Source organism: Cervus elaphus, chromosome 9 (genome assembly GCF_910594005.1).
Source record: "Cervus elaphus chromosome 9, mCerEla1.1, whole genome shotgun sequence".
Classification (NCBI taxonomy): domain Eukaryota; kingdom Metazoa; phylum Chordata; class Mammalia; order Artiodactyla; family Cervidae; genus Cervus; species Cervus elaphus.
Genome location: NC_057823.1, coordinates 81,614,099 through 82,137,387, shown reverse-complemented (window position 1 = coordinate 82,137,387; position 523,289 = coordinate 81,614,099). Strand labels below are relative to the sequence as shown.

Below are 523,289 nucleotides of genomic sequence, written 5' to 3'. Positions count from 1 at the left end.
AAGGAGGCGCCTTGAGAAAGGGGAGGGGTTGTCAGCGACTTCAAGAGTCTCTGCATACTCTCCTCCAACAAACAACCAAATATCTAGAAAATAAAAGGATGCCCAATGGAGAAAGGTAGGGGAAGAACGGAGCTGAACCATTCAGTGCTCCTAGAGTGTCCTCAGAGGTTGGAGAACCGTGCCGGCTCTCAAAACACACACGGCAAAACTCCTGTGAGCGCAATTAAGCACTAGCACGACCACCTTTAAAACTTACGGACCGATATAGAAGTTAGGGAGTGGAGAATTGACAGTAGTACCGTCTGGCACAAAGCTCGGGGCGGGGGGGGGGGGCGGGGAACTGGCTGCAGAATTAAATTGGGGCGCGGGTGGTGGAATAAAAAAAAGACTAGAGAAAATGCGGAGAGTAACAGGGGTTATCCAACTGAAATACTGAAAATGCAACGGCAGACATCTGAGGGAAGACTAGCATCTGCTCCTTTTAACACGACAGAATTAAATTTGTTTCAAAAGAAATGAGTAAACACAGGCAAAGAAGTGAAAGGAAAACCTGCCTTCAAACGTACAGAGCATGGTATTGATCTTGTACCACAGTTATGTAAGATGTCACCACTGGAGAAAGTTAAGTGTTGGATGCTCAGAACACAATGTACTATTTTTACAATTTCCTGTGAGTTTATAATTATTTCAAAGTACTCTGTGTGTGTGTGTGTGTGTGTGTGTGTAGGTATCGCTCAGTCGTGTCCGACTCTGCGCGCCATGGACTATAGCCCGTCAGGCCACTCTGTCCATGGAATTCTCCAGGCAAGAATACTGGCATGGGTAGCCGTTCCCTGCTCCAGGGGATCTTCATGACCCAGGGATCTAAGCCAGGTCTCTCACATTGCAGACAGGTTCTTAACCATCTGAGCCAAAAAGGGACAACCCTGATCAGTGGTAATCAGAGGAAGGGAATGACTAAAAAGGGGCCTGAGGAAATTTTGAGGGGTAATAGAACTTTACCTTCGTTTGCCAAAACTCTTAAAAGAGATTTTGCCGCGTGTAAAATAGCTTAAAACTCAATTTTAAAGAAGATACCAGTGGTAAAGATGAAAGTCCTAACATGTTTGAGCAACTGTAGATATAAATTAATTGGATAACTGCCAGTTAAAATTATCCACTTTATTTTTGAAAAGCATGGGGCAGTGAGAGAATTTCAGCTGGTGGGTGTCTCCAACTTTACCCAGTTATTTTTAAAACATAATTTTTTTTTTTTTTTTTTTGCCAGAGGAATACTTTTACTGTAATATTGAAATAAGGCTATAGTGACCCAGAATCATATCCCTGTGCTTCCCTCTGTTGGAAACCAATTGCTCCTGAGTTTCAGGAGGAAGTGTTTCCCCCAGTTATTGTTTGTAGAAAAAGGCTTTTATCTCCTAAACCTTCCGTGAGTCCCAAAGAGCATATCCAAGCGGTTACTGGTTTGGGGAATTAATGAAGCTCAGGTTCTTGATGTCTCATCACAAAGAATCAGTGAAAGACATAGTGATGGATAAGAAATAGATGTATTTAGAAAGAGACATACTCCACAGAGTGTGCCATTTCAGAAGTCAAGAGCAGCCTTAAAAACATAAATCTTAGATACAAAGAGGAGAATGCATTCCTTTACATTGTATTCAGTAATTAGAAACACTTTTCATGCATCAACACCACCACATCATATTAACAAACTGTTTTTTAATTTGAGATGGTTTTAAGTTTTATAATTACCCTTGTTGTTGTTGAGTCGCTAAGTCGTTTCTGACTCTTTGTTGACCCCAAGGATGATAGCACACACCAGGCTTCCCTGTCCTTCACTATCTCCTGGAGTTTGCTCAAACTCATGTCCATTGAGTTAGTGATGCTATAAATGCATAGTTAGCCTACCAAAACCAAACAACCTAAAGTAAATCAGGTAACTTCCATATACTTCCTCTCATCATATCAGTCATGGAGAAGGATGGTACTGGTAGTCTGTACTCTGTAGAGTACTCTAGTGCAAAGTCTGTCGTTAGTGCATCCTCAGCCTCCAGCAGGGCTCCTTACGAATAATTAGTATTTGAATAAAACTATGAATTAATCACAAAAGGAGAAAAAGGAAAGTATAAAATTTATTGAGCACCTACCACACATCAGAAGCTTTTTTTTAAATATTCTATTTTTATTTATTTATTTATTTATTTGGCTGCACCAGTCTTAGTTGTGGCACATGACATCTTTGATCTTCCTTGTGGTGTGTGGGGTCTTTATTTGTGTCATATGGGATCTAATTCCCTGACCAGAGATCAAACCCAGGCCCCTTGCAATAAGAGCATAGAGTCTTAGCCACTGAACCACCAGGGGAGTCCCAAGAAGCTTGTGTTTAATTTAATCTCATAATAACCACATGAGGTACCCATTTTATAGATATAAACTCGAGACTTAAAGTAATGATCTATGAATCATTGACCATTTTCATCCCTTATTTTACTGGATTTGTCTGTTTCATTTGGACATGTTGATCATTCCTAAAAAGTCTTGCTTCCCTTAGTTTCCATAAGACCACAATCCCCCCACAATTCTCCTTCCAGCTTCCTGACCATGCTTTTTTTCATCCTCACAGGCTTCTGTTTGTTCATTATACTTTAAATGTCCATGTTCCCCATAGAGCCTCACAGAAATTGAGTCTTCTGCAATTTTGTTTATTTGTTTTTCTGAGACACATAAATGGAAAAAAATAATAATAATAAAGAATCCAAAATAGGGTTATAAAAACTGCATTTAGTGTTTTCTTTTAACCTATGAATTCTTTTGTACATATTCTTTCTGCTCATATCCTATGAGCCACACTGAGATACCAGGAAAGTAGTAAGTGTGGTCTCTAGCTAGGTTCCCAAGGACTCAGTAAAACCTTCACAATGTGAGATGGTTTTACTAAAACAAACAAGGAAACGTAAATACTGGAGTAGAAGAACTGTCTCTGGTGCAGCCTGTAGGGGTCAGATCTCCTCTACCACCTTCCAGGAGGTCCTTAGGAAAAGATATATTACACAAAATAGAGGAGCTAATCTGATTGTATGTCAGAGATAAGAAACTTATCTTGAAGCTCTGTGTGCACAGAAATTACCTAAAAGAGTGAAAGGAAAAAAAGTATAATTGGCAAAACTATAGAAACATAAAAAGATTGGTGGTTGCCAGAGTTTGTGGGAAGGAGGCAAAGATGAGCAGGATGAATATGTGAAGTGTTGGGCAGTGAAACGGAAATAGGAGGGAAGGGGACAGGGCACAAAGTTGAAAATCAGAGATCTTCCAGATGTATAAGCTGGTTTTAGAAAAGGCAGAGGAACCAGAGATCAAATTGCCAACATCCGATGGACCATAGCAAGAGAGTTCCAGAAAAACATCTACCTCTGCTCCATTGACTAGGCCAAAGCCTTTGACTGGGTGGATCACAAGAAACTGTGGAAAATTCTGAAAGAGATGGGAATACCAGACCACCTGACCTACCTCCTGAAAAATCTGTATGCAGGTCAAGAAGCAACAGTTAGTACTGTACACGGAACAACAGACTGGTTCCAAATCAGGAAAAGAATATGTCACAGCTATATATTGTCACCCTGTTTATTTAACTTATTTGCAGAGTACATCATGCGAAATGCCAGGCTGGATGAAGCACAAGCTGGAATCAGGATTGCTGGGAAAAATATCAGTAACCTCAGATATGCAGATGACACCAAACCTATAGCAGAAAGTGAAAGAACTAAAGAGCCTCTTGATGGAAGTGAAAGAAGAGAGTGAAACAGTTGGCTTAAAGCTCAACATTCAGAAAACTAAGATCATGGCATCTGGTCCCATCACTTCACAACAAATAGATGGGGAAACAATGAAATCGGTGAGAGGTTTTCTTTTGGGGGGGGCTCCAAAATCACTGCAGATGGTGTCTGCAGCCTTGAAATTAAAAGATGCTTGCTCGTTGGAAGCAAAGCTATGACCAACCTAGACAGCATATTAAAAAGCAGAGACATTACTGCCACTGTTTCCACTGTTTCCCCATCTATTTGCCATGCAGTGATGGGACAGGATGCCATGATCTTTGTTTTTTGAATGTTGAGTTTTAAGCCAGCTTTGTCCTATATAGTAGATTCTTGTTGTTTGTTTATTTTACATATAGTACTATGCATCTGTTAATCCCAAACTCCTTAATTGTCCCTCCTCGTTCCACTTCCTCTTTGGTAGCCCTAAGTCTTTTTCTGCCTGTAAGTCTGTTTCTCGTTTGTAAATAAGTTCATTTGTATCATTTTTTAGATTCCACATATAAATAATATATGATGTCTGCCTTTGTCTGATTTACTTCAGTTAGTATGACATTCTCTAGGTTCATCCATATTGCTGCAAATGGCAATATTTCATTCTTTTTTATGGCTGAGGAATATTCCATTGTATTTATACACCACATCTTCTTTATTCATTCATCTGTCCATGGACATTTAGGTTGCTACCAAGTCTTGCCTGGGCCTCCCAGGTGGCAGTAGTGGTAAAGAACATGCCTGCCAGTGCAGGAGACATAAGAGACACGGGTTCAACCCCTGAGTTGGGAAGATTCCCTGGAGGAGGGCATGGAAACCACTCCAGGATTCTTGCCTGGAAAATCCCATGGACAGGGGAGTCCAGTGGGCTGCAGTCCATGGGGTCACAACAGTCAGACATGACTGAAGCAACTTAGTATGAAGGTATGCTTATCTTTGCTGTTGTAAACAGTGCTGCTATGAACATAGGGTGCATGTATCTTTTCGAATTAGAGTTTTCTCAGGATATATGCCCAGGATTGCTAGATCATATGGTAACTCTATTTTTAGTTTTTTAAGGAGCCTCCATACTGTTCTCCATAATGGCTGCTCCAATTTACAGTCCTACCAACAGTGTAGGAGTGTTCTCTTTTGAGGAGGTGATGCTTATTGTCCTATATATAGACTTGTCTCTAAAATTGGCTCTTAATACATGCAGCTTGTAATAGATGTCCAGTCCAGTTAATGGGGAAATGCTGGCATTTAGTTTGGGTGCATAATGAATGGCTCTATGAGGATGGTCTTCAAGGTGCTGTGACAATCAATGGGTGAAACACAGCACTTGAAAGGACCAGTAAAGAAATGGAAATGCCTTCATAGATGCTTATGAATTCCACTAGTCTCAGTAGAGCTGTTCAGCCAGAGGTTACTGGCCTGTGTGATGCTTGACCTAGGGATTTCACCAAGCTGTGGCTGCCTATGGCTTCAGCAGGCAGATTGGCTTCTGGCAGCTGTACAGTGCTAAAGGACACCTACCTGGAATAAGAACATCAACACAGATGATAAGAAAGCTATCACGTGTGAGCTAGACCCTTGTCACATCACTATATCATTTCAGTAAATGCCTTTGCTGGAACTTCCCTGGTGGTCCAGTGGTTAAGACTCCTCATTCCCAATGCTGGGGGCATAGTTTCAACCCCTAGCCAGGGAACTAAGATCTCACATGCCGCACAGTGCAGCAAATAATAATAATAACCTCCTGGCTAAGTTGAATGTGAGTTATCTCATTTCTTCATCTTTCAGAAATCTAACTAAAGAATCTGGATTGGCATATCAAAAAGGTGATATTTAGCAGGTAGTTTGCTATATAAGGCTGGAACTCATGAACGAAGTCAGGCTGAAAATATATACAGTGGATTTATCTCCTATACTTACTTAACATATTAACTCTACTATATGTGCTTGGCAAAAAAACAAAACATATTTTTCTTATAACATGGCCCCTTAAACGCAAGCCAACAACTTCATCTGGTGCTCAACTCAAGAAACAACCTTCTGTTCCAAAAGCAGAGGAAAGCTGGCTGTGTAGGATTTCTTGATTGATAGTATATACATTTAAAATCATGTATACAGTATTTTAGGGGACTTTTCAAAGGTAATTTTAACTCTATTTTTGTCTTTTGTGCTGACTTTAAGTCCTAATTCCCACCAGAAAAAAAAAAAAAATTCTCTGTATATGGGTGTTGCACTAATAGAGAGATGATAGTTCGAGCTGCAGTCAAAAAAGGCGCACTATTCAAGGCAGAATATATACAATGAGAAAAGAGATCTAAGGGTGAAAGCTTAGAGAATATTAATATTTTTAAAATAGGTGGAAGGGCCCACAAGGATTCTACAAGAATTAGGAGGGGGACAGGAAAGACTAGTATAATAAGAAAAGAAAGAAAAAAGCTTCCCCAGAGAGTCCTTAACTCTATCAAAAATAAAGCAAAGTAATCAAGGAAGATAAATACTGAAAGGTGACCACTAGATTTTGAAATTAAGAAGACCCTGATCACTTAGCAAAGCAGTTTAGATGTTATGGTGGTGGTTTAAGTTTCTGATGGATAAATGGGTCTTTGAAAACCAACAAAAACAACAACAAAGGAAAGCAGCAAGGAAGTGGAGACCTCAAGCTTGTCTATGAAAAGAAGGAAAAGATAGAGTGGCAGGTAGCAGAGGATCAGAGCCAAGGGAAAGTATTTTTGTTGTAAGTGGCTATGACTTGTTCCTATCTATAGGCCAAGAACTAAAAGTAAAAGAGATAACTGAGGCAACACAACCCCTGAGGAGAAAAGAAGTGGTTGAGTCCCAAAGACTAATCTGCATTAACTGGGAAGAGGGCGAAAGAGAGAGAGATCTAGTGATAGGAGTAAAAACGGATGCTTTTCTATTTGGGAGGAAAGTGCTGTGGAAGACAAGTTGAGGAAAGTTTATTTCTGATAGCGTCTTCTTTCTCTGTGAAATGGGAAGTTAGCAGAGCTGGTTTGGGGAACCAAGGAGAAGGGCTTAAAAAACAAGTAAAAGTTTGTAATAGTCCTCAAAAGAAATAAAAGAAGCTGAGAGACAATGTATAAGGTTTGAAAGTATAGCTAAGACTGTGATTATGTGCATCTTAAGTCGCTTCAGTCGTATCCAACTCTTTGCGATCCTATAACCCTCCAGGACCTTCTGTCCATGGGATTCTCTAGGCAAGAATACCAGAGTGGGTTGCCATTCTCTCCTCCAGAGGATCTTCCCTACCCAGGGACTGAACTCGAGTCTCTTAATAAATCTTCTGCATTGGCAGGTGGGTTCTTTACCTCTCGCGCCACCTGGAAAGCCCTAGATTCCTATATTAGTGCAGGTACTAGTTCCTATATTTTGTGATTTCCCCCCAACCCCGACCCCAGTATCATCCATCCTGCTTGGGTGAAGAAGGATAAAACATAGATAAGTAGATGAATCCAGATTGCAGGCTTGCAGGGTGCTGAAAGAATAGAAAGGGTAGGGTTAATTAAGGTTGTCAGAAGGTGAGTGATAAAATGAGATCCCTGGGATCTGAACTGGGTGGTAAAGAAGTCAGATACTGAAAGGGGATCAACAGAGTTGGCAAAGGAGGGGAATCAAAAAACTAAAGATCATCATGATGTCAATAAGAGAGGAGTTGTTCAGTCACTCAGTCGTGTCTGACTCTTTGCAACCCCGTGAACTGCAGCATGCCAGGCTTCCCTGTTCTTCACTGTCTCCCAGAGTTTGCTCAAACTCATGTCCATTGATGCCATCGAACCATCTCATCCTCTGTTACCGGCTTCTCCTCTTGCCCTCAATCTTTCCCAGCATCAGGGTCTTTTACAATGAGTCAATTCTTCGCATTACGTGGTCAAAGTATTGGAGCTTGAATATTCAGGGTTGATTTCCTTTAGGATTGATTGGTTTGATCTCCTTGCAGTCAAGGGACTCTCAAGAGTCTTCTCCAACATAAAAGTTAGAAAACATGAATTCTTCAGTGCTCAGCCTTCTTTATGGTTCAACTCTCACATCTATATGTGACTACTGGAAAAACCATAGCTTTGACTATCTGGACTTTTGTAGGCAAAGTGATGTGTCTGTTTTTTAATTTACTGTCTAGGTTTGTCATAGTTTCACCTCCAAGGAGCAAATGTTTTTTAATTTCATGGCTGCAGTCACCATCTGCAGTGATTCTGGAGCCCAAGAAACTAAAGTCTCTCACGGTTTCCATTGTTGCCCCATCTATTTGCTATGAAGTGATGGGACTGGATGCCATGATCTTAGTTTTTTTAATGTTGGGTTTTAAGCCAGCTTTTTCACTCTCCTCTTTCATCAAGAGGCTCCTTAGTTCCTCTTTACTTTCTGCCATATGGGTGATGTCATCTGCCTATCTGAGGTTATTGATATTTCTCCCAGCAATCTTGATTCCAGCTTGTGCTTCATCCAGCCTGGCATTTCACATGATGTACTCTGCAAATAAGTTAAATAAGCAGCGTGACAATAAACAGCCTTGACGTGCTCCTTGAAGTAGAAAGTCAAGAGATACCTGGAGTAACAGGCAAGTTTGGCCTTGGAGTACAAAATGAAGCAGGGCAAAGGCTAACAAGGGTTTTGCCAAGAGAAGGCACTGGTCATAGCAAACACCTTCTTCCAACAACACAAGAAAAGACTCTACATATGGACATCACCAGATGGTGAATACCAAAATCAGATTGATTATATTCATTGCAGCTGAAGATGGAGAAGCTCTACACAGTCAGCAAAAACAAGACCAGGAGCTGACTGTGGCTCAGATCAAGAACTCCTTATTGTGAGATTCAGATTTAAATTGAAGAAAGTAGGGAAAACCAGTAGACCATTCAGATGTGACCTCAGTCAAATCCCTTACGATTATACAGTAGAAATATCCTGAATGTTACTTAAAGTTAAAATTCTTGGGGCTGGCACAGGATAAAGTTAATGTAGAATTGCAGCAGTGAGATGTTTTAGTTGACAGTGTATAGAGTGATTTTGTGTAGCTGTGCTTATATTTTGAGGATCTTGTTCTTGAAGGCTTAGTTTGTACAGTGAAGGGTATAATCAGGAAATAATTCAGTTTGAACTGTCTTAATAAAGGCTGGAATATTCTGGTGAATTTTGACATTAACTCTGCTTTTGAATATTATTCATTGGATATCTTTATCTTTTAAATATGTAAGGACTTTTGGGAATTATAACTTTTAAATATATCAAGGAAATTCAGTGTTCTAAAGGGATCACTCTGGAGTAATCTGATATTCTTCAGGATACTTGTCTTCACTGGAATTGGTTAGGATGGCCCTATGTTCTTCCATTTGCAGGGGGTGGTATTTAAAAAACTATATGTGTCTATAATGTATACTTCTGTGTTATTAGAGTCTAGCCTTATTCATTGTCTTTGAACTATTTCACTGTTCTTTGAAAGTTGTGGGTAACTGATAAATAGATAGCTTCTGTACTTTTGGTAGTGATTTTATTCATCCCATCCTACCCATGAAAAAAAAAATCAGTGCTATTCCATTTTGCCTGGTTCTCTCATATTATATGAGTAAAGTGAATTCTTTAACGTGTGCCCTTTTTTATATCTGTATGAAAGTCACAGTTTTGTCTTTTTCTGAAAATTATATTTTAGCAGAGGCCTGGCAGTTTATACCTGAGAACCTCTTAAGAATAAGTTCTCACCTAGTCTCAAGTCTCACTGAAGTGTCCAGGACCCCGAAGGGAAAGACAGTCCAAAGTCTTTGGAGGCAAATGGGGACAGCTGCCCCAGGGGAAACCAAAATCTTGATGCAGAGAGTGTAAGGTCCAAGAAGACATAAATGAGAAAGTAGATCAATAGCAAATTATCTCTGATAAAAGAATGTGCAACACTTTTAGAATATGTGGAGAAATTGCAGTACTCTGTATCATTGGCAAGCAATGAATAGAGAATAGAGAAGTGATTACAGAATCTCATAAACTCTTTGAAATTTTGGTTCAAAGTCCGTCTGCCTTCTAGGCCCCAGGTTATATTCCTTAGACCTATGTAGCAAGATGCCCTCCCCTGCTAGACATTTCACTTATCATTCAGTGATAAAAATAAGGGGGGGGGGGCAGGGGATAATGAGACAAGATCAATGTACATACCTAGGGTCTGCTGTTAAGCTAGCAGGGACTTGAATATCTTTGTTCCATAGTGACCTGATTTTGTTTTTGTTTTAATCTTTTGGTTAAGCTGTGTGGCATGAGAGATCTTAGTTCCTTGACCAGGAATTGAACTGTTTTCTTTAATGTTGTATGTATTCACTGGTCAGGAATTAATTGTTATTGTAGGATTCAACTGCATACTGATACTGGTGTGTTATGGGCTTCCCAGGTGGCGCTAGTAGTAAAGAACCTGCCTGCAATGCAGGAGACATAAGAGACATGGGTTCGATCCCTGCATTGGGAAGATCCCCTGGAGGAGGGCCTAGCAACTCACTCCAATATTCTTGCCTGGAGAATCCCATGGACAGAGATGCCTGGCAGGCTTCAGTCCACAGGGTCACACAGAGTTGGACACAACGAAGCAACTTAGCATGCACTGGTGTGTTATAATGATGCTTTGCATTAAGATGAATTCAATCTGCAGCCCTAGAAGACTTTGTGTATTTTTAATTCAGGAAGTTGCCCTAGATTCAGACAAAGTCAGAAGTTGTTCCTGAGGCAATGACTCCCTTTAGGATGCCTCTTAAAATAAATAATAATAGGGTGCACTTGCCCAGCCCCTTCATCTGCATCATCTCATTGGAGAGACAGGAGGCACACTATGGAATGGTTACCAATTTGGAGTCAAGAAATCATAGAGTAAGCTTTATCTCTGCCACTTATTTGGTATGTAAATTTTCAGCAGTCACTTACCCACTCTGAACCTCAGGATCTATATTTCTATATAATTGAGTTAGTAATAATCCCAGGTTTGCAGAGCTGTGGAGAACAAAAAGATATACATTTTCAAATGTATGAGATTGATACAGAGAAGCAATGGAATAATGCAATCATTAATATAATTGTGTAATCTGTGTTTTCAAACATGGAAAAAATGACCAGGTACAAAACAGTGTGTTAAAGTATGACTTCATTTATGGTCCTAAAGAAAAATGGTAAATTATGACCAAAAATTAATGATGGATATCCCTAGGTAAAGGTATTATGGATGATGCTTATTTTTCATATTTTTAACTATTTCAGGTTTAAGAAAAATACTGTATTATTGATATGTCACTTTTTATAATAAAAATGAAGAATGCTATCTACAATTAAAAAAATTGATGTGTGTGATTTGAGATGGAATTATTTATCATCTTTACTGAATATTTATTTGACACAAAGAAAGGAGTGTTATTTGGATATACATTATATCCTGTTGTTCTTAAAGGGAATAACAATAGAGGTAAAGAGGTGAACTTCAAAGAGAGGAAAGACAAAATGTGATGCCCAGCAAAGGAGAATAATGGGACATTCCAAATGTGCAATTTCCTATCTTCTGCAACCCAGAGTTGGCCATGGAGAATGTCCCTACATGGTTCAGTCTTTCTCAAATTAAGGGACTGATAGTATAAAGACATAAAACAGATAGTAGAAAGATATAAAGAGACATCTTTATTCTATGCATACTCAAGGATGCTAAAAAGCATTTTTGGGAACTCAAGTGATGACAGGAAGGAGAACACCATAAAAGCTGTCCAGTCCCACTGAAGTGATGTGTTGTTAGATATGCTCAATATGGAGTGAAACAGGCCAAAGTTGTTGCTACACTTTTAATGTAATATCTGACTGCTTTGTATTACGATGCTTTGAATTTTTAATTATTTATATTTGGGGGAGTGTTTTTTTAATATTTATTTTTATTTATTTAGCTGCCCTGGGTCTTAGTTGAGGCACTCAGGATCTTTAGTTGCAGCATGCAAACTCTAAGTTGCTACATGTGGGACCTAGTTCTTTGATGAGGGATCAAACCTGGGTCCCCTTTGGGAGCATTGAGAGCACAACATCTTAGCCACTGGACCACCAAGGAAGTCCCTATTTATATTTTTTGATGTATGTGATGTTGAAGAGGAGAAGCTTTTTTTTCTTCAAAATAGACATCTTTTTTTATTGAAAGTATAGTTGATTTACAGTGTTGTGTTAGTTTCTGGTATATACCAAAAAGATTCAGTTATATATTCTTTTTCAGATTTTTTTCCATTATAACTTATTACAAGGTATTGAATATAGTTTCATATTTCTGTTGTTCAGTTCCTAAGTTATGTCCAACTCTCTGCTGTCACATAAACTGTCTCCCAGAGTTTGCCCAAATTAATGTCCATTGAGTCAGTGATGCCATCCAACCACCTCATCCTCTTGCCCTCAATCTTTCCCAGCATCAGGGTCTTTTCCAGTGATTCAACTCTTCGTATAAAATGGCCAAAGTATTAGAGCTTCGGCTTTTTCTATGATCCAACGGATGTTGGCAATTTGATCTCTGGTTCCTCTGCCTTTTCTAAATCAGGCTTGTACATTTGGAAGTTCTCTGGTCACAAACTGTTGAAGCCTAGCTTGAAGGATTTTGAGCATGATCTTGCTAGCATGTGAAATGAGTGCAATTGTGCAGTAGTTTGAACATTCTTTGGCATTGCCCTTCTTTGGGATTGGAATGAAAACTGACCTTTTCCATATCCATACATGACTACTGGAAAAACCATAGCTTTGACTAGATGGACTTTTGTCAGCAAAGTAATGTCTCTGCTTTTTAATATGCTGTCTATGTTGGTCATAGCTTTTCTTCCAAGGAGCAAGCATCTTTTAATTTCATAGATGTGAGTTGGACCATAAAGAAGGTTGAACGCCGAAGAATTGATGCTTTTGAACTGTGGTGTTGGAGAAGACTCTTGAGAGTCCCTCGGACTGCAAGGAGATCAAGCCAGTCAGCCCTAAAGGAAATCAACCCTGAATATCTATTAGAAGGACTGATGCTGAAGCTGAAGTTCCAATGCTTTGGCCACCTGATGCGAAGAGCTGACTCATTAGAAAAGACCCTGATGCTGGGAAAGATTGAAGGCAGGAAGAAAAGGGGACAACAGAGGATGAAATAGTTGGATGGAATCACCAACTCGATGGACGTGAGTTTGAGCAAGCTCAGGGAGATGGTGAAGGACAGGAAAGCCTGGTGTGCTGCAGTCCATGGGGTCTTAAAGAGTTGGACATCACTTAGCAGATGAATATTTCATTCATGAAATGTTGTTCATGATATAGAGAGCCAGTCTATATCATACTGGCTCTCTCTATGGAAAATGGAAACTGTTAAGCCTGTTAACATTCATCCATTCTTTGCACAAATTTATCAAGACCTAGGATATGCCAGGTACTGTGCTAGGTGTTGGAAGTACAATGAAGGAACTGCCCTGCCTTAATAGAATTGTATTTAGTCACCAAGAGCCCAGACAAATATGCAGGAAAAATATTCCTGCCTGAGCATGTTATGAGACTGTGTAGATCTGTTGTTGGAGGAAAGTTAAAGGCTAAATCAACCAAACCTTTCCCATGAAAATAAAATATGTACACAACCTGGCAGGCGTTGATATTGATAATGTTGATAAGCCTTCCTGTGTCTTTGAGAAAGCCATTGATGGAGCTGTTTACTAAAGAGCAAACACTAGATTATTGTATCTTTAGGGGTTATGTACATCACAACAAGGCATAGAATCAATTGATATGGAAATCAGTTAAGAATGCTTTAGTAGCAAAACAACTGCAGAACTGTATAATGTTATTCTAAAACATGATACCTGAGATCCACATGAAAGTTAAGTTTAAACGCTATATGCATGTGAGATAGAAAATTTCCTAGATGTTTTTAGAAGCATTATAATGGATTGCTATTCTGAATACTAAATTATATGAACTGTAAAAAGAACCACAAATAAATTGTAGGTAGCTAATATGTGATATGTAAATTACATGCAAGATCATTATTCCTTTGACACTTGGTAAGCTTTACACAATAATAGTTTTTTCAATTATAATCAGTAAATTTCAGAGATAAACATTCAACCATTTTATTTTTTTTAACATTCAGTCATTTTAGATCTATTTTGAAAAAGTTTTCTCATATCACCTAATCTATAAATACAATCAATATATTAATAGCTTTTTATAAAAATAGTATTAGGAAGATAAAATGTAAACTCACAATGTCAAATTATCAGAGATAAAGTTTTCCATAAATAAATGTAATGAAATGATAAGACATAAATTGAAAACAAAAAAAAAAAAAAACCTTTAAAAATCAATTATAACTTGTGCTATGAAAGAGGTGAGAAAATAAAAAGGAAGACAAAAGAACATCAGACAACACTTTTCACTGTACACTCATCTTCTTAGACTACAAAACCATTCAAGCCTCAAATCCTGCAGCTAACAGTTCCTGTTAGCCTTAGTGTATCCTCACAACCTGAGGCTTGAGCATAAGCTTTTAGGGCTGAGTAAAGCCTATGGGAGGCTTGCCACCTTAGATTTCACGGTAGATAAGGTTCAGTGAACAAATACCAGGCTGAAACACAAACTGACCTTCCCTTAGGAGGAAGGATTTGGCTTCGGATAGGTTTAGGGATTTCAATCCTATGTTTGCCTCCTCAGGCTCCATGTGATTGTGCCAGAGGCCCCCTACCTTCTTGTTGCACTGCAAATTTTTCATTGATATCACTTGTCTTATAGAACTTACATATTCCAGAAAACAGTCATTAATATTTCATGAAGTAAGTATTCTTCTGTCTTAAAATAGAATCAGAAATATGGACCCACAGAAAACATCCTTGGGCAAGGCATAAAAAATGATAGCCACTTGGTCATTCAACAGCTACTTATTCAGTAGAGACAAAGCACTTTGAGGAAAACAGTGTAAAGATGAAGTTCTTGGTCACAAGCAATGTAAACTGACTGGCTAATTTTAGCAGGAAAGGAATTATTGGCAGAATATCAAATATCTCATAAGATCAACATGAAGATTGAAGAGCCAGGTTGAAAAACAGGCAGGAACCAAGGACAATCAGACATTCGGAATAAAAATAGGATTATATCCAAGATTGGTTAGGATATTTCTATCTAACCCCACTACAAGTAAAGATACTGCTAGACACCATACTGAAACCATTGGCTGTTGGGAGCATACTTTAACCATCTTTACTCTGCAAGTGATTCACTCCAAGATTTTATTTATTTATTTATTTATGACTGTGCTGGGTCTTGGTTGATGCTGGCAGGCTTTCTCTAGTTGCGATGAGCAGGGACTCCTCTCTAGTTGTGGTGCTTGGGCTTTTCATTGCAGTGGTTTCTCTTGTTGTGAAGCATGGGCTCTAAGCATGCAGGCTTTAGTAGTTGTGGCATGTGAGCTCAGTAGTTGCAGCTCTTGGGCTCTAGAGCACAGGCTTAATTGTCCAGCAGCACATGAGATCTTCCTGGACCAGCGATTGAACCTGTGTCAATGCTTTACCACTGAGCCACCAGGGAGACCCCAAGTGATTCATTTCAGATTCATATTCCCAAATCTGATTGGCCAAAACCAGGTTTCATGTTCTTGTTGTCACTGCTGGGGTTGGAAAGAGGGGATATCTGGTTCATTGGGTTTTTGTAGAGGGAATTAGACCTGTAGAGTTCACCAAGACTCACACAATGGGGAATTCCTCTCAAGCAGGGGGAGTATTTGGATGCTGAATGGCCAGAAAAATTATAAATGGTGACTTCAGTCCAGAACTTCAACCATCCAGCATATACTCTTTTCCCTATAGTTCCCCAAAGAGATGCTATGGCCATCACTATTGCATCTTTTCAGTATACTATATTTATTAAGGAGGGGTGGGAATGATATATTTTCATTATTCCCTCCCTCTACACTTATTACCACAAAAATCAGTTAATATTAAGGTACAACTTCTATATAACCATCAGTACTGGGGGGGAAGGATTATAGTGAACTCCTGTTCCTAGCAGTGAAAAGATCAACTTTTAAAAAGTGCTTTCTTTTTCCAAGATGATAAAGGATAAAAGCAATCCATAGCAGAAGGCAACCCTAAATAATGAAATAAAAAGAATTCAAAAGGATACCGGTGCTAGAATTGAGAAGACAAAGACAAGATAGAACCCTTGCCCTCCAGGTGTTTAGAGTACAGTAGAGTAACTCATTTGAATAGACTTCGGGAATATATTGTGAGTAGTACTGTAAGAAATATATGCAGAGTTCCATGGAAGCATGCAGAAAGGCCGTAATCTCAAAGGTAGGGGGGCAGGGTAGAGGATGTGAAGATATGACAACATGAACTGCCTTCTAAAGGATGAGTGGGAGTTAGCTTCTGTCTTGTGAGCATATTTTATAATCAAGAGCAACAGATCACTCAGACAGAGTTTTGTTGCATTTTCATTGTGAACAGCTCCAATAGCACCCTTTACTTCACCTATCATAACACTTGTGCTGTTTTGCAGTTTATTTTTTTTTATTGGCTGCATTGAGTCTTCGTTGTGGCAAGTGGGCTCTTTCACTGTGGCATTCGAACTTCTCTCTAGTTGTGGCCTGCAGGGTCCGGAGTGTGTGGGGTCTGTATTTTGCGGCACTTGGGCTCTCTAGTTGAGGCCGTGCAGGCTCAGTAGTTGTGCGATCTTGGTTCCCCCACCAGGGATTGAACCTGTGTCCCCTGCATTGGAAGGCAGATTCTTTAACCATGATAAGGAAGTCTCTTATCATGCTGTTCTGTAATCACCTGCTCGTCTTATCATTCCACCAACCTTTAAGCTCTGTGGTGATAAGCACCATGTCAGTCTTGATCATGGTTGTATTCCCAGGATGGCAACCCACTCCAGTACTCTTGCCTGGAAAATCCCATAGACGGAGGAGCCTGGCAGGCTGCAGTCCATGGGGTCGCTAGGAGTCAGACATAACTGAGCGACTTCACTTTCACTTTTCACTTTCATGCATTGGAGAAGGCAATGGCAACCCACTCCAGTGTTCTTGCCTGGAGAATCCCAGGGACGGGGAGCCTGGTGGGCTGCCGTCTATGGGGTCACACAGACTCGGACACGACTGAAGGGACTTAGCAGCAGCAGCAGCAGCAGCAGCACAGTGCCTAGCATGCTAAAGGAAGGAAAAACATCAGAACATTTTACACATGGACATAGAAATAATTTCTGGAGACTCTATCCTGACAACAAGTTAAAATACTGTTAAACTTCAGAGGCAACTTTAATGTAGCTTACTTTCAGCCAGTGCTTGGGCTAATCAAGTCATAAAACTACAATTTTATCTTTGATCTGTTGTGAAAGACCCAAAGACTCACCTACTGCTTACTAAATAGCAACACAAGAGAGATCAAGAGCAGTGGTCTTCATATTTTTTTTAATATAAAAGAGAGTGATTACTTAATGGGTCTTTACTTTCCCATTGAGTTTAATGACAAGACTTCTTTCAAAAAAACTCAGATGTTTAAAGGAAAGTAGCACTACAATGCTGCAACATAATAGGAAGTAAAAGAAGTTGAAAAGAAATCTAATATCCCTATTTTAGCTGGAGAGGCAGTAAACTTCAGCTTGAGGGTTAATACTTTATGATGCATGGAAACTTACTGTGATTGCATGGAAAACAACATTTGACTATAAAAAGCTCAGTGTTCACAATAAATTAAATCCTAAATAGGTGATACCAATGATTCTCAAACATTAGGGTGGATCAGAATTGTTGTTGTTTTTCAGTTGCTAACTTATGTCCAGTTCTTTGCGACCCATGGGCTACAGCACACCAGGTTTCTCTGTCCTTTATTATGTCCCGGAGTTTGCTCAAATTCATGTCCACTGAGTCAGTGATGCTATCTAATCATCATATCCTCTGCTGTCCACTTCTCCTGTTGCCTTCAGTCTTTCCCAGCATAAGGGTCTTTTCCAATGAGTTGGCTCTTAGAATCAGATGGCCAAAGTATTGGAGCTTCAGCTTCAGCATCAGTCCTCCCAATGAATATTCAGGGTTGATTTTCTTTAGGATTGATTGGTTTGATCTCCTTGCTGTCTGAGGGACTCTCAAGAGTCTCCTGTAGCACCACAGTTCAAAAGTATAAATTCTTCGGCATTCAGCCTCCACTCAGAATCTGCCTGCAATGCAGGAGACCCGGGTTCAATTCCTGAGACAGTAAGATCCCCTGGAGAAGGAAACAGCAACCTACTCAAGTATTCTTGCCTGGAGAATCCCATGGAAAAGGAGCCTGGCAGGCTACAGACCATGGGATTGCAAGAGTCGGACACGACTTAGTGACTAAACCACCACCTTCATGGTCCAACTCTCACATCTGTACATGACTACTGGATCAGACAAAAAGCATCTTCATGACCCAGATAATCACAATGGTGTGATCACTCACCTGGAGCCAGACATCCTGGAATGGGAAGTCAAGTGGACCTTAGGAAGCATCACTACGAACAAAGCTAGTGGAGGTGATGGAATTCCAGTTGAGCTATTTCAAATCCTAAAAGATGATGCTGTGAAAGTGCTGCACTCAATATGCCAGCAAATTTGGAAAGCTCAGCAGTGGCCACAGGACTGGAAAAGGTCAGTTTCATTCCAATCCCTAAGAAAGGCAATGCCAAAGAATGCTCAAACTACCGCACAGTTGCACTCGTCTCACATACTAGTAAAGTGATGCTCAAATTCTCCAAGCCAGGCTTCAGCAATATGTGAACCATAAATTTCCAGATGTTCAAGCTGGTTTTAGAAAAGGCAGAGGAACCAGAGATCAATTTGCCAAAATCTTTTGGATCATTGAGAAACCAAGGAAGTTCCAGAAAAACATCTATTTCTGCTTTATTGACTATACCAAAGCCTTTGACCGACTGGATCACAGCAAACTAGAAAACTCTTCAAGAGATGGGAATACCAGACCACCTACCTGCCTCCTGAGAAATCTGTATGCATGTCAGGAAGCAACAGTTAGAACTGGACATGGGACAAAAAACTGGTTCCAAATAGGAAAAGGAGTATGTCAAAGCTCTATATTGTCACCCTGCTTATTTAACTTCTATGCAGAGTACATCATGAGAAACACTGGGCTGGGTGAAGCACAAGCTGGAATCAAGATTGCCAGAGGAGAAATATCAATAACCTCAGATATACAGATGACACCACCCGTATGGCAGAAAGTGAAGAAGAACTAAAGAGCTTCTTGATGAGAGTGAAAGAGGAGAGTGGAAAAGTTGGCTTAAAGCTCAACATTCAGAAAACTAAGATCATGGCATCTGGTCCCATCTCCTCATGGCAAATAGATTGGGAAACAATGGGAACAGTGGCAGACTTTATTCTGGGGGGCTCCAAAATCACTGCAGATGGTGATTGCAGCCATGAAATTAAAAGACGCTAACTCCTTGGAAGGAAAGTTATGACCAACCTAGACAGCATATTAAAAAGCAGAGACATTACTTTGTCAACAAAGGTTCATCTAGTCAAGGCTATCATTTTTCCAGTGGTCATGTATGGATATGAGAGTTGGACTGTGAAGAAAGCTGAGCACCAAAGAATTGATGCTTTTGAACTGTGGTGTTGGAGAAGACTCTTGAGAGTCCCTTGGCCTGCAAGGAGATCCAACCAGTCCATCCTAAAGGAGATCAGTCCTGGGTGTTCATTGGAAGGACTGATGCTGAAGCTAAAGCTCCGATACTTTGGCCACCTGATGTGAAGAGCTGACTCATTTGAAAAGACCCTGATGCTGGGAAATATTGAAGGTAGAGGAGAAGGGGACGACAGAGGATGAGATGGTTGGATGGCATCACCGACTCAATAGACATGGGTTTGGGTGAACTCCGGGAGTTGGTGATGGACAGGGAGGCCTGGCGTGCTGCAGTTCATGGGGTCACAAAGAGTCGGACACGACTGAGCAACTGAACTGAGACTGAGAATGGAAACAACCTAGATGTCCATTGACAGATGAATGGATAAAGAAGCTGTGGTACATATACACAATGAAATATTATTCAGCCGTGAAAAGGAACACAATTGAGTCAGTTCTAATGAGGTGGATGAACCTAGAGCCTATTATAGAGAGTGAAGTAAGAGAAAGATAAATATCATATTCTAATGTATATATATATATATGGAATCTAGAAAAGTCATATGGAAGAATTTATTTACAGGGCAACAACGGAGAAACAGGCATAGGGAATAGACTTATAGACATGGGGAGAGGGGAGGAGAGGGTGAGATGTATGGAAAGAGTAACATGGAAACATACATTACCATATGTAAAATAGATAGCCAACGGGAATTTGCTGTCTGGCTCAGGAAACACAAACAGGGGCTCTGTATCAACCTAGAGGGGTGGGATGGGGAGAGAAATGGGAGGGAGCTTCAAAAGGGAGGGGATATATGTGTACCTATGGCTGATTCATGTTGAGGTTTGACAGAAAACAGCAAAATTCTGTAAAGCAGTTATCTGTCATTAAATAATAATTTCAAAACAAAACAAAAAGGTAACTACTCAGAGTTACCATAAAGAATAAGCAGATGACTTACAAAGAAATAAAATGTAGACTGGCAGGAGATAGTATAAATATTAAGTAAAAGTCAATACAATAGGCAATACTCCCATCCCCACCATATGAAAGGCTATATTCACATCAACTAGTATAAAGGAAGGCCACATCCCTGCTTGCGACCCAGCTTCACAGCACATCCTGCCGCACCCCAGACCAAGTTTGCCTCATCACCAGATAGCAAGAGACAGGAGCATCTATGTGCTTGCTGATTACCTCTGCCCCTGTGGCTGGTGTTCACCTTGAGCCTTTTCATACAATAAAGGGAAATCCACCACAACCAATGTCAAAAAGAGAGCTGAAACCAGAATGGTAGGGAAATATCACAGGCTACTCTGAGGGATTTGCCAATGAAAGGAGCCTAGAGCCTCCTGACTAAAAGCAATGTAGAAGACTGGAGAAGAAACCTGGACAAAAGAATGAAGAGTTAGAACAGAGGCCTTTATGAACATTAGCCAAGATCTTAGAAGGGCTATTGGAGAAGGCAATAGCAACCCACTCCAGTACTCTTGCCTAGAAAATCCCATGGGTGGAGGAACCTGGTAGGGTACAGTCCATGGGGTTGCTAAGACTCAGACACGACTGAGCAACTTCACTTTCCCTTTTCACTTTCATGCATTGGAGAAGGAAATGGCAACCCACTCCAGTGTTCTTGCTTGGAGAATCCCAGGGACAGGGGAGCCTGGTGGGTTGCCGTCTATGGGGTCGCACAGAGTCGGACACAGCTGAAGCGACTTAGCAGCAGACTTAGCAGTAGAAGGGCTATAGTGAGAGGATTAGAAAGAAAATTTCTGCTGAGAAAAAGAGCCATAAAGAAAAGCTGCCTCTCACAGGTCTTATTATGTATGGGCTGAGGGAGAACATTTTTTTACTTGATGGATTCTAAGCACAAATCTGCCCACACTGGGTTTGGTGTTTACATTAATTTGTGTGGTCTAGGAAAGTTTGTGCCAAATGTTTTTAGCTCAATAATGCCCCAGGGCATCTGGCAGAAGCAAAGACAAATCCTCACTGGAAAAAATGTACCTTCAATTCAGGTTTTGCCATGTTCATTTCTACTATTAAATATATATGAATGTGTGTGTGTTTTACTGATCTGTTAATAGCTCTTCTGATGAGTATTATGGAACTTCATTATCCAAGCAGCTCAATGTATCATTAGTGCTAAAGTTGAATTCCTTTTAGAATTCAACAGTTGAAAGCCTTCTTGCTCAGGTATACAGTCCTGAATTTTCCTGCTCCATGGTTTGTAAAGGCATTATATGATGTTCAATAAACTCCCTTATTTGTGACAATCAATGTTTGACATTCTATAAGATTAAGTCATTTGGTATATAGTTAGATTTTAATCAAATTACAGCTCCTTGGATCTTAAATTATATATTTACCAAGCCATATATAGCCACTCCTTCCAAAAGCCTTCTTTTATTCAAAATTGTAAACTTTTTAGTGTTTCCTCAACAACTATTTGTCGTTGTTCAGTCACTAATTCATGTTCAACTCTTTGCAACCCCATGAACTACAGTACATCAGGATTCTCTGTCCATCACTATCTCCCTGAGTTTGCTCAAACTCATGTGCATTAAGTCAGTGATGCCATCCAACCATTTCATCCTCTGTTGCCCCCTTCTCCTCTTGCCCTCAATTTTTCCCCAGCATCAGAGTCTTTTCCAATGAGTCAGCTCTTCGCATCAGGTTTCTTCCAATAGAAGTTGTCATAATTGTTGAAGTTCTTTTAAAAAATTATATTCTGTTCCCCTCTTTAATTCTTAGTACAGTATGATTTGTGTGATAAATTACTTAATGTCTTTGTGATTAGAGAAAGAGAAGGGAGAAGGAATTCAGAGTATAGGTGCAAGTAGAGAGAGGTTGTTGTTTTGAGTGTTCAGAGTTAGCTCAGATCCTGAAATGTTTTGGAACTATAAATCAAATGTCCCTAGGCCAATATCACCTGTATCACCTGAGGGTACCATCAACCTTCATAACAACTTTCATAGCATCTTGCCAATCTCTCTCTCCACCTCAAGTCATTCTGGGAGTCCAGTGGGGATGGGGGATTGAATATATTCAAGAGCTTATGCTCTGCTACTTTTACACCCCATCTCCTCTGTATGTCCTCTGTTTCTGCAAACTCATGTGGGTCCCCCAGACTCCACATGGTTGCTTCCTGTGCTCCTCAGGAAGGAAGCTGACCTACCTAGGGTGCTGTCTCTTATAGCAAAGCATCCGAAGTGTCACAGTGACACCGTCTATTCTCCCTACGTTGAATCTGGGCTCTTCAGATGCAGAAATGGGGACAATGACCTTTCCACAGGGATTAGTCTTGGCCCCTGAGTACTGAGTAGGCCTGGATAACCAGAAGTCACCTTCTCCCCTCCATCTCATTGTTGCTTTGGTCCCTGACCCCAAACATAGAAAGGACTTCTTTACTCTCCATTCATATCACTTGGTAAAGTGACGAATGCATTCCAGTTTATCTAGCTACAAAACATTTCTTTATATTCATAAAAACATCAATGTCACATCGGTTACATGCAGAGTGCTATGCTGGGAGCTGTGGCAGCCACAATGGAGAATTAGAGGCAGGTGGCTGAGACAGTAAAGAATCCGCCTGCAATACAGGAGGCCTGGGTTCAATCCTTGGGTTGGGAAGATCCCCTGGAGAAGGGCATGGCAACCCATTCTAGTACTCTTGCCTGGAGAATTCCATGGACAGAGGAGCCTGGCGCGCTGCAGTCCATGGGGTCGCAAAGAGCTGGACATGACTGAGCAACTAAGTATAGCACACAGCACTCAGGTATGAGACTAACATGTTTCCCCCTGAAACCAATGATCAAGGAGTTCAGGTATGGTATCTTCTTTTGAGGATTCTCATCAATGCTAATATCAACCCTGTTACGTTCTGAAATTTGAGCTTTAAAAATCTGACTTAGGACAATGGGAGGCTAAGCCAAATAAAGAAAAGCCTGTATTGCTTCCAAAGGTTAATGAATGATAGTGAGGTTTATTATTCAGAAAGATGAATAAACATTCAAAGCAGTTTAAATTGAACACCTGTCTGTCCATGAGGAGCCATCATCTCCTGGTGCCTAAGCTACTACCAAGTTGATAAAAACTTTTGGAGGCTGGGTTAATTCTTTCAATAAGTTCCTGCCTCAAGCCCTAAATGGCTACAACTGTAAGAACATGGCTCCCCTAATGAGCATACCTTGTCAAGTTGTCCTGTAGTGACAGATAACAAGATAGATATCCAGTGATGGAAGATGACAAGAGATCTGCATCACTGCAGACAAATGATTCATATCAGAATGGACACCCACCAACTGATTGTCAAGAGGAACTTAAGTCATAATGCTGACACCTAGAAGAGGGACACTTACTACCACAGGGAGAAAAAAGCATGACAGAAGCAGTTTCCCCCATGTGGAAAGGTATACCAGATGGACACATTTACCATGACAAAACAGCGAAATCTTCTACATCCTGGATTTCTCTTTCCAGCTCTGAAACTGTGACATCTATATCCATATTTGGATACTTTAGACCTGTGCTGTTCAATAGAGTACCCACTGGCCACATGTGGCTACTGAGCACTGGTCATGAAGCTAGTATGAACTGAGATGTCTGTAAGTATAAACTGTGCATCATATCTCAAAAGCATCTTAAAAGTAAGCAATGTAAATCATTTCATCTATATTGCAAAATATTAATCGTATGTTGAAATCAGAATATTTTTGGTGTTTTGGGTTAAGTAAAATTTTTTTTTAAAATAACCTATTTCTTTTCATTTTTAGTAATTTTCTGGTAGAGTCTTTAGGGTTTTCTATATAGAGGATCATGTCATCTGCAAACAGTGAGAGTTTTACTTCTTCTTTTCCTATCTGGATTCCTTTTACTTCTTTTTCTGCTCTGATTGCTGTGGCCAGAACTTCCAACACTATGTTGAATAGTAGTGGTGAGAGTGGGCACCCTTGTCTTGTTCCTGATTTCAGGGGAAATGCCTTCAATTTTTCACCATTGAGGGTGATGCTTGCTGTGGGTTTGTCATATATAGCTTTTATTATGTTGAGGTATGTTCCTTCTATTCCTGCTTTTTGGAGAGTTTTAATCATAAATGAGTGTTGAATTTTGTCAAAGGCTTTCTCTGCATCTATTGAGATAATCATATGGTTTTTATCTTTCAATTTGTTAATGTGGTGTATTACATTGATTGATTTGCGGATATTAAAGAATCCTTGCATTCCTGGGATAAAGCCCACTTGGTCATGGTGTATGATTTTTTTAATATGTTGTTGGATTCTGTTTGCTAGAATTTTGTTAAGGATTTTTGCATCTATGTTCATCAGTGATATTGGCCTGTAGTTTTCTTTTTTTGTGGCATCTTTGTCTGGTTTTGGAATTAGGGTGATGGTGGCCTCATAGAATGAGTTTGGAAGCTTACCTTCATCTGCAATTTTCTGGAAGAGTTTGAGTAAGATAGGTGTTAGCTCCTCTCTAAATTTTTGGTAGAATTCAGCTGTGAAGCCATCTGGTCCTGGGCTTTTGTTTGCTGGAAGATTTTTGATTACACTTTCGATTTCCTTGCCTGTGATGGGTCTGTTAAGATCTTCTATTTCTTCCTGGTTCAGTTTTGGAAAGTTATACTTTTCTAAGAATTTGTCCATTTCATCCAAGTTGTCCATTTTATTGGCATAGAGCTGCTGGTAGTAGTCTCTTATGATCCTTTGTATTTCAGTGTTGTCTGTTGTGATCTCTCCATTTTCATTTCTAATTTTGTTAATTTGGTTTTTTTTTTTTTTTTTTTAAATTTTTTTATTAGTTGGAGGCTAATTACTTCACAACATTTCAGTGGGTTTTGTCATACATTGATATGAATCAGCCATAGATTTACACTTATTCCCCATCCCGATCCCCCCTCCCACCTCCCTCTTCACCCGACTCCTCTGGGTCTTCCCAGTGCACCAGGCCCGAGCACTTGTCTCATGCATCCCACCTGGGCTGGTGATCTGTTTCACCATAGATAGTATACATGCTGTTCTTTTGAAACATCCCACCCTCACATTCTCCCACAGAGTTCAAAAGTCTGTTCTGTATTTCTGTGTCTCTTTTTCTGTTTTGCATATAGGGTTATCATTACCATCTTTCTAAATTCCATATATATGTGTTAGTATGCTGTAATGTTCTTTATCTTTCTGGCTTACTTCACTCTGTATAATGGGCTCCAGTTTCATCCATCTCATTAGGACTGATTCAAATGAATTCTTTTTGACAGCTGAGTAATATTCCATGGTGTATATGTACCACAGCTTCCTTATCCATTCATCTGCTGATGGGCATCTAGGTTGCTTCCATGTCCTGGCTATTATAAACAGTGCTGCAATGAACATTGGGGTGCACGTGTCTCTTTCAGATCTGGTTTCCTCAGTGTGTATGCCCAAAAGTGGGATTGCTGGGTCATATGGCAGTTCTATTTCCAGTTTTTTAAGGAATCTCCACACTGTTTTCCATAGTGGCTGTACTAGTTTGCATTCCCACCAACAGTGTAAGAGGGTTCCCTTTTCTCCACACCCTCTCCAGCATTTATTGCTTGTAGTCTTTTGGATAGCAGCCATCCTGACTGGCGTGTAATGGTACCTCATTGTGGTTTTGATTTGCATTTCTCTAATAATGAGTGATGTTGAGCACCTTTTCATGTGTTTGTTAGCCATCTGTATGTCTTCTTTGGAGAAATGTCTGTTTAGTTCTTTGGCCCATTTTTTGATTGGGTCATTTATTTTTCTGGAATTGAGCTTCAGGAGTTGCTTGTATATTTTTGAGATTAATCCTTTGTCTGTTTCTTCATTTGCTATTATTTTCTCCCAATCTGACGGCTGTCTTTTCACCTTACTTATAGTTTCCTTTGTAGTGCAAAAGCTTTTAAGTTTCATTAGATCCCATTTGTTTATTTTTGCTTTTATTTCCAATATTCTGGGAGGTGGGTCATAGAGGATCTTGCTGTGATTTATGTCAGAGAGTGTTTTGCCTATGTTCTCCTCTAGGAGTTTTATAGTTTCTGGTCTTACATTTAGATCTTTAATCCATTTTGAGTTTATTTTTGTGTATGGTGTTAGAAAGTGTTCTAGTTTCATTCTTTTACAAGTGGTTGACCAGTTTTCCCAGCACCACTTGTTAAAGAGGTTGTCTTTTTTCCATTGTATATCCTTGCCTCCTTTGTCAAAGATAAGGTGTCCATAGGTTCGTGGATTTATCTCTGGGCTTTCTATTCTGTTCCATTGATCTATATTTCTGTCTTTGTGCCAGTACCATACTGTCTTGATGACTGTGGCTTTGTAGTAGAGTCTGAAGTCAGGCAGGTTGATTCCTCCAGTTCCATTCTTCTTTCTAAAGATTACTTTGGCTATTCGAGGTTTTTTGTATTTCCATACAAATTGTGAAATTCTTTGGTCTAGTTCTGTGAAAAATACCGTTGGTAGCTTGATAGGGATTGCATTGAATCTATAGATTGCTTTGGGTAGAATAGCCATTTTGACAATATTGATTCTTCCAATCCATGAACACGGTATGTTTCTCCATCTGTTTGTGTCCTCTTTGATTTCTTTCATCAGTGTTTTATAGTTTTCTATGTATAGGTCTTTTGTTTCTTTAGGTAGATATACTCCTAAGTATTTTATTCTTTTTGTTGCAATGGTGAATGGTATTGTTTCCTTAATTTCTCTTTCTGTTTTTTCATTGTTAGTATATAGGAATGCAAGGGATTTCTGTGTGTTAATTTTATATCCTGCAACTTTACTATATTCATTGATTAGTTCTAGTAATTTTCTGGTAGAGTCTTTAGGGTTTTCTATGTAGAGGATCATGTCATCTGCAAACAGTGAGAGTTTCACTTCTTCTTTTCCTATCTGGATTCCTTTTACTTCTTTTTCTGCTCTGATTGCTGTGGCCAAAACTTCCAACACTATGTTGAACAGTAGTGGTGACAGTGGGCACCCTTGTCTTGTTCCTGATTTCAGGGGGAATGCTTTCAATTTTTCACCATTGAGGGTGATGCTTGCTGTGGGTTTGTCATATATGGCTTTTATAATGTTGAGGTATGTTCCTTCTATTCCTGCTTTTTGGAGAGTTTTAATCATAAATGAGTGTTGAATTTTGTCAAAAGCTTTCTCTGCATCTATTGAGATAATCATATGGTTTTTATCTTTCAATTTGTTAATGTGGTGTATTACGTTGATTGATTTGCGGATATTGAAGAATCCTTGCATTCCTGGGATAAGGCCCACTTGGTCGTGGTGTATGATTTTTTTAATATGTTGTTGGATTCTGTTTGCTAGAATTTTGTTAAGGATTTTTGCATCTATGTTCATCAGTGATATTGGCCTGTAGTTTTCTTTTTTTGTGGCATCTTTGTCTGGTTTTGGAATTAGGGTGATGGTGGCCTCATAGAATGAGTTTGGAAGTTTACCTTCTTCTGCAATTTTCTGGAAGAGTTTGAGTAAGGTAGGTGTTAGCTCTTCTCTAAATTTTTGGTAGAATTCAGCTGTGAAGCCATCTGGTCCTGGGCTTTTGTTTGCTGGAAGATTTTTGATTACACTTTCGATTTCCTTGCCTGTGATGGGTCTGTTAAGATCTTCTATTTCTTCCTGGTTCAGTTTTGGAAAGTTATACTTTTCTAAGAATTTGTCCATTTCATCCAAGTTGTCCATTTTATTGGCATAGAGCTGCTGGTAGTAGTCTCTTATGATCCTTTGTATTTCAGTGTTGTCTGTTGTGATCTCTCCATTTTCATTTCTAATTTTGTTAATTTGGTTCTTCTCTCTTTGCTTCTTAATGAGTCTTGCTAATGGTTTGTCAATTTTGTTTATTTTTTCAAAAAACCAGCTTTTAGCTTTGTTGATTTTTGCCATGGTCTCTTTAGTTTCTTTTGCATTTATTTCTGCCCTGATTTTTAAGATTTCTTTCCTTCTGCTAACCCTGGGGTTCTTCATTTCTTCCTTCTCTAATTGCTTTAGGTGTAGAGTTAGGTTATTTATTTGGCTTTTTTCTTGTTTCTTGATGTAAGCCTGTAATGCTATGAACTTTCCCCTTAGCACTGCTTTTACAGTGTCCCATAGGTTTTGGGTTGTTGTGTTTTCATTTTCATTCATTTCTATACATATTTTGATTTCTTTTTTGATTTCTTCTATGATTTGTTGGTTATTCAGAAGTGTGTTATTTAGCCTCCATGTGTTTGAATTTTTAACAATTTTTTTCCTGTAATTGAGATCTAATCTTACTGCACTGTGGTCAGAAAAGATGACTGGAATGATTTCAATTTTTTTGAATTTTCCAAGACCAGATTTATGGCCCAGGATGTGATCTATTCTGGAGAAGGTTCCGTGTGCACTTGAGAAAAAGGTGAAGTTGATTGTTTTGGGGTGAAATGTCCTATAGATATCAATTAGGTCTAGCTGGTCCATTGTGTCATTTAAAGTTTGTGTTTCCTTGTTAATTTTCTGTGTAGTTGATCTATCCATAGTTGTGAGTGGGGTATTAAAGTCTCCCACTATTATTGTGTTACTATTAATTTCCTCTTTCATACTCGTTAGTGTTTGCCGTACATATTGCGGTGCTCGTATGTTGGGTGCATATATATTTATAATTGTTATATCTTCTTCTTGGATTGATCCTTTGATCATTATGTAGTGTCCTTCTTTGTCTCTTTTCACAGCTTTTATTTGAAAGTCTATTTTATCTGATGTTAATTTGGTTTTTCTCTCTTTGTTTCTTAATGAGTCTTGCTAATGGTTTGTCAATTTTGTTTATTTTTTCAAAAAACAAGCTTTTAGCTTTGTTGATTTTTGCTATGGTCTCTTTAGTTTCTTTTGCATTTATTTCTGCCCTGATTTTTAAGATTTCTTTCCTTCTGCTAACTCTGGGGTTCTTCATTTCTTCCTTCTCTAATTGCTTTAGGTGTAGAGTTAGGTTATTTATTTGGTTTTTTTCTTGTTTCTTGATGTAAGCCTGTAATGCTATGAACCTTCCCCTTAGCACTGCTTTTACAGTGTCCCATAGGTTTTGGGTTGTTGTGTTTTCATTTTCATTCATTTCTATACATATTTTGATTTCTTTTTTGATTTCTTCTATGATTTGTTGGTTATTCAGAAGCGTGTTATTTAGCCTCCATATGTTTGAAGTTTTAACAATTTTTTTCCTGTAATTGAGATCTAATCTTACTGCACTCTGGTCAGAAAAGATGACTGGAATGATTTCAATTTTTTTGAATTTTCCAAGACCAGATTTATGGCCCAGGATGTGATCTATTCTGGAGAAGGTTCCGTGTGCACTTGAGAAAAAGGTGAAGTTGATTGTTTTGGGGTGAAATGTCCTATAGATATCAATTAGGTCTAGCTGGTCCATTGTGTCATTTAAGGTTTGTGTTTCCTTGTTAATTTTCTGTTTAGTTGATCTATCCATAGTTGTGAGTGGGGTATTAAAGTCTCCCACTATTATTGTGTTACTATTAATTTCCTCTGTCATACTCGTTAGCATTTGCCGTACATATTGCGGTGCTCCTATGTTGGGTGCATATATATTTATAATTGTTATATCTTCTTCTTTGATTGATCCTTTGATCATTATGTAGTGTCCTTCTTTGTCTCTTTTCACATCCTTTATTTGAAAGTCTATTTTATCTGATATGAGTATTGCGACTCCTGCTTTCTTTTGGTCTCCGTTTGCATGAAATATTTTTTTCCAGCCCTTCACTTTTAGTCTGTATGTGTCTCTTGTTTTGAGGTGGGTCTCTCGTAGACAGCATATATAGGGGTCTTGTTTTTGTATCCATTCAGCCAATCTTTGTCTTTTGGTTGGGGCATTCAACCCATTTACATTTAGGGTAATTATTGATAGGTGTGGTCCCGTTGCCATTTACTTTGTTGTTTTGGGTTCACGTTTATACAACCTTTCTGCATTTCCTGTCTAGAGAAGATCCTTTAGCATTTGTTGAAGAGCTGGTTTGGTGGTGCTGAATTCTCTCAGCTTTTGCTTATCTGTAAAGCTTTTGAATTCTCCTTCATATCTGAATGAGATCCTTGCTGGATACAGTAATCTAGGTTGTAGGTTATTCTCTTTCATTACTTTCAGTACGTCCTGCCATTCCCTTCTGGCCTGGAGGGTTTCTATTGATAGGTCAGCTGTTATCCTTATGGGATTCCCTTTGTGTGTTATTTGTTGTTTTTCCCTTGCTGCTTTTAATATTTGTTCTTTGTGTTTGATTTTTGTTAATTTGATTAATATGTGTCTTGGGGTGTTTCGCCTTGGGTTTATCCTGTTTGGGACTCTCTGGGTTTCTTGGATTTGGGTGGCTATTTCCTTCCCCATTTTAGGGAAGTTTTCAGCTATTATCTCCTCGAGTATTTTCTCATGGCCTTTCTTTTTGTCTTCTTCTTCTGGAACTCCTATGATTCGAATGTTGGGGCGTTTCACAGTGTCCCAGAGGTCCCTGAGGTTGTCCTCATTTCTTTTGATCCTTTTTTCTTTTTTCCTCTCTGCTTCATTTATTTCCACCATTTTATCTTCTACCTCACTTATCCTATCTTCTGCCTCCGTTATTCTACTCTTGGTTCCCTCCAAAGTGTTTTTGATCTCATTCATTGCATTATTCATTTTTAATTGACTCTTTTTTATTTCTTCTAGGTCTTTATTAAACAGTTCTTGAATCTTTTCAATCTTTGTTTCCAGGCTATTTATCTGTAACTCCATTTTGTTTTCAAGATTTTGGATCATTTTTATTATCATTATTCTAAATTCTTTTTCAGGTAGATTCCCTATCTCCTCCTCTTTTGTTTGACTTGGTGGGCATTTTTCATGTTCCTTTACCTGTTGGGTATTTCTTTGCCTTTTCATCTTGTTTAGATTGCTGTATCTGGAGTGGGCTTTCTGTATTCTGGAGGTCTGTGGTTCCTTTTTATTGTGGAGGATTAACCCAGTGGGTGGGGTTAGACGATTGGCTTGTCAAGATTTCCTGGTTAGGGGAGCTTGCGTCAGTGTTCTGGTGCGTGGAACTTGATTTCTTCTCTTTGGAGAGCAACGGAGTGCCCAGTAATGAGTTTTGAGATGGGTCTATGTGTTAGGTGTGTCCTTGGGCAGCCTGTATGTTGATGTTCAGGGCTATGTTCCTGCGTTGCTGGAGAATTTGCGTGGTATGTCTTGCTCTAAAACTTATTGGCTCTTGGGTGGTGGTTGGTTTCAGTGTAGGTATGGAGGCTTTTGGACGGTCACTTATTACTTAAAGTTCCATGTAGTCAGGAGTTTTCTGGTGTTCTCAGGTTTTGGGCTTAAGTCTCCTGCCTCTGGATTTCAGTTTTATTCTTCCTGTAGTCTCAAGACTTCTCCAACTATACAGCCCTGATAAGAAAACTTCTAGGTTAATGGCTAAAAGATTCTCCCCCGTTAGGGACACCCAGAGAGGTTCACAGAGTTACATGAAGAAGAGGAGAGGGAGGAGGGAGATAGAGATGAACAGGAGGAGAAAAAGGGGGACTCAAGAGGAGAGAGACAGATCTACGCAGCTGTCTGTTCAGAGTGTTCTCCGTAGCCCAGTCACCTACAAGGATTCACAGAATTGGATTGGGAAGAGAAGGGGAAAGGAGGAAATAGAGGTGTTCTGAGGTAGAAAACAGAGAGTCAAGATTGGGAGAGAATAATCTTCGGTTTAAAAATAGGGCTTCTCTTCTTCTTTTTTTTTTTTTTGTAAGGTTATAGTGTATTGAAAATGAAAATTAAGGAGTAGTAGAGGAGTACTGGAGGACTTTAAAAGAAATAAGAGAAAAAGAAAAATAGAAAATAGAAGAGAAAAAGGAAAGAAAGAAAGAAAGAAAAAGAAAGAAAAAGAAAAAAAAAAATTTTTTTTTCCCCCTAATTAAAAAATCGTAAAAGTCTGTGGAAATGAAAGTTAAGGAGTAATGGGGGAGTAATAGGGGATTTTAAAGGAAAATAAAAGAAGAAAGAAAAAAGAAAAAAAAGAAAAAAAAAAATTAAAAAAAAAAAAAAAAAGAGAAAAAAGTAAAATTATATCTAGGAGTTTCTCTGGAGCTGTTGCGGTCAGTGTGGGTTCGGCTCAGTTTCAGATAGCTCCTCGTTCCAGCTTACGCTTCTCGATATCTACAGGCCCCTCCGGTGTAGTCAGCGTTTCCTAGAGGGATTTTAATCTGTTGCACCAGTCCCTTCTGAAGCGGTTCCCTTTGTTTATTTGGCTTCTGTTTGCCGGTCTCTTCAGAGCCTCATTTCCGCCCTGACACAGGCGGGCGGAGGTGGACTCTTACTCAGGTAGCTAGTTCCGTCGCTCTGCGGGGCAGGGAGGGGCTTGCACTGTGGGGACAGGCTTGCGCCGCGGGGATGGGCTGGGGCTGCCGGGAGGGGCTGACGCTGCTTTCTCCGTCTGTGCTGCTCAGGCTCCCGGCTGTTCTATATGGAGCGCGCCCCGCGCTGCGCGAGGTTCCAGCCCTCGGGTGTTCCACAAAAGCGCGGAAGGAAAAGCTGCGCCTGCTCTCTGTGCCTTCCCCGTCAGAGCGGTCCAGGCAGCCAGGGGCTTGGTGGGCGCACTCTACTCTTCTTTTCATTTTTAAAGATGGCTGTTAGAAAATTTTAAATTACATTTACAGCTTGTATTATAATTCTGTTGGATAACACTGTTTTAGATGTAACTGTATTTATTGTATTTAGAGATAACAACATGGCCCTGGCCCTTTTGTGTTTAGATAAGATGTCCACTAACACCACCTCCAACAGAGTTATTCTTACAAGCAAATGTTACCGTGCTTACTGTTCTATGAGGCAAAAACATAGTAAGTTGCACTAGATAAGGCCAACGTTTCATCATTGCACTGAATTCAAAAGAAGGCTCACCACAAAGAAGCCTACAATACAAGTCCACTTACAAACAATTTTACATTTTTAACAGCCCACTAACAACAGACTAACAACACCATAGTGTGACTATGAAAGCTAGCATAAACAGCTAAATAGGTAAAGGCTAGAGCTGATCCCAACAAGATCCTATGGTCTCTGAGAACTGATATGTGAAAGAAAAATCCTATGGAAATAAATAGAATATATTTGTGAACTTCTAGAGTTGAAAGGCTGAATGACAAGGTCAATGGCACTGACAATAACAATACCTTTGTTATAGACTGAATTGTGTCCCCCACCCCACCCCAAATTCATACTGAGACTTCTCTCCTAGTGTGACTATATACGAAGATCTTTAAGGAGGTAATTAAAGCTAAACAAGGTCGTTAAGAAGAGGCCCTGGGTTTCCCTACTGATATCTCAGTGGTAAAGAATCCACCTGCCAGTGCAGGAGACACAGGTTTGATCCCTGGTGGAGGAAGATCTGGCATGTCACAGAGAAACTATGCCTGAGTCTCCAGGCAAGAATATTGGAGTGGGTTGCCATACCCTCCAGGGAATCTTTCTGATCCAGGGGTTGAGCTCACGTCTCTTATGTCTCCTTCATTGGTAGGCAGGTTCTTTACCACTAGTGCCACCTGGGAAGCCCTAACTATGCCTATGTGCCACAACTATTGTCAGGAACACAGTCAAAGACTCAAGAATGGTAAATCTCTCGCTCCTGAGACTATTTTGAAAATTTCAAATTCTGCAAAGATACCTGTTGCAGAATTTGTATCTCTACTGTTGTATTAGTATCTATATGTTCCAAGGACCTGTATAAATTTTTTTCTGAGAAAGTAGTGAAGTGAAGTCTCTCAGTCGTGTCTGACTCTTTGCGACTCCATGGACTAATGTAGCCCACCAGGCTCCTCCGTCCCTGGGGTTCTCCAGGCAAGAATACTGGAGTGGATTACCATTTCCTTCTCCAGGGGGATCTTCCCAACCCAGGGATTAAACCCAGGTCTCCGGTATGGCAGGCAGATGCTTTAACCTCTGAGCCCAAGTAAACACCTCAGAAATTTCAAGAAAAGCAGAAAGTTTTAGCTGTAGAAGTCATTCTAATGAATATCAAAGAGATTTTTATTTTATTCTTTTACCTTGTTTTCAAACCAGTCCTTAATTTAATATATCTTCACCTAAGTAGTTCTCACTAATAAGAATATGCTCTAAAACCAAGCCATTATCTATACTAAATTAATGCAACAGAGCATTTATTTTAATTCTAGAAAGGTTGGTATCAAACAATTCTGACATTAAGAATCATGTGTATATGTCCAACTCTTTATTTCCCTACGGATTGTAGCCTGCCAGATACCTCTGTCCAGGGGATTTTCCAGGAAAGAATACTGGAGTGAGTTGCCATTTTCTCCTCTAGAGGCTCTTTCCAAAAATGATGTATGCTGCTGTGTGTGCTTACTTGCTCGGTCATGTCTGACCCTTTGAGACCCCATGGACAAAAATCAGGTATGGAGCTTGCTAAAAAGACAGATTCTAGTTTCCTTCCTCTGGGGATTTTGACCTGGGAGGTGTCTAGGGTGGGGTTATCTTTAAATTTAAAATACACCCCAGGGGATATTGACCTAGGCAGTCCCTAGACCACAGTTTGAGAAACATTATTCTAGGTTTCAAGCAGATTTGAAGAGAAATTTATCCTAAATTTAAATGGAAACATACTTAATGTTACTCACATGTTACCATGAGTATAATTATACTTTGAGATGAATGTGAACCCTCATTTTTTCACTCAGTTATATCCTCAACAATGGCAATTTTGATGAAAAGTTTATATGTGTTAACTTCATTTACTATTTCACACACAAACTATGTGCTAAAAATCATGTCAACACTCCATCTGAAGGGGCATTTTTTAAAAGTTGTAAAGAACATTTGCTTTCCAGAATAATTCTGATCTAAAATGAACAATGAAAAGAGAAATATATTCATTCATACAAATCTTTATTAGTGATGACATTAGCAAAATGTATTCACTTAAGCAACAAATGTATGTGCGAGATGCTGTGCACAGTGGGAGAGACAAAGATGCATTAGAGAAAGAACTGTCCTCAAGAGGTTTACAATCTAGTAGGAGAGATGAGGCATGGACACAGATACTAATGCAGAAAATAAGATGTGCTATATCATAGGACCTTGCTTCTATCACCAGTCACATCCACAACTAGGTATTGTTTTTGCTTTGGCTCCATCCCTTCATTCTTTCTGGAGTTATTTCTCCACTGATCTCCAGTAGCATACTGGGCACCTACCGACCTGGGAGTTCCTCTTTCAGTATCCTATCATTTTTGCTTTTTCATACTGTTCATGGGGTTCTCAAGGCAAGAATGCTGAAGTGGTTTGCCACTCCCTTCTCCAGTGGACCACATTCTGTCAGACCTCTCCACCATGACCTGTCCGTCTTGGGTGGCCCCACAAGGCATGGCTTAGTTTCATTGAGTTGGACAAGGCTGTGGTCCTGTGATCAAACTGGCTAGTTGTCTGTGATTATGGTTTCAGTGTGTCTGCCCTCTGATGCCCTCTCACAGCACCTACCATCTTACTTGGGTTTCTCTTACCTTGGATGTGGGGTATCTCTTCATGGCTGCTCCAGCAAAGCACAGCCACTGCTCCTTACCTTGGACGAGGTCATGACCTTGAACGTGGAGTAGCTCCTCTCGGCCCTCCTGCACCTGTGCAGCTGCTGCTCCTTGGGCGTGGGGCAGCTCCTCTCGCTGCCGCCCCTGACCTCGGACATGGGTAGCTCCTCTTGGCTGCTCCTGCGCCCATCGCAGCCTGGTGCTCTCGATCGCCGCCCCTGACCTTGGGCATGGGGTAGTCCTTCTCGGCTGCACGTCCATGCAGTCCGTCGCAGCCGCTGCACAGGACTGGGGAAACAGACTCTTGGAGGGCACAAACAGAACTTGTGTGCACCAGGACCCAGGGGAAAGGAGCAGTGACCCCATAAGAGACTGACTCAGACTTGCCCATGAATCTCCTGGAGTCTCCAGCAGAGGTGTGGGTCAGTGGTGGCCTGCTGTAGGGTTGGGGACACTGAGTGTAGCAGTGTGTGCATGGGACCTTTTGAAAGGGCTTACCATTATCATCATTACCTTCACCAGAGTTTGGCCTCAGGTCAAAAACAATACCCAGTTGTGGATGTGACTGGTGATAGAAGCAAGGTCCGATGCTGTAAAGAGCAATATTGCATAGGAACCTGGAATGTTAGGTCCATGAATCAAGACAAATTGGAACTGGCCAAACAGGAGATGGCAAGAGTGAACATCGACATTCTAGGAATCAGCGAACTAAGATGGACTGGAATGGGTGAATTTAACTCAGATGACCATTATATCTACTACTGTGGGCAAGAATCCCTTAGAAGAAATGGAGTAGCCATCATAGTCACCAAAAGAGTCTGAAATGCATACTTGGATGCAATCTCAAAAACGATGGAATGATCTCTGTTTGTTTCCAAGGCAAACCATTCAATATCACGGTAATCCAAACCTATTCCCTGACAAGTAACGCTGAAGAAGCTGAAGTTGAACGGTTCTATGAAGACCTACAAGACCTTCTAGAACTAACACCCCAAAAAAATGTCCTTTTCACTATAGGGGACTGGAATGCAAAAGTAGGAAGTCAAGAGGAGGGAAGTGGGAGGGGGGATCAGGATGGGGAACACATGTAAATCCATGGCTGATTCATGTCAATGTATGGCAAAAACCACTACAATATTGTAAAGTAATTAATTAATTAAAGTGACTAATAAAAATAAATGGAAAAAAAAGTAGGTAGTCAAGAAACACCTGGAGTAAGAGGCAAATTTGGCCTTGGAGTACGGAATGAAGCAGGGCAACGGCTAATAGAGTTTTGCCAAGAGGACGCACTGATCATAGCAAACACCCCCTTCCAACAACACAAGAGAAGACTCTACACATGGATGTCACCAGATAGTCAACATTGAAATCAGATTGATTATATTCCTTGCAAAGATGGAGAAGCTCTATATAGTCAGCAAAACAAGACAGGGAAAAAAAAAACAAAAAAAACAAAAACCCAAGACCAGGAGCTGACTGTGGCTCAGATCATGAACTCCTTATTGCCCAAATTCAGACTTAAATTGAAGAAAGTAGGGAAAACCACTAGACCATTCAGGTATGACCTAAATCAAATCCCTTATGATTATACAGTGGAAGTGAGAATTAGATTTAAGGGACTAGATCTAATAAACAGTGCCTGATGAACTATGGATGGAGGTTCGTGACATTGTACAGGAGACAGGGATCAAGACCATCCCCATGGAAAAGAAATGCAAAAGAGCAAGATGGCTATCTGATGAGGCCTTACAAATAGCTGTGAAAAGAAGAGAAGCAAAAAGCAAAGGAGGAAAGGAAAGATATTCCCATTTGAATGCAGAGTTCCAAAAATAGCAAGGAGAGATAAGAAAGCCTTCCTCAGCGATCAATGCAAAGAAATAGAGGAAAACAACAGAATGGGAAAGACTAGAGATCTCTTCAAGAAAATTAGAGATACCAAGGGAACATTTCATGCAAAGATGGGCACAATAAAGGACAGAAATGGTATGGACCTAACAAAAGCAGAAGATATTAAGAAGAGGTGGCAAGAATACACAGAAGAACTGCACAAAAAAGCTCTTCACGACCCAGATAATCATGATGATGTGATCATTCACCTAGAGCCAGACATCCTGGAATGTGAAGTCAAGTAGGCCTTAAAAAGCAACACTACAAAGCTAGTGGAGGTGATGGAATTCCAGTTGAGCTATTTCAAATCCTAAAAGATGATGCTGTGAAAGTGCTGCACTCAATCTGTCAGCAAATTTGGAAAACTCAGCAGTGGCCACAGGACTGGAAAAGGTCAGTTTTCATTCCAATCCCAAAGAAAGGCAATGCCAAAGAATGCTCAAACTACCACATAATTGCACTCATCTCACACGCTAGTAAAGTAATGCTCAAATTCTCCAAGCCAGACTTCAGCAATACGTGAACCATGAACTTCCAGATGTTCAAGCTGGTTTTAGAAAAGGCAGAGGAACAAGAGATCAAATTGCCAACATCCTCTGGATCATCAAAAAAGCAAGAGAGTTCCAGAAAAACATCTATTTCTGCTTTATTGACTATGCCAAAGCCTTTGACTGTGTAGATCACAATAAACTGTGGAAAATTCTTCAAGAGATGGGGATACCAGACCACCTGACCTGCCTCCTGAGAAACCTATATGCAGGTCAGGAAGCAACAGTTAGAACTGGACATGGAGCAACAGACTGGTTCCAAATAGGAAAAGGAGTACGTCAAGGCTGTATATTGTCACCCTGCTTATTTAACTTATATGCAGAGTACATCATGAGAAACGCTGGGCTGGAAGAAGCACAAGCTGGAATCAAGATTGCTGAGAGAAATATCAATAACCTCAGATACTCAGATGACACCACCCGTATGGCAGAAAGTGAAGAGGAACTAAAAAGCCTCTTGATGAAAGTGAAAGAGGAGAGTGAAGAAGTTGGCTTAAAGCTTAACATTCAGAAAACTAAGATCACAGCATCTGGTCCCATCACCTCATGGGAAATCGATGGGGAAACAGTGAAAACAGTGTCAGACTTAATATTTTTGGGCTCCAAAATCACTGCAGATGCTGATTGCAGCCATGAAATTAAAAGACACTTATCCTTAGAAGATAAGTGATGACCAACCTAGACAGCATACTAAAAAGCAGAGACATTACTTTGCCAACAAAGGTCCATCTAGTCAAGGCTATGGTTTTTCCAGTGGTCATGTATGGATGTGAAAGTTGGACTGTGAAGAAAGCTGAGCACCAAAAAATTAATGCTTTTGAACTGTGGTGTTGAAGAAGACTCTTGAGATTCCCTTGGACTGCAAGGAGATCCAACCAGTCCATCCTAAAGGAGATCAGTCCTGGGTGTTCATTGGAAGGACTGATGCTGAAGCTGCAACTGCAGTATTTTGGCCACCTCATGCAAAGAGTTGACTCACTGAAAAAGACCCTGATGCTGGGAGGGATTGGTGGCAGGAGGAGAAGGGGACAACAGAGGATGAGATGGCTGGATGGCATCACCGACTCAATGGACATGAGTTTGAGTAAACTCCGGGAGTTGGTGATGGACTGGGAGGCCTGGCGTGCTGTGATTCATGGGGTTGCAAAGAGTCGGACACGACTGAGTGACTGAGCTGAACTGACTGATATCACAGGAAGCACAAATTAAACATGCTAGGAATTGAGGGGAAGGTATATTCAGTATAGGGGTTTTCCAGGTGGCATCAGTGGTAAAGAACCCGCCTGACAATGCAGGAGACACAGGAGATGTGGGTTTGACCTTTGAGTAGGGAAGATCCCCTGGAGGAGGACATGGCAACCCAATCCAGTATTCTTGCCCGAAGAACTCCATTGACAGAGGGGCCTTGCGTCGCAAAGAGTCAGACACAACTGAAGCAACTTAGTACGCATGTTTTCAGTATGACTGAGCAAAGCCTGGATGGGGGAAATGGCAGAAGGTGAATCAAGAGAGGCAGACAAGGGCAAGATCGTTAAGAGTCTGTGTGCTAAACTAGGGTTTGATATTCATCCTGAGAGGTATGGGGAACATTTGTAGATTGTAAGGCAAGGGGTGGCATGCATTCACTCTCTCCTTAATTACTGAACACTTGATGTATATCTAGCACTGAGTAATATTGCTAACCAAAGTTGCCTGCAGAACTTTTAAACAATCTCTGAGTCCAGGCTCCAGCAGACCTACCCAATCAGAACTTGTAATGCCAGGCTGGATGAATCACATGCTGGAATCAAGATTGCTGCAAGAAACATCAACAACCTCAGTCAGATATGCAGATGATACCACTCTAATGGCAGAAAGTGAAGCAGAACAAAAGAACCTCTTGATGAGTGTGAAAGAGGAGAATGGAAAAGCAGGTGAGAAATTGAACATTTAAAAAAGTAAGATCAAGGCATCCTGTCCCATCACTTCACGGCCAATAGAAGCGGAAAAAGTGGAAGCAGTAATAGATTTTATTTTCTTGAGCTCAAAGATCACTGCAGATGGTGACTGCAGCCATGAAATTAAAAGATATTTGCTCCTTGGAAGGAAAGCTATGGCAAACCTAGACAGTGTATTAAGAAGCAGAGAAATCACTCTGCCAACAAAGGTCAGTAGCTATTGTCTTTCTAGTAGTTATGTATAGATGTGAGAGTTGAACCATAAAGAAGGCTGAGCACCAAAGAATGGATGCTTTTGAACTGTGGTGCTGGAGAAGACTGTTCAGGGTCCCTGGAATACAAGGAGATAAAACCAGGCATTACTAAAGGAAATCAACCCTGAATATTCATTGGAAGGACTGATGTTGAAGCTGAAGCTCTAAAACTTTGGTCACCTGATGTGAAGAGCTGACGTTTTAGAAAAGATTCTGATTCTGGGAAAGATTGAAGGCAAAAGGAGAAGCAGGCAGCAGAGGATGAGATGGTTAGATAGCATCACCAACTCAGTGGACACGAATCTGAGCAGACTCTGGGACATAGTGGAGGACAGAGGAGCCTGGCATGCTGCAGTCCTTGGGGTTGCAAAGAGTTGGACATAACTTAGGGACTCAACAACAGGGTTGCTGAACAGTAGGTACTGTGTCACTTAAAATCTCTCCCAGTGATTTTGAAGCATAGCCAAGTTAGGCAACCACCATTGAAGGGTGTGTTTAAATGCATATATTTGAAAACCTCTTTGCCTTAATGTGTCTTCACAGGGAGAGAATTTGAGCAAAGGAATGGAGTTAGTGACAAAATCACTTACATGCTAAATGGTACTGAAATCAATAGGAAAGAAGCAGCAATAGAAAAGCTGGACCAGTGAAATGGGCAGTGGGGGCAGGGTAGGGGGGTGTCAACTGATTGGGTCGCTTCATTCTTTAACAAGGGGAAGATACTCTGAAATTTTTATTTTAGAAAATCATTTTGTCTGCCATGTCCAGAATAGATTAGAAGAAGAAACTGGAGGCAGAGACACCAAAAAGAGCTGAACATAGTAATCCAAGCATAGGATTATGGCAGATGGCTGAGGTGACGACTGGAGGGATGGAGAAAAGTGGGGGAAGCTGAGTGACAGTGCTGGGAAACTGCCACATGGCTTGTAACATGTGTCACTAGTAAGAAAAGAGAAAAACACAAAGAGTGGGGGAAGAAAACAAGGCAGGAGAGAGAAAGTGGATGAGATAATGAAGAAACTTGCATTGTGAGAAGAGAGAGCTGCATCTAGAAATGTGAACTGCTAGCTGTTTGTATGGAACCTGGAATATAAAGTATTTGAAATTGTACTGAGAATTGCTATTTTGTAGATGGAAATCTTAAGTATAAAATGACCAATATTCTGACATGTCAGGTGAAAGTGGCAATTTGTTTTGTGACTCAGATTTGAAGTTTATTGTTGGAATTATGTTTTAAAATACATAACAAATCTGCAGTCTTATTTCTAGTTTATTTTTAAATTATTAGTATAAATTTACTATTTGTAGTATATATTTACTTTTTTCTTTTTTCCTTAAAAACTACCTCTCTCATACTAACATTTCCTCTCTGTTCCCTTACTGTTTGCTTTGTTGAGGTATCTCTCCTCATGTCCATGATTTGGCTAGAAATCAGTTATGATAACAAGGGTGAAAAGGGAGTAAGCAGCCTCTTGCCTGGGCCTCCTGCCAGGGACAGAGACTTGCTTTCTGATGCTTCCTGTGCACAAAGGACACGCAGGCTTTAAACTGAAGGCTTGAAAGAAAACAAGGCCGTGTACACGTGTGCAGACTGTGCGCTACATGGTTCTGAGTGCTGTTCACCTCTGCAGGTTTGTATATTTAATTTCAGGCAGATGGAAATCAAGAACTTGATTCCATCACTCAGACACTGTATAGGCTAGCAACAATGCTCAAGGAAATCCTCTTCGTTCAGTGTTTCTCAAACAACTGTCTTGGAACTAACTCTTGATACTTTTTCACAATTCCTTTAGGAACTGACTTAAATTTTGTATCTTCAGACTACTGAGGCGGACCTTGGCGTCTGCATTGTGTGTGTGTGTGTATGTGTTTATTTCTTCTTGGAATCTGCATTTTATACTCCCACCAGGTAATTTCCACATTCTTTTTTTTAAGAATTAAAAAAAGTTTCTTTTTGGCTGCTCTGGATCTTTGTTGGGCTTTGTTGGCACACAAGCTTCTCTCTTGTGGCATTCAGTCTCAGGAGTCGTGACTTGAGGGCTCTGGAGTGCGGGCTCAGTAGTTGTGGTATAGGTTTAATTGCCCCATGGCTTGTGGGATCGTAGTTCCCAAACCAGGGATTGAACCTTTATCCCTTGCATTGGAAGGTGTATTCTTTTTTTTTTTTTTAACTGATGAATTGTTTATTTGAACAAGACAGAACATCTCCACATTGTTTCCTTTTATGCAGAAAGTGGAACATTTCAAATATATTAACTTTTCTCTTCAACAAAATTTATTTCAATCTGGTCCCAGGAACTGCTTTGTACTTCAGGATTCACGTTTCAGTAACACATATGCACCCAATACAGCCAAAAGAGCATACTTAAATTTTGGGTAGTAGTTCATTATTATGGCGACCATACCGACATATGGTAAAAACCCTCGGGCGCGCCCCACTACGTCCTTCTTCTCCAGCCAGTTCTGGCCTTCTTTGTACAAGCCTCTATCATCAACTTCATTATTATCTCCTTTAGTCAGAAATTTGATGTCTCCATTGTCTTTTTCGTGAACTTTGATTACTCTGTGAACTATTGGGATGTCTCGTCCTTCGACTTTGAAAACAACGATTTCTCCAGCTCTAATGGGGTCTTCCCGGAAATTCGTTAGGAACAGAAGGTCGCCCGTGTGAAAGGCTGGCTCTATGCTGCTACTCAGCACCACCACGATAGGGCTCTCACTGCCAGTGAGGACAATCAGGCCTTTCCAGATCATGAGCGCAGAGGACGCGATCATGGCGAAGTTTAAGACCTGGTAGTAGAGCTGGCGCTTTTTCATCTTCCTCAGGTCCCCGAAGATGTCCAAGCCGGACGCGGGGAGAGGCGCCTCCACGGTGCTGGCGCGCACCATGCTGGTGTCTCCGGTGGGGTTGGGGCGGGGGGCACACCTAGGCAGCCGGCCGGCTCCAGGAGTCGCTGACAGCTGCCAAGCGCAGGCCCGGCCCCGCCCCGGAAGGTGTATTCTTAACCACTGGACCACCAGAAAAGTCCCCCACATTCTATTTAAATACAACTTTTCAAGTACTTGGCAGATGACCTCATTTTCCCCCAACCCATCAAAATGGCATGAAGAAGTACCTATATTTTAAACCCTTTTACTATTGAAAAAAATAGCACACCAGTTTATAACTGCCCTTCCATTTTAGAATAAAAAATGAGATAAAAATACAGATGTAGATGATGAGAAGTGAAATGTCAGAGATACAAAAAGGTGCCTCAAAATAGTGTAGGAAATGCCACATTAGGTCATATGTTTGATCTGCCCAACCCAAAATGTCAGATCTATCCCCTCAACTGATTATACCAGGAGTATTTTTCACATATCTCTAACTTGCACGTTATGGATCATCGATCAATGTTTATAAACTCGCATCAAACATGCATGTTTAAACAATCAGTCAGCACAATCCATGAAATAACACAGTTCTTGTTACCTCACGTATAAATTTTCACCTACCCTTCTGTGTCCTGAAAGTTTTGTTGAGCTTTAAGTGGCCCTCTCAGTAGCGGCACTGCAAGATCCGCTGGACAAAGAGATGTCTTCACTAGCCTTCCCACTGCTTCTTGATTTATAGGCTGCAGTCCTAGCCCCTTGTGAGATGAAGAGCCCTAATCTTTTCAGTTTATCTGCATAATGAGAACTGCCATCACCTTTTGTTCATTTCAGTGGTCCTGGTAAGGAACTTTTTTTTTTTAATCCTTTTTGTCTTTTTTATGGTTGAGTGACCTTGATATATACACAGTTGTTTGCATATACACATATACACCAATTTTCTCACAAACATAAGATCATACATGAAAAGTGAAAGTGTTAGTCACTCAGTCGTGTCTGACCGGGCAAGAATACTGGAGTGGATAGCCATTCTCTTCTCCAGGGGATCTTCCCAACCTCAAGCCTGGGTCTCCTGCATCGCAGGCAGATTCTTTACCATCCGAGCCACCAGGGAAGCCCCCAAATCATACAATGCTTCTAACATAATTTTTTTAACATGGTATTGTATTCTTGATCTTTTGAGCTATCATTCAAGACCTCAAAAACAATCCCAGGTATTGAGATATCACATATTGAAATTTGATAGAAATGGAAAATTACCCAGGTAGAAGAGCTAAGATAAGTTGAATACCATTAGCCAGCTGTTTTCCCCTGAGCAGCATCAGCTTCCATCTTACCTAGACACACTCTCAGCTGCTTGGCTTCCATCCAAGTTCACAGTTCGGCCAGGAACATCTAAAACAAGAAAGTGCACTGCAGGGATCTGGTGGAAGGGAAGCATCTAACACAGCATCATCTGGACAGTGATGATACTGCATCTTCCATATGCCTCATGATTCCTTTCAAGATTCAGATCCTGACCTCCACGAGCATTCATCCTGTGACATGTGGATATATTGATAAGCCCTGGCTTTTTCGCGGGGGGGAGAAGTGGCCTAAATAAGAGCACAGAAACCCCAAAACCAGGTGTTTTTGACCCTTACTTTACAAGGAGATGCAAAGTTAGGTGTTATCCACATTGAAGGTCACTGTGTGTCTTGCACAAACTGGCTAAGATAGCAGCAGCGCATCTGAAATCCCTCATTATGGTGCCTGGCCCTTCTCCCTCCCACTTTTGCTCACACACTGGTCTCATCTGGGATATACAGTAAAGGACTGGCTTCTCTTTGAATAAACCCTCTGGGTCCCTAATTGGCTTCCCTGGTGGTGGACCTCCATCTAGAATGACCTGGGAGGCCTTCTAATGCAAGTACCCACTCAGGATTCCACAGTCTACCCAGGCTGCTGCTCAAATCTTAAGCAAATCCTCCAGTGGACAAACACACCACCCTCATCTACTGATCAGGCTCCGCTCTTGCTGGGTTTATTTGCTCTTGGACATGACAGAGGATGCTGTCTCTGAAACAGGACGTAGACGCCACCAGAAACCAAATCTGCAGGCACCTTGATCTCGGACTTCCTAACCTCCAAAACTGTGAGAAATAAATGTCTGTTGTTTATTAGCCGCCCAGGCTATGGTGTTGTTGTTAGAGCATCGTGAACAGACTAAGACAGATGGTCAAAGCAAAGAATAGAGAACATTAAATGTGAGAGGAGGGGTAGAATTGGGAGCAAGGAGATCGAATAGGATGTGAAAGCACTGAGGCAGTGAGTTAAGAAAGTGGCAGTGGAAATAGGTAGCCACTTTTAAAAAGAAGACCCCCAAGGATGAGTCCCTATGCCACATAAGAAACACCTTTCAGAGTTAGACCTCAGCCCTCTCCTGAGTTTTCACCTAGCCTTATGCTCTGTGTTCTCATCACTTGTTCGCGATATCTTCAGCACCAATCCCTTGCCTTTGTACACCTACCCCTCTCACTTTGGATTTGATCCCATACACTGCTCTCCTGGTTCTGACCTCTGACTCTATCACTGCAGTTCACATCAGTCTCCCTGCCTCACATCTGGTGAAACATCTTCTCTAGGACAGCTCAGGCTACTACAGAATTCTCTCTAGGTTTGTACTGGTTTCAAAAACACAACTATTGCCTGACAGTTTGGTCAGGATGAAAGATAAGACATTAAGAGGGAGGATGTGCTTCTGGGGTCTAGGACCTGGGGATGAGGATTGGTTAAGTGGGATTTCTCTATATGGAGGTAGAAAGGTGAGGAAAAGCCACTAGTCTGGAAGGTAAGGTGAGGCTATCACTTTTCACATACAAATTAGAGGTGACAATGGGACAGTGGGTTTCCCTCGTGGCTCGGATTGTAGAGAATCTGCCCGCAATGCAGGAGACCCAGGTTCAATCCCTGGGTCAGGAAGATCCCCTGGAGAAGGGAATGGCTAACCACTCCAGTCTTCTTGCCTGGAAAATTCCATGGACAGAGAAGCCAGGTGGGCTACAGTCCATAAGATTGCAAAGAGTAGGACACTTCTGAGCAGCTAACAGCACAACACTATGGGACATATAAGTGGGAATGTCTGATGTGCAGTCTAACAGGTTGGGTAGTAACTAAGGAGAGAGGTCAAGACCAGAGTCACAGCTTATAGACACACAGGCCACATACTGCATAATTCTAAGGGGTGGCATTCACATGGACTAGGCCGTACATGACAACTCTGGAGTTGTATAAAGCTGAAGTCTTGTTCAGGGCAGGGAATCAACACATAGCCTGTGGAGGAAATAGATGAAGTCATAATACAATAAAACTAAAGACATAATAAGACAACAAACCAGGAAGAGATCACAGAGCTAGGATTGCACTTTGGGGAAAATTTAAGGGCAAAGATAAACTCTAGCTCTGTCATTTCAATATATACAAAGTAGAAAATTGATAGTGACCCTCTAAGACGTGAGAGAGAACAAAAGTGCAATTATAATGAAAGAAGTGTTAGATGGTAAAAATAATAAAGAAAAAGGATTGTGAGCATTAAAAACAAAAGGGTCAAGTAACGATTGTTTCAAAGAAAGCATTAGTCGCTCAGTCGTGTCTGACTGTTTGAGACCCCATGGACTATATAGCCTGCCAGGCTCTTGTCCATGGAATTCTCCAGGCAAGAATACTGGAGTGGGTAGCCATTCCCTTCTCCAGGGGATCTTCCTGACCCTGGGATGGAACCCAGGTCTCCAGGATTACAGGCAGTTTCTTTACTGCCTGAGTCACCAGGGAAGTATAAAGAAAGATAAGATCTGTATATAGTGTTGCTTGAAGATTGAAAATGCAGGAGATTGGAGAAATTGACAGAGCAGGATTCCAGAGAAGACAAGTTAGTCTTGAAAAGGGAGAAGCACCCAAGACGGTGCAGAGAGACCAGCATTTAGAGGCAAGGAGTAGGAAAGATGGGAAAATTCATGTCTGAACTCCTGGCCTTTAGGAAATACAAATTAAAAGAGCAATCATCTCAAAGTAGACACACAAAGTAGCCTTACTGGAATTTTTTTTTTTTTTGTATTTTTGTTATATTATAGAAATAAAATGTACTCATAGAAAATTTCGAAAAATTTTGGAAAAGTGGAAAAAAATAACTGAAGTTCTAGGAAACAAAGATAACTACTAGAATGTATTAGACAATTGGGTGATTTTTTTTCCTCCACATGTTAACAGTAGCACCTCTAGCTATCATTTAGCTTTTATAAATCTCACATTTAAATTTCACTTAATATTCCAAGTGACTATGCTATAATATCCTTAAACATTTCTAGCATTTTTGCTTCTAATTTTTTGCTATTTCATAAATAAAACTGAACTGAACATCTTTGCACATAAAATGTATCCTATATTTAGAATCAGTTTCAAAAGATAGAATCCTGAGTGTTTAACTATGAAATGAATGACTTAGTATAATTGTGAACATCTTTAAGGCTTTTGACACTTCTTACATCATTTTAAATTTTACGAGTAATGGATAAGAATACATTTTTCTAAACCCTTGCCAGAATTAATCATTAACAAAAATAACAAAGACTTTGTTAATTTGAAGATGAAAAAACAGTAGCTTATTATATGACATTTCTTCTACTACCAGTGTAGCCTGAATAATTTAAAATTTTTCATATTGTCTTTTCTACTTTGTGCATGTTTATTTTTGTCCTTTGTACATTTATTTTTGGCTTCATAGTGTTTTATAGTTTTAGGAGTTATTTACATAATGAAGATATTAAAACATTCCCATTTTTTACTTCTTTACTACATTTTAACTTTATAGGTTTTATAAAAGTATTAATTAAAATAACTTTTCGTATTATTATAAAAAGTACTATGTATTCTGACACTGCTTCTTCAGTCTCTCTTTAATCAAATAAACTCCCCCATCCACTTGAGTTGGTCAGAGTTGGTCAGAGATGCTGTCTGTGGGCTGCAACAAAGAACTCTAATAAAACCCAGCAATAATCAATTAAGGAGTGCAATAAAAAGAAGCTGATATATGCTAGCAACCAGAACCATAAACTAGCTAGGAATAAACTTACGAGCAAACAAGCCAGACCTCCAGGAAGAAAACTATAAATAGGAAAAAGCCTGAATGGAAGAATTCTTCCTGGTGAGACAAACTGACTGTCATGAAGACATCAATATTCCTCCAAATGCTCGTATAAATTCAAGGCCATTCCAATGGGATTATTTGGAGTATGACAATTTAGTGCAGATGCAGAAAAAATAATACACAAGAGCAGCCAGAATCTTTTTGAAAATTACAGCCTAAGGTAAGGTAGTGGTTGATTCAGCACTTTGTTTGTGCTTAGGGCAGAACAGACAAGTAGAATGGAAGAGTCTGGAGATAAACCTGGGTAAATATGGAAAAAAAATTAATTCTTTTTATGTTTTTATGTAATTAATTAATGTATTTTTGGTTGCGCTGGGTCTTCAATGCTGGATGCTGTCTTCCTCTAGTTGCAGTGAGCTAGGGCTGCTCTTTGGTGTGGTGTACAGGCTTCTCATTGCGGTGGCTTCTCTTGACGTGGAGCAGGCTCTAGGGGTCCTTGAACTTCAGAAGTTGCAGCATATGGACTCAGTATTTGCAGCATGTGGGCTTTATTGCTCCACAGCACGTGGAATCCTCCAAGACAAGGGATTGAATCTGAGCTTCCCTGGTAGCTCAGTTGGTAAAGAATCAGCCTGCAATGCAGGAGACCCAGGTTCAATCCCTGGGTGGGAAGATCCCCTGGAGAAGGAAATGGCAACCCACTCCAGTATTCTTGTCTGGAAAATCCCAAGGACAGAGGAGCCTGGCAGGCTACAATTCAAGAATCCTCAAAGACCAGGGATTGCATTGTCAAATGGATGCTTATCCACAGTACCACCAGGGATGCCCTGGCAAAAATATGATAAAAGTGGCATTTCAGATCAACAGGGGGAAAGCATGGATTATTCAACAAATCGTATTTTGGAATAGTTACCTCATAACTTCTGAGATACCTCACTCTGCTAGCTTCCCCCCACCTTGATGGGCTGCTCTTTTTCTGTTTCATTGATTGACCTCTATTTTTCCCTCTAAATGCACCAAACCTTGAACATGGACTTACTATTTCTTTTTTAGATCTGCCTTATCTAGGAATGGGCTTTAAATGCCAACTCTCTACCAATGAGTTCTAAATTATTCTCTCTAGTTCTTACCCAGCTCCTAAACCCTAGCATCATACATTAAACTGCCTGGTGATGGTTTAGTGGCTAAGTCGTGTCTGACTCTTTGCAACCTTATGGACTGTAACCTTCCAGGCTCCTCTGTCCATGGGATTTTCCAGACAAGAATACTGGAGTGGGTTGCCATTTCCTTTTCCAGGGGATCTTCCCCACCCAGGGATTGAACCTGGGTCTCCTGCATTGCAGGCTGATTCTTTACCAACTGAGCTACTAGGGAAGCCCCAATAAACTACCCACTTGATATAAAACTTAGTATTTCTAATCCAGAACAGGTAATTCTCCTTCCACTCCCACCTTCCCACCACCACCACCACCAAACATATATAGCCATTCCTAGATTATAGCTTCCCTAGTATTTCCTTATAAATAATGCCACTATCCCCCAAGGTGCATAATCCAAAAACCTAAATCATCTCTGATTTTCTGACCTCTGATTTCTCTGATTTTTTTCCTTCAACCTCAAACACTCAACTCTACCAAACTCCAACATTCACATCCATAGGCTCTGCTCAAGAGAAATTAAAAATGGGTGCGTAAGAACATGAGCCCTGGAATCAAGCTATTTGGGTTCAGATCCCGGTTCTACAATTGACCAGTTATATAACTTTGGGTAACCTATCTACACTTTGTCAAGTTGTCATATGTAAAACAAGTGTTAGTCGCTCAGTCATGTCTGACTCTTTGCAACCCCATGGATCCTCTGTCCATGGCAAGAATACTGGAATGGGTAGACATTTCCTTCTCCAGGGGATTTTCCTGACCCAGGGATTGAACCTGGGTCTTCTGCATTGCAGGCAGATTCTTTACTGTCTGAGCCACCAGGGTAGCCGAATGTAAAATAAGGATGATGACATTATCTGATTCATAGGGTAATAGTGGGATTAATAAGTTGTTAAGAAATTAGGACAGTAGCTAATGCCCATTATGTGTTCAATAAAGGTCAATTATTACTTTTGTCTTCAAGGTATATCTCAAATCTTCTAATTCACTTCATATACCGTGTACCTCCTGACTTCAAGCCACCATCATTCCTTTTAGCTGATCTTCCCACTTTGTTGCTCTACTACAATTCATTCTCCACACTGTAGTCAAGGGACACTTTAAAAATAAAAGGTGGATCAGATGTTCTCCTGTTTAATAATTCTCAGTGCCTTCTTGAACATGATCAGGAAGTACAAGAATTAGCCCTGACCTAGCTCTCTGCCTCATCTGGTAATATTCTTCATCTCAACCCCTTCACTCCATCCACAGGGCTTTCATTCTGCTGCTTGAATACAAGCTTGCTTTGGACTCAGAGCCTTTGCCTGAGCTTGCCCTTCTGACTAGAACATTGTTTTCTTAGCTCTTCCAATGACTAGATCTTCATCATTAAGATGGTAAAGGTACCATCTTAGCAGAACTTTCCCTGACCATAGTATCTAACAAAGGTCTATTATTCTCCAGCATATCATCCTGTTTTGTTCTCTTCATAGCACTTCTAGATATCCAAAATTATTGTTTACTTGCTTAATTTTTCATTGAATCTCTTCACCATGTAAACTGTATGAGAACAAAGACTTTGTCTCTCTCTTTTTTTTTTACAGTTGTATTTACAGTGCTTAGAATGGTGTATGGCACTTCTCAGATGTTTAATATTTTACTGAATAAATTTTAATAAGTTGGTGAATTACTGAATGAATTTTAAAAAATAGGCCACTGGATCTTCACCTTACAATTTATATAAATGTAAACTTCCAATTGATTAACTCTATAAACATAAAAAAAATAATGACCATATTAAGGAAAAACACACAAATAGTTTTATAGTCTTGGAGTAGGAATAAGAATAAGAATAATTTTTTTCTGAATAAGAAAAAAATACTGTGAAGACATAGAAGAAAAAATTGACCAGTTTGGTTGCACAAAAGCTGGAAAATTTTGCACAGCTAAAGACACAATGGGCAGCTAAGTGGACAAATGGGCTAAGAGAAAGTATCTAAAATATAAAAACCCTTATAAGTGTAGATGTAAAATCCTCAATAAAATACTAGCAAACAAAATTTGGCAATATATAAAATGGATTATACACTATAACTAAATGGAATTTACCCTAGGAATGCAAGGCTAGCTTAATATATGAAAATTATTCAGTGTAACACACCACATTAATAAATACTTAACAAAACCATGTGTTCAACTGAACGAACATAGAAAAGTGTTTGACGAAACCTATATAACATTCATTATTATTTTTAAACCTATTAACAAACTTGGAACAGAAGAAAATTTCCTCAACCAAACTAAAGGATATCTACAAAAAAATCTGCAGCAAAATACTTCTTTATAGTGAAAGACTGAACACTTTCCCCCTGTGATCAGGAACAAGGCAAGAATGTCTGCATTTACCTCTTCTATCTAACATAGTATTGAAGATTCTAGCCAGTGAAGTGAGGCAAGCAAAAGAAATAAAAGACATCAAGATGGGAAAATAAGAAGTAAAACTATGTCTATTACAAATAAAATGTTCTTGTATGGAAGAAAATCCTAAGAAATTCACTAAAAGACTAGTGAAAAGAGTGCGGCAAAGTTACAGGATACAAGATCAACATACAAAAATCAATTTCTTGTCTATACATCAGCAATGAACTATACAAAAATGAAATTTTTGCAAATCCTAGGCAAATCCTAATCTATTTAATGTCTCTATGGATTTGCCTATTCTGTATATTTCATATAAATGGAATGATATTTTAGGTAGGTTTTGTGTATGTGTGTGTTTGTGTGTGACTGACTTCTCTGACTTGGCATGATGCTTTCAAGATTCTTCCATCTTGTAGCATGAATAAGTTCTTCATTCCTTTTTATTGTTGAATAATATTCCATTGTATAGGTATGCCACATTTATTTATCCATTCATCAGGTGATGGTTATTTGGGTTTCCCCCCACTTTTTGGCTATTATCAGCAATGCAGTTATGAACACTCATGTACAGGTTTTTGTGTGGACATGTTTTCAATTCTCTTATATTTATACCTGTAAGTAGAATTTCTAGGTCATGTGATAACTATACATCTAAACTTGTAAAGAACTGTCAACCTGTTATCCAAAGTGTCTGCACCATTTTACATTTCTACTGGTGCTATATGAGGGTTTCAATTTTACTATATCTTCACAGTGCTAGTTACTGTTTTCTTAATGGCCATCCTAGTGAGTTTGAAGTGATATCTCATTGTTGTTTTGATTATATTTCCACATGGCTAATTAGGTTGAGAATCTTTTCATGTGTTTATTGGCTATTTCAAAGTCTTCTTTTGAGAAATATATATTCAGATTCTTTGTCCCTTTTTAAGTTGTCCCTTTTTTGTTGTTGTGAGTTCTTTATATATTCTTAAAAGATTTATGATCTGCTAACATTTCCCATGGGTTGTTTTTTCACTTTCTTGACGGTGTCCTCTGAAGCACAAAACTTAATTTTTATTAAGTCCATTCCAGATCCACTAGACATCTCTTCAAGAAAATTAGAGATATGAAGGGAATATTTCATGCAAAGATTGGAACAATAAAGGCTGGAAATGGTATGCACCTAACAGAAACAGAAGCTATCAAGAAGAGATGGCAAGAATACACAGAAGAACTATAAAAAAAACATCTTCATTACCCAGATAACCACGATGGTATGATCACACATCATGGTGTGATGAAGCTGTGAAAGTGCTGCAATCAATATGCCAGCAAATTTGGAAAACTAAGCAGTGGCCACAGAACTGCCAAAGGTCAGTTTTCATTCCAATCCCAAAGAAAGGCAACGCCAAAGAATGTTCAAACTACCGCAAATTGCAGTCATCTCACACGCTAGCGAAGTAATGCTCAAAATTCTCCAAGCGAGGCATCAGCAGTACGTGAACCAAGAACTTCCAGATGTTCAAGTTGGATTTAGAAAAGGCAGAGGAAACACAGCTCAAACTGACAACATCATTGGATCATCAAAAAAGCAAGAGAGTTCCAGAGAAACATCTACTTCTGCCTTATGGACTATGCTAAAACCTTTGACTGTGTGGATTACAACAAACTGTGGGACATTCTTCAAGAGATGGGAATACCAGACCACCTTATCTGCTTGCGGAGAAATCTGTATGCAGGTCAAGAAGCAACAGTTAGGACCAGAAGTGGAACAACAGACTTGTTCCAAATTGGGAAAGGACTGTGACAAGGTTGTATACTGTCACCCTGCTTATTTAAATTCTAGGCAGAGTACATCATGCGAAATACTGGACTGGATGAAGCACAAGTTGGAATCAAGATTGCTGGGAGAAATATCAATAACCTCAGATATGCAGATGATACTATCCTTATGGTAGAAAATGAAGAGGAACTAAACAGCCTCTTGATGAAAGTGAAAGAGGAGAGTGAAAAAGCTGGCCTAAAACTCAGCATTTAAAAAAAGGAAATCATGGCATCCAATCCCATCACCTCATGGCAAATAGACAGGGGAACAATGGAAACAGTGACAGGCTTTCTTTTCTTGTGCTCCAAAATCACTGTGGATGGTAACTACGGCCATGAAATTAAAAGACGCTTGCTCCTTGGAAGAAAAGTTATGACCAACATAGACAGCATATTAAAAAGCAGAGATATTACTTTGCCAACAAAGGTCCGTCCAGTCAAAGCTATGGTTTTTCCAGTAATCATGTATGGATGTGAGAGTTGGATCATAAAGAAAGCTGAGCACTAAAAAATTGATACTTTTGGTGTTGGAGAAGACTCTTGAGAGTCCCTTGGAGTGCAAGCTCAAACCAGTCAATCGTAAAGGAAATCAGTCCTGAATATTCATTGGAAAGACTGATGCTGAAGCTGAAGCTCCAAAACTTTGGCCAACTGATGTGAAGAATTGACTCATTGGAAAAGACTCTAATACTGGGAAAGATTGAAAAGAGGAAAAGGGGGTGACAGAAGATGAGATGGTTGGATGGCATCACCAACTCAACGGACGTGAGTGTGAGCCAGCTCCAGGAGTTGGTGATGGACAGGGAGGCCTGGCATGCTGCAGTCCATGGGGTTGCAAAGAGTCAGACACAACTGAGTGACTGAACTGAACTGAACTGAGATCCATTCAATCTATTTTTTCCTTTGTAGATTGTGCTTTTGGTGTCATATCAAAGAAACCATTATCTAATCCAAGGCCTCAGGATTCTTTTTTTAATTAATTTATTTTTAATTGAAGGATAATTGCTTTAGAGAATTTTCTTGCTTTCTGTCAAACCTCAGCATGAATCAGCCATAGGTACACATACATCCCCTCCCACCTCCCTCCATGTCCTATCCCTCTAGATTGATGTAGAGCCCCTCTTTGAGTTTCTTGAGCCAGACAGCAAATTCCTGTTGGCTCTCTATTTTACATATGGTAGAGTCAGTTTCCATGTTACTGTTTCCATACATCTCACCCTCTCCTCCCCTCTCCCCATGTCCATAAGTCTATTCTCTATATGTCTGTTTCTCCATTGCTGCCCTGTAAATAAACTCTTCAATACCATTTTTCTAAATTCTATATGTATGTGTTAGAATATAATATTTATCTTTCTTTTTCTGAGTTACTTCACTCTGTATAATAGGTTTTAGGTTCATCCACCTCATTAGAAGTGACTCAAATGTGTTCCTTTTTAGGCTGAGTAATACTCCATTGTGTATATGTACCACAGCTTCTTTATCTATTCATCTGTCGATAGACATCTAGGTTGCTTCCATGTTCTGGCTATTGTAAAGAGTGCTGCAAAGAATAATGGGATACATGTGTCTTTTTCAATTTTGGTTTCCTCAGGGTATATGCCAAGGAGTGGGATTGCTGGGTCATTTGGTGGTTTTATTTCTAGTTTTTTTAAGGAATCTCCACAGCATCTTCCATAGGGGCTGGTTGGATTTACATTCCTCCCAACAGCACAGGAGCATTCCGTTTTCACCACACCCTCTCCAGCATTTACTTTTTGTATACTTTTTTTGATGGCCATTCTGACTGGTGTGAGATGAAATCTCGTTGTAGTTTTGATTTGAATTTCTTTAATAACTAGCAATTTTGAGGATTTTTCATGTATTTGTTAGTCATCTGTATGTCTTCTTTGGAGAAATATATGTTTAGGTCTTTTAGCCACTTTTTGATTGGCTGTTTGTTTTTCTGGTATTGAGTTGTATGAGTTGCTTGTGTATTTGGAAATTAAACCTTTGTAAGCTGTTTCATTTGCTGTTATTTTCTCCCATTTGAGGGTTATCTTTTCACCCTGCATATAGTTTCCTTTGCTGTACAAAAACTTTTAAGTTTAATCAGGTCCCACTTGTTTACTTTTATTTTTATTTCCATTACTCTAGGAGGTGGGTCATAGAGGATCTTGCTTTGATTTATGTCATCTACTGTTCTGCCTATGTGTTCTTAGAAGAGTTTTATAGTTTCTGGTCTTACATTTAGGTGTTTAACCCATTTTGAGTTTATCTTTGTGTATGGTGTTAGAAAGTGTTCTAAATTCATTCTTTTACATGTAGCTGTCCAGTTTTCCTAACACCATTTACTGAACAGGCTGTTTTTGCCCCATTGTATATTCTTGCCTCCTTTGAAAAAATAAGGTACCCACAGGTGCATGGGTTTATTTATCTTCTTTGTATAGTTTTTCTGTGTATTCTTGCCACCTCTTCTTAATATCTTCTGCTTCTGTTAGGTCCATACCATTTCTGTCCTTTATTGTGCCCATCTTTGCATGAAATGTTCCCTTGGCATCTTATTTTCTTGAAGGGGTGTCTAGTATTTCCCATTCTATTGTTTTCCTCTATTTCTTTGGACTGATCACTGAGGAAGTCTTACCTCTCCTTGCTATTCTCTGGAACTCTGCATTCAAATAGGTATATCTTTCCTTTTCTCCTTTGCTTTTCACTTCTCTTCTGTTCACAGCTATTTGTAAGGCTTTATCAGACAGCCATTTTGCTTTTTTGCATTTCTTTTTCTTGGGGATGGTCTTGCTCCCTGTCTCCTGTACAATGTCACGAACCTCTGTCCATAGTTCTTTAGGCATTCTGTCTATCAGATCTAATCCCTTTAATCTACTTCTCATTTCCTCTGTATAATCATAAGGGATTTGATTTAGGTCATATCTGAATGGTCTAGTGGTTTTCCCTACTTTCTTCAATTTAAGTCTCAATTTGCCAATAAGGAGCTTATGATCTGAGCCACAGTCAGCTCCCAGTCTTCTTTTTGCTGACTGTATAGTGCTGCTCCATCTTTGGCTGCAAAGAATATAATCAATCTGATTTTGGTGTTGACCATTTGGTGATGTCCATGTGTAGAATCTTCTCTTGTGTTGTTGGAAGAGGGTGTTTACTATGATCAGTGGGTTCTCTTGGCAAAACTATATTAGCCTTTGCCCTGCTTCATTCTGTACTCCAAGGCCAAATTTGCCTGTTACTCCAGGTGTTTCTTGACTTCCTACTTTTGCATTCCAGTACCCTATAATGAAAAGGACATCTTTTTTGGGTGTTAGTTCTAGAAGGTCTTGTAGGTCTTCATAGAACTGTTCAACTTCAGCTTCTTCAGCATTACTGGTCAGGGCATAGACTTGGATTACTGAGATATTGAATGGTTTTCCTTGGAAATGAACAGAGATCATTCCATTGTTTTTGAGATTGCCTCCAAGTACTGCATTTTGGACTCTTTTGGTGACTATGATGGCTACTCCATTTCTCCCAAGGGATTCTTGCCCACAGTAGTAGATATAGTGGTCATCTGAGTTAAATTCACCCATTCCAGTCCATTTTAGTTTGCTGATTCCTAATATATCGACGTTCACTCTTGTCATCTTCTGTTTGCCCACTTCCAATTTGACTTGATTCATGGACCTAACATTCCAGGTTCCTATGCAATATTGCCCTTTACAGCATCGGACTTTGCTTCTATCACCAGTCACATCCACAACTGAGTGTTGTTTTTGCTTTGGCTCCATCTCTTCACTCGATATTGGCCAGTAATTTTTGTGTGTGTGTGTTGTCTTTGTCTGGTTTTGGTATCAGGGTGATGGTGGCCTCATAGAATGAGTTTGGAAGTGTTCCTTCCTCTGCGATTTTTTGGAAGAGTTTTAGAAGGATAGGCATTAGCTCTTCTCTAAATGCTTGATAGAATTCTCCTGTGAAGCCATCTGGTCCTGGCATTTTGTTTTTTGAAAGATTTTTGATCACAGCTTCAATTTCAGTGTTTGTAGTTGGGTTTTCATAATTTCTATTTCTTCCTGGTTCAATCTTCAGAGATTGAAGTTTTCTAAGATCTATCCATTTTTTCCAGGTTATCCATTTTATTGCCATAGTTTTTCATAATAGTCTCTTATAATCCTTTGTATTTCTGCATTCTGTTGTAACGTCTCCTTTTTCATTTCTAGTTTTGTTAATTTGATTCTTCTCTCTTTTTTCCTTGATAAGTCTGGCTAAAGGTTTGTCAATTTTGTTTATCTTCTCAAAGAACCAGCTGTATTATTAATCTTTACTATTGTTTCTTTCATTTCTTTTTCATTTATTTCTGCTCAGATCTTTATGACTCCTTTCCCTCCACTAATTTTTGGGGGCTTTTTGTTGTTGTTGTTGTTGTTTTTCTTTTTCCAGTTGTTTTAGCTGTTGTTTATTCGATGTTTCTCTTGTTTCTTGAGGTAGAATTGTATTGCTAAAACCTTCCTTCTTAGAACCGCTTTTGCTGCATCCTGTAGGTTTTGAGTTATGTTTTCATTGTCATTTGTTTCTAGAAATTTTTTTATTTCCCTTTTGATTTATTCAGTAAACTGTTGGTTATTTAGACATGTATTGTTTAGACATGTATCTCCATGTGTTTGTGTTTTTTACAGTTTTTTTTCCCTTGTAATTGATATCTAGTCTCATAGCGTTGTGGTCAGAGAAGATGCTTGATAAGATTTCAATTTTCTTAAATTTACTGAGGTTTGATTTGTGACCCAAGATGTGATCTATCCTGGAGAATGTTCCATGTGCACTTGAGAAGAAGGTGTATTCTTCTGCATTTGGATGGAATGTCCTGAAGATATCAATGAGATCCATCTCACCTAGTGTATCATTTAAGACTTGTGTTTCCTTATTAGTCTTCTGTTTTGATGATCTGTCCATTGGTGTGTGTGGAGTGTTAAAGTCTCCTACTATTATTGTGTTACTGTAAATTTCTCCTTTTATGTCTGCGACTGTTTGTCTAATGTATTGAGGTGCTCCTATGTTGGGTGCATAGATATTTACAATTGTTATGTCTTCCTCTTGGATTGATCCCTTGATCATTATGTAGTGCCCTTCCTTATCTCTTGTAATCTTCTTTATTTTAAGGTCTATTTTGTCTGATATGAGGACTGCTATTCCAGCTTTCTTTTGCTTCCCATTTGCATGGAATATATTTTTCCATCCTCTCACTTTCAGTCTATATGTGTCTTGAGGTCTGAAGTGGGTTTCTTGTAGATCGCATATGTATGGGTCTTGTTTTTGTACCCATTCAGCCAGTCTGTGTCTTTTGGTTGGAGCATTTAATCCATTTACATTTAAAGTAATTATTGATATACACGGTACTATTGCCATTTTCTTAATTGTTTGGGGTTGAGTTTGCTGATCTTTTTCTTCTCTTGTATTTCTTGACTATATAAGTCCCTTGAACATTTGTTGTAAACCTGGTTTGGTGGTACTGAATTCTCTGACTTTTGCTTGTCTGAAAAGTTTTTTATTTCTCCATCAATTTTGAATGAGATCCTTGCCAGGTACAGTAATCTTGGTTGTATATTTTTCCCTTTCAGTACTTTAAATATATCCTGCCATTCCCTTCTGGCCTGCAGAGTTTCTGCTGAAAGATCAGCTGTTAAGCATACGGGGCTTCCCTTGTATGTTACTTGTTGCTTTTCCCTTGCTGCTTTAATATTCTTTGTGTTTAGTTAGTTTGATTACTATGTGTCTTGGCGTGTTTCTCCTTGGGTTTATCTTGTTTGGGACGCTTTGGTCCAGTGGTTTGTGTAAGCTTTGTGTAGGGTGAGATTTTTGCTGTTTTTGTTTGTTTGTTTTTCCTCTGATGGGCAAGTCTGAGTGAGGTGATAATCCTGTCTGCTGATGACTAGGTTTGTATTTTTGTTTTGTTTGTTGTTATGGACTTCCCTGGTGGCTCAGATGATAAAGCATCTTCCTACAATGCAGGAGATGCGAGTTCAATCCCTGGGTCGGGAAGATCTCCTGGAGAAGGAAATGGCAACCCACTCCAGTATTCTTGCCTGGGAAATCCCATGGACAGAGAAGCCTGGTAGGCTGCAGTCCATGGGGTCCCAAAGAGTTGGACACAACTGAGCGACTTCACTTTGTTTGTTGTTTAGGTGAGGCATCCTGCACAGGGTGCTACTGGTGGTTGTGTGCTGTCCAGCCTTGTATTCAAGTGGTTTCCTTTGTATGGGTCAGAGGGTAAAGCGTCTGCCTGCAATGCGGGAAACTTGGGTTCAGTTCCTGGGTTGGGAAGATCCCCTGGAGAAGGAAATAGCAACCCACTCCAGTACCCTTGCCGGGAAAGTCCCATGGACAGAGAAGCCTGGTAGGCTACAGTCCATGGGGTCGCAAAGAGTTGGACATGACTGAGCAACTTCACTTTCACTTTCTTTCACTATTTGATACCCGCTAGGGTTAGTTCTCTGTTAGTCTAGGGTCTTGGAGGCAGTGTTTCCGCTCCAAAGGCTCAGGGCTTGATCCCTGGTCAGGAACAAACATTCCACACATGGTTTGTTACTGCATTAAGTGAGAATAAAACAAATACCCAAAAATGAGAAACCAAAGATGAACCCCAGACAAATGGTAGTTACAAAATCAGGCAAATAATAATTAAAATAATGAAATATACACACATACATATATTTACACCCATGAACAAAGTCAAAACAGTCCAACAAAAATAAAGTACAGTAGATAGACTCAGTGAACAAAGGAAATCCAAAATTATGCTTACCACTTAAGAACAAAACTAACTAAAGCATAAACTGGAAAAAAAAATAACTAAAGCAAGGTGCCAAGTAGGGAATTAAGCAATGAAAGCAACGCTAGCAAATATGTTGAGAAGAAAGGAAAGAAAGAAAGAATAGATATACAAATATAAATAGAGGTAGATGAAGAAGATTTATATACATTAAAGATTAACCACAAGGGGAAAGGAACAGTGGGAAAGGCAAACAGGGAATATATGTAGAAAGAATATAATTGGTCTAAAAAATTTTAATTAAAAGAAAGAGAAAAGAAAAAATAAAAACAAGAAGAAGAAAGAAAAAAAAAAAAAAAGGAAAACTCCACAGAACTGCAAAATCCCAGTATAGAGGCAGAGGTTTATAATGATTAAAAGTGTGACTGAATATACACAAATACATATACAGCCATCAGTTCAGTTCAGTTCAGTCACTCAGTCCTGTCCGACTTTTTGTGACCCCATGGACTGCAGCACAACAGGCTTCCCTGCCCACCACCAACTCCCAGGATTGCTTAAACTCATGCCCATCAAGTTGGTGGTGCCATCCAACCATCTCATTCTCTGTCGTCCCCTTCTCCTCCTGTCTTCAATCTTTCCCAGCATCAGAGTCTTTTCCAATGAGTCATTTCTTCGCATCAGGTGGCCAAAATACTGGAGCTTCAGCTTCAGTATCAGTCCTTCCAATGAATATTCTTGATTTCCCTTCGGATTGACTGGTTTGATCTCCTTGCACTCCAAGGGACTCTCAAGGGTCTTCTCCAACACCACAGTTCAAAAGCATCAAGTCTTTGGCACTCAGCTTTCTTTATAGTCCAACTCTCACACCCATACATGACCACTGGAAAAACCATAGATTTGACTGGATGTAGCTTTGTTGGGAAAGTAATATCTCTGCTTTTTAATATGCTGTCTAGGTTGGTCATAGCTTTTCTTCCAAAGAGCAAACATCTTTTAATTTCATAAGCAAATTCAAAACAGTCCAACGAACATAAATTACAATGGATTGACCCAGCTAACAAAGGAAACCAAAAATTATATCTACCAGTTAAGAACAAAACAGACTAAAGCACAAAGTGGAAAACAAAGCTAAAGCAAGGTGCCAAGTGGGGAATAAAGGAATGAAAACAAAACTAACAAATATGTTGAGAGGAAAGGAAAGAAAGAAAAGAAAGAAAGACTAGATATGCAAAGATAAATAGAGGTAGATAAAGAAGGTTTATGTACATTAAAGATTAACTGCATGGGGAAAAGAATGGCAAGAGAAGCAAACAAAGGAATAAATGTAGAAAAAATAATAATAGGTTTCAAAAAATTAAAATTTATAAAAGAGAAAAGAAAAAAAATGGAAGAAGAAAGAAAAAAAAAAAAAGGAAAACTCCACAGAACTGCAAAAGCCAAACATAAAGGCAGAGGTTTACAACAGCAATAAAAAATGTGACTGAGGGAAAAAAAAAAAGCTCAAAAGTTTAATTAGATTTCATTGTGCCAATAAAATCAACAACTACAACAGAGCGGGGGAAGGGGAAAGGGAAAAAATCCAAAAGAATCTACAGAGTAAGTCAAAATATAAGAATAATAAATGTTTTTCTTGAGTCATGGCTATAAGAGTCCTTTCCCTCGCTGGGAGTCACAGTCCACCTCATGTCCCTATGATGCCCTCCAACACTGTGCTTGTCTCTGGACCTGCTGCGGGGGCAGCTCAGATTCTAATCTGGTTCTACTCATGTGTGTTCTTGCCCCCAGTGTCCACAACTATCAGAACTAGTGCATTTTCTTTTGTGGGAGCTCTCAGTGACCTTTTATATATTCCATAGACACAGAGTCTGCCTAGTTGATCGTGTGGATTTAATCTGCCACTTGTCCAGCTAGTGGGAAGGTTTCGGGTCTTCTTCCTTAGCTACACTGTCCCTGGGTTTCAGTTGTGGTTTTATTTCCACCTCTGTATGTGGGTTGTCCACTGGGGTTTGCTCCTGAGGCTGCCCTAAAGGACTTGGGTCTGCCCCAGTGAGGGTCAGGGGTGGAGGATTGCAGGGGTTCTGGCAGCACCAGGTACTCAGAGGAGTTGGCAACTAGGGCAGCAGGAAATATAATGCTCTAGAAGGGTATGGCAACCAGTTTTGGCCAATATGCTCCAGTATTCTTGCCTGGAGAAACCCCCTGACAGAGAAGCCTGGCAGGCCACAGTCCACAGGGTCACAAAGACCTGGACATGACCGAATGACCAAATTCATGCATAGTTGCAAGAATTTTTTTGCCTGTGGCAGCACCTGGCTGAGCGTGAGGATGGTGCAGCTACTTGGCTTGCAGGGACCCTGGTGGTGGCAAGTGTGCGGGGACACTGGACTGTCTCCGTAGCAGGAGTTATGGCTCTATCAGAGTCTTTTTTCGAGCCTCTTGTAGCTGGTGATCAGAAGGCCTCTTTGGCCAGTCTTTCTTCGTAGCTCAGCCCGGTTCAGGCAGTTAGAGGGCTCCCTTGCCTGGGGTCCTTCTCTGTTGTTTGGCACATCAGGCACATAAAGTGGCCCCCCTGGCTGGGGTCCTACTCTGTAGATCCGTGGGTCAGGCACCTAAAGGGGCACCCTGAGTGGGGTCCTACTCTGTTGTTTGGCACATCAGTCACTTAAAGGATCACCCTGCCTGGGGTCCTACTCTGTAGTTCAGCACGTCAGGCAGTTGATGGGCCAACCTCTCTATTGTTCAGATGCCTATGCTGGCGTGTGGGGAGAGAGAGGCTATGGTGATGGCTCCACCCCCTACGTGTGACTCAGCAGTATTGCCTTGCTTCCATGGCTGCCTGGCTTTCCTCCACAGGTATTTCCCCCCACAATCTCCTCCCTCACATCCCCTCAATCCACCTCTCTGCAGTCAACAGCAGCCCTCACCCTGGGATTGCTCCACAATCCCTAAACTCCAGCTCCCAGCCACTGCACCTTCCAGGGGACGTGCGTCCCTGTCCAGGGTATGTATGGCTGTGGCAAGGACTGTCTGATTCTCATTCCATTTAGGCTGCCACAGATCAGCTGTTTCACTCTCAGCCTTAAATGTTTCTCCTCTGACTCAGACAATTGCCCTGATCGTGGGGATGGGACCCCTGCTTCAGTTCCCCCACCCATTGAGAGCAGGTCCAGTTGTTTTTCCCCCTAGTTCCTTCATCCTACTGAGTTTTGTGTGGTTCTATATATTCTTTTTTGCTGGTCAGGTACTCCTGTCTGCTCTCAGTTCTGCATGCACTTTTTTTGTCTGAAGGTATATTCCTGATGTATCCGTGGAGAGAGATATATTCCATGTCTGCCTACTCCTCTGCCATCTTGTTCCCCTTAGTCCAATGCCTCAAGATTTATTCTTATGTTTTTTCTAAGAGTTTTATAGTTTTTGCTCTTACACATAGGTCTATAACCCATTTGGAGTTGAATTTTGTATATGGTGTGAGGTAGGGGTCATTTTTTTTCTTGCATGTGATATCTAGTTGTCTAAGCACATTTTGTTGAAAAGACTTTTCTTTCTTCATTGAACTATTTTAGAACTCTTGTTGGAAAAAAAAACTCTAAAAATATGATACTTTGTTCTAATAAAAAGTGACAGGATTAGAACTGTGGCCTCTTGGCAATTTTTTGATATGCTGTTGAAGTGTTGTTGCAGATGTCAACAATATCCATAGATGGTTTTCATACAGAGAAAATTATAATCTTATAACTCATCAAAACGAAATGAGATTTCAAATGGGACTCTCAGTTTCACATGAGAGCTTCAAGGCAATAAGTGCCTTTGTGCAAACTGGCAAAAAAGCAACCCCACTGGTTAGGTGAGTTACAGTAAGTTGCCCTCTGGCAAGTAGTGTTGCTAGAGGACAAAAGGCTGTAATTTTACATTCACTCATTCCTTTGGCTCGATATCCTTGTGTAGGATACAAGCTGAATAATCATTTGCAGCAGTTTTGACTTTCATCTACAGTAACATTCCAAAGTGAGTTTTAAGGATATCTAAGAAGTACTTCAAAAAAGAGTTTCAAGATGTCCAGAGAGAGGATGTCTTTGGAGATGGTTGTACTGTGAGTCTAATGCTCTAAAAACTAGGTAGGATGGGAGATACTTCTTCTTCACCTCAAACGTGAGAAGGCCTATTTTGTGACCACTCAGAATGCATTCTATGTGTTCCCTAGCATGGGGACTGCATGTCTGACACATGGGCAAAAAAGTAAAAACTGACTCAAGCTTCAAGCTACATTTAGCCACAATGCAGAAGGGAATAACAATAATGCAGCTGATATCGTTAGTGTTTTGTGGACCAGGTTAAGTTATAAAAGAGCAAAATGAGCCAGAGTTATCTAAGGTTCTGCCCAGAAGGACCACACGAAGTGTGAGGAGACCTCAGCATAAAGAGGTACAAGTTTTCTGCTAGATACTCAAGGAGGGTAATGGAGGCATCAGAAAAGACCACTTTGAGAAGATACATTTCTTTCTTTCAAAGGACTTTCCAGGTGAGAGACATCCAGTGATGTGGGAATCTCAAAAAAAAAAAAAAATTATAGATGAACCCATGAGAGAAAAATCAGCTTAAACATTCACCAAATCTGAAGAGTGTCAACACATCAGGAATCAAGTAAACCTTTGCCTGTTTCCTTATGTTTTACTTTTTTCTGTCACTCACATCCCAACTCTACTGAGATCAGAAGTCACAGTTAGCGTTAGGGAAGAAAAGGCAGAGTCAGAAGTGAAGAAGCCAACTTCTCCCTATTTCCCACGGGAGGCCCAAAGTAGGAAGTGATGCTGAGCTTCAAATTAATGTGTTTTTAAAATTTTTATTTATTTATTTGGTGGTGCTGGGTTTTCATTGCTCTGCTGGTTTTTCTCTACTGGAGTGAGCGGGAGCTACTCTCTAGTTGCAGTGCACAAGCTTCCCTTTATGGTGGCTTTTCTTGTGGAGACTAGGATCTGGGGCTCACAGGCTTCCCTAGTTGTGGCACATGGGCTCAGTAGTTGTGGTTCCTTGGCTCTAGACCGCAGGCTGAATATTGTGGCTCACAGGCTTAGTTGCTCTGCAGCAGGTGGGATATTCCTGACCAGAGGTCGAACCTATGTCTCCTGCATTGGCAGATGGGATCTTTACTACTGAGCAACCAGAGAAACCCCTCAAATTAATGTTTTAAATCTTTAATTATTACACAGAACTAGGCATTAATTAGTAGCATAAGTCTGTTTAAATTTTAAGTGTCCAAAGACCTTTTGTTAGTTAAGCATATATATACACAGTTATCTACCTACCTAATTACATAATAGTGCTTCCACAGACAAGGCAGAGGAAAAACTAGTTGCACAGAGTGGTTTGAATAGACAGTATAAGGGGAGGGGAAAGAGCAAAGTTGTGCCAGTTATTCAATGTCATTACTGAACTATCAAAATCAATAAACTACAATATGAAGAGTACCATGTCTCTTTAAATCACAAGATGTCATTTTAAGAATCTCTGTGAAGATAACTTTGATTCCGCTCAAACAATACTTTGAGTAGTTCCCTAAAGAAATAACTGTACTGTAATTTGGGCATTGATAGCTGTAACACAATTTAAACATGACTTCACTTTTTTGTCTTAATACTATTCCACCCACTGCATCGTTCTGTGTGTTGTTTTGAAGATCCTGTCACTTTGGGTTCTTTGAGCTGTTTTAAGGTGCCAACAATGAATGAAATGAACTCAGCATTGGGATATATTTTCAAGAATTCTCTATGTAGTTTGGAACCATTCTATATAATTCCATCATACTTGATTATAACATGAATAGAAACAAAAAAGCTAATCATGACACAGAAGCAACTTCTTGTCAAATCATGTCCATGAATGGATTTAGTAAACTCTGAATTTGCTTAGCCTGTTTGAACAACCATAAAGGGGACTTAGCAACAACAGTCTTCCCATATGCCAGGTGAAACCCTCAGAGGGAATAAGCCTCAGTGTAATAATGAAAGAGAAGGGAAAGGGCTGATAATTATTCTGTCTAAACAGTGTTTTTGCGGCCTAACATTGATTGTGTCTTGAAATCTCCTTTGGGAATGGAACAGGCAGCTTTTCCTTAGCTTTCACAAACCTCATGCAAATTATTTAAACATTTTTGCAATTATTTTCTTGAAACTGAGTTTTGGCACAATGCCTAGAAACACTAAAAAGTGACATCACACCGCACCCAGAGATGCAGGTTCCAAAAAATTCTCTGGGGAGCCTCACAACTGTCTTGGAGGCCAATTTCCGTATCACCATGTAAACATGGGTGTCTATCAGTACTTTTGCCTTTAGAGAGGCTCCAGATAAGGATGCCACCAGTAAGCAAATGTTTAGGCAATTAAATTCTAGTTATCTTCCTATAACTTGACTGTATGTGCAGCTTCTTTTAATGTCTTTTCTAACTATCTCTGTTAAAAATATTTCTGTTGGCACTTTCTAACACCCTTGATGTATCTATGACCATTCCTGTTTAATGTTAACCACAGAAAGAAACTTGCTCCCTTTTTCTCTACCCCAGACATTATATCTGGTTATTCATAAGGATAATTTTATAATTCATGCAGATGACTGGCCTAAAAATGATGACCCTCTTTTGTACTATTACTTCATGCTGAGGACAAAGAGGATACAGGAAAATTACTCCTTGGCCCAGGAAGTTTATTAAAATGCTAAATGAAGATCTGGCGGCAGCTCAAAGAACTTTAAATAACCTTGTGGTGGAAAACCTCCAAAACCTCTTTTTACCATCAGCTTAAACTAGGCTGGCTGTAACAAAGAGTAAGAAAATAAGTAGTTTCAAGAGTGCAAAAACGCATCTATTTTTAAAAGGTAGGTCCATCCAATGGTTGCAGGCAATGTGACACAGCCTCTGAGGCAGGATGACAATAATTTATCATACAGCAGTTTTGCAGGGTTCACAGCCAGTTCTGAGCAGATTCCACCTGTCAGGCATGGACCAAGTTGTGCAGAAGGAAGTGTAATTATACCATGGTCAATGCAGTTTTCTCTTTGGTTAGTGCAAAACATGCCAGAGACACTTTCTGTGAATAACGTTCTTGTGGCTGAAGTCCCATGAAATCAAAACACAAAATTATGTGAAATAGATTGGAAATTGCTACTCCAATTAATTCCACTCTAGTACCTGGGCGCTCTAGCTCCATATGTGGTTTTGGCTCTGCATTGCTGTGCTGGATCCTTCAACATTCAACGAGTAGCAGACTCCCTGAAAGATAAGCATCTTCAGGGCAAAATTATTGAGTCATGGTATTTGTAAATGACTAGTGGGGCATCTGAAGCCTGTATTAGAATTTTCAGGAAACGCATAGGAATGGTAACACCACATACAAATTGAACACAATGAGAAACTCTTTAATAGGGTCCCAGGGAGAACAAAAGAGGTAGATCTCCACAGCCTCAAAAGAACCAACAGCAGGAGGCAGGCAAGTTCTTCCCGCAGCCTCATCTGGACCAGCTGTGCCCTCTCTCCAGCCTGACTTCCTGACACAAGGATGCACAGCCTCACCAAACACAGCCTGTGCCCATGGCCTTTTTCCCAGTCCTGAAGTTGTCCTCATTGGGAGTCCCAGGGCTCCATATGTAGCTATTCTGCCGACCGCATCCCTATAACCAAGCTCCCTGGGCCCAACCTTAGTCAGGAATGACCCTGGAGAAGGGAATGGCTACCCATGCCAGTATTCTTGTCTGGAGAATTCCATGGACAGAGGAGCTTGGCGGGCTGCAGTCCATGAGGTCGCAGTGTCCCAAAGTGGGACACAATTAAGCAGCAAGCACTTTCACTTTCAAGGAAATTGAGCCTGGAATTCAATGTCTGCTTTAGTTCTGACACCCAGACTTGGAAGACCTGTTCCCACACTATTCACTGGTCTTGTAACTGCTGTGTTTCTTCTCTTTGGTTCAGTTAAGTTCAGTTCAGTTCAGTCGCTCAGTTGCATCCAGCTTTTTGCGACCCCACGGACTGCAGCACGCCAGGCCTCCCTCTCCATCATCAACTCCTGGAGCTTACTCAAATTCATGTCCATTAAGTCTGTGATGCCATCCAACCATCTCATCCTGTTGTCCCCTTCTCCCCCCACCTTCAATCTTTCCTAGCATCAGGGTCTTGTAACTGCTATGTTTCTTCTCTTTGGTAATTTACCTATTGTGGGTCCTTCCAGAACTAAAGCTCAGCTTGGTCCTATTTTTCAGTCCCCTGGCTCCTCCTGAATCTCATGCAAAAGGCTGGACCTCTGAATCCCTGACAGCTTCTGGATCCTTCCTTCAGCATCAAACTGCAAGCTGGCAGCCTTCTGGCTCGACTACAACCAGGTCAGATGCAGACTTCTTTTCCTCTTGGGTTGGACTCACTTCCAGCTTCTGCAGCTGGGCCTGTGCCCCGGCTGCCTGCCTCAGCCTCTCAGGAGAGGCAACTCCTTAACCTGCCTTTTCCAGTCAATCTTGCCTCACTCAAGTTATCTAGGTCATCTCAGATGGTGCCTCAAGATATGAAGCCTGGAATTCAAGAGGCTGACTTCTTCCTGATGAGTGCTAACTGAAGCTAGAAAAATAATTCTGATATCTCTGTATTAAGATGCTTCTTCCTTTGTAACTGCTATGATCTTCAAGCTTCATTTAGGATGGTTAATATCACATATTTGGCGCTAGTGGTAAAGAATCCACCTGTCAATGCAGGAGACGCAAAGACATGGGTTTGATCCCTGGGTGGGAAACATCCCCTGGAGGAGGGAATCACAATTCACTCCAGTATTCATGCCTGGGAAATCCCATGGGTAGAGGAACCTGGAGGGCTATCATCCATGGGATTGCAAAGAGTTGGACATGAGTGAGCACACACACAATATCACATAAGCTATTTACTGATTAAATTAAAACTTTACTTACAGAGTCATTGAAAGTCTTAATTTTGAAAAACACTTCATGTTTTAGGAAAATAAGCCATGACTTAATGTTTGAGGGACAAGCAGGATACAGAGCTATATAAAGCTGTATGAGCTCATTGTATCAGACATCATGTGGGATTTTGGCCTCTCAGCATCTCAACTCCTTGCCCAGGTTTGGGGAATTTCCCACCATGTGATTCTTCACATGTTGTGAAGTTCTCCTACCATTAGAGAGGCAAGAATTAAGAACCTTTCTGTCACTGTTCCCAGATAGCTGGGGCCAGCACATGGACTTGATCAAGCACCCACCCATCCAGACTTGGAATTGGGAACCAGTGACCCACAGAAGCAAGGATAGTAGAAACTCCATCCCATTAGTGAAGGTGACACAGTTTCTATGGTAGCAGGGCTGGCAGGACAGGCAGAATCAGCATCAGCATCTGGGCCCATGGTGTCAGAAGTACCAGCTTCAATTAAAGTCTTTAGTGTGGGAACCTCACTAGAATTATTGCATGGTACTATCCAGCTTCTGGTTCTGGCTTTTTAGCCATTCTTAGTCATTTTCACTCTTCCTCTTTACCAAGACTGGCTTTCCAGGCTTTTCTGTGAATTTCTGAGCTATCAAATATCTTTTCAATAAATTCTTTTCTACTTAAAGAAGTGACAGCTCTTTCAGTTGCTTACAGCTAAGAATTCTGACTAATATGTGTGCTTAGTCATTCAGTTGTGTCCGGCTGTTTGTGACCCCATGGACTGTAGCCTGCCAGGCTCCTCTGTCCATGGGAATTCTCCAGGCAAGAATACTGGAGTGGGATTTTTCCAACCCAGGGATTGAAACCAGGTCTCCCACATTCCAGGCGGGTTCTTTACCATCTGAGACACCAAGGAAGCCCAAGAATACTGGAGTGGGTAACTTATTCCTTCTCTAGGGGACCTTCCTGACCCAGGAATCGAACCAAGGTCTCCTGCATTGCAGGCAGATTCTTTACCAGCTGAGCTACCAGGGAAGCCCTCTGACTTGTCTATCAATGTTATTTAAAATGCAAAGATAAAAGACTCAATGTACACTCAATGTTAATAATGGTTATCCTTAGGTGTGTATGATCACAGATCTTTTTAATTTTCTTCTTTTTTCTTAGATGCATTTTCTAAAAATTTTAGTAAAATAGTATTACCTTAGTAGTCAGAAAAGAAGTTAAAACTTGATATTTTTTTGTACCTCTGATGATCTTAATTGTTGGAAAACAATTAACTTGATTACTCAAGTGGAGTCTATTTTTGTTCTATCAAAATAAGGTACATGGTCATTTCAACCTTGGTCTGGGCAAGACTTAGGTATTTCGGTAGGAGATAATGCCAATATATTTTGTAAAAAAAAGGATCCCTGTGATTAACCTTACCTTTCACTCCTGATCTACACATATTTTTTTATTTGTTTTAGAATTAGTCCTTCAAAGGGTGGCCTGAGAAAACTGGACTATGTATGTTTAGGGAAACTTAACACAATCCAAAGCAATATGTAATTTCTTTGTATCACTCATCTTTATAAATGTGTATAAGCACAGGAATACTGCTCTTATGATTCTTTGTTGGTTTCTCTTAAATAGATTTTCCAACAGTTTTGTGAATACTATGAGTAATAGTCTAAAATACTAGAATATTGAACCTATCAGCCAACTGCATAAACCTATTTATGGCCACCAGCAAAGATGTGAGCAGCACAGAGGAAAATGTATCCTTCCTTAGAACAAAGTGTCCTTCCTTAGAACAAAATCCCAGCTACCAAAAGAAAACAAAGACCATCACTGATAAGCAACAATAGTCTTGTTTCTTTCTGTAAGAGTGCATGGAGCTTTTCAGTATCCTAGCCTCCCAGTGGGAGACTGCCTGCTTTTGACCATGGGCGAGAGATCAAAGTTACATGGGATAAGAGTCTCCTGTCCCTCTATCAATGCCACTGAGAAAACACTCAAGGGAATTGTGATTCTGAACCAGTTGTGATCACTGAGTTGCTGCAACCCTCAGTGTAGAGATCCCATTGATCACACCAACTAAAGCTGTGAACCAGTAAAGCATAGAGAAATGGAAGGAGCGTGACATGTAATCAACAGACTTGGTGTTACAGCCCAGGCCAAGCATCCATCACTGACTGCACGAGTTACTTGACCTCTCTGAGCCTCAGTTTCACCCCAGAAAGCAGATAAAAGAAATACTTCATGGTGTTAAAGGAAATAATGCATGTAAAACTCAGAGCCCAGTTTCTGGTTTATAATGGGTACTCAGTAAATGGAAGATCTCTTCCATCCATGACCCCTGCCCCTATTATTTTTCTGGAAAATTCTTTATCTTTTGGAAAGACTGAGTGCAAATAAAATTTTTGCAAAGATAGTTATTTTTGTCAAATTTCTCAAATCTGGTAAAAAGCTAAAGTCACCTTCTAATTATTTTATGGGAAGAGACGTCTTGCCCCTGAACCATGAAAAATTGTTGATAAAGGGAAACATTTTCAATTAGCTGAATGAATGATCTATGTCAATATTGCATGTGGCAAATGGATTGTCATTTAACACGTAAGAATCAACATGAAAATTCAGGAAAAAAGATATTAGAACTCATGAGATTGTACGGTGTAAAAAAGTATTGACATTTGCCTGGTGAGCACACTAAGCTTCAATGGATAATCACCGCTTTCTTCTGTTCATTGAATAAGGGAAACACTCCATATGGAGAAAAATGCTTTCATAAACTGTTTAGGTGTGGTAAATCAGCTTGGACATTAAGATACAGCATTTCATGTCCTTCCAAATAGTATTTTTTTCTTGCCAATGTGTAAATGAGACTCCAGTCTCTCAGAAGGTGATTCAAGAATAGAAGTACAGAAAAGGAAACTCAAACTGGAGAAGACTCTCTGTCCAAAAAAAAAATCAATAATTTTGCTACTGAGAAATTGCTACCATCCTTATCCAGGAAGGGATGGAAAGGTCAGACCAAGTTAACTTGTGTGATAAATGAGTTTATAAAGTAGTCTGTATCAAGAGACTAATTTAATTGACTCCTTTAAGTATGATAATATACTACACTTCCTACAATTTTTTTCCTTTATTAAAATCTTGAAATTAAGCTGAGTATAAGGCACATCATGTCCACTTTCATGGGACAAGCAGTACCAACTCCTGCTGGAGCATAAAAGCACTAATTATTATTATTACCAATATCTATCCCCAAATATTTTTTAAATGAGGTACTTTTTCTTCATGACATTTTAGACAATTCCAAGTCATACAAGGACAAAGGAAATATTTTTGTTTTACTACCTACCCCACTCCTAGACCCTGGACACTTGGAACCTCACTAACTGTCCAGTATTGTTGCTCCTATATTAAAATTAAATAGATATATGGTAAGGACTTTTGACCATATAAATTTATAAACACCTTAGAAGTGCATTCTCAAGTTTAAAACAATTTCTTTCATTGCAACTAGTTGTATGTTATCGATGTAGTTCATATTCCACTGGCTGTCACTTTCTCCATTAGGAGAGAGATAAGTTATTTGGAAGATGATGGATGTCAATTTTAAACAAAATTTTACACATTTCCTACCACTTTTTATAAGAATAACTGGTATTCATGTTGATGTATGGCAGAAGCCATCACAATATGAATGATCTATGTCAATTAGATTTATGTCAGTTAGTAATTCTTCTCTAAAATTTTTTAAAAAACAGAAAAAGAATAATTGGTAAATGAAACACAGTGGATTAGGAAGACAGTTGAAAACATTAAAGAAAATGCAATCCAGGCACCATGTACCTCCTAGAATATTAAGAGAAGGAATTGTCAGTGCAAGATTAAATCCTCATGAAGTTCTCACAAAGTACTGCATTGGTGCACTCAGTAAATGGCCCTGCAAATCTAACTCTATACATAAGGAAAACAGAAAAAAGCAAGAAGAAAAAATCCAGTGCAATATTAGATCTTGTTTGCTGGTGATCATTGATAGAGTTGATAATAGGTGTTATACAAAACAATATCAAAAAATTTAAAGTTCAACTAAGGTTAGGAAACACTGTATTTAACAGAGTGAAACAGTTTTTTTTATTTTTCTCTCCCTCTCTTCACTCCCCTTTGTTTTTTAACTTAAATAATCCCCTAAACCTCTAATAAGCTAAGGTACACTGAAATCTTCAAAAGGGTAACAATAATAATAGAATTTTTCTTGTGCAAGAAAAAGTTAAGTTTCCATTTTAAAATAGATAGCCTGCTGAACACTTTCCTGAATTTTCCAAGTTTTCTGTAGTGAACCCTGTATTAAACTTTTCATCAGGGAAAAACAAAAAACTCTCTCCTTTCCTAACCCTTATATTCAGTCCAACAGTAAGTCCTATCCACTCTGCTTCTGAAGTATACCCTGAATCTACATCCTGTCTCCCAAGGTCACAACCACAGGTGAAGCGCCCACCTTCCTTTTCCTGGGTTAAGACAACATTCCCTATAAGTGGTCACTGCCATCAGCCTTGCCAACCTTCAGTCCATCTGAGTCCTCCACAGAGCAAACAGATGGAAGAATCTTTCTGAAACATAAAATTGGATTACATATTTCCCCTGCTTGAAACCTCCAAAGGCCTCTCTCTGATCCAGAATGAAATCCAGACTCCTGCTCTTGGTCCCCAGAGCCCTACCTGACCGGGCACCTGTCTGTCCTCTAGCGCTCACAGGTCACCCCATTCCCTGTGTTCTGATCACTGTCCCCACACAACCAAGCCCATCTCACCTGTGGGACCTTTGTTCTTGCTGTCTTCTGCTAAGAATACGCTTGTGTGGGATCCTCACCTGACTTCCTCATTTTCTTGTTTCAGATTTCAACTCACATGGTCACCTTCTCAGAGAACTTTTCCCTGACTTCCCCAAATTAGCTTGAGTGCCCCTCCTCCCATCTATCTAATCCTCTTCATGAACACTTATTACCGGCCTGGGGTGGTTATATTTATCTCTCTGCATACTTGTCATGTCTTTCTTTACTAGAATATAATCTCCTTGAGAAAAAAGACCTTTACTCAGCTATGTGCCCACAGAGTTTAGAATGAGACATAGCACATAGGAGGTGCTTAATACATTTTTGAAAGAAGAAATTCTGGGGAAACGACATTTATTGTCCTGCATATGACACAATGCTAATTATCTGATTCTCTGCATAGACTTGTCAGCTGTATGTCACCTTCATTTTTACAGAAAGAGAAACTAAGACAAAGAAACGTTAAGCAACATGTCCAGCTTTTATAGCAAACTCCTGTAGGTGACCAACAATAACTGGGGAGAGGATAACTACTTAAAAATTTTGCTTCATAATTCCCCAAACCTCAGCAGTATAAACTCCCCAACTCTTAATAACTACTACCACAACAAAACCTACAGTTTTTCTCTTTCTTGTTATTGCAAAATACATTGATATTTCATTTATCAGACACTTGACTATTCTAAATAAGTGAATAGTCATTATTTTCAGATAATGTAAGTTTATCAGTTATATTTCAAAACTTCGTTTAATTATGCTAAGATGTTTCTGTATATTTCTCAGTCTTTTGAAACAGCATATATTTAGCAGAAGTTTTTTTTTTTTTTTTTCAGAGTAATGCATGGTAATTTTTGAAACATCAGTTATTGTTCTGAGCAAAAAGAATTTTTTATTAATCATAACAGGATCAGCTACATAATGTGTAGAGCCCAGTGCAGAAAGAAAATGTAGAGCCTCTTGTTCAAGACTTGATAAGAATTTTAAGATGATGACAGCAGAGCATCAAAGCCAGGCCCAGGGCCCTGTATGACTGCCCAGACTATGCGCTATAAAGCTGACCCTGCGTCAAATCTCATATTGTGCTTTAAACATAATAGGAATTCATAAGCTTTTACTGATAATGAATATCTTTAAGCCTCAGTGAACAGGGCTCATTTCTGTAAATGAATTCAGATGTGATGAAAATAATAATAATAATAACAATATTAATTGAGTTATGTGTTAAGCACTGTTTTAAGTGTCTTACATGCATTATCCTATCTGATCCTCAGAAACCCTTACGAGTTTCATTTAGGATTTTATGACTGCATGTAACAAACTGAACTGATGTGGTTTAAGCAAACTTATACATTTGGTAAGGGTCTAGTATCCAGAAGGTATAACTACATAAAGAACTTTAGCAATTTTTATCCATCAGAGTTCTTCAGAAAAACAGAACCAATAGGATTATATATATATATATATAACCAATAAGATAAATATATATATGTGTATATATATATATAACCAATAAGATAAATATATATATATATATAGTGTGAGCACATTTGTATATTATGTATGTGTATATATATATTTAATATATACACATACATATATATGTACTTATACATACATGTTATGTTATATATGTATTTACACACAAATGCACACACAGACACATACTTGCATATGAAGAGATTTATTTTAAGGAATTGGGTCACAATATTATTGTGAGTCTGGGGTCTGGCCTATAGGCTGAACACGTGGGTGGGATTTCTAGTCTTGAGGCAGAATTCTTTCTTCTTCAGGAAACCTCAGATTTTGCTTTTAAGACTTATGGAATTGAGGTCTAAGAGAAGGAAATGGCAACTCACTCCAGCGTTCCTGCCTGGAGAATCCCAGGGACGGCGGAGCCTGGTGGGCTGCCGTCTATGGGGTCACACAGAGTCGGACACGACTGAAGTGACTTAGCAGCAGCAGCAGCAGCAGATTATCAAGGGTCATCTCTTTTACTTAAAGTCAACTCTAAGTGGTAATCACGTGTGCAAAATACCTTCATATCAACACATAGATGAATGTTGGGTATAGCTGGGTATACTACAGTTGGGAACAGTTGGGTATAGTCTAGCCAAGTAGAACCATAAAATTCACTGTCACACACCTCAACAACAAAACAATAGACAACCCAATTTTTAAAAGGAAAAATTACTTGAATATACATTTCTTCAAAGAAGGTATACAAGTGTCCGATAAGAACATGAAAAGATGCTTAATATTGTCAGTCATCAAGGAATGAAAATCAAAGCACCAGTAAGGTGATTCACCTTATTTCACTTCTATGTCACTTCATAGCTTTGAGGATGACCGTAATAATAATAATAATTTTTTAAAATGGAAAACAAAAAGTACTGGAGAGGATGTGGATAAACTGAATTCTCATACAGTGCTGTGGGAATGTAAAATGGTACAGCTGCTATGAAAAACATTTTGGCAATTTCTCAATAAGTTATATATAAAATCACCACATGACCCGGCAATTCTGCTTCCAGACATATACCTAAAAGAATTGAAAACAGGTGTTAAAATAAAAATCTGTATACAAATGCTCAGAGCAACTCTATTCACAATAGCTGACAGGTGGAAGCAACCCAAACATCCCTCAAAAGATGAGTGTCTAAACAAATGTGATATATCCATACAGTGGAATATTATTCAGCTATTTAAAAAGACATACTAATACATGGTACAACATAGGTAAACCTTGAAAACATTACACTAAGTGAAATAAACCAGACAAAAAAGGTCACATATTAAATGATTCCATTTACACGAAATATCCAGAATAAGCAAAGTCACAGAGACAAAAAGTAGATTAGTAATTGCATAGAGCTGAAAAGATGAGGGTTTGAAGACTGACTGTAGTGAGTTTAGTGTTTCATTTTGCGGGGATGAAAATACTGTGAAATTACATGGTGGTGACAGTTGCACAACAATGTGTAACCACTTAAAGGACCGAATTTTATAACATGTGAATTACATTTCGGTAAAGCTGTTATAAAGGAGTCAAAGGCCTAAATGTTGTGCAAGTCATTTTGATGTTTTGGGGAATTTAGGGGCCAGGGCCTTTTTTTTTTCTACTCTACTTCTGGGTCCTACACATAGGTAAGTTGACTGATATAACTACAAAAGGGTGCTCCAGGTAAAGGAGCTGTTTCAGAATAAAAGTGGGAAAGTTTGAAGGCACAGGGGAAGAAGAGAACAGTTCCTTTTGATGGAGTCCTTGTCTCTGCTCCATTAACTCCTGTAATGCCCTCAGAACTGCCTCTTGACCTTTCCAGGTCCTAGAATTCAATTTGAGAAACTCTGGTCAAAGCCATTTGGTAGAGCCAAGATAATGTGTATCAGTGCTTCATATTTAACCTGAAGGATTCTCACAGGTCATCTGAAAGTATTAGAGACTTCCCAGGTGGCGCTAGTGGTAATGAACCCGCCTGCCAATTCAGGAGACATAAGAGACATGGGTTCGATCCTTGGATCAGGAAGATCCTCTGGAGGAGGGCATGGCAACCCACTCCAGTATGCTTGCCTGGAGAATCCCATGGACAGAGGAGCCTGGTGGGTTACAGTCCATAGGGTTGCAAAGAGTCAAACACAACGGAAGTGACTGGGCACACATCCATGAAAGTATTAGAAAGGGGCTAGGGTTTACATTCTGGTCAGAGACCTAGCGATGCAGACAGACATATTGAAGGAATCAAATTTCCTAGACTCATTTAAACTTATTTGTAGTTAAATATCTCAGTTCTATACTTTAAAATAAAACAACTTGCAGTCATTCACAAGCTTCAGAGAGGAACTTTAATGAACTGAAACCCAATGATAAAGCTAGAGACTCATAGCTTATGATGAAAGAGGAGAGATTTAAAAGTGACTTATTCCAGGGAAGAACTCAGAGAAGACCATTGCTGATCATGAGCATAAGCTTCTACACCAAAAGGAAGCTCAAGGGGAGAGACCCATGTTACCAAAAAAAAGAGGTATTGCTGGGAAACATCCTCTTTTAAGTAAAGAGGTTTACTTCTACTGTCACAGAGAAAGAGTTGTTTTTGAAACAGGGAAATTTAAAATTATGTAATATAAAATAGTAACATCTTTGTGAACAAAATGGAATGAGTGCATATTCTGAAATTGCTTCTGAATTTATCAAGAATTTCAATTTCAAAGCTGGTATGTTATGAATTTTTAGAAATTTTTTAGTTGATAAGTCATGTCCAACTCTTTGTGACCACCATAGACTGTAGCCCACATCCTTCTCTGTTCCTGGGATTTCCCAGGCAAGAGTACTGGAGTGGGTTGCCATTTCCTTCTCCAGGGGATCATCCGAACTCAGGGATCAAACCTGTGTCTCCTGCTTGGCAAGTGAATTCTTTACTACTGAGCCACCTGGGAAGCCCTTTTAGAAATTGGATTTTGCTATCACCTTTGTCACTAGCAAAGCCCACTGGAGTCCTGGGGAAAATAAGATGGAATCTAGGTGATAAGACATAAGGTCTTCTTTTGTTCTTACTTTAGTTTTGCTTGCCTATAGGGGGCCCTTCAGAGGTTTTGAACCTAAGACATGAGATAAGCGTTCCTGACATAGAGATGTTGCACCTGGCACTGGGATCTGGGGTGCCTTTCACAACACATTTGCCCCACCGGACTCCAGCCCTCTCTCCAGAGATGAACCCACAGATAGAACAGTCCCACCAACAGCCTGTCTCGGAGAGTGTTCTCCAGATTGGGAGCTCCCACATCTTCATTTTTTTATTGAAGAGCAAATCTTTCTTTGCTTCTGAACCAAATTTGGTCTCCTTCTAATAGCAAAAACAACACCAGGCAGAAGGACCCTTATAGGGTCCTTCCCCCACTCTGGAAGGTCAGTAACTCTATATGTTGTCACTTTTAGCTGATAACTAGAAATACTTGTCCTTTTTGGGTCATGATTAGGCTGTGATTAAAGCTTTGAATCACATCAGATCTTCAGAAGTCCCTCCTTCTTGAACTGCTACTGTCCTGTACCTTGAAGAAGAGACTGATCATGGGAATTCCTCATTCTTTGGAATAATGAGAGAGGAAGTTCCACAGAGACCCTTTAATCAAATGCAGTCAGGACAAGGAGTTGGTTGGTTAGAGGTAGATGTTAGTTAAGGAGATGAATCATAAAAATGTCATGGATATATACTTCAAACTTGTATTTTTATTTCAGTTCAGTTCAGTTCAGTCACTCAGCCATGTCCAACTCTTTGCGACCCCATGGACTGCAGCACACCAGGCCTCCCTGTCCATCACCAACTCCCAGAGTTTACTCAAACTCATGCCCATTGAGTCAGTGATGCCATCCAACCATCTCATCCTCTGTCATCCCCTTCTCCTCCTGTTTTCAATCTTTCCAAGCATCAGAGTCTTTTCAAATGAGTCAGCTCTTTGCATCAGGTGGCCAAAGTATTGGAGTTTCAGCTTCAACATCAGTCCTTTAAATGAATATTCAGGACTGATTTCCTTTAGGATGGACTGGTTGGATCTCCTTGCTGTCCAAGGGACTCTCAAGAGTCTTCTTCAACACCACAGTTCAAAAGCATCAAAAAAGCATTTTTATTGATTTACTTACCTTTGGTTGTGCTGGGTCGTTATTGTTGCATGCAGGCTTTCTCTATTTGCCTTGAGCAGGACAGGGGGTGGTGAGGTGTGAGTGGATGGCAACGCTTTGTTGCGGTCTTCTCATTGCGGTGGCTTCTCTTCTTGTAGCGCACAGGCTCTAGGCTTGTGGGCTTCAGTAGTTGCACATGGCCAAGTAGGTGCCCCTTGGCATGCAGAATCTTCCCAGAGCAGGAATCAAAACCCATTTCCACTGCTGGCAGGCAGATTCCTATACACTGTGCCCTCAAACTTGTATTTTAAATGGAAATAGCTTCATTCTTTTGCTAAGCTTTTGATACAAAGGTTTTTTCTTTGAATTCAGTCAGTTCATTGGAGCTCTACCTCAACTTTCATGCATAAGCTGCACCCCTAATATACCCTGTACTATTTCCAATTATAATTTCTTTAAAAGGAAGCAAAAACTTAAAGACACTGGTTGGACAAACTGAGTGCAGAATGCATCTAGATTTCTATAATTGTTTTTCCATCTTCAGTTCAGTTCAGTCTCTCAGTCGTGTATGACTCTTTGCGACCCCATGAACCGCAGCACTCCAGGCCTCCCTGTCCATCACCAACTTCCAGAGATCACCCAAAGCCATGTCCATTGAGTCGGTGATGCCATATAACCATCTTATCCTCTGTCGTCCCCTTCTCCTCCTGCCTTCAATCTTTCCCGGCAGGGTCTTTTCAAATGAGTCAGCTCTCCACATCAGGTGGAGTATTGGAGTTTCAGCTTCAACATCAGTCCTTCCAATGAACACCCAGGACTGATCTCCTTTGGGATGGACTGATTGGATCTCCTTGCAGCCCAAGGGACTCTCAAGAGTCTTCTCCAACACCACATTTCAAAAGCATCAATTCTTTAGCACTCAGCTTTCTTTATAGTCCAACTTTCACATCCATACATGACCACTGGAAAAACCACAGCCTTGACTACTCGGACCTTTGTTGGCAAAGTAATGTCTCTGCTTTTTAATATGCTGTCTAGGTTGGTCATAACTTTTTTTCCAAGGAGTAAGCGTCTTTTAATTTCATGGCTGTGATCACCATCTGCAGTGATTTTGGAGCCCAAAAAAATAAAGTCAGCCACAGTTTCCACTGTTTCCCCATCTATTTGCCATGAAGTGATGGGACCAGATGCCATGATCTTTGTTGTCTGAATGTTGAGCTTTAAGCCAACTTTTTCACTCTCCTCTTTCACTTTCATCAAGAGGCTCTTTAGTTCTTCACTTTCTGCTATAAGGGCGGTGTCATCTGCATATCTGAGATTATTGACATTTCTCCCAGCCATCTTGATTCCAGCTTGTGCTTCTTCCAGCCCAGCATTTCTCATATACTCTGCACATAAGTTAAATAAGCAGTGTGACAATATACAGCCTTGATGTACTCCTTTTCCTATTTGGAACAAGTCTGTTTTTCCATGTCCAGTTCTAACTGTTGCTTCCTGACCTGCATATAGGTTTCTCAAGAGGCAGGTCAGGTGGTCTGGTATTCCCATCTCTTTCAGAATTTTCCACAGTTTATTGTGATCTACACAGTCAAAGGCTTTGGCATAGTCAATAAAGCCTTTTTCACCTTACCCATTGCCTCACAACTTACTTTTGTTGCATCTTTTCAAAATTTTCAACCAAGTTTTCATAGAAACAATTTCTGCTTTTGTGTTCACATTTCATTTTTTTATGTAATATCTAATTTAGTTATTAATAATAATGACATGTTTAACTGGCATGAAGTAATCTGAGGAACAAATAACCTGAGTCTTGGTAAATCTAGATTTCAGCTGATGGTAGCAGTGGTTCTAGAGAGTGACCTCTGGCTGTGAGTGCTCAGGTGCTCTGAAAGTGAGTCCGTTTATTCCCCTGCAGTATTGGTCAGACTCTCAGCAGTGTGTCTCAGGGCCAACTGTAACTTCTCTACAACACCACTTTGGCCCCCCCGATGTTAAGAGATGACTCATTGGAAAAGACCCTGATGCTGAGCAAGACTGAGGGCAGGAGAAGAAGGGGGTGACAGCGGATGAGATGGTTGGATGCATCACCAAGTCAATGAACATGAATTTGAGCAAACTCCAAGAGATAGTGAAGGGTAGGGGAGCCTGGCCTGCTGTCGTCCATGGGGTCACAGAGTCAGATACGACTTAGCAACTGAACAACAACTACACCACCAACTCTGCGCTGCCCAGTCCTTCCTTTTCTTTACTGCTGGCAGTTTCTTTGCAAGCCCAGGGCCCTCTTTCTTCAAACAGCTTAGCTACTAGTAGCGGCCGATTCAGTGCTCAGTGCCTCCTTGGCTTCAAGGTCCACAGGATGTATCAAAGCATGTATGAAAGCACAGACTGGTCATCATCACAATATTGTGATGCAGCTTTTCACGCACATGCCAAGAGTTTACTTTATAGTCTGTGGCTGGTTGAGCAACATAGTTCTGTGACCTAGAGGGAACTATTTCTGAAACCTGAATGATAGGTCCAGATGATAAGGCTAGCCCAGAGCAGTTTTTGTCCCCATGTAAAGTAATTTGGTCTTAGAATGAAATAGTAGGAGCACAAAATGAAGTGAAAACCCCTTTTTGGTGCTTCCTCAGCCTAGCTGACTTCACATCCTGTACAGCTGACCTTCACTACCAACCTGGTGCATTTATTTCCCTTGGTGGAACAAGGAAAGATGGATGTACATTCGTTGAATCATGGCAAACAATACTATCTCATATCTTTGTTGACACTTACATCATTTAAATACGAAAGGGAAAAGTCAATTTGCAGAGTATTATGTGACAGAGTATATGATCCCAACCATGCTTTAACCCACACTTCTAGCCACCTGTTCCACAGAATACTAGCTTCCCTTTCATTCCTCTTCTAGTCACCTTGCTGATTAGCTACCCTGAATTTTCTTTTGGAGGGGATGCAGAGAGAGAACAGCGGAGTGGGCAGATACATTGTGCAAGGTTTAATGTGAGCATTCAGGGAAAGGGAATTCAAGAGGACCAGGAAATTCTTGAGAACCACCAATATTAAGAATAGAATGAGGTTTCAAAATGATGTATATATAATAGGAAAGAGATTAGAAGTAAATAGCAGTTACACATGTCAGAATCTCAGAGGAGGAATAACAGACTCAGAGAATGTATAGGAAATACTGGGTTGGCCAAAAAATTCATCCAAATTTTTCCATAACATGGAAAAATGTAAACTTTTTGTTAATCCAATAGTTAAACCAATAAGCCAAGGGCTGCTAGGTTGAAGGTGATCAGGTTAGTGGGTCCTGAGTGCCCCAGGATGCACTTGCAACAGAAAGAGAACCGCTTCTGGGTCACAGGTCAGGGTTCCAGGGCCTCTTACCACATTTTCTGTTTGCCATCTTTATCAAACCCTTTTCAAATTACAACATGATTTCATTTCCATTGGTTTTGTGCTCTTATCTGTTTCTCATGTTACCAGAGAATATTCCTCCAATTGCTTAAATATTTGTCCCTCTTTTTTTTTTTTTTTTTTGCTTTGACACTGATCTTTATTTTATTTCATTTTATTTGTATTTATTTTTTATTGAAGGATAATTGCTTTACAGAATTTTGCTGTTTTCTGTCAAACCTCAACATGAATCAGCCATCAGTTCAGTTCAGTTCAGTCGCTCAGTCATGTCCGACTCTTTCTGACCCCGTGAATCGCAGCACGCCAGGCCTCCCTGTCCATCACCAACCCCCAGAGTTAACTCAAACTCATGTCCATCGCATAGATGATGCCATCCAACCATCTCATCCTCTGTTGTCCCGTTCTCCTCCTGCGCCCATCCCTCCCAGCATCAGGGTCTTTTCCAATGAGTCAGCTCTTCACATCAGGTGGCCAAAGTATTGGAGTTTCAGCTTCAGCATCAGTTCTTCCAATGAACACCCAGGACTGATCTCCTTTAGGATGGACTGGTTGGATCTCCTTGCAGTCTAAGGGACTCTCAAAATTCTTCTCCAACACCATAGTTCAAAAGCATCAGTTTTTCGGTGCTCAGCTTTCTTCACAGTCCAACTCTCACATCCATACATGACCACTGGAAAAACCATAGCCTTGACTAGATGGACCTTTGTTGGCAAAGTAATGTCTCTGCTTTTTCATATGCTGTCTAGGTTGGTCATAACTTTCCTTCCAAGGAGTTAGCGTCTTTTAACTTCATGGTTGCAATCACCATCTGCAGTGATTTTGGAGCCCAAAAAAATAAAGTCTGACACTGTTTCCACTGTCTCCCCATCTATTTCCCATGAGGTGATGGGACCAGATACCATGATCTTAGTTTTCTGAATGTTAAGCTTTAAGCCAACTTTTTTACTCTCCTCTTTCACTTTCATCAAGAGGCTTTTTAGTTCATCTTCACTTTCTGCCATAAGGGTGGTGTATAGATATACATATATCCCCTCCCTTTTGAAACTCCCTCTCATCTCCCTCCCCATCCCACGTGGCCCTCTAGGTTGAAGGTTGCTAACAGAGCCCCTGTTTGAGTTTCCTGAGCCATACAGCAAATTCCCATTGGCTATCTATTTGTAACATGGAAACTTACATTACCATATATTTGTTCCTCTTAAGGACAAAGTTTCTTTTTCTGGATCTTTGTAATACTAACTACAAACTCCCTAGCCCCAGTGCTCCTAGCAGTAACCCAGTGAACCTTCCACTTTGTCCCTGTGTGAAATCCCCCCAGGATCTCCTCTTTACAGATACTTCTCTCCTATCCCAACTCTAGTTAGAGTCACTCAGGCCTCATCAGCCCACAGACCTCTGTTACATATTCGAATGAAGCCATCTCCAGTTTCTATTCTGGTCTTTTGCTGTTGTTCAGTTGCTAAGTTGCATTTGACATTCTTGTGACCCCATGGACTATATCCCACGAGGCTCCTCTGTTCTTATACATCTGCACATTCTCCATTAATTGTATAACAATACAATAATATAACACATAGCAAAAATAAATATAACGCACAACAACTGTTAGCTCCTCCCTCCCTAGCTTCTAGGAGTCTGGTCACCCACACATCTCATGATATGTATGGTTCTGTTGGTAAGTTATGGAGAAGGGTCACTGCATACAATGACAGCATCTCAACAGAGGCACCCCTCTTACACACCTCTTCCCAAACCCCAAATGTCTCCACCTCTTGACAGCTGCCACAAGGCCCCTTCTCAGACTATCCTGAGGGTACCCAGGTTATTTCTGGTTCTGTCTCTTGGTTATGCAGAGCAACTCTCTTTTCTTTTTTTTTAATTGATCTATCTACTTATCTATTTAATCATTTTTGGCTGTGCTGGATCTTCTTTGCTGTGCTCAGGCTTTCTCTAGTTGTGGCGAGCAAGTGCTTCTCTTTGTTGCAGTGCACAGACTTCTCATGGTGGCTTCTCTTGTTGCGCTCCAGACACATGGGCTCACCCCCATGGCATGTGGAATCTTCCTGGACCAGGGATCAAACCCACGTCCCTTGCATTAACAGGTGGATTCTTAACCACTGGACCATCACCAGGAAAGTTCAGTTCAGTTCAGTCGCTCATTCGTGTCTGACTCTTTGAGACCCCACAGACTGCAGCACGCCAGGCCTCCCTGTCCATCACCAACTCACAGAGTTTACTCAAACTCATGTCCATTGAGTCGGGGATGGCATCCAACCATCTCATCCTCTGTCGTCCCCTTCTCCTCCCACCTTCAATCTTTCCCAGCATTAGGGTCTTTTCAAATGAGTCCGCTCTTCGTATCAGGTTGCCAAAGTATTGGAGTTTCAGCTTCAACATCAGTCCTTCCAATGAATATTCAGGACTGATTTCCTTTAGGATGGACTGGTTGGATCTCCCACAGTCCAATGGACTCTCAAGAGTCTTCTCCAATACCAAGGTTCAAAAGCATCAATTTTGCAGTGCTAACAAAGGAAACTATAAGCAAGGTGAAGAGACAGCCCTCAGAATGGGAGAAAATAATAGCAAACGAAGCAACAGACAAAGGATTAATCTAAAAAATATACAAGCAGCTCCTGCAGCTCAATTCCAGAAAAATAAATGACCCAATCAAAAAATGGGCCAAAGAACTAAACAGACATTTCTCCAAAGAAGACATACAGATGGCTAGCAAACACATGAAAAGATGCTCAACATCACTCATTATCAGAGAAATGCAAATCAAAACCACAACAAGGTACCATTACACACCAGTCAGGATGGCTGCTATCCAAAAGTCTACAAGCAATAAATGCTGGAGAGGGTGTGGAGAAAAGGGAACCCTCTTACACTGTTGGTGGGAATGCAAACTAGTACAGCCGCTATGGGAAACAGTGTGGAGATTTCTTAAAAAACTGGAAATAGAACTGCCATATGACCCAGCAATCCCACTCCTGGGCATACACACCGAGGAAACGATCTGAAAGAGACACGTGCACCCCAATGTCCATCGCAGCGCTGTTTATAACTGCCAGGACATGGAAGCAACCTAGATGCCCATCAGCAGACGAATGGATAAGGAAGCTATGGTACATATACACAATGGAATATTACTCAGCCATTAAAAAGAATTCATTTGAATCAGTTCTAATAAGATGGATGAAACTGGAGCCCATTATACAGAGTGAAGTAAACCAGAAAGATAAAGACCAATACAGTATACTAAAGCATATATATGGAATTTAAAAAGCTGGTAACAATAACCCAATATGCAAAACAGAAAAAGAAACACAGATGTACAGAACATACTTTGCGACTCTGTGGGAGAAGGCGAGTGTGGGATGTTCTGAGAGAATAGCATTGAAACAAGTATACTATCAAGGGTGAAACAGACCACCAGCCCAGGTTGGATGCATGAGACAAGTGCTCGGGGCTGGTGCACTGGGAAGACCCAGAGGGATGGGATGGGAAGGGAGGTGGGAGGGGGGATTGGGATGGGGAACACATGTAAATCCATGGCTGATTCATGTCAATATATGGCAAAAACCACTACAATATTGTAAAGTAATTAGCCTCCAACTAACAAAAATAAATGAAAAAAAAATTCTGCGGTGCTCAGCTTTCTTTATAGTCCAACTTTCACATCCATAGATGACTACTGGAAAAACCATAGCTTTGACTAGACAGACTTTGGTTGGCAAAGTAATGTGTCTGCTTTTTAATATGCTGTCTAGGTTGGTCATAACTTTCCTTCCAAAGCGTCTTTTAATTTCATGGCTGCAGTCACCATCAGCAGTGATTTTGGAGCCCCCCAAAATAAAGTCTGCCACTTTTCCAGTGTTTCCCCATCTATTTGCCAAGAAGTGATGGGACCGGATGTCATGATCTTTATTTTCTGAATGTTGAGCTTTAAGCCAACTTTTCCACTCTCCTCTTTCACTTTCATCAAAAGGTTCTTTAGTTCTTCTTCACTTTCTGCCATAAGGGTGGTGTTATCTGCATATCTGAGATTATTGACATTTCTCCTTGCAATCTTGATTCCAGCTTGTGCTTCATCCAGTCTAGCAGGTTGAGGTGACAATAAGCAGGGTGAGGTGACAATATACAGCCTTGACGTACTCCTTTCCCAATTTGGAACCAGTCTGTTGTTCCATGTCCAGCTCTAACTGTTGCTTCTTGACCTGCATACAGATTTCTTAGCAGGCAGGTAAGGTGGTCTGGTATTCCCATCTCTTTAAGAATTTTCCAGTTTGTTGTGATTTACACAGTCAGAGGCTTTGGCATAGTCAATGAAGCAGAATTCAAGATGGTGGAGTAAAAACCCCATACTATAGCAAAGTATTATTTCATAGATATTACTTAGGATGCTAAAATAGTGACTTAATTGAAAGGATTATTAAGTAAACCATAATGGGGTAGAACTCATATGGCAGAAATTGTGAAAGTGGCATGTACATGGAGAAAGAGTGAACTGATGACTAGGTATGCTTCTATGAATATTTCTTTTATATATAGTTTTTTAAATTAAAGAGTGCTATATTTTCACCATAGAAAAATTTTAAATTTTGTAAAAGTAGGAAGAAGAAGATAAAATTATTGACAAACCATCATTAAGCAATTAGTGCTGACATCTTGCATAGTGTCTTCCTATCTTCTCTTGGGCTTGCTCATGTTTGCTTTTTCTCCCTCAGTCTTTCTCTCTCCTTTAATCATTGTATTTTTAAAATTGGGAACATACTGTGCATACATATTTGCTGTTTTTAATTTTTTAAAACATTTTACCATGCTGTTAAGTGGTCTAAAGTTTATTTTAATGGTTTAATAACATTTCAGCAAAGAACAGTAGATAAGAGCATGTAGGCCAGTTTGCCTGATTTCAAACCCTGGCTCTGCCTTGGGTAGTTTATTTAACTGCCACATGCTTTCATCTTCCCATAAGTAATATGGGAATAGTAGCACCTAACTCAATAGAATTAGACTAAATGAGATAAAATACTTAGAACTCTGCCTGCCCAGCACATAGCAAGAACTTGAAAGGTTCAGACATTATTATCCCACATGTATTACCACATTTAAAGCCCTCATTTATTTTTTGCTGTTTTATGTTCTTTAGAATTTTTGTAATTCCTATAGGACCTTATTCTAGGGTCAGAAAATACTTGTAGGTGAAGCAACAGTTTATATGTTCAGTAATTCCCATGGCCCGTCTGCTTTGGCTCTTTGGTATTCACATTTATCCTAATGCTTTTATTGCTGTTGTTCAAAATGCCTTCCCATTCTAGACTACTAACATCTGGCTCAAACAAATATGACCATTCTCTCATGACAGAGGCAGAAATCACAGTTCTTATTCCTTTGATCCTAAGACTACAGGATACAACCAACATAGGTAGGTATTATTCTCTTAAATAAGATTTGTTGTCTGCATCTTCTGTTTTTTACTACTACCAAAGGAAGTTCTTAGTTTGAAGAAGAAGAGAATTACTACACACAAACCTGACCAGTCTGCTGAAGAGATGAAAGTGTCTTAATCAACTCTACTGGTGTAAAGTCACCCTTAGCTCTCTGTTGTTGTATATAACAACCTTGTTGTCTGTGTATACTTTTTGATCTTGTTGTTTGGACTATATCTTAGAGTTTCCCTTAATATGAAGGCTCTCTTTCTTATATGTGGATCTTGGTGACAGGACTGTTTTGTGAGATGCACATAGAAAATGTCTACACCTTTCTTCAGTTCAGTTCAGTTGCTTAATCATGTCCGACTCTTTGTGACCCCATGGGCTGCAGCACACCAGGCTTCCCTGTCCATCATCAATTCCCAGAGCTTGCTCAGACTCATGTCCATTGAGTTAATGATGCCATCCAACCATCTCATCCTCTGTCATCCCCTTCCCCTTCTCCTCCTACCTTCAATCTTTCCCAGCTTCAGAATCTATTCCAATGAGTCAGTTCTTCACCTCAGGTGGCCAAAGTATTAGAGTTTCAACTTGAACATCAGTCCTTCCAATGAATATTCAGGACTGGTTTCCTTTAGGATTGACTGGTTGGATCTCCTTGCAGTCCAACAGACTTTCAAGTCTTCTCCAACACCACAGTTCAAAAGCATCAATATCTCAGTACAGAGCTTTCTTTATGGTCCAACTCTCACATCCGTACATGACTACTGGAAAAACCATAGTTTTGACTAGGTAGACCTTTGTTGGCAAGGTAATGTCTCTGCTTTTTAATATGCTGTCTAGGTTGTCATAGCTTTTCTTCCAAGCAGCAAGTGTCTTTTAATTTCATAGCTGCAGTCACCATTTGCAGTAATTTTGGAGTCCAAGAAAATAAAGTGTCTGTTTCAATTGTTTTCCCATCTATTTGCCATGAAGTGATGGGACCAGATGCCATGATCTTAATTTTTTGAATGCTGAGTTTTAAGCCAGCTTCTTCACTCTCTTCTTTTACCCTCATCAAGAGGCTCTTTAGTTCCTCTTTGCTTTTTGCCATAAAAGTGGTGTCATCTGCATATCTGAGGTTATTGATAACCTAAATAACCTTTCTTAAAGAGACCAAAGTTTCCAGTGGTGATATCTTTGCCCTGGCCACAGTTACACCTTGTGGTTCTGTTGTGCTTGAGTTGCAGGGACCACCCTATTGCTTTTGCTCTGTGGAATCTCCCTTGGGAAACTTCACCGGAGCAAGCTTTTCCCCCATTTGGCCTTTTGACCTGTTTGGTCAGAAAACTTCTGTTGAACTCTTGAGTTTTAACTGGCTCAGTAGAGACTGTGTCATATGACTGCCATCTACCTTATTTTCTCTGGTAATTCTCATGTCAACTTTTTGGCCTGTTTATTTTTCCTAACAGTTTCAGTGATGTGTACGTGCGTGCTAAGTTGCTTAAGCCGTGTCCACCTCCTTGCAATGCTATGGACCATAGCCTGCCAGGTTCCTCTGTCCATGGGATTCTCCAGAAAAGAACAGTGGAATGGGTTACTGTGCCCTCCTCCGGGGGATCTTCTGCACTCAGGGATCAAATGCACGTCTCTTGCATCTCTTGAATTGTACTTCAGGTTTAAGTATTGCATCAGGCATTTAGTGAGCAGCTTAATATTCCATGCAGTTAGTGGGAATTCTAGCAGGAGCCCCTGAGGCCCTCTTAGGAGGTTTGCTCTTTGCTCTGTCTTCTTCCACTGTCAAGTTTCCTAATATCTTTACTGTGCAGAAGGAAGTCTTTGGTTCTTCATTTTCTGCTGTGGTGGTGGTTTAGTCACTAAGTTGTGTCTGACTCTTTGAGACTCCCATGAACTATAGCCCATTAGGCTCCTCTGCTGCTCTGTCTTACTTGGGGTTTCCCAAGCAAGAATACTGGAGCAGGTTGCCATGTCCTTCTCCAGAGTATCTTTCCAACCCAGGGATTGAACTTGGGTCTCCTGCATTACAGGCAGACTTTTTTTTTTAACCACTTGGGCCAATAGGGAAGCATATGACCTACCACAAGTGGTGGCTATGGGAGAGACTGCATGTCATAAAGCAAAACTATAACTGGATGACAGACAGGACAATTGTGCAATTTGCACTGGATGATCCAACATTGCACAAATCTGTGTAATAGCAAATTAGGAGGAACAGTACCTAGATTGTAGATATACATTTGTTTCTCTCAGCTTTTATTTTGAAAAATTACAAACCTACAGAAAGTTTTCAAGTACAACGAAGATCCATATAACCTTTTTGGAGATTCCCTAATTATTTTGTCACATTTTATTTCTCTCTCTGTCTCCTAATATGCTTTTATACGTCCACACATAAATATAAACATTGTCATTATTATTGTTTTGTTGACACTTTACCCCTGAGAATAAAGATGTTCTCTTACATAACCATAAAACTGGAAATTTGACATTGATATGATAACATCATGTACTATACAGGCCATGTTCAAATTTCCTCAATTGCCCCTTTAGTCTCTTTTAACTTAAATCATTTCCCAGCCTTTCTCTCTTTTGCAACATTGATTAACATATTTTGTTGTGGATGATATTGTTGTTTTACAGACTGCTTCTCAATTTGGATTGGTCTGATTGCCTTCTTATAATTAGATTCAGGCTAAACTGGGACTTGGGGAATTGAAGCAGGTCTACTACATAGATGACTTTGTGTGCAGCAAATAGGGACCTACCCCCTGATGCCAGCTCGTACCTCACTGTGGTACTCCATGTTGTCTATTGGTGAAGATAGACCATATTTCACCATATTTCTCCATTATTAAGGGTATATTTTCCTTTTGTAGTAAACGAGAAACTATCAGGTGAAATTGTCTGCACATCCCATTCCCCAATTTTCTTTCACCCAATTATTTTAGCATCCATGATAATTTTTGACTAAACAATTATAATTGTAATTACTGTGGTGATTTTAAAATGATAATTTATTATTTTTTCTACATTTATTAATTGGATTTTGTTTTTTGCTAGAGAAGAGCCTTCCCTTTTCCCCTTTCTTAAATTTATTCCCTGTGCATATGAATTCATAGATATCTTACACATTTAATGCATTTTGTCAATTCCTGTTATTATTCATTCTGATGCTTGAATTATACCAAATTTGGCCAATAGGAATCCCTATAAGTAGGTGATATGCCTTTGAAGAAGACTCTACTGAAAGTGTGGATTTGGGGCAATTACATTCAAACAAGAAGATGGCATAAGGAGGTAAATCTCATTAGCTCTGTGATTAACATTCCATATGCATTATTTCACTAATTCTTAGAAAAACCTATAAAATAAGCACTATCTGCATTTTTAGGAGTTTTAAAATTCTATAATTAATATAAATGCCCTGATATGTAGAAATTACAACACAGATGGACATTCAGGGTAGAACACTCAAGAATATCAACAGCATATAAATGGAAGCTCACAACAAGGCCAGAACCATTTCCTTTCTCCACACCTGAGAAAAATACCTTTGCTTTTGGGATGTGTATGTCTGTATGTGTTTAACCATTTCTTTAGTGATGTTTATCTAGAATCACACAGTGTATTTTGGGTAGTTAAATGCACATAAACTAACCACTTAGCTAACTTTATACAGTAGAAATGTTCAACCACGTCCACTTAACTAACTTGCCAGATTCACAGATGCTCTCCATTTCCTCTATGGACTCAATTTTCTGATTTGCACAACAGGGTGAGCACATGAGGGCAGTAACTACTCTTCAATATATCCGGTTCCCACTTCTGCTGTGGTTTACTAACCAAGAGTTCATTGTATTTTTTTCCCAAGCCTTTATGGGTTAATTAAAATTGTGATTATAGTATTTTCTTTAATTAAATTAAGGATATTTTAATTAAATATTATGAAAATCAACAAACTAGGATAGCAAAAAAAGAGAGTAATTGTTATCCTGAAAATTAAATTGAATGCTTTGGAAAGTCTTAATAACCCCAAATCACTATATATACACATACATACATACATACATACATACATATATATATACACACACACACAATAAAGGTCAGCAAAAAAATGTTTAAGAGACCACAGTAGGAATCCTAAAAGTCCCAACAAGTTCTAGACTCAGATTGCCTTGGAAATATCTGCTTTACTTTAAATAAACTGAAACTAGAAATTGCATTACGGATGTGATTTATGCAAGAAAGTCTTTAAAATACAGATCTATACTTAGTGGGGAAAAAAGACCTTGACTCTACATCAAAATATTGCCTAAGCATATTTTGTCATTGTATTTTTTAGGATTTTGGACTTTAACCAAGTTTTTGGATTAATTGACACAGTATTGCTCTGATCAAATAAGAGTTGTATACTATAAAGTTCTCAACCCACAGAGATTTAAGTCATTCTTAATTATGTTTTCTGTGTCTTTAAAAAAAATCCAGTTAAAGAACCATTTTAGGTACTGTTAAAAGTCTGTACGTGGACTATAAACCCAACTAACCCCTGCAGTCTAGCTTCTGGTGCCCAGAATAGACAAACAAGGCAAACAGTCCCCTGGTAAGACGATGTTTAAACAGGGTTTATGTATGCTGAACATAACCCAGTGGAAAACACTCTGGAACTTTATATGCTACCTATATATCATGTTACATGGTACACATTAGCGATAGGTTAAAGTCTCTTGAATTTCTGTGTTTCTAGAATGGCAATCACTTCTTTTATATCTTGCTAAATTCCTAACACTATCTTTGCTTCTCCTAAATAAGAACGTAAAAAAAAAAAAAAAAATCTAAGAGATTATTATATAATGGTGCAATGTTGCAAAGTCAAGGATTCCATAGCCTACAGACTGAGTGCACCATCCTTAGCTTTAGTCCTTTCCTATTCCAAGTTCAAGCTTTTATTTAACCTCTGGCTAGGACTGGTATTTTACCACCAATCTAGAGCAGGGCAAAACTGTTGCTGTTCATCTAGTAGGTGAACTTAAAATGTATTTTTAAAATTTTTATTTAGTTTATTTTAAATTCACACAAAAAATACTTGTAGCTGATGATGACTTTTTCCCTCACTTCTGAAAATATTCAGGAGCTCAAATGACTCTTAAGTAGCCAAGACAGAGACCACATTCAGCATCTAGATTGTCCCTGGGGGAGTGAGAGGAACGTACCTAAAGGCCCCCTACCACACTCTGCTCTCTAAGTGAATCTGTAGTACAGTACCGATCTCTGCCCCTGGGCTGGGGAACTAGCCTCGCTCTTTCAGCAGGTGACTGTGACTGAGCACAAAAGCCTGGGCATCGGAGCGTGAGCAGAGCACTGTCATGTCACATCATGTCACATCCACCCACTTCCATGGAGTCCCACTGGTGATGGAATCGAGTCCAGCCTGCAGGCTGACATCCAAGTCCAGAGACTATGACTGCTGCTACCCTTCCCGCTTTAGTCCAGCTACTCCCACGCACATACAGCCTGCCCCAGCGAGACAGGAAACTCTCCTCTCCAGTCCTGTCTCTCCCTGAACTGTTTTCCCCACTCGGCTCCTAACAGTCTCATCTCTGCCTTTGGAAATTTTATCCCTCCATCAAGGCCTCAGGGTTCTAGGTCACATATTCCTTGAAGCCTTCCTTGATTTATCTAACCCATGGTCTTCTCTCTCTCCTTTGAAGCTTTCAGGCACTGAACATATTCTGTGTCATCTACTATCATTTTTCACTTTGCCTCTTATGGTCTTTGGGAGGAGGCACTAGATTTTCCTCAGTTTACACTTCCTGCTGTATGTTGCCCAGTCAGCACCTTAAACACAGAAGGTATTTAACATATCAATAAATATTTGATAGATTTTAGGTGAATTGTCCAAGTTCTTGGTTCTATAACCAAGTAGCGAAATGCTGGAAGAGTTTAGGAAAAAAATTTTAGGAGGTAAAGGTACATAGAATTGGGATGAAAATATTCTACAAACCATGAAATTCTCTCAGCTGAAAAATAACACTCAAAATTCAGATAGAATAGCTGACTTCCAGAGGTATTCCTTTATGTATGCTATAAATAGATTCAGTGTTTATTCCAAGGCAATTTTTTATTTATTGAACTCTAGAAAATACATTGCTTCTCTTCTTTTTTCTTGACACTTTTCAATTCTTGTCTTCAATATTTTTGACTCATACTATTATATTAATTAATTATTAAAATGCCAGTAGTTGTAAAAAATGACTTAAGATTGTCTACTTTTTTTTTTTTTTTTTGGCATTGAGTGGTCAAACACACAATCCTAAAGATTGATACTTCAAATAAATACAGGGAACTACTCCTTATATAGAAGACGCTTCTATAATTTATTTTTGATACATCCTATAATGATATATCTATTTCTGCCTTGCTTTTCAGCCACAGAGTTGGGTGGCAGGCAGCTGAACAAGCACTAAAGAACTTTCTCTATTAACTTTATTCTGCTGTTTACGATGAATTGTGACATTGACAACATTATGGATCATGCAACATCCTCCCCACCACCCCCTTGATTTTTTCTGGTACTTTTTCCCCTAGGGGCTGAGAGGCATTTCAAGGCATGTTCAGTGCATTAAATATATGTGTGTGGTCTGACTAAAGTTTCAGGATGGTATACACTAATGATCTCATTCCAGATTCTGGCTTCATTTTTATCTCTGGGTATGCAATGCGCTCAGCTAGACCATGATCAACCAGATACAGTCTCAGTTTCACTCATCTTGCTTATTTGCCGAAGGGTTTGGGCTTCCCCGGTGGTTCAGTGGTAAAGAATCCGCCTGCCAATGCAGGAGGCATAGGCTTGATCCCTGGGTCAGGAAGATCCCCTGGAGGAGGAAATGGCAACTGACACCAGTATTCTTGCCTGGTGTCAGATATATTGCCTGGCAGGTTACAGTCCATGGGGTGGCAAAGAGTCATACATGTCTTAGGGACTAAACAACAACAACAACAATGATCTATAAAAGAAGATCCTGTGTTCTGAGTGATATGTAACAGGTGATCAGTATTTCTTTAGGGCAATGCCTCCTTCATATAAATATGGGAAACTGAATCTTAAATCTCTCTCTTTTGTCATCTTAGGGTTTTCAGAGTTCCCATATAATACAAAGGGCTTTGCACTATTCCTTCTGCCTAAAATTATCTTCCTACAGATATCTACATGTCTTATTTTCCCCTCCTTCAGATCTTTGCTCAAATGTCCCCTTCCTTCCCAATGGGAGTTACAATATATACGGAATGAAATGGTCAACCAATTGCAAAGAACGTATGTATTTTCTTTACCTTCTTTTATTTTCTCCACAGAACTTTTTACCATTCAGTGATTATATACATATATTTGTTTATAGCCAGCCCCCTCCTTAAAGCTACATGGGGGCAAGAATCTTTATTTATTAATAGCTCAATGATCTTCAGCTCCTAGAAGATGCTTGGAATATGACAGTACTCAATATATATTTGCTTGGTGAAAATGAGTGTATTTAGTCTTTTTCCTGCTTTGCTTATTTTTCCAGTCATCTTTTCAAAATATAAATCTGATCATGCTACTTCCATGCTTATAAACTTTCACTAGCTTCCCATTACCTACAGAATACAATTCAAATGCCTTAGCTTGACATGCAGAGTCCCAGTCTTTCTCTCCAGTTTCTTCTCTTTGCACTTACCCGCTCAGCAGCATCTAAACCTGCCCTGCTCCTCACATCTCTATGCTTTCATGCACATTGTTCTTTTCACTTACAGTGTCCTTCCCATCTTTCTCCCTGGGCAACTCCTGACCATTCAGCAGGACCAGTTGAAATTGGGGCTCCCCTCTGAAACTTTCCTTCTTCATCCTAGGCTCCTACTCTTATTACAGTACATGTGGTCACAGTTATTTATGCCTTTATATTCTTCTACTAAATTGTGATATAGCCTTTGTCTTCCTTAGTCCTGATAATTAATGAGATGATATAGGTAAAGCTTGGCACAGTAGTTAGGACACAGTTGGTGTATAATCTCCCTTCCTTCCTTTCTTCCTGACAAACTTCCTTTCCTTCCTCAAAACTGGGTCTACTCAAGTTATGACATATAAACTCTTCAAAGACTGGAAACATTTTATAATAATCTTTGAACCCTAGTGAGTTCTATAGAGACTGACACTTTGCAAGAATTTTTAATGGAATGATGGATGGATGTTTGGATGGGTAGATGCATGGACCACCTTAGGCTAAAGTTTTAGGTCCTTTCCTAAGGCATCCCTTCCCTTTTTTGTTGAAATACTACTTTTGTGCATAACTGATTAATTACCATTCTTTCTTGTATGTACAATTATCCCTCAATTGCCCAATGAGATGATTTCACATATTTGGGGGCTGAAATGAAAGTTGCTCAGTCGTGTCCAACTCTTTGCCCATGGACTTCAGCCTGTAAGGCTCCTCTCTGCCCATGGAATTCTCCAGGCCAGAATACTGGAATAGGTAGCCTTTCCCTTCTCCTGGGGATCTTCACAACCGAGGGATCTAACCCAGGTCTCCTGCACTGCAGGCAGACTCTTTACCAGCTGAGCCACCAGGGAATGGCATCACTATTTGAAGGATACAAATGGTTAATTTCAGACCCAAGTGATTAACATTGGACACCCAAAACTCATGTGTAAAAAAGAAAAAAATAAAAGGTTTGTCTGAGGCCAGACTGAAAATCTGGACAAAAAAGACACGGTGTACAAAGCAGCAGCTTACAATTCTTCAACTTCTAAAGGTATTATTCAGTCTTCAGGGAATAAACAATGAGCAAAAAAAAGTTAGAGCTGAATGCACTGGAGATTGTTTCTTACTTGATTCAGAAAAAGAATTAAAAAGACTTGACATAGAATAGAGCGATTTTATCAAGGCAGAGGACACTGTGGAAGAAAGGTCACAGAATGTAGCTGAATACACAGGGACAGCAATAAATCACGTTAGTGATCAACATACCCAGTGTTCTATGCCCACCAGCAGTGGCCTGTGTTGGAAAGAAAAGTGTAAATTCCTCATTCAGCACTAAGTTTTTGCAATCCTGTGCTGTATTTCTTTACAAGCCCTTCCAGGGATCAGAATATGACCTGATAAATAGCTCCATTTTATTTTTGTTATTAAATACATAGGATGCGAGAAGCAACAGCGTTTACAGTGAAGGGTCAAGCAACAGCAGCCTTATGTGTAGTGGCTTCAAGTGACTTCATGTAGTCCCATTGTCCCTGCACTTCCTTTATTTTAGAAATCTCATCCATCACTACTTGACTCACCCAAGCCAACTCCTAGATGACTCTTGCTCCAATACTTTGAACACTGAACTCACTCTCTCTATCCACAGAGTTCTCTCCTCTTCTCTCATTTCTTCCCTCCTGCTGAATCCAACTATCTCAGGACCTCTAAGACTTTACCTTGGAAAGACAATAAGATGTTTGTGGCAAAGAATGCCAGTTTCCCTCCAATATTTCCTCTTTTGTCGTCAAAATAATAGAAGTCCACATTTCATCAGGCTACATAGCTGCTCACATTTCCTCACTTTCCTTGCAACAAGCTGTGGCCTTATGACTAAGTTCTGGTTTGTTGGATGGGAGTAGTAGTGACATAAGCACTTATTTCCTTAAAAAGAAAGATTATTTCCTTAAAAAGAAAGAGTGTGCCATTTTGCTAACTAGAATGTGGACATAGTGGTGAATTGTTCTGAACCATGTGATTGAGGGCAATGCAGTAAGTTAAAGAGACTCTGGGTCTCTAATAACTTCTCAAAGCAGAGATACCTACTACCTCAGTCTGTGATATAAGAAAGAAATAACTTTTGTAGCATTTAAGCCACTCTTATTTTGGACTTCTGTCAAAGCAGCCAAAACTATACCATATCTTGCACAGCATTTCACAAAATGATCTGCCCACCAGACATGTTTTTCCATCATTGTTTCAGAACTTCTTCCATAACCATCAATGGTTCTCAACTTTGGTTTGGTATTATAACACCTGGGACTTCTTTAAAAATCTTGATACTCAGGGCTTACTGAAGACCAATGATACGAGAATTTCTGGGAGACACCTCAGAATCAAATTTTTTTGAGGTTTCCCAGATGATTCCAAATGTACAGTCAAAGTTTAGAAGACGGTTTAGATGATATGCTGGTATCTTGAGAAGTGATAGAGTTCATTCCTAGCCTGAAGTTGGAAGAAAGAAAAGAAATAGTAGAAAGTAGATTTAAAAAAGAATGGTAACTCCTTATACCTCTTGCTTTAGAACCTGACAGAGCTATCCATTTTCTCGCTTGAATTTTGAAAACTCTCAGTTTACCACAGTGGCCATATTTGAGTATAACTAGGAGATACATTCCAAACAACGTTCTGATGATATTTTTATTTTTAAATTTTGATTATTTTCATGACTCTGACTTCTTTCATGACAATATAGAGTTAAACCATACAATTAATATCTTGCAGAATTTGACACAGATCAAAAACAGGACCCACCAGGAAGGACCAGTAACCAAGCATCCACTGTCAAAAAAAGGGGAAATTCACCCTAAGGAGTGTCTTAGGCACTTGGGAGAAATTTTTCACTCAAATGTTTAAAACACAGAGACCACCTCTCAGTAAGACAATAGGTCCCCAGGCTTGGGTGTGTGCTCAATTGCTAAGTCAACTGCAGCCCACCGGGCTCCTCTATCCATGAGATTCTCCAAGCAAGAATACTGGAGTGGGTTGCCATTTCCTTCTTGAAGGGATCTTCCTAACCCAGGGATCAAACCCAAGTCCCTTTCATTCCCTGCATTGCAGATGGATTCTTTACCCTGAGCCACCAGGGAAGCCCCCTGACCCCCAGCCTTGAGCGATCTATAAACTGGAAAACAGTGAGAAAGAGACTGAAAAAAAGAAAAGAGAATGGGGTGGGGGTGCAATACTGAGAAATATGGCAAGGTGAGGGGAGAGAGACAGACAGACTGGCAGAGAGATAGATGTTATAACTCTTGAGGGGCCATTAAGGTTCAATTCCCTTACCACATACCTCTCCCTGCATTCACTCAGCTCCCGTAAATGACTTTTCTGATTTACAGGGCAGGGGAGGGGCTATTCATTTCCTGTGTATTATTCCATTACTTACTAATATCTGAAACCAGACTGAAAGATGGAGTAAACTGAACAGGAGGAGAGGGAAGTTGTAGTTGTATTAATTTATTCTTTTGGATTTTTTTTTGCCAATGTGTTCATTTTATCTGATGTCTGGTATGACAAAAATGCTGTTATAATTTATTAAAATTGTAAGGGAGGAAAAAGCAAGCTTTCTTTAAGTGCCAAAACTAATAAGCCCTAAGATGGATCACTTTTTAAAATTTAGTAGGGATTCAAAGTCTGAACTAATACACATTGCACATCGTCATCGCCTTTCTAGGCTGTCCTCAGATAATGTTCCTTCTGAAACTAATGTTCCTTCTCAGAGGATATTCAGTGGAATTATGAGGTGGTGTGTCTCTGGCTAGAACCAGTGGGAATTGAAGAGATAGTATTTATAAAAAAAGCAATTTGTCACCACTTAGATCCAGCTTTATCAAAACAGGGAATTATGTAAAGACAACTACCAGCGAGATAGAACATGAACAGAGGGCAAACTGCACAGCCCTCATCTGAGTTAGCAGGTGGGAGTTGATTCTTAAGTGACTTGCTCCTGCTAATTCAATTAATAACTGGAAGAACTTGGATTTAGATCAAAGCCTATGTTCTTTCCACAATACCACCCTATGGAATACAGTCACTAGGTAGCTCTAAGACTCTTGCTTTCAGTCATCAGCCAAATATTCCCATATCTCATGATGTATTATTAGTATATTATACCAAGCTTTGTAGAACTTAAAAATAGGTAATATATCTGCCATACCCATAATAAACTGCTAGCCTAATGTAAGTTCTGATAGAAAATGAAAGTGAAAGTGTAAGTCACTCAGTTGTGTCCAACTCTTTGCGACTCCACGGGCTGTAGCCTCTGTCCACAGAATTCTTCACGCATGAATTGACTTAAAACAAATTTTGCAAAGCCCGTTGATATCTGAGGCATTCCTTCACTTGGGACTACCATAGTAATTTTTCTTACTGATTACTACTACTTACATCACATTAGAAGCCCATCCAGGGCAAAGACTGTATATTTTTTGTCTTTGTCCAACTCAGTGCCTGCCACATAGTGGGCACCCCATAATATTTATCAAATCAATAGTGAGTTATTGATCTACTCATTCATAGACACAGAAACACTTTCATAGTTTCTCTCTTAAGCATATTAGTCTATCATCTCAAAAACTTGCTTTGGAGATCCAACCTCTCTGCTCTCCACAATTTAGGAAAGAAACATTGTAAGTTGCAACAAGGTGAAGTTTCCTCACACTTTGTCCTTCCTGAACTGGTGGAAATATCTAAAAACCGGAGGAAAGCAATTAGTTTTTTCAGTAGTAATGGTAGTTTCTAGAAATAGCTTATCCATCTTCCATTGGGAACTGTCACCTTTCTAATCACTTCTCTCCTCATGCTGGATTAGTTTAGAAACATTATAGCCAGAGTTCAGTGCACGCCTTTGGTTTTTTATTATCGCAACCACATCACCACAGGTAGTGAAGGAAAACAGCTATATTGAGGAAAGTCATACACCTATTAGACTGTCAAAAAAGTGAAAATTATAGCTCAGAAAATCTTAATTTTCTGTGAAAGTTAAAAAATGTTAAGGGAAATCTGTGCTCCTGATATTTTTGAAACATGCTTCCATTCTCGTGGATCTTAATTGCTCTAATAAAGGAAAGAAACTCATAACTGGAATCCAAAACATTTGAGAATTATCACTGTGCAAGCTGAGTTTGTTCTAGTGGGGAAAACAACCACTTCAAGAAATTGGATTTTATTTTTTTAATAGTCTATTCAAATTAATTTTGGTAGTCAAATACATTTTAGGATTAAGGAAGGATGAAATAAATGATCACTGAAAATTTTCAGGCACTAAAATACCAGTTAACTAGAAATCCAGAACACTCAGAGAAACTAAAATATAGGCCATTCCATGACCCAGGAAAACATGGCTACAGTCACCAGAATGTTAGGGGATTCTTATTATTAATTGTAACATGCAAAACAGTTTGGAAAATATATGCTGATATTAGTCAGTTATTAGTCTGATCTCAATCAATATTTACAATTCCTTGGGAAGACATTCTTGAGAAGGAATAGAGCTGTGAAAATAAATTTCTTTACATAGAAATATGAATCTGATAGGTTTCTAGCCATGTATACATAGCAACATGTCAGACTCCCACTAGGTGAGTGTGGGTAGTTTGTAGAAACCTAAAATTGCTTGTTTTTTAAAATTTCATCTTACAGTGTCTATTTTATTTCTCTTCATTTTGAAATAGCCAGGTAGCATACTGGTAAAATCAAGGAGAAGGCTGCTGATTTCAAAGACAGCAAAAGAGAGGATTTTATGCAATTTGATCTACATCTTTGTCTATAGAAACATGTTTGTTGCATTTATGTAAAGAACCAATTTAAATAAAATATATGAAATGCATATAATCCAGAACATCATACTAATATTGACTATTAGCATTTAATTAGCTATAGGGGAAAATTCAATTACCATTTGAATGAATAAGGCCTGGTTACCAATTTTTAAAAATATGTTATGTTTTAACACTGGAATCCTTTTCCCTAGTTCAAATTTTTAAGCAGAACCACAAAATGTAAGACACTCAAAAGTAGCAGATACTAGCTTAAGAAGATGAGAAACAATCAGTGCTCCCTTCCAAGGGAGTGCTAACATGCCTCCAGAGACCCCTCAAGCCCCTAGACAGACAGGCTCGAAAATCACTGGGAAAATAACTTGACCTCAAAACCAGGCTCTAGATCTGGCTGGATCACCAGAGTTATACAATGTTGGAAAAGTGATTTTGCCCCTTTGGGCCTCAATTCCCTCACTAATAGACTGAATGATCTCTAGAGTACTTCTTGTGCCGATATTTTATTCTGATTTCTAATATAACTATTCACATAAAGACTTTGCGAAGAAATCTATTGGGAATAAAATATGAAGAAAGGCACCCATGGTTTACATTAGCATTAAAAGCATGTTGTTTTGAAATATGATGTACTTATTTACTCTTGAAAAATATAATAAAAACCCATTCAAACCCTCAGGGTCACATTTCTTGATCTGCAATCATTGTATTCCATCTCCAACTTAAACCATAGCTCATCAGTACACATCAGAGGAAACATTTGTTACCTCACATGTCTGCAACCCTCTATATTTTAAGGTCCTTAAGATTACATATGTAATATTTTCAATTTCTTTGGCAGGTGTCTCATTTTCACCTGGAAAAGTTGCCGTTATTACTGTATGTGAATAATATGTGATTTGATCAGTGGTATTTGCTTGGTTAGGTTACAATATAGTTAAATACATATTTTTATTCTAGAAACTGTACACTCACCCTACAGTATTCTTCACAAGCTGATATTTTGTTTCCCTGCACAGCTGTTTTATATTATCCAAGTGTGTTGTGCAGTGTTTGGCATATAAATAAATATTCAGGCATACCTGGTCTAATCAGAAATGCTATGAGTGCTGAGGAAGCTGTATGGGCAATACTGAAGTGATTGCCCAGGCTGGGCAGAAGATAAATATAGTTGTAAGGGACTGGTGGACTCAATGGGGAGAAAGAAAAGTGTCCAGAGATTTTATATCCAGGTGTTGTTCGAGAGCAATGAAAAGGGAGGAAGGGATGGTCTAAGGCAAGAAAACTGAATGTCTAGATCTCAGAGACAGAGAAGAGCTGAGCTATGAGTTCCAGGTACAGACACACAGGAGCATTGTTGAAGGAGAGTAAAGGAAAGGATACCTGGAGTCAAGAGAAGGTGAAGGCTTATAAGCTGAATATCTCTGTCTTGCCCTCAAATTTGTGTGTTGACCATAGAATGTACAACATTAAGAGTGAAACTAATGTAAACTATGAACTTTGGGTGATTGTTATGTGTTAGTATAGGTTCATTGATTGTGACATATATCACTCTGTTGTGTGATGTTGATAATGGGGAAAGTTATGTATGTGAGGGGGCAGGGGCTATATGGGTCCTTGTACTTTCTGTCCACTTTTGCTGTGAACCTAAAACTTCTCTAAAAAATTAAAGTCTAGCTTTTAAAGTGGAAAAAAAACTGTATATGTTGAAATCCTAATCCTTATGTGATAGTATTAGGAGGTGGGGCCTTTGGGAGGTGATTAGATCATAAAGGCAGAGCCTTGGGTTTTGAACGAGATTCAGTTCAGTCACTCAGTCAGGTCTGACTCTTTGCAACCCCATGGACTGCAGCACACCAGGCTTTCCTGTCCTTCACCATCTCCTGGAGCTTGCTCAAACTCAAGTACATCGAGTCCGTGATGCCATCCAACCATCTCATCCTCTGTTGTCCCTTTCTCCTCCTGCCTTCAATCTTTCCCAGCATCAGGGTCTCTTCCAATGAGTCGGTTCTTTGCATCAGGTGGCCAAAGTATTGGAGCTTCAGCTTCAGCATCAGTCCTTCCAATGAATATTCAGGACTGATTTCCTTGAGGATTAACTGGTTTGATCTCCTTGCAGTCCAAGGGACTCTCAACAGTCTTCTCCAACACCACAGTTCAAAAGCATCAATTCTTCTATTTGAATGAGATTAATGTCCTTATAAAAGAGACTGAGAGAGATCCCTTCCCTTCCCTCATGTGAGAGTATAGTGAAGGCTCGTACTTAAGAGCCAGAAAGAGAGCTCTTATTGGGCCATGCCCATATTGGCATCTGATCTTGGACTTCTCAGCCTCCAGAACTGTGAGAAGTAAATTTCTATTGTTTATAAGCTCCCCAGTCTGTGGTATTTTGTTACAACAGCCTGAACAAACTAAGACAGTGAGGACGTCGTCAATCATCAGGTAGGACCTAAAACAGCTGAGGCAGAACTTAAGAGAGTGCACACATGAACAGGTTGCTCCCAGGATCACTCCCACATAACCTAAAGTGTTCAAGTGCTGTCCAGATGGCCCAATAGGATGGGTTTCCCACATCACGTGGGAGGTTGAAGGGATAATTTTCACAACTCCTTCTTATTACTAAAATTCTGTTATTTCCACCAGGAAAAAACAATAACGTTAATTTGATCTTGCACAAGTCATAAGCATTTAAAGTTAGGAGTCACAATGATTCACGGTATATTTGATAGTGAACTAAAGACATGAATGAACTGTTAAAATGGAAGAAATTTAAAGACCTTAAAGTCCTCTTTCTTCATTACACAAAGGAGAAAATTGAGGCCCAGAAAAAGCGTGTGATTTGCTAAGAGGATGAGACAAGTTTGACTACTCTGGACTCTAGATGAATCTCTATTTTCCACTATACTGTGCTTCTTTTAAGCCATTTGAATTTTGTGCTGATCTGTGAATTGGAGATAATAGATGCCATTAGGTGGCCAGATCTGTGTGAACAAAGAGAACTGCAGATTTGAAACAACTCTGCAGATAATTCTGTTTCCTAAGATGTTAAAAATGTTTTAATGAAAATATCCAGATAATTGAAACCTGACCACTTTACAGTATTTTTTAAAAAAAATAATTACCTTATTCACCTTTTCACTTTACTAAATACTCAATAAATGGAGACACTGGTCTCATCTCTATGAGGTTCCGATAAAAAATGATTCACTTGAGAAGTGTACCAAAAAAAAGAGAGATAAAAGTGATCAAACTGCACATCACCAATAATGAAACTACTTTCCCCTGTTCTGCACTAAGAAGGAAGAATCTCTTATGCAGTATTCTTCCCCAAAATGCTTAACCTGAATCCAACCAAAAGGCAATAATCTAATATATTATGGGACATTTTACAAATGATGGGTCTGGAGTCTTCAGAAATATCAAAGTTGTGGAAGATTTTTAAGAAGTCGAGGGACTGTTTTAGAGAAAAGAAGACAAAGACATAACAACCAAATGTAATGCATGAGTCTTGATAAGATCCAGGTGAGAAAAAAAGCTAAATCAGATTTGGGACAATTAGAGAAATTTGAATGTACACTTTGTATTAGATCAAGTCATTGTATTAATGCTAAATTTCTTGAGTATGATATTGTGGCTGTGCAAGAGAAACTGTATTACCTAAAGTGTTCAAGTTAGGTTAGGTTTCAATTCAGTTCAGTTGCTTGGTCACGTCCGACTCTTTGCAACCCCATGAACGGCAGCATGCCAGGCCTCCCTGTCCATCACCAACTCCCGGAGTTTACTCAAACTCATGTCCATCGAGTTGGTGATGCCATCCAGCCATCTCATCTTCTGTCATCCCCTTCTCCTCCTGCCCCCAATCCCTCCCAGCATCAGGGTCTTTTCCAATGACTCAAGTCTTTGCATGAGGTGGCCAAAGTACTGGAGTTTCAGCTTCAGCATCAGTCCCTCCAGTGAACACCCAGGACTGATCTCCTTTAGGATGGACTGGTTGGATCTCGTTGCAGTCCAAGGGACTCTCAAGAGTCTTCTCCAACACCACAGTTCAAAAGCATCAATTCTTCGGCGCTCAGCTTTCTTCACAGTCCAACTCTCACATCCATACATGACCACTGGAAAAACCATAGCCTTGACTAGATGGACGTTTGTTGGCAAAGTAATGTCTCTGCTTTAGAATATGCTATCTAGGTTGGTCATCGTAACTTTCCTTCCAAGGAGTAAGCGTCTTTTAATTTCATGGCTGTGATTGCCATCTGCAGTGATTTTGGAGCCCCCCAAAATAAAGTCTGACACTGTTTCCACTGTTTCCCCATCTATTTCCCATGAAGTGATGGGACCAGATGCCATGATCTTAGTTTTCTGAATGTTGAGCTTTAAGCCAACTTATTCACTTTCCTCTTTCACTTTCATCAAGAGGCTTTTTAGTTCCTCTTCACTTTCTGCCATAAGAATGATGTCATCTGCATATCTGAGGTTATTGATATTTCTCCTGGCAATCTTGATTCCAGCTTGTGCTTCTTCCAGCCCAGCGTTTCTCATGATGTACTCTGCATGTAAGTTAAATAAGCAGGGTGACAATATACAGCCTTGACGTACTCCTTTTCCTATTTGGAACCAGTCTGTTGTTCCATGTCCAGTTCTAACTGTTGCTTCCTGACATGCATACAGGTTTCTCAGGAGGCAGGTCAGGTGGCCTGGTATTCCCATCTCTTGAAGAATTTTCCACAGTCTGTTGTGATCCACATAGTCAAAGGCTTTGGCATAGTCAATAAAGCAGAAATAGATGTTTTTCTGGAACTCTCTTGCTTTTTTGATGATCCAGCAGATGTTGGCAATTTGATCTCTGGCTCCTCTGCCTTTTCTAAAACCAGCTTGAACATCTGGAAGTTCACAGTTCATGTATTGCTGAAGCCTGGCTTGGAGAATTTTGAGCATTACTTTACTAGCGTGTGAGATGAGTGCAATTGTGTGGTAGTTTGAGCATTCTTTGGGATTGGAATGAAAACTGACCTTTTCCAGTCCTGTGGCCACTGCTGAATTATTAGATAATGCTAAATTTCTTGAGTATGATATTGTGGCTGTGTAAGAGAAACTGTCCATAGGAGATGTATGCTGAAGGATGAAGGGGTAGTGTGGTGTTTCCAACTCATTTTCAGACTCTTCAGCCATAAGAAGTGTCATGTTTTCCTGTTGGGGCGAGGAAGAAGGGAAGGAGAGACAGTGTGTCTAGGAAAATGTTAACAGTTGGTGACTCTAGGTGAAAGTTATAATGAGTTTTGAACGTGTTTAAAATTTTTCAAAATAAAAAGTTATCAGGGAAAGTTGAAAGTTTTGTGAGTTGTTTTCCTTCATACAAAATATACCGTAGGAAATGAATAAAATGGGAACTGTTATACCTTGTCCACTAAATTATTACTTGCCCTGGGCAAGCATCTATTAACAAGGCTATTATGAAACACTTTATAACTCTTGAATAAAATGCTAAATAAATGACAGTTGAGTTTTATGTGTTTCCTAAGGGAGTCTGTCTGTCTCCAGTTACTTAGGAGTTCAACTTTAGTAACCACCCGTTTCAGAAATGATGTACATCAGATAATCCATGTTCTAGAATTGCAGAACACCAAAAAGCAGAGACATTACTTTGTCAACAAAGGTCCGTCTAGTCAAGGCTATGATTTTTCCAGCAGTCATGTATGGATGTGAGAGTTGGACTATAAAGAAAGCTGAGCGCTGAAGAATTGATGCTTTTGAACTGTGGTGCTGGAGAAGACTCTTGAGAGTCCCTTGGACTGCAAGGAGATCCAACCAGTCCATCCTAAAGGAGATCAGTCCTGGGTGTTCGTTGGAAGGACTGATGTTGAAGCTGAAACTCCAATATTTTGGCCGCCTGATGTGAAGAGCTGACTCATTGGAAAAGACCCTGATGCTGGGAAAAATTGAGGGCGGGAGGAAAAGGGGACAACAGAAGATAAGATGGCTGGATGGCATCACCGACTCAATGGACATGAGGTTGAGTAAACTCCGGGAATTGGTGGTGGACAGGGAAGCCTGGCATGCTGCGATTCATGGGGTCGCGAAGAGTCGGACACAACTGAGAGACTGAACTGAACTGGAAAGGTCTTCCCAGGTGGCGCTAGTGATAGAAACCCACCTGCCAATGCAGGAGACATAAGAGACATGGGTTCGATCCCTGGGTTGGGAAGATCCCCTGGAGGAAGACATGACAACCCACTCCAGTATTCTTGCCTGGACAATTCCATAGATAGAGGAGCCTGGCAGGCTACAGTCCATAGGGTCATACAGAGTCGGACACAACTGAAATGACTTAACTTGCATGCATGCAAGGGTCCTTAGTCACAACTAATCAGAGACAATGAATGTGGCTTTTTCTTCCTCTTCAAAATCCTGCCTTACCCAAGTAGATCTATATTTAGCATATAGCACATATTTCCCCCCTAAACTGTAGAGTTTCCCCACCTAACTAGAGAAAGAGTAATCTAGCAGCCAGCACGCATCACTCTGTGTGTGTGTGTGTGTGTGTGTGTGTGTGTGTGCATCCTAAACAAAAGAAGGGATTCTAATACACTTGGTGTGTAACAGGGATTAGGAGCTGACCGTGGAGGTTTTCCAGAGAACGTGATACCTGCTGAGCTAGTGGAAGGTGGAAAGGGTAAAAGGATTTTGCAAAAAGTGGCAGCAGAATGAACAAAAGCAGCTGCTGGCTAATCAGTTCATCCAAAATATAAAACAAGATGTAATGTGTACAGAATGTCTGGGGGGTTTTCCTCCCCTCCTCCCATAATTCCTGTTTTTGCCTTTGTTCGTTGACAACAATCTAATGACTGTTTCTCTCATATATGAGTCAAATATTTCTGTGCAGATAACTAACTAAATATTTCTGAGTTATTCTTTGACAAGAATTATCATGATTGGTTTAGAATAGACAAATCAAGACTCATCCTTTGGATCTGGGACAGAAACTGAAGCCAGTTGCCTCAAGCATATATCTTACAGTATCACATGGATACCTGAGCAAAACTGGAATTCTGTTAGCAGGGAAGAAGGCAGGAAGAATGTTTGTCAGGCAGCTGGCCATCAGCATCTGCTGAAAGTGGGGAATCTATTTAGTAAATGTTTTAGGAGACCAACAAAGTGTTGAGTCGGGTCAGGTGAGGTGAAGGTCAGAAGACAAACATGGGCTTGTACCTCTGGGAGACTGTGGTACTATAAACAGAGACAGAGAATGTAGCAGGGAAAGCAGATTTGGAAGTGAGATAATAAGTTCTGTTTTTATTAAGTTGAATTTGAGATGCCCTTGGAACGTCAAGGTATAAATACACAGCAAACATTTAAAGTTCCAGGTAGAACACTGGATTGAGTAAACATAGATTTGAGAGTCACTGGCATACAGTAAAAATGAAAACTATGGAGTAGTTAGAGTACACCAGAGAAGGAAATGGAAACCCATTCCAGTATTCTTGCCTAGAGAATCCTGTGGACAGAGGAGCCTGGTGGGCTGCTGTCCATAGGGTCGCACAGAGTCAGACATGACTGAAGTGACTTAGCATGCACGCATGCACTGGAGAAGGAAATGGCAACCCACTCCAGTATTCTTGCCTGGAGAATCCCAGGGACAGAGGGGCCTGGTGGGCTGCCGTCTATGAGGTCGCACAGAGTCGGACATGACTGAAGCGACTTAGCAGCAGCAGCAGCAGTTTAAGTACACGAGGAGAATGTAGCATGAGAAAAGCAGGGGACAGAAGAGAGAGAAGGAAGAGTGGTTTTAGGGGGGCTGGGAGAGAGCTGTCTCATCTTGGAACCTAGATAGAGAGCTTGAGAAGTGAAGTGCTAGACACTGTCAAAAGTAAAAGAGAGGTCCATTTACGTATGGTCTTAAGATACCTTTTACAGTCACGTTTCTAATGTCTTAGGAAAGTTTTTGATTGGCTCACATTGGGTCCAATATCTATTCCTGAACCAATCACTATGGCCAAAAGGATCAGTCATCCACCCAAACCACAGACATGAGAATGGTGAATGAGGAGGGTGGTGGTGACTACCAGAATAAAAGGAGAATGTGTGCTAAGCAGGTAACAAAATATGTTCACTGCCAAGGTCATTTGCTGAAGGCAAGTGTATTAGTAGTTGAGTAAAAGACTTGTGAAGAATAGAGATTTGAAATATTCCTTAAAAAGTATATGAGAGCTTAACTTTGCTAAATAAGAAGATTGACAGAAACATTAAGGAACCAACTGAGGTTGCCTAAGTCAGTACGGACAAGAGTTTATCCAAAAATGCTTGACCAGGGATAAACAAAAGCAATAATACTACGTATATGTGAAGAATTGCTTTAAAGAGTGCATGCACTGACTTGTTTAATCTTCACAACAACTCCATGAGAGATGTAAGGATCAAATTGTGAATGAGCAGAGGAGATGATCATGGCATTGAGTCTTCATTGATGGATACAGTAAAAGTAGAAGGTTATGAGGGGATTAAACCTCTGTGAAAGCTAAGATGGAAGTGGGGCTAAAGGGAGGTCAGTGAATAGGCAGGGTGGGAATTTGAGGCTCTGATGGTCTCTGTGAGGTTGGTTGGGAGTGAGACTTGGAAGGACAGGTTGTACTCAGAGAGCAGAATATTGAAGTTTGATATTTTAGGGGGATTTCAGATTCATTTCTGATTGACTTTCATTCCTATCTCTAATATCCAAAATAGAGTCTAACAAGTTATCTAGACCAGAGTTTCTGTTTGAGTTCAATCTTTATTTATTTATTTGGTCATGCCATACAGCTTGGGGCTTCCTGGGTGGTGCTAGTGGTAAACAATCTGCCTGCCAATGCAGGAGACATGAAAGACTTGGGTTCAATCCCTGGGTTGGGAGGACATGGCAATCCACTCCAGTATTCTTGCCAGGAGAATCCCATAGACAGAGGGGACTGGCGGGCTATGGTCCATCGGGTTGCAAAGAGTCCCAGACAACCGAGTGTCTGAGCACATAGCTTGTGGAATCTTAGTTCCCCAACCAGGGATTGAACCCAGAACCACAGCAGTGAAAGCATGGAGTCCTAACCACTGGGCAACCAAAGAATTTCTGAGTTTGAGCTTTAGATGAGTCATCTTGAGCAAGAAATTTAACTTTTCTGATGCTTTTGTTTCTTCAGCTACAAACTAGAGACAATAAATGCCTACCTCATATGTTATGTAAAAATCAGGTGAATTTGATGAACAGAAGGCAACTATGTTGCAGTATATCTGGTATATAGTAGATGCTCAATCTACTATACATATTCACTATTACTTTTACGTTAATATCACCATTGTCCTCATCACTGTAATTAGCTTATACATAGTTAAGAGAGGCTTTAAGGAAGCCATGAGTACAATGCTCAGAGTCCCATTCATCAGGTGGTGTTAAGATTCCAACAGTGTCAGGAACACAGGAGCGACTCAGTGAACGGATGTGGAACCCAAGTTATCCACTGTCTTCCATTTCAGTGGTCATTGACCACTTTGGGGGGGAAATAGTTTTTTTCTCACATCACTAAACAAGTATTTAATGAGACCCACCTTGCATCTGGCACTATTAGAGGAATTGGGATTATAATGGTGCAAAAACAGCTCTCATGGAGCTTCTGACCACAGAGGAAGCAGGCGTAAGTTAAATTATCTTACAAATAAATGTAAGCCCATAACTAGGATACATGCTACTAAAGAAGCAGCAATCATGAGGAGACTGACCTGGTCAGGGAAAATTTCCCTGTGTAAATGATGATTGAGGTGAGGATGAGAAATAGTTCATTTGACAAAAGGAGAATGGGAAAGCTTCCTAGGTAAAGGGAACAGCATATGCAATCTTTGTTAGCACCATATCAAGAATAAGACTTGTATGGCTGGGGCAAGAGAAACAGAAACAGAGAGTCTCTTGTGCTGGGTGCTGCTGGTTAGGAAGGTCATAGTTAACAGGATTAGGGCCCAGGATCTTCACTCATTCTACCATTCAGGACACCATTTTTCTTGACAAGGTGCTGGTCTTAGCCAAAGAGAAATAAGAAAGGGCTTTAGTTCACCTCATTCTCTTCCTTAATTCTTCATTCACCACTAGCCCAAGACTGCTATGAAGAGTAGAATTTTATAGAAAGCTTGGGAGTAAGAGAGGGGGAAATACAGCACAGCTCAGAATAAAGGGACAACTGAAAATTGAGTAACAGATCCTATTGAACATAAAATGTTCCAAGGTCATCTTTCATTCCACTCTTAGCTAGGATGCTAAACTAAGGCCACCTACTCTGTGGTTCTTTCCCTAACAGTACAATCATGGCCACCATTCCTGCTGGTGTTTATTCTCTCTAACCCATGAAAGGTCAGGTTCTTAAACATGACTTCCACCACTACAGATGAAAGCAGAGAGTATGTACGTTCATGAAGTCAGGTCCATTTCTTCAAGTTCATTCCTTCCATCACAACAAATGACCAAGAACTCCTATGACAGCCCACTGAAAACCAGTCAGGGGACTTTGTACAATCAATTTCCTTTAATAATAATAATAATAAAACCCCGAATCACATCACTTAAAACTTTTTACTCACTTAACAAGCAGTTACATAGTACTTAAACTGTGACGTTAACTGCAATAGTTGTGCTGACATACACACAGATGTGTAAATCATGGTCCTTGGCTTGGAAGGGTTCACAAGACAAATCACTTCACTGAAACATCTTGTGATGGTGCTCTGACTTGTAACCGGGTTTGGTGAGAGTACAGAGGAGAGTAATTCTCTCTGGGGAAGTGGGATGGAGGGACTTCACACAGAAGGTAGCATTCAAGACATGGCCTTGAAGAATGAATCGGAGCAATCCAGGAAGAGAGAGAAAAAAAAAGATACATTCCAGCACAGAGAACAGGAGGTGGGAAGGCATGTTGGAAAGTATAAGAAAGTCTGTCTGGGGAGATGAACCAGGCGAGGTAGACAGACTTTATGGCCTTAATAAAGCAATGAGGTAACCAAATCAATTTCTGAAAATGGATTTCAAAGCTCTGGAGATGCCAAGTGGCATCATAGCTGCTTTAAGAAATTTTCCTTAGATGTTGTATACATTAGTCAAGAAAAATTCAGCCAGTCATTTCGAGTGTTTAGAAATGACTTTCATATTTTGTTAGACTGGCACTAGATAAACCAGCAAGATATTTCTAGCCCTGTGGCTTATTCATCGCCTGGGTATTCTGGTCCCCAATCAGAGCACTGGGTAATGACCAGGAAATGACTTTCTTGTACAAAATAAGGATGAAGTAGGTGTGCAGGCCAAATAAAATGTAACCATGAAGCTGATTCAGAAGATCCAGTCAATTACTGGTATCTCTATGTGGATTTTCCACTATTTGGTTTACTCCTTGGTAATGGTAGGAGCAACCATTTATTGGGTGACTATTATGTGTCAGGAACTTTATTTATGTTAATATATAACCCTCACACGTTCTTAAAGTAGGTTTTGCCCCTATGGTAGACACAAAAACAAAAACACTACATTTTATAGAGACAAAGTGGTTGCCCAGGACAGAGTGATTAGAAGCCAGGACTATAATACCACAAGGTTATGCTTTGAAACCTGACTCTGCCACTTATCTTGACCTTGGGAAAGTTGTTTGACCTCTCTACAATTGAGTTTCCCCATCTGTAAAGTTGGGCTACTATATTTAAGCACTTTAGAAAAGTGGGTAGCTTACTTTTTTTTTTACTGTTATGATTATTAATGGCCAGATTAGAACCTCTCAGTCATCTTCCTCCACCAAGTATTAAGCAATAAAAAATTTTCCCTAGATGAAAGCAACTAGGAAGGAAAAATGTACTGCAAAACAATCATAGTGCTTTCAGAAACAATAGAGAAATGACTTCAGATGAGGTCTTATATTTACCTTCATGCTTTAGGAACATGGAATGATGGTATTATTCTTAAGCTACACGGCTATAGCTCTCAAAATTCAACATATATATAAATCACTTGTGAAATTTTTATTGAAACGTCAGATTCCTCAACACACTCCTTGAGATGTCTACTGAGTTTTAGTGTCATGTCTTACTTAGAACAAAGTCTCTGTTTTTGTTTTTTATTTCTGCTAATTATATGAGCCACAAGCTGCAACTCCCTGCTATTAACCTGAAGCCCATTTGGATTTCTGCAAACCCAAAGCTTCATTCTCTTTCTTGTTCTCTTGGCTCTAACACAATGCCTGGATTCTCCAGGGTCCAGACTTGTTTAATAAAACTCAGAACTATTTTGCCTTCCTCCAGGTATAGGCAAGTGGGACTTAGCAACTTTTAGCCCTTAAGAAATAGCCGCAGGGGTTTAACATATAAAAATAGGAGTTAATTATGCAACAGGAGGACTGATCATACTCTTTGATTTTCCTTTTCTTACAAACAGTGTAAGCACTAAATACGAGGCTAAGAAAATTCTGCTATTTGCTTTACCCTTTCAAAAATTCTTCTTGAGATAAATCTGGGGCAAGGAAGTTCTAACATTTTACAGAAATTATAACGCATCAGAACTCGCTCTCAGAGGACACTACAAAGCCCAGACAAAGCTGGCCTGGGAGGCCTAAGCTGATGAAGAGTTTCTCCCCAGGGGCCTGTATGCCTCTGTGCCTTCCTATGCTGAATTCTACACACTGCACTCACCCTGTATCCAACCCCATCTCTCCCAGCCCCCTAGGCAGGAGGAAACCCGAAATCTGCTCTACCCTAGGTTGCCACTGACAACTGGAAACTCCGGGCCAGGAGACAGCCTCCTGGGCAGCCCGTTTTTGCTCTTTCCAATCTGTTCAACTCAGTTTCCTGCCGGCAGGAGTGTTCTTTTCGTGCCAGCTTTAAACCACCGAGTGCCCTGGGCATGGGCCCGGGCTCTGGAGCGGCGCCCAGTACTTGGCCTGGTGGTTGGCCCACCGCCCAGGAGTCGTCAAGTGCCTGCACCGGGTATCTGTCCCTTCAGCCGCCCGCCCTCCAATCTTCTCCTTGAAACAGTGGGATGAGAAACATCCATCCTTGTCATTTTTCCAAGCCTCCCCAAGCTTTCCAAACTTCTTCGTGCCCTTGTTGAGGCAATGGGCCCCGTGTGGTTGCAAGCCCTGGTTAGATGAGAAGGGAGGGCACCGGGACTTTTAAAGGCATTCAGGGATTCCTTCCGAGCCCTCTAACGATCATGAAACATTTTAAAGGGACTTTGGGTCCTAGGCTGTGGATTCTTCAGGAACCAGAACCTGAATGCAACCTTAGCTTATGACCTCCTCTAGAACTTCTCCCAAACTTAAGATCCTTTGATTAAATATAACCTTTTGAAAGAAGGGAGAAAAAAAAAACTTGGCTAATTTTAGCCTTAAAGAGCTTGTGTGCAAGGCTAAATCTGTCAAATTGTACCCCCAGGGTATTGTACAGCCATTAAGCAACTGCCTTCTGGGCACTCCAGCCAGGCCCAGTGAGGCACACTACAGTGGGGGTGGCTTAGAGGAAGCGCAGAGTCAAGTGTGTGGGATGGAGAAGGAACCAGTGACTTAGAGAACAAAACTGACAAGAACCAGAGTCGAGGCTGGAGGATCCTGCTACGTAGGGATTCCCACATCAGGTTCCTGAGCACAGAGATTTATGCCATATTTAAATCTCCAAAGTTGAATGGGTTCAGAAAACTGTAGGAAAGTAAACATACTATTCAGCCACTAGGTGGGTGGTCATCACATATGTTACGTATCTAAAAATTTAAGTCAGAACAGCTTGAACCTTTCCATATCTAATTCCCAATAGTAGTTTTGAACTGGGTTTGAACTGTTTATAAACAAAACCAAGGCTGCTTCTTTCCTCTAAAAAGAAGGCAGTTTTCTTTCAATATACATCTATATATATTTTTAAATGTTATTTCCAAAATCTTAAGCAAGAAAACCAGGTATTTTTCTAATTCAGGATTCTTGGTTTCCATATGTAAACAGAAAGAGATGCCCAGTCTGGTTTTTAGAAAGCAAGTTTAATTTGCAGAATACACATTTATACCTCCTGCAAATTTGGGGGAAAAAAGGACTAATGGATAAAAAAACATGTTGCCAATAACATGACAAATGTAATTGCCATGATGACTCTGACTATAGTCACAGCCAAAAAAACATTCTAAACTTTAAATCTACAGTCTAGTTGATAGCTGCTTTTCCACATCTACTCATTATACTACAAGTCACAGAGTAGATGGTCATTTAGAGCATTATTTATCAAATTCCCACGTTCACAATGAGCTGGAGCTACTTTCCACATTCCACTTTTAAAAAGTCACTAAAAATTCTTTAGGTCACAGGAGTAAAATTAAACATCCTGCCATGGATAATGGTAAGTAAAATTGCAGTCTGTGGTCCTGGGTGTAAAGATTAGCTTCACTCCAAAGCATTTCCAAATCAAGTAAGTTTACATGGTAAACTTTAAAAAAATATTCCTTATGGACAAAGAAATTCCATAACAACTTTAGGGGAAAATGCACTTTAATGCAGTATTAAGCTGTTAGAAATATTTTTTACCCATAAAACTATAATTATTACCAAGGGTTTACTAACCCATTTAGGATTTTAGAATCTTTACTGTCTAATCTTAGCATACCGTACTTTTTGGCTAAACACATAAACTCATTATAATATCAACACAGAATTTTTTACAGCAGCAGCAGCACTTCTAAACATGTAAAAACATGTCACAGATTATAAAACAGCAATTGATTTCAAGTGCAAAGTAATCTCAGATTAAAATTGGCATCAGGTTCTAATAAGCATTCACCTTCCAAACAGCACTAGAGATTGGACTGGTTATTAAAAACAAAGGGAAATAAGGAGGACACTAGAGTATACTATTGTGTGTGTATTTTTATATACACACATATATTAATAGAAAATAAATACATATACATTTTTGTTAATAGACAGAAAATTACAACTAGCCCTATGGGAAGCAGGAACATCTCTTTCTCTCTCAGAACTGCTTTCATTTTGACCCAAATTTGCTGGCTTACTTGAAATGATTTTGCCTTTCTCATTATAAATTCATTTGAAGTAAAACTGTGGAATCTTGAAATTTAGAGCATCAAAAATTATTTATCTTTAGGGGATGAATTCTGTCATAATTAATTTTATATCCTGTTTCTCTTCTTTTGTCATTCATTTAGTGTTAAATTTTCCAAATTTAGTCTAATGCCAACCAGCGATCTGCCTGGGAAACCTACCTTAGCAGGCAGATGTCCAGATCAAAAAATAGCCTATTTTTATTATAGAAATGTACATAAACATGTACACACCATACAAAATAAGGTTGAAATGGGTGGGGTCGCTTGATTGACGTCCATTTGTCACTTTCATTGGAAAATGCCGTGGGCAGCTTCCACCATGCTTAGACAAGTCTGGATGAGTGGAGGCGCTAACTAATGATGCCGTCGTCTCTGTAGCAAATATAAACGAAGGCCTGAACATCCTGAGTCATTCATGAGAACCACTTAAATGACAGAGGAGAGGAGCTTAGAAAAATGAAAACAAAACGTCTTGAGGTGGCAAATTAATAAAAAAATAACATTCAGATGTGTAAAAAGATAAAACATGCTTAGCTTTTGGAAAGAGATCCCGTGAAGTCCAGTAAACAGGGCCAAGTCTTATGAATTGTAAAAATTGCATTATGTACAATCTTTTTAGCAATAAAAATTATTTTAACCATCAATAACTGAGGGTTGTTATTTTAGGAGAATGAAGTCAATACATTGGTTTTCCTGAGGCAGGCAGGGGCAGTATTGTGCTATTCGTGAACTTCATTAATATTCATTAATTTTAAAAGCAGTTTGGTTAGCTTTGGCAGTTGTCTATCAGATATTATGCCTTTAAATAAAAATAATTACAAGAACTTCATTATTTAAAAATGTAATTTGCATAAAGTTTAAAACCTACATTTTCACTAGAGGATGTTATTCATCGGATGGTGTACATTTTTTGGAAGGGTCTGTTTTAATTGAATTCCTGGGTAAAAATTCTAAAATAACCTAAATGTAACCAAAAGTAAACTGAGAATACATTTTTTTCCAAATATTCGAATTTATTTCCACTTTAAAGAGTACCATAGTTGACCCAATTAGCTCTGTAAACGAATTCTGTTGTTTGACATTCTTTAGCATTTCACAGTAGACTGTTTTCACCCGTCCACCACCTTAGATCCCCCAAAGATCTCAGTGCACATTTAGTGATATTTACCTTATGAAGTAACTGAATCCAGAAGAGCTTTGAGCTCACATCACTGTAAAAAGAAATTGTTTCCTCATGCTTGCCGCTCCCATTCAGGGACTAGAAGCTGAAAACTCTGAAAATTATCCTTGTGCAACTAGGAAATTGTGGACAGAAATGCAAAATAGTTTTATTTGTATATAAGCCCAGCCATAGAAACCATACAAAACCTTGCTCTGCAAAAAAGCCCTCCAGCCTTTATAAATCAGGCTTTTTACACCATGACAGATTAACAACCAGGGCAAAAAATTCATGCACGTGGAGTTGGAAATGGAATCCTCCACACGTCCTTCTTGATTCATGTCCGCAGTGAGGTACAACAATGTTGAGTAGTACTTTGTGGATTATAAGAAAATAAATAAATTAAAATTAAAGTACCACCCAAAGAAAAGAAGTCTGAATAATTCAGAGAGATTTTTGAGGCATGGCCAACAGGGAAAATTCACTGTAGTGAATAGCTAAACTTTTAAGAAAACACACTTCTTTGTGTGTGGCTTTATTTTTTAATTTTTTTTAAGACTGGCTGCTCTAGAAATGTATTTGAATGTTTGATTTGTGTTTGTCAAAAGTAACTTCCAGTGCCAGAGAAACACCTCAGTTCTTTAGGTTTTATTTTTAAGCTTTTTGTTTTTGTTTTGTGTTTAAGGTAAGCTAGCCCTTTGGGACTAGCACAATTTTCCTGTTTAGGATAGTTTGAAAAATAGGAGAGATCGTCTTGCTTCTTGTTATCAAAGATAGGTGACTGTAGATATAATTTTTCTAAAAACATGGTTAATAATAGACTACCAGCAAGAGGAAATGGAGTACCTGGCTCCCTAAGTGGATTAAATCAGCGTCTCTGCTATAACATACTGGACAATGGGTAATATCCTCTATAGAGGTATTTATCCACTCTGACTTATTGTTGAAGAATACAGAAAAATTTTGCTGCATCCACAAGTGGACAGATTTCCAATTCAAGAGGGCAGGTTTTGGGCTGCCGCTTGCTTTAGGGATATTGAACCCTCTCAGTTGCCCATACCTGACTTGACTTGACATACAGCAAGCAGCACCCTCCCTGGGATCTTCCCCATCTTTATATCTAGTTTGGGAGGAGTGTGGCCTCCTGAACTAGACCTAAAGTTCTTATCAGTGTCTGAGGTTCCAGCTCCTCCCCCAAAACCCATGGCCCCCAAGAGGCACTAGTTCATGAGTGCCTAGGGTCAAAACTCGGCAAGGCAGGCCTTGTCCTCCCCAGTCTGAGTAGGATTGACTGTACCCGGATAAAAGCACAGGATTGAAAGGGTTAATCACAATCCTCTTCCTTCTCTCCCCCCTCCACCCGGCGACAAAGCCAGGAGTGTCTCAGCGGGGGAGCAACTGGAAACCACAAACACCCAAACCCCGGAGCAACTCAAACTAAACCTGGAGACCTGGCTTAGGGAAAGGAGTTAAGTTTAGACCAAACGGTTTTATCAAGGTAGCAGAAAAGGTGCTACATCCCTGCCCTCAAATCGCAAGGATTTCTTTGATGCTGCAGTTGAAGCCTTAAAAATACTTTTTATGACCCTAATGCCCTTTATTCCCAAAGACCCCAAGGGGTGTTTGTAGAAACGTCCTGCAGGCGCACAGAGCGCAGTGGGAGTGAAGAAAACCCCCGCGGTACATGCCTGGCCACCTGGTCCAGGTAACCTTCGCTGCGGGGTAGGGACCGCCAAGCAACAACCTTCGCCCCAGGTCAGGGCATCCTCCAAACCCACCGCAGCCAAGAGGTTGCAGGACCCATCCACCGGCCCGGCCCCGGGCCCCCGCCTCCCAGCCCCAACCTCCCGCACGCCCTCCCCAGTCCCTTCCCCACGCCTCACCCCGGGGTGTGTGGGGGGCGTCCCAGATCGCCACCCCCCTCTGAAACCTACCGGCGCTCTGAGCGCCCACCAGCAAATTCCTACCAGCCCCAGCCTTCCAGGAAAGCAAAAGCAAAAAAAAAAAAAAGACCATGACATCACGGGCAGGTTTATTTGGGTTTGTTTGTTTGCTTGTTGGCTCGATTAAATACTCGTGGAAGGTGAACGTACCCCACACAGGAGAAGTTTGATGTTGACAAACTTCTGGTGGCAGCGAGACAGTGTCAGCACAACTTCCGGGATAATGAGAGCTGCTTTGCAGGGAGCGCGGCAGCGGCGGCGGGAGGCGGCCGCCGGACGGAACAGCAAATGCTATTCAGCCCGAGCAGTTTCAAGCCGCCCGAGCTGGGGAATTACTGTAGTCGAGCTACGGCTCTTACCACCGGCGCTGGATCTGGGCGCGCGTCAGGGGGGGAAGCTGCAGGCACAGGGCGCCGAGAGGGGAGCTTTCAAGTTACTCTGCTCCACCCCTGCACCCGGCAGAGGCTGGCAGGCTGCATGGTAACTGCCAGTATCTTGGTCCCTGCTCCTTTGGGCGGCCGCCCTGGAACCAACCAACTTTTCTCTCCCCCAAAACTCCCTCTTTGTTTCAAATAGGACTCTCCAAAATTTATTCTTGGGAAGACTGACAGCCGGGGTCAAGAAACAGCTGTTGAAGTTAATGTTTCTTCCTCCCACTTCGTCTGATGGTTGTGCCCTGCCAAGACAAAGTGAGAGGCACTGCCTGGTGGCTTCTTTAAACAGACAAGCATTTAGCCCAAAAAAAAAAAAAAAAAAAAAGTGGGGGGGATATTTTCCTGCTTAACATACAATCTGATCAGAAATGCAACAGCATGTGCCTTTCAACTTGTGCTGATTACTTGCTGAAAAGATGCTGCAGCTTTTAGTTTTGAACACTTTTAGCACTGGGGGGTGGGGGGCAGGGATGGCGGGAGAGGTGGTGGACACTTTCCCTGTTTTGGTAAAGGGGCAAAAATGTTAAACCTTCCTCCTCTGACCCACCTCACCCCCTCTAAGAAAGATAGAATGGCCTGGGGGAGGGAGGAAAGAGTTACATTCCTTTGCAAGGTTTAATTCACATTTCAAATTTCATATCATGATGCAGAACAAGGACTGGCCTAGAGCTAGGCAAATTGTTTTTATTTGGAGACGGAGGCCAACCTGGACCTTGCTGCCAGCTCTTGGTAGTTCTTGGTGTCTTTCTCCAGATTAGGTCCGTCTCCTCTCCAGTTCCCCAACCCAACTCCTTTGCCCAGAGGGCATGCTCTGGGACAGGCTATCTTGTTTTTTCCTGCTTTCTTCGGGGTGAAGGTTGATTTTAGCACAACCCTTCCTCTGCCCCCGGTGCAGTTTAGGGTGCCCTGCAGGTCTGCCTGAGTCTCCATCTCCTGACTGAGCCCTCCAAACGTGGTGCAGTGGGAGTAGGGGATTGGGAACTCGATTTCTCCCTCATCAGAGAACTTAAACACTCTTCCAAGTGCCCCATGGCCCTTTGGGAACACTCTGCTCCCTTGGTCTCTCTCAGGCACGGTCATATGAAGACATAAAAGGCCTTCCTACTGCACCACCAGGTTAGCCTGTCACCGCATCGCAATGCAGTGCCATCACAACGTGATATTGCATCAGACCCAAGGATATTTTAGGAAGCCCTCAAGCTGGGTCCAGCCAGCCTTCTGTGCAGGAATCAGGGCCACACTGCCAAAATGAGGGCTGCAGAGATGCTGGACAGGTGGCAATGATGCCCTCTCTATTCTCAGCTCCATGCCCCACTTGCTGTCCCATCCCTCCCCCATGTCACCCCCCAGATCCCACCCCAGCCAGTCTGATGCACTCAGTGACTGCCCCACCTCTCTCTCTGCCTAGTTCCCAAAGCCACCGCTTTTTTCTCCCCCTTGTGTCTCTTTGCAGTGTGCCGGTCCACCTTCTGCTGTATTTCGTGTTTTTCTCCCTATCGTGCTCACTCACTGAGACCTTAAGTAGCATTTGTTCTTATTAACTGAATCATCGGAATTCTCTCAGAGTTGCCCTGGCTGCTGCATGCACAACCTCCAACTTGGGCGTCTGTGGTCCTGCTCAACTCGTTTGACTTGGGTTAACTTTTCTCCTCTCCAACTCTGGGTTGCCCAGTCGAGCTGACACGATGGCAGTGGCCAAGCAACAGGCACCACCCGCAGCACGTGCCCGCTTCTCTGAGTCCTACTCGTGCGATCAGGCAGTCAGTTGACTTAAATTCCTTTCGCTTTACTGTTCTCTGTCCTTAGACCAGTGCTCAGCATCTAGCAGGGCTATAGGCAGACCTCTGCTGATCCTGAAATTGTAACTCCCTACTGCTGGCTCCTGCAGTTTTATTACAGCCTCCTTTTTTCCTAAGATTGACAGACGTAAACCTTCAGTGTGGAGGTCTGCACCAGCACCCTTAAAGGCTTCTTTGTGTGGAAATGTAACCTCAGGGCAAAGTCAGCCCAGCTCCAGGAAAGGCACATTATCCTGCTACGGGGAATTACTGTGTGGGGCAGACCTCAGCGTTTCTCCTTCTGGCTGGCTACCTGGCATCCTCCTGGGGACAATGCTTTCTTCCTCCGCCTGCGTGCTAAGTCGCTTCAGTCGTGTCCAACTCTTTGGCGACACTATGGACTGAGGCCTGCCAGGCTCCTCTGTCCATGGGATTCTCCAGGCAAGAATACTGGAGTGGGTTGCCATGCTCTTTTCCAAGGGATTTTCCTGACCCAGGGATCCAGCATGCATCTCTTATGTCTCCTGCATTGGTGGGTGGGTTCTTTACCACTAGCACCACCTGGGAAGCCCTTTCTAAGTAGAATTTTTTTGTGGGGGGGACTTCGGCGGATTGGGACTACCGTAAGAGGAGACTTGTAGCAGCTGTCCAGGGAACTCTACATGCAATCAGAGGAATCAGATGTCCTTCCTTCAGTGGGTGGGTCTCTAAATGCAACCACTCCTGAAGCCCTCAAGCACCCATGGAGTCAGGGCGCCCCCTGGTAAGGTAGCTGTCTTGGAGCTAATGATACTCTTCCCGGTGCCTTCGTATCACTTAGAGGAGCTGATCTATTTATGCAGGTGTTGGGTTAGACAAATTACTCCAAAAAGCAAAGGTGAAAAGATACACAATCTTAATTTATCATGCAGGATTAAAGTCAGACTTAAATCAGGTAGAATTATTAAGGGATTTAGAGCTAGTGTCTCTTTCCAAAGGAAAAAAGGACCTAAAGAATACTCTTTGTTGAAGGGTATCGAGGTCAAGAATGTAGCTTCTTATATTTGAAGAGTTATTTTCTCTCTCCCTCTTAAATGTTCACGTACATTTCAGTCACATAGAACAGTAGTAGGAAATTCAGATGTGTGTGATTAGGCCTTAACTGTTCCATGTGCCGTTGTTTTAGTTGCTTAAGTTGTTGCTGACTCTTGTGACCCCATGGACTCTAGCCTGCCAGGCTCCTCTGTCTGTGGGATTTACCAGGCAAGAATACTGGAGTGGGTTCCTGCTCCAGGAGATCTTCCTGACCTAGGGATCGAACCCTGGTCTCCCAAACTGGCAGGCAGATTCTTTATTGCTGAGCCACCAGGGCAGTCACTATTCCATATAGACAGGCGCGAAAAAGAAGAGATGACGTCACTTATTTGGACAGAGGACTTCCTGTAGGAACAGGGGCTGTGCCTGGCTTATGGGTGAAGTGAGTTATATTAAATAGTTGGTTAGAGGAGATGGGTTTCCCCAGTGGCTCAGATGGTAAAGAATCTGCCTGCAGTGCCGGAGACCCAGGTTCAATCCCTGAGTCAGGAAGATCCCCTGGAGAAGGGAATGGCTACCCACTCCAGTATTCTTGCCTGGAGAATTCCATGGACAGAGGAGCCCAGCGCAGTTTCACACTTAGAGAAGATGAGTTTGGAATCAGTGAGAGGTTAAGTAAGACACAAGTACAATTCACACGGGATCTTGTTGAGATGTGGGCATTCAGTCTTATACCCCAGGAGCTGGAGTTACTAGTTCAGAGAGGTTAACACATGCTTTTAGTCAATGTTTCTGAAAATGTATTCTCAGAGTCAAGAACATGAACAGCAAAGGAAATGGAAACAAGATGTCTTTACATAGTATTTGAGATTACAGAATATAGACAGAAATAAAAATACACATGCAATTATTTTCCCCTTTCCCTTTCATTCTAAATCTAGGCTAGAGTTTAATTTAGGATTAAAAGTCTCTGTATGGATTCTCTTCTAACTTCTCCAGTTATCCCATCCACATTCCAGTTCTGGTTTTGGTCAGAACTGCAATTGTCCTTTGTAGGGAATTGCAGGAACTCCTGTGCTGGTTTTCTAATGTGGGAAAATGTCGACTGGGGAGGCAAAGACCACCAAACTAGTTTCATTATGACCCAAGGTACACTAAATCCAGCCCTTCAGTGGTGGGCGACCAGCCTAACACACTCTTCCTCTCCAGAGCTCATTAAAATGTTACTTACATTTTACAGTATGATCTCAATCCAAAAGTTGGAATTTTATCTCGGCAAATAGAAAAAGAATATTCTTGTGCTATCTGGGCCTGAAAAGTTTTAATTTCTTCTGTGGACCTGCTGGTGACTAGTAAAATAAGGTCTGTATTACTTGAGAGTGAGCATTTCAGTTCAGAGAAGTTGGCAAAGAAGTAAACAACAGATGAAAAAAACCCAACCCAAGGACACAAGATCAGACTTATCAGCCAAATAGATTTTAACTTTTACCTTCCTCGTAAAAGTGAATTTATTGTTTGCCGAAAGTACAAAATCAACAACTCTGAAGAAGGCTGTTTCATACTTTGGTCTCCAACCTACAGCAAAGGTGATGCCTCTTCATAACTACACTGCCTTAGAACTCTCATTCATGTGACCAAAATTATTTCAGATCAAAAATAATATCATAAATCCCAGACACTTTTAGGTGAACCAAACTGTCTGGATTCTAACTTCAACCAACCAAATTAAATTAACATTTTAACAAATTGTTTCTGGCATTGTTCATGCTTCATAAAGAGTCACTCACTTCATTTTGACTCAAGGCAACAAGGCTAAACAAGTGATTCTAAAAAATGGATCACTTCCAGGTCTGGAAATTAAATTTCCTTGAGTTCTTCTGAGGCAGCAAAGATTCTCCAGAATCTACAGGCCCAACTGTATGTTGCTACCACCTTCCTAAGATAACCGCAAAGAACTGCAGCTAGAACCAGCTATGAGAATAGTTTTTTGCAAAAGCAGAGACTATCTCTCTGATGGCAATAGGCCAGACATCTAAGACCTCTGGAAATGCTTGACATCTTGCCATGTATCATCACAATCAAATCCTGGATAGGGTATTCTCGTCTGAGTTTCAGTGACTACCAGTAAGGAGCATGTATAGAATAATAAGCAAATCAAGTCTTAGTGCCCGAGTTAGAACTTAACATGCCTGATAACATTCCCTGGAAAAGGGTATGGGTATGTATAAAAGGTGGCATCAGCTCTTCACCTGTGAATAGCCCGATGATACCTGGCTGGGATCCGCCTTAATAATGTGGTTTGTAAAATTCTGGGATTATTGCGATTAATATATGGGACTCTCAGCTGAAAACAAGGAGCCCTTTCTCAGCTGCAAATGGTGAACAGCAGGGTCAACCACAGAGGATTATTTTTTTAAAGCACAATTTAGGGGAAAGAGAGCTTTTGTTGCCAAATAGTCATCTCAGAAGGAAATGGCAACCCCCCTGCTCCCCTCCCCCGACACACAGCCATCTCAGAGTCCAGAAGTTACACAGTACTTTTGTTTTCCAAAGGTGTTTGCCCCCAAAAGATTATAGCAATATAATATTTTCTTCCTTTTTTTTCTTAACCAACAGGTGAAACCAGAAGTTGTCTTTCCCTGTCTGTTCAAAGAAGTAACATACCAGTCTGGGGAGAAATACACAGGGAGTCTTCAGATTTAAAAGTGTATCAACAGCAACGTTGATGGACCTGGAGATTATCACACCAAGTTAAGTAAGTCAGACAAAGACATACAAGTATATGATATCACTTATATGTGAAATCTAATTTTTAAAATGAAACAAATGAACTTATTTACAAAACAGGCTCACAGATACTGAAAACAAACTTATGGTTACCATAGGGGAAGTGTGGTGGGGTGGGCTAAATCAGGAGTTTGGGATATCTCCTATATCTCTGATAGATTATCAACAAGGACTTACTGTACAGCATAGGGAACTCTACTTAATATTATGTGATAACCTATATGAGAGAAAAAAAACCTAAAAAGAATTAATATATATGTGTATGCTGCTGCTAAGTCACTTCAGTCATGTCCGACTCTGTGTGACCCCATAGTCGGCAGCCCACCAGGCTCCCCCGTCCCCGGGATTCTCCAGGCAAGAACACTGGAGTGGGTTGCCATTTCCTTCTCCAATGCATGAAAGTGAAAAGTGAAAGGGAAGTCATTCAGTCGTGTCTGACTCTTAGCGACCCCATGGACTGTAGCCCGTCAGGCTCCTCCGTCCATGGGATTTTCCAGGCAAGAGTACTGGAGTGGGGTGCCATTGCCTTCTCCTATATATATGTGTACACACACTCACACACACATATATATGGGCTTCCCTGGTGACTCAGATGGTAAAAACTCTGCCTGCAATGCGGGAGGCCTGTGTTCGATCCGTGGGTTGGGAAGATCCCCGGGAGGAGAGCATGGCAACCCATTCCAGTATTCTTGCCTGGAGAATCCCCATGGACAGAGGAGCCTGGAGGGCTACAGTCCATGGGCTCTCAAAGTGTCGGACATGACTGATTTTATATATATGTATACTAAGCACAGTTTATATATATACATATATACACACACACACACATATATATAACTGAAACACTTTGCTGTATACCTGAACATTGTAAATCAACTATACTCCAATTAAATTTTAAAAAATAAAAGTACACCAAGAGGCCTTCAATGTCATGCATCTAATTTTTAACATAATCTAAGTAAAGGAGATCAGTCCTGGGTGTTCATTGGAGGGACTGATGCTGAAGCTGAAACTCCAGTACTTTGGCCACCTCATGCAAAGAGTTGATTCATTGGAAAAGACCCTGATGCTGGGAGGGATTGGGGGCAGGAGGAGAAGGGGACAACAGAGGATGAGATGGCTGGATGGCATCACCGACTCGATGGGCATGAGTTTGAGTAAACTCCGGGAGTTGGTGATGGACAGGGAGGCCTGGCGTGCTGAGATTCATGGGGTCGGAAAGAGTCGGACACAACTGAGCAACTGAACTGAAGTGAACTGAAATATAAATATAATCATGTAATTATCTAAATCTAATCATGCCAATTAATAAATGCCCTCAATTTTCAGCACTACACTAGCAGTTGACTTTCTTTCAGGGACATTTTTCACAAAGAAACAAAGCTATTATCTTTTGGTAGTATTTATTGCAGATGTAACAAATAAAGAGAACCATAAGAACTTGCTTAAGCTGTGACTACCAGGTGGATGGCTGGGCCCACTCACTAGTAAAGTGATTTGCTCTGAGACGGTCATGTTTGGGATTATGATGCTTCTCTCAGCAAATCTGCAACTTATTTTTTTCATAGAACTTTGAGGTTGTCGATAAGTCATTGCAATGTTTAATGCCCAGTCTTTACATTCTCAGAGATAAAGAAGGCAAAGAAGGAGAGAAAGAATGTGTAGCTCATTATCCACAAGTTATTTTCCTGTTGTTCAGGATGTTGAGAACATTTTTTAGAAATTTTTCAAGGCAATGACTCCAGGGCATTTTCCATAAAAGGGGTATTTTTGCATTTCATGTACTGTCCCAAGAGTGGATGTAAGAAGCAGTTTGTTTTCACTCTACAAGAAAAGTGACCTAAATAATTTGTCTTGCATTTCATAATGACCACAGTAGTGAACTGAAACCTTTTTTCCTTATATTTGGTTTTTCTATGATACAATTTTGCAAGCTAATACATAATACACTTTGCCTAAAAGGTTAAGTGATTTTTTTTCTTTTAAAAATATACACTATTTAAAGGTTCTTTAACTCTTCCAGAATGGGTCATAAATCCAAGCTAAACTCTGATGATAAGGGGCTTCCCTGGTGGCTCAGACAGTGAAGAATCTGCCTGCAAAGCAGGAGACCTGGGTTTAATCCCCGGGTTTGGAAGATCCCCCGGAGAAGGGAATGGCTACCCACTCCCATATTCTCGCCTGGAAAATCCCATGGACAGAGGAGCCTGGTGGGGTTCATGGAATCGCAAACAGTTGGACACATCTGAGCGACCAACACTTCACTTTCAAAATCTAATGGCAGTTAAGTTGTACTTTCCTTGTATTTCAAAATGTTCTACAGAACGAGTTGGTGTAATTAAGTGGTAACTAGCATGGCACACTACACTATCACTCTAGGTTATGTTATATAAAACATAGAAAGCATTCTAGATATTGAAGATGCCATACAAAGTGAGTCTGTAATTCAGGTATCTCAATGGCACCTGTTTAAAAAGTGTTTTTTGTTGCAGTTGAATTCAGAACCCAAAGCACTTGTAATTTTCCACTGCTTAGGCAGAATACAGGCAGAAGAGAAAGTGTTACTGTGTTTTATGCTTCAACTCTGCCCTAAAGTGGTTATTTCCAGGAGTGGAAAGGAAGACTGAGTCTACAGAAATCTTGGCAAACTCTTATCCAGGACGACTACAGAGATTTCATGGATCTTGCTGTTGTTTGCCAGGAGGTATTACCTTTCTCCAAATTCCATACATGCAGCCGGTTGCCTCTTTTCTCCTGGGGTAATACTTCACAGTAAATATACACATCAATTAGCACCATGCTGAACATTTCTTCCTTCCAGGTGACGATTAGCCTGCAATGAGGAAGGAGTGGGTCAGAAAAGGTAAGAGTGCAAGCTCAGCTGTCACAGTGCTGGGTTCAAATCCTGATTCTGTCTTAGCAGCAGTGTAACCCTGAGTCAGTCTTAAGTTCCTCGTTCATAAAGTAGGGCAGAAGATGGAAAAAAAATACATATCCATTGTTTACCATCTCACTTCATTAGTATCCCCATCAAAATGCACCCCTGAAGTTCTCACAAGATCTTGACGGAGCTCTAAATAACCTTTGTATCAATCTGTGAATTTCCCTTCCCATGGAGGTTAAGGGTTGCATTATTCTCTAAAAGTTAATACCTTAGAGTCAGTGTAATATCTCACACTCTCATCTAGTATCTGACCCATTGAAACCAACGTAGAAGCAAAGACTCAGAAGTCAGAGAGCCAGTTCCTCAGTTGTCACATTGTATGGCTGCATGCTGTTGCTCAGATCATAGTCAATGATGACCAAGCGTTGTTGCCAACTTCATTCACTGAGCAGCTTCTCACCTTTCAACTAGACTGTGAACTTTCTGAGGACAGGTTCCAGCAGTCTCCTAGGTCCTTGTATCCCTCTGGGCACTAAATGTAACACAGTACCTTGAAAATAACAGATTCTCAGCCAATGTTTGCGGTTTGGTTATTTTGAGAAAGAGTTCTGGGGTGTTTATAACAAAACAAGTTCATATTGAAGAATCCTATTATGTACTTTCAAAACAAGTCTATAGAAGCTCTTGCTAGGAAAACCTAGTTTGGACACTAATGTAGTAACAGCCCATTTCTCTTTCCTCTTTCTTCTTTTTATTCTGGCCCTATCTCAACTATACTAGTTTAAAATATCTTTAATTTTTTTTTTGAAAGTGTAATGCTAAATCACTTCAGTCGTGTCTGACTTTGTGCGACCCCATCCCTGGGATCCTCCAGGCAAGAACACTGGAGTGGGTTGCCATTTCCTTCTCCAACACATAAAAGTGAAAAGTGAAAGTGAAGTCGCTCAGTCATGTCCGACTCTTCGCAACCCCATGGACTGCAGCCCACCAGGCTCCTCCGTCCATGGGATTTTCCAGGCAAGAGTACTGGAGTGGGGTGCCATTGCCTTCTCCGTGAAAGTGTAATAAGTACTCACTAAAAATAAGGCTCCCTAGATGGCTTTCTCCATTTTCCACATACTTATTGGAAAACAGTTGCTAATATTTTGGACTATATTCTTCCAGGTTGTTTCATTTAGTTATGTTTTTGATGCATATACTAACATTTATTGTTATTTCATAGAAACGGTTACACAGTTCATTGACTTTTGGAACTTGCTTTTTCCATTTAACAATGCATTGTGAATATTCCTCCATGTCAACACAACTTCATTCTTACTTAGAGCTGCATAATACAAGTTTCTTGTGATCCAACTATTCATTACCATTATCTGAATCCCTATAGTGGATAAGTTGTGTAGGAAAGCAGAAATTGGTTATAACAGGAAGATATCCACTAATGAACTGGCCACTTACTAAATTACTCCCCACTCAAATAGCCCTCCCAATTTAATACCAGCATTTATTCCCACTCAGCCAGTCAATTTTGCTGATTGTAGATGTTGTAAACATCCAACAATACAATGTAAATAAAATGCATTTCAGTTGCTATGTAAAATTGCTAATCTTGCAAAAGATGCAGGATTTTATGAAGTCATTGAAAGTGATTCTGGAGAACTGTTCCATAACCAAATGAGTATCCGGCAGTGTTGGACCAGTTAACAATTAAAGATGAGAAAAACAACAAGGATGATAAGAGGATAAATTCTTCAAAAGGAAAATTATTTGAATATCAAAGGATTAAGATAGGCTCTCGGGAAAATTGATGAAGCCCTCACATCTTTTTTCAAAATGACCTTTGTATGATTCTGCTATAAAAGTCAGTGTGAAGTGAAGGGTGTCAAAATTTCCTATCACGTAATTTTGCTAGAAAAATTATTCCCTTCACCAAATCAACACTTGATTCATCCTTTGTTTATTCTAAAAATTAGAGCATTGTTGCAATTAGAGTTGTGATATGTATATCTTCAAAGATAAATCATATTTAAAGATAAGATAATCTTTAAATTTTTCAAAACAAAGTTTCAATCAAACCTTTTTTTTAATCCTTCATTTTTCAATGCTCGACCCTATTTATTACTTTTACAGCTTTCATCAGCCATATTATGGCAAACAGAAGCCACAGACGCTGAAAATAAGGCTCCTAATAGACTAATCAGATTCCCTAGTTCTCTCTTCATGAGGCATTTAGAAACAGGACTGGCCACTTTGCAAGAAGTAAAGCCCCAGGGTGGCTGGGTAATTCACAGGAGGGAACAGGCCTTAAGAAAGAAGATAGGCAGTGGACTTCCTCTGGCACTAATCTGGCACGTCGATATTTGGGTCTAATGTAATTTGAAAAAAATTTAAAAAGATGTAACCTTATTTGTGTCCAAACTGGTAAAGCAAGTTATACCAGTTAAATGTGGGTATATTAGGATTTATTTTTAGCAGTTACCTACTGACTGATGTTTGGGTTCCTTCCAATTTTATGCTACTCTAAGCCATGTGGCAATGCCCAACAGTGTGCACGTGTATCTTGGTGCACTTGTATAAGCATTTCTGTAAGAAAAATTACTAGAAGTGAAATTCCTGGTTGGCAAAAGGTATATTAAAAATATTAACAGACTTTAGCAAATTGTCCCACTATTTAATGCCATCTACAGTATCGGAGAATGCCTGTTTCTCCGCACCCTTCACAAAGAGACTACTATCACTTTTTGCCAATCAGATTGCAAAACATGCTACGTCCATTGTTGTTTTCATTTTCAATAATGTAAATTTTTGAAGTGCAAGATAAACTTTGCTTACTGCCTGCTTAGAATCTTTAGAAAGAGCCTCATTACAGACTGGAAAATCTGCATGAGAGATGCAGGGAGGGATCATCTCACCCCTGGTGATGGGCAGAAGCTAAAAAAAAATGAGCATGCCATGCATTCATCTGTTTTTAAAAAAATCATTCTTTGAGACTATTATACTTGCTGCTCACAAAGGGTAAAGTGTTTATAGTCAGTAGTAGAAGATGGAGATAATTTTTTGCAAATTCCTGTTTTCAGGACTGTGAGTTCCTTTAAAATCTGTGAACAGGCAAAAGGTCAGTAGATCCTAAAACTAGACACCTGATGTCATCCAAGCTTATACGCTTTCCATTAGGATTTTGGCCAAAGAAAGTGGCAGCGTTCAAAGTGAAAATTTCTTACATATTTGGAGGGCCTAAAAAAGAAGCAAAAATTATCCACTAAAGCATGCATTTGTTACAACCCATCAAATAGTACATTAAGATGTGTGCATTTCACTGTGTACAAATTTTTTATAAAAAAGAAACCATAGAGTCCTCAAAAAATTAAACACAGAATTACCATACGATCCAGCAATTCTACTTCTGTGAATATTCCTAAGAGAAATGAAAGAAGGGACTTAGATATCTGTACACTTATGCTTATAGCAGCATTATAGCAGCATTATTCACAATAGGCAAAAGGTGGAAGCAACCCAATGCCCACTGATAGATAAATCAATAAACAAAATGCTCTATATACATACAACAAAATATATTATTCACCCTGTAGCAGGAATTACATTCTGACACATGCTACCATATGGGTGAATTTCTAAGACATTACACTAAGTGAAATAAGCCAGTCACAAAAAGACAAATAGTACATGATTCCACTTATATGCGTACCTTCAATAGGTAAATTCACAGAGATAGAAAGTAGAATGGTGGTTGCAGGGGCTGGTGGGAGGGGAGGGTGGCGCTTTAGTGTCTAATGGGTAGAGAGTTACAGTTGGGGAAAATGAAAACTTCTGGAGACGGATGTGGTGATGATTTACACGCCAAGGTGAACGTACTGCATGCCTCCAGACTGTATACTTACATATGATTCAAATGGTAAGTGTTGTGTTATGGATATGTTACCTCACTAAAAACATGTTTTTAAAACCCATAAGCAAATACTGAACTCTAATGATATGCATGCTGAAGTGTTTAGGGGTAAAATGTACTGATGTCTGTTAAGTTATTTTGAAAGGTATCACGGTATCAAGGAATGAAGATGAGGATTTCCCTGGTGACCCAGGGATAAGAATCCACCTGTCAACACCCAGGACATGGGTTTGATCCTCAGTCCAGGTAGATTCCACACGCCACAGAGCAATTGGGCTCATGAGCCACAACTCCTGAGCCTGTGTGCCACAACTGCTGAAACCCACACACCTAGACCATGTTCTCTGTAACAAGAGAAGCCACCTTAATGAGAAGCCCACGCACCGCAACTAGAGAGTAGCCTCCACTCACTGCAACTAGAGAAAGCCCATGCAAAAGCAAGGAAGACCCAGTGCAGCAAAAAAAAAAAATTTTTTTTTTAAAAAAGAACATGAATTGATAGATTGAATATGTGATAAGTATAGCAAATGTAAATTGCAGAATCTAATGGTAAACATACAGGTATTGACTGCCATTCTTCCAACTTTTCTGTATGTTTGCAAGTTCTGTTTTCTTTTTTTTTTTTAACAGCCTTCTCTCTTTTGTTTTTTATGAATTTATTTATTTCTTTTTGGCTCCTCTGAGTCTTTGTTGCTGTGCAGGCTTTTCTGTCATTGTGGTGAGTGGAGGCTACTCTCTGGCTGCAGCGTGCAGGCTTCTCCTTGTGCAGAACATGGGCTCTAGAACAAGGGCTCAGTAGTTGTGGCGGATGGACTTGGTTGCTCCGCCGCATAGGGGATCTTTCCAGACCAGGGATCGAACCCGTGTCTCCTGCATTGGCAGGCAGATTCTTTACTGCTGAGCCACAAGGGAATCTCTGAAAGTTTTCTTAATAAAATGTTGGGGGAAAATGATTTAGGCTAAGAAAATTAACTAGCAAATGAAAGATTCTTTTTACCACAAATTCACATTTTGCTTTTGTTAATTATGGAATAATTTCGCCATGGAGAGATCTTCAAGCAGAGTTAAGGAAATAGGACTGATTTTATTGTTTGTTTTTAATAACAGTCAGACAGAAACATTTATTAAGCAAGTATGGGACAGGTATTGATTCACAAGTGACTCCATGATATTAAAAAAAGAACTCAATATCACCAAAGTTGATAAGCATCTCCATATATCAAAGGCAAGGGTCGTGGTTCAGCTTTTTCTTCCGTTTGTAGGATTAGAGCATGTGCAGAGGGAAAGAATCCCAGCCTACTTGATCAAATGGAAAAGATGACATAAATAGATGGGCTATGATGCCATGCAACTCTACGGTGTTTGAGAGACTGAGGTCCTTCTCATAAATAAATATCAGCTCATTGCAGAAGCATAGTAGATTATAAATAGCAGCTCTTCATCTCATAGAAACACTTTAGAGAGCTCTACATTCCTTTTCTTCAGTTCATTAAAAAGTAAACAGAGATGGCCTTCATTTCTGGGATCTCTACATTGCAGGCACGCTGAGGCAGTTTTTATAATTATAGAAGCATGTGATCATCCTACACCAATAACACTCTCATTGCATTGAAGTAAACATCCCAAGTTTCAGTGGTGCAAACTCAGAGCCTGCAGGGGCGGGGCGGGGGGGCGGTCACCCCAATGAGTAACACAGGCCAGTCCACGGAGAAATTGTGACCTTCTGGAGAAAGTTATCCTGACTAAAGAGGAATCCATGACTCAGTGCCAGCCAACTGGCCCGAGATAGGCAAATGTATCAGTTTCTTAAGAGCAGCCTGAAATATACATGTATATATCTATTTGGGTTTTCCTGGTGGCTCAGCAGTTCAGAATCCACCTGCAATGCAGGAGACTCGGGTTTGATCCTTGGATCGGGAAGATGCCCTGGAGAAGGAAATAGCCCATTCCAGTAGTCTTGCCTGGAGAATCCCATGGACAGAGGAGGCTAGTGAGCTACAGTCCACAGGATCACAAGAGTCGGTCACGACTTAGAGACTAAACCACCAACACCACGTTTATTTGTTTATTTATATATACATATATTTTTGCTGTACCACTGGCATATCTTAGTTCCCCGACCAGAGATTGAACCTCTGCCCCATGTAGTGGAAGACTTTAACCATTAGACCACCTGGGAAGCTCTTGAAATCCATCCATCTTAAATGCAGGCAAAAAATGCACTGTTGTTTTCAATAACAACCTATGCGGGTCAAACGAAACAGTTTTTTCACTTCTGAGGTCTATAGGTTGGGTCACCATGTGCAAACCTCTAATGTCTGTGTACAGGATAGGATAGAGTCAGACACGATTGAGCAACTAACACTTTTGCTTTTCAATTTATTTTCATGTCCTAATCCCCATTATGTGTTTGAAACCAGAAAAATATTTTTTCCATAGGATGATAGCTACCATTCAAATGAGTGCTGCCTTTGGATCATTTACTGTTTCAGGCCCCTTATATATTTAGCTTTTAAAATTTTTACATTTATTCTCCCAACTTTACAGATAGGAAAGAACGGGTCCAGAACAGTTGCATGACTTGCCAAGCTAGTAAGTGTCAGAGTCAGGAATCGAAAACACATGAGCATCAAGACTCTAAGCCCAGCTGTTCTTAATTCTTCATCACCACAGTGCCTACGATCCAATGTTCTACCTGGTGCTAAGGCAGTCAGAACAGGCTGCGAAGATCAATACTACCTAACCGTAATGTACCTGAATAACTATTTTCTTAATAACTCGACTGCCAATAGAACCTATCCTCAGGTATGATTGCACTTTTTTTTTTTAAACTTTCCCTGCTTTTATGTAGGAAAAATATGTTTAATTACCCAGGTGATGCATAGACACATTCTCGGTGTGAAATATCCAAAGAACACAGCAGCCGACAAGGAAGGAAGGAAAATTCCCCTTGGCTTTCTTCTCCAGACCTGGTCCCCCTCCTCCCTTATCTCTGCCTCTAACACTGTTAATAGTATGGCTTGTCTCTTCCAGAATTTTCCTATGTATTTACATACATATGTGTACATATATAAATATGCATAGAGCTACGTTTCTATGGTAAAGACATTCAGAATTCCACCTTGGGATGTCAGACACTTTTCTGTTGCAACTCTGGCAACTTCCCCTGCTCCAAGTCAAGGTTGGGAGGGTCTGGCGTGGGGTGGGGAGGGAGATGCCTGTATTAGTTATCTCTTGCTACATAACAAGCCACCCCACAATTTATCAGCATAAAGCAACGAGCGTTTATTATCTCACAGCTTCTGAGTCAGGAATCTGGAAGCAATTAAGCAGGATGGTTCCAGCACAGGGTCTCTCATTCAAGATGTCAACTGGGGCTGAAGTCATTTTGAGGGTCCACTGGGGTTGGAAGATTCACTCCCGGTTTCACTCACTGAAGGGTTATTTGCTTCAGAAGGCCTCAGTTTTTCGTTGCCCATTGGCAGGAATCCACAGTTTCTGGCTATTAGGCCCACTCCATGGGGCTGTATGAGTGTTCTTGTGGTGTAGCAGCTAGTTTTCCCTAGAGTGAGCACTCTACGATTCACAAGGGAAGACAAGAAAGAAACTGCAGTATCTTTTAGGACCTGGTCTTGGAAGCCACAGACCATCACTTCCACCAAATTCCATTCATTAGAAGCAAGTCTCTACATTGGCCTGCACTTAAGGGCACGGGGTTCAGGTTCTACCTTTTGCAGGAAGGAATGTCAGAGAATTCGTGGACATATTTTCAAACCATCTCAAGGGCCATTTTGTGTGGAAAGATAAAGGGATCAAGACAGAACCTTCTGAGTAACAGGGAGGAGGGGAGAGGTGCAGAGATAATGAGAAAGCAGGAGGGCGGGAGGAGGAATAGCATGGCTGGCAATCCTGGCCGCACATTAGAGTCACCTGGGGAAATTTCTAGAGTCCTCCTGCCCTGGGCCCCACTACAGATCAATTAAATCCATATTTCTGGGATGCAGGCCCAGGTATCAATACCGTTTAACAGCTCTCCAAGTGCAGCCTGAGTTGCGAGCCACATAGGAGCAGAGGTGCTGGAGTCTAGCTGAGACTGGGCTCCAGTCCAAACGATGCCAGTTAAGTAGCTGTGTGATCTTAGGAAAGGTCTTTAGCTTTTCTGTACCTCATCTGCAAAATGGGGATATTAATAGTATTTCCTCATGGGGCTGTCGTGAGGATCACTTGGGTAAATAACCCCTGTCAGTTGCTTTGAAGAGTTCCATGCACACTAAATGCTGGGCACATGTTACTATTGTGATTCTGCCCGCTCCCCCTTTCGGAGTGCCTAAGCCCAGAGAGGAGTGTAGCTTCCTGTGCTCCATCCTCCTCCCTTTCTCTTGAGAGGAAGGTACAGAGATGCTTCAGCATCCTGCTTGGTCGCTGAAAGCCCTGCTGGCCCTCAGGTGAGCTGGGGAGCTGAGCTTTGCTCCTGAGATGGTGGACGTGGCCACAGAAGGACTTCCTGCCTTTCAGGAGATAGTAGGAGAAAGGAGCCCTCTGGAGTGGGAAAGGAAGGGAAACTCCCCTCTGTCTCACTGGGAATTGATAGACAATGTATAATTAATACATGTCGCGGGAGCAGGACCGACACACATGCCTAGCAATTCCTTCAAGAAGCCTTTCCTGATGGCTATTTCTCTGAACGCCTATAATACCAACGTGTTCCCTAAATTACCAGCTGCCATTTATTTATTTACTGTCTGTGTTTTCTTTTCTTCACACAGTAAGTTCTTTTAGAGGCAAGAACTGTGTCTTCTGGGAGAAGTGTCAGTAAATGGAGGGAGGGGGAGATGAAGAAGGAAAAGAGATGTCTTGTTCGGATTATAGACGCCTCTTTAAGCTTTAGAAGCTCATGCGTGTGTAGTTGGAAATGTGCTCTGTTTCTTTAACTCTTCTTTCCTCCGCTGCACCCCATACTACTATACCCCTGAAACACACCTTCCTCTCGCCACCATTTTCATGGAAAAATAGCATGAGTGTTCTTTCTCCTGCTTTTACAGTCAGGCTAATAAATTGCCATGATTACAGGGTATTCCCAGCTGATATTGATGAGGCAGGTACAGAAATAAGTTAATGGGTTAGTTCCTATAAAAAATGTTTCCCAAGCATAAAGGCCCTACTCTGTAGGAAAGTAGATTTAGTTTTTTCCAGTCTGCTCGGATAGATGGTGTGGGGTGGGGGATAAAAAATAAAATAATTAAACTGTAAAACTAAGCTAAACAATGAGAGGATTGTTGATGGAAGTCCTACAAAATTCTCTCCCTGTTCTCCAACATTGGTGGTGGTGGTTTAGCTGCTAAGTTGTGTCCAACTCTTGTGACCCCATGGGCTGTAGCCTGCCAGGCTCCTCTGTCCATTAAAATAGTAATAATCTGAATAAACTGTATCCTCATTAGCTGCCTTAAAAAAAAATCCCTCTAATTCTGCAAGTTTGTAATTTGGATCTTAAAAGTTAAAAATCATTTTAATAAAATGTATCAAGCAAAAACATAGTTAAAGCCCTTGCTGTTTGTTGTGTTCTTTTATAATATGTGTGAATGACAAAGGGGAACATGGTATTAATAGTTAAAACTATGACAGTAAAGGGCCTGATTTCAGTAGCACTTGGTCTTGGTTTTATAATATAGAGATGAAATATCATGGCTAAAATTTCTGAGGAGGAGAGACCTGATTGTGTGAATACTAGTGGAATCAATACATACTATCTTGTTAGCAAGCAACTAGATGCTAGAAAGAGGTCATTCTAGATTCTGATTTCTCCTGAGTCCATTCATCTCTGCCAATGCCAGGAATCCAGGATTTTACGTCTTATAAACTAGAAATAAAATCAGCCCTAAACCTAAAAATTATTTCAGAGAAATATGGCCTGGATGGTTAAGGTTATAATAACTGTTACTTACATAAATAGCTGATTTTATTGGTTTGGTTAAATGATTCCCATGTGCCCTTCTGAAATTTTCTGCAGTCATTCTTCATTGACTGCCATCTCAGCTATTTGAGAAGAAAAAAATGATGTACTCAAGGCTTCTTCATCAATGAGCTCAGCCAATAAGCCAATAGGGGGTTCAGTGGTCACCACTGACCTTCCCAGGAAAGCTACCAGCCTGATCATAGAGAAAACATGGAATAGAGACACTGCAGTAAAATTCAAGAGACTAAAATTAACTCAGTGAGCCTGCCTGGTCGCTAAACACTGAATACATTTAAGTGCTATTTTGACAAGAGAGCATGGCGGCTTTTTAAGAATTTCATTTTTAAAACTCTAGTACGATTTTGTTCTTCTAACAGCATCATCCTGTGTCTGTGTTTGTTCCCAGTGAGGTCATTATTAAGTGAATTGAATTATTGTTCTGTTCAAATGACCTGTGAATTCAACAACGTGAGCCGAGCTCCAGCAAGAAATGTTTTATGTATTATTGGGAGATGGCCATCTGTGGCACACACCGGGCCTCCCAACATGCAGAAATGTGGGGAGATAGTTTATGTTCAGTCTTATCTATGATCAGAATTCCATTTGTAAGCTTTTTTTCATCCACTTGTCAACACTGTTCACTATAGCAACACTGAAAATGGCCAGAAATGAACAGATTTATCAGAGCAATGTGAGGTCAGACTGTATGTTTCAATTACTGTATATTGGATTTTTATCATGCATTTTAAATTTTGTTCATAAAAATAGGAACAATGTAGTAATAAAAATGGAAGTAGTTTTCTTTGATCAACTTCCAGTTATTATGTGTTACAAAGTGAACAAGCTAGATTGCCTGATTTTTATTAGGTAATATGTCTCACATTATACATGTATAATTTAAACATAACATTGGTTTTTCATGCCAAGAAACATGGATTAATTTTTTTCAAGCCTGAAGAATACTGCTCTTCCCTTTCCTGCATATATAATGGAACAGCATGGCAATATGTAAAGTTAAATTTTAAAATTGCAGATTATATTTAAACCACACCCTCCCAACCTTTTCATGTATTTTTCAAGTAAACTGTTGGTAATACTAGAGGCATGTCAGACCAAATGAATGATTTTACACTAGGTAAATACACCCAGATATTCTGTATTACAGTGAAATGATTTGAGGTATCTCTTCTGGCATTTTTTTCTTCTTTTCTTTTTTTGGTAGTTGGTACTGCATTGAAACCTCAGGTAGCAGTTGGTGTCTCTTTATAATGAAGTATAAAATCTTACAAGTGAAAGAGGACTTTGACAAGCAATTTTCTTCCCTTCTTTTCCTCCCTGCTTTCTTTCTTTCTTCCTTCCTTTCTTTTTAAAAATAAAGACCTTCTAAATAGTATAGTGTTCACTTTGCACACGTAGCTGTCCAATTAAAATATATTCTGATTTTAATTTCATCTGTAAGTGGGGAGTGTTTGTTAGAGAAATGACTAGGATCAGCAAACAGGTCAAGAGATAAGCTCTGTTCACATATGTGTCCCGAGAGTCACATTGCACTCACTCACCTTCAAAGTGTCCTAATGAAAATGAGGATAATGATGATGATGAGGTAGCAATGGTAGCTGGTGCTCAATGAACACTTTGTGCCTGAAGCTGAGTGTTTCACAGGCATTGTCTAATTTGCTGTTCACAATAATCCTTTGAAAGCAGATAATGCCATCTTTGGATGAGGAAACAGAGGCTTCAGAAGCTAAGAAACTAGCCCAAGGTCCCTTTCAAGAACCCCATCCTTGGTCTGAGTGAGCTCTTAATGTGTGACGGAAATAGTAGGCAATGTGGGACCATCCCTAGTTTCCCCCAGTCGGTAGTGGGATGCAAGCCAAGTAGAGGCCATGGCTTTGCTGGGGCTATGAGAGGCCTCAAACTTCTGATCCGGAAAGCACTCACCCTGGGTTCACTGTTTTTTCTGGGACCTAATGCACCTGGCTCTAGCGCAGATCACTTCATCAAGTCCTTGCTCTGTGTCATACCCACCTCTGATATACTTTGGGTTTCCTGGTACAGTTAGTTTTTTAAGTTTTTTTTTTTTATTGGAGTATAATTGCTTTGCAATGTTGCATTAAGTTTCTGCTATACAACAAAGTGAACCAGCTATATGTATACATATATCATGCAAATGTTGATTAGTGTTTGATTTTTCATATAGTGACTTTTCATTCTTGGTATTCTGGAACACTTCTCCTACAACGGGCACAATGGAGTGTCTGCTTCATCCTGAATTCCCCAGGTTTGGTTATTGTTGTTCAGAGGACACCCTGATGGGACCAGAAATCTGGAATAAGGGGCTCTGCCCAGTAGGAACAGCCATATCACTAGCTGATCTCCTGGGATTTGGACTGAAAAGTGGGGGAGTATTGATCAGAGAGGAGCAAGGGGAGAATGGAACAGACACTCCGAGAAGCAGAGTTGACGTGGAGGGGAGACCAGGAGAGAGACACCTAGAGTAGCTGGCCCTGACCTGTCTCCTTGTTCTGGTGGCTTTCCACTTCCCGTCTCCACATATGTGACCTTGTACTCAGGGAGATCTGAGTGAGGCTGTTTCTTGTAGCTACAAGAGCCTGACAGCACATGTGTGCATCCCACAACTAATGCCCTTCCAAGGCTTCTTTCTTCTACCTCTGTTTTTGGTGGTTTGACTCTAAGAGGGATGGTAATTCAGGATTCTTTGCAAGTGACAGAAACATAACTAAAATTACTTGAAGCAAACAAGCAGGGGTGAGTGGAGAAATGGGAGAAGCATGGAAGTTAGAAAGATACCGATAGAGACCACAGAACTGAAGAAATTGTTGCAGAACCCACGTAGCTCTGAGCCCTTAGTGTCTAGAGGCAGAGACTTACTGCCTTGGTTCTCTCCTGCTCCTTCTTTTTGGATTTTGTCTTCTTCATTCTCTTGTATGTTCTACACGGTGGAGGGTACAGCTGACAACAGCTCTCAGACACATTCTTACAGCTCTGTGACCAAAAATGAATGAGAACTTTCTTCAGCAGTAAACTTAACGAATTCCCAAGGAAGAACTCTGGCTAGGCTCTCGTTGTGTTCCAAAGGAATATTTGCCAAGGGAAGGTCACGCATCCCTGTGGCCCTGGGATATAATGCTCTGATTTTAAGCCCACCAAAATATACGCTTGGAGAGTGGGTAGGGCAGTTCCCCAAGGGGACAGGAACGCCTCTCTGTGCAGACAGAACCCTTGTATTGATGACGAGAGGTGTAGTGATACCACTTTGCTTTATCCTCCACAAAGGAGCAGAAAAGCAAACGGGCTTTTTGTCTGATTTCCCAAGGTTCTCGTACAGATTTCTTCCACACTTCCTGCTCCCACCTCAGATCTGTGGCTCATCTTAGAGATTAGAATCATTACCTAAGACATTCACTCACCTCCACTTGGTAGTCATCCTCACCACCAGGTCCAGCAATGAATTAGAAGCCCCCAGAATAGTACAGTAGAGACTCTCTTCTTTACACTATGAGCTCTTACAGTAGGATGCCTAGACCAGCAGCATCAGCATCACCTGGATATCTGTTGGAAATGCACATTTTTCAGACTTTACCCAAGATGTGCTGAATCAGAGACTCTGGATGTGCGGCCCAGCAATCTGTTTTAGCAAACCCTCTGGGTGATTCTGAAGCAGGCTAAAGTTTAAGAATTTCAGTAGCCCCTTGTTTAGATGACCTCTCCAAAACATTCCCGAGGGAAAACGGTTGGGTCTGGGGATGTTGGCTTATCATCCTGTGTCTCTGAGTGTTCACTTTGTGGGGCCGCCATGCACTATACCACCATGCATCCATCCATTGCCACTTGCTTCACCCTCCCAGATAGACCCCAAAGAGAGTCTGAAGGATAAGGAGGATAGATGAAGCCCTTCTGTAGGGTGCTTTTATATGGCTTGTTCATGGCAGGGCATTCCTGCACTGAGAATGTTCAATCACCTGTACAGACACAAGCAGACACCCCTAAACTGTCCTGGGGGCGCCTAGAGTCAGCGGCACAGCTCCTTGTGGACCCCCTAGAGGCTTTAAGGTGGTTCTTAGAGGAACCTCATCTTTCCCGTGCACCCAATGGGAAACCTTGCTTAAGAAACCTCATGGGCTTAAAGAGGAAAACTGAGCCCCAAGGGTTTTCCTGCCCTGTTTTCCTTTTTATATTATTAGAAATCTGAGATTGTGTTTTTCCTACACTGTGCTTGTCATTATAGTATCTTGTAAGGGCTGTGCACACAGGAGGTGTGGAGATGACAGACTCTCATGCCTCCCACAGTTCTTGCTTCAAACCATCAGCACTGGTTTCTGGTCCGTTATTCAGAAATAGGTATTTTCTTTGCATATCCAAAAGTTCTTAACATTAAAATATCCCACTTTACTACTCAACAAAATAAAGTGTTCTGAAGATTTGAAAAAAAAAAAAAGCTTTATATTTAGAATGTGAAATCATAAATAGGTAACATATAGATCCTTGTTTTGGACAAGTTAAATTATTCAAAAACCAAAAATCATAAATCTTAAGAACAAGCAAATTTTATTTTTTGTCCTTAGAATCTTCTGGGCATAATCATGTAATCCACAACTTCACCTTTGGGCTGAAACTGCTTCTGCCAGGAAGGAGTTTTCATCTCAGAGTAAAAGGATTTGCAAGCAAGGTTTCATAACAGAAGTGCCATCTCAGCCTTATTGGTGGGATTGCAAAGTGATAATTTAATTTAATTACATGATAATTTAATATCCCCTGTGTTTCTGTGCAAGTACTTGGAGGACAGTGTTTGGAGTGGCAGCTAGGTCTTTGACAGTGTAAGGTGAGGTTGTACCCACAACTACTTCTTAGATTTTTTTTTTAATCTCAATCTCTGAAAACAGCTCATGTGGAAAAATTTTTTTACATGAAATAACATTCTTTGTCAAGGTTATTCATTTACATTCTTATAAACAGAGTAGGACTCCCAGAGAATAGTGGAGTATTTATTTGCCTGACCAATGACTCAAGCTTTCTTCTTTAAACTAGGAAGAAGAGACAGCCCCCTTCCTTATTCCTTAGTTATACCACCAGTCCCCAACCCAAGCCCTGGAAACTGCCTAGAAATCTGTTGTGTTGGCTTCTTCCGTAATTCAGGGAGTAAAAGACAGATAGGACTTATGCCAGATTTCACTTTGTAGTGAATTATTTAAAATTGTTTAAAAGGATAAATATGCTGGAAATTAAATGTGACAGACTGTTAAAAATCGCCCAAGGCAATTTTTAGAAATCTTCAGATTTCTTTTCTGCTACCTTGGGTAAGGAAAAATGGTGATGCTGATAACACAGAGAGGAAAGTCAGAAGGAAAATTTAACTTGCTAAGAGGGGGCTGAATTTACTTCCCACTGGTGTATTTACGTGGCAATGTTACCATGGTCGTGTAGCCCAGTATAGTGGGCACTATGGTGTGCTACCCAAATCCCATGCACAGGACCAAGACACTCACCCCACAGCTGTTAGAGCGTTGCAGTTTTTGTTGTTCAGTCTCCAAGTCGTGTCCGACTCTGCAACCCCATGGACTGCAGCACACCAAGCCTCCCTGTCCTTCACCATCACCCAGAGTTTGCTCATGTCCTTTAAGTCAGTGATGCCATCCAACCATCTCATCCTCTGTTGTCTCCTTCCCCTTCTCCTTACCTGCTGATGATTCACAGCCAAGTCCCTCTCTAGGAATTGCCTGTAGCCGAAAGGTGCTTTCTTGCTCCAAGTTATGTATCTTTCTCAAGGGATAGCCCACATCCAGTGACTGGTTGATGAGGTCATACCAAGTCCTGGCTTTCTAGCCTCAGTGTAGGACCTCTCTGAGGGTCCATCCACCTTCAGATTCCCAGAAGGATTGGCTGAAATCATGTTCCACCTGCACCAATAGTTCAGTTTCTCCTTCTGCCCAGTCCTGCTTTTCTCATCCATTTTTACAAGCATCACTTTCCAAAGCACATCCTCATAAAGTTATTACACACATGTCTTCATCTTTGTCTGTTTTCTAAGGAGTCAAAGCTAAGATACGAAACAAAGAAACTAAACAAAGATGTAAATATGGAGCAGGAAGATGTAGAAGGAGTTACTTCTTCATTACTTCAATCTTAATCTTTTTTAAAAAAATTTTTTAGGTTATAAGATTTGGATTTGTAGTATCCCTCAAGGCTGATTTGATGGATTAAGTTAAATAATAAGAGTATGAATCAATTAGTCAAGTATTTACTAAGTACCCATAAGATAACTAGTTTCTGACTACCTGTTAAGGGATAGTTTGTTTATAACATAACCTATTGGCATTATTCAGATGATTATGAGTTTTGAGGTTAACAAGACCAGTTTTTAAAACTGCATAGAAAAAAGACCAGGTAATGTCAAGGGCTAAAAAGTGAGTTACTGACCCAGTATGGACCTTATCTAATAGTTTCCTGTAATCAGCCAGAGTCACGTACAAGCAGCTCCTCATGAAATCTATTAAAAAACATACTCTTGTTTTTTAATCACCTAAAGAGACAAATCACTGCAGATGGTGATTGCAGCAATGAAACTGGAAGACGCTTGCTCCTTGGAAGGAAAGTTATGACAAACCTAGACAGCATATTAAAAAGCAGAGACATTACTTTGCCCACAAAGGTCCATCTAGTCAAGGCTATGGTTTTTCCAGTGGTCATGTATGGATGTGAGAGTTGGACTATAAAGAAAGCTGAGTGCCAAAGAATTGATGCTTTTGAACTGTGGTGTTGAAGAAGACTCTTGAGAGTCCCTTGGACTGCAAAGAGATCCAACCAGTCCATCCTAAGGGAGATCAGTCCTGGGTGTTCATTGGAAGGACTGATGTTGAAGCTGAAACTCCAATACTTTGGCCACCTGATGCAAAGAGCTGACTCATTTGAAAAGACCCTGATGCTGGGAAAGATTGAGGGCAGGAGGAGAAGGGGATGACAGAGGATGAGATGGTTGGATGGCATCACCGACTCAATGGACATGGGTTTGGGTGGACTCCGGGAGTTGGTGATGGACAGTGAGGCCTGGAGTGCTGTGGTTCATGGGGTCGCAAAGAGTTGGACACAACTGAGTGACTGAACTGAACTGAACTGAAAGAGACAAAGTCTCAGGTCAAAGTCCTCTGCATGATAGTTTTTATACTCCGTGTGATCCAGACAGGTAGCTCGGTTTTATAGATAATATTGTAAGAACCATGCAGGCAAGAGCCCAAGTGTAGTCTCTCTCATCTCTATGCCTCTTCCTCATTATCACTTGACCCAGGGCAGCAAGAGCTGCTCTGATGTTCTGCTGTTACCTCCAGTGGTGAGAACCCAAAGCGCTGGACTGGCTGGACTTGGGGAGACCACAGCATTGATGCCCAAAGCAGACAACCTACAGAATGGCTTCTGTGAATCATCTCATTTTTGCAAGCCCAGCTGTTCTGGTTCTGTTCACTTTCCAGTGATGTTGTGCAGGCTTGGGTTTGGGAACCCAGAAAAATAGCCAGTTATCCCAATGTTTTATTGATTTGGCAGAGGTATTTATTTATGTATTTTAAAATTATTGTAGTATAGTTGATTTATCATGGTGTGTTAGTTGCAAGTATACAACAAAGTGATTCAGTTGTACATACACATATATCTGTTCTTTTTCAGACTCTTTTCCCATATAGGTTATTACAGAATATTGGGTAGAGTTCCCTGCACTTCCCTGGCGGATCAGCTGATAAAGAATTTGCCTGTAATGTGGAAGACCTGGGTTTGATCCCTGGGTTGGGACTATCCCCTGAAGAAGAGAACAGCTACTCACTCCAGTATTCTGGTTGCAAAGAGTCCGACACGACTGAGCAACTTTCACTTTCTTTGTGCTATATGGTAGGTCCTCATTGGTTATCTATTTTATATACAGTAGTGTGTGTGTGTGTTAATCCTAGGTTTCTAATGTCCCAGTGTCTTAAAATGCTGAAGAATCACACATTTCCTAGACCCCTCATTATTTCAACTCTGGGGCCTCCAGAATCCCTGATGTTTCCTTTATATGACGCAGTATCTCTCAGTCATGAGAATTCACGTGTGCTAGAATTCTGCAGGGGAAGACAGTGTACAGGAAGATGAATTTTAGCAGTTTCTCTCTCTCTTTCCGTAATTTGATATTAAAATAGTGATTTAACATTTTAATGTGGCATAGTTGACAGTGCAGTTTTGTGCAATGAAAAGATAATTGCTATAACATTTTAAAATATTTCATTACGGCATTTTTAATAATAAAAACAGTAAAATGCTTTTGCATTTTAGACTCAGCCTAAACTTTAATAATCATTCTTATTCAAATGACAGGATGTGGAGCACTTGAATGTTTTACATATATCTGTGAATGATTTAGGGGAACTATGAAATGATATTAAATTTGAAGACTACAGTTTAGTATATGAGAGAAAAAACCCTAATGACTTCACAGGAGAAATATTTATTGGCATATCGTGTTACCTTTGTTTGTAGCATAATGGTCTCAGAGGGACCAAGTGAGATTGTTTTGATGGTAAATTTATTACATAGTTTTTAGGGGGCTGGGCCTGAGGGATTTTGTTGAAAAGGGTTTTGTGATCCCAGAAGCTATAAGGAACTTTGGCCTCTCACAGAGAGTCTCCACAGAGTGAACCCTTGTCCTTGGAGTACCAAAACAGACGCTGCTGCAGGGAGCAAATGTTTCAAGTCGGTGTCAGCTCACCAAGGAAGGGAGCAAACAGCACATATTTCACTTCTGTCAAAAGTGCAGTATTTCCTTTCGGAGAGCAACCGCAAAGCGTTCTTTGTTTCTTCTCATTAGAGGCTCAGGCTCGAATATAGAGCTGCTTCAGCTGGAACTCTGGCTCTAGCATTTGCCGCCTGCTTGGCCTTGGCAAGTTACCTGACCCTCCTGAACCCATTTCTTCGTCTGCGAAACTATCCTAGGACTTACCTCACAGCGTTGTAATGAGGCCTAAAGGAGCTGAGGGACATGTGGCCCTCAGGACCAAACGCTGTGCCTTCACATATGCTCAACGCTCCAGCCACGGTGGCCATTATTATTACCGGTCGACCCTTGACCCATGCAAGGATTGGAAGTTACAGACAGCCCTCCTAGTACATGGGTCCTCCTGATCCATGGATTCGATCAACCACACATCAGGCAGTACTGTAATATTTACTATTTAAAAAATCTGCCTGTAAGCAGACCCATGTTGTTCAAGGGTCAACTGTATTATAGATAGCTTTTTTTAAAAATCAACTGAAGTATAGGTGATTTACAATGGTTTGTTAATTTCTGCTGTATAGCAAAGTGATTCAGTTATATACATATATATATATATACCCACCCAACCACACACACACAGACACACACACATATATATATATATGTATGTTCTTTTTTAATATTCTTTTCTATTATGGTTTATTCATAGGGTATTGAATATAGTTCCCTGTGCCATATTGTGGGAACTTGTTGTTTATCCATCCTGTATATAATAACTTACAGCTGCTAACCCCAACCTCCCTTTCCACTCCTTCCCCAACCCCCTCCCCCAGTAACTCTTTTTTAAGGCCCTGTTTTGTCAGCCTGTATATGGAAAGGATCCACAAGGGCATGACTTGTGAAACAGAATCTGTACTTTAATGCCTCCAACTCCAGATTCACCCCAAAAAAAGAGCCTCCTTGAGGCCAGAGGTGCATGCTGTCTCTTGTGGCCACTGCACAGCATGAGGGTTTAGATGAGTCAGCTTATGACAGAGTCCCCAAGATGGCAGAGGGCCTTGCAGGGACCCCAGAGATGCTGTCTGGGCCAAGGGGCACAGTGACTGTGCAGAGTTCACCAAAGGAGACAATGCCACACTGACAACTGCACTTGCAAGAATTTGCCAGGCTCCTTTTCTCTGCAGGTCTTTTCCACCCCTTGAGCCCCCTCTGTAAGCTTAGCCTCACCCCAGGTCTGTGACCAATCTTGTTCTTGTTCATAGAAAACAAGAATAATAAAAACATTGGTGATTTCACCTTAGGACCACCCTGTCACTTCTTTGGCTTTATTTGTGCCAGTTCTAGTAAAGATAATATGAACAATAACAACTAATATTTTTAACACCTACTCTGTGCCCGTCCTGTTCTAAACATTATACTTTTTCCACCTGCTTCTCACAAAAGCCCTATGAGGTAGGCATTGTTATTTTCCTCATTCTGTAGATGAGGAAACTGTAGTGCAGAGAGGCTAGGTAACTTGACCAAAGTCACACAAGTATTAAGTGACAGAATGGAGATTTGAGCCCAGATTGGCTGGCTGTACAGGCCAGGCACTTAACCACTTCCCCCTCATAAGCTTCTCTTTATTCCTCTGTCTCAGGCCCCAGCTTGTTCTCCCATTCTAAAAATCAAGACTCCAACTTGTTCTGTCTGCCTGAGTGCTGCGGTGACGAGCTGCCTGGGGTCTTAGGTCCTCACCATTGAATCCTCAGGAGCTGCTGCCCTGTCCCTGAGTCCTAGGCCAGTTGCTTCCACTCAGTTGGCCTCCCTTGTCCTTCCTCAGGATGCTGCCTACTGTCTGTCTTAGAACATTCCAGATACTACCTTTTTGGCCAGGTTCCTTCCATCCCCCACGAGGACGCTGCCCTCCAAGCCCCTTGCTCACCTACACTGGACAGCCTGCATCCAGCCTCTAGCGATTCCAGGTGTGGTTTCTACTACAATGGTCCAAGCTCCACTCCTGAGGGTGACTTGCTGGGGCTTCTCTCTGCAAGGAGGACCCTGGCCGTCATTTACACACCTGCTAATTCTTCCCTCTCCTTCCACTGCTGAGTCTGGAAGGGGCGTTTATAGGGAGCCAGCATGACAGCTTTCTCAGGGTACCCTGAGTGAACAGAGAATCCTCCAGAAGTTCCTCTAGACTAGGCATTACTGGTCTGTCCAACATGCGTAGACAGGCTTCTAACAGTATAGGTAAGAAGACAGGCGATGACTAAGCCCTTCAAAGATCAGTTAAAAGCATTCAATGTGTCCTCACACTACACCATCTTCCTTGGAGTAGGAGAGAAGAACTTAGACTTTCTGTATGAAAATGACAGACACTTTTCTATTTTACATCCCAAGACATCAAAATGTCAAGTGTCCCATGATGTTTTTCCAGGCCAATTGAAACTGAGTAATGAAATACACCTAAAGCAGTAGGAGAGTTAGGAGACTCCTTAGCCATGAAAGCACATATTTGATGGAACAGGTCAGAAAAATTCCCCTGTCTAAAAGACAGAATGTTAAACATTTTGAGAGGCGGTGGATTCCCAACCTAGGAGGTGACAGGGCCACCACTTAAGATAATTAGCCTCCAGAGCAGGACCACACATGTCTCAGGGTCAAGGACGTCTCTGACACTGGAGGAGGACCTGGGACATCAGAGCTGCCTAGGGACTCAAAGGATAGTCTATAGAGCCCTGGCTACATGCACAAGAAGTCCTTGAAAGGAAAACTGCAGCCCTGGTTGGTTCAACTGGGAGAATGTAGAAAGTCGGATAGGGTGAAGGTCAGAGTAGAGTTGTTACGATCAGAAATCATAAAGGAAGATATTTTCAGATTATTTTCACCCCCAAAATTAAATTCTCTGTGAAGCTAAGAGCTCTAATGAACAAGTTAAAAGTTAAAACAGCAAGCTGATGATAGGGCCCTCTCTCTTTCTATCTCTGTGTCTCTGCCTAGCCTCTGACTTCCTTGTTCATGGAATTCTCCACTGTGTGACTCCAGGTAAGACATAGGACCTTTTTTCCACCTCAGGAGATGAAAACGCCCCACATTCACTCTCTCAGCTCCCTGGCAACTGGGAAGCAGGCTGTGACAGAGGCACACCAGCAAGACACTCTGAATCAGGGACAGAGAACAGACCAGTCCAGGGACAGTGGGGGCAAGGGAGCCAGAGTGTCTTTCAGCATCTCATGTCAGTAAGGCAGGGTCCTCACTAGGCATTCCTGAGTTTAGTTTGGAGAGTTTTCTGCCCAGTCTCCCTTAGTGCTGCTCTATTTTCATTGACCAGTTTCCTAGCTCTTCAAATGATTCTGTGATCTAGTAAATATCCTTTAAAAATATTCATTTTCTGCTGGAATGAGCCAATCAACTTTCTGTTGCATGCATCCAAGAACCCCTGACAATACACTGGGAAACCTACTTATAGCATTTTACAGTTTGAAGCAAAATATCCCCCAATACAAATGGTTTTAACAAATTCAATAAGGAAAGATGCATATTCCAGCAGAAAACAGAGCAAAGGACATGAATGGACAATTCAGTCACAAGGAAATAAACACAAAGACTTTTTAGCCAATAAACATAGAAAAAAACTTTGCCCTCACATTCCCAAAATGCAAAATTTTAAAATATTGTTGAGAAATCATTCCTCCCCATATTTTTCCTAAAACCCCCAAAATTAAAAGTGCTAATATTCAAATATGGTGAACTTATAGGGAACAAGTTGTTATTGGGAGTCTAAAATGACATACCCCTTTTTGTGGGAGGGGACCTGATACTGTGTATCAAAATTTAAAGTGTTTCTTTTGGCCCAGAAATTTTTCTTGTAGGAATTTATTTATCCTGAGAAAAGGGCTGTGCCCCATGAATGGTGTCTCAGAATACAGAGTTCATGTAATGCAAAGTAAATTCCTAGTTCAAAGTCATTTCAAAATAACACACCCTTTACTTGTTTGTGTTGAACAACTTGGAAGGGATGAGCTCCCAGAATTACAGATTAGATCCCTTTTCATCCTCTCCCCTCACTCCTTGCGCCTGTGGTTTGGAGCTGTGAACCTCAAATGCTGCTGTTGCTTCAGTCATGTCTGACTCTGTGTGACCCCATAGATGGCAGCCTACCAGACTCCGCCATCTCTGGGATTCTCCAGGCAAGAACACTGGAGTGGGTTGCCATTTCCTTCTCCAATACTCTGCCCTAAAGATCTCTTCCTGCCCCAGCCCCAGGCAGCTTTCCTCTCTCCCTTTGGACAGAGAAGATCAAGAATGTGTGTTCCCTTAGGGCACAGGACCCAGGGAGGCTGAAATTAGCAGGGAGGTGAAGAATGGGAACCAATGATAATCCTTGTTTTAATCTTATCTAAAACTAAGTAGAGAAGGAGGCTGAGACACATCTCAGTTCGGTTCAGTCGCTCAGTCGTGTCCGACTCTTTGAGACCCCATGAATCACAGCACGCCAGGCCTCCCTGTCCATCACCAACTCCTGGAGTTTACTCAAACTCATGCCCATCGAGTCAGTGATGCCATCCAGCCATCTCATCCTCTGTCGTCCCCTTCTCCTCCTGTCCCCAATCCCTCCCAGCATCAGGGTCTTTTCCAATGAGTCAACTCTTCGCATCAGGTAGCCAAAGTATTGGAGTTTCAGCTTCAGCATCAGTCCGTCCAATGAACACCCAGGACTGATCTCCTTTAGGATGGACTGGTTGGATCTCCTTGTAGTCCAAGGGACTCTCAAGAGTCTTCTCCAACACCACAGTTCAAAAGCATCAATTTTTCGGCACTCAGCTTTCTTCACAGTCCAACTCTCACATCCATACATGACCACTGGAAAAACCATAGCCTTGACTGATGGACCTTTGTTGGCAAAGTAATGTCTCTGCTTTTTAATATGCTATCTAGGTTGGTCATAACTTTCCTTCCAAAGAGTAAGCGTCTTTTAATTTCATGGCTGTAGTCACCATCCACAGTGATTTTGGAGCCCAAAAAAATAAAGTCTGACACTGTTTCCACTGTCTCCCCATCTATTTCCCATGAGGTGATGGGACCAGATGCCATGATCTTAGTTTTCTGAATGTTGAGCTTTAAGCCAACTTTTTTACTCTCCTTTTTCACTTTCATCAAGAGGCTTTTTAGTTCCTCTTCACGCTCTGCCATAAGGGTGGTATCATCGCATATCTGAGGTTATTGATATTTCTCCCAGCAATCTTGATTCCAGCTTGTGCTTCTTCCAACCCAGCGTTTCTCATGATGTACTCTGCATGTAAGTTAAATAAGCAGGGTGACAATATACAGCCTTGACGTACTCCTTTCCCTATTTGGAGCCAGTCGTTGGTCCATGTCCAGTTCTAACTGTTGCTTCCTGACCTGCATACAGGTTTCTCAAGAGGTTGGTCACGTGGTCTGGTATTCCCTTCTCTTTCAGAATTTTCCACAGTCTGTTGTGATCCACACAGTCAAAGGCTTTGGCATAGTCAATAAAGCAGCAATAGATGTTTTTCTGGAACTCTCTTGCTTTTTCGATGATCCAGCAGATGTTGGCAATTTGATCTCTGGTTCCTCTGCCTTTTCTAAAACCAGCTTGAACATCTGGAAGTTCACGTTTCACGTACTGCTGAAGCCTGGCTTGGAGAATTTTGAGCATTACTTTACTAGCATGTGAGATGAGTGCAATTGTGTGGTAGTTTGAGCATTCTTTGGCATTGCCTTTCTTAGGGATTGGAATAAAAACTGACCTTTTCTAGTCCTGTGGCCACTGCTGAATTTTCCAAATTTGCTGGCATATTGAGTGCAGCACTTTCACAGCCTCATCTTTCAGGATTTGAAATAGCTCAACTGGAATTCCATCACATCCACTAGCTTTGTTCATAGTGATGCTTTCTAAGGCCCACTTGACTTCACATTCCAGGATGTCTGGCTCTAGGTGAGTGATCACACCATCGTGATTATCTGGGTCATGAAGATCTTTTTTGTACAGTTCTTCTGTGTATTCTTGCCACCTCTTCTTAATATCTTCTGCTTCTGTTAGGTCCATACCATTTCTGTCCTTTATAGAACCCATCTTTGCCTGAAATGTTCCCTTGATATCTCTAATTTTCTTGAAGAGATCTCTAGTCTTTCCCATTCTGTTGTTTTCCTCTATTTCTTTGCATTTGAATGCAGAGTTCCAAAGAATAGCCAGGAGAGATAAGGAAGCCTTCCTCAGCGATCAATGCAAAGAAATAGAGACACATCTCAGCCCCTCTTAATTTCCCTCTACTCCAGCCACCCTGATTTCTTGCTGTTCCTCCAGCCTTGCCCTTGTGGTTGCTCTGGCCACACTGCAATTCAAGATAGATAAATAGGGCTTGACCTCCCATCCCATCCAAGTCTTTGCTGAGATGTCACTTTCTCAATGAGATCTTCCCTGGGCATCCTATTTAAAAATTGCAATGTGCAGCTTCTTAATACTTCTTAATACTCCTATCCTCTTCAGTTCAGTTCAGTCGCTCAGTCATGTCCAACTCTTAGTGACCCCATGGACTGTATCACACCAGGCTTCCCTGTCCATCACCAACTCCTGGAGTTTACTCAAACTCATGTCCATCACGTTGGTGATGCCATCCAACCATCTTATCCTCTGTCACCCCCTTCTCCTCCTGCCTTCAATCTTTCCCAGCATCAAGGTCTTTTCCAGTGAGTCGGTTCTTCACATCAGGCGGCCAAAGTATTGGAGTTTCAGCTTCAGCATCAGTCCTTCCAATGAATATTCAGGACCGATTTCCTTTAGGATTGACTGGCTTGATCTCCTTGCAGTCCAAGGGACTCTCAAGAGTCTTCTCCAACACCACACTTCAAAAGCATCAGTTCTTGGCACACAGTTTTCTTTATAGTCCAACTCTCACATCCATAGATGACTACTGGAAAAACCATAGCTTGACCAGATGGAGATTTGTTGGCAAAGTAATGTCTCTGCTTTTTAAAATGCTGTCTAGGTTGGTCATAGCTTTTCTTCCAAGGAGAAAGCGTCTTTTAGTTTCATGGCAGCAGTCACCACCTGCAGTGATTTGAGAGCCCTAAAAAACAGCTTCTCGCTGTTTTCATTGTTTCCCCATCTATTTGCCATGAAGTGATGAGACCAGATGCTGTGATCTTAGTTTTCTGAATATTGAGTTTTAAGCCTACTTTTTCACTCTCCTCTTTCACTTTCATCAAGAGGCTCTTTATTTCTTCACTTTCTGCCATAAGGGTGGTGTCATCTGAGTATCTGAGGTTATTGATATTTCTCCCAACAGTCTTGATTCCAGCTTGTGCTGCATCCAGCCCGGCATTTTGCATGATGTACTCTGCATAGAAGTTAAATAAGCAGGGTGACAATATATAGCCTTGACATACTCCTTTCCCAAATAGGAACCAGTCTGTTATTCCATGTCCGGTTCTAACTGTTGCTTCTTGACCTGCATACAGATTTCTCAGGAGACAGGTCAGGCAGTCTGGTATTCCCATCTCTTTCAGAATTTTCCACAGTTTGTCGTGATCAACACAGTCAAAGGCTTTGGTGTAGTCAATAAAACAAATATAGATGTTTTTCTGGAACTCTCTTGCTTTTTTGATGATCCAGCAGATGTTGGCAGTTTGATTATTTTTCTCCATGGCACTTACCATCACCAACATGTTATACCTTTTCCTCACTCATTCTTTGCCCATGTTCCTCCTCCCCTACTAGATTATAAACTTCATGAGGGAGGGCTTTTTGCTTGTTTTGTTCACTGCTTTATCTCCAGTGCCTGGAAGAGAAGCTGATACACAGTAAATACTCAGAAAATATTTGTTAATGCAAAAACACCTTTGTTATCTTTATAGTAAAGAAAAGCAAAAACACACTGAGTATTTTATAAAATTGTAGGTTTGTTAAATATATTACACCATATTCACACAATGGATTGCTTAGCATACTGTGGTAGGCACAACAGTATTTTATTTGGATAATAAGATATTCTGATAGTACATATCAAGTTTTAAAACTCAGACCTGTAAATGTAACCTTGTATGGAAAAAAGATCTTACAGTTACCATTAAATTAAGAAATGTGAGGTGGGATTATGTAAGATTAGTAGGTTGGTCCTAAATGCTATCACATTAAATATATTTTTTAACATTTATTTCATTTATTTTTTATTGAAATATAGTTAATGTACAATGCTGCTTTACTTTCTGGTATACGGCAAAGTGATTCAGGTATAAATATACATATATATATTCTCTTCCATTATAGTTTATTACAAGATACTGAATATAGTTCCCTGTGCTATACAGTAGGACTTCATTTATTTTATGTATGGCAGTTTGTATGTGCTAATCCCAAACTCCTAATTTATCCCTCCTCCCTCTTTCCCCTTTGGTAACCATAAATTTTTTTTCTATGAATGAGAATCTGTTTCTGTTTTATAAATAAGTTCATTCGTATCATATTTTAGGTTCCACTTATAAGTGGTATCATATGATACCTGTCTTTCTCTCTCTGATTTATTTCACATACTACAATAAACTCTAGGTTCATCCGTGTTGCTGAAAATGACATTATTTCATTCTTTTTTTATGGCTGAGTGGTATTCCATTGTACATATATATAACTTTTTTATTGATTTTTTTAAATTGGAGTATAATTGCTTCACAGATTCTGTTAGTTTCTACTGTACAACTGCATGTATACCACATTTTCTTTATCCATTCATCTAATGAACATTTACATTTGTTTCCATGTCTTGGCTATTGTAAATAGTGCTGGTATGAACTTTGGAGTGCATGTATACTTTCAAATTAGAATTTTCTTCAGGTATATGTCCAGGAGTGAGGTTGCAGGATCATATGGTAACTCTATTTTTTTAGTTTTTTAAGGACCCTCCATACTGTTTTCTGTTGTGGCTGCACCAGTTTACTTTCCCATCAGCTGTGTAGGAGAGTTCCCTTTTCTCCACACCCTCTCTAGCACTTACTATTTGTGGGTTTTTTGGATAATGGCTATTCTGACTGGTGTGAAGTGATACCTCAATATAGTTTTGATTTGCATTTTTCTGATAATTAGTGACATTGAACATCTTTTCATGTACTTATATTGAACACCTATATGTCTGCTTTGGAAAAATGTCTATTTAGGTCTTTTGCACATGTTTTGAATAGTTGTTTGCTGTTGTTGTTATTGAGTTGTCTAAGCCGTTTGTACATTTTGGAAATTAAGCTCTTATTGGTTGTATCATTTGCAAATATTTTCTTCCAGTCCACAGGTTGTCTTTCATTTTGTTTTAGCTTCCTTTGCTGTGCAAAAGCTTTTGAGTTTTATTAGGCTCCATAGCTCAGTTGGTAAAGAATCTGCCTGCAATGCAGGAGACTTGGGTTTGATTCCTGGGTCAGGAAGATCCCCTAGAGAAGGAAATGGCAATCCACTCCAGTATTCTTCCCTGGAAAATCCCATGGACAGAGGAGCCTGGTGGGCTACAGTCCATGAGGTCACAAGAGTCATTCATGACTTAGCAACTAGACCAACCAGGCTCCATTTATTTATTTTTGCTTTTATATCTATTGCCTTCAGAGACTGACCTAAGAAAATACTGGTATGATTCATGTGAGAGAATCTTTTGCCTGTGGTCTCTTCTAGGAGTTATATGGTGTCACATCTTGAATATACATATTTAAGCCATTTTTAGTTTTTTTGTGTGTGTACAATATGAGGGAGTGTTCTAACTTCATTGATTTACATGTAGCTGTCCACCTTTCCCAACACCACTTGGTAAAGAGATTGCCTTTTCTCCATTATATATTCTTGTCTCCTTTGTTGAAGATTAACCAACTGTAGATATGTGGGTCACTCAGAGTATCTTCATAAGAGGGGGCAGAGTGAGAATTAACATACACATGGAGGAGGAGGTTAACATGAAGATGAAGCAGAGAGAGACTTGAAGGTTAGAATGATGTGGCCACAAGTCAAGGAATGCCAGCAGAAGCTGTCATCCCAGTGATACTGATTTCAGACCTGGCATTCAGAACTGTAAGAGGATAAATTTCTGTTGGCTTGAGTTCTCAAGTTTGTGGTGACTTGTTAGAGCAGCCAGGGGAAACTACTACAGACTCCTGACTTTTAGATTAGTAAAGGAAATATATACCATCTGAATGCAGAGTTGCAAAGAACAGCAAGGAGAGATAAGAAAGCCTTTTTAAGTGAACAATGCAAAGAAACAGAGGAAAACAATAGAATGGGAAAGACTAGAGATCTCTTCAAGAAAATTAGAGATACCAAGGGAACATTTCATGCAAAGATGGGCTCAATAAAGGACAGAAATGGTATGGACCTAACAGAAGCAGAAGATATTAGGAAGAGATGGCAAGGTTTAGATTACTATCTTGGATTAACCTGTGAATGAAATTTTCTTTCCCAATAGAGACACCTCGTGTCAAAAAATGACTCAGTTCCTTTAAGTTTTTATTAAACTTTTTGAGATAATTGTAGCTTCACATGCAGCAGTGAGTACACAGGGGAGCATCTGCCCTGGTGATAGTCCTGGCTCCTTGTTTGCCTTCTCTCATCCCACCTGGAAGAGTTTTATTTATTTCAGCCTCCTGAGGGCAAAACTCTAGGGTTCCACTTGGCTTTTGCTGGTGCGAGTGTCACTGAAGCCCTAGTTCTTTGGTGTTTCGCTAGAATAGAGCAGTTATTGACTACACGTTCCCTTTCTTTCCTGGTGGCCCCTCTCCTTGCCCTTTTTCTAGAGGATGCAGACTTTTTTTTTTTTTGAGTTTTCTTCACCTGTACTCATTTGGCACTTTTGGGTTGCTGACCTCTTCAGTTCTAAGTGTGAGACAGATGAGCCAAATGGCAACCCCGGGGCATTAACCGCTGCATCACTTCTCAGATCCTGAGGGCCTGTTAAGTTCACCTCTTCTCTCTGCCTTCCAGAGTCTTCTTATGTTTATTTTACCTATATAATGTCCCAGGGTTATTTTTCCTGTATTTAGTGGGAGGAATAGGGGAAAATATGTCTGCTCCATCTTCCCAGAAGTGGAAATTTCTCAATATTTTTAAGTATGTACACATTCTGTTTTATCTGGGTTTTTCTACCTATGGGAAAGGGCTTACCTGGTCAGTGGTAAAGAATCTGCCTGCCAGTGCAGGAGACTTGAGTTCGATCCCTAGGTCAGGAAGATCCTCTGGAGAAGGAAATGGCAACCCACTCCAGTATCCTTGCCTGGGGAATCCTGTGGACAGAGGAGCCTAGTGGGCTACACTCCATAGGGTCGCAAAAGGGTTGGACATTACTTAGTGACTAAACAACAACCACCAGCACCTATGGGAAGAACATAGGAATAGACTATTTGGAAAGCTCCAAAAGGCAGAGGAAGCAACTCTTCTTAAGGTTTCCAGTTCTAAAGTCATGCTGACCCTTTCTTAATCCTTAGATGCCTAGTTTCCTTGTATAACATTATGCTTTGCACATGTTTTTAGCTATGTCTTGTAAACTCAGTTCCATTCTGAAGTCTTCAGTAAAGACGACATCGTATACTTTTTTTTTTCCTAACTGGTTAATCATTGAGGTGTCTAATAATTGTTGATTGAATACATAGAAAGAATATATACTACAGATCAAGCTGTATGGGAATCTTAGAGAAGTGTGCAGAAGAAAAAAAAAAAACTTCACCATGTTCTCAAGGGCCTTAAAGTTAGCACAGAATGAATTACCCTGGCATACCTTTTACGTCAAGTCCGCCAACTTGATTGCATATGACAGAAATGAAAAGGTTGCTCACTCTGTGGGATATAGAACCTAACTCCTCGTTTTAGCATATGGTATTCTGGACTCTTGTAAGTTTACTGGTGCTTGAGGGAGATGAAAGCTGGCAGATCCTATAGGTTCATTTGCTCACGTATTTCTTTTCAGATTTTTTTTTCTAGAAAAGGCTAAATAGTCTATGATATCTGGAATTGGCAACTTTTAAAAGTAAGTTCTTCGCCACACAGTGAAGCATGTAGGCTCACCCCTACCTTAGTCCCATAGAGTACTTCTGAATAGGCCTGGGGAAAACCAGGCCAGAGGAGCCTATATACAAGCCTTGTATCTGTATCTTATCTTGCAGACTGAATTCTTACAAGCAGTAACTTACGGTTTTAACAGGCTGTCAGCAGTGGACAGAGTGGTCAATGGGTGGGAAACCACTATTACTCCTGAAATAATATAGCAGCTTCTTTCTGAATACCAGTACCCTATGGACAACTTTCTTACTCTGATTCTTTGAGGCTGAACTGTCTTATCTGCTTAGGCTTTAATGCGAATGGACAGAGGGAAGAAATTATCTTTTCATCTGGAATGCAGACAGTGCCAGGGCCGGGGACATTTTGTTCTAATTTTGACTCTCCCTTGACTTTTCTATAAAATGTTTAACCTCTTTGCATCTTCTCATTGGGATGTCATAAAAATTACCTCTTCACTTGAATGTTGTAAATGAGACATAGATATCAGTAGAGATTTTTTTTTGATGTGAGGTACACTCATGAGAAGAGTATTGTCCTTGGGTTTCTAAACTATAAAGTTTAATCTTCACTCCCCAGGGTCTGAGCCCTTGGTTGATTAATTCACATAAAATCTTCACACTTTCAACGGTTTTCTCCTTTTCATTCCCAATCCAAATCTCAAGGACAATATACAGAAATTAATTTTTGAGTTAGAATGGGAGAAATTGTGTTAAATTCCTTCAGAGAATTCATGTGGAGTTAAATGTATTATTGCCGGCTCTACCGTGCTTTTGCTAGCAGTTGTCCTTGCCATCTTTATTTTAATCCTTTAGTCTGCTTTTGCAGAAACTATTTTCATTTAGATTTTCAAGTATTTTACAATAATGTTTAGTAGAAGGGGAACATGGCCAGTGTACAGAGATAGTTTACCTAGTTTGATAAACATTGTTGAGTGGGTTGAATTTTCACCATTGATGCCTAGAATGTCGCGCTTCTACCTGACTGACATTAAGGGACACATTTGTGATACTAACTCATATAGTTAACTCTTCTTTTTGAGAGCAGAATCTTTTGGAACTTCCCTGGGAGTCCAGTGGTTAAGACTGCACTTACAATGCAAAGGGTGCAGGTTAAATCCCTGGCTGGGAAACTAAGATCCCATATGCTGTGCAGCCAAAAATTAAAGTAAATAAATAAATTTAACAGCAAAACCTTCAGTTCCTCAGACTGAAGAGCACATTTAAAGTTGTGATGAATATGAAAGACAATCATCCCCTGTTTTTCTTTTGAAAGTTTGATTTACATCACGTCTTTTTTATGAAAGACCTATTTTAGTACCTGTTTTCGTGAACCAAAAGAGAATTTTCCCTTTTATTTAAAAAGGTAATTGCTTCTTTGCTTCACATCATTCCAGCTTCATAAGGTTTCTTAGGAATGCTCTACTTTCACAAAGAGGAGAAACCTCTATGTAAAAACTTGGTACTTTTACATCCCTTCTCCCCAAATTCTGATCTTGACAGCTTTTTGGATGAATTCTGACTTGTACTTCTCTATGTACCCCCAGGGCATTATGGGGAAAAAAATGAAAAGATGAATATGAAAGTAATTTTGTAGCTCTAAGGGTAGTTTCACGTTATACTCTTATACTCTCTGAAATCATTGTCATCGCCATCACCACACTACCTTCCCCAGGGTCATGGTACTTTAAACTATTGCAAACTCATTTTCTTTCCTCTCTGATTCAGTCAGTTCAAAATTCTCTCTGAGTAATCTTTCTCTCGCATCACTCCAGTCTTCTTCTTCAAACCTCTCCTCTGTCTTCCAGATTAAGCAACCTCACATCTTCTATAAGATTCATTTTCTTCTCTAAGGTTCTTTCCTTAGCCATCAACAATCTCAGAAATGCCCAGCGTCAGTGGTGACTGATGACAGGAGCTAATCTCTCTCCCTGATGTCTGTTGGCCTCTGTCTTTCATATCTTCCATTCTTCTCAGCATAAATGCCCTCTGTTTGAATTGAGAGTTCCTGAAGGGGAACTTTGGGGACCAACCCTCCTAGGCTGCCCACTGGAGTTGTTTTCTGAGTTAAAGGAGAATGGTAGTGAGCCATCACCCATACTCTCCTGTATCCTCTTGTCCCTAGGCATACGGTTGAGAAACAGGTGTTGTAGTTTCTTCTGTCACCCCAGAATAGTGTTTTCCTTCAGCTTCTTTCTGCAACCCTGTCTGTACCTTTCAGCTTCTGGTATGTCCAAGTACCCCATTTTCAGAAAGTGGCTGGTTCCAACTTTTGATGACTGAATTACAGTCTAACCAGTAGGTGCTTAAATAAAAATGTTTATTTTTTATAGAGTTGAAACTTATTTAAATGTATCAGTTCAGCGAGTTTCCCTCAAGACTTTTTGACTATCCCTTCTTTCTGTCCAAATTGTAACTCCTATTTATTGCATAGTCTCTATGTACCAGGCTCTATGCCAGCTCCCATGTTCATATATATATGTGTGTGTGTGTGTATACACACACACGCACATATAGATGTCTTACAATGAGCATGCTTTTTATACAATCTCTATTTTATGGTAGATAAAATTTGGCATCAAAGAAGTTAAGAAATTTGCCCTAGGAAGCAATACTAGCAAATGACAAAGCCCAAATTCACATCAAGGCTGCCTTTTCCACCAAACCACTGTGGGGGCCTTTCTCTCTACCCAAATTCAGTGCCCCATACAACAAAAAACTTCTTTCTTTTTCTCTAATTTTTTGACTCCTTAAGTTTTTGTTGTAAAGAAAAAAAGAAGATGTTTGCCTAACTAAATTAATTTATGTTATGATATTGATGACTCTTATCCTTAAAAGATAAGGTTAAGATAATTATTAATTTGTGGAACATGTGGGGAAAAGATCTTGGCTGGGTCCCTTTCTGTTCTTTCTTACTTAGCTCAACTCACCAAAAAGCACTCTCACCAACAATGCATATATTCATGCATACAACATCCACACCCACCCCCATCCCCCTTGGAGACTTAAAGGTTGACAACTTAAAGCTTGCTTTGGGCTGACCCCATGTTTCACCAATTGAACTAAGTTGCTCACTAAGTATTGACAAACTAAGACCTGAGCTCTGGCTTGTATATGGGATTCAAGGTTTATTTTAATATTAGTCTACTCAGAAAAACTACTGGCCTTTCCAATTAGCCAGAGAATTTAAGACATTTTATGTTCAATACTTCTAGTTTAACCACCAGAGAGAAATTATTTGAAAAGAGGATTGCTAAGGCACCTGATAGAGGAGGCACCACATCAATATATAGTCTTTTTCTGTCTCTCTTTGAATTTCTTTCTTTTTCTCTGATGCTTACCAGTCCCCACTGAAGTCCCCTATTGAGAATTTTGAATCATTTTTGTTAACTCTATATAATTAAATATCTAATCATATCCCTAAGTCTGTTTGAAAAATGTTTTATTTTAGATTCTACAAGGAACACATAATTGCAGGCTCACTTATATTAAAAAAAACAAAAACCCTAAAACAATACAGAAATATAAAGAGTAGAAAAATTAAAATTCTTTATCATCTTCATGCCTGTTTCATTTCTTTCCCCCAAATAAATCAGTATGTATAATTTGTTGTATAGATGTCCGGACCTTTTTCTACCATTTACATAAGTTAATTTATATGCATATGTATTTTTAAAAAACTATTATGTATCTGAGTCCGTACTCACTATAACCTGAGGTTTGCTTTGTTTCATGTACCAGGGACACTTGGATGTTCCCAGTCCTTTCCTTTAATCCTTTCAACCTCAGCTTCTCATTTTTACTCCAAGAAGCATAGGCTCACATTGGACTGGCTTTTGAAAATCAATTGTGCCCAGCTTTTTGCAACTCCTTTTTAAAATGTCAGGTTGGTAGCATAAAGTTGGCCATGGTGGACATATTTATACATGAAAATTGGCAAACACTACAAACCAAGGCTCCTCTAGGCGGGTAAGCTAACCCTAACCCCCTGACCTTTATGGCATGTCTAGCTGGAGCCCCTCCCTTTCACTTCTGGCACACCCTGCATCATTACTCAAATTTAATTTTGGTTCTTGCCTTCCACTGCATCTCTTCCCCTTCCTTACCATCCTTCCTGAGAAAGAAGTCATCAGGGTGTACTTTGGTCTATACAGGCAGTAGATTAAATTGGAAAACGGGGCTCAGTGTCCCATTAAACAATGTAAGTCACATCCACGTGAGCACCTTGGACTGATTCCTCCCCCACAGTTAAGCATTTACCACCACACCACTGCTTACATGGTAAGTTGTTGTGAAGATTCAGTTAAATGAATTGTGCCTGGCACATAATAGGTGTTCGGCAATATGTTTATTCTTTTCCTTGTTCACATAAAGAAGCTTCAGTTCAGAATGGTTTAGTGACTTGCTTCAGGTTGCAGAGCGGGTTACTGGCAGAGCAGGACCTGGGACCTCTGACTCACAGCAAGGGTGCTTCTCTGAAGCAAGTGATTCTCAAAGTGTGGTCCGAGGAGTCCTGGGCAAGTCTTCCCTTTTTCAGCTACATATGCATATGAGGCTAGGTTTTCTTCACACATTGTAATTAAAACAGCATAGCACAGGTTAAATGCAGACACAGGTATGAGAATCCTACTGTATTCGATTAAGCCAGGCATTAAAGAGAAATGCAGAGATGTAAATGAGCGATACACTTCTCACCAATTATTTTATTTTGAAAAACAACAATTTTTTAATTAAAAATATATTATGCTAACATTCATTCGCCTTATTATTTTGAATGAAACTCATAGATATATATTTAACTATCTCATCTTTATTTCTAATATGATGCATATATTTCTCTAAAGCATAGTATCTAGAGATATTACCTACATAAACCTCTTTTACATTCTTAATTTTTAAGAGTGTAAAAGGATCCTGAAACCAAAAAATCTGAGAACTGTATGTATATATGAAAGCATCTTGCCCTCTAATACTTTACAATGTTTCTGTGTGTCAAATAGGGAGAAGGAATTATAACCATCAGCAATCTTTAAACTCTTGAATAACTTAAAATGTGCTAGAATTAAGCATTTTGAATCTGGGAATTTTTAAAGAGTGCCTGAGTTGAAAAACAGTTGGATTAAAGTTGGTGTGTTGGGGAAGGCTCACTCTGGCCTTCGCAGTTGTCATGGTTAATTTTACCTGTAAACTTGGCTAGATCACCAGGTGGCTGGGTCAAACATTATTCTGGATAATTCTGTGAGGGTGTTAATTGCTGGGTGAAATTTACTTTTTTTTTTTTGGCCATGCTGTGCAGCAGGTGAGATCTTAGTTCCCCAACCGGTGGGGCTGGGGGGGGGGGCAACCCATACCCACACCCCCTGAAGTGGAAGCGTGGCGTCTTAACCACTGAACTGCCAGGGAAGTCCTCCTGAAATTTACATTTAAATTGCTGGACATTGAGTAAAGCAGGTCGCCCTCCATAGTGTGGGTGGGCTTCATCCAATTAGTTGAAGGCTTAAATGGAACAAAAGACTGACCTCCCTGAACAAGAAGGAATTCTGCCAACAGACAGCCTTCAACTGTAGCATCAGCTATTTTCTGGATCTCTAGCTTGCCGAACCACCCTACAGATTTCAGACTTGCCAGCTTTCATAATCCTGTGAACCAACTGTTTAAAATAAATCTCAATTCACTCTCTCCCTCCCACCCTCCTTCTTTGGTTCTGTTTTTCCTCTGGAGAATCGTGATCATCATAGCAGTAAAGTTGGGGGCAGACCTGGGGTGGGGGCTGTTTGAGGCCTTTTAGTTTCTATTAGGTGAGTAGTAAAAATCACTGCAGACAGTGACTGCAGCCATGAAATTAAAGATGCTTGCACAGCAGGCTGCAGTCCTTCACTATCTCCCAGAGTTTGCTCAAACTCATGTCCATTGAGTCAACTATGCCATCCAACCATCTCATCCTCTGCTGTCGCCTTCTTCTCCTGCCGTCAATCTTTCCCAGCATCAGAGTCTTTTTCAATAAGTCAGCTCTTCACATCAGGTGGCCAAAGTATTGAAACTTCAGCTTCAGCGTGTGTCCTTCCAATGAATATTCAGGGTTGATTTCCTTTAGGATTGACTGTTTTGATCCCCTTGCTATCCAAGGGACTCTCAAGAGCCTTCTCCATCACCATAGTTTGAAAGCATCAATTCTTCAGTGCTCAGCCTTCTGTATGGTCCAACTCTCACATCTGTACATGACTACAGAAAAACCATAGCTTTGACTATATGGACCTTTATTGGTAAAGTGATGTCTTTGCTTTTTAATACCCAGTCTAGGTTGGTCATAGCTTTTCTTCCAAGGAACAAGTATCTTTTAATTTTATGACTTCAGTCAAGAGCATATTAAAAAGCAAAGACATCACTTTTCTGACAAAGGTCCATATAGTGAAAGCTATGGTTTTTCCAGTAGTCATGTATGGATGTAAGAGTTGGATCATAAAGAAAGCTGAGCACTGAAGAATTGATGTTTTTGAACTTTGATGCTGGTGAAGCCTGTTGAGAGTCCATTGGACTGCAAGGAGATCCAACCAGTCAATCCTAAAGAAATCAACTCTGAATACTCACTGGAAGGGCTGATGCTGAAGCTGATGTTCCAATACTTTGGCCACCTGATGAGAAGAGCTGACTCATTGGAAAAGATCCCGATGCTGGGAAAGATTAAGGTCAGGAGGATAAGAGTGCAGCAGAGGATGAGGTGGTTAAATAGAATCACTGATTCCTTGGAGCAAACTCCAGGAGACAGTGAAAGACAGAGGAGCCAAGTATGCTGCAGTCTTTGGGGTCGCAGAGTCAGACATGACTTAGTGACTGAACAACAAGTGAGTAAGCTTCCATTCTTGGAAGGTGGAGGCATCTTTCTCTACCTCATTTGCTTCGGGGCCAGGTCAGAGGGTCTTTAGCTGAGGATGGCATGCTCTGTGGGCAGGCCAGACTGTGTAGGCCCTGTTCCCCTTTCTGTTCCTTACCTGTTGTGCCACACTCGGGGGCTAAATTAAGGTTCCTTCAGGTCCCTTGATTCTGTTGGAGATTTCTTTAGGCAAAAAATACATGTGAGTGTGTGTTTGTGTATATATTTCCACAGAAACATTTCAGTGAGAATAGGCTGGAGTGTCAATTATGTTACATGCTATCAGAATCTTCTGAGGGTGGTTGAGGATTGGGTTGTGATAGGAGCATATGGGCAACCACATGCTCAGTGAGAAGAGTGTCACCAGGCTCTGAATGAGGGAGCAGGGCAAGGCAGACAGAGGGCTCAGGTCCGCACATCTCACCACTCTCATGTTTGCTTAGGGTTGTCTGTGTCCATGCGGTTATAATTCAGTATTTGTTTATCTTTAAAGCTAGGCATGTTGGAACTAGTTTCCTGGGGGATTCATCAGTTGAGGTATCTTAGACCTTTGGCCATGGGCCATAAAATGCACTTGACCTGAGTATGATATAAATACCTTCCACTCCATTGATGTATTGATTTGTTTTCGTTTCGCTGTCTCTATGTACCATAGCATCCATATCACAGCCTATGTTCCCGGAGGACAAGGGCTGGCTTAGAGAAACTCTCTCAGCAAATAAGTGCCTGAAGAGGGAACACCTTCATGTTTATCCAGTACCTAAAATGTGATAGGCATTTAAATGTTAAACTTATCTGATCTTCACCACACTTAATAGATAAAGGAGCTGAGCCTTGAATTAATTCTACATGTAGTGGGGAATGTTATTTTAAAAGCATTTTCTGCTGTCTTTCCCCATCTTGGTAAGTTAGGGATTTATTGTTGGTCAGTTTGTCTCTTTGAAGCTCTAATTCCATTGAAACCATGCACTGAGATGGAGACCCACAGTCTAAGGAAGCAGCGTGGAACATGAGTGAGAGAAGAAGGAAGTAAAAGGGGAGGGGAGAATGGACATAAAACCTCTTCAAACTGGAAACAGAAACATGCTGAGTAGCCTTGAATGTACAATTTCCACCTTTTTTCCTGCTTCTGAGTAGGAATAGGAGTTGGAAAATAAGTTATCAGTATTTTTCAAACTTTTCTGATCACTGCATACAGCAAGAAATGCATCTAACATTGCAACCGGTAAACACAGGAGTGTGTATACCCCACTCCCCACATATACACACACACACACACCCATCACATACACATCACACACATCTAAAACAAGCTTCATGGAAAATACTTATACTCTGTTCTATTACTGTTTTAAAACATATTTGTTGGACCTATAAATTGATTTCATTACCCATTAATGGTTGCCAATCTTAGAAAAGCACAGAGCTATAGAAAACTTATTTTTTGACACACCTAAGTAATTTGCTCAATGTCATGTACTGTAAAGAGATGGTTGGATGGCATCACCGACTCGATGGACATGAGTTTGAGCAAGTTCCAGGAGTTGGTGAAGGACAGGGAAGCCTGGCATGCTGCAGTCCATAGGGCTGCAAAGAGTCAGACACAAATGAGAAACTGAACTGAACTGATGTAGTGTAAATGGTGGATCTGGGGTTTACCCCACACTTATTACGCTGAGCATGAAGGAGCCTCAGGAAGGAGAAGCCCCACCCATCAATCAGAGGTACCCAAGATACAACCAGTCTTCATCTCTCAGACTTTTCCCGTTCACGTGGGATACACACTTTCTCCCCCTACTACTGGGATCCCATCTGCTTTCAGCTACAAAATGTTTCTTCCTAGACAACTTGTGGAACTATGGGGCTGCAGGCAAAAATCTGAAGAACTTTGAGAATTATCCAAGAGAATAAAAGAAAAGGCCATTTCCCGCACTGTAAGGGGAACTTCCTATGCAAGTATAGCTTGTTCAGGAGAAAACTACACCGTAGTAATGCACCATGTTCAGATAGGAAAGGAGGTAAACAATCCTCTTCCCTCTGGGCCTGTTCTATTCAAATCCTGCCCCTGGCCAGGCCAGAGTCCATCAGGAGGAGGAGGAGGAGAAGAGCTCTGCGGCAGGGCCAAAGAGAGCCCTTCTCCCTCAGATGACTCGCCACCGCCCCACCACCCGCACAGTCTGCTTTATCTCCTCCTCGTTTCTTTCTTTCACATTTTTCCCCTCATCAGTTTTACTTTGGCGTTACTTAAAATATTGAAGGAAAAACAAAAAACCCAAAGCCTTTCATTCCAAGAGGCAGGTAAATGATAATTTTCCTTTGGGGAAAGACTGGTTGCCCAGGAATCTGGTTTCCCAAGCATCTCCTTTGACAGAGTTGAAGTCTTTTATCTTTAATAAATCTCTCCTTTCCTTTTGGAGTGTTTCTAGAATGTGATGATCCCTTTGGGGGAGACCTAGAAGAAAACCCGTCTGACATTCCCCTCATTCTTCCAGTGGCTTGTCTGCCCCACTACCTCTCTGATTCCTTTCACGCCTCCTGCTGGACCAGGGAAAGGGGTTGGCGGGATGGAGCTGTCAGCGCCTGATCGCCCAGCCCTGGGGGACCCGGCCTCTGCCTCAGTTATTTCCTCTTTCAGGCTCTCAGCTCTAGTCACTCTAGCCACTTCTTGCCATTCTGGGAACAAAACCAATTCCTTCCTGCCTTTGAGCCGTTACATAAACTATTTCTCTTTCTGTAAAGCTCTTTCCTTGATTTTTCCCATAGTCCGTTTTGTCTCTTCCTTTGGGGCTCAGCTTAGAGACCACATTCATAGGGAGATTTTCTTCAATCATATCCTTTAGAGTAGGTCCCCTTTGTTCTTTTCTATCTTAGCTCTTGGTTTCTCTCATGATACCAACCACAATTTGTTAATAGTTTACTTAATTGTCTTTGTTTCTGCTTCCTCTACCATAATGAAAGCGTCCAAAAGGCATCATCAATCCTACAAAGTAGACAGTGTGCCCCCTCCCCCTTGTACATTAAGAAATCTCATTTGTCTTATGATTAAGACACTGTTGGCAACCTTCAACAAAGTAAGTTCTTTGCCAGGCCCTTCTTGCTTCTCCCCACTAAAATTATTCATTCATTCATTCATTCATTCACTCATCCAGTCAACAGATGACATATTGAGCGTCCATGGAGTTATTTTGCCCTAGATACTGTGCCCTAGACACAGTGATGAACAAGGCAGCACTTGCTTACTTCACTCTGTGTAACAGCCGGCAGGAGGGATCTCTCTCAAGTGCATTTCTGTGCTAAAAATTTTCATTGGTTTCCAAATGCCCTCTGGATGAAATCTGAGCCCTTTAGTATGGAGAGCAGCGTGTGCCCTCCACGACCTGGCCCCTCCTTCCTCCCCATGTCTTTTGGTGCTCGACTCCTGCCCTAGGCTCTGTTGGGTAACTAACTACAGAAGGTCCTCTGGAGGGCAGGCAGGTAGCAACAACAAAGATCCCTTGGGTTTTCAATTTCTGTTCTCTCTCTCTCTCTCACACACACACACAGAGACACACACAGCAGCCTGGGGCAATCACAACCATGGCTTCTGGGTGTTCATAGAGATTCTCAGTAGGTGTATTTCTCTGCTGGGTGGTCAGACAGGTTTTGCCCCTACCTGCTGGGTTGTGGGCTTTTACTAATTGAGATCTCAGTCCCAGTTCAGCAGGTCAGGGGTTGCGCTGGCCCTGTGACTTGAAGATACATCTCCACAGAGAAGCCCCATTTTTCCAGGTCATATTGTGGCTGGTGGTGTCAACAACGGCATGAACTGTGCCCGCTCAAGGATGTTAAATGTCTGACAAGTGCTACAAAAGAGGTTGTCAGGAGGTACAAACCTAAGAGCTTTGTATCAAGGAGCTTTTCCTTGATACAAAGGCAGTACCTTGGGTCCCTACCTTATTAGAAGGGCCAGAGAGGAGGGAATTGAAGTCTTCACGATTTGTAAATATTTATTTCTCACTTTCAATTTCACCTCTCTTCTGGATTGCTGCTATAGACCCTTATAAAACTTTCCCTTTTTCATTTTTTGTGCTACTTAGGGCTTGTTTTTAATTTTCTTCCCTTGGGGGAGTACCATGAACAAAAGGAATTTTTTTCAGTTTTTCTGGAAACTTTCAGTGGCTTGTCTTCTAAATGCTTTATGCTTCAGCTTCTTCATCTATAAAACTGAGAATTAGGAAAATTAATGAACCTTTGTCTCTTACAAAATGTCTTATAGGATAGGTGCCATGCGAGTAATATGCTATAGAATGATAGCATTTTGTTAGTGTTTATATTCATAAACATAATTTGAATTTTCCATTAATTGGAACTAATCCTTTTTATAAGGAAAAATCTTTCCAATTAAATCACTGGTGTGTGACCTTTGGGTGGCTGAACCCTTCTTTTGCTTTACTTCTAATAAAATGGATTCCTACTCTATTTTGGGGCTTCCCTCATAGCTCAGTCGGTAAAGAATCTGCCTGCAATACAGGAGACCCAGGTTTGAATCCCGGGTCAGGAAGATCTCCTGGAGAAGGAAATGGCAACCCACTCCAGCATTCTTGCCTGGAAAATCCCATGGACAGAGGAGCCTGGCAAGCTACTGTCTATGGGGTCGCAAGAGTCAGACACGAGTTAGCATCTAAACCACTCTATTTTTGGTAAATTCTTAATTTGCAGTTTCCTTTGGCCAGTTTCAGTGAAGAAGTCTCACCTTATATGTAGTCTCTCTAAACATTGTTATTTGTATTAGAAAATGTTCTTTGATATTATACCTCTTCTGATTATTGAAAGTCACTTTACAGCTGAAGGTTAATAACTATGTTTATTCAAGGTAAGTCTACTATGTGCTTTAAGATTTTAAAGCAAAGGCAAATAAGCTTTCATTAAACCACTATTTTAATAGATCATATCTTATTTTTATCTTGGATTCATAATGTTCCTTCTCTTTAAGAATTAAAACTATTTTGAACACTACGAGCCCCAAATGGTAATGAGCTACAAAGCTATTTATACTTTTAGTTTTGTCCTCAGTAAATGTCCACCTGGTTCTAACACTGACTAATATTTTAATGCTATTTTCCCACTTATAATAAGCCTTTTAACCCTTGTATAATCTTTTCATTCCTTGAAAGGTATAAGATTTTCCAACATTCCTAGATATGCCTTGAATCTAAATCTCAGTTGCTTCTAAACAGCATTTGATATTATGTAAGTGGGAGTATCACCTTGTCCCTAAGTGGTACCGATACAATTAGCAGCCACAGAGGGCCAGAGTATGGCCTCACCTCCTGAGATCTGTTTACTAACTTAGGGTTTGGGGATGTTTTGAATTTGAGCCCATTTGGCTTTGGATTCATTGCAGTCAGAATCACCCTCGCTCATTTCTTCTGACTCAAGAAGACAAAAAAATCTCTAGATTATCCTTCCCCCATCCTAAACTACAGGGTTCCAAATGAAGCAGGGAGAGGTGCTGTTCTGGGAAACTTTTTCTTCTCCCTAGATACCTTGCTGGTGGTGGTTTACTCTCTTAAGTCACGTCCGACTCTTGTGACCCCATGGACTGTAGCCTGTCAGGCCCCATTGTTCATGGGATTTCCCAGGCAAGAATACTGGAGTGGGTTGCCATTTCCTTCTCCAGGGGAGAAGGATACCATGCTGAATAGATTAAAATCCTATGGGTGGGTTTCACGATGACTCTTAAGATACAGAGTCCGTAACTGTCAATTAGAAAGTTTTAATTTTAAAAAAAAAGCAACCCATCCTGTGAATCTCTGGGCCTGGTGCAAACTTGAACTGGGTCCTCCAGGATGTGTCTAAATTAATATGGTTGTTTAAACACCCTAAACAAAAATCAGTCTTCATGCCTCAAATAATCTGCCTACAAATCTTTATGGCTGGAATGCTGTAGAATCAGGCAATGCTCTAAATGGCCCATAATCAGATAAAGTTCCTTGTCTCCTTGATGGATACTTTTGGAAATATGTGGGCCTGAGGTTAACTCATATGAAGTGTTTATCCTGATAGCTGATTTGTAAATGTCTAACATATTCGTGTCTACTTTCTTTCTTGCACAGGGATTTGGAGTATGAAAAAGCTAAGGAAAATATGGCAGGAACATGACCAATAGACTCCAGGTCAGGCCATAGTATTCAACATCATTTTCCTCTTCAAGAGTAGCATCCTAGACCACATAACTCTTCTGCCAAAAGGGACGCCAATATCAAATCTGTGCTAGCTGCCACCCAGCTGTGCTGCATTAGATGGGTAAGGAAGAACAGTACTGATTCTGAAACTGCCTCAGTGCAAAGTCTGGGTGATGATGATCAAAGTTCTTGCAAGAAAAAAAAAAGCCCTAAGGATCATTGAAAAGTGGGAAATTTTGAGCAGTAAGCCATCTGAGAAGCAAAAAGAATTGTGTAAATTGTTACAGTTGTCCACTAACAAAGCTTTCTGTGTAGTCCTGACAGTCACTCTCAAGTCACTTATAAATACTGATGGTGTGAGCTAAACTGAAAGTTGCTCATTTATGTCCCACTCTTTGTGACCCCATGGATTATATCCCGCCCCCTAGTTCCTCTGTCCATGGGATTTTCCAGACAAGAATACTGGAGTGGGTTGCCATTCCCTTCTCCAGGGGATCTTTCCGACCCAGGGATGAAACCCAGGTCTACTGTATAGCAGCCAGATTCTTTACCATCTGAGCCACCAGGGCTATAATCTATTTAAAACCAAAACAGTAGTCAGTCTTGTAAAATTTACTAAAGTTTTTAGGAGGAAGATCAAGGAAGGTTTTACTTTGCACAAGATACACTCTTATAAACACTCTTTTTATTTAGCAGTGCATCTCTGCCCAAGTCTCTGGCATGCCACTTAGACCCACACCACAGTAGACCTTCTTTTATTTTCTGCCCTTCCCCCCACTACAATGTATTACTGTAATGTAATACTCAGCCTTCCAAACCCCACCCCTCCTCCCTCGGTCTCTTAAAACTGCTTTATGCATAGCCATTTCAACAGACTTCTCAACCTTCTCCAAACTTGCGTAGTCACACACAGGAAAAAAAACTCTTTCAAAGTAACCTTGAATTATGTATGCTTATGTGATAGGCTGGGATTGGTTTATCTCCTCAAGGTGTAACCAAGTGAGTAGGCTAATTTTTGCGGAACCCTCTCTCTCAAGAAAGACAGATCTACAGACAATTCAGGGTTACCCGTACCTTCACATTATAGGCTTAGAAGCCCAACTTGTTTAAAAGTGCAAAGAAAGATTCAGAAGATGTATACTTTAAAAAACATATGTAATAAATGTTCCCCTTGTCGTCTTTGAGCTTCCCAAATCACAAACCTTTTTACACAAAAGCATTATCAAAGTAGACCTAATAAAGATTTAGTAGTGTAGATGAAGGAAAGAGTTTTTTAATCACACACCACAGAGGAAACAACTTAATAAAGCCCCTATTTGTGCATTTTTCTTCAAAGTCCCTTTGTAGGTGGGCAGACTGTTGGAATCTTCTTTGACCCCTTCCTCCAAGAAGCCCTTGGTCTTGTACCTGCCTGCTCCCCTTTCCTTTATGAGGCACAAAGCCTGGACCCCAGCACAAGCCTTCCTCTTACACCCGCAGGCTTATCAGAGTGTTCACAGCAGAGCAAGCCTCTTCCTATGAAGGAATTCTCACACCAGCAGGCCAGAAGATAGTGTTTTCTTCATTTGTTACTACCCTCTATTATTTTAAAGGTAATATTTGTTGAGTTTTATCATATAGATTCAGACTCATCTCTTTAATAGATAATTACTAAGAGTCTTTTTATTCGCCAGGCAATGGGCCAGAAGCTGGAGCTACAGCAACGAGCAAGACCAGTACCTCCCCTCAAAGAGCTTACTGTCTAGTAGGAAGGGACAAGAAAACACACATTTCAACTCAAAAGTGCCAAGTGTGATATTAAGGGATGTATTGGTTGTTAGGGGAATACTTTCTGGAGCCACCCCACCGCTTCTTGAGAAAGGAAAGTCCAAGGAAGCTTTGCAGGGAAAGTGCTAGGGAGGAAGCGGAGGGTAGAGGCAGTTTTCCAGTAAAGAAGCAACAGGCCCAAGACCCAGAGGGGAGAAAGAACACAGTCCGCCCCAGGCTGAGACAGTGCAGTGTGGTTGCAGTGTACAGTGCAAAGAGTGAGAGGGGAACAGAGGAAACAGGTGAAGCTGGAGAATGAAGCGTGGCTGGTCATACACAACTTGTCAAGCCACACTGAGGGGTTTGTTTGGTCCTTTGGCCTGAAGTTAGTGGGAGAGATTTTGAGCAGGCAAGCTGCATATTTCAACTTCAATTCTTTAGGGAAAAAAACCCATTGGATGAAATATAAGCCAAACCAAAGCACAGATATGATAACTGCTGTTTGAATTGTGTCCAAAGTGCTGTGCGGGGCTGGGTAACTCCCATGGATGATGTGGGCTCTAGAACAGGTGGTCTGGGGAGTGAGGAGACACTTAAGCAATGCAAATACCCCACCTCCTAAACATATTGGTTTTGTTCCAATGCACATCCTTTAATTCCTGAGAACTTTGAAGATAGTATTGCTCAAATATCTTTAAGGTCCTGGTCCCATTTATTATTTATCTGAAACTCCTGGTGGCTTTCTTTTTTTGTCAGGGATATGAATCTGGAGGAATATTAGAGCCCAGATGATGATGTCCTTAAATAAATTATTATAAAATTTTCAACTTTGAGGAAAATCACCAACTACAATAATAATGTTAGTAGTTGTAATCTAATTTTAGTGTTATTTCCTAACTAATCTACAAAATCCCCAAATCCTACAAAAATGTTGAAGAATGAGTTTGCATGATCATTCATTTTTTTGAAAGATAATAGCTTCTCTAATGACAGCACTATAACAAAAAAGTTTGAATCTAGTAAGAGATTTGAGTATGTAGAAAAAGAAAATACTTTTGATAGATGGCACATTTTAACTTGTCAACAGAAAACTGTTAGAAATAAAAACTAAATAACGTTGAATACTTGCTATGTGCCAAATGTGATTTTTGCATTTAGTGACTTAATACTCAAAATAGTTCTATGAGCTATATACTAGTAGTACCATCATCCCCATTTCACTAATCAGAAAGCAGAGGTTCAGAAAAGCCATGCAACTTGCCTAAGCCATATAGTTATTAAGTAGGACAGCTGGGATTTGAACCATCTCCTGAGGTTATGTTTTACTTCTTGTTCCCATAATCCCTCTTCTTAGAGATCTTAGGGTATCTTAGCTCCTCCTTTTGAGCTGGATATTGGATACCAGCTTGGTAAAAGGCTAGAGTATAAACATGTGTAAAAGAAGACTAGTACAGAAAGCATAACTTGTATTTAATAATCCAATAATTCCTTCAGCAATTCAAGATTTTAATTTTAATGTTAACCTCCAGAGTCTTCCATCCTCTCAAGATTACCATCGTCTTTATCAAAACCTGTAGGGTATGGCCTGAAATTATTTATCTTTCCTAGACTTATGATTCCATCCTATTGAATTATTTTTTATTCTCATCAACCTGTGGGCCACTATTAATTAAGCAGGACTGAATACCTCTCCCAACATGAATTGCTTTCAGTTGTTGGGAAGATAACTTCTCGTAGTGCAAGGAGTATAGAGTGTGTGATGAAAAGAGGCTCTTATTTTGCGTTCTAGCCCTATCATTTACTAGCTGTTTATGCTTAGATAAATTAAACTTCCAGGAGCTCCTGTTTACTCATCTGTTAAATGGGGATCATTAGACCTACCTTGAAGTGTTCTTGAGGATTTGACTAGTTAACCTCTGCAGATACCTGTCAAGCATTTACAGCAGCTTTATTTGCAGTGAAATCTACTTTCTCTAATGTTACACACGTTAAAGTAATACAATAGGTTTCTCCTCTCTGGCAGAGTTTGTTCACAGATATTTCCTGTTTCATAAATAGTATTATATGAATACATGAAACCTTTCTGAATAAATGTCTGATTAAAAGAAAGACTAGTGATTCTGGTCATGATGATTAGCGGGTAGGGTTTACTGGCTCCAACTGCCATCTATAAAATGTGTCTATCAGAATCAGATGCCCACTTGGCTCTATTTCACGTTCAGAACTAGGTGGTTTTTTAGTAGGATGTCATTCGCTGGAATCCTGGCGGCCTCAGCCAGTTCACTGTTGGCTTGAACTCATGCCACAGACTTAACAGTGATATCTGCCTATACAGCTCAGGAAACGGGTTGGTTTTTAGGCACAATGCCAAGAGTCTGAATATAACACACATTTGAACTCAAACAAATGACAAGTTTATCCCCTTGTTTGTTGTTTTATGGATTGATTGATTTTTAAAACACAAGGCTTCTCTCAGGATCAGCCAGACCTCCCTCCCTGGCAATCTGGGGAACCAGTGAATATCCAGGCACAGTGGGACCCGGAAGACCTAAAAGACTTGGTGATTCCCTCTCCTTTAGATATAGTTCACATTCCACAAAATGAATCATTTCAAGTACACAATTTCATGGTTATTAGTATATTCTCAAGGTTGTACAACTATCATCACTAGACCAAGTGATTCTTATTTTTCCAAATACATATACCTAATGGAGAAATGAAATTTTTCCTTAACAGCTATTTACCTTTAAATAAGTTGCTGGTGCAAAAAAAAAAAGTCTAGAATTCTGTTTGCTGTGTTCTGCTCTTCAGGTCACTTTGTTTTGCATATTAATGTAAGTCATTAATATGAATTACAAGCATATTCCTTTCTATTTAGATGTCTCTTCCACTTCCAGTGATGAAAGAAATGATTGTGAAATACATAGAGCCTACATGTTTAATTTGTTTCTTCATGAGTATGCACAGCATATACCCAGAAGAATATCCTTCCAGAGTGTAACACTTAAGCTCTCCCCAATTCCATTACCTTCTAATATTGTCTTTTCTTGTCAGGTAGAAGTATAGGTACTCATGTTGCTCCCTTGTTTTAGTGATCCCACTCACATTTAAAATGTGTTTTTTGCTTCTCTTATTAATCTTTTCACATTTAAAATTTTTTATTTTCAGTGTAGGCACTATGGCACTACCTTTTTCAAATGTAGATATTTGAAAGAATAGACAAAATATACTGTGGTTTGCATATAAAAATAATACTATAGACCAACCATATTCAAGTAGAATTGTTTTCCACTAGTAATAAAGGACGTATGTCAATAGTACGATCACAAATTTAGGGAAATATAACTATCCCAGGCCAGATGATTACCAGCCAGTTAATGCCACTGTAAACAGCATTATGGTAACACAACTAGCCCTTCTCTTATTGGATGAAAATAAGTTGGTTACTTTTTGAAGGAGGCATCAAGGATGAAAAAAGAGCCTAAAAGATTTCATATGACCGGCTACAGTTTCACACTCAATCCCTTCAGATAGTGATAAAAATGGTGATGAAAAATGAAGGCCATGCTAATTTCAGTTCAGCCATTCTAGTAGCACCATTGCTATAGACCAGGGAAATCAGTCTAATCAATCCACTATATAACCAATAATGGCTTTCACATTCTATTGTAAATTGTGCACTCATTCTAGTGTTTCTTAAGCATCTACTATGTCTGGAACTTTGTGTTGGGGACTATTTTGTTAAGGACCTTGTGATCCAGTAAAAGAGCCCAAGTACTTTCATATGACAAAGTTATAGTTACAAGGTCAAATTCCATTATAACTGAATTGACAGAACATCCAAATTCTTTTATTTCACTAGAATTTTATGGTAGTGAATATGCTTGAGTAAGTAAGTTGCTGGCTCAGGCTGAGAATTTTTTATAATAGTGAAGTATTCATTATGGTGATATTTATTGTAAGGAGATTTGAACTGTAATATAATACAATTACAAGCATAAATATAATTATGAGTGTGTAAGTACTGAGGGAATACAGGAGAGGAGATTAATTAGAGACAGGTGGTTCTAGGACTCCTCCAAGGGCTTCTGATTGATTCAGGGGGAGATCCTGGTCCTCTCTAGATCTCTCTTTGCTCTCAAGGGACTCTCCTCTACTGAGGGCTTATGATGGAGAAGGCAGGGTCTTGGCATCTGCCCCCAAATCAGAAGGATCTTTTGGCTCCAGGTCTTGAAAGTCTCACCTTATTCCTTTAAAATAACTAACATTACTAGAAAATACTCTGTTATCCTTTAAAGAATTTACCTTGAGACCTCTGATGATGGAAGTTTTCCCAATTTTGAAAAATAGCTTCTCAAGATGAAGTCACATGCAGATGACTGGGGTCAAACCCCCAAACTCTGTTAAGGTGAGGCATGCTTAATGATGGACTCCATAAGTTATAAACATTATTGGGTCCTGATTTAGCCCTCATTGGGACACCATGGTCACCCTCACCTGAAAGGCCATGCATGAGGTCTTATATCCATTAGAGCGGTATGTAACCACTCCATATCTCCTTGTCCTCCCACACACCTACACACTTCACAGTCTTATATAGTTGATGAGAGACTTTCCTAACACTGATCAATGGGTGAACCACTGGATGTAAGATTTGTTTTACAGTAAGTTATTTGAATAGATACAAACATTTTGACCATCACTGATACTACAGATACTTTAACAACTAACTCCGAAATAATGATAGCAGGAGGTTTTTGCTGGCTTCTCTTAGCACTCTTTGCCTCAGGGAGTAGCAATTAGATGTTCCTGCATGACCTTATCTAGACTGTCCTTGGTCTTAGGGTTATTTTAATGTATCAATACAACCATGAATAATAGGCTGAAACAAAACTATTCAAAGCCCAAGAAAGGAGAATTTTGTGGAGTTTTAATTCCAGAAGTACTATAATCAAATATATTATGTTGACCATCAACTGTCAGGAACATTGAGTCCCAACTTCGGCTTGGTGATAACTCACTCTGCAATCCCAGGTGAGTCCCTTAAACCCTCTGCTCCTCAGTTTCCCCACTCGTTTTACCTCCCTTTAACATGTATGTGAAGATCTTGCCAAAGAGGACTTTTTAAAATGATCCATTTTCAAGCATCTGAGTGGGAAATCATTTCATAGGCTCAAAAAAAGAAACTTTTTTGGAAAGCAAACTTCAAGTCTGGGTTGACTGTACCGCGGTACCAAATCACAGCCTGTTGCCACGCAGGGTTAGGAATCGGCAGTTAAGCAGAAGTTACGTTCCAAGAATCTTCATTGTTAAAGTGCCAGCAAGCTAAAGGTAGCTTGTCATGTTTCTAAACCACAGTAAGATGGGAGCAGGCTGAAGCAGGCAGCTAGGAAAACTGTAGGCAAGATGTAACAGAGCCCCGAGGTTACAAAGAGAAGGTAAGGGTGAAGTGGGATCTCTGGCTCAACAAAGTGGTTAATTGTCATCACATGATTCACCTATGTCTATTTCTTAAATCTTCACCCTGGATTGAGGTGGATAAGGGGCCTCTTTTTTTTAGCTACAAAGGACTATTAACAGCAAGTAAGGGGAAAGAAAGAGAAAGAAAAAAAAATGAATGAAAGAGAAGGATTGTGAGTATTTGCATTATCAAAAGTGATCAACAATCGATTCTTTCAAGGCTGCCAGAACCACATTTCACCATTATTTTCCAGCTCCAGCTACCAGCACAAACTCCCTATCCAAGGAGGCTCAGAGCGGCTATCCAGACGACAGAGAAGGAAGCTGCCGGCTAGAGCCGGCACACCTTCTGGGCGCAGACAGCCAACAGGGCATCTCACCCTGAAGGTATCTGTGTGATTACACAAAACCTTCACTTGGTCGTTTTTTAGGTGTTTTAATAATGCTGATGCAAAATAAGAGTAAAATTACAGGTGCCAGTTCCCAGCGTAGAATGCTGATAAACAACTTACCATTTTGCAGTGGCTGGTCACATCTGGAGCCTTTTGGGATGCAAAAGTACTGGAAGGATTATTGCAAAACTTAAAGACACTTTTGCTGCCATTACTTTGTTTTTAACCTAAATTAGTGAGGGGTTTGGGGGGGGGGTTGGAGGGGGAGTGCTCTTTTAGAGAGTCATGATGCTCTTATATCATAAACTTATTTAAACACTAATCAGATAGCAAATGGAAAAGGGAGTTAGGTTTAGAGTAGTTGCTTGAAAACTTTTCTAAATTGACTTTAAATAGTCAGAGACTGGTAAAAAAAACTATGGACTAGCGGATTATGATTTATTAATTTTGGTATGCTATCAAATTTCCCAATTTAAATAACCTGTTTAAACTTGATTTGTCATTGTTGATACCTTTCCTTTGGATGTTGAATTAGCATATAATGAACACAGAGTAGGAATAATAATATAGATAGAAGTGCTTTGTTCCTATTCTTTATGAAAGTATGGTTTTCCACAACCACAAAAGAATATTAACATAAGAATATAATGAGAATATTAGGATATAGCTGATATTGTAACTCACATTTAATAAAGCTTTTCTTTTATAATATAAACATTTTTCTATCTTTTCTATTCACTTTCAGGTTATTTGGGCCTGGCACCAAGGCTAGACATAGATGGATGGAGAGAGGCTAGAGACAGTACCTTTAGAAAAGTATTTGTGATTCTTGCATGTTTTCTTGTCAGGTTACTTAAGGAATAATTATTCACGTATGAAAGTAGTAGTGCATGGTCCTCCTGCTCTCTTTTTGTGCCCCTCCTTTGAAAACATGCAATTTAAACCTTAGACTGTAAACTGATCTTAGTCACCGAAGTCTGGTTTCTAGGATATTATTTGCTGTATCTATTACATGCAGAATCAGACATTTTTATGAATGCATATGGTTTTCTACTGTGTTCCATGGACTGACAGGGCTGGAGTGATCTGAAATGATTTGGTTAGACTCATCACCATCCCCTTGAAATCATTTCCTATGATATCATGTACTACATTTCTCACAGGACTTCCTTGTCAAGAATATCCCTCTCCTAGGCTAAATAATGACTTATGGGCTTAATAGATTTTATTACTGAATATTGAAGCAGTGTGCCCAGTGGGTGAAGCTTTCTAGCTTTCTTCATGCAAATGAGCAGATATGCCTAACAAGTCGATCTTGGGTTTATGCAATGAACTAAACCACTCTGTTGGCTGGGTCCTGCTAGTACATGTAGACACATGCACACACTGTCTTGGACATGTATTAGCATCATATGTTACTACACGGGAAAACTAATTTGTTGACCAAAATATGCATATCTGAATTAAAATCCCTTCTGCTTGAAGTCTGATTTTAAGCCCTATGTGTTTTTTCTTTTTAAAAATAATATAAGAAACTATCTAGCTGACTGGACCAAGAAATCAAAAAGAGCTTATTTTCCTTCTAGTTTCCACACTCAGATTATTAATTTGGAGTTATATTATGTGGTTTGTTATTTAAAAAAAAATAGGAGTTACATGGTGAGTGAGGGGAAGAAGAAGACGAACATTTGTTGAGTAACTGATATTTACTCTTCCCATATATTATCTCATTTATTCCTTACAACAGGCTGAAAGGGAAATATTGTTATTCTTAATGTATAGATGAGGAAACTGAGGCTAAGAGAAGTTAAATAACTTAACCAAATTTATAGATCCTATAAATTATTTATTTAAATAATTTATTTAAATTTAAATTTAATTTATTTAAATTTAAAACATTTAGTTAAATAACTAAACCAAATTTATAGAGGAGCCAGAACTTCCATCTGAGACTACCTTCAAAATTTATGCTATTTTTATTATCCTGTGGTGCCGTCTGTGAATTCTGAAGTTTCATTTAGGGAGGACTAAAAGGGAGAGAATTCATTTGGAGGGTCACACCTCATATTGTTGAATTACATTTTCAAATCTAGTTAGTAAATTTATGTGCTGCAAATTGAACCTGTTCTTGAATCTTCCATGTTGCAGTCTGCATTTTATAGCTGGAAAGACATATCTGGAAAGAGTTTCATCTTGGTAGCTACAAAGGACAGCTGGAAACTTTTGCTTTTGGTACAATAAAATCTTCAAATTTTTTGGTGCAATATTAATGTCTTAGCTAAAGTCCTACTCGATGTCAGGAAGAGAAAGCCACTCAAGGGGAATCTTTTGTGACGTTAAAATGGGCCATCTTCTGGCCATCCTAGGGGAAAAAAAAATCAATGTTCAGCCCATATGCTGGATTAAGAATGAGATCAGGTACTTCCTTTGTCACCCCTGTGAGCATGCAATTTGCTGTTTTTTCTTCTTTCTGTATATCTACTTCATTCTCCAGCATTCTCTGCCTGTGCATCGGCATGCTCATGGCTGAAAATGGTCACCATAGATCCCAGTTTGTAATGATCCCAGATTGCCATCTAAGGACACTCTTGAGTCTCTTTAGTTTTGAGAGATCTGATTCCTCACCACTGTTCATGTCCTTGATCAGGTGTCCACCAGTGTCCCCAGGAAAGGAGGCACAAACGTGATTGCTATGCCTACGTCCTTAGGAAGGCTTACCATATGGGCAATTGGGCAGTTTCTGGAGAAAATGGCTCTGAGTGAAGCAAGTATTACTAACACATCTCCAGTCATAAATGAAAAGTATGTGAATATGACTTTATAGTTTGGGGAATGTTTCATATAGTCTCCTTTGATCTGGAATTATCTATCCCCACCTTATACCTAAGGAAGCTGTGGCCAGCTGGCGGAAAGATTTGGTGATGGTCATCTGACAGAGAAAATGGAGGACCCAAGACTAGATACCAAAGCCCCTTGGCTTTTCTACCATATACAGGCTGTCTCTTTGTCCACAGAAATGGACACAAGTTTTGGAAGAAGGTTGCTGTGGTGGTAGTTTTTATCTACAGTTTAATTCACAATTAGCACTCATGGATGAATTTGCTAATTTGAAACCACAGCCGTTTTTAGCTTCCTCTCATAATACCACATTTTGATGTTGTACCTAACGGTCAGTACTGTACTCCCCTGGAAGCTTGTGAATACATTTTCTTATATTTATATGATACAAACTTGTAGGAATTACAGATACCATGAAAAGAATAAGTTGAATAGATTATTTTGGGTTATTCAATAACTGTAGTTCAGTTTTATACAAGTAATAGAATATGCCTTTGAAATGTCATGTGATGCTTTTGTGGAGTTGGAATTTTGGCTAAGGGTTTTGTGAAGCTGGAATTTTGGCTAAGGGAGGCACAGGTTCCCTAAAGGTGGGGATGTCCTTAAAATGCATGGAAAAAATGAGCCCTTAGTCAGATCTACACCCAGGCACATTTGTGCCAGTTTTTTCCAATGACTCCTGAACCTCAAAACAAAAATCAAGGGAAAAAATTGAATAAAAATGCTTGGAGTTATCCTGTTTGCCCACAGATGATTTCCCTGTGCTAAATACTATTAAATTTTTCCAAAATCTAGAGGAGTGATAACATTTTCAAGATGAAAGGATTTCAAGATTCCTATCCTCAAAAACAGACTAGTACTGTGGGCAAATTGAAATACATCAAAATATAAAATATTTCTTTATTTCATCCCTAATGAACATATCTTCTGGCAATGGCCACCATGGCAAGAAATGAATGGCAACTTTTCATGCAAGAGCATTACAAATAAATTCCTGTAGGGCTTTCAATATCTGGAAAAGTCTCTAGAAATGGACCTTAAATGGTTACCCAGTTCACATTCAGATATCAAAGAATTCAGCAACATAGAAACTGTTTAAATATTAAGCATCAAATTTTCCTTCTTTCAAAGGACTAATAACTTAGCAATAAAAATTGTCTTTGAATCTTGCCATCACAAGGTCTCAGCCAGGCAGTGGATTTTAAATAAAAATTCTCAAGCAGGTCTTATTTAAGCAAAATTCACAGCTGAGCAAAGAGAAACGAATTAGTTGCCTGCCCCAAACTCACCTTGAACAGACAATAGTCCACCTCCTTTGCAGTCCAAGCTCCTCCTCTGTGGAGCTGCCTGCAAAGCCAAAGCACCCAGGATCGATGCTGTCAGGGAAATGCATCTGCTCAGAGGCGAGGCACTAATCAAGTTCTCCTGCATCTGCTGACCTATCCCGCAACACTGTAAGAAGAAAGATGCAGCCATGAAAGAGGAGCCGATGGTGGAAAAGGAATTAGAGGGAAGGGAAACAATAAAGGAGGAATCCCTGAGCTTGAGAATAATGGGATACCCCAACAATAAAAATCCCTTTGTCCACAATGATGAGGGAATATTTCTTTAAGATGTTCTCAAAGAGACTCACCCATGTAGAGTGAGAAGCCGAGGATAAAATGACTTGCTGGGGCTGTTCCTGGGGAGGACCTGGAGCCCAAGTATCAGTTCCCAGATGGCAGCCCTGTTACTGGACCAAAGAAGGAAGGTAGAGCCCATCAAAAGTAACAGAAAGTGTCATAACCTGGGAGGGGGAGAACTTGGCAATGCAACATATTTTTTTTGTACTTGTGTTCCCCTGAAAAATATTGATTCTACTTTGTTCTCAAGAGAACACTCATAGATATGGAACCATGATGTCATAGAATCTTGATGCTAAAAATAACCTAAGGCTTTCTAATCAAATCAGAGACAAGGCATGAGAGATTCAGGAAGATCCAAGAGCTTCCCCAAGGTCACATACAAATTAGGGGTAGGAAGCTAAAAAAAACCAGTCAATTTCTCCTAGATCTCAGGACAGTGCTTTTGGAATTCCAGTAAATTTTCCACACTTCTGAAGCCCTATTAGCAACAGGGACACTTCACTTCAATAAGTAGGCTAAAATGAAACGCTATGGGGGAGGTGTGTGCGTGTGTTAATTGCTCAGTTGTGTCCGACTCCTTGCGACCCCATGGACTGTAGCCCGCCAGGGTCCTCTATCCATGGGATTCTCCAGGCGAGAATACTGGCCTTGGTTGCCATTCCCTCCTCCAGGGGATCTTCCAGACCCAGGAATTGAACCCAGGTCTTCTGCATTGCAGGAAGATTTTTTACCATCTGAGCCACCAAGGAAACCCACAAGAACTGGTTTTTATAACTAATATCTCCCATAGGAAATATGACATCTATCAACCTATGAAATACATTGTGGTTCTGCAAATAATGAGGCAGATGTGTCTCAGTGGAAGTCTGGGATAATTTTCCAGATATTGTCACCAACTGGGTTAGGTGTTATATAGCATGGATTGACATTTGAACTAGTAGATGTCTACAACAAAAACAAGGAATTTAGAGAATCTAAGTAGCATTGTAGACAGTGCCATTTCTTCCAAAGCACTCACTTTATTCCCCTTGATTAATGCATACAAAAATTATAGGCATTGTAAGGAATCAAGTAAGGAGTGATTTGTCTTGAGTAGTTTGCATTTTGAAAACCTTTCCTCTCGAAGGTTTTTAGGCAAGTGTCTCATGTTTTCATCTCCTAAAGAATGAGTGAATCACAGTAGAAGCAATCACCTCTTTTTTCTTTTAACACAAGTCAGAGGTTTCATTTAATTCGTTACTTAAAAAAATAATCACTAAGATGTTACAGTGGATTCAAAGAAAATTCACAATATCACACATATGTGTGTGTGTGTGTGTGTGCTCACTCAGTAGTGTCTGCCTCTGTGACCCCATGGTCTGTAGCCTGCCAGGCTCCTCAGTCCATGGGATTTCCCAGGCAAGAATAATGGAAAAAAAAATAAATAAATAAAAAGAATAATGGAGTGTGTTGCCATTTCCTCCTCCAAGGGATCTTCCTGACCCAGGAATGGAACCCACATCTCCCGCATTTGCAGGCTGATTTTTTACTACTGTACTACCTGGGTAACCCACCACACATATGTGGTCAAATAATGTATGTTGAGATAAATTTTAAAACAAATGCAAAAACAGGAAAAATGGGCTAATAGCCACATATTGTAATTGATTTGTATTGTAATTGATCGCATGGCCAGATACAGTTTGGGCTTTTATCATCAAGAATTACCTTTTTATTAATTTCCTACAAGTCATAGTTTGAAAGTGAAAGTGAAGGTCGCTCAGTCATGTCTGACTCTCTGAGACCCCATGGACTATATAGTCCATGGGATTCTCCAGGCCAGAATACTGGAGTGGGTATCCTTTCCCTTCTCCAGGGGATCTTGCCAACCCAGAGATCAAACCCAGGTTTCCCGCATTGCAGGCGGATTCTTTACCAGCTGAGCCACAAGGGAAGCCCAAGAATACCAGGGTGGGTAGCCTATCCCTTCTCCAGGGTATCTTCTCACCCCAGGAATCAAACTGGGGTCTCCTGCATTGCAGGCGGATTCTTTACCAACTGAGCTAGCAGGGAAGCCCAAGTCATAGTTTACAGTAGCTCAAAGACAACAAAAAGTGAGAGATTCCAGAGAATCAGATAACTGAGAAGGGTATGTCAGATGCATATGACTTGCTTTCAATTAAAGACAACCAGTAATCATTTGGTCCATTGAAATTATTTCATGAATTTACCTACAATTCACATTTTATAGATTAAGAAGTTTAGAGAAGTAATAGCCTAACCTGGATCCCTTGGCAATAGAGCTTAAATGGCAATCAAGGTCTGTCTAATTCCAGGGACACTTCTCAACTAGGGGTGAGGGTAGGTCTCAAGGAACATTTGGCAATGCCTGGAGACAATTTTGGTAGCTGTAATTTGGCAGTCCTGGCTTCTAGTGAGTAGAAGCTATGGATGTTACTAAATATCACGCAATACATTGCACAGCCCTCTACAACAAAGAAACCATCTCTAGGAAAGTACTATTAAAAGGTAATATTTCCTCTGGATATATGTAGGTTATAAGTGACTAAGAACCTACATGCCAAGGCCACTATTAAAAAGTAAAAAGCACTCTTTTCAGAGGATCATCTACTTAAGAATCCTCCACTAGTGTGTAAATCATCAAAGAATTGAAAGGGCTAAGAGCAACAGGTAAAATTCAATGAGAACTTGTAGTAACTGGCACAGTACAAACGCTGACTAATGTTCCTCAGGCACTGCTTAAGGTATAGAGGGTCATACCAGAGAGAGTATTCAATTGGCAATCCTTATTATGAAACTTACTTGCATTTGGAAAGAAAGGTAAATGATAAGTGTATATTTCAGTTATTTAATGCAGCATAAGTTAGATTCTATCATATACTTCAATGTTCTTTTAATATGTACTGTATGCTAGATGCAATGCTAGGTGCAAGAGATACATGAAGATAGAAGTTTACGAACTTGTAGGGAAGATGAGCATGCACATAAAAAATTATAATGCAGCATGATCATTCCAGGTTCCTAAGGGAAAGCAAGCAAGATTACAGAGGAGTGAAGGAAGGCAACTCAGAGAATACAGGCTGATCCTAGGAGAACAGGAGTAGTGGAAGAGGGGATTCTGGGCGATTGTTGTTGCTGTTTAGCCACTAAGTCGTATCTAAATCTTTGCAACCCCGTGGACTGCAGCACACCAGGCTTCCCTGTCCATTTTAGAGGCATGAACAGGGGAGGGAGCGTTGTGTTCTGAGAGCATAAGTGAAAGGGTGGGAGGGGTAAGATGATTCATATAAGATGATAATAGACAGGTAGGTAGGGGTCTGACAAGGAACAGCCTCCTAACTGAGTTGTTTCCAGCTTTTTGGCTATGATGAATAAAGCTGCTACGAATATGGCACAAGTCTTTTCTGAACACATTTAAAAATTTTTCTCTTGGGTAAATGCTTATGAGTGGGACTGCTAGATCATAGAGTAAATATGCATTTAACTTTATAAGAAGTAAGGCAAATTTTCAGAGAGATTGTCCCATTCCATATACTATACTCACCAGCAATTATGAGAATTCTTGCTACTACACACTCTTGCCAATATTGGATGTTATCAATCTTTTAGATTTTTAAGTCATTTTAGTGGATGCATGGTGGCTTATCAGTGATTTAATTGGCATTTCCCTGATGATTAATGAATTGAACATATTTTAATGCACTTATTGGCTATTTATGTCATCCTTCATGGCATTTCCAAGTCTTTTGCCCATTTTTAAAGTATGCTTGTCTTTTAATCATTAAGTTATAGATATACTTTACGTATTTTGGATGTAAGTGTTTTGCCTAATCTATGTGTTATGAATATTTTCTCCCACTCTTTAGACTGCTTACTTATTTTCTTAACAGTGTCTCTTGATGAGCAGAGTGTTTTGACTTTGATAAAAGTCCAGTTTATCAATATTCTCGTTTATGATTAGGACTTTGTCTGGTCGAAAAAATCATTGCCCATTCTTCATCATAAAGAATTTCTCCTAGTTCCTCTTAAATGCATTATAGTTTTAGCTTTTGTATTTAAGTCTATGGATACATCTTAAGCTAATGTTTTGTGTTTGAACTGTTTTTGCACAGATGGTTATCCAGTTCTCACAGAACCGATTACTGAATAAAACCATCCTTCCAACCCCACTGAATTTTTCTGTCACCTTTGTTGAAAGTCTTTTTACCCTACAAATGAGTCTATTTCCAGACTTCTCTATTTTGTTTCATTGATTTATCTGCCTATCCTTTTGTCAATACTATTTCATTTGATTATTGCTTTATATATTGAAATTAGGTAGACTAGGATTAAGTCTTCCAACTTTGTTCTTTTTTCCCCCAAAAAATTGCTTTTGCTATTCTAGCTGCTTTGTTTTTCCACATGTATTATTAGAATCAGTTTCTACAAAAACACCTCTCAAGATTTTGATTTAGCTAGCGATGACTTTATAGAACACTTTGGAGAGAATTGACATTTTGACAATATTGAGTATATCAACCCATGGTCATGTTTATCTCTATTTAGGTGCTTTGTTTTTTTTCTTCAAACCTCTCAGCAATACTGTATATTTTTTCAGCACAGAAATCTTATAATTCTTTTATTGTGAAATTATACCTAAATATTTACAAAGTTTTTTAATCTTATATTAAATTTCATTTTTCAATCCTATTTGCTCTATTAAGAAATGAAAAATCCTCATAGTTTTCTCATTTTGGAAAATATGTAGAGAAGAAAGTATCAATTATAATATTACCATCTATAGATAATTATTATTAGCATCTCGGTGAATCTTCAATATCTTGTTTTTATGCATACCTATATACATATTTTAAAATATAAATGGGGAAACTGTCCTTTAAAAATTAACTAACACCACTATAACTCAAGAAGCATTAAAAGGGAACCTTCCATTGAATTGTATTTCTAAAATCCCTATACACTTTCATTGTTTGGAAATCAGAACACATTTCCCCCATATAGCTAATATTCAAATGACAGGTTATCAATTTAGGCCCACAGAGAAAAACCCTACTTAACCCATAGTGGTTTTTAGCATTCTGACCTGTACCTTTTTCTAAACCTTTTTCTTTAAGGGAGCACAGTCTCCACATATTTATTCCCTACGTAAGCTTTGGATCTCTTAAAACCTTATTAGGAGAGAGACTCAAGATGGAGCTTGTGCAATAGGATGGAGGAGCCTTATCATGAGGCTGGGGTCCTTCAGGGAGTCTGTACTAGTGTTGACTCTGAGGTTCTTTTCTGTGAGCTTCAGAAGTCAGGTGGGCTCTACTGCTTCTGGCTTATATGGAAACTAGTTTTAGTCTTCAGTTCTATTCACCCATTTGAGAGTTGAGGCTGTCTTACTGTTGACTTTTTAAAAGGTCATACAGTGGAAGTAAGAAATAGATTTGAGGGACTAGATCTGATACAGTTCCTGAAGAACTATGGACAGAGGTTTGTAACATTGTACAGGAGGCAGGGACCAAGATCATCCCCATTGAAAAGAAATGCAAAAAGGCAAAATGGCTGTCTGAAGAGGCCTTATTTCCCCTGAAATCAGGAACAAGACAAGGGTGCCCACTCTCACCACTACTATTCAACATAGTGTTGGAAGTTCTGGCCACAGCAATCAGAGCAGAAAAAGAAGTAAAAGGAATCCAGATAGGAAAAGAAGAAGTAAAACTCTCACTGTTTGCAGATGACATGATCCTCTATATAGAAAACCCTAAAGACTCTACCAGAAAATTACTAGAGCTAATCAACGAATATAGTAAAGTTGCAGGATATAAAATTAACACACAGAAATCCCTTGCATTCCTATATACTAACAATGAAAAAACAGAAAGAGAAATTAAGGAAACAATACCATTCACCATTGCAACAAAAAGAATAAAATACTTAGGAGTATATCTACCTAAAGAAACAAAGGACCTATACATAGAAAACTATAAAACACTGATGAAAGAAATCAAAGAGGACACAAACAGATGGAGAAACATACCGTGTTCATGGATTGGAAGAATCAATATTGTCAAAATGGCTATTCTACCCAAAGCAGTCTATAGATTCAATGCAATCCCTATCAAGCTACCAACGGTATTTTTCACAGAACTAGACCAAAGAATTTCACAATTTGTATGGAAATACAAAAAACCTCGAATAGCCAAAATAATCTTGAGAAAGAAGAATGGAACTGGAGGAATCAACCTGCCTGACTTCAGACTCTACTACAAAGCCACAGTCATCAAGACAGTATGGTACTGGCACAAAGACAGAAATATAGATCAATGGAACAGAATAGAAAGCCCAGAGATAAATCCACGAACCTATGGACACCTTATCTTTGACAAAGGAGGCAAGGATATACAATGGAAAAAAGACAACCTCTTTAACAAGTGGTGCTGGGAAAACTGGTCAACCACTTGTAAAAGAATGAAACTAGAACACTTTCTAACACCATACACAAAAATAAACTCAAAATGGATTAAAGATCTAAATGTAAGACCAGAAACTATAAAACTCCTAGAGGAGAACATAGGCAAAACACTCTCCGACATAAATCACAGCAAGATCCTCTATGACCCACCTCCCAAAATATTGGAAATAAAAGCAAAACTAAACAAATGGGACCTAATGAAACTTAAAAGTTTTTGCACTACAAAGGAAACTATAAGTAAGGTGAAAAGACAGCCCTCATATTGGGAGAAAATAATAGCAAATGAAGAAACAGACAAAGGATTAATCTCAAAAATATACAAGCAACTCCTGCAGCTCAATTCCAGAAAAATAAATGACCCAATCAAAAAATGGGCCAAAGAACTAAACAGACATTTCTCCAAAGAAGACATACAGATGGCTAACAAACACATGAAAAGATGCTCAACATCACTCATTATTAGAGAAATGCAAATCAAAACCACAATGAGGTACCATTACAGGCCAGTCAGGATGGCTGCTATCCAAAAGTCTACAAGCAATAAATGCTGGAGAGGGTGTGGAGAAAAGGGAACCCTCTTACACTGTTGGTGGGAATGCGAACTAGTACAGCCGCTATGGAAGACAGTGTGGAGATTTCTTAAAAAACTGGAAATAGAACTGCCATATGACCCAGCAATCCCACTTCTGGGCATACACACTGAGGAAACCAGATCTGAAAGAGACACGTGCACCCCAATGTTCATCGCAGCACTGTTTATAATAGCCAGGACATGGAAGCAACCTAGATGCCCATCAGCAGATGAATGGATAAGGAAGCTGTGGTACATATACACCATGGAATATTACTCAGCCATTAAAAAGAATTCATTTGAACCAGTCCTAATGAGATGGATGAAGCTGGAGCCCATTATACAGAGTGAAGTAAGCCAGAAAGATAAAGAACATTACAGCATACTAACACATATATATGGAATTTAGAAAGATGGTAACGATAACCCTATATGCAAAACAGAAAAAGAGACACAGAAATACAGAACAGACTTTTGAACTTTGTGGGAGAATGTGAGGGTGGGATATTTCAAAAGAACAGCATGTATACTATCTATGGTGAAACAGATCACCAGCCCAGGTGGGATGCATGAGACAAGTGCTCCGGCCTGGTGCACTGGGAAGTCCCAGAGGAATCGGGTGGAGAGGGAGGTGGGAGGGGGGATCGGGATTGGGAATACATGTAAATCCATGGCTGATTCATATCAATGTATGACAAAACCCACTGGAAAAAAAAATAAAAAAAATAAAAAAATAAATTAAAAAAAAAAAAAGAGAAGCCAAAAGCAAAGGAGAAAAGAAAAGATATACCCATTTGAAAGTAGAGTTCCAAAGAATAGCAAGGAGAGATAAGAAAGCCTTGCTCAGTGATCAGTGCAAAGAAATAGAGGAAAACAATAGAATGGGAAAGACTAGGGATCTTTTCAAGAAAATTAGAGATACCAAGGAAACATTTCATGCAAAGATGGGCTCAATAAAGGACAGAAATGGTATGGACCTAACAGAAGCAGAAGATATTAAGAAGAGGTGGCAAGAATACACAGAAGAGCTATACAAAAAAGATCTTCATGACCCAGATAATCGTAATGGTGTCATCACTCACCTAGAACCAGACATCCTGGAATATGAAGTCAGGTGGGCCTCAGGAAGCATCAATATGGACAAAGCTAGTGGAGGTGATGGAATTCCAGTTGAGCTATTTCAAATCCTGAAAGATGATGCTGTGAAAGTGCTGCACTCAGTATGTCAGCAAATTTGGAAAACTCAGCAGTGGCCACAGGACTGGAAAAGGTCTGTTTTCATTCCAATCCCAAAGAAAGGCAATGCCAAAGAATGCTCAAACTAGCACAGTATTGGACTCATGTCACATGCTAGTAAAGTAACGCTCAAAATTCTCCAAGCCAGGCTTTAACAGTATGTGAACTGTGAACTTCTAAATGTTCAAGCTGGATTTAGAAAAGGCAGAGAAACCAGAGATCAAATTGTCAACATCCACTGGATCATCAAAAAAGCAAGAGAGTTCCAGAAAAACATCTAATTCTGCTTTATTGACTATGCCAAAGCCTTCACCTGTGTGGATCACAATAAACTGTGGAAAATTCTTCAAGAGATGGGGATACCAGACCACCTGACCTGCCTTTTGAGAAATCTGTATGCAGGTCAGGAAATGACAGTTAGAACTGGACATGGAACAACAGACTGGTTCCAAATAGGAAAACGAGTATGTCAAGTCTATATATTGTCACCCTGCTTATTTATATATATAACTTATATGCAGAGTACATCATGAGAAATGCCTGGCTGGAAGAAGCACAAGCTGGAATCAAGATTGCCAGGAGAAATATCAATAACCTCAGATATGCAGATGACACCACCCTTATGGCAGAAAGTGAAGAAGAACTAAAGAGCCTCTTGATGAACATGAAAGAGGAGAGTGAAAAAGTTGGCTTAAAGCTCAACATTAAGAAAATTAAGATCATGGCATCCAGTCCCATCACTTCATGGCAAATAGATGGGGAAACAGTGGAAACAGTGGCAGTTTTATTTTGGGGGGCTCCAAAATCACTGCAGATGTTGACTGCAGCCATGAAATTAAAATACACCTACTCCTTGGAAGGAAAGTTATGACCAACCTAGACAGCATATTAAAAAGCAGAGACATTACTTTGCCAACAAAGGTCCTAGTCAAGGCAATGGTTTTTCCAGTGGTCAGGTATGGATGTGAGAGTTGGACTATAAAGAAAGCTGAACACTGAAGAATTGATGCTTTTGAACTGTGGTGTTGGAGAAGATTCTTGAGAGTCCCTTGGACTGCAAGGAGATCCAACCAGTCCATCCTAAAGGAAATCAGTCCTGAATATTCATTGGAAGGACTGATGTTGAAGCTGAAACTCCAATAGTTTGGCCACCTGATGTGAAGAACTGACTCATTTGAAAAAACCCTGATGCTGGGAGAGATTGAAGGCAGGAGGAGAAGGGAACAACAGAGGATGAGATGGTTGGATGGCATCACCGACTCAACGGACATGAGTTTGAGTAAACTCCGGGAGTTGGTGATGGACAGGGAGGCCTGGTGTGCTGCAGTCCATGGGGTCACAAAGAGTCAGACACGACTGAGCGACTGAACTGAACTGAGTAATACCATCAGTTTGCCTGTATTAACATTCATTAAAGCTGCATTACATACTCGTAGAAATTCTACAAGGCTGAAATTCAGGAAATCCAATCTCAGGGTCACCACATTACCCAAGAAACATGGCCCACCAACTAAAATGTCATCTCAAAATAATTAAAATACTTGCCTCTCTCAAACCCTGTGCTGTCAATACATAATCCACAAAGTATTTGTTTTAAATCTCCTTTTGCTTTCCTGTTGGCTTCATCCTCTGGAGGAGGGCATGGCAACTCAATCCAGTGTTCTTGCCTGGAGAATTCCATGGATAGAGGAGCCTGGCAGGCTACAGTCTATGGGGTGAAAGAGTCGGACAACAGCTGAGCAACTAACACCCTGGCTTCATCCTGTAGTTTTTTGAGAATTTCCTTCTCTAAACCTCTAGATCATTTTTCCTAGCCATATCCCATGCACATTTTTTTTTCTTCTCCTCCAATCCCCTTTCTCCTAATTCTGCATTCCCTAAGCTCAAAGAAGCACCCTCACAATGGCAGAACCCTTTCTGAGTAGATGGGAGTTTGAGGGCGTAGGGAGGGGATTAAGGGAAATGCTAGGTAGGCCTCTACATATCTACTTCCATCACATCCCCTTGAGCTAAGTTTCCTAAGTCAGAAGAACCAGTGTGGCTGGAAAGATGCCTGTGAGTTCCTAGAAGCTAGGGAAAGATAGGACTGGATTTTAATTCTTACATGTAAAAATAGGGGATACATGAGAAGGTGCTCTAGAAGCAAGTCATTTTCAGGAACTTTTCTTCCTATTTCCTTTGAGCCGCCCTTATTAAACTGTCAGACAAATTGGTTCAGTCCTGTGCTCAATGGAGACCCACATTTGGACATTCTGGGGAGCCGCAGGTCAGGAGGGAGCTGTCGGGCAGTGCAAAACAGGGAAGCTGGACCGGTGGCCATCCACACTGTGTTGATCTTTTGGTCTGATACTTGTTTTTAGTTTCACTTTCTTTTAATTATAGTCTCTCCATATCTGACCTGAACAGCACCATTCTTCTGGTTTGTTAGTTCATTTTAATGATAGCAGCGTATTATCATTAGAGAGACTTCTCAGGTCACAGTGTATTACAGAGAGCAGATTGTTAATTAAATGGTAATGTTTTCTGAGTTTGGAAGTAATTCCTAAAGTTAATAGTTATTAGTTACCTTGAAATTGTAAAAAAAAAAAAAAAAAAAGAATCATCAGTATATAAAATGAGTGCATAATTAGCAAGCTGCCCTCCAGGAAGCAGATCACATCACTTTCTGTCCAAAAGGAGCAGCTCTGCTGATGAGGCACTGACATAGTTAAGAGAAACCATGAATCACAAGGGGCCGGGAAAATGGTGCTGCCCGGCTCATACTCAGAAGCAGCATAATTTATGAAGCACTGAGGACAGTGGGAGGTAGGCTGTCAGAAATGCTAAGTTCTCTGTGGAATTATTACATTCCCGTTGAAAGATTGGATGTCATTGAAACGAGGTAATCTGGAGAAGCTTGGAGGTTCTGTGCAATTGGGAAAAGCGCAAAGACACTTGGAAAGGAAGCCAAATTTCTTCAGCCTTTTTCCCACTGGAAATCACACCCAAGGTCTTATGAAAACAGACTTTCTTTTCAAGCATCAGGAGGAAATACTTCAAGAAGGACACCCATGGTACACGCAAACTTCTGGATTCACCAGTCCCAGAGTGGTCAGAGCTATGCAGAGATTGCATTGACTCTGTTTTTAAGATCTATGTTTTCTTTATTCCTCGGCACACTTTTCAATTATTTAAGATCAGGTACTGTCCATGGGTTCAAGGGGAAGGCAGAATGTAAAAACCAACAGTATATGTCGATGACTTCAGAAAACTTATTATCAGTTATTATTTTTATTATTCCTTATGACAAATAGTCATTTCTAACATTTATTATTGGCTGCTCACTAAAGTGCTGAAGACAGTGTTGAGTCCTTTGTGTGGATCATTTTAGTTAATTCTGCTATTAATAAAGCACCACCTTCAATTTAGAGATGGGGAAGGCTTAGAGAGGCCAAGCAACTTGCCCAAGATTACACAATTTATCACAGTTTATTAGAGGTGGAGCCTTATATTCCAGTCATTTCCTTTAGCTATTATAAAGGTATCAAGTTTTAATCCAATAAAAAGATTAAAATGACTAAATCTACTTGACATTTTGGAAGGGAATATGATTCACCTTGAAGAAGAATGCTTTGAATTTTGGCATAGCAGACTGACTATTTCTTTTTGTCAAGTCATTTTTATACAACTCCTGTCTGGTCTATAATGACTCCACGGCAGGTACTCCCTGAATGTAGAAGAAATCAGTCTACTGTTAACCCCTCATTGGAATGCTTCCTCAACAAGTGAGAAAATTTATTCAATTTTGGAAAATGGTATCTGCAGACTATTCCAAAACCACCTCCTACTACTTTCAGATCCTTTTTTCCCTACTTGTTCATACACTCAGCTTGTCCATTAGAACTTGGATCATAAAGAGATTTCTTTTAATGGGCTGTATTATTTTCTGTCAAGCAGTCATTTATTTCCTTGCAGGTCCATTGCATTTACTATCCATTTCTATAAGGGTAGGTAGTCCTAGTTCTGAGGTATTTATAAGAAATTTTATAATGGTTTCTATGGCAACAGATGATTAGCTTATTGCTTCAAGCCATTTAAAATTATAATCTGCCAAAACAAAGGTAACTAATTTTGTTTACTACCTGGTCATTGAAAGGTCTAGGGTAACTTGGTTGGCTGTTTGAAGTAACATTTTACTCCTCACTTTTGGCATCAGGCAGCCACCTAGTCAGAAAATTGATTTCCAGAAACAGGAATGGCCACAGAGCAATTTTAGCTGAATCTTTGGGGTAAACAATGCCATTTCCTGAGTGCAAAGTGATTGGACTTCAAAAGGAACCATCAAGCCCACAGGCAAGCTTAGTACAGCAAGCAGGCCTGGTTTCCAGGCTAGGAGTTAAGCTTTTCTCCTCTGATTCAAATATCAGAAATAAGCCTTTCCCATTTATGTGTGATACCAGAATAAATAGAGGTCGCTCACAAAGGAAGCCCTTTGATTCAGCACAGCTCAACAGATGGTGATGGGGACGTATTGTGGCTTCTGGAAAGAGGGCAGGCTTCAGGCCCACCAGAGCTGGGTTCAAATCCTGGCCTTAGTTGTACCGCCTGAGAGAATGGTTTATCTGCTTAAAGGCTCTTTCTTTGCCTGGAAATTAAAGATATTAATATCTCCATTGGCAGAGTGTTTTAAGGACTAGAAATAATACACATGTGATCTGAGCCCCCATGTTCCTATCTTGGAGAAGAAATAGAAGCTAGGAGCAGTTAGAAGCAAATGATATCCTTTACTTGGGTTTCTCAGAGCACAATGAAGGAGGTCCTATTTGTCATCTACAATGGCATTCCCTAAAATAAATTCCCCACTCTCCTCCCCAAAGTCTTGCCTTCATAGGGCTATCCTTTCTTTCTCTCCCTCTTCCTCCCACCTCATTAGTTCTGTTTCTCTGGCTCCCACTCTGTTAATTCAGTATCACAAATGTCCTGGAATCAGGCAAAAGTCTTTGCTTCCTCTCAGAGTGCAGAGACTAGAAGCTGTGGGCAAAGCCAGCATTCTCTTTAGACAGCAGTACGGATGTAGCTAGGGTTGTGAACAAACACTATGAAGAGGTTTGCTCTGTCTCACGCATGTAGCACTCACTTCAGTGCCTGAAACCTAGTAGGTGCTCAATAAAAAGATTCTCCATTAAGGATTATCTACAATGTGCCAGATACTTTTCTCATGAATATGAGGTTTAGAGTAAGACAAGATCCTTGCTTCAAGGAGTGCAGAGTATCGAAGTCATTATTGAATTTTGGTGACTGTTTCAGCGGCTACATCATCACTAAACCAATGAACATGCACTAGATTATTTCCATCAAATATCCTAAGCTAGTAAAACATCTCCATGGTATAAATGACTAATTAAGATATTGGTTGTATTCCAGAGAACTAATTTCAAAATGACCAGGCAACACTTCTTTAAAAAACAAAACCAAACAACAAAACGAAACCCACCAAAAACAAGTAAAGTATACATTTACTAATTTCATCCTTAACAACAAATAGTGAATATCTGTGGGCTGTATGATAACTGGAGTACTATCAATGGACAAAAATTTTATCATGGCTTTTTATCAAGTATGTCATCAATTCTTCAATTAGAATAATAAACATAGATTATTTTATTCATTCCTTACTTAATTCTTTCAGCTTCTATAACCGTCACCCTATTCTAGCATGAAATTAGCTGTGGAGTCTAAAGTCAGCTACTTATTACCTGCATTTTGCAGCATATTACTTAACCTCTCAAAGTTTCACTTTTAACATCTGTTCAGTTCAGTTCAGTCACTCAGTCTTGTGCGACTCTTTGTGACCCCACGAATTGCAGCACATCAGGCCTCTCTGTCCATCACCAACTGCTGGAGTCCACCCAAACCCATGTCCATTGAGTTGGTGATGCCATCCAACCATCTCATCCTCTGTCATCCCCTTTTCCTCCTGCCCCCAATCGCTCCCAGCATCAGGGTCTTTTCCAATGAGTCAACTCTTCGCATGAGGTGGCCAAAGTACTGGAGTTTCAGCTTCAGCATCAGTCCTTCCAGTGAACACCCAGGACTGATCTCCTTTAGGATAGACTGGTTGGATCCCCTTGCAGTCCAAGGGACTCTCAAGAGTCTTCTCCAATACCACAGTTCAAAAGCATCAATTTTTTGGTGCTCAGCTTTCTTTATAGTCCAACTCTCACATCCATACCTGAACACTGGAAGAACCATTGCCTGGACCAGATGTACCTTTGTTGGCAAAGTAATGTCTCTGCTTTTTAATATGCTATCTAGGTTGGTCATAAATTCCCTTCCAAGAAGTAAGCGTCTTTTAATTTCATGGCTGCAGTCACCATCCACAGTGATTTTGGAGCCCAAAAAAATAAAGTCTGACACTGTTTCCACTGTCTCCCCATCTATTTCCCATGAGGTGATGGGACCAGATGCCATGATCTTAGTTTTCTGAATGTTGAGCTTTAAGCCAACTTTTTCACTCTCCTCTTTCACTTTCATCAAGAGGCTTTTTAGTTCCTCTTCACTTTCTGCCATAAGGGTGGTGTCATCTGCATATCTGAGGTTATTGATATTTCTCCTGGCAATCTTGATTCCAGCTTGTGCTTCTTCCAGCCCAGCGTTTCTCATGATGTACTCTGCATAGAAGTTAAATAAGCAGGGTGACAATATACAGCCTTGATGTACTCCTTTCCCGATTTGGAACCAGTCTGTTGTTCCATGTCCAGTTCTAACTGTTGCTTCCTGACCTGCGTACAGATTTCTCAAGAGGCAGGTCAGGTGGCCTGGTATTCCCATCTCTTGAAGAATTTTCCACAGTTTATTGTGATCCACACAGTCGAAGGTTTTGGCATAGTCAATAAAGCAGAAGTAGTTGTTTTTCTGGAACTCTCTTGCTTTTTCGATGTTCCGGCAGATGTTGGCAATTTGATCTCTGGTTCCTCTGCCTTTTCTAAAACCAGCTTGAACATCTGGAAGTTCATGGTTCACGTATTGCTGAAGTCTGGCTTGGAGAATTTGAGCATTACTTTACTAGCGTGTGAGATGAGTGCAATTGTGCAATTTAACATCTGTTAAATGGGGCCAAATTTAAGGGTGTCTACCTCTTGAGATCTGATGTAAGGATTCAATGAAATAATGTATTTTTAGCATCTAACGCAGTCAGGCACATTGTGGCCAATACTTAACAATAGTTATTATTATTGTTGCCTCTGTGGTCCTGGTTGTTTATTATTATTGTCATACCAGTGAATTATAGGATCTGGGCTATATGAGGTACAAACAGGAAATAGCTTTATTTTTAAATTTCATTGCCTTTAAACATGTTCTGTCTTATCTCCCTTTCCTGCCCCTGGGTGACACTTCGGACAGATTCTGTGTACTTTCCTGTTACTTTAGGATATTAGACAACAGTCTCATTTTCAAAATGTAAAAAGTCTAGTCCAATCTAAAGCAAAACTGTCATTTGCCATCTAGCTTAAAGCTTCTTCCCTCCTCCCAGCTCAGGCCTGCCAGTGGGCCCACAGATCCGTGGAGGGGGCAACACCGAGTCTATTCCTTGGCTCTCTTTGCTTCTGTCACCCGTTTATGGCTGTTTCATGCTGGTGGGGGTGGAAGGGCTGGAGGCAACCAGAAGGGATGGTAGCTGCTCCTCCTTGTACTTCTTCCTTGATTCTCTCATGACGATTCTCTCAAATGGCCTCAGTCACAGTAACTTCCAAAGGTGGCCCTTTACTTTAAGAAAAGTTTTCATGGGTGTTTCTGGCTTCTCATCCTTCCAGCCCTCTGTAGTCAAGAATGTCAAACTCTGCTCTGGTCTCCCAAGAAAGTGATGCTTGGGCTCAGCGTGCTGCCATGGACCCCAGCTACCTCCCATGCTATTTGGCTTATGGGAAATTTAGCCCCCTTTCCCATCACATTTTAGAAGCCAGCTCTCCAATGGCTATTCTCTCTGCCCCTGTCCACCTCTAGGTGAGAAGTAGGCATCAGTCTCTCTTTTCCCCAAACTGCAACATATATGCAAATTTGAGAAGAGAGACGAATCGTAGGCCTTTCCACTTCTACCCCAGATTCTTCTCATAATGATTCACTAATTTCTCTTATGTAGGAGGGGAGCATTAATTGAATGGACACTCAAAGAACCAGTTAGCAAGTCCAGGCTGGATGAGTTTAGCAACTGTCTTTACAGTGTGTGGCCTCCTACTGCCCATTGTCCTTGGCCAGGGTGCTTTGGCGGAAACTCTGAGACAACAGGAAAGGTCCCATCCAGTATCCTGTTACATTTTTATTATGCCTGTACTTTTACAACTGTCTCCTAATTGGTTTTCCTGCTGCCTAGCGCCCACTGTTTCATTTCATCCCATACCTAACTGTTAGATTAATCTTTCTCAAAAGACACTGGTCTTGTCAAATTTTTCTTTTTAGTCCATCACTGTGGCTTCTGCAGTTTGGCTACCATCCCAACAGCCCATTCAAAGAGAAAAGAAAAAGCCCAGGGTCCCTAAATTGAATGTAATCCCAGGAGAGTAAGCCAGCTAGGATAGTAGCAGAGTTTCTGGGAGTCCCCAAAGCTCCTGTGACACTGGTTTGCTTCTAACTGCTTATTATGTCAAATAAACCCCCCAGGCTACAAACATAAACTCCACTAATTCAATGAGGTATTTACACTGTGATCAGTGACCCCTGAGGCACTAGAAAGAATGTTTTTTTTTTTTTTTTATTAGTTGGAGGCTAATTACTTCACAACATTTCAGTGGGTTTTGCCATACATTGATATGAATCAGCCATAGATTTACACGTATTCCCCATCCCGATCCCCCCTCCCCCCTCCCTCTCCACCCGATTCCTCTGGGTCTTCCCAGTGTACCAGGCCCGAGCACTTGTCTCATGCATCCCACCTGGGCTGGTGATCTGTTTGACCATAGATAGTATACATGCTGTTCTTTTGAAACATCCCACCCTCACCTTCTCCCACAGAGTTCAAAAGTCTGTTCTGTATTTCTGTGTCTCTTTTTCTGTTTTGCATATAGGGTTATCGTTACCATCTTTCTAAATTCCATATATATGTGTTAGTATGCTGTAATGTTCTTTATCTTTCTGGCTTACTTCACTCTGTATAATGGGCTCCAGTTTCATCCTTCTCATCAGGACTGATTCAAATGAATTCTTTTTAACGGCTGAGTAATATTCCATGGTGTATATGTACCACAGCTTCCTTATCCATTCATCTGCCCTCAGATTGGGAGAAAATAATAGCAAATGAAGAAACAGACAAAGGATTAATCTCAAAAATATACAAGCAACTCCTGCAGCTCAATTCCAGAAAAATAAATGACCCAATCAAAAAATGGGCCAAAGAACTAAACAGACATTTCTCCAAAGAAGACATACAGATGGCTAACAAACACATGAAAAGATGCTCAACATCACTCATTATTAGAGAAATGCAAATCAAAACCACAATGAGGTACCATTACAGGCCAGTCAGGATGGCTGCTATCCAAAAGTCTACAAGCAATAAATGCTGGAGAGGGTGTGGAGAAAAGGGAACCCTCTTACACTGTTGGTGGGAATGCAAACTAGTACAGCCGCTATGGGAAACAGTGTGGAGATTCCTTAAAAAACTGGAAATAGAACTGCCATATGACCCAGCAATCCCACTTCTGGGCATACACACTGAGGAAACCAGATCTGAAAGAGACACGTGCACCCCAATGTTCATCGCAGCACTGTTTATAATAGCCAGGACATGGAAGCAACCTAGATGCCCATCAGCAGATGAATGGAAAGAATGTTTTTAATATACAATTCCAGCTTCATCATTTTATCAAAATCCTCTAAATTTTGAGGAGTGACCCACTGGCTGAACATTACCAGATCATTTAGAGTTGATTTCTCCAAGAGCCACATGCTCTGTCTACACCAAAAAAGTGCCAAGTATTTTGGAAGCCAGAGAAAATCTAATTCAATGTTTCTGTTTTACCCTTGACAAAATGGTGACTCAGAGAGACAGTGGCTTTGCCCAAAGTCACCAGGCCATTTAAAGCACAACCAGAATCGGTAGCCAGGTCTCCTGAGCCCCAGAGTCAGGTCGGTTTCACCATCCCAGGGGACAGCATGCCAGCTGGTTTCAGTTCTTTGTAAACCACTGTCCAATTAGTCCCTGCATTGTAGAAGGTCACCCACCTGTAATGGAAAGGGAATGTTCTTTCTAAAATTGGCATTAATGCCTTCTCTGATAGCATGTAAGGAGAAGAAAATGATTATTATTAAAAAGAAATAAAATGAACATTGGACTCAGAATTTGTCTCTGAAGACGCTGATGGATCTTTTTGGTAATGAAAGGGAAGGCCCAGGACACATCCCGAATGGAGAAGACTGAGAGAAAACAAGCTGATTTGCTTTAGATAATAAAGTAAGGGGAATTTTCTGTTTCTAGTGAGAATTGGGAGGAAGATGTTTTGAGAGGCCAAGCACTTGGAAAAGAGAGAATAGGGGAAAGAAAGATACCTGGAGATGGGGAGAATGAGCAGACCAGAGGGGGAAGTGGCTAAAAAGAAATTCCTGGTAGCCAAAACTTTAGAAGCAAAGACATTTTGTATTTGATTTTAAGTACTTTTCTATATTATACTGTACTATGATCACCCTTCATGATCCACAAATCTTCAGTAAAATTTCATTATACACAACAATGAGGGTCAGAGGTGCTTGGAACGAAGGGAAGTGGGGCGAGGAACAAAATCATGGAAGAGCCTGACTGCTAGGATGCTGTGGTGAGCAGAATAATAGCCCCCAAAAGTGTTCTAATCCCACCTGTGAGTGTGTTAATATGGCCAAAGAGAATTAAGGTTACTAATCAATAGATAAGGAGAGTCTCTAATGCTTGGGTCTACCCCTTCTTCTCCCAGCTTTATCCCTGCTTCCTACTCTTGGTTTGTTTGGCTACGGGAGTGTCCACAGTAGCAGAATTTGAGGAATAACAGAGAGGCAGGCAGGAAAAATCCCCAAGTTAGCTGCTCTCTTATTATATGCACCATTCTGGTGCCCCCAGCCCCATCATCCTGGTCTCGTTTCAGTGTTCCCAGGGATCATTCCCATCCTTTACTGTTCTGTTCCTTATCCTTCAGTGTCTGACTCTGCTCTGTGTCCCAGCATCCATCACTGATTTTAAGCCCAGACTGATTTCACAGGAATCATCACCAGTATCTGTCTTACTCTGAGGGTAGCATCCAATCTCAGAGCAGTAGAGATGCTCTTAACATTGCACATGGCAACTCAACATCTTTTCCTATAGCAGTAATTTTCAGAATGTGTTTTGGGGAGCTCTAGTTTTGGGTGTTAATATCTGTTACTCAATAAAAGGGTTTCAAAGTCAAAGAAGGTTGATGAATTCTCAATGGAACAATTTTAAGCAGTTTTCTTTCCTGCAGAACTTCTTAAAGCCTTTAATATGCAAATGTACATTATGAACTCTCTGAGTGGGATATGATATGATATGCAGGGTTTCCCAAACTTATTTGACCTTGGAATTTCTTCCTGAAACTTTCTTGAGAGAATACTCTTCTGTGAAAAGTATTTTGTCTAAAAGTAATATATTTAGCTTTTGTGACTCAGGCATAGGTTCTTGTGAGTTGACATAGAGATAAAGGCATTGTTTTTCTGCTAGGACAGTGCATTCTAGGTTCTACAACTACATTTTTGGAACCCAGTAGTTAATGAAGTGGAATACTGTGTGTAAGACCCTTCCAGCTAAGAACTAGGTGATTACCCAGAAAACAGAGCTAATGACCATAGAAAGCACCTTGGATCATAAGTCAGAAAAGCTGGTATCTAGTCTCAATTTTACCACTGTTAACTGGAGATTCCTGAGCAACCCTCAACATTTCATCCTCAGTTTCTGCAAAATGGAGTGCTTAACTGGTTATATGTCTTCCCTGGTGCCTCAGATGATAAAGAATCCACCTGTAATGCAGGAGACCTGGGTTCAACCCCTGGATTGGGAAGATCCCCTGGAGGAGGGCATGGCAACCCACTCCGGTATCCTTGCCTGGAGAATCCCATGGACAGAGGAGCCTGGTGGGCTACAGTCTATGGGATTGCAAAGAGTTAGACATGACAGAGCAACTAATACTTAGTGGTAATATTAAAACAAACATAAAACCTGCTTAAAATATTTCACAGGAATTTCTGCAGTTTCTAATGAGATGATGACATGAAATCACTTTAGAAATAATAAGGCTTTTCTTCATAACTGTATGTAAAAATACCATATTATTTCTTAATTAACTTGGTTTTATAATAGGAACAAGGATTCAAACCCATAGATAATCTTCAAACCTTATTTACTTATTTTTTTTGCAAAACATTTCAATCCAAATTATTTTCCTCAACACTGGTAATAAAGAATAGCTCACAAATTACAATTTTAGCTTTCTCTTTCTAGATCTTCTCTCTAGTGGAAGAATAGTGTAGTGGCCAAGACAAAGATGCAATCAAGAGAGCAGAGTGGAAGCTGGGCATTTAATAAAAGCTAGATAAGATAGGTCATTGTCACAGCTGAGCTTCCATTGGGGTCTGTTTGATTTGGAAACAGTGCCATTGGGGGCAAATTGCATCCTCAGATTTTCAGGCAAGTTTGGATCCAGTTATTAGCTGACAGTTAATATTACCATTGTCAAAAGCTGAGATAATAACTCTTATTGAAAGGGAAAGTGAAAGTCGCTCAGTCGTGTCTGACGCTTTGCAACCCCATGGAATTCTCCAGGCCAGAATACTGAAGAGGGCAGCCTTTCTCTTCTCCAGGGGATCTTCCCAACCCAGGAATCGAACTCAGGTCTCCCACATTGGAGGCGGAGTCTTTACCAGCTGAGCCACAAGGGAAGCCCAAGAATATGGAGTGGGTAGCCTATTCCTTCTCCAGGGGATCTTCCCGACCCAGGAATGGAACTGAGGTCTCCTGCATTGCAGGCAGATTCTTTACCAACTGAGCTATGAGGGAAGCCCATAACTCTGGTTGACAAAGCCTAAAATGTCATCTGTGACACCAGACACCAGAACAGTAGAAAATATCAGTCACCATACTTCTCCATTGTCTGTCTCATGTGATGGACATATGGGAACATGCCAGTGCACCATGGGCAATAGCAACGTGAATGTTTCTGAGCCCTTTTAGCTCCAGGATAGTAGTTATCTACGAAGCTGTAACACAGCATTCTGGGTATTTATTCTTGTGCAATATTCAACTTCTTTGGTTTAGGAACTGACTTAGAAGAGGGGGACCGTAGGTAAGCTGCTAAAAAGTATCACTTATCTGGTAGATTCTGGTATGTTGAATTCTTGGGTAAGCAGTTGAATTTAATTCCTTGGTTTATTTTTTTGAAAATGGAACATCTACCAGAAGTGGATGTGTCATACTGACAAGTGTATTTTTAAAGCAATCTCCATTGTTTATTATTTTAATGGTAGAAGTCATGGATGATTCCAGGACGGTGAATTATACAGATAAGTATGGGTAAGGGCACTGCCTTATAGTCATTTATGTATTTGAATTTAGTGGCTACTTAAAGAAGGGGGACTTCTCTGTGGTTATCACATATTGGCATCTAATTTAGAGACATTTTCTTTAGATAATTTGGTTGCTTTCTCTCACCAGAAACTGTACTTTGAATATTCCTTTCTTTTGTTACTTTTATCATATGATGTGAAAAGAGTAACATCTTATGGAAAAGTATGGTTTACACAAGACTTTTTCCAAATTGTTTCATTTATATATTATTATCTTTATTTGTTAACTATATTTAAACATGTCACACAAATTCAGTAATCTGAATACATGTCACACAAATTCAGTAATCTGAATACATGGTGAACCACTTGTTTCCCATTTCATAGGCACAATTACTCTTGATTTTACCCAAAGTAATTCAGTTTTAAAAAAAAGAACAGAACCTGGTACCCCTTATTTCTCTGCTGTAGGTTCTACTTTGACTCTTAGCACATGGCACCCATTTTAGGCATTAGATTGACTTTTTCAACAGTGGTTTAATTAGCACATATTGTTTGTTGCAGTTGAGAAAGGGGGTGTTAATAAAACAGAAACAAGATACAGAAGAGTTGAGGGAAACAGGTAATTTCATCTTTGAAAGATAACATTCTGTAGAAGGAAGCTTCTGGGTGCTCATTAAGAACACAAGCTTCCATACATGCATGGAAGAATGGGGAGCAAGAGGAATTTCAATGACTTTTTCATGAAATCTGACCCAGAGTTGAACAAAGAGAATTCTAAAACTTTTGCATATGCCAATTTTAGGAGGGGGAGGGGCAGACATCCATCTTTCCCCCCTTTTTCTGGTATTGCTTGAACAAAAAGAATTATTGAAATTGGACTTGTTCAGGTTTTTATAAATCAAGATGTCAGCAAACACAAGCACTAGTCTAGTTACAACAAGAGACTGTAGTTTACAGAATGAAATGAACCCTGTTTTCTTTAAGCTCTACAAAGAACACATTGTTTATTCTTGTGTAAAAAAAGTCATGTAAAGAAGCTCTCTGTCAGGTACTCTTATTTGTATTTAGTTGTTTCATAACTCAATTATATGTTCCCCTCTGTCTAATAATTAGCATATGCATAATAAAAAGCCTTGAAGACCTGTTCTTTTCCCCACTGCGTGTCAGTTAAATTTCCAAATTGTTCCAGAGAACGGGCTGTGCCTGCATAGGTGAGCCTCCCTGCTGCTCTGGCAGCTTGCCCTGTGCAGGAGTTGAGGGTCAGCTCTTGGAGAAAGGCCCAGCCAGAGGCCTGAGCAGGGACTTCCTGCCATCTGGAACAGTCTGGAGCACCAGGAATGATGTCAGCAAGAAGCACTCAAGTGTCTCCTCTCCAGCTCCCCCTGGGAAGACCAGTACGTCACCCAGTTCCTTGACTGGGGGAACTTCCCAGGCACTGCCAGTCACTTGAGCTCTGTATTTTTGTTGCCTTTCATCCCGAGGTTTTTGTGGCCACTTTCCACCTTTTGGTCACCCCTCCTATGTTTGAGGAATTCCCCACAGTCTGAGTCCTACCTCCCCATTTTATAAGCCCCAGTTGCACTTGCCCAGCTTCTCTTGTAGTAAGAGCCCAAATCTGGGACTCAGGCTCAACCAGTCCCATTTGCTGGAGGAGAGGTGGTTTGGGAAGAGAACAGTGAGAGAGGGAGTAGGTGCTTCACGGAATCCATTTTCTGGAAAAAGCGGCAATGGTGGCTCTGGCTTTGGAGGAGGACGTGCGGAAGTTCCGGCACGCGGTGTCCAGTGCTAAGCGTTCACTGAGATGAGGACTTAGGGCCGCACGGGTCTTCCTGTGGCAGTTGTGGTGGCTGCAGTGCCTAAAACCAGGATCTTCTTTGCAATAATGATACAAAAAAAAAGATACCTAATGTAATTGTCCATTTGATACATACACTCTGAAAATCAAAGCATCAAAGTGTTCAACTTGATTTGTTGAAATTTTTAAAACTTATTAAGATGATTACTTTTTAAAAATTTTTATTGAAATATAGTTGACTTACAGTGTAGTTTTAATTTCTGTACAGCAAAGTGGTTTGGTTATACATATATATGTATTCATTTTTGTATTCTTTTCCATTATGGTTTAATCACAGGATATTGAATATAGTTTCCTGTGCTATACAGTAGGACCTTGTAATTATCCGTTCTATATATAATAGTTTACATCTGCTAATCCCCAAATCCCAATCCTTTCCTCCCCCACCTCCTCTCCTCCTTGGCAACCACAAGTCTGTTCTCCATATCTGTGAGTCTGTTTCTGTTTCATAAATGTGTTCATTTGTGTCATATTTTAGATTCCACATATAAGTGACATCGTATAGTATTTGTCTTTCTCTTTATGACTTCCTTCCCTTAGTATGATCACATCTAGTTAGAACTGGACATGGACCAACAGACTGGTTCCAAATAGGAAAAGGAGTACGTCAAGGCTGTATATTGTCACCCTGCTTATTTAACTTATATGCAGACTACATCATGAGAAACGCTGGGCTGGAAGAAGCACAAGTTGGAATCAAGATTGCCGGGAGAAATATCAACAACTTCAGGTATGCAGATGACACCACCCTTATAGCAGAAAGTGAAGATGAACTAAAAAGCCTCTTGATGAAAGTGAAAGAGGAGAGTGAAAAAGTTGGCTTAAAGCTCAACATTCAAAAAACTATGATCATGGCATCTGGTCCCATCACTTCATGGGAAATAGATGGGGAAACAGTGGAAGCAGTGTCAGACTTTATTTTTAGGGGCTCCAAAATCACTGCAAATGGTGATTGCAACCATGAAATTAAAAGACGCTTACTCCTTGGAAGGAAAGTTATGACCAACATAGACAGCATATTAAAAAGCAGAGACATTATTTTGCCAACAAAGGTCCGTCTAGTCAAGGCTATGGTTTTTCCAGTGGTCATGTATGGATGTGAAAGTTGGCCTGTGAAGAAAGCTGAGCACCGAAAAATTGATGCTTTTGAACTGTGGTGTTGGAGAAGACTCTTGAGGGTCCCTTGGACTGCAAGGAGACCTAACCAGTCCATCCTAAAGGAGATCAGTCCTGGGTGTTCATTGGAAGGACTGATGCTGAGGCTGAAACTCCAATACTTTGGCCACCTCATGTGAAGACTTGACTCATTGGAAAAGACCCTAATGCTGGGAGGGATTGGGGGCAGGAGGAGAAGGGGGACAACAGAGGATGAGATGGCTGGATGGCATCACCGACTCGATGGACATGAGTTTGAGTAAACTCCAGGAGTTGGTGATGGACAGGGAGGCCTGGCGTGCTGCGAGTCATGGGGCCGCAAAGAGTCGGACACGACTGAGTGACTGAACTGAACTGAACTGAGGTCTGTCTATGTTGTGGCAAATGGTATGATTTCACACTTTTTATGGCTGAGTAATAGTCCATTGCATATATATACTACATCTTCTTTATCCATTGATAAGACATACTTTAAAGTGCATTATTTTATGTAGGTAATAATATAGCTTGTGATAAATAAATTCAAAGACCAAAGCAGTAATTAGCATCCAACTAATAAAAATAAATGAAAAAAAAAAAGCATATAGCAAAGGTCACCTTTTACTCCTGTTAAAATGTCTACTGAAATTTAACAAATGTCGAGGCCATTCTATCTGTTTATTTCTTAAAAAAAAAATTAAAATTGGTTTCTGTAAAAAAAAAAAAAAAAGACCAAAGCATTTGTGGGAAACTGTTGTGACATGATTACTCTTCAGATATTTTAGGGGTACATATAAGTTTATATTTACTTTGGATATTATCATTTACCCATTTTTGAGCTAACTTCTCCCTCTTTCTCCACTGTCTTCTCACATCTATATTATTGCACTAATCTGATTTTGAGGGATTAAAAGAAGTTCTTTGGTACGTGCAAGGTATCTAGGTAGGAATGTAGAACTCCATTAGTTGGATTGGGGAAAAAGGTTACAATAAGACTATAGTAAACCTATGTGAAAAAAGGAGCAGAACACCCAATCCAAATCAGTGAAAAATAATCTTTTTAAGTAAATTCTATTTTATTACTTTGCAAATAATTTGCATAGTATGAGAAAAAATGGTATTAAGTGAATTTATTTAAAAATTACAAGTCATTGTTGGTGCATGGTAGTGGATCATGACTACCTGTGACGTTATGGAGATAATAGCTCGTCCCAAAATTTGAAGGTATGCCTGGAGAATATTATAGGCCCTTTCTTTTCAGAGAAAAAAAAATCATCAAATGTTTTCTTAGCCATAATGACATACTGTATTACTGTAACATTACAAATTTATGGAATCTTAATCAATGAGTTTTAGCCATAGAGATAAATTCTGAGGGATGAGGATTTATGTACTTGGTATATAGTACTAAGTTACAGGAATGACAGTTAAAGATCTTCACTATTTTCTGTGCCCTGCTCTGCCATGATATTGAAAAAGACTGATATTTTGAGCTTTGATGAGCCATTCTTTCTCTAGTCATTCTGTTGAGTTTTAAATTTCTCTGATTCCATAGTGTACCTCATTCCATGATTTCCACATGATAGTATATCTGTTATGAGTACTATCCAATTATCAGTTATTCAAACAAAGAGAATTTAAATGTTTTGGAAGAGATACCTCAGATGAGACTGTAGCTGACTGGATGGAGAAAGGAAAACAGTTTTCTCCTATGTTCCAAAATGCTCTATGTTACTTTCTACTATTCCTTCTAGTTCTATGAAGCTGCTTAATTCGTGTGCTGTATTGTTTCTGTGATTTTCACCATACACATGGAAAGGAAAAGAACAATCAATATCTTTTCTTCCTGCTTTTCTTCTAATTCCCACTGCTATTTTATTATTTATAACTGATTTTGAACTCAGTTTTAAATTATTTTCTGAACACCATTTTGGTATTTCTGTAATTCTGAATACAGCTCTTCGAAGGGTAAGAGATCTAAGCGTGCGACTGGAGTGGTGTGGATTTGGTTCTGCTGAAGCCAGGAAGGCAGTCTGGACACTCTGATGGATAATATTTGCTCCAGAGAACTCCACCAGACAGGCTGAAGCATGATAAGGCCTATACTGGGCTTGACTTCTTCATAGGAGAGTGGCTTTGCTTGCCTAGACTGTGATAGCAGCTATGCAAATAAATATTTTGATTATTCATTTAGGAGAAGAGGATTATTTGATGACTCTCTTGAAGTATATGTAGACTTATTATGAGGAGCAGGTAATTTTTTCCCATTGTTATTGCTGATTCAATGAGGGAAAGTACATTGTATCGATAGTTAAAAATAAGAAAGACTTTCCTCAGTGGAATTAAGGTATACTGTGGGGATTCCTACTTTGCAGAGGTGACTCAATGACATCAAAATCCCTGTTTTCACCTTTGAATCTATGAAATTCAAAATGATGTCATTGCAGTGACCAACTGCCACCCATGAAGAGGCTGTTGAATTGGGCATTACATTCTGCAGTCACTGCCTTCAGGTAAGAGTCAGAGTGTATCTGCTGTGAGTGTAGGACTGTCTCAGGCTCTGCTGAAGTATCACAGCATTATCCTTGTGCATGTATCTCACTGGGGAGACAACAGGAAAAGTTAAGTTCCAGTAAAAGGTAGCTTTTTCTTACACATGATACAGATTACAAGTGCAGAGGATGGCTTTCAAAGGAATTAGGAACCAGAGTAAGTAAGGCCATTCAAGACAAAGGAAGCAGCATGTAAAGCGATGGAGTGCTGACAGAGGTGCCAGGTCGTTTTGTGGATGGTTTCAGACAATGAAGGGCATAGACAAGCTCTACTGAGGAATAAAACATTCATAAACATTTCACTAAGCAGCAAGCCCTGTGCGGACCCCTGTGCATCTTCTCATTCAGTCCTCTTAATAACTCTGATGTATGGTTAGAAACATCATCTCGGTTTGCTGTTGATAAAATGAAGGCATAGAGTGGTTAAGTGAGCTGCCTAAGATGACACAGCTAGCAATTGATGGAGCAGAGAATTCAAACTCAGGTTGTCAGAATTCAGCTACTGGGACTAAAATTTAATTCCAGAAACATTAGTTATCACTTCCTAAAGGCAAAGCACAAACTGAGGTAGGAATTATAGAGTTTGAGAGTAGCAAAATGTCTTCAAAAGTATATTCTCCCCAGTCAAGCTCAATATGTAGGTCTACTGTAAATGTCTGTGAATTAAAAGTCTATTTTCAAGGAGTATATACTCTGGTAGGGAAGACAGACATGTATACATAACTACAATGCACAGAAGGCTACAGGTACTAATGGATCAAATTGGATAAATCTGAGGGGGAGAGAAAGTTATCCTATAAAAGGAATTGAGTTTTTGAGCGGGAGAGTGATGTGATGAAAACTTATTACTGAAAACTTAATCTGCTGACTTGTGCTCCTTGTTTCCTTATTGTCAGCAACATTAAGCCACTTGGAACTCCAAGCAAGTTAGATACATGGTATAGAAAAGAGGAGGAAATATTTCTCTCTCTCATGTCCTGCTCACCAAAATTCTGCTAAATTGGCTTAGATGCTGGAATAATAAATTGGAGTAAAAGCTGAAGCATAAACTCTGAAGACATTCTGATGCTTTTTGTTCAATCACTATTGTTCCTAAGAATATAAGGAGCGCCCCCCCCTCCAGACTGTAGGGGTTGGGTAGAGGCCTGGAAAGATTATTTGTTGCAAATGTCCAAGATATAATTTGTTGCAAATTAGGATATAAGGAACTAAAGAGCCTCTTGATGAAAGTGAAAGAGGAGAGGGAAAAAACTGGCTTAAAACTCAACATTCAAAAAACAAAAATCATGGCATCCAGTCCCATCATTTCATGGCAAATAGATGGGGAAACAATGGAAACAGTGGCAGACTTTCTTTTCTTGGGCTCCAAAATCACTGCAGATGGTGACTGCAGCCATGAAATTAAAAGACGCTTGCTCCCTGGAAAAAAGCTATAACCAACCTGTCATATTAAAAAGCAGAGACATTTTTTTTTTTTTTTGCTGACAAAGGTCTGTCTGGTCAAAGCTATGGTTTTTCCAGTAGTCATGTATGAATGTGAGAGTTAGACTATAAAGAAGGCTGACCGCTGAAGAATTGATGCTTTTGAACCATGGTGATGGAGAAGACTCTTGAGAGTCCCTTGGACTGCAAGGAGATCCAACCAGTCCATCCTAAAGAAATCAGTTCTGAATATTCATTGGAAGGACTGATGCTGAAGCAGAAGCTCCAATACTTTGGCCACCTGATGCAAAGAACTGACTCATTTGAAAAGACTGATGCTGGGAAAGATTGAGGGCAGGAGGAGAAGGTGACAACAGAGGGTGAGATGGTTGGATGGCACACCAGATTGATGGACATCATGCCATGGACATGAGTTTGATTAAGCTCTGGGAGTTGGTGGTGGACAGGGAAGCCTGGCGTGCTGCAGTCCATGGGTTCACACAGTTGAACATGGCTGAGTGACTGAACTGAACTGAGGATATATGTTCATTCATATTTGATCATTTTAGTTATCCGTTCATGCAGTGGGTCTGTCATTCGGTGACTACAGTTGACCCTTGAACAACATGGATATGAACTGTGTGGGTCTGCTCATACAGTACTACATAATTCAAGGCTGGTTGAATTCATGGATGTGGTTCCACAGATATGGAGGAGCCAAGTATATGGAGAAGCCAACTATATGGAGGTTATATGCAAATTTTTGACTGTCTGGAGGGCCAGTACCCCTAACCCACCTGTGGTTCAGGTTCAACTGTATTTGTTCATTGAGTGCCACTGGGTACCTGGTACTGTTGTAAGTATTGGAACATAGCAGAGTCTAGTATGAGAAGTACAATAAGTCAGCTCTTCTCATGGAGTATGCAAGCCAACGGGGTTATTCATACCATAAACATTTCAGATAGTGACATGTGACACAGAAGAAACCAAAACAGAGCAACAGGATGAAGAGTGACAGGATGGAGGAGTAAGCACTTTAAAAAGGAATCTCAGTAAACCTCTCTGACATTCCTGCAGACTTGAGTAATGAAGAGCCAGCCATACAAAGATCAGAGGGAAGAGCATTCCAGGCAGAGGAAATAGCCAGGACAGAGGCCCTGAGGTTGGAAGTTAGAGGAAGAGGCAGCAAGATCGTGGGCTTTTGCTATTAGCCACATTCAGAACTTCGAGAAGCATATCTGAAATACTTCTTCAAATACTATGTCAATGAAATATTTTAACAATTAGCAATTCGATGATTCTCATTATTAACATTCTTAATAACCATTTAAAATACTCCATCTGAAAAAATGGATATTTTAAAAAATTAACTTGAGTACAAACTGACAAATAGCAAAAAAGAAATAAAAATCATAGGTAATAGGGGAATCCAAAATATGGATGAAAGGTTTCAGAAGATCACCTTGAGCTTGAGAAGGGGGAGGGGTGGTAGTGAGGATTGGAAATTAAAGGCTGAAAATCATGTACTATTTATTAATTTAATAAATCTGTCTTGATGTCAATGTAATCGAATGCTGCCACAAAATAATGGTCTCCTGCTGCTACATAAATGTTGAGACCAAGCTCTGATGTTTATTTTCAAGACAGGAGACATTGATCCTTCACTAATAGAATATTACAAGTTTATTTCTATTATGCTAAGTAACCGAAGTTGATTTCATTGTTGGATTTGATAGATGTTGGTGCTGTCATAGTTCAGAATGGTCTGGGGCTAGGAGGCCAAGAGGATGAGTATTTTTTCTTACCTAATTAGGCATCCTTGGATTTCATTTTAATATAAGATCAATAAAAGAAAACTTTAGGGATATTTAGCCTCTAGGATCTTTTTCTGATGCCCTAGAGACTGAGACTATTTGGCACAAGATTATTCTGTCCTGAAACGAAGAGACTCTAGAGCCAGACAGTGAGTTGGATGGGGGCCCCACCCAACTGGAAAGGCAACAGGAAAAGTGATGAGAGGAAAAGACAGCTACAACAATAGAAGGAGGAAGTGAAGCCAAAAAAACAAGAGAAGAAGGAAAAGTAACAGTGAACTACAACAATTCACCGGGAAAGGACAACCACACGGGGGAAAAAAAAAACAACCCAAAGGGAATTGCAATCGGCTGATTTAGATGTGAGGGACAAGTTTTTGACTATTTCCAGAGGTAGCGCACTTATTTACAGTGATCAATGAATGGATGTCAATGGAATCCAGTGATTCGGGTTTCCCTTTCCCTAAGCAGAATGTGAATTAAAATGAAGACCTTGGTTTTGGATTTCATCTTCCATAGATCACACAGCCACCTAGTTCTGGGAAATGTGGTTGATATTTCTCAGAGGAATGAACAAAGTGGAGATTGGAAATTAGACATGAACTGACCAATTTAGTCAGAGTAAGGAGAATACTCCTCTCTTTTAAACATAAAAAAATAGATTCATGCCACATCATTTTTCCTTTTAACAACCTATAGTGAGCCAAGGGATTTACTTTGCAACAGTCAAAATGGGAGGAAATGATGTATTTGATAAAAGACAAGGCTGTAATAAAGCAGGGTGTGGCTTGGTGTTTTTGATTTTACCTAATCAGAGGGTTAGCTGTAAGAACAGAATTCAGTGCTGCTTACCATGCTGAAGCAAGGTCTCGTAAGCTCTGCTCGAGTGGCCCCACCTATATTTAATCCAACCTGAATTCATAGAAGGGCTTGCCCTTCTAGAATCATGGTGCATGAAAGAGTAAATGCTTTCAGGTAGAGCATTGCATGAGATACTCTATGTAAGCACTTAGATAGTACCTGGCAAGAGCTTGATAGATATTAGTATTATTAGTGATATTAGTGATATTAATACATAAGAAGTCTATAGTGTGGTCTGCAAGAACTGAAATTCTTGCATGGTGAACCATATAACATTGCCAAGTCAACCATATTAGACTTGCAAAATAGCAGTTTTGTGTATTTCAATCTAATGTGTTCTCATGAAACTTGCCGATCTCTCTCACCTTTTGTGCTTTTGTCAGGGGTTAAGGGGTGAAGAGAGGGAAAAGGGAAGAGAGGAAGAATGGGGAAAAGAAGGAATGGGAAGGTGGGAGTTTACATGGGAGAGCCTTTTGAAGAACCTGCACCGACACGAAGCTGAAGTGATGAGATGTAGCCCCGTTCCCCGCAGTCCCTCTCACAGCCCTTTAGTGAACTCGCCAGGTTTTTAGAAAGTTCCTGAGACATGGATGTGTCTCCTCCTTCTACAAATGATAAATGCTCTTTTAAAATAAAACACCCAAACCATAGAGCAGAACTGACAGCTCCAAAAAGGACATGGTGCCGAAACAAAAACAAACAAAGCAGTACAAGAACGTTGCAGTACATGGGTAACTCTGCCAGAGGAGTGGCAGAAAGTGCCCAGAGCTGGCTTCCTCTGTGACCACCCTTCTCCATAGACTACCCACATCCATCACCGGAGTGACCTCTCCGTCTGCATCCCTCCTAGAAACAGGACCAGGCTGAAAAGCCAGGCAAACGGACATGGTGCTTGTGAAGCCTCTAATTTCAGGGCACCTCTGCGCCAAATATTGTATTGAAGAAACATATTCCAGAAGTCAGTATCCTTGGTCAAAACTCTCCTTAACAAAGCAACATAGCCCTAAGTAGTGTCCACGGGCCTGTGGACCCTGATAAAGTTTCTCCTCACAGAACTAAAATCCCGTGAGTGTTACAGGGTGGGAGGCACACTCAGAGGAACAGTAACAGACCATAAGACAAAAATGTATTCTTCCTTAAGTTTCTTAACACTGGCCCTCCAGACCACAGACAGCTTGGGTCTGAGAAATTGGGTGAGGTTAATGGGGATTGCCTTGTAGTAGTCAATAGCTCAGAACCATGTGGCGGGGACCCTTCTCTCTCCTGCATCAAATATTTAGGTCCAAAGAAAAAAGGCCTGAGGAGTTTCGAAAGATGATAATGGGATTATAACATTATTTATCTGTTGAGGAATCTGACTTGTACAGGTATAATCTAATGATGATGCTAGCAGGTAGCAGTTACTACCATAGAGTACTTATAAATCTTCAGGAACTTACTGCAATATATAGGATGGAGTCCAACTGGTTTCAAACACTTTTTGAATACCCCCAAAATAAAATATTAAAGTGTCTTCTATATCGCTGGGAAGTATACATGACCCTGATAAGATTGTTTATTCCTTATGACTGACTGTTGGCAATGAGAATATTCACCATTTATCTTAAGTAGATTTTTAACACTTAAACCATTTCAAGGTAAATAAAATACCATAGTGATATATTTGTCATCTTCCTTTTTTTTGCCACACTTGGTCGAGAAGATCCAGTCATGTTGGAAAATTATGAAAAGCAAATGTAGTGCTATTTTTTTCTCCTATGTTTCCACTCCCAACAGAAGGAAATGACACTGCCTGAAATGTTGTACAGCTTCCCTCTTGAGACTGGGGCTTTTGTCAACTCCAAGAGCGCAAAGACATCACATTGGCATAACCTTAGTAGGTGAAAAATCATTGTGAAGATTTAGGAATGCACTAAAAAAATATAGTAATACTTTTGAATAAGGAACACTCTTTGGCACACTTCCTATTACATAACTTTCAACATTTAATGACAAAAATCCAGCCAGTGAACACTGCAACACTTGGAATTTGTTTTGCAAAATGTGCTAAAGTGTAAGAAATTACCATACATGGTAGCCCTGTTTTTTTTTTAATTTTTATTCGTCTTTAGCTTATGCACAATTCTTTGAATCAGAATTATTCCAAGTTCCTAAACTGCAAATTTTTGACAGTGTTAGAAAAACTAGGCACTCTAGAGAAGGAACTATTTAGAAGTGGTAGCTTTGCACACTGTCTCTCCTAACTCATTGGTAAGTGTTTATATCTAAATTGGGATTTTAAAAATCTAGGGCAATAGGTTAAGAAAACAGTCTTGCCTCAGATTAACTAATGCTAAACCAACAGCAGTGTGTCAAATGATGTTAATATGAGGCCCCATTTTACTTATTATTCTGGTATGAGAGACCATGTTGCATAGTATATTATAATTGTAATGACTTCATTCATTCCATTACTTTGGTATGTGGCCTGTGAACAGTTTGTGAATATGAGCATGTTGGTCTCTTCTGCTTAGGAGTGAAGTTTCAAACAGTAGTCTGAGTGACAAACATCTCAGAGCTTGCTCACATTCCTCTGTGGAATAGTCACTTCTGAGAGAAAGAGGTGCGGCTTCGTGGTCTGAGAACGGGACTGCCAGCCAGGAACACAGAGTTCTCATCTTGGAACTAGTATTGTTTTCTCTATGGAGCAGATAATGCTAATGAATTTTTCTTAGGACTCAGTTTACCAGCTTTAGAAAGCTGATCAGGAAAATCTAATTAACTGGCGTATATTCTGCTAAATGACTTCATATGAAAAGTGATATGAATGTAAGTAGGGAGATGTTATTTTCATAAACGAATGAGTTCTATAAAACAAACAATAGAACAGTTTGGTCCTTCAGAAAAATTATCCCCCAACAAGAAAATCCATTTTTATGTATAAATAGTTTAAATTTTCTAAATAAATATTTTCTACACTAAATGTTTTTCTTTTTTTAACACGCCGAGTATTTTATGTGATGGAAATAATTAAATTCATGATTAGCTTCCATTTAAATATAAAGTGATAGTCTCTTTGTTCTGTGTATTAATAGCAAAGGGAAATCTTTTCTAAAGTTCCATGCACTGTAAGAATACAGACATTATTAACCTCAATGTTTTAGAGAAAAATTAGAATCTAAGAAATGTATAGTCAATCTAGAGCTTCAGTAGGGTGGTATAATAAACTGCCTGTTTTAAAATGATAAAGACTTCCAAGAATAAGATGCAGGTTCCAGAAAGAGAAAATTGTGCATATGTGCCCAAACAAAACGGGAGGGAAAAAAGACCTAATGACTGAATAACTCTGGTGTTCTATATCTGACAGAATAAAGTTTAAAAAAAAAATCAACCTCAAATGCAAATGCTCCATTCTGATGGCTCAGCTGATCAGCATTCCCCTACTCTAAATCTAGCCACCCTCCCCCGCTACTCAAATTAATCAGCCTTATATACAAGGTTAAAAAACCTTCAAACTTCTAAAAAATAAATTGAGATTCTTTACAGTAGGAATCTTTAAGTGTCCTAATTCTTCACCCTTGTAAAAAATGAAAACAAACAAAACATGGGTCTTCAATTCTGTGTCTGGGATCTCAAATTTGGCTCTGAATATGTGTTTCAAATCTCATTAATTAGAATATTGGCCCCATGAGATACAGTTGCTGATGCAAAGAACACTCTTTGTACTCAAAATAATTTGAACAAGGGCAAAGAAGCATTTTATTTACATGTGTAAACATTAAGAGAAAAATAAAACAGAGATGATGGTTCAGGTAGCTGCTTAGATATTTTAAAGATAATTGATTTGATTACTTAAGCTGTAAGGTTATGAGATAGAGTAACAGCTATGTTTTCACTTTGTGTATTTGTTGCATGATAACATTCTTATAAAGGTAACTCTGACATTAACTTGGCAAGTTCTGAACTAAGACCTTTTGGCATTTTATTATTTCCAGATACTAAGACCAAATTGCTTTGAATCCCATGCCCCACTGTGCAGATCTATAATTTATTTATTTTTTAAACATCAGAAAACAGGCCATTATTCAAAAGACTTTTCCATGTAACAAATCTGGGTAAAGATCAATCAAATGAGTAATTTACAGCAATAAACAGCAAACAGCCCTTCTTGTTTTCTTTCTTCATTTTCCTTTCTCTTTAGGAAATAGCAAATTAAACCATGACTATTTGTGGTCTTGCACTATAAGAACACATGTAGTCATATATTTTCATCCTATTAAATCTATTTGCTCAATGGATAAAAAGTAAAGTCCACTGTAGTGTCTTACATGGGGAGGGTCATCTGTTTTGTAGAGCCACAACCTAAAAATCTTTCTCTGAAAGATGGTGCCCATTGGCTGTCTGTAAATGGGTACTGAAAGCAGAGTTCAACAGCCCTGGGGCTTACAAAAATATACAGATACCTGGGTCCATCTGATTTAGTCTGGGCTGGGGTTCCAGATCTGGTATTTAAAAACAAATGAACAACAACAAGAAAAAAGTTCTAAGGCAATTCTAATGTGTCGTGACTGAGAATTAGAGAGGATCCCAAGACCAGTGCAAAGATAATATAGAACTTAGGTAATAGTACAAAGCCCACTCTTGGTTTTAAATGGAAACCTTACCTTATTCCAGGTGTGGGCAGCAGCTGCCAGAGATCCCCCCCCTTGACAGCATTCTCTAATCAGTACCTAATAGGGAATGTTCTATGGGTGATGGAGCCTGGGGATGCTAATAATTTTCTGAGTTAAAGCTAATGGAAGTAGATTAAATTGAACAGCAAATTACATGGCACCAAACTTGAAGGTAGTGTTTGTAACCACTGACAGCCTGATAAGACACTTGGGCATTTCAAACCAAAGTTTGTTAAAAGAGGGAGGTTAGTACTTCTTCTGTTAGGGGAAGCACACCAATTGAAACCGCCTACCCTGGCCAGGCACCATAGTAACTATTTGCATGAGTTGTTTTATGACAGGAGGTCCTGGTAAGGAACACGGAACTAATAAGCCACCGCCAACCAGAAGAGTTCGGGAAAGATCAAGAGGAGACACCACATGTCGGACCACCTCCCAGAATCCTCCTCTCTGGGATCCATCTTGGCTGAACAAGGTGTGCACCACCAGGAAGGACTCTGAGTCAGAATGATTGGCTAAAGACAACCCGGAAACTAATCCCATCACTATAAACCCCGAGACTGCAAGTCAAGTGGCAGAGCTGTTCTCCTGGGTTCCATTATCCTACTGCTCTCCACCCAGGTGCCCTTTCCCAATAAAATCTCTTGCTTTGTCAGCACATGTGTCTCCTCAGACAATTCATTTCTGAGTGTTAGACAAGAGCCCAGTTTCGGGCCCTGGAAGGGGTCCCCCTTCCTGCAACACTTCCAAGTACCTCAGAGCCCAAGAATGTCCTGTCCCCACCACTGCAGGTCATTGTAAACAGAGAGAAGAATTTTGAATAAGAAAGGGTAAATTACCTCTCTTGAAAATCAACTTAAGCCAATGTGACTTTTTAAATTTTCTTTATCTTCGCTTCTACTGGTTGAATTTTTGTCCTTTTAATAAAAGCATGTTTATTTTTCTTGTATCCTTTTGTATTAGTCAATCCTCTACTGTTATTGTTATCTTTTGCTATCATATTCTACAGCTACTTCATTTAGTCTTGTTTTTCTTATTTTTCTTTTTACACTTTACCTTTTCCATTTTTTTTCGTTTTCCTTAACGTAGCAGGTCCCTTCTCTTCATTTTCCCGTGTTTGATTTATGTTTGGTTGCCAGCACCTTTTCTGATTCTTTGATTTTTACTAACTGCCCTTCCTTAACCTTCTGTTGATGTTATATTCCTATCACTTGCTATCAATGCCCACACAAGCCTATTTCTTTCCATTCCATCTATCTCCGAATCTCCATATACATTTTTATGATCCTACTACTAAAAGTTTAAAGCTGCATGTGAAGAAAAGAAAGGTACCTTTCTCCATTTGAATGCTATTTCCTCTCCCCTCCCATAGCTGTTCCATGTCTTTTTATCCTTCCTTGATGTTTTCCCCTATCTGACCCCCAACTGCACCCCACTTCCCCTGTCACTCCCTATTTTATGCCCATCTCTTCTTTTTAACCGAGTTTGCACTCTGTCTCATTTTACATCCAAGGATCTCCACAAGATAAAGGATGGAGTTCAGTTGGGAGCCAGGTTGTGTGTGTTTTCAGAAACTTTTTCGCTTTTACTGAAGTGGGATTGGGGCCTGGGATCCATGAGTATTCTTGGGCAGCCTTTCAGCTCTGGCAAAAGCTTTGTACACCTTGGAGCACGGCTGGGGCCTATTCTGATGGACAAAGACAGGGATGTTTTTTAAAAGCCTTCTACGGTCCTTTCCACTCCAAAGGTCAGGATGAGTTGGCATCAACGCCCAAGGCTGGAGAGGCAGGCCAGGTGGGATACCCGGGGCCCTTTTCTGCAGTAGGTTTGGCGTGTCGCGGGGCTCTGATCTTAGGAGGACGAGGTGGGGGCCACTGAGGCCCCAGGAGCCACTGGGTCATCTTTGGGAGGCAGGCTCACCTCTACAGAGAGGAGCCAGGCCCGAGCCTGAGTGCTCCCCCGGGCTGCAGGGCGCGGCCCCAGGAGCCAGGCGACGCCACCCCAGCGGCGCCAAGGGCCGGAGGCACGGTCCCTCCCCGGAGGGAAGGCGAGTCGCTCCCGGTCGCTCAGCCAGAAGGTCGAGGGAACAGTGCGCGTGTCCCCCGCCAGCCGGCCCTCTGGGAGCTGGGCGGGGGCGACACCGCAGGGAGTAGGGCCGAGGACCGCAGAGATCAATCCTGGGTACCGGCGCGGGGTCACAGACAGGAGAGGAGCGGGAGAAGGGGGCTGGTGCGGGGGGTGGGGAGCTCCCCAGGGCGGCTGGGGCCGTAGATCTGCCTGTGTACTCGGCGGGCGCCCCGAAGTCTGGGGCCGCGGCGGCTCCGGCTCCGCCGGCTCCTGCCAGAGACTCCAGGCCGCACTTTCCCCTCCTCCCGGCGCCTTCTCTCCAGTGAGGAGCCGAGCGCGGGCGGTGCGGGGGGAGGGGCGGCGGCGGAGGGAACAGCCAGTTGTTTAAAATCCTTCTAGAGCAGTTTCTAATTCCCCCCTTGCGCCGGGGTTCGGAGGGGGGAGGGAGGGAGAGGAGCGGGAGGAGGGAGGAGAGAGGAGAGGGAAGGAGGGAGGGAACCCGAGAGGGAGGGAAGGAGGGAGGAGACTGCCGCTTAGGCTGTAGCCGCCGCCGCGCGCTTCGGCAGGCCGGAGAGGGTGGGGGGAGGCCTGTCAGTCTCGTGCGTTGCCTGGGCGAAGGGGGCGGAGCTTTGGCGTGGGGCGGCCAATAGTGGGGGTGGCTGCGTGGGTCGCCATGGGGACGGGGCTGTTCCCGGGGAGGCTGTGATGGGTTGACAGGTGCGTGACAGTGGGAGCTGCTCTCGGCACAAGCATGTACGGCAAAGGCAAGAGTAACAGCAGCGCCGTCCCGTCCGACAGCCAGGCCCGGGAGAAGTAAGTGTCTGCGCTTCTCACCCACCTCCGCCTTCTCACGCGCGCACACACACACACGCACGCACTCGCACACTCTCTCGGAGACACCCAGACACACAGACACTCTCTGCCGGGGGAGAGCCGGGGGGTGGGCTGGCAGGGGGAGGGGTGCGCGAGGTGGGGGGCATGCGGTGCTGGGAGCGGCTGTTTCCCAGGAGGGGCTCGCGCGGGGCTGGCGGCCGTGGGGTCTGGCGGGCAGGAGGGAGCGAGTGTGTCGGGGGGCGGTGGCGGCGGTGCTGGTGGCGGGGATGGAAACTTGTTTGGGTGATTGAGGGAAATAACCCGCGGGTTCACCTCCTTGCAAAGTAACTTTAGAGCTGGGGTCCGGGGCTGCGGGGAGCGGAGAGCCTCCGGGGGTAGAGGTTGGGCGGGAGGGGGCAGCTGCGTGGAGGAGGGCACGCGGAGGGAATGTGGGTGTTCGGTGGGGGCGGGCCGGGGTCGGGGCGGGCTGCTTGAGGGGCACCGCGGCAGGGGGCTCGGGCGCCGGAGCCGGGTGCGCCTGGCGAGGCGAAGGCAGCGGGGCCGGGCGCGCGGCGGGCGGAAGCCGGGTGTGGAGCGGCCGAGCGGGGCCCCGCTGGGCGCGGAGACGCGCGCGGGGCGCGGAGGGCGTGTGCGGGGCGTGGGCCGGGTGGGCGTCGGGGCTTTCCTGGTCCGGAGGAGGGACGCCGCGTTCGCGGCCCCGAGCGCCGCGCGGAGCCCGGGGCAGAGGGCGCCGGGGGCGCCGCTGAAGTTTGGGAGTCAAAGGACCGAGTTCCCGGGGAGGAAAAGTGTGCTGGCGAGAAGCGGGAGCTGCTGGGGTAGGCTGACGTTTCTGCCGCTCGCAGTCGACCCAACTCGGCGGCGGCGGCGGCTGGAGAACTTTTTTTTGGAGGCTTGCAGCCTCCCAAACGTAGAGGGCCGTGGTGGTGCGGGCGGCGAGCGGGGGTCGCGGGGCGCAGAGGAGTAGCCGTGGGGGCCGCGGCCGCTGGCGCGAGGAGGGCTGTCTGCGGTGGGGAGGGGGCAGTGGTCCGAACCCGGACTTGCAGGAAGGGTCGAAGCGTGGAGACGGGGAGGAGTTAGTTGTTTGGTCGGGGTGGCGAGGAGATACAGGTGTTAACTCCGGTGGGAGCCCAGGGGAGGCTGGCGAGAAAAGAGCCCCTCCCGGGCTGGGATGCCACCGTCACGGCACGCTGCGAAGCAGGGTTGTTTGCTTCTCTTCTTATGTGCTTGTAACGGTGATTTGGTTGTTACTAAAAATGAGAGCGCATAGTGACTGTGACCACTGAGGAAGAACCCCTCTTTTCTGTGCAGCAGCTCTGATGGTGATTCCCTCTAACCACCTCCATTCTGAGGATGAGGCGTATCCCTGTCATTGGACGCGCTCTGCCCTTCCGAGGACTTCAGACTGGGGAAAAGTCTGAGAGCATCTCTCAAAAGCTACTTTAGTCACCTTGCACAAGGAAATAGCTGCGTAAATAAAAACCGAACGTGCAGAAACGACCGGGTTTCCCTCCTAGTTTTAGGCAGTTAGTAGTCTTCTGAAAGTTTCTCGTGCCCTAGGGTTGGGAACATTTCCTAATCTTCGTGTTGGCAGCAATAAACGCAATTCCTATAGGATTTAGGGGCGGCAGGCCTTGGCGTATCAAAACAAACCAAAAAAAGATACTCCCCCCCCTCCCCGCGAGGTATTTTCTGAGCTGTATTCAGGATCTTGTTGCTGTGACAAGGAGTATGTAAAAGATTTAGCATTATAGGTTGGTTAAGAAATAGCAAGTTAATGGAATTGAAGTTTTGAGATAGCGTAATTTGTGTGCATTTATCATTTAGTGGCAATATAGCTGAGAAAATAGAAACGTTTAGAGAAGATGTTTTAATGATTACAGAGTATTTGGATTTCATATTTTGGGGAGTGAAGGAATTGAAATGTTGTATTGAGGTATACCTTACTTACTTTCAGGGTGGTTTTTGAGAATCAAATTTTGCATTTTACTTGAACTTCCAGGAATGGCTGGATTTAATCTATATTATGATAACTTTGTAAAAAAATTTTAAAATCATCTAGCATAATAATGAGGAAGTTGAACCTGGTGTGTCTTAGGTCCTTTCTAGCTCTAATTCTGTGGTTATGTCATGAAAACAAATAATTGCCATTTTGCTGTCAAGTCTACCAAACTGAACACCAAGTAACATCTACACTTGTAAGCCAGGTGGTGAGAGTTCTGCTAGATGGTGCTATTTGATTTAAATAAATTTCTTCCATTCATTATAATTGGCAGCAGGAATCCTGGATTGCTTTGCCTTAGGAACTAAATATAGGTAAAGAGGCCACTTTTGGAGAACTGACAATGATCGTTGAGTTAACTGTTGTTGCGTTAATTTCTAGGCGAATGTTGTTTGAATCGAAGACAAACATTGAGGTAGATTCTGTTTGATGCAGTAAGTTTCATTTTGCCAGAAGAGTTGATCTGATTACTCATTTTTTGCCCTTTGTGTGTACTTGGGACTTTAATAGCACTATTCCACAATAACCTACTGACTTCTGAAGATAGGTATCTTGAAGTTGTCTTTAAAATGGATATCACCAGATTAAAAAAAATTTTTTTAAGAAGGCAGACCTCAAAAAGTGCCCGAGTGAAGAATGTTCTTTTATATAGCAAATTAGAACTGTACTGGCCTTAAAAGTCACAGAAATAATGTTTTTCAGTAATGAATATGTAAACATTTTACAATAAAAACATTCTGAAAAATGAATCATCATTAAAAATAATGGCATGCACATAAAATAAAAATACTGGTTTTATAATCCATCAAGAAATACATTTTCTTATGAGTTCATAGAGGAGAGCAGACAGGCCCTTATCTATATTATATCTTTGCTTTCTCTTTCATTAAGTCACTATGTGCTATAGTTGAAATTATTTGTAGATTTTATTCAGGTTTTATATTTTCACTATACATTTCTGAACATAAAAATGACTGGAGTCAGGTTAATTACTGATTTCGTTGTTTTAAAAGCCAGACGGATCAAGTCTATACAGAAGTTTGGATTAGGTTTAATTATAGACAGGGTGATTGAAAACCCTTGGAGGGAGGAGGGATGTTTGTGTAGAAATTTAAATTCTGATGCTGTTAGGTCATTTCCCCCTTTAGCAGGCTTTCTTTGTAACATTGTACTGCAGTCTCAATTGCAATTAAGTAACTATGCAATTGGTTGTTTAATATTTGCCTTCCTCTAAAATGTAAGTTTCTTGAGGGCAAGGGATAATACTTCAGATTTCTTCTCTGAGCTGTCCTTGACATTAAGAATAGTGTCTTCAAATGTCAAAAGCACCAACTAAATGCTGTTGAATAAATGAAGATGTTAGACTCAAGGGCATTTTTTCAATGTGAAAAAAATTTTTTTCAGTGACCTCCAAAATAAGGACTTTGGAAGTTTGAATTCCATATTCTCTAGCTTAAGGGTATTTAAAAATTAACTGATAACAGCAGAAGAGTAATCATTATTTAAATTGTCATTCTGTGTGTAAGTCACTGTGTTCTGCACTTTATTTTTTCTAATTCTCCCAACAATTCTGCAAGATACTGATTTTTTTTTCTTCATTAAAGAAATAAGAAAACTCTTGACTAGTTAAGTAACTTTGCCTAGGGATACATTACTAGCTGGGTTTCTAACAAAGATATCTCTGCTTAAAATCTATCGTTGAAGATGAAAGGTACATTTTTTTTTTCACTATCCTAGTCTGCTTTCTTGATTTAGGGTAGATTGCTACAGATTTAGGGAACAGCTTTACAGGATCAGATATAACAGACTTCAAATGTTTGATCAGATAGGTAGTCTTTACCATTGGTGCACCTTATGCTGACGCCCTCCATTTTGACAGATTGCAGACACGTGTGTTGTATGGGGAAAACAGAAACTTTAGGAGGGAAAGTTGAAAGCCTAAAATAATGAAAAATTCTGTTTCTTGAGATTTTTTCCTTCTGGAACTTCTGTGTGATCACTTAAGTTTTAAAATTAGACATTGTAGTGAGCAAGTTCTGTATGAAATGTTGCTGAATTTTAGACCACTCTCTATGCCACACTGCCACATAAAGCGTACCTAGCACCTGCAAATAGATGAGTGTGATACTACTTTTTGTTAAACTAATTTCATCTTTAAAATTATGTAATAGCACAGAAAGATGAATGTGTCATAAAGCAACACTGAACAAAGATACATATACTAAATAGTGACATTAAGTTAAACTTGTCAGGAACTGTAGAAATCTGTACATTTGACCTGTGGCTCTGAAAAGTAACTTTGGTTTTTAAACCATGAAAACAACATAAACTCATTTTTAAGTGGTTAAAATCTAATGATCATTTAAATATGATTTCATATAGACTGTCATGATTATGCATGAAATAGAATTTAGTCAAATGAATTTTGTAAATTTGGAAAAAACAATAAATACTACTCCATATAAGAGAGTTTGTAGATACTAGCATCCGCATGACCTCTTTTTTGTTATTAAGTTGCCCCCCCCCCCCCCAAAAATGGTAAACTTTTCTTCTTCCTTCCTTCTTTTCCTGAAGGAAATAAGGCAAGTGAAGTAATACAGATCTCGTTAGAAACTTGATTGAGAAGCAGTTAATGCATTTAGCACAATTCAAGATTTCTAAAACTAATGAAGGAATACCTTTATGGGGATTAAATTTTCTATACAATATTTGATTGACTGTTCCCTTCTCAATCCCCAGGATATTTCCTCCAAAATAACTTGTATCTAATATGTCAGCTCTGGGAGCCTTACTTTTGATTGTTCTCCTTTCCATTATTTTAGAATTATCCAAAAAATGATGTTTTTTGAAGGAACAAATCTAAAGAAAAAAGTGTAAGATGTTGAGAGTTAACTTTTAGTATTGTTTATTTAGAGATTTATTACTCTTAGAAATAGTAATAATGTTGAAAGGTATTTTTTCAGAGCTGTGAAAGGGAAAAAAAAAAAGGTTTATTTCCACACCCTACAGCCAATTTGCCATATAAAACAAATTTAGGAAGGAAAAAAATTAAGTTTTAGTTACTTTGCATTAGTGAACTAAATGCATCTTACATCTTCAGTTACTACTAGAAAATAGAATTATTTTGTTTTAAAATTGAAACATACACCATAGGCAAGGGTTGGAATACCGAGGTTGCTGTTTATTAACACTCCACCCTAATAGTTTAGAATTAGAAGTAAAATTTGAGGAATTTAGAATGTTTTCTCTTCCATAGAGATTACAACTGTTATATTAATGTTGAGACATAGGATTGAGGCTTAATGTACCAGACTTAAAAGACAAGAAACTACTTAGAATGTTGAATTTAAAATATGTATTGAAGATAGTTTTATTCTGTAGTATGTGGGAATATTCCGTACTATTGTGTGTACTCTATTGCTTTGACGTTGGTATGGGAAGGATATAAAATATTTGTGTACTGGTGACGTATTGTTGGTTAGTAAGCCTCTGTAAACATACTAAAATATTACTTCTTATCAAAGTAAGGCCTTAAAATAGCACTGGAGCAACAGAATAAGATATATTTTGAAATCTGAAAAGAGTTTGGAATTAAAAGTAAGTGGTTATATTTGAATTCTAGAATTTGCTTGTCAGATTTTGTATATGTTTTACATATGTAACATCTATTAATATAACACATGTATACAACTTAACATGACTTGGATTGTGAGTTATTTGACTATAATACTAAAACCCCATATATACACTAAAGAGTGATCCGAAAGGTGGTCTGCCAAGATTGTTTTCTGCCTACTTGTTTTCAGTAGTACAGAAATAGTAGAGGCTATTCTTCCCTGAACTATATATCTTAGTCACTGTGTGAGATGTTGAAAAACAGGTAGAAAAATGTTCCAACCAGGGAAGAATAGTGTATTTCCAGATAACTTTTAATAGCCGTACAAATTGCTCAAATTTTATTGGTCATAATGGGTAACTGGTAATTTTTGTCAGAGTGGGTTAGTAAAGATTTTTGAGAAGTGATGCTAATAATGTTTCTGTAATATTGATAGACCCAAAAATTTATCTGGGCTCATAACAGCCTGGGCATTTCCAGGCAGTGAAGGAATTAATATTTGTTCTTTGTTCCTCTTTAAAAGAGACACTTCAGTTGGTGTCACTTCTTTAGTAATGACAAAACCACCTTCATATTTTACTTTAAGAATTTTGATTATTCTGTTTCATGTAGGACCCATACCGCTTTCCAATAGTAATGAGCCATCATAACATTGTAGATCACAATTCAGCGGGAGTGAGCTTGAACCAATGACCTGGAAATCTCTTATTTTTGATCTTCTGTGTTAATTTTGCTTCATGGCATATCAAACAAGTAGTTGAACACAGAAAAATATTGTAGAAACTGATGTATAACACTTTTTTTTAAAAAAGAACTTTTTGAAATTGTATATATAACACAGATTTAGTTACTAACATGTAATAAATTTGTAGTTAGTGTAATCTACTTCCTTGGTGGCTCGCATGGTAAAGAATCTGCCTGCGATGCAGGAAACCTGGGTTTGATTCCTGGGTCAGGAAGATCCCCTGGAGAGGGGAATGGCTACCCACTCCTATATTCTTACCTGGAGAATTTTGTGAACAGAGGAGCCTGGCAAGCTACAGTCAGTGGGGTTACATAGAGTTGGACACAACTGAGCAACTAACACAACACAAGCCATCTTAAAATACTAATGAAATATTTGTGAAGATAAGAATAGTAGATGAAAATTTTTACTTTGCTCTGTGTAAGTTAAGGGAGGAGTTGATTCCAAAAACAGGGTCTCACCTGAAATTAATGTGATTATTTTTCTTTAGTGATCTGGTATTTGCCTTGATTCTTCTTCTTTTTACCTACTTCAAACTTGAGAAAAAAACCAAAAACTTCTTTACTAATATAAAGTAAAGAGGGTGAATGAGTTATCCTGTTAAAAATGATTTTATTTAAACAGGGTTAAAATGAATTTTTTCTGTAAAATAACAGAATCCCAAATACTGCATAAAGAGTTTGTGGAGTTTTGTCATAGAAAGTTGAATGTTTAGTAGTAACAGTAACAGCAGATGCTATCATTTGAGTATTTTGTTTATTTTGCCACTTTACTTGGGACTTTCCAGGTGGTACAGTGGTAGAGAATATGGCTGCCAAGCATGAGTCGTGGGTTTGACCCCTGGGTGGGGAAGATCCCCTGGAGAAGGAAATTGCCTGGAGAATTTCGTGGACAGAAGAGCCTGGCAAGCTTCAGTCCATGGGGTCACAAAGAGTTGGACATGACTTGGTGGCTGTGCACTTTAGTTGCGTTGTCTCATTTAATCTCAAGAATCCGCTAGATTGTAGGTACTGCTTTCTATTAATGTCACAGGAGAAACAAGAGACTTAAGAGATGATTGTGCTTTTGGTGGCAGGTATCAAAACAAGAGATAGAAAATGGCTTAATTGGTCAGGGCTTAAGAATAATTTGCACATAACAGGATGTCTAGAAGAGGTAGTCTCTGAGTTGATTTAGAGACTCAAGAACACCAGAGATCAGCTTCTCTGCCATCTTCATGGTTTCCCTCCCATGAGTGCAGCGTCCCTGCATCAGGTTCCCGCAGTCACTTCCTCATACAACCAAGTATAAAGGCAGGAGAAGGGGCAAGGTGTTTCCTTTATGTCTCATTAATCAGAGAGAAAAGCTTCTTCTTGAGGTGCTTAGCAGATGTCTTAGCCTTATTGAAGAAAACTATTAAGTTCTTACCCTCCCCTAAACCAGTTACTGGGAACGGTAATGGGATAACCATAACTGACTTAAATCAGTCATCCTCCAGGCTGGGAACATTCCTCCCTTGTATCTGAACTACCTAAACACTAGTGGAGGTCTTTGGCAAGGAAGATGTATCTTGAAGATACGGAGAGAATGAAACGGGTCCTTGCCTTATGGAACTTACTTTCAAGTTTGAAAGAGAAGCATGTAATAATAAGTAAATATTGGGACATTTTATGGAATAATCTGAATGAATCTTTTGGCTAACCCAATATATACAGTAGACAATTTCAGATAGAAGTGTTAAAAAGGTAATAAAGTAGTGTAATTGTAATATAGAGAATGGCTGGGAAGCTACATTGGATTGGGGGGTTCAGGGGAGACCTGAGTAAGCAGAGACCTGAGTAATACTGAAAGAGTCAGTCATGAGAAGATTTGGGGTTAGAGCATTTTAAACAGGCTAAACTACCATTGAGGTTGCAGAAGGAAGTGGCACCCCACTCCTGTATTCTTGCCTGGAAAATCCCATGGACGTAGGAGCCTGGAGGGCTGCAGTCCACGGGATCGCAAAGAGTCGGACACGACTGAGCGACTTCACTTCACCATTGAGGTAACCTCTCAGCATCAGCATAATTGCTCAAGGATATATAAAATATGAGTCGAAATTGGGATGAGAAGCTATGCTTCTTAGAGTCTGGTTTTAGTTTTTATTGAGCAACTTGGTGGTGAGTTTAGTTTATGTGGATTTTCCTAAATAATAAGGTTGCCTGTCTCTTATCTTCTAAACCCCACTGATGTAGTTGTTCCTAATGAAGGGAGTGGAACATCTGGCTTTTATAGTATTATTGATGGCAGAAATATTTAAGATTTATTGAACACATAAGGCCTGTTGGTTTGAGAAAGGATGGTAAAACTGGATAATTATTTCTCATAAATTTCCCATATTGGATAAGACCCCCTTACTGTGCTTCATAGTAACCTCTGCTTTTCCTTTTTCATGTTGTCACAAATTTAGGGATCATTTGTGTGATGTTTTGTTTAATGTCTCATCTGGTTAGGTTGGAAGTTCCCTGATGAGAAAGAACCATGGGTATTGTCTTCACCACCGTAGTCTTACTGCTTAACACAGTACTTGGAGTTCTGATTAGATATTTGTGGATTTAATGGATCAAGGATGTAACTGGTTATAAATACATCACAGCAGGACATCACTCTATTTAGCTCATTTTCTCCCCAATATTTCTCATGTTTAGAATCAGGATTCGTATGTAGCTCCTAAAGAAGAGTTTTCTCTAATATAGGTGTTTAGTATTTTCTATGGCCTTCAGGACTGCAGGAGATTACCTGTATCAGTATGAGTTGTATCAGTATGAATACATGTACATTTTTAATATGAATTTTTGATAGAATAATCTTTTTGTGTTTCAGCAAATTAATAATATAAATGGAATTATACTTTAAAGTTTCAAGACATTTTAATGTGCTTTATTTAAATCTCAATAATTCTATGAGGTAGGTGATAATTCCATTGACTGTAGAGCTTTGTACATGGAAATTGACTTACCCAGCTATGGTAATACAGGTGATACATGGCAGAGTTTAGTCATATTTAGATTTTTTTGGTTACTCGGTCAGTGTTTGTTTCATTATGGTACAGCTGCCTCTTTTAAAATAAGAGATTCATACATATTTTAAGAAACCTTCAGTATGGATTTGATTCAACAGAGAATTGTGGACTAGAAGATAGTTAAAAGTTTATGTCAATACTTTAAGTGAATATGTCAATACTTTAAGTGAAAAATATTGTTACAACGTGGGTTATACAGAATCCTATATAATTACTTAACTCCAAAAGTGCTACACCATAAGTAAAATCTGTTATTTATTTGAACTCCATGTGCTTTTGTTATATAAATTGATTGGTTTTGGATTTGGAGGTAGTTTGGGTTTCTAGTCTGTGAAGATTTATGCTAATTTAGGTTCATGAACTCTATTCTTTTGCCAGTTATCTTCAATTTGAGAGCTGGGGTAGTGTTTTTTTCCCCTTCTGTGCCTCTTTCCAAATAGGAAGAGAAAGTTTTTTTGATATGGATTATTGATAGAACATTCTTTTCTTGTTTTTGTGTTTATGGTTGTAAATATATATATATATATATATATATATATACATATATATATATATATAACATTTACCACTTAAACAATTTTTAGGTGTACATTTCTTTTTTTCACAATGTTATGTGCTATTTGTTATTTATAATTGGATTAAAGTTATGTGATGATTACACTCTATCAGTGCATTTAAGCAATAGCTATTATTAGGAAGCTGTTAAAGGTTTTTCAATAAACATTTTTCCCCTTGAATTAAACTGAGGGACAGATAATATTATCCTTTCTTTTAGACATGTTGTAATGAATAAAAAAACACGAGGCTTCCCTGGTGGCTCAGACAGTGAAGAAGCCAACTGCAGTGTGGGAGACCTGGGTTCGATCCCTGGGTTGGGAAAAGGCCCTGGAGAAGGGAATGGCAACCCACTCCAGTATTCTGGCCTGGAGAATTCCATGGACAGAAGAGTCTGGGGGCTACAGTCCATGGGGTTGCAAAGAGTCAGACACGACTGAGCAACTTTCACACAATGAAAAAATTTCAGTGAGTTGTTTTTTTTTTGCCATAAAACACATTGCATTTACACAATATACGTATGTGTATGTATATACTGGGTATTAAGCACATTCACATTGTTGTGCAGGATCATCACCAACCCTCTCTAGAACTTTCTCACATTCCCAAACTGAAACACTGTGTTCTTTAAATAATAGCTCCCCATTTCTCCTTTCCCCAGCCCCTGGCAGTCAGCTTTCTGTCACAATGAGTTCGACTCTTCCAGATGCTTTGGTGGCGGTTTAGTCGCCAGGTTGTGTCAGACTCTTGCAACCCCTTGGACTGTAGATCCTCTGTCCACGGGATTTCCCAGGCAAAAATACTTTGTGTGTGTATATGTGAAAGTCGCTCAGTCGTGGAATTTCCCACGCAAGTATACTTTGTGTGTGTGTGTGTGTGTGTGTGTAAGTCGCTCAGTCGTGTCCAACTCTGCGACTCCATAGACTGTAGCGCCCCAGGCTCCTCTGTCCATGGGGATTCTCCAGGCAAGGATACTGGAGTGCGTTGCCATGCCCTCCTCCAGGGGATCTTCCCAACCCAGGGATTGAACCCAGGTCTCCCACATTGCAAGTGGATTCCTTACCAACTGCGCCAAAGTATAATTATACTTTGTCTGTATTTTTGTATCTGGCTTTTTTATTTGCTTGCTTAATCCATTCATTAGCTTCATAAAGTTGATATAAAGCCCCATTTTACATGGGGGAAACTGAGTCTCACTGAGGTTATATACTTTGTCCAAGGTCAGGTAGTAAATTGCATAGTATGGATTCAGACCCAGTTTCTGAGTCCACTGCTGATTTTAAACATCTTTCCTCAGTCTGTTTTATTGCCTCATATGGGTAAAAAATAATGGGAGTCATGAGGGTAGAGAGTGGGAGGGGATTGCTTGGATAGTTCTCTTCACACATATCCAGTTTTACCTGGAGTTGGATGCATTGAAGAAGAAAGAGGTTAAGAAAGAAGGTTAAAGAAAACATTTTACAGCTGCTAAAAGGGTGGGCAGAATTACAGCTACCCAAAGTGCTCCCTCCACACATAGCTCCAGATTTGTTAGCTGGTATCTGAGATTTAGCAACTTGGATACAGTGCTTCTCAGAAAGGATGATGCCAATTAAGAGTTCAGGTTGTAATTTCAGGTAGAGCTGTTTCTCCATTCTTTCTGTATCTAGAGGCAAAGTAATCTGGAATGAATTACTTGGTAAATTTTAGAGACAGAAATAAATAGAAGAATATGTAATGTGTAGAAAAAATGCTTTCTCCTTTAGTTATGAGTTTCCTTTCATTTCTCTTCTAACCAGCATATGGCCTGTTGTTTTTTTTTGTTTTTGGACTAGGGCATCTGGAAGGTTCCATGTGGTCTAGGAGCAATAGTACAACCATATTGAGTCTATTACATAGTCATTTCTATAATACTGACTATTGGAGAAAATAGGAACAATTCCTTTGTTTCACTTTTTCACAGTGTCATGTGCTATTTGTCATTAAAATTGGATTAAAATTATGTGATGATTACACTCTATCAGTGCATTTAAGCAATAGCTGTTATTAGGAAGCTATTAAAGGTATTTCAATAAGCATTTTTTCCCCTCAAATTAAACTGAGGGACTGATACTATTATTCTTTCATTTAGAAGTATTGTAATGAAAAAAACTTCAGTGAGGATTTTTTGTTTTTATCATAAAATGCATACATTTACACAATATATATGTGTGTGTGTGTATACTGGGAATAGTTTTCAGGTAGAAGTTCATCTTGGGAAATTACTTACTAATTCATTTTTAATTCAGATTGTTAGTTTTGCAAGTGAATTGGATTCAGGGCCAAAAAGATTACAGTATAGGCAAGTTTTCAACTAAAACTTTAAGTGATGTTTCCATTTCTTGTCTTTGTGTTTTTTTCCCAAACAGCACCTTGGTTTTTCACTATGATAGGCTAAATAACGGCAACTCGAAGATGGCCACATCCTAACCCTTAGAACATGCGACTGTGTTACCTAGGAAATGAACTTTGCAGATATGACTAAGTTCAGGATCTTGGATGAAGGATCTTGAGATGGGTTACTTGCTCCCTAGATGATCTGCATGAGCTCAGTGTAATCACGTGGGTCCTTGTAAGAGAGAGACTAGAGGTTCAGAGTCAGGCCAGCCGTGTGGTGACGGAAGCAGAGAAGGGTTGGGAATGCTGCAGATTTTGAAGGGACAGGGTAAGAGCAGCGGCCAAGGAATGCAGTCATCCTCAACAAGCTAGACAAGGCAAAAAATGGATTCTGGATCCTTCAGAAGGAACAGAGCCCTGCCACCACCTGGATTTTAGTACTTCTGATCTCCAGTGTAGAAGATGATAAATTTGTATTGTTGCAAGCCATTAAATTTATAGGAATCTGTTAAACTCTCTCTCTCAGTCACTAAGTCGTGTCTAACTCTTGCCACCCCATGTACTGTGGCCCGCCAGACTCCTCCGTCCATGGGATTCTCCAGGCAGGAATACTGGAATGGGTTGCCATTTCCTTCTCCAGGGGATCTTCCGACCCAGGAATCGAACCCAGGTCTCCTGCATTGCAGCAGATTCTTTACTGACTGAGCTATGAGGGAAGCTAGCCATAGGAAACTAATACACAATTTTTGTACCCACAGAAGAATCTACTATGACCATATTAAGCTGGCAGTGCCAAGCTATGTCCAGGGTGAGGTTCAGGTGGTTTTTTTTTTTTTTTTTTTTTTTGGTTTTTGGATTGAGAAATAGTTAATATAAAATTTGAGTTTTTTGTTTTGTTTTCCAGTTTTTGAGATATTTTTGACATACAGTATGGATAAGTTTAAGGTGTGTATTGTGATTATTGGATATATGTATATGTATGTATTGCAAAATGATTTTCATAATAAAGTTAGTTAATGCCAAAAAATGATGTTGATGCTTTTCTGTAAGATGGGGAATCATTAACAAGTGAGTCCATGATATAGCAATCACTGGCTAAAATGCTGCTAGTTAGTAATATTTCTGTATTTGTATTAGATCCCCAGTAGGATAGCTCCCTTAAAAGAACAGGTGAAGAGAGAGTTTATTGAAGGTATGTGCACGACTAAAACTCACTAGGGGTGGATTAACACCCAGGGGTTAGGAACAAGAGAAGCTTTTCCCCTCTTCAGTCTGAGGGGAAAAGAGAGAGAGAGCAGTTACCAGAATCCGATGAACATTGTGGTCATTGTAGAAGGGCTCCCCTCTGGGAGCTGCGGTTTTATGATGGGGAACACAGCCACGGTCAGACCCTCTGTAAACAGAGGCTGGGGGCCTGGCGGCGAGGGGCTCTTCTTCTCGTGCCCCCAATCAGTCGATGCCTCCTCTCTGTAGAGCCCAACCTGGAACCATCGGGTAAGGGAACTGAGGTGATGCACTCGGTAGAGATCAGCCTTCCTGGTCACAGCAGGGCCCAGTGTTCAAGTTTTAAATTTTTTTTTTTTTTTTTTGTATTTTTAGTTTTTTTGTTTTGTTTTGTTTTATTAGTTGGAGGCTAATTACTTCACAACATTTCAGTGGGTAAATCCAAGTTTTAAATTTTTATAGATTTGAAGTAAGTCTTTCAGTTCTTTGTATACAATGCCCTGACAAAATAGAGCACTTTAATAGATTGAGTTTGGTCAAAATAGCACTCAAAATTAGTTTTTAGAACCTGTTTAAGGACTTTATGATGCTATAAATTTGTATACATTTTATGAGATAGGGATGATATTCCTCTGCTTTCTGTTATCTCTGATTCCTTTATTCACTTACACGCTCACTGTCTCCCGTAGGTCAGTCTCTGCCGAGCCCCCTTCTGTCAGCTCTGGATAACCGTAGTCTCTGCCCACTAGCGCTCACTGTCAGGGGAGGCTCGCTGCCAGCGGTCACCACTCTGGGTAACACACTCTGTTGTGGGTGTGCAGAGCGTCTGTGGAAGTTCTGCAAAAGGACATTGCATCCAGCCAGAAGTTGTGACACACCCAAGAGATATTTCCAAGAGGATGTTTATTAAATGAGAAATAAGCATTAGCCAAATTGGGAGAGGGGACAAGTAAAGGAGTATTTTAGGGAGAGAGAGAGAAATACATACAGAAACATGGAGGCATTACAGAATATGGTGAACTGCAAGCAAGGTGCAGTTGTGGAATATGGGCTTAGTTATTTCACAGCACGTGGGATCTTCCCAGACCAGGGACCCATGTGTCCTGCATTGGCAGGCATATTCTTTCCCACTGAGCCACCTGGATGTGCTGTTGAGGAATACTCTAGCAAGTTAAACAGGAACTGTTTCATTTGCTTAATTTTATTTTTTATATAATTTGAAAGGTTACTTTTCGTTTTAAGTTATTACAAAGCATTGGCTATATTCCCTGTCTTGTACAATTCATCCTTGTAGCCGTACACCCAGTAGTCTGTACCCCACTCCCCAGCCCCTATATGCCCTCCCCACGCCCTCCCCGCTGGTAACCGCTAGTGACTTCTCTGTAGCCGACAGGAACTATTTCAAGAACAAAATTCAGTGACAACTTGATCTGGGAAATGAGCAATTATTTTTATATACACACACACACACACACACACATTTTTAAAATTTTACTCATTGTGGCTGTGCTGGGTCTTCATTGCTACACAGACTTTGTCTAGATGCGGCGAGCAGGGCTCCTTGGAGCACAACCTCTGTTTGTGGTTCGCAGGCTGCTCCTTACGGCGGCTTCTCTCGGTGCGGGGCACGGGCGCTAGGTGCTTCAGGAGTTGTGGCGTGCAGGCTTAGTGCTTCCGCAGCAAGTGGGATCTTCCCAGACCAAGGATCAAACCCGTGTTTCCTGCATTGGCAGGTGGGTTTTTACCACTGAGCCACTAGAGAAGCCCTGAGATAAGCAATTTTAAGCAGAGAAGTTACATCATCTGAGGTGCATTGTAGAACAATTATTCTGGTAGCAGTATGGAGGCTGGGATAGAGGGGGAGAAGATATTGGGAAGCTGTTGTAACAAATTGGCTGCTGTAATAAATAATACACCATTTTCTACGCTACTGGTAGTCCAGTGGATATCTTCAAAGGTAGAATACATAGGACTTGGTAGCTTAAATGTGAAAAATTAGGGTTTTTAAGAAGGTTGTAATTGTGTGTAGAAATTTGAGGCAGACTTCAGGGGACTACAGAAGGAAGAGGAGATAGATTTATTAAGAAGGAAGAGGATACGTTCAATTTGAGATGCCTTTCAGACCTAGAAATGGAGTGCTTTAGGGGGAATTTGGATATATAGTTCTTGAGCTGGTTGGGTGTTGAGGGGACAGGTGTCTAGGCTGGAGATACAGAATTGAGAAAGTATGGGGAAAGAGAAGTAACATTTGTAAGCATAAGCTATCTGTGTTTCAAGTGTTGGGCTAGGCAACTTATATTTTATTTCATTCTCTACAGTGCTGTGAAGTAGGTGTTATCATCTCATCATCTCCGTTTTAATGATGTGGAAACTAAGGCTTTAATAGGATATGTGACTTAGCTAAGTCACACATGTCAGACCTGGAATCCAGACTTTCTCTCTTTATCAAAGTAAGATAGTTGGTCATACAGTCATGTCAGTGTATGACAAAAACCACTACAATATTGTAAAGTAATTAGCCTCCAACTAATAAAAATAAATGGAAAAAAAAAAGAAAAAAAAAAACAGAAAAGCGTACGTATCGTAAGTGTATAGCATGATGAATTTTTACTAAACACAGCAGTGTTAACCAAGCACCCATATCAAGACAAAGAACATTACCAGCACTCTGGACGTTTGACATGTTGTACCCTCCTGCCCCAACCTACCCCCCTCCCCAATTCTTAACAGCATAGATTCATTCTGCCTCTTTTACCCCTTATATATGGGCCATTGTTGTGTATTGAAGCCATAAGTTGGGTGGGAATGAAGTAATTTTTCATGGAAATGTCCAAGGAGAAAGTGTGAAGAGATCAAAGCTGGAACTTTAGGGACAATTTAAAGGATAGGTTGAAGAAAAGTTTTGAGATTGAAACTGAAAAAGAGAGCAGTAGAGGGTTATGAGGAGAAATGCCTAAGGAACTGGCATCACAGAAGTCAAGGAAGAGAACTTTTGAGAACAGAAGCATGAGGTCCTGTGATAGAGGACAGAGAAGAATGAGGCGGTTAGACAGGGTGAGTGTTTAGAGTCACAGATCCGCTGTGACCTTAGGGGGAGCAGCTTCAATGGAGTGGAGGTTGCTCATTTGCTTCTGACTCTTTGCAAGCCCATGGACTGTACAGTCCATGGGATTCTCTAGGCCAGAATAGTGGAGTGGGTAGCCTTTCCCTTCTCTGGGGAATCTTCCCAACCCAGGGATTGAACCCAGGTCTCCTGCGTTGATTCTTTACTAGCTAAGCCACCAGGGAATACACCCAAGCAAACAGGCAGTGTTTTAATGGCTTGGGTGTAAGGCAAGAAGGGGCTTCTCTGGCGGCTCAGTGGTGAAGAGTGCCCCTGCCAACACAGGATATGCAGCTTTGATCACTGGGTCAGGAAGATCCCCTGGAGAGGGAAATAGCAACCACTCCAGTATTTTTGTCTGGGAAATGCCATGGACAGAGGAGCCTGGTGAGCTACAGCCCATGGGGTCACAAAAGACTTGGACACGATGTCGCGATAAGCAACAATCAGGCAAGAAAGTGGAGACATTAAATGTGGATAGCCTTCATTTGAGAAAGGAAGCATAGAGAAGACTGATAGAAGAGGATATTGATTTTCTAACTGGGTAATTTTGCATGGCGGGTGGGGGCAGTATTATTTGGGAAACACTATTTGGTTTTATTATCTTATAAAGAAGTTTTGTCAGTTGCTTTGAACTACTTTTTTTATTAAAAGATGACAAAACCAGAATTCTCTAAGGGATATGGAAGGGTAAAAAGAAAGTAGGTAAAGTGAGTGTAGTTTTAGTGGATGGGCTTAGAAAGTGCATTTTTAAAAATAATAGGATGTGGTGAGATTCTTTGGGGTTACATTGCTAGCTTTTGTCAACTGATTTTTAACAGCCCTTTTAAATCTTAGGAGAGTGGAATGAAGGGAACATTTTCAAGTGATGATTGGGAAATGACTATGGAATAGTTTAAGAACTTAATAGCTGTCTATAAGGCTACCGGTCAGTTCACTGTTAGCCTTAAAGCAAAAGTTTGACGGGAAAATATTTTTTAAAATCTCTGGTTAGCATATTCTAACTCCTCCCTGTAGAGTATCTCCACATTTCCTTTCTGGATTCCCAAGTGGCTCAGCGGTAAAGAATCTGTCTGCCCCGCAAGAGGCTTGGGTTCTATCCATGAGTGGGGAAGATCCCCTGGAGAAGGAAATGACAACCCACTCCATTATTCTGGCCTGGGAGACCCCATGGACAGAGGAACCTGGTAGGCTACGGTCCATGGGGGTCACAAAGAGTTGGACATGACTTAGTGACTAAACAACATTTCCTTCTACTTTTAAAATTGGTAAAAGGGACAAACGAGAATACTTGAGTAAAACCCCTGTTTACAGTACCCAATAGTAAGTACTCTTTAAAATACTTTTTAGAAAAAAAAATACTTTTTAGTATTTAAGTAATAAATATTCAAAGTTAAAAATGCAGATAAGCAAAATGAAGAAAATAAAAATAATCATGTAACATTCCTGATTTTTCTCAACATACATACATATACATTTTTAATATTATTTAATAAGAAAAGCATCAAAGTTACTTGACTAAAAAGGACCCTTTTAAATAAGAGGGCGCGTGTGCCTGTGTCTGTGTGTACGAAGTTGCTCAGTTGTGTCTGACTCTTTGTGACCCTATGCACTGTAGCCTGCCAGGCTCCTCTGTCGATGGGATTCTCCAGGCAAGAATACTGGAGTGGTTGCCATTTCCTCCTCCAGGGTTCGATCCCACCTAGGGATCGAACCTGTATGGCTGGCATCTGACTGCATTGACATGTGGGTTCTTTACCACTAGCGCCACCTGGGAAGCCCCATTTGTGAGCATTTATCATTCTCCAGTCCTCAGTGAATCCCTTCTTCAAAAACAGAAGGTTAAAATAAAGCTTTTAAAATTATTTACTGTGTTCACTTGTGGAATTCACTTATTCAAAGTTCTGCTCCGTGCCAGGTGCCATGCTAGACGATGGGGATACCCCAGGGGGTAAGGTACACCCTGCCAGCGAAGTTAGCAGGGCTTTTGGCGTAGTGAGCAGGTTGTGCTTTGGAGAAGTGTGGAAGTGAGAGGGACTCTCATTCTTTCTAGAAAAGAAAGTTCAGTAGTGCTTTAGTTGTGTGTTTGGGGGGAGGGGTGATTTTTGAAAAGGTGGTGGAGACTACAGAGATAAAAGAGCCTAGTTTTTTTCTTTCTTTTACTAGTTTTATTTCCTAAAAATCTTTTAATCTTAACTCTAGAACATTATCTTCCTCCTATATTCCCCATAAAATTGAAATGTTGAAAAGTCCAGTCTCTTGTCCTATAGAATGACTCAAATTCATGTTGTTTGGTTGTTTCTTTGAGGTGTTTTCCTGTTCTCCATATCGCCTGTAAACTGGATGTTGGATTTAGAGAGTTATATAGATTCTGAAAGCCACACTAAGTTCTGAATTCATCCTGAGGCTACTTGGGGTTCAAGCCGGGAAGTGCCTTGGTCAGAATTTACTTTCTAGCATCTTGAAAATAGGAAACAGGTCATTCGAGATGTTTAAAAAAAAATGTCCACTCAATTTTACCCAGATGTAATACAAAAGCACAAATGGATTGATAAATATGTTTTATTTTTTGTAACAGGATAAGCTTAAGCACAGAGGAATACAAATGGATATATAAAAGTGATATAAAGTACAGTTTGTTATAGGTGTTCTGTTTGTGTGTATTACTCTTTCATGATAAAATTTGTAACATCTTTGCCTTGTCAGTAGAGAAGTTTACAAAATATGTTGTTAATTATCATTTGTAGTATAGTAATTTCTTATCAATTATTTATTTAAGAGTAAATTTGAATTTTAAAAATTTAGAGTATAAGAATTAGTTCTGTGTAACACATCATTAATAACATATTTGCCTTTTATGTAAATCTCATGACTGTTTCATTAGTGCTTTGAAATGTATTTGACATGTTATTTATTTTTTGTTATATAGTTATAAAACATACAACAAATTAAGGTTTGTCAGTATATATTTAATATAATTGCAGATCCACATGAAATGAAAGTTTACAACCATTGCTGCTGTAAGCAAAATTCTTAAATACTTTCATTTGACCATTAATTTAGCATGCTTATATTCATTTAAAATCAACAGTGAGGAGCATGTGTAGGTCAGTTTGATTTTTCTCTTGGGAACTTGAAGAAAGTGACATCTGTTTGAAAAATCTTCCAGTAAGGACAGTGGTCTTGATGCCAGTTGTAAGACAGCCGGTTACTGATTGGAGAGGCAGTGATGATACTGGCTTGAGTGTATCATACCATCTTTAAATATTTCCCTTAGACATACTTATCAAATCTAGAAAAATCTTTCTATTTAGTAGATTCATGTGGCTCTAAGTCCATTTCCTGTACTGGCTGGATGTCTGTATGGTGTGTACTGAAAATTTGTTGAGGTTGTGGTTGTACTTCTCATCTGTTTGGCTTGTTCTCCCGGCAAGGCTAGGAGCTTTAAGAATTGTATGTGTGTTGTATAAATAGTAGCCTGCTGTCATTTAAAGTAGAAGGAAGGAGACATTTTTGTCAGACTGCAGCCGGAAACCAAGATGAAAAATACCTTATAGTTGGTTTACCAGCCCTTTAAAATATAAAGTCTTGCTTAGAGATAACTTGCTATGTTTTCTGTTTTACCACATTTTTTCTTATTGTTAATATGTAAGTAATATAACAAATTAAACAATGACCCTTTTATCCATATATTTAAAGAATTGTAAAAGGCGGAGAATCAGATACAGGTTGGTGTTACTTTTCCACATCACCTACCAATTCATTTAAGTAGCTTTAATTAAAGGATTTAACTCTATTCTAATCAGAAAATGTCATCCTTTTGTCCATTTACTTTGAATGAATAGGTGTTTATGATACAACATGCACATTTCTGATAGTCTTGTTAGCTAATGCATTTGCTTTCTTTTTCCTCCAGATAATTGCAAGACTGATGATGTTTATAACTTTCCGGACTTCCTTTACAGGGCAGAGAACAAGTTTTAAATGCGTAGAAATTCAGCTAGTTGAAAAAAGTACTGTTTAGTATTCAGGGCTCTAAGTAGACAAAAATAGCTAGGCTTATGGGAGATCTTTCAGTTTCCTAAATTATATTGCTATAGGCAAATATTGTCTAGTGTATGATGTTTGGTCAGATCAAGGTGAGTTATATAGAAAGAAAAAAGGAATCTGTAAAATCTAGGTTAATAATTTCTTACATTGCCTAATAGATATGATCTGTCGGCAGAGTTGGGGGACTGAGGGACAATTCTTGAGCCTGTTTAATTTTGAGTAATCCAATTTAGGTAGATTATAATAAATTCACATTATGTGTTACATATCACTTATCGGTACAGATACTTCAGTTTGAAGTCTAATGAGCTTCCACCCGTGTGGCTGTAATGGCTGTCTCTGATCCTTCTCTTCCAGCTGTTGACGTGTGATGAGAATCCCTACACTCGTAATTTACTGTGACTAAGGGAGACTCATTTTTCTGATGCTTGAAAGTCATGGGCGCCCTCTCTATTTCTTCTGTTTGTTTATTACCATATGACTAGTTCTCTTCTCTGGCTGACTTCCAAGTTATATTTTTCATTCAGTGGAATCCTGAGATTATTGGGGCCTTCATATTTTTTTCTGTTGATGACTGATAGCATTTGATCTTGCTGATTGACATTAAAAGAAGCTCAATAAGACCTTGATTATTGGGGGATTCTGGGCATATTTATTTTGTCTGATGAAGTCTACAGTTTTAACAATCAAATAAAATATTTCACATATTTAAATCTTTTGAATTTATCCTAGTTGGAGAATTTTAAATTTAGAATTGCTTTCTCAGATCTCTTTCCTTCCAATGATGAGAGAATTATTCATTTAAAATGTATAAAGGTAGAAGTTGAATGTTTCTTGCATGTGCTGTTTTTCTAATTGTCTAAAATATTAAGGTACCACTTAACCAGCAATGGATCAGGCTACTAAAATAGTGACGTGGGAAGGGGGAATGATGGTGGGTTGTCTGGCTGTTTTTTTTTTTTATTGTTGTTGTTAATGTTTAGTAGAAAGAAGATACTTTAATATAGCGATAGGTGCATCTATACAAAACTCAATTTCGCCTGTAGTCAAGATTTCTTTCCTCTATGTGAACCACTCAAAGTAACCAAGCTACAGAAAGTTTTATACCACAGATAAAAGCCACAGTCAGACTGCTTGTTGAACTTATTTATTTGCATATGTAATTTATTGTATCTGTAAAAAGGGAAGTTCTTATAAAAAGCAACAAAACAGGAAAAATAAGCAAATAGTCATTTCTTCTGGTAGATTATCCTTCAGAACTTAGTTTAAAAAATTAAGTTTTAGAGGTTCTATTTAATCTTGGTAGAATTTTGATAGGAAGTTGAACATGTGAAAGCGAAACTACTTTATTTAAAACATGTAAAATGTTATTTGCAAGATATTTAGAGTAAATTTGCAGAGTGCATTGGCATTACTCTTATTACATGTGTTGCAGTCTAGGCTGTAAATTATTATTACTTTATTCCATAAAGACCAGTGGTTTTTAATATATGTTTAAAGTATTTATCCATACTATGGATCATGGACTACCACATTATTTTGGAAAAAAAAGAATGATAGTTTCCATATTTAGAAACCAAGAAAAAGGATTTAAGGAAACAGTTGAAGAACCTGATGGTTTAACATCATATGCCATTAATTTTTGCATATTTAATTTCTGAAATCCATTTATATTATGTTTCTGATTGAGTAGGTTCTTCTACTTTTGATGTAGCATTTTAAGTATTACTATAAAGATTTTCTAATTCACAGAAATTAATGATATCACAAACAACCTTGATTTGAGGTAAGACATTAAATCAAAGAACATCTTTTGAATCCAATTTTAAGACCTTAAATCTGATGCTTCAATGCATTGCAGTGTTAAAAAGGCAAAAGATTTTGTTTTCCTGACATGATAATTGAACTGAAGATAGAACTTTTCATTTCTCCATGTAAATTAATTTTATAATACAAGAAAATTCCAGTTTGGGTTTTATCTTAGCACTTTCTCAAGTTATACAGAGCCAACAGGGAGAAGAGAAGCAAAGTTTGGGGAATTATCCCTTCCAAATAATCTACAAATAAATAATTCATTGTTCTTATGGAAAATGAAAGGGATTCCTTTTAACTTGGATGACATGACGATCTCTCCTGTAGATGTGTTGAAATCTGGAAGTTGAAAAAAAATCATTAATTGAACTCTGTTTGGGTAAAGTAATTGACTTTCTGTTTTTTAAGGTTCCTTACTGGAGTGGCTGCTGGCACACTTGAATGGATAAGCACTTTTGCCTGGAGCTTGTTTAGGCAGCCAGGAAACCTTTCTCCCTTAGTTGGCATAAGCTAAGATACTTTTCCATAGGATATTGCCAAAGATTCATTTGGCTTGGCAGTCACATGGATTTGTGATTACTTCTTGAGAGCAGTAATTCTACTCCATGAAAATATTAGTTGTTAGTCTTTAAATCCCTGGTCATCTAAAAAAGGTAAAGGGTTAATATATCGTTTCTTAATCAACTGTTACCGTATTTGAACCAGCTAAGGAACCACCTAAGCAACACAGGATATTAAATTAGTGGTTTCATTCATTATCTTGCAATTCCAACACGGTGGACATTATCCTCTTTTGTAGACAAGGAATCGGAGACAAAAGTAGTTAGAAACCTAAGGTCGTACATTTTAGTGTTTATAGAATCCATATTTGAACCTGTTTTTTTTTCCATTGAACATTTATTTTCAAATGATTGTAGAGTTTTAATTTTGCCAGATGAAAATTTCTGGAGTTCTGTTGCACAGCAATGTGACTATACTTGACACTACTGACCTTCACAGTTAAAACAGGTTAGGATAGTAAATTTTATGTTACGTGCTTTTTACTACAAAAACAATACTATTAGAAGTGATTTTGGTGGGATTTACTTATTAAATAGATTTATTTAGTGATGATCAGAAGTAAGATGTTAATCATTTTGGTTCATTTCTTATCTAAAATGAATCTGCTGAAATTTTACCACTTAGGAACCTCAGTTTCTACTTCAATTTGGATTGAGCTATAGAAAAAGTCTAGTTTTTTTTTTTTTTAATTAGCAGAAGGTTATGTTTCTTGAAAAAATCTAGTCAATGATATAAAGTTAAATGATAAGGTATAAATCAGAATTATGTACCATAGAATAAGTGTATTTCAGTGTATCACTCTACATGAGCACTCTGTTTTTCAATAGAGATAAAACTCAAAGCCTGCAGATTTTTAGTTAGATGTTTTTGACTATGTAAAATGTCTTTTAAAAATACTGTGTCTTTTAAAAAGAAAATAATTTATTTAAAAATTCTTTCAAAAATAATGTTTATTTTTAAAAACACACCACCTCTGGAAATTCCCTCATGGTCCAGTGGTTAGGACTCTGGACTTTTTACTGCTGAGGGCCCACATTCAATCCCTGATCAGGAGCTCAGATCCTGCAAGCTACACGGCACGGACAGAAAAAAATAAAACCAACAACATCTCAATTAAAAAACAACCAACTACTGGAAAAATATAGTGTTTTTCCTGTGTCTCTCACATGTCTGTGAGAAATTTTATTTTATGCACATATATTTTGTTAAATTGTTACTCTTTAGTCTTTTAGATTAAAAAGAGATTAATAATATGAGCCAATTGTTTAGAATTAGGTATTTTAAATTACAAGATTTAGTTTTTTTCTCCATCAGTATGTGTAACTATCTATTTGTTTTGACAGTAAATATAGAGGATTGAGTAAATAATATTCCCCCATTCATGGCATAGTATCATCTTTCGTTCATGTCAGGCCTCTCTATTGTTTAATTCACAATCATTTATTCTTTCACTCATTCATGGATGCCTATCTACTTGCATTCCCCATTTCTGCAATCTCCAGCCCAAAGGAAACCTTCTATCTTAGATAAATTCAGGTCTGTCTATCTTACTGTATGTATAAATATATCTCTGTATATATGTATATGTAGATATACACACACAAGAACAAATATAACCTAATTCAGTGATTTGTAAAAAGTAAATAAGTTTAACATGTTGAAACCATTGAGAAATCTGAGAGTATGTTATTTACTCTTAACTCATTGACTTTTTAAACTCGATAAGTAATTAAAAGATAAACTTCATTTTCTATTAAGCACCAAATTTAGTTATAGTTTGCAATTGGTTGTAGCATTGCATAGGGCCTCAAATGTAGTAGGGATTCAATAAATGTGTTTATTCCATTTGATGCCACAGTTACCAGTTTGTAAATTGGCTTGGTCATTTGCAAGAGTTAATTCATTCTTGAGGCCCTTAATATTTCAATATGACTTGGACATCAGACAAGCAATCTGAATTTATTACAAAAGCAGTAAAAGATATAGTGTTAGTTTACAGTCTGGTCGGGGACAATATTCCCCTCAATATTAGTGCTTTTGATTCACACTGTTGTGTGTGGTATGTATGTCAGGTTTATCTCTGTTTTAATAAAGGAGAGGTTGTGACTGAAGACATTAAGGTGACTTTGTTACAGAGTCATCCTCAGGACAAGAACTGGAATCCTTTGACTTCTAGGCCCGTGTTGTTGTTCAGTCGCTAAGTCATGTCTGACTTTGTGACCCTGTGGATCGCAGCATGCCACGCTCCTCTGTCCTTTACTGTCTCCTGGAGTTTGCTCAAATTCGTGTCCACTTTGATACCATCCAACCTCCCATCCTCTGTGGCCCCCTTCTCCTCTTGCCCTCAGTCTTTCCCTTTTCCCTGAGGAAAAGCTTCAGCATCAGTCCTTCCAATGAATATTTAGGGTGATCTCCTTTAGGATGGACTGGTTTAATCTCCTTGCAGTGCAAGGGACTTTCAAGAGTCTTCCCCAGCACCACAGTTAGAAAGCATCAATTCTTTGGTGCTCAGCTTTCTTCATATATATCTTCTTAATCGTATATCCATGTTCTGAAACACTTACAGAAAGAACTGAAGGAGGTAACATCATATTAAATGAGACCCCTTTAGAGTAGCTCCAGTATTTATGTTTCTAGATAGTGGAGTAACAAGAAATGTCTTTATTTTTTTTTAATTGCTATTCCTTTTAGCAAAATTTAGAAATTTCTATCATTGCTCTGTATCATTGCTGCTGCTTTTCTTTTGGGATGCAAACTCTAGGTCAAATTAGTCAGTGTTTACTCCACAAAAGAATGAGGAAAAAAGTGGGTATCATAGTGTGAACATTTTAACAGTCTTAATGTTTCTGATCCATGAGCATGGAATGTCTTTCCATTTATTGTGTTTTCATTTTTTCTTTCATCACTGTCTTTCAGTTTACAGATCTTTTACTTCGTAAAATTTATTCCTAAATATTTTATGCTTTTGATGCTGTTATAAATGGTATGTAAAAATGTTGTTCATTATTAGTAGACAGAAGTGATTTTTGTATATTGATTTGGTATCCTGCAGCTTTACTGAATTGAATGAGTAAATGTTGGATACATAATGAGTTATGAAGAGTCAATTTACATTCAATTTACATTCACTGTTCTCTGAGAAGAGTCTCAAAATATATACATTTGATGAATATTTCCATAAGAATGATTTTGTCTTGGTGTATACTATTAGTTGGAGTTACACAGCCGTGACTTAAGGGATACTGTACCAGATTTTGCATGTGATTTCTTTAATACCCACAGCAGTGTTGTGAAGATAGTAGTGTGTCCCCACTTTATAGATGATGAAACAGACAGTTGTCACCTGCTCATAGCTAGTAAGGAGTGAGATTTGAGCCTAAGTCTTTCTATGGCTAAAGTCAGCAAGACTCTGCTGCTTCCTCAATTAATTTCACTGTATTTTGCTGCTTGCTAAATGAATGCTTAAGTTGTCTGGAAAATGCACTTCTGATGAACACTTACCTTCCCAATGATGCTGGATAAATGAGGTGTTACTATAATAGGGGCTAATTGAGTGGCTCAGAGAGTAAGTGCAAAAGACATTAAAGAAGGAAAAGGTGTGTGCTGACGTCATGAGGGAGACTTCTTGGAATATCTGTGGAACTTCATTCAGTTAGTGCTGCGCAAGTGTTCAGAATACTGGACCCTGTAGGACATACGGGAAACAAGTAAGTACTGTCAAGGAGAGGAGAGGTATTTCAGTTTGGAGAAAGTGCTTAGAGATGTTCTTTGTATCTTGAAAGAAGTAAGGACTAGTGTGACTGGAAGAGAGGATTTAGAATTTTTTTAGAAAAAGGATATTTTTGAAAGAGTGGATGAAGGTGATTGGGGGCAGTATATAGTCTATAAAGAAGTTAATTCTTTTCTGGTTGCCGAGAACAGTGGCACTGTGGCATGAGGTAGGACTTGAGGAAGTTGAACTTGGTAGCAGTGTGCAGGTTTTCTGTTAGAATAGTGCAGCATTGGTAGCCCAGTCAGTAGGAGAGGCATTTCTGGCCCTGGGCTCAAATTCCACCTCTTCTGCTTGCTAGGTTATGAGCTTGGAATGTTGTTTCACTTCTTTCCTTCAGTTTCTCGTCTGTAAAATGGAAATGAACAGTAGTACCTTTTGCTGAATTCTGGAGTCTGAGTCAATGGGTCCAAGGTATGGGCGGGAATACCCCTTCCCCAAGTCAGATCCTCTGATCTAGAGAACTTTGGGTTTGCTTCATGTTTCCGTTCTTGACCTCAGGTGAAAACTTGAATTGAACTCTTCAGATAATGGCACACTGTCAGCTTTGGCAAGTCTGCCCCTCCTCTCTTGTTTTATTTTATTTGAAACAACCCTTATATAGGCCCAATTTTGATTCTCATTCTTTCCCTCCAAAGACATCTATGCTGATGTTTCTGAGCATGTTCAGTCAGTTCAGTTCAGTCGCTCAGTCGTGTCCAACTCTGCAGCCCCGTGGACTCCAGGATTTGAAATAGCTCAGCTGGAATTCCATCATCTCTGGTAGCTTTGTTCGTAGTGATGCTTCCTGAGGCCCACTTGACCTCACGTTCCAGGATGTCTGGCTCTAGGTGAGTGATCACACCATCGTGATTATCTGGGTCATGAAGATGTTTTTTGTAGAGTTCTTCCATGTATTCTTGCTACCTCTTCTTAACATCTTCTGCTTCTGTTAGGTCCGTACCATTTCTGTCCTTTATTGTGCCCATCTTTGCACGAAATGTTCCTTGGTATCTCTGATTTTCTTGAAGAGATCTCTAGTCTTTCCCATTCTATTGTTTTCTTCTTTCTTTGCATTGATTGCTGAGGAAGGCTTTTTTATCTCTCCTTACTATTCTTTGGGCTCGGCATTCAGACAGGGGTATCTTTCCTTTTCTCCTATGCCTTTCACTTCTCTTCTTTCCTTGGCTATTTGTAAGGCCTCAGACAACCATTTCACTTTTTTATATTTCTTTTTCTTGGGGATGGTCTCAATCACTGCCTCCTGTACAGTGTCATGAACCTCCCTCCAAAGTTCTATAGGCACTCTATCAGACCTAATCCCTTGAATCTATTTGTCACTTCCACTGTATAATTGTAAGGGACTTGATTTAGGTCATGCCTGAATGGTCTAGTGCTTTTCCCTCCTTTCTTCAGTTTAAGTCTGAATCTTGCAGTAAGGAGTTCTTGATCTGAGCCACAGTCAGCTCCCAGTCTTGTTTTTGCTGACTGTATAGAGCTTCTCCATCTTCGGTTGCAAAGAATACAATGAATCTGACTTTGGTGTTGACCGTCTGGTGATGTCTGTGTGCAGAATTGTCTCTTGTGTTGTTGGAAGAGGGTGTTTGCTATGATCAGTGTGTTCTCTTGACAAAACTTTTGTTAGCCTTTGCCCTGCTTCATTTTGTACTCCAAGGCCAAACTTGCCTGTTACTCTAGGTATCTCTTGACTTCCTACTTTTACTTTCCAGTCCCCTATGATGAAAAGGACACCTTTTTTTGGTGTTAGTTCTAGACGGTCTTGTAGGTCATCGTAGAACCATTCAACTTCAGCTTCTTTGGCATTAGTGGTTAGGGCATAGACTTGGATTACTGTGATATTGAATGGTTTGCCTTGAAAACAGAGATGATCATTCTGTCATTTTTGAAATTGTACCCAAGTACTGATTTCAGACTCATCATTTCAGAGAAAAGATGACTTTTCTCTTGGCTTCTCCTGCAAGAACTCCAAAATTGCAACTTGCTGCTGAACAACCATTGACAGGAGAATGATCCCACCAAGAAAAGTTACCCCATGGGCAAAGGAGAAGCCCCAGCAAGGTGGTCGGAGGGGCGAAATCACATTTAGGATCAAACACCATACCAACCAGAGATGCTCGAATGGCTGAAACAAACCCTTATGCACACCAGGACCCAGAGACCTCACAGAGACTGAGCCAGACCTGCTTTTGAGTGTTTTGGATACGTGTGTATCTTTAAAAAATATATCGGTGTTTTATGCACTTGTATGTTTTTCATTTATATAAATGGTATTCTGCTACAGTGGTGGTGGTTTTAGATCTTTTTACTCAACACACTAACCATACCTTTTATGCAACTCTGATTTCCATCTTCATACAGGTCTTTTTTTAAAACTGATTTTTAATGTATTTAAACACATTTTGAGCATACCTTCTTTGTACAATTTTTAAAAGAATTAAAGTGGAATAGCTTTTTTTTTTTTTTTTTACTTTCTATGCTATATTGGAGTATAGGTGTTAACACTGATGTGTTAGTTTCAGGTGTACACAGAATGACTCTGTTATGCATTTATCTATTCCTTTTCAAGTTCTTTTCACATTTAGGTTGTTATATAACATTGAGCAGAGGTCCTTGTCGGTTATCCGTTTTAAATATAGCAGTGTGTAATGTATGTGTCAATCCCAAACTCCCTAACTGCCCTTCCCGTCTCTCCTTCCCCCAACCGTAAGTTCAGTGTTCAGTCTGTGAATCTGTTTCTGTCTTATAAACAAGTTCATTTTATCATTTTTTTTAGACTCCACATATAAGCAGTATCATACTATATTTCTCTTTCTGTGTCTGACTTCCCCCAGTATGATGCTCTCTAGGTTCATCCATGCCTTTTTAAGGGCTGTTGGGAGAGCTCTGATGTTCCAGGGCAAGACCTCTGGATCTTGGAGTGTACAGACTCTTCATTTCACTGGGTCCTGCCCACTGGCTTTCCAGAACGGCTTACCTCTGCAGTCTGGCCCACAGTGAATGCGGGCTCCCTCTCCCTCCACTTCTGCTAACACCTGGTATTCTCCCACATTATACTTCCGTGGGTCTGATATTTTTAAAGTGGTATATCATTACTTAAATTTTCCTTTCTCTGTTTTTTAGTGAGTTTGGTTATCTTTTCATGTACTTGTTATCCAATATCCTTAGAGTCTTCTGTTCTTGCTGTTTCTTCTGCCTAGAAAACTCTTTCTTACTTGCTTGGCTCACCCACTTCATTCAGATCTCTGCTTAAATATCAAACCCTTGACCATATTATCGAAAAGAGTACTCTTTATCACCCTGTGTCTTTGTTATGTTTTATCTTTCTTCCTAGTGTTTATCACAAGACATAGTATGCTAACTTTATTATTCATTTATTTGTTTATTTCTTCTGCTCAAGTTCCTTGAAGGCAGGTGTGTTTATCTGTGCTGTACATACCTATAACCCTAGCACCTAAAAAAGTAGGTACTCATAAATATATGCTGAGTGAATAAATGCCAATTTGCTATTTATATCGTTTGCCCATTTCCCCTACTCAGCAAGGATTCCTTGAATATTCTAGACTTTAATACTTGTTGACTTTAGACACTGTAATATAATCCATTCCACTGTTTGTTGTCTGGGTTGGGAGAGTTCTCCAGAAGTTAAGAAAAATATTTGGAAGTATTTTTAGATCTTGTGATTCTTAAGTTTGATCTAGAAGGATTAAATAGCTGACTTATTTTGTTTCTATAACCAACCATCCCATCAAGCAGTAGTCTTAATATTTTTCGTGGTATCCATCCAGACTAGTAGCTTGCAGATTTTAGGTCTTCTACAATTGTGACTATTTTCTGAAGTTTCTGAAAATGGTATTACGCTGGGTGGTTGATAAATATACTAGAGAATGTGGAACTGAGCCTGTCTATTATCTGGGCTACTTTTCCCCACTTAGTTTTGTTTTAAAACCACTTTTCTACCCAATATTTTGTTTCGTGATGATTGGGTTAATTAGCAGGCCTACCTGTGATTGTGAAAACAATATAGCAAAAAGAAAACCCCTGATTACAGATGTTATTTGTGTGTGTTTTACACAGATCTAGTTTTACTTTTGCATGAAATAATCAAGCAGCATGTATAACAAATAGTTCAACAGTGAAATGCATTGTACCAGTTTAAAAAAAAATGAGTGTAGAGATTTAAGTTTTTCCTATGGCTAAACTTCTACTGGACTGAACTATGGTTATAGCCAAATTGTGAATTCGAAGAGTGCATGAGTGATGGCATTGTAAAATAGAGCAAAAGTTTTGTTCAGAAGCTTAGCAACAGAGGAGAGGGGGAGATGCCTTGATTGTCTAGTCAGCTGTCTTGCCTTTTTTCTGGATGATGATAAACACTAGTGATGTCTTTGAAGTCCTTAGGCATTATTTTTGTGTTCTTTTTGTTGAAATTTTATGCAAACATCTAAACAGTAGCTAACAGTTGAGCTTGTAAAGCTTAGCATGTATGCTTTTATAGCTCCTGAAGCTTAATGTTCTGAATGATTCTGACAGCAGTAGTGTGCCTTCTTCAGAAGTTGTAACAAAGGCCATGCCATCATTTGGATGGGTTGTGATACAGGTTTCAAATTGTGATATAAAAAATAATCAACATGAGACTAAGGGAAGACCACTTGAAGTGACTGCTCTGATATGTTTTCCACCAACATGTGGTTGTGGTGATACAAGGTGGAGATGGGCTTGATAGCGCTTCAAGGAGGGCTCTTAGTTTAGGAAAACTCTTTGGCTAAGAGCATGCCATGCGACCAGAGATTATGAAACAGGCGCAGCCTAGGTGAACTCTGAGCCCAGAAATACAATCTGGCTGTATTAATCATGTTTTTTATTTTCTGTGTTTTATGATACCTTGATATCTTGGAATCTTGCTGACTGGGGTCAGATTGCCCCTCCCAGCACTAGCTGATCCCTAGAGATAGCTAGAATTCCTCGAGATGGCAGTCCTCTGGGAGTGTGCCTTGCATTTACAAACCCACCAACCGAGAGCCCTTACTCACCACCTTTATTGAGCTCTTTCAGGCTGACCTGCCATGCCTTGGCCCTGATAGCACCCACGGGCCGGGTTGCAGCCAAACAGTAGAAGCCCCTGTGGCCTAGAGGCTGCTGAAATGATTCAGACTTGCCAATCCTGAGTGATTTACCCAGCCCTGTCTTGACTTGCCTGGGACAAGCACAGTAAAGGCTTGTGCCTGTGTCTTCCCCTTGTTCCTTCTGCCTCTGTCCCACCTGGTGTTTCCCCCCGTAGCCCCCTGTCGTGCAGCCTGCCCGCCTGCCCACTTGCCCTCTTTAGGAACTGAGAGTAAAAAACTCTTCTTTGAAAGGCAGTTGTATCCATTCCCATCATCCTACTAAACTCGATGAAAACCAATCCTGTGTACCTTTTAAAATGTGGCCCCAACTCTCTTCTGGATCCCCTCAGCTGCTCTGGTCGAGCCTCCGCTCATTTCCTGATCAGGATGAGTAAAAGATCCTGGGTGCCCGTGGGGTGCCCTCTGTTAGTGCGAGGAGTCTGTTCTTCTCCTTTCCTCCCTGTCCCCCTTCATCGTGGACATCGAGAAGACCATGGAGAGCATGTCTTTTGAGAAGTGATGAGCTTGGTTGGATGGGGGTGGTACTCCGTCCTTTGGGATGGGCCTTAGCTTTTCTTGGGGAGTTGGGGGATGTAATGGGAGAGAGGAGGAGGGTGGTGGCTCTAAGTCCTGGAGAAGGGAGCTGGGGAACCTCAGAGGGAAGCCACCAGCAGCGGTCACCGCTGCAGAAGGCATAGGGCCAGGTCCCCTCGACTGCTGCTGCTCCAGACCTGAAGGCAGCCCGTGGGCTTCTGTAGCAGGAAGTTATTATCATATTCTGTTTGGAAACCTGTGGTGACCTCATCTGGATCCTAATTTATAAACATGGATGCTTCAGTGGAAACTCTGTAGGAGTAAGCATAACAAATGTTTACTGACGAAAAGATGAATTATGTGATTCTGGCAAAAATCTCTTTCATGTTTTTTATTAGCAATGTAAGTGGAGGAAAAATAGAGAAAAATCACAGATTTAGTGTTCACTAAATATCAATTGTATTTTAAGTGAGAGATTTATTTAAGAGGTTATAGCAATTTCTAGATTAGAAATGGCCTTAGAAGTTTACGTTAGAGTTTCTGTGGCCCAAAGTGCTTTTATATGTTATGAAGCTACAGTCTTTTTGTGATGCAATTACTTGTGGCTGCGTATTAGGGAAGACCCTAATCAGTGCATTTGTTAGGTAGGTTCCCCTTAGGATTCAGTCTCATTGAATATTGACAGATTTTCTTTTCATATGTGGCACTCGTGGGAATATATGAAGTGCAAAATTTATATTCTTGCCACAGTTGTGTTAATAAATTTAATTTAGAGCCTCAGTTCGGTGAAGCTGTGCAAACTTCAGCTTCCACTGACTTCTTGATTTCTGAAGTCTCAATTGCTTTCCTCTGAAGGTAGAGAATATTTCCACTTGGGTTTCCTAGCAGAGCCTGAGCTTTGCTGATGGTATGAGGCTGAGTGGTAGTTACTGGATGACCTGGGGAGAGCTAGCCTACTTTACCTGCTTTCAAAGCTAATCCATGTCTGTTTCCTTTTTTTTTAAATCACTGCTATCTTTTATTTTTCTCAGTTTTTGTGTAGGTTTTTCTTTGCTAGTCTGCCACTTTAGACATACTCTTGCCAGTTAGTCCTCTGACCTCTGTCTCTGTACATTACTTAAATTATTGCCACAATGAAAAACCCTGCTAGTTTCTTCCCCCATCTACTACTACTTATGTAAATTCCTAAAAAGTATTTCCCTGTTGATAATCTGTCACTATGAACTTTCCTTGTCTCCTTTCCCTGCCTTTTTCAGCAGTATAATTTCTTAGTTATTTGATTAATGCCTGGGAAGGTGTGAAAAGTGTTATCAAAAAGAAAACTTTAAAATAATGGAAAAGCCTACTTAACTTCCACAGGGTGGTACAAAAGAGTTCTCAGGGGCCTATAAGATTAGAAGTCAATCTAGAGTTCTCTGTGACTCATTTACGACTCAGAAGAGGTACCAGGATGCTTTAGCTGTACATTGATGACTTTTTTAATGTGGAGAGACCACAACAACATATGCTCCATTGATTGGTTCTGGTACCTTTTAGGTAGGTTTTGTGAATTATTTGGGTGTGGGTTTTAGATCTTTTTTTTTTTTTTGGTTTTAGATCTTATTATTAGAGAGCTAATATACTGGAAAATTCTTCCATTTAAGGATAATAATAAAAAAGAGAAATGAAAAGTTAAATAGAATCATGAAGTTTTGTTGGGGACAAAATAGTTGAACCAGTAAAATAGTATAAATAAGCAGGCAGAAAATATTGACATGTATAATAAGTTGAGTTCTGTGGGGAATGTAGATTTTCATGTATTATACTTCTTTTAAATAAGTTGGTGTTCAGTCACTAAGTCATGTCCGACTCTTTGTGACCCCATGGACTGCAGCATGCCAGGCTTCCCTGTCCTTCACTATCTCCTGGAGTTTGTGCAAACTCTTGTCCATTGAGTCAGTGATGCCATGGGTGGTAAAGGAGAAATGGCAGTGTCATTCCATGGTTTAAATGTCATATTTAAACCATTTGGTCCCAGAGGTTGGTGAATTGCTGTAACATGGGTTGGTAGGTCTGGGATTTGATTTCACTCTACTTATAAGTGGCTTGTTACTATTCCATGACTGCTGGTAGAAAACTCCTTGCCCCCAGGTCCCTGGAGGTGATACAGTGTGGTACACTTGGGTGCTGTGTATGCAGTGAGTTGCTGCTGAGGAACATGGATGGGGACTCTGCTGCTTTCATAGTAACCAAGACTGCTCTTTATCCTGGAGGGTGGTATTACCTCATCCTTCAAGGTTGCTCACTGCAGACATATTCCTGAGAAATGACCATGGTACAGAGTGGTCAGGATCTTGCATCTCTGGCATTCCCAGCAAGACATATAGGACTGAGAGATCCATTGAAAAGTGTCTCCAACAGGTTGTATTGAGTCAATAAGTACAACCTATTTTCTTAAGTTTTAGAACCATGAATATAATATTTAAAAGGATAATTAACTGAAGGACATTTTAAAATGGAAAATTTTTCTACTGAGAGTCAAACCATATATTTATTTAATTATGCAAAAGTTAGAAAATTTTATACCAAATGTTATATTACCAGTGATGTTAGGCAGTCATGCTGCAGATATTTGGTGGGGAGGGGCTTACTGTTTAATAGACTCAGAAAATTCAAAGATTAAACAACATGTAGCACTTTTGTGCACTGAGGATAGAATAGAGGGGCAGACAGGTAAATTCTGTTATAGGGTAGTAAATGCTGTGATGCCTAGGACGCTGTGGAAACAAGAAGGGCGCCCAGCTCTGCCTGGGTTGAGGTGGTCAGGAAAAGCATATCTTTAAGTCAAGTCTTAAAAAACAAAATAGCAAAATGCGTAAGAAAGGATGACCATACAGGCAGAGGGATTAGAAAAGACAAAAGCACAAGATTAAGGGAGATTACTACATTCAGGGACTTGCTAGTAGTATAGTAATAGTGCGTATGTGGGGAAAAGGTAATTGAAAAACCCTAAGCATGGGAGTGATAGTATCAAGTTTTTTTTTTAGTTTAAAAAAAATCATTATGTTGACAATGAGGTTGGAAGACAGGTGAGGTTGATGTGAAGGTACGGAGACTCCTTATTAAGCTAGTGTGGTAATTAAGGTAAGATTTGGTAAGGTTCTGAGCTTGAAAGCCTTTGACAAAATAGGTAGAGAAGAGAGGTCTGATTCAAGAAAGACTTGAGCAGAATTAATGGGAAAATAAGCATGAGGAAAAGGTTGTTAGGGAGATACTGTCTGACGGACTAGTTCAGGCCTGAGTATGTTGAGTTTGAGGTACCTATAGGGCATCTAGGTGGAGATTTTGGTTGATTATATGGATTTAGAATTTAAGAGTTTTGAACAACAGAATATACATTTGGGTGTCACTTATTCATTCAACAAATAGCTTATTGTACAGTCACTGTTGTATCTGACTCTGAGACCCCATGGACTGCAGCACACCAGGCTTCCCTGTCCTTCACCATCTCCCAGAATTTGCTCAGACTCAGTTCCATTGAGTCAGTGATGCCGTCCAACAATCTCATCTACTGTCATTCCCTTCTCCTCCTGCCTTCAAGCTTTCCCAGCATCAGGGTCTTTTTCAATGTGTCTGCTCTTCGCTTCAGGTGGCCAAAGTATTGGAGTTTCAACTTCAGCATCAGGCCTTCCAATGAATATTCAGGGTTGATTTCCTTTGAGATTGACTGGTTTGATCTCCTTGCTGTCCAAGGGACTCTCAAGACTTTTCTCCAGCCCCACAATTGGAAAGCATTAGTTCTTGGGTGCTCAGCCTTCTTTATGGTTCAGCTCTCACATCCGTACATGACTACTGGAAAAATAGTTTTGACTGTATGTACTTTTGTCAGCAAGGTGATGTCTCTGCCTTTTAATATGCTGTCTAAGTTAGTCATAGCTTTTCTTCCAGGGAGCAAGCATCTTTTAATTTCATGGCTGCAGTCACCACCTGCAGTAATTTTGGACCCCGAGAAAGTCTGTTGCTGTTTCCATTTTCCCTCCATCTATTTGCCATGAAGTGATGGGACTGGATGCCATGATCTTAGTTTTTTGAATGTTGAGTTTTAAGTCAGCTTTTTCACTCCCTTCTTTCACCTTCATCAAAAGGCACTTTAGTTTCTCTTCACTTTCTGTCATTAGAGTGGTATCATTTGCATATCTGAGGTTATTTATATTTCTGCTGGCAATCTTGATTCCAGCTTGTGATTCATCCAGCCCAGTATTTCGCATGGTGTGTTCTGCATATAATTTAAGTAAGTGGGGTGACAGTGTACAGCCTTGACATACTCTTTCCCGGTTTTGAACCAGTTTGTTGTTGCATAGTCTAGTTCTGACTGTTGCTTCTTGACCTGCCTACAGGTCTCTCAGTGGCTATCTGCTGTTTATAAAGTGCTATGGTAGGCCCTGAGAAACCAGCATTGCACAGAAGTTGTTCCTATGTAGTTTACATTTTCATGGGACACACACTTTTAACAGAAAAAATACAAATTATTTTATTAAAGTGCTGCCTGTCTTAGATTTCAGAGCTCCTGTGTTGCCCAACTGCAGGAGACATTGTTTACATAGAATAAAGTGAGCAGCTTTAAGGTCTTATTCAGAATCAGTGGGGGTCAGCCAAGGTAGAAGTTGTGGAGATGTGGAGAGAATTGTTTCAGGCAGAGGAAACAGCATGTGCCAAGCCCTCCAGGCAAGAGACTTATTGGTAAATTCAAAGAACAGAAAGACTAGTGTGGTCCGACCATAGGGAACCAGAGGGAGAGTAGTATGAAATGAAGCTGGAGAAATTGGCAGGGGCCTGATTATTCAGGACCTCGTAGGCAGGAAAGCACTTTGGAGTTTATTCTACAACAGTAAGCTATTGAAAACTTTCAAGGAGGGTGCTGTGAGATTAGATTTGTGTTTTTTAAAAGATTCTGATTGTTATGTTAGAGAATGCTGTGAAAGGGGGGAGAAATAGAGCCTGAGAGATCAACTAGGACTCTAGGCTGGTAGGTAACGATGGTTTAGACTGGGTTATAGTAGTGGAGATCGATGGAACTGGATACATTCAAGTTATTTTAAAGGTTGAATTAACGAAACTGTGATTGTCATTTATCTTGGTATTGTGTTGTCAGGGAGTTATCCAGAGTGAGGAGAGGAAATGGAGGATGAAATCCTGCAGGACACTGATGTTTACAGGGGAGACTGGGGAGAGGAGAGACCCAAGGGTCTAGAGAGAGGAAGGAAGTCAGGAAAGATACCACAATTCAAGTGATGGAAGTTTGAAAAAGGAGACCTTTGTTAACCATGTGTTTGCTGAAGAGTAAATAGGAAAATGGTTAAATATGTGATGCTGGAGGATAAAGTGGAATAGTATAGTGTTTTAAAGGTGTATTTAAGGACATAAAAAACGTTAATGATATAATTTTAAAAATTATGTACCCTTGCATATCCTGCATGAACCTGCAATTTTTTTAAAAAAGTGTACTTACATAAGTGTGGAGAAGGAAATGGTAAAGCACACCTGTATTCTTTCTTGTAGAATCCCATAAACAGAGGAGCCTGGCAGGCTACAGTTCATGAGGTCGCAAAGAGTCAGACACGACTGAGCATGTACACACACTTAATGTAAGTGTGTGTTTATGTAGCACAATATTCAAAGGCAGTTGTTGTTCAGTCGTGAAATCAAGTCTGACTCTGCCACTCCACTGACTACCGCACGTCAGGCTTCCCTGTCCTTCACTTATTTCCTGAAGTTTGCTCAGATTCATGCCCATTGAGTTGGTGATGCTATCTAACATCTCATCCCATTTGTCTAATCTCTTTTTGCTTTCAGTCTCTTTCAGCATCAGGGTCTTTTCTAGTGAGTCAACTCTTCGCATCAGGTGGCCAGAGTATTGGAGCTTTAGCTTCAGCATCAGTCCTTCCAATGAATATTCAAGTTGGTTTCTTTTAGGATTAACTGGTTTGATCTTGCAGTCCAAGGGACTCTTCAAGAGTCTTCTCCAGCACCACAATTTAAAAGCATCAGTTCTTTAGCACTCAGCCTTCTTTATGGTCCAGCTCTCACATCCATACATGACTCCTAGAAAGACGATAACTTTGACTCTATGGACCTTTGTCAGAAAGGTGATGTCTCTGCTTTTTAACATGCTGTCTAGGTGTGTCAAAGCTTTCCTTCCGAGGAACAAGTGTCTTTTAATTTCATGTCTGTAATTGCTATCCTCAGTGATTTGGGAGCCCAAAGGCAGTACAGCAGTATGTTAATAATAGTTTTATTTGGATGGCAAGATTACTTTATTCTTAGTCTCGGCAGTTTTCACATTGTGTGACCATGTATTAAAATTATGATTAGGAAAATTATTTTTTATTTCTGTCTAATTTTATCAGTGTTTTATAAACACAGTGTTTAATGAGTGCCAAATAGTTCTGTGAGGCTTGTAATGGCAAACTGCATTGTCTACCATCACGCTTTTCTCATTTCCTGTTTCTTAGGGATAACTCCCTTCAACAATTTTTGACTGATTCTTTTGCTACTTATTGCTCTGTCTCTAAATAACAAACTTACGTTGCTGCTACTTGATTTTTTTAGATGCTGTTTGACTTCCAACAGTTGAAGATGAAAATTTTGTTCTCTTGCTTGCCCTCTTTCCACATCCGTATATACATTTCTTTCCTTCCCATCCTCCCAGTACAGTTATTCTAATTTTAGTTAGAACAATATTTTATGTTTACATTATTATAATGATATAGATGCTCTTCATAGCTCTGCCATGTAGTAGTATTCTATGATTATTTTTTCTTTCTTATACATACATAGTTTTATTCCTGGAATGCATTTATTTGTTAAAAGGTAGTGTAATTTTCTGTATACTTATCCTTAATTTATCCTCAAATTCTACCCTATTGTATAAATATCCTCTTAATTATTTTATTAATTTTATTTTCTTGAAGATACATCTCTCAGTCTCTTTTGACTTGTTCTCATGTATACTGGGTATTCTTCTGGTCTTTTTCATAGTTTGTTATCCTAGACCCTTCCTTTCCCATCATGTCCATCGTCCTAGAGATTCCTTTTGCTTCTTCATTGTATTGGATCCCCTGTTACCCGATATTGTACTTTGTTGGGTCCTCCTCTGGTGGAGCACATTCTCCAGCAGCATCCTAAGTATTTGGCGGCTTCTTTTGATATAGAAAATCAGACCCAGTTCTGGGGCAGTTTTATTGAGTTAGTTCTTAATTTCCTTCCCTTAATGCTCACATTAGAATTCCTATTTCCTTCAGATGTTGTAGGAACTTGGATTGGTCTCCAGTTATTTTAGCTTTTCTCTTCAGCTGATTTTCACATCTTTCTCTTTGGTTTTATTTTATCGGGAGATTTCCTCAGTTTTATCTTCCATAAAGTTTTATCTTTAACCATCTGTAGATTAAAAACTTTCTCCTCTTACAGGACCTCTTTCTCTTTTTTAGTATCATCTTGTTCTTGTTTCATGGACGCTTGTTTTCTGTGTTTCTTTGAAGATTATTCATGGCAGTTTTAGGAGATTTTCTTCTCTTTGTTATCTGTTCTTTCCAAGTTATTATTTTTTATTTGCTTGCTTTGATCTCTGCCTTTCTTGCCTCAGGAGTCCTTAAATGTGTGGTGGTTCTTGGCTCATCTATTCACTTAAAGAAAGAAAGTGAAGTCGCTCAGTCGTGTCCAACTCTCTGTGACCCCATGGACTGTAGCCTACCAGGCTCGTCTGTTCATGGGATTTTTCCAGGCAAGAATACTGGAGTGGGTTGCCATTTCCTTCTCCAGGAGATCTTCCCTACCCAGGGATAAGAGTTCTAAAAAGTTGATCAGTAGTTCTGTGTCTCTGGGTGCAGCTTGTAAATTTACAAATATCAGTTTTGTAATCTACTTTTTCAGGGAAAATTAGCTGTGCTGTTCAGCTGGGGAATCTCTGATGTCCATATTTTTAAATGATTTATTTTAGGCTGCTTAGATTCCCCTGAGAAGACAATTGGTTACCTGGCTGGAAGGTATAAGCCTGTCCAGTGTTTTGGAAGTCAATTTTAGGAAGGAGCACATAAACGTTTTCAGTCCTCTCTTTCTTTTAGTGTTATGTGTCTGTTCTAAACTTGCTTTATATCATTCAGTAATGATAAGGCCATTTTTAAAAAGATCTCCTCCAGAAAGCAAACCTTTAATGTTCTGCAGGGGCGGGGGAGGAACATTAAGCTATCTGAAGTTTTGGAGAGATGGAGTGAGGATTTAGGAATATAACAGCTTTTCAGGCAGATATTTAACCAGTACTCCTGTTTATAATTCTTCTTTGTCTTTTGGAGATTCTGTCATGCTTATTGAGTTGTTTTTACTTTCCGTTTTTGTCTGTTAAGTATTCACATTTCTAGGGTCTGAAAAGACATTTACTGTAATTTTGTTATTGTTACCTCATCTCCTAAATCTTTGTCCTTGTGCATTTAAGCCTTAAAACAAAAAAGCAAACCCCAGAAACCCTTTATTCTCATTTTGGTGGGAGAGTGTGTTTGTCAATATAAGTTCAGTCTACCACCTTAAACCATAAATCTTAATTTTTTAATTGATAGTACTGTCTCCCCCCGCCCCCTGCTTTTTAGAAAATCTGGTGAATATCCCTCTGTCTATTCACAAGTTCTGTTTCAGCTAAAATCTCATATGACTTATTCAGGCCAGAATTTGGTATTTTGCTTGAAGAGCTAGTGGTTAATGATATCCACAATATGTCATGTCTGTGATAGCAAGTGATAATAAAAATAGCTTCAATAGCTTATAGTTGCATACTAAGTGCCAAGGACTAAGTTCTCCACTGAACGCATTTACACCTCACACCAACTTTTGGGAAAAGGTACTCTTACACTTCCCTTTTATAGATGAAGAAATTGAGGTATAGAAAGGTTATGTAATTTTGCCATAGTCCATCACAACTAAATTAGGAAGTGGAGGAATAAGAATATGAATCTAGGTAATCTGACTTTAGAACCCACACACTTAACTGTTGTGCTGGGCTGCCTCCATATGCTGTTGTGATTATTATCTCTTTTGTTTGAGATAAAGATTTAAATTTTCTCCTGTCAGGCAGAATGATCAATTTATTTGTCTGCTATAATTCATATATCTGTTTAGACATCATTTATCACAAAGAGGCTATAGATATAAACATATTTTCCTTTCAATGATTTATCTGAAGTTAGATTTTTCTGGTATATCCTCAAAGGCTTTGGCTTCCCTGGTGGCTCAGACAGTAAAGAATCCGCCTGCGGTGTGGAAGACCTGGATTCTATCCCCGATTTGGGAAGATCCCCTGGAGAAGGAAATAGCTACCCACTCCAGGATTCTTGCCTGGAGAATTCCACAGACAGAGGAGCCTGGCAGGCTACAGTCCAAGGGGTCGCCAAAGAGTCAGACACGACTGAGCGACTTTCACTTCACTTCAGAGGCTTTATTTTTCCCTCATTATACAAATGGATATATTTCTGATGATCCTCCTTTATTGAACCTTCATTGATTCATACTTTCCAAAGACTACCTCCTGCTTCATTATATTTTTATTTAAACATATGGTGAATTTCTGGTAAAGTGGTGAGCTATAGGAAACTGTCTCCTTTTCGGATTTCACAAAGTAATTATCTCAAAGGGGAATTATCTATATTTTAGAGTATTTGGAACAGATATTTCATTGAGAATTTATTGGGCAGAATCAGTCAGTTGGTTGAGTTTAGTTGTTTAAAAACAGACTGGCTTTTTATTTCCTTTGTTTAAGTAGGAGCTGGAAGAAAGATGTTCTTAAAGATAAGCACCTAATTATTTAATTCCCTTCCTGCATCAAGTTGGGAATAAACAATTAACTTCGTAGAATTAAACTTTCTCTCTCTAGGCTTTTGCACCCTCTTAACTATTTCAGTTTATGCCTGAAAGAAAGAATAAAAGGTTTTATAAGAACATTAGAGGTAGTCATATTCAAGTATACATTCAAAAATATATCTCCTTGCCTTTGTTCTTTAGGATTTATTGTAATTTGTTAAAGATATTAAAAATTATTATTTATATAAACAAATCCTAATCAGATTTAATTTTTTAACTGATTAACAGATTTCTATTCTTGTTTTCATGACTGTAATGTTCTTTCTTACCTGAATATTTTTGCTTCTTTCTTATATTCAAACATGGCTCACTTATTTGTTTTTAGAATTCATCTATCACTATTCCAACTCACTCTGTGAGAGTGATGCTTGGAATTTCCTTAGCACTTATGTATTCAGATTATATTTGAGACACTGTTTTGTTTCTATGGAAATGTGTTTTTTCGTTTCCTTTTGGTATTAAGCATGAGAGGTTATTTTCTAATTCAGGTCTTCAGTTCTGTTTGTATCTGTTAGCCCTTCATAATATACTTTGGCTTCTAGAAAATGACCAATAAGTATTGATATAGGAATTTCACAGAAAAATCTGACTAAATTTCATAATTATGTAGGTATTTCTCATGTCATTTAGAAGCTCATCATCATCTTTTCAGTTCTGTTTGAGAGTAACACTAGCCAGTGCTAGTCTTGATCACAAAGTTCCTTGTTTGGGATTCATTTAGGAGGGCAAAGCGATGTGTGATGTGAAACAGGGAAATCAGAGTCAAACATCAGGAGGCACTGTTTGTGGAGAAGCTACCTTTTTCTCCCCGGGTGTCTGCTAGACAGTCCTCATTCATTCATCTCCATCATTTAATTGACCTTTTACATCCCATTATAGTTGGGCTGCTAGTTACCATTGTATCATACAGCTTTTTCTACTCATGGCAGTTAAGATCAAAAGGGAGGTTGTTTTTTTTTTTTTTTTTCAACAAATGATTACTGAATTATTGTAGTAGAGTTTGAATTACTGTGCCAGAATTCATTCTCATGAAATTTTTTTCTCTTCTAATTTAATAAGGAGTAAATTTGCTAAATATGAGAGTACTGTGTAAGAGCTGCCTGTTCAGGTGAGTATTTGAATTGACAGTGTAAAATTAAAAGCACAAACAAAAAGTATTGGTAAGAATTTGTGTCTGCTTTTCTTCTGATGAATTTTTAATTTTTTAAATTAAAATACTGAATTAAAGAGGACCTCTGCCTCCCAGACAGACTTACTCTTAACGTTAACAAAAGAATAATTCTCTAAGTGTTACACATCTGGCTATGGTGAGTTTTTAGTGTTTCTTTTCATCTTACTGTTTTTATAAGTTTTTTTTTCTTTCTAAAAGAATAATGGTGTGTAAAGAAACTAAAATGGACATATTTTTACATTTTCAGAAAGGTGAAAAATCCATCTTAAATTCTTAGAAACCGCAGATCATTTAGAAGTTTCTATTCTTTTTCCGTTTACGATTTAATTCCTTAAGTTCTTGGAGAACAAATTGGACATAAATATGTCGTTTCTGGGTTTCTCTTTTTCCTTTTTCACATTTCCATATGTCTGTATTTTGTATATCATGAGCTAGATTAAGATTTGTTAGTAATTGTGAGTTGTAATTCAGATATCATTAAGGGATTACTGGGAACTGGGCACACAGTGGTGGAAAAATGAAGGAAACTAAGGCGATTTGCTTAACTGCCCTGTAGAAGAGAAAGCAGGAGAGAGGGAGGGGGTAAGACTTAGAAAAGAAGGGTGTAAAAGAGATCAGGAGAAAAAAATTCAGAGAGACTTATTTGTATAGTTGATTATGTATTTGCTTCTGTTTCCATTTATTTAATTTACTTGTTCTTTGCTTACTGAATTTTAAACTTCCAGAAATGGGGGCCATTGCTTCTGCTGCCTTTGCAACTCCCAGATCCTAGTAGTGTCAGCTCAGTTATCCATCGAGAGATTATCTGCTTTGTGTTTTAGCCTTTGCAAATATAGCTTTCAAGTTCTTATTGACATAAGTAAACAAAGAGAGTGATAAAGACTTTTTGAGTCATTTCACTATTTCATGCTTGCTTTTACACTCTTGTGCAGTTTGGCTCTTAGATCAGACTATTCATAGTCAACCTTTAACTTTGATTCAGAATGAATTCGTTGTCTTACTTTTTTTCCCCCCTTAAAAAAAACAAAAGCAATTTACAGTAAAAGTGTTTTTCTAGTAGATTTAATTGTCTTTAAATTGATTTTTAGTCCCTGCCTCTCCCAGTTATCCTCCACCTAGGGGTAAAGATCAACCCCAGAATACTGTTCTTTTGTACTTAGTTAAAAGACCATGCTTGGATCGCTGGTACTCTGCTGACTCCTAAGGACCTGGGAAGTCTTTCGGCATCAAAGACAGCTTTAATTGGGAAACACAGGCCACATATACAAAGTTGATATGAAAGGTATTTTAGTAGAATTTTCAATATGAACTAGAACATTAATTTTCTGGTGTTCTCTTATGAAAATAAATATTCAGTTACCTAGCTTCAACTATAATTCTCTTCCCCAGCAAAAGAGAACAATCAAATACAAATATAGCAAATTAAAGAAAAAAACAACAAACTACTGGTTTTTAAGGCTGCTCTAAAAAATTTGAGGGACAAGTCCTCTATCTCTAACATTAAGCAGTGATTCACAGTTAAGAAAAAACATTGAAAAGCTTTTCAATTAACTCATTAAAGTGTTGCTATATGTGTTATGTAAAGCATTGTTAATTCTAGAAAATTAAACCCTATTGTATTCAATGTACATACAAATAATTGTTTCTGCTCTATTGTGCTATGTGCATAACTGTGTCATAGTTTATATGAACCTTTGTTTAATCACTTCCTATTTCCTTTGCTGTAGAGGGATCTCCTCGAAATTAGTTACTCATGTCTCTGAGCTCAGGTATCCAGTTCCTGGAATATAGCAGACATGGAACAAGTTCAGAAAAATTAATCATTATATAGTTATGAATGTTTCTGGGTGGTTTTGTTTATTTGTTTTTTAGTGGGGATTGCTATTGTAAAAATTAATAGATAAGGAAATATTGACCATGATATGCTTTAATTTGCACTGTGTATTTGATTTAGTTTTTGATTAACATCTGAAGTCATTAGTCTCTCTTCTGGGCTTCCCTGCTGGCTCAGAAGCTAAAGGTCTTCTGCAATACAGAAGACCCAAGTTTGATCCCTGGGTCCAGAAAATCCCCTGGAAGCAGGAGTGGCTACCCACTCCAGTACTCTTGCCTGGGAAATCCCATGGACAGAGGAGCCTGGAAGGCTAAAATCCATGGGATTGCCAAGAGTCGGACACAACGGAGTTACTAACACTTTAACTTTGTTACTGAGGAAAAAATGTAGGGATCATGTATACCTTTTTTGTACCTTTGCTTTTTTTCTTAAGTGAATTTTAAATGTTGCATCATAACATTTTCTATTTAATACTTTGTACATTTCTAAGAACTGTCATACATGTTATTAAGCCTTATCTTCACAACAACCTAAAAGAGGTATAGGTAAGGAAACTGAGGCAGAGATTTTTGCCAGAAGTTACCAATTTGAAACCTACGATTTAGGACTTTAAAATTTCTAGCTTATTGCTATTTTACATTTACCTTGCAGATACCTTTATGTTGGTTTGATAAGGCTGCTGAAACAAAGTGTCATACAGTAAGTATGACTTAACAACAGAAATTTTTGGTCTCACAGTTCAAGAGGCTAAAAGTCCAAAATCGTACCCTTGGCAGGATTAGTTTCTTCTGGGGGCTATGAGGGAGTAGCCTGGCCAAGCCTCTTTCCATCCTTTCCCTGTGGTTCTTTACATCATCTTCCCTCTAAGCAGGTCTTTCTCCAAATTTCTTTTTATGAGGACACCAGTCATATTGGATTAGAGGCCCACCCTATTCCAGTATGACCTCATCCTAACAAATTGCATCTACAACAACCATGTTTCCAAATAAGGTCACATTGAGGTACTGGGGGCTAGTATTCTAAAAAATCTTTTTTGGGTAGGGACTGTTTAAGCAATAACACTTAAACCTTTTAGTAAAAGAAGCCTGACTGGAGGTCAGGACTCTTTTTTTTTTTCCCAGTAGCTTAAGCTTAATAGAAACTCATTTGATCTTCACTGCACTGTTAAAGCTGAGCGCCGAAAGCGCTGAAAAATTGATGCTTTTGAACTGTGGTGTTGGAGAAGACTCTTGAGAGTCCCTTGGACTGCAAGGAGATCCAACCAGTCCATCCTAAAGGAGATCAGTCCTGGGTGTTCATTGGAAGGACTGATGCTGAAGCTGAAACTCCAATACTTTGGCCACCTGATGTGAAGAGTTGACTCATTGGAAAAGACCCTGATGCTGGGAGGGATTGGGGGCAGGAGGAGAAGGGGACGACAGAGGATGAGATGGCTGGATGGCATCACCGACTCGATGGACATGAGTTTGAGTAAACTCCGGGAGTTGGTGATGGACAGGAGGCCTGGCGTGCTGCAATTCATGGGGTCGCAAAGAGCTGGACACGACTGAGTGACTGAACTGAACTGTGCTGTTAACTCTCAGATGAAATTAATTTAATGCCAATGGAAGGCACTTTTGACAGAACTCTCCCTGTTCTGGTTCTTAGAGCTATAAAGTTATCTAATGAGTAGTTTGTGGAAATACCCCTATATATAATTTTATTTCCCTGGAATTTTCTTATGTTAGAATACACAAAGTTAACTGAGAACCAAGCACTCCTCTTGGGGCAAATCTCTAAGGTAAATCTATCTGTCACTTCCTGCTCCAGCTGTCCTCTTGTGCATCTAAATGGCCCTGCTTCCCTGGAGGACTTAGGCAGATGTTAGAAGAGTCTCTGAAGGAAACCAGGTTAATCAGACTATCAAGCAGCTAGTTGGTTTTTTTTTTTTTTAAAGATTATTCCATAAATAAATGGTGAGAAGATTTAGAAGGAGACAAGTAGCTCGTTAGTGTTATCTAGATAAAATCCCAATTAACTAAACCTGGTAACCGACCTGTTTAATTTGATAACACCCTCACCCCTACCACCACCACTGTATCATGCTTTAAGGGAAAGAAGTAACACGAACACTGTTCTGGGCCACTAGACATTTTACTGGATTGCCTTCATCTTACATGTATCATCATCATCACTCTTAGGATTGCCAGTGATTGATACTGAAGAAAATTTTAATTTTGAGGCAATGAAAAATTTTTGGTTACACACAAGTTGGCTTTTTGTGCTTATTAAAGCTGGAAAGTAAACAAGTATCTGTTAGCACAATTTCTTTATTTTAACATAGGCTAAACCAAAAAATGCTAGATTAGATCCACACACTTGAGTTCTTGCCCTGATTCAGTTCCCAGCTGCCTGAATAACCTCGGGCAAGTTACTTCACCTTTCTTGGCTTCCTTTTTTATTTGCAAAATGAGAGATTTGCACATTCAGATGTGAAACTTTATTATTCTGTGAAGTAATTTGTGTACTTACTTTATTTAAGGTGTTGTACAGGATTTAAAGAAGGGAAAGAAATGTTCCTTGTCTTCAGAGAGGTTATAGAATTGATAGAAAACTATGATACGTGAAAGGCTAAATGGCAGTATAAAGTAATAATATAAGCTGAAACATAATAGATCCTATGAGTGATAATGGATCATAAGTACTATGAGTTCTGAGATGAATGAGATAGATATGTGTAGGGTGGAATCATTGAAAATAACTGCACAGGGTTAGCGATTAAACTAATTTCAGGAAACTGTGTTCACCTTGCAATAGATGAAAAGCACAGAGGTGGTGGTTGTTGTTCAGCCGCCCAGTCATGTCCGACTCTTCTTGTCCCCATGGACTGCAGCACGCCAGGCCTCCCTGTCCCTCACTGTCTCCCGGTGTTTGCCCAAATTCATGCCCATTGCATCACTGATGCCATCCTGTCATCTTATCTTCTGATGGCCTTTTCTCCTTCAGCCTTCAGTCTTTCCCAGCATCAGGAGTTGACTGTTCACATGAGGTGACCAATGAGGTAACTTTTCCAATGAGTTGACTGTTCACATGAGGGGACCAAAATATTGGAGCTTCAGCATCAGTCCTTCTAATGAATTTTCAGGGTAGATTGACTGACTTGGTCTCCTTGCTGTCCAAGGGACCCTCGAGAGTCTTCTCCAGCAGCACAGTTCAAAGGCATCAGTTATTCGGTGCTCTGCCTTCTTCATGGTTCAGCTCTCACAACTGTACATGACCACTGGAAAGACCATAGCCTTGACTATATGTACCTTTGTCGGCAAAGTGATGTCTTTGCTTTTCAACATGATGTCTAGGTTTGTCATAGCTTTTCTGCCGAGAAGCAATCATCTTCTAATTTCCTGACTGCATTCACCATCCACAGTGATTTTAGAGCCCCGAAAGAGGAAATCTGTTACTACTTCCACCTTTTCCTCTTTTTGTCATGAAGTGATGGGGCTGGATGCTATGATCTTTTAGTTTTTTTAATATTTAATTTTAAGCTGGCTTTTTCACTGTCCTCCTTCATCCCCATCAATGGGTTTTTTAGTTCCTCTTTGCCTTCTGCCATTAGAGTGGTATCATCTGCATATCTGAGGTTGCTGATGTTTCTCCCACCAGTCTTGATTCTTATCAAGACTAGAATTTCATGCCTGGGAATTATTACATTATTAAATGAAAACTTATCAGGCCTGGAATTTCTCATGATGTGTTCAGTTATAGTATAAGTTAAATAAACAGGGAGACAGTAAATAGCTAGTCCTTTCTCAATCCTCAACCATTCAGTTGTTCCATATAGGGTTCTAACTGCTGCTTCTTGACCCACATACAGATTTCTCAGGAGACAGGTAAGATGATCTGGCATTCCCCTCTCTTTAAGAGTTTTCCACACTTTGTTATGACAAACAGTCAAAAGGCTTTAGCATAGTCGATGAAACAGAGGTCGATGTTTTTCTGGAATTCCCTTGCTTTCTCTATGATGCAGCGAATGTTGGCAGTTTGATCTCTGGTTCCTCTGCCATTTCTAAACCCAGCTTGGATGTCTGGAAGTCCTTGATCCGTGTAATGGTGAAGCCTGGTGTGCAAGGTTTTAAAGCATGATCTTACTAGCGTCAGAGATGAGTTCAGTTGCCCAGCGGTTTGAACATTCTTTAGTACTGGCCTTCTTGGGAATTAGGATGAGGATTGACTTTTTCCAGTCCTGTGGCCACTGCTGGGTTTTCTAGATTTGCTGACATGTTGACTGCAGCACTTTGATAGCATCATCTCTTAGAGTTGTAAATAGCTCTCCTGGAATTCCATCACCTCCACTAGCTTTATTGACAGCAGAGCTTCCTGAGGCCCACTTGACCTCACACTTCAGAATGGCTGGCTTTGGGCGACTGACTACACCATTGTGGTTATCTGGTTCATTAATGTCTTTTTTGTACAATTCTTCAGTGTATTCTCTCCATCTCTGCTTGATGTCTTCTGCCCCTTCACCATGACAAGGCAGTGATCCATGAAGGGGAAAGGTCAGAGGAGTACCCAGCAAAACTGTAGAGACTGGAGCCATAAGTAATATTTGTTTAAATGAAGTAAGGTTGCTTATAAAGTACAGCACATACTAATCATAGGTATATTTGGTTGCCTGCATGTCCAGATTGGAATGCCTTAGCACTTTTTAAAAAATTCATTTTTAATTGGAGGATAATTGCTTTAAAATATCGTGATGGTTTCTGCCATACAACCGTGTGAATCAGCCATGAGTGTGTGTGTCCCCTCCCTCTTGAACATCTGTCCCTTCCCTTTGAACCTCCCTCCTAGCCCCAGTCCATCCCACCTCACTAGGTCATCACAGAACACCTGCTGCTGGTGTTATACAGAAACTTCTCACTAGCTATCTATTTTACACATGGTAATATACATGTTTCAATGCTACTTTCTCAATTCGTCACATCCTCTCCTTCCCCTGCTGTGTCCAGAAATCTGTCCTCTACATCTGCATCTTTGTTCCTTAAGTTTTACTTGATAGAAAGTGTTTACGGTCAAATAATTTAAAGATTTTTCTGGTAGTTTTTCAGTATAAAAGTCAGGAATAAAATGAGGGAGCTGAAAGAAGGCTTGGCTTAGAAGAATTCTAAAGTTCAGGGCAACAGTTCTAAGTAATTGGTATTACACAGTGGTTGATTCATTTCAGTTCAGTTGCTCAGTCGTGTCCGACTCTTTGCGACCCCATGGACTGCAGCACACCAGACTTCCCTGTCCATCACCAACTCCCGGAGCTTGTTCAAACTCATGTCCATCAAGTTGGTGATGCCACCCAACCATTTCATCCGCTGTCATCCCCTTCTCCTCCTTCCTTCAGTCTTTCCCAGCATCAGGGTCTTTTTCAAATGAGTCAGCTCTTCACATCAGGTGGCCAAAGTATTGGAGCTTCAGCTTCAGCATCAGTCCTCTCAGTGAACATTCAGGACTGATCTCCTTCAGGATGGACTGGTTGGATCTCCTTGCAGTGCAAGGGACTCTCAAGAGTCTTCTCCAACACAACAGTCCAAAAGCATCAGTTCTTCCATGCTCAGCGTTCTTTATGGTCCTCTCACCTCCATACATGACTACTGGAAAACCCATAGCTTTGACTAGACGGACCTTTGTCAGTAGATTAGTTGAATCTAATTAAGATACATTTAATTGTCTTAGAGTGCTTATGGCTTTTAAAACCTAAAGTAGATATGTAAGCACATTTAAAATTTTTGCTTAAAAAATCAGTTGATTATTTTACTTTAGTTGTTCCCAGAAAATTTTGTAACATAAATATAATTTAAATTATACTTGTGACATTTAGTATTTTAAAGCACTTTTGTGAAGTAAATCTTTCTTTAGTTTGCCACTTATAATTTCTTAAGGAAGGTAAGTTATTATGTTTTCTGTTAGTAGATTCTTCAAGAATTTTAACATTAACTCTCTTTTAAAAGCACCAGTGTTTTATGTGGAGATTAATAAGAAAATAATAGAAAGTGTGTTAAACATATTTCCAAATTTCTTTATCTCCCATAGCACCGAGCACAAGAATGTTCACATTTTTATATATTCTGTGTTATCTGATGGATGACTGGTGGAGTGGGTGGGTAAATGGATGAGTGGGTAAATTGATACATTCAAATTTGTTTTATATACATATTTGTATGAATATACATATTTTACATATAAATATATACATATTTGTTTCTACATATACATATTTGTTTTATATATAATAGGTATTTTATATCTGCATATAAAATATTTTGTTAGGAGTAATTTGGATGAGAGTTTTTCAAGGTGTGTACCATTGAAAATGTTCTCGAAAAAAAGGTCTCTATAGCCAAATAGATTTGGAAATGTGGCATATTATGTTTGTGTCAAGAAACTGAGATTAGCACACTAAAGGTTCTAAGTGGTCCAGCAATAAAGAAACTTACTCCAGTTTAGCCCAACATTTCCACAATTGTGTGTGTCTGTTTATGTGTATGTATTTATGCATGCACAATTTGGAAAACAGTGGGTTTGTAATATGATGTAAGTGGTAGAACTAAGCAGATGGTGATATGGCAGGGAAATGGGAGCTGGTGATGGTCTTTCTTAAGACTGGTAGGTAACTGAGAAAGCATATGTAAGCTTACAATTTTTATAGAAGTTAGTGAATAGGATAGTGAAAACTGGCCACACCCTTTACAAATTGTAATCCTGCCCTCATTAATTGTATACCGCAGGGCAAGGACTGGGAAAGGAGCAGGAAACAGTACCGGGTGACAGGGGAGGGTCACCTGCCCTCCACCTCGCTGCTCAGTAACACCAGCGCCAGCGCTGCTCTGTGACCGCAGCGTCAGGTCGACTCAGCGGGGCTCAGACTGCCTGGCTTTTTGCCTGGCTTGGGTGTTCACTCAGCGCCTCAGCTTCCAGGTTTCTGCTCAAAGTGTCAAAGAAACAAAAGCAACAGGAAAGCTCCATTGGCATTTATTCTGATATTTTAGGTTATAGATATCTTCAGCTCTATCTCAGTACCTTTATTATATATGAAAATAGAATAAATATAATAAGGAAACAAAATGTAGAATTTGTGGGTACAAGGGAAACCTTAGCACTCAATTCTGGATCTGTAAATTTTAAAAAAAGTTTTTAAAATAAGCGGAAAGGTAATCTGAAGTAAGCTGACTTTATTAAACTCCTTTTTGAAGAGAAAGCATTAATAAGCATTAATAAATCCAGTGTCTTCTATTACTAGGAAAATAAACGTGAAGACTTAGACTCAATGCTTAATAATTAAGTGAGAGAAGAATTGAATTTAAATAACAGAGTTTTAAAGTCATTTATTTTGACTTTTTTCCCCTGGATATATGTTTGCATTTCCCTCTGGGCCTCTTCAGATAACCTGATCTGCTTCTCTCGTCCCACAGAATCACTGAATGAATGCTGAATTTTGTGTGTCCATCTGACGGACAGTGCAGATGATGGTGGAGGATGCTAGTGCTTTGAGAGTCCTCCTGGGCTGAAAACACTGCATGTGTCTTCTGTCATGACTGTGCATGTGTTTTGTCGTGGCTTAATATCTTCAAAATAATTTGTGTTCTCAAAGCTCACTTTTAAATCTAATTTTGAAACTTCTATTAAGTTATTTAATTAATTTTTAAAAAGCTGTGTAAACACTGAAGGTTCTTATAATTTAATGGGCAAACTGCTTTACCATTTAATCCTTAATTAAATATTGAACCATTTTAATAAAGTGGCCACCACACGAAGAATACGCAATAAGATATGTGGGGGGAAAAAGGAGGGGGAGAGACAGAGATCCCTCGTTAAAATGACCAGCTTGTCTTTTGTAGTAAACAGTGGAGACTGTGTGTAAATATCTGTTCTTATTCCTAGTTACTGGAGCTTGAGAATGTTAAGGTTTAGACGTAGCATGAGAAGTCACAGTTCTTATACTGTCCAGGAGTTCAATTGGGATTTTAATGGCAGCTTGGAGTGGGTCACAGATCTCTTAGCAGGATAAAGGCTATGAAGATATTATGTAGCTGTTTACGGGGACATAATGGAAAGAGGCAAAAACTAGTTGGACTAATTGCGACTATTGGACTCCTTGCGACCGTATGGACTGCAGCCCACCAGGCTTCCCTGTCTTTCATCCTCTCCCGGAGTTTACCCAAACTCATGTCCATCAAGTCAGTGATGCCATCCAACCATCTCATCCTCTGCCGCCCACTTCTCTTCCTGCCCTCAATCGTTCCCAGCATCAGGGTCTTTTCTAATGAGTCAGCTCTTTGCATCACGTGGCCCAAGTGTTGGAACATCAGCTTCAGCATCAGTCCTTTCAATGAATATTCAGGATTGATTTCCTTTGGTTTAATATCCTTGCAGTCCAAGGGACTCTCCAGAATCTTCTCCAGCACCACAATTTAAAAACATCCATTCTTCAATGCTCAACCTTCTTTATGGTCCATCTTGCACATCTGTATATGAATGACTATTGGAAAAACCATAGCTTTGACTATAAGGACCTTTGTTGGCTAAGTAATACCTCTGCTTTTTAATACAGTGTCTAGGTTTGTCACAACTTTTCTTCCAAGGAACAAGCATCTTTTAATTTCACGGCTAAAGTTACTATCCACAGTGATTTTGAAACCCAAGAAAATAAAACCTGTTTTATGGTTTCCATTTTCCCCCGTCTGTTTGCCATGAAGTCAAGGGACTGAATGCCATGATCTTTTTGAATTTTTTCAAAATGTTGAGTTTTAAGCCACATTTTTCACTCTTCTCTTTTACTTTCATCACGAGGCTTTTTAGTTCCTCTTCACTTTCTACCATAAGGGTGTTGTCCTCTGCATATCTGAGGTTATTGATATTTCTCCCAGCAGTCTTGATTCCAGCTTGTGCTTCATCCAGTCCTGCATTTCAAATGATGTACTCTGCGTTTAAGTTAAATAAGTAGGGTGACAATATACAGCCTTCCCTATTCCTTTGCCAGTTTTGAACACAGTCAGTTGTTGCATGTCCAGTTCTAACTGTTGGCTTCTTGACCTGCATACGGGTTTCTAAGGAGGCAGGTAATGTGGTCTGGTATTCCCATCTCTTTGAGAATTTTCCACAGTTTGTTGTGATCCACATAGTCAAAGGTAAAACAATAAAAGTAGTGACACCATTTGAATTGGCATTGGGTTGTGTGACATATGGGTTCTCCCTGTGGGGTTGGAGCACTAGCAGAGAATTCATGCTCAACTGTCTGGATAAAAGAGTAAATTGATTAAAAAAAAAAAAAGTAAATTGATAAGTTTGGTTAAAAAATAGCATTCCTACATTTGTTCAGAACTTATTGGCATTGTGTTTCATATACTTTGTATTTTCAGAATCTTGTTTTGGGGCATCCAGTGCTTTCCTTCCATTGCTTTGCATGAAAGCCCTGTGTATCAGTGACGCTGAGTAGTAGGAAGAAGCTATATTTTTTGTCCCTTCTAAATACTACAGGATCTTTTTTTCTATGAAAAAATAAATTTGACATTTATTTATTTCAAGGTTTGACTTATTAGTCTCATGTATCTTTCTTTGTAATCATCCTTGTTAATGATACAGTTAAACTTAAGTTTTAATCCTCTGTGAAAGCATCACTTACTATGTAAATTGGCATTCTAAGATAAAGGGGTTCAGAGGTGAGATGGGTTTATGGAATGGTACATACTGTGTATCTTTAGAGATTCTACATTATGCCAAAGGCTCTAAGAGTTGCTAAGGAAGTAATTATTTTAGTCCAGGGTTTCTTTGGAGGCCAGTGATAGAATAAAATGATGAGAATATCTGTTGTATTATTGGTTTTGTATTTTGCTGGGCTTGTTTTGATAGGACGAAAATAAAAGGCCTTATGAGATTAACCTAATCTCAAAGTTCGTTTCTATTTGAGACATCTTTAGTGGAATCATTTAGCATAGTGTTTGACACGTAGATGCTTAATAAAGAAAAGAATTCGTTCAGATTGATCAAGGATGGGCAGTGAAATACAAAGACTTGAGGATTAGAGGTTAAAGCATCTGCCTCCAGTGCGGGAGACCCGGGTTCGATCCCTGGGTTGGGAAGATCCCCTGGAGAAGGAAATGGTAACCCACTCCAGTATTCTTACCTGGAGAATCCCATGGACAGAGGAGCCTGGTAGGCTACAGTCCACTGGGTCGCAGAGTTGGATATGACTGAGCGACTTCACTTTTCTTTAGGCAAAGTTTAGTATTTCTGTAGAGTCCTCCTTCTTTGATTGCTCTGTGAAATATTGTCCTCCATTATCCCTTACCTGGTGGCTCAGATAGTAAAAATCTGCCTGCAGTGTGGAAGACCTGAGTTCAATCCCTGGGTTGAGAAAATCCCCTAGAGGAGAGTATGGCAACCCACTCCAGTATTCTTGCCTGGAGAATCCCCATGGACAGAGGAGCCTGGCAGGCTGCAGTCCACAGGGTCACAAAGAGTCGGACATGACTGAGCGACTTAAGCACATTATCCCTCTGGCTTTTTCTGGCTTCACAGTTGGAGTTAGGAGGTGGAGGATGGAGAGACTCAGGAGCTGGGAGACCCAGGATATGAGCTTTAGGAATCCTGGAATCCTGAACCTGGCTACCTCAGGTACTGTAATAGGGTTTCATTTAGGACTGCTTTTTCCTTTCTTTTATACTCATGATAGCCTATGCCCTTACAGGGCCTCAGCTGAAGTTGCTGCTGGATTGGAGATAATCAGGCCAATTGAATTTGTGACCATATTATTCTTCCCTTTTGCTTTAGAAATCTTGACGTCTTGAATAACTTGGAGGATTACATTTCAGGTTAAAGTCCTGCTTGAAGGAAAAGGAATTACAGTACTTTCATAATGTGGTCAAGTTCATCTATTTATCAATATATTCTGAGTGTTTACCATAATAATAATAGCTACTGTTTTAACCATAACATGCTAGGCATTGGGCTAGACACTTTATATAGCTGATCTCTAACTGTCACAACCACCCCAAATGGTAACTTACTGGGCAGTTCAATTTTGCAGGCAAGATAGGATCTCTTGAGAGATTTATGTTTGTTTTGTTATAGTTCTCTTCATATGATAGTCTGTAATTCATTTTTTAAAGCTTGTTTTTAAAGGCTTTAGTTAGGATTCGGTATAGGAGAGTAACAATAGGGGAAAAGTCCACTTATTTCTCATCTTTTAAAACTCATCTTTATTTTTACTTATTTACATATTTTCATTTTTTTACACATCCATTGTATTAATAAGTTTTGGCTTCCTCTTTTGTATCTTACTTAGAAGTAACCCAGTGGAACAGAAAGATGCTTGCTAAGACCAAGGACTTAATCTGTTTCCTTCATCTCCACTTTTCCCCCCCGCACTGCTTTTCATCCCTGTGAGTTAGGCATAGGCAGGGCATGGCAGTTATTGCAGAGATCAGGATTATTGAGGGAGGGTAAAGGCTGTGATGCTAAGATAATCATTTTAACTCCCTGTCCTGCTGCCATCTTGGGCAAAACTTGTGGCACCAGAGAGCTGCCTGGAAGTTCTTAATGATTTTTTCAGTTTTTTTTTTTTTTTTTTTCCTTCATGATGTGGGAATTGAAGAACGGCTACCCAGAGTAGATGCAATGAGCATTCAGTAATTATGACCAGCACTCTCCCTTACATTACACCTAGCAGTTATTGATTTAGACTGTTGCAGTATTTTTCCTGTTTTGATCTTGAATCTTTCTTAGTCTCAAACTAATACTTCACAATGTGTGATGGATAAGGACTTTGTAACTAACAAAAAGTTATATTAGTTTAGTTAAACTAGTGAATACCAATGTCATTCAGAGTACTTGTTAAATCAGAATTCTTTTGCTCAGTAAGCTTAAATTATGCACTTCTTTTGCTTTAGTAGGGGCTTCCCTTATGGCTCAATTGGTAAATAATCTGCCTGCAGTGCAGATGACCCCAGTTCGATTCCTGCATCGGGAAGATCTGCTGGAGAAGGGATAGGCTACCCACTCCAGTATTCTTGGGCTTCCCTTGTGGCTCAGCCTGCAATGCGGGAGACCTTGGGAAGATTCCCTGGAGAAGGGAAAGGCTACCCATTCCAGTATTCTGGCCTGGAGAATTCCATGGACTATATAGTCCATGGGATTACAAAGAGTAGGACACAACTGAGTGGCTTTCACTTTTGCTTTATTCCTTAAACTTATTCCTGACAGACTAAAATTGTAAAAATTTGTTGGACTCTACTGTCAACCATTGGCAAATTCCTTCTTTTTTTTTTCAAGTTGCACAGTGGAGATTGGTGTTTATTATTTTATCTGAACTTGGCAAAAGCAGGCACAGTTGAAATAAATGCCTTTTCTCTTTCCACTCCTCTTACTATCCATCAATCCTTCCTTACTACTGAAAATGAGTTATTTGTTTATAGGGTAATTTTTGGTGTGCACTCTCTTACCTTTTATTTTGAGCTATTTTGTGCCAATTATAAAAAATAGACTAGTATGAATTAAGAACTGTGGAAATAGGTGGAACATCTAAACAAAGGTGTTTATTAAATACCTGTAGTATAGATGGCACCATATAGTATATTAGGCCACCTGTTTTACTATTTACATATGAAGTGGAATAATTAAGCTTAATATACTAAAAACTTTTAAAATTAATTTTGATGATCCACTTTTTAGGTTGGTATTTTATGTTTAAAATATTTTTCTTTCTGTATATTTCCTTTGTAGTTCATTCATATTCTGTGTTAGTCATAGTTGAGTATTTTATTTTTAAAATAATTTTATTGGTGTGTAATTGATTTGCAATGTTGGGTTAGTTTCAGATATACATCAGAGTGAATCTGTTATACAAGTCCATGTATCCACTCTTTTTAAGATTCTTTTCGCAGATAGACCATTCCAGAGTACTGAGTAGAGTTCCCTGTGCTATACACTCGGTCGTCATTAGTTATCTGTTTTATTTTTAGTGGTGTGTGTATGTCAAACCCTGTCTTACAATTTATACACCCTGCTTTCCCCCTAGTAACCACAAGTTTATTTCCTACATCTGCAACTCTTATTTCAGTTTTGTAGATAAGTTCATTAGTAGCCTTTGTTAGATTCTGCATATAGTGGTATCATATGATATTTGTCTTTGTATGACTTACTTTAGTCTATTTTAAATAGTCACATAAATTTCTCAATATTATTTTTAGCCTTTGAGGAGATAGTGTCTTGAGAAAGAAATTGAATATAAAAATTAATTAGGATATAAAACACCTGTAAAGAACTTATTTTTCAAAAGGATGTATAGATGAGATCTTAGATAAATTTTTTTAGAAGATTTTACTTGAGGGGTAGATAATTTTGGCTTTATTTTTATAATGTCAGTGTTTGTTCATTTGACATATTTATCATCTTACTGTATCTTTTGGGTATGTGAGTAATCATTAGTGGATTTAAGGGATTTATACTTAACGGAATGTAATATTTTAATTGAGTGTTTTGCCTTGCCTATTTTGAGAACTAATTTTCTTCCTTAAGCGATTTTAGTCATCTCCAGAACATTAGACACTAGAACTGAAACCTCAGGTCTTGCTTCACTTTATCTTCAAAATTTTCAACTAAATAGTTAAGGAAACAGTAATATTAAAAATGTTAAAGCTAGTGATCATAGTTGTTAACTATTACATCTACCTTTTTGTGCTTTAGTTCTTGAAACAATTGTTTCATTTCAAATGATATTAATCTAATTAAAACAAAAGATCAGGCAAGTGATATTAATGAAGCATTCTATGTAAATAAATGCCAGGTTGTAAATTCCAATAAAAGCTGTCATAGACTGTTGTAATAAAAACATACCTAAGAGTATAACTATTTTAATGAATGAAAGAAGAAGTGGAACCAAACTTATCCAGGCAATCTGGATAAGTCTGAGAGAGTTTTCTACTGTGACTAGTCTTTTTTTCTTCTGCTTCTCAGCAGAAAATGTTATGTAGAAAAATGTTCTCAGTCCTCCATTTAATTTTTCTGACCAGTTAAAATCGAATGTTAACTTGCAGTGTTACCAGTGAAAGATGAGTTAATGTCTCATTTTTCAACTGGACAGACCTAATTTTTGATAGCCTGTTCTGGATAGGTAAGATTTTGGGTATGAATAGATTAAGTTTATTCACAAATGGAATCCCCGCTCATCTCAGGTAACCTGAAAGATTAAAGAAGACTCCTTTCTTCTCCGTCTCTGAAATGCGCTGTACTCTTCCTTAACTAATCATGGGTACAAGTTCATCATGCATGGAACAGTACTCTTGTGGATGTTGGGCTTCTTCCTGTCCTCAATCTCCTCTCACCTTTTCTTCCCCCCAGGTGGTTGTTGAGAGATTAAAGTGTGTCAGATGCTGGGTACAAGATAAAATGCTGAACAAGACAGTCAAGACTCCTGCTCTTCAGCAGCTTAGTTTTATCTCCTCATATTTTTAATTTCTTCCTCTAGGATAATATGAAAGAATAACTCCGCGTGCCGTCACCAGTGCTTAGGGAGGTTGTCTTTCAAAAGGTGGTTTGTATATTGGCTTATTTGATACAAGGGAACATATCCCCAAAGAGGAAATATTATAATTGTAATTATATTCCCAAATGGTACCCATAATATAGCTGAATTCCAGAACTAACAATATTATGGTCTCATCTTTGGGGATATAGATTCCAGCTGTAACTTTAAAATTCAGAGACTTTTTGCTTTCCAGCAATTTTAATAACTGAAGAATGTTCTTTCCTCCCCACCCCAATTTCCATATGCCTTAAACAGCAGGGGTGTTTCCATTTTTTCCCCCACCCACTGGCAGTCAGAGATTTCTTCGCCAACTGTGATAGTGATGATGATGGCAATAGGAGAATGAGTGTCCCCTGCAGCTGTGACAGGAAGGAGGTATGGACTTTGGGCAGTTAGGGGGATTGGTGAAGTAGTTATGCAGGGGGACAGATGTATGAAAGATCATTCAGGAGGTAGAGAAGCTTTTGCACCTAGAAGAGGAAGAACAGGAGTTTGGGGTAGATGGAGTAATAATAGGATGGATTCAAGATGGTGTTAAAGGGGAGTGGGGGCAATATAAGTTGGATGAGTAGAACAGGAAACTGGAGGGGAATATTTAACAATAGCTGCCCAAAAGGAAACTGGAATCTTGGCAGGCAGCCTGCCCAAGGACTTGAATTTCTCAGATGAGGCAAATTTACAGAATTAACATTTGCAAGTCAGGTTCTGCCTGTGTGCTGTTTCTTTTTATTGACACTTTCTTTTTTCTATAATATCATTAAGAAATATTTACTTTTAAGCCAGTTTTTTTTTTTAACATTTTTATTTATTTATTTATTTTGCCTTGCCAAGTGGTGTGAGGAATCTTAGCTCCCCACCAGGGATCAAACCTGTGCCCCATGCAATGGAAGTGTGGATTCTTTTTTTTTTTTTTTCTTTTTGCAATCATTTTCCCTCTATTAGCTAAAACTTTTAGTAGTTTAAAAATTTTTTTATTTTATTTTTAATCATCCATAGGTATACATATGTCCCTGCCCTGTTAAACCTCCCTCCACCTTCCCCCCATCCCAGCTCTCTAGGTTGTCACAAAGCACTGGCTTTGGTTTGCCTGCATCATACAGCAAATTGCCACTGGCTGTCTGTTTTACATATGGTAATGTATATGTTTCAATACTACTCTCTTAAGTTATCCCACCCTCTCCCTCCCTCACTGTGACCCCAAGTTTGTTCTTTATGTATGCATCTCCTTTGCTACCCTGCAAATAGCATCATCAGTACCATCTTTCTAGATTCCATTTATATGCATTAATATATGATACTGTCTTTTTCTTTCTGAGTTACTTCACTCTTGATAATAGGCTCTAGGATCATCCACCTCATTAGAACGGACTCAAATGCATTTTTTATGGCTGAGTAATGCTTCATTGTGTATATGTACCACAGTTTCTTTATCCATTCATCTGTCGATGGAAATGTGGGTTGGGAAGTGTGGGCTCTTAACCACTGGACCACCAGGGACGTCCTTCATTATGAAATATTTGAATGTCCATAGATCACATGGATCAGTTTAAAACCGTTTTTTTAAAAAATTAACTAATTTATTTATTTTAATTGGAGACTAATTACAATATTGTGGTGGTTTTTGCCATACATTTACATTAACATTACAGCCATGGGTGTACATGTGTTTCCCATCCTGAACCTCCCTCCCACTTCCCTCCCCATCCCATCCCTCAGGGTCCTCCCAGTGCACCAGCCCTGAGCACCCTGTCTCATGAATCGAACCTGGACTGGCAGTTGTTCAACATATGATAAATACATGTTTCAATGCTATTCTCTCAAATCATCCCACCCTCATCTTCTCCCACAGAGTCCAAAAGTCTGTTCTTTACATCTGTGTCTCTTTCGCTGTCTCTCATATAGAGTCATCGTTACCATCTTTCTAAATTCCATATATATGTGTTAATATACTGTATTGGTGTTTTTCTTTCTGACTTACTATGCTCTGTATAATAGGTTCCAGTTTCATCCACCTCATTAGAACTGATTCAAGTGCATTCTTTTTAATAGTCAAGTAATATTCCATTGTGTATATGTACCACAGCTGTCTTATCCATTTGTCTGCTGATGGGCATCTAGGTTGCTTCCATGTCCTGGCTATTATAAACAGTGCTGCGATGAACATTGGGGTACACATGTCTCTTTTCAATTCTGGTTTCCTCAGTGTGTATGCCCAGGAGTGGGATTGCCGGGTCATATGGCAGTTCTAATTCCAGTTTTTAAAGGGATCTCCACACTGTTCTCCATAGTGGCTGTACTAGTTTGCATCCCCATAAACAGTGTAAGAGGGTTCCTTTTTCTCTACACCCTTTCCAGCATTTATTGTTTGTAGACTTTTTGATAACAGCCATTCTGACTAGTGTGATATGGTACTTCATTGTAGTTTTGGTTTGCATTTATCTGATAATGAGTGATGTTGAGCATCTTTTCATGTGTTGGTTAGCCATCTGTATGTTTTCTTTGGAGAAATGTCTGTTTAGTTCTTTGGCCCATTTTTTTTTTTATTAGGTTGCTTATTTTTCTGGAATTGAGTTGCAGCAGTTGCTTGTATATTTTTGAGATTAATCATTTGTCAGTTGCTTCATTTGCTATTATTTTCTCCCATTCTGAGGGCTGTCTTTTTCACCTTGCTTATAGTTTCCTTCATTGTGCAAAAGCTTTTAAGTTTAATTAGGTCCCATTTGTTTATTTTTGCTTTATTTCCATTACTCTGGGAGTTGGGTCATAGAGGATCCTGCTGTGATTTATGTTGGAGAGTGTTTTGCCTATGTTTTCCTCTAGGAGTTTAATAGTTTCTGGTCTTACATTTAGATCTTTAATCCATTTTGAGTTTATTTTTGTGTATGGTGTTAGAAAGTGTTCTAGTTTCATTCTTTTACAAGTGGTTGACCAGTTTTCCCAGCACCACTTGTTAAAGAGATTGTCTTTTCTCCGTTGTATATTCTTGCCTCCTTTGTCAAAGATAAGGTCTCCATAGGTGCGTGGGTTTATCTCTGGGCTTTCTATTTTGTTCCATCAATCTATGTTTCTGTCTTTGTGCCAGTACCATACTGTCTTGATGACTGTAGCTTTGTAGTATAGCCTGAAGTCAGGCAGGTTGATTCCTCCAGTTCCATTCTTCTTCTTCAAGATTGCTTTGGCTATTTGAGGTTTTTGTATTTCCATACAAATTGTGAAATCATTTGTTCTAGTTCTCTGAAAAATACCATTGGTAGCTTGATAGGGATTATATTGAATCTATAGACTGCTTTGGGTAGTATAGTCATTTTCATTATTTTGATTCTTCCAATCTATGAACATGGTATATTTCTCCATCTATTTGTGTCATCTTTGATTTCTTTCATCAGTGTTTTATAGTTTTCTGTGTATAGATCTTTTGTTTCTTTAGGCAGGTTTATTCCTAAGTATTTTATTCTTTTTGTTGCAATGGTGAATGGTATTGTTTCCTTAATTTCTCTTTCTGTTTTCTCATTGTTAGTGTATAGGAATGCAAAGGATTTCTGTGTGTTAATTTTATATCCTGCAACTTTACTATATTCATTGATTAGCTCTAGCAATTTTCTGGTAGAGTCTTTAGGGTTTTCTATGTAGAGGATCATGTCATCTGCAAACAGTGAGAGTTTTACTTCTTTTCTGATCTGGATTCCTTTTATTTCTTTTTCTTCTCTGATTGCTGTGCCTAAAACTTCCAAAACTATGTTGAATAGTGTGGTGAGAGTGGGCATCCTTGTCTTGTTCCTGATTTTAGGGGAAATGCTTTCAATTTTTCACCATTGAGGATAATGTTAAAACTGCTATTTTTATGTGTTTGAAAGTCTTAATTAAAGTTGTCTTTAATGCATGGGTTTGGATTTATGGCAGGCTCGTCCCCCTGGGCCTCTCATAGTGTCCCATGCCAGAGCAAACGCGACCCCGAACCATTGCCTGGCCTCTGCCAGTAGGCTGCAGGCACTGAAGCGGGTTGCACAGTGGAAAAAAAAAAAAAGAAAAATAAATAAATAAATAAAGTTGTCTTTAAGTTACCTAATCTTTGTGATCTTTTCAAAGATAAATATTATATCATTTAGCATAAATAAGAACTGTAAAATCTGTTAAAAGAAGAAAGAACTGTTACAGTCATGTTAAGGGAGAAGTTTCTAGCAATAATCTAGTTAGCTTACATTAACCATATGTTTTTCATGTTGCCTAATTTTTACATTAAAGTCCTCAGCATATTAATCATAGTTTAAAAGATTCTTGGTCTGATAATTCCTAAACTCTTGCCATATCAAACTCTGGTTCCAGTGTTTGTTCAATCTTTTTGAACTGTGTTTTTGTCCTTTTGTGTACCTTGTAACTTTTTGTTGAAAGGTGGACATGAAGTGCTGGGTAAAAGGAACTGTAGTAAGAAGGCCTTTAGTAGTACAGTGGAGAGGTGGGGTGTGTATTCCCCCACCTGAGGAAGGATTGGGTCTCAGTCTTTGGTGAGCCTGTGTTCCTGGACCATGAATTTCACCAGTGCTTCTCAGTTTTTTGTTTTGTTTGTTTCTTGTTTTTGTTTTTTACCTTATTAGGTGGGATAGGATGCCTAGAGGATGCTGGAGTTGTATATGTTACTTACTCCAAGTAGGTTAGGCTCTGATGAAATCCCAACAGTTTGGGCTATAAACTGGTTTCTCTTGAGGGCAGGCCTTTTTAAGAATAGCATGCTCTAGTGCATTTCATGTGGATGTGAGAGTTGAACCATGAAGGATGCTGAGCACCAAGGAATTGATGCTTTTGTACTGTGGTGTTGGAGAAGACTCTTGAGAGTCCCTTGGACTGCAGGGAGATCAAACCAATCAATCCTAAAGGAAATCAATCCTGAATATTCATTGGAAGGACTGATGTTGAAGCTGAAGCTCCAATACTTTGGCCACCTGATGCGAAGAACTGACTTACTAGAAAAGACTATGATCCTGGAGAAGATTGAAGGCAGGAAGAGAAGGGGATGACAGAGGATAAAATGGTTGGATGGCATCACCAACTTGATGGACATGAGTTTGAGCAAGCTCTGGGAGTTGGTGATGAACAGGGAAGCCTGGCATGCTGCAGTCCATGGAGTCTCAAAGAGTTGGATGTGACTGAACTGAACTGAAATGCATTTCAGAATGGTTGCTTCCCCCAACCCCTAGCTAGAAGCATGAGGAGATTTTTCTCTGACATTCACTGTAAGAAACAAGTGGGCTCCTGGAGGTAAAATTCATGATGATATGGAGGCCCTCCATGACTGGTTTCCCCTGAAGCTTTTATCTCCCAAGCTTGTATATACAGAGTCTCTAGCACTTTGCCAGTTACAGTTCAGGTTTTCCTACTCAGGCACTGGTTTCTAGGGAGATTCCTTTTGCAGGGGTTTCCTCTGTGCTGTTTCTCTGTACCTGCCTATCTGCCTCTCCAGTGTTTGGGACAGTGGTTTGCCCAGTGACCTCACCCCTCTTACAGATCTGGGGTTTGTTGATTTTGCCATTTGTTCAGCTTTTTACTGTCGGATGAAGCCATTGCCAAATCTGGGCAGGCTGCATTTGCCATGTTTAGGTATCTGGTCCTTGTCCTATAGGTATGAGGGTCTACTGATGACCAAGGAAGCAACTTTAAGAGATTGATGGTTTTTTAATGATCTTTTGATTTCACAATGGAGAGGAGCAAGGAGATGAGAAAGGAAGACTAGTTCAAATACTATTACAGTAATCTGGGAAAGTTACAGGACATTGCCAGAGAAGATATATATAAGCCATAGACTCTAGTCTCTGGAATACTTAGTGGCTGAATTCATACCAGGCAAGAATAAGAAATTGAGGATGACTACCAGGTTTTTGGTTTGGACAACTAAATGGACATGTGTTATTAACTAGAGGAGGAACAGAGAGGAATGTGGCATTTAAGGTGCCTGGGGGATATTCAGGTGGTTGTGCCCAGAATACATTTGAATTAATTGACCTGGAACTTTTAGCAGCTCTGAGTTAGAGATAGAGGTTTGGTGGTGTCAACATGGACTGTTTTCTGTTGACTGGCATAGTAGGTCTCAGGAAAATGTGTAGAATTGAGAACAGGACCATGAAGTAGTCTTGAGGAATGCCAGCATTTTAGGGGTAGGAGGGAGAAGATAAGATATGGAAGAGAACGAATAAAGAGTGATTTGATGTGTTAAGTCTGAGGGAGTTATCACAAGAGTTATCAAATATAAACTAATAATAGAATAAACTAAGACAAGGATTAACCGGTGACCACATTTGACAGCACAGCAACAGCAGTTCAGGTAGAGCTGTGTGGAAATCATACAGTGGGAAGGGTGAAGAACAAGCCTGACTGAATCAGCACATGTACTTAAGAGTTGGTTAGGTTGCATATAATTGGAAACCCTAAAGAAGATTAAGATTTATTTCTTCTTAAGTAAAAGAAGTCTGAAGGTTGAGAATCCAGGGCTGAAATGGCAGTTCCGTGAAGCTGTCTTGGGTCTATACCACTTCTGTCTTTTTATTCTAGTGTTTTAGTAAGCTTGGGCTGCTATCATAAAGTACCGTAGACAGAGTGTCTTATGAAGAACAGAAATTTCTCGGTTCTAGAGGCTGGACGTCCCAAGATCAAAGTGCCATCATGGTGTGTTTCAAGGGAGGATGCTTTTCCTTGTTGTAGACTTCTTGTTGTGTCCTTCCGTGGTGGAAAGAAAGCTAGCTAGCTCCCTAGTCTCTGCCTGTCAGGTACTAATCCCATTATGAAGACGACTCTCATGACCTAATTACCTCTCAAAGGCTCCACCTCTCAATACCATCACATTGGAATTAGAGTTTTAGCAAATCAAATTAGAATTTTAACCAAAATCAATTTTGGGAGGACACAAACATTCAGTTCATTGTATTTGACATTCCTAAAGTGGTCTCATGGTCCAAGAGGGAGGCTGGAACTCCAGCAGTCATACCAACCTTACAGGCTGAATGTGGGATATGGGAATGTAGAACAATACCCCTTTGTGTAAGTCTTCCAACTTAAATCTCTATCTCCTTGGCCAAACTTGAGGAAGGTGAACACACCCAACTTCAAGGGAAATAGGGGAATATTACCTTTTAGTTGGGGCTTCCATGGTGGCTCAGATGACATAGAACCGTCTGCAATGCAGGGGACCTGGGTTCAATCCCTGGGTCAGAAAGATCCCCAGGAGAAGGGAATGGCAACCCACTCCAGTATTCTGGCCTGGAGAATTCCATAGACAGAGGCGCCTGGTGGGCTACAGTCCATGGGGTTGCAAAGAGTCAGACACGACTGAGTGACTTAACACACACTTTTTAGCTGAGACATAATATTGAGACAGGCTGGGACCTGGAACCCTGTGCTGCGAGGGCTCCAACTCTTGCACCTGGACAAACCTCTCCTAAAACAGCAAAATACAAAGAACTAATTAACTAAAAACAACCTCATGCATAAATAGTTGGGTCATATTTTGGACCAAAAGATACAAAAGACCAAAAAACTCATCTGTCACCTTTGAAGAACCAGGAGCAAAAACAGGGTACTGAGCATGCACCCTGCACTCACCATCACCAGAGGGGTGGGCAAAACACCCAAGTCACCCCTCCACCCAACACCTGGACACACCCCTACCCTCACCCCATAAAAAGGACAAGCTCGCCCCCACTCAGGGAGGGAGCAAGTGTGCAAGGGAACCAGTTACTTGTTCATGCTCCCTCCTGCTACAACAGGGGCCCCAGTAAAGCCTTGCCTGAATTTATCTGGCCTCTAGTCAATTTCTGTTGATTGGGGAAGGCCAAGAACCCTGGTTGGTATCAATATGTCAAGCTAAAAATTTGGTTTCTCACTGCTCAGAGGAGAGACCCCAAACAACTTAAGAGTCTCTGCCTTAGAAGAGGTTAAATGTGTGTGTGTGCGCATGTGCGTGCGTGTTTGAGGGAGGTGAATAAAAGCTTACTTAAAGCTCTGTAAATTCGGTTTCTCTGTTCTTTTGGAGCTTTTGTGGTGTTTCTCCTGGACATTACTATGGTTAATCCTAAGGGAACTATTAAAAATAGATAAATAGACTGCACCTGATAGTGTTTAGATCTATAAACCTTTCTGCTTTTAAACATTTAATTTTGCAGATACTTAGGGCTGTCACTTACGGAAGGCAGACCTTTGCTAAAATATTTTGCTTCCATTCTATAAATTATATTTTGGTATGCCAAGGAAATACTGAAATGACATAGTAATCTGGTTTAGTACCATGAACCTGTTATAAAATATTTTCTATTTAACTGGCTTTGTAATTGTCAACATTAGTGTAATTTATCCTCTTCAACTGTTTTGGAATAAAATGTATGGTTTCTAATTACAGGGTAGATTAGGTTAAAAGGATTAAACTAATGTAGAATGTAGCAATTCTCTACTAACATCTGGGAGAATTTGGCAAGAGTAAATATGTTTAGAAATCACATATTCTTTTAGATAAGAGTTTTATTGTGCTATGCCTCTTCGCACTTATTGATTGGAACTCTGCAGGCTCTGATTTTACCCGTCAAACCAACTTACATGAAGTCAGTTGACTAATCTTTAACTCGTATGGCTAGGTTTTCCCCATAAGTATAGATAGATAGCATGCTTTTATCTTCCATTTTTGGTTTAGAACTCTTGGGACATAGAGCCACATGATCTGCAGGAGCCACACAGACTTAGGCTGTGGAGAAACAGTTAATTTGCTTCATGTTTGAGCAGAGGAGCAGCCTGTCGGAGTGGTGGTTGTACAAGCAGCTGTTTAGGTTGACTTGGACAGGTAAACTTGCCACATTTCTATCTTTCACTTGGTCACAGAGTGATTATTTCCTGGGGAGTATAATTTCTTCATGAAAGGTATTGACTTAGGCTGTTTTGCAGTATTTTTCTAAATATAGCAGACTAAGCTTTGAGTCATATATCCTAATCTCAACCCTTTTACCATATAGTTCTGTTGATCTGGATGCCCCTCAGTTGCTCTGGGCTGTATTTTAGTGATACTAGGATTAAGCAGTCTTGTATTGAGTGGTATTTTAAAGTTCGACTGATCCAAACTTCTGTTTAATGAATAAAGCCCATGCAGTATCCCCGGCTTCAACCCATACTGTGCCTTTACTTTTTCAGAGATTGGACTCTCATGTTTTCCAGCCCAAAATGATTCTTTTCCCAGCCTATAAGATTTTTGGATAACTCTAATGGTTACAGAAAAGGTCTTTGGGATATCGAGTTGCAATTTGCCTTCTTATCACTTTAACCCATTGGTTTTATTTCCACCCTCTTTAGCCATGTGAAATGAGACCAATCCCTCTAATAGCTGACAACCTATTAAGGGTTTGAGCTTTCCCTTTCTTCAGGTTATGCATCACTGATACTTCATTACTCACAACTTGTCTTTTTTTTCCCCCTTGTCTTTCTAGGACTTATTATCTTTCCTTTTCTAGTTCTATACTGTATTAATGCATTTAAGATAAAATTAGCTCTTTTGGCAGGGTAGGCAAGTGCACTATTAATTCATATTAAACTTGCAGTCAACTAAAACCTGTCTTTTAATTTGGGCTATTGTTATATTTGTCAGTTCTACAAGATTTTTGTCAATACAAGATTTTTGATTCAAGTGCAGAGTTGTACATTTATTTTTGTTAACTTAATCTTATCAGATTTAGTGCAGTGTTTCAGAGTACCTGTTCTTTTCAGATACTAATGTAGGAATCTAAATATGTTAGTTATCTCAGTTTTATTTTCAAATTTGATGACTATGCTGTGATTGTTTATCTAAGATCAGGGAGTTAGTTTGATTATTTGTATATTTACTTAGGAAGTCACAGCCTCTTAGCTTACTCCTTTCATTGATTTAGGCACCCATGGATGCTAAATGCTTCTTTGTGCAATTGACTGGAAATTGAATATCTGGAGATTAATTTAGTAGAGGTTCCTGTATTTAATCCTATTATCTCCCCCTGTCTTTCTCTTTTATCTATTGGTTATTTTAGCTTCTTATGTAGGGATACACTTTAAACATTTATTTTAGATACAAATGTAACTGGAGAATCAGAATATCTTTATCTAAATGTATAGATATATAGGAAAAAATATTTATCTTTGATATGTATCTCTTTCTAATATTTAAAAATGTGGGTTTCTGCCTACATTTTGGGGTAAAAAATAAGCTTTTATATTCTAAAATTAAAACCTAAATTTTAATTAGGAAATTAATCAGTTCAGTTCAGTCTCTCAGCTGTGTTCAACTCTTTGTCACCCCATGGACTGCAGCACATCCATCCATAGGAAATGCCATAGGGAATCCCTTTTAGATTAATGTTTTTCTGAATTACTAATGTACATGAAAAGGTTATTTTTTAAAAAGTTGAAAAAGATAACTGGAGGAATTCTAATAAAAAAACTGTTAATAAATAATTAAATATTTGCTTTCATATGCTGTAAAATACTATAAATATAAGTTCCTATTATTACTCCATCATGTTTTATATAATGAAGTAAAATATATTGCATAGTGATAGGAGAAATCTGTCTCAATAATATTTTGTGAAACTATTTTTATTGCTTTAAGGTACATAGAGAATTTTATTTTGGCCACAGTGTTGTATATAATTTAGGTAATTCTTTCAGGCTATTATCCTTTCGTCAAACATCCTCTTTTCTTCCTGCTTATCCCATTTCCCTTAATACCTAGCTTAAGAACCATTTCCTCTGTTAGGTAAAGACCTTTTGTCAAGAGTCTCTTACAATGGTCTCTTCCTATTCTGAATTCTTGATGTTTTGTTGCCTGTGTGCCAGTCATATGCCACTTTGTGTTTACTGATCTTATTTTTAATTATATGTTTCTTCCCATTAACAAGTCTGAAAATTCCTTGAAGACAAAACTTATATCTTCTTCTGTTCTCTTTTTTTCCCCACCTTTGGTTTAAGAGCTAGAATAATGGTAGGAGCTTACTAACTGTTGATGGTGATGAGTTTATAAAATTTCTCATGTTTCAAAATAGTTTTTGTTTCTAATATTAGATATTTAGAATTATCTTTATGCTACTAATTTGTAAAAATTTTTCTTAGTGTAAAGATTCATTCTTTGACCATATTACTACAAATTCTGCTGTGGCGGGTCCTAAATTATTATTTCCTTGGTTCTCAGTACTTTACACAAGATAGATGTTTGCTTAAGAGTTGTCTAATAAAGAGATAAATAACTGGCATGAAAGATTAAATGCTGTAAATGTCTAAATATTTCAGACTAATGCTAGGAAATGAATTAAGTTGTAGGGAAAAACCCTGTGGTCCTAATTATTTTATATGGAACTTTAAAAAAAATAGCTCCAACTAATGATTAAAAATCAATTACCATACATTTATAACTTCTGAAAATCAGAGAGAAAAAATTATCCTGTATCTTTCCTGAGCTGGGTTTTTCCTTTGAATTACCTGCGCCTTTCTTCTGTGGTGTTCTGGGTCCTGTGGCTATGGGTGTATTCTTCTGAAGCATTTCTTTCCAGTTCTGCATGTGCCCTAAAAAGTATAGATCAGAAACATTGCTGGAATTTGTTAAGAGAAAAATTCTTCCAGAATTCCTCTAGGGAAAGTGGAAAATGAATTATAAACACTAGCCTCAATGAATGGTGCATATTAATGCAGATACTTGAAATATGGCAATAACAAGATAGGTCCAACTAAAGACATCACCAAATATGTTATAGCTTGATGACTGTATGGATTTGACTGGGGTTAAGAAAATTAGGACAAGGTGAAACATATAAAAAGGTGCAAGAAATTATAGGGAATGTAAAGTGAGTGCTAAAGAAAAGCAGAATAGATCTAAATGCCAAAATAGTATGTGCAAAGATTAGAAAAGGAAATTAACAGGAAGACTTTTAAAAAATAAGAGTGTCACATTAAGTTCTCCTCATTTCTATTCATGGACTCCTTGAAGTGAAAGTGAAAGTTCCCTTGGATGCCCTCATCACATGGAAACATGAGGGTAGAGAAGAAGTAAGCTGTAGTGACTTCAGTCCACATCAGGGAGCCTCCGTCTTTTCGTGAGGAGACTATTTGCATGAAGCAGGGAATAAAAAGATATTGAAGGATTTACAGTTCCATAAACCTGTGATGGATCCAAGTTACTACCCAATCAGAATGAAGTGTTCACATCTGTGATCCCAAGTTTGAACAGCTTCAGAAAAGAAGGTGGATCCTGAACTGCAGATCTTAGACCTGGTTCGGTGATGTGGGTTGCAACCATGTGGCATGTGACCTGTGGGACACCAGGGAAATGATCTTTAATGATAAGAAAGTGCTGCCTATACATATAGCTTCTGCTATGTGCACTCTCTGAAAAACAGAAATAAGGAGAGATTTTTTAAATTTAATTTTTATTTTATATTGGATTGCAGTTGATTTACAAGGTTGTGTTAGTTTCAAGTGAATGGTAAAGTGATTCAGTTATATGGTACATATACACATATCCATTCTTTTTCAAATGCTTTCCCCACATAAATTATTACATAATATCAACTAGAGTTTCCTGTGTTATACAATAGGTCCTTGTTGATTACTTTTACATATAGCAGTGTGTATATTTTAGTACCAAACTTCTAATTGATCCCTACCTGCCATGTTTCCCTTTTGGTGACCAGAAGTTTGTTTTTAAAGTCTGTGAGTCTGTTTCTGTTTTGTAAATAAGCAGGAGAGAGAGAGAGATTTAAATGATGCAACTGATTTTCCAATAAGCTCCAATACTTTGGCCACCTGATTCGAAGAGCCAGCTCTTTGGATAAGACCCTGATGCTGGGAAAGATTGAGGTCAGGAAGGGAAGGAGGCGGCAGAGGATGACGTGGTTGGATGGCATCACCAACTCAATGGACATGAGTTTGAGCAAACTCCAGGAGATAGTGAAGGACAGGGAAGCCTGGCGTGCCACCGTCCATGGGGTCACAAAGAGTCGGACACAACTTAGTGACTGGACAACAACAACTTAGTTTTACAATAAACTTTTGCATGAGATAAAAAAAAATGGTAAAGCCTGTAAGAAATTCTGAGTAGTAAGTGCTCACTTCGGCAGCACATATACTAAAATTGGAACGATACAGAGAAGATTAGCATGGCCCCTGCGCAAGGATGACACGCAAATTCGTGAAGCGTTCCATAAGTTTAAAAAAAAAAAAAAAGAAATTCTGAGTAGGTTATTTAAAGTGCTTAATAGTAAGAGGAATAACATTAGTGTGCTTTTAAATGTTTTCCACTCATCTTAATTTCTTGGGATATGTAATTTATTTAGAAAGAAGGTATTTTCTTGGCTATTAACTCATGATTAGAATAAACTATTATTGTTCATTTGTACTTGAGGAAAATGTTACACATAGATAATAATTTAAAATAAGCTTGGGGAAGGAAACATGAGCTCATGACTGTTTTAAAATCATTTTTTCTTGATTATAGAAAATTTGGGAAGTACAGATCAATAGAGAGAAGGAAGTAAGATACCCCATGGCCCATTGTTACTGCTTTAAGAAATACTTTTTAGAAGAGCGGTCCTAGGTTCATAGCAACATTCAGCAGAAAGTACACAGATTTCCAGTATACCCCCTGCCCTCACTGTCCCTTGTCATTCACCAGCCTGGAGATTATTTTAATATCTCTGTCTTGATACCTGGTATTACTTTTAAAAATATTTATCTTTACTTAAAGCTATTCTCTAGCCAAATTAATCTGGCTACATAAAAGCTTATCTGGGGTGTCGGCATAGTTAGGGTAGGTCTGCGGTTCCTCTAGTCTAGTCCTGTCTCTGCAGTGTGGCCCACGGGTTAGAGTTCATTGGGAGGAGTTCTTGGCGTTTCCCCTGTGGTTTCTCAGCCCTCTGTGAGCAGCAGCTCTTCGCCAGGCCTGGTGGCGTCTCGCCTTCTCCGGGGCAGGGGGACCCCTGTGCAGATTGCTGGAGTGGTTTTGCTGCGTAAGCCGCTCCTGTTCAATCCTCGGCCCACGTACTCCAGCTGCCGCAGCCCGCAGCCCCCAGCCCCGGCCCCAGTTTGATCCCATGATCTCTTCAACTTGGCACCACTGTCCTGTATTTGTATTTGTCCCTCCCTGCACTGTGTTCTGTCTTGAGTCAGAAAGCTAGGGTTGTGATGGGACTCAGTCTTGTATGTTTATCTTTTCTCAAGTGTTACAGCCTGTACCTAAAACCGTTTGTTTCACATATCCAGTCTCCTCGGTGTCTGAAGCAAGAGGGTGTCCCTGGTGACTCAGACGGTAAAGAATCTGCCTGCAGAGCAGGAGACCTCAGTTCTATCGGAGTGTCGGGAAGATTCCCTGGAGGAGGGCATATCCACCCACTCCATAATTCTTGCATGGAGAATTCCATGGACAGAAGAGCCTGGCGGGCTGCACTCCCTGGGGTCGCAGAGTCGGACAGGACTGAGCGACTAAGCATGAAGCAAGGGGGCAAATTCTGTCCCATTTATTCCTCCATGTCATAAGTGAAAGTCGTGTCTGATATTAATTTTGATGTTAATACATTGAAATTGAGTATGGGGAGACTTCCAAGGTTAGACAACAAGTATTAAGTAGCTGCTAGTATTCTGGGTGGATATAAAAGAAAATCTACTCTCTATAAGAATAACACAACCAGATAGAACTTTGTATATCAGGCTATGTAATGCAAGATTCTGTAACCATGTGGGAGTCTGAGTATAACGTATAATCTTCAAGCTGGATTGAAATGGAGTACTATATCAAGTCAAGTCAGTACTATAATTCCAATGTATCTGTCTGAGCTCTAAGATTGGATGGAAAATTTTACTAAATTTTACAAATAACTGTATTTCCACAAACTCTTGATTAGTTTTAAGTTTCTTATTTTTATGTCTTACTTAGCCTTTTTATTTTCCCCTTTGATTTTAATTCATGAACTTGCCTGTCTGCACAAGGCAAGTGTTTTTATTTCTAAGCACACCAAATCGCTTAATTCCAAATCCATACTCCCAAACATTACTTGTCTATCATTTATGACATCAATGAAACATCAGCAAAGTAATTATTTTTTATGCCCAGCTCTCCATTTAATAATTTTTAAATCTTTCATTCCGTTCCTGTCAGTATTAACTGATGCAATTATCTCTGCCTCAGAACATTTAATTCTCGGTTTAGTATCTTCAATATCTTTATGTATATGAGGTATCTGTTTCTGTCAAACTGCTATTGAGAATATAAAAAAATAGACTTTTTAAGTGTATTTAAAACAAAGGCTGGATATTAATATTTTGTGTGGTTGCATAGACGCTGGTTTGACATGCTAAACCTGTTTTTTCACTTCATTGTTAACGATGAAGAACTTTACAAAGACAGTGTTAGAAACAGATTTCTAATTTTTCACACCTCTTTAGCACCAGGTTGTAAGCTCTGTTGAAAACTTGATCAGGCTGATCTAGTTTCATTGCTAAACTACTTAAAATCCCATGAGCAGTCTCTCGAAGGCTGCCAAATGCTCCTTGCTACTTGTTAGCTAGCTGTGATCCAGCTAACTCTTGGCATTTTATCACTTAGGAGACACATTTGGATACTGATATGTGTCATTAGTCAACACTGGAATTATACAGTGCATCAGGAATAAGAGAATTGTATTTTCTAGATTCACCATGACTTTTTTAAAAAAACTTACATTGGAGTATAGTTGAAACTAACAAACATTTTAGATCAGGTATATAAAAAGTAGTTCAGTTACATGTATACATCGTCTATTATTTTTCAAACTCTTTTCCCAATTGTTATATAATATTGAGCAAAGTTCCCTGCGCTATACAGTGAGTCCTTGTTGGTTATTCATTTTAAATATAGCAGTGGTTAGGAATCTAGATCCAACATGACTTTTTATAGTCCGTTAGGAGAACTTGGGCTTCCCAGGTGGTGCTAGTGGTAAAGAACCCAACTGCCAATGCAAGAGACATAAGAGATGTGGGTTTGATCCTCGGGTTGGGAAGATTCACTGGAGGAGGGCATGGCTGTCTACGCCAGTATTCTTGTCCAGAGAATCTCATGGACAGAGAAACCTGGTGGGCTACAGTCAATGGGATCACAAAGAGTCAGACATGACTAAAGCGACCTAGCATGCATGCACAGGAGAACTTAATTCTGTTCTAAATTCTCTGTCTGAGGCTTCTCTGGTTAATGACATGGGGATTTGACATGGTTAATGACAAAAGATGGGAAGTGGATTTTGGATGTCCAGTTTACAACACATACTGCTCACCAGTGCTAAATGTAACAGCTAGACCATTCTGTATAAAATAGCCCTCTTCTAACCCTCTACAGTCATGTCATTGTTTATCTTCTAACCTTCATTTATTTCCTTTAAAGAAATAGGGGGGTGGTTGTCTTTTGAGGATTTGTCTCATTAAAAATAACAAAGCAAAAAATATCTACCACCCACAACTTGATGGATTAATTTGTTTCTTTAAAAAAAAATTATCCTTTGAATATAGGGATTAGGAATCAGTGTGAAGAAATTGTTTGGGTAACATTCATATTGTTAAACTATAGTATTTTATTGAGAGGCTGAATCTTAAGGATGGTAAGAGGATGCTAATGCTGAAATAGCTAAGGGGATTCCTTATGCTTCCCCTTTTATTGCTTTGATTAGAGGAAACCAGAAGTTTCTGTTAATGCCTTATGCCTGGTCTAAGAGAGTCATTCCTTCATTAAAAATTATTTATTGGGCACTTACTTCTTTATGTGCTGGAGACACAGAGATAAACGAAACAAAATGTGTTATAGTAGTATAATTTCAACAGAAATTAGGAACAGCTGTTTTTTTGAAGCTATTCTATTACCGTGTCTTCCTCTACCTTTGCACATATAGGTGAATTAACCAGAAGAGTTTTAAGAGTACAAATAGGGATTCGTTACTTTGACAGCTTTTCTGTTTCCTTGTATCTTTTTTCTCTTTGCTAAACATAAGATGGTGAAATGCTAACAAAATCAGTTTTCATCACTGAAATTTGGGGTGGATATCTGTTTTCTCATATCAAATGGCTACTTTCTCTTGAGGGCTTCCCAGGTGGCACAAGTGATGGAGACTCTGCCTGCCAGTGCAGGAGATGCAGGAGACACGGTTTCGATCCCTGGGTTGGAAAGATCACCTGGGGAAAGAAATGACAACTCACTCCAGACTTCTTGCCTGGAAAATTCCATGGACAGAAGAGCCTGGTGGACTACAGTCCATGAGGTTGCAAACAGTTGGACATGACTGAGTACACATACACACACACACACTTTATCTTGCTTTTCACCTCCAACGTTACGTCTTTTTGGAATATTAAAAGAATCACATGCAAAAGACAGGTAGCTGATAGTAGACCTGCCTGTGAAAAGTAAATATAGGATATTGTGGCCAGGCTGATAAACATACATGTTTATTGGTCTTTGGACTTTTCATTGTATGAGCTCTTACCTAATGATGTTTATACATAATTCATGACTCTGTCTGCCTCACAGGAATATTATGGGGACATGATTAAATATTATCCAAGAGTGGCACACGTTCCCAAAACATTTTATAAACATTAAATCATTATAACTAGCATGTATAATGTAAAGAAAACTTGTGATGAATCCTACTCACCAGATTAAAAAAATCTATGAATAAAGCAGTCATATCTATCTTAACTATTCTGTAAATTCAGCTCAAACACATTAGGCCATTTTTATTGACTGACTTTTGTGAAATAATGATGTTTTCTATAGGGATCTATCATACATAGACATTGACATACATACATATATGTGCATGTAGAGAGTGAGTGAAGAATTAGCTCTGTACTAGAGGCACTATCGGAGAAGGCAATGGCACCCCACTCCAGTACTCTTGCCTGGAAAATCCCATGAACAGAGGAGCCTGGTAGGCTGCAGTCCATGGGGTCGCTAAGAGTCGGACATGACTGATCGACTTCACTTTCACTTTTCACTTTTATGCATTGGAGAAGGAAATGGCACCCACTCCAGTGTTCTTGCCTGGAGAATCCCAGGGACGGGGTCGCACAGAGTCGGACACGACTGAAGTGACTTAGCAGCAGCAGCAGAGGCATTATTCACCTTTTATTTATATTTAGCTTGGAAAACCTTTTTTGTAGATTAACAATAGTCTTAAATACCCTTTTTATGCATTAGTCAAAGTTCCTTATTTCCTACTGTTTCCTTCAGAGCAAGAGATTTAATCTCAAATTAGATAGATGGATTGTAGAGTGAATTCTTTACCCCTTTTCCAGACTGTAAAGTCCTTATTATAAGTGTAGTTGAGAATTTGCTGTAATTAAACTCTTAAATGACAGTATCTGTTGTAGATGTGCTATTAGTTAAATGCTTCATTGTCTTAGCTCTTTTAGATGATACATGGTGGCAACCATGTAATAGAGTTTATTCACATGAGTGGGAAACCTTTGTTTCTTTGTTAGATTTGGCAATTTTCACAAGGTAAATTTGAAATAATTTTATTTGAGGGTATGGTTATGACATTTTTTTCACATTTTAAAGTTCAAGAATTAAGCAGAGAGAAGTCTCTTTGATGCTTTTTCAATGAATATATATAAATTTGAATTATATTTTCAAACATGAAATTAACTAATACAAAATATTTTACTACAGATCCAGCCACTTTCCTATTTATTTTTTTTAGTTTTTATTGTTATACATGTCCTTTGGTTAAAAATTTTGTGTATTAAGCTTTTCTACATTTAGGAAAATTTCTTTGGGCTAGACTCTCAAGTAATGGTATTATATTATTGGATCAAAGTGTGTTAACTTTTTTAGCAAGTTGTTGATTTATACTTACTGCCAAACTGGTTTTGAAAACTGCCAGTTTATTACCATCAGTAGTATTTGAATATCCATTTTTTTACATATTATTTAAGTGAGACTTTAAATCCCATTGTTGCTTTAATATGTATTTGTTTGATTCCCGGTAAGGTTTAATGTTTTCCATGTTTTAAAATTAGTTGTGATGTTTGTTATTGCTTCTGCCCATTTTCTATGAAGTTTAGAATTTTTATTTTCATATTATTAATAGTTATTTCTACATGTAAAGTTTAATCAAAAGTATTTAAATGTGTCACCCCTTCTCTGCTCCCCACCCCCCCCAGAAAGTGAAAGTCGCTCAGTTGTATTTTGCGATTCTTTGCGACCACAGGGACTGTATGAATTCTCTAGGCCAGAATACTGGATCTTCCCAACCCAGGGATCGAACCAGGTCTCCTGCATTGCAGGTGGCTTCTCTCCCAGCTGAGCCACAAGGGAGCCCAAGAATAGTGGAGTGGGTAGCCCATCCCTTCTCCAGCGGATCTTCCCGACCCAGGAATGGAACCAGGGTTGCCTGCATTGCAGGTGGATTCTTTAGCAACTGAGCTACCAGGGAAGCCCCAGAAAACCTGACCAAAATTAAATCAGACAACAAACTGGGGGAAAAAGGTTTGCAGAAAACATCAGCGGTTTAATATTTTTACCTAACCACATTTCTTGGGTCTTTATGTAGCCTGAATGGCACAAAGTATGATCTTTTACTGGAGACCCAAAGCTAGCATTATGACTAGTAATGACATATATATAACAGTGACAGTGCTATTACAGGAGCTGTCCTCAGGCCTTCTGAAGGAGGCACGGGGGCATGTGCTCCCAGTCTAATTAGACCATACTGGTTTTATGCTTTATTTATTGTTTCTGCCACATCCATGTTAGTGGCTCATCATCTGTTTCTTCTTAGTTATTGATATTTTTACCAGCAGCTATAAGTCAAATTTCCTTCTACTCTTTTTCTAAACATAGTATGGTATATTTGTGTGTATACATTCTCACACTTTTAACAATCAGTTATGAACATTTCTTCATTTCACTTCATCTTCAAAAATGTATTTTCCCATTACCTGCATATATCACAATCTAATTATTTCTCTCATCAGATATTTAGGTTACCAGTGTTTCACTGCTACACTTTTGCCATAAACTTTATTATAAATTGTTTGGATTTCTGGTTAATTCTTTAAAACAGTTTTTTAGAATAAAAATGACTAGGTCAGAGGTTGCAAAAGGTTTATTATTTTAATTTTTTCCCATTTGCTCCTTTATTTCTTTTAAAATAGGTAATAGAAAGAAGTACTGGGTAAATAATCAAACAGAAGGATGTTTATGCAGTTAAAAAAAAAAGTCTGCCTCTTACCTAGGCTCCCACTCCTTAGGGATAAAAAATCCTACAATAAAAGATATTGTTGGATACACATGTTTCCAGCAGAGGGGGAGCTTGGGGAGTGACACTGGTGCTCCTGTGCCTGTGCGTGTGTGAACTGTCTCTGGCGGAATACACACGTGTACGTGTCGTGTACATGGGAGTGTACTATATGAGCTGTTCTACATTCTGTGTCTTTCACCTGTACACTTACACTTCCATATCTTACCCTTCAGGCACTGAATGCTTTAATGTTTGTAGAGTCTTTGCTACATTCATTGGGGAAATTTTAAAATATGGTTTGTGGTTGGAAGGTTGAATGTTTTTCCTTAGGATTATTTACTGGCCATAGGTAGCCATTCTTCTTTCTTACTTGGCCTTTAACGTCCATCCTTGCTCATTATTTAAAAATTAAGATTTTCATGTTCTGGCAGATCATAGTATATGAACAGAATGTATTAAGCACATTAGCTTTTTGTTATCCCATGGGTCATATATCCACTTTTCTCAGTCCATTATTGCTTTTTAGTTTTATTTGGTTCTTTTTGAGGGATCATCAGAGTTTTAACATCTTTCTGTATTTTTTTTTCATTTTTATGTATCTTTAATTCCCTTCTAATTATATATTTTGTGACTCATAAAAAAATCTACGTTGGTTAGAATTACATACCAAATAAAATATGATTGGAATTACCCCCTTTCCTTTTGTAAACAGTTTAAAAAATTAAACTGTAGACTGGTCCACCCCAAGAGATTTTGAATCCATGAAGCCTAGTTGAAATAGATTTCACTCCATCAGAACTGGGGATTGATAGGATTTGAATTGTGAAGTTTCGTCAGTGCCTTTTCTGTTCCGCCTCCTGTGGCACCACGAGTGTGTATGTGTAACTTACAGACGGTGAACTGAGTGTGCATCACATTTGTGGCTGATACGTAAGTGGTGTTTTGAGGGCAGTGCCAAGTGGGCTCAGGCTTTAGCTGTTTTCAGTGTTCCTCCGTTTGTAACCTCTGTCTTTGCTCTTAATTTTAGAGTGTGGTGCCTGCAGTAACCAGGGAGTAAAGCTATTTCAGATCTGGGTCTCTCTCTAGAGTTGCTGGTCAAATGATTTTGTTAACTCAGTCATTGATATCTATTTGAAATTTAGAACGAAATGAAGATAAAGGTATATGATCCGTGAACTTTTGATATACTTTGTTGTTAATCAGTGTTTAAAAAGAAAAGTGTGGCTGCTTTCTGGATCCAAACTCTAGCTGCATGATTACTAATTTTTTTTTTTTCTATGTAATTGGATTACATTGTAAGCCACTGGGGCTTTCCTGGTGGCTCTGACAGTAAAGAATCTGGCTGCAAAGTGGGAGACTTGGGTTCGATCCCTGGGTTGGGAAGATCCCCTGGAGTAGGGAATGACAACCCACTCCAGTATTCTTGCCTAGAGAATTCCATGGACAGAGGAGCCTGAAGGGCTACAGTCCATGGGGTCACAAAGGGTCAGACATGACCGAGTGACTAACAACTTTCACTTTTTTATTTCATGAGCCACTAGATTAAATAGTCACTCTGTGCTTTTTCAAAAGCAGATAAATTTCTTAAAGATCCTAAAAAGGAAAAGGATCATGTTAATATGACAGTGTACACATTTAAAATATTTGTACATTCAGTATTTACCTTTAGATTTTCACTGTTCAGTGGAAACTGAATCTGAATAAAGTGTTTGGTGATCTCATGTTACTGGTTAAGGGACCAAGCTGTGATTTACCTGCACGGAAGGACAGGTGTCACTGCCTACTCCCCTGGAAACATTTGTCTTCATACAAAATTAATTTATTACAGGGCTTTTCCCTCAGAACCTTCTGAAGGTTCTTATTTCTGGTGACCCCAATGCCTCTGTAGGGAGCTAATGGGAATCCACAGTATCTGTACCTGAAGGTAAAATAAATACTTCTGTCACTGTGGCTCTTAGTGGTCTTTTAGGAGCAAGGGAGGATGGAAAGGAATGGCAAATGTGGGAGAGACTGTGGCATTGGTGACTTGGTAATATAATATGTGACAGAATCAGCTGTGACATACTTAGCTTGGCAATGTAATATGTGACAGAATTAGCTGAGACTGTTGCAGTCATTGTTACTGTTTGCTGTGCTCTCCAATCCTTTCAACAGCACTGCAAGGAAAGTATCCTTCCCATTTTGCAAATGAGGAAACTGAGACTCAGAAATTATGTTTCCTTGAAAGTGAGCACGGGTACTGTAAACAGATGGAGAAGGTGAATTTAACGCTGGACACGGTCAAGTTAAGAGAGAACTGTCTTGCTAGAAATTTCAAACTGATTTGGAGAAGCTGGTTTGTAGCTTGGTAGAGAGGATAGGACTAAAGAGATGGGTTTGGAGAATCCTATGCACAGAGGCGGGCTTCCCAGGTGGCGCTAGTGGTAAAGAACCCACCTGCCGGTGCAGGAGGTGTGAGACATGCAGGTTGGATCCCTGGGTCGGGAAGATCCCCTGGAGGAGGGCATGGCAACCCACTCCAGGATTCCTGCCTGGACAGTCCCCATGGACGGAGGAGCCTGGCGGGCTGTAGTCCATGGGGTTGCAGAGTTGGACACCATTACGGAAGCGACTTAGCAAGCATACGCAGAGATGGTAGTTAAAATTCGGAGGTTTGCTAGTGATGTGTTTCATGGTCACATGGCAGTCGAGTTGATTAATTGTTCACCTGTGTGATGCTTCCCTGCCAGTCTTTCCAGAGCACAGGTCCTGACTGCCTGGGAAGCATTCATTTTGTTCCAGGGAGGTAATAGAACGTTAGGATACATTAGGCAGCATTGTAGGTAGATTTTCTCAGTCTTGTCCTGTTTTATCACCCTGTTGGTAAAAATATGATGTGCTGCTACAGCTTAGATTTGAAGGATAGGAGGACAGGCACACGCCTAGGAAGATGCTTCAGAATCTTTAGTTCTATAGTTTGAAACCCCTTCATCTCATTGATTCTCTGCCCTCACCAATACATCTTTTAGAAATCACTGTCCTGGACTCATTGAAAGAGGGGGGATTGTTGCTTTAAATTCTACTTACAAAGAGATACACTTTTTGTTACCTAATTAATTGGAGGAAACATATAAGAAATATATTATCTTCTTTAATATTACAAAGAAGAGATTCCAAGGAAGTGGCTTACTCAACTTTAAGGAATGGTTTGCATTGCAAGGACATGGCTAAGTCGAGCCCTGGCCTTGACTGTCTGCGGTCGGTTCTCCTAGCTCATCCCCACCCCTGGCCCCGCCGCCAAGGACCTGCTTCCCTCAGTGCCCCTCAGCCTTCAGCTTCTCCAAGCTTGCTGACACATCCTTACCTTTGGGCCCTTGACTTGGACCTGGCTTTCTTTTCTAGCCTTCACTGCTGGTTTGGCTCTAGGCCCCAAATTTTACAACCCACAGGAATAACATGAGGCTCTAGGGCAATAGCAGGAGGGCCATGATGCCACTGGCAGGCAATTTTGAGGCTTTGGTTTCTCCAGGAGAAATTCACAGATATTTTCTCTCTCCAGATGAAACCTGCCATCATGGTCAGGGCATCATGTGATAGGGTTGGAAGCAGTTAGCAGAGGGCAGGGTATGCGGAGTGTGTGTGTGAAGAATGTGTGATAAGAATCACCAGTAGGGTTTGTTTGTTTGAAACTACAGGAACATTTCAGTTCCCATATCCCGTATGCTGTACGTTGGTATGAACCTTCCCCACGGAGCATCACACGGGGATGTGACCGTGCCTTAGTGGTGTTAGGGCAGAAGACGAGTTGAGAAGCACCGACCTAGGAAATGGCATTCAGCTTGAAGAGAATGTGAAAGTGAAGTCGCTCAGTCGTGTCTGACTCTTTGTGACCCCGTAAACTGTAGCCTACCAGGCTTCTCCGTCCATGGGATTCTCCAGGCAAGAATACTGGAGTGGGTTACCATTTCCTTCTCCAGGGCATCTTCCCAACCCAGGGATCGAACCCGGGTCTCCCGCATTGGAGGCAGACGCTTTAACCTCTGAGCCATATAGATGTTTCTAAATTATGTTCCTATACTCACTGTCAACAACATACTTTTCATCTATGAGTAACTTTAACATGTATCTATTCATGGTGCTTAGTAACTACAGAATGACTCTCAAGTGTTTGACAGTTTTGGAATGGAGAAATAATTAAATGGACAGAGCAATGATTATATACAGGCTTTCCCTTTTCATAACAAGTACATGTTATGTTTTCATAAACATGAAGAAAATACTCATTTTTGCAAATGCCATCAGTCTTTAACAATCATAAATTCACTTGGCAAGATTAATGGCGTAGCTGTACAGAATTGTGGTTATTGTTGCATTGTTTTGTTTACTGTAAACCTGGCTCAATATTGGTAAATACAGTGTAGCAGAAACCGAAGTGTTGTGAGCTATCTGGGCATTGGTCCAAGATATCATTAAAAGTACTGCCTCAGACTAATTTGGGTTTATGAATAATATTTTGTTAACAGCTTAACTAAAATTGAGCCACATGGTCTAGCTTAAAATTCTGAATCCACTAGTTAGTGAGAGTACTATAAGTGGATAGTGCATACTTAATATTCTATATCTGAGTGATGAATTTATATGTACTTTTGTGTTAACCTTTAAATTGTAAGTTCCCAAATGCCTAATATAATCTAGTATCTTTAAAATTTACTTAACGCTGTGATTTGCAGTTAATTTGAGTTTCTTATAAACTAAAATATTGTTGGTTTAACAGTAACATCCAAAGAATAAGGAGAAAGTGCTGAACAAATATTACAATGGATGTTCAATGTCCATTTTGGCATATGGGTGTGTAAACAGCTGGAGTTTATAATAACATTCACTAAAAAGATGGAAGGATATAGTGTTGTTGTAAAAGTCCAATTATTTATTATACTAATAATTATACCTTAACATAGGTTATGGGAATTATTAATGTTTGGTTTTAAATTAATAATTCATATTAGGTACAAAAGAGAACTTAGAATATGGTAAATTAGATGATACAAGACAAAAAAATCCTTATTTAGGTGTTTCTTGCCAAAAGATACAGTGTGTCTTATTCTTTTGTGTCCTATTTTAATTAAAGTTCTTTCTGAACATACATGTATAAACTCCCATTGAAAAGATGTTGGAAGAGTTGATTTTCTGTCACTGTTAGTGTGAAAAATACTTTCGTAATGAAAAGGTGTATGCATTGTTTAAAGAATGAATTTAAATATACCTCTTCTCAATAAATATTTTATTCTTTTCCCAGGTTAGCTCTCTACGTATATGAGTATCTGCTCCATGTAGGAGCTCAGAAATCGGCCCAAACATTTTTATCAGAGGTATGTTATATATATTTTCTGTGTTGTATTTTGATGTCCTATATAAGTGAATGAAAAATATAATGTAACAGTTATTTGAAAATAGTGAATGTTCAGTTATCCAAATGCATAATGTAGTCTTCGTAGATTATAGGAAGCATTTGCAGTATCCCAAAATGCCATTTCTGTGCAAATAACTTCCTACTCAACTTTCTAGACATTTTCCCCCCCTGAGGAATAGAAACTAATATTAACCTCAGCAACAATAATCAAGAAAGCAAATTTGCTTTAAGAAAAAAAGGCAAACACCATCATATCTCTAGTTTTAAAAATATTTTATTTTGGTATTATTCACAGTTTTGGAAAATATGGTTTTTGTTTTTATTTTGTATAGATAATAGTGGGTTGATGACCGAACTTAAGGTAGAAAAGATTTTGATAATCTTGCTTCAAGTTCTTGTTTCTGTTTTTCTCCTTCACAATTTTTAAACCTTAAATTTGAGCTTTCATACAGTGTTACCTTTTCTTCTTCAATTAATATAATAATGAGGAAGAGGAGGACTTTACTGAGTTATATTGTGTGTGAGCATATTATCTACAGTTCTAAGAAATTTGCAAGGTATCTGGTATTATTTCTGATTTACTGATAAGAACTATAGGACTCAGGGAGTTTATATAACTAGTTTGTGGTCACACAGCTTAGTAAGTTATTGAACTTACTAGTTATTGAACTAGTTATTTATTAGTTATTGAACTAGAATTCAAACCTTAGGTGCATGTTAATTCCAAAGCCCCTGGTTTCCCCTCGGTATCTGTGCTGTCCAGTATGGTAGCCACTGGCCAAATATGGCTTTTTGAGCACTTGAAATATGACTGATCCAATTGAGAAGTGCTGTAAGTATGAAGTTACACACTGGATTTTGAAGACTTGATGTGAACAGAAGAATACAAAATATCAATAATTTTAAAAATTTGATCACATTGAAAGGATAATATTTTGGATGTATTAGATAAAATTACTAGCGTTATTTTTCTTTATAAAAGTAGTTCCTAGAAAATTTAAAATTATATCTGTGGCTCTCATTTGTAGCCTGTGTTTATATTTCTGTGGGACAGTGCTGATCAAATTATGTGGTCTCTAGTGATCTCATTAGTTTGCCTCTACAAGATCAGGGACTTGACAGGCAACCCCTTGACCAAAGTCCCTGCCTGAGGTACAACCTTCTTGAGATTCACTATCCCCCACCAAGCACACAGGTAAACACACGTATCCCCCCAATCTAGTTAGACTAATTAATTAGTATATGTGAACCATTACGACCTATTTGCAAGTAAGAAAATTGAGAGGTATGCTCAGAACTTAAGTCAATTGTTTTACCATAGAAGGAATATATGCAGTGTAATAAAAATGTGATTTCAAAGTATTTATAAATCAAGACAGAAGTTTAACTGTCTTGATTAAATCATAAATTAGAAGACTTTGGTCTATAACCTGAGTCATATTCACTGTTTGATGTTACAAAGGAAGCAGCTGAGATTGCAAACAGGATACTTTTAATAATTATATTCTTAATCACTGCCAACTTATATTTAAAAGAAACCTCTGCAAGGAGATCCAACCAGACCATCCTAAAGGACTTCAGTCCTTGGGTGTTCATCGGATGGGCTGATGCTGAAGCTGAAACTCCAATACTTTGGCCATCTCATGCGAAGAGCTGACTCATTGGAAAAGACCCTGATGCTGGGAGGGATTGGGGGCAGGAGGAGAAGGGGATGACAGAGGATGAGATGGCTGGATGGCATCACCGACTCGATGGGCATGAGTTTGAGTAAACTCCGGGAGTCAGTGATGGACAGGGAGGCCTGGCCTGCTGCGATTCATGGGGTCCCAAAGAGTCGGACATGACTGAGCGACTGAACTGAACTGAACTGAAAGTCAGTTATGGAGATTTTAAACTTTTGTTTCAGTTCAGTTGAAAACTTGATGAAAGGAGTTACTGATCACTTTTCCTAGGTAAAGAATTGTTTTGAATTGGCTCAACTTTCTGAATCTGTTTTTTCTTGCCAACATTAATAATCATTTAATCAAACAAAAAAAATGTTGCTAACTTATTTAAGGACGTTCAGATATTTGGATTCAAATAAGTTATGTAGATTGAGCAGATAACAATATGCTGTACTGATATGCTTCTGAACTCAATGGAAAATGGAAATACAACTTTCACTAGTGCTATTTGGTAAAAATAAAATTATAATTTCAGAAGAGATTTGCACATTTTTAAACAAGTATTTACCATGATTTTATTTTCTCCGGTTGCATTTGGAATACAAAACTGAGGATTTCTCCATTATCAATCTGGTTCAATTTCACAAGAGGAATCACTTAAGCTGAAAATAAACTCCTGTCACCAGGAAGATATACAGTATTACTGGACTTTGGAGATGAGTGTATGTGATTCCCAGGATAGTTACATGAAAACCATTGAACATAAAGCAATAGTATATATTTTTGTGGGTACATATCTATGAACGTGAAGTGAAGTAAAAGTTCTGAAAGAATATACATTCCAGAGTAGTTGTTTGTGGGAGTGGGGTTGTTAAAGTAATCAAAAAGGAATTTTTATCCTGCAATAAAAAATATTTGTAGAGTTTTTAAAACAAATATACACAAACATATCTATAAAACACACATATATATTTGTATAATTAAAATTATCTTGATTTTAAAATGAAAGTTTGGAAGTAGATTTGTAATAGGCCAATGCTGAGTACACCCTAGAGTTCTGGATATAGTCATCCCTCCATATCCACTGGGGATCGGTTCTGGGACCCGCCCCCCTCCCCCGTGGATGCCAAAATCCACAGATGATCAAGTCCCTTATGTAAAACAGCACAGTGTTTGCATATAACCTACACTCATTTTCATGTGTATTTTAAATCATCTGTAGGTTATTTATAATACCTAATACAGTGCAAATGCTGTGTAAATAGTTGTAAATACAATGTAAATGATATGTAAATAGTTGCCCATTGTGAGCAATTTCAGGTTTGACTTTTTGAAACTTTCTGGAACATTTTTTCCAAGTGTTTTCTACCCATGGTTTTTTGAATCTGTGGATGTGGAACCTGCAGATAGGGACCGTTGACTATAATTTCAGTTGGTAAAATTTCAATAGCTTGCTATATTATCCTCCTTCATGCTTCAAGTTTCCATCATACCAGCTGCTTGTGTTTGTCTATACATACCAGAAGGCGTCTCTCATCTGGGCTTTACTCAGTGCTATTCACTGCCTAAAATCTCCTCCCCTTCTTTCCTTGACTAGCTCAGAGGTAGCTTTTTCTAGGAAAGCTTTCTCAGGGCTCCACCTCTCCCTGCTGATAGTGCATTCTTAACATGAAAGCCTTTGCATATTCTGCCAAGAAGCTTGGACTTATCTTCTCGGCAAAAGGGAACTTTTATTCTTCTAAGAAAAAGAATAGCATCGTTGGGTTTGTACTATAATGTCTGTGTGAATGGCAGTACCCATCCTCTTAAACCATGGACAGTGTAATCTTTTACAGCTTTGTTCCCTATTTAGCATTGCTTTCTCTCTCTTTTCTTTCACTTGGATCATCTGGAAATTTTAAGACTGCTTGCTGTAGGATGGGACTTCCCAGGTGGTGCTAGTGAAGAACCCAGCTGCCAATGCAGGAGATGTAAGAGACGCGGGTTCGATTCCTGGGTGGGAAAGATCCTCTGGAGAAGGGCATGGAAACCCACTCCAGTATTCTTGCCTGGAGAATCTCATGGACAGAGGAGCCTGGCAGGCTACAGTCCATGGGGTCGCACAGAGTCGGACATGACTGAAGCGACTTAGCACGTTCAGCACGTTGTAGAATGACTTCTTGAGTCAACTGTGTAGTAAAGGACCATCTTACCTAAATTCTTACGCTATACCAGATTTTTACCTAATTCGTACTGTTAAACAGGGAACTTAAAAAAAAATGAGACTTACTTATTTGAATTGGATATTTGTGATAAACAGGAAATGACTGAAGTGGCACCAATTACTCAAGTATTCAATGTCGTCACTGTGGTTCAAGGTGAAGTAGAATGCTTCTTCCAGTTTGGGCTTTCTCCCTCAGGATGAGTGAGGATATGGATGACTGTGACATTTGTGAGTCCTTGTCAGCCAGGATTTTCTGTGCTGGGCCACCTCTTTCATTTTGTGTGGATTTGCCTTCTGGACTAAGTTGTGAGAAGGTCCAGTTGGAACTCCAGGCATCATCTGAGCAAGTAAGATGTGAATCTCAGCATCTAAGTTCTCACTTGGGCTTAGCCTTTCTGATAGTGCCCTTAGCTTAGCCTGTCGGAAATTGGATTGCTTTTGGTAGCTTTGATTATCAGTCAAAATAGTAGGACACTCATTAGTCCAGCAATTTTTTTCCTAGTTAAAAGAGATAGTATTGGAAATTAAAACATTTGTTTAGCCAGGTTGTGTTGACAAGCTCACTGTTATCTCTGATTCATCATAGATTCCAAACCATGTCTAAATCCTAAATGTTACTTTGGGCTCATTAAAAACTATCTTTTTGCTGGATTATATTGTTTCATTTTAGATAAGATAATTCCTGTTTGTTCCTGAAATAAACTACACAAGATAGAAAAGAATGGTCAAGAATTTCCAAAATAACACTTTTGAGCACTTACCACATGCCAGGTCTTTCAAGTCATTTCATATGTACTAACTCATTTAAACCTCAGCACAACTTTAAAGTACTACTATGATTATCTTGTTTTCATAATTGAGAAAATGGAATAAGTAAATACTATTTAGAACACAATTCATATCCAGCAGTGTGGCCCCACAGCCATTGCTCTGACCCATTATACTGTGTTGCCTCCAAGTTAAAGTTCAAGAAACATGTAAGGAAATCACTACTATATGTTCCATATAGCTCCAAGTGTCTGTCACCTGGATAGCCTACAACCCTCCTATTTCCTAGGGTTACCTTTTCTACCAAAATGACTCCAACTTAAACCCTAATATGACAGATTGTTTCAGGTCCTCTTTAATATCTCTGGAGCTTACAAGCCTTCATAGCCTAATGCTCCACTAACGCATTGCTTTTGGGTATGAAGGATTCTTACTGAAAGTTAGGGAAAAACTGAAGACTATTAAGCGTTGATTAAGTATGGTACAAGCAACAACATTGACTCGGATATTAGACACAACTATCCCTAAGTTCTTTGGTCTTCTTGCCATAGGGAATTTCTCACCAGCTGTTGTCCTGAAGACTCCTTCTGCCTTCTGTCTCATTGAGTCCTCCCAACTTTCCCAGTGGCTCCTTTTCTGAATACTCCCAGACCCCCAGACTACTCCTTCCTGGAGACTATTAGCAACCTCCTAAATCCTTGGTATTTTATTATGTAGAATATTAGCTATCTGTTCTTTACTTTCAAACCATTTCTAAGTGTCTTTGCCTTTCTGGGCCAAACATAGGAAGGATCCGTCAAGGAGTTTTCCCAATTTCCCAAGAAAAAAAATTTTTCTCTTTACAAAGACTTCTCCATTCCTTCTAAAGCAGAGCTTCCATGATTATGGAAATGATCTCTAATCTCTGCTGTTCAGTAAGTTCTCCACTAGTCACATGTGGCAACGGAACCCTTAAAAAGGGGCTAGAGAAATCGAAGAACATTCAATTAATCCTGTGTAAAGAGCCACATGTGGTTAATGAGTACCATATTGAATTAGCACAGTTTTGAATTACATCTCCTTCAGAGTGCAGTCAGATTGTTCTTCCTGTTGTACATCTGTTTGCTTTAATTTTTAAAATTAGAATGTAAAAGTTTTCACTTTTATTACATTTAGTGTGTAGTTGCACCTATACTTCTATACATGGACGGTTTTAGAAAACTAGTAGGAACAGTAGATTATATTTAACTTAGACGTCTCAGGAGTTTTTCTAGGAACAGACATCTCCCCAACCCAGGGACTGACCCCAGGTCTCCTGCATCACAGGCAGATTCTTTACCCTGTGAGCCACCAGGGAAGCCTATACATGGGTGTACAGATTCTTTTCTTAACATAGGAACTAGCGTTATTCTTTTATGATATAAATTTTTTTAATATTGGCTTTCAAAAAGTATGATAGTACTTAGGAATACTCTGTGAAGTTTGATCTCATGAGCTTCGGATGTACTGCTGTGCTGTTTGCGATGTTGTTGAGTAGATCTAGATCATCTAAAGTGGTCCCACACTGACCAAGCTAGAACCCCCCCCCCAAAAGGTGCTGCCAGCATCCAGAATTGCCCCACCTCTACTTTGCTGCCACTTCTGCAGCAAGCAACCACTTCTCTTGGAGCCAGGGGCAGGAAGCTTCTCTTCTTCCTCCTGCCCTTTGATCTGTTGGTATCTCCTGATAGAACTTAAGGGAAACTAGCTGGCTAGGGGCCAAGGAAATCTAATTTTCAGAATCCAAATACTGAGTGTAGAATGGAGGATATAGGAGGGTGGGTGGGTGTGGGGCTGAGAGGTAATAGGTAAATGACTAGTATACCTTGCCAGAGCAAATAATGATGAAATAATAAGTATATGTGTATGTATGTGCGTGTGTGTGTATCACAGATTTTTTATTATACACACTTACTGTGCTTTCATTTTTGTTTTACTTCAGTTGTTTTCTATCAGTTCGCTAAACTTTATAAATATTCTCTTTTTGTGGTTGTAGCATTTTTCATTCTATGACCTGTGCCATAGTATAGTTTACCAGTCCCCTTACTAATGGACATTTATATTGTTTCCAGTCTTTTGCAATTACAAATGATGTTTCATTAAAAATTGTTTTATATGTAACTTTGCACATGTGACCATATTAATAAATTCCTAGAAGAATTGCTGTATCAGAGAGTTATATTCATTGAAATTTATAATTTTCATTTATAAACCATATGGCATATCTTATTCTTGCCAATATACCATTCATTCATGATTCATTGTTTGGCTCTGCATTTATGTAGAAATGCTGAAAACACTAGATCATATTACAGAGACGCTGCCTAATCACAGACAAGGCCCTCGGATGTAAGGTATGGTGGTAGGCATTGGCCTTGCAATTTACAAGGTTTAGCTGGACTGATGATGGAAGGAAGGGAGGTGGATGATTTAAAGAGCAAAAGCCTAAGGACTAGGGAATACACACAGAGGCTGCAATAATACAAGAAGAAAAAATAGAAATTATTTGCATAGATACCACTTAAGCACTTGAACAAGTCTGAAGCCCATGAAACTCAGTACAACAGAAAATGCCTCTTCATAAATAGCAGAAGAATTGTTTCTAAAGTGACTTTTGACATTTAGAGGTGTTTTCTGACTATTCCTCAACCTCATCCATCATTATGTTTGCTAAAAAAATTAAACTATATGTATGAATATGACTTCAAAATGAAAGTCCTTTACCTTTTTCAGAGACAATAGTTGTAAGTTTGGTGTCATTTTTTAAACATACATACAATGAAGTTCATACATACATATTCACACATATGTTTAAACAGAAAAGGTAAAACAGAAAAGGTATGTATTATGATGTATGTATTATTTTGTAGCCTTTCTTAATCTCATTTGAAAAACCAGTCTATCATAGCCCTTTTTCCATATAGATTTATCTTATTCTCTTTAATGATCACACACTATTCTGTAGTGTTTAAGTAGTAAATTTTATTTTGCCTTCACTGTTGGTAAATGTTTTTCAGGTTGTTTCCAATTTTCATTTTAACAGTGCCATAGTAAATGTGACAGTTTTCTGTAGATCAGGTTCTGTTTTCCTGAATGTCATCTAATGCTTCCTCTAAATAAGTATTATCTGGGGTAGTATTTGGGGCTTCCCAGATGGCTCAGTGGTAAAGGATACACCTGCCAATGCAGGAGACATGGGTTCGATCCCTGGGTTGGGAAGATCCCCTGGAGGAGAAAATGGCAACCCAACCACTATTCTTGCCTGGAAAATCCCATGGACAGAGGAGCCTGGCAGGTTACAATCCATGAGATCACAAAGAGTTGGACACAACTCAGCACGCATGTAACAAGAATAGTAATTAGCTTAGAGGCAAAAGACTGCCATTCACTGTGGAAACATATTCCAGTGTAGAACCATCTCCTCTTTGTAAATACCTTGCACATTGGTTGTTGTTCACTGAATAACTGTGAAAGGATGACTTTTGTGTTAAGTATGTTTGACTGAAGTTTTAGCTGATTCTTCCACAGACCTGTGATTTAAAGTGAGAAAGATGAACTTCACTCATGATATAGAAAAGAATATTTTGAGGATGAAAGAGATGATGTTTGTGAAACATTTTGTTTCTCTTAGGAGTAATAAGATGTTATACTGTTTAAAATACAAATACATTAACTTCAGGCTTCCTCTTGTAGAAGACCATATCAAATATAAACCATATAGGTTACATCTGATGACTGTAGAAGTTGTGAAAGTGCAAGAAAGAGACTGCTTAGTAGGTGATGCAGTGCAGCATGACTCTGGTTAGACTGAGTCTAATAACCTCTAGCAGTCTGTCATTCAGACCTAGTCATGCCGCTTTGACTCTTCATAAGTCATCTCACATTCTCCTTTTAAGTATTTCACAGTTGTATTAGGTAAAGCCAAGATGAGCTGAGATGAAACGTAAGGACTCTACTTTGAAAAACTTCCGGTTTTTATGCTTAAGATAATTCCAGTTATTAGGAATATTAGTATGTCTGGGGCGTATCTGTGAGGTCCATCATTATGCCCCTTCAAGAAGACATTGACTTGGGAAAAGATGGTAAGAGAAAAGATTGAGAGAAAAGATGAGACACAGGTTTTTGACTAAGTTATAACTTTAGCAGGACATCAGAGCTTTATTTCTCATAAGACTCATTAAGTACCATTTCTTATTTTTCATGAACCAAAAAAGATAAAATATTGATTACCTGAAACTTTCAGATAAAAGGTAGTGTAGATTTTAAAAAAATTTTGAATGTTACTACTTAGGAAAATTCAAGTTAGGGTCTGACTTCCATTTATATAACATGTTCTGGTTCATTGTTTATGTTTAGACTTTATAAATTTAAAGTGATTAATTCTTAGAGTTTCACTTTTTAGCTCTTAAAATGGCTATCACATACATAATTTTCTAATCTTCAGAGAATTTCTCTGGTTTTTGACAGCAAATTACTTTCTTACATTAAAGTTTTCATTGATTTATATTTCGTGTGCATAAGCACTCTAAAAATGCTATCGGTTTTAGTGATTTTAACTATGCTTAAGTTTTACATCTCTTCCTTAAAGAGGGTTTTTTTGTTTTAACATTTAGAATCACTTACAAGTTTTTATTTTAAAATATTTTTGTCTTTTATCCTGTTGGGATAACTTCTTCCATAGTAGGTGATGGAAAGAATTCTGTTAATCAGTCAGTATTTATAGTTGTTTGCTTCCTAGCAGTGGTAAGGGCCAGTGGACACATTTTACTTTTTTTTTTTTTTTTAATTTATTTATTTTTTTGTCATACATTGATATGAATCAGCCATAGATTTACACGTATTCCCCATCCCGATCCCCCCTCCCACCTCCCTCTCCACCCGATTCCTCTGGGTCTTCCCAGTGCACCAGGCCCGAGCACTTGTCTCACGCATCCCACCTGGGCTGGTGATCTGTTTCACCATAGATAGTATACATGCTGTTCTTTTGAAATATCCCACCCTCACCTTCTCCCACAGAGTTCAAAAGTCTGTTCTGTATTTCTGTGTCTCTTTTTCCATTTTGCATATAGGGTTATCGTTACCATCTTTCTAAATTCCATATATATGTGTTAGTATGCTATAATGTTCTTTATCTTTCTGGCTTACTTCACTCTGTATAAGGGGCTCCAGTTTCATCCATCTCATTAGGACTGATTCAAATGAATTCTTTTTAACGGCTGAGTAATATTCCATGGTGTATATGTACCACAGCTTCCTGATCCATTCATCTGCTGATGGGCATCTAGGTTGCTTCCATGTCCTGGCTATTATAAACAGTGCTGCGATGAACATTGGGGTGCACGTGTCTCTTTCAGATCTGGTTTCCTCAGTGTGTATGCCCAGAAGTGGGATTGCTGGGTCATATGGCAGTTCTATTTCCAGTTTTTTAAGAAATCTCCACACTGTTTTCCATAGCGGCTGTACTAGTTTGCATTCCCACCAACAGTGTAAGAGGGTTCCCTTTTCTCCACACCCTCTCCAGCATTTATTGCTTGTAGACTTTTGGATAGCAGCCATCCTGACTGGCGTGTAATGGTACCTCATTGTGGTTTTGATTTGCATTTCTCTAATAATGAGTGATGTTGAGCATCTTTTCATGTGTTTGTTAGCCATCTGTATGTCTTCTTTGGAGAAATGTCTGTTTAGTTCTTTGGCCCATTTTTTGATTGGGTCATTTATTTTTCTGGAATTGAGCTGCAGGAGTTGCTTGTATATTTTTGAGATTAAAAACTCCTCCTGCAGCTCAATTAATCTCAAAAATATACAAGGACACATTTTATTGACTGGAGTATTGTTAAATTATTTTTTAGTTATTTAAAAAACTAAAAGCTACACTTATATATAAGAGTTGTTTGTTCTTGAAGCTGGATCACCTTAGCTAAAATGATAACTTCTTACAGTTTGTCTGTTCTCTTTATCCTCCTTCACTGCTTTATTTTCCTCCATAGCATTTGTCACCTTATACTTCTCGTATAAATACAGTCTTTTTTGGGGGGGATGGGACAGGGGTGTTTGTTATGGTCTGTTTTCCCTTCTGAGTTTCTCTTTAGTGGTGAAGAATCCACCTACAATGCAGGAGTTGTGGGTTCGATCCCTGGGTCAGGAAGATCCTGTGGAGAAGGAAATGACCACTCACTCTAGTATTCTTGCTGGGAAATCCCATGGACAGAGGTGCTTGGCAGGCTAGTCTATGGGGTCATAAAGAGTCAGACATGACTTAGCGACTAAACAGCAGCAGTCCTTCCTACTAAAATGGAATCTCTTTGAATGCAAAGATTTTTATCTTTTCTTCTTAAAGCTATCCAGTGCTTAGAAAGGGCACTGTATAAATACACACTCAACTTTTGCAATTTTTAAATTTAATTTGGAAAAAGAATTTAATCAAACCTTTTAATTTTGAGAATATTGACCTTGTTTTAAATTTTTATTATGGTGAACTTCAACTCATCTGAAATATAAATAATTGGAAAGTTAATATCACCATCTTTTAAAATTCTTACATATGCCTTCTCAGTTCCATTCCCTCAAATCAGAAACTTATTCAAAAATTCAATCCTTGAAGTTTAATTTGTAGTCTGTACATATTAAGCCCAAGTCCTTGCAAATGTCTGGGTTAGTGGTGATAGCTGATTTCCATATTGGTGTTAATAATTGTGATTTTCATGTGCCTTAAGATCCTGAAATACCTTCTGAAATTCTGGCACAGTGGGAAACAAATTCAGGAAAATAATGGTGGCATCTTCTCTCAGACTATTCAATCATCAAATTATAATATAAAATGAGTATTTGTAAAACTTGGGTAAAGAATAACATGAAAATGATTAAAATCCTATATACTATCTTAATATTTTATATGGGAAAATATTGCTTTCTCATATGTGTGGGGAAAGTATTATTAGGAGTGTTTAATATCTATTTTATTCATTTTAGATAAGATGGGAAAAGAACATCACGTTGGGGGAGCCACCAGGATTCTTACATTCTTGGTGGTGGTAAGTATCTTTTATTCCATTTTCATTAGATTGATGATGCATTTCGCTAGGCTTGCACGTACCTGTTTATGGTTTCATGCTTCTCATTTATACTTTTTCATTTTCTGCAATTATTTTCTGAAAGGTAGCACTTATAAAAATTAAAAAAACAAGCTCAAAACCAGCATTAAGTAGTTAACTTAAAGATACAGCTATTAAGTCAAGATGGAATTGTGACCAATGTGGAATCTCCAGCTATAATTATGTTTGTATTAGTCAACTCTGGTTACCATAAGGAAGTACCATATACTGGATGGCTTAAACAGCAGAAATTAATTTCTCACAGTTCTGGAGGCCAGAAGTCCCAAGTTCAATCTGCCAAGCATGGTGTGTTTCTAATGAGAACTCTTCCTGGCTTGTAGATAGCTGCCTTCCTACTGTGTCCTCACATGGATATATAGAGAGAGACAGAGCAAGCACATACTAACTAACTGACTAGCTCTCTGGTGGCTGTTTTTGTAAGGGCACTAATTGCATCATGAGGGCCCCACCCTTGTGACTTCATCTAAACCTGAAGATACTGAAGGTGGTGGTGGTGGTGGTTGTGGTGAATTTTTAGAATAGTCTAAAAAAGTTTGAAAGAGTTCTAGATAGATTCAGAGATAGAACTGCCTAGGAATGTACACACAAATGGTCAGTCAGTATTAAAGGTTCAGTTGATATCAGAACTTATAAATTTTATTGCAGCACCAGTACACCCAGGTTTGTGACTTTTGTGCAGCAGCAATTATTAGTCTAGGTATTCAAATGGACAAGCTAAGCTTTTTCTTTTCTTTTTTAAAAAAATTTCTTCATTTAGGAGCATTTCCTGTTCAGTACATTATACACTCACCTCTCAGCATCATACTTAGAACGAAAAAACAAAAATAAAAGTTCTCTTCTAGTGCCGTGGATGTGGTTTCCTTGGTCTGTTACTTAATGTCATCATCTTTTTAATCTCTCTCCTGAAAACATGCTTTACTAGAAGTTCCATGGTGAATGGAACCGCACTTGGTCAGTTATGATTGTGGGTTTCCCTTGTTAGTCTGAAATACGTATGGCAGGAACAGGTGCAGTCCTTTGGTTCAGAGTTGTTCCTGTATTTGGAATAACGGTTCCTTGCAGTTAAGCACGATCATTGTGCTGTTTTCCTGGGGCTTAAGACTGATGTCTTGTAACATAATGTTTTAAAAGTCAGTTTTTCACTTTACTTAAGCTGTTTTTATGATATCTAGATGTAGACTGTAAGTGCTTAACTGCTGAATGTAATTGAGGTTCCCCACTTATCGACACCCATAGGTTTTATATGTTCCCTATTATGTCTATAAAGTGACACAAGAAACCATGTTGGAGGTCTGTCCCTATTGGATCAGTGGGCTAACAAAATAAGATTTTAAGTTTTTCATTGTAGAATTAATGCCGTTTCTTGCACCCATTTCTCTTTTACTCCCTTCCTCATGAATCTAACCTATCCTCTTACTGTAGATGGTTGATAATAATTCACTGAATACTTTGACTTTTTGCTTCTGTCAGACTTCAGTTTTTTTGGTCTTTTTTATCAGTAGGTGCAGCTCTTGAATCTGCTATTGCTCTTCCTTTTTCTGTGACTCTTAGACTCAGGGGAGCCCTTTCTCTGTGGTTTTGATATTTTAAGTAATTTTTACTTAGTTATAGATATCAAAGAAATTGTAAATAAAGGGCACATAAATATTTTAGGTCATATTTATTTTCATTTGAGTCTGGCACATGCAAAAGGTACATTATTTTCAGTGTTTTTAATGTTCTTCCCTAAAACTACTACCTTTTGAGGTGCCTGCTTTATCGATATAAATGAATGATTCTTAATGATTTTGAAGTCATGGGGTCCTCTGAGAACTGATGAAAAGCTAAGGATCCCCTCTTTCAGGACATTGCCCAGATCCTAAGCTTTTCTGATCATTGTGTGTAGTTAACCGTGACTATGGGCCTTAAATCCAACAGGGTCCTGACTTTTTTTCCCCAGTTGTTTCAAAGATCTCTTTGTTTTTTTCTTTTCAAAATTAATACTTTATTTTTTAGAGTAGTTTTCAGTCAGTTCACAGCAAAATTGAGGAGAAGGTAGAGATTTCCCATATGACTCCTGCTTCCACAATGTATAGCCTCCCCATAATCAACATTCCCCACCAGAGTGGTACCCTTGTTGTAACTGATGAACCTACATTAACACACTATAATCACTCCAAGTCCATAATTTACATTACAGTTCATTTCTGGTGTTGTACATTCTGTGGCCTTGAGCAAATGTTATAATGACGTGTATCCACAATTATAGTAATATACAGTGTAACAAGTAAGAATAGGGCCTGGGGTTGGGACTCTGGGGAAGGTCAACTTTAAGTGTAAACAGATAAAGAGGAGCCTCCAGAGAAAATACTTAGAGAGGAAGGAGGGTAATCAGGAAAGAATAATATGTGGAAACTAGAAAAGGTGTTCAAAGGAGAGAGTAAATTCTGCAGAAGGTATAAGTTAAAAAAAAAAAAAAAGTTTTCCTAAATTGGGAACTAAGGTTTTCTTAGGTCTTCTTGGGGAGAACAGTTTCAGTGGAATAGTGAACATGAAATTTAGGATACTGTTATGTTCCATTTTTCCAGCTCCAGGGTTATGAAGAATAGTTGAGTATGTGATGATAGGTATAGTAGTTTCAGGATTAACAACACAGAACAGGACTTGGCATTTTTGTATTTTTATTTTTAGAATAGATTTCAGCAAGTATATAGATGGAGGTAAAAAGAGCAGGGGAGATTGAAGATGCTGAAAGAGAACAAACATGAACAAAAATGCAGAATAAATTACGGGAGAAATGAGGGGCAGAGGCCTTGGAGAGGAGAGAAGTTTCTCCCTTTAGTATGGCTTAGGGGAAGTGTGTGATTTTTCTGGAACTACTTTTCTTGTTCCTAATATGATGTCCCTTGTGATTTCTTTTCTTCTCTCAGTTTGCATCATGCCCAGAACTGTTGTAATTTTTATGCCTCTCTCCCGTGTTCATTATACTCATGGTGATCAAATCAGTCTTGAAAACATGTTTCCTGTTAATATGCTTTAATAAAAGCTCTCTTCCATGAATTTCAGGGATACAAATGCCAAGGAACTTCTTTTGCCTGAAATTAATGTCCTTTTTTATTTGTATAATTTAAAAATACACACTTTTTAAAACTTCCTATTTAAACTTTTAGTGGAAGAAACTTTTAAATTTAATTTTATATATAAAAACCTTTTGGAATAACTTTGGGCTCATGTATTTATATCCTGTAATTAAATATGTATAATATTGCAGAAAAAATGAACCAATAACTAAGGTTATCATAAGAATCCAGTTTCTATCCCCTGGCATTGGAAAAGTCAAGTTTTGCAGCATCCAGCACTCTGACGATCTTTGAATCTAATAATGACATCAGGTGTAGCTAAGAATAACCAAACAGCCATGTGAAAATAATTGTGTTGGAATTAATCAGCAGGCTCACTAGAATGATATATAATATTTGTAAGTGGAAGACTACTTCTTACTTCTCTTATATGTCTTGCCTGTAATAGGCATTGCATAGCTAATTATTTATTTGAATTTGTGAAACTAAACATCAATATAAGACAATGTAGGCAACAACTATGATAGAAAGAGGAGTATAACCACAGTAAGCACGGAATTAATCATGTTAGCAAGAAAGAAAGTAAACAACAGAAGTGGTCAGACTCTATAGAAAAAGTGAAATGTGTTAGAGAGTAGGGAAGGAATGTGGAATACAAAGGAAGATTAGGTGGGAAGACATTGTAAAAAAAAATAAATAACCTGTGGTACATATACACAATGGAATATTACTCAGCCATTAAAAAGAATTCATTTGAATTAGTTCTAATGAGATGGATGAAACTGGAGCCCATTATACAGAGTGAAGTAAGCCAGAAAGATAAAGACCAATACAGTATACTAACACATATATATGGAATTTAGAAAGATGGTAACAATAACCCTATATGCAAGACAGAAAAAGAGACACAGATGTATAGAACAGACTTTTGGACTCTGTGGGAGAAGGCGAGGGTGGGATGTTCTGAGAGAACAGCATCGAAACATGTATATTATCAAGTATGAAACAGATCACCAGCCCAGGTTGGATGCATGAGACAAGTGCTCAGGGCTGGTGCACTGGGAAGACCCAGAGGGATGGGATGGAGAGGGAGGTGGGGGGGGGGGGGGATCGGGATGGGGAACACATGTAAATCCATGGCTGATTCATGTCAATGTATGGCAAAAACCACTACAATATTGTAAAGTAATTAGCCTCCAACTAATAAAAATAATTGGGGAAAAAATAAATAAAACATTTTAAACAAACAAACAAACAACAACAACTTGGAATTTTCCACTAAATACAAAGGATTGGAAAGGAAATTGAGACAAATTTTACTTTGTTAATAAGAAAACTTTTTTTGGCCATAATAACTCTGAGTCTTTTTTAGAGTATTTTTAATACCTGTATGCTGTTTTAAAAATAATTTAGGGACTTCCCTAGCAGTCCAGTGGTTAAGACTTCACCTTGTCTCTGTTATTGTAGAACTGTGTATTTATTCTTTGGGTAAATGTCTTTAAAAGGATATATTTCTTTACCTTTATTCAAGAAAATAGTGTATATTTTGATCCATTTTTTATACATCTAATAATGTAGGACTATTAGAAACACTATATATAAAGTTATGCTACTTTAGTAATTTGTTTTATTATCCTTATTCTGGCTCTTATAAATTTTTGACCACTTGTTAAATCCATAAAGAGAAACATTGTCATAATATTGCATAATATTCTGTGATTAAATACAATTTAAAGACAGCCATTATAAAATTTTGGTTTTAAGAACTTTGAAGTTCCTTAAGAACGTGAAAATAAGTATAATTGCAGTACATGATAATTCATAACACACCTGATCCAGGTGGAAAACTTTAATCTGTATCCTTGTCTGTGTATAATTATTATACTTTTTATCCCAAAAGGGATATAGGAAAGCCACGCACAACTTTAAACTGCTTGCACTCTAGTTCAGGAATTGAAATTATTTGAATTAATTTGGTCTTTATTGTTTGCTTTGTATTTCTAGCTTATTGTAGAAATTTAAAAGGAAATAAATGTCAGTACTTAATCTTTCATATATTTGCCTCTAAGAGTAATTTATTTTACTGAATTAATTGTTATAATGCCTAGAGAATGTTTTATCCTAGCTCAGGAGAGAGATCCAGATGAAATGAGACTTCAAAGGTCAAAACAAAGAGACCAGTTTGACTTACAAGCTTTGTTGTGCCATTTTTAGCTGTGCCCTCAGCCCAGTGACCTGCCTTAACAATATGTATGCATTTTAAGTTTTTGTGCAAGCTAATTATGGTGTTAGTTTTATTAATAATAATATGTTTACTGTAGGACCCTGTGCTTATTCTATACAATTTAATTTTCTCAACAGCCCCATTTTATAGAGGAGAAAATTGTTTCTTGTTTAAATAAATTGAACTAGTAGGTGGCAGGGCCAGCTTCTATCTCAGATATGTCCTATTCCTAAACTTATGCCATTAACCATTTGGCTTAGCATACTTTCCAATTCTCTAGAGAGGAAAATGTACAGTAAAAAAATATTTGTTAATCAGTAAAACTGCTTTTGTTTATCATTAGGACTTTCAGACATTTGCTTTCTTGATTTTAATCCCTTGTTCATGTTCATTGTTAATTTTATGAAACATGATTGGGGCTGTGTTTTGTAAGCAGTATAATTATTTTTCCCAACCAGTTCTGTTTTGCTTTTATTGCTCTTGAATAGGAAGAAAAAAAGAAAGTGTGAATTTTTAAATTTTCAAATTGACCAACATATCTTGGTAATTACAAAGGAAAACCAGAGGATATTTTAAGAAAATATGTTTATTTGGCAGATGTGACCTAATGGTTAGGGTATTGGCCTGGGGATTGGACATTAAAATTATCTTGAAAAAGTGAATTTCACTTTTAAAAATAAAGTTACTTTATTCCTTAATGATTAAATTGGTATTAAAAAAATATTTTATTCTTCATGGGAAAGTTGTGAAAAGTGTTATAATTATTTCAATCAAATGTTTAAGTCATTCTTAAGACAATTAAGAATGACAGTTAAAATTTTTTTTTATTGTCATTTTAGAAAAATCTTAGCATTTCTGTGTGATGGCTGGGTTATACCTATTACTACAAGAGCCTTCTCTGAATTTAAATCTTTCAAATAAATATTTGTCCTAAAGAAGAAAACACATATTGTGTAAGGAATATTTGCCTTCTGTTTTTGGAATTGTGCTCTCTCGTTTGACATTATGTGATTTTCTTAATTTTTCCATAATTACTTTTTTAGTGTATTTTGGGATCTGTACTGTGCAGCTCCAGAAAGACGGGAAACATGTGAACATTCAAGTGAAGCAAAAGCCTTCCATGATTACGTAAGTTTCTATACTATTTTACTAAACTATATTGTCAGTTTTCTTTTTAACCACTGTTCTTGAAAAATATATTGGACCATCCATTTTTTTCCTTTGGTACTTAAGGAATTATTGTTTTTTTCTTGGGAAATAGGCTTATCAATTTAAAAGTGAAACACAAATGGATGTGTGAGTGTTGTTGATGAAGCTTTGGGCAGGAGAGTAGTCCTAACTTCAACCTATTAGACGTGTTTCCTACCTTTTTTTTTTTTTTTTTTTTTGTTTCCTACCTTTAAGTGTGCCTGATTTGTGTAATTGCCTATTTATAAAAATTAAGTAGTAATTATTCCACAAAAAAGTCATCATAAGAATGTTATAAAAGTTCTTCTGCATTTCCATTTAAAAATATATAGAAGTATTACATTATTCTTTTTACAACTTTGACTTACATTATCATAAGGCTAAATATCCACTCACTGAATTCAGTTCCATAAGTAAATTTATTGTGAATTAAAGGAAATACAAGATAAGAGAGCAGAAAAGTCTGGACAAAAAATGAAAATATGAGGTTTTTTTTTTTACTTCTTCAGGGCAGTGGGTATCCTTGACTAGGTTATGTATATTGAGTGTTTTTTAAGAAGAATTATAAATGTGATTTTAGAGAGTTGATGGCACAAGGAAGTAGAATTGTAGGAGAAAGGTGGGGGACAGGGGGAGTAGATTTTCTTCAGGGAAAAGTGGCATTTAATAATGGCAAGACTGTTTCGTTTTGTTTTTAAAACTTATTTGGCTGCACTGTACCGGGTCTCAGTTTCAGAGCCACGGAATCCTCAATCTTCACTGTGGTATGTGGGATCCCTTAGTTATATCATGCTAAATCTTAGTTGTGGCAGGTGGGATCTAGTTCCCTGACCATGGATCGAACCTGGGCCTGCTGCATTGGGAGCTCAGAATCTTAACCTCTGGACCACCTGGGAAGTTTCAGTGAGACTGTGCTTTAAAGGGGCTAGGAAAACACTGTTTGCAGAACTGACCATGAGACATGCAGACTGAGTTTGGGATGGAGGAAAACCAGTTTCCTTGGTTTAGAGGAAGTGGAATTAGGCCTGGAGCCTAAGGAAATATCGATTTTAAGTACCTAAAAATTTACCGGAGGGATGTATGTTTAGTTGGTGAAAGGGTGGCATCATTCTGTGTAAATACCCTTTAAGATCAGAACCAGGCCTCAAAAGGGAAAAGAAACTTGTTCTTCCAAAGGAAGTATTTCAGCCTTAGACTGGAGAGTGGAAATAGCCAGAATTATAACCTCAAACATAGCACAAGGATGAGTATGCAGACTTCAGTGAAAATCTTGGGCATCTGACAGGGACTGTGTAATACTTTAAACGTGTACTAAACTGATTAAAGTGGGACTGCTTGGGATTACTTCATCGGATATTGATTGTGCTCATAAAGCTTGCTGTGTGCTAAACACTAGCTCTTGGGGACAAGGTGAGTGAAAGGGATGCTGCTGCATATAAAGAAAAAGCACAGAAAAGGCAGGTAAGACAGGGCCCAGGACATGGCATTTATTTGAACAATCTGATTCTCCTTTTTCACCCTTGGGTAATGGCAGCAAAGGAAAACAGAGACCCAACCATGAAGAGAGTGAAGATTCTGACTAGAGTAAAATACCCATCTGTCTCTAACATCAAGAAAGACATGCCTAGATTTGGCCTGCTCTTAATGGGATAAATTTTTAAAATAACCACTAATTTTGACAACTAGATGGCGTTAGAGAGTACCAGTGTTCTGCTGTAAATGACATACAGTATTTATGAATCTACATCTTGAGAAATTAATTATATAAGCATTTTTTCAAAATCCCATTGTATAGAAAGATGCAACCGTCTATTCACCATGGAGATCTTTAAAGGACCACTGAACTAATTAGTATCTCCTTCTCGGAAGCATTAGATAAATCACCATTGTCATTGCCTTAGCCATTATCGTCATAATCATTTTGCATTCATAAGGCACTTTCAATGTTTCAGAGAGTACTCACACTTGTTAACTTTAGAAGCTCACTTAAATATTTCAAGGTTTTTGAAAACAAGCAAAAAAAGAAAGAAAACAAGCAATGACCAGAGGTAGGAGTGAAATGAGAGTAAATTTTATAGGAAAAATAACTCCTCCATATTTAATTTGGTCCTAAGAAAATGTAGTTTAGAAAAAATTCAGTATTTGGATTTTGCAGTTTGTTATCAATTAGCACGTGTTTTATCAGGTGTTCCTTAATTTTATCTTTAACATTAGTTTTAAGAGATTTGATTTCTTAGATGGAATTTTTATTATCCCTTTTTAAGTCAATTTATTTTTAATGGTAATACATCTTTAAATGGTAATACATCTCTAAATTTTTTTTTAAATGGAGGTTGCTGTAAAGGTAGAGTTTGGCTTATGTAATTTTATATTGCAATTGGATTTTTAGAAATGTTTGTTTCCTGTAACACTTTTATGGTAATTTTTGTGGATGGGATTTCCTAAATTCTTCTTTTTTTTTTTTTTTAATTATTATTATTTTTTTTCCAGTGGGTTTTGTCATACATTGATATGAATCAGCCATGGATTTACATGTATTCCCAATCCCGATCCCCACTCCCACCTCCCTCTCCACCCGATTCCTCTGGGTCTTCCCAGTGCACCAGGCCGGAGCACTTGTCTCATGCATCCCACCTGGGCTGGTGATCTGTTTCACCATAGATAGTATACATGCTGTTCTTTTGAAATATCCCATCCTCACATTCTCCCACAAAGTTCAAAAGTCTGTTCTGTATTTCTGTGTCTCTTTTTCTGTTTTGCATATAGGGTTATCGTTATCACCTTTCTAAATTCCATATATATGTGTTAGTACGCTGTAATGTTCTTTATCTTTCTGGCTTACTTCACTCTGTATAATGGGCTCCAGCTTCATCCATCTCATTAGGACTGGTTCAAATGAATTCTTTTTAACAGCTGAGTAATATTCCATGGTGTATATGTACCACAGCTTCCTTATCCATTCATCTGCTGATGGGCATCTAGGTTGCTTCCATGTCCTGGCTATTATAAACAGTGCTGCGATGAACATTGGGGTGCACGTGTCTCTTTCAGATCTGGTTTCCTCAGTGTGTATGCCCAGAAGTGGGACTGCTGGGTCATATGGCAGGTCTATTTCCAGTTTTTTAAGAAATCTCCACACTGTTTTCCATAGCGGCTGTACTAGTTTGCATTCCCACCAACAGTGTAAGAGGCTTCCCTTTTCTCCACACCCTCTCCAGCATTTATTGCTTGTAGACTTTTGGATAGCAGCCATCCTGACTGGCGTGTAATGGTACCTCATTGTGGTTTTGATTTGCATTTCTCTAATAATGAGTGATGTTGAGCATCTTTTCATGTGTTTGTTAGCCATCTGTATGTCTTCTTTGGAGAAATGTCTGTTTAGTTCTTTGGCCCATTTTTTGATTGGGTCATTTATTTTTCTGGAATTGAGCTGCAGGAGTTGCTTGTATATTTTTGAGATTAATCCTTTGTCTGTTTCTTCATTTGCTATTATTTTCTCCCAATCTGAGGGCTGTCTTTTCACCTTGCTTATAGTTTCCTTTGTAGTGCAAAAGCTTTTAAGTCTCATTAGGTCCCATTTGTTTAGTTTTGCTTTTATTTCCAATATTCTGGGAGGTGGGTCATAGAGGATCTTGCTGTGATTTATGTCGGAGAGTGTTTTGCCTATGTTCTCCTCTAGGAGTTTTATAGTTTCTGGTCTTACATTTAGATCTTTAATCCATTTTGAGTTTATTTTTGTGTATGGTGTTAGAAAGTGGGGATTTCCTAAATTCTTAATCGTAGACGATTTTTGAATGACCAACATGATTCATGTTTAAGGTGCAGGTGAAGTTTGAAAGACTCAGGGAAGAAATAGGAAACAGGAACAAACAATCAGATTTTGGTAAAATTCTGTCATGTTATATTGTTATGTTAATTGGGAACCATTTTAGAATAGTGATTAATATATATACCCTTTGAATTTCAAGATGGTTGTCAAAAAATTCTTAAAAATATTTTATTTATTAGCTGCATTTTTAGAATAAAAAATACTTGCATGTGTAAATTCTGATGCATTTTAAAAGTCCTGTTATCTTATAGTCTTCATTTATCTATGAGATTGAATGGATAATGAAAGAATAAACTAATTTTTAAAGAGAAATAGTGGACACATAATAAGGTAAATTATGAACAATCCTTTTAATTAAAAAAATAGGCTAAAATGTTAAAAGTGGTTATCTTTTGATGTTGGGATTATGCGTGATTTTTATTTTTGTCTATATATGTCTGTATTTTCCAAGTATCTATAGTTAATTTTATATTCAAGAAAGTTACTTGAAAGCAGATTAAATTTCACCTTACAGTGAGTTCTAATCTTCTAAAATTAGAAAATAAAAAACAGTAAATTTGAAGTGGTCATATGTTTTCATGTCACCATGTTATATTCATAAACATATTTAGTACTTCCCATGAAAAACTTTTTTTTGGTAAAAATGCATACTAAAAGAGAGATAGGTAAAGCAAATAGATGTTATTTTGAGCCATTCTATAATTTCTAATAACTTTTTTTGATAACAGTTATCCCAGAAACATTATTTTAACTTTTGGTTTTGAACTTTTTTTGATTTGTTTTCTAACCATTGCCTGTTTAAGAATACAGATTTTTGTCATTGTATCATTTTGTTTGCGAAATAATTATAGATGCAGTGTTAATTAATATCTTTTTCTTTAAGAAAAAATCACCCAGTTCATACTTACTGTGAGAAAAAAAGAGAGGAAGCATTTAAATAAGTAAAATTTTGATCTTCTTACATTTATGTTTTAAAATACTTTATTTACGATCTGTATGGAGTACCAACTGTAAAATACGTGTACCTTTAGAAATCAGCAGTTAATAGCGTGTAGGAATGTACTTTTGGATGACAAAGCTATAAAAACCACAATAAAATGATTACTGTACTTGTCAAGGACAATGAGAGGTAGAAAGAGGTTCTGATCGAAATGGGGCTTGTGGCTTGGGCTTCTGAGATGGTGGTGGTTACTTTATAATAACCATATGTTTGCTTTATAAAATTCCATAGTGCCACAAATTTACTTTGTATGGCTTCTTATACTTTTTATTTTAAACTAACAAGATTTTAGATCAGCTATAATAATTAACTTTAGAAAAAGAATGAGCACCATCATTTCTAATGTGTTTCCAGGCATTGCTATAGTTCATCCTTGAGAACTGATGGAGAAAGTGCAGGGATGGTTTCCACATAAACCTGTGTTGGTTTCTTCTCTTCTGTGACAGATTCTATGAAGTGTGTCTACCTGTTGATTTTTCTGAAGGGGAGTACAGAATAAGATCAGAAATGTTGGAGGAAAATTTAGTAATGAAGAACTTACTTTGTAAGAAAAGAGAGATTTTATAGTGTGATTATTTTGGAGATATCTTGCTTGGCCTGTTAGCCTGTTATTTTTAACCTAAGTGAAAACCAGGTTTATCTAAATATAAAAATGTTATTATGTACATACAATATTATCATTAAAAAGTAAACCATCATTTCAAGTGATTAGAAGTAATGCCTGCTACCTTGTAAAGTTTATTGGACTAGCTTTCCTTTTCTCCCCATTAGTATGTTTTTATTTCACTCAAATCTCAGGCAATGCTTTCATGTGGAGCTAATTAATGTTTACTGAATTTTTTTCCTGCTACAGCTTAACATAGAATTGTTTTATTTAATAATTTATTTCTGCTTTCATTTATTTCCAAAATATTTAGCAAAAATGTCAATGTATGCTACTAAACTTTTAACTGAAAACATACACAGTGATTATAATTTTAGTTCTTTGGTATGGATAGAAAATTCCTTAATTGTCCTAAAGCAAAGATAGAGCCAAAATATATTATTGCCTTAGTAATGTGATGATAATGAAATCGCATTATTACAATGAGTTCTTGAGAGCAGAGAATATTAGACCCATTCTTTCCCAGGGTCTGTCAAGTAATAGATGTTCAATAAATATCCACAGAATGAAGTAGTCTGTTAATTGGTAAACTGGAAATGTTTCAAATAATTCAACTGTTTAGGTAAAGTGATAGGCTTGAGTTATAATTGTTGATAAAATGTGACTGGTTTTTGTATTCTTGCCTAAGAGAGTGTTTGTAACATCTGAAAAGAATTATGTTACAGGTTTGTAGAGATGGGGTAGTTTTTTTTAAATGATACAAAAACACCTACTATGTACATAAAATAGTAGGAGAAGAATATTTTTGTATGTTAGGAAGATTTTTTTTAACAGATAATTACTTATTATTTAGGAAAATACTCGTGTAGAAACTACTGTAGTGAGATAGGTGCATTCTTTGCCATGATCCTATAATATCCTCTGTGCATCTCCTGAATGTCCCTGTATATTAGATTTTCATAATAGGATGTTTTCTCTAATAATTTGTGAGCTTCCTCAGGGAATAGACTTTGTCTTATTTATCTTTTTCATTCTTTCTACCCAGCAGGGTGCCTGACAGGAGATGTTCAAATCATGTTTTGTGTTTATATAAATGAATGACTAAAATATTATGTAATAAGTATTTATCACTTCTTATTTTAATATAACTGAATATGTAGTTGCAAGGAGGTCATTTAGTGCTACTTTTACTCACTTTGTATTTTGAAACAAATTGAGATAAAATGGCAGCTTGTAAAGAAATAAGTGAATCAAAGCAGGTAGCAGAGGCTTTATCATCTTGGGAGGCATGGCTCTAGGGAATGTAGTGGAGAACAAAACAGATATAGTTCCCACACTCATGGCAAAAGAGACCTACTCTCAAGAGGTTTGAAGTACCAAATTGTAAAATATATGTAGAGATAGCATGATATTGCTAGACTCATCAAAATTTATAGATATGCAAGAATATGGAGAGAAATAGATTAGAATATGGAGAATAAATACACATAACTTTTGACAGGTATTCAGTTTTGGCATATAGTAGACATAGTTAGTAAATGCTCAAATGGATGAATAGTCTCACATTGGACCATAATTCTCCTAAACAGTACATGTAAACTAGAGTTCTTGATAGACTAGGAACAAATAAAGTTATATTTTAAATCCGTTAAGATAATAAAAACTGTCAAAACAGTGATTATATTTGTAGTTCTCTAGTATGAATAGATGATTCCTTGATTGTCCTAAAACAAAGATCGAGCCAAAATGTACTTGTCGGTCAATACTGGTAGTTGTTCAGCTCAAGGGGTAGGGACACACAGGTCCCACATCTGCAGAGACAGAGGGCTAACTATACTATGCCTTTGTTTTTTTTTTTTATGTCAGGGACTTGAGCATGTGCGGATTTGGTATCTGTCAGGATCTTGGAACCACTTCCCCACAGATACCAAAGGACCACTGTAATGAGATTCATTTTTTGCTGTATTCTTTTTAAAAGTTTTTTTTTTTTTTTAACTTTTTATATTGTGTTGGAGTATAGCTGATTAACAAACGATGTTGTAATGGTTTCAGGTGAACCGGGAAGGAACCAGCCATACATATAGATGTATCCATTTTCTCCAAACTCCCCTCCCATCCAGGCTGCCACATAACATTGAGCAGAGGTCTGTGTGCTATATAGTAGGTCATTGTTGGTTATCCGTTTTAAATATAGCAGTGTGTGCATGTCCATTCCAAATTCCATAACTATACCTACCCCCATCCTCCCCCTGGCAACCATAAGTCCATTCTCTTAAGTCTGTGAATCTCTCTGTTTTGTAAGTTCATTTGTATCATTTCTTTTTAGACTCCACATATAAAGGATGTCATGTGATATTTCTCCTTCTCTGTCTGACTTAGTTCACTCAGTATCACACTCTCTACGTCCATCCATGTTGCTGCAGATTTTTGCCTTATTCTTATCTGCCATATTATTTCTGCTCTTGTTTTCATTTCCTGTAGGATCAAATTTAATTTCTCTTGCTAAATATAAGTGGTATAGACCAGCTTATATTCTTTATAACACAACATAAGTTGATTATTTTGTTCTGTTTTTGTGCAAGCTATGTTGATTTGAAGAATTACATTCACCACTTTACCTGTGAGATGTGTGTCTTATCAACACGTCCTTGGGCATAGGATGGCTTCTGGAGGGCATCTAAGTACTGCTAAGAGCTATCAGATATTCTCCCTGTTACTTTTGATCTTGAGATTTCCTGTAGGGCAATATGTTACTTCAGTCATTCAATGGTAAACATGCATAACAAGAGACAGTCAGGGAAACTATAAACACATTGGGGAAGAATTCTACTTTACCTAATCTCTTAGAATAATTTCCTGCATTATATAGACATACAGGGCACTGGCAGCTCAGTTGGTAAAGAATCTGCCTGCAATGCAAGAGACCCAGGTTCGATTCCTGGGTCGAGGAGATCCTATGGAGAAGGAAATGGCAGCTCACTCCGGTATTCTTGCCTGGGAAATCCTATGGACAGAGGAGCCTGGAAGGCTATAGTTCATGGGGTCACAAGAGTCGGAGATGACTTAGCGACTAAACCACCATATAGACATAACATTCAAAAAGAAGTAAGTGAAGAAGTTAATATGGAAGAAAGGTAAAACAGCAGAGCAGATCTGACTTCATAGTTTGTTTCACTGTGAAAAATAATGTATTGTTTCAAAGTATGTTGTTTCATGGATTCATCTTAGGCCCTTTTCCTCCCACTGATGTGATTTTATTAAAATCTAATTTCTGGTGAATGTGGAAAAATGAAGATGGAAAGGCCTTAATTAATTGTTTTTGAGGCAGATGTTGCACTGCCTGTGATTATGTTGCCGATAGCGTCATAACATAAATGACAGAAATATGATACTCTTTCAAAAGTAGCATGCATATCAAACTTTCTATTAGAGATTTGAAACTCATAAATTTATTTTGGAGATTTTGAAAAACTGGCTGATGTTGAAACAATGCTAGGTATGTTTAAGGACTGGTAAGAAGGGCTGTTTGACCAGAGTAGAAAAATCAAACTCAAGGTCAGTGCTTCGCTGACAGACGGTAGCATTTTAAAACTGTAAGTCATCTTTCTCAGTGGCTTCTTGCTGAGTTCCCTGGACTTCGGGCTGCAGTGGAAGGACCACTGAAGGTGCCTAGGAGCAAGAGTGAGAGAATCCTATAAGGTCCTTGGCTTCCTCTGTTTTAACCAGACTAGCTCAGTTTTCACCTATTCCTAGTTTCTTATACTCTCTTTCTTACTAAATGGAACTCCAATTTAGCTAGTTCCTTATGTTATAAATGAATCTTCTTTTATTTTGATAGGTATATAGTTGATTTACAATGTTGTGTTCCTGCTGTGTAGCGAAGTGAATCAGCTGTGTGTATACATGTATCACATGTATACATGCTTTTTATTTTTTATACCCTTCCCATTCAGGTCACTGCAGAGCATTGAGTAGAGTTTCCTGTTCTATTTGGTGTTTTCTCATCACTTATGTATTTTATCCATAGTATCAATACTGTATATATGTCAATCCCAGTCTCCTAATTCTTCCCACTCCATCTCCTTTCCCCCTTCATGTACATGTTTCTTCTCTATGTCTGTGTCTCTATTTCTACTTTGCAAATAAGATCTATACCATTTTCCTAGATTCTAAATATATGTGTTAATGTGCAATATTTGTTTTTCTCTTTCTGACTTACTCTGTATGACAGTCTCTAGGTCCATCCACGTCTCTGCAAATGACCCAGTTTTGCTCCTTTTTTATGGCCGAGCAATGTTCCATTGAATGTATGTACCATTTCTTCTTTATCCGTTCCTCTGTTGATGGGCATTTAGGTTGTTTCCATGTCTTGGGCTTCCCCAGTAGCTCAGTGGTAAAGAATCCACCTGTAAGGCAGGAAACATGGGTTTGATCCCTGTTGTTGGGAAGATTCCCTGGAGGAGAACATGGCAACCCACTCCAGTATTCTTGCCTGGAGAATCCCATGGACAGAGGAGCCTAGCAGGCTACAGTCAGTAGGGTTGCAAAGAATTGAACCTGACTGAGCACATATGTCCTCTTGGCTCTTGTAAACAGTGCTGCAGTGAACATTGAGGTACATAAGTCCCTTTGGATTATGGTTTTTTCTTGGTATGTGCCCAGTAGTGGGATTGCTGGGCCATACGGTAGATCTGTTTTTAGGTTTTTAAGGAACCTGCACACTACTCTTCTCCACAGTGGCTGTATCAGTTTACTTTCCCACCAGCAGTATAAGAGGATTCCCTTTTCTCCACACCCTTTCTAGCGTTTATGGTTTGTAGGGATTTTTGGTAATGGCCATTCTGACCAGTATGAGGTGATACTTCACTGTAGTTTTGGTTTGCATTTCTGTAATAATTTGGAGAAGGAAATGGCAACCCACTCCAGTATTCTTGCCTGGAAAATCCTATTGACAGAGGAGGCTGGTGGGCTACAGTCCCTGGGGGTCTCAAGAGTCGGACATGATTTATCGACTAAACCCATAATAATTAGCAATGTTGAACATCTTTTAATGTGTTTGTTGGCCATCTGTATGTCTTCTTTGTATAAATGTCTGTTTAGGCATTCTGCCTACTTTTTGATTGGGTTGTTTGCTTTTTTAATATTGAGCTTCATGGACTGTTTGTATATTTTGGAGAGTAATCCTTTGTCAGTTGCTTTGTTTGCAAATGTTTTCTCCTGTTCTGAGGTTTATCTTTTCACCTTTAAATGAATCTCCTTTTAATCTCCTTTTATAATCAAAAACTTTAAAAAAGGTTGAAAACTGCTTATTTGGCCTGACCTAGTTATTTTACTGTTACCTGTTTACAATACATAAAAAACTTGGTACGTACCCAGAGATGACATCTTTCACTCAGTTGTGTCTGAATCTTTGCGACCCCATGGACTGCAGCACACCAGACTTCCCTGTCAATCCCCATCTCCTGGAGCTTGCTCAAACTCATGTCCATCGAGTTAGTGATGCCATCCAACCATCTCATACTCTGTCATCCCCTTCTCCTTCTGCCTTCAATCTTTCCCAGCATCAGGGTCTTTAGACATAAAGGATATGGTATGCCATTGTTTAAAAATGGACTGAGGTTTAGCTGGGAAAACTCAGGTTTTCCAAATTTTCATTGAGTACTTTTTCAACTGTTGTGAATGAAAGTTTTGTTCTGTCTGTACTCAAGAGTCATTTTTTTTTTAAGCATATTCAGAAAATAGTAAATTCTATTTTAGGGCAGTTAATCTGAGGGCATGTGTAAGAGGAGCTGAAAAAGGGAAAGGGCTAATGGCAAAGACTGTGAGGAGGCATCCTAAAAGTCTTGATGTCAGCTGAAAAGCCCTTGAATGAGGGTGGTGGCAAATGAAATGGAAAACTAAGAATGAAAATGAAGAATTAAAAAGTTGAGATTGTCTAGTTGTAAGCATTGAGGAAGAACGAAATTTTAAAAATATTTTGTAAAATTATTTAAAAATAACATGACTAATTAACTGAGACTTGTGATACTGTTATCGGAAATCTGAAATTTGGAAGGAAGAAAGAAGGTTCAGTTATAAATGCTGAGTTAAATTAATGAGGGAATAAGGGTAAAATAAGAATAGAGTCCTGGTGATAGAACTTTGGAAAGAAATACCTTTAGGGGGTGACAGAAAGGAAGAGGCTAGCATTAAGACAGGGGAAAAATACGATATAATGAGAGGTGAACACTTATCACACTAGCTAGTCAGGCTTTGATGGCTTGAGTGGTGTGTACTTTAACCCAGTAAATTCACCAGATCTGTTCCCTGTTGCTGGATGTGTCCAGTGTAAACTCTCTATCCTAGAGTAGCTAATACAATGTGTTGGTGTTAAGGTTCTATCTTGGGTTCCTAAGATATTCAAAAGTTGTTTATGGTTTTTGAAGCAAGACTCGAGGCTCCTACTGTGTCAAATGCCTGGATGATTTTTATAGGCTACAATTTCATTTTAGAAAGCAGTCTTGTATTGTGAAGGGGAGAAAGTAGATTCAAGTTTGGAGAAGAACTAAGTGGACTTAAATGATCCATGGCTTTTTCCAGAAGTTTTTTAAACTTAGACTAATAGGTAGGGAAACCCCAATATATTAGCCTTCCTTCTTTGTTTGCAACTTTGCTTCAGTAAACATGTGTTGACTTGCCTGTTAAATAAAGATCAGTAAAAATTCTCATACCTTAGGGAGGTAAGCACACATGACGACTATAAAAATCCATCACATTCCATTTGGTGGTCTAGTGGCTTATACTTAATTACAACTCAGTATTTGATGAAAGAATATGCATTCTTCAGGCATGCTGTTTCTTTATTTAGTACTTTTTTTTTTTAATATTTTGGCTGTGCTGGATCTTTGTTGCTTTGCACAGGCTTTCTCTAGTTGTGCCAGGGACGCCACTCTGTTGCAGTGTGTGGACTTCTCATTGTGGTGGCATCTCTTGTTGGGGCGCCCTTTCTCTAGGTGCGTGGACTTTAGTAGTTGCAGCTCACAGGCTCTAGAGCACAGGCTCAGTAGTTGTGGCCCATGGGCTTCGTTGCTCCGCAGCACGTGGAATCTTCCTGGATCAGAGATCAAACCCATGTCTCTTGCATTAGCAGGAGGACTCTTATCCACTGCACCACTAGGGAACTCCTAGCATCTGTTTCTATACTAAGTGTCCCAACTTCCGTGGAAACTTTGTACTGCTACTCATAGGTGATCCATTTGATATTTCTTCTTTCTTTCCTTTGATAATTACCCTGTTTATCTCCTTATCCCTCTTCCTGATCATCATCATTTCTTTGTCAGCCCTAAGAGAGAGATGAAAAGAGAAAATGAAGAAAAATATTTCAGAGCTGAAATTATAATTTTTTATTATAGACAAAAGCTCAAATACATAAAGGGAATGGGGGAATGTCTTTAGACATTAATAACTCCTTTATTGCTTACAATAGTATATCTTAATTTAATGTGTATTAGAAATGATGGGCATAATTTCCATATGCATTTTTCATCAACACATAACCACATAACCAGACTAACTTCCTCTTTGCTCTAACCTGCAATATCCCCATGAAGAAACACTGGAAACTTGTAAGTTAAATCTGGAGACCTGTTCCATCACAGGCCACCTGCCTGCATACTCTTCTGTCTTTTCCAGACCTTGAGTATAACCTTTGACTTTTTCTTCCCATTTTCCTTTGTCAATTTTTTTCTCCCACAGTGCCTGCTCTCTTTCTTTATGTCTAGGATTTTCATTTTATTCACTACAGAGACATACAGGAAGTAACAAAACAGACACCAGGGAGTTTGCAGAGACTTTGGAATCTTAGCAAGATTTTGTTTGAAAAATAAATAGAATTTACCTGGTTTTACCTCCAAAACCACATTCCTGCTTATTTATTTATTTATTTAAGGAGTTGTTGGAAAGGTGGAGTGGATAGGGGTATTTTAAATCCCTTATTTGGGAATTATTCTCCTCTCTTGACTGAATGAGAGCTCATTCTTCAAGTTCAAAGCAAGGATTGAGCTGGCACCAGTGCCTGGTTTTTTAGAACTTGTGGTATCCTTGGAAACCTCTCCCTTTCCAAGAGGTCTTTCTGAAAGGGCAGAATAAATAAGTATGGTGCTTTCCTAGGTGACCCTCAAAGGTTCTCCTCCTGGATCTTCTGCTGCCTTTTAATGCTTAATTTTCCATCATCTTGCCTACTTGCTGGGATTTTCAGGCTAATACTACCTTTGAGAGTAACTAAGCTTTTGTGTTCTTAATGAATGTTTAGGTTTAGTTTCTTCATTGCCAATGAGATTTAACATCAGGCATTATTGTGAGGGAAGCTTTCTGCTTTTTGTTACTATAGCTCCTTTCAGTTAACTTTAGCCCATTCCTGTATTTTCTTATGTTGAAGTTGTGCATCCAGTTGGATCATGTACAGAGTTCTTCTGTCTTATCTGAGAAATGTTCATTTCTAGAACAGAAATGATTGGTTCCCTTGCTCAGGGACCCACTTGCTCAGATCAGTTTTTCAGATACTATCTGAATAAGCTCTCAGCCTCCTTTCTCAAATTTAAATTCTGTTGAACAGTGGTCAGCTTTAACAGTTTCCATCAGAGGGAAAAGGTAGGCTTTCATCTTATAATCTCCTTGCTTCTGCCTTTGCAAGCTCTCCTGTCATTCAGGATAAAAGTCTCATTCTGCCTCTTTAGTGAGGACTTTCCTAATTACTGTGACCTTTGTAAATTGTCTACTTTATCAATTTAAAATATGAGGTTGCCTTATTTTGTAAATTCCACATATAAGTGATATCATACAGTATTTGTCTTTCTCTGTCTGACTTATTTCACTTAACATAATACCCTCCAAGTCCATCTATATTGTTGCAAATGACACAATCTCATTCTTTTTTATGGCTGAGTTGTATACCATAACTTCCATAATATTATATATCAACTACATTAAAAGATAAAATATAAGATTGTGTATCAGTGCTCTAACCAATTTACTTTTCACTTTAACAGTGTGATTAAAATATTTTGCCTTTCTTCTTTTTTAAAAAAATTTTCATGGAGTTAAAGTAATAGTAAGATTGAATGGAAACAAAACAATTATCTCAGTAGTTTTCTTTAAAATAATAAAAAAACCCAGAAGGATTGTTTCCCCTTAGTTTAGGAAGTTTAAGAAGTAATAATTATATACAGTTTTCTGTAATTTAAATGTATATGTAATTTTCATGGGCTGTTAGTATCTATCAGGAACAAACAGCACCCCATGTTTCCATATCAGAAGACTCAATTCAGTTCAGTTCAGTCGCTCAGTTGTGTCCGACTCTTTGCGACCCCTTGGACTGCAGCATACCAGGCTTCCCTGTCCCATCACCAGCTCCTGGAACTTGCTGAAACTCATGTCCATTGAGTTGGTCATGCCATTCAACCATCTCATCCTCTGTCCTCTTCTCCTCTTGCCTTCAGTCTTTCCCAGCATCAGGGTCTTTTTTAGTGAGTCAGTTTGTTTGCATCAGGTGGCCAAAGTATTAGAGCTTCAGCTTCAGCATCAGTCCTTCCAATGAATATTCAGGACCAATTTCCTTTAGGATTGACTGGTTTGATCTCCTTGCAGTCCAAGGGACTCTCAAGAGTCTTCTCCAACATCACAGTTCAGAAGCATCAATTCTTCAGTGCTCAGCTTTCTTTATGGTCCAGCTCTTACATCTGTAGCTTTCCATACAGGAAAAACCATATCTTTGACTAGATGGACCTTTGTCAGCAAAGTAATGTCTCTGCTTATTAATATACTATCTAGGTTTGTCATAGCTTTTCTTCCAAGGCGCAAGTGTCTTTTCATTTCATGGGTGCAATTACCATCTGCAGAGATTTTTGGAGCCCCCCCAAAATAAAGTCTGTCACTGTTTCCATTGTTTCCCCATCTATTTGCCATGAAGTGATGGGACCAGATGCCATGATCTTAGTTTTCTGAATGTTGAGTTTTAAGCCACCTTTTTCACTCTCCTCTTTCACTTTCATCAAGAGGCTCTTTAGTTCGTTTTCTGCCATAAGGGTGGTGTCATCTGCATATCTGAGGTTATTGATATTTCTCCCGGCAATCTTGATTCCAACTTGTGCTTCATCCCAGCCCAGCATTTCGCATGATGTACTCTGCATATAAGTTAAATAAGCAGGGTGACAATATGCAGCCTTCACGTACTCCTTTCCCTATTTGGAACCAGTATGTTGTTCCGTGTCCAGTTCTAACTCTTGCTTCTTGACCTGCATACAGATTTCTCAGGAGGCAGGTTAGGTGGTCTGGTATTCCCATCTCTTGAAGAATTTTCCACAGTTCGTTGTGATCCACACAGTCCAAGGCTTTGGCATAGTCTAGACAAGCAATAAAGGGAGGTGCTTAGAGAACTAGGGTTGATGAATTTAGATTAAACAAAACTTTAGGGATTTTTTTTTGGTTCAACTGTGATTTCTGTAAACCTACTTATTTTTACTAATAATGGGAGTTAATTAGCAATCTAAAGAATGAATAATAGATCTTGTCTGTCAATATTTGTAGAGAAAAAAGTGTGTACTTTTTCCCTCAAGTAAATATAAGTAGGTGGTTACTTAATCTGCTGTGTGGTGCAGCTCTCCCCAGCTCTCTTTTGGAGAGAGTGAACGAACTGAATCAGAGTTAAATTCAGGAGGGTAAATAGTAATTCAGTTTAGACTTTTATTTCTGTAAATTTTATTTAAAAAGAAGGAGCTTTTTTTTTTTTTAAATGAATCATGCTGAAGATTGAGTTTTAAAATAAAGAGTAAGAAATATAAAATTCTACTTAATAAAATAAATTTTCCATGATTCAGCTCTATATAATGAACCAGAAAGGAAGAAATAAGACCTTAATATTTAGGAAGGTTCTGAGAATCAGAGATTAATTTATGTATTGGACAAATGATCTAATGAAAACAAAAACTCTTCTATTTAAATATGCAAACATTGTTCAGATTTATTTAAAAGTAATTTAAATTATTATCTCATGAGTTCTTGATATCTCTTTACTTCATTTTAAGTGGAGGAAAAATTCTCTTTAATCAAACTGGTCCAAAATATTAAAAGTAAATTTATATCATATTGAAATCTTGAAAGAATTGCCATGAGATTTCTCAAATAATATTTTCATTTTCAGTGGAAAATAACATGTATCTTATAACATTTTATATGGTCAATGATGTCATTTAAAAAAATCTGATCATCAGTGCCTATGTGTATGAAATATTTAAATTTTAAATTGGTTAAGATTTATTTAGTTTTGTCTTATAATCAAAGCATTTCATTTTTAAGGCCTCTGTTGTCATTTTAGCTGGGGTTGAGAGTATGGTAACCTTGTGACCTCATTGAGCTTACCCTGCTTATTAAAGATATAAGTAAGATTTTGCAAGCTGATTTACCATGTTTTTTTTCTGATAGATTTTTAGAGTTTAATTTTAGGTGTTTGCATCTTTATAGCTGAGGTCCAAGTATCTTAGAGTCTGAACACATAGCCATTTCTGCTATTCACAGCCCAAGGTCCTGAAGTGCAGAACACACAAGCGTTAATAATAAATAAAAAGTGTTATTTATTTATTTATTTACTGGCTACTGCGTTTGGTTTGTTATACAGCAGTAGATAAATGAAGTGAAAGTGTTAGTTGCTCAGTCGTGTCCATCTCTTTGTGACCTCATGGACTGTAGCTTGACAGGCTCCTCTGTCCATGGGATTTCCCAGGCAAGAATACTAGAGTAGTTTGCCATTGCCTTCTCCAGGAGATCTTCTCAACCCAGGGATGGAACAGCAGTAGATAATCAGAATGTAATTTGGTATGTTCTGATACAGAATGCGGCTGTAACAAAAGCTGAAAAGTACATGGGAGCAGCCAGTGGGTGAAACCTGGAAGGGATTCGTGGTGATGGCTGGTGAGGACTTGAAAGACAGTGATGACAGTGGTATTTGGAGCTGGAAATAAGACCTTTATTATCTAGCGGCAGAAAGTTAAGCAAAACTGTCACCCAGGGTGTCATGGAAAATAGGAAATGTACTTAGTGAATTGATAGATCTGGCAAAGGAGATTTCTAGGCAGAATGTCTAAAGTGTTGTCAACTGTTTCTTTTAGCTATATCTCATGAGATATGGATGGAGGAAAATGAGCTAAAAAAAGGAATTCTTGTTTTCAACAATTTGGATGAAATATAAAGGGTTCAGGACAGTTTTCCAGCCTGCAGAGGGTTCTCAAAGTAAGAAGGGGCCTCGAAACAAAGATCACATCCAGAATGAAGTTAGGAAAATGTGGTCTCAAGGCAAAAATGAAACTAAGGTGCAACTATAATGTCTTTACAATCTCAGAAAGATTTGAGGTAGTCCTCATGGACTCTTTCAGACACACAAAAAGCCTCCCCAAGTATCTTTGAGGGCTTGCCTCCTAGTTCCTGTCTGTTAAACAAAAGGGCTTCTAAGAATCCACATGGGCTTTGTCCTACAGCAGCCTCACAGAGAGTCCAAGGTTGAGAAGGACTTACTTCAATGCGATCTGTGTCATGGCTTTTGCCTGAGTGAATGGATTCATAAATTGATTCAAAAGAAGCCTATAAAATTTTAAAAAGATTTATATGAGCCTAGACTTGGAATGAAGCAACACAAAATGAAGAGACTTTTAGGTCCCTGTAGGCAGGAAGAAAGCTGAGAGAAGTTTTACAAACACAGGCTTCTTTTTTATGGAAGAGGAAATGTGACTCAGATGGTAGAATCAAGAGAGCAGAACCCAGAACACAGAGAAATACTCCCACTGAATGGGACCCGGGTCTCATGAAGGTACTGGTTACATGGACCCTGCTGGATATTAGAATTTTTATAGACCAGTGACATTTACACGCCTCCTAGACTTTACTTCCTTTCCTACCTTTTTGAATGGAAATCTGTTGTGATTATCCTGGCCTGGAAAACTGGATATCTTGCATGTGTGGGAGGTAAAGAACTAGTCTCTTCAGTCCACAGGTCTTTGTATTGAGAAGAATTGTAGTCAAGCTGCAGTACCCAAGAACACCACTTGAATCTTGATCTGATTTAGATTATTAGCTCCTGAATTTTGAACTATTGCTGTAATTATTAAGAGATGTCTGAGGATTGTGGGGAAGGGAGTGAGTGTGTCTTGTGTTGGAATGTGAATTGTGAAAATTGGGTGGATTGTGCCAGATGGAGTTTTTTAAACTTTTGAGATAATTATAGATTCACATGCAGCTGTAAGAATACAAATTTATTGTACATTCCGTGTACCCTTAGTTTCCCCTGGTGGTAACATCTTGCAAAATGCTAGTACAATAACTGGGTTTGATTTTCGGCGGAATATCTGTAACCAGTCAGTGCCTTGATCAGCACCTGGTCCCTCACTGGAGTACTCTGTTTCCTGTAGTCTTTTGATTCCAGCATCTTGATAGAATCCACCGATCTAATTCAGATTTCCCCTGTTTTACTTGTACTCAAGCGTGTGTGCGTGCGTGCGCGTGTGTGTGTGTGTGTGTGAGGTCTTGAAGAGTCGGACATGACTTAGCAGCAGCAGCTGCAGCAGCGTGTGTATATCTAGTTTTGTGTGAGTTTTATCATTTGTAGGTTCCTGTATCCGCCACCATAGTCAAGGTACACAGCCGGAAGAATCCCTCCTGTTGCTCTTGTCTGGCCACACCTCCCTCCCCAGTCTGTCTCTCATCCTGCCAGATGGGTTGGTTACAGCATTAGCTCATGGTATAAATGCAGATACCCTTTGAAAAATGAATATATATTATATATAGGATCATCTTATTGAATTGGATCTAGGGAAATTATCAACAGAGGCCTCAATTTAGAAATATATAAGGTTGATTTTTCCAAGTTCAGAATTTTTCTGTTAATGAAGTAACTATTATATCAATAAAGACTACTTTAATTGCACTTACTGTTTTTCACTACTATCCAGAGATGGCTTAAAACAGTGATATAAGTGCATCATTTGCATGTGGTCAGTTGTATAGATAGATTGGACAACAGTGTAAGGACTTTGCTTTTGGATTTAAAAAAAAATGTATACCCTACATAGTGATATTTTTATTCTTTATTGTTCAGTGTATTCAGTCAAAGGTAACCAAGTATGAAGAGTTATAAAGAAAGCATTCCTAAAGGAAAGCATTGCTTTTCTGTGCTACATTATCTATTCTACTGTACTGTTTTGTTGCTATGGTAAAAAATGCAGGCAAAGTAAGTTATAAGGAATTTAGTGTCGTCCTTTAAAATTTTTTGATTATCAAATTATTTGTTTTCTCCCTCCTTTTTTTCCTGTCTCATGTACTCACCTCTTCCTTACAGTTTTTTCTATGATTATTTATAACAATGCCACAGTATTATGAAACATTGGTGTGAATTTTATTTTTTAATTAAGATATGTGCAGGATCTTTAACTTTGTAGAGCTTTAGTGTATGATATACATTATGAGTGACCCACAGATAGAAATTTCTAAAATTATTATTATTTGTGATTTATCTCATTTTTAGCATCTAATCTACATCTTTTATTTTTAAAAAGGCAGTCAGACCATCTCAAACCACTCTTTTATTTTATTCCTTCTTTAATTAAAATTTTACTTATTGACCTTGCCAAACAAAAGTCTAGGTCTTGAAGGGATAGAGTTCCAGCCCTTAAGGAGCTTCTAATAGAAGAGACTAGTTAACAGATGATTATAATAAAATGAGCTCTGACAGAAAAATAATCCTGGAATTCTTACCTGGAGAATCCCATGAACAGAGAAGTCTGGTGGGCTATGGTCCTTGGGGTCGCAGAGAGTCAGACATGACTGAGGTGGCTTAGCACCCATGCACTGTGGAAACATTCAGGTCGTGGGCTTTAAACTTAGCCTTCACAAGTGAGAGAAGGCTTCCAGGAGGAGGAGGAGGAGGAGGAGCTTGGAATTCATTAGGCTTCTCTGTGAGTGCAGGAAAATTGAGGTCCTAACCCTATCTGTATCCCCACGACCTCTCTTCTAATTGCCAGAGTAGAGTGGGCCCTCGGTAGGTATTTGATGACTGTTGAAAAGCAGAGATGTCAAGCTGCATTTTGACAGAGAGTTTTGGAATGAGTTGAGTGAAAAATTAACTGAAGGAAGGTTGTTCTAGACAGAGGGACCAGCATGTGCACAGACTTTTGTCCCTGGTAAAAATCCTCTCCCGAGGCAGACGTTCTCAGACTTCATTGCCCCCACGTTCCTCCCCCCTTCTCCCTGTCTCCCCCATTCTCTCTCCCTCCTGCCTGCCTCACTGGCCCTCTCTCTCCCTCCCCTCCGCTCCTCCCTTCTCTTCCTCTCTCTCTCCCTATGGAACCAGTAGACTGTGACCACTGCCTGTGGTTTCTAAGCACACAGCTGGGAGGATCTCTCTGACTTCTCCCAGAAGTTAGATAACAAAATACATAATATCTTCAAAATCCCTCTGCAAAGGCCTTTTGGTTTAGAAAAATGTGCTTGTTTTTGTTAGAGTTTTTTTTTTTTTTTTTTTTTAAGAATAAGGTAAAAAATAGAAACTTGTCCTTTTCAGTCCTAAAGAAAGTAAAAATGATGTGGTTGGACTCACCACTGAACTTTTTACCTACTGATGTGCGGGACCTGTTATTGCCTAGCATCATTAGCCTACAACTTCGGGCCTGGGGAAAAAAAGAGATGTGGCATTCTTCATTTTTCCCTCTCTCCAGAGAATTGTCCTACTGGCAGAGGCTAAATTTCAGGTATGAGGTTTCAAGTACTCTATTATACATTCCCAAATGCCAACACTGCTATAGGGTTCTGGACTTTTTAAGACTGTTACTTTCCTCAGAAGAGTAAGCGCATGTTACTGCTTAGTATTACATATGTCTGGAGAATAAAGGCAGAGTCTGATTTCTTTGCATTTTTGGTGGGACAGGGATAATGATTTTAGTTATTAAGAATCAAGGTAGGGTTTGGCCCAGAAGGGAGCCTCTCGAATTTTGATAAATCATAAACCAATACAGAAGTAAAACTAAGTATGCAATCTTAAGAGATTTCTTGTAGCTTGATATGGCTAGAACAAAAGGTATGAGGGGGAATGCTGAGAAGTGAGACTGGATCGGTAGAAAGGGACCAGATCAGAGAGAATTTTGAAGACCCAGTTAAGAAGTTATGATTTTCTCTGAGGGCAAATTGCAGCTGATGGTAATTTTTACTTTACAGAGGGAAAAACATTGATTAGATTTGTGTTTTTAAAAGAAATCCAAACAAACACATGAAAAGATGCTCAACATCACTCATTATTAGAGAAATGCAAATCAAAACCACAATGAGGTACCATTACACGCCAGTCAGGATGGCTGCTATCCAAAAGTCTACAAGCAATAAATGCTGGAGAGGGTGTGGAGAAAAGGGAACCCTCTTACACTGTTGGTGGGAATGCAAACTAGTACAGCCGCTATGGAAAACAGTGTGGAGATTTCTTAAAAAACTGGAAATAGACCTGCCATATGACCCAGCAGTCCCACTTCTGGGCATACACACTGAGGAAACCAGATCTGAAAGAGACACGTGCACCCCAATGTTCATCGCAGCACTGTTTATAATAGCCAGGACATGGAAGCAACCTAGATGCCCATCAGCAGATGAATGGATCAGGGAGCTGTGGTACATATACGCCATGGAATATTACTCAGCTGTTAAAAAGAATTCATTTGAACCAGTCCTAATGAGATGGATGAAACTGGAGCCCCTTATACAGAGTGAAGTAAGCCAGAAAGATAAAGAACATTACAGCATACTAACACATATATATGGAATTTAGAAAGATGGTAACGATAACCCTATATGCAAAACAGAAAAAGAGACACATTAATACAGAACAGACTTTTGAACTCTGTGGGAGAATGTGAGGGTGGGATATTTCAAAAGAACAGCATGTATACTATCTATGGTGAAACAGATCACCAGCCCAGGTGGGATGCATGAGACAAGTGCTTGGGCCTGGTGCACTGGGAAGACCCAGAGGAATCGGGTGGAGAGGGAGGTGGGGGGGGGATCGGGATGGGGAATACGTGTAAATCTATGGCTGATTCATATCAATGTATGACAAAACCCACTGAAATGTTGTGAAGTAAGTAGCCTCCAACTAATAAAAAAATAAAAAAAAATAAAAAAATAAAAGAAATCCACTCAGGTATCAATATAGAGGGAACAAAGGTCAAGGTAGGGATTTGTATGTAGATCTCTATTCTACTTCCTGTGTCTGTGTGACTAAATTACCCCCCAAAATAATGGTGTAAAGCAAACTTACAGGTCCTTGGTTGAAGAATTTGGACAGGGTGTATAGTAGGCATGACTTGTCTGTGCTCCATTGCATTTGATGCTTCTGTCCAAATTACTGGTCCGTTGTCTTGTGTATGCTAAGTTATGCTAAGATGTTTATTGTACTTCCAGTCATTGTTCCTCTGTATGTAATATGTCTTTTTGTTTCTGGATTCCTTCAAGTTTTTCTCGTTATCTTGGGATTTGAATGTGATGTGTCTATGTAGAATGTTTATCCTCATGATATTTTCTGGGCAGGTTGGATCTATGTTTTGTTGTCTTTTATCAGTTTTGAAAAAAATTCTCATTTATTGTATTCTCAAGTATTTTTTCCATCCTTGCTTTTTCTCTTCTTGTAGATATGTTAAACTGATTGTCCCATAGCTCTTAAATCATCTGTTCCCTTTTTATTTCTTTTTTCTTTGTGTTTCAGTTTGAGTACTTTTTATTGACTTACTTTCAGGTTCACTGATGCTTTCTTCACTGTGTTGAATTGAATGATGAATTTGTCAAAGGCAGTCCTCATCTCTATTACTAGGGTTTTTATTTCTAGCATTTTAATTTGATTGTCTTACCTAATTTCCATCTTTTTTCTATTGAAATTTTCCATTTATTCATGCTTGTGGTCCATCTTTGCCACTAGAGCCTCTGGTATATTAATCTTAGATGTTTAAAATTTTCTGCCTGATAATTCCAATAACATTGCTGTATCAATGTTTATTTCTCTTTCTTTGTTGATGTGTGTCTTTTTTATTATTTTTTTATATATCTTGTATTTTTGTTGTTGTTGAAAGCTGAACATCTTGTGTAGGACAGTGGAGGCTGAGGTAAATTTTATTCGTGTTGCAAAATGACAGATCTCTTCTTTTTGTAGTCCTTTTAAGTGTGGGGAAAGCAGTTAGGTTAATCTAGTCAGGGACTAAGCTGGATTTGGATTTTGATTTTGCTTTGGTGTCAGTGTACCACAGACTTCAGATTTCTCTAGCATTACTTTGTGCTCAGGATGGAGGCTGGTTTGCTTAGGAGTTTTATTCAGTATCTGGTCTGCCTTTAGTTCTAAGTCCCCTGTTTGCTTCTGAGCTTTGAAGAGGGTTTTATTATCTGGCACCTCGCCTAGAAGTTGACCACGTTGCTTGTTACTAGGTGCTTACCAGCCTGGTAATATTGAACAGAGGGTGGTGGTCTCAGTTGCTCTGATTCAGCCTGTTTGGCAGGGCTTGTTTCCCTGGGTCTCAAGAGTGTCCACTGTGAGCAGTCCTGTCCTGTCCCAGTGGTAGAGGATCGCTAGTAGTCTTAGTTCAGAATTTTTTTCTACCCCTTCTCCACAGTGGAGAGTTTTTTCCCCTCTTCTTTTCCTTCATTTTTAATGGGTTTTCACCTGTGCCCTGAGGGTCATAGGTTTTTGTTGTTTCTTAGGGGAAAAGTGAAAGTGAAGTTGCTCAGTCGTGTCCGACTCTTTGCAACCCCATGGACTATAGCCTACTAGGCTCCTCTGTCTGCAGGATTTTCGAGGCAAGAATGCTGGAGTGGGTTGCCATTTCCTTCTCCAGGGGATCATCCCAACCCAGGAATCGAACCCAGGTCTCCTGCATTGTAGGCGGACGCTTTACCATCTGAGCCACCAGGGAAGTTACCTTTTTTAGGGGAGAGGGGACTAAATGGAGCTTTGCGCTTCACCCGCTTCCCCCAGCCCCACAATGGCTGCTTTTCCTCTCCTCCTCTACTACAGGAGGGAGTCTCTCTAGTCTCTTTCTTTCTCTTAGTTTTTCTTTTGAGCACCTTGTGAGGTATGTGGAGGAGAGTCTGTGACTGGATGAGCTTTCCCGTGACGTTTCTGGATCTCGGGGATTCTGCATTCTTATCCGAGTTGACACTCAGCCTTTAGCAATTTAGAAATTTTAGCTGGGTCCTTTCCAGTTTGTATTCCCTCTGGTCTCTGCTTCAGGTTATCTGGTGTCCGTATCATGTTTCTCCTCAGAGGCATCTGTCTATATTTAGGTGAGCTCTCTGATGGGTTCAAGGAAATTGACAGTTTTGTAGATTAACTGCCTTTTTTATTGTAAGGTTGGACATGATGCTGTTTCCAGCTTTCTACATCTTATATGGAAAACACATGAGCAGGTCCCTCAATATATAATCACGTTGTTCATCTATGTTGCTTATGCTCCTGGGTTACACATTTGAGCTGAAAGGTACACAATTCCTACTTTGATTTTCTCTCTGATAAATTCTTTTAAAATTTCTGGCTAGAGCCTGATAGTTCTTTTCAGCTGTTTCCTGTTCACCCTAAATACATCTCTAAGGCAACTTCTGAGAGACACATTTTGAAATATATTGGTGGGAGAAGGAAATTCCAGTTTTAAGAATTAGAAAAATATGGGTCCTCATGTCAGGTCTTCTTTTAGAATCAATTCATCTAGAGGCAGTCAGTCATTTAGCTGAATATCCTTTTTTCACTTTTAAAAGAGGATTTTAACACCTTTGTTCCTCTTACAGAGTTGTTGTAAGACTCAGCTGAGATATTGTGTATAAACGATCTCTGAAAAATGTAAAACTCTATACAAATTGTGATTTTATTATTACCTTTCCCTATATACTCTTCACCCATGAGTGCAGTTATTTTTACCAAGATTAAGTGGACCAGCTATAATCTATCTGACTTCCTGTTTTTGATTTATTTAAAGAACTTTTTACTATTGGTTTAAAGACTCTTGGTAAAGGCTTGAATTGTTTTTTGATTTATCTCACTTTTTATGCTCTGCTTCATAGACTTCCCTGTTTTTCTTTTGTGGTCAGAATTTTCTTATCTCAAAATATGCCCCTTTAGCTTTAAAGATCTTTTTTGTTTTATTTTGTTTTACTTTATTAGTTGCCCATGTAACAGTTTGTTTGCTCCTATTTGATATTTTTGAAGTTCTGGTTTTTTGATACATGACTTTCCATTTCGTACTTGTTCCTAACATGTTGTTGTAAAGTTTTTAGGCATCTTGTCAATACGTGTTTTGTTTGTTTGTTTTTAAATAAAAGCTTTTCTCTGAAAAGGCTATCTCATTTATCCATAATTTTTTGAAAATTTGGTGACTCCATACTGTTTTATGAGAAAGTTGAGCTTGAGAAACAAGTTTTTACTAAGTACTCATCCACATGTACTTCAGATGTCAATTGTTGCTCTTCACTGTGTTTAACAATGGAGACATTCTGCACCAACATGGCAGCAAGGACGTAATGACTGGACTCATTGTCTCCATCCACCACCTTTTCCTTCCTTATAGAAGTGTTATATTCCAAGTTTCCTCCCTTTCCCCCCTTTACTCTGGACCCGTTTCCCAAGTCACATCTCAGTTTATTCTGTTTCAAGCAGTATTTTTTCCCCTCTTAGGTACATATTGACATCTTATTGAACTTTTCTCCTCTCCTAAACATGGTTTCATTATTATTAATCTTCCTCTTTTGCTCATTCCTTTATATACAGAGAACCTCAAACAACCCTAATCAGAAATGAAAAGACTCAGAATACTGTTACTAATTTATTTGTATTAAGGGTGAAATATTCATACATTTAGTGGAAATGAGATGAAAACATAGTAACAGCCTGTATTGGGTTACTGTACTAAGACCACTTGAAAATTCAGTGATTTTCTGGAAGGATTCACAGAGCCCAGTGTATAGGCATATTCACTGCTGTGAGTAATTCCAAAAGATATAGGGGCTTCCCTGGTGGTTCAGCAGTGAAGAAGCCACTTGCCAATGCAGGAGATATGGGCCTGATCCCTGTTGCAGGAAGATCTTGCCTGGCATAGAGCGACTAAGCCTTTGGCCCACAGTTGTTGAGCCTGTGCTCTGGAGCCTGCAAGCCGCAACTACTGAGCCCTTACACCACAACTACTGAAGCTTGTGTGCCCTAGAACCGCTTCTCTGCAACAGAGACGCCACCACAAGGGAACCTGGTGTACCACAACTAGAGAGTAGCCCCCACTCGCCACAGCTAGAGAAAAGCCCTCGGGTGGCAACAGACACCCAGCACGCGTGCAGTCACTGCAGTGTGGCCAACTCTTTGTGACCTAAGGGGCCGTAGCCCGCCAGGCTCCTCTGTCTACGGGATTCTCCAGGCAAGAATACTGGAGTGGGTTGCTGTGCCCTCCTCTAGGGGATCTTCCCAACCTAGGGATCGAACCCGTATCTCTTATGTCTCTGCATTGGCAGGCAGGTTCTTTATCACCAGCACCACCTCCCTTCCTTATTCATTGCAGCATTATTTACAATAGCCAAGATGTGGAAGCAACCCAAGTGTCCCTCCACAGATGAATGGATAGAGATGTGGATACAGTGTACTAGTACTCAGCCATAAAAAAGAATTAAATCTTGCCATTTGAGACATCAGTAGACCTAGAGGGTATCGTGCTAAGTGAAATAAGACAGAGAAAGACAAATACTGTGTTATTTCACTTATATGTAGAGTATAAAACCAAAACAAATGAACAAACATAACAAAATAGAAACAGAATTATAGATACAGAGAAGAAACTGGTGGTTACTAGAGGGGAAAAAGGGTGGGGGAGGCAAAAAGGAGATGAGACAGATGATCATTTTGAAATGTATAGAAATATGAAATCACTATGTTGTGTAAGAGAAACTAATGTATTGTTGTAGTTAAAAAAAATTACCCCATAGAAAGAGATCAGATTTGTGGTTACCAGAAGTAAGGGATAGGGAAGGAGGAATTGGATGTAGGTGGTCAAAGGTACAAACTTCCAGTTTTAAAGATGCCTGAGTACTGGGGATGTAATGTACACTATGATAAATATAATTAGTACTGCTCTATGTTATAAATGAAGTCCTAAGAGTACTCATCCCAGGAAAAACTGTTCTATTTCTTTAATTTTGTTTCTGTATGAGATGCTGAATATTCACTAAACTATTGTGATTTCATGATGTATATAAGTCAAATCATTATGCTGTACACCTTAAACTTACACAGTGTTCTATGTCAATTATGTCTCTATAAAACTGGAAGAAAAAAAATGTAAAGCCTCCACCAGGGAAGCTTGTGTGAGACACAGTGCCTGAGGTTTTTATTGGGGGCTGGTCATGCAGGCACACTCTTTTAGAAGGAAAACAAGTGTTCAGTATAGACCATGTTGCTTGTACAAAGAGTTTAGGTATAGTGAGCTTCTGTTTTGTGAGTGGTAAGAACCCTTCCCAATCAAAGTTTCCAGAAGACCTCTAGAAACCAGCCTTGCGTGCAGACCTCTCCAAGGGTAGCAACCTCAAGCCTGCAATGTTGTCTTTTTTTTTTTGTCACACTGCTTTTAGACTTTGAAGATCCTTCCAAAAAACTCCATTAAAGTCAGTACAGACCCTAATTTTGCTAATTGAGCAAATGGTAGCTTTTGTTATAGGCTGTTTAATGTTATGAAAACAATTTCCTGTTGGCTTTTCTCTGCAAATAGTATTTGTGCTGTGAATTTAAAAGGCTTTTATGAAACACCCAGAAATTTTACAGCAAGTTTTCTTACATAAAACTTTGTTGCAGGTTTCAAACAACTGATCTGTAAATGAAATTTAGAAGATCTAGATTTAGGATTTTCTTATATGTGGTATGCAAAGAAGAGAGAAATAGAGAGTGGATTCCTTGGGGAAAAGCCTTTTAGGAGGAAACTGGTATTGAACTGAAGATAAAGAGTGTAAATAGAGGAGGAAAAGAAAGACAAAGCATATGCTAGGGAAGTAGAGTCGCATGACTAAGGGAAAACTGAAGATAGGGTGGGCGATAGGGGGAAAGAAAGTCATGTATTTTTGCTCTGAAGCAAATGTAAACTCAGACACTTCTTGTACCAGTGCTGTTGACCATATATTTTCTGCTTTTGAGGACTCTAAAACTTTCTAGGAAGACTTACTTTTCTTCTTTAGTAGTTTATATGAGGTACAAATATTATATATTTGTCTCATGTTGTTTCCTGATTGGAAACTACTTAACTCATAGGGTTGTTTTGAAGATGAAATATGATGATATATGTGAAAAAGCTGTGTGGAGGTATTTATGGCCATCATTTAAAAATGACAGCTGTCTCGTTAGGCCCGCTTGACATAGAATCTTCATGTTGAATGGAATCCCCGCGCAGCAGTGTTATTCATCTTCCTCACTTTGCTCTCACCTGGCCTCCTGCTGCCTCCCTGAATATTTATACCCGAAGATTCTCTTGCTGCCGAATGTTATCTTCTCCTGCTTTTTAGTATAGGCGCTTAGCGTTTATATATGTACTGGGTTGGGTTTTCCTGATTCTTCATATCATGGTAGGGTCCCTCCTTGGCCTTTGTTTCCTGGGTTTTTCCTCCGGCATACTACTCAATCATTTGGAAAGCAACTTTTATAAGAACGAATCTTCTGTGCTTTATTCCCTTGCAGTACTTTTTTTTTTTTTTTTTTTTTGATGTCTGATCTTATTTATTTGTTACTCTTAGAACATCTCATTTTTGACTGGACTCAGACTTAGAAGTAGAAGCTCTCAGAGAGGACAGCCTCCGTCTCTTGGCAATCTGTTCCTGCCGTTTTTCTTTGGCCTCCTTCATTCTCTTGGCCAAAAGTTTAGCATATTCTGCAGCCTCTTCTTTGTTTTTCTTAGTACGCTGTTTCTTCAGAGCAATACGCCGGCGTTTGTGTTGCAGAACTCGTGGAGTCACGAGACGCTGAATCTTGGGTGCTTTAGTCCTAGGTTTCTTACCTTCTTTGTTTAGGGGCTTTCGCACAACATACTGGCAGACGTCATCTTCTTTAGAGAGATTGAAAAGTTTGCGGATTCTGCTAGCTCTTTTGGGACCCAGGCGACGAGGCACTGTAGTATCAGTGAGTCCAGGAATATCCTTCTCCCCTTTTTTCACAATGACCAAGTTGAGAACACTCAGATTGGCATCCACAATGCAACCCCGTACAGATTTGCGCTTTCTCTCTCCAGTCCTCCTTGGTCTGTAACAGGAATGCCCCTTACTCAGTAGCAGGCGAACTCGGCCATGGGTCAAGACACCCTGCTTCATGGGGAAACCCTGCTTATCGTTCCCGCCACTGATTCAGACCACATAACCCTTCCATTCTTCACCCAGAGCGTCAGCAGCAACTTCTGTGGCCATACGCTTCTCGTAGAAGGTACGAAGTTTTCGTTCATCGTCCACTTCAATGAGCTTCTGGCAGCCAGTGGCCGGGAAAGAGATGTTCAGCTTCATTCTGAAGTGGCCGACAGCCTCCGAGGCGCCACGAAAAAGAGCCCTTGCAGTACTTTTTAAGGTTAAAATAGAATTTAAAAGGGCTGTCTAGTCCAGGATAGTAAAGCTATATCATAAAAGTTCTTTCCTTGTACTAATAAGTAGAAAAATGTTTCATGAGAGCCTATTGCCTAACCTGAAACTGCCTTGCATGTTATAATTATGTATGAATATTTGTCTTACTGTGAAAAGTTAGCTCTTTCAAATATAAGATGCATTGTAAGAACTGTTAGAAATTCAGCTAACTAACCATTGTCTACTAATACAACAAAGCTCTTGGCAAACGTCTAGATGGGACATTAAAAATTTTAAACCAAATATTTGAATATGTCATGTATCACTAAAAGCACCACCTAGCTATTAATGAATAGCTCAGTAATTGGCTGATTTATTCTCTTTTCTCCATATTTATGATGTGTATAGTAACCTTTGTAATGTTTATTAAATAACACATATCAGTGTTATATTGACTAACTATAATTCTCCTGTTTCAAACTAGTTTTTGAGCATGGAGACTACCATGATATCGTTATTATATTAAAAAATTCAAGAATAGCAAATATGTTTAGCATCTGGTGTGTTAACACTAGTTCAGTGGAGAACTGCATTTGGTGAAGCTGGATTTGCAGTAAGAGCTAGAAAACAACTTTGGGTGGAAATTTTAGAATGACTTAGGTATTTGTGTTAGGCAAATATGGGAAAAAATTCCATGTTCTTTTTGAAAGCCAAGAAGCTGTTCTTTATTAGTAGTTTTTGTATCTGTCATCAGTAATCTAATATATTCTAAAACTAGTTGGACAGTGATGATAGTTTAGTCACTAAGTCATGTGTGACTCTTGTGACCCCATGAACTATAGCCCACCAGGCTCCTCTGACCATGGGATTTTCCAGGCAAGAATACTGGAGTGGGTTGCATTTCCTTCTCCAGGGGAATCTTCCAGACCCAGGAATCAGACCTGGGTCTCCTGATTGCAGGTGGATTGCATTGCAGGTGGATTCTTTACCAGCTGAGCTATAGGAAGCCCCACAGGAAACCACATTTCTGATTGGAAATGTGTAAAAATGTCTCCTTTATAAAATGCAAGAGAAACATACGTGTGATAGTACCAGTTATTTGTTTGATGTACTTTTCTGATTAGTTCCTCTGTTGCTTACTTATATTTCAGAATATATATTCAAAGAGGATAGTAGTCTATCTGATCATATGTGTTTACTATCAGATTTCAATAATCATTATAAAATTTTTTCCCATAGATTCTTCACATATCTTCTGTAAATGAGAAATGCATATTATAAAGGAACTCATATGTTGTAATAAAAGTTTAATACAAAAATTGAGTACATATATACTAGGTTCAATATAAGCTGTTTCAGAAGAATGTTTTCTTTTTGTGAATTTATGAAATTACATATGGAACTAGATAGGTTTTTAATGATTAAAATGGATTAAAAAGTCTCATCTTTGGTATCATAAATTTTTCAAAATTCAGTTTCCTTAAAACTTAATTTTGTTACCTGTTTGATTTTCAGTATTTTTAAAAAGTTTATAAAGGGAAAAATAATAGCAGCTCTAGACCTCAACCCCCAACAAAGAAAGCTACTTTTGTCTCAAGAAGATGGATTTTCTTAGACAAAACAACCAGAGCTTTAACCTAATACTTAAACAAACTGAACTTAAATTCCAAGGGATAAGCTATTTACTTTGAGACTCAGTTCAAGAAGCCCTTTGAAAAACTGAGGAAAATCAAAGGCCTTAGCTGAGAAAGAATTTGATTGCTACTGATAAAGATATTTCTATATTTTTAACCTAGTAAGCTCTAAATTTCTGAATTAAGTTTTATTTAGAATTTATAGCTAATACAAAGTTGAATTAAGTTATTTTGTTTCTGGAACAATTATATGACCTACTGCTATTTCGCACTGGGCTTCCCAGGGGGTTCAATGGTAAACAATCTGCCTGTCAGTGCAGGAGATGCAAGACACTCCAGGTTGATCCCTGGATCAGGAAGATCCCCTGGAGCAGGAAATGGCAGCCCGCTCCAGTGTTCTTGCCTGGAAATCCCACGGACAGTGGAGCCTGGTGGGCTACAGTCCACGGGATCTGTGCTGGGCACAGCACAGCACTCCTGACTTTGGACTGCATATTTGCATGTGTCCTTCTTAAAAGGAGTCAATCAATAGAAAACATTGATGAGACAGGGCACATGGACTTCATTATGTTAACAAGACTACTACTCTTAGCTTTTTTACAAAATATAAAATACAGTTTATCTCCTGTACTATTTATATACTTCAAAAAATCATTGTACTATGTTCAGTTTTAGGCAGTAAGTAGCCATAAGTGATAGATTCTCCCAGTAGAAACATTTTCCTTTATCTTCCATGGGGAGAAGTCATAATTTTTCTCTCTACTGTTTTTAAAAGGCTGAAATTGAATTTTTCAACTTAGTAGAGTTGCTCTTATTTTTACTGGATTTCCTTTCTTGGCTCTGAAGTCTCCTATTAACATGGTACTGCCTCTGCAAAGATTATATGGTATAAAGTAACAGATTTTCAGAGCTAAAAGTGAATTTTCGGCTCATCTAGTCATACACTTTCATTTTACGTTTAACCCCAGTGTCAGCTCAAGCCTCCTATCCACCCATTGGCCTCTTTAGTACTGCTACATATCTTCAGGGATTATATGCTCATGGTTATTTCCAGCTTCAAATTTCCGACCTGTGGGTACTCTTGATCTTCCTTGCAGCATACCTCACCACTATTTCTTTTTTCTCTGTTTCTTAGAGACCTAGGCAGTAAATGTTATGTTTGAATTGCAATCAGTGGGTGCTTATCCAGTACCAGATCATTAACATTTCTACTAAACCAGGTTGATAGACTATATATTTGACCTATAAAATCTGTACTTTTACTTAACTTTCTCCTGAGTTGCTTGCTACTCTGGATAGAAAGCAGACTGTTTTGTTTACCTGGTCTATAGTTTTTTCTTTCATTTTTTAGATCTGAGATCTTAAATGGTCTTAAGGCCTTCATTATGAGCATAACTATATTCATTATCTTTAACCATTTACGCCTTAAAATAAGGGAGGAACCAGAAGCTGAGTACAATATAATCAGCATTTGGTGTTAACATATGGTGTCATTGGGTGTCCTTGTCTTCTATTCAGGAATTTTTTTTTTTTTTCTCAGCTACATGTGAGATTTTTTTTTTACCCACCTGTGCATAAGTTTTGTTTTAGTTAACATGTTTTGCCTCATAAATACCTTGACATTGAGCAGATGTATACTTGATGTATTGTATTAGACCTGAGATGATATTAAGATACCTATATTATTGTTATAATATCTGTAGTAAAATATCAGTCTCTTCCATCCAGGACCAATCTACCAGGGATACACAATAATTCTAATACATACAACACAGAAACAATAATAAAATGTGGAGATATGAACAATAATAAAATGTGGAGATACACAATAATTCTAATACATACAACACAGAAACAATAATAAAATGTGGAGATAGAATTGGGAGATTAGGCACAGTTATGTTCTTTTCCCAACCAAAAAATTAAGATTTATAATCTGAAATTGAAACTAACACCGAAAACCAGTATGGATTTTGATTCTGCATTGGCTGTCTTTTGGTTGAGTTGTCATTTATCTGTCTTCCCTGCAAGCCTTGCTCAGTAGGTACTAAGTAAATATTCATGAGCTTGAGTAGATTGGAATTAACACAGCTGATGGTCTTCACTGCCCACCTGAGCAGTGCCAAGAGTGTGACCTAACATAGGTTCTTCATTCTTGAGGATATATCACTGACTCCATTTCTTAGCCTAGTAGTGCAACCTCTTTTTTTCCCTCAAAGAAGTAAATTCTGTCTAATTGCTGTACAATTAGGCAGATTTCTATAAAAAAAGATTAACAGTAATAAATCATTGCTATAGTTTTGCTTTAGTATCTTGTAGAGACCATAATTTAATAGAACTACAGTTTTTATTCTACAGGAAAGCCTCTTTGCCCAACCTTATACCACTCACCCTCTCCCTATACTTCAAATTTTCAAAGTGCATACCAAGAGATACTAATTTTTTTGTTTGTTTTACAAAACTTTTTTGTATGGTCTGTGAAATAAGCTTTCTTAATTCATTAAATGTTATTTATAGAACATTAACTTCTTAACTGAGGGGCTAGAGGGCAAATAAACTGAAAATTGAATTGAGTCACTGCCAAATTAAGATCAGAAATTAAGATTCAGCATCTCTTAAATTTAAAAATGATATTTACTGGTAACTTCTTATGAATACATCTATTGTGCAAAAAAAAGTCTTTTTGTAATGCATTCCTGTGAATTTAATGACCATATGTTTTAATTAATTTGAAAACCATTGCTGGCAGTTGGTCAGGACGGGAACTGGCAAAACGATTCACCAGGTAGTATCTGGGGGCTGTTTGACAGCTTCCTTTCCTGTTGTGAAAGCCTTTATCTGATTACATAATGGGTGTGTGTGTTTGTGCAGATGTACTGAGAGGCCAGGTTCCATTTTCACTGTCAGCTGCTTGAAACTATATGGTAGAAACGGTATCATTTAAAACCAGTATATTTCCACTCCGATTTCTCCAGTGGATGATGATAGGGCAGCTAAAATTACAATTAAAAACACAATGCAGTAACCATTCTTTAAACCGCCCTTAACAAGGTCTGTATACTTTAATCTCCTTTTCCTCTGTCAGTACCCTTCTGGTACCTTAACACTCAGAACTGCTACTTTGTCAGTTTTTCTCTTTTGTCCTCTTATATCATTTCATCATCCTTATTAACATGACTTCCCCAATCCCTCTCAAGCTTTAGTCTTACTTCACCAGTTGGTCCATTGGACATTTATACTTAGACATTGTTATCCCACTTTATATAAAGTGTTTTTAAAATACTTAAATCCATTCCACTCCAGCTAAACCTAAAAAGCAAGAAACTTTTTGAAAAAACAATGAGGCTTATTATCCCCTTCTAACTTCCATAATTCTGTTTCTGATACCATTTTTCTTCTATTTTTCCATGTTTTGAAACTTTATTTGACCCTTCCCTCTCTCTCTCTGCCAACATCCTGCAAATTATCTTTTGCTTCTGGCTACCTTTTCTTCTACCAGATGAATACATAGTTACTAAATTCTGATTTTCTCAAGTAATTCCTCTACTCAAAAAGTTTAATAATTTCTTAGTACTTTCGAGAAGAAATCCAGGTGTCTTTATCTGGCATTCAGTTTCATGATTATCTGGTTCTATTCTCTATGTTCATTATTCATTTTCTACTTCAGCCAAGTCTGCCTATTTTACTCTCCCGTGAATATACATTAAAGCTGCGCTCAAATCCATTACTTTTTAAACCAGTCCAGCCCTTTCTCAGTCATGAGACTTGGGAAATATCTCCCTGAGGTTTTCTAATGGTTGAAATCTTTATTCACCTGTTTAATGTAATTCATCCTTTGAGATCCTACTCTAGATATGATTTTCTTCGTAAACCCTTTCTTGGTCCTTTTCAGTATCTGTACTTTTTACCTTTTATTTCCTCATATATAGCAATGGCTATTAACAAAAGTAAATCTTAATTATTGGTATAATTTGGTAGCACTATATATTGATAGTTGTAAACCTACAGTGCCCAGCACAATGCCCAGGGCGTTTCATACAAACATTGAATAAATATGGAATGATTAACCATTTTGCTGTACTTACTTTGAATGGAAGACAATGTAGTATAATCACAGAGAGCAAGCAGTGTCTTTGGAGTCAGATGGATAGATCTAGATTTTTATTCATGTTCTGCTATTTAAATGCCATGTGATCATGGAGCATAAGCAGTATGTTAATGAACCTCTGCCAGGCTCATTTCCTGATCTTTAAAATGAAAGGTAAACTTTAATTCAAGTATAAAACATACATACATTGTGTATAAACATTTCATTTTTTCAGACTCTTATTTACTTTGTGCTTATACATTGGTTTTTTAATTTTGTTTTGAAAATTTTATTTTGTATTGGTGTACAGCCAGTTAACAACATTGTGGAAGTTTCAGGTGGACAGCAGAGGAACTCAGCCATACATACACACGTATATGTATCCACGTATCCACTCTCCCCCAAACTCCCCTCCCATCCAGGCTGCCACGTAACATTGAGCAGAGTTCCATGCGCCATACAGGAGGTCCTCGTTGGTTATTCATTTCAAGTACAGCAGTGTGTACATGTCCATCCCAAACTCCCTTGCTATCCCTTCCCCTCAACCGTCCTCCCAGCAACCAGAAGTTTGTTTTTCAAGTCCTTGAGTCTGTTTTGTAAATAAGTTCATTTCTGATACATTGGTCTTTGAGAAGATTATTTTTACATTTTAGGGTTGGGAACAAATTTATTGTACCAAAGTTCATTGACTGGCCCCATTTTTCATTAAGATACATGCATAGAGGAGTTAACATGACAGGGAGGCAATATCAGAGAAGGTTGTTCTCATTGCTTTAGGGTCTGTGCCTTGCCAAAAAGTGGTGGCAAGAAGTTCATTCCAGATCAGCATGTGATCCCTTGATTGGCCCTTTGTATTTTCTTCTTCCTGCCCAGACTGGGTGAGTAGATCATGGGTGGAAAAAATGTAAGTTAGCTGTTTTTTAAGATATGATGGTAATAAGTAGTTTTAAGTAAATTTTTTTCTGACACATTTTAGAGGATCTCCTGCAATGTTCTCAAGTATCAGTGTCTTTAATCACGAGGGTTCATTTTATTTTGTTTGCTAACACAGGATATTGACAAGTTACATAGCTAATTTTTAAATAGGTTATATTTTCATTATGTAGTATATCTTTTGGTATATTAAAATTTCCCCTCAATTTTTCAAAGCTGAAGTGTTACCAAGACCAAGTTGCAGTGACAATAAATCATTATCATTTTGATTTTGTATTATCACAATCATTGATGACTTTAGAAGATAGTCACTCTCGAATGGCTGTTCGTGAACATGTATAAATTGGAAGTTTTTTCCAAAGGGAGTTGCATTTTATGTCTGTTTCTTTCCAGTTAGGGTCCATGAACAGATTTTTTAACCACTCACAAGTTAATTTATAAATATATTTACCCAGTTGTGAATCAGTGGATTTGTGAATATTCTTATAAAGGTAGATTTTATTTATAATCAAAATTCCATCTGCATTAGAAGAAACACCAGTGATGTTTCTAAATAAATAAGGAGTAATGTAATGTCATCTCATATTCTTTGAATTCTGTGAAATGACATTTCCTTCTGGTGGAATTTGGGTTTATGTTATATACACTTTTGGTTAAAGCATTGTTCTTAAGTTTGCTCATAAGTAATAAATTCCAGGTTTAAGATAAATGGAATTACTTATATAAATGAGTGTTAGCCTAGAAAAGGACCAGATAGGAAAGCATCATTCCTTTTGATTCTGATTTCATTATGACAAATATATTATTGGCAGTTTGGGAAGAGCTTCTAACATTGCCTATTATAAGTAATATATTAACCTTTGAAAGGAAGTATGCTTTCTAATGTCATATTGCAAAAGAGCCGTATAAACTGATTAATAGCATATTAAGAAAATATGTTTATCGTAAAATGCTTTTTAGTATTTCATATAACCATTTAGATTCTTGGGCTTCCCAGGTGGCTCAGTGGTTAGGAATCTGCCTGCCAATACAGGAGACATGGATTCGAACCCTGAGTCAGGAAGATCCTCTGGAGGAGGAAATGGCAACCCACCCCTATGTTCTTGCATGGGAAATCCCGTGGACAGAGGAGCCTGGTGGGCTACAGTCCATGGGGTCACGGAGTTGGACACAATTGAGTGACTGAGCACATTTAGATTCTTGAATTTTAGTTTGTGCACTTCAAAAAGAAAAAAATGTTAATAGAGAAAGAGACTGTGAGTAAGGGATTAGGGTGTCTTAGTATTTTCCTGGCCTGTGGAATAGCATGCGCTGGGTCTAAAGAACTACTGCCTAAGAATAGTAGTCTAGAAAAAAAAGTAACGAAGAGATCTGTACTTAGTAGATGTTTGTAAGAAAAGAATGGTCATAGGCACAGGTTTTTCTCACTTTTTGTTTTTCCTTTTTGCTAATAGTTTTTTTCTTTTTTGGCTGCACCATGTAGTTTTATGGGATCTTAGTTTTCCCCACCAGTGATTGAACCTGGGCCCTTGGCAGTGAGAGCACAGAGTCCCAACCACTGGACCACAAGGGAATTCCTCAGTCTATTTTTTATGATTTATTTTATTTGTGTAACTTACTTTTGTAAATTTCCAAGTTATTTTAGTAATTTACTTTTTATAATCTTTCTCTTTATTAAATTTTCTTCTCTTTATTCATTTTCTTCTCTTTCCCCTTTTTATATTTCTTCCTGCTCATCTTTCTTTCCCTCTTGTTGCTTTCCAGTCTTTCAACACTTCTTATTTTTGTCCCTTTTCTTTGTTTTCATTACATTGTATACATTTTTTAAAAATAGTGCCTAACATATAGTTAGTGCCATATGTGTTATATACTGGTTAATATTTTAGCAAGTTAAGCACAGATATTTCACTTGAGTATAAAATTAGTCCAGAGTGAATAATGCATTTGGATTTTTAAGTTTTAAGGAGACAAAGGCCATGCGACTTGGCATTGGAGACTCTCAATGATAATACGAACTAAATTCTCCACAAATTGTCTGTGTAATCTTAAAATGGCTGTAATGTAATTTCTTTGGAGAAATTTAAAAATAAATCTCAGTTTCTTCTTGTTTTACATATAGGGAATTCAACTAGAACATTTTTACCATCTCAGATCCGAGGTTAAGGTGTGTAGTATATGCATTGAATTGACAAGAATGTAAGAAATAGAATTCTTGGACAAATTTCCCTTCTGCTGATGGCTGTCTAATCACTTTGGAATGCTGTCGCAGACTCCAGCAATTATTTATTCTTTAATTCTGTTACGCAGCGTTTGGATAATGACGCCTGTATTTTTAAATTGTACTTGACGTGCAGTGTTGTGCTGGTTTCAGCTGTACAGCACAGTGACTCAGTTATACGTGTGTGTATGAGATGTATGTTTATATATTTTAGACTATTTTCCCCTATAGGTGATTACAAAATATTGAGTACATTTTCCTGTGTGGTACACTAGGTGCTTATTGGCTATCTATTTTATATATAGCAGTGAGTGTATATATGTTAATCAGCAATGATATTTTGCTTCAAAGTGTACTTTGTCTGCTATTACACCAGCTTTCTTTTGGCTGATAGCTGCCACTATATCTTTTTTCTGTCTTTCTTTTACTTTCAAAGTTTCTACATCCTTATATTTAAGGCTTGTGACCTGTTCCTGACATCTAGTTGGATTGAAAAAAAAAAAAATCTAATCTGACAATCTTTTGTTTTTAATCACAACATTTATTCTGTGTTTTTTTAGTATACTTATGACACGTGGGATTTTAGTCTATCATTTTGAAATTTTTATTCTCTCTGATTTGTTACTTTTTTTGGTTTCATTTTGGTCTGATTATTTTTTTTTTTCAATTTATTTTTTTAATTGAAGGATAATTGCTTTACAGAATTTTGTTGTTCTCTGTCAAACCTCAACATGAATCAGCCATAGGTATACATATACCCTCTCCCTTTTGAACCTCCCTCCCGTCTCCCTCCCCATCCTGTTGATACAGAGCCCCTGTATGAGTTTCCTGAGCCAGACAGCAAATTCCCCTTGGCTGTCTATTTTACATATGGTAATGTAAGCTTCCAGGTTACTCTTTCCATACATCTCACCCTCTCCTCCCCTCTTCCCATGTCCATTAGTCTATTCTCTATGTCTGTTTCTCCATTGCTGCCCTATAAGTAAATTCTTAGTACCATTTTGCTAGATTCTGTTTATGTGCATTAGAATAAGGTATTTGTCTTTCTCTTTCTGCCTAACTTCACTCTGTATAATAGGTTCTAGGTTCATCCACCTCATCAGAACTGACTCAAATGTGTTCCTTTCTATGGCTGAGTAGTATTCCATTGTGTTTATGTACCACAACTTCTTTATCCATTCATCTGTCGATGGACATCTAGATTGCTTCCATGTTTTAGCTATTGTAAATAGTGCTGAAATGAACAATGAAATACGTGTGTCTCTTTCAATTTTGGTTTCCTCAGGGTATATGCCTAGGAGTGGGATTGCTGGGTCATATGGTGGTCTTATTCCTAGTTTTTTAAGGAATCTCCATATTGTCTTCCGTAGTGGCTGTATCTATTTACATTCCCACTAACAGTGCAAGAGTGTTGCCTTTTCTCCAGACCCTCTCCAGCATTTATTGTTTGTAGACTTTTTGATGAGGGTTATTCTGACCAGTGTGAGGTGATATCTCATTGTAGTTTTGATTTGAATTTCCCTAATAATGATCAATGTTGAGCATCTTTTCATGTGTTGGTTAGCCCATCTGTATGTCATCTTTGGGGAAATGTCTGTTTAGGTCTTCTCCTCACTTTTTGATTGGGTTTGTTTCTCTGGCATTGAGTTGTATGAGCTGCTTGTATATTTTGGAAATTAATCCTTTGTCAGTTGTTTCAATTGCTGTTATTTTCTCCCTTTCTGAGGTTTGTCTTTTCAGCTTGCTTATAGTTTCCTTTGTTGTGCAAAAGCTTTTAAGTTTAGTCAAGCCCCACTTGTTTACTTTTGTTTTTATTTCCATTACTCTAGGAGGTGGGTCATAGAGGTCTTGCTTTGATTTATGTCATCCAGTGTTCTGCCTATGTTTTCCTCTAAGAGTTTTATAGTTTCTGGTCTTACATTTAGGTCTTTAATGTGTTTTGAGTTTATCTTTGTGTATGGTGTTAGGAAGTGTTCTAATTTCATTCTTTTACATGTAGCTGTCCAGTTTTCCTAGCACCATTTATTCAAGAGGCTGTCTTTGCCCCATTGTATATTCTGGCCTCCTTTGTCAAAAATACGGTACCCATAGGTGCATGGGTTTATTTCTGGGCTTTCTATCTCGTTCCGTTGGTCTATATTTCTGTTTTTGTGCCAGTACCATACTGTCTTGATGACTGTATCTTTGTAGTATAATCTGAAGTCAGGAAGCTTGATTCCTCCAGCTCCATTCTTCTTTCTCAAGACTGCTTTGGCTATTCTGGGTCTTTTGTATTTCCATATGAATTGTTAAATTTTTTGTTCTAGCTCTGTGAAAAATGCCATTGGTAATTTGATAGGGATCACATTGAATCTGTAGATTGCATTTGGTAGTATAGTCATTTTCACAATATTGGTTCTTCCTACCCAGGAATATGAAATCTCTCTCCATCTGTTTATGTCATCTTTGATTTCTTTCATCAGTGTTTTATAATTTTCTGTGTACAGTTCTTTTGTTTCCTTAGGTAAGTTTATTCCTAGATATTTAAGTCTTTTTGTTGCAATGGTGAATGGGATTGATTCCTTAATTTCTCTTTCTGATTTTTCATTGTTAGTATATAGAAATGCAAGTGATTTCTGGGTATTGATTTTGTATCCTGCAACTTTGCTAAATTCACTGATTAGTTCTAGGAATTTTCTGATGCTATCCTTAGGGTTTTCTATGTACAGTATCATGTCATCTGCATACAGTGAGAGCTTTACTTCTTCTTTTCTGATCTGGATTCCTTTTATTTATTTTTCTTCTCTGATTGCTGTAGCTAGGACTTCCAGAACTATGTTGAATAATAGTGGTGAAAATGGACAGCCTTGACTTGTTCCTGATCTTAGGGGGAATGCTTTCAGTTTTTCACCTTTGAGAATAATGTTTGCTGTAGGCTTATCATATATGGCCTTTACTATGTTGAGGTAGGTTTCTTCTGTGCTGATTTTTTGAAGAGTTTTAATCATAAATGGGTGCTGAATTTTGTCAAAGGATTTTTCTGCATCTATTGAGATCGTCATATGGTTTTTATCTGGCAATTTGTTAGTATGGTATATCACATTGATTGATTTGTGTATATTGAAGAATCCTTGCATTCCTAGAATAAACTCAACTTGATCATGATATATGAGCTTTTTGATGTGTTGCTGAATTCTGTTTACTAAAATTTTCTTGAGGATTTTTGCATGTATGTTCATCAGTGATACTGGCCTGTAGCTTTCCTTTAGTCCTGAATATTCATTGGAAGGACTGATGCTGAAGCTGAAGCTCCAATACTTTGGCCACCTGATGTGAAGAACCAACTCATTGGAAAAGACCCTGATGCTGGGAAAGATTTAAAGCAGGAGGAGAAGGGGATGACAGAGGATGAGATGGTTGGATGGCATCACCGATGCAATGGACATGAGTTTGAGTAGGCTTCAGGGGTTGGTGATGGACAGGGAGGCCTGGTGTGCTGTAGTCCATGGGGTCACAGAGAGTCGGACACTACTATACAGCTGAGCTGAACTGAACTTGTCTGGTTTTGGTATCACGGTGATGGTTTCCTTGTAGAATGAGTTTGATAATGTTCCTCTGCAGTGTTTTGAAAGAGTTTTAGAAGGATAGGTGCTAGCTCTTCTCTCAGTGTTTGATAGAATTCTCCTATGAAGCCATCTGGTCCTGGGGTTTTGTTTTTTGGGAGATTTTTGATCACGGCTTCAATTTCAGTGCTTGCAATTGGATTGTCCATATTTTCTATTTCTTCCTGGTTCAGTTTGGAAGATTGAACTTTTCTAAGAGTCTGTCCATTTCTTCCAGGTTACCCATTTTATTGTCATATAGTTGTTCATAATAGTCTCTTAAAATCCTATGTATTTCTGCATTGTCATGTAACCTTGCCTTTTTCATTTCTAACTTTGTTGCTTTGATTCTTCTCTCTTTTTTTCTTGATGAGTCTGGCTAAAGGTTTGTCAATTTTGTTTATCTTCTCAAAGAACCAGCTTTTAGTTTTATTAATCTTTACTATTGTTTCTTTCATTTCGTTTTCATTTATTTCTATGCAGATCTTTATGATTGCTTTCCTTCCACTAATTTTGGGGTCTTCTTTGTTCTTCTTTTTCCAGTTGTTATAGCTGTAAAGTTAGGTTGTATATTTGATGTTTTCTTGTTTCTTGAGATAGGATTGTATTGCTACAAACTTCCCTGTTAGAACTGCTTTTGCTGCATCCCGTAGGTTTTGAGTTGTCATGTTTTCATTGTCATTTGTTTCTCGTAATTTTTAGGTTTACCTTTTTCTTCGGTAACCTGTTGGTTATTTAGAAATGTGTTGTTTAATCTCCATGTGTTTGTGTTTCTTACAGTTTTTTCTTGTAATTAATATCTAGTCTCATAATGTTGTGGATGGAGAAGATGTTTGATAGGATTTCAGTTTTCTTAAATTTACTGAGGTTTGATTTGTGACCCAAGATGAGGTCTGTCCTGAAGAATGTTCCATGTGCACTTGAGAAGGTGTATTCTTCTGCATTTGGATGGAATATCCTGAAGATATCAATGAGATCCATCTCATTTAATGTATCATGTAAGACTTGTCTTTCCTTATTAGTTTTCTATTTATCCTGTATGGGACTCTTTTTACCTCTTGGACTTGATTAACTATTTCCTTTTCCATGTTGGGGGAATTTCCAACTATAATGTCTTCAAAAATTTTCTCATACCCTTTCTTTTTCTCTTCTTCTGGGACTCCTATAATTAGAATGTTGGTGAATTTGATATTGTCCCAGACTGTCTCAGATAGTCTCTGAGACTATCCTCACTTCCTTTCATTCTTTTTGCTTTATGCTGCTGTTCAGAAGGTATCTCCACCATCTTATCCTCCAGCTCACTGATTCGTTCTTCTGCTTCAGATATTCTGCTATTGATTCCTTCTAGAAATTTTTTAATTTTAGTAATTGTGTTGTTTGTCTCTGCATGTTTATTCTTTAATTCTTCTAGGTGTTTGTTAATTGATTCTTACATTTTCTCCATTTTGTTTTCAAGGCTTTTGATGATCTTAACTATCATTATTCTGAATTCTTTTTCAGGTAGTTTGCCTATTTCCTCTTCATTTATTTGGACTTCTGTGTTTCTTCATTTGTGTAATAAATACTTCTCTGCCTTTTCATTATTTTTTTTTTAACTTATTGTGTTTGAGGTCTCCTTTTCCCAGGCTTCAAGATTGAATTCTTTCTACTTTTTAGTTTCTTCCCTCCTAAGGATGGTCCAGTGGTTTGTGTAAGCTTCATATGGGGTGAGATTTGTGCTGAGTTTTTGTTTGTTTGCTTTTCCTCTGATGGGCAGGGCTGAGTGAGGTGGTAAGCCTGTCTGCTGATGATTGGGTTTGTATTTCTGTTTTGTTTGTTTAGATAAGGCGTCCTGCACAGGGTGCTACTGGTGGTTGGGTGATACACCAGGTCTTGTATTCAAGTGGTTTCCTTTGTGTGAGTTCTCACTATTTGATACTCCCCAGGGTTAGTTCTCTGGTAGTCTAGGGTCTTGGAGTCAGTGCTTGCACTCCAAAGGCTCAGAGCTTGATCTCTGGTCAGGAATGAAGATTCCACACATGGTTTGTTATGGCATTAAGTGAGATTAAAACAAATATCCAAAAATGAGAAACCAAAGATGAACCTGAGACAAATGGCAGTTACAAAATCAGGCAAATAATAAAAATAATGGAATATACACATATACATATATATCCATGAACAAAATCAGAAGAGTTCAACAAAAATAAAGTACAGTAGATAGACCCAGTGAACAAAGGAAATCAAAAATTTATTTACCAGTTAAGAACAAAACTAAAGCACAAACTAGAAAACAAAACTAAAGCAAGGTGCCAAGTGGGGAATAAAGCAGTGAGAACAAAATAACAAGGAGGAAAGGAAAGAAAGACAAGAAAGAACAGATACACACAGTTAAATAGAGGTAGATGAAGACGATTTATATACATTAAAGATTAACTGCAAGGGGAAAAGAACAGCAGAAAAAGAAAACAAAGGAATAAATGTAGAAATAATAATGATAGGTTTAAAAAAATATAATTTAAACAGGAGAAAAGAAAAGAAAAAAGAAAACTCTGCAGAACTGCAAAAGCCCAACGTAGAGGCAGAGGTTTATAACAACAATAAAAAATGTGACTGAGATAAAAAGCAAAAAAGAAAAAAAAGGCTCAAAAGCTTAATTAGATTTCCTACTGGCAATAAAATCGAGGGGGAGATAAAAGGGAAAAAAAGAAAAAAATCCAAAAGGATCTACAGAACAAGTCAAAACATAAGAAGAATAAATGCTTTTCTTAAATCACTGCTGTCAGAGTCCTTTCCCTCCCTGGGAGTCACAGTCCACCTCACCTCCCTAGGATGCCCTTCAATGCGGTGGTACCTCTGGACCTGCTGAGGGGGCCGCTCAGATTCTCATCTGGTCCTACTCCTGTGTGTCCTGGCCTCCAGTGTCCACAGCTATCAGAACTAGTGCGTTTTCTTCGGTGGGAGCTCTCAGTGACCTTTTATATGTTCCATAGACACAGAGTCTGCCTAGTTGGTCCTGTGGATTCAGTCTGCAGCTTGTACAGCTGGTGGGAAGGTTTCGGGTCTTCTTCCTTAGCCACCCTGCCCCTGGGTTTCAGTTGTGGTTTTATTTCCACCTCTGCATGTGGGTCGTCCCCTGGGGTTTGCCCCTGAGGCTGCCCTGGAGGACCTGGGTTTGTCCCTGTGAGGGCCAGGTGTGGAGGCGGTGCAGCTGCTCGGGTCTCAGGGGTTCTGGCAGCACCAGCCACTCAGGGCAGTTGGCAACTAAGGAAGCAGGAAATACAGCGCTCTGGAAGGGTATGGCAACCGGTATTGGCCAATATGCTCCAGTGCCTGGAGAACCCCCCTGACAGAGAAGCCTGGCAGGCCACAGGCCATAGCCCACAGGGTCGCAAAGAACTGGACACACCCGAAGCGACCTGCGTGCATAGACGCAAGGCTTTTCTTCGCCCGTGGCAGCTCAGGGCTGAGGTAAAGGTGGCGTAGCTGCTTGGCTTGCGGGGACCCTGGACTGCCTCCGTGGCAGGAGCTATGGCCCTACCAGAGACTTTTTTCGAGCTTCTTGTAGCTGGCAGTCAGAAGGCCTCTTTGGCCAGTCTTTCTCCGTAGCTCCGCCAGTTCAGGCCCATAGAGGGGCCCCCCTGGCTGGGGTCCTGGTTGGTAGATCAGCCCATCAGGTACTTAAAGAGGCCCCCAGGGTGCGGTCCTACTCTGTAGTTTTCGTGCTTTCTTTCATTTAATCTTTACAGTACATACTATAAAGTAAGTACTATTATGGTACCTTTTACCACAGGTTAGGAAACAGGTTTAAATAGTCAAGGTGCACAGTTAATGATAAAATTAATTTTTGAACCTGAGGCTGTTGAACTCTAGAAACCAGTCTTATCCAGTCAGTGCTGTATATAATAAAGTACAATTGGCAACTGATAAATACATGATAATACTGAGTCTGTGATTTATAATTTTGGGTGTATCTGTGTTTATGACTAGGGATTCTAGTCTTTTAATTTTGAAGTTTTATATAACCCTTAAGCATTCAGCGTATATGTATCTCACTTCTCCATTAGCATAGAATTCTCAAACTGTCTCAGGTCATAGAGCCCTTAGTACCTTAGTATTCTTCCTGAGGCCCCTTAACACAAACAGCCTTAACAGTGCTGTTTATTAAGTAAATAAGTATCTGTGATCTAAGAGTTTAATAGCCATTTAAAAATATATATATATTTATAGAAAAAAAGATATTTTCATTTTAAAATAATCACAGTTACTTTCAGGGTCTGAGCACCTGTTGGGCACTGCACAACCTCTCAAATCTTGAAATCAGATCAGACACCACATGATTCATTTTCCTTTTCACATTAATTTTCACAGCATCTAATATCAAAACTACACTAGTGTGAGCTAGTAGTTCACACAATACTCACCATCTGTAAATACTCCTGTGTTTCCCTTAAACATTGAAGATACCCCATGGTGCATGTTTGTGGATTGTGGCATTAACGTGTTTTTGTCTTTAGAGGTTGCAAGTTTGAAAGAGCCCCTTAGTTCCCAGGTCCTGTGGTCTCTCAGGGGTATGCCTTCACATTCCATGAGCATCCAGGCATTACAGGTATTGATACAGTGTTTGATTCTAAATAGGATTTTGTAAAGGTGATGAAATGTTAGGACATTTCAAATACTTTTGAAGAGGATCTTTTGGTAACCTTAATAACAGCCTCCAGCACATTTGTTTACATCTGTCTGGGGATGATGAGCAAAGCAGTCTCTTTGGCTACTCAGACAACCAGTTGCATGTACATCAGGTAGAAGTCTATGAGGCACAGCAATGTACTTTCCCCAAAACTTTAACAATTAGGTGATCGACCTTCTGTGGTACCATGGATTTGTTGGGAAGTAGAGGAAAGGAAACTGTCACTGCGGCCATTTTCCTCATTCCCTGTCCCTGGGGACCTAAGTTTGGGCTACCAAGTTGTAGATGAGACAGGGATGGTAGCAGTGTACATGTTAAAATCATATCCTGAAAATCAATTATGTGACATAGTCTATGGGGATGGTATTGTCTTGTTATTATGGTGTTCTGACTTGCTCGAGATCAGGCAAGTTAAAAAAGGAAAAGTGCCAAAGTCATATTTCCAGTTTTGGCTGCACTTTGGATGAGCCACTCTATGTAAAATGAAGGATTTCTTATATGATCTCTGAAGTTCCTCTTCAGTGCCAGAATTCATTGATTCTATTGTTTACCTAAAGCTATAGTCTTTACACCAGGAAGCCCTGCCTTTTCTGCTAGAATTTATTTGAAAATTTGTAAATCTAATGTAAATAAGCTACCTTCTTAATGACAACTTAAATCACCCCTCAAGATTTCTCCATGGAGCCATAATGTTTACTGACATGCTTTCCTGGATGTGGTCTTTAATTGGGAAGCACATCTTATAAGAGAATTATAGCCTCCAAATGGGATAATTCCTGTGGTTTAAAAGTTGCCACAAAGGAATTCACTGGCATGAGAAACTAAAACAGATTTATTCCTCAACACTTGTCCCCGAGGCTCTAAAAATGTTACTATAAACTCAGAACATTCCTAGAGCTACCCAGATTTATTTTCAGATTAATTGGTTATTCGGTATTTTCCTGGAATCCCATGAATTCATATTCTTTGTAAAGTATATATGTACTAGCCCATCAAATTGGTGTGAGAAGTAGAATGCCCTTTTCATTTTCATTAAATATCTGGTGTGATACTATGTGTAGAAACTTGTAGATGATTTTTCCAAATGGATGATTTGCTTTTTCTTTGAGCCTTTTAAATTAAAAATATTTACTAATGCTTAAAATTTAATGTTAACTGATCAATTTCACTGAGGTAGAAGAGTTAGAAAGGGAAGAAAAGTATAAAATTTTTAATTAGATGGATTACCATGACTACTCTGAAACTGAGCTCACATTTTTTCCTAAGGCATTTTTCATTTATAGTATCAGTAGAATTTAGGTCTCTTTTGGCTTGCTAGAAATCTAATAGGAAAAGACCACTGGAAGAATTAGGAAACATCCTGCCTATAGGACTTCCTGACAAATAATATTATTAAATATTTTAGTTTATTTTATTTACTTTTGGAAACTTTATTCTAATAACTAAAAAGAAACCAAGTCTTTCATATACATAATTGAACTTACATAGTTGAATTTTTACAAAATATATAATCCAACATTAGCTAATTACATAAATATAGCCAAGTTTATATTTAAGTTTAAAAAATAAAGTATTAATTTAGAGTTATGACTAGAAAGCAGCTCAATAGGGAAAATATATGTGAGGGGTTTTGATAAGTTAAATATTATACCCCAGTAGTATAAGAAGGAATTGTTCCACATTTTTTTGTTTTTGTTTTCACTTCTTCCTGCACACAGCCTTTTGAGAAGAACGTGACTGGCCTAGATGCTATTAGAGGGCTGCAAAATGTGTTTTTGCCTCCTGCACGCCCACCCCCAAAGTCTCGCTAAGCTATTCCCCCCAAAAAAATTAAAGGAAGAAACAAATCAACAAAGAAACAAAAAACAAATCTGTTAAAACCTACAAGTCAGTATGTCAAAGTTTGATTTGTGGCAAAAACTAAGTAAGTGCTATCACTACTATCTTTGGCATAATCGGACAGCTATTAGGGAGACAAAAGTAGTACCATATAAAAGCTAATTAGAACCTCTCTGTTTTCCCCACAGAAGAAACTTCAAGACAAGTTCTCTAGCCTGCCCTAGGAACTTTGGGGTAGCCACTGTCTAGGATAATGTCATAAAATAATGAACTAAAGGGACTCCAGTTATTTGCAGTGGTCTTTAAAAATCCTTTAGGGCTATCATGTAAAAGAGCAGTAATTACAAAGGGCAGAAGTTTCAAAGAGATACAGTTTGGCTTATCACAAAGAACTACCTAATGGTCACATTTGTCCATGGAAGTACTCCAGTATAGGTTACAACAGGATAGGATGGATTTCATTTGGAGGAAGGGGAGAGGCAGTAACCTCAGATTTATTCTGACTTTAAGATTCTGTCTAAGATCTTCCTCCGGATAACATTGAGCTGCTTTAATGATTGACAAGGTAATATTTTTCCAAACTGTTCTGTGATAATTTATCCTCATACTTTCTGTGGGTTGCCCTTCAGGGGCGTGGCATAACTTGTGAAGTGTGTTCAGTTCCAGCCTTCTCTGCCTTCTCAGCCAGAATAGTGAGCAATATGAAAACCCAGAACCACCATATGCAGCGTCTCTGATTTGGTGGTTGGCGTTCTGAGGGCATCTCTGTAGGCTCATTTCAGTGTACTGTGATCTTTTTCTATTTCTCTAATTGCTTGTCAGAGGTTGAGGTAATTAAAAAAATAAACATACTAAGTACTATTGCTCAAAGACTTGTGTCCTCTCAGTGAAGTTAGTTATCAACAGTTCTGTAATTTGCTTCATTTCAGATAACTGGAAGATTTAATTTTCAAGAACTCTGATACTATTCAGATACTAGTCAGCCAAAAAATATTAACTGATCCACCATGTTTGATTATAATATTTCTAACACCATTATAGTATTAATATTAGAGGGAACTTACCTCTCTTCCGTATATATTTGGGGAGTTATGGGTATATGAATGTATATATATTTTTGAGATCTACAGCTTTATTGAGTAAGATTGATCCAAAACTCATATTTATTATATACAACTTGAAGATGTGCATACATCTGTAATACCATCACCAAAGTCAAGGTGTTAAACCTATCTATCGCTTTCAAAGGTTTGTTTGTGTCCCTTTGTGGTAAAAACACTTAACTTGATATCTGCTTATTCTCAACAAATTAAAGCATAATACTATATCAGTAATTGTAGGCTCTGTGTATAGCAACTCTATAGAACTTACTCATCTCGTATGCCAGTAACTTGATAAAACAACTTCCTGTCTTCTCTCCCTTCATCACCTAGCAACTGTTACTCTATTTTCTACTTCTGTAAGCTTGGCTGTTTTAGATTTCTCATGTAGTTGGAATTATGCAGTATTTGTCCTTCTGTGACTGACTGACCTCACTTAGTGCAATGTCCTCCAGCTCCGTCCGTTTTGTCACAAGTAGGCGGTTCTACTTCTCTTTAAAGCTGATTAGGAAATTCCCTGTTGGTCCAGTGTTACTCTTTCTGTGTATTTTGTGTGTATCTATGGAAGTTTCTGCCTTATGGCTTTTTCAGTTCACTTACTCTATACTTCAGCCTCAGAATTTCTGTGGTTTTTTAAACAGTTTCTCTCTCTCTGTTTATATTCTCATTCTGTTCATGTTTCATTTTTCTGATTTCATCTAGTTATCTGTGTTTTCTTGTATCTCACTGAACTTCTTTAAGGTGACTGTGTGGGGGACTTCCCTGGTGGTCCAGTGGTTAAGACACACCACACTTCCATTGCAGGGGGTGTGGGTTAAATCCCTGATCAGGAAGCTAACATCCTATGTGTCGTGTGGCACAGCCCAAAATAAAGATGATTTTTTTTTTTTAGGTCAGGCCATTCATGGATCTCCATTACTTTGGAGTATGTTGATTCTGTTCCTTTGGCAGTGTGTGTTTCCCTGATTTTTTTTGTATGAACGTGTCTTGCAAACTTTGCATTTGGTGTCTGTACATTTGGAGAAACGTCTTCCAGTCTTTATGGATTAGCACTGGCCAAGAAAAGGCCAGTCAGCCTCACTAGAAGTTCTGAGAATGTCTCAGATCATTTCATGTATGTGCATATTCTACTCCCTTCCCTCCCTCCTGGGGGAGAATTCCCAGTAAACCGATCCCACAGAGCTATTGGTAGCCACCTTTTCCCCAGGGCAGTGCCCTGAGATGCTGCTGGGATGTTAGGTGCATATTCCACTAGTCTCCCCATTCCCTCCTTCCCACAGAGCCAAGTAGCCATCCCAGCTGCTGGGAACCTCCCCCAGGCCGCTGAGATCCTGGCTGGCTGCTGCGGTCCACATCTGTTGCTGGGCCCATGCCCACCACTGCCGTCCACACCAGCAGCTGCAGTCCGCACCGGCCACTGCTGAGCGCCCCTACCATCCCTCCTTGTTCTCAGCTTTCCTGTGGTGGAATGTTAGTGCTCTGGGTGAGGGGAAACAGGAGCGTTTCTCTGGGGCAGCACCCTGAGGGTCTCGGGATGTAGGATTCCCCCTCGCCCTCTCCTATGTGAATAGAAATCACACACTGAAAGAGATTTTTGTTTTCCATGCTGAATTGAATCAGGGGAGACACAAGAACAGTGAGATCGCCCTTCCTAACCATGTCGCTGTAGTCAGTTCTTGATTTTGTACTGTTTTAGGGTGCTGCATCTTCTTTGCTGGCTTCTGGGGTTCTCTTCAAGGTTTTCTGGTCTGCATGGGTTTGTTAATGTTGCTGTGTGGGGATGAGGACTGGCCCTTCCTGTTCCCCCACCCTGCGACATCACTCTGTGTATTATGTTTTTTTTTTTCCATTTATTTTTATTAGTTGGAGGCTAATTACTTTACAATATTAATTGTTGGAAGCTTATGAAAGCTCTAAAATTAGGTATTTAGCCTCTGAAAAGACATTTACCCCATCGTGTTCCTCTGCTGGACGAGTAATGTAGCAGTTAAATGGAAGACTTTGTTGTTAATATATTGCCTGTTTATAGGATGTCCTTTTTGTTATCAAGGTTTTGAACATTTTTAAGTCATTATAATGTTATCTTAAAGTAATATTCGAAATTAGCTTAGACTCAACAGTGATAAAATTGAAATTATATCTGAAGTTTCAGATTTCAGGTTTTTCTAAACCGCTTTACACTGCCATGATTATTACCATAACAAGCTTTAATTTGGTGTCACTTTGAATTTAGGCCATGATGTCAAACTGTGCTAAAAGAAATTCTCTAGTGGCCAGAACTATTCAGTAACAGCTGTTGCTCTACCTGTGAGAGGATTTAAAAAAACCCTGGCAGCAAAAAGCTGTCTGATATGCCTTTTAAATTATTACTGTATTAGTTGCTGCTTATATATGTAGAGGTTGACTTTAGCTGTGGATATTTTGTGAGGATACTACTGATTTAATTCTGTGGAACAAAGTAGATTTGGCGTGACTGTACCAGCAGTGGAAGTTCTCATCACTGGAGAGCAATCAGATGTTTAGAGAAAGTCATCATTCTAATTGTGTATTTTATTTTGTTTTGTGACATTGTGGAGTAATGGAGGATTACTTCTAGGATGTAAATGTATCTCCTGTGCAAATATTTTTTAAGATTTTAACTAAAAGTAGTTATCCCCCGTCTACCTTTGTTAAACTGTTTTCACTAAATGAAGGAAGGCTAAATTTAATGGTTGGAATAAGACGCAGAATACAGAGAGAGTACGAGGGAATTGGGGGATGATAAAGCTGTTTCTGTCTTGATTAAGGTGGTGGTTACACTGTGCTTTTGTCAGAACTCACAGAAGTTTACATCAAGAAAGAGTGAATTTTACCATATGCAATTTAAAAAGAAAAATGAAGGGATTTCCCTGGAGGTCCAAGGGTTAAGACTTCACCTTCTAATGCAGAGGGTATGGGTTCAATCCTTGGTCGGGGAGCTAAGCTCCCACATGCCTTGTGGCCAAAAAACCAAAACATAAACTGGAAGCAATATTGTAACAAATTCAATAAGGACTTTAAAAATTGTCCACATCAGAAAAATCTTTCAAAAAAATGAAAAATACAGCAATCCTTTCTTTCTTTGGAAAATTTATTCAGTACTTTTAAACACACTCAGTGCATTTTGGTGCCCTTTTGCCTTGCTTTTATTCTAAGACCTAGGTTAGTAACGCGTGTTTAGAATTCTCAGCCATCCTCTCTAATTCAGAAGAGCCTCAGGAGACTTTGATATCTGGGCAAGATTTTGGTAGATCTTGCCTCTCTTTCTTTCTTTCCTTCTTTCCTCTTATATTTTTCTGTGTATCTTTGTTTATGATATTTTCACACATATGTTTACATTTCTAACATAGACTCTTCTACAGCTAGATTTTGTAAGACCATTCATGCAGGATTAATACCCAGCTTCAAATAATGGCTTGTTATTTGTAGAGGAAAAAAAATTGTCACGTGTGAACAAAGGGAAATTTTTAAATGGTTGTGTTTTTTAAAATATAAAAGCATATACATTCTAAGGACTGTTTTTTAAAACTTGCTTCATATTTTAATAATGGTATTGATGTTTGTATGTAGACAAGTGTATTGTTTTCTGTCTTCCTTTTGAATGAGAACACACATTTTCAGAATAAACTATGGGACAGAATAAAATTATCTTACTCTCATAAGGATTCAGTTTACAATCTGAGCCTTTTATGCACACTGCATTAATATTATAAAAAGCTATTTTGCAGTTGTTTATCAGAGTCCAGATTAATAAACTGAATGAAGATATATTACTCATAGCCTGTTTTTAACAAATATAGTCCCAAATTTTATCTTTGTATTTTTTTTTAGTTACTGTATACATGTATCCAGGAATCTTCATTTTTATTATGGTTCTCTTGGAGCCTGATATTTTCTCCTGTGAGTTCTTACTACTAAATGACTGATGACATGGAAGTATAATTCTTAGTTGAGTATTTTTTAAGAATGAAAGCTAAGAAATATGAACATACAACCTTTTTTAGCCAGATTAAGAAAGTTGAGTGTATAGGCTGGAAACATTTTTTTCTCTGAATGTGTGAGATGCTACAAATTTAAGAGTTACTAGTCTAAATTTACTTGATCATTTTACCAAGATTTGCAATGAAATGGATATTTATTTCATTCATCAAATCCTTATAATGTGCCTACTCTGAGGTAAGCACTGTTATAGGTACTGAAGATTCCACAGTGAGGCTATGTACTCAGTCACTCACTCAGCCATGTCCAACTCTTTGTGACCCCGTGGACTGATAGCCTGCCAGGCTCCTCTGTCCTTGAAATTTTCCAGGCAAAAATACTGGAGGGATCCTATTCTAAGGGATCTTCCTGGCCCAGGAACCAAACCCACATCTCATGCATTGGCAGGTATATTTTTCTCAATGAGTTTATTATGGTCTATGAAGAGACAAAACCCAAATTATAATATGACTTGATAAATCTATAATAGAAGTGTGTGCACAATGCTGTGGAACCACAAACGTATAAAATGGGAAAACAATTTTTACAATACTCAAAAACTACATCTGTGTTGTTTATATATTTTGGTGCTTCAGAAAATCCTTGTGAGACTTTTCAAAAATTATCTTTTGATCCTAAAAATTTCAGGTCATTGTGCTTATGTGTTTGTGATGTGAGGATATGAGTTTATTACAGGTATTAGAAATTATTTATGCTATGCTTTATGTATGTAAGAAATTTTTTAATAGTTGCTCTCACAGGATGATAACCAACAGACATTACTTCTGGTAACATGACTTTGTCTAGATTTTTTAAAAATTGGTTAATTTCAGATACCGTGCCACATTACTGGACTGTTTGAAAAAAACAGTCCCAACTTTTAAATTTGAAGTATATAACTAAAAGAAACTAAAGACAGTAATAAGCAGCCCTTATTATATGGTAAAGAATCATCAAGCATTGCGAATGGAAAGGGATATTGAGAGGAACAGATGCACAAGAAAACTGTACATAATATTTTATCATTTTGCACAGTTGACTTTGATTGGAAGTAGGTTGTGAGAATCATAGGAATTGGTTCTTTTCAGGTGCTTTTGAAATTTTAAGTAGACATTGAACACAAAAGTGTACATATGTTTCTTTGGCAGCAACTGGAAAGATGTTTCTAGCATTGATTTCCACGATAGAGATACGCGTGTGGAGAGAGAGTGGGAGAGGAACTCTAAATTAAGAGAGCAGAACTACTTTCAAGCACCAGAGCATCCCTTTGAATACAGTTAATGAACCAAGTAGAAAAATTATTTCAACCAAATTGAAATATTATTTCATCACTTTTAAGATGCACTTTTGTTTTACATTGTAAGAGTCCTGTAATTGGGATACAGTTTACAGTTGCACACCCATTGTAGACCAAACAGCAGTCATCATAGTTGTCCTTGTAAGACTCTTGTAAGATGATGTTTGATGCTAGAAGGAGCAGGAACCCTGGAGAGAGCTTTTGAATAGTCCAGTTTTCTCTTGATTTCTCATAACTCATAGCCTTATTTTACATGAAATTTTGATATTCTAAGATGCTGATTACAAGTCTAACTCTGCCTTTTGCTGGAGAATCAGTCACTGTCTGTCTGTATGAGTAACTTGGTGTTAAGAGAATCTGGGTGAAGTAAGCTGCTTCGGCTCAGATACTTCGTTTTGACCAATAAGCTGTGCAAAGTCCTTAGGGATGACCATCTCAGAGAAAAAAAATTATGAAAGTGGTTAGAGTAGAATAGGCAATGAAACATGTTTAATATGCCATTTTAAGAAAAAAGGAGTCTTATTATAAGGACTCATAAAGAGGATAAAGAACTGAATCTAGAAAGCTATTGGGTACCAAGGCAGCTCTAGGTTCTAGCTTCTCTCTCTCTCTCTCATTACCCGACCATTTTACGCAGGGCCTTTGCTGGCAATTGTGTTCTCAACACACACACCCCCACACCCACAAATATGATCTCTCTACACTCACACACACCCTTCTTTGGCATGCATACAATCATTCACACACTCCTTGTCTTTGTGTATTGGCTCTTCCTGTTGCTGCTGATGAGCCAGTTTTCTCTTAGACCTGAAAATACTATTCAGTCTGACTAGCTGAACAAATTACCGTCACTTTTTATAAGCAGAGCTCTTCAAGCCTGCCTGCCTCGCAGATCACTGACTAGCCTAGACGCTGGCCGCCCCTGAGACGCTAACTACTCATTGATAATAATAGATCAACGGTGCATCACCAATTGGGGTTGTGGCAATATAAATGAGAGGGAAGCTGGTGGGACTAATTCATGTGGGTTTTCTTAATAAGAACACTATTCTTTTAAAACGAAGTTACTTTACATTCTCAAATCTAGAACTTTTGGGAAAACTTGGGTTTTGAGAAAAGAAGAGAAAGAGGAAAGAAAAGAAGGGAGGGGCTCATTGAATATATAGAAGCCAGCAAAGAGCTTGGCGTTTTTCTGTTACTTCTTGTGTAATCAACTAAGGTAATTTAATTGACATTCCTAATTTAAATAAATTGCATAAAAGAAATTTGAAGTTAGGCCTGTTTGTCCTGAAAGCCCATGAGTTTTTCCCTAAGACATAGTGTGTTACTTTTTCCATTGATGATATCTTTTACTATGTGTTCCTACTTTCAGTAGGTATGTGTTCAATACATGAAATGAGATGGTCTTGAGAACAGAGAACATGCATGCTGTATTTTTGCATGTTTCCTGTATATGCAATAGTTTCCCAATTTTCTATTATTTTAAATGTTATTTTTACCTACTAAATGGTAGAATATTGCCTTATAGCAGTAAAATCTTGAACAGTATCCAGGACTAGTTGAAATTTGGGAAGATCATGTTTTTCAACCTAGTCATGATCAAATAACTTAGTACTGAGTATTTCTCATTATCCGATTATGGTGTTTTTCCTGCTCACTCTTTATATTAATGTATAATTTAGATACAATAAAATTCACCCATTTTTGTGTACAGTCCTATGAGTTGTGACAAACACAAAGTAATGCCGCCACCACTACAGTGGAGATACAGAGCAATTCCATCACCTGAGAAAATAACCCCTTAGCCCTTTGTAGTTAACCCATTCCCAGCCACTGGTGACCACTGATCTGTTTTCTGTCCCTGTAGTTTTGTCTTTCTAGAATGTCATATAAATGGAATCACACAGTATGTAGCCTTTTGAGCCTGGCTTCAACCACTTAGGTAATATATTTAAGATTATTCCATGATGTTGCATGTTATTAGTAGTAGTTTGGGCTTCCCTGATGGCTCAGTGGTAAAGAACCTGCCTGCCAGTGCAGGAGATGTGGGTTTGATCCCTGGGCTGGGATGATCCCCTGGAGTAGGAAATGGTAACCCACTCCAGTATTCTTGCCTGAAAATTCCACAGACAGAGGTGCCTGGTAGGCTACAGTCCATGGGGTTGCAAAGAGTTAGACATGACTGAGCGACTAAGCAACAACAAATTAGTAATTTGCCCTTCATATTGAGGAGCAGTATTCCACCGTATGAATAAACCTCAGCTTGTTCATTCATTCTTCGATTGAGAGGCATTTGAGTTGTTCCAGCTTGAAGCAGTTATGAATTAAGCCAGTATAAACAGAGAATTATGGTATTTTTTTTTCTTTCTTCATTTGGATACATACCTAGGAATGGGACTGTTGCGTTGTATGGTGCTGTGTTTGACTTTACAAGAAAATACCAAACTGTTTTCCAAAGTGTCTGTGTTTTCCTTTCCCTCCACCAATGCATGAGAGTTCTAGTTGCTTTGTGTTTTCACTAGCACTTGTTATCCTCAGGTTATCTGGTGTTTTTTGTTCCTGTTTCTAGTCATTCTAATTGGTATGTACTGACTTCTAACTGGTTTTTTTTTTTTTTTGCATGTTACTGTTAAATAATGAGACTGATTACCTTTTCATGTGCTTGGTAAGGTGTCAAGAACTTTTACTTATTTTTAAAACTGGGTTGTTACTCTTAAGTTTTGAGAGTTCTTTATATATTCAGGGTGCAAAAATTTTATCAGAAATGTCCTTTGAATATATTTTCTCCCTGCTGTGGCTTGTCTTTTAATTTTCTTAATAGTGTTCTTCAAAGAACAGAGAAGTTCTTATTTTCGATGAAGTCCAATTTGTCAATTTTTGCTTTGGTGATATATTAAGAAATCCTTGTCCAGATCAAGAGTCCACAGATTTTTTTTTTGTTTCCTGTGCTTTCTCTGAGAAGTTTTAGTTTCAGGTTTTACTTTCTTTCTGTGGCCCATTGTGACCCATTTTTATTTTTATGTATGGTCCACAGTTTGGATTGGACTCTTGGTTTTGGTATATCAGTATCCAATTATTCCTGCCCCATTTGTGGAAAAGACTCTTCTTTCTCCGTTGAATTGCATTTGCATCTTGGACTTCCCAGGTGGCTCAGACAGTAAAGCGTCTGCCTACAATGCAGGAGACCCAGGTTCAATCCCTGGGTTGGGAAGATCTCCTAGAGAAGGAAATGGCAACCCACTCCAGTTTTCTTGCCTGGAAAATCCCATGGACGGAGGAACCTGGTAGGCTATAGTCCATGGGGTTGCAAAGAGTCAGACACGACAGCAACTTCACTTTCAAAATCACCAGCATGTGTGGATCCGCTATTCTTTCTCCATGGCCATGTTATCTTGTTTGCTATTCTTTATATAAGTCTTGAAATAAGATAGTGTGAGACTTCTAGTTTTGTTCTTCATTTTCAAACCTTTTTGGCTATCCTGGTTCTTTTTTCATTTTTATATAAATTTTGAAGTCAGCTTTTGATTTCTACAAAGCAGTCCTTTTGGGATATTGATTGGAACTATCCATAAACTGTTGAGTTTATAGACTGAGGAGAAGGGAAATACTAACAATGTTGAGCCTTCCCATTCTTGAGTGCTGCACATTCCTCCATCTAAGTCTTCTTAAATTTATTAGTGAATTGTAGCTTTTCAGCACACACAGTTTTGATTTATAGCAAAATATTTTTATGATTTTTATGGTATAATAAGTGCTGCTTTTAGAATCTTTAATATATAATCATTCATATCCTATATATTGATTTTCTACCTTGTTAAACTACTAAATTTTAGTTTTAGTGCCTGTTTTATGTTTCTTTTGGAGTTTATGTATAAACAGTGATAGCTCAGATTTTTCAAAAAAGTATGTTTTGTTTTGTTTAATTCATGAGATCTTTAGGACAAGATGTGGTTGTTCTTACATACAATATCATATGATTAGATGATTCTAATAACTTGTTTTTTTCCCCTTTCTCCTTGGTTGTTTTAGTGTCAGTTATTTGATGTATAGACCAGTTTAATCAATTATCTCATAAAATGCCATATTCTTATATACTTAAGATATTCATTTACATGAAAAATGACATATAGGAAAGTGAATTTTTCTTACAGTCCTCTCTGTTAATGGGGTTTGAAAGACTGTGTATCTCACTTGCTATGGACCACTAAGATAAATACTAATAATACATTCTTGCTAAAATTGTACTTTTTTTTTGTACTGCTTTGTCATCATTGTTATATAAGTAAAAAAGGCCTAAGCATTTTAATCATGTTCAAGACTGCCTTCATATTTCATGTGATTTAAAAAAAAAGGAACTGTGACATTGCTTTAGTGAGCTCTCAAGACCTTAAAAATGAATCTTTAATTTGAGCAGATTATGATGAATGAGAGGCGTTTACAGTGTACAGTTGCTATCTAGATGCAATTCTACTCGGTAGTGCTTTATTGATTTCTTTCTTTCTGCATTGCCACAACTCAGGATTTCTTTTCACTAACATAGCTGTATTGGAAACAAAATGCAGTTCTTTCCCCTCAATCTAAAATTTTTCTTATGTTTAGTATCAATAGAATTTTATCTAATAATTTTGTTTGCCTATTTTTGACGATATTTGTTTGTGGACGTATTTCCTAAAGCTACTGTTTTGGACTGGAAGTTTGTTGTTTAGTTGCTAAGTTGTGTCCAACCTTTCGTGACCATGTGGACTGTAGTCTGCCAGGCTCTTCTGTCCATGGGATTTCCCAGGCAAGAATACTGGAGTGGGTTGCAGTTTGCTCCTCCAGAGGATCATCCCGACCCAGGGATCGAACCTGCATCTCCTGCATTGGCAGGTGGATTCCTTACCACTGAGTCAACAGGGAAGCCTGGACTAGAAGTTATTAACTAGAATTTTTTTTTTAGTGTTAACAGGTAAAAAAGCACAGACAGACTGTTAAGTTTTTTCACATACTGCATTGCCATCATTTACTGCCATGAATAAGAAGCAAGATTTTTAAAGATACCTATAGCCACCTTTTAGAGATAATACTCATTGTTGTTTTCTAGGTTTTAAGAGACTATTGACAATATTTTGCTTCCTTTTTCTATTCTCAGTCTCTTCATTTCCCAGTGTCATAGGAGGTTCCTATAATAAATCAGAAAAGAAACATTCTTGAGGAAGGTTTATCGGGGGACTATATTACTTGGTGTGGTTTTACTCTAGCACTCTTAGACATTTATTTTATTAAAGTAGGTGAGAAAACTAATTTTTGAAAACATTAATTGCAGTCAAAGATTTCTGGAAATTGGAGAAATCCTTTTGATCAGAAGACAGTGCTGAAGTCTGGGAAGTGAGACAATGGTCTTTAACAAAAAATCCTGTTTCAATTTTTAATGGTTCTTAAAAGTTCTGTTATTTCTTAAACACATTCTTCTACTTTCAAGAGTGTTACCTATTGTAATACCTAATGAGAACAGAACTTATTTATAAAACATAGATTTTATAGAGATACATTATAACAGACTTGACAATAAAGCTAAGTATGATGTTCTTGTCTGGTGGAGCATGAAGAGAGTAAGGGGTATCAGAGACCAGGGGTGGGAAAATATGTATTGGGGTAGTTTTCTATTCATATCTATAGAATTATCTGCTGTTATGCTATAGTGCCTGCTTTCCCTACAAGTCAATACTGAAGTTCTTCCAAAGAATTATTTTCCTTTCTTTTGACAGGATAAGTTTAAGTTCTGGCCATCTTTTACATTTTTCTGAAATCCTTTAACGGTAAAGAGTGTACATTCACATCTGTGTTCTGATCTAAACAGAGAGCAGGACAGTGAACTATAAAGGTTCTCTGTTATCTAAGGTGATGTTTAAATCCAAATATAATTATTCACACTCTTAAAATTTAAACACATTTTTTTCAAAAATTGGAACTGACATAAGAATCTAGTAGCAGCATGACTCACATTTCTAACTAAATAGGAAGTATTATACAGTTAATCATGGCACATAGTAAAAGGCTCAGTTGATACACTACTGAATTCTGTTATTCAGTATATTTTATTAAAGTTTATAGGAAAGTCTTTTTTTCAGTCACTGATTGTGGGAACTATATATGTTAAAACCCACAAAATATTAATAATTGAAAGACATTGAATATTAGTTTATTAAAGGTAATTTTGCATTCTTTAATAAGCAAATTAAAAGCTTAAGTATTTTCAATTAGTTAAGGATAAATACTAGACTTCTGATGCCTTCTACAGTACTGTATCAGATTAAATTGTTTACTTTTTTGTGAAGGCAAGTGCTTTTACAGTCATAAGATTTTGATGGTTGCTGTATATCAACATATTTTTATCAGTATATAGATGAATATAGGTTTAATTATTGCTAAAGTGATATAATTAAAATAAAGGGTTCAGTTCAGTTGTATCTGACTCTTTGCGACCCCATGAAGCGCAGCACGCCAGGCCTCCCTGTCCATCACCAACTCCCAGAGTTTACTCAAACTCATGTCCATCAAGTTGGTGATGCCATCCAGCCATCTCATCCTCTGTCGTCCCCTTCTCCTCCTGCCCCCAGTCCCTCCCAGCATCAGGGTCTTTTCCAGTGAATCAACTCTTTGCATGAGGTAGCCAAAGTATTGGAGTTTCAGCTTCAGCATCAGTCCTTCCAATGAACACCCAGGACTGATCTCCTTCAGGATGGACTGGTTGGATCTCCTTGCAGTCCAAGGGACTCTCAAGAGTCTTCTCCAACACCACAGTTCAAAAGCATTAATTTTTTGGTGCTCAGCTTTCTTCAGAGCCCAACTCTCACATCCATACATGATCACTGGAAAAACCACAGCCTTGACTGGACGGACCTGTGTTGGCAAAGTAATGTCTCTTTTTAATATGCTATCTAGGTTGGTCATAACTTTCCTTCCAAGGAGTAAGCGTCTTTTCATTTCATGGCTGTAGTCACCATCCGCAGTGATTTTGGAGCCCCAAAAAATAAACTCTGACATGGTTTCCCCATCTATTTCCCCTGAAATGATGGACCAGATGCCATGATCTTAGTTTTCTGAATGTTGAGCTGTAAGCCAACTTTTTCACTCTCCTCTTTCACTGTCTGCCATAAGGGTGGTGTCATCTGCGTATCTGAGGTTGTTAATATTTCTCCTGGCAATCTTGATTCCAGCTTGTGCTTCTTCCAGCCCAGTGTTTCTCATGATGCACTCTGCATATAAGTTAAATAAGCAGGGTGACAATATACAGCCTTGACGTACTCCTTTTCCTATTTGGAACCAGTCTGTTGTTCCATGTCCAATTGAACTGTTGCTTCCTGACCTGCATGCAGGTTTCTCAAGAGGCAGGTCAGGTGGTCTGGTATTTCCATCTCTTTCAGAATTTTCCACAGTTTATTGTGAGCCACACAGTCGAAGGCTTTGGCATAGTCAATAAAGCAGAAATAGATGTTTTTATGGAACTCTCTTGCTTTTTCGATGATCCAGCGGATGTTGGCAATTTGATCTCTGGTTCCTCTGCCTTTTCTAAATCTAGCTTGAACATCTGGAAGTTCATGGTTCACGTATTGCTTAAGCCTGGCTTGGAGAATTTTGAGCATTACTTTACTAGCGTGTGAGATGAGTGCAATTGTGCGGTAGTTTGAGCATTCTTTAGGATTGCTTTTCTTAGGGATTGGAATAAAAACGGACCTTTTCCAGTCCTGTGGCTGCTGCTGAGTTTTCCAAATTTGCTGACATATTGAATGCAGCACTTTCACAGCATCATCTTTCAGGATTTGAAATGGCTCAACTGGAATTCCGTTACCTCCACTAGCTTTGTTCTTCGTAATGCTTTCTAAGGCCCACGTGACTTCACATTCCAGGATGTCTGGCTCTAGGTGAGTGATCACACCATCGTGATTATCTGAGTCATGAAGATGTTTTTTGTACAGTTCTTCTGTGTATTCTTGCCACCTCTTCTTAATATCTTCTGCTTCTGTTAGGTCCATACCATTTCTGTCCTTTATTGAGCCCGTCTTTGCATGAAATGTTCCCTTGGTATCTCTAATTTTCTTGAAGAGATCTCTAGTCTTTCCCATTCTGTTGTTTTCCTCTGTTTCTTTGCATTGATTGCTGAGGAAGGCTTTTTTCTCTCTCCTGGCTAATCTTTGGAACCCTGCATTCAAATGGGTATATCTTTCCTTTTCTCCTTTGCTTTTCACTTCTCTTCTTTTCACAGCTATTTGTAAGGCCTGCTCAGACAACCATTTTGCCCTTTTGCATTTCTTTTCCATGGGGATGGTCTTGAAACCTGTCTCCTGTACAATGTCACGAACCTCCGTGCATAGTTCATCAGGCACTCTGTCTATCAGATCTAGTCCCTATTATTTAGTCCCTAAATCTATTTCTCACTTCCACTGTATAGTCATAAGGGATTTGATTTAGGTCATACCTGAATGGTCTAGTGGTTTTCCCCACTTTCTTCAAGTCTGAAGGGTACATTTTAGAAGTACAGTTAAGTCATATTTTGATAAAAGGATAAATTAATAAGGTTAATAATTCAGATTGTAATGCAGAAATCATTACTAGTTTGTAGTTAATCTTCAGTTTTTATAAGTGTGTATTAAAACATCTTCCTAATTTGCTGAGTTTCTTGGATATTTCTCCGGTGATTCTAGGTACCCATCCACTTCTTAAGAGATGAGATGTCCAGTTCTGACAGGTCACCAAAAATATAGCTAGTACTGCTACTTTGTAGAATAAATCTTTTTGGTTTGTTTGTTTGTTTAGTCTGGAGCCTAATATCAAAGAGGTAGAAAGAAATAAAAGTTATCTTGAAAGAGATGAAAAGTAAAATACAAGTTGATCCAAGGTTTTATAATCAAAATGTAGAATGTTATTTCTTTAAAAGTATCACCACTATGTTTAAAACAACTTAGGAAAATTCAGTCTTAAACCCTGGGTTTACAAAAATTTTGTTTAAACATGAAAATTTTTGTATTTTCCCAACACATACCTATGAATTTTCTTATTTATTCAGCTAGTATCTACTGTGCCAGGACTATGCTAGTTGTTAGGAACAATGCATTGCTAAGTATGAATATAATATAGCAACAGGATGGAGAAAGAACACTTGGTCAGAAGACAACCACAATTGCAATTTCAATGACATATGAGATAGGGATAGTAAAGGGTGCTATAGAAGTATATGGCAGAAAGAATGCAAAGCCTCATAATTCACAGGCCACTGGACAGCCTATTCAGAAGGCCCTGGCTAGAGTAGTGGGGAATAATTCCTAGACTATAGACTACCGCAGTCCCATTCATGATGTCTTAAAAGTGAGAACCGAAAGGATCAAACTGTGTCCAGGTAACTTAACTGTATCCAAGGACAAAATTCAAGAATATTTTTAGGAAAAAAAATATCCAGTACTCAGGAAAATATAATGTCTGGTTTTAATCAAATATGACCAGGCAATGCCAGAAGTGGGAAAACCTGACCCATAATAAGGAAAAGTAATGAAAACTAATCCATAACTGACATGGATATTAGAATTGGCAGACAGGGATATTAACACAGTTGTTATAATTTTCAGTATCTTCAAAAGTTAGAGGGAAGCTTGAATATATTAGGTAAAAATACAGAATATGTAAAAATAACCAAAATTCTAAAGATTAAAAAATATACTAGATGAAAAAAATTAATGGCAGATTAGATATTGCAGAAGCAAAGATTTATATTGAAGACAAAGCAATAGAAATTATTTGTACTGAAACACAGGGAAAAAACCAGGCTGAAAAAAAGAGTAAATATAACAGTAGTGAGTTGTGCGCCAACCTCAAGCAGTCTAGTACACTTGGAAAGGAGAGAGAAAGGAAATATATTTGCAGAAATCATTGACAAAGGTTATCCAAATTTATGAAAACTATAAACTTAGAGTTTCAAAACACCAAATCCACATGATAATCAGATTGTTCAAAACTGAACTTTGTTCAGTTGAAAATTGAACTTTGTTCTTAGTGACAAAGAAAATCTTAAGGATTCTAGAAAATTTCTTGTCAAAAGAAATGCAAGTGAGAAGGCTGTGGACATCTTCAAAGTACTAGGGGGAATCAATGTAGTATTCTATTCTCAGTGAAAATATCCTTCAAAAAAAAAAACAAAGGCAAAATAGAGATATTTCTGAGACACACAAAAGCTGAAAGAATGAATCACTAACAGAACTGTGAGAAATGTTAATGGAAGTCCTTGAGGCAAAAAGGAACATGACCCAAAAAGAAATACAGATCTACACAACTGAATGAACAAAATCAGAAATTGTAAGTATGTGAATAAATACACAAAATGTTTTCATTATAATTCATATCTCACTTGAAGATAAATGACTTCAGAAAAAATGTAGCATGTGGTTTATAACATATGCACATGTACAGTGCATAACAATGATGCAAAGGGTGGAAGAAGAGAAATGCAGCATACTGTTACAAGGTTCTGTATGCTATACATAAAGTGCTAGCATATACATGAAGTGGTATCGTTAAGTATAGCTCAGATGGTAAAGAGTACCTGCAAGGCGGGAGACCTGGGTTCTGTCCCTGGGTCAGGAAGACCCGCTGGAGAAGGTAATGGCAACCCAGTCCAGTATTCTTGCCTGGGAAATTCCATGGACAGAGGAGCCTGTTGGGCTACAATCTATGGGGTTGCAGAGAGTCAGACACGACCAAACAACTAACACGCTACACTACTACATACTATATAAAGATGAATATTATAAACCCTAGAGCAATCACTAAAATAAAACAAAGAGTTATAGGTAATAACTCATCAAATGAGATAAAAAAGGAATCATTAAAAAACATTCATTTAATCCAAAAGAGGGTAAAGCAGAGGAAAAGGGGAGTTAAGAATAGATGTGAAAAACAGAAGACAGCAAGATGATAGATTTAAACTTAACCATGTCAACAATCACATTAAATAGAAACTAAACATCCCATTTTAAAAGCAGAGATTTCCAGATTGGATGAAAAAACAAGATCCAACTATGCTGCCTAAAAGAAACCAACATTAAGTATAAACAAACAAATACATTAAAAATGAAAAGAATGGAGAATACTAAACAAAGTTGGAGTGGCTATATTAATATTAGAAAAAGATTTCAAAGGAAAGAAATATAACCAAGGATATAGACATCATTTCATCTAATAAAGAGGTCAAATAAATTTTGTGATACACACACACACAGTGGATTATTATCCACTCTTTGAAAAGGAGATCCACCATTTGCAACAACATGGATGAACTTGGAGGACATTATGCTAAGTGAAGCCAGACACATAATGAAAAAGAAAAAACTGCATGATCTCGCTTGTCTGTAAAATCTAACAAAGTCATATACATGAAATAAAAAAGTAGAACAGTGGTTAATAGGGGTAGGAAGATGGTGACCAGAGGGTACAGAGTTGCAGTTTTATAGATGCTCTCATCATACATGCACAGAAAGGTAACTGTGTTAATTAGCTTGATTGTAGTCATTATATATTTCATCATATATATCAAATTGCCATGTTGTATACCTTAAATGTATGCAATTCTTAGTTTTAAAACATTTTTAAATAGTTAAGGGGTCAATTCATCAGAAGGATATCATAATCTTAAACATTTATGCACCTATTAACAGAGCTTCAAAATACTGGAAGAACTAATAGAACTATAAAAAGAAAATAGAGGAAACTTCACACCATTCAAAACAGCCATCCTCAAAGTCTACAAACAGCAAATGCTGGAGAGGGTGTGGATAAAAGAGGCCCTCCCACAGTGTTGGTGGGAGTGTAAATTGGTACAGCCAGTATGGAAAACAGTCCAACAGTTCCTTAAAGACTGAAAACGTAACTACCATGTGATTCTACAGTCCCACCCCGGGCATGTATCTGGAGAAAACCATACTTCAAAAAGATACTAGCACTCCTGCGTTCACAACAGCACTGTTGCAAGAGCCAAGGCACAGAAGCAACCTCAATGTCCCTCAAGAGATGAACAGATAAACATGTGGTATGTATATACAACGGAATATTAGCCGTAAAAAAGAATGAAATGCCATTTGTAGCCTTATGGATGGAGTTAGAGATTATCATACTAAATGAAGTAAATCAGACAAAGAAAGACAAATATTGTATATCACTTATATGTGGATTCTAAAAATTGATACAAATGAACTTATTTACAGAACAGAAACAGACTCAGAAAACAAATTTATGTTTACCTAATGGGCAAGTGCAGAGGGGTGGGATAAGTTAGGAATTGGGGATTAAAATATACACTCTACTGTTTTTAAAATAGATAATCAACAAAGACCTATGTATATAGCATGGAAAACTCTACTCAGTACCCTAATAACATATGTGGGAGAAAGATCTGAAAAAGAACGGACGCATGTATATGTAAAACTAAGTCACTTTGTTGTACACCTAAAACTAACACAACATTGTAAACCAACTATACTGGAATATAAGATAAAAATTAAAAATTAAATTTAAAAAGAAAGAAATACATAAGTTGTTATTGGAGATACCCTTCTATCAATAATTGATAGAAAAAAATTGGATAGAAAATTAGTAAGAATATAAAATGTGGGAACAACACTAACTTGGCCTAATGGACCTTTATTAAACACTTTACCCATAACAGCAAAAATATATTCTTTTCAAAAGCATGTTAAATATTTACCAAGTTAAGCAGTATTCTTAGCTAGAATCCTTTTAAAACTTAAATCTCATAAATTTAAAAGGATTCTAGTCATACAAACTATGCTTTCTAACCAAGTGAAATTAATTTAGAAACCAGTAACAGGAAAATATTTGGAAAATTCCCAAATGCTTGGAAGTTTTTAACTATATGAAAATGAAAAGTGACATAAAAAATTGTGGATTGCCACTAAACCAGTACTTACAGGAAAATCATCTGTTTATTTAAGAAAAGAAGAAAGGCCTTGAATTAGTAGTGACCTTGGCTTCAACCTCAAGCATGTCGGGGGGAAAAAAGAGAAAATAAAACCAAAGACAGAAAGAAAACAAATAAAGATCAGAGTGGAAATTAATGAAATAAACAAAAATAGAGAAAACCAGTAAAACCAAAAGTTGATTCCTTGAGAAAATCAGCGAAATGGATAAATCTGTAGCTAACTGGTCAGAAAATAAGACACAGAAACCAGTATCAGGACTGAGAGAGATGGCATCATTACCGATTCTGTATGTATTAAGATAATAACAACCGTGTACCAGTAAATTCTGCAACTTAGATAAAATGGACAAATTCCTGAAAGACAAAAGCTACCAAAGCCAACTCAAGAAGAAATTGATAATCTGAATAGCTATTAAAGAAACTGAATTTGTATGTAAATACATTTCCACAAAACAAAATCCATATTCTAACAGATTTATCCAGAAGTCTATCAAACATTTTCAGGAAGAAATCATGCCAACTCTACATGAACTCTTCTAGAAAAGTAAAAAAGAGAGAACACCTCCCAACTCGTTCAGTGAGGCCAGCATTATCCTGCCACCAAAATGAGACAAAGGCGTTCCAATTCAGAAGACTAAAGACTGGTATCCCATGTGAATATAGATGCAAAGGATTCTTGACAAAAGTAAACAGAGTCCAACAATATATAAAGAGGACATATACTGTAAGCAAGTGGAGTTTGTTCTAGGAATATAAGCTTGGTTTAACACTTGAAAATCAGTCAAGGCAATGTGTCATCTAGTAAATACAGAAAAAGCATTTGACAAAATCCAACATTCATTTTTTTATAACCCACAGCAAACTGGGAATAAAAAGTAACTTCCTCAATTTCATGGTAAAATACTGAATGTTACCCTCTACCATCAACAATAAAGCAAGGATATCTGTCCACTTTTACTACTTAAGTTCAACACCATACTGAAGGTTCTAGCCAGTGGACTCGGGCAAGAAAAAAGAAAAGAAGGGCAAACAAAAAGGAACAGGTAAAATTGTCTTTATTTGCAGATGATGTGATCAGCTATGTAGAAAACCTGCAGTAGATGGTCAGTGGATTGGATGACACAAAGCTGAAGAGGTAAATAGGCCAGAAGTACTTTTAAAATTTGCCTACATTATGGAGTGCCAGAGTTTCAGAAGGGCAGTGTATAACCACTAAACTTTTTCAGCATTGATGAGATTTGCAATTAGTGTATTTCGATTGCATTGTATAACTGTATTGAAGAGGGCCTTAATACTCAACGTAGAGACTTCAGGTAAAGTCTATAGAAATAATATAGATGAAACGTGGTAGTTTCCTCGACTGCAGTAGGGAAGGAGAGATGTGAACAGATTTGATATTAGTACCTATTAAGAGTTGGAAGTGACAGGATCTTTACTCAGTGTGGAAGATGGGGTAGGAGTTGGAAAGATAGAATGAGTGTTAAACATCTGTAGCTTGACTTGAGATAGCCAAGCTATGTACTGGAGCCAGTTTATACTGGTGTCTGGGTTGAGAGAAAACTCTTGATGGGTGATAATAAGCTAGAAGACACAGAATGGTAATTGAAGTCATGGGAGTGAAAGAGATTGCCTAGGGAGAAGATATCGGTAGAAAAGTGAGCTTAGGAGAGAAACCAACTTATAAAGAGAGAAATATGAAAGTGAAATTAGAAAGGATGAATCAAAGAAGTAAGAAAAAGAAGCATAGAAAATGTGTTATGCAAAGAGACATTTTCAGAAAGGAGAGAGAGGTTCATAGTGTCAAACGCTGCTGAAAAGTCTGTAGTAACTAACATTTATGTAGAGGTTGTTAGTTATTAGACCTCTCAGCTACTCAGCTGGTAAAAAATATGCCTGCAATGTGGAAGTTTCAATGTCGGTTTCAATCCCTGGGTTGGAAAGATCCCCTGGAGAAGGGAAAGGCTACCCACTCCAGTATTCTGGCCTGGAGAATTCCATGGACTGTATAGTCCATGGAGTTGCAGAGTCGGACACGACTGACTTTCACTTTTCATATATAGGATACTGTGGACTAAGCTCTCTTTGAAACAGTTTTGCAATGCTGTATTAACTTTTATCACAATGCTTTGAACTAGGTATTAACATATCCCAGTTTTCCAGATGAGGTAAATGAGGTACAGAGAGGCTAAGGAACTTGCCCAAGAAAACTCTTGGCTAATAGAATCAAGATTTGAGCTCAGATAATTTAACTATGCAATTTATGCTTTTGACCAGCAAGATAAGTGATGAAAGTGACAGATGGATTTAAAAATAAGGGTTTCACTGACAACTTTAGTCAGTTTTTGTGAATCAAATGGGAGCAAAAACCTATTGCAGTGGATTGAGGAAAAAATGAGAAAAATGAGAAAAGGGAAGTGTAGACAATTCTTTCATGAAACTGGGATGTGAAAAGGGAGAGTAGGGCCATCGGCAAGTACCGTTTTGAGATTTAGGGAAGGCCAGACCTTCTAAGATAAGCAAATCTTAGGTTAAATGCTGATGAGAGGAAACACGTAAAGAAGGGAGGGTTGGAGAGAAAAGAGAAGGAAGGAAGGGAAAGAGGGAGACAGAGAATAAAGAGTTTTTGGACCATGATGACAAAGCAATAGGGAATAAGAGTCATAGCAAATGTAAATGGATTGAGGGACCTTAGGAGGAGAGAGACCTCTTTTATTGTCACATTGGGGAGGGAGGAAAGCATGGATGTGGATGCATATAAACTTGTAAGTTTCCTGCTGTTCCAACTCCTTCGATCTCAATTTCTCTCTCTTTCATAGATTTGAAACAGGGATGAAAATTACTTGTCTCACCAGGTTGCTAACTTGGACTTCTGTTGGCTAGAGGGGAGAAGGAAGACCATCCTTCCACTTTGCTATTGAAATACAGGTTTCTAAGACACAGAATGGGCTGGGGAAGTCTTTCTGGTACTGTTCTGGCATGGATGATTTTCAACACTTTTGAAGAATTCACACTTAGTTACCAAAGGAAATGAACATACCCCCCTTGGTGGTATGTACTGGGATAAATAGGCATTTATAGAAAAGGTCGAGTGTAAAGATAATCTATAAAATATTCAGCTATGGGTGATAGAGCTCGTGATATGCAATATTTCTTTTTAAGCAGTCGTCTAGAATACAGGGTCAGCAAACTACAGCCCTCTGCCTGTTTTTAAAATAAAATTTTGTTGGGAACATTGCTGAGAAATAACCACATCTGTTCTTTGTATATGTCTGTAGCAGCTTTTGCACTACCACACCAGGGTTAAATGGTTGTAGCAGAGACTATATAACCTACAAAACCTAAAATATTTACTATTTAGCTCTTTTCTGGACAAGTGTACCGACCTTGTGTCTACAATAATAAGGCAGTAAGGACCTGGAAAATTTTTTTGAGAAAAAGAGAAGTTAAGATACTAAAACTGTGAAGGGAATTAGAAAAGTGGAAGCTATTTAGGATATATTGCTAAATGGAAATATCACTTTACAAACCTATATAGATTATACCTTAATCTCATTTTTATTTTTAAAAATTTATATAAAAAAGTTATCATTTCTGAATGGTGAGATTACAGTTGATTTTTATTTTCTTACTGGCTCTCATGTGTTTTCTGCTTTTTCTACAGTGAACATGTGTTAACTCTATCACTAATAAATAGTGATTATTTATTTATTTATTATTTAAATAATAAATATTATTTATTATTAGAATAGGATGAGACATAGAAGCCAAAATGAATTAATTAGGAAGAATAGAGGGTGTGTCAGGGTTCGACAAAGAAGAGACTCCTGGAAGATGGGTAAAGAAAATGCTTCTTGTTGGTTACCAAACAGTTGGAGCAATTCGTAGATGACATCTCTAATAAACACTTTCAATTCCCTCAATTCCTTATATTCGACCAGCCTCTTATAGAAGCACTACCCTATAATAGTTTCCCACAAAAAAGAGAGAAAATAGAGGTTTCTAAGTTATAAATTACGTTTAGACTTTGTCACTCATTTCCATAGATTCAGAATTTTAAGTTTGGTTTATGGAGATGCTTTTCATTTTTGTGACCTGTAGATAATGCTTTATATTAGTGGTTTATATTTAGTTTGAAAAATTATTTAGCTGTGAATAAAACCTATAATTATTTGAGGGCTTGTTTTGTAGGCAGTCACAACTGTGCTTTAAAAAAAGGGTGAACAGCTTTTATTTGGGCAAAACTAAGTCAGAAATTACAGAAAGTAATTTTTTCGATGAAGTACTGTTATTAACCAGATAAGATGTTAAGTAATTTAATTGTGATATTCCATTCAACATCTGCACTGTAGCAGTACCCAGATGCTCACTATAAAGTTCAGTGGATTTTGACAAACATTAAATTGACTTCAGGGGCTGCACTATGCTAGGAGTCATCGAAAATAGAAACCAATTTTTACCAAATCTCATCTCTTAAGTCACATATTTTTATTTAACGTATCACTCTGAATGGTATTTATTATCTCTATAATGACCAAATCATTTGTTTAGAGCAATCTCAAGATTGAAGCTTAGACTATAAACTGCTGACTGGCAGATAAATTGTCATGCAAAACAAACATAAAACCAAGCAAAAAAATAACCCCCAGAATGTTTGTTCTCTTTGTCCTTTAAAATGAGTAAAATGAGTCAATAGGCTGATGGTTAACTATAATTAAAATGTAACTTGTAAGAGGAATTTTTATGTAACCTCGTTAAGAAAAAAAAAAGTGAATGAGCTTTAGAACCAGAATACATGTAGATACAGATGGATTTTTACATAAAGTGTAAAATTTAAGCCCGTGTGTCAAATATGAAACTAATTATATAAAATGAAATATATTCAGTAATATATTTATAATTAAACACATGCAAAGACATATGTATATACACACACATATATGTCTGTGTATTTATGTGTGTAAATTGTATCTCATCTATTCTACTATTATGACAATGAATAAAGCAATGATTTTGAATGAAGGTTTTAGTAAGGATTATATTTAAAAGAAATTTGCTGTTACTAAAATGCAGTATGTTTTGGGATTACCTTAAAGGGAAGTGGTAGAAGTCCTGCTCTTTGATATTTAACACAGCACTGAAGAAATCCACACAATTGTTGGAAGCAAACTACACTGTCATAGATGTGCAGGGTGCTCTAATAGATCTTATCCATATCTGACATTTATTATTCAGGTTGGTTTTAAACATAATGTAGACCAGAATCTGTTTTTGTTGCTTATGTAAGCACCCTCTCTTTTTTTTTTTTTTAAATTAATGTACTTCTCATTTATTCAGGAAGTCTCTAATGGCATTTGAGGAGGGTAAACTTATTAGCTTCCTTCCTGAGTAATGCAATTTTTATTTCTTATCAAAATTGTGGTCTCAGCCAAAAACCAGTGTTGAATGGAAAGAAGGAATAAGGAAGGAAGAATGGGAGAGAGGAAAGGATGGGGAGGGATAGCAAGAAAAGAGGAAAAATGGAAAATAAGGGTTAGCTATACATATAATTCATTTGTATAAAAATTAATTATAAATTGTTCTGCCAGAACAAGATCCTGTCATTGTCTCATTTCTACTCCATGCTGCCATAATGATATCATTTTATTTGTATATAAATAAATGAAACAATAGGTATATTTTTGGTGATACAGTTACTGAATTTCTGAGTAATTGAAACATAAAGTTGTTCTGGTTATACTTAAAAAATTTTTTTATATGACTGCTGGAAAATAGCTATCTCAGAGCTTTCTAAGTTAACTTTGGTAATGCTGTGTATTAATGTTATGAGTAAGAAAAGTATCCTGTACAAATCTAGGATATGGCTAGTAGGGTAGTAAATGGAGAAGTTCAGTGGCAGTGTATCAAAAATCTTGTTGTGGAAAGAGAGTTTAGGCAATTGAAACTACACATTAGATATAACTATTCTTATATTAAAAGCTAGAGAAGGTAAAATCTAAAGTTTTAGCTGACAGGTATATACAAAAGGTGGAGTGAAAAGGTCTGTTAGAGCGATGGATTTTAAAGGCTGGAGAACCCTGCTCTGAGGTATTAAAGTGACAGTTTCAAAATCATTCTTAGGGTTTTGAATGGTATCTAGTTGAGTAGTCTTTCCAAACTAGTAATAATGCTACAAGTATTAGGTTGCATGCCACTCTTCATTTGTCAAAGATCAAGTGTCTAGTTCATTTTCATGACATTGCTTTCAAGTTTTCTTCTACATGAAGTGAGGAAAAAGTAAAACCAATATTTTGGATGGTTTTACTCTTCACCCTTCTAAAATAAATCCTCTTTGTGAAAGATGCTCATATTTTTAGAATTAATCTCTCAGCTTTTGTGACATATGCAAATCTGAAAGTTGTCTTCAGTCACTCAGTCGTGTCTGACTCTCTGTGACCCCATGGACTGCAGCACACCAGGCCTCCCTGTCCATCACCAACTCCTGGAGCCTACCCAAACTCATGTCCATTGAGTCGGTGATGCCATCCAACCATCTCATCCTCTGTCATCCCCTTCTCCTCCTGCCCTCAGTCTTTCCCTGCATCAGGGTCTGTTCAATTGAGTCAGCCCATTGGAGTTTCAGCTTCAGCATCAGTCCTTCCAGTGAATATTCAGGACTGATTTCCTTTGGGATGGACTGGTTGGATCTGCTTGCAGTCCAAGTGACTCTGAAGAGTCTTCTCCAGCACCACATTCAAAAGGATCAATTCTTCGGTGCTCAGCTTTCTTTATAGTCCAACTCTCACATCCATACATGACTACTGGAAAAACCATAGCCTTGACTAGATGGACCTTTGTTGGCAAAGTAATGTCTCTGCTTTTTAATATGCTGTCTAGGTTGGTCATAACTTTTCTTCCAAGGAAAAGTTGTCTTACAGAAAATAAAATATAAAAGGTATTTAGAAAGATGAGGGTAGTGAGTGTAGGAATATGTATTATGTGCACATTCTATCATGGCTCTATTGTACCTTATTATACATTTGTGAGCAAAGTCAATTCAGTATTGCTGTTAATCAAATGAGAGAGTTTAAGTGACTCACCCAGGACCACACAGAAATTGTGTTAGGGCTGGATGACCACCGGCCTGGAGTGAGAATTCCAACTTTCTCAGCAGAGCTGAGAATCAGCAGTAATGCGGTCTCATCATTACCAGTCTTCCATGAACTCCTGCTGTGCTCCATTCAAGTCCTCATCCTGGCAGTTTTGTATCTCCATCAGAAGCTGTGACCTATTTTTAATGTTGCCTTTTCAAGGGAAGACATAGTATTGCATACTATGCTACATACATTGGTGTGCAAAATAGATGAAAAATTTATGAATTCTGAGTCTACTTTGCATGTGCAAGCTCTTTATAATTACTAAACATCTATCACCATTCAAGTCATAAATTAACTAAAAAATTAAACTCTTCCAAACAGTGCTTATTCTACCATCTCCTTCCCTACAAGCACACCTTTATGTTATTTTCTGTAATTTTGTTGTTTTGAGTATGTAAAATCTCTGGTTTCCTCATATAGTTTCTGACTATAATTAAATCTATGGTTTATTCCATTTCTTAAATATGGATATTTATTTTAAATATATACTTTGTGAAACCAATTCAGCCATGTGACAAGGGCTAAACATACTTTATAGACTGTTGTTTGCTTATGTATCACTCAATACAAGAACTAACACAGATATTCACACATTCACAGACTTACCCAGCTAACATTATTAGCTTCATGCTAGCCAATCAGGAGACGCTGGTTCGATCCCCAAGTCGGGAAGATCTCCTGGAGAATGAAATGGCAACCCACTCCAGTAAAATGGCCTGCTCCAAGTTCTTTGAAGTTCTCTGAAACTTAACAGCTACCATATAAAGCATAATCACTTTAGAAATATTTAATAGTAATCAACATTTTAATAGTCTTATAGGTATTTTTTAAGAGTACACATGATATAAAAAGGAAAATGACATAAAAATAAATTATTATTCTAAATTTAATAGAGTATACATTTTTAAATTCTAGAAAACTTAAATTTTTATATGGTTTTCAGTACTGAAAAAAAAATTACTGAATCCTATAATTGACAAGTGACCATCAAAAAAATTCCAGTAAGATTTGAGTGCTTTACTGGAAGAAATTCTGTTATATTCCTTTATGGAAAAGGATACTTTTACTAAATAGTAGAGTACATGTAGATAATTGTCTTAGAGAGTCATTTGTTGTTCAGGCGTTCCCATTTCAAGAGACTGATTCTAGAATTCCAGAATTTTATAGGTTAACTCAGTATAAAACAAGCATTTGCATTTCTGAAAGTTTTAAAATTATGAGTATAATAAAACTGCAAAAGTGGATACAGAAGATGCTTTACTTGAAATACTATTAATTAGAAAACCTGGTGCTTATGCATGTGTTAAATATCTTCTGAATACAGAATCATCAAATTTATTATTATGAAACAGATACATATACTTAAAAAAATAAGGTCTTGTTTAATTCCTGAAACCAAATGTATTTGAAGATGTAATAAGATAATACAGAACAGAAAAATCTTGGAGGCTAGTTAATTAGCTGTTTTTATAGTAAAAAGAAATTGATTCCTAGTTAATTATAATAACATGAGCTTTCTTTTTTGTATGATTACTATTCTTACAGTAAAATATGATGCCTATATTTTGGAAACTCAGAATAAGTCCTTATCCATGATCATGAAATATAAATAAAAAGTCATATCCTGAAATTATATATATATACATGTTTAAGTCAAGTAGACTTTGTTGATCATGTGAGATATATATAAAGAATCAAACTGTCCCGTTCAGCTCAGTTAAGAACTAAGGGTTAGTTTGAAGATTTAAATCATTTGTACAAATTCAGAATAAAGGTTAAGTAATGGATCAATGTGATATTTTTATCCTTCTTTTAAAATCCTTAAACTGTTGCTTTTCATTTTCTCATTAATGAAACTTCTTTGATAAAACAAATTGGGATAGTTTAATATGTTGTTTTTATAACACTATTTATTTAACACCTATCTATTAAGTCTAAGGTGCTGAATCAGATTTCATTAGATAATGAGAGTGTAAGACATTATTGTGGTCTCCGTGGAATTTGCAATATAGAGTCAAGACCCAAACACAAAAAGTTAAAAAAAAATTAATGTTAGACTTCAAATATTAAAATATCATCAAAAGCATAGTTATGCTTTCCAAATTAGAAAGTAGATTTGGATTATAAAATATAGGTAACTACTAATTAATGTTCAAGTATAGCAACAAAGGCTAAAAATTAATTTGCATTGAAGTTTAATTAGTATATCAACAAGCAGGAGTAAATATATCAGAGATATTCTTTCATATCTTTGAGCTGTGAATCTGCACAAGTGGAGATTGGAAGGATGGATATGGGGAACTATAACATAAAAAAGAAGGGGACTTGGTATCCTCTCAAGAGAAGACTGCTGTCTCAGAAAAGAAGGCACAGAAAAACAGGATAAATATACCAAATCCTATTGACCTTAAGAGTATGACTTCTTATGGTACTTCACTAAATCAAAATGCCATACTGATAGTAAGTATTCAGTAAAATCACTATCATAATAATCTCTAATTATGTGTTCTTTTAGTAGATATTTCAATAGATATTGTCAAACCCCATTTGTATATAGGATAATGATGTAGGCATTGTTCTTTCCATGTGGTCTACAGTTCTAGCTTGGTGGAGCAGATGCATGTACAAAACAAGAACGGGATATAGGATATATGTAGGAAGGTAGAAAATAGGCCTGGAAACCCAGTTCAGAACAGGGAGGGTCATATTATAGCTTAAAAAACATAGACTTAATTTAGATAAATCCAAATATCTTTCATGAATCCTATTTATCAGTGATATGTTTAGAGCAGAGATGTTTGACAGCGTGATCTGACATTGTCAGAGAAAATGAGGGATTGATTGATGGAGAGAGAGAAAGAAAGATCAAATGCTGTTTTATTTCAATGGTTCAGTTAAGATGAAAAACAAAGTTATAGGTTATAGGACAAAGTTATAGGTTAAAAGGACAAAGATGATTTTGAAAAATTTGAAGATTTAAGATCTTTAAACCTTGAAGCCAAATAGTGACTCAGCAGTTAGAAGTTTATTTTGATAACTTTAAAAAAATATGGTATGCCTTGCTTATCAAGCATCTAGGTTAGTCTTTCTCAGATGAAAATGAATATAATGCTAGTTAAGTATGTATAAAAACTCAGCTTATAAAACTACCTTCCTAATATTAAACATTTTAAAACATTTCAGAGCTTACATGAGGAAGAGAAGGGAAGGACAGTTTTTACTCATTTCCCTTTAATTTATACAGATGTCATTGAGGAACACTCTTTGGGCAGAAGTAATGTACATTAGATCCATAGTTAAAACATTTTCTAAGAGCTGTAAGCCTGGTCTAGTACTTTCTGAACATACATTCCTTGATAGGCCTTATTTCTTTCTTTGGTCAAGATTTGCCCCTTACTGAAACTCCAGGGTATATGAGTGATGATTAATCTAGCTGAGAATGCCAATCAATCATTTTTCCAGTAAATTATAAGAGAATTCTTTCTGAGTGATTTTTGAGAAAATGTATATATTCAGACTCTACAGAATGTATTGTGACATTTAAAATTTTATGTTTGTAAGATTGGCATGGTGTTAGGCAAATTTCTTTTGTAAAGTCACTTTTTATAAAAGTAATTGAATTATACATCTGCTGGTTTTTCTATTCTTCAGTAGCCTGTTCAATAGTTACCATGGAGTCATAATATTTTACTAAATTTAGTGAAGAGGAGAAATGGAAATGACACTTGTTCTAAGAAAATTAAGGTCTTTGTAACAAAGACCAGCAGTTTTATCTTGGAACATATATGAAGAATTCTGCTAATAAAAAGTTTTATCCCTTAGACCTCAAAGACCTGTTACTATAAATGTAACAAGCCTAAAAAGTACTAAAGCTCCTGAAAGTTAAGGTTTAAGACGCTGAGAAAGTGTTCACACATCTTGTGGTAGTAGACATTTTCAAATTTCACCTAAAAATTGACTTCTATATCAATATTCTATATCAATATAATAACTCAAACTGTATAGCAGTTTGGCTTAAAGACTTGATTGGTTGAGGTATATAATAACCAGTCTGAAAAACATCATTATACAGAATAGGTTAGTGATGATGAATGCAAGCTTTGAAATAAGAACTGAATTTAAAGTGATTTTGATACATAGTAGCATGTAATTTGGACAAACTGGATAGTATATTTGTGCCATAGCTTATCTGTAAAATGGGAAACATAATGCTATTCATGGCTAGCATAATGATTAAGTGAGATCATGTGATTAAATGAGATCATATAAAGCACTTGGCACATACAAGGCCTAACAACCAGTATGTGCTCAATAAATGGTAGCCATCGTGCTTATTTTTTTTATTCTTTTTTTTTCCATTTATTTTTATTAGTTGGAGGCTAATTACTATACAATATTGTAGTGGGTTTTGCCATACATTGACATGAATCAGCCATGGATTTACATGTATTCCCCATCCTGATCCCCCCTCCCACCTCCCTCTCCACCCGATCCCTCTGGGTCTTCCCAGTGCACCAGCCCCGAGCACTTGTCTCATGCATCCAGCCTGGGCTGGTGATCTGTTTTACCCTTGATAATATACATGTTTCAATGCTGTTCTCTCGAAACATCCCACCCTCGCCTTCTCCCACAGAGTCCAAAAGTCTGTTCTGTACATCTGTGTCTCTTTTTCTGTTTTGCATATAGGGTTATCATTACCATCTTTCTAAATTCCATATATATGCATTAGTATACTGTATTGGTCTTTATCTTTCTGGCTTACTTCACTCTGTATAAGGGGCTCCAGTTTCATCCATCTCATTAGGACTGGTTCAAATGAATTCTTTTTAACAGCTGAGTAATATTCCATGGTGTATATGTACCACAGCTTCCTTATCCATTCATCTGCTGATGGGCATCTAGGTTGCTTCCATGTCCTGGCTATTATAAACAGTGCTGCGATGAACATTGGGGTGCATGTGTCTCTTTCAGATCTGGTTTCCTCAGTGTGTATGCCCAGAAGTGGGATTGCTGGGTCATATGGCAGGTCTATTTCCAGTTTTTTAAGAAATCTCCACACTGTTTTCCATAGCGGCTGTACTAGTTTGCATTCCCACCAACAGTGTAAGAGGGTTCCCTTTTCTCCACACCCTCTCCAGCATTTATTGCTTGTAGACTTTTGGATAGCAGCCATCCTGACTGGCGTGTAATGGTACCTCATTGTGGTTTTGATTTGCATTTCTCTAATAATGAGTGATGTTGAGCATCTTTTCATGTGTTTGTTAGCCATCTGTATGTCTTCTTTGGAGAAATGTCTGTTTATTTCTTTGGCCCATTTTTTAATTGGGATTGAGTTGCAGGAGCTACTTGTGTATTTTTGAGATTAATCCTTTGTCTGTTGCTTCATTTGCTATTATTTTCTCCCAATCTGAGGGCTGTCTTTTCACCTTGCTTATAGTTTCCTTTGTTGTGCAAAAGCTTTTAAGTTTAATTAGGTCCCATTTGTTTATTTTTGCTTTTATTTACAATATTCTGGGAGGTGGGTCATAGAGGATCCTGCTGTGATTTATGTTGGAGAGTGTTTTGCCTATGTTCTCCTCTAGGAGTTTTATAGTCTCTGGTCTTACATTTAGATCTTTAATCCATTTTGAGTTTATTTTTGTGTATGGTATTAGAAAGTGTTCTAGTTTCATTCTTTTACAAGTGGTTGACCAGTTTTCCCAGCACCACTTGTTAAAGAGGTTGTCTTTTTTCCATTGTATAATCTTGCCTCCTTTGTCAAAGATAAGGTGTCCATAGGTTCGTGGATTTATCTCTAGGCTTTCTATTCTGTTCCGTTGATCTATATTTCTGTCTTTGTGCCAGTACCATACTGTCTTGATGACTGTGGCTTTGTAGTATAGTCTGAAGTCAGGCAGGTTGATTCCTTTAGTTCCATTCTTCTTTCTCAAGATTACTTTGGCTATTCGAGGTTTTTTGTATTTCCATACAAACTGTGAAATTATCTGTTCTAGTTCTGTGAAAAATACCATTGGTAGCTTGATAGGGATTGCATTGAATCTATAGATTGCTTTGGGTAGTATAGTCATTTTGACGATATTGATTCTTCCAATCCATGAACATGGTATATTTCTCCATCTGTTTGTGTCCTCTTTGCATTGTGCTTATTTTTAATAAGATCAGCTGGGTTTATACTTAAGCATTCTCTTTAAAAACTATTAAAGGCAAAAGGAAAGTAAGTGAATTTTGTTTGTTCACCAAGAATGGAATGGACTTTATATTCTAGGACCATAGGTTCTTTGCCATAGCATGACAAAGAAATTAAAAATAAAATACTCTGTTTTCTTACAAATCAGTTTTTCTCTTCCTGTCTCTTCTGTAACACTTTTTTGTTGTGTCAAATTAAAGATTTTGCATTAACACCATTTTCCCTCCTAGTTTTTAGTATATGTTGCTTTTTTGCATTATACAAGAATTATTCTAACATTTGCACCAGCTGCCCTGCTGTGTCCCTGAAAACACAAAATGTGTTTTATTCATTGTTATATTTCCCAGAGTACATCACAACTAGTACACACTCAACAAGTATCATAAATGAATCCCCTGAACCTCACTTATTTCATATACTATGCCTGAGAGAGCTACTTGTTTCTTTATCAGCTTAATCAGAATAAACTATGTGGTTATGTTTTCAGACTTCAAACCTAATTCTATGACTATCATTATTATTATTACTACTACTACTTACTTCTATTACTACTCCTTGAAATATTTTTATACTTTATTCAAGTGGCTATAAAACAATTGTAAATTTCAGTGCCTTATTATAGTAAAAATTTGTTTCTTGCTTAGGATGGTTAAGGATGGGTAGGATTGTCAGATAAAATACAGGATGCCCAGGTAGAATGACATTAGCATAATGGTAGCATAAGGCAACCCTCATTTTTGTCCCCCCAACTTCAATAACAAAAGTCTGACATCCATCCATTAACTCAGTGGCATCATTAACTCGATGGACATGAGTTTGAGCAAACTCTGGGAGATGGTGAAGGACAGAGAAGCCTGTCATGTCCATGGGGTCACAAAAAGTCAGACACCACTTAGTGACTAAACATTAACAGAAATCCCTCTGTGGGAGTTGTGGAATCCAGCAGCCTCACCAACCAGTGCATGGGGTAATAGGTAATCGACTTGGGTACCAGCTGTGGAACCTACAGGAGACTGTGAACCAACTCTGGACACTCTTAGCTGCAGGTCGGAGCACCTGCAGAACAGAGATGAGAGAGCCTTTGTGAAAGTCCAGGTTTCCAAAACCCTATTAGAGATGGGGGAGAAAAAAAAAGAGTCTGGCTGCATTGAAGTGGGTAAGAGGAATAGCTCCTCTCTGCCAATATCATTCCTCCTCCAAGGAGGCGCATTTTAGGGCTATGCTGGACAGCTGGTAGCTGTGTGACACACTGCCAGAGACACACATTCCTCTCTCACAACATCCGGAGCATTAAAGAGGGAGCTTCATGGCTCGGGGAGGAAGCAGAGTAGGAGAGCAGCATAACATTCCCAAAGGGCATTAGCAGGATAAACCTGCTGACCGTGTTCTGGACTCCATTAAGACGTTCACCCACCAGCCAAAGGGAAAACTTCACCCATGGATCCCTTCAACTGACAGGTGGACATCCCCAGTGTATGCATGCCAGACCCATACCTCTCCCCATTCTCTCGCTGGCTGCCTGGATGGCTCCCAAGGGCTGCTGTGAGAGTGCGCTCTGGTAAGCAAGCAGCTCACTCAGACAGTAGACCAGGGTCTATGGGCAATGGAGAAACAATAAACTTGAGCTGAGGTGCCACCTTCAAAAAAAGAAAAAGGGCTATTAGCATCTGGCCTGGTACATTGTAGAATCTGAAGCAGACCAGCTTAAGAATTCAACCACCGGAGGGAGCAAGAAGTGTGGAGCATTTGCGTCCATAGGTCAAAGAATACCTCGGGATCTGTATCAGGACTGATACAAGGTATTTTTACTCTAAAGAGAGTTAATAAAAATTGGAGAAGGTGGCTGCTATTTTAAATGCAAACAACAGTGGAAAACTTGAAGGAACGTGAAAAATCAAAATCATGACATCACTAAAAGATCCCAGTAATCTTCTAATAAGCAAACCCAGAGACATGGAGATTTGCAATTCACCTGATAAAGAATTTCAAAATGGCAGTTTTAGGAAAAACTCAGTGAACCATTCTTCTTATCAAACAGACTTTGTTTTTTCAAGTGTGCATTTTCAACATAAACTTGGCCATATATATTCCTGGCAGTACCACTCTTTGCTCCTTAGTTCACTGCTGCTAAGTTGCTTCAGTCTTGTCCGACTCTGTGCGACCCAACAGACGGCAGCCCACCAGGCTCCCCCGTCCCTGGGATTCTCCAGGTGAGGACACTGGAGTGGGTTGCCATTTCCTTCTCCAATGCATGAAAGTGAAAAGTGAAAGTGAAGTCTCTCAGTCGTGTCCTACTCTTAGCAACCCCATGGACCGCAGCCTACCAGGCTTCTCCATCCATGGAATTTTCCAGGCAAGAGTACTGGAATGGGGTGCCATTGCCTTCTCCATCTTTAGTTCACAGCTTACTTTTTCTAGCAATTGTTTCAAATATCTCCTTTCCAAATGTTCTCAATTTCAGCTTCTCTCAGTAACAGCTGATAACTTCATGTCCCTTTTGACAGAAGACCAAGACCATCTGGAATGAACCTCATGATATACTGCTTTCACCTTGACTAATATTTATTTTCTTTACCAATAGATGATTATAATCTTGTCCTTGCTTTCTGTTTCAGAAGAAAGGTCCTTCTTCCCTTTCTAAACTATGCTCTTAATTTCATTTCTTTCTCTCTTAGAAGTCCCGCTTTCGATTTATCATTTTCTTATATGCTTTCCCCATCTAAATAAAACATCCACTTGACTGTCTTATTCCTTTTAACTACCTTATGATTTCTGTAGTGTCTTTCTTAGCTAAGATTTTAAAATCCATAGCTACTACCTGTATTTCCTAGCAACTTCATTTTCACACCTTATGCTATAGCTTTCACACTACAACTTCACTGTAATTATATTTCTTTGCCTTGTTAATTCTTATTTACTTCAACAGTAAGCTCCAGAATAATAATTTACAGGAAGCCGTCTTTAAACTCCCCAGATGAACTCTTCATGAATTTCTCTCTTTAGTGTGTCTGGTTCCCACTTTATAGTACATTTGTTCCTTTAGAGCTGTAATCATATCTTATTTGTATTTGCAGTGGTTAATGTATAAGCTCATAATTAGTTTTCTTAATTGGCCTGAAAGTCAGCATCTTTCCCTTTCCTAAAACTTTTTGATCAGTGGTTCATTCAGCATTTTTAATATTCTAAATGATCACCTCTCTTGCCTTCTAAACCTTTCTGGTTTATTCTCTCAAAATTCTTTTTTTGAGAGCCTGTATTTGCCAATGTTTGCTCGGCACCATAAAATTACCACTATTTGTATTTACATAGCTTTCAGTGAACATACCTTTAACATTTTCTGTACCCCTGGGCACAGAAGATTTAGTGATTTAAATAAGGCAGCCCTCCTCTCCTGAAAACTTCATTGACTCAAATGAGAGAAGAACATTCAAGTGATCGTAAGTTATACGTTACACTGTGCCAGGTAATCGGCTTTCTCCCGTGTGACATGAGGTACCTTCATTCATTCATTTTAAAGTTTTCATATGAAGATTTGATATGAGCACATCTGTGCTTATAAAAAGGTTATTATTGGCAGCCTTAAATGCGGGCCTGAGAGAAACAGGAAAAAAACTAGGGCTGTTGTAACAATCTTTCATAAAACACGAGGGAAGACTTAATTTTGACAGTGGCCGTGGGACAAGGATGGGGAAAACATCCAAGATATTTTATCTAACTTTCATCTTTCATCCATGTTTCAGTTGTGTATTTTCCCATTGGACTCTCAAATACCTCTGCGTGTATATCAACTCAGACTAGAAACAAATAACAATAGAAACAATAGCTAATATTTAATGATCCTTTACTCTGTGTCAGTTATGCTAACTGCTTTATTTGAATTCACTCATTATTTCTCCAACAACACTACATGATGGTACTTTTATTATGCACATTTTCTGAAGGAGGAACCACTGCACTGAGAGTTTCAGCAGCTGACCAGTATCACATAAGATCTGTGTTCTGGGTTTTTGTCTGTCTGTTTTTAACCACAGTACTCTACTGTCTGACCCCTGGAGGAGGGCACAGCAATCCATTCCCAGTATTCTAGCCTGGAGAATCCCATGGACAGAGCAGCCTGGCAGGGGTGGAAACAGTCGGACACAACTGAAGTGGCTTAGCAGCAGCAGCGTACTGTCTGAAACCTGAATTGTTTCTCTCCTGCCTTCTCTTTTGTGTTCATCCCTTTGTATCACCAGGTCTGCCATCCATGTTTTCACACTGAAAACCTGGATTTTTTTTAAAATGCTGGTGTCTGCTTTCAGTTTTTGCTCGTTTTTCTTTCCTCTTTTTTACTGCTAGAGAAATGTCACTATCATCATGTTACTGAGTTGCTTCATATCTTTGAGACATATAATAACTATCAACTCACTCAACCAAATACACTGTGGTATAGTTCCCAGCATTCTTGATATATTTTCCAGAATTCCCAGCAACTGGTCCTATCTCATGTATACAACTCTTTCTTCTTTCCTATCTTCTAGAGTTCCTTTGTATTTCATTGCTTAGTTTTTTTATTCTGGTCTGAATTTTTATTTGTTTTTATTCCTTTCTATAAGCAATACTCTTCTTCAAGATTCAGCTTAACCATGGTTATCTTTTGTGAAATTAATCCCGATGTTTGGTTGTTTTTGTCTTAATGTAGGTTCCTATAGCACCTATAATAAGCTGTTTTCTGAATTACCTGTGCCTTTGGTGAGGCGATCCCTGGGTTGGGAAGATCCCCTGGAGAAGGGAAAAGGCTATCCACTCCAGTATTCTGGTCTGGAGAATTCCATGGACTGTATAGTACATGGGGTTGCAAAGAGTCGGACATGACTGAGTGACTTTCACTTTCACTTTGGTGAGGCGCTGGTCTCCTGGGTATTGCAGAAAGGACTGAGCCTTCTCTGGGATCACCTTATCAGAGCTGCATCAGGGGGTTAGTGTGTGTGGGATAGGTTGCCATGTCTCAACTTGGGCATGAATACCCATGGTTTCTCACAAAGAACGTGAGATGGTTTCATACCCATTGTTTCATACAAAGAACATGTAATATTTTTAACAAGGCAGTGAAATACACTACAGTTTATAATAACTTTTCTCCCAATCTGAATGATGTTTGTTTCCTTCTGAGATCTCTTTTTTTAACTTTCCACTTCAATGCAGTTTTGGGGGCTAGAATGCACACAGTATAGGTGGTTTCACCCCATAGCTGTGTTTTTACCATTACGCATCATACTTGATTATATGCAGTACCTTACACAATCAAATAATCATTCTTTCTTTTCAACAAAAAGCTTAAGAATAGAATCTTACATCCTGCTCCACTCAACTACATCTGGCAAGTGTCAAGTCTAAAATAGAAACATAATAAATGTTTGTAAATTTCAAATGGGGGCTCCCTATATTACTGTACCATGATAAATTTAAAACAGCTAATGTCTCTATAGCCCTTCTCATCAGCTAATGTATACATTTAAGCTGTGAACTTTCTGTAAGTACTGCTTTAGCTATCCAAATTTTAAAATGTAGGATGTCTTTAGTTCAGATCTAAACAGTTTTCCATTGTGGTTTTACATATTTAGAAATGTGTGTTTTCAGTTTCTAAAAGTATATAATTCTGGATAATTTTTTAAATTTTTAATTGCTTTGTGTTCAAAGAATATAATCCATATTACATATATTCTTGGCTTTTCTATGCCTCTTTGTGGCCTAGTTTGTGATCATAAAATATTTTTATGAATATTCTATGAGTATGTGGAAAAAAGTGTACATTTTCTGTTTGTGGGTTTAGGGTCTTAAAAGTGTCCATTAAATCAAGCTTGTTAATGGTAGTCAAATCTAAATTTTAATTTGTTTGAATATATCAATTCCTGAGAAGACTCAATCTCTCACTGTGATGATGGATTTGTAATTTTGTTACCTGGTTTGTTTTGCTATATGTATTTTAAAGATGTACTGCTAGATGCGTGAGGATCTATATAATTTGCTTGTAAATCATTCCTTTTATTCTTAAGACCCTCTTTATCTACTGATGCTTTTTACCTTAAATCTTGTTTTTAGACAAAATATCTAGTTTTATCTAGTTGAGTAATCACCAATAGTGATTTCACAAAGAAATAAATGGCTATTTTATGGATCCATTTTCAAAATGGTATTTAAAGTGGAGTTAACTTAATGGTTATATGTGATTGGCAACCATATATTAGAACCTGATCTTGAAAATGAATTATGTGGTCATCTTACAGTAGTCAAATTACTATTCAGATGAAATGATGCTAAAAATAAGTTGACATTTCCCATGTAATGGCACCACTGATTCATGTTCATCACCTGCAGTGAATGCTAACATGAAGATTGTATAATTTATTTCACTTTAGTGTCCTTTAAAACTGTCCAAGCCTATTTAGAAAATAGCAAAGCATGTACCAGCCACATTGACTTCTGTCAGCTTGTCTTCCAGGAACTTGATATGCTTGCTTGACATAAAATAACATGGGCTAGTTTAGATTTAAGATATTAATTCTATAAGTGACATAACACTTATTTTAGTGAGAACAAAACATGCCGTCATAATAGCATGGATTCTGTTCAGCTATTCTTTACCGACCACACACCAGGCATGACTAAACGCTGTGTAAACAAAAAGAGGAAAACACCTTTGACCTTTTAGGGCTAAGTATTTTCAAACTGAACAGAGAAAATCTCAATGCAACATGGATGGTACTCCAAGAGAATTGATGCAAGAGTTACAGAAACCATAAATTCTTACTCATCATTTGTTAATGAAGGTATGTGCTGCTATGAGTACACACTTAAGGCAGCGATCAGTTGTTTTCTCTATAAGAAAATGGAAAAGGATTTAAATGAAAATAAGTGTTTAAAATTCAGTATCAATAGACTGTTAAGGTAGGTAGGGTGTATGGAATTTCCTCTCTGGAAATATTCCATAAGAGCCCACTTATTAGTAACTAAACGTTCTTGCTGAATGTCTTACAAGTTCTAAACTGAGGTGATGCTGCTTCTCTTGTCACACCTTGCCCTCCAAACCTGATGCACATCAAGTGCTACCCGTCTCGTTGCATCCTCGCATTGCTTATGCCAGGTATCTGGGTCATCTGTGACATGTCCTTCTTCCTTACTCCCATTTTGTTGGCCTTCATCAATCTTGGCAATTTTTAACTTTTGAAACATATTTTGATTCTATTCAGATTTTTTTCTCCACTGCTGCCCAAAGACCTCAGCCCACCACGGTGCTACTTCAGAAGGAATCTTCTCTTGCTCCCTCTATTTCATTTTCTCAAGGGAGCTATCAGAGTTACCTATTTAAAACAGTCAATCTGATGATCATATGCATCTATCTCAAAACGCTTTGTCAACTTCTTGTTGGCCCTATGATAAAGCTAAATTCATCTCTCATGCCACACTTTGGAGTCACTTATTCTGTCACACTGACCTTCCTTACTATTTCTTATACTCTGCCGCTCTCTTGCCCATCCTAGGGCCTTTACTTTTTAATTCTTTTAGTTTGTAATATTTTAACTCTGTTGCCTCATTTTGCCCCTTTATCACCAACACTTTCTTCAGTTATCTGCTTAAATTTGACTTCTAGGGGACAGTCTATAATCCTCTAAAGTACATCTCCTTTTTTTTTTTCCTAGCACTTATCACTTTGGTAAATAAATATATAATTGTTTACCCCTCTAAATCATAAGCTCCTGGGAACAGGAATAAGGTCTACTTGTGGTGGTGGTTTAGTCGCTAAGTCATGTCCAACTCTTGCGACCCCATAGACTATAGCCTGCCAGGTTCCTCTATCCATGGGATTCTCCAGGCAAGTATACAGGTCATTTGCTTCTCCAGGGGATCTTCCCAACCCAGTAATCAAACCCGGGTCTCCTGCACTGCAGACAGATTCTTTACCAGCTGAGCTATAATGGAAGCCCAAGGTCCACTTGATGTAGTATCATACATGCAGTGGGCACAAATATTTGTTGGATAGAAAATGCACTGATGAGTGAAAATTATGAGGGCAAAAAATTGATTTAAAAATATAAGTAAACCTGAAACGTCTCAATCATGTCATCACTTTAAAAACTTCAAATTTTTGCAATTGAATTCAAAGCCTTTATATGTGGAAAGACTGTCATATTAAAAATTTTTTAATCAACAATTTACCCTTATTAACCATTATTTACAAAACACTGGATCAAATGAATTTTGCCTTCTTCCAAAAAGCAAATTAACTGTTTTCAGGATAAATATTTCTTATCTTGAGAATATCCAAAAGAATGTGTCTGAAGACAGATAGTTCCCTAGAAGGAATTACGGATGTTTTGAGGGGTGTTGGCATACTCTAGAGCCCACTACCACTTTGTTATATAAGATTTTGTGCATTTGTTTTTTGTTATTGTTGTTAAAAAGTCACACTAGTTCTTTGTGTTGAACATATACTTAACTGTTCTTCTCTAAATATTTTAACTAACTCAATGCCGTACACATTTTATATCAGTGACCATCAGTGATTACTATTACTATTATGTTGCAGTTGAAGGTTAGAGGAAAAGAATGGTAGGTCAAGTTTGGCCAAAATGTTATCTTAATAACTGCCTCATGAGATTTACTTTCTTTAATTTAAAGCAGATCTTTAGCATGATTTTTTACCTTTCTCTGATCTAATAGAGAGTTCCAGTTATTTACTGAATTTCTCATTTTTAGTCTAACTATTTTTATAGGTGCTATTTTTAAGATCTTTGATAAGGCATTTTTTATATTGTCTCTCCACCAAAATATTACACAGATATAAAAGCTCCCTTTGCAGGTATCCCTTAATTTGTTTATTTATATGTATTAACATACGATAACATTTTGTCTGTGGTAGCAATTAAATACCTCCAAACCTAGTGGCAGAATTAGGTTAAGCCAAGTTAGACTTTATATCGGTAAACAAAGATTTAGAAAACTGGTTCAGTGACTTAGCCCTTGTTTGTAGTTTGGAGGAAATATAAACAAATATTTTCATTTATTATCATTATTTTTATTTTGTGACTTTTATAATTCATCTGTTATACTACTTTTAACAGAACAGTAATTACCATCTTTTAAAAGTAAACAATAATATTTCTGTTCAAGTTGCTTTCAAGTTCTCTTTTTATTCATAATAACTTTTGGAGACATGAGATAAATGTTGAACCTTAGAAATTAACCTTTGCATAGAAATCATTCCAAAACATTGTGATGTAGTGAAATAATATAAATTTTTCACACCTATTAAAATTTCTGCTTAAGCATATTTGAATTATTTGTTCTAGATAAAATTTAAGAACTTTAAAAAATTTGTCATATTAGATATAAATTATTTCAGGTCCATGCTAATAATGCTGTTAAAGGAAAAAACTCAAAAATACTGACCTTAAACTTCTTCCTACAAAAACTGTGAATTACAAAAGAGAAAAAGATATTTCACTGAAGCTGTGTCTTTTAGATAAACTTTTTAACTGACTTATGGGATATGACTTCTCAAAAGATGAGTATAGAATGGTTATCTTCCTCCTGGAAAAATTAAATACACAAAGATGACAGTGATTCTTGCTATTGATACAGAGCTATACTTCCATGACTGTAATTTGTTCTGTGACAAAGTTTCAAAAAAAGAACTTCTTAAAGAGATTCTGCAGTCGTGCAATCAGAATAAGCATGCCTTGGATTCTAAGACAAGCTACTGTAAGATGAGAGAGGAAGCAATTGAGGGTATATAGCAGATCATTGAGAGAGAGTCAATACGGGTTAGTAGATCTGCCATGGAGATCTCAGAGACTGATAGCAGGAAACAGAGGTATGTGCAAGTGGTTATCATTAGGATGCTAGAGAATGAGTAATGGGAATGTTCAGCAGGTGGAAAAAGCTCTGCAAGGGGAGGGTGATGGCAAGAAACAAGGAATACAAGTTAACTCTGGTGTCAAGGGAATCCAACTGCAAATACTGATGACTCAACTGTGGCAATGGAAGTCCAGTGGCAGAACATACTTTCTCAGAATTAATATGAGGAACGAACTCAATATAATGTTTTCTTATTTGTCTCTAAGGCATTGAGATGCTAGTTAGATGGGACCTGGCGCTGGAAGCTCAGCAAATGAACGTAAGGAATGGGCTTTTTCCTGGTATAAGGATTGAAGCTGGATCCTGGTTCCTTTGAATCAGTGTGCAGGGTCAGGGACCACTAGCAAAGTTGATACGATGGTGAATCCTGAATGATGGTTTCAGCTGTCTTTGGATTTTCCTGTCAGTGGAGCTAGCTTGGCTGGAGTCTAGTTGGGATTGGGGATCCTTCAGTTAATAGTTAAGGAGCTGTGTCTCTGTGGCTAAGAAGGTGGAGTTAAGAGTCCTGGCAGGTGATTATAACCGGAGAAAAGATGCTTCCTGTGCCGTTCTTCTCACTGTGCTTCCCCACTCTTAACTGTGGAAGAGAAGAGCCTGAGACGTGATTCAAAGCCACTAAAAGATTTGTGAGACCAAGAATACCACAAAACTAAACTCGGTTCACTTGGGAGATTGGAAAGACAATTCATTTAATCAAAATTATAGTATTTGCAAATAAGCTCTATGCAACAGAGCAAATCCAATAACCTCTAAGAACCCATAGAGTTCCCTCATTTCTAGGTGCCTCATGGAAAATGTTTTTCAAAATGAAATAGTAATTTTGGAGGGAGGGTGTTACTAGTTTTCTATTTATGACTTAATAAACTCAAAAGCTGCTAAATTTGTCGCAATTTGTTATCTCACAGTTCTCTAAGTCAGAAGTCAGGGTTGACTGGGCTGTTTAGGTCTCATAAGGCTGAAATCAAGGCCTTGGGCCTGCTGGGTTCTTATCATGAGGCTTTGAGAAGAATCAACTTTCACACTTACGTAGGTTGTTGGTAAAATTCAGTTCCTTGTGGTTGTAGGAGTCAGCCAGAGACTGCTTTCAGGTTCTAGAAACCACTATGTTCACAGGCTCCAAGGATTAGCCCATGGGTATCTTTGGGGAGCTAGTCTGTCTACCATAGAGGAAAGCAATTTTTTGCCAAGGGATGACTTTGATTGTCCAATTTCTCTTACCATAAGAGAAGTTAAAATACCTAGACCCCAAACTGGTAGAAGCCTAGGGATTTTTATACTGAATCAATAGTGTAGAAAAAAGACAAAGGCTTCCAGCTTTGAAGTCAAAAAGGAAAAAGTAGGGCAACGAACAGAATCAATAATGGTTAAAAACCTAACACCTTTTCCTTGTGTTTCCTTTAAACTATGGTATTTTGAAATACCGCTTAAGGTTATTTTAGTAAGTGTTTGACTAAAATGTCCCCATTTTGTTTCATTTTTAAACAGAAAATTTTATATGCTGTTTGAGTTTTCGTCACAGCTCATAATTGCAAGGAGTAATCATCATACTAGGTTTGAAAGTCTTTGTGATCAAAATGAATCTGTGCATCTTAGATCAGCCCCAGGCACATAGTAGGTACCTAATATTTGGGTTGCATGTACAGATGCAAAGATATCACCTAGAACTAAATTGTCTCAAAGCAGATTCTTTATGTCAGCTCTACTGCTTTTTTTTCCTTTATAAAGTTATTGAAAATATGGAAGTAGAGAATAGTTCATGTGGTGGTGCAGTTCAAGTAGAGAAGAGTTCCCTCAATTCATCTTGGGAAGTACAGTCTTACCACATGTTTAAGCTGAATTATTTTACATTACTGCAGCCTAATTTCATTAGCTTATTTCAGTTTTTCATATTTTTTCTACATGTTATTTTGGAATTTTCAAACATAAAGGGAGAGTTTATAAATAATACAATGAATACTCAATACCCCTCACCTAACTAAATCTACCAATGTGTCAGCCATTTTTCTTATCATCTACCTTTTCTGATTAAAGCTGAATAGAGAATTCAAGGAAGCTGATTTCTGAACTATGAAATATGATGTTTTCTGCTATTTTGAAAATTAACAACCAAATCAAAGTCTGGCTGCTAAAGTATTCTTTAGGAATGAAATCATCACTGTGTTTATCAGAGTCCTTTTGCATTTCTCTTGCACTTAAAACATATTTTAGCATCACTAGCTGCTTCCCTTCTATTGCCTATCATATTTCCCATGCTTCTTGCCCATCGTGTGAAAAAGGTAGCATTTTGTAGAAATTACCAGCAAAAACAAAGCACTTTTTTTCTTCCACATGGCAAACATTAGCTGTAATGTTTAGATCAATTCTTTTACATTCTGTGTTTCTGGGTACTCAGGAACTACTTTTGATTTTGTTTTTAATGTTATTTCTGAGTCTCACCCTCTTTTGGAAGTCGAAAGGGTTGAGTATTACACCCTGGATAATTAAGTTTTGTGAAATATACCTATAAAATATTTTTAAAACAAGCCTAAAACAGTAGTCCATGATGCTGGTTCTGTAGACTCTTCAGAGGGTGACTCAGTGGAGTGGACTAGGGTAGAAAGCATGCGACACTAAAAATGAATTTGTGAAGACAGAGCAAACTAATGCCAGCAATAGTGAAAGTGATTTTTAATTGTTTCTAGGATCTAACTTTCCAAAACAGAAAAACTGGTTCATCATGGTCTGAAAATTAAAGTGTTTCATATGTTATTGAAATAAGAGTTCTTTTTTAAATTAGAAATGTCTGTATTTCATTTAAACTTAAAATTAGGGATTAGGTTTGCCTTAAGTTATTAATAGCATTAGGTCTTGTTTTTATAGCTATTGACAAAACTGTCAGTGTGTATTTTTAACCTATAGTAATTTTTATTTATATTACAAACAGAACATGAAATTTCAGAAAGTGTGTGACCAGTTTATCAGTTATAACATTCTAACACTTAATTTTTTGTATCCACCATCTTTGATAATTTTTTACCATTTCCATAATTATAATCATACACCTAATTCTGTATTTGGAATGTTTTACATAGCACTATATCATAAATAAGAACTTACCTGATGATTCAGATGGTAAAGAATTAGGAGACCCAGGTTTGATTTCTGGGTCAGGAAGATCTCCTGGAGAAGGAAATGGCAACCCACTCCAGTACTCTTGCCTGGAGAATTCCATGGACAGAGGAGCCTGGTGGGCTACAGTCCATGGGTTGCAAAGAGTTGGACACAACTGAGTGACTTTCTTTTTCATGTCATAAATAAACTCCTGTTCCCAAATAATACCACTTGTAACTATGATTTTTGATGGTTGAAACATGTTCTGTCACTTATTTGTGTTGCAATTTATAGAAGTATTATATTATTATTAAATTTGACTATTTCTTACTATAAATAAATGACAGTGAACATGTTTAATGCACACTGTTTTTCTCATAGTTCAAAGTCTATACTGGATAGCATCTGAAAAGAAAGATCACTTAATCAAAATGTATTAATTTGTATAGCACATGGTGTATGCATGTGAAGTGCTTTCTACAAGTGTACTGACTAGTTTTCTGTGCCACTGTTGTTGTTCAGTTGCTAAGTCATGTCCGAATCTCTTGTGACCCCATGAACTGTTGCCCATCAGGCTTCTCTGTCCATGGGATTTCCCAGGCAAGAATACTGGAGTGGATTGTCATTTCCTCCTCTAGGGGATCTTCCTGACCCAGGGATCGAACCCACATCTCCTGCATTGGCAGGCAGATTCATCACTGAGCCATCAGGAAAGCCCTTCCATGCCACTAATAACTTGTTAAAATCCTGTCCTAGCAAGATTCCTAAGCGTATTTCCAAAGTTATCAAGAATATCATAACTATTTACTTAGTTGCTAAAAACATTTGCAAGGTTTGCCAGATCTTTCCTTTACATCTATTAACTGAAAAAAATAACCCAGGTGTGATCACTGAAAAGGTTCACATCTCACTAGACAAGAAATTTAGAGATCAATACCTATGGAATTGAAACATTGGGAATTATAAATATCAAGAAAACACCCATCATATCTTTAGAAGAGAAAAACAGTTTACATCCCAAGGAACAAAAATCAGATGGCACCAGACTTCTCAGCAACATTAATACCAGACAACAGTGGTACAGTGGTATCTGTAGTTTTGATGTGATTTAAAAAAGATTTTTGCACATATAAGGATTTGGAAAATGATATTCATATATCCTCTAGCCAACTAAGAAATGTATGCAAATTGCAACTCATATAAGTAGCACAGTTATGTTATTTTCTTAAGCTGAAAGGGAAAAAAAGTAGACAAAATTGGAGTTATTTTTTATGCTGAAAGTATAAAATTGATTATAAAACTGAATAGAGAGGTAAAAATTATTACTGAAAGAAGAATGATTAAGACAAAAAGTTTATACCTAAAACTCTAGGTGTTTATAATAAGGGTTAAGAAATAGAAGAGGGTGATGTAGAATAAGAGAAAGCCACCTTCATTTTTCATAAAGAAAGGTAAACAGTATTGTTTGTCTTAACATTAGTACCTTTAAAGCTTAAGATGGAGAAAAGCTTTTTCTTTCTAGCTTTAAAGAACATCTCATTAGATGCATATTAGAGGCCTTTTCTGCTAACAAGTGGAACAGTCAAATAAAATATAGCATAAAGTTTTAAAATAAATGGATGGGAGATGACATATGAGCACACAGAAAGCTGAGTTTGAAATATTAATTTTAGGCAAAATAGATTCAAGGCAGTGATTATTAAACATGAAAAAGAAAAGTTAAATGGACAAGCAGCAGTTGTAGGGTATTATATATTTGAAAGAGCAACAGGACAAAAATTAGGGACAATATAAAGGTATTTGGCAAATGGATAAAAATGTAGACCAAGAACATGGATATTTTATTAAGTATTCCTGGAATATTATGAAAATTGGTCATTGATTAGGCCATATAAAAATTATTCAAAAGTTCCTAAATACAGAAGTTGTGTATCTTGCATCATGCTAAGTTGCTTCAGTCATGTCTGACTCTGTGTGACCCCATGGACTGCAGCTCACCAGGCTCCTCTGTCCATGGGGATTCTCCAGGCAGGAATACTGGAGAGGGTTGCCGCGCCCTCCTCCAGGGATCTTCCTGACTCCGGGATGGAACCTGCATCCCTTACATCTCTCGCATTAGCAGGCAGGTTCTTAGCACTGGCACCACATGGGAAGCCCATGGTATATCTTACCTGGGCACAACTGGGAAACTAGAAACTAAAAAGGAAAATAAAACCTCCATCCATTTGTAAATTAAAGTATATCTTTGGTTACATGTACAAAGTTTGATATTAGTATTCTCATTTTTTTCTAAATCATCTAATCAGTATGGTTTCCAGTTGTATCCAGTAACTCTTTGGAAAATTAAAAATTGTACTTATTGGATGATCTAGGGGAAAAATCATGAATACCACCATCAGACCTTGCAGGTTCAATCAAGGATAAATTCAGAGCCAAATTTACAGTTTTATATATTTTTTTTTAATTTTTTTTATTAGTTGGAGGCTAATTACTTCACAACATTTCAGTGGGTTTTGTCATACATTGATATGAATCAGCCATAGATTTACACGTACAGTTTTATATTATTTATCTTTTTAAAGAAAGAGAAAACATTTACTAATTTATTAAAAAGTTTGAAAATAACACCTTTTTTAAACAAAGGAAAGTAGAAAAAAATTTTAAAGAATAAAATATACTAAGTAGGAAAAAAAGGTGAATTAATAGAACAATTCCTGGCAAAGATGATGATGACAATGATGACAGCACTTATTCTTCAGTTTAGGAGAAAACAAGTCATCATCTGTTAAGGACCAGCAGTTCAGGAAGGCAGGCTGTGCTCCAGAGGCATCCAGAGACTTAAGGCTAGCGGATCCTCAGCCATTGTTCAGGGCATTGGTCTTATAGGCATGACAGAAAGTGGATCTCCAATTAAAAGTGAGTAGGAGGCATCCAGAAAGTGATGTGTACCTCTTCTGCCCACGTTAGGAAGAGCATCGGAGACTCAGCAGCATTTGTAGCGGGGTTGTGGTCCCTGGCTACTCTCCTCTTGCCGTGGGAAAAGACGGAGGACAGATGTTGGTGGTCTGCTTGCAGGCTCTCCCAGCTGCTACAGAGGACCTTTTTAAAACATGTGTGAGCAGTGTGTATATGAATAAAACAGAAAGTCCCAAAGAAATGAAGTTTTCTGGGAAAAAGATAAATGAACAGAATTGAAGTAAATAAGATAAAAAATATAAAAAATAATAAGGACCATAATTACTTCCAAAATTGCCTTTGTATTCAGGCAGTTTTATCACTGCATATTTTTTAACTTCACAAAGTAGATAAACACCATATTATGTAAATTTCCTCAGAGCATTGCAAAAGAGTTTGCCATCCAGTCCATTTTGAGGAAGCAGAATAATCCTCATGCTTAAATTTGAAAATATAATCTAGCAAGGAACTTTCTAAACCTGTCTCATTTAGAAAATAGATATGAAGATCCTAAATAAAGTATTTTAGCTAATAAAATTATTAACCTACTAAAAGGATCATCCATAATGATCAAGCATGGTTTATCTCAAATACAATGACGGTTTAAGAAAACTGTCAATGTATAGTTACTTATATCATGCTTCCCCAAAGAAAAACTAAATAATACCAATCAAATATGAAAAGGCAATGTGTCTCTTATTATTCCTGATCTTTGAAAATTGCTTAAAAAACACTAGGCATAGAAATATATTTCTTAGTATGATAAAGAGCATGTCTTCAACCAACAGCCAAAGTATTTAACTGTGCTCTGCATTAAAATTGTGAAGACAGAAAAACTACTACAGAGCCATGCTTAACCACGGTTTTAATTTCTGCAATTTTTGTTATTCACAGACAACCAGGATCTGAAAAAAATTAAAGATTCAGAAATAAGCAATTCATAAGTTTTAAAATGCACACTATTCTGAATAGTATGATGAAGTCTCACCCTGTCTTGCATCATCCTGCCTAGGACATGAATCACCAGCTTAACCCACCCATTGATCAGTCAGCAGCTGTCTGGTTATCAGATCCACTCTGATGGTATCACAGTGCTTGCATTCACGTGACCCTTACTTTGCTTATTAATAGTCCAAAGCACAACAGTGGTGATGTGGGCAATTCAGATACACCAGAAGAAGTTGGAAAAGGCTTCCTTTAAGTGAAAAATTGAAAGTTCTAGACTTAATAAGGAAAGAAAAGCAATTGTATGCTGAGGTTGCTAAGATTTTTGGTAAGAATAAGTCTTCTGTGAAATTGTGACAAAGAAAAAAGACATCTGTGCTGGTTTTCACACCTCAGACTGCAAACGTTATGGCCGCAATGCATGCTGAGCACTAAGTTAAGTTAGAAAAGGCATAATAACATTTGTGGCTGGGAGATATGAGCAAGACTTCAGCAAGAGATCCTCTGAACCAGGTGACATCAAGACATTTTCTGCCAGTAAGGGATGGTTACACAGATGCAGAAATAGGTTTAGATCAAATAATATAAAAATTACAAAAGAGCTGCCTCTGTTGATGAAGAAGCTACTGCCAGAATTGAGGAAGTAAAGGAGAGACCACATTTATAGAACTTTTATCTCAGTATATTGTTATAATTGTATTATTTTTAGTTATTGTTATTAATCTCTTACTGTGCCTAATTTATAAATTAAATTTTATCATAAGTATATATGTATAGGAAAAAACATATACAGGATTCAGTACTATCTGCAGTTTCAGGCATCCAGTAAAGGTCTTAGAATCTATCCCCCATGGATAAGGGAGTCTACTGTATCAACATTTTAAATGTTTCTCAGAACAATATTTGTATCTGCCTTTAAAATAGCACAAATGTCTTAATAGTAAATACCAATAATTCTCTGCCAGGTGTCTTCCTACTTATTTCCTCCAATTTCCAAGAAATATATCACTATTTTAGTTTCTGTTATTACCTTCACAATTTTACGTATACTCTAAAGATCTTTTTCCTTTTCTACCAAATGTAGATTTTATGTCTTGATTCCCAGTGTATTCCTAGGCAGCTGGTTCTGTACCATCCTTACTAACTAAAACTGTTAGTTATTTAATGTGTGTTTTACAATCGACTGCATCCTAGTTTTAATTTTAAGCAAAGTTTTATTTTATGCCTGTTGTTGTGAAACTTTCTTACAACAGTATATACAACTTTTTTTTTTTCTATCAGAGGCTACTAGTGATAATAACTAAGGTTAAAATAAGAACTCTTCTAGCTTTTATTTTAGATTGTTAAAAAAGGAAAATATAAAATAACAACATACCTCACTGTTCTTTACATTCAGAAATAGGGAATTAGAGAATGAAAATAGTATTAAAATTCAGTTATATAATAGCACTGAAGAGAAAATAGGAAATGGTGCTGGACACATATACAAGGGAAAAGTAAATACATGAGGAAGGAGCATAGGTTGACTTGTGCCTTGTTACAAGGTAGAAAGATATGAAAACACAAAGTCCAAGAAAGGAGACTTAAATATATAGCAACTGAAGACTCATTTTGTGGTGACTCTTTAAGGTTCATTGTAATATTTTCCTTGGGAAAGCAAATAATTGTTCCATAATTTATTTCATTTGAAAATATCAAATTTAATATATTGTATTTATAAAAAGTAAGTAAAGATAGTGATTTAAGAAAATACTTTTAAAATTAAAAGTAAAATTTTCACTTTCAAAAAAACATTGAAATTCAAGTCATGTGGCAAAGTAAGTTAATTTAAGAGCAGTTAGAAAATACAAATCTGAATGTATTAAAATCATATAAATTAAACCAGTAAAAAGAAAAATATTTTTAATGGTAATTAATATTTTTACATTTGCTCCAAAAATATTCACTTAATTAGAAGAAATATTTTAAAACCATGTTATTTATATGTCTTTCTTTTTCACAGGAGAGAGAACTTAAAAAGTCAACCCTAAATAATTGCAAATATATTATATATAACGGATTTTCCATGGTATTCTAATGGGAATTCACACAAATCCAGTGAAGCTAATGCTTTGTAGTAGCTCTTAGTATAATTAACTTATTTGTTCTCCTTTTGTAATTCAGTCACACCCACCACGCCCCCCCTGAATAATACATACTTTGAGTTAGAACCAACAAAATTTCTGTGGATCCTCAAGTCATGAGATAAATTTGTCTCATGAGTTGGAAGTAAACTTGAAACAAGTCTCAGAAATTCCAGCCATGAAACCCAAGAAATGCTGTATTTCGCCCTTCTACATAAAGCTTTAATCCCTAAAACCTGATTCTTCCGTGGCTTACAGTTTCAAAGCATGTTTTAATATTATTTATATTGCTACTGTATATAAAAGAGCAATTTAGGCAGTTTGAAAAATACACTGTTTTCCAATGCTCAGAGTAACATTTAATGTGTCTTTTTAGTGTTTTTTATCAGACTAGTGTTTGTTATTGATCACCGTGGTGTACCAAATGGTACTCTAAGCTTGAGTCCACACAGTACAACAAAGGGAACAATTATCCCTTGTCAGTAAATCCCAGAAGAATGGATGGATAATTCAGCTCAAAATTGTGATCCACAAAGTGAAGTTTGGACTGAAATGCTCTACACTAGTGCTTTGTACTGGGTAAATAAACTGGATAATTATTAGTATTCCATTCACTTCAATTTATGTCCCTAGGCCAAGTCTAGAAGTTGCTATTACACCAGAAAACTAAAGCATCATGCTCTATACTAGAAATCATGTGGCTACAAAACTATTTTCAAGACATCTCTACTGTTATGGCCACAGTGTGATTATTATGAAAGAAAATTTTCTAATAATTCTTATGACACTGTGAAGGAATAGGTGTAAAATATTAATATGTAAGACATCTTTAAAATGTATGAAGGTGATCTCAACAACAGAGTAAGAAGCATATTTAAATCAGTCACCATAATTTGATCCATTTGTTTGGTTGATTCATTCATTTCTGACTATTCTATTTAAAATTATAATTCTTACCCTCTTAACTGGGAACTCTCTTATTTCTTGCTTTCTTTTTCTCCATAGCACTAATTGTGCTTTCCCCCCTCACTAGAATGTTAATTCCAAAAAGGCAAGGATTTTTTTTTTTTCTATTGTGTCAGCTATTATGTTGTAGAGCTTGTAAGAGAGTCCTGGCAAGATATATTTTGACTGAATTTATTAAATAATTTTGAAGTCACAAAATGAAAATTCAGAAGATATTTCAGATTTAACTTGCTTAAATCTTCATCTGTATCATTTGTTTCATTTTTAAATAATAGCTGAAAAAAGACCTTACAAACCATATACAATGAAGAACTTTGAAGAAAAAAACTATTTTATACCTTTTAACAATGTAATCCCCCCCGAAAAGAGAAAAAATAAAGGAGCCAGTGACAACCTAACATCTTTACTTGTTAAGTTTTAGTTTAGATACAAACAGATATTTTTCCCTTTAGATAGGCAAAAGCTTTTTTAATGTACTTCCTGTCCTGTGCTGTGCTGATCGTGTCCTGTTCTTGGCAACACTGTAGACTGTGGCCTACCAGAGTACTCCTTCCATGGGATTTCCCAGGCAAGAAGACTGGAGTGGGTTGCCATTTCCTCCTCCAGGGGGTCTTCCCAACCCAGGAATTGAACCTGTGTCTCCTGTGGCTTCTGCATTGGCAGGCAGATTCTTTACCACTGAGCCACCTAAACCCCAGTATACTTGCTAGGCAACAAGAGTTACAAGAGAAATAGCATATTTGTACAGCGCTAAGCAGTTGCAGCAATTCACTAAATTCTTTTTTCTTGTAAACCTGCTCAACGTTGTAGTGTCCGTTTCTATAGAAGCATAGGTGAGGGTGGTTTACACACTTGTCTCTTTTAAGTAAGTTTTTTATTGCAGGAAAAGGTGTCTGTTCTACAGTTAATTAGAACAATAGTGACATCCTATGTCTAACTTTTAGTACTAAGAGCAACTTCCCCGTTATAGTAATTGACTGTCAAAAGGTGTAGATCAAATCTTCCTAGATCTGCCTGTAACCATATATATTTAGTTAAAAGAAGATAAATGTTTGGTAAGGTTTTCTCTTACTCTGACATTGTATATGAAAATTTTATACAAGTTTAGTTAAAATGAGAAAGCAATTTGCCTTTAATATTTTTAAAAAACATGTGTTGATACATAATGCAAATTACAACACTGTGACAAATGGTAGGTATTCAATTAATGTACACTGAATGAAATTGCATGTTTTTATTTAAAATGGGATAATAGATTGATGTTTAATCTTAATATCTAAGAAATACTATTTCTCCTCTAATACTTATGTGTTTTAGCAGAAGTTTAGAATTTTGGCATTCATAGGTAAACACTTTAGATAACCAAATTTAAATCTAGGTTTCCTCAAGAAAGACCAGAATCATTGGCCTTGATCGATAATACTTCCAGTACTACAAAATAAACATACTTTAGTATCTTGTCAATTTATATACTGGGAAATATATGCTGCAAATATACTTAGATATTACATCTTCTCATGGAATATTAAAGCATGAATGAATAAACTGATGGGAGAAAAGTATAACAAATATACTAGATCTTGGATTTGAGTTACTTTAATAACAGAACTGTTGGATTCGTACTGATCTGTCTTTAACATATTTCTGATCCCTTCTTGACTGTTCTTAGGACTTGTAATGTATCTAAACAGATTGAGGGATGAAATCCATGGGTGTAAAATAGTTGTATGTATTACTGTTCTATGTAAGAATTAAATCTAAAACCTTGACTCAGTTACGAAGAGCCTATCCCAAAGTTTTTCATATTCCTATTTCATGAAGCTGTAGGATTCCATGAAATAATTTGCAAGTAAAGTAGACGTTAAATTTTTCAATCTGATTTTTTAATAATCTGTTTATATGAGACTAATCTGTGCAAATCTAATTCCTTTCTCTTATTCAGTCTCCTAATAACTTTTTCATTCTCACCACCCTATTTTTGCTATCTATTTTGGCTACCAGTTATAGTATTTATATTAGAAAGTGAATAAAGTGAGTGTTGCCACCTATAGACAGAGAATTAATCTGAACAGAGTTCCTTTTTCCATCTCTTAAAACCATCATTTTCAAACTTGTTACTTTATTTACCTATTGGTTGTTGATGTTGCCATTTCATAAGTCTTTGCCTTAAAATAAAGCATTTATTTAAACTTCTATCATTTTATCTTATTAATTGCCTCTTATATATCACTCAAATATAGCATCTTATTATAGTTTGTGACTTTAAAAAGAGATCTGTTTAAACCAAATAACCTAGTCATATACCAAAGTAACTACTATATCTTAGTTTACCTCTGGAGTGGGAAAAGTTACCAATATTTGTTCCCAGGAATGAAAAGCTTCCCTTCCTACAGTCTGTTATCATCAGTCTTTGGTTTTGTGCCTTCTCTGTAATGATATAGGTTTGTTTCTCCTTTATTCTTTGCAGAGTGCTGCAGCAGCTCCCAGCCCAGTGCTAGGAAACATTCCCCCAGGAGATGGCATGCCCGTAGGCCCTGTGCCACCAGGGTTCTTTCAGGTACTCAGAGCAACTCCGACTAGGACTGTTAAGGCATAGGAACTCCTGTTCGATTTTATTGAAAGCTACAAAGGAGGAGGCGGCTATTGTAATCCTAAAGTAAACACAATCCTGTGCAGCCAACTCTTGATTATTCAGAGACCTGTTTTAGTATGCAGATTAGCCCTTCCTTCCAGTGTTTTATTTGTTGTCCAATTTTTATTCGTGTATTTATTTTGCCATTTCACTGTTCAAGTAAGAAAGGTAGCTTAAGTGCAAATTAGCCCATTAAGCTAATGTGGTGAAGATTTGGTGGAAGAAAAGGCTAATGGATGAGGTTTTAGAATAATACATGGATTTTAACTATGTAACCCATCCATATCTCCACAGACCAAAGATAATCAAGATTTGGCTGTACTTTCACACTGTGGCTAAATCATAACCTATTCATTTATCAAAATTATAGGCTATAACAAAATATTTTTGTTATAGAATCATTGTTGTGGCTTTTAAATGAGATTTTTATCAATATCATTATATAACATAAAATCAGATTTTAAAATGTGTATGTTAGTATTTTAAATTTGCAACAAGCACATTTATTTTAGCAAAAGATGATAATGATTTTTAAAATTACATCACTTTTATGGCATCCACATTTAAATCTGACAGTTTTCTAACCCAAACCAACATAGATTCTAAAGTTTAACTACATAGTTAATTTTATAACACCCTTTGAGAAAATTAGGAAGAAGTTAGGAGTCAGAGCTACACTTGGAAGGCAGTATGGGAATTAATGTAATAGGTGATATTGTTAATGAATTACATAGGGTACTTATAAACTATTTTGTCACTTTTGTGTTTTGTATTTTCAAGATTCTTGAAAATCATTTGTTAATACATACCGTCATTACAGAGTAGATCAATGTACTTATAAATGTGGAAATAGAAAAATAAGTAATTTTCCACAGTACAGCAATTGAATAAAAAAGTCATAATTAGAACTGAGTACTAACTCTGAAATGTAAAGTCCTTTAGGATATGCTTATTTGTCTGGCTACTCTATATTGATATTCAAAGTCTTAGAGCTCACATTCTGTGTTGAAGCACCTTAAAATATAGGAACATATACTTAATCACTATTTAAGATCATAAAATCTAACACTTAGTAACTGCTTACTGTATGCTATGCTTTTGTTCTAAATGTTTCACATGTATAAACTCTTAATCTTCACAATAACCTAAGTGTAAAGTAACTATTATCATCATTCTTATTGCACAAATAAAAAAATCAAGGCATGATAAGCAGTTTGCACAAAGTCAGAAAGTCACAGGACTGGGATTCAAAGCAAGGCTTTCTGAACTTCTGCCCTTGACGTCACCATTTAAAGTTCATGTGTGTGTTAGTTGCTCAGTCGTATCTGACTCTGGAACCCTGTGGACCCTAACAAATCTGTCCTTGGGATTTCCCAGGCAAGAATACGAGAGTGGGTTGCCATTCCCTTCTCCAGGGTATCTTCCCAACCCAGGGATCAAACTTGGGTCTCCTGCATTGCAGGCAGATTCTTTACCTTCTGAGCCAATGTTCATAGTTGATCATTATTCATAAAATAGCTCTAGCTCATTTTATGTGTTTTCCTCATGCTGTTATTGCTCTTGCTAAGGATAGATTGGCGTTAGGGAGTAAATCAGAAGAGTTTACTTACTTACAAGAGCTAGTAGAAGCTCTCTAAGTGGCACTTAAAAATAAAAAAGAGGATGAGTTGGGAAGGAAGCCAAATTCTTCCTAAGGTCAAGCAAAGATGTATAAACCTATACATTTTCATTTTCACATTTTGTAGAATGAGCCATTTTTCCCTTACCTGCCTTCTGCCTAAGTCTTGGTAAGAGTAGTTGAAACAAAATTTTTGTTTTAATCCAATTAGATAAACATTTGACTCCCACTAGATGTCAGGCACTATGGCAGGCATCTAAACATGAATGTGTTTATACGTACCTTCCTAAAGCTCACTGTCTAACCCGTGAGTCATTATTTAAAATAAATAACTGTAATATAGCAAGATACATGCTGAAACAGAGTAAAGTTCTGTGTTGATCTAGAGAAGAGAACTATTAAGTCTGCCTGAACTGGTGCTAAAGGTGGTTTTGAAAAAGTTTTCCAAGAAAACAATCAGAAGAACAATACTGTAGAAAGTGGAAAAAATATAAGCAAAAGCATGGAAGCATCAGAATTAGCTATGCAGAGGTGTTCAGCAAAATATGAATCGAAAGTAGAGGAGGGAGACAGGCAGGAATTCCTGGAAATGAAATGGGAAAATAAACTCTAGCATCTTGAGAAGGGCCTTGTGTGCCATGTAAAGAACTTGAGTGTTTATTCACTAGGCTTGTAGGAGCTGTCAGACATCTTTAAGAAGGGCAGTGACCAGAGTTCAAACTATAGGGTAGATTTAGTCTTTGTTAAGCACCTATGATATAGTTGTATACAAAAACCCTGCCCTCAAAAACTTACACTGTGGTGAATGAGAAAGAGAAAAGGCAATTCAAATTTAGAAAGAAATGGCTATATTAAATGGGTAGTATGTGTTTTTAGAGCAAATCAGAAGGCCACCAAACTCAATCTTGGGAGAGCCATTGTCAGAAAAATACTGTCAAAACAGTAAGTAAATCCAGGTCGGCATCTAAAGATGATTAGGCAAAGGAAGCAGGGAGAGATGAAAAGAATATTCCAGGAAGAGGGAAAAAAGAAATTATGAAGACCCAGACAAGAAAGCAGAGACCAAACAATTCCAAAAAACTGGAGCTTAATTATTAGCTAAAGAGAGAATGACTGGCAATGAGGCTCCAAAGGAACTTTGAGGGGCCTTGTAGGTTAGTTAATAGTTTGAGCTTATCTTAAAGGCAATAATAAGCTATTGAAGGGTTTTAAGCTGGAAGGAGGCCTGTTCCTATTTGCATTTTTTTTGAAAAATCAGTCCAGTTATAGGATGTAGCGAGGATTATAGAGGGATAGTTTTGAAATAGGGAGACCATTTAGGGGGCTGTTACAGTAATCCACATGAGATTTGATGATAGGGACCACAAAATGAGGGGTAAATTTGAGGTGGGACCTCCAATTAAAGAGATCTCATAGACCAGTGAGCATAAAGGTTTAAAGGCTAAGACAGTGATATAGACTACAGGTAAAAATTGCAGGATTGTCATCATATCAAGGACCTGAATCCACAGGCGTACGTTGACTGTTTAAGGCAGAAAGTACAGAATGAGAGAGTAAAGGGATGTATACTTGAACTCTCAAAACACTAACACTCAAAAGAATAGTGAAGGCAGCAGAACCCACTAGAGAGGCTACTGCAGGGGGTCAGCTGGATGGCTGTGCAGTAGCTCAAGAAAGAGGCTCTGTGGACCTATTAATACTTATGAGCAACGGCAGCAGGACTGGAGAGGAAGAAGCAATGCATAGTTATGTTCACTAGGCATTAGCTGATTAAGCAAGTTGGACTGGGAGGGATCAAAGATGATTCTGAGGTTCCTACTTTAGGCCCTTGGAAAACTTTCATGTCTTTATCTAGTTAGGAAAGATAGGAGGTAGAAAAAGTTTTAGATATGCTTAAGCATGATAAACGTCATCCCTTTTTATGCAGGGAGACCATTCCAGCTAATCCTTTAAATACTCATTTTCCTTATTCAGTAGGCTTACGTTATGTTCAGTCTCCCTAGAAATGCCTCTCTGAAATACTGGAAAACTCAAGTCATCAAACCTTTTGTAAAAAGCAACAGTATGTTATCTTTGGTATATATCATGATGGGCTCGGGGTCCTCAGATGTTTCCTAAATATCAGTATCACTTTCCTGTCCTTCAGCATGATTCTGGCCACAATGCCTGTTGTTAATGGAGAGTAGCTGCCTTCTGTAAGTAGACATATCATCAAGACAATGATAATTCAAGTCCACATACCAGTTTTTAATCCAGTTCCATAGAGATAGTGACGTCCAAGAATTACGCAGAGAATGAAAATAGTTTGGAATCCCCATTCTTAGTGAGAAAGTGCAAAGCTTATTTGGGGACAGTTGGAATGGGACTAGACCAGGAAAGGATTAGGCCTAATAGAATTTAATGAATAAATGGAAGTAAAGAAAGGCGACACTTTATGCTTTGAATTAATGCATAAAACTTCACCATCTTCAACAATTCTGAGCTCCACTCAATATGTGATCATACCATAAGAAGTACTTTTGTGACCCCATGGACTGTATGTGACCCCATGCCAGATTCCTCTGTCCATGGGATTTCCCAGGCAAGAATACTGGAGTGGATTGCCATTTCCTTCTCCAAGGGATCTTCCCGACTGAGAGATCCAACCTGCGTCTCCTGCTTGGCAGGCAAATTCTTTACCACTGAGCCACCTGGGAAGCTCCCCTTTTCCATTATAAACTATAGACAAATACATTACCAAATGAAATTATTACAAACTCTAAATCTGTGAGTTCATAACAACTGCATGAAGAATCAATTCGCTTCATTTGCTCAGTCATGTCCAACTCTTTGCAAACCCATGGACTGCAGCACACCAGGCTTCCCTGTCCATCATCAACTCCTGGAGCTTACTCAAAACTCATGTCCATTGAGTTGGTGATGCCATCCAACCATCTCATCCTCTGTTGTCCCCTTCTCCTCCCGCCTTCAGTCTTTCCCAGCATCAGGGTCTTTTCCAGTGAGTCAATTCTTTGCATCAGGTAGCCAAAGTATTGAAGTTTCAGCTTCAGCATCAGTTCTTCCAGTGAATATTCAGGACTGATTGCCTTTAGGATTGACTGGTTGGTTCCCTTTGCAGTCCAGTGGACTCTCAAGAGTCTTCTCCAATGCCACAGTTCAAAAGCATCAATTCTTCGGTGCTCAGCTCTCTTTATAGTCCAACTCTCACATCCATACATGACCACTGGAAAAACCATACCCTTGACTAGACGGACCTTTGTTGGCAAAGCAATGTCTCTGCTTTTATATATGCCTTTTAATATGTCTAGGTTGTTCATAGCTTTTCTTCCAAGGAGCAAGCAGCTTTTAAATTTCATAGCTACTGCAGTTACCATCTGCAGTGATTTTGGAGCCCAAGAATAGCAGTTAACTTAGACTCCAAAATAAATATGGTTACTTCCCTATACATTTAATAAGTCCATCCTGGAAGACAGTCTCTATAGATTAGCATCTGTTAGTGACAGATATCAACATGGTTCAGACTTAAGCCCTCATAAACCCTTAAACCATCACTTTTTATTGAAATGGAAGTACTTGTATTGTTGAGTATGAGCTCAATTAAGTAAAATCAAGGGGTATAGCTGAACATACAAACAAAGGTGTTGGTTTAGTAAAATGAAGCCTTTTATCAAAGGAGTAATTTGTATAAGAAATACTATAGATTCTCAGAGTGACCTACCACGGAACTGGTGAATAACTTTAGAATAACTTTCTTAAGTTGAGGAATCTTGTTACTAGGGTCAGAGGGAAGATAGTAAAAGTGGCCATTTGGCAGTTTTGGTGGAAGAAAATACAGTATTGTTGCATGATATGAATACACATAACAGGCCCTTTGAACTAAATCTGTACTGTGGCTCTCCTGTCCCAGTGCTAGAGTATTATTCACGTTTCATTGTATGCTAAGAAATTTGAATCATGGATTAAAAGCTTCAGTCTGCTATATATTCATTCTCATAGGATTCATACTAAAAATCAGGCAAAATTTGATTCTGTAGTTTTATCAAATAGGCAGCATTAATCCTTGAACCAATTAGATTTTCTTCACATTTGTGTATAAAAAAATAGTTCAGTTAAATGCATTTATAAACAAAGTTCTCATTCATGTTTTTTTAAATAGATGGTTAACTCTGTCACCTTAAAAAGTTTTATAATTTTCTAGATTTGAACAATGAGAAATCTTCTCTTGTGAATTTATTATAACATACTTTATTTAACTTATTTGTACTTATTTAAATCCATTTATTTATAAACTTATTATTATAACTTATTTAAACTTATTTATTGTAAGTTATACTAATTAAAGCATTTCTGATTTCAACCCAAAAAAAAAAAAATCTGAGGGGAGTGAAAAGTACTTTTTTTTCTCCTTTCTGCCCTTACAAGAAAACTTTTAAGAAAACCACATCTTGTTTGCATCACTCTATCTATAACTTTTATATAAAAATACCTATTTAATAGGTTTAATATAAAATCTATTTAATAGGTTTAATGTAGGTATCTTTGAGTGTACAACTAATGTGGGATATACTTGTAAATATCTAATTCTGAATTCTGTGTCGCCTTTTGTTCATATTTACCATGCACCATATTGTGTTTTGATTTTTATCTTGATCCATTTGCTGTCTTCTTAGTCACTGGACTGTAGTCTTTACTGAAAACTGTTGCTAACTAGTAGTATATTGATGATGGATTGTAAATATAAGGCTTTGTTTGACATGAATAAGATTATATATACTTGTTTAAGATAAAGTATACCAAGTAATTTAGTTTCAGACTGTGGTGGCCATCCATATTTTAAAATCCAAATTGATCAAAACTCTGATATGGTGGAAAAGGTGTTGCAGCATGCTTTGTAAGTCACAATCTGTTTACAGGCAGAGCGTCAGCAATGGTAAAGCGGCTTTGCCATCTAGTGGTGGTTTGCCAGTGTCTCTACTTGTTTGGGTATATTTTCCAAAGGTTCTATTTTTAGCAAGACTTCACAGTCACAAGCTGACCTAATGCTTTGACATAGTAATAACGTAATAAGAAGTACAAAAAATTAGAAATAAATCTCCCCTTTCCTCCATGGTACTGTTACTGGCTAGAAAAAGCTCAATATAAGTGACATTTATAAAGCACCAAAGACAAAAACAAAACTCAGGGTAATGATGATATTCTTAATATTTTAAAGAGAAAGAGTCAAAAAGGAGAAAAATAGTTATTTAATCTAACATTGCAACTGAAAAGGACAAACAGGAAGAAATGTTTTTACAACTTTAAATGTTTCTGGAGGTATATATTTATTTGACTTATTTCTGGACATCGAAAATGAACATTGCTCAGTTGTTTCCAACTTTTTGCAACCCCGTGGGCTGAACAGTCCATGGAATTCTCCAGGCCAGGATACTGGAGTGGGTAACCTTTTTCTTCTCCAGGGGATCTTCCCAGCCCAGGGATCAAACCCATGTCTCCCGCATTGCAGGTGGATTCTTTACCAGCTGAGCCACAAAGGAAGCCCAAGATTACTGGAGTGGGTGGCCTATCTGTTCTCCAGGGGATCTTCCTGACCCAGGAATCGAACCGGGGTCTCCTGCATTGTAGGCGGATTCTTTACCAACTGAGCTATCAGGGAACCTTCGTAACTAAGCATACTCCTCTGCTCTGCTCCTCCTATTCAGACTTTCACAATACAACTGTCTTATTATCAGAGGACTTGTTTTACCCTATTATTTAACATATAGTTAGTGTCTATGCCTTACTTACACATATAATTAAATAGTTCCCTTCTATTATTAATCTTGCGATTGTCTTCTCTCCCAATGGTTTGCCTTACCTCTAATCCCTCCTAATTATGTCTGTTTCAGACGTTAGTCTTAGGAAGTACTCTAAACCAAGAGAAACTCTTTCTTTCCTTCTCTCCAGAAGTTGTGTATATCATCTTTGACCTCAGGTAACAAACCGAAAGATTAGGAAGTGTATCATTTCTTAATTTGAATGATTACTCAATATCGCAAGTTGAATTGACTTACTGAACCTAACTTTTCACATTATCAGTATATTTAATATATAGTCAAAAATCAGTCAATAAATATAGTATTTCTCAGAATTAAATACACCAGGATTTGGAGAGTAGAGGTGGGAAAGATTGTTTATTTACCAAAGTTCAAGAAATAAAGCTGAAGTTTCATTTTCTTAGAAATGTAATTTTGAATCTTTAAAGAACAAGGATTCTAAATACCAAGAACAGAATAAATCTTTCTCTAGTATAAAGATAAAAGCAACCTAAAAAAGATAAAGGTGCCTGACAGCTGCTGGCTTTGATAATGCTTTCCTACAGTTGTAGTAATAGTTTTTCCGGCCTCAACTCTTAGAACAAATTAAAACTGCTCAGCATGTTAAGTTTTAAGAAAAAATCAGTTTCAAACTAAAGAGCCTACATTTTGACTAGATGGACAACAAGCAAAGAGGGGAGTGCCAGGGGTTCAGAGTCTTTACTTGGGTTTTTCAGTTAGAACAGAATGAAATACTTTGTTAGAAACCTTACTTTTACTTTTTTGTTTATTTACCAAAATGAGTTATTTATGAAAAAGTTAACCTGGCTATCCTAGACCAATATCTTACTACTGAAAATTCTTCCCAGAATACATCCATTTTTATTATAGGTCCCTGGGAAACAAAAAATATATAGCAAATATCCAAAGACAATTTATAACAGAATCTTAGTGTTTTGTTTAATGTTTGTTATAGAAACAAAAACAAAAATGGTCACCATTCTTTGGGGAATTAAAGATAAAGAAATGAATTATTAAATATAAAGTGAAAGTCACTCAGTCATGTCCAACTCTTTGCAACCCCATGGAATTCTCTAGGCCAGAATACCAGAGCGGGTAGCCTTTCCCTTCTCAGGGGATCATCCCAACCCAGAGATTAAACCCAGGTCTCCTGCATTGCAGGAGGGTTCTTTACCAGCTGAGCCACAAGGGAAGCCCATCAAATATAAATCTAATATTAAATATATTGCAAGTTCTCTATCTAGGTGGGATAGATTTGGCCTAAGTATACATTAGAATACCTTCAGCTTTTTTAAAAAATAGCATATCAGACTTCCCTGGCAGTCCAGTGGTTAAGACTCCATGCTTCCACTGTAGGGGGCATGGATTCCATTCCAGGTGGGGAACTAACATGCTGCACTGTGTGGCAAAAAAAAAAAAAAACATGAAAAGCTAAAATAATTTATCACTAGATGATATTGTTCTGAAATAATTTGTCTTCTGTCTATATCAGAAGTCAACAAACGTTTTCTGTAAAATGCCAAATAGTAAATATTTAAGGATTTAAAGGCTCTGAAGTGACACCAGTCAACTCTGTCGTAGTGTAAAGGCAGTCATAGACTCCGTGTAGACAAAGAGCCTGGCTACGGTGAAGGACAGGGAAGCCCGGTGCGCTGCAGCCCACGGGGTGGCAGAGAGCCATCCATGACTTAGTGACTCAACAACAACAGCTGCAATCAAACCCTCCTTACAAAAACAAGTCATGGACCACATTTAGCCTGTGAGCTAGAATTTGCCCATTCCTGTTCTTTATGAATATGATCATCATGAGACAGCCTGTAAGAAATCTAAAGGGTTAGGACTAAGAACAGTGTTTCTCCAAGCATGTTCTGTGTAACATTGGCAGAGTCCTGGGGGTCACCTGCCTCCTAGTATATCAGAATTTTTGGTGGTGGGGCCATGGTGCTGGAAATCCTTTGGTTTTTTTTTAACAAGTGAGTCTTACAAGCTAAAATTTGAGAACCACTGGCTAAGATAGTTGATGACATTCAGCATCAAATATTGACTGCCCCCCCCCCTTACCCATGCTAGAGTTACTGCAGTAATAAACAAGCTAAATTGAAACCCTTGTTCACAGTCAACTTAGAGTCCACTATGGGAGACAGTCAGTAAACAAGATAAATATTTTAAAATGTAAGACATGTTAGATTGTGAGAAAGACGAGAGAGAAAAATGAATCAGAAAAGGAGAACTGACAATGTAGAGGAAGTTCTGGATGGATTGGCCACAGAAGGTCTCAACAAGAAGATGCTATTTGAGTGAAGACCTGAAGGAAGTCAGGGAGCAAGAATCTGGTGTCTGAAGAAAGTGTTGTAGACTGAGGGAGCAGCAAGTGTAAAGTCCCTGAGTTCAGCATATGACTGGCTTTATCCAGGGACAACTAGAATGCCTGAGTAACTACAGCGGAGTGTCAGTGGGGAAGAGCAGTTAGTTACACAAAGTCGTTGGCAGTAGAAAGCCACATCAAGTAGAACTTTGTAGGTCATTTGGGGTTTTGCTGAGTGGAGGGTTTTAGCAGGGTCTTCTTCTTGGCTGCGATGCTGAGATTTGTCTACTGGAGGGAATGGTGGAAACAGAGAGGCCATTTTGGATATCACTACAAAATTTTAACAAAAGGTTACTATGGCTCAAAGGTGGTAACCATGGTGAGAAGTGATTGGATTTTAGATATATTTTGGAGTTAGAGCCAACAGATCTTGGCAACGGTCTGGATATGTATTGTGAGAGGAAAAGACAAATGAAGGGTGACTGCAAGGTTCTTGACCTGTTCAGCTGGAAGAGCAGAGCTGGCATTTACTCATGTAAGTAAAACTGCAAGAGTAAGTATGAGAGGAATATCAGAAGCTTGAGTTTGAACTTGTTAAGATTAAGGTGACTATTAGATATTCAAGAGATGTCGAGTAGAGAGCCAAGGTATCAGATCTGGAGTTTTATGCCTGAGGCTTGGGCTTGAGACATTTGGGAGTTATTAGCATATGGATAATAATGAAAGCTGTGAGCCTGGATGACATCACCAGGGTAATGAGTAGAGAGAGACAAGAAACATCCCAAGACTCTGATATGAAGAAGGCAAGAAGATGAGGAGTAACCAGGAAGAAAAATGGGAAGGAGGTGCACGTGAGTTAGGAAGAAAATCAGGTGCTGTGGGAGCCTAGAAGCCAAGAAGAAAAATGTTTCAGGGAAATAAGGAATGATCAGCTGTGTCAAATGCTTCCAATGGTTCAAATTAGTTGAGGGCTCACACATGATGGTTGGACCTAATGAGGTGGTCACTGGAGACCATGATAAGGCTGGTTTCAATGGAGTGATGGGGGTGACAGTCGCATAGAAGTGGAGTCAGTATGTAGCACAAAGAGAGAAATTGGAGGCAACGAGTGTGTCAAACTCTTTCAAAGAGTTTTGCTCTAAAGGGAAAGTGAGAGATGAAGCAGTAACTGGAGGGAGAATTGGGGGAGGTCAAAGAAATGCTGCTGTGAATGAGTGTTGGCTATGATAAACTGTCCATCCCTGCCGAGGGACAAAGAAAACAGCTCTGCTGGCACCTGTGAGCAGAGAGTATTGGCTGTTGCCAGGTACCATCTATTATACCCAACTATCAGGTATAATCTTGAGTTTAAAGACACAGTGCTAGGGAATAGAGTAATCGGATATTCTTTGTACACAGTAGGATGCTTATCAAGAAAGTAAAATAGAATTACTTACTAAAGATACCTTCAACTGTAACTACTGCCAGTTTCCTGTCATTTCTATATTCTATAAATAATCTGACATTACAAATAACTTTGACATCAGTAATATTTTCCCCACTCAAATTTGTCTTCTGTTTCATTCTGTACATTTATTCTGTATCTGTTTAAGACACATGGTTCAAAATGCATCTGTTAAATTGAAGATGAAGTCACTTCACTTTGTTCAGTTTGAATTCTCTCTTCTTGCTTATTTTCATACTGTTTGGCGTTAGTCAAATTAGTAAGCTCTAGTTTCAAAACAGATTTTTGAGCATTAATAATTTCTGTAAAAATCTGTTCAGTAGAAAAGAGTATTGTATATAGTTTGGACATAAGTAATTTTAAATAGACTTCATGTTTGCAGGTAAGTAACCAAGCAAATATGAAGCATAACATTTCATTTCTAAAGAAAGTATATATATATATATATATATATATATATGTATGTATGTATGTAATAATCTGCCACTTGTATCAGACACCAAGCCCATAGGCAGGTTTCTATAACAAATTTTATCAACTGCTTGTGATTTTGAAAAGACTGCTGCTTAATCAGTAGAAACTTCCCTAGCATATCAAGATATCAGAAGGATAAGAACAACGTAGCTCTTTTTTTTTTTTTAACCTAATGGTATGTTTAGGTAAATTAAAGTGTCTGTCTCTAACACTGTCATCTGGAACAAGTTTAGATGGAAGCGTGAATATAAAATAAGGAAAATGCTGGGGAAGAGGGAAATACTTTTGCATCCTTCAATGAAAAATTAAGAGTAATTTTTAAAACTTATTGTTTTTGCTTCTTTTCTGAGTCAGCCTGATACCTTACCCTAAATTATAAATCTTACAAATTTATTTGCATACCCATAGTGATTTTTTTAAACTATACTAATAATATGGGTTGATCTGTCCTTGTGACTTGAGTCAGTGGTAGGAGGCAGCACAGAGCCAAATTCAGCTTATATAGGACGCCAGCTACTTGTCCCACAGACACCAATAAAAAGTGTCTTTGTGTATTTATGAATATAAATTTATATAAAACAGTTTATTAATGTTTTTATAGATTGTATTCAAACTTCTGTTAGTTGATTAGACCAGAAGGCAGCTTAGAGGAAGCTTGGTCATTCACAATCAACGAGTCCATTGCCACAAACCAGTATCTGACATATGGTAATGAAGGCTTGAGAAACTGTCTCATCTTTTTTGAAAAGGCCCATAATAGAAGTGAGCAATTTGGATGCTTAGACTAAATCCATATCCAAAGAATCAACCTGCTTATAACTCTGTGCTGAATTGGATTAACCTTGCCCAAAAAACATCTTACTTGACAGTTATTTTATATGCATTATTTTAAGTGTTGTTGATGATAGAATATCTAAGATGTATGGAAAATAAACTACATATTTATGCTTATTAGCAGAATATGCCAGCACAAGCATGTCATTTTGTGAGCTAAATTAGTTTAATACTAGTTGGAATTAAAATGTGTTAATCAAGAGTGTCTTATCCACTGGGGTGTCAGTAATGTCTGATGGAGATTTTCATGAAAAACAGAAAAGGAACTGAACAAATTAAGATATATGAATTGTAAAGTAACTTTGACGAAATTCAGTTGATGTATAATTTATGCTTCATTACTTTTCTACAGAAAACTCATGAAGCATCTCATGGAATTATAAAAATAAAAATGTGAACAGTTTTACTATATGTACGATGGCAGAAACAAATGTACAAGTCACAAGACGGATGTTTTTCAAAATAATATTCTCAGTATTATTTATTATTGATAGCATATGCTTTCAACTCTTATCACAACTAAGGAAAAATATTTACTTCTTAGTGAAATTTCAAATAGCAAAATAGAGATTAGAAATCTATATAGGAAAATCATATAAAGAGAATTGAACTAAAAAAAATGGACACAGAATGAATAAAAAAGGTAATGCTTAATTTTTAAGACAATGTTGATACTTGGGATGAAAATCTCATAGTGAACATATTTTTATTACCTTTATAGGACTATAAATAATTGTAACCTTCCATATTTATCAATTTAAAAAATTATGTTCAAGAGAAGTTTTTCTGTTGAGATTCTAGAATAATTTTTATGTCATAGAATTTTATATTGTTTCTGTGCGTCTGCCTAAAACAGTACATAAAAAATATCAGAAGATTAGTCTGTCTCGAGTCATATCTGCACAGGACCAAGTGAGGTAGATATTTGATCTTTATGTAATTTATATAGTTACTGAAGATAACCCATATTTTCCTATCACTTTGTACCTTACATTTTTGCCTAAATATATCTGAAAGCAAATTACTTTTTAGCAAAACCATTTTTATTACACATTTTTGCACTAAAAATGGTTATGTGCTAAAGACAATATGATGTTAAGAAAGGAGAATGTTTAATACTTTTACACAGTGCCCAGCCTCTTCTTGATGCAAAGAAAATATGTAAGCTAAAGCACAAGACCTGAGGCTTATAGCTCTTTAGATATATTTAAGTCTAAAAAGAATAGTCTCATGTGTACATGCAGCACTAATAGACAAACACCCCCACCAAAATGCCCCACTATATGAAATTGGTGGCATTTCTCATAGCTGGTCTCTGCTTCAGAGAAAAAAATTAGTAAGTTATCATACCTTTTTTTTCCTCCAAATCATACATAGATTAACCTGACATCCTTCTGTACCAAAAAGTGGTTACTAAATACTGGCACTCTGTAAAACTGCATAAGAATCACTATTTTCAACCCTGAAGCCCCAGAAACAGAGAAACCTAAAAAGCAGGAGGAGAGAGTATAAGACCTTCTTAGTCATCTTAGAAAGTGGAGTCGCTCAGTCGTGTCCGGCTCTTTGCGACCCCATGGACTGTAGACTACCAGGCTTCTCTGTCCATGGGATTTTCCAGCCAAGGGTACAGGAGTGGGTTGCCATTTCCTTCTCCAGAGGATCTTCCCGACCCACGGATTGAACCCCGGTCTCCCGCATTATAGGCAGACGCTTTTACCGTCTGAGCCACCAGGGAAGTCATCTTAATCATAAATTATCTTATATGTTGTTAATGTGGATATTGTCATTATAACTAGATATGGTCTTGGGGTTTCCAGCACTTTGTTCCTTACCTACTTTTATTAGGTCTTCTAAAAGATATGATTTATCTTACATAAACAAGCTGAATTTTCCCCTCTATACATATAAGCGTTTTCTCATTAGACAACCAAATATACTGTGCTAATACTGTTCCTTACCCTTTGCAATGTCAATTGATGCTACTTATTTTTAACAAGACACATAAATTGGCCAGATGAGATTTTATACAAGAGAACCAAACTTTATTACACCTTTCGCTGGTTTTTACAGTCTTTCATCAATGTTGTTCACTCAGTCAGTGAGCCAGCTATGGAAACAACCAAGTATTTATTGAATGTGATTCTGCAAATTCTCTCTGACAATGCTCTAACTGCTTCCTTCTCTTCTTCCTGAACCTCATTATAAGTTATCACATTATAATGAACAGTTTCATTATAATGATAGTATTCTTCTACTAATACCATATCCATGTACCACCATTGCTAACCCTTCTTCTATTCTCTTCCTGTATGTGACTTAAAAATAAATAAATGAAGACAACATATATTATCAAAGAAAGTGAAAGTCACTCAGTCATGTCAAAGTCTTTGTGACCAATGGAATTCTCCAGGCCGGAACACTGGAGGGGGTAGCCTACCCCTTCTCCAGGGGAATCCTCCTGACTCAGGAATCGAACCGGGGTCTCCTGAATTGCAGGCAGATGCTTTACCAACTGAGCTATCCAGGAAGCCCTATATTATCAAAACTCTACCAAAAATGTTCAAGGAGAGATAGCGCTTACTAGATTTATTTTATATTTCTGTTGTTGAATTTCATCTGTTGAATCAAGAACACATGCTAATTACTACTTTATGTGCAAATTAACTTGATTACTTAAAATACCATTGTTCTTTCAGCTTTTCAAAGTTGAATGGGAGCAAAGATAAAGAATTCTACATTAACTGCATGGTTGCAAGGTTGCTGAGGGGCCTAGGAGGAAGTACCTTGTCAGGCAGTTTATTTATGGTCAGTTGGTCATAAGAATGTAGTATGTGTACCTGCCTTTATTCTACAATACAAAGGCATTACAGTAGTAGGATGTTATATAGCGCTGAGAAAACTAAAGTGGCAGTTAAGAAATTTGGCCTTTGGTTTGCTTTTACATAAAATGAGGAGGTTGACCTAGTTAAGTCTAAAAAATTTTTGCTGTGAAATGTGTCAAAAAGGTGTATTGAAATAAAATTCTTTAAATCAGATTTTATTATAATCGTACAATTAGAGAACTTATAAAACTTCACTTGGATAGTTTTGTGAAGTCATTTTAAATGTGTATTTATTTTTTAGATTATTTCCTAAGTTCATATTTTCTTAAACTTTGTAATTGTGTATATCTGTCATTTAAAAATATTATTTTTTCACAAATAGAAGCAAATTGCGCAGTTTTATCCTCAAAAAAGTTCAGTATTTTAAATTGTAGAACATAGCTCTGACATAAATTTTCAGAGTTGTAAAGTATCCTAAATGTTAGATTTGTTTATACTAAAGAACTTAGTAGTATTCTCTTCATCATTGATTTGTTCTAAATTGTGCTCCTAAAATAAAATGTAGTATATGGAGAATGCTTAAGTATTTTAAAGAAATATTTTAAAGATGGTATTTTAAAGAAACTTTGTTTTTTTCAGTGATTTTTAAATTTTCTTTAGTATCAATTTGCTCTTAAAGATTAAGAGTTTCAAAAGCCATGTTGAAATATTTAAAATAAGGTGCTCTGTACGCTGCTACATCGATTTTAAGGATTCTTAGAAGTACCGGTTTGATTTCATAGATTGATTACCTTGACATTAAGGTACTAGCTCTGATCTGGTTTTGTGCTCTTTCTTTCCTCTGAAGTGGGTTCCCTTCGTATCAAGGCACATATTACCCTGCAGTGTGCTCAGTCCTCTATGAGAACAGTGTGAAAACGTGCTCAGAAAATGGAGAAAGGAGCCTATGGACCTTCCTTAAAGAGGGGGTGACACTTAAACCAGCCTCTGGAGGGTTAGTAGAAGTTTACTTGGCAGAGAAAGGAGAGAACAGAGTTATCTCAAGAAATATTCTGCTGTTGATTATTAATCTTATTTATGCTTTCTAGAAACTATTTAAATGTTAGAAGATATTAGTAAGGTTAACATTTGAGCAGTGTGTCATTTAAGATGTACAGTTTGATCATATATATATATGTGTGTATATATATATATATGTGTATATATATATATATGAAAAGAAGTTAGGGCTTAAAGTGGTTCTCACCACCTATAATTTCAGGATGGGTAAATTATTTGTAAAATGATTCCATGAGGGCAGAGTGGGTTCCAGGATTTTCAGAGAAGGAAAGATGAGAAAGAGCCAGTTCCTTCTAAATCTTAGAGAATTGAGATAAAGCACTAATGGCTTATGAAGATCAAGTAAGAGGGAGACTACGACTTTCTACTAGCAGAAATGGAAAAGCATAAAGGAAAATCTCTTTTTAGGAAAGCAGAAGTTTAATATTTCATGAATAATTCTTGATATAATGGAAAATAATAATCCTTTAAGATGGAATGACATTCATTCTGAAATAAATTATGATTCTAAGTGGTGTGATCTTTTCTCTAAAAGACTACTTGGAGGAAATGAGCTGGACACTTGGTTTATATTTCTATTAGTTTTTTTTTTTTCTCCTTTCATTTAGTCATCAAATAATTTATTGATTTTTCTGGCTTTGTATATATTTTTATTGCTCCCACTTTGGCTTATCCCATTCATTCTAAGTAAATGGCTAAAACATGTAGAAATAAGAATTTATACCTGTAAATGTTTTCCATATGTCAGGGTACTAACTGTGCTACTCAGTTTATCTTATGTATTATAAAGAACCTTAGGAAACCCTAATTTGGAAAGCCTTTTTAAAAGCATAGCCTTGAATTTCAGTCATTCATAGCACTACATGTTCTATCAAGTAGGGATGATGTAATATGACTTCTGAGGGAAGGCACCAGATTGAAATATTATTTTCTTTTGGTTTTCATTGATATTTGCCATTTGGTGAAGAGAACATTCTATTTCTTCCTGATTAGTGGACTGTAGAAAATAGTTTTTTCCAGAAAATTGTTTCTCCTGTTAATTATAGGACTGTGAACTTTGAAAATCCTAAGCAGAAGGCAATGATCTTTATCTGGTTTGTTCACTGATATGTCCAGCCACTGAGAACGGTGGCTTTGTGGGTGTATAGTAAACATTTGGTGAATGAACAAATCTCTAGCATACCTTTTAATCAATAAGCATAGCTTTTTTATTCTATTGACCTTTGATCTGAACAAAGAGCATCATTGTTGGAGTATATTTTTTTCTTCAACTAGGTTTTTCTTTTTCCTGGAAAGCATAGGAATAAACTTCTCTAGCTCCTTGATACAGATAGTTTGTGCCTTAGGAACATACACTGATATCCCCCCCAGTCCCATCCCCACGCTTCAAATATTTATATCTGTAGTACACTAACCTTTACACTTAGGGGTAATGCTGGAAATAATTAACACAGAATCATGGGGCTTTTTAAATTATTATTTCCCAAGAGACTTTTGAGATCATCTAGTCTAACTCTCATTTTAGATTGAGAAAGCTAAAGCCCTGAAAGGTTTTTAATTTAGGGTCCCTCTGCTAATTAGTGGACATACAAAAACTAGAATCCTGGCCCGTTTGACTCTCAGTCAAATGTTTTTTCTGCATGTATTATAACTGTTTAGCCCATTTTTTCAGGGGAAGACTTTTTCCATTTAAAATATTGATTCATCCTCCTGACATCTTCAGGCAAATGTTTTGATGTCCCAACTATGAAAAAGAATTCCCCAAATATAAAAAGTTAGCACACTCTCATAGCTAAGGGCTCCTTTGAGGAATCTGTTCTTTCCAGGTTATCAAGAGAGAGTACTGACAGGTCTGTCAATAGATGTAGAGGTTTCCCAGGTGGTGCTAATGTTAAAGAACCCACTTGCCAACGCAGGAGATATAAGAGATGCGCGTTCAGTCCCTGGGTCAGAAAGATCCCTTGGCAGAGGGCATGGCTACCTGCTCGAGTATTCTTGCCTGGAGAATCCCATGGACAGAGGAGCCTGGCGGGCTACAGTCCATGGGGTCACAAAGAGTCAGATACGACAGAAGCAACTTAGCACACACACATGCTATCAGTAGGTAATCTCTTATATTAGCATTTTACCATGAAATAATTTAAACTTGTTTTACTATCTTGAATTATATTTGAAAGCAAATTGACTTCTGAATAGTGAAATATAAATATAGTAGAATGTTCTGTTTCTAATACTAAACTCTTTAGGTTCTGTTGTGTCTGCACATCAACAAGCAGTTTGAGGACCTCGGTGGTTAACTGGATAACTTAAGAATCAATCTGAATATTAAGGGCTACAGTGCTGATTTAGTATTAAAATGCCTTACCCAAAGAAAAATCCTTTACCCATTCTTTATATTTATATTTTAAGGGAAAGTAGTAGATTGTTATCTAAATTAACTAGCTTTTTGTTATTTTTTGCTTTAATTGTATAGGGTTTCAATTTTGTTTTTTACCGTCCCCAGCCCCCCGCCAAAAAGTGAACTTCTGGGCGGAGGGCATTCAAGGGGAAGTAAATTTAAGAGAGACTCTCCCCCAGGCTTATTCCAGAGGGCCCAGGTTCACAGCCACATGCGTTCCCTGTCTCAGTAGGGTCTCGACGGGGCCTCATGTTCAGATAGGAGCGTGCAACAGTCCTGTTAAAACACACTTACTCACAATGCCACTGATGAGAGAAAATTTTCTCTTTTTAAATGGTCCATTTATATTAATACCGTAATGTTATTTTACATTCAGAGGAACATACAATCTCAAGTTCTCTGACCCAAATAAGGTGCATTTCAATGTCTACCAGGATTTAGTAGCGTTTTAACAATTTCTACCTTGTATTCCACTTTGAAGTGATTTTATTATAGACAGGAATTATTAGTAACCTATTTTATTTCTCCATGTCTCAAACACTAAATTGATATTGTATTTTGGCTTAGTGACTATGTCATAAAACATCACTTTGTGAAAGAAAGCCAACCATTCCAAAATCAGTGACACCACACTTAATTATTAAATTGTTTAAATAAGTCCAGGACAGTTTCATAAATGAAATTAGGTGATCAGGAAAGTAGCAGAGGGAGTGTGAACACTGAGATGAACTTCTGGTTGACAGTATAGTTAACTAATTAATCCAATTTAGAGCAGCACTTCAGAATTGGTAAAGGAGAGTCAACTTTGATTCAATGTGTAAAAACTAAACATTTTTTAAATGTTTAAACTAGAAAATCCATTTAAGTTTTATCAGCTGAAGTTGACACTAGTACCGAATTCTAAAGTTCTTATTGATGTGTCCACGTCTCCAAAAGAGAAAGTCTATACCACATAAATTTGTTATAATTTTTCAGATGCTGCTTTTTAAATAACCCTAGAAAATATGTGTAACCGTGAACTGCAGGTCTAATTTCTAAAAATATTTGTAGAAAGAATTATAAAAACGGAATTTAGAATTATGTGAACTACTATATAGAATTGGCTTGTACAAGTCTTCAGTGAATTCACTCTTAATATTTTAATTAATATTCAACCCTTCGGAATTGATAATTTGCTTACATTACATGTAATTATGTATTATAGTATAATCAGTTACATTTATAAAAATGGAATTTTGAACAATTTTTTTAATTTGTACTCAAATCTAAGTGTCAAAAATATTCTTCCACTCAACATCGAACAATCATCAAAATGATACTTTAAACATATTTTTCAGATAGTTTTGGGACTGTCAGAGTCAGCACATCTTAGCAGCCTCTGAGTCATCTAACAAAATAATCAACTTGTATTTTAATATAAGGACATTTTTCTGTTAATAAAAGTACACACCTCATAATATATACACACTACTATTCATAAAATAAGCAACAAGGACTTGCTGTATAGAACAGGGACTATATTCAATATCTTATGATAGCCTGTAATGAAAAAGAATCTAAATAAGTATATATGTATGTTTGTATATATATATGTATGTGTATCATTGAATCACTTTACTGTACATCTGAAACTAATGCCACATTATAAATTAACTATACTTTGATTAAAAACTGTTTTGTTAAAAATGCACATACATCATAGTCTGCTAGGCTCAAAATATGCAAAGAAATTTCAACTTTAAAATTTATAATCAATTTTGAATTACAGCAAACTCTTAATGAAAGAAGGCTGAAGGTTTTCTAACTACAAATGTACCTCGGGAAAGAAATGTCTTTACCATTTTAAACAGAACAACAAAAGAAAAGATGAAGAAATTTGACAACTTTAAAATTATTAGAGGAAAACAAAAACCAAATTGGGTAATTTGGTCCAAAGAATATACTCAGAATCCAACTTGTATAATGATGTAGCCAGTAATCCTCTTCCTGAAGTTGTTACTAAAATTCAGTTGCCTAAATTGCTTAATCTTACCTTTTGCCAATTATATAGCCTTATCTTAATCATAATTCACATTTTAAAAAAGTTTGGCAGTTTTTCCAGATATTTTACAACTAAAAAAAATAGGATGGTAATTTTTCTCCAAAGCACTTATTCTACTGAAATTAGCCACAGAAGTAAATTTATGTTTTGTGTAATTCTAAAGTTCTTCAAAGCAGTTTATTTTCAGATCTGTATTTTACATTTTTTTTGTTTTGTTTATTTATTTGTTTTACTTCAATAGCCTTTTATGTCACCTCGATACCCTGGAGGTCCAAGGCCCCCACTGAGGATACCTAACCAGGTAAGATTTTATGTGTGCTACTGAAGTTTGGTCTTTTGGTGTTTTTGTTTTGTTTTTTCCAAAGAGTCAACAAAGATCTTGACAATGTCACATATATTTCTTTCTTATAAAAATGCTAAATTATCCTTCATTTCATTTTATGGTACTTCTAATGATGTATAATCTACATCAATGGTTGGCCCATAGTTTGGTTGACTTTTTGTAAATAAAATTGTATTGGAACGCTGCCACATTCATTCATTCACGCATTGTCTGTGGCTTCTTTTAACACTGCAATAGGAGATTTGAGTCACAATGGAAACCGTAGGTGACCTGCAACCCTAAAATATTTATTATCTAGATATTTACAGGAAAAATTTTGCTGACCCTTGGAGTCTACCATATACTTTGATTCTAAACCTTCAAAATATGTATGATTTTGGTAAATGCAGATTACACTGTAAAGGATGGCAGTGAAATTTTCTATGAACATACTTTATTTTTATATTATAGTTACAATAACATGGCTGTAACATATCAATTTTGCTCAATTATAGTCACGTATCTGGCATATAATTAGCTTCTTCTAGAAGGGTTAGGTCAGTAGTTAACAGTAGATTGTCCATCTATTTTTACCTACAAGAGCTCTGAGATTTCGTAGATTTTTGTCCTCAAATAGTTTATCAATAACAAATATTTATTTGCTAAAGAGAATAAAACACAGTTTTTACTTGCAGATATGTTATAGTTTTAAGTTTAGACTAGAGACAGCGTGCGTGTGTGTGTGTGTGTCTAAAACAAGAGTAAATTAAGTGCTTATCTGTTTGGAATATTTATGTTAAGATAATTGTTTTGTCACTTTTAATTGTTTTTATCATCATTTACCCAGATCTGAAGTAAAGCCTGTTATCACAATAAATTTTTTCTTTTGTAAAAAATTTCTGCTTCCTTCCTGACCAAAAAATGAAATAAGAAAATTGTGTTTTCTTTAATAGCACATTTGATAAAAATGGAGCTTTCCTTCCCCTCTCCTCTTACTGAAATTAGTGTCCTTGAAGTGTCCTAACACACAACTGGGTGTGCCAGCACCCACATCCATTCCCAGGGGAGACCTTTAAGCAGGCCACAGTGCTGGATCATCCCATTGCTACAGTGCTGAAGTCCTCATGTTAGCAGCTGGAGGAGTTTTCTCCTTCAGACCGAATCTGCATTCAGTACACAGGGCCAGGGGAACATGGCAGGAAATAGGAAAAAGAAGTACACAGATGCCAAGTGTTTCAACATATGGGGAGTTTTATTTTCTCTGTGGGTGAACCTGTGTATGTTGACAGTCAGATCTGCTTATAGGTGCCTGAGTCTTTTAAATTTCCTTTTTAAGGACAAAAAGTTGTATCTTTCACTGCAGTTTTCATGGTGTTTCAGACATCCCATCCATAGGTATATCCATAGATATAAGAGGTGTGTAAGCCTGGCGTGCTGTAGTTCATGGGGTCGCAAAATCAGACATGGCCTAGCCACTAAACAGCAAGAATCTACATTAGGGAAATGTGAATTTCCCTATGTATGTGAGAATTTTTCTGACTCTATTATTCCATATGAATTATGAAAAGACCTTGGAATTACTGTAGTTGCATCCATTTGACACTGTTGAAATGCCTGCTACATATAAGATACTAAGTTAAGTTCCACATCCAAAGAAACTGACAAAATGAAAGACTTTTGGAAAGAGGAGTGGATTAGCAGTAGAAATGTGGAATTCTAAATCTAGGTCGTTTGAAATATTTTTGAAGAACTAGTATATAATGCCTTTGGATTTTTAAAAGAAGCAATTAAATAGTTAATGGTAATAGAGTTACAATATGGGTTCTTTTTTTGTCAATAATTTTGAACAGTCTTTACCTAAGTATATTTTAAAACAATTGTACTCTTCTGAGTGGCCCTTTTTTGTCCTCCTCCCCATGTATAGTTAAGCTTTATTAATCCAAACATCTTTCAAATTTATAATAATTTACATTTTTACTATTGTTTTTAAAGAACTTTGAGCAAACTGTTTAATTTTTCCTAAAACAACATTTACACTGTTAACTAATAGCACAACATTTTCAAACAACAAAACAGTTCTTCAGTTTCCTTATGTAGTCATTACAGTAGAATTGGCAATGCTATTTTTGGTGATTAATTGGAATGATGTCTATTAAAACAAATATTAAATTTTTAAATTTAGTCTATTTAAAATGATGAAAACTTTCTTTTATTGGTAGATTGTATCTAAGAAAATAAAAAGTAAACTATTAATTTCTTCAGTGGTGTTGACTAGTTATTTGAATATGCAAAAGATTTGCCTTTAATAAAGAGCTTCTCCAAAATTTACACTTGATTATTTCTGAGGCGGTTTTCATGATTCTGGACTAAATACATAATGGCTTTATACTGTTTATATATTTATAGGACTGAGTATTTGGAACATGGTATAATATCACTATGCCCAAAAATGCAGGAAGGGGTAATATTGTCTAAAATGATGAAAGGAAAAGTAAAATTACAAAAATCTGCAAGGTTACAAAGAATAAATACCTATGGGAAACACATGAAACAAAAATTACACCAGAATTGGTTCAACTGGTCAGAATAGGTTGGTGGTGTTGAAGCATCCATAACCTGGAGGTCTTTATCCTTCTCATAGATAAAATGTTTAATCTGAAAAATTCAGTGTTCATTCAACACTGCTAAGGAAACCAAGACAGCCAGAAGTACAGAGACTGTTAGTGGCACCAAGAATAAGTTACTGATTTATTGACACTATAGAATTAGAATTTCTCACCATTCCTGAAACTCTGTTAACAGGTATACTGGCTCACAAGTGTATATTATTGTTGACTTTGTTTGTTGTTATTAAGCATCATCATCATTAGTGTTATTTTCTGTCAAAGTGAAGATCTTTTATAAAGCAAAGAATGTGTCCCAAAATTTGTGACTAGTGAAGTCTCAGTGGAATACATTTGACATGTTGACAAATATGAGAATATAATCTTAACCCACAAAATGTATGAATTTATTTTTCCTGATATTATGGGTTTAAAGAATCTAGTGATAATACCCTTTTGATGCATAAAACCATCATCTGGTTATCCTGGGACTGATAAAAATGTTTTTAAAAAGTAAAGCTTTGACTGGCCAAAAGACAAACACTAGTGACTAAAGAGTTAAATGTGGGTAAAGAGTCATTTTGCAAGACAACTTGACCTTGATCAAGATTTCTATAGGATTAGTGATAATGGCAGAAAGACTTGTCAATTGTTCTAACATTTCAAAATAAACAAAAAAATAAACTTTTGAAGAAAATTATTTCCAGTGATAAAATATGGTATTACCAATGAAATTTAGAATCAGAGTATTAAACTAGAATCATTTCAAGACTTAAAAAGAAGGAAGGAGTTCAAGCTCACAATTGAAAATAGTGTTGTTTAATCACACATTTTCACCCCTCCTAATTTACTTCTTTATAACTTTTGATAGTATTGATCACTTCTTGAAACTCCCCTCATGCACTCTGAAATAAATAGTCCCAGTCCACTTGCTAATTTTTTAGCTATTCAGTTTTTCCCTTTCTTATCTCATTGGTATTTTAAGAAAATTATCTTTGACCTTTTTTCTTCTCAATTCTTGAAATCTAGTCCATTCTTATGACTTTGTCACTGATGATTCCTAAAGTTGTCCAATGAAAAATTTCTTTTATTCCTTTGATAAGTATTTATTACTCTGAATTAACAGGCACGGATAGCATCAAATCTCTGAACTTAACAGTTTATTGGGGATACAGAGCAGATGACAAACCATAAGGATATAAAAGTGAGGTATAAGGATCTGTAAAAGTACATAAGAAGCCCTTACTTCCCCTGCATGCTAAGATATTCAGGGAGGCAGGGAGGAGTCATATAAAAGTGGTAGATAATGGTATTAAAGATAATTAAGATAATGAAAGTCAGGCATCTCACTGTTGGAGAAAATATTGACTGGCACATATAAAAGGAGGAAGAAGGCTAAATGTAATCCTTTTAGTTCCAAGTTTTGGATTGGAATTAGACATGTTGGATTGGCATTGGAGAGTGTGAGTTTGTGGTATGTGTATGTACCATACACACACAGATACAGAATTAGTCATAAATGTATGTACTTACATGTATATGTGTGCAGTTACACACATAGATTTTTCAAGTGCAGCATTTACTGAGAGAGACAAAAGGAAGGGTACTCAACTAACAAGGAATACCTTGAGAACACAAATCTTGGTGTCTAAATGCTGTCCTCCACTAGAAGGAATCGGGGCCCTTTGGAAAAAGGTCTGATTCCAGAGGTAGACCAGAAAAAGTATGAAATGAACCTGGAACATCTTATACCAGTAAAGAAATGCTCAAAATATGATTAAAATGTGTCAAAAGGACGGAAGAACCAGCTTGAATAACCTCCCACTGGTCAGATCTTGCATAATTTGAATATTAAAATGAATCATGACAGTAATAGATTATAGCCCATTGATTAGAATAGGGATCTAAAAGTATCAATCAGTGAATCAATCAATAAGAAGGGAAAGCTGTTCTTTACAGTGAAATGCCAACTAGCAATCATAGAAAGAATGATGTACATGAAATATTTCCATTTGGCAACTGTAATAGTGCTTAGAAGTTGTCAGTAAAGATTAATGGGCTGATAAACTGATGAGGAATGGGACATTGACATTCTTGGAATAGCTCTAGTATTAACAGTAATCCAATGCATAGGGGAAAAATAATGATCTAATGTTATAGACACCTGGCAGACACCACACAATGAGATCTGAAAGGTTAACATCAACAGTAGTGGCATGCATCAACCTCATGTACCCTCCAGTGTGATACATTGTGAAGATAACTAAATGCATTGACAACTAAATGCAATATGTGTTCCATGAGATCTTTATCCCAAAAAGTAAAAAAGAAACATTGTTGAGACAAGTGACAAAATTTAAATAAAGTCTGTGTGTTTGGGATGGTAGTGTTTTTTTAATGGATTTCCTGACTTGAAAAGTTGTGCTGTGGTTATGTAGGAGAATATCATTGCTGAGGGAACAATACTGTAGTACTTAGAGGGGAGGAAGCATTATGGTCTGCAGCTTGCTTTCAAATGACAGATGTGATAAAATATTGACTGTTGGGAAATCAGTGTCAGGGTATATGGGGATCCTTTGTACTAGTTGTGCAATTTTTCTCTAAGTTTGAGATATTCGTACTTTAAAGCATATAAAAGGAGAACTTATGCCAAACTGGGATCACGTGGAAGAATTTTGTTAGGAAATGATCCCTAAACCAAGATGTAAAATATGTCAGAATAAGCACTTAAGAGCCTGTGACGTCCTTGAGAGAGAGTTTAGTTTTAGTTTGTGTTTTGTTTTGCTTTTAATGGTCAGTATTTAGATGTCATTGACTGAGTACATGAATTGGAAAAAAAAAGAAAACTGAAAGAGGTTTGGAAAAACGAAGTTAGAATGTCAGTGTGTCAGTGGCAAGAAATTAGCCTGGAAAGGTAAGCAGGAAATAGATCATTTAGTCAGAAATCAATAAATAGACATAGGGTGTGCTTGTAAACAAACAAACAAAAATCAGAGGATTACAAAATTACTGCATCCCAGTATAACAGTTAAGGAAATAGTTCTGATCTCGATATAGAAATACTTTAATAGCACATTTTCTTTGAAATATTTAAAATTTTAAACAAATTAAAATATTTTTGTTTTTAAGTTAAATTAGTGAACATTCATAGAAATTCTTGCCAGTTTTCAGGATTATGTGTATATATGTATATATACATTTTTCATAGGGTCATTATACTTAGATCATTTCTAGCTTGATCCAGGTCTAAGTGTTGCTCAGATGACTATTTGAAACTTACAATTCAACATGTAACCAGTATTATACCACTGTGTAAAATAAACCATATTTGTTAATCTTCACCTTCCTTCAGTTCTCGTTCTCTTTCTACTCAGCAAATTGTTTGAACTTAATTGGAGTAATATTTTTCTAAATAGTTTCTTAGGGAAAATATGACTATTCAAAATAATATCAATTGGCCCCTTGACATTTTAGTTCTGCTTCTATTATAATCCCCAGTGAGTAAAATAATCTGTAGAAATAACTTATTTAAGAAGAAAAATTAGTTATTTTTTTATCCTTAATAAATCGATTTTGGGGAAGGGCATTAAACTTCTCAGGGATAAATAGGACAATTTTTGCCTAGATTTCGTTCCCAACAATAGCTCTTTTGTTTGCCACAAAATTGGGCAAAGTGGAATCATTTTAAAACTAAGAAATTATACTGAGTGTACAAACCTTATAAAATTCACAAAATGTAAAATAGAAGTCTTATGAGGACACCTGTGATGGAGGTACTAGGTACTCATAGGTGTGAACTGTGCTCGAGGTTGCCATTTTTATGCTAAGACCTGGCCCCAACCAACAGCCAGAAGGCTCCAGAGCTGGAATGCCTTAAGCCAAACAGCCAACAGATGGGAACACAATCCTACCCATCAGCAGACAGGTTGCCTAAAGTCATCCTGAGCCAACAGTCACCTGTAATGACCTCCGAACATAGCCCTTGACACAGCCCTGCCCGCCAGAGGAATAGGACCCAGTTCCACCCACCACTGGGCAGGCAACACTCCGTCCTTCCAGGAAGCCTGCACAAGCCTTTTAGACAAGCCCTACCCACCAGAGGGCAGGCACCCAAAAGCAAGACAAACTGTAATCCTGCAGCCAGTGGGACCACAAACACAGAAAGTTAGACCAAATGAGGTGGCAAAGAGATATGTTCCAGATGAACAAACAAGGTAAAACCCCAGAAGAACAACTAAGGGAAGTGAAGATAGGCTGGCTATCAACCCAAAAGAGAATTCAGAGAAATGATGGTTAAGGGGATCCAGAATCTCAGAAAAAGAATGGGGCACAAATCAAGAAGATACAAGAAATTTTTAGCAAAGAACTAAAAATATTTAAAGAACAGAGATAAACAGTAGAAAAAATGAAATGAAAAACACACTAGAAGGAATCAGTAACAGTATAAATGAGGCTGAAGAACATACTCATGAGCTAGAAGACAGAATGGTGGAAATATCTGCTGCAGAACAAAGAATGAAAGGAAATGAGGACAGTGTAAGAGACCTCTGGGACAACAACAAAAAAAATACACCAACACATACATATTTTAGGGGTCTCAGAGAAGAATAGACAGAGAAAGGGTCTGAGAAAATATTTGAAGATATAGTACCTCAGAACTTCCCTAACATGAGAAGGGAAACTGTCACTGAAGTCCAGGATGTGTAGAGAATCCCATACAGGGTAAACCTAAGGAGAAACACACTGAAACACAAATTGAGAAAAATTAAAGACAAAGAAAAAACATTAAAAGTAACAAGGGAAAAGCAACCTATAACATACTGGGGAACTCCCATTAAGGTTATCAGCTGATTTTTCAGTGGAAACTCTGCAGGCCAGAAGGAAATGGCATGATATATTTAGAGTAATGAAAGGGAGAAATCAACCAAGACTACTCTACCCAGCAAGACTCTCACTTAGATTAGATGGAAAAAGCAAAAACTTTACAGACAAGCAAAAGTTAAGAGCACTACCAAACTAGCTTTATAACAAATGCTAAAAGAACTTTCTCTGGGTAGAAAAGAAAAGGCCACAACTAGCTACAAGAGAATTACAAATGGGAAAGTTCACTGGTAAAAGCAGACATACAGTAAAGGTGGGAAATCATCCACACAAGACATCAAACCCAGCAGTCATAAGAAAAAAGTTAAAATGCAGGATATTGGAAATGCATTTGAAATTAAGAGACTAGCAACTTAAAACAGTCTTGTGTATACATAAACTGCTATATCAAATCCTCATGGTAACCACAAATCAAAAATCTACAACAGATACATACACAAAAAAGAAAAAGGAATCTGAACACTGAAGACAATCATGCAACTACCAGAGAAGAGAACAGAAGACAAAGAGAAGGAAAGAAAGACCTATAAAAACAATCCCAAGACAATTAGCAAAATGACCATAAGAACCTATTATCAGTATTACTTCAAATGTAAATGGATTAAATGCTCCACCCAAAAGACATAGACTGGCTAAATGGTTACAAAAATAAGACTCATATATATGCTGTCTACAAGGGACCCACTTTAGATCTAGGGACACATAAAGACTGAAAGTGAGGGGATAGAAAAAGATTTCTCATGCAAATGGAAATTAAAAAAAAAAAAGCTGGAATAGTAATGCTCATATCAGACAAAATAGACTTTAAAATAAAGACTGTTATAAGAAGGATACTGCATATGATCAAGGGATCAATCCAAGAAGATAATAACAATTGTAAATATATATGCACCCAACATAGGAGCACTTCAATATGTATAAGGCAAATACAGTGATAAAAAGAGAAACTGACAGTAACACAGTAAAAGTGGGGGACTTTAACATCCAACTTACATCAGTAGACAGATCATCCAAACAGAAAATCATTAAGGAAACACAGGTCTTAAACAACATATTAGACAAGATGAACTTAATTGATATTTATAGAGCATGCCATCCAAAAGCAGCAGAATACACATTCTTCTCAAATGCACATAGAATATTCTCCAGGATAGATCACATACTGGACCATAAAGCAAGCCTTGATAAGTTTAAGAAAACTAAAATTATATCAATCATCTTTCCTGACCACAATGCAATAAGATTACAAATCTACAAACAAAAATTGTAAAAAAAAAAAAAAAAGCAACACATGGAAGCTGAACAATGTGCTTCTAAACAATAAGTAGATCACTAAAGAAATCAAAGAGGAAATAAAAAAATCCCCTAGAGACAAAATGAAAGTACAACAACCCAAAACCTATGGGACACAGCAAAAGCAGTTCTAAGAGAGAAAATTATAGCAATACAATCTTACTACAGAAAATAAGAAAAATTTCAAATAAATGACCTAACCTTATACCTAAAGCACCTAGAAAAAGGACAAACAAAACCCAAAGGTAGCAGAAAAAAGAAATCAGAGACAAAGAACAGTACAAAATAGCAGTGAAACTAAAAGCTGCTTCTGTGAGAAGATAAACAAAATTGATAAAGCTTTAGCCAAACTCACCAAGAAAAAAGGAGAGGGCACAAATCAATAAAAGCAGAAATGAAAAAGTTAGAGTGAACACAGAAATATGAAGGATCATAAGAGACAAACAACGTTATGCCAATAAACTGGACAACCTCGATGAAGTGGACAAATTCTTTGGTACAGTCTTGCAAAACCCAATTAGGAAGAAATAGAAAATATGAATAGAACAATCACATGCACTGATATCGAAACTTTGGTTTAAGAACCCCAAGCCAACAAAGAACCGCAGACCAGATGGCTTCACAGGTGAATCCTAACAAACATTTAGAGAAGGGTTAACACCTATCCTTTTGAAACTGTTTCAAAAAATTGCAGAGATCAGAACACTCCCAAACTCATTCTTTGAAGCCACCCTCAAACATGGTACCAAAATGATACAAAGATACTACAAACAAAGTGACAAGCCAGTGTCACTGATCAACATAGACACAAAATCCTAAGCAAAAGGCTAGCACACCAAATCCACCAATACATTAAAAGGATCATACACCACTCCGTGGGATTTATCCCAGGGATACAAGGATTTTTCCAATATCTGCAAATCAATCAGTGTGATAACCACATTAACAGATTGAATAAAAGTCATATGATAATCTCAGTGGATGCAGAAAAAGCATCTGACAAAATCTATTAGCAGTTTATAATTAAAAAAAAAAAAAACTCTTCAGAAAGTCGGCATAGAGGGAACATACCTAAACAGGGTAAAGCCATATATGAAAGACACACACATAGCATCATACTCAACAGTGAAAAGCTGAAAGCATTTCATCTTAAGATCAGGAACAATACAAGGATGTCCACTCTCACTACTTCTATTCAACATAGGTTTGGAAGTCCTAGCCATTGCAGTCAGAGAAGAAAATAAAAAGAATCCAACTTGGAAAAGAAGAAGTAAAACTGCCACTGTAGATGACGTGATACTGTACATAGAAAATTCTGGCGAAGCTACCAGAAAACTACTAGGGCTCAATGAATTTGGTAAAGTTGTGGGCTACAAAATTAATACACAGAAATGTTGCATTTCTATACACTAACAACAAAAGATCAGAAAAAGAAGTTTAGGAAGCAATGCCATTTACCATCACATCAAAAAGAATAAAACACCTAGAATAAGCCTACCTAAGGAAGCAAAACACCTGTATTCTGAAAACTTAAGATGCGAATGAAAGAAATGGAAGATGACACAAACAGATGGAAAAATACACCATGTTCTTAGATTGAAAGAATCAATACTGTCAAAATGACTATACTGCCCAAAGAAATCTTCAGATTCAATGTAGTTCCTATCAAATTATCAATGGCAGTTTTTGTAGATCTAGAAAAAAAAGCTTAAAATTTGACTGGAAATATGGAAAAATGAAAGACCCTAAATAGCCAAAGCAATTTTGAAAAAGAAAATTGAGCTGAAGGAAGGAATCAGGCTCCTCGACTTCAGACTGTACTATTAAGCTACAGTACTGGAAACAGTATAGGAGTGCCATAAACAGAAATATATTTGGACCATGGAGAAAGCAAAGAAGTTCCAGAAAAACATCTACTTCTGCTCAATTGACTATGCTAAAGCCATTGACTCTGTGGATCACAGCAAACTATAGAAAATTCTTAAAGAGATGGAAGTACCAGACCACCTTATCTGTCTCCTGAGAAACCTGTGTGCATGTCAAGAAGCAACAGTTAGGACCAGATATGGAACAACTGACTGGTTCCAAATTGGGAAAAAGAGTACAACCAACCTGTATATTGTCACCCTGCTTATTTTACTTATATACAGAGTACATCACATGAAATGCTGGCTGGATGACTAACAAGCTGAAATTAAGACTGCCAGGAGAAATATCAACAACCTCAGATATGCAGATAGTAACTCTCTAATGGTAGAAAGTGAAGAGGAACTAAGTCTCTTGGTGAGGGTGAAAGAGGAGAATGAAAAAGCTGGCTTAAAACTCAACATTCAGAAAACTAAGATCATGCCATCTGGTCTCATCACTTCATGGCAAATAGAAGGGGGAAAAATGGAAGCAGTAACAGATTTTTTTTTATTGGGCTCCAGAATCACTGCTGATGGTGACTGCAACCATGAAATTAAAAGACGCCTGCTCCTTGGAAAGAAAGCTATGACAAACCTAGATAGCATATTAAAAAGGAGACACAACACTTCGCCGACAAATGTCCAGATAGTCAAAGCTATGATTTTTCCAGTAGTCATGTATGGATGTGAGAGTTGGAGCATAAAGAAAGTGAAGTGAAAGTCACTCAATCGTGTCCGACTCTTTGTGACCCCGTGGACTATACAGTCCATGGAATTCTCCAGGCCAGAATACTGGAGTGAGTATCCATTCTCTTCTCCAGGGGATCTTCCCAACCCACGGATCAAACCCAGGTCTCCCACACTGCAGGAGGATTCTTTACCAACTGAGCCACCAGGGAAGCCCAGGAATACTGGAGTGGGGAAGCCTATCCTTTCTCCAGCAGATCTTCCTGACCCAGGAATCGAACTGGGGATCTCCTGCATTGCAGGTGGATTCTTTACTAGCTGAGCTATCAAGAATTGGTGCTTTCAAATTGTGATGCTGAAGAAGACTCTTAAGTGTCCCTTGGACTGCAAGGAGGTAAAACCAGTCAATATTAAATAAGGAAATCAACCCTAAATATTCATTGGAAGGACTGATGCTAAAGCTGAAGCTCCAATACTTTGGCCACTTGATGCAAAGAGCTGACTCATTGGAGAAGACCCTGATGCTTGGAAAGATTGAAGACAAAAGGAGAAGGGGGCAGCAGAGGATGAATTGGTTAGGATAGCATCATCAACTCAATGGACATGAATTTGAGCAAACTCTGGGAGACAGTGGAGGACAGGGAAGCCTGGAATGTTGCAGTCCTTTGGATCACAAAGAGTCAGACACAACTTAGCAACTAAACAACAACAAATAGATCAACGGATGGAGAAGAGCATCTTCAATAAGAGGTTCTGGGAAAATTGAACAGTTGCGTATAAAAGAATGAAATTAGAGCATTCTCTAACACCATGCACAAAAATAAACTCAAAATGGATTAAAGACCTAAATGTAAAACCAGATACTATATAAAACTCTTAGAGGAAAACAAAGTCAGATCACTCTTTTACATAAATCATAGCAATATCTCTTTGGCTCTATCCCCTAGTGTAATGACAATAAAAACAAAAATAAATGGGATCTAGTTAAACCTAAAAGTTTTTGCACAGCAAAGGAAACCATAGACAAAACAAAAAGACAACTTACAGAATGGGGAAAAATATTTGCAAATGATGCAACCAACAAGGGATTAATTTCCAAATGTCTACAAACAGCTTATGCAGCTTAAAATAAAGAAGCTATAAAAATTAGATCTAAATAGACATTTCTCCAAAGAAAACATACAGATGGCCACAAAGCACATGAAAATATGCTCCACATTACCAATTATTAGAGAAATGCAAATCAAAAATAGATATCACCTCACATCTGTCAGTGTGGCCATCATCAAAGTCTACAAACAAAAAGTGCTGGAATGGGTGTGGAGAGAAGGGAACCCGCCTACACTGTTAGTGGGAATATAAATTCATACAGTCACTATGGAGGACAGTATGCATGTTCCTTAAATGTCTAAAATAGAGCTACCATATGATATAGCAGTCCCGCTCAAGGACATGTAACTGGAGAAAACGGTAATTTGAAAAGATCATGCACCCCGGTGTTCACTGCAGTAGTACTTAAGAGTAGCTAAGATATGGAAGCACCCTAAATGTCCATTGAGAGAGGAATGGATAAAGAAGATGTGGTACATAGTACAATGGAATATTACTCAGCCATAAAAAGAATGCCATTTGCAGCCACATGGATGGACCTAGATATTATCATACTAAATGAAGTAAGAGAAAGACAATTATCATATTGTATCACTTATGTGAAACCTAAAAACAGTGATACAAATGAACTTATTTACAAAGAGAAACAGACTCCCAGACTTCAAATATATGGTTACCAAAAGGGAAAAGTGTGGGGAGAGATAAATTAGGAGGTTGGGATTAATACATACAGACTAGTATACACAAGATAGATAATCAACAAGGACCTACTATATAGCACAGGGAACTCTACTCAATACTCTGTAATAACGTATAATAGAAGAGAATTTGAAAAGGAAGATACATGCATATATTCAATATAACTGAATCACTATACTGTACACCCAAAATTAACACATTATTATAAATCAAGTATAATCCAATATAAAAAAATACAGCTTGAAAAAAATCTTGTGACATGGATTCTGTAATTGTTAAAAGTTCTTATTTTATAAATAGTTAAAATACTTACTGCTTTTTATTTTTACTAAATATGCTAGGCACTTGGAGGTGTCCCAGGAAGTCAGCCATTACTTCCCAGTGGAATGGACCCAACTCGACAGCAAGGTGACTACTTTAAAGTAAAAGTTAAATTGATGTGCAGAATCTCAAAGGAAACCCTGTATTTATTAGGGAAGGTATTATTTGTATAGATCTTTCATAATTATATCAGTTGCATTTTTACTTGGTAACATGGCCAAGTAATTATATTTTTTGCTAACTTAATTATTTGTGATAGCCCAGTGATAACAGAAGGAACAGAATAATTAAATATCCAAAATCTGTGTTTTAACGCATAACTTCTAAACTCTTTATATAACTTCTAGCAAGTGAGAATCAAAGTGACTATATCACTTATAATTTTCTCTGCCTTTCAGATAGAGAGTTTTGTCCACCAAAAAGATAAGCAGGAGGAAAGATGATGCTAAGCAGCAAGTGACTTCCTTGATAGTTTAACAAACCCAAAAATTGGGTCCTTCCATTGACCTCTTTAGGTACCACAAACACGTATGGCTGTGTTCACTGTTCTAAAAGAAGGGGAGCAAATGTTATGACAGACGTATTATTCGACACTGAAGAGGAAGATTTAACTTTCAAGACATTAATGGAGCATGGGGGCAGGGACAGCCCTGTGGTGAGAGGTGGAAGACTGGCCATGGAAGCCATGCTGAGGTGATGTCAGTAATTCAGTCCCTCAGTAAATAAGATGGAATACCATGCAGAAAGGAGGTGACAGCTTCTGATTTAGCACCCATGCTCATTACACTGCTAATATTGTCACACTTTTTTCTTTTTAGGTCATCCAAATATGGGTGGGCCAATGCAGAGAATGACTCCTCCAAGAGGAATGGTGCCCTTAGGACCACAGGTAAATAATAAGTGCAAGAAGCCAGAGGCTGAGTTTTTTGCCTTCATCTTACACAAACAAACTATATTATTTGCTGGTTTCTATTATATATATACATATGTACATACACACACACACACACACATATATATATATATATAAAAGACTTAAAAGGACATAGTTTTTAAACCCTTGAGGATATGTTGCCTATGACATGTCCAAATAGATAATATCAAGCCATATTTCAACAGATGCTACCACATTTGCCCTTGGTACATTCTAGAAAATACATTGGGTAGAAATCCATTATAGTAATTATTACTAAAAAAGGTAACTGTTACCCTTTTTTATAATGATGAAATATGAAAAATTATAGTAATTACTATAAAGGATAACTAAGATAATTTAAAGCCTAATTGAATTAAATAGAATAAGTGGCATAAAATATATTTCTGTAAGTCTTTTAAAGAATGCCACTGACCATTATATAGTACCATATTTCTTCACAGAGTATGAAAACAATAGAAAACCATTTAGAAATAAACATTAAAATGGGTCTTGCTGAAAAAGTGTAATACAACAGTATACACTAGATGTTATTAGCCTACTTCTCTATCACAGTTTCCCAGAAGTATACACCAAGATTCAACCTATTCAGCTGTTGATGACATTTTTTTAGTATGCTGCTCCAGGCTATCACTTATTTTAGCTAAAACTTCTCTTTGTCTCTCTTGGGAAAACTGCATGAGGTAGAAATTAATTTTGTAATGTTATATTTCAAAGAAAAGAATCCAGAATTCAGAATTGTAAATTTCTCCCTCATAGGTCAGAGGTCAGTGTATCATACCGCTGGTTAAAAGGATCATTTACTTATTCTCTCCAAGAACAGTCTATATAAGTGATGGTTTTAGGAGCTTGTTTCATGTATCTACTTTAAAAATGATAAGTATTTTCTTGTGTGCCCAAAAAAGATATTTAAGACTCTAACACCCAGGTAAATGTGACTTATATCTAGGAGTTCCTGATCAACATGTAGTAATACACAGTTGACCCTTGAAAATGTGGGAGTTAAGGGCACCAAACCACTGCACAGTTGAAAACCCATGTATAACTTTTGACTCCCTAAAACTTAATTAACAGCCTACTGTTAACCAGAGACCTTACTGATAACATAATGAATACATATTGTATAAATGTATTATATGTATTATATGCTGTATCCTTACAATAAAGTAACATAGAGAAAAGGGAATGTTATTAAGAAAATTATGAGAAAATACAATTACAGTACAGCACTATATTTATCAATACCATAAGTTTACATCATCTGTTTATACGATGAATTACCTGTCAGTGTCTATGTCAATATTGTCCTAAAATATGTAGATACCTGCTTACAAGATTTGTCTAAGATTAAAAATATATGTATATTGCCTTAAATGATATGAAACACTGTAGATATTACATATATTTATAACACTAGACATCAAAAATGAAAAGAAAAGGTGAATATATTCCTGTTTATTTACAGGTATAACAATTCATGCATTGATATGAAGCAGCAGCACTGATAGCTTTATGGTAACCTCGTGTAATAAGCAACACTTGCTTCATCAGAGCCTAGCCTATACACTAATGAATGAATCCTTATAATGTTTTCGTGGCATATAGTATTACAGGCATATTCAGAATACAGTATTTAAATATTGTTACATTTTTTTATACTGCTTACATGTGATGGTAGGCTGATAACATGGTTTCTCTAATGAAGGGGGAGAGAGAGAGAAATATATACTATAGAGTAATGTAGGTCTTTGAAAGCAAAATTATAAAACACTAAGAAAACTAAGACATTCATTTTATATTAAGTATCACTCTCCTTATGCCTGAGTCTAGACGTATATCTACATATAGTTCATGCGTTCATAACATACCTTTTTCTTAATTTTCTTGCTCTTTCTAGACTGTGCTTTTCATCTGTAAGTTTTTACAAATTATTGCAAATCCACAAAATGTTCCAATAATGTATTTACTGAAAAAAGTCCGCTTATAAATGGACTGGCACAGTTCAATCTCATGTTGTTCAAGGATCAACTATATAAATTGTATTGGAACATGAAGCACAAATTTGTCAGAGGTACCTATTATGTAAATATTTGTGAGATTGTCAAAATTAAAAAAATTATTTATGCTCATTTATTTCCTATATATTTTCTTAAGGTCTTACAAAACTGTAATCTAGATATTTAAATTATTTTTTTGCTATTTCTGCTCATGTTAGGGATGGTGATTTATGGGACCAACCATCATTAATCTGTTAATGGCAATTAGAATTTATAGGATCTGTAGAATAGTTCACTGACTGAATACTTTTGAGTTCAGTCCAGTTCAGTTGCTCAGTCGTATCTGACTCTGCGACCCCATGAAGCATAGCACGCCAGGCCTCCCTGTCCATCACCAACTCCCGGAGTTTACTCAAACTCATGTCCATTGAGTTGGTGATGCCATCCAGCCATCTCATCCCCTGTCATCCCCTTCTCCTCCTGCCCTCAATCTTTCCCAGCATCAGGGTCTTTTCAAATGAGTCAGCTCTTCACATCAGGTGGCCAAAGTATTGGAGTTTCAGCTTCAGCATCAGTCCTTCCAATGAACACCCAGGACTGATCTCCTTCAGGATGGACTGGTTGGATCTCCTTGCAGTCCAAGGGACTCTCAAGAGTCTTCTCCAACACCACAGTTGAAAAGCATCAATTCTTCGGCACTCAGCTTTCTTTGTAGTCCAACTCTCACATCCATATGTGACTACTGGAAAAATCGTAGTTTTGACTAGACCGGCCTTTGTTGGCAAAGTAATGTCTCTGCTTTTTAATATGCTGTCTAGATTGGTCATAACTTTCCTTCCAAGGAGTAAGCATCTTTTAATTTCATGGCTGCAGTCACTATCTGCAGTGATTTTGGAGGCCCCCCCCCAAAAACAGTCAGCCACTGTTTCCCCATCTATTTTCCATGAGGTGATGGGACCAGACAGTAAAGCGTTGGCCTACAATGCGGGAGACCCAGGTTCAATCTCTGGGTCGGGAAGATCTCCTGGAGAAGGAAATGGCAACCCACTCTAGTACTCTTGCCTGGAAAATCACATGGACGGAGGAGCTTGGTGGGCTACAGTCCAAGGGGTCACAAAGAGTTGGACATGACTGAGTGACTTCACTTTCACTTTAATAAACTAAACCAACCAGTTTTAAAGCTATATACAACTTGAAGAATTTTTTTTTCTTGAAAGATTTTCATAATAGATACATTTTGAATATATGTCAAAAGTTGATGTCTGTAATTTAGTTATTCTTCATTCAGGTCACTTACTTTTTGGCTAGCTGCCCTTTGAGTTTTTGTCATTCCAGACCAATATTTTCAACACTTTTAAAAATTAGAGTCTGATTTGAGAAAGTTTTGCAGTATTTGAAAGATATACCGATGCTTACCTAAGCTATTGAATATATGAATACTTAGATCTCATTTGAAAATGCAGAAGTAAAAAAGCATACTTGTCTTTATATTTTAAAATGTCAAGCCAAAAATTTATGTGTTTTGTGAGGTAAGCCAGAAAGATTGGTGTTTACCAATACAGCATACTAACGCATATATATAATTTAGAAAGATGGTAACGATAACCCTATATGCAAGACAGAAAAAGAGACACATGTATAGAACAGACTTTCTTTGCATTTTCAAACCCAAAGAGAGTAATTTATTTCTTCCATTTGGATTAATATCCTTGCTATCTATTTCTTTATAATTTGGGGCAAGTAAAGCATTCTGATATGAATTTACCTCAGAAACCGGAAATGCTTGCAACAACTTATATAACACTGTATTTAAGTACAAAAGGTAAAATGAAATTGTTTATATATGTCATTTACTTAAATGAAAATAGGAATCACATTCATATGAATGATACAGTTGGCTAAAAATGAAGAAAAATTTTTTTAAAATGAAGAAAAATCATTTGAATTGAGGGATTCTTGTGAGATATTTACTCATAACACTTGGTATAAGTAACATATGGATTATAAACTGTGAGATCTGTAGTAAAAAGTTAGCTGTGTTTCTTAAGATAGAAAAAAAGAAAAGAGACTCTAATGACAGATATTTAATAATACAGATACTACCTAAGAACAGAATGTGTCTGCTTTTTTATAGCTGAATTATAGAAGCATGTCTGGAATATTATTTCTAGTTTTATGCACAAACAAAATATGTATCTCCTTTGTATCACAGATATTATTTCCAGGTTTTTCAGCTTAACACCAATGTAGTGAAGAGGGACAGTAGCTATCTATTGAAATAATTGAATTCCTAAACGAAATATATATAATCTGATTCTTTAATGCTGCTGGAGGCAAAGTGCACACCTAGAATATAGTAAATATATGATTAAAACCTACTGCGTAGAGGAAGAAATAAAACTTTGCTTCAAATCCTGGTAAATTTCTACCACCCCTTAATTTATTTTAAATCAAAGTTCAGTGGTAATACATGATTTTTAGACTGATATATCTTTTCAATAGAAAAGCAGAATTACTTATTCAGTCAAGAAAAATGTCTTCCCTAATATCGTATTTGAAGTCATTTTTCTGTGTAGCTCTTGTAATAATATATTGCTAGCTTGTCTGTGTTCTTAGGCTCAGCAGATACATATAGATTAACAGAAAAATTCAACAGGACTCTCCAGCTAGTTCTAGTTCCTTTAGAAATCTGGAGGATAAGTGAGTTATATGCAAATAGAACATATCATGACTTCCAAGTCAAATACTTGGGGTGAAGAAATGATAAAATGTTAAGAGGAAGTAAACTAATTCTGTATTTTCACATCTAAGATAGGAAGTGGAATTTAGTTCAGTACAAGAACTTTCTAGAAATTTAACTGCCCAATCATGGAAACACTCTTTGTAAACTTTCCAGGCAGAGTCTGAACAGTCCTTTGTCAGGAGCATTGCATTGGGAGAGAGATTAAACCAGATGGAATTGTATAGCTGCCATCAGCTTTAAAATTCAGTGATTCCAAATTAGCTCTTCCCATTCTGCCTTTGTTACCTATTAGAAAGCCTGTTGTTCTTTCTTATCTTCCTGTTTTCTGTTTGCTTCAGATTATTTGCAAAATTAAAATATTATAAGTTTCTCAAAATATGTATTGGATAATTTCTTATGGATATCCTGTAACACTTGTGAACTGTGGATTGGATCTACAAAGATAAGTAGAACAGATTCTACCTTCAGGTACTTATTGTTTAGCATGAGATGCAGATACATAAAGAAAAACTATTAAACAGTAGGGGAAAAGTCGAAAAAAGAAATATGCATTCTCTGGCAGGGAGTCACTACGTCAGAAGTACATAATTTTGTTAGGATTGAGGGCTCAAGGGTAAATGAGAAGACCCATTTAAGTTGGTCCCTTATTAACAGTGTAAGAGTTAGCAACTACAGTTTTTGAGCACCAGGTATCTTGCCTTTAATGCACCAAGCACTATAATAGGTGTTTTGTATGGTTTCATTTTTCCTCCAATAAGCTCATAAGAGAGATGATATTATCACTTTGTAGATAAGAAAGTTAAGGTTGAATGGATCATTGGGAGAATCTGACCAGTAAATACACGTATAGAAAGGGGAGCAGAGGAAATGGGGCAGGGGAAACAGATTTTCAAACCACTATCTATGTCCAGAGCTATGAGGAAAACAAATGTATCCCTTGATAAAATAAAACACAGACCTTCTAGGATCAAAAATGAGGGGCAGTTTGTTTTATGAAGAATTTGTGTTATAGTCTATCATGTAGATTTTGTTCCCAGTGACGAATTTCCTTCTCAGATACTCCTTGCTAATGCTGCTGCTGCCATCCCCATGCATGATTCAGAGGTGAAGAGAAATAGCTCTCTCAGCTATGGATAGATACCATTCTCCTATTCCATAGCACCTCATTTGAGACATTTAAATATGATTTCTTGAAAATAAAAGCAAATAATGAGAACAACGTGTAACTAGGTAGTTTATTTACAAACTGTGGCTTACTCGCTGGAGTTAACAGACCTCCTCTCATCAAATATTTCCTTGTCATCTTAGCACCTACCACACAGAAGGCCACCGCAGATGAGTTATCATGAGTATAAAAGTGTACTGCAAGTTTCCAAACCACAAGAAATTCAGTAATCTGAAGGGTAGAGGTGGGGGTGAGGGGAGAAAGTAAATATGATAGGAAATGAGGGCAGCTAGGGCTGGTCTGTGAATAACATCATAGGGCCATGCTGAAGACCAGACTTCATTTGATAGACTGTGTGGGTCATCGTGGCTTTTAAGCCACATAAAGAGGCCTGAGTTTAAGCAGCGCAGTCTGGAGGCGGTATGGAGGATAGATTGGGAGGGGGAGAGGCCTGGTCAGAGAGACCAGCTGAGAGTACAGTCGTGTCAGTAAATGACAGAGACGAGTGATACGAAGGGAGCAGTATTTCAAGAGCCATTTCACAGGTGGAATCAATAGACCTTGGTTACTGACTGGATACGGAAATTGAAATAAAAGGAAGAAACATCAAGGAGCTCCCAGAGGTTCTTAGCCTAGACTGCTGTATAGAAGGTGATGCCACAGAACTGACTGAGGAAGGCAATATAAAGAACGCAGCTGTGAGAAGATAAAATGGAGGTGACTTTTAGGTATGTTGAGTGTGAAATGGTATCCAGATAGAAACAACCAATATGAAGTTCAACATGTGAGTTGTCTAAGAGCTTAGGGATGACATCATGACAAAATAGATTTGAGATTCCTAACATGTAAATAATTGTTGAACTAATGGTAGCAGATAAGTTTACCCATAAATGCATATTTATTTAGAAGGATGCTGTGGCTGGAACTTGGAGAAAAGTGATATTTAAAGAGTTGGCAAAATAAAAGCAATCAGCAAAGGAAACTGAAGAATGGTCAGAAAAGTTGGCGGAATAGTAATGTCAGAAAGCCAAGCATGAAGTACAATAGTTGATAGTTCAAAATATATTAATATGATCATATTAAAATTAATCTTTTGGCCTTTATGGAAACTAATATGATATATACATTAAATGTTTTTATTTTTTGAATGCGCATAACACTCAAATATTGATAGAAGTCTGTTGAGTCATAATTCACACGTGCATATTTTAAGTATACTTTAGTGTTCATATATTTTTGTGGATTTGTATACTAGTACATTTCTTTCTGGAATGTATTATTTTGCAGACAGAAGTTTGCATTCAGCTTGCTTATATTAGATTCACCTGTTTGTTTTCAGACTACATAATTGTTCTGATCCTGACAATTTCAAACATGTTGACTTAGTCTTTTCTTTAAAAACAGAGTTTGGGATTTATGAAATGTCTTGCTTGAAAAAGTTCACTGTTGTACAGATATCAAGAAATTAATAAAGATAATTGAATATTACAATTGTTAACTATACCGTAATCATTAACATGCTCCAATGATCATACATATTCACGTAGTTTTTAAAAGACACAAACCAATGTAACTGCTAAATAGAAGCAAAAGTACAAGAGTGGACCCTTCAGAGAATGAATTGCACAGGCCTTATCCAACCAGGAGTTATGTAGGGAAATCATTAACCTGCTCTCCTTTCTTTCCCCCCTCCTCTTTGGTTTTGTTTTTTTGTTTTGTGGTAGTCTGACCCTTGGTTATCATTACAGAACTATGGAGGTGCAATGAGACCCCCACTGAATGCTTTAGGTGGCCCCGGAATGCCTGGAATGAACATGTAAGCAAAATGCTATATTGTCCTGTAAAGTGTTCTATTTTCTGTCTTCTAAAGTCACACCAATTTGTAACACAATTTAAGTTAAATTCTTTGTAATGTAAAATGATGTATAAATGAATTAAATGTGAACTGTAGTGTTTGCTTTGTTTTCACAACATATTCTCTGTTTTTCTTTCTTTGCAACCTTTAAGTTTTTTTCCATTTCAAATGGCAACTTTTAGCCTGATTTTCATGTTCTATTTATCATAAAAATGAATCTCTTGTAAATGAGCACATAGTATTCATGCAGTCAATACAAAAATATGAAGAGATGACACCAGGACCATGACTTAACTCTCCAGAAGTAGACTATTGAATATTGTTCATTGTAACAGATACCGCATGATTCCTATGAGTTTTAAACTTTTAGAAATATATATACCTATATATCTTCTTCCTAAAGATATATGTATATTTGCTTTGTTGGGACCAGTGCTAACCCAGGAAGAAGTTTCTAGTAGTTTCTTCTTTATTAAAGAACTTCCCATAGTATAATTTCTTTTGAAAATTCAAGATATACTTAGATAGGGAGTAAACTAATAGACTTTTTTTGTGTTTGTTTTTTACTATAAAGGCCTTTCAAAAACAAAGAGAGCAGTTGCTTCTATCGGTCAATAGAATGCAATTTGTTAAGGAATTTTAATTCCTTTTTCATTATCTTACTTGTCCTCAAAGTTCCATATATACCCAGAACTTGTTAACAGCCTTCCTTAATTCATTAGAAGATCAATTCCATGATGTAGCCTGAAGAAAATCTTATCAGAAATAATGTAAGAGCTCTGTATATGGCTTGGGTAGTCTCATCTATTTCCATATTCCCCATTAGTCCATGTTTTGGTTCCTTATCTATCAAACTAAACGACTCTGCCATCATTTAATGGCGTTGAAAATATACTGAGGTAAGCTTTGTTTGATGTCCATAGGGATTTGTTTAAGTTTCTGGAACCATTTTCATGGAAAGCAGTTTTGCCTAAAATAGAAAATAGGTTAATAGGTGGATACCAACCAGGCTCAAAACTGACAGAACAAGGGGGAAAAAAGTAGGTCAAATTTTCCTATCCCATCTTTTTACTTTTAAAGTAAAAATGGATAGACATGAAGTCTTTTCTTAAATTCCTCAAAGGTTTAGCCTTATTAATGATTGCTACAAAAAGGAGTGAAATTTTGTGCTTATATCAAAAGCTGAAACTCTCAAAAATAGGATTTAGATATGTATAAAATTTACATACCTAAGATTCTGACTTTAAAATGAAATAGCTTTTAAAGGATAATTTGAATTCTATGTATAGATGTTAAGGAGTATACATTTTGAATGCTCATTAAATATTAAGAATGTATCTAATATCATTTGGTATATTACTCATCATGATAATTAGTGATGTGGTCAACTTTATATCAACTTGGTTTTGCTAGTATAAGAAAAGTCATTCTCATGTGACCACTGGGAATCAAATAGCTGCTTAAAATTGTCTAGTTTCTTTCTCACATACATTTAAACAGATACTTATGGGTATATTTAATTCCATAGACTATGAAGACTAAAAGTATGGCTGAATATTTCAAATGATTATTTCTGTTGGTGTTTGGGTTTCTCATTTTAATATATCCAGGTATTTTAAAATATTTATTAATTATGTTACTATTTGTATAATTTCCGGCTTTTAAAGAAATTTGAAGCTTTACAGATTCACATTCCATTAATTACTATTGACTTATTTGGGGTCTTATATAATTTTCAGTTTTCTATAAATTAGGATTCCTTTGAGGACAATGACATCATAAATATTTCCCTCTAACAGAGAAAGTTCTGAAATATGGACAATCCAACCAGAGAGACTCATTGTTCTATTGATTTTGGCCCCAATAAAGCAAAAGTGAATTTAAAGAGACATAAATAAACCATATTACTGTCTCCACTGTACTCAATAAATTTTATTGAAATTCACTCCATAATTTATTATCATTAAAACAAATTAAATCTTACTGTGTAGTGGCAAGTAAGTATTTCTAACTGAAATTATGACTTTCTTCATGTCATTTTTTTACATGTTGGATAAATTAAAAATTAAAGGAAAGGGCATTAGAATTAGTGTTACTTAGGCTAGGCCCTGGTGGCTCAGTGGTAAAGAAGCCTCCTGCCAGTGCAGAAGACGCAGGTTCAGTCCCTGGGTCAGCAAGATCCCCTAGAAAAGGAAACAGCAACCCACTCCAGTATTCTTACCTGGGAAATCCCAAGGACAGAGCAGTCTGGCGGGCTACCGTCCGGGGGGTGCAAAAGAGCTGGGTATGACGTAGCAACTGAACAGCCGCCACCTTGGACTGTGTTTTTAATAGTCTAGATATTTGTGATGGGGTCAACAGGGATCTACCAGAGGGTCATATCTGGGTGAGGTTTCTGAAGTTTGTCACTTTTTATTATTTGACCAAAATATAATGATAGTAAAAAATACCCAGCCCTGGTCATGAAAGTAAATAAATACCATATTCTAACTGTAGCTTTCTCTCTTACTGAAACCAAACCATTTGGAACAATATTTTGATTATTTTGTTGTTAAAAAAACATATTGGTCATCTCCAAAGAAAATGGTTATTTTGGTATGGTTTTTATATTTCCATGCTCTAAACTCAGGGTAAATCATATGTAGTGTCATCTAAAGTTAAAATAAGCCTATTTTTAGTGTTTCTATAACTAGTAGTATATATTTAGAATTAAAATTCAATATCAATTTCAGTAACTTAAAGTAGAATTTACAAACTAACCACGATGTAAATGTTTTCAAATGCATCATAGATTTTTAAAAGAAAACTATATTTTTAAATAAAGTACATTTTTACAAATTTAAAAAGAATTAATATTCAGCATTTTAAAAGATTTCTAATTCAACTTTGTGGCCCTTGATATTTTATAGAAACTAAGAGGACAAATAATTTCAAAGGATCTAGACCCTTTAGGTTCTAGATCATACCCTATAGAATTATAAGGTTTACATAGTTATTATCTTGAAATAAAATGACTGAATTATAGAAGAAAAGATATTTTTTCTCTTTGGTAGTCATGGTTGCCTTCATTTCATCATATCCTTACACCCTACCAAAAATTAAAGACTTTTTTTTGCGATCTTAAAAAAGATGAGTTTATTTGGGAATAGCAGAGGAATTGTAATTTGGGACAAGCAAATTTTAGCAAGCTACAACTGAGTCCATTAGGTTTGAGGTCTAGGTAGTATTTATTAGTAGGAGATGTAAAGAGAGGAGAGTTCAGTTAGAATCAGTTAAAACAAAAAAACAAAGGAATACCAGCCTTGAAAACTTACCTAAGTAAACAAAATTCTTTTAAGCTTCATTTTTCTCTTTATTTTTAAATAAAATTAACTGATTCTAGTTCAAACTATACTTATATAGAAATTTACATTAAAAATAATGCCTCCATTATAGTTTGTAGATTACTCTTGATAATACTGGTGGCCCTCAAAAGTAGAGAAAACTTACTGCACTTAAGAAGTTATTCTAATAAAACTACTCACTACTATCACCCTCTATTTAATAGTATTTGCAAACCTTAAAGTGTTTTCTAACACAGTGGTAATGATAAGGGAAATTTAGCTTATCCAAATGAATTAATACTTAACTCATTACAGTAAAATGCAATTTATTATGAAATACATGGTGAGCTGAGACATTAGTATTTGTCAAACAGTTAAAATGCATAAAAGGTATTTTATGGTTCTTAGAATAAATTTAGCTTAATCATTTAATTTTTATTTACTTAAGTAATTGTTTAATTATTTTAATATCTAGTTTAATGTATTAATTTAACATTAAGCAAATTTTAAGTAAAAATTATTTTATATTTAATATATCTTATTCACACAGTCATTGTTTAAACATAATACTTCAGAATTATGAGATTATCTGCATATCATTGCAAACAATTTTTGGCCATGATTTGGATATATATATAGTATATTGTTATGTTGTTGTAAGTATTTCCCAATTTCTCCACTGTGTTTTGATTAACATCAAGCAAGTCAAATATTTCACTTGATCAACATATATCCTATGCTTACCCTCCGTTTCTGCCCATTAAGACATTGAATCCTCTATGTAAAATCGCCTTTCTAAAGTGCTCCAGTAACTAATTGTAAAGTCATTATGATTACCTTAGAGAGGAATTATTTCCAGAAACAATACATGTGTCCCTCACCTTCTGGCTGTGCATAATATTTTGACTCCAGCATCTTATCTCCCCCTCTATTCCTCAAACAGAATTGGGTAAAATTGTAACTTGGGCATCTTAATGGAGCCTAAGGACACAATTTCTCATGCCCTTCCCTGCTGTTTGCATTCCTTGGGAATCCCAAAATAATACTCAAAACAGTTCTAAATATTCCAACCAAACATGAGTAATACAGCTAACTTGGACAACTTCTATCTAACATTTAGAACCTTAGGTTTAAGGTCCCTAGAGTAAGAATCAGGGGTCTTTTTTTTTTTTTTTTTTAATTAAAAAGCTCAGTGTTTTCATTGATATTAGAGGGAAAAGGAATTTTGAGTGACCCTAATTACAGAGGACCTGCTAACAATAGTCTCCTTTTCATCAGGCAGTATTTATTCAGGTGCAGTTAATACTAAAAGCATATGGACAGGAGATCTTTTTAACTTAATTAATTAGGCATTAATTTTGTTTTAAAATCATTATGTCTTTTAAGCTATAGAATAGGGAGCATGCTTCTCCACCCTAACATGAAGCAATGTATTGACATACATTGGCATAGATTACCTCCTGTTTTTTTTCCCCAAGATTTACTCTGACCACTGTCTTGAACTACAATTATGAAAACAGGAAATGCAGTTCCCTTGTTTAATAGTAACTAAATTGTCAGCACTGATAGATTGAAATATAGATGTGTAAAGTAATGTGATATTCTATGCAAATTTTTGGAAGATGAGGGAACTTTTACATATTTATTTGTAGCTTAATACAAGCAATAATTTTATATTTAATAGTATTTTACAAACAATTTCATTTTGAATGATACCGAGAGGACTTACATTGATGTCACAATTATAGTTTGTCTTTATCTCATAATTAGTGATTTTTACTCCAAAAGCAGATTCTTATGTTTCAATATATGTATATATATATTTACTGCTATAAGTGATTACCACTTTTGGTGGTTATTATAATAACTGAACTTAAAACTAGGCTTAGTAATAGTTTGATTTGGAAAGAAAGCTGTTTGAGGAATGATAAGGCTTTTGGATTTTAGTAATTAAAAAAAGCTGTGAGAAGATAGAGTAATTACAGTGCTGAACTAGAACAGCATGGTAACTGAATTATAAATGTTAGTATTTTATGATGTTGTTGCTTATTGTGAAACATTCAGAGCATGAGTTAAAATTTCATTTATCATATTGTCTTGTAGGGGCCCAGGTGGTGGTAGACCTTGGCCAAACCCAACAAATGCCAATTCAGTGAGTATATATATATTTTTTCACTTTCTTTGTGCTTTGTAACATTTAACAACAAAAATCTGTTCCTTTTGAAAGCCCCACAGTTGGTTATATTAACCTTTTTAAAGTAATAATCCAAAAGTATTTTTATGTGTTCTCAGAAAAATATGCATAATCTTTGAAATTATGTGATTTGTTTCACTTCAAGATATAAGGTAAAGATGCATTCTATGTAGATTAACAGACATTTGAAAATAAGTAGTGTGATTTATTGCAAAAAGAATACTGTAGTAGCCTACATTTATCATAAAACCTATCATATAATGAATTCACCTTCTAAAATAACTATAATAATCACTAAATTACCAAATAAAACCAACTGCTATCAGGTGTTATGATTATACTTGCTGTCCTAGTTATACCTAGGCTTGCTCTCTCGCTGCCCCAGGAAGCAAGTGTACCTTTGCCTCGTGCCTGTGGGCTAAACTGCTGTCCTTACACTTGTATCTATGGTATCTATGTATCTGGCATCATGGGAATTTTCATTATACATTTTGTGGCTGTGATTTGACTGCATAAATATATTTGTTTCTTAATAAAGTCACAAATATAGGCACAGGTTAAAATTAAAGCTTTCAATCTTAAAAATAATACGACTTTAAATTTACTGACCCAGGAAATATTTTTCTTGACATTTGAAATCTTGAGTTCAATATGAGAGAGTTCTACTCTGTACATCTGTGTAGTATGTGCACTGCACAAAGATGCCTGAGTCAGGGAATCAGTGGGAAATTGAAATACAGCTGTTTTCCAGTTGTGAAGTCTGTGGAGTATTTACCCAAAAGGGATGCCTTTTGCTTATATGCAGAGGTACCTATATTGACTAGCAGTGGCCTTAATTCTGAATAAACATGAAACTGATCCAATGTCTAATATAAATTTCAAGAAAATTTAATGTGAAGTGTGGATAGTATGGACTTCCCATGCAGTTGAGCTGGTAAAGAATCCATCTGCAATGCAGGAGACTCCAGTTCAATTCCTGGGTATGCAAGATCCACTGGAGAAGGGATGGGCTACCCACCCCACCATCCTTGGGCTTCCCTGGTGGATGGTATAGACAGAATCATCCTGAATCTATTGCTATACTAAGGCAGAACTCACTTCCTTCTCAATTAAGTAACTGTCATATTTTTAGAGAAAATGTTCAATCTGTATTACCTGCCTATCTCTTAGTCTCAATAGCTATGACGTTTGATAATTAAATAAAATTGCTTGGGATGGAGAGAATGATGATGTTGCTTTTGTTTGGGTCTTCAGTGCACTATTTCAGCAGATCTTATAAGATACTCTTGTACCTGATTATGTTATATATAACTATCTTTACTCCAGTTTTCTTTTCATTTGCATATATGCTTTTGAACAGTTCACATTTCTATTTCCTTCTTGCTCTACATGCCTTTCAAATTTTAAGACTTCACTTTAAAACAGCATCTAACTAGCAGCTCAGATACTTTCTTCGAACTTCCCACTGAAATACCCAAAGGTGCAGAAAAACAATTTTTTAATAACGGCAGAAACTCTACCAGTCTTCCTATTGTCAGAATCTGGAACATATTTCTGTTATCTGCACATCTGGTGAAACAGGATTAAAAAGCACTATCCAAAAAATAAATAATTAAAAAGCACTACCCACTAGTAAGCACAGCCCACCTCCACTAGTAAGCTTCCTACCTAAAAGCAAAAAGACCTCTCACCGTCCTCACTGCCCCTTAGCCAACCATCCCTACACTGCCTACACTGCAGGGCGGGAGTGAGTTCACACCCACCCCTGCCCACCTTCCCCAGCACCTCCTCCTGTACTCTTAACTGGAGACCCTGTCCTCTAAAAGCCACCAATGAAGGATTGATCCTGAAGGTGGTACGTTGTACCTAGCACATGTGTCATCCGAGTAAAGAGAATTAGATAGAGGCAGAGATGAGGAAAGGGTTGTTTCTGATGATTTTTAAAGTGAGTCCCCGACATATAAACCTTCAAGTTGCAAACTTTCAAAGATATGAACATACACGTGTTCACATGTCCAGTCATGTGAGTTCACATGTCTGGTGTATGTTGTCACCTGCTTGCATCCTCCGCATGCGGTTGTGCTTCTGTGTACTTTGCAGCACTGTATAGAGTACAGTCATACAGTATCTTTATTTCAAGTCCAGGATGTCCAGAAGCTGGCATAAAAGCAGCGGTAATATAGGTGGTACTGCTAAGAAGTACCAGCTGTTGTACTGTACTACTGTACTTTTCAAGGTACTATACTGTAAGAGTAGAAATGTTTGTGTGTTTTTATGTATTATTTGTGTGAAAAGTATTGTAAACCTATTACAGTACAATACTGTATAGCCAAGTGTGTCAGTTTGGGTACCTGGGCTAACTTGATTGGACTGAGAACAAAGTGGACTTACAAATGCAGTCTCAGAACAGAACTCGTTCATATTTAGGGGACTTACCATACCAAAAACACTCTTTGGGATTTCATAGAGCCAAGCAGTGTGGATGGAAGAATTCACTGTATCAGGTCAGCAGCTCTGCGTTATTTTAGATCCTGAGAAACACGGAGTTAGAGAAGGAGCTGTGCATATCAAACCACTGTCCAACAACCGCTCCACAGCGGGCATTTGGCCAGCACACGTGTAGGCACGCAATCAAGTTGAAAGCAATCCCTGCTAATGTGATTAATGTATACCACACATGGGTATACCTACCCTCAAAGAATTTGATGGGATAGGGAAAAGTTGTGAGAACACCTATCATTTTCTCTTCACAAAGAGAAAGGAGTCATCATCCTGAGCACTGAAAGGAAAAGCATTCCTCGTGAACTATGGTTGTTTATGAGAAGAAAAAGTCATAGGCAACTGATGACTTTCTAGCAAAAACATAAGGCTTACATGAAACAAAGCAAAGTCTTCAAGAAGGATTTTTTTCCCTGCATACCATTGATTATACTGTAGTGACAATGTACCTGTATTATTTTGAATTCCAAGTTCTTTGGACTTTTTGTCTGTATTTAATGTTACAAATAGTTTTCATTTTGTGTCAGTACAGTATGGCCAGGGCTCCTCAGGGTAGCCTGCTAAAGGTTGGTTGCTTTGTTTTTGTTGTTTCCAAATATGTTTTATATACTTTTAAGAACTTTGTTTCCTAAAAATGAAGAGACTATCTTTCACAGTATAAGGATCAACATTTTAAAATTAATATTGATGTAATCTGTTTTCTGATCTGCACACCATATTTTGATTTCTCCAGTTGTCCCTACAGTGTCTTTTGTAACAAAAGAAAATCCCCATTCACTTGTTGCATTCATCTGTCAAGTCTCTTTGTCTCCTTTAACCTAGAACAGTTCCTTTGTCTTTTTTACCCTTGGAGTTTTGTTGAGCACAAGCAAGTTATTTTGTACAATGTCCCATAATTTGGTCTTGGTGGATGTTTCCTCACAATTAGACTCAGGTTATATATATTTATCAGGAATCCCCAGAAGTAATTTTGTGTTTTTCTCAGTGCATCATTTCAGGAGGTGTGTGATGGTAATTGTCTATTATTTGTGTTACTTATATTAACTTCAATGACTTAGTTAAGGTGGTGCTTGTTACGTTTCTCCACTGTTAAATTATTGTTTTTCCCTTTATAATTATCTGTTTGTGAGACATACTTCGACACTGTCATAAATATCATACTTTAATCTGCTGCTTTTTGTATCCATTGATAATTCTCTTCTGAATCATCTTTTCACTATGTTGGTTGCCAAATGGCTATTTTCTAATTCTATCTTTCCTTCTCTACTTATTACTTGACTCTTTACTAGATGAGTTTTTCTTTCTTCTCCAATCATTCATGTATATCTGATGTACTTGTGGATTCTTGCTTTGTCCAAAGGGTTTTGCTTTTTAAAAAAAAAAATCATTTCAGATTTGTCCAGTTAGAACCCCTTCAAGTTGGGTCATTTGTCCTTTTGACATGTCCCTGTTACGCTTGGAGCATTTTGAAGCTCATATTTTCCCAGCCTTAACCCTGATAATAGCCATTTATATAAGGGTGCTTGGTTCCTTTTAGTGGAGAGTGGTGTTTAGAACCCATTGGTGTGACCTAGCTTCTAGCCGTCTCAACCAACAGATACAGATGTATATATATACACACACATACATATAGCCACATACATCTGTATCTTTCTGTATCTATCCATATTAAAACCAGGAGTACGCGCTGCAGCTCTGTTTACAATTAGCCAAGACATGGAAGCAACCTAAGCGTCCATCAAAAGATGAATGGATAAAGACGATGTGCTGTGTATATGCAATGATATATTCAGTTCAGTTCAGTCACTCAGTCGTGTCTGACTCTTTTACGACCACATGGACTGCAGCACGCCAGGCCTCCCTGTCCATCACCAACTCCCAGAGTTTACCCAAACTCATGTCCATTGAGTCAGTGATGCCATCCAACCATCTCATCCTTTGTGGTTCCCTCCTTCTGCTGCCTTCAGTCTTTCACAATGATATATTACTCAGCCATTAAAAAAAAAAGAAATAATGCCATTTGTGGCAGCATGAATGCATCTAGAGATTAACATGCTAAATCAGACCAAAAAAAAATCATATGATATCACCCATATGTGGAATCTGATTTTTTAAATGATACAAATCAACTTATTTACAAAACAGAAACAGATTCCCAGATATTGAAAACAAACTTATGATTCCCAAAGTGGGAGAATGTGGAAGAGAGGGATAAATCAGGAGCTTGAGAATAACATACACATGCTACTATATACAGGATAGATAATCAACAAGGACCTACTATATACCAAGAAAACTCTACTCAGTATTCTGTGATAACTTATATGAGAGAAGAATCTGTAAAAGAATGAATATATGTGTATGTATAACTGAATCACTTTGCCGTACACTTGAAACTAACACTACTATAAATCAGCTAAAATCCAATAAAATTTAAAAGCAAAAAAACCATGAGTGCACACTGGTGCTTCAACTGTAATTCAACACAACAGGGTTCATTCTAGACTTTCTGCTTTCCATGTTTATTATTCACTTCTCTGAAAATAAGAAGTCTGCCTACCATTATCCACAATAAATTTATTTATCTGGGTAATCTATATCTTTACATAGGTTTGTCATACATGTTTCAAACAAAAATATTTTGGCACTCCTTTACATGGCAGCAGGAGAAACATTTTTAAAAACAAATTTATGGGACTTACCTGGTGGCACAGTGGATAAGAATCTGCCAGCCAACTCAGGGGACATGGGTTCAGTCCCTGGTCCAGGAAGAGTCCACATACTGAGGAGCAACCAAACCCCTGCAACCAACTGCCGATCCTGAAACTCTAGAACCTGCGAGCCACAACTACTGAGCCCATGTGCTACCGCCACCAAACCCCACACACCGAGAGTCTCCGTACTCCTCAAGAAGAGAAGTCGCCGCAATGAGAAGCCCACACGCCTCAACGAAGAGTAGCCCCCACTCACCGAAACCAGAGAAAGCTTGCACTAAGCAGCAAAGACTCAATGCAGCCAAAACTAAATAAAATTATTTTTTAAATTTCTATTTTTAATTCAGATAAGAATATGATTTCTACTTTTAACTTCCCTTATGCTGAGTATAACAGTGTTGGCCTCTAATTCTTACTTGGAAATTTACAAGTCTGCCAACCTTTTTACTTTTTATGTTTTTCACAAAGAACTGTACATTTGAGCTGAACTGTAAAATAAGTTCTAATCAAGTAGCAAGCACTTTCATCAAAAATGCCTGAATTAGCTTTGTCAGGAGATACTTTGGATTATATGTACCAACCTAACTAGGCTCATACTGAAAGAGACTACTACTGGATTATGTATCTGAAAAGTCCAGATATAAATTTGCTGGGGGACACGTTTGGCTCCAGGGGTTCAAATAACATCATCAGGAGCCTGTCCCTATTCATCGCTTACCCTTGTTCCGTGAGTCTGGCAAGAAGGCTGTGTGAAGCTCCACATTTGTATCATCACAGCTCCGTTAAACACAAAAGAGCACAACTCTGATCAGTTAAGCACAGGTACTGGGAGTAACTGACTGAGGTAGATTTGCTTAGCTTGGATACATAGGCTTATTCATGAACCAGTTATGAACCGGGGGTACAATGCTCCATCCACCAGGCCTGGGTCATGCCCTCAACCCCCTGAGCCCCACCTGAACCACAGAGAAAAGGAAGGGAGATGTGGGTCAGAGAAAATGGAAGGAACAATTGGCAGCGGAGGGGCTGAGCAGAAACAACAGATGATCAGTACAGCACTGTATTCATCAACTCACTAACTTGATAGGAAACAGAGAAAACTCCTGTAAGGAAAAATGAGGATCTACTAGAGTGATCAAGCCTAAGAGAAATACAGATATTTTACTCCAAATAGGAGCTTTGCCCTATTAAAAATAGAAGCTCCTTTTTTTTTTAAAGAGCACTAAAAAAATAAAGAACATTTTCAACTTTAGTGAAACAGAGAATGTTTCCCTCCCTCGTTTCTAGTGAACTGAATTTCGGTGCAATAAGGTAGTTTTGAATTTCACAGTTGATGAAAACTCCTTAGCTAAAATGTTAAGCTACTTAGCTAATCATTTTTTTAATAAAGCCAAAGAAAAACTCTAGGTATTCTGCCATTCACCTGCCATGGCACCAGTCATAAATACTAGGAGTCAGAAAATTTCAGGATTTTTGGATTGTCGTCACATCTCTTGAATTTTCTGTCTAGTTTAACCAGACAAACATATGGCCTTAATTTTTATTACCTGTCAAATATGAGATTTGTGTAGTTCTGTGATTCTGATCTCCTAGCTCTCTGGTCTTACATATCTTCTACATCTGCATTTTCATCTTAATGGATATTTTGTACAGTATGTGGGGGCAGGGTGGAGGGAAAAGATTAAGTATGTTGGGGAAATTCTGGTCACTGGAGGTGGAGAAAAGCCTGGACAAAAGTAAAGAGAAGAGGAATTGCAGGAAATGTGTGAGGAAAAAAATATTAGATTCTTAGTGGCTAGAACATAGCTTTGGCAAGCACAGAAGGCAGCAAAGCTGGAAAAAGAAAAATGGACCATGATGTGTTCAGGGCTTTGAATGCTGAAAATCTGGAATTATCATCTATGTGGAACAGAGTTGTGTTTTAGGATGATATTATATAAAATGGATACATAGAGAAACAATATTAGAGGAGTAGAGTAACGGGCCTTACAAAATGTTGTCAGAGTCTGAGGTAGAAGAGTGGAGAAAGGATGGAGGAGATAAAAATGGCACCCCTGTAATCAAAAATACCTGGTGATTGTTGGATTTGAGGATAAAGAAATGAAGGTGATTTCAGGTCTTTGAGACTAGTTTTCAGGTAAAGATATACCCACTTGAATGCAGATTCCAAAGAATAGCAAAGACAGATAAGAAGAACTTCTTCAATGAACAGTGCAAAGAAATAGAGGAAAACAATAGAATGGGAAAGATTAGAGCGCTCTTGGAAAGAGATTGGAAAAAAATGGAGATGTCAAGAGAACATTTCAAACAAGGATGGGCATGATAAAGGACAGAAACAGTAGGGACCTAACAGAACAAAAGAAAATTAAGAAGAGGTGGCAAGAATGCACAGAACTATATAAAAAAGGTCTTAATGACCCAGATAATTATGATGGTGTGGTTGCTCACCTAGAGCCAGATATCCTGAAGTGTGAAGTGGGCCTTAGGAAGCATGACTGCAAACAAAGTTAATAGAGATGACAGAATTCCAGCTGAGCTATTTCAAATCCTAAAAGATGATGCTGTTAAAGTGGTGCACTCACTATGTCAGCAAATTTTGAAAACTCAGCAGAGGCCACAGGACTGGAAAAGGTCAGTTTTCATCCCATTCCCAAAGAAGAGCATTGCCAAAGAATATTCAAGCTACCATATAATTGCAGTCATCTCACATCCTATTAATGTTATGCTCAAAATCCTTCAAGCTAGGCTTCAACAGTACAAAAACTGAGAACTTCCATATGTGCAAGCTGGGATTAGAAAAGGCAGAAGAACCAGAAGTCAAGTTGCCAACATTCATTGGATCATGGAGAGAGCAAGGGAATTCCAGAAAAACATTAGTTCTGCTTCATTGACTATTCTGAAGTCTTTGACTGTGTGGATCACAACAAACTGTGGAAAAATCTTAAAGAGATGGGAATACCAGATCACCTTACACCTGTCTCCTTAGAAACCGGTATGCAGATCAAGAAGCAACAGTTAGAACTGGACATGGAATTATGGACTGGTTAAAAATTGGGAAAAGAGTACAATCATGCTGTATATTGTCACCCTGCCTATTTAACTTATATGCAGGGTACATCCTGCCAAATGCTGGGCTGCATGACTCACAAGCTGGAATCAAGATTGCCAGGAGAAATACCAACAACCTCAGATATGCAGATAATACCACTCTAATTGAAGAAAGCAAAGAGGAACTAAAGAGTCTCTTGATGAAGGTGAAAGAAGAGAGTGAAAAAGCTGGCTTAAAACTCAGCTTTCAAAAAACTAAGATCATGGCATCCAGTCCCATCATTTCATGGCAAATAGAAGGTGGGAAAGTGGAAACAGTGACAGATTTTATTTTCTTGGGCTCCAAAATCACTGCAGACAGTGACTGTAGCCATGAAATTAAAAGACTCTTGCTCCTTGGAAGAAAAGCTATGACAAACCTAGACAGCATGTTTAAAAGCAGAGACATCACTTTGCCAACAAAGGTCCATATAATCAAAACTATAAAAGCTTTTCCAGTAGTCATATACGGATGTATATGCTCAGCCCGTAAAAAGGGCTGAGCACCAAAGAGTTAACGCTTTTGGATTATGGTGTTGGAGAAGACTTTTGAGAGTCCTTTGGACTGCAAGGAGATCAAACCAGTCAATCCTAAAAGAAATCAACCCTGAGTATTCATTGGAAGGACTGATGCTGAAGCTCCAATATTCTGGTCACCTGATGCAAAGAGTCACTGGAAAAGCCCCTGATACTGGGAAAGATTGAAGGCTGAAGGAGAAGGGGGTAGCAGAGGATGAGATGGTTAGAGAGCATCACCAACTCAATGGGCATGAATTTGAGCAAACTCTGGAAGATAGTGAACAGAGGAACCTGGCATGCTGCAGTCCATGGGTTCACAAAGAGTTGGATATGATGTAGCAACCCAGCAACAACATCAAGGAGGATGGGAGTACCACAGAGTGAAATAAGGACATAGGGGAAAATGCAGGCTTAGTGGGTAGGCAGTGAGCTTTGTTCTTGGAATGTTAAATTTCAAGAATTCGTAAAGTACCACCTTTGATTCTTCTACAATGCCTAATGTGTGTTTCAGTAATTGTGCTTAATGCATTATAATTTGAATCTATAACGTTCAACCTCTGCTGAGTCCCCACTGATGTGTGACCAGCAGTTTTTTATTTTTCCTTAGTCACATGCCCTTCCTACATTCCTTGTCTTGGCCCCTTTTCTATCAGCTAAACGTGTCTCTTATTTTATGGTGGAAAAAAAAAAATAAGTAAACATTAGACTCACATTTCTTCAAATTCTATACTTCAGTATTATCAGACCAGACCTTGAATCATATTTCTTTCCTCTTGTCTTAGTAATGTTCTTCTCAATGCTAGCCATTTGGTCTGGTCTCTTTATCCCACCTCTTAATGTTTCTACATATCTTGCTGTTTCATTTTTTAAAGGAGTCTTCATCTATCCCTTTCCATTGGCTGGAACTTTCCCTAACAGTGTGCCAATTAACAAATCCCTGGACAACCTTAAAACCCCCAGTCTTTCTCTCTTCTGGAGTTGGAAGGGATAACTAAGAGACGACTTCTCTCAACCCTTCATCAGTGTCAAACCACAGTCCTGCGTCTCCCACGCTGACTCTGTCACCACCATTCTACTGGGCCATGAATTCCTTGATATTCGTCCTTTTCATTCCTGTGCAGTAGTGTGATGCCAGAAATATAGCAGGTGATGGACGAAAATTGATTAAACTTCTCAACTGTTTCAGTTCCTTTGAAAAGTACTTGAAGGTTACTAGTGATCTTCCACTTACCAAAACTAAGGACTTATTTTCTGTCATCATACCTGAACTTTGAAATATTCGACACCTTGGTTTTGTTTTAAATGTCTGTTAATTTTTTTTCTTCATTTAAGTAATGTTTTCTTCCATATTTGTACTAGCATATTCCTTTGTATTATTTCTTCTTAGGCGTGTCACAGAAACGTTGAAAGACAAGCCCAGTAAGGCTCAAAAGCAATCCCAGTGTACGCATTTCCTAGCCAACCTGCTCCCCGCTTCTTGCTTCTTAAAAGTCTACCTTGACATTTTATAGAATATTTTCTCCAGGTTTTCCTCCAGTCACATTATCTACCCTTTTTTAAAGTCAGTTTATTTTTTAATTGAAGGATACTGTGCAGAATGTTGTTGTTTTCTGTCAAACCTCAGCATGAATCAGCCATAGGTATACATATATCCCCTCCCTTTTGAAGCTCCCTCCCATCTCCCTCCCCATCCTACCCCTCCCTCCAGGTTGATACAGGGCCCCTGTTTGAGTTTCCTGAGCCAGACAGCAAATTCCCCTTGGCTATCTATTTTACATATGGTAATGTAACTTTCCATGTTATTCTCTCCATACATCTCACCCTCTCCTCCTCTCTCCCCATGTCCTTAAGTCTGTTCTCTATGTCTCCTTCTCCATTGCTGCCCTGCAAATAAATTCTTTGGTACCATCTTTCTAGATTCCATGTATATGCATTAGTATACCATTATCTACCCTTTTTTAATTGGTAATGTTCTTTAATTCCAATCTTGGGCTTTTTTTCAGTTTAATGTTTTCAACTAACACTAAACATAATCAAATCCTATATTAAGTATTGTGCATAGCACACAATGGGGATTTATTTAATTGAAACTTTACCTGTAGTCCTGATCTCGAATGAGTTCTTAACCACTATTTCTAAATATCTGTTGATCAGTTCTAACTCAGTGTCTACTAGAGCTTTTGAATACATCAGACATTCCCCAAACTTGTCCCCTGCTTCCTAAATTCCTTTTATGTGAATTAGTAGCACCGTCAACCACCCAGTCAGCATGTTGGAAACCTAGGAGTTTCCTTAACTTCTCACCCAGTTTGTCCCCAAGCCCTGCAGAGTACATTTGCAAAGAGCCTGTCAAATTCTCTTATCCCTACTTATCTTAATCAGCATTGCCTAGAACACTTTTTATCATCTCTTGCCTAGACTTTTTGCAATATTCTTCTAACTTGTCTTCTTGCTCCATCATGCCTGTAGAGTTATCTTACTAAAACACATAAATTTGAACATGTCTCTCAAAACCTGCTGTTTCCAACAGCATAAATTTAGTCTGACCATGTAGCCTCATCATTTACTGCAATCACCTTTAAGTCCCACACTGCAACAACTGTAAAATTACATACCATTTCCCTAATAAACTGTGTAGTACTTTCACATTTCTTTATTAAATGCTGATCCTTCTCTTTGTCCTTGTAATGGACCCCCACTCTAAGTACCAGCTTCCCAGCTCAAATACATCTTCCGTACCCACATAGTACTGCTACTATCATTGTTGTATTTAGTTTCTCAGACTAGGCTGATGGACACTGCTGTTATTTACAAGAGTTCAAATTCCATAAAGTGCTAGGGATAAGAGCCCAAATGCTCCTTTTTTCTGAATGAAGGTAAGGACTATGAGGTAGAAAACAGTGAGTCCAGGAGTTTGACAGGGCCAAAATGGAAAGAAATTGAACTGGAGCGGGTAACAAACTTTTTAAAGTATTTTTAAATGTTTATTATATTTAATGGTGTTTGAAGAAACCATGAAGAGGGAGAAGTTAGAACTTAGGAGAATTGGATGTTCAAGAGGGGCTAACTTTGGAAATAAAGACTTCTTTTCCCCTTACCTGAGATGAATGAATGAAATTTTAAATCTCTAAATAATGAAGTGTTCAGTTGACGATGAAGGCATAGCAAGAATTTGATGGCTTTAATGCATGCCCAAAGGACAAAGTAGTAACTCAGGATAACTCACCAATAAGGGCCAGTTCAAAAAAGTCAGTTGTTATAAATTCAGGAACTTTGTCAGCTGACTGTTAAAATCATTGGTAGCTTGAAATCTGCCTTATAGGAATATTTACACAGCATAAATTGGCATATACTACAGATTGGGAGTTTTCCCCTCAAGTTTACTGGCACACCTCTAGAATACTCTGGGGCTTCCATAACAGCTGAGCCAAAATGCTTCCAGATGTTAGTGAAAACTAGGCTGAAGCTGGAGAACATGATCATGTGTTGGGCCTTGTCAACCCTGTTTTGTGTTCCTTGCCAGGCACTCTCTACTATAAAACAGAAAAGTTGGCTAGAGGATGATCAAAGAGTTGGGAATTAACAAAGTAGACTTCAGGATAATGAATTTACGATATTAGAGAGAGAAAGAAGATGCTGGAATTGTGGTGGGATAAGATTCTGGTTAGAATATAGAATGTTGTTTTTGAATGTCATGAAGAACAAGAAAGATGTCAAGTCAGGAAAGTTATTTAGATCTTAGATCTCTGCGCAAAAACTTTTAGGATGTAGTCATGCTCATATATGGAAAAAAACTGGGCTGGGGGGAAGGATGTGGGGAGGGTATTTCTGTCAAGTAAAGGCAGTGGGTGTGTATTCTTAACATCTAAAGAGTGGTTTTTTTAGTCGCTAAGTCATGTCTGACTCTTGTGTGACTCCATGGACTGTAGCCCGCCAGTCTCCCATGGACACATGGGATTCTCAAGGCAAGAATATTGGAGTTGTTAGATCATATCTTGAAGTTGGTTAAGGATGACAGTAGGCAACAGAGACAGAAGAACATGAACTTGATGTTCAAGTTGTAAGGAGATGAAAACCAGAGCCAGCAGATAAGTTGGTGATTTGCAGACAGCAGGTACACATATTTAAAATAATTAGCAGAGGATGGATGATTGATCACGAACTGCAAAAGACCCAAGAGGGCAAAGCTGTATTCATTCACCTAGTCGAGTAAATGTACAGTGCCATAGCGATCCTGATGCTCACAGACATAATCCTCACCACTCACCATGCTGAGCACTCCAGTGACGGCCGTGTGCGGTGCTGAGTTACACAGTAAGTGGCCCAAGCAGAGGCTCAGACGCCTGTGGCCTGGGCTTAAAGCCGAGCAAGGACGCCAAACAATGAGGAGAGGGTTTTCAAATAACTGAATATTAAAATCATTAGAAAAAGTATAGCTTTATTGTCTTTCTGCTTTATGCTTTCATATTATTTTTATGTTTAATTAGACGGGAGGTATTGATGCAGAGGGAGCATTTAGGTACAGGCAGTATAATCTTTTCACCATTCTTAAGGTCCTATTTTGGCCCTGGCTGTCTTACTCCAAGAAGATAGTAATTTACTGGCTTTTTTCAGAATAAGGCAAAAATATCTCTTCTGGATGTGCAGAAGATGAAAGATGTAAGCTAGGGAGCTTGTGTTAAAAAAAGAATATTTGGATCAACTTCTCTATTAATATCCACACTTCAGGAGTTATTTTTAAATATTTGTTTTCAGTTTTCATAAATTTTCATAGCAATGTCATATTAATACCTTCTAACCTCTAGAGAAGAGCTTGGTTAAGAGCTTGATTTGAAGGGAACGAAGGAATATGTTACCCATATTTGATCCCCACAAATTAGTAGTGCTCATAGACTTAAATTAGCAAAATATTTTGCATTCATTATATTGTTTTCTCTGAAGCTAGTTAGAAAGGAAAAGGGGAAACAGTGAAGTTTATATATCAAGTATTGACCCATACTGCGTGAATATAGTAGCCTGAAACCTGTCTCTAAAAAAATAATGTATCCCAGATGCACATAAATTAGAAATTGCATCTGTAAAGTCTACTAATTTGAAGAATTCTGGTTTCTGGTTTTTAGCTGCACAGATATATATCTTTCTAATAATAGAGTAAGTATCACTAGTATCAAGCAGTGAGTACAACTGCCCTGAAAGCAATATAACTTGAAACTGTAATTCTGTCTAAATTCTTCTTGACTAATATCCTTTCCCTTTTTTAATAAATTCAAGATAGTTCTGCATTTTATTCAGTTTTCTAGCACTCAGACATATATAAATGCTTTTATCCTTTATTATCCTTTGTGATAAATTTTAGAACTTGATAAAAGTTAGAAAACAGGTTCATTTTAGGTCAGTCTCCTTACTGCCACACGAATCAGAATATGTCTGTTTTTTCTTCTGTTCATGTTCCAGATACCATACTCCTCAGCATCTCCTGGGAATTATGTAGTAAGTACATTTGGGTTTTGTTTGCTCATAAGAATTGATGTTACGTTTTATTTGGGCAATGAAATAGTTGTCCAGATGTTAAGAAGAGCCCCTGTGTATTGGCCAAGAAGTGAACATCTGATTTGTATTGAGTTGTTTCGTCTGCCAACCTCAGTACATATGTTGATGTTCATTAGTGAAGCAGTTATCAATCTGGCCAAAATTGCCCTGAGTACTGTGTTTTACTTCAGCATATGTTTCTGTAAGCCAGTACAATACCCTGTCCAATCATGAAGAAGCACCCCCAGTTACACAATGATATGCTTGAATTTGCAGTTCTTCATAATCTACACTCCTGCACCACCCCGTTGCCATACACAGAGTCTAAGAAGACATTAAAGTTTCTCCCAATCACAAAGAGAATCCAATAGTAGAATAATGACTAGTAATTTGGGAGAGAGGTGTTAATTTTGATTGTTAGAAATCGAGAGCACTTATCATTTTGTACATGTTAAAAATTTCCAATGATTTATATCTGTTGAATCAGCAGTTTTTACATGATCTCTTGAACTTACAAATGACCTTTTAACCATCATCACATTATAACCCTTGCTGCATCTAAAGGCCATCACAGGAGATAATTTGTTATACTGTTTAGCAGAGAAGCAGGAATAAAGGGTAAAACGGAAAATCTTTCCCAAGGAAATTTTCATAGGCAGTGGTTAACCAGAGTAGGAAAAAAGAGTACTTTGGAAGATCAATATCAATTGATCAGTTTTACTTTCCATGGAAACAGTGTTCTGTGAGCACAGTGAAAAACACACAGTTTTGGACCTGTGAACTTAGTGCTCAGAATTCCCTTAAGTTATAGAAACTAAGAAAGTAACTTTTTTCATGTTCTCCATGAAACCAAAATGAAAGTTAAAAAGTTTGGGTACAACCTATTTATTCTTAAAGTCAATTAAAAATAAGCTTCATATATAGTTTTATGAAATTATAAATTTGACTTATTTAAAAGTAAATTTAAGCTGTTTAGTAAATAGCAATACATGTATTATTTGGAATAATTAGTGGACTATGTCTGTGCACTCAGAATGAAACAAAAATCCAGCTGTTTAAGGGTTAATTTGACTATGTCCCTCTGAAAATTCTAAAACTCATTGCCTGAATTATCCATTTTGATTGTGTGAATAACTGAATTAACCTTTCAAATTGATTGTGTACCTACAGCCTTAGGAACCCTCTACATTAGTTAGCATTACCTCTTATTTCTAATTGATGTGATGGCTGAAGGTACAGTGCATCAGAGATGTTGTAGTTGAGACTGACAGAAGAAATAGCATCAATATATTTTTAAAATATATATTTTGGTTTTCAATTGCCTATAAAAACCAATGATACAAAATATAAGAAAATTACAGTAAACTAAATTATAAATACAAATACACATGAATTATTTCTATTTTATGGATTCGTAAGGGCCCTCTTAAATCGTTTCTCCTTAACCTCATTATACCTGATGTGATTAAGTCATGAATTATAAATCAGTGTTACAGGCTCACTGTTTTGAGAAACTTGTCAAAACAATCTCAGTATATTTAAGCTAAATTATATTTTGCATAACAGTGAAAAGATTGTGCATTCAAAAAAAGTAAATTATGGAGAAAATATATTGCCTCTGCTGTTTTCAAATTGGATTGTTATAAAGTCTAACTTCTGTTTTTCCTTATATTGTTAAATGCGATGCCTTATTTTCATTGACATTTTGTGTACTTATTTAGGGTCCTCCCGGAGGTGGAGGGCCACCAGGAACACCCATCATGCCTAGTCCAGCAGGTACTGTAATTGAATGAGCCACACGGGTATTTCTCAGAGTAAAATAATAGAGTACAGAAACTGTTATGAGGGAAGGTTAGTAGTATCCTTTATCTCGTTGGCGGTTTCACAAGTTGAGTAGAGGTAGCAAGGAGGAGGAAATAGTGCTCTTCAGTAACTATTTTCCAATTACTTTAAGCATTTAGAACACTTCTGTTGTATAGGTAACAGATTTAACTAGAATGAAAACTGTGTTGATCTGTATGAATTGCCCAATAATTTTATCTGACTAGAAATTTGCTTGAAACTGTGGAAAAGATCCAAATCTCACAGCTTGAGAAAATTTCTGCACAAGTAACACATGAAATACACGGACCTACCAGGTTTAATACAGCAAATCAGACTCCTTGTATCTAGCATCTAAGATACATGTGGATGTGCTATCAATATCATTTATCCTACACATCTGTAGGTATTTATTAGTTAGCTAATCCACTATGTAATGGGGGAAGTTGTTTAATCTTTTAAACTAAAATACTTCAGTATTCCTAGAATCATGTAATATGATTATTTTAAATGCCTCTCTCCTTTGAGCCTTTAATACAGACTAGTGAATGTATTGTGTCTTGAGGCCCCTAGTGATATTAATAGTACAGCCCTCTTAGAAATGCCTGGCAGCATGTAGCAAGAGCTACGAAAAAGTTCACACCATTTGACTCCATAATCCTACTACTAGAAATGATTTGTGGTATAACCCAAGAATCATGTACAGTGATGCTCATCTGATATAGCCAGCAGTGGACTAGAAACAACTTTCATGCCTAATCCAATTTTAGTGATATTTTTAAATTTTTATGTTTTATGAACTAAAACTTTAGCCATTAAGATTACTGTCAAAGAACTGTTAATGACACAGAAATAAATGTTCATGATTTAGTACAATGTGATCGCAATATTATTTTTAAATACATTACACTGAAATCTACAAAGTAGATAAGAAATAGACTATCAGTTTTAACTTCTCGGTAATGAAATATGTGGGAAATTTTTATAATTAGAAAACAATTTTTATTATGTTGCACTCAAATTCATATCTTATGAATTTGTTGAAATCTAAGATATATAGAACTTTGAAATTAAGTATCACTAATCACACCAATAAGTATTTTTAAGTTTTGAAACCTTAATTTAGAAAAAGCAGAAATTTGATTGGTTCAGAATTTTACTTTGCTTCACTAACTCTTTGGAATGAATCATAAATATTTCATAGATCTCTGTCCTCAGAACATCTTCAGTGAAGTGAAACAGAATTCATTGAAGATAGAATTATATGAATTGAACATCTTGCCCACGTTTGCATTCCTTTTGGTGAAGTTAAGGTTTAATTTATGAAGGTAGCATATGATTAACAAATATTTCACTTGCAGTACTCAAAGAAAATTTTTGGAGTGACACTAAACTTCGCAGGTGATAAGTAATCTGATCAATTCTTCCTTTCAAGCCAAAAATTGCCACCAGTATTGCTGGCTTTTCTGCATGCTCTTTCATGTACTCATTCTTTATCAGTCAGTGCTCTAATATGAAGCCAGTATGCCCCGGCCTCCAAAAATAGGTGCCAGAATATCTATAGTTTTTTTGTATATAAAAAGAAATCAGACATTTTCTAAAAAATACCAAACTTATTCCCTCAATGTTTTTTCATTTTCAGATGAAATTCTTTTGATTGGTCTTAAAAGCAATGAATTTTCTTTCTGCATATTTTAAAATATACAGTCCATTTTCCTTTCAAATTAATTACTAAAATTAGTAAGACTAATAAAGGTGAAAAGCCATTTGAAGTTTTCCTATGTTTAAAAAGCAAACCCAGCTTTTCTGAAAGATAAGATTTTATGGGATAGAGTTTATGCCATGAGTTGAATCTAAGTTAGCAGATATTTATTGTCTATAGTATACAATATGAGCAAGACATGGCCCCTTTCCAACCTAATTTGAAGCTGGAGGGAAGAATAAGACAAAATATTAACTATAATGCAAAGCATAATTCAGTGGTGGAGGAGCACTCACACACTTTTAAGTATCAGGGGAAGTAAAACTTCTTGGAAGAGAGGTATCATCGGCAGTAGGCCTTGAAGAATGAGAGTGTAATCTCAGTAAGTGGAGACTGGGTAGCAAAAACACTTGGAGGAAAAAGAACAAAAATAAGGTGATGGAAAAGGATACACATATGCAGGAAAGAAAAAGTAACCTGAGTTGACAAGCGTATAGTATACATAAAAATTTAAGAATACTTAAGGCCACAAAAGTAGATTAGGAGCTTACTTAGTATAAACAGAGGTCAGCCAGAGGTGGGCATTTCAACTTTCTTAATAATACGATGTGTTAATCTAGATGTAAAAAATAATACTTAGGATTATGGATCACTGTTTATAAACAAAGAATAAATGGTATCTTACTCTAAAATAATAAATTGATGTGTAATAATCACAAAATAAGAGGAAAAGTAATTGCCCATTTCTCACTCTACAGTTATTGCCATAAGAATGATTTTTATCTTCTGCCTTAAATCAGTGTAAAATAACTTTTTCAAAGTAGAGGCCTACAATATTTTATTTAAGAGAACTATATAATTGTGGGAAAATAGAAAAACATTTTATAACTAATAGTTTCTAAATATAAAATATTAAGCGTTTCACTCTAGGCTATACATTAGAAATACCTATACTCAGAGACTTAATTAGGACTAGTATAGACATGAAATGTAAAATGTTACATGTATTTATATGGATATACACTACAGTTACTTTTATTATAATGAATCAAAAATAAAATGACTGAAAAAAATTTTATTGGAAGTTGTACTGGTGAAAGCTGGCTTTTACTTCAAGCAAGAGAATTTTCATTCCAGTTGTATCATCTTGTTCTAATCTCTTTCTTTGGGAAGTAAGACAGGATATTCCACCAGCTTTTATTATTAGCTAAATAAATTTTTTAAATTGGTCTATTAAGAAACATTAATAAATAATAACTAAAAATTTGCTAAATCTGAATTTTAAGAGATTCTTGTTATAGGTATTCATATAAATTGCTTAGAGAAGTCAAAGAGTTTCATGTTTTTAAAGAAGGAAAAGTTTACTCTAATTTTTTAGCCTTTAAAGTGATATTCCTTTTGACCTGAACTATTCAAATGATTATTCCTAATATATTAAGTAAATATTCCTAATTTATGACCTCAGAATGATAATTTCTGGGTCAGAAAATGATTACAGATACTGGTTTCTGAACATCAGTAATGACTATGTCAAGTGGTACAGCTATTAATATATATAGGTATCCAGATCATCTTTGATTATTATTTTGTGATGACTTGGGCATAAATTATAATGAAAGATATTAAATCAATAATATTTTGTTTCAGATTCAACCAACTCTGGAGACAACATGTATACTTTAATGAATGCAGTACCTCCAGGACCTAACAGGCCTAATGTAACTATGCCTTTTTTAAAAATTTTTGGAATGTATTTGAAGACTCAGTCTCTAAGTACATTTCTTTTCCTTGATACTGGCTTTGTATTTTATTATCCAGGACCTTACTGGATATCAAAATATCAGATTCTGTGTTCTGGGTTGGAAAAAACATTATATATAACATACATAACAAGAGATTTAATATTAGTATAATGTAAATGTAAAATGGAACTTAGTTATAAAATGTTGGTATGTGGTCTTATTTTGAGTATCTAATAATTTATATTGACTATTTGAAGATGACAGGTAATGTGTAATCATTTATGATCACCTCATTTTGCACATCATTAATTTATTCAGGTGGCTGTGTTTTTTTCCTGATAAACTCAAAACTAAATTAGGAAGTTGAATATGCTTGTTTTTCTTTAAATTTTTGAAATCTGGAGTTTAAATATAGAACTGAAGCAGTTCTACAGAAAGAATTTGGGCATTTTTAATAAGGCATATGGTTGTGATTTTTCTACAAACGCTTACAGAAAAATGGTATTGGTCTATGAAACCTACATGTTAACAAAATATATTTATAACAATACAGTTAATATATATATATGAACAAAAGGTAGCTCAAATTAAAGAAAAATCAAAACATGTATAAAGAATTCCCCAAAGTATACCAAAAACTGGAGATGAAATATTATAATTGAGCTTCCTATCAGTGAGGACAACAAAGGGAAACTTTAAGTTGTCCAGTGGGGTATGGTACTTGAAATGTGGCTAGTCCAAACTGAGATGTTCTGCAAGTATGAAACACACCCTGGATTTTGAGGACTTTTACGAAAAAATATCTCGTTAAAATTTTGTATTGATTATTTTCAAATGATAATTTTACATAACTAAATAAAATTATTAAAATTAACTTTACCTGTTTACTTTTTAAAGATGGCTGCTACTAAATCCAAGTTTACTTACATAGTTCACACTTGAACTTTACATATTTTATTTCTATTAAGCAGCACTGTCTTCAATTACCAGTATTCCCTTTATATAATCAAATAAATTCTTTTTCAGAAAAAAAAAAAAAACCAATTTCCTGTCAGTAATGTCTAAAAGGTGTTTTCACAGAGCTTTTAAAAACATTGAATACAGTCATGAACAATGTTCATTTCAGAAATGCAGCACAAATATAGAAGAGCACTTCATACTGCAATTTCATATCTTAAAACTTGATATTTGAAAGGGAAGGAATAAGGGAGGAAACCAAGAGCATATGGTACTGAAGACATTTCTGCAGGCAGCTGAACTGATACCACACAACTGTGTTCCATTCTGGTTCTCTCACTTGTTACAAAGATAAGAGATTCAAAAGACGTAGACGATGAGCACGTCATTCTTTCAAATATCACTTATTTGAGCCATGGGTAGTAAAAGCCAATGCCTGTTGAGGGCTCGGATTGCAGTGTTCTGTGCTTGAAGCATCATACCTACAGTCACTGTTGCTTAAAGCACAGTGATGGCCAGATAAAGGACCACACCAAGGAGGATCGCAGGCTGTGAGCCTCACTGGTACCAGTTTCTCAGCCCAGATCTAAACTATGCTTTGGGAAAAGAAAAAAAAAAAGCTGAAAAACAACAGTAAGTTCAAAGTTAATTTCTTTGACCTCTCATTAGAGGCATATATACTCCAAGTTGTTACTGGAAAATAAAAAACAATCCATACCTTTGCTTTTAGGCAACAGAATTGGCATCACCCTGGGAAGATGTATAAGCATGTGATATGTGTGAGCATGGTAATGGAAAGCCATGTTATTTCCACACAGAGTTGGTGATATACAGCATGTCTGCTGAGGCAGTTTTTTCCCTTAAAGCCTCCTTGATGAGTAATCATCACCACCCCATCTATAGGCACATATACATACAACATCTATAGACATATATACACCACACACACACACACACATTCAATATTCTGCACCGTACAACATGGAAGAAATTATTTGGGCATGAGAAATTTTACGAACAAGTGTTTTCAGTATCTTCACTGTAAATAGAAGGTGATTATAGATAGCCTGTCTTCAAAGTGGAGTCTAAGCTTCCTCCGAAGTATTCCAGGGAGTTGAGGCAAAGACTGAGCGGCAGGTCACGGACTTTTCCACCACCTACTCTACCACAGCACATCTATTCACCCATGTGTTGTACTAGGCTCCTAATGTAAGGTTTCACTTGAAAATAAAGTAATACTACTTTTAAAAAAATGTTAAATATAACTGCTGTTGAATGCCTAATTGTCACTGAACTGATGTGGTTGAGATTGCCAAGACGACTTCGGTATATTCAGCTATCCCCAAGGCACTAAATGTACTTAACCTGCAAGATGACATTATTTATTATGTCCATTTGAACAACAAGAGATTGTCTGCTACAAAAAATGTATAATGTTCAGTTCTTCTTATTAATAAGCCAATACTTTTAACAGCTTCTTAAGAATTACCTCTGGTTTATAATAGCAAAATTTGTCAACAGCATAGAAGAAAGTACTTCTCTTCTCATTTGCACTGGAATATATGTGCTTTCTGGTTAAGGATATCTTAAGGAAAATTTGGATATGGATAAGGATTAGCTTGAAGATCCAGAACATAGACAAGAAGAAATAAGGAAAATAGCAGTCCAGATAGAGATTCTAGAAAGCTGGGGAAAAAATCTAGGAAAATAATCTCTATAACTTGTAAATGAAAATAAGTTGTAGGAGTATCTTACAGTGTTGAAGATAAATATTGTGACATTGAGATAAACACCTGTTTTCAATATGATCACAGTCATTTTTTCCTTTTTTTAAATAGTTTCCAATGGGCCCTGGGTCAGATGGTCCTATGGGTGGATTAGGAGGAATGGAGTCACATCACATGAATGGCTCTTTAGGTAAGGATATTAAATTTGATGTTCAGAAATGAATTCAAAACAAAACCTTAATTCGACATAATATCATGATTTACAAAGTTCTTCTGTGTATAGGAGCTCATTTTGAAATGCTTCAGCTTTTACCTACAACTGATAGTTTAATCCATAGGATATTTGCTATGATAGCTGGAGAACATTTGAAAACTCAGATGTGTGAGAATTGTTCTATCCGAGCTCATATTCCTTTAACCTATCAAAATCTGAAAAAAAGAGACGCTGCAGCTTTGGGCATCTGGAGGACTGTGAAATCCCCCCAATGGGCCTTTTGTATCTCCCAAGGTCTATAGAAATAGTCTCAGAGGAACTTCGGTTCTCTGCAAGAATTTCTTGATTTTGTTTCTCCTTTTTAATGTTTGTCTTTTTTAAAAAAGTAAAACTGGTTATCATATTGTGGATAAACTGATTCTCTTAAGAAAAAACACTGCCCATACTGTCTGTGTTCATAATAAAGCTGATTTCAAGTAGTGCAAATAATGGTTGAAAACATGCTTCATAAATGATGTTTTCTTAGCAAATGAAGTGAGCTACCTGCAAGGTGAACAAAAAGTTCACACCAGTTAGAAACAGAAACAAGTGGTAAAATATTGATGTGGTCACACAGCACACAGTATATGTAGGTAGGCCAAATGCAAAAATAAAGAAAAAGTGTTTATTTTATATCTGTATGTTTATCATCATCATATATCATAAACTATTTTAAAAGTTGACAGTGGGATTAGAGGTTTGTCCTAATTTTTTTTCCTTTATGAACCATCTTTTACTTAAGTTGGAGTTACTGCCCATGAGTAAACTCAGGTTATGCACAGATTTCACAACCCCATCCTAGGTCCCCTTGAGGCTCAGCTGGTAAAGAATCCGCCTGCAATGTGGGAGACCTGGGTTTGATCCCTGCGTTGGGAAGATCCCCTGGAGAAGGGAAAGGCTACCTACTCCAGTATTCTGCCCTGGAGAATCACATACAGTCCATGGGGTTGCAAAGAGTCAGACATGACTGAGCAACTTTCACTTTCACCCTAGGTCAGGAAATACCATCCTCTTATATTCTGAAAAGCTATGTAACTTCAGTAATCAAGAAATTACACTTTGATATACTTTTTTACTTTTAAGGATATATGCTTATTTTTCTAGATTTCAAAATATTAATTTGTACAGTCCCATTATGGTATTTACTAGTCATGTGTGACTGATTTTAAATTAAATATAAAATTCAGTTCCTCCATTGCACTGCTACATATCAAGTGCATATAGTCACATTTGGTGATGGCTATCATAACAGACAGTGCAAAGAAACATTTTCAGCATCACACAAAATTCTACTAGACAACACCATTCTAGAATTTTACCTTCTAATTTATTGCAAAATAATTTACTTTCCAGTCTTTCAATTGTAATATCATTCATAAAAAGATAGCATTTGGTCATAGAAGATTCTCAGTTATGTTACTCAGTGAAATAGAATTTTCAGAATAGTTTCACATTTACTTGTTATCTATCGTGAATATTACTATATATTTTACATAATTATATATACATTTAGTATTTAACAGATTATGCTTGTTTATAACTTAATCATGTTAATAAGCTCTTAGTTTATGACTGTCTATTGAATGCTGTGCTATTAAAATATATTATTTTTATGCCAGGATAATTATGTAAATAGTTGAAAATAAAGCTAAAATTGTGGCAAGGATTTGATTATTTTTGTTACCTAAGTTGTGATTCCATTTCTTAGGTAAGAAAATAAATTAGTATTGATGGTCCATTTGTAAGAATTAAAGTAAAACTACAGCATTATATTTTGAAGACATTTTAACTTTTGATAGATTGCTGTGCATATTGATTGCTGCCAAAATTTTAATAGTAAAAATACTTCAATTTGGGTTATTATAGTGAAATGTGGTTCAGAATATTGTCAGGTCATGTTGCAAGTGCCCATTCTACATTTTATCAGATTTATAGAAGCATCATTTCAGAAAAGAGATCTCTCTCTTGCTATCTAGTTACATATCTATAAACATATATACACATATGTTTATTAGTATACACATGTTAAAATTTTGAGTTGAGTAGGATATGTACATCTGATATTTCGCTTTCAGGGATTTATGGTCGCAATAGTTATTTTTACTCTACCATTAACAAAAAAAGTAGATAATTGGGAAGTAGAGGTACAATTTTTCTTTGAATTTGCCATCAGGTGATACTTATTCACCACATAGTATAAGAGAAAAGTAATTCTTTGAGATTCAAAAATCCAGGAGACATGCATTGGAAAATACATACAGTGTAGTTTATTATTGCATTTGTTTATATTAAAGGGATATTTAATTTATAAATAGAATATTTACCTAATAAAGGCTTTTTTTCCATATTTTGTTTTAGGCTCAGGAGATATGGACAGTATTTCCAAGGTGAGTATTATATATTCTGATTTTTTTTTAATATGTATTTTATATCCACATGGAACTCTTATTAAGATTATGAGAGTAACATTATGAATTTTGTTCTTGAACAAGAGCTTGAAAGTAGAAGGTGAGATACAATTAAGTAGAAGTTTAAAATATTAATGCGCATAATCTGTGGGAAAGGGTAAAATGAGTCTTTTAAGAAGCCTTCAAAACATGTTAAGATTCATTTACAGGATGTGATATACATGATTAAATGATACCCAGTAAATAACAATCAGTTTAATCACATTATGATGTTGCACATTTGTAAAGCAAACTGACATCGTTTGGATAATCTTGAACATGTAAAGGAGTCTAGAGCAATATGAAAAGAGGTAAATTTGAAAAAGTGATTATTATATGCATTGAGTATTACATTTATACATCTCATTTGTCATTCAGACCCTTATCAGGCAATGCTGATGTCCTTAATCATTATTATAGTTCCATAAAATAGGGTAAGAAAGTAATTAGAGGGAAGTTATCTTAACAGAAGTAGGAAAGTTACCCTTCTAATAGCACATGTCCATGTTTTTCCTCTGTCAATCATCTGGGGATCTAAAATTAATCCTTTGCTAAAATGCCTTATATTTTTTGAAGAAGAATACCTAAATAGTTTTTAGGTCATGGTGAATTTTAAAATAGTTCTCTGTGGGTCAAATATATATTTAGAATGGCTGATAAGAACTAATTATTAACTACCACTAGAGTTACTCTCTCAGAAGTCTGCTTTATACCAATAAATACAGAAATTCATTAAAGGATGCCTTCATTTTTAACTCCACTTTGAATTTATATTCATGCATAATAAAGTAAAATTCCTGATGCCAAGAAAAGTAAAATGAAGTTGAGCTATGGATATTTCCAAATTAAGACTTCAAACTGAAAGAGAGAGAGAGAAAGTTTAATTGGCATCCTGACATTCTATCTGCATCGCTTGGGTGCTTGGCCGGAGAAGTTTGACATGCAGTTTGGATGTCTGTGTTTAGGAACCACTGGGAAGCTCTTTTTCTTTTCTAAAAATAGATAAATATATACAGTGGGCACTATCTTACCTCTGTGAGAAATTATATTAGGTAAGCCTTCAAAAATCTTGTTTTCAAAATAAGATTCATTGTATAATTCCGTTAGAGACTTCTTTCTCGGAAGCACCTTTACAAACCAGATGACCATGATTATATTGGCTATCTTAGGTATCTGACAATTGATGTTGGCTGAATTGTGCTCTGTGGTCACAGTAAAATGTCTGAAGTTAAATTTGAGAAGCATATTCTGATATCCAAAGATAATTTATTTTACACAAAGCCGGGAACATCCAGTTTGCTTAAGGCCATCTTCCTAAAGTTTCCACTAACATAACCTTGTACACTACATAGATGTAAACAAAATTTTGCATGGGGAAGTACTTTGTAATTATAAAGCACTTTAAAAAAATGTTAAGGGCCGTAGTGACAAATGAAATCCCATCTTCTAATATACCTTCACATAAGACCTTCACATAAGATCTGTTGCTATGCCATCTATGCTTATTTTTCCATTCCTATTCCCAGAAACAAGTTTTTCCATCACACTGTGTCCACTGCTAGTAACATTGTCTTGCCTAATGAGGTACTGTTTATTCTTGAAGCATTAATTGGCCACCCATTGTGTACTTTTGTGTACTGAGTACTGCCTTGTGCACTGTGGGAAAATAAAAAAGACTTCTTTAAATACAAACATAATCTTCACCCTCAATGGTTTATATACTTAGGCAGGAATTCCTTCATTCAGTAAACATGAATGTGCCAAGGCATTAATCTGGACTATAAAAATCCAAAGTTAAACAAGATATAATCTCTGCCCCCCAAAAGCTTAGTATAACTAAGGAGACCAAACAAATACAATAAGGAAAAACTTCTACAAAGGGAAGTTCAAATACATTTCAGTTGACCTGAGAACTATGCCCAAGTAATAAACTTGCTACTCAACAATGTACTAGAAATGACTAGTTGCATCCATCTTCAGATGGACTCCTCAGCCTCGCATTTCTGCCCTGCCCCACTGCTCATCCCAGGTTGCGGGCTCTAACCAGGCTGTCTGGGTGATGACACCACGATTGTCTGTCCCATCTCCACTACACTCATGGTCACTTTATCTCTAATCAGCAGCATCAAACATACCGTAGACTCCCCTCCCAATTTTTTCTTCCCTACTTCCTTCCACTCACTGCTTACTTTTTCAGTCTTTCACACCTTTCACACAAGGCGTCACTAACTTCATTTTCCCTATCTTCCTCCTTTCCAACGCATGTCCAGCTATCTCAAGAAACTCTCCTCTCTTTTCTCTTATTTCCTGGACTCTTTCCTTTTCCTCCTATTCTTTTTCTAGTCATTCTTTGTGAATCGGAAGATGATCTTATTTTTTAATAAACACTACTGCTTATTTTTGTTCACAATCCTTCTTGAGCCTCCAGTTACCTCTTCCTAACTCTCCAATTAAACCTGTATTTTTTTATTATTTTTATTTTTAACTAGAGGACAATTACTTTACAATACAGTGATGATTTCTGCCATACATCAACTTGAGTCAGCCACAGGCATACACATGTCCCCTCCCTCTTAAACCTCCCTCCTACTTTCCTCCCTATTGGATCCCTCTAGGTTGTCAAGCATCAGTGTTACATTTTTAAAATTTCCTATTTTAAGAAGTTGTTTGGCCAACATAACCACTTTTGCGCACTATAGTCTTGTCTTGTGGATGAAATCTACTGGAGATACTACACAAAACCAGAGCTGCAGTTACATGCAACGTGTACACCGTTCATTGGCACCCACCGCCGTAACCTACAATGCCAGTCCTGAGTGTGTCTTTCCCTATATCCTCATCATGTCATCCAGGGACCATCAAAAGCACTGTTGATGGTTTCCTTAAGACTCCCCATTCAGCAACTTCTGTTGTTTTCACAACATTTTACAGAAATTACCTCAGATTTTTTTTTTTAATGCCCTATATCATTTTACAGTTTTCAAATGTACCCAGTGACCTAGATAGGAACAAGTTTCAGAGATCTGATATGTAGTTCAGTTATGTATAAGGATGTGTCCTTTTAACTTTCCTCTCAATGTTCTTACATACACCACTGCCTCATAAAACAGCTTAACACTGAGTCACCATGCTATGAAAAGACTGCATGGAAAACTACACCATGAAGTGTTTTAAAAAGTATTTAAATATTAATGTACTGTTACTTTTAAACTTTAAATATTTTTTTTAAACTGACACTTTGAATCAGGAATCAATATGAATGTAGCCAAACTTTCAGAGTTATAAATCAAGAAATGTTATCACTTATATGTAGAATCTAAAAATAGGTACAAATGAACTTGTCTACAAAACAGAAATAGAGTTACAGATGTAGAGAAGAAGCTTATGGTTCCCCAGGGGGTAAGGGGGGGAGGGATAAATTGAGAGATTGGGATTGATGTATACACAGTACTTTATATAAAACAAATATGGACCTACTATGCTCAGCACAGTGTAATGCCCTTATGAGAAGAGAATCTTAAAAAAAAAAAAAAAGGATGGGTGTATGTATTTGTATAACTTACTCACCTGGCTATACACCTGAAACACAACATTATAAATCAACTATACTCCAATTTTTAAAAATGTTTAAATATAACATGAAAACTTTTTTGAAGGAGTGATACATGGCAGAAGTGCAGCAGAGTCTGGGAGCACCCAGCTTAGTCTGAGATGTGCTGCCCCTCTCAGGGTATCTTGCATGCTTCTGGCCAGGGGTCCGAATATCACACTAAGATGGAGAGGGCTTGTTTCATCTGTTTTTTTGAATATGTCCAAGTGTACAGCTTCCAAATACATCCTCAAATACCCCTATAGAGGTGCGGCAGATTATTTTTTACTCCACAATTACAGTTTGTCCATGAAATGACAAATCTGTCTGGACCAAAAAGACTGCTAGACTTGGTGTAAATCTTAAAATATTTTTTTAAAATAAATTTGCCCTATTTTGAACTAAGTCAATATTATTACTCCTTATTTTAAAACAGTTGATTAATAATTTATTTTAGTGAGTTATAGCTTAAGTAGTTGCACTGCAATTTTACTTATTTTTTTTTTCCAGGAAATCAAGTTATCCCTGTACATTTCAAAGTCCAGTTATTTTATACTTAGGAAACTAACATTTTCATAGGAAAAACAGTTGTCAAAAAAAAAAAAAAAAAAACCCTCTTTATGCCATTAGGCAGTGGTTCCTGGGCCCGTGGGGTTCACTAGCAAACGGTGCGCCTATGGACTTCAGAGAATCCGTGTGCCCAGATCCTCCCTCTGAGGTGCAGAGCATGCCAAGACACGAGCTGTATTTCCACCAGCTCGTCTACCTGTTTCTGCTTTACACTTTAACTGTATTTTTTAAAAGCATATATTCTTCTGGGAATAACTCATTCATGAAAGTCTCATCTTTATGACATAACTTAAGTCAGAATCCTCAGAAATTTTCTTAAAAAAAAAAATCTAAAAACGTATTCAGAAACAGAATATAAATGGCAGTGACTCAGGAAAAGACTCCAAAACCTGGCTTCCGTTTGAAATAACGAGTTTTCACCCTTGCGGCCTATTTTTCCAAGAGTGCCTCAGTGACACGCGCAGCCCGGTGTGCGCATGCGCTGTGTGCCGCTGCCGCTCTGCATTCCCCACCGAGAGGGCGTGTCAGATGACCTCACGTGGCTAAAATCACACAGTAATGATTGGACTAGAAGATGTAAATGGAGCATAAAGCAATATACTGCTAACTTAGTATTTGACTAGATAGCGCCTATCAACCATTTTACCTTAAGAGTTTTGAATACGTCTCCTCAAACAAATGGTTGGAAAGGATTCTAGATCCCTCCACACAGGAGCCTCCCTTCTCTCTGCAAATACATACTGAATTCTCAAGTTCTAGGGTATTTATTCCTCTTGTTCTTAACTATCGTTAACTATTTTCCTTTTTCCCTTATGGTTCATATAAAAATAATAGCTAAAATCGTGTTACTTATGTAAAATGCATGTAGAATTAAAGGGAAATTGTTTATGAAAATAGTGACCTTTCGAGTCTGGTTAGTAAAATCACCCAGGGAAGGCATTGTTCCATCCTGTCCAATCAGTGGGTAGCCCACTCTGTTCATCATGGTCCTCCTGGGAATGTTTCTTAAACTCTCCAGAGTCCTAGGAACTCCGTAAACTGAAGGTGAGATTTTGAATAAATATTGATTCTGAGATTAAGATGAAGAGTTATGGTGAGTTATTTGGAGTTTGTTTTTTAATTTTCATTTGGGAAAATATATAGTATTTGTCAAGGTACTAAGAATGAACTGGAATACCTGGTAGAAGTCCGACGTAGGAATTATATCTACTTTGCCCTTAGAGATGATGCTATAGATTCCATGTTTGAAACAGTACAGTGTAAAAGGGAAATTAAAATCTTAAAAATGCTTTGTTTTCTAAATTTTTTTAACAGAATTCTCCCAATAATATGAGCCTGAGTAATCAACCGGGCACTCCAAGGGATGATGGCGAAATGGGGGGAAATTTCTTAAATCCTTTTCAGAGTGAGAGTGTAAGTATTCCCTTGACTACATTATTATATCCAGATATTATTTCTGAAGCTCTTCCTTAGAATAAGTGCATAAAGCCATTATTATGACTATTTAGAGTTCAATAGGTTGATCTTTTAAGAGTTAGAAAATTATATGGAATTTCTTTGTAAACATTTTAAAAAATGCACTTTCAACTCTGATTCTTTGTACATAGCTACAAAAATGAAAATTTTAATAACAATTTTTCTACAGAAAACATACATTATAAAGGAATGTACTAGAAACAGGTTGCATATTTGATCATTTTCATGAGTCTTCACATTACTGAAATGTCTTGGATCACTGCAAAACCAAGTCTGTTCTCAGTGCTGTCCTTTGAGGCTCTGAAACTTGTCTCTTAAGATGCTGCCTTTACTTCATACTCTAGACTTTCCTGCCTGGTATGTTAACGTGTTGTTTACATTTAACCTGAACTAGATGCTCACATCATTTTTTGTGTGACTATAGTTTTAAACAAAGGCAGCATTTCGTGTCTGCATAAAAGTAGACAGTAGCAGAGAAGCAATAAAATTCATTTCTCCATTTAACAGTTACTGAGCACTCGCCCAAGCAATAGCTAGACCCTGAAGAAACCAAAGGACATGGTATCTTTCTCAAGGAATGATTACACTATATAATAGTTAATTAACTGTTTTTTCACACTAGAAATGCCTATAGAATTGTTAAAAATACAATTTCCCAGAACCCTCCCTAGACCCAGTGACTCAGGATTTCCAGGAGTGGGGCCCAGCATACTTTCAGGTGAGAAAGCTTCAGCAGTGATGCTGACCCACGTTGTCTGCTAGGAATGCCTGAACTGGAGTGAAGAACTTCAGAACCCAGGCTCGTCTCATGTTCTCAGAAGCAGTGCCTCCAATACACGTGCTGCCATTAGTAAAGTTATGGAGGGTCTACCAAACTATAAGCAGAATCAGAAAAGAAACCCTTCTGATTTTACCTTCATTTTGCCCTAATTCAATCTTTACCAGAGATCAGAATTGGAAGCAATAGCTGGTAGCATGCCTAAATTTTACCCGGAATGGAACCCAAGATTGAGTGTTCCCTGGATTCCTTTACTTCTTGGTATTGCTCTAGCACCTCTACCTGTGACAGGATTTCCTGTACTTTTAGACTTGACTTCTGTTAAAACTAGACATAAAGTTACACTGATTTTTAGTTTGACTTTTATTTACATGCTATATATGATGAGTGGGGACAAGAAAGTTATACATAAAAATTTATATTTTAAAAAATCAAAAAATTAGCCCATCAGTGATGAGGAAACAGAAAATTGTGAGAAACTATATAGTTTATCATAATGCTTAGGGTTACAGGATTTTGTTTTTTTAGGTCCTGGTTCTTTCACTAGTTTGCTTGAAGACTATTGACAAATTAATTACTTACTGTTCTCTTTATCTAATTAGAGACATTAATTTCATTTTATGTTAATTCTTCCAGTAACAAAATTTTATAATTCAGTGAGGTATATGATAATTAATTCAGTTCAATTAGACGTGTTGAGCCTGCAGTATGCAGAGCACTAGGTTAAGGACAAAGTATTCTGAAATAAACATAACACATCCCTAACCTCAAAGAATGCAATCTGACGGGGAAAATGTGTTTACACACTAATTAAACCACGTGTCAGATTAATAAGTACTGTAGTAGAAACCATGTGTTTAAAGAGCACTGAGGAAATTTATTAGCTTTGTATTGGACAAGAAAACTTCTTTAAAGAGATCCCATGTGACTTTGACTTCAGGGGCAAGGACGAGAGGAACTCAACCCACTCTTCCTTCCCAGATGCCTTGTTGGTGACTGCTTGTTCGTTGGGGAGGGGCCAGCTTCATAGTGGGCATCAGAGAGCTTTTTGTGATGATCAGAAAACCAGATAGAAGGGGAGTTGAAAAACTACTTTGTGTCAACACCAGCCTCGCCCTCCGGCCCCAAGTGGACCAGGCCCCCAGCAGGCAGCAGCGCCCCTTGGGACTGTGTGCCCAGCGCGGACAGCTGCTGGCGCGGGGCTGCCCCCTCCCTGGCCCCTGGCCCGGTCTCTCTACCCTTGAAGCCAGGAAGCAGGTAAAATGCCAGGCTGCTGTGCAGTTACCAAAAAAAAAGTTCCAGCCTGTCTCCCCTCCCCTCTCTCCTGTCCCCACTGGAAAAGTCCCCCAAAGAGAAACACTCGGATGGGGGTGGAGAACCTGGCCGCTGCCTCGAGTGTAGCGCGGCCCTGGAAGCAGGTCCACGCTGGCCACCAGCTGTCCCCCGTCCCCACCCCGAGGGGTCTCCACTATGAATGATGCCCGTGTTATGGATTCCTCTGTTACATTTTTGTTTGCACTTTAAAAGATCAAGAAATAGAGCAGAGAGGAGGAAGACAAAAGAAATTCGTTGCTGACATATAGTAAGGCCTTAAGCCGTAAATAGGCTAGGTATCTCTGCTAAGTATATCATCAAGGAAAAGCAGAACTACTTAATGAATTCAAGAAGAAAACATTTCCCATGACTAAACATGCAAATCAGACTCTAGTGTTTAATGCACATAAAGTCTGTAAAGCCAAAATTTTTGAGCAGTATGCCTTTTGAGGGTTTGTCAGTCTTTATTTTGAAGTTTAACCACAGAAGCAGCCTGGGAAGGAAGCAAACATCTATTAACTGATTGTTACAGACACTGTCCCAGTTATTTCACACATGCTGCTTAATGTAATCCATATACAGACGGAAATGTCCACCCAAAGGCAGAAAGCTTGCAGTGCCAACACACTTTATGTAGAAAAATGTGAACCAAAAAAATAGAGCCACTATTCAGACTGTTTGGGGCGGGGGAAATCATAAACAAGCCTTTATTTCAAAAAACAAAGATGCCCCCTAGTGTTCAAACTCTAGAAAATGTTTGGTTTTGAAAACAATACAAAAAGGTTTAGTTCAAAATAGTGCTTCATGCCTCTCAGGAGAAAGCAGTCTTATTTCTTGAATTAATTTGGCATCATACTTTGCCATAGCATTGAACTATAATCAGCTGAGCAAACATGCTGTTAAAATCATGTTGCCAAATAGGAATTATCAACAAGGCAGTAGATAATTTCTTATTACCCTTACTGCCTTTTGTCATTTTCTGCTATTGCAAAGAAATCACATGTGCCCCCATGTATTTTTTTTTTACATAGCCACATACACACTAGATTTATTTCATTTTAGTTCAGCTCAGGTACCTGTAATATTATCTCTTATTTAGAAAAGAAAATATCTAGATGCTTAGAAATAAACATAAGATCTGAAGTGTTCTTAAAGTGTATGAACAGAAATGCCCACACATTGGTTGTAAATTTAATGGATATTTCTGATGAAGTCCATGGTACATGAAGTGGGTATAATAAATTCTCTAGTTCATGCTTTACATGCTAAACCAAACACTGATGCCATCAATAGTTTTGTAAGGCCAGAACTGTTCTCACCTGACGAAGGAGAACCTGATATCACAGCCTCCCGCATAAACACTAGAATATGTCATGGCATATTGATGCAGTGGTACGACAGAAACGTTGCCGTGTGGTCTCGGGACAGTACACCGTGAATATTTCATGTCTCTAAGTACGACATCCCATTTAACACCTACTCTTTCTTTACTTCTGGAAAAAAAAAATGCAAGCTATTTCTCATCTGCTTGAATAGCAATCAGTAGCAAAATTCCTTTTTGCTTGCACATTCTGTGAGTTTTCCTAGAAATTTTGTGATTTCCCTCAATCTCACTTAGTTGAAGCAGTTTCAATAAAAGCAACAACAGATAAGTGGTTTATAGCCTTAGCAGTGCAAATAGCCCATCATTTATATAGACAGTTACACACAGTCTATTTTACTATTCCAAATATACTCAGAGCTTCATCTTACAGTTACTTGTACTTTCAAATTTTAAATTTTATTAGATGCTTGCTAATTTTTCTGAGTTTGGTTGCCTAGAGATGCTGCTTCCATCCTTTCTGACTAAATCTGGCCCTGACTTTCTTGGTGTACCCTATTTTTCCACTCAGTTTCCTCCCTGAATAAACCTAACTCTCTAACTTCCCAATGAATCTGTAACAGATTCTCATTTTACTGTAAGATTTGCTTAAGACATTTGAAATACTACAGGTTTAAAACCTTAACAATTGCCAGTGTTAAGAAATAGGAACAACCAATAAGCATGCTTGGTAGCAGGGAATGTGCACATATATTTGTTTGCATATCTGCATACTTTTAACAGTGTATAATTAGAATGAATACTGTAATGTATTCTTCACAATATTACCTAATGTTACTTGACATATGAATGAACTGGAATAATCCTTAGGAAAAAAGGATTCAGGGATTTTTAAAATCCGATTATTCAGGATGTGCATTAAATGAGATGGTCTCTAGAATTAATTATGACTTACCCAGAAAATTTTTCCAACATACCCTTTGAAGTCCTTTCAGAAAAGCTTTAAAGGCTTTTACTGTTTTTAGATTGGCACAATATACCCATTAAAGTCTTTGTCTTTAAAATAATGATTGATGATCTCGCTGTGTTGTTTAAAATTAAATCCAGTTAAATTTTCAGGTCCTAAATTAGACTAGCTGCATCTTAAGGGCTTAGTGGCCATGTGTGGCTAATGGCTGCTATGCCGGACAGCACAGAATAGAACATATCCATCATCACAGACGGTTCTGTGTGCAGTATGATCGACTCACCGATTCTTACTATAAATAACAGTAGCCATAGAAAGCATCCCTGATCTGGGAAGATCCCTGGAAAAGGAAATGGCAACCCACTCCAATATTCCTGCCTGGGAAATCCATGGACAGAGGACCCTGGCGGGCTACAGTCCATGGGGGTCATGAAGAGTCGGACACAATTTAGTGACTGAACAACAACAGATTTCCTATGCCCATTTTGCCATATTCTAGTGTTTTCTACTTTTAGTAAAACATTGGTATCCATTTATCTTCTTGTTTAGTCTTGCTCCTAAATGTCAAATACCAAAGTCTAATTGTCAAAGCCTGTGCATAGTTTGTGGCAGCATGCTGTCATGCCTTGTCGTGGAGATGTGCACGGTTTCTCCTGATGAGTTGGGGGTAGATCCCCTCCCAGCACAGGGTCAGGGTGGGCTCCACTTCACAGATCCTTGTCTATGACTGTTTGGGGTTTGGGGTTTTATTTAGCTTTGCTTTTTGCTGCCACTGTCAAGCTTAAAAGGGAAGACATTTTCTATCAAATTGAATCCCCTTTGTCTTTTCTGGCAGTCTCTGCTTTCATCAACCTACTCACTGTACTCCAACATGGAAAGTGAGTAACATGTCTAATTTAGCTTTTGCAGACTGAATGGAAATTTGAGGCTATTAAATGATTAACAAGTAGATTTTTTCTTGATTGGACCTGTGTTTAAAAGATTAACAATCCTCCTCTTAGGCTCTGGTGACCCATTTTCAGGCCTAGTCATCTACTTTAACTCAAGATCAACATGGGGTTTTGGGTTTAAGCCATAGATCAAACTCTGATGACTTCCAGTCCAGACTTCTGCCAGCTGAACCACTGTCACCCTGCACTCTTCCCTGGGAAATCCTGCTTTCTCCATATTAACAAATCCATCCATATCTAGTCCACACCTTATACCTCATTTCTGATTCCTACACTGCCTTAGGTCATCTGGAGTTCACATGATCTAGTCTCTCTGCTCCCTTTTCAGAAGGTTCATGCCCTCCTTCTGAGGATCATCATTGTTCCTGCTTAAGCCCTTGCAGAATGGACCAAACCCTCTCACTTTATCTGCCTCTTTCCATGAGGCACAATCATTAGTACCACATTAAAAGGAATTCCCTTATTGCCTTGGTCCTCAGTTCAGTTCAGTAGCTCAGTCGTGTCTGACTCTTTGTGACCTGTGAAGTGCAGCACGCCAGGCCTCCCTGTCTATCACCAACTCCTGGAGTTTACCCAAACTCATGTCCATCAAGTTGGTGATGCCATCCAACCATCTTACGTCATCCCCTTCTCCTCCTGCCTTCAATCTTGCCCAGCATCAGGGTCTTTTCAAATGAGTCAGTTCTTCACATCAGGTAGCCAAAGTATTGGAGCTTCAGCTTCAGCATCAGTCCTTCCAATGAATAGTCAGGACTGATTTCCTTTAGGATGGACTGGTTGGATCTCCTTGCAGCCCAAGGGACTCTCAAGAGTCTTCTCCAACACCACAGTTCAAAAGCATCAATTCTTTTATAGTCCAATTCTTTTATAGGCACTCAGCTTTTATAGTCCAACTCTCACATCCATACATGACTACTGGGAAAACCATAGCTTTGACTAGATGGACCTTTGTTGGCAAAGTAATGTCTCTGCTTTTTAATATGCTGTCTAGGTTTGTTCAGTTTAAGCTCCAGGAGTTGGTGATGGACAAAGCAGCCTGGCGTGCTGCAGTTCACGGGTTGCAAAAAGTTGGACACGACTGAGCGACTGAACTGAACTGAGGACCAGGGCAAAAGGGAATTCCTTTTAATGTGGTACTAATGATTGTGCCCATGGAAAGAGGCAGATAAAATGAAAAGCTTCTTCCAAGGAGTAAGCGTCTTTTAATATCATGGCTGCAGTCACCATCTGCAGTGATTTTGGAGCCCAAAACAATAAAGTCAGTCTATCACTGTTCGCATTGTTTCCCCATCTTCTTGCCATGAAGTGATGGGACAGGATGCTATGATCTTAGTTTTCTGAATGTTGAGTTTTAAGCCAACTTTTTCACTCTCCTCTTTCACTTTCATCAAGAGGCTCTTTAGTTCTTCTTCACTTTCTGCCATAAGGGTGGTGTCATCTGCATATCTGAGGATATTGATATTTCTCCCAGCAATCTTGATTCCAGCTTGTGCTTCATCCAGCCCAGCATTTCTCACGATGTATTCTGCATATAAGTTAAATAAGCAGGGTGACAATATACAGCCTTGATGTACTCCTTGACGTACTGGAGAAGGGAATGGCAAACCGATTCAGTATTTTTGCCTTGAGAACCCCACGATAAAAAAAAAAAAAGAACCCCACGAACAGTCTGAAAAGGCCCTGGTCCTCAGTTTTTTATAAAACTTATAAAGTACTTAAGAGCTCATATTTACATCTAATCTGGAAACCCCCTTCATCCAGAGACCATTCCATTTGTAGCAGATGCTTCTCCCATGGCAGATGATCTAGAATGTGTTGTCTAAGACAGTGGCCACCAGCGGCTTTAAATAAGTTCAAGTTGAGTCATGTTAAAATTTCAGTTCCTAGCCACGTTTCATGGGCTCAGGTTGCCCCATGTGGCTAGTGGCTTTCATGCTGGAACCACAGATTGTGGAACGTGGCCGCCACTGAGGTAAGTTGTGTTGGGCGGTGCCACTGTAGAACTCTTCCATCACAGTCTGTTCCTCAGGAGTGTGAGGGCACATTGAAGCACTGTTTACAGTAGCCCAGACATTTAGCAACCTAAATGTTCATCGACAGAGGAATGGACAGAAGATGTGGTGCGTATATACAATGGAATATCACTCAGCCATCAAAAAGAATGAAATCATGCCATTTGCAGCAACATGGATGGACCTAGAGACTTTCATGCTGAATGAAATCAGGCAGAGAAGGAGAAATATCATATGACATTCCTTATATGTGGAATCTAAAAAGAAATGATACAAATGAACTTACTTATAAAACAGAAAGAGACTCACAGACTTAGAGAACAAACTTACGGTTGCCAAGGCTGAAGAATGGAGGAAGGGATAGTTGGGGAGTTTAGGATGGACATGTACACACTGCTGTATTTAATTTTTTTCTTAATCTGTGTGTTTTATTGAAGTATAGTTGACTTTCAGGCGCACAGCAGGCGATTCAGGTATACATATACACATATTGTTTCTCAGATTACTTTGCCTTATAAGTTATTACAAAATATCATCTACAGTTCCCTGTGCTATACAGTAAACCTTTGTTGCTTGTTGCATATCTTTTTTTTTTTTTAATTAGGAATCTAGCATCTATTCATACTAAGTCACACAAATGGAATCCAAATGTCAAATTTTTTAGTTAGGTAAAAATTCATGTTTTCTAAAATATATATTGTACATACTATTTACATATAGGTGTACAAAAGCTTTTCTACTGTGCTTGATAAAGGCTTGAGAAAGAACAACAAACAAAAAGGAGATGGAGAAATTGGAAAACAAACTAAATGAAATGGGAGCACTGAATATGCAATAGAAAGAGTGAAACAAACTAGATAAAAGTAAAAGATCGTCATATAGTCCAGGTGTTTTTAAACATGGCTGCTCATTAGAAACACATCTGGAGTTTTGGAGAAAAAATAATACCTGGGCCTTATTTAAAGTAGATAACCAACAAGGACCTACGTTATAACACAGAAAACTCTCCTCACTGTTACACGGCAGCCTGGAGAGGAGGGGCGTTTGGGGGAGAATGGATACATGTGTGTGCACAGCTGAACCCCACACTGTCCCCCTGAAACTACCACAACACTGTGAATCAGCTATGAGTGAGTGAAGTTGCTCAGTCGTGTCTGACTCTGCGACCCCGTGGACTGTAGCCCACCAGGCTCCTCCATCCATGGGATTCTAATCAGCTATACCCCAATACAGAATAAAAAGCTTTAAAAAAGTATGAGGGTATATTGACGTCATTATCAGGATAATTGCTCTATTTATCGTTTATAAGACTATGTTTCCAAATTTCTAAAAGCCTCACCTTTACCAGTGGTCAGCCTCAAACCGGCAAGTAGCACTTGACAGCAATGCCCCTCCGTCCACGCAGAAATGCTTGTGGATTGAGATTGGAGCCGGAGTTTCTGGGAAGTTTACATGCTGAAGCATGAGTCAGACTCTTTAAGTACTGATATTTTTTCAGTGCTCTAGCGAGGATTTCTTATGGCCAGCTAGAAGTTCAATGATTAATCCAGCATTTACTGAGCACATTTCTGTGTTTCCAATAAATATATAGTTTTAAGGGGTTTATATTCAATCCTCCCAAAACCCCTTTAAGATTAATACTGTCATGAAGCAGATTTAACAGGTGACGAAACAGGCACCAGGAGGCCAGTGACCTCCCATCTTCACCAAGCGTGTAGGAGACAGAGACTATCCTGTCCCTCATACTCATTTCATATGATTCCACCTTGGGCTCGATTTTTGCCCTAGTTGTTACAAGGGCCCATAAAACCTGAATCTGGCTGGAAGAAAAAAAGCTAAGGGACCAGGTGGCTTATCAACCCCCAACGCTCAGAGAGAGGACAGGACTGGTTGCTTTCCAAAGGGAAATAGTTAACTTAACACTTCAGGACGGTCAATTCTATATAATTTACTCTTTTCCTGCTTTCTAAATTTTTATGGTGTATTAAAAGCTTGTTCATAAAAGGCATTAAAATTCGCAGTTACTATTGTTTACCGAGGGGGATGTCAGTGGCCTGTAGAACTGTTGTTAAAATATGGATTCTTCTCTCCTAGTACTCCCCTAGCATGACAATGAGTGTGTGATCCATTACCAAGTCTCCTCATGGAAACCACAGTGAGTCAGCCCTTCACAGAACTACTACGGAAGAAAATTATTCATCACAGTGTACAGTTAAACAAAGGAATCTCAGTCACACCAAACCAACCTTTTTATTTCCTGCTCTCTCCCCTATTTTGTGAAGAAAGCGGGTCCAAACGTGATTCGAACAACTGTACGGAGCGGCACATTAGAATTGCCCTCAACTGAACTGCAAATGATTATCTGTGTATGTATATGTGTGGGAAAGAGAATGTATCGTATGTGTGTATGTTATATGGACACATGCACATACGTACATTGACCCACAGGACATTGTAAAATACTATCACATGACATCTTAAGTAGAAATGAGTAGGGACTTTTATTCCATCCTTTTTTTCACGTTTACATTTTAATTATTAAAAGTTGCTCCTGCCCCTCCCTGAACTATTTTGTGCTGTGTATATCACTGCTTTATATAAGTTATTTTTTAAGGTGAACTCAGATGTTATGGTTTTGTAAATGTCTGCAATCATGGATAGGAATAAAATCGCTTATTTGAGAGCTTTCATTAAATTGCGTGTGATGCAAGTTATCCTGTGAATGACAACGTGTACTAAGAAAAGAAGTGTGTCTTCATCTTTATGTCAAATCAAACAATTTCTCAGTAACCTTCAGTGAGTATTTTTGTACTTTTTATGTAGGGATAAAACTTCAAATCAACAGAAGCTTAGCTGGGGCCTAACACAGTATATTTCTGCAGTAACTGCTCTAGGTGGAATTCTTGATTTGGCTTAGATGATACAGAAAATCAGTAATTAACCACAGTTGCTTAGACCATAGCAATAAAGTGCCAGGGGTCATCATATTTTTAGCAACACATTTTCTCTTTAACATGATAAAGCCCCGACATAGTAACTATTTGCTTGAATTAGTCACTTGTCACCAGGAATGCTAGAGCTCAGTTTTTTAATAAGATACTAATGTGAAATGGTGCCTCATTTTTATTCAGACTTCTTGTGAACATTTTCACATAGACACTGCAAAGAGATACATTCAAATGATTGAGGCTTTTAGCACAAGGGAGAAGGAAAATTTTAATCACACCCCAGGGGTTCTGGAGTGCCGCTTCTCTACCCAAGTATCTCACTAGTGGCAGAATTGACTGTGTGTCCCTGCTCACTGGCAGCAAAGCAGATGCTGTGTTCCCAGGATATAGGACTTTTATTAGAGAGAAATTATTGTAGTCATTGACATTAGTCATATATATCTACTTCGTATAACTGTTCAGAAAACATCAGAAAATTTAAACAAAACACTTCCTTTATGAAAACACATTGCTCTGTGGCCCTTTCCAGATCTTTTGAGCTTCCCGTCTTCCATCATACATATAAACACCGAAGTTCTAATAGAAAAGTGTGAAGACCGACTTTAGACTCTGAAAGCTAAGATGCTGATCCTTCCTGTTAAAATTGTAAACAACTATATATCCAAACTCAAGAGATTTTGAAAAGCATTGTTTAATCTCAGGTAAGGGGCATCCATCTTTCTGGAGGCAAATGGTCTCTAAAGTGACACTTTGGCATTATATTTACTAGTCATTGATCCTAGATGACTTACTTCTCTCAAATCCACGAGGATTTATTCCTTCTGAAAATAAAGATTTTTGCCTGTGCATGACAGGGGTGCTAGGCAGAACTATTAAAAGGGAAAAAGGAAGTTGAATTAAAATTTATGTTCCAGATTTAAACTAATCAAACTAGTTGCCATTAATCACACATTGTGCAGAGGCTAGGGCTGCAGACTGGAGAACAGCGTCAAGCTTTCAAGCTGCAGAGAGGCTTTCATGAAAAATTCAGACCGCAGGGTCTTTAACTCAAGCCCGGGTAACCTGGAGATGACACCTTGTACAGATACGTGAATTTTCCAAGGATAATTTTAATTTTCACTTTGTGATAGTTGTATGAACACCGATGGTCTTGAGATAGCTTAACCTTATAATGCTAGAATTTTGAAAACTTTTGTTCACTCTTTTCTCCATTGTTACTGATCTTGAATTTCTTTTATTTGCCTTCTAAGAAGGTATTGTTTCTTATTATCAAAGAATCGTGAGCATGATTTTACTTGCTCTCATTTTGGGGGTAATATTGGATGTGGATGGCAATATGAGTCCCATT

At 38.1% G+C, this 523,289-nt stretch overlaps 2 protein-coding genes, 3 non-coding genes and 1 pseudogene across 9 annotated transcripts; 4 read left to right on the top strand and 2 right to left on the bottom strand.

Moving 5' to 3' along the window:
* Positions 1-42,769: 42,769 nt before the first annotated feature.
* On the bottom strand, positions 42,770-43,473 carry LOC122701020 (signal peptidase complex catalytic subunit SEC11C-like). Its single transcript, XM_043914043.1, has one exon. It carries the CDS (start codon positions 43,415-43,417, stop codon positions 42,839-42,841), a length of 579 nt encoding a protein of 192 aa, XP_043769978.1. The 5' UTR covers positions 43,418-43,473; the 3' UTR covers positions 42,770-42,838.
* A 180,347-nt stretch (positions 43,474-223,820) lies between these two features.
* Positions 223,821-521,688, top strand: SSBP2 (single stranded DNA binding protein 2). 4 transcript variants are annotated; one of them, XM_043913528.1, is made up of 17 exons: positions 223,826-224,103; positions 309,546-309,618; positions 321,282-321,343; positions 327,751-327,835; positions 432,013-432,102; positions 453,227-453,286; positions 466,829-466,895; positions 467,627-467,697; positions 475,372-475,463; positions 480,929-480,977; positions 495,293-495,328; positions 497,089-497,143; positions 500,538-500,608; positions 503,428-503,506; positions 505,928-505,956; positions 511,490-511,588; positions 521,088-521,688. In XM_043913528.1, the coding sequence occupies exons 1-17, from the start codon at positions 224,042-224,044 to the stop codon at positions 521,115-521,117; spliced, it is 1,110 nt and encodes a 369-aa protein (XP_043769463.1). In that variant the 5' UTR covers positions 223,826-224,041; the 3' UTR covers positions 521,118-521,688. The 4 variants fall into 4 exon arrangements, with proteins under 4 accessions (XP_043769465.1, XP_043769463.1, XP_043769466.1 ...); XM_043913529.1 differs by having other exon boundaries at positions 223,832-224,103; positions 475,396-475,463; XM_043913530.1 differs by lacking the exon at positions 432,013-432,102 and having other exon boundaries at positions 223,821-224,103.
* On the top strand, positions 287,899-288,031 carry LOC122701164. Its single transcript, XR_006343001.1, has one exon. It is a non-coding gene; the product is annotated as a small nucleolar RNA SNORA42/SNORA80 family (small nucleolar RNA).
* LOC122701075 lies at positions 297,109-297,215 on the top strand. Its single transcript, XR_006342925.1, has one exon. It is a non-coding gene; the product is annotated as a U6 spliceosomal RNA (small nuclear RNA).
* Positions 357,076-357,915, bottom strand: LOC122700566 (annotated as a pseudogene). Its single transcript, XR_006342808.1, has one exon. The product of XR_006342808.1 is annotated as a 40S ribosomal protein S6-like (transcript).
* Positions 386,425-386,496, top strand: TRNAC-ACA. Its single transcript has one exon. It is a non-coding gene; the product is annotated as a tRNA-Cys (tRNA).
* Positions 521,689-523,289: the final 1,601 nt, after the last annotated feature.

Excerpts from the sequence above, each read along its gene's own strand:
- LOC122701020 (XM_043914043.1), bottom strand. The coding sequence starts at position 43,417 with ATGGTGCGCGCCAGCACCGTGGAGGCGCCTCTCCCCGCGTCCGGCTTG.
- SSBP2 (XM_043913528.1), top strand. The coding sequence starts at position 224,042 with ATGTACGGCAAAGGCAAGAGTAACAGCAGCGCCGTCCCGTCCGACAGC. Across the intron at positions 466,896-467,626 it reads GGACCCAACTCGACAGCAAG|GTCATCCAAATATGGGTGGG; the intron begins GTGACTACTTTA and ends TTTTCTTTTTAG. Across the intron at positions 475,464-480,928 it reads GGAATGCCTGGAATGAACAT|GGGCCCAGGTGGTGGTAGAC; the intron begins GTAAGCAAAATG and ends ATTGTCTTGTAG.